The 576716-nt window shown below is 39.2% G+C and overlaps 4 protein-coding genes across 8 annotated transcripts; 2 read left to right on the top strand and 2 right to left on the bottom strand.

Moving 5' to 3' along the window:
* Window positions 1-125990: 125990 nt before the first annotated feature.
* lrrtm4l1 (leucine rich repeat transmembrane neuronal 4 like 1) lies at window positions 125991-390589 on the bottom strand. Of its 4 annotated transcripts, none has more exons than XR_009061057.1 (3): window positions 236729-237146; window positions 185932-187620; window positions 125991-127891 (listed from the first exon to the last, which is right to left on the bottom strand). XR_009061057.1 is itself a non-coding variant. In XM_057818276.1 (3 exons), the coding sequence occupies exons 2-3, from the start codon at window positions 187613-187615 to the stop codon at window positions 127826-127828; spliced, it is 1686 nt and encodes a 561-aa protein (XP_057674259.1). In that variant the 5' UTR covers window positions 187616-187620; window positions 390501-390589; the 3' UTR covers window positions 125991-127825. The 4 variants fall into 4 exon arrangements, 3 of the variants coding, with proteins under 3 accessions (XP_057674259.1, XP_057674260.1, XP_057674258.1); XM_057818276.1 differs by lacking the exon at window positions 236729-237146 and adding an exon at window positions 390501-390589 and having other exon boundaries at window positions 185996-187620; XM_057818277.1 differs by lacking the exon at window positions 236729-237146 and adding an exon at window positions 300690-300731 and having other exon boundaries at window positions 185996-187620.
* Window positions 328004-340848, top strand: LOC130905158 (uncharacterized). The gene is made up of 8 exons (XM_057818278.1): window positions 328004-328148; window positions 328726-328791; window positions 328966-329139; window positions 329279-329341; window positions 329486-329617; window positions 329732-329794; window positions 332389-333243; window positions 340798-340848. Exons 1-8 carry the CDS (start codon window positions 328020-328022, stop codon window positions 340804-340806), a joined length of 1491 nt encoding a protein of 496 aa, XP_057674261.1. The 5' UTR covers window positions 328004-328019; the 3' UTR covers window positions 340807-340848.
* Window positions 390590-407277: 16688 nt separating the features above from the next.
* LOC130905487 (protein turtle homolog A-like) lies at window positions 407278-512442 on the bottom strand. Of its 2 annotated transcripts, none has more exons than XM_057818952.1 (21): window positions 512064-512442; window positions 485907-486001; window positions 485565-485765; window positions 471912-472058; window positions 467183-467331; window positions 466608-466719; window positions 461272-461413; window positions 452619-452764; window positions 450960-451102; window positions 438113-438253; window positions 437371-437487; window positions 434290-434440; window positions 431195-431306; window positions 428162-428352; window positions 424244-424461; window positions 423019-423103; window positions 420533-420700; window positions 419339-419375; window positions 416918-419086; window positions 415724-415797; window positions 407278-412375 (listed from the first exon to the last, which is right to left on the bottom strand). In XM_057818952.1, the coding sequence occupies exons 2-21, from the start codon at window positions 485974-485976 to the stop codon at window positions 412212-412214; spliced, it is 4737 nt and encodes a 1578-aa protein (XP_057674935.1). In that variant the 5' UTR covers window positions 485977-486001; window positions 512064-512442; the 3' UTR covers window positions 407278-412211. The 2 variants fall into 2 exon arrangements, with proteins under 2 accessions (XP_057674935.1, XP_057674936.1); XM_057818953.1 differs by having other exon boundaries at window positions 415724-415794.
* Window positions 512443-556192: 43750 nt separating this feature from the next.
* LOC130905893 (alpha-1A adrenergic receptor-like) lies at window positions 556193-568619 on the top strand. The gene is made up of 2 exons (XM_057819668.1): window positions 556193-557090; window positions 568198-568619. Exons 1-2 carry the CDS (start codon window positions 556193-556195, stop codon window positions 568617-568619), a joined length of 1320 nt encoding a protein of 439 aa, XP_057675651.1.
* Window positions 568620-576716: the final 8097 nt, after the last annotated feature.

Here is a 576716-nt window from a genome sequence, read left to right as displayed (position 1 = left end):
TATTTCTAAGGAGAGCCTGGACACACTACAAAGGAAACTCATTTCAGCCGCTTGTATCCGGGATCTTGTTTCTTCGGTCATGACTCACAACTCGTGACCATAGGTGAGGGTAGGAATGTAGATTGACCAGTAAATAGAGAGCATCGCCTTTTGGCTCAGCTCATTCTCGACACACCGATGCAGATGTGACACCGATCCGCCTGTCGATCTCCCGTTCCATTTTTCCGGCACTCGTGAACAAGACCCCAAGGTACTTGAACTCCTCTACTTGGGGTAGGACTTCATCACTGACCTGGAGAGGGCATTCCACCTTTTCCCGACTGAGGACCATGGTCTCAGATTTGGAGGTGCTTATTCCCATCCCGATCGCTTCACACTGGGCTGTGAACCGCTCCAGTGAGAGTTGAAGGTCACGGTTTGATGAAGCCAACAACACTACATCATCTGCAAAAAGCAGAGATGCAATACTGATGCCACCAAACCAGTCCCCCTCAACACCTCAGCTGTGCCTAGATATTCTGTCCATAAAAGTTATGAACAGAACCGGTGAGATAGGGTAGCCTTGGCGGAGTCCAACCCTCACTGGAAACAGATCTGACTTACAGTACAACCGGATACACGGACCAAAGTCTGACACCGGTCATACAGGGACCAGACCCCCAATATCAGGGATTCCGATACCCCATACTCCCAGGGAACCTCCTACAGGTCTCCCCAGGGGACAGGGTCGAAACAAAACAGATGTACGTAGCCTGTTTGGGCAAACTCCCATGACCCCCCGAGAACCCTGCTGCGGGTACAGAGCTGATCCACTTTTCCGCGGCCCGGACAAAAACCACATTGCTCCTTCGACTTTGCGACTGAACCTCCTCCCCAGCACCCTGAGTAGACCTTCCCAGGGAGGCTGAGGAGTGTGATCCCTCTATAATTGGAACACACCCTCCAGTCTCCCTTTTGAAAAAGAGAGACCACCACCCCGGTCTGCCAATCCAGAGGCACTGTCTTCGATGTCCACGCGATGTTGCAGAGGCGTGTCAACTAAGACAACCCGACAACATCCAGAGCCTTTAGAAACTCCGGGCGTATCTCATCCACCCTGGGACCTTGCCACCGAGGAGCCTTTTAACCACTTCAGTGACTTCAACCCCAGAGATAGGAGGACCCGCCTTGGAGTCCCCAGGCTCTGCTTCGGAAGGCGTGGTCGTGGAGTTGAGGAGGTCTTCAAAGTATTCGGCCCCACGACTCACAACATCCCAGATCGAGGTCAGCATCGCCCCATCCACAATATATACAGTATTGGACGTGCACTGCTTTCCCTCCCGAGATGTCGGATGGTGAACCAGAATTTCTTTGAAGCCGTCCAGAAGTCGTTCTCCATGGCCTCACCAAACTCCGATATCGAACTCAACTTACAAATAACAATTACACATAGCAAAACAAATAAATTATAAACACAAATGGGAATAATATTAATATAATAGTAATTTAAAAAATCAGGTTCTAATGTGGCAGTTGTGGTCTATTGTAGAGCTGAAACGAATACTCGAGCAACTCGAGTTTAAAAACTGATCCGAGTAATTTTTTTCACCTCGACGAATCGTTTAATTTTGCCAGCTCTAAGCATCATGTTTTGCTAGGCTACTTTTAATGCGGGACAACACGCTGATGTCATGTGCGTAGAGGAAGAAGCAATTAAAAAAAAAAAACTTTACTGCAACCGACAGCCGGTACAAACTACGTCGACATCGCTAAAAACTAGCCCTCATGATGCTACGGCGGTAGCAAGTAGCGTCTGATGCGTCTCCTAGATATCACATGTGTTGAACTAGATGCGAAATCAGTCAGCGGCGTTGGTAAACAGCCGCCATCTTAAAGCAGTACACTTCTCAGCGCTAATAATTAAGATTAACATTACTGTCACATGCTCACATAACGTTAGTCCTGCGGAGGGCTAGGTTTCTATACATTATGATCACCAGGGGCGGACTGGTAATCTGTGTGTTCTGGAGGATCACAGAACGGCTGGTGCCCTGGACGGCCGGCTAATTTAGCAATGAAATTTTTGTTGACGCTTATCAAGTCACAAAAAAACATATTGGAACACTTAAATTATTTATTAAAGTACAAATAAACACGTAAATAACAATAATAAATCACAAATAAACAATGAGTTCAAATGCTGATAGAATTAACTAGTGTAGCATCCCGATTGAAAAGATGGTCTCTTAAACTGATGGTTTACAACTTTTATTCCATCCTTGATGTAAACACACTGTAAGAGCTACGGTGCACACAAATAAAACAACACAATTAGAAATTAACAAAAACTTTTCACCTTTTTCCTTTTAAACCTTATTTATATATCAATGAATTGCCTTTACCTTAATTTATTACCTTATCATTGATAATCTCGCCCTTGAGCGCAATCACTGTATATACTGTATATATTTATGACCTTTTAACCTTATATAATTTTCTATACCATAAAATAAACCATAACATGAAATAAACCTTTCAATTAGCATTAAGAACAATACTAATAGCACTTATAGGCCCATTGTCAATGAAACATTATTATTTAGTAAGCATTATTATTTAGTAAGGCGACAGCACCCTCTGGTGTACAAAAAAAATGAAAAAAAAAAATTTACAAACTGGTTGACGGCGCTTGAGGTGTTTATTCACGGCCGACGTGCAGCCAAGCTTGGCATTGAAGAGACAGGACAGAAGAGTGTAGCCTCCTTTGTTTCTTTGAAATAAATCAATGTTTTGGACACTCTGGTGCGCTTTTTTTGGCTTTGTGCCGCTTTCCCCGCTTGCATACAGAGCATCCGACATTCTGAACTTTTCACGCATATATATTTTTTAACCCTTCATTAACCGTCGACGGGATGTTGTGCTCGTCGACGGATTTACGTCATCGATGACGTCGACTATGTCGACTAGTCGGGACAGCCCTAAACAAAATATTAATAAAATGAATGGTTTTACTTTAAAGTTTAGTTAGTTAAATTGAGATGATATATATTTTTAATCATGTATATCATCATACCCCCGGACCCCCTAGGGGGTCTGTGTTTCCCTTCGTATAGCGATTCTTGTGGGCTGGGCCGAGTCAAAGTCCAGGGCTGCTTTTTAGTCCCAGTCCGCCCCTGATGACCACTGTCGATGCATGGCTAACGTGTCTTACAGGCTTTATTTAATCTGTAAAAACATAGCGCTGTAGAGTGATGAGGGTGTAAAATGAAAATATGATAAAGCTAACTGTCAATTTTAGCTCAGTCGTCATTGCTGGATAAAACACCAAGTAGCACTGGCCCCTAATGTGCTCCAATACAGCAGGTATCATACTGTAACGTTGACAAAGAGTCACCCGCTTTGTTAGCGATTATTTATTTTTGGGGAACTTGTGGAACAACCAACACACGACTGCTGTCTGCCACAGCCGACGCACACGCACCTGCCAGAACGACAACAACAGGAAGGCACGTCACTCGCTCTCCCGCACCTCCCTCATCCCTGCACTTCACGCGGTGCATTGAGGAACGCATGCAAATCCCCTGCCATATTATAACTTGATATATTACAATACATTTATTTTGAACACTGCAAAAACTCAAAATCCTATCAGGACTTACAGTTTAGACTAACTTAAAACTTAACTAGAACTTAAAAATAGCTTGACACAAATGGAAATTCAATTGAAACGTGGGAAAAACACCTGGGAAAAACTTTTAAGTGATGTGTGTTGTCAAGCGTAATGGCATTTTTAGGTAAGAGATATACATAAATATATATATATATATATATATATATATATATATATATATATATATATATATATACAGTGATACCTCAGCTCACGAACATAATTGGTTCCCAGAAAGTGTGTGTAAGGCGAAAAGTTCGTCTTCCGAACATTTATTTCCCATAAGAAACCATTAAAATGAGAATAATCCGTTCCCAGGTCCCCATAAAACATAATTTTCTACTCAATAAGCCTTAAAACTACACAAAAATATACCTTATTTTCTTTAATGTCTTCTTAGGCTTAACACTAGCCTGTGGTGGGGTCTTTTTCGGTCCCATAATAGCAAAAGTACACTCAATATGGCCCAAAATGTCTATCAAACACAAACCACGTCCGCACTCAACGAAAGGGAGGGGACGAACTGGGACGCCGTGAGCGTGCGTCAGCTTCTCGTGGCGCTGTTCGACCGCGTGGTTTGGTTCGTCCGCCGAAAACTAGTTCGTCAGCAGAGACTATATGCTCGCGAATTTAATGTTCTTGAGGCGAAAAGTTCGTGAGCTTAAGCGTTCGTGAGCTGAGGTATCACTGTATACATATATATATCAGGGGTCGCGTTAACCGGAAATTTTCCGTCGTTGACCGGTTTTTTAAAACGGTGACGGAAAAAACTGAAGTCTGTCCGTCATTTTGACAGGTTGCAATTCACACCCCAGACCACAGGGTGGCGAGTTAGCATATTAATTAGCTATTGTCTCTCTTAATGCATGACGTCGTTGGATATTCTGTCAGAATATTGTAGCGTCACTGGGGTCTGGCGGCGGCACCGTGATTGACACATCAACGCGAGGTTCTTATTGGTGCACCCGGTGTGCCAGCGCGTCATCCAATTGATGGACAAGATTGCCGCCTGTGTATAGACCCCAATCACATGACGTCACAACTCCGCTCCCCTGACTGGAGCCGCCATATTGTGTGTCAGCTCGTCATGTTTACACATTAACACATTACCGCTACGTACATGCCTCCTATTACGGCGTGTTTTTCTGCTCGTTAATATTAATAATCAAAATGGTGAAGGCGTGTGTGGCGGTTGGTTGCTGTAACAGAGAAGATAGACGGAGAGACTTGAAGTTTTACCGTATTCTGAGACACCCGATGATGAGAGCGAGATGGACTGCTGTAATTCGACAAGAAATCTGGGCACCAAACGATCACCACAGACTATGTAGTAGTCTTTTTATATCTGGTAAGATGCATTTAATATATATTTAGAAGATTTTGGGCTGACAACCACAATTAAGATCATTGTGTGACATTGGTGATTGGGGTCTATATCGTTGCCTCCTTTTCTTTGGGGGCGGAGTTGTTGGCGGTAAGCAGAGTAAAAAGGGAGAAAAATACCACGACTTCCGTGTCTAATTTTTCGCCGCCAAGCAAGCGTTACAATATTAATTAAAAATGAATGAAAACTAAATACTATTGAATATGTCATCATTATCATTTTAAAAATTTAAGTGACGGGTAAAAATAGACTATGACCGGATTTTTATGACCCTGTCAGTCAAAATGACAGACAACGAAAATGTCTAGCGCAACCTCTGATATAGATCTTACAGTATATATATATATATATACATATATACATATATATATATGTTTTTTGAGTCAAAGTGAATTGCTCTTTTTTTATTTTTATGCCAGTCACATCTGAGATGCAATTGTTGGCTGTTTTCAACAATGTACATCGAAAATAAAGACATTGATTGACTGAAAATGGTTCAATATTAGATGAAATGTCTTGTTTTCTCATGTATATTTATAATTGCTCTTTACCTAAAAAAACATTTGTTTTACTCGATTAATCGATAGAATTTTCAGTCGATTACTAAAATATTCGATAGCTGCAGCCCTAGTCTAATGTGGCGGTTGTGGTTTGCATGCTGTTCCTGAAAGCACCGTGTGACGGACACGAGATTGAGGGAGGTGCGGAACAGTGGGAAGTTTTACCTTCTCTTTTCATGTTCTGTTGTTGTTGTTAGCATCAACTATGGCGAACAGTAGCCATGTTGTGTTGCACAAGATCTGAAATAAATTATTAAAAACCTGACAAAGCTGGTGATTTCCTTGCCGATGTTACAATAATATTAATATTATTGGGAGTCATCCTCGAGATCGTTGACATATTCCGGCAGTATCGTCGAGCCAATTCACTGACGCGCACACCACGCTCATATTTTTCTATCGTGTCCTTCTTAATTTCAATCGTAGGCATCACTTTTTTCCTTTTTCACCACCTGCACTAACCTACTTGGGATACATGTTGATTTCTCTCACCAAAAAAAATCAGCTGTTGTAAATTGTCGTATTTCGAGCACGTCGTCATATGTCAAGACAAATGACGAGTCGAATTTTACGTCTGATGTCGAAAGAATCGCATATCGAGGTACCACTGTAAAGGGCATTACCATTATGTATTTATTAGGCTTTAGCTTATTCGGTTAGAGTAGACCTACATCCACAAGCTGTTCTGTAATTCACGCATCATGTGTATTTGGAGCTCACAAACTGTGTTCAAAATGTTTATTAATTTGCATTAAACACACTAGTGTAAAACTTGGTAACAATTTTATTTACATGTCTGTGCGTTACATTTGTAGGCAAATTGTGTGTATCGGAATATCCACAGGGTATTTTTTAGCACACGAAATGTCAAAGTGTACATGATCATTGATGCTCGACCTAATGTCAAATCATATTTTACTATTGAATTCATACACCGCAGGCTAAAAAGCCATCCATGTTTCTTAGCCTGTCTCTTGGAATTACGGACATCAAGCATGAGAAAGGGTGCAAATACAATTTCAATGAGAAAACTGGCGTTATTTGACTTTCTGCCAAGTTGACTCATAGTAATGCATTTGTAACAGTATTTTTTCCAAACCTTTAACCTTGATTCAAAACCAAGGTTATCGTGTGTTCTAATTTTTGCATGAAAAGACCACACATTTGTTCCCGAAAGTCATGTTACACCACCTTCAACTTCTATCGCCATGATTAAGGAAATCATCAAGCCACGAGTTTTCGCTTCCACTGCCTTGCCTGTGGGTTAAAGATTAGCCAGCAAAAAGTACTTTTGGCAGCAGACTGCATGTGGTGGTCAGCTACTGTATGTAATTCACCTTTTCCGAGCACTCTCATTACAGTGGATGTTATTACAGCACTCACCCCGTTTTGCGAGAGAAGCTTGGACTATCCAGCAGGCTGGTATTTGGCCAGCGGCCATGCTTGCGGCTTTTGGCTTTGCTGGAGAGTACTTAAGGTACAGCTCACATGGTTCCCCAAGTCAGGAGAGTGAATCAACAATGACTGTTCGGTGGTCAGGCAAGGGGATCACTTCTCACCTCTATACAAGTACAGTATATACCAAATTAATCGAAGCCTTAGATTTCACCGGATTCATGGCCCTTGTGAGCTCAAGGTACAGTTCGTATGTATGCTTTCCTGGACAATTTGAGAGCTATAGCAAAAATAATATAAATTATTATTATTAGTAATATTTTAACACACATTCTTTATTGATTTCTTTTAATATTTTCTTAATTGTAATTCCTGTACTTGTCCTCACTATTTAGTATTGTACTGGCCAGAGTTTTTACTAGACCATAAAGTAAATAACTAGTACCGGTAACTGCTGACAAGGTGCTGTTTCGTTTTTTTGTCTTTGGCACATTCCTCCCCATCCGTGGGGATTTGTTGTCATGGTGTTGAAGCTATTCCCGGGGGAAATTATTATAAGATGAATTATGTGTATGACAACAGCACAGATGCAGTAAATTCAGGATTAAAAGTGATTAATTTAGGCCTATAAAGTGATTCATTGTAAAGAGAGGATAAAACATTTCATTGCATACACCATACAACTGCATATGTACTTATCCCAAGTTAAACATAAAAAACTGATTTCAATATATTCACTCCAAACTGTTTTATCACCTTTTTCCTCATTATTGCATGGAATATAATTGTAATTGGTTGGAGCTCTTTGCTTATTTCTCAGCAATATTCCTGTCCTACATTTGGGTAATCGTACAGCCCCCCCCCCCCCCCCCCTTCATAAAACAATAATGGTGCGTCTTTGTACTAAACGTCTGCCTCAGTGATGTACTAGGGCCCTGCCTGACATTTTCTGCCCAAATTATAAAACCAACATTTTCCTTTTTTGACACTTAATTTGGCAGACAAAATTAAAATGCCAAAATTATCCCTCTGACCATCCATGAGACACTCTCCAGCTTGTCCTGGGTCGTCTCCAGGGCCTCCCGCCTTTGGGACATGCCCGGAGCACCTCATCAGGGAGGCTTCCAGGAGGCTTCTGAACCAGATGCCCAAGCCACCTCAGCTTGCTCCTCTCATCGTGGAGGAGTAGCGACTCGACCCTGGGTCCCTCATGGATGACCGAGCTTCTCTAAGGGAGAGCCCAGACACCCTGTGGAGGAAATTTATTTCGGCCGCTTGTATCTGGGATCTTGTTCTTTCGGTCACGACCCACAGATTGTGCTCATGAGGGTAGGAACGTAGATCGACTGGTAAATTGAGAGCTTCGCCTTTTGGCTCAGCTCCTTCTTCAACACAATGGACCGGTGCAGAGTCCACATCACTGCAGGCGCTACATCAATCCGCTTGTCGATCTGAAATTATCCCCCTTTTTTATGACCTAACAATGAATAACCACTGGAATTATTTCTCTCAGAGAAGATGATTGCTTTGAACAAACATTTATCTGCATAAAATAGATAATAATACATTATTATTACCCATACTGCTTATTCTCACAAGGTTGTAGGGATGGCGGTGCCAATCTCAACCGAGTATGGGCATGCGATGACAAGGAGGTCCAGCTGTGCCCCACGGTGCTTGCCCATCCTACCATACCTCCTTTAAAGGGGTGAGAGTTTTTGGTGCCCTCAAGGGGCTAGGGTTTAAAGTTAGGTTTAGAGTAAGGGTTAGGATGGAAGTAGGTAGTTGAAAGTAGGGAGCGTGGTTGGTGGATGACGAAGGCTTGATCTTATTGGCCGTTGAAAGCCAGGGGCATGGTTCATGGATGACGAAACCTGATCAGATTACTTGTTGAAAGTGGGAGCGCGGTTGGCGAGTAGTGCGCGCCGCAGCTGGACCCTTCTCAGCGATGCATGACACACTGAACTGGTTGTAAGCTAATTGACCTTTCGCGAACCGCGCCACCCACACGGCTATTGACCAACCCTATGCCCTCGAGACCGTTGTTCAGGAGCAAGGTCCGTGTTTTGGATGCACCATTGCCTAATTGATTTATTTGGTGGTTTTGCCATCATCAACTTTCATAAAACTTTACGGAAGATGACGAAAAGGCTCAACAAGGTACGGATGTCCAAATGGTGGAGCAATGCGCTTATGGAATATACAAATCTGACATGAGCTTCCCCCGGAGTATATCAGTATAAAAAAGGTTCTTTCTCTTCACAAAGCCGAAAAAACAAATGGATTTCAATGGAATAAGAAGTCTGGACATAACATATGGTGTCACTCCAGCCAAATTTCTCATTAATAAACAAGCATAAATATGTGTTCTCTTAAGGTACAGGCCAGAGGCTAACTAGCGAGCTGTCTTGCCAAAATGCTTAAGTAGAGCAAAGAACATTTTAAAAACTGGATATTAAATAGAGGCGTTCGAAATTTCCGATTCTTAGATTATTCGCGATTCGGCCATGGAAGATTCGAGAACGATTCACAAACATCTAAATTCCGATTATTGAATTATGCCAGGTAAAGCGGAAATAAAACACAGCGCAGTCTTCGGGACGCAATGAGGAACGGACCGAGAATAAATATCATGTTCAACTCATGCCGCTACATAAAAACAAACAATAATACCTGACTGCGGGCGTCAGCTGCTACAAACAGCGCCCAGTTGCGAGTTGCTACAAACATACGGCAACATACAGTACGCCTATGGTAGATATCACATATATCTAGAACTAGATGTGAAATGACAGATGACAGCCGCGTTAGAACATGTACAAAGAACTAGATGCGAAATGACAGACTTTCCCGCGCTAGTTAACAGGCGCCATCTGAAAGCAGTAGATTTCTCTAAAAGGCTCTGTTGTAGCAAACCTAATTACTTTTTATTAGGGCTGTCAAACGATTAAAATTTTTAATCGAGTTAATAACAGCTTAAAAATTAATTAATCGTGATTGCAATTAATCTCAATTCAAACCATCTCTAAAATATATTTTTCTGTAAATTACAGTAAGTACTGTATTTGTTTATTGTAAAAAATAAATCCACAAATGGCATTATTAACATTCTTTCTGTTAAAGAGGATAGAAAGACTTGTAGTTCTTAAACGATAAATGTTATAGTTACAAGTTATAGTAATTTTATATTAAAACTCCTCTTCATGTTTTCGTTAAATTTGTAAAATTTTCAATCAAAAGTAGAGTTAATATGATAATAAGAAGAATAAAAATAACAATAATAAAAATAGAGTGACCAAAGTCTAAGTTTTACGTGTATTTTGCATAGCTATTTTGATATGGAATGCCAGTTCATTTTGCATTGTTGTTTAACTGTGTGTCAGAATAGGGCCTCATTACAATAGACTGAAGTGCTTTTCTTTTTGTGAACATTTTTTTTTTTTGGAGAGATAGGAATATTATTTTTGTTGTGCTTTCACTAAACGATACTTATGTTTGTTGTGAAGCAGTTGCCGAAGCTTGTGCCAATAAACGGCGCGGTCCAAAGAACGCCTGTGTCCACTCGCCTTTACTGTATAACATATATTTGTACATATCTTACCCAAAATACAACAAGAGACACATAATTGCCACTAAAAGAAAGAAAACTTACCGAAATATGTGTGGAGCACAAATAGCAATTTGCATTGCATTGTGAATACAGCATAAACGTCTCACAACTACTAATTCTCCCACGCTTAGAAGAAATAACATGAGTATGGAACAGCGCTGCCCCCAAGTGGCCGGTGGCATTCTCTTCACTCTTAATGTCCATAAACGGCTTCATTGTAATCTGTTTGAGGCAATATGCGAGCAGGTCATTCAGTGCATGCGTTAATTGCGTCAAATATTTTAACGTGATTAATTTAAAAAATTAATTAACGCCCGTTAACGCGATAATTTTGACAGCCCTACTTTTTATCTAAAAAAAAAAAAAAAAAAACTAAATCAGCAAAATCTTGACTTGAATTTATCTTTAAATGTTGAAACAGTTTTAAAACTTTCACATGTCGAAAGTTGACAGCAGGGAAATTAGGGAATAACTGGAGTAATTTTAACAACTAACGGTTGATCCACAACATTAATTTGATGTAGTTTAAAGCTGCTGATACAGAATGGGGACTTGAGTATTCAATTTACTGTTTTTAACTTGATACTAAAATAGTAGTTTAGTTTAGCCTGAGAGGATTTTTGAACAATTTACGAACTAATGTACAAAAAATTAAAAGCGGGAGGGGGGGCATCAATAATCGATTTATAATCGAATCAGAGCCGCTAAATCGTAATCAAACTGTTAGGTGCCAAAAGATTCCCACCTCTAATATTAAAGTTGTCGTTACTGTTATGGAATATTATACCTTACAAGGATGTCATCGCTATAATGCAGGGGTGGGCAAACTATTCAACAAAGGGCCGCAGTGGATGCGGGTTTCTGATGGATCCCAAAAAAAGGGCACATTTTCACCAATCTGCTGTTTTACAAGTGCAATCAGTCGATTGTAGTCAGGTGGTTCTCATTTCTGCTGAAACCGCATTGGTTAAACTATCTGTGCTCGGTCAGTTGGAACAAAGACCAGGACCCACTGCGGCCCTTGAGGACCGGTTTGCCCAACCCTGCTATAATGTCCATAACACTATAAGTGTGGCTGTTTCATTATTAGCGCAAGCTGGTTAACTTAATGTCTTTGTACGCAGTGCATTCTTTGAAAGCGCTGTTGCGAGTGCTGCCTTGGAACCGGCAGGCTGTGTGTGCGCATGCGCAGAGAGGGAGATAGTGAAGCGCGTGCTGGAATGCGTGTGTGCGGCAACATTCGAGGCAGCCTGACGTGCTGTGTTCGCGGCAATAAATAAAAGTGATCCTGAGCGGTCTGTGTCTTCCACATGTCACTCGAAGAGTCACAACCGAGGTAGGTAACAGCGACAACATTAAAGCGATGCTTCCTTTTTTACAGTGCCCTCCATAATTATTGGCACCCCTGAAGAAGATGTGTTTTTTAGCTTCTATTTTTTTTTTTTAATTCAAATAATATGGGACCTTAATGGAAAAAAGAGAAAAATCCAACCTTCAATACAAGTGTATTCATTCAGTGGAGAAAAAATCCCACATAAAGAAAAAATTATTTAACATCAAATAATGTGTGTCCCAATTATTAGCACCCCTGGTGTTAATACTTTGTACAACCCCCTTTTGCCAACAAAACAAGGTCTGGGGACTGAAATGGCCATGGGAGGAGCTTGATTTTGTGTCTGGTGAACCATTTCTGTGTAGATTTGGCCATATGTTTAGGGTTACTGTCTTGCTGAAAGACCCAGTGACGACCCATCTTCAGCTTTCGGGCAGAGGGCAACAGATTTTGATTTAAAATGTCCTGGTATTTCAAAGCATTCATGATGTCATGCACCCTAACAAGGTTCCCAGGGCCTTTGGAAGCGAAACAGCCCCACAGCATCACTGACCCACCCCTATACTTCACAGTTGGTATGAGGTGCTTTTCAGCATGCGCATCTTTCGTGGCACGCCAGACCTACTTAGTGTTTGTTGCCAAAAAGCTCAATCTTGGCCTCATCTGACCAAAGCACATGGTCCCAGTTGAAGCCTGGGACCGTGTGTATTTTTGTGTGAGACCACGAATGAATTTTTTCCCCACTGAATGAATGCGCTTGTATTGAAGGTTGGATTCTTCTCTTTTTTTTTTTTCCCATTAAGGTCCCATATTATTTGAATTTAAAAAAATATATATATTTGAGGCTAAAAAAAACATCTTTATCAGAGGTGCCAATAATTATGGAGGGCACTGTATGTGAAGATAGTACCCTAATAAACTCTTTGAACTTATTTGTCATGTAACATTTTGTGAACGGACACTTTAGTATCCCAACCTTTTGCTGAGCTGTAAATGTCTAACCTGTTTTCTTTTGCCTCGGTAGCCTGCTATAATTTCAATAAAACCCTCGACTGCATTTTGTAAACCCTTTTGCTTCAACCTGGAGGATGTTGCACCCGTTTTGAGGCAAAATAAATCACCTAATGCACTCTAGTATATACAGTACGTCTTGCATACGGTTTGCAAAAGGTCAAGTGCAGAACACAAAGAGACAAACAACCCCTCACACTTACAATTACGCCTACAGACTATTAGCAGTGTTCAATTATCCTACTATACAGGTTGTTGTGATGTGGGAAGAAACCAGAGTACTCTGAGAAAGACTATGTATGCACGAGGAGTGCATGCAATCTTCATACAGGACAGCTAGAGCCTGAGATTAAAACACTTGGTATGAGAAGTGTGAGGCGACATGCTAACCTGACAGCTACTTTGCTGCTCAATAGAAATATACATATGGCGGAAAACACTCAGTTGACTTGAAGTTCCGCTCCGAGACCCTCAATTTGGCCAACTTTCAAAATTGTCCGAAATGCATGTGTGGTACATGATTGTGTCATGATTAGCCAGGTGTGGGTTGGAACCAAAATGCAGATTCGGCGACAAGCTTGACAGTTTGGCCAGGAGGCCGTTTATTGCAATCAACAGCAGAGTGTAAAAACAGCAAAAAGAGGCAGACCGGATTACTGAAGTCAGGCGTGGTTGCGTGGCCGTCAAGAAGAGCAGGCAGGATTACATATGAAGGAGGTCTCAGGACGTGAAGCTTTGTGCTGGAACGATCAGACAGTGAAGTGATGTGAGCCTGCCACTTAAATACTCCCCTAACGATGATCAATAGCAGCTGTGCCAAGCCGAGAGGCGGGAAAAGGCAGGTGAGTGAACCAGAGAGGCAGGGAACATGACAGGGCCCCCCCTCAACGGCCGGCACCCGACGGCCTAGGCGCCTCAGGATGGGCAGCATGGAAGGCACGGATGAGGGCGGGATCCACGATGAACCGGGAGGGAATCCAGGAACGCTCCTCAGGGCCATACCCCTCCCAGTCAACCAGATACTGGAAACCCCGGCCGCGACGCCGCACCGCCAGGAGCCGCCGGACAGAATAGACCAGGCCGCCATCCACAAACCGGGCGGGCGGCGGGGGTCTGGCCGGAGGGACAAGACGACTTGCACGGGCAGGTTTCAGCTGACTGACATGAAAAGTGGGATGGACTCTCATGGACTGGGGTAACTGCAGGCGCACGGAGACTGGATTAATAACTTTAGAGACCGGAAAGGGACCCACAAACCTGGGAGCAAGCTTCCTCGACTGGACCTTCAAAGGCAGATGTCGTGTAGACAGCCAGACCCGGTTACCCGCAGCGTATGTCGGGGCAGTAGACCTCTTGCGATCTGCAGTGGTCTTGTAGATGGCCGAACGACGGAGCAAAATGCGTCGAGCTCGTTCCCAGGTCCGACGGCATCTACGGATCAAGGCGAGAGCTGAAGGAACTGGAGAGTTGTTATCGAGTGCAGGAAAGAGCGAGGGCTGGAAGCCATGAACAACATGGAAGGGTGAGAAGCCTGTTGCTGATGATGGAAGAGTGTTATGTGCCACCTCCAGCCACATCAGCTTCTCGCTCCACGTGGAGGGGTCCTGGGACGCCAGGCAGCGAAGACCAGTCTCGAGAATTTGGTTCAGCCTTTCCGCTTGACCGTTGGACTGGGGGTGGAACCCAGATGAAAGACTGACGGTTGCCCCTATCATCTTGCAGAAGGCTTTCCAGAAAGCAGAAACGAACTGTGGTCCCCTATCAGAAACCACATCAGTGGGGAAGCCATGCACGCGAAAGATGTTGTACATCAGTACTTGCGCTAGTGCCTTGGCAGACGGTAATTTTGGTAATGGGATGAAATGTGCCATCTTGGAGAATCTGTCTACTACTGTGAGAACAACGGTGTTGCCAGAGGATGGGGGTAAACCAGTTACAAAGTCCATACATATGTGTGACCAGGGTTTGGATGGTATAGGTAAGGGATGGAGCTCACCAACTGGTCTGCGCGTAGATGGCTTGCAAGAGGCACATACTGAACAGGCGTTGACATATTCGGTCACATCGTTGCGCATGGCTTTCCACCAGAACCTCTGAGATATGACAAAAGTTGTTTTCGTGATACCCGGATGACAGGAGGTCTTGAGAGTGTGGGCCCAGTGGATAACCTCACCGCGAAGATCAGGCACCACGTATAGCTTTTCCTTGGGGCACTCTGATGGAATCTCTGTGGACTCAAGAGCAGATTTTACTTTGCCTTCAATATCCCATGACAGCACGGATAAGAAACAGGATTCAGGCACGATTGGCATCGGTTCAGAGGGGTCTTTCCTTGAATCGAATATCCTGGATAATGCGTCTGGTTTCGTGTTCTTGGACCCTGGTCGATATGAGATATGGAATTGGAACCGGTTAAAGAACAGAGACCAACGGGCCTGGCGTGAATTCAGGCGTTTAGCAGTCTTGAGGTATGACAGGTTCTTGTGGTCAGTCCAGATCAAAAAGGGCTGTGACGCACCTTCAAGCCAGTGCCGCCATTCTTCTATGGCTAGTTTAATTGCTAATAGTTCTCTGTCACCAACATCATAATTTTTCTCCGTCTCTGACAATTTTTTCGACATGAAGTAGCAGGGGTGAAGTTTACCGTCCATGGGATTTCTCTGGGAGAGCACTGCTCCGACTCCCACATTTGAGGCATCCACTTCCAGAATGAATTGGTGAGCCGGGTCTGGCAAGGAGAGAATGGGGGCAGAGGTGAAGCGGTTCTTCAGCAGATCAAATGCCTTCTGGCATGGCTCTGTCCACTGGAAGCGTCTATGGGTGGAAGTGAGAGAATGCAGGGGTGAGGCAATGGTACTATAATTCTTAATGAATTTTCTGTAAAAATTAGCAAAACCCAGGAATCGCTGTAGCTCTTTTAGGTTCTTTGGTACGGGCCAGTTCCGGACAGCAGAAATCTTTTCAGGATCCATCTTGACCTTACCCTCGGCGAGAATGTACCCGAGAAATGGAACGGAGGATTTATGAAAATCGCATTTTTCAGCTTTGACATACAGCTGGTTCTGCAGCAGTCGCTGAAGTACTGCCCGTACATGCTGCTGGTGTGATTCCTGGTCGTGGGAGAAAATCAAGATATCGTCAAGATACACAAATACATTCTTATTCAGCAGGTCACCAAGAACATTGTTTACAAGGTTCTGGAATATGGAGGGTGCGTTGGTGAGTCCAAATGGCATGACGAGATATTCATAATGTCCTGAAGGGGTGTTGAAGGCTGTCTTCCACTCGTCTCCTTGCCGTATGCGCACCAAATGGTACGCATTGCGCAGGTCCAGTTTTGTGAAGACTTTAGCACCTTCCAATAACTCAAAGGCAGACGATATTAGCGGGAGAGGATAACGATTCTTGACTGTGATTTGATTTAGGCCTCTATAGTCAATGCATGGTCTTAGTGTCTTGTCTTTCTTCTCTACAAAAAAGAAACCGGCCCCAGCCGGGGAAGAGGAATGACGGATCAGGCCCGCGGCCAGGGATTCCTGGATGTACAATTCCATGGCCTTACGTTCGGGTGCAGACAAGGAATAGAGCTTGCCTCGTGGTGGGGTGGTACCTGGCAAAAGCTCTATAGCACAATTTATTTCTCTGAAGGGGGGAAGCGAAGTAGCTTTGCTTTTACTGAAGACTTCCGAGAGGTCATGATAACAACTTGGAACATTGGTGAGATCAGAAGGAGGGACCAAGGTTAGAGGAAGTCGCGGAAAACACAAGTCCATGCAGTCTTTTCCCCACTTTATTATATTGCCAGTGTTCCAGTCTAACTGTGGGTTGTGTTGCTTTAACCACGGTAGACCAAGGATTAGCTCATGGGGCATGTGATCAAAGACATGAAGGCAAAGATTCTCAGAATGGGTGTCTGTAAAAGTCACACAAACCGATTGAGTCCGATGGGTGACTGATCCAAGGGGGGTGCCATCAACAGCCTTGACCGCCAGGGGGCTAATCAGACGAACCAGGCAGGGTGACAGACGCCTAGCAAGACGGAGGTTGATCATGTTAGCTTCTGAACCCGAGTCAATGAAAGCTGAAACTGTGACATGACAATGGGGTGAAGACAAGATAACGGAGGGAGTGACGTTCCCTGGATTACTGATGATATTCAGGCTCACCTGGGCTGATGCATTTGCTGGGTATAATGCGGCCTTGACTTGACATTTGTTGACTACGTGGCCAGGTTGTCCGCAGTAAAAACATAGTCTATCTCTTGCTCTGCGGTGACGTTCCTCTGGGGTGAGACGGGTACGACCCAGCTGCATTGGCTCCTCCGGCGTTGGTTCTCGTGGCGGAAGGGGTTGAGGCGAGAGCTGTTGAGGTTGCGGCAGGTAAGAGTTGGTGTTCCCATGATTGTGGTGAGAAGGTTGCCGTGGTAGACGTCGTCCTTCCTGGTCCCGCTCGGCAAGGCGTCGGTCAATCTGCATGGCCAGTGCAATGAGGGAGTCCAGGTCGCCAGGAATGTCGATGGCTACCATGGCCAGCTTGATTGGGTCAGACAGAGCTTGGAAGAATGCATCAGTCAATGCGGATGGGTTCCAATCGCTGTCGGCCGCCAGCGTACGGAATTCAATGGCGAAGTCAGCTACTCGGCGTTTCCCCTGTCGCATGTTCATTAGGGCTAATGACGCCTCTCTTCCTGGCGGTTTGCTTTGAAAAACCTGTTTCAAGGAGCTGGTGAAAGTCTGATAAGATGAACATACAGGCGAATTACGGCTCCACTCAGCGGTGGCCCAAGCTGCGGCTTTCCCTGAGAGATGGGAAATGGCATACGCCACCTTGGAACGCTCAGTCAGGAAGGCAGAGGCTTGTAATTCAAAGTGGAGCTCACATTGTGTTAAGAAGGTGCGGACGTCTCCCGTGTCACCTGAAAAGCGCTCCGGACGGGACAGCTGTAAGTTTGCCTGTGTGATTGGAGCCCCCGATGGTCCCTCGGAGAGCAGGTTGGGTTGGTCCATACGAGCAGCGGTCGGCCCGACTGATCGGGCGGTGGGTTGGAGTTGAAGAGCGATGTTTCCAAGCTGGGAGTTCAAGCTCTGTATCATGGACTCTTGTCGATCAGTTATCTCTTTCAGAAATACATGGAGGGAGGAAAGCCGTTCCTCTTGCTGCAGGAGTCGCTGTTCTTGGGCTCTGAGGGCGACGTGATACAGAACCGGATCTGCAGGCTCCATGTTCTGGTCTGATCGTTCTGTCATGATTAGCCAGGTGTGGGTTGGAACCAAAATGCAGATTCGGCGACAAGCTTGACAGTTTGGCCAGGAGGCCGTTTATTGCAATCAACAGCAGAGTGTAAAAACAGCAAAAAGAGGCAGACCGGATTACTGAAGTCAGGCGTGGTTGCGTGGCCGTCAAGAAGAGCAGGCAGGATTACATATGAAGGAGGTCTCAGGACGTGAAGCTTTGTGCTGGAACGATCAGACAGTGAAGTGATGTGAGCCTGCCACTTAAATACTCCCCTAACGATGATCAATAGCAGCTGTGCCAAGCCGAGAGGCGGGAAAAGGCAGGTGAGTGAACCAGAGAGGCAGGGAACATGACAGATTGGAAAGCTTAGAATCTCAATTTTCTGGGGGAGCAAAAATTTTGAACAGGGTGGCATTTAAAAAAAAAAAAAAAAAAATTAAACAGCATAACCCTAATTGGAGGCGAGAGCAGAATTAAAGACACCACGATTTTAATGAGATATTATCGCGTACTTACCTTGTTTCGATCCAAAAACTCCATGTAGCATGTATCACCGAGTGTGAAGACACAGCTGTGAATGGCCACAGCCAGATTTTTTTTAACTTTATGGGTGAAACATGGTGATATATCAAGGGTCGCGATGCAGAAATCGCAGACAACAAGGAGTGGTTGAGATGTTCTTTTTCATATAATTACCCTTTTAAACGTTATTTTTCAAATTTTTTTGTTTGGATCGATCATTTATCATCTAACATATCGGGGAAAATGCGAGAGTAACAATAAGAAAGACAGTTAAGTGATAATTATGAGGTAGATATCCGTGACTTTTACAGACGCTAAATTTTTCATTGTGACGTAATTCGTTTAAAAGTTCAAAATATGCAGGTGAATAATTTTTTAAAGTCGTTTTTTTTTTTTTTGGTTTTTTTGTTAAAACTAAAATTTAGACATCAATTAATGATTCCAAGCTAAAAATGACAGACATTTTGAATAATAAATATAATTACTTCTTTTTATGGCTAGGTTGAAACAAAAGTGGTTGCGTGACATCTGTAAATAGGGGTTTTCAGGGTAAAACGGACAAATTAAAAATAGTTCGAAGGCTTAGTGCGCCATTAATCTGTTATAGCAAGATATATAGACATATCAAAGACAACAGTTGTTTTGGCTTTTTTCCGCCATATATTGGGGTGGGGTGGGGTTACCGATGGGTTTCATTGGTCTGACTTTTTGAGCACTACAAAATGTATTTACACCAATAAGTGATTATTGTCATATGATAATTGTACAATCCACAACGAAAAGCCCTCAGAATCGACGCTCTCCCCTCATTCTCCTCACCAGCCCCCTGGACAGCGGCCAATAAATACTCCCACTGCTCATATTGAGTTTGTTCCATTAATTCCAACAAAAGGCGTCAACAAAATAGCAAACTGAGAGATCCAAAAAACATAGAAAGTAAAAAGAGATTAATCCAGAGAGGGAAAAAGAGGTCAGAAAACTGTTTCGGCTCTATCTGGCTTCTTCTGCCTATAGCGCGACTGCCGCTCACACAGCCACCTCCGTCTATACTAGTGTATCGTACGATGTGATGTCACAAACTAGTTACACAAAATCAAATATAAATAAAATAATGAAATAAACAAATAACATTTTTTTTTCTTATACAACCAAATAACAATTACAAACTCTTTTATAGAACCAAATAAATCATTTACAGTTAACATAAATAAATGTCCAAATATTATTTTAGGCACCTACAGTATTTATTCTATCTCTAATTATACAGATTTGGTGGGCCTCTTAGAAGGAGAGCATCCAAGATAATAACTTTTTCCTAAACATCTGTGTCTCCACAGGGAGGTGTTCTTCCTCTGTGTGTGAATATGGACACTCTAGTTTGAAAAAGGTCCATGTAGGCCATATGGCAGGTAGAGTACAGTGACAGCTCACTTAGGGAGTAATGAAGTGTGACACAGAGATCACAGCTTCCTTGGTTGGGAAACAGATCTCCTTCTGGAAGGAGATGTCACTTCTGCCTAATAGTTCTTTTCCTTATTTGTAGTCACTGAAGGACAGTGTGGTATGATGTCATGAAATGTGATCAGGAGTATGGAAGACGCATCAATTGATCGATATTTGTCCCGGCAAGCAAACGACTCGGAGTAGATGAGCTAACATCAAAGCTATGTTAGTTAGCAGCACGTAACTTTTTCATACCTTTATGACCTTATGCCAGTTATTAAGTTAGTAAGTTATCTTAATCATCAAGTTGTGAATGATAGATTTTATTTCATTTACCGTATTTTTCGGACTACAAGTCGCACGTGAGTATAAGTCGCACCAGCCATAAAATGCCCAACGAAGAGAGAAAAAAAAAAACATAAGTCGCACCGGAGTATAAGTTGCTTTTTTGGGGGAAATTTACTTGATAAAATTCAACACATAGAACAGATACAGTATGTCATCTTGAAAGGCAATTTAATATAAAAATACAATAGAGAACAACATGTTGATTAAGTGTACAGTGTACAGTGCATGAACAACGAAATGCAAATACACTGTCCTCACCAGGACGCTACGGCTCGGTCCTGGCTATACAGCGAGCTAAACTCCCAAATGACGATGCTGGACGTCTGTATAATTTGCTGAATCAATTTCGTCCTCGATACCAAACAGGTTCGCATCAACGTAAATAAATGCTAATTAGGTGCTATTGCAGCAATGACACAAACGGTTAGCATGCATTCGCTAGCATTAGCACATCATTCAAACAACCACACAACTGGCTCTAAGTGTCCGATCGCGGGTGGAAAACACACAACAACAACAACAACAGAAAAGACGATACACACAGGCGTTGCCTCTGTAGAGACATTTTACAAGCATAAACAGTGAACGTAGGTTTGCAGCCATGTTTCTCTCTCGTTCTCGCCCACTCACTCAGACGCTGCGTAGCTGTCCGTCTTCTTCTGGCGTGTGAGCGCGCTTCTTCGCGTAAACAAGTGCGAGCACGCCCCCACGTGGCAGTGAAAGTGCCACAAACTAAAAGCATGCATTTCATTGTAAAAAGTCAATAATACAATTGAACACACAACGCGAACGTGGCCATAGCTATTTGGAGTTATTCAAATAACTATAGCAAAAAGAACATGCTAACAAGTTTACCACACCATCAGTGCACTCCAAAACACCAAAATAACATGTGAAATTATATCATAATGTGTTAATAACTTCACACATACAGTAAGTCGCTCCTTAGTATAAGTCGCACCCCCAGCCAAACTATGAAAAAATCTGCAACCTATAGTCAGAAAAATACGGTACACTATTGAGAAGAACTTCTTCTGTTGAAAAAAAAAAATGGAAACGATGCATCTAAATGTGAAATTGAATCTGAACTTTGTTTAACTGAAATGAAAGTACAATTAACATATGCTTCAAATGTACAATATTTCGTTTACATATGATTTATCTGTTGAAATGAGATGAGTAAAATACCTGATGTAAAAATTAAATTTCACGTCTTTTTAAAGACCTTTTTACAAAGTTTGTGGAAAATTTCTGAAAATTGATGGCAAACCTCCCAGTGTGAAAAGACCAGAACCATCATCCTTCACGGATTAATGTTCAATCTGGCAGGACAATACAGTACCATCAAACATGATCCCACACAGACTTTTGAATTGGAGACAGCTTCTGGACATAAGGACAAACAAAAGTGATCACAACTTTAAAGATAACTTTGTGTATTATTGGGGGGCCCAATTTAATTTTTCAAATTGTTCAAGTGTATTGATTGTTGTGTACTAACGGAAATTATCTTTAAAATCACATTATCTAATCTTTTCATTCATGGTCACTGTACAACACTTGACTCCTTAGTCGTATTTGGTGTCTTTTGAGCGATTTGTGTGCACTGGTATCGGACAGTAAGTCATTATAGTAAAAATTAATTTCTAGTAATTATCTTAATAATATTCCTGTATCACCTGGACTGTATTAATGCTAAAATATGCAGTATTGCATACCACTATTTACCAGTAGCCCTTTACCGCAGAGGGCTACTTGGTTTCCAGAGGGAGCGATAACATAGCAATGTGAATAGTTTTTAATAATAAATGTAGTTTTTTTTTTAGGCTAAAAAAAATGTCTTTTCTATTTTATATACAAGAAAATAAGTTTATATTACAATTATCATGACATACCTAGTTGTAGTGTTTAAATAGGTTTACTTGTTCAGTTGTTGTTTCAGCATTTTTCTGAGCTTGTCAGAGTAAAAGGGAATTATAGTACAGTGCCCTCCATAATTATTGGCACCAATGGAAAAAAAAATGTGGTTTTTAGCTTCTAATAATTTTTTAAAAATTCAAATAATATGGGACCTTAATGGAAAAAAAGAGAAAAATCCAACCTTCAATACAAATGCATTCATTCAGTGGGGAAAAATCCCACAGAAAGAAAAAATTATTTGACATCAAATAATGTGTGTCACAATTATTAGCACCCCTGGTGTTAATACTTTGTACAACCCCCTTTTGCCAACAAAACAAGGTCTGGGGACTGAGATGTCCATGGGAGGAGCTTGATTTTGTGTCTGGTGAACCATTTCTGTGTAGATTTGGCCATATGTTTAGGGTCATTGTCTTGCTGAAAGACCCAGTGACGACCCATCTTCAGCTTTCGGGCAGAGGGCAACAGATTTTGATTTAAAATGTCCTGGTATTTCAAAGCATTCATGATGCCATGCACCCTAACAAGGTTCCCAGGGCCTTTGGAAGCGAAACAGCCACACAGCATCACTGACCCACCCTCATACTTCACAGTGGGTGTGTGTCTGGGTTCACCAGACACAAAATCAAGGTCCTCCCATGGGCATCTCAGTCCCCAGACCTTGTTTTGTTGGCAAAAGGGGGTTGTACAAAGTATTAACACCAGGGGTGCTAATAATTGTGACACACATTATTTGATGTCAAATATTTTTTTCTTTATGAGGGATTTTTTCCCCACTGAATGAATGCACTTGTATTGAAGGTTGGATTTTTCTCCTTTTCCCCCCCATTAAGGTCCCTTATTATTTGAATTAAAAAATATATATTAGAAGCTAAAAAAACGCATCTTTTTCAGGGGTGCCAATGATTATGGAGGGCACTGTATGTTATTGTAGAGCTATTGTCACTTACCAACTTTCAGGTTGGTGTATATTTCGGGCATCTGTTGACTTGCTTAATGCAATGCTCACTGATACAGAACATCTGATATGCTGTTTTCTCTCACCACTGTCAACACTGGCAAATTTTGCCACTGTACAGATGAATTATGAATTTGCCGGGGTCTACACAGCTCTGTAATATTGCAGTAACTTTGTCAGAATGTCCAAGGCAGAGGTTGTGTGGAATTACCTCAAACAAATTGTGATTGTGACAAGATGCCACCGGGTTGGTGAAACTGGTACCTTAATTATTCATTCATTATTCAATTATTATTATTATTTTTTAATACAGTAGAGTCACTTTTAAATAGAAGATTTAAGAAAGCGGAAATAATACTCTGATGAATAGGTCAGTGCTATATTTGGGGGAGGTAGGAGTAAAATTCTTCAGCGAGGCTCAAATTGTTGCTGCACGTAAAATGTCTCGCACATCATCTCTTGTGATTAATCTGTGTGTCATGTACTGTGATTATGTACTTAACTTTCCCTTCCCAGGTCTCAAATACCACCATCATTAAAAATGAATTATGTGCATCTTTATAATGCCATCACTAAAATCAAAATAAATGCACAAATATCAGAAAATTCCTGGCATTAGATTTCCACAATGGTAAATTTAAAGTGCGTATGACACCAAAAAGCATGTTTATTTCATATTTCACGCGGTGTTCTATGCTCCTGAATGAAATGGGCCGCTTGGATGTGTGTGGAAACGATCGTTTTATATATTCAATGTTTGAATCCACCGCTATGAAAATGAGTAACTTCCGGCTCCAGTCTTGGGTTTAGGACGAATGCGAATGTGACGTCACCCGGGTCAGCATCTTACAATACAGCATTGTGTTATAGCATGCAGATGGACTGCGGATTCAGCTGATTAATTTGTTTATTTTTCACATCACTACAGCCAAACGGCTGCAGGCTTTTGTAGCTGCACCGGGGAGAGGCTTGTGAGCCTTTTGGGTTTCGGAAAGTTCCGTTTCACCCCGAGATCGGCCAAGTCAAGAGTGCGACAACTGTGGGACCATTGGACTTGCGAGGAAGTGAGTAAACATCGTGTTTTGTATTATGTAAAATACTGGGATCATGGCACACGTTTTAATACGGAGGTGGCTTGCATTTTGTGGCTGACAATGCGCCTTGTCCACCGAGAATGCCACTCGGCTGACGACCGGCGGCTTGTCGCCTTCCACGCCCTGCCGGGAGAGCGCTATACATGATTTATAACCCTCTACATGTGCACGGTGTTCTGGCAAATTTTCCACCCCATCAGAAATTGCAACTTTGTGTTAAAATTGCCGCAAATACGGCGATTACAAAGTAAACACTACAAACTTTCTTTAAATAAAGGAATATTTACTTGCGTTCGATCATGGACGGACATGTAGAAAAGTTCTCCTCAGACACATCCTGTCTTGTTAGCTGCAACAACTGCACGCTGTTCTTTCACTGTTAACATCTTCGCCGTGTAGTTAAGGACCAATTTACGCCATATTCGTGTTGACCATGTGGCAGCTACACGCTCTTCCGACGTCGGCCGGTTTGTCCGGCGGTCATTGTCCAGCTGCTTCCCCACAAACGAGCTCTCCTTGCCCGCAGCAGGGGAACGAGTCCGACGAGTTGTAACCTGCTCGCCGATGGGTGGGTTGCCGATCGGCGAAGACAATCGACAAGAAGTGTGAGATGATCCCGGGTAGTTCTGAGTGATTTTTCGCTTCGAAATCCGAGAATAGACTTTGAAACATCACTCTGTTCGAGTTAGCATGTCAGCTAGCTGTCACGCCTCCTGGTTTGTTTACTTTCTCCAAAGCCGGGGCAGGGAAAGGACAAAAGCAGGACTAACTCCGGTGGCATAAAATATAGTTTGGGAGAATTGAAGAGAAGAAGACTGTGCAAGAAATGGACAGTTTTATTATGGAGTAAATTTGCCATGTCGTACTGAATAAATGCATTTTTTATATTTCATTTTCCATTTAGCACAAGACTGTTATTTGTCATGACCATACAATTTTTTTAGCAATTGGGGAAAATACTTCAATAAAAAGAATATCCTGTAAAAATATTGGAGTAGAGAGACTGAAACAATGACATTTTGCGGCTCTCTTTGTTGCATTTTCCTTCCATGACCCTGCCAACGTCATCCTCCTGTTGGGGGATGCCAGAGCCCTATAATGGTAGGCGTGGCTAAACGGCAGATTAAAAGACTAATTTCTCGTTATCTGCGCTTTGCCAAATTGTTGTATATAGTCGAATCGTCTCAAAATATGATTCTAATTCACATAATAATGCTATTTAAGACTTTATCCTGTCGTAGGCACTTCAAGAGGTGATGGAGTGCCTCTGAAGGAGGAAACTAATGAAACAATATGACAACCGCATGAAGAGGAGAATAAGTGGAAGGAGTGAGTACCCCTGGCACTTAGGAAATGTAAGTGTTATATTATTCTATTATTTTTATCAATTCTGAATAAATTCTGGCCAATGTTGGTAAATATTAGTATTGGACCTCTCTGACAACTCACAAACGCAAAACTATTTTTACTGTACCAATATTTAAAAAAAAAAAAATGAATTAAAAGTCCTACTGATGTGCTTTGTTCAGGTTATAGTTCTCTAATGGTTTACCCATGTTATATTTTAAAGTATTGTATCAATGACCTGTTTGCATTAAAATGATTACACTGTTTTAATTATTTTACTCTAGGCTAATTAAGGGTGCAGGTTCTTGTTGTTATTCATGATTTTCGTCCAAAACAACATAATATGCTTTTTTTTTTTTTTTCAAAGTACAAGTACAGGTACTTGTTTTGCCGCTGTTCTGTCATATTTTTCACCCTTATCAGATTTTTCTCCCCAAGCTTTTGTGGCGATGAAGAAGCACTCTTTTATATTCAGTTTGACTCTCAATATTATACAGAAGTGAAGAAATAAACAAATTACATCATAAACATACATGTGTTACATAATTACGGCGTAAATAAATGCTTAATTGCACGGCAAAGACGTTATCGTTGAGAGATTTGCGTGCAGTAGAGTTGAGCGGAGCCACATGGTTGTATGTGTGAGAGGAGAACTTTCCTTTGTGCGCCTCCATGTTTGTGGTGTTACTTTGGACCTAATGCATTCACTGCAATTTGGTACAAAATCTGACAGGACACTGGCTGGATGGCTTCCAACACCATCCATGAAGTGGGCCGATTTTTCAATGACTCCGGGGCCACTCCACCCCCCCCAGTCCGCCTCTGATATAGTATATAGTTCATGTACTTTTCTCAATGTTTCCAAAAAGATACAATTCTTACTATTAATTTTAAGATAAAGCTGCCATAAAATGCTGAGCCATTTTCTGTTCATCTTTTTCTTAGTGTGAAAATCAAATAAGAAGTAAATGTGTGAGTTTTTCCAGCAAAAAGTCGAGTGGTTGGACAAATAAATTCATAAATAGCAACAACTATTGTGACAACAGAAAATATGAGGTTGTACACGCAGTGTACATAGCATTTACTATTTTGAATTGATTTTCCTGAATTGATATTTGAATAGGAATCAAGGCGGATGACGGCACAACTGAATTTGGAGAGTGTTTATTGAAGCGTTAGAAGGAGCTTAAGCCGCTGAAATTGAACATAGAGTTTGGTGTTAGCACGTTTGGGTTTACCAAGCTGGCAGTAGATCTGTCACTCAAAGCCTCATACTCAAAGCCATGGATCATGGCCAGGGACTTTAATGAGGCAGTACTGAATTATGCAGCGTGGACTGCTGTGGCAGCTCTGATTCCACAGTCTGATTCCATGCTGTGGACTTATATCACTCAGGGAGACAAGTGTCGTAAAAGAAAAAGTAAAGCAAATTATTGAGGCATTGCCATTCCTTAAAAATTACAGTGACAAGACAGGTGATGTTTTGGATTCCAAGAATGAGTTGAGATAATTCCTTTGCCTTTTTACATTTTTTCCTCGCCTTTGCTCAATCAATACATTTTATTGAAGCTCCTGTTCATGGTCCGCCACATTCGAGACATCTCAGCTCAGACCCTTCTGATTTCCCGATACCTACAACAAGATATCGCATCGTGAAGTTATATCTTTATATTAAGTGGGATTGTATTCAGGGATTGTATTCGATGTATCTGTGAATAAAAACTCCCACTCCCAGGTCCCATAAATTCAAAGAATAATAAACATAAAAAGGTTGAAAATAATAACTATAGCTACAAGTATTTTATTATTTCAAGGTAAACTATGGAAACAACATTGACAAGTGCCCAGTCACTCAGTTCTGCCTGGCAGCAAGAGGACCCGTCTGCTGTTCTCCCTGGCCAGGAGGCTGTGGGGGTGTCTCCCATTGTCTGTCATGGCATTAAGTGTATGAAGTGTGTCCAGCCTTTTGTCAGGCACAGCTTATCCAAACTCTTAGTGTATTTGTCATTCAAGAAGCGTCCAACACATTCAAGGCACAGGCACAAAAAGGGCACAGTGTGATCAAATGTACAACTTGTTGCAACAGACACAATAGAACCTTAGGCCTTTATCCTTGGTGTATTTGAAATGAAGCATGCCACTGACATTTTTGTCAAGGTACATGGGAGCTAAATAAGCTTCTTTGGATGTGTGGCGCTGTCTGTAGGTGTTGGTGTAGGTGTGTCTGTGTTTGATTCGACTAGGGGACTTAATCTGTCGCCTTCAAAGACTTCTCAAGACAGCTCCCTGTTGGGCTCCCATGGTGTCTTTGACCATGCAAGAATTAGTTCCCTAACCTAACATACTGAGGTCAGTCTGTCATCTCAGAGAAAAGGAATCCAGACACTTCAAGTACTGTAAAAGGTGTTTGAAAATGTTATATTCAGTTGAGAATTGAAAAGTACGATTGGGCACCATCCTACAGATGCTGAATATCATTGCTGTTCTTGTTCGACACTCCAAGTTATAGTTTTCAAATGATCTTGGAACACCCCCCCACACACACATGCACCCCTAAAAAGAAAAAATGAGTGAAATGATAGATCAACATGAATATTTATAACATTATGCTATGGCTATGAGCCGTTACTTCTTTTCCTGCTGCTATCCGCCACCTGTTTTGCTCTTGCTAAGCCCTGCTGATGAGATGCTTCTCCTTGTGTTCACAAAGCACTGGTACGGTAGATAAGTTTTATAGTCATGGCAAACATCTAAACAAAGTATCATCCGCGTTTAAACAAGCAATGGTAACAAGTCGACATTAGGCACTTGAGCGGGGCATGGTTTGAGTAGAGTCAGCAGAACTCCCTACAGCGTCTGAAACCTGATGGGCTGGCCTTACTTTTCTGCACTTTGGATCGTTATGAAATACAGTATTGGTAGTAATTTTTTATTCATTATTAAATTCAAATTTGGCGGGGCTGTTAATAACTCTTTTTTTGGACCCAATTAAATGATTTAATAATGCTGACGACCACTACAGTATCCCTTTGAGCTTTGATAATGGTAGGTAAGCATGTTGGTAGCCACATGCAGTTGTCTAGATTAGTAGTTGTCAGCATGCCTTATTTATCAAGCCAGTTTGTTTTACAATTTGAGCAGTTACCTATAGGTAAGTTACGTTATGAATAGGGCTGTCAAACGATTAAAATTTTTAATTATTTAGTTTATTATAACAATAAATCAACAAGATGGCATTAACATTATTAACATTTTCTTAAAGCGATCCATGGATAGAAAGACTTGTAGTTCTTAAAAGATAAATGTTAGTACAAGTTATAGAAATTTTATATTAAAACCCCTCATGTTTTCGTTTTATTGAAATTTGTAAAACTTTTCAATCAAAAAATAAACTAATAGCTCACCATTGTTGATGTCAATAATTACACCATGCTCACTCATGATGCTGAAAGACGTAAAATCAGTTGGAACCAAGCGCCAGCAGAGGGCGCCAAACACCAAAAAACAAGTAACAAGCGGACATTACACTCTGCTGTCATTTTAATCTGTTTGAGCAGGGCATGTGCGTTAATTGCGTCAAATATTTTTACGTGATTAATTTTAAAAAATTAATTACCGCCCGTTAACGCGATAATTTTGACAACCCTAGTTATGAACTGCATGTAGTCGATGCTGCGCAGAACACCTTTCAGCAGTAGTGATAGAGCAAGTATCCTTTTTGGGGCCTTTTTGCAAATTTAAATGTCATGTTGATTTATCTAAGTGATTAGAGAGATGCACATACAGTGGGGCAAATAAGTATTTAGTCAACCACTAATTGTGCAAGTTCTCCCACTTGAAAATATTAGAGAGGCCTGTAATTGTCAACATGGGTAAACCTCAACCATGAGAGACAGAATGTGGAAAAAAAAAACAACAGATAATCACATTGTTTGATTTTTAAAGAATTTATTTGCAAATCATGGTGGAAAATGAGTATATGGTCAATACCAAAAGTACATCTCAATACTTTGTTATGTACCCTTTGTTGGCAATAACGGAGGCCAAATGTTTTCTGTAACTCTTCACAAGCTTTTCACACACTGTTGCTGGTATTTTGGCCCATTCCTCCATGCAGATCTCCTCTAGAGCAGTGATGTTTTGGGGCTGTTGTTGGGCCCCCATGCTTCACAGTGGGTATGGTGTTCTTCAGATGCAATTCAGTATTCTTTCTCCTCCAAACACGAGAACCTGTGTTTCTACCAAAAAGTTCTATTTTGGTTTCAGCTGACCATAACACATTCTCCCAGTCCTCTTCTGGATCATCCAAATGCTCTCTAGTCAACCGCAGATGGGCCTGAACATGCACTTTCTTCAGCAGGGGGACACGTCTGGCAGGGCAGGATTTGAGTCCCTGGCGGCGCATTGTGTTACTGATAGTAGCCTTTGTTACTGTGGTGCCAGCTCTCTGTAGGTCATTCACTAGGTTCCCCCGTGTGGTTCTGGAATTTATGCTCACCGTTCTTGTTATCATTTTGACGCCACGGGGTGAGATCTTGCATGGAGCCCCAGATCGAGGGAGATTATCAGTGGTCTTGTATGTCTTCTTTCTTATTTCTTTACACCAAGCATTTTAACTATTCCAGATTCAGTCTTCCCAGCCTGGTGCAGGTCTACAATTTTGTCTCTGGTGTCCTTCGACAGCTCTTTGGTCTTGGAGTTTGGAGTGTGACTGACTGAAGTTGTGGACAGGTGTCTTTTATACCAGTAATGAGTTAAAACAGGTGCCATTAATACAGGTAACGAGTGAGCCTCGTTAGACCTCATTAGAAGAAGTTAGACCTCTTTGACAGTCAGAAATCTTGCTTGTTTGTAGTTGACCAAATACTTATTTTCCACTGTAATTTGGAAATAAATTCTTTAAAAATCCAACAATGTTATTTTCAGTTTTTTGTTTTCACGTTCTGTCTCTCATGGTTGAGGTTTACCCCCGTTGATAATTACAGGCCTCTCTAATCTTTTCAATTAGGATAACTTGCACAATTGGTGGTTGACTAAATACTTATTTGCCCCACTGTATGGAGGGAAAAAAACAAAACGCCAATTCGTCACAAAAAGATGGACAAAAACAAATGGCAACTTGCTTAACAGTGTGTGCACTTGGGCAGCCTTTTGACACGTTCTGGATGTTCACAACCATCCTTACCTAGCAGCAGTGATGTCATGCTCGTCTATGCATAGACCCTATTTAGAGAAGGGCATGCCTCTCCACTGTTAGGAACAAAAAATGGCTTAGTTATATCCGAACAGTGTATTTTCATTAGATATTCAGTTGGTTAGGAATGTGCTCATAAGCAGTCCTGTTATTACAGATAGGGATCCATGTGATGTTAGTGTGGACATTTGCAGGTATTCAAGTGAAAAGAAAAAAGTAATGTCGTGTTGTTATGTGTTCATTTAATTCTTTATTTTTTATCTCATTTTTTTTAATGATGAGTGTCAAATCGTCAAGACATACAGACAGACAGTATGCGGCTGCTGTCAAGGCTTTCTTCAATCTGTAGAAGCTGCATGAAAAAGCTCAGACTGTACGTAGGTTGCTGAATTATGGGCAGCTTTCAGGGTTGTAACGATATTTGCACAAGCAATGATTAAATCAAATTGATTTCAACGCAATACAGCAAGCAACATTGTCCTCCTTTAGATCTGCCACTTAATGAAAAATATTGTTTTTCCTTCAAATGTCTGAAATGTTTTAGCAGCAAAATTGTCAGAAACGTCAAAATAGATTTGCATTATTCATTGTTATAGGTATGAGACTGTGTTCTGCATCTTTTATTGAATCTCTTGAATTGAATATGAATGACTTTGTAATATCAAATCGGCGTCCAAAAAATCAATATCATATTGTATAAACAGGTTTCCAAGGTACTTCCGCTTCCTTATGTCTGCTCGCAACTTCCGTTTTTGAATTTTTCATCAAAATCCCTTAAAAGAGACAATATGGAAAATTCCGCATCCATCTGCTGCTACTGTATCTGCTGCTAGCCTGTTGCTAATCAGTACGTGTAGCATGGCACAATAACTGTATGTCATCACATAAATGCAAGTGTTACAAGTTTTGGCAAATGCTGTTAGGCAAGGGAAGATAAGTTGATGTGCCTCACTGTGCGTTGATGACATATCGAGACTATGTGTGTTCTCCCTGTGAGCGGCCGAGAGGCTGGGGCTGAAGACGGTGGCTCGCTTCGCGACCGACCGTCAGCTCGATCCCGAGATCCAACTCAAAGTTTTTAACTGCAGCAACTTAAATTTCCCTGTGCCACGAAAAAGCATTTTTATTTCATTATACACGCGGTGTTTTATGCTCCTGAATAAAATGGACCCCTTGGATGTGTGAAGAAGCGATTGATATACGGTATTTATTTAATCCCGTACTACGAAAATGACAGATTTCCGGCTTCGGTCTTGCATTGAGTAAGAGGGCGCTGTGACGTGTAAGGGAGAAGGCGTCCTCTTCACCATACAGCCATACTGTTGTACTCTTTGGGGTTTCAAAAGGTTCCCATTCACCGGTGGATATTGGCCAAAACAAGCCCTGCTACTGTGGCACCATGGGTCTTACGAGGAAGTGAGTAAACATTGTGTTTTGTATTATGTCAAATACTAGGATCATTTTAATATGTAGGTGGCTTGCATTTTGTGGCTGACATGCTCCTTGTCCCCTCGGCTGACGACCGGCGGCTTGTGACACATCCCCCCGCCGGGAGAGCACTATACTCGGCTTATTGTCCTCTTCATGTGCCCAGTGTTCTGTTAAATTTTCCAACCGATCAGAAATTGCAACTTTGTGTTAAAAATAGCCGCGAATACAGCGATTACAAAGTAAACACTACAAACTTTATTTAAATAAAGGTCTACTCACGTTTGATCGTGGATGGGCATGTAAAAAGCTCTCCTCAGACACGTATTGTCATGTTAGCTGCATAACAACTGCAGCCACCCTCCTATGAGTCTCTCGTTGTTTACGACTTCGCCCTGTAGTAAAGCCTTATTTTGCCATATTCGTGTTAACCATTTGGCAGCTACACGCTCCTCCGACGTTGGCCGGTTTGTCCGGCGGTCATTGTCTAGTTACTTCCCCGCAATCGAGCCCTCTGCCCTCAGCAGGGGAACGACGAGCTCTAACCTGTTCGCTGCTGGGCGAATTGCCGATCGGCAAAGACAATCGACAATCCAGTCGTCATGTGAAATGTTCCGGGCTAGTTATGTGTGATTTTCCGCTTCGAAGACTTTGAAACATCACTCCGTTCAGGTTAGCTAGCTGTACCGCCCCTTGGTTTGTTTACATTCTCCGAAGCTGGGGAAGGGAAATTACATAAACCCGGTTTAGGTGGCATAAAATATCGTTCAGGAGGTGCGACAGTAAAGTTGAAGTCGGCAGTTTTGACCATTGTGGAGTAATTTTGCCATGTCATCCTGAATAAATGCATTTTTATTATTTCGTATTCCATTTAGCACAAGACTGTGATTTGTCATGACCATGCCATTTATTTAGCTATTGGGGGAAACATTTCTTGAATAAAAAGAATATCCTGCAAAATTATTGGAGTAGAGAGACTGAAGTAATGACATTTTGCAGCGATCTTCGTTGCGAATTCCTCGTTCCGAATAATTCCCCCTCAATGGGCTGAATAGTAAAACCGATGAGCCCATCTTCCTGCTGAAGTCATCCACCTGTTGGGGACGCAAGAGCCCTATAATGCTAGGCGTGGCTAACTGGCAGATTAAAAGACTAATTTCTCATCATCTGCACTTTGCTAAATTGTTGTACATAGTCGAATCATCTCAAAATATGATACTAATTCACATAATAATGCTATTCAAGACTTTTTTTCTCCTGTCGTACGCACTTTAAGATACGCTATTGGAGCTGGAATAACCAAAGACAGCGGGAGAAAGCCCGTCTGGAGGCCGTAATGTTGGGTGAAAGTTTGGCGAAGCGCCGGAGCTCTCCTGTCTGATATCGCATTCTTGTATGCTATTTTTCTAATAATTTTATAAATTTTGATTTATTAACCTGTTTTTCATGTACACCAATCGTTTTAAATAAAACAAGAAATAGAATCATATTGTCCAAATGTTTTATTGCAATCAATATCTGCAATAAAAAAGAATGACATACTATTTTTGATTATATGTACAGTACATACCTTGTAGTTCTTCCTTGTAACAACAAAATCCGCGTCAGCCCGTGTCAAATGTAATATTATTTCTGATTTCACTTCATTTGGGTCACTCAATTGGACGGCGTATCAATCCACACCTTACGTTAACACAGGCTGACAGGTTGTTATAAATTTTGTTCATGAGCGATCAACTAAGTGAAAAGAACAAACGCACAACACAGAAAGTCCGGGAGCTTCATCTCTGTCGTGCTGAATCCATTCTTGGAGATTCCATGGGTTCTTCTGGTTTGATTTTGTAGTTTTAACTTTGTCAACATACTGCTTACTTCAACCGTAATTCATGTTGTTCTTTCCAAACAAGTTCGAAGCAGACGTTGCCGAAGATGGCGGCGCCCATGTTTCGCTCAGGAATAGTGCTGCAACGATTAATCGATTAACTCGATTAATTCGATTAATTCGATTAGAAAAAAATATTCAAATTAAATTTTGTTGCTTTGAGTATTCATTTAAACAAAGTGGCGTTGTAATGGTTTATTTTGAAAGTGTTTGCATTTAGTTTTATTGATTAGGGCGGATACACTGCCCTCTGGTCTGCCTCTTTTCACATAGCTGAATCCAACTGCTTCCTGTTAAGACCAACGTAAGCTAAGTTTTTGTTTGAGCTAATGTTTTTTAATGCATTCATAAATTAGTTTTATAGGTATATTTAGCCGTTTTTTTGTGGGAATGTGTGTCTGAACCATTTGTTATGAGTATTGCAAAAAAATGTTTTAGCATTTTATAGCATTTACGCTAGCGGACTTTTTCTATGTAAATTAGCCAATTGTTCTTTTGTTGTACATAGATCCTCACTTTTGAAATTTTTTTTTATACCGTTTGAGGCTCGGCTCAGGTATTATAATTTTTCATGTTCCTTATCCGATTACTCGATTATTCGTACAAACTAGTCCATGGATTAATCGACTACTAAAATATTCGATAGCTGCAGCCCTACTCAGGAAACTTGTCTATTGTCATGTAATCAGTGCCACCACACCTCCCTCCCCTACCCCCATAAAAATGACACGGATGCACCAAGGACCCAAATGCTCGATAGTTGTGTTCAAACAAAATGTTTATTCTCCAATTAGTAGAGTTCAAAAAATGTTAACAAAAATTCACAGCAACAGCTGGACATCAATCAACAAAAATTCACAGCAACAGCTGGACATCAATAACTGAGTTACTTCTTCAAGAAACAAAGGGCATGGGTTCAAAAACATGAATCGTGATCAAAAAAGGGCTTACACAAGGATGTGGCATAGGACGTGGCAGGATAGCAGACAAACCGACACTGGGCAAGGTTACAAGCAGGCTATTTATACAGAGGATCCCAGGTGGACAGAATCAACCTGATTGGCAAGCGCAGGAAGTAAAGTTAACTCAAATGAGGCACGCCACTACCAAAATAAAAGAAATCTGACATGATCCAACACAAAACATTAACAAGACTGCCGAGACGTGACAAAAAATAATTAAAGCAGAGTGATGTTTCTTATGTTAAGCCATAAAACTGTGCATCACAGGGTTTGCAACGCAGCACTCAAACTCTCTGCTACAATCTGAATGCAAAGTATGTCGCAGCAAGCTCAGAAGCAGCCAGCTTCCAAGCTCCATGCAATGACATGCGTCATGCCCATAAAAATTAACAAACTCACCCACCAAGTGGATAGCTCTGGAAAAGGGCTATTCTATTTTAGCAACTAGCATAAAGAGAGGGAGAAGTAAAAAGCAAGTAAGTGGTAACGTTTTTTTTTTTGTCTTTTTGTTTGCGTTAAAATATAACAAAATCAGGTTACTTTGCTATTATTTTTTTAACTAAAACATTCACACCTTTTTTGGGTTAATGTATAAACAAAATTTTCTCAAATTTGTTGTTGTGGGAGAAAAAAATGCAAAGGCACTTTATGTTCTCTAAATACCTTATGAATTTTGGACAGAGATATGGAGGGATTAGGTTTTTATTTATTTTTTTATCGTTATGTTTTTAAATATTTCATTAATTCATTAATTAGCAGCTATATGAATGATATGAATATGTAGTTTTGGGACACATTGTGTTGTGAAAATAAAACACCATTAAACAAGAATGATTGATTACAAAGTGCTAATTCATAATAATAATACTTGACAATAGTGCTCTTAATGTGAAGCAGGTAGTGCAATCAAACAATTTTTTGTAATTTTTAATGAGACATCTTTACCTCTTTGCAAGTACTTTGGCTCACTATTTCCAAATAAACAACTCTATTGTCTCAAGGGTGCTTTCTCCAGACGTCATGTTTCAGCTTCCTCCACATATGTTCAATCAGATTTAGAATAGGGCTTAGAGAAGACCAACTCAGAATAGCCATTTTTTTGCTTTAAGCAATGCTATATATTTTTTTATTTTTATATCAAGGGCTGATCTTTATAGATGAAAACATTTAAATGAATGTGCATGTGAACAGGTGAATGTCAGCCTCTGTAAAGCACTGTGTGATAGTGATAGTGTAGATAAAAGTGCTTTCCATCAACTATTTTGCCATTGCAGTTGGAAACTCTACCCTTTAACCTCTGGACAGACACAAAAGTATACAGTGAACAGTACTAAATTTTATGACTGGTGAGGCATACTTTTCTGTTCTGCCATGGCTTCAATATAGCTAATTAAACAATTGATTGTGAGTGCAATGAGAAGCTTTTAAAAGAAACAATAATAATACGTTCCACGACCATATGCTCTGAACAGAAACCTTTTCCTTCGGTGTTATATATTTTTTTATTGCATTATACAATGAACATTCGTCTAAAGAACACATCTCAAGATATTGCTATAAGCCACAGTATTAATAATTCATCAATTAATAGCAGTAAATCCTAGACTCGCCACTGCAAGAGAGGTCGGTAGGTCAGGTATGTTGGTAATTTTCCTTCAAGAAAAAGAACAAGTTTTTATGTGCAACCCTGATTATCATTTTAGAGGTCCCTGAAAGCCCAAAGCAGTCTAGCACTAATATGCTTGTGGTGCTTGTGTCTGTTGTAGTGCAGTATGCTTTTGTTTGAGATCACAGGACGTGTGTTTTCATGTACCAGTAATTATTCCAACGACCTTAAATGTCATACACAATTGACCTCAGTAGGATAGGTCTAAAGTATTTTGTCAGTCCAACTGAATCAGAAATTGTCGGTGAGTACATATAGTCAGTTCATTGAGTTCTGACTCTTCTGCTAGAAAAACAAATCCCTGCAAATAATTTGAGCAAATGTGTATGATGGAAGGCAACTATGGCAACAGTACTACTCTTCATTTTCATTAGTCTCTATAAGTGCATAATGAACAGTGCAAGTCCCATGTGTCGATAATTTGTGACTTGACGTTCTCCTCTTTTCAGTCTCCCATTACAGTGTCATTGATGATGGCCTTCTGGACTTTTTTGCTCTTCAGTTGACAGTTCTAGACATTTTGCTATATAACATTTGCGGTTGTCTTTTCAAGGTACCAACTGTATTGACAGTGTAAAAACAAAAAAATAACAGGACAGACACTTAATGATGTCACCCGTAGCGATAGCCAGCATTAATTTGCTCCTTTATTCCTACTGCTACCATGACAACCTCTATTTTTCCCATCCTTGTTGGAAATGTCCATATATGGTTTATTTGGGTGGGTACATCACATTTGTCACTTCATCACAAAGCTACACAGACTTCAATGTTCAATTGTATGTTGAAATTTTTAATGAAAATGGAGAACATTGTTAGATTAATCATTTAAAAAAATCTCAAGTACGGTAGCAGGACCCCCGCGACAGCAGAGGTTGTGCCCCAGGAAGTGACATGTTTACAGCATGATTACGTTTTAACGATTGTGGTACAAAAAAATGATGTCGCCATACAGTCCACATTCAAGGTTTGCACCAGGCTTTTAAAAGTTTTATTTTGATGGTAAGGTCAATAAATATTTCCCTGAAATGAGTTTTTGGAACTTGGGATATCTGAGGATGTGTACACTGAGACAGTTTTTCTAAGCGTATATGACCAAACATGAGTACATATTTCATTTACTAGAACAAGTTTGTTGTGTTCATAGTTATTCCGCTGCATGCATGGCCGTTCTCTAACATATAATTATTAATACTTTGTGACTTCGTCACCGAGTGGCATTGTGCCTCCAATTGATCTTTTATCGCACTGTTGTGCACTTAATTCTATAAACGTCAGTGTTATTCTTACTTCAAAAAAGTAATTAATTACAGTTACAAATTACTTCTCCCAAAAAGTGTTGTTAGTAACTCAGTTACCTGAATGTAATAGTAATTAGTTACTTGGCAAAGTAACTGGAGATAATTTTGATGCTTTTTGATGATTTTTTTTCTCCCAAAAAAAAAAAAAAAAAAAAAAAAAAAAAAAAAAAAAAAAAAGGTCACACAATGTGAAGTTTAAAGGGTTTTTGGGACAATTGGCCCTAGCCCAATTCTTTACCCTAAAATTAACTAGACACAGGGGTATTGCGGATATTGCAATAACTATATAGTAACCTTCGTTATATGTGGAAGTCATTTAATGTTGTGAATCAACCGTTAAAGTTGCTGCCGTTATTGGATTAGTTCCCTAGTTTTGCCGATTTAGGAACATTTTAGATAAAAAGTTTCTTAGGTTCGCTACGAAGGTTCTCTACAACAGCCTTCCTGAGAGGTCTACTGTTTTAAGATGGCGGCTGTTTACTAACGCATCTAGTTCTTTATATATGTGATATCTACCAAAGCATGTGGGCATAGTTTGTATGCTATCGGCTACAGTCAGGTATTATTATTATTATTTATTATTATCCTAGCATAGTAGCATCGCGTTTGCAACGGTGTCACACTCCCTTGCCTCCTCCCCACTCTGCTCTCTCGTCTCCGTGAGTCCGTCTTTTTCAGACTTTTCTCGCGTCAGTCAACCAACATCATAACGCATAGTAACGCACACCTTTCCCACCTCGGTAATGGCGTTGCCAAGATGAGAAATTAATTAGATTACTCACTACTGAAGAAAATAACGTCGTTAGTAACGCCGTTATATTCTAACGCCGTTATGAACAACACTGATAAACGTAATGTAAATGTATAAGTGTAGTTTGTAAAACAATCCCAAGGCAACACAACACATGGAACCACACACTCTCGCACCGGTTTTGTGTGCTCTGTAAATCTAAAGCAATGTCTACTCATACCATTTCAATGCCTCTACCAATGTGCCTCTCTGTAAAAAGTTCCTTATCTGCCTGTACCTATTTAGATTAAAGACGGGAAAGACCAACCCCAGTCTGATGTGGTCCAACCGATACCCCACGGGTGAACGAAGCACATTCCCATTTTAGCTAAGGACCTATAAAGTCCAAACAAGCCTCTCCAAAATAAAGAGTATCATTCAAAGCATTCTACATCAACATATAAGTGAAAAAGAGATGAGGGAAAAATCTTTCCCACTTTACATAGTTCTGAAAACTGGTCTTTTCAGGTGATCACAGCCCAATTTCTGCATTTCCGTTAGTCATGGTTATTGTTACTCCCTCTTCTTTGTTGATGACATCTGGAATTTGTGACATCTGTTCTCCACTCCCTGCCAACAATCTTGTCTGCATGGTTTGCCAACAGCTGTTTGTCAATCTGGAACTTCATGCCCCACAAGATCCAAGCCCCCATCTTCTCAACCATTTCTGTTGCATGTCCCATTGGAACTTGTAATTTGAAGTTTGCACAGATGCTCCTGCACTCTATCCTTGGTGTGTGTTTTTTTTTTTCAGTTGGATTCTTTGACTGTGTGTGCATATCAGTATATCTAAAAAATATGATGGCGTTACAACCATGAATAAATTAATAAGTTTATCGAATTGTAAACATTAAAATGTATTCCTGAAGAAAAGTGTAATGATAAAGCAAAACTCAACACACATTTGTTGAAATGTCAAGAAATTTGGTACAAAAGGAACAAAGAGACTGACACGAGGTGAATGCAAAACATTGATCTAATGTAACAGAGATGTTTGTTATTTTAATGGTGCAGCACGGGATCAATTCACGCTCAGTGAGAGCGTGGGCGTGAGTGTAAATGATTGTACATCTCTATATGTGCCCTGTAACTGACTGGTGAAGTTCAGTGTGTTATCCACCTTTCACCCAAAGTTGTCCGAGATAGGCTCCAGCACCCCTTGAAAACGGATGGATAAATGGATGAACAGATATTTCAGAATAGAGATTTCTTGGCAGGGGTACCCAAATCTGGTCCTCAAGAGTAGGGTTGGGCAACATTTGAAATTGAACGATTCCAATTCCGATTCCATGTTTCGATTCCGGTTCTGAACGATTCTCAATTTCGATTCTTTTAAGAGGCAGGGTAAAAAAATGTATTAGTTTATATTAATGTCTTCACTTCTGGATGTTTTTTTAATTAAATTATATGAATTTAAAATGAATGATTATTATTATTTTATTATTATTATTATTTTTATTATTATTTATTATTAATACAATTAATATGAAATTTATGACTTATATGAACCTCCCACAGGGCTATTTTTAACTTGTATATAAATATCAGTCTTTGAACTTGAATGTTATGAAGTTTCTTTCCATAGGAGTTCACTTTCACAAAGATATTTTTCAAAAGCTCAGGGAGAAAACATTTACACATATTCTTTTGCCACACATGTACCTTAGCTGGGAGCTACGACAAAGCACTAGTACACATTCTTCTATTGACTATAAATTGAAGATCTTTTAATACTGTTGATTTTAATTGTTAGGTTTTGTGTTGGTTTTCTCCTCGTGTGACTTGTCCCAGTGATTGCCCATTGATTTCACCTGTTTTGCCTGCTCTAAGTGTATCCTCCAAACTTCATCCTCCTGTGTTACCCAGCTGTTCCTCGTTGTCTCATTACCCCTTGTCTGCGTGTGTGTATATAAGCACCAAGTTTCTTTCACTCCTTGTTGCGTCATTGTCAATGTCAATCTTCACTATCGTGTCAGCGTTTTTCCTAGCTCCTCGTGTTCCTCGTCCTGCTTTGAAAGTAGGTTGATTTGTTAGCCTGACTTCTGTCTGTTAAGAGTTTTTGGTTACCCCAGTCGTTTTGTTGGTATTTGGTACTTTGTTGATACGCCTGTCTGCCTCGTTTCCGTTTCCCTGCAATTGGGTCCACACACCACCTGCCTACCTGCGAACCTGACATTAACGGAGGCATCCACTGCTTTAAGATGGCGGCTATTTGCTAACGCCAGCGAGCCTATCATTTCGCATCTAGTCCTCTATACATGTGCTAATGCTGCCGACTGTCATTTCGCATCTAGTTCGATATATTAGTAAATGATATTGACTAGGGTTGTTCCAATCATGTTTTTTTGCTCCCGATCCGATCCCGATCGTTTCAGTTTGAGTATCTGCCGATCCCGTTATTTCCCGATCCGATTGCTTTTTTTTGCTCCCGACTCAATTCCAATCATTCCTGATAATTTTTCCCGATCATATACATTTTGGCAATGCATTAACAAAAAAAGGAATAAAACTCGGACAAATATATATATTAAACATACAGTATATAAGTACTGTATTTGTTTATTATGACAATACATCCTCAAGATGGCATTTACATTATTAACATTCTTTCTGTGAGAGGGATCCACGGATAGAAAGACTTGTGACTTTGTATATTGTGACTAAATATTGCCATCTAGTGTATTTGTTGAGCTTTCAGCAAATGATACTGCAGCCATGCCCCAATGCATGATGGGAAGTGGAACCATGATGGGAAGTGGAACCATGACTGTGCGTCGTGCTACCAATGGATATATCTTCTCTGCTTTGGGAAATAACTTAAGGTTTTAAGACAAAGATCAATTGCCACCTTGCTTCCCCACATTGCTTCCCATGATATTTCTAATCATAGGGAGAGGGGTTGCAAGGCTAAACTAAAGACTCTGGATGAGTGTAACATATTATGTCTGTAATGTTAAATACAATTAGAAAACGATTAAATTAAAAAAAAAATATATATATATATATGTTAAAAAAAGGCATGGCCGGTATTTTTTTGCCGATTCTGATACTTTGAAAATGACGTGATCGGACCCGACATCTCCAATATCAACCATAGCCCGACGTAATAATACGACTTATTCTCGTACTATTTTCCGTCCGTCCGTCCGTCCATCTATCCATCCATCATCTACTGCTTAATCTGGGGTCGGCTCGTGGGAACAGCAGAAGACAGACGTAATTTATTGTTTTACTTACCTTTCTGACTGGTTAGAGGACCGGCACGGCACTCAGCTATGCTACTCGGCACTTGTATTCCATGAAGCAGGAGGTGTTTAATTATACTGGTCATGCAGCCGCCTTTGCATGATATAGTTGTGTTGCAAATGATGCACTGAGCCGACTGGTCTTTTTAAAAAAAAATTTTTGTAAGGTTGAGCCAAACTTTTGAGCGCCGCCGCACCGTGTCCAGGGTTGTAATCAAGTTGCAGTGCACAAACACGTGCCTCTTGTGGCTTCTGCTTCGTGGTTTTCGGCAGCATTTTTTTTCTGCTCGGCGGTCAGGGCATCGGAACATGAAATCGAAATTTAAAAATTCGAACGGTTACAGGACCATCGGAGTGTTAGAACCAGGTCCCATCGATGCGCATTGCTCGATGCCCAACCCTACTCAAGACCCACTATTCAGCTTGTTTTCCACGTCTCCCTCCTCCGGCACACCTGAATCAAATAATTAGGACCATCCTTATCAGACTCCTGCAGAGGTTGCTGATGAGCTTATCATTTGATTCAGGAGTGTTAAAGAAGAGAGACATGGAAAACAAACTGGAATAGGGCTCTCGAGGACCGGACTTGAGCACCCCTGCTTTAAAGCCTTGATAGAGAAAAAAGGTGAGAGTTTGAAGACTGCAACGTTTGGGCAAAAGTCTGCAGTAGGTCAGGGAATGCCGATACTTGCTGTCGGAATCCACAATTTACACACAGCAAGACTCCCGGTTTTGTTGTCTGTATATTGGGGATTCAAACATTTCGTCTTCTGTCATTGCACATGTGAAATACAGAACAACGAAATGTCATTCTAGTTACAACCCGTAACAAAAACAGTAATGACAGAAACATAAAGTAGGAGACAGGGCAGAAAGCCTGGAGGGTTTGCCATAAGGACACCCTGAAAAAAGTAAAACATGAGGATGGAGGAAAAGAAAACTCCCTCACTATTCTTACTGGTAAGAGAAGTATGAAATTTGGGGGGAAAAAACGCCTCAGGCATCAAATCACAGGATGCATATTGAGTCATGTGTGAATGGTCAGTCATGTGTTGCGCTACTGTACCTATTTTTACAAATGAAGTTCCTAACTGAAAAATAAGGTGAATTGAGATTTGAAGTTTGATCTAACTGGATAACGCCTGCTCTTTGTGCTGGAGGGACATGCAGATGATCACGAAAGCAGGGACTGGAATCAGTCTGGTCCTCTCCTTAATATCCCGTACCAAGGTGGCATACTTGGAAGATGGGAGCTAACATGAAAGGAGAAAAGAGAAAAGAAATGAGAGGCCTCCTCGGTGGTTGGATTCGAAGAGAAGGCAATCATGGAGAGAACTGCAACCACGGATGAAGTGGTTGTAGTAGTTGCTAAATCCCAGGAATCGCCGCATCCCTCCTGTTGGAGCCTGAAGCTAGCCAGGGGATTATTAACGACATACTGTATTTTCTTGGTTCATCTGAACCTTCCACTGTGCCTCGGTTTACACCAAGAAGGAGCCATGGTGACCATGGACTTTTTAACCTTGACGAAGAAAGAGTTCAGAAGGCAGTGCTGGAAAACATTAACATGATTTCTTTGAATTAATATAGTCTTTATTTTGAACATGCTAGAAGTGCATGTAATATCATAGTGAAAAGATGTTTTAAAACGCCATTATGTATTTCAAGGGATGAATACATGGCCTTTGCACCTTCAATCTTTGTAGGTCACTCCTGTATGTGTGTGCGGTGCAACAAAATGGATGTGGGCCTGAAGTGCAGGTTAAACCCAAAACCGTTCAAAATAAAGAGAACAATTAAGTTCATAATAACACAGAGACTCTCAGAGCAAGGATAACGCAAGGAGCACAGGGACTCGCAACAATTGCTGACAACCTTAAAAATACTGAAGAGAAAGCAAAAGAAATGCACTCAAAGAAATGCACACCTGGACATGAATGAAAGGAGAAATGATTATTGGAGTAGGATGAACATGGGGGAGGATTGGGGTGTCATAAAAAGACACAGAAAGATACAGGGAGTGACAGGAAGAGCAAAATAAGACACGTCAAAGTAATTGTAAATAATACGTCGTCAACTTTTAATAACATAGTAGTTTGATTCACTCATGGTTTAGTGCTTACAGGGTAGACAAGTGTGGTAAAACTTTGAGGAGCACGCCTGGCTTTATTTATCTTTAGCATCCTGCTACACCATACGACGTCAACATCGTTCTCTCAACACCTTTTATCTTTTCTTCAATCAAGTTGGGATGTGTGTTTGGAAGGTTTACAGAAATCTCCTGGCTTAGAAAGTGTTTATGCGCAGATACGAAATATGTAGGGGGGAAAAAAACAAACCAAAACAAAACAAAACAACGAAATTGTCCACCCCAAGAGAGAGACCCCCTCCCATCCATTTGTGCCACAGTTTGTTGGCATGCAGGTTTGAAACATTAATAAGAGACATATGTGCACATACTGTAAGAAATAAAGCTGATGAGCCTTATATTGTAGCTATGGGAAAGAGTAGTTTAAGCTAGACTTAGGGCAGAGGTGAACATTTGTGAGCAGCAGCATGGTTTCATGCCAAAAAAAAAGAGTAAACCAGATACAGTATTTGCTTTGAGGATGTTGATAGAGAAGTACGGAGAAGATCAGAATAAGCTGCATTGTGTCTTTGTAGATATGGGGAAGTCTTTTGACAAGGTGCCCGGAGAGGAACTGTGGTTTTCTATGAGGAAGTCTGGAGTGGCACAGAATTATGTTCAAGTAGTTCAGGACATGTAGGAGGGCTGTAGGCAGTGTTGTTAATCTTATTTTAAAAAAGTAATAAATGACAGTGACAAATTACTTCTCCCAAAAAGTAATTGCATTAGTAACTCAGTTACCTGAATGTAAGAGTAATTAGTTACTTGGCAAAGTAACTGGTGATTTTCATTTTTTTTTTTTCCCTCCAAAAACCCCCCCCCCAAAAAAACAGGTCACACAATGTGAAGTTTAAAGGGTTTTTGGGACAATTGGCCTTAGCCCAATTCTTTATCCTAAATTTAACTAGACACAGGGGGATTGCGGATATTGCGATAACTAGATAGTAAGCTTTGCTTTGTGTGGAAGTCATTTAATGTTGTGAATTAACCGTTAAAGTTGTTAAAATTGCTCCCGTTATTGCATTAGTTCCCTTCTGTCTATTTTTGACATGCGTTAGTTTTAAAACTGTTTCATCATTTGAAGATAGATTTAGGTTTTGCCGATTTAGGAGTATTTTAGATAAAAAGTTAAGTTCCCTAGGAAGGTTTTCTACAACAGAGCCTTCTTGAGAAGTCTACTGCTTTAAGATGGCGGCTGTTTACTAACGCATCTAGTTCTTTATTATACTTGTTGCTCATGCCGCCGTGTCTGTCATTTGCATCTAGTTCTGTATATATGTGATATCTACCGAAGCATCATGTGGGCGTAGTTTGTAGGCTATGGGCTTCTGTCATGTATTATTGGAGCCACCTAGCATAGTAGCATCGCGTTTGCAACGGCGTCAAACTCCCTTGCCTCCTCCCCACTCCTGCTCTGCTCTTTCGTCTCCGTGAGTCCGTCTTTTTCAGACTTTTCTCGCGTCAGTCAACCAACATCGCAACGCATAGTAACGCACGCCTTTCCCGCCTCAGTAACGGTAACGGCGTTGCTAAGATGAGAAAAGTAATTAATTAGATTACTCACTACTGAAGAAAATAACGCCGTTAGTAACGCCGTTATTAACAACACTGGCTGTAGGACAGTGGAGAAGTGTGTTATTGGTGGGCTATAGGAGTTCAAAGTGGAGATGGGACTACATCAGGGTTCTGCTCTGAACCCATTCTTGTTCACTATGATAATGAACATGATACCAGACGAGGTTAGACAGGAATCTCCATGGACTATGATTTTTTCAGGCGATATGGTGATCTGTAGTGAGAGCAGAGAACAATTGGAGGAGAAACTAAAGGTGTGGAGGTTTGCCCTGGAAAGAAATGAAGGTTAGGCATAGCAAGATGAAGTATATCTGTGTAAGAATGAGAGGGACCCAAGTGGAAGAGTGAGTTTACAGGAAGAATAGACCAAGAAGGTGGAGGAAATTAAGTATTTAGGCGCAACTGTCCAGAGCAATGGAGAGTGTGGAAGAGAAGCAAGGAGAAAGACTACCAAATGAATACTAATTTGGACATAAAGTATTACAAATAATGGAATTTAGGTTACAAATGTAGGTCAATCATTCTGATAGTGTGTAGACTACTTACCATTACTGGAGTGCAAGGCTGGAGTATCTCGTGCATAGATACAGTAAATGCGAGGACACAAAAGAGAAACTGTTACCACAGCAAAATCACTTTCAATCTGCAGTGGGTGTAGACATTGTTTTCATAAAATAATTGACTGTATCAATCAAATGCCAACTCATTTATCCTAGATTCTTTATAGATCTCTCTGGTTCAAACTAAAGAGCCTCAAGCATCATGAAAATTTAATTGTTTCATTTCCATTTCCTCTATAGAACCACACAATTAATTAACAGATTGCTTGTGCACCTTGTTAGTTTGAATTGAATGCGTCTACAATAATGAATATAGAATCATTAGTGCCCACATACACTGTACCGTGACAAAAATACATTTGGTTCCTCATCTCGTTTATTTTATACTCTCCTTTATTAGTAAGTGCTGAGTTTTGTGTTTGCTCTTTCGTTTTCCTCTTTCCCCCTGTAATATTTTGATTGTGACAAGGCCCCCAAAATAAGTGGTTGTACTCACAAAAAGTTGCACACATAGTGAAAGATGGTTTTAGTGAGTGAATTGCTGTAGAATTAATCCACATTTCCAGTGACATGATTCTTAGATTAAATTACCCAACACCTGATCTTATGTTTAAGTATTTTTACAAAATTATGGTTCCAGGGTACCGTGGTGAGGATTTGCACCGGATCATACCCAGTGTTGGGCACGTTACTTTAAAAAAGTAGTTATAGTTACTCACTACTTCTTCCAAAAACTGGGTTAGTAACTGAATTACTCTGTAGTAAATGTAACTAGTTACCAGGGAAAGTAACTATTTCCGTTACTTTAAAAAGAAGTTGTTGTATGTCAAAGAATTTGAAATTTTCTGAGCAGTATTTGAGTCAGTTGAATAGAGAACAAACATGTAGTTGTGTTATAGAACCTTGTAATATTTATTGCACCTCACCAGCACCAGATTTATCCTACACTTGAAGTGCAACAAAGATAAACAGTAAACAATATAATAAAAAATAACAATCAGCAGTAAATAATATAAAGTGAGTTTAATAAATTAAATCTAACTCTCACAACCAGAGACAACTGGTCAAGTAGACCTGATTGGCTTACCATGACACATGACTCTAACCCTCAGCCAATCACAATCACTTCCATCGCATCTATCCAGGGGGGTGCATTCAGGTAGCCTCGTCCCCCTACTCCTCCAGTCACCCTCAAAGCGTCTGCCATCCTCAAGATGGAAGCAGCATTCTTGCTGGCTGACAGTGGGGGTTGGGAACGAGGCTAGCATTCAGGTGTAGCAAACACAGAAACGTTAGCAAGGTTTGGAAAGCATTGTCTAATGGTGTACCGCACGTATGCTATTTTTAGACCGTGACGTTGCACCGTAAAGCGGAAGTAAAGCCGAAGTGGGATATTATAGACCCGCCCTTGCATAGAAACAATGTTATTTGTGCTACTTTTCTCCGGTAATCTATAAAAACCAACATACCGATCACACATTGCTTTTTTGGAACTTGTAGAAACGACTTTAGACATTACGACATATGAAGGATGTTTTCTTCATATGTTTCCGGAAACCAAAAACTCGGGAGGAAAATATATGAAGACCGAATCAACTTGCGCAGACTTTAACACCAGCTCGGTGAATCCATTCACATTTCATATTCAGTAAACATTTTGTTGGGTTGGCATGGTCTTTCAGAGGACTAAGAGGTAAGCCATTTTTATGTTTTAACTTATTTTTTAGCGTAACATTGTGCCGTACTGCTTCTGTCTGACAATGAATAACCTGAAAAGAATTACAATGGTATCTGACAGCCACTGTTACCGTTTCTGTTATACATATATATAAAACTTTAGTAAGGGGGAAGAAAAAATTAAAAGTGTTCGTTGGCTGTTACTGAGCAGCATTTGCGATCGCTACACAAAGCTAACTAAATTACCCCCAAGAACGGTCAGAGACGTAGGACAACCAGAGGATATATAATAAAGACAGGGCTGATGGTAAAGGATAGCTTGTTGAAACAGGATAATGTCATTGTCAGTCGTGTCGATAAAAAAGCTTAGGCTATGCTTAGGTCGGCTCGTTTTTTTCGTCTTTTTCAGCCTTCGACACTCAAGCCATCTCTTTAACTGAACATTTTTATGTTCTTCCACATCTTTCTCCAGTGAATTTGGCACCGGGGACATCATTTTCGTAGAGAATTGGTAGATGTAGCTCTCCTTCGTACACGATTTCCATTCATTTCCTATTAGGGACAAACGGAAGCGTGTCCCTCCTTAGCAACAGTAGCTAATGTCATGAATATTAATGAGCGTAATGACGTGTTGCTTGCGGTACGCCATTGAATGAGCAGGGACAAACAACATAACTTCATAAGAAGTACGTGCTGTAATATTCTGATACAGAATTATCCCAGGCATCCTAAAGTGCACATGGCGCCATTATTGTTTTGCTCACATGATGCGGGAGTGAGTTACAGACACTGCCTGCCGAGAGCCGTACGTTTATGTTAATGTTGAAGTTATATGTGCTATTTCAAGAAATAGAGTGCCAGCACGTCCTGTGTAGTATATCTTTGCTAAGAAAAAGCACAAAACAAAACACTTGTGCTATTCTCGAACCTGAACGCACCCCAAGTCTTTGATGACAAATAGAGCAGAGTAGACTCGCTACGGCTGGTAGTTTCTTCAATTTATTCAAGTAAGTAATGCACCGCTTTTGACCGTCAGTAATGGTAACGGCGGAAAAAATAGTTAGATTACCCCGTTACTCAAAAAATTGTGCCGTTATGTAACAGCGTTATTTATAACAGTGTTATTCCCAACACTGATCATACCAAGAGACGTATAACGTCTAAGGGTGTAACGGTACATGTAATAGTATTGAACCGTTTCGGTTCATGGTGCTCGGCTCGTAACGGACGCATACCGAATGAGTTTCTGACGTAATATAACCCTTACTTTTCGAGGCTGTGAGTTGATCGGGTTAGTTTCTTTGTGTAGATTATATTTACTCCGTCTTCTCTACTATAATGAGGACCAACACAGTAGGACAGTAGGCTATAACCCAGAAACGTCAACGGCACGACAACGTGGCCGCCGTGAGAACGCAGTGAAACGCGGGCGTTAGAGGCAGTCAGCCAATGCACAACAGTCGCAGTGCGGCCGCGTATTAGATGCGTCCCAGAAGTGGCTCAACGCAACACCACGAAAAAAACGGCAGAGTTTATTATTTGACGCGAGACGGGGCCCTCCTGCGTCAATACTAGGGCTGCCCCAAACAACTAATTTTCTCCCGATTAGTCAGCCGACTATTTTTACGATTAGTCGACTAATCTAATAATTAAAATTATTATTATTTTTTTTTACTAATTTAGCAATGACATTTTTGTTGACGCTTATCAATTCACAAAAAAACATATTGGAACACTTACATTATTTATTAAAGTACAAATAAACACGTAAATAACAATAATAAATCACAAATAAACAATGAGTTCAAATGCTGATAGAATTAACTAGTGTAGCATCCCGATTGAAAAGATGGTCTCTTAAACTGATGGTTTACAACTTTTATTCCATCCTTGATGTAAACACACCGTAAGAGCTACGGCGCACACAAATAAAACAACACAATTAGAAATTAACAAAAACTTTTCACCTTTTTCCTTTTAAACCTTATTTACATATCAATGAATTGCTTATATGAATTGCCTTTACCTTAATTTATTACCTTATCATTGACAATCTCTCCCTTGAGTGCAATCACTGTATAATACTGTATATATTTATGACCTTTTAACCTTATATAATTTTCTATACCATTAAATAAACCATAACATGAAATAAACCTTTCAATTAGCATTAAGAACAATACAAATAGCACTTATAGGCCAATTGTCAATGAAACATTATTATTTAGTAAGGCGACAGCACCCTCTGGTGTACAAAAAAATGAAAAAACAAAAAAAAATTACAAACTGGTTGACGGCGCTTGAGGTGTTTATACACGGCCGACGTGCAGCCAAGCTTGGCATTGAAGAGACAGGACAGAAGAGTAGCCTCCTTTGTTCTTTGAAATAAGTCAATGTTTTGGACACTCTGGTGCGCTTTTTTTGGCTTTGTGGCGCTTTCCCCGCTTGCATACAGAGCATCCGACATTCTGAACTTTTCACGCATATATTTTTTTAACCCTTCATTAACCGTCGACGGGATGTTGTGCTTGTCGACGGATTTACGTCATCGATGACGTCGACTATGTCGACTAGTCAGGACAGCTCTAGTCAATACTACTACCGGTAGCTAGGATCGGGCCGGAAGTCACTCGTGTAAAAATACGGGGGATCCGGTCGATTTTCAAACTAATATGCAATCGTAACCTACTTTTTGAGTCCATCAGATCTCTTAAGTGGTAGATCGAGGCACAGTTGACATGTCTTTGTTGATTTACTGCTGCCTTCTCTGCTATAATAATAACCAACACGTGTTCAATACAAAACCCTCCTACCACAACAAAATAAGTAGGAACTAATATTCACATAGGAATTAAAGTCATACAACATAAAATATACAATATAAATGAATACTACATCACATTTGTTAAATATAAACACATAATAAAATAAATAATAGCCCATTTAAATAGGATAAAATGAAATGAGCTAAAACACCTGTAATTAAATAATAAGAATAATACACACATCCTGCTTACACAATTAAATGTATTAATGTCTGTGTGGCGCTTTAACTTGAGAAAATCCACCAATATATCTTTTGAAAACCATTCATAAGGGGAAAAAAAAAAAAAAAACGTTTCATTGAGGGATTTCCATTTGGAAAATACATGTTAAAATCTTTGTCATTGGGATTGCTTTTCTCTTTAGCACAGGACTTCGTTTTTTCTTCTTTCAGAAAGAAAGCTGACCAATACGCGGGGTCTGAAAGGCAAGTTGTTGTTGGATTATCTTTAAATACCCGCTACTTTTTGAGCAGAATTCTAGCTTTGTATAGGCTAATGTTCCTATTATTGAAAGCACAAAAGTGTGTAATAAAAAACTAGCACATTTATATTTTGCATTTTGTTTTCTTACTGTACCGAAAATGAACCGAATCGTGACCTCAAAACCGAGGTACGTACCGATCCGAGATTTTTGTGTACCGTTACACCCCTAATAACGTCTGACTCATTTACTGTAGTACATGTGAGAAGGTCTCAACAGATTATGCAGGTGTACAGAATGCTGTGGTCGCTCAGTGTAAAAATCAAGCATATATTATTGAAAATGATACAGTATGCACTGTATGAATCTTCTGTTAAAATTGTATGCAGGGGAAACCGTTAGTAATCAATTATTAAGACAGCGTCAAGCTGTGAATGGATCGCCACTCAGGTCATTGAACATGAATGTAGAGAAAATAAGTCAGTTGAAGTTAAAGCATGCGACAATAAAATGATGATTAGTAGGTCATTTACTACCCGCCCACACTCAAGCACATGTGTGGAGGTTCCTGGATGGTTGATGGACGACAAAAGACTCACAAAGGTAGTGATTATTATGATTATTTTTAAATATACCATATTATGTAAATTCGAATCATATTTTTAGACGATTTGACTATATACAACAATCTGACAAAGCGCAGATGACGAGAAGCGTCAAACGTCTAGCGTCCCCAACAGGAGGATGACGTTGGCAGGGTCATGGTTTCATATGATTTTGAATTCAACCCATTGAGGGGAAATTATTCAGAACGAGGAAAATGTGACGAAGAGAGACGCAAAATGTCATTGTTTCAGTCGCTCTACTCCAATATTTTTAGAGGATATTGTTTTTATTGAAGTATTTTTTCCCCATTTGCTAAATAAATGGTAAGGTTATGACAAATAACAGTCTTGTACTAAATGGAATATGAAATAATAAAATGCAATAAAATCACACAAAACTAGCCCGGACCATATCACACCGCGGCAGGGTTGTCGATTGTCTTTGCCGATCGGCAACCCGCCCGGCGGCAAGCAAGTTACAGCTCATTCCCCTGCTACGGACAGGAGAGCTTGCCGGGAAAGCAACTAGAGAGTACCGCCGGACCAGCCGGGCGACATTGGAGGAGCGCGTAGCTGCCACATGGTCAACACGATGGCGTAAAATAATGCTTTACTACACGGCGAAGACGTTAACAGAGAGCTGCGTGCACTTGCTGTGCAGCTAACAAGGCAGGATGTGTCTGAGGAGAACTTTTCTATATGTCTGTCCATGATCAAACATAAGTAAAAAAAGTCCTGTATTTAAAGTAAGTTTGTAGTGTTTACTTTGTAATCGCTGTATTCGCGGCCATTTTTAACACAAAGTTGCAATTTCTGATGGGGTTGAAAATTTGACAGATCCCCAGGTACACGAAGAGGGCTATAGGCCGAGTATAGCGCTCTCCTGGCGGGGGGGTGACAAGCTGCTAGTTGTCGGCCGAGTGGCATTTTTGGTGGACAGTCAGCCACAAAATGCAAGCTACCTCCGTATTAAAATGTGTGCCATGATCCCAGTATTTGACATAATTCAAAATACGATGTTTACTCACTTCCTCGTGAGTCCAATGGTCCCACAGTAGTAGGGCTTGTTTTGGGCCAATATCTGCGGTCAACGGCAACCTTTTGAAACCCAAAAAGGTTCACACGCCTCTCCCTGGTGCAGCAACAATTTTCTGCAGCCGTTTGGCTGGCGTGATGCGAAAACGAATTAATCCGCAAAATCAGCTGAATCCGCAGTCCATCTGCATGCTATAAAGCATTGCTGTATTGTGAGATGCTGACCCGGGTGACTTCACATTCGCATTCGTCCTAAACCTGAAACTGAAGTCGGAAGTCAGTCATTTCCATGGCGCGGGATTAAAAAATTGAATATATAAAACGATCGCTTCCACACACATCCACGCGGTCCATTTCATTCAGGGGCATAAAACACAGCGTGAAATATGAAATAAACATGCTTTTTGAGGTCATACGCACTTTAAGTGTCATCTGGCAAATTTTGTCGCTAACTCCATTTATGTCCAGCTCGGATCTTTTACACACATTCAAAAGTGAGATAATTTGCCAGATGATACGAAATGACATCTGTCGTAAGCATTCATTAATGCTTATGACAGTGTCATATGTCTTATGACAGTCTTATGATGCCACTGTCAGATACAATGTTACCGGTTACTATATTTTAGTGTAAATATCCCATAATACAGTGAGGAGGCTGCTTCTTGTAGTCCGGTGCAGCTTATCTATGAAAAAATGCATTTTTAGTGTCAAACTTGGCAGGTGGCGGCTTATAGTCAGGTGCGCCTTCAGTCCGAAAATTATGGAATATGCTTTTTTTTTTCTTCCGCTATCATTAGAACACTGGCTACATTTAACATGCAGCATTTACTGGGGTTAAGGTCAATATTAGTTTGAGAAATTTAAAATAAACCATTTACATATTTGAGCGTTTGTCCCATCTGTGACACACGTAAATGTCAAGTACAGAAAAAGGCTGGAAGCAAGTCATTTCCAACCCCCATTTCTCATAACATTTTGCTTTCTGTCTTCATAAAAGACTACGTTCAAGCCTTTTTACTACTTTTTTCCGTGCTCCAAAAGTATTTTGCAATGTGTTTCACTGTTTGTAAAACTGTAAACAAGACGTTTTAAAAGAATTGTTCAATAACAGTCTGAAACAACTCTGAAGCAAAAAATAAGTCAATAAGGTGAAAATATAAAATGCCCAACTGCAGAATTTTACGAATAGTTATATACACACGCACGCACGCACACACATTTACTACTGAAAAGCTTAGTTAAAGTAACAATAGCCTGTGTCATTATTAATGTATATGTGACAACAATGTTGCCAGCAAACACAAAGGATGAACAAGAGGGTCAAAATTATTATTTTATGAGCGATTGAGTTGTGCATTATTTGGTCTCATGCCATTCTAAGATAAATACCCTGGCCAATTTAAATTCAAGTGCAATATTATTATTATCAGGTTGCTTACATGCTATCCAAATTGTTTTATGAATTAAAATCAACATTTACATAAATAGGTGGAGATTATTCCTTAATTTGTGTTATTGCCAGTGAGTCATTTCTTTCCTTAAATGAAATAAAACTGAATTCATTATGTTAGCTTTAAGTAAAATTGAATACTGTACATTTCTTAGTCTGACCTCCCACCTCACTGTCCAAGGGCGCAGTTGCCACATGGGCGAACGAAGAACAGTGGGCGCAATCGCATGGACGGGAACAAAAACAATAAGGTGAGCCTAATAACAGAGTAGTGAACAAAACCAGGCAAAGACGGGGGCACAGTAACACATGAGGTAACGTGACAAAGAATAAACTGAAACAGGTAGCTTAAATACACAAATGTACATGGGGTAATGACAAAAAGAAAAGGTGTGTAACAACAGAGGGACATGAGGAAATGATTGGTCATCATCAGTGTTGTTATAAAGGTGTAAGAGTATAAGGCCGTTCCTTTTAAGTAGTGAGTAATCTAATTAATTACTTTTCCCATTTTTGCAACACCATTACCGTTACTGAGGATGTGAAGGGGCGCGTTACTACAGTTTGGTTGAATGAAGCAATAATTGTCTGATTTGTCACAAATCAGCCTGCCTGCCTGCCTGCCCTGGAGAGTGCAGAGCGTGTGGGGGGAGGAGGGAGGGGAGTGGTGATGCTGTTTCAAACGTGATGATGTTTAGCGAAGTGGCTTGGAGCATTAGCATAGCATTCATGTTCTTGTTAGCATTAGCGTGGCGAACTTCATCTTAAACTCCCGGGCGACCTTTTTTTTTTTTTTTTTTTTTAAACATAGAGTTCGTAGCGTCCAGGTAGGTACAATTGATTGAAATCAATGTACTGTTTTCCTACTGAGTGTGCATTATCATTACCAAGTTGGCGTTGTCCTTGCATAATAATAATTAGTTGTTTTTTTTTTATTACCAAAAGTAGTCACTTGACCTAAACTTTTCTTTTGTGAAATATCCATGAACTTTGTGTGATGTTTTTTTAAAACATACAAAACAAAACAACTAGAGCAAAGACAGGAAAAGCAGGAGATTCAGAGCCTTACCTGAAGATTGAAAAATATTTCTATATACAGTGGGGCGAATAAGTTTTAAGTCAACCACAAATTGTGCACGTTCTCCTACTTGAAAATATTAGAGAGGCCTGCAATTGTCAACATGGGTAAACCTCAACCATGAGAGACAAAATGTGAAAAAAAAACAGAAAATCACATAGTTTGATTTTTAAAGAATTTTTTTCCAAATTAGAGTGGAGGATTAGTATTTGCTCACCTACAAACAAGCAAGATTTCTGGCTGTCATAGAGGTCTAACTTCTTCTAACGAGGTCTAACGAGGCTCCACTCGTTACCTGTATTAATGGCACCTGTTTTAACTCATTATCGGTATGAAAGACACCTGTCCACAAACTCAGTCAGTCACACTCCAAACTCCACTATGGCCAAGACCAAAGAGCTGTCGAAGGACACCAGAGACACAATTGTAGCCCTGCACCAGGCTGGGAAGACTGAATCTGATATAGGTAAAGTGCTGGGTGTAAAGAAATCAACTGTGGGAGCAATTATTTGAAAATGGAAGACATACAAGACCACTGATAATCTCCCTCGATCTGAGGCTCCATGCAAGCTCTCACCCCGTGGCGTCAAAATGATAACAAGAACAGTGAGCAAAAATCCCAGAACCACACGGGGGGATCTAGTGAATGACCTACAGAGAGCTGGGACCACAGTAACAAAGGCTACTATCAGTAACACAATGCGCCGCCAGGGACTCAAATACTGCACTGCCAGACGTGGCCCCTTGCTGACGCCAGTACACGTCCAGGCCCGTCTGCGGTTCGCTGGAGTGCATTTGGATGATCCAGAAGAGGACTGGGAGAATGTGTTATGGTCTGATGAAACCAAAATAGAATTTTTTGGTAGAAACACAGGTTCTCGTGTTTGAAGGAGAAAGAATACTGAATTGCATCCGAAGAACACCATACCCACTGTGAAGCATGGGGGTGGAAACATCATGCTTTGGGGCTGTTTTTCTGCAAAGGGACCAGGACGGCTGATCTGTGTAAAGGAAAGAATGAATGAGGCCATATATCGAGAGATTTTGAGTGAAAATCTCCTTCCATCAGCAAGGGCATTGAAGATGAGACGTGGCTGGGTCTTTCAGCATGACTTTGGCTACGTTCATACTACAGGTCTTAATGCACGAATCCGATTTTTTGTTATATCCGTTTTTTTGGCGTGCCCGTTCAGACTGCCTTTATCCATTGAGACCGTTCAAGTATTACGCATGCGCACTAATTCGCAGTCGGACACGCGCTAAGCAAGAAGACCCGCATGCGCAGAAGCATCAAAACAAATGACAGACGTCATTCGTCATTCTGGGATATCATATTTTGCTTTTCAAAAGGTGGACACAAATAACAGACATAAATAATCCCCGTTTAGGCTTATATTCAAAGTTTATATGGATCGATAGCATGCACGCACTGTCCGTGCACGTCACACACACATACGGGCAGTTTGTCCCGACTCTCGGCCGTGGAGGCAATGTTGAAATATTGCTCACTTGGAACAGAGAGAAAACTGAGCATTCTCAGGCTTATCCTCAACCCATTTTTATTTTTTATGACTGTTGTCAAGCGCAGCCCTTCCCAAAAGCAGTGTTCACTGCAAGCTAGGCGCTAATAATGCACAGGTGCATCGCTACTGTAATGACTCTCTTGCTATTTGATGACGTAATTGCTGCATTAAATCCGATTTGCGGGACTGGAAAGTACAGACCGCCGCGACAGTCTGGAAAAATGTGGCCCAGATCGGATTTAGACCACATACGAAAGTGACCCAGATCGGATTTGAAATGGTCCCGTTCTATGCGACTTGTCACGTTCAGACCGTCAAGTTAATGCCTCACTCGAGTCGGAAAAACACGAAAAAATCGGATTCGTGCATTAAGACCTGTAGTATGAACGTAGCCAATGATCCCAAACACACAGCCAGGGCAACAAAGTTTTGACCAAATACTTATTTTCCACCATGATTTGCAAATAAATTCTTTAAAAATCAAACAATGTGATTTTCTGTTTTTTTTTTTTTTTTTTTTTCCACATTCTGTCTCTCATGGTTGAGGTTTACCCATGTTGACAATTACAGGCCTCTCTAATATTTTCAAGTGGGAGAACTTGCACAATTAGTGGTTGACTAAATACTTATTTGCCCCACTGTATATTGGAAGTGTGGCAATACACAAAAGTCGCGGTTCAATACGTACCTCGGTACGGAGGTCACAGTTCGGTGCGAGTTCAGTAAAACAGGAAAAACAAAAAAGGCTTTTTTTCTCACAGCATTTAAAAGTTTGTGTACGATTACACTAAATAAAAAAAATAAAAAGTGTGAGCCACATTTTTTTTTCAAATGAAAAAATCAGTTCAATTTTAATCAGTAAAACGTATTTGATTTGAATGGTGTTGTAGAATGTATAATATAATAACGTGTAGAACATAAAAAGTAACATCAGTTACATTGCCGAGTAACTAATTACTCTTACAATGAGGAAACTTACTTTTTGGGAGAAGTAATTTGTAACAGTAACTAATTATTTTTTTAAAGTAAGATTAACAACACTGGTCATAATACACAAGGAGCAGGCAACAAGAGGTGACATGGATTGGCAATAACAGTGACAAGAACACATTGGGAGCCAGGGTACATAACCAAAATGAGACACACTGAATAAACAAAAACCATAACAGCGGTATGTTTGACTTTATGTTAAAAATAAACACACCGTAATTTCACAAATATAACGCGCACTTTTTTTCCCCAAAATCAACTTGTAAAATCATGGTGCGCATCATACACGGGTACAGGGATGAAGACAGAAATATTACATCTAAAGACCGTTTTTTAATTTTTTTTATTTTTTTTATTACTGAGACGGCCATGTTGTGTTGAAGAAAACGTATGCAGCGATCCGTTGCATACCATTACGGTACATGACGTCACCATTTTTGTTTCGGTAATACTTTACGCTGATTGGTCGAATGATTTCATCTGTGTTAAATTCTGCGTTTTTCACTCTTCATAAAGCACAGAATTTAGTTTCTTGAACTCATTTGAGTCAACGTTTATTGCAACTCGGCAACTTGGACCATAACAAACCTAACACAACACAGACTTCCTGTGTCCGTCAACAATATCTGACCCTCGGGAAACTCAAACCCAAATAACACTAGTTCCTCTTGTTACAGTAGCGATGCGCTCGTTCCGATTTCCGACTTCCTTCCTCACTTTTATTTCACCGTATCAATCCAAGAAAGACACATTTATTCATCATGATGAAACAATCAAGTTATACAGCAGCCTTTAAGAGGAAAGTCACATCTGTTTTGTTTTCTCCTGGATTTTGGTAAGTTGGAGAAGTTGTCAGATCATATTATTACCGTGCATATGGTCAGTTTACGGTAATGTTTTGCACTACCAATGTGCTATGCTTGTGCTGTGTTTTACCAGTCAGTAAAATGACATTTCTGTATCTGTACACGAGCTCTGTTTTCTTGTATTCTTCTATTTATTGGTGCTAAAATTAGGATGTGCGTTATACACGGGTACAATAATTTCCCCTAGATTTTACAAGTAAATTTGGGGTGCGCGTTATACACGGGTGCGACTAGGGATGGGAATTGATAGGATTTTTACGATTCCGATTCCATTATCGATATTGCTTAACGATTCGATTCTTTATCGATTCTCTTATCGATTCTAATTTGGGGAAAAAGAAGAACAAACGTTTTGATTGGCATCGAGTTTGTTTAATCAGAACTCACAACCTTACAAACTCACAACGAAATCAAAAGAGGCCCAAAGCCTCAATGTTAACTGTGGCAATAAGTGGCAAATACACAAGAATGTGTAACATTTTACTGAAACATTTATCTAATAGAAATAAAAAATATTGGTATATATTGGCAGATAGGTTGTTGTTCTGCCTTTGGCAATATGTGTTAAAGCAGGGGTCCCCAAACTTTTTCCTGTGAGGGCCACATAACTTTTCCCTTCTCTGATGAGGGGCCGGGGTCAGTTTGTAACAGAAAAAGTGTGACGATTGCAGAAGTGCATAAATGTAAAAAATTATTGTTTTTCAGAAAGCCACAATCAAATAACCCTTTCTGGATTCTTCACGGAATGAAGGTAAATAAAATAGAAATAATAATATAATAATAATAATTAATAATAAAAACACTATTAATTAAATAGATAATAACCAAATAACCCTCCCTGAATTCTTCAAGGAAAAAGGCCAAGAAATAAATAACACGGCTGAGAAAAAAAAAAAAAAAAATCAAAATGGCCGGACCAAATGTGGAGGCGGGCCGTATTTGGGCCGCGGGCCGCAGTTTGGGCACCCGAAGAAATGCCGCATCCAAGCGAGTGAGCGAGCGAAGTGAGAGAGGGAAACACTTCTACGAGCCTACGTTCTTTGTTAATGTTAATATCTACAGAGGCAACGCCTGTATGTATCATCTTTTGTGTTGTTGTTGTTGTGTTTCCACTCGCGATTGGACACTTAAATCCAGTTGTGTAGTGGTTTGAACGATGTGCTAATGCTAGCGAACGAATGCTAACCATACTGTTATTAGCAGCTAATCATCGCTGATTTACGTTGATGCAAACCTGTTTGTTATGGGGACGAAATTGATTTATTTCATTTCTATTCTTAGTTTCACTTTTCAAGTGATGGTTGAATAAAGTCAGCAAATTATACCAACGTCTTCTACATCGTCATTTGGGAGTTTAGCTAGCTGTATAGCCAGAACTGAGCCGGTCACTTTGTTGTAATTTTTCCTCGTGAAGTGAAGACACACTTTCGAGCGTTTGAACCTACGTGCTGTCATTGTTATGTTTATGGCTGCAATGCTCGTGCTTACCCGTCATAACCTTTCATTTTCATACTCTTTCCTGGTGAAGTGTAGTCAAACTTTGGAGCGAGTGGTTCTTGGCGCCATGCTAGTTTGATGCGTCTGGACAACAAGACACGTCACGACGCAATACGCGTCTTTAGGAATCGTTAAAGGGATCGTTAAGGCTTTTTCATTGTGATGTCGAGGCCTCGAAACAATCGGAACCGGTTCCGAATTGGAATCGGATTTCGATTCCCATCCCTAGGTGCGACTTATATTCGGGAAATTAAGGTAACTAAAACATAACAATTATATTTAATATATTTCCTTTAAATGTATTGTACTTAGCACCTGTCATATCTGTATGCCTTCTCAGTTGTTTTTTCTTTCCAGCATCTGATTCAGCTGGATGGGCGGGGCCGTGGCCGCACACCTGTGGCGGATTAGGAGCGCTCATTATTTAAGGACTCCTGTCACCGTCTGCGAGTGTCGGACTATTGCATTTGCTTGTTACCTGCTTTGCTTACAGCTGTGTGCTCATCGTCACCCTTGGTGCTTCCCGACATTCTTCGATCGTGTTCTGGTTTGATCTCATTTTCTTTTGTGCTTTTTTGGATTTTGTAATTGTAATTTTGTACTTAGTTATATTCACGCCATTTTGGCGTGCTCCCTCAGTTGTGTTTTCTTATACTCGCGTTTTCTAGCGTGCTCCCTCAGTAGTACTTTGTTATACTCGCGTTCTCTTGCGTGCTCTCTCAGTTGTACTTTGTTATACTCGCGTTACTTAGCGTGCGCCCTTTGTTGTACTCATTAAATACAAAATTCGCTCTCTGATCTCCTGGTCTGTGTTTTGGATCCACATTAACTGCTTGCCGTTCATAACAGCACCATGTGAGAAGCAAAGTTTTCTTGCCCCTATGCCCTTCTAGCTCCTTCTTTTCTTTCTCTGACTAAATTTCATTGCCGCTCATGAAAATTATTTTTGCTCAGGCAGTGCTTCTTTAATTATTCAAACATATGATTGCATTAATGGTATGAAATAGCTCCAAAACAATTTTAGCTTAGAGGCATGCAGTCACCCACCTCCAGGGTTGCTTCCACCATATTTGACTTTCTGATTTTTGACCATATACTTTTAGATATAATTTGACTACTGATATCAAACCCAAACCAAGCAATTGATACGTCTACACCATATCATTTTTTTGTATTGTTACATTCTTCAGAACTCGGTGGCAGGGCCGGCCCAGCCTATACGCAGACTATGCAGCTGCTTAGGGCCCCTGACCACTAGGGGGGCCCCAATCTGGCAATTGTTTGTTTATATTCTATTTTGTTTACTGCAGTTTGCTTTATTTGACTTTTGTGAGTTTTTATACTTGATTACGAGCTTAAAAAACATAAACGTTCTTCTTTAAGTTCTTTCTTTCCTCTTTTAGAAAAAGGTTTGGCGATATCTACTGTAAGTACTGACAATCATTTGGGGTGAGAAGTTTGAAGTATGCAGTGCAACAAAATCTGATTAATATACAAAATATGGACGTATGGGTTGGATTGCATGTATGGGTTTCACAGTACGCTGTGACGAAATATTGGGCCAAAAATATGGGCCCCTTTGCATTATTTTGCTTAGGGCCCCCAAATGGCCTGGGCCAGCCCTGCTCGGTGGCGACGTATTCCAAATTTGTAGGCCTAGGAAAATCTATTTGCAGTGTTAAAGTAACAACTGCAGTAAATATGTGTTTGAAAAACACTTCTTAACCTTAAATATAAATAATCAAAATTAAAAACACTGATTAGCTACAGTGGTCACTGAGCAGTCTTTTCTCACCATCTATCCACATAGATAAAGTCTTTTTGTAGACACCTTGTACAAAAACAAAGGCTCAACCCTTACAGTGATGCCTTGACATATGGAGTTTCTTTTGTTCAGTGTCCATGACCTTACTCATAACTCAAAACACTCCTATCTCAAGTTTATCTTTCCCCCTTTGGGGAAAAAATGGAAATGTTCACATTTTCAATAGGTTTATTTGTATTGTGATCCATTTAAAAATGCTTTAAAGTACCTATCCAGTGACAATTTCTTTTACTCGAAAATTTTGCTTTACATTTAAAAAAGGAACATATATCAGTCTAAATGCACTTGTTTTTAGTAAATCGTAATAAAAAGCGAGTACAGTCAAGCCTCACGTGAAACATATGTAAAATCCTGGAAAGGTTCTGACGTCACATGAGGTGAATGGATGGACAGCTGAATCGGACCCGATGGCGGACTCAAATGGGGATTCTTAATCCGGTGGCAACTCAGTGGATATTTCTTGGAATACGTCAGACTCTCCGGAGGAAATTTGTTCGAGGGACGATGAGAGACACATTGAGGGAGTGGGTCAGTTTGAAAGGCAACATAATATTCGAGATGGATAAAGATGACCCGCTTGCTGTGTCCAAGATTTGATCTCTCTATATAGCATGGGTGGGCAAGCTATTCCACAAAGGGCCTCAGTGGTTACGGGTTTTGGTTCAGACCCATTAAGAGGACACTTTTCCATCAATCTGGTGTTGTGCAAGTGCAATCATTTGATTGCAGCCAAGTGCTTCTGGTTTCTGCTGAAACCTCATTGGTTAAATGGCGTAAAGCAAGCAATACGTTACTTCCGCTCATTTATATTCATGACATTCGCTACTGTTGCTAGGGGTGACACGCCACCGTTTGTCCCTAATAGCAAATGAATAGAAATCGTGTACGAAGGAGATGTTTACAGAGCTGAACCTACCAATTCTCTCCGAAAATGATGTCCCTGGTGCCAAATTCACTGGCAAAGATGTGGAAGAACATAAAAATGTTTAGTTAAAGATATGGCTTGAGTGTCAAAGGCTGAAAAAGACGAAAAAAACGAGCCGACTTAAGCATAGTGTTAGCTTTTTTTATCGACGCCTTATGAAACTGACAATGACATTCTCCTGTTTCAACAAGCTATCCTTTACCACCAGCCCTGTCTTTCTTATATATTATAACCTCTGGTTGTCCTACGTCTCTGACCGTTCTTGGGGGTAATTTAGTTTTGTGTAGCGATCGCAAATGCTACTCAGTGACAGCCAACGAACCCTTATGATTTTTTCATTGATAACAAATCTCAATTCTATAATTTATTTACACTTTCCCCTTACCAAAGTTTTTTTTTTTTACTACAGAAAAGGTAACTGGCAGTCAGATACCATTTTAATTCTTTTCAGGTCATTCATTGTCAGACAGAAGCCGCACGGCACAACGTCAAGCTAAAAATTAAAAAATATCAAAATGGCTTACCTCTGAAACACCATGCCAACCCAACAAAATGTTTACTGCATATGAAATGTGAATCGATTCACCGATCTGCCGTTAAAAGTCCGCGCAAGTTGATTCCTTCTTCACATTTTTTTCTTCGAGTTTTTGGTTTCGGGAAGCGTATGAAGAAAATATCCTTCATATGTCGTTATGGCTAGAGTCGTTTCTACAACTTCCAAAAAAGTCATGTGTGATCGGCATGCTTGTTTTTGAAAGATTACCAGAGAAAAGTAGCAGAATGAACATAGTGTCTCTGCGAGGGCGCGTCTATAGTGTCCCACTTCTATTACTTCCGCTTTACGATGCGACGTCACGGTCAAAAAATAGCATGCGTGCGGTACGCCATTGTCTGTGCTGTATCGGTTGGAACAAAGACCAGGAGCCACAGTGGCCTTCAAGGACCGGTTTGCCCACCCCTGATGTATAGGCTATATAGTAAGTAGGGATGGGAATTGATAGGATTTTTACGAGCCGATTCCATTATTGATATTGCTTAACGATTTGATTCTTTATCGATTCTCTTGTCGATTCTAATTTGGGGAAAAAGAAGAACAAACGTTTTGATTAGCGTCGAGTTTTTTTAATCAGAAGTCACAACCTTACAAACTCACAACGAGGTCAAAAGAGACCCAAAGTCTCAATATTAACTGTGGCAATAAGTGGCAAATGCACAAGGATGTGTAACATTTTACTGAAACATTTTTCTAATAGAAATAAAAAAATATTGGTATATATTGGCATATAGGTTGTTGTTCTGCCGTTGGCAATATGTGTTAAACTTGCAGGGGTCCCCAAACTTTTTCCTGTGATGGCCACATAACTTTTCCCTTCTCTGATGAGGGGCCGGGGTCAGTTTGTAACAGAAAAAGTGTGACGATTGCAGGAGTGCCTAAATGTCAAAAATGATTGTTTTTCAGAAAGCCACAGTGAAATAACCCTTTCTTGATTCTTCACGGAACAAAAGTAAATAAAATAAAAATAATAATATAATCTAATAATAATAAATAATAATAACACTATTAGTCAAATAGATAACAACCAAATAACCCTCTCTGAGTTCTTCACAGAAAAAGGTCAGAAAATAAATAACACTATTGAGAAAAGAAAAAAGAAATTCAAAATGCTCTCTGGTATTGTTCAGGGGGCCGGAACAAATGTGGAGGCGGGCCGTGTCCGACCCGCGGGCCGTAGTTTGGGGACCCATGAAAGTGTATTATTTACCAGTATATTGAAATGCATGCCTTTTAATTTTTATGGCGCTTTCACTCTCAAGTGGGGGCGCCCATGCGCTTCCTCACGCGAAGAAGAACGCGCTCACGTGAAGAAGAGCGCGCTTACACGCGAAGAAGAAATGCCGCATCCAAGCGAGTGAACGAGTTAGTGAGAGAGGGAAACACTGCTACAACCCTACGTTCTTTGTTAATGTTTGTAAAATATCTACAGAGGCAACACCTGTATGCATCATCTTTTGTGTTGTTATTGTGCGTTTCCACTCGCGATCGGACACTTGAATTCAGTTGTGTAGTGGTTTTAACGATGTGCTAATGCTAGCGAAAGCATGCTAACCGTTTTGTTATTACTGTATTAGCAGCTAATCATCGCTGATTTACCTTGATGCAAACCTGTTTGTTATTGGGGACGAAATTGATTTAATTTCTATTTTTAGTTTCACTCTTCAAGTGATGGTTGAATAAAGTCAGCAAATTATACCAACGTCTTCTGTATCGTCATTTGGGAGTTTAGCTAGCTGTAGAGCCAGGGCCCAGGACTGAGCCTTAGTGTCTCGGTAAGGACAGTGCAGTCGTATTCCCTCCCGATGCAGTTATCTCCACCTTGCAATGACTGTTTGTCAAGTCGTTTTGTTGTAATTTTTCCTCGTAAAGTGAAGACACACTTTCGAGCGTTTCAACCTACGTGCTTTCATTGTTATGTTTACGGCTACAATGCTCGTGCTAAACCATCGTAAGCTTTCATTTTCAATCTCTTTCCTGGTGAAGTGTAGCCAAACTTTGGAGCGGGTGGTTTTTGGCGCCATGCTAGTTTGATGCGTCTGGACAACAAGACACATCTGACACAATATCAGTCTTTAGGAATCGTTAAAGGGATCGTTAAGGCTTTTTCATTGTGATGTCGAGGCTCGAAACACTAGGAACCGGTTCGGAATTGGAATCGAATTTCGATTCCCATCCCTAATAGTAAGTGAAGATAAATTGCATGTTGATAGAAGGCACTGCAAGGCAAATGGAAAAAATGTTTTTTAAATGAATCAGGAAGTTAAGACATAAATAAATGAATAAAAAACACAAGGAATTTACTGTGTATTTGAACACTAAGGGCAGTTAGCAATAGACTGTAGTAAAAGAGCATTTACAGTCCTGTTTTAAGGACTGAAATGCATTTATGCAACCGATGTATGCCTATTTAAGTACATGATCAAAGTGAGCCACCAAAGGCCGCTGCCGAGGGCTGTCACCTCTCCCCACCACGCAGTATATATCTTAACAGTAGTTTTACTGTACATATATATTTTAATCCTTGCACAGCAGAGAGCATTCCTATCCCAAGTCAGGTAACTATAGTAGCTGTCCCACAGGTGCCTTCGGGGTATGTCATTGGAACAGCTTAGGGCTTCAACTCCACCCAACTCGATACATGACCCATCTGTCATGATAGCAAATTTTTGTAGCGGTCTAAGGTAAAATGTTCACGGCAGAGACAAGTTCATTCGACAGTCCTCGTTAAAAAATGCTTCCAAGCAGTCCTCATTGCGCAATCCTTTGAAAATTCTGTTCTAGCACTAGGCTTCGGTGACTTACTACAGCTGTACAATACGCACGTGTATGCCATCATTATACCCCCATCACTCTTGACTTGTGAATGCATCAATAAGGAAATATGGCCTCGCGACAGTATAAACAACCCTTGTGACATTACACTCAGATTCGGAAGCATATTGTAGCTCAGTGAGGAAAGTGTACTTCAGATGTCAAATTTTGTTAAAAATACTGAACACATTGGGATATTCTAGTATGTTTCAACTCGTTACAGAGAGTAAGTTTGGCCTAGAAAACGGAACGTACAATTTTAACCGGAGGTGCCCTTTTGTCCATTTTGAGGGGTAAAACTAAGAGTGAAAAAGTTCTATATAATTTTTCTAAATCACAGATTTACATATATTGCCACTTGGGGTGTGTCAAAATATCGAAATGGGGATGTATCGTGATACTTTGTGTCACAAAAGGTTATCGATAAGCTCCTGCCAAGAATTGAGATAATGTTTTATAAAGGTGTCGATGTATAAAAAAATAAATAAAAAGGAACCAACAAGTTGCTACCAAAATCTTCGACCATAATAGTGTCTCAGTTGACTCTAAGGCTGCATTGACGGTGCACCACGCCGAATCCATTTAGACTGGGAACTTTCGTTAATTCGAAACTAGAGCATTCAGAGTCATTCTGTCCGATTTTCAGGGCATTCACAGTTTGAGTCACTGCCTATTAATTTGGGTGATTCCCAGGTCACTTCCTGTTCTGTAACTCAAAATAAACAGGAAGTGGCCCGTAAAATACTCCAAAATCAACAGGAAGTAACTGACAATATACAGGTAAACGACCTTAAATAGTCCAAAATTACCTCATTGCCTGGCATTGGCTGCCACTGACGGCCATAGACGTTCAATCCGTTTGAAGTGGGAGGGAATGAACATTCGTTCATTCGCTGCCACCCTCCCAGTTCAAATGAATTGGACATCTACTATTGATAAACTCATTCCATTTCACAGCAGAAGCTTGTATTTCTGTTTATTAGTTGTTTGTAGAATATTCTAGAATGATTTCCTGACCAATGTATCGATAATCGTCGTATCGCCATATCATCATATCATCGATATTGTGAGCTTTGTATCACAAATCGTATCGTATCGTATCGTGAGGTACCAATAGGTTCCCACTCCTAATTGCCACCATATACAGGATTTTTATAATGCATCATTAATAGTTTTAAATTTTTTGTCTTGCCAGACCAGATCTGATAGAAAAAGTCAAGTGCCCTGACTGAGATATGTAAAATAATTGTAGAACTTTGACATTTTTTAGTTCATTTGTGGAAGTGGTTAGTTGTACAGGTAGTCTCCAGGTTACGACGTACCCGATTTACCTGATTTACGACGCTGGAGTCGCATCCGCCGTTTTGTCCCTAGTCTTTTTTTTTTTTTTCTAAGTCACGTAACAGTGTCTTGTCCGCCACCTTTCAGCATTGATGGTAAGTACACTTTATTATTTATCATTTAAATTTTGTTATTTATTAAATCTAAAGAGTTGATCTCTAATTGCTATGCATATCTGGTACTTCATTATACTATATGTGCGGTCTGCTTTCCTTTGTTGCACTTGGACTTGTTTGAAGTCACACCAGTGCTACATTCTGTTAGTTTCGAGCATTGCTTTCACATTGGGAAGCGGGGTAAACGCCAGTTAAAATTACAAGAAGGCAGAGAAAGGGTAAGCTGCACAGGCTCGGCGATGCCCCCCGTTAGCTCGTTGTTAGCCCGCTGACTTATTGAGCAACGTTCGTTTTCACTGCTGGACCGGTGCTACTAATAGCTGCCGTTTTCCTTGTTGAATTGCCAAGGATTTGTACCTTATTTCCCTCGGTATTATTGTGCAGTCATGGAGATTTTTGTAAGCAAATTCACTGCTGGCCAAAAGTATAAGCACCCCTGCAATTCTGTCAGACAATGCTCAATTTCTCCCAGAAAATGATTGCAATTAGAAATGCTTTGGTAGCAATATCTTCATTTATTTAGCTTGCAATGAAGAAACACTTATGAGAATGGAGAAATAAATTAAATCATTATCATTTTACACAAAACTTCAAAAATGGGCCGAACAAAAGTATTGGCACCCTTTGAAAAATCATGTGATGTTTCTCTTATTTGTGGAATTAACAGCACCTGTTACTTACCTGTTACACATAACAGGTGGTGGCAATAATTAAATCACACTTGCAGCCAGTTAAAATGCATTAACCTTGATTCAACCTCAACCTCTGTGTTCTTGTGTGGCCCACATTGAGCATGGAGAAAAGAAAGAAGACCAAAGAACTGACTGAGGACTTGAGAAGCAACATTGAGAAGAGGCATGGGCAATTTCAAGGCTACAATTCCATCTCCAAAGACCTGAATGTTCCTTTGTCTACCGTGCGCAGTGTCATCAATAAGTGTAAAGCCCATGGCACTGTGGCTAACCTCCCTAGAGGTGGACGGAAAAGAAAAATTGACGAGAGATTTCAACGAAAGATTGCTGATGGTGGATAAAGAACCTCGACTAACATCCAAACAAGTTCAAACTGTCCTGCAGTCCGGGGGTACAACAGTGTCAACCCATACTATCTGTCGGCATCTGAATGAAAAGGTACACTATGGTAGGATACCCAGGAAGACCCCACTTATGACCCAGAGACATACAAAAGCCAGGCTGGAGACAAAAGTGGAGCTTTATAGGAAAAGGCATCAACATAGAGATTACAGGAAAAAAAACAAGGCCTTCAAAGAAAAGAACACGGTCCCTACGGTCAAACATGGCGGAGGTTCCCTGTTGTTTTGGGGTTGCTTTGCTGCCTCTGGCACTGGACTGCTTGATTTTGTGCATGGCATTATGAAGTCTGAAGACTACCAACACATTTTGCAGCATAATGTAGAGCCCAGTGTGAAAAAACCGGGTCTCCCTTAGAGGTCATGGTTCTTCCAGCAGGACAATGACCCAAAACACACTTCAAAAAGCACTAGAAAATTGTTGGAGAGAAAGCACTGGAGACTTCTAAAGTGGTCAGCAATGAGTCCAGACCTGAATCCCATTGAACACCTGTGGAGAGATCTGAAAATGGCAGTTTGAAGAAGGCACCCTTCAATTTCTCAGAGACCTGGAGAAGCTGGCCAAAGAAGAATGGTCTAAAATTCCAGCCGAGGATTGTAAGAACTTAATTGATGGATACCGGAAGCGGTTGTTCGCAGTTATTTTGTCCAAAGGTTGTGCTACCAAATACTGTATTAGGCTGAGGGTGCCAACACCTTTGTACGACCCATTTTTGGAGTTTCATGTAAAATGATAATGATTCTCTTTTGTGGTTTTTCATTACACGCAAAATAAATGAAGATATTACTACCAAAGCATTTGTACTGGCAATCATTTTCTGGAAGAAATTGAGCATTATTTGACAGATTTGCAGGGGTGCCAATACTTTTGGCCAGCTGTGTATGTCTTTATTGGTTTACTTTATAACATTATTGTATGTTCTGCCATGATTGTATTTTCTAAATGTATGTTCATACTTTGACGGTGAAAAATAAATACATTGTAAGAACTGTTGTGTGATCGATGTTAAGAAATATCTAATTTTTTCTTCATTTTATTAATGTGACGTACAATAAATGTTTTTTGATAATTATTTTGAGATTAAGGGTACTTAAAGGGTTAATTCCAATTTGTGCGGGAATTCGGGTTACATCGCCAGCGTATGATCAGCACTCGTTAGTAAACCTGTATTTAGACTGTTTCAATGTACAATGAAATCAGATAGTGTATACCTATACTGTATATTCTTATAGTTGAGTTATCAATCGCACCCCCTTCCTTTATCTTCAAGTTTTCCTTTAGATTCTACATTTAAAACACTGGCACTGTCATACATCCTCTTGGATGTGTTTCCTTGCTATATTATTTTACAAGGACTTATCAAATGTAACTGACATCTGACAAAGACATATTCTGGAACATCTGCCTATTTTTTTCTTTCTTTCTGACTCCCAGGCCTCAGCTGCTCAATAGAGTCACACACAGTGTGCTTGCTGCACACGCTTGAGTTATTCAAATAGCTCATCCCTCTTTTGAGATTCTTTTGTCTCTAGTACAGTATATGCATTAATTAATGTTTAATATACCTGCTGGTTTAATTTTGTGACTATGGAGAAAGCAAACAACAGGCTTGGAAAGGCATTCTGTTGGCCGATTGGAGAGACAAGGAAACATTTCCACTTTGGTCGAATACCAAAAGCCCTGAGGCAATATTCTTTCATGCACGATGAAGACAATGGAAGTAGTTAAGTGGCAGATGTGTGTTATAAAACTTTAATTTTAGTTTTAAGATGAACTATGCGGTGCCAGACTTAAAACAATGCAGGGAAGCGGTCTTTACATAGTGAGTGTTTTATCTCTATTTTAAAAAATGTGAGCATTTTTTCTTTGGTAAAAGTTAAATTGGATATAAAGATTTTAGGAGTGTGAAAAGTTATTTAACTACATCAGTGTTTTATATGAATGGACAATTAGAAAGAAACAGAAAAGAGGATAGAGATTTTATGCAGCCATCCCTTGTAAATGGTTTAGAATCTTGATCCATTTGACCTTCCTTTACTTTAATGTGAAAATTCTTCAGCCAGCGTCTTCCTTCATATCTATGCAGAACTGATGCTCGGAAAATGTTGCAGACAGCAAATTACATCAGCTCGTACTAACGAATGTTAAATTAGATAAAGTTCATGGGCAGTTCAACATAAACCTAAGAGAGGCAAAAGTATGTGACATGTAGAATTTCTTTACAAAATGGTTAAAAAAATTATATGTGGTCAGAAAATCATCATAGTCACAAGAATAATGATTCAGAATGCTTCAAGTAATTTGACGAAAAATAAGTATACCCCACCTTTTTAAAAATTTTTAACAGTAATTTCAAATCATATGCGCACAATTTCAGCATGAATTTTGGACCAGTCCTCATCACAAAATTGTTGCAGTTCAGCAGAATTCATGGGATTTCTGAATAGCTCTCTTCAGGTAAAGCCACAGCATCTCAACCAGGTGAAATTAAGTTTTAGTAGCCCCCTTCAGAACACAAATTTTACTGTTATTCAAATTTTTTTTTAGTTATGCTGCACTCGGTGCCTTTTTAGTCTTATTTTGCCACTTTTTTTTCACTGTTTGCACAGCAAGCAGGGGCCACGGTAGAAGAATGGTTTAATCATGTCTAATTGCAGTACATCCTGTGAAACTGTCTGTGGACCTGGCACAATACAAAACATTTTGTTCTACTATGATTTGACAGCACATTCAAATTGAAAACGCACATCAGATGTAAAAAATGCCCTCACTCAAGGCATTCATCACCTCTTAAAGGTAAAACTGTTCTCAAATTGCCAGAAATTGCCTGCCAGCTCTGCAGGGGGTATGAAGACAGAATCAGCAGGGATGTTCATTTGTGTCTGCCATCCTAATACATGTCTTCTAAATCTTCCTGGTGCAAGATCTGAGAGGATATTGCTCTCATAACAGGAGAAATGTGAAAAACTCCAGCAGAACATCACAGGCTGGTAGAAAATATACTGTCATCTGTGGTACAGTGCAGACCCAACCCTGATGCACCTTTGATCCTAAGGGACCAAGCCACTTTTCTGCCCAGTGGCCCAATTTGGATAGAGTGATAAACTGTAAGAAAACATGGAAAGATTTCAGTAAGAAAAAGGAAACTAGCCTAATTCCAAGGCATACTTTGAGCAATTGGAGCCACCATAACTTCTGGGAACATAACATAAACTACTGGAGATTGGACTTGTAGCCAAAAATCCTGAATCGTTGTTTTTGTTGAAAGTACTGAATGAGTGGTCAAACTTCTTCATTTCTGATAAAAACACGTACAGTCCCATAAGCATTTAACAAAGTTTATACGTAGCAGGCACAATTTGGCTGCCGCTTCAAATACCGGAAACTTTTTTATTTTTATTTTTTTAATCTATCTTTATTAATTTATATAGCTGAAAATGGTTTACTTTTGGTTCCCTCACCACACCATAGCCAAAGATACAACCTGTGTTGATATGTGGGCATTTTGATCCCAGAAATTCATCTTTTGTTGACTGGGATCTGCATCAATATTGGTAGCTACAGCTCAGCAACCCTGGGAGACTTTTCTTTATGTTCCAAATTCCCCTCATTTGTTACATTGGCATAATAATAGGGTGACAGCGGATTAATGACAGGAACGTCACTTTTTAATAGAAAGTAGTTTAATTTATTTCTAAAAATCAATCTTCCCATAGTAGCGCATACACATAGGGGCGTTGGGCTCTATGCATGTGCATTTTACATCGACATACTGTACATATTTTAGACCATTGACCATACACGTAGACAAAATTTAAAGATTCGTTTTGATTCGAATCTGAAAATTCATATTTTCTGATTGCTCTTCCGCGCTCACCTAAATCCCTATTCAGATCAACACATTTGTCTGCAGTTCTACCGTAAACACAGCATTAGTTTGCATGGCACCCACCCCTGTGTTGGGTGCAGCACAGCCCAGGCTTGATGATCGCTAGGCACAGGCATGCCAATATTTTGTTGTGGTTGCTAAGCGACTAAAGAAAAAATGGTCCTGCCTAGTGCCTTTTTCTGGCGTCGGGGCGCAAAAGAGTCCACAGTGTAGCAATTCGTATTTGCTACTATTTCAAAGGAAGGCCCTGACTTTTCTTGTTACTGGAAACAGGTATAAACAAGCATCAAGAAAATGAATGGTAAAGATACATACAATCCTAATGGCATGCGTCTGGGGGAGTTGAGGCTCATCTGCGAATTGCTTCATGAACACTGCTTTCACGCGTGGTTCATGCTGAGCCTTGAAGACTTTGAAAGACTGTGTTCTACGCTACAGTTAACGTTTAGTGGGGGCGAGTAAATTGCTAAAATGACACATTTCTACCAATTTCGACCAACCTGCAACAGTTTAAGTAGTGAGGATCTCCCTTTATCACTGTGGCTTTTTGAAAACGTCAGATTCAGACATCGGTTTTGTGCCCTATTACTACAGAGATTAGAACACTTTATGAAGTACAAATGATTTCATTAATTCCGCCATCTATGCAATTTTCACTCTAATTTTCTTCTGCCATTTTTATTCTGTTTAATCACTCTGTTGCCATGTCTCCAATTGAAGGTCTATAGGCATTGTCACTGTATGAGCAACAGGCACCAATCTTCTGGCGACCTCAGCTGGAAGTCATTCTGCTACTGTAGCGCATACAAAATATTGCCTAATAATCATTCAAGGGCAGTGTGAAAGCACTTTTATTCCACCATAGAGGTGTTCCAGAATATAAAGTCAGGGTAAGCATCCAGCTATTGGAAGCTTGGTTGGGATCTCAGTACTCAAAGATATATATTTTTTTATGACTTGTCAAGTTCACGCCAATGCAGGCTTGGTTTCTTTGATGCCAAACAAAATCATTCAATCATGATTCTAAAGAAAGTCATTAGCAGAAAATCCTATAGGAACTGACACTGAAGCGGCATTCTTCTGGAATATGATGTTTACAATACTATACAAATAATTGAAATACCATTAAACACGTAAAGGCATTACTTTTTCAATATGAGTTGATGAAATTTCGATACTGATAGTAATGTTTGAGCTTGTTACAAGGGAACTGTGATAATTGCAAATTTTGCCATGTAATAAATTTTTGTATGAACTGCACGGAATGTTGAGATAAACACGATTCAAATTGGTGTATTGTTATTGTGTTCTTTTTTGTTTTTACTTGTTAAATCAAATATTTCAGTGTGTAGTGTGCATCCCTCAAAATGGCAAGTTTCTTGTTAACCGTTAAAGAAATGCCATATCTATTACATGTAGACGTCAAGAAACATCATCAGATGAGGCAAACAAGGGCCAAATTCCATGAATGCTGACCCTATGCAGGGACTACCATTAAGTATGAGTAATTCATGAGACAATGGAAGAAATATTTAGCCAAGCAGTCGTTACAGCAGCCTAATTATGAGGATTGAGGGAAGGGCGCATGCAGCAGTTGTGCTACTTAAAGAAAGAATTGGTCGGTGATAACAAGAGCATAAACAAGAAACAATTGCTCTCCCAAACTATGATAGCAGCTACAGAGTGATTCATCTAAATGCAGCTGTCTATTCAATAGTGCGTAGTAACGAGTATTAATTTTGCTTCAACTAAAACATTGATTTTAATGGAGTCATTTTTGCAGGAATGAGTTTAGACTATTACAGGGCCTTTGCTCATCAAAGCATGCAACTAGGTACCTGATGAGAGTACCTCCAGCCCATAGGGGTCAACTTTGCCAAACCCACAGCGAATTGAAACAGGGCACCTTTAAATGTACTGTAAATACATCATGTGTGATCACAGAAATCTGTTTTGTATGATTGTTTATAAGTAGGGATGGGAATTGATACGATTTTTACGATTCCGATTCCATTATCGATATTGCTTAACGATTCGATTCTTTATCGATTCTCTTATCGATTCTAATTTCGGAAAAAAGAACAAACATTTTGATTGGCATCACGTTTGTTTAATCAGAAATCACAACCTTACAAATTCACAACGAGGTCAAAAGAGGCCCAAAGCCTCAATGTTAACTGTGGCAATTAGTGGCAAATGCACAAGAATGTGTAACATTTTACTGAAACATTTTTCTAATAGAAATAAAAAATATTGGTATATTTTGGCATATAGGTCGTTTTTCTGCCTTTGGCAATGTCCCCAAACTTTTTCCTGTGAGGGCCAAATAACTTTTCCCTTCTCTGATGAGAGGCTGGGATCAGTTTGTAACAGAAAAAGTGTGACGATTGCAGGAGTGCGTAAATGTAAAAAAATTATTATTTTTCAGAAAGCCACAATCAAATAACCCTCTGTGGATTCTTCACGGAACAAATGTAAATAAAATAAAAATAATAATATAATAATAATAATAAATAATAATAGCACTATTAATTAAATAGATAATGATCAAATAACCCTCTCTAAGTTATTCACTGAAAAAGGCCAGGAAATAAATAACACTACTGAGGGAGAAAAAAAACCCCAAAAAAATCAAAATGCTCTCTGGAATTGTTCAGGGGGCCGGACCAAATATGGAGCCGCGGGCCGTAGTTTGGGGACCCCTGTTTTTATTTACCAGTATATTGAAATGCATGCCTTTTAGTTTTTATGGTGCTTTCACGCTCAAGTGGTGGCGCCCTTGCGCTTCCTCACGCGAAGAAGAGTGCGCTCACGTGAAGAAGAGCGCGCTTACACCGAAGAAGAAGAAATGCCGTATCCAAGTGAGTGAGCGAGTTAGTGAGAAAGGGAAACACTGCCACGAGCCTACGTTCTTTGTTAATGTTTGTAAAATATCTACAGAGCCAACGCCTGTATGTATCATCTTCTGTGTTATTGCTGTGTGTTTCCACTCGCGATCGGACACTTAAATCCAGTTGTGTAGTGGTTTAAACGATGTGCTAATGCTAGCGAACGCATGCTAACTGTTTGTTATTACTGTGTTAGCAGCTAATCATCGCTGATTTACGTTGATGCAAACCTGTTTGTTATTGGGGACAAAATTGATTTGTTTCATTTCTATTTTTAGTTTCAAGTGATGGTTGAATAAAGTCAGCAAATTATACCAACGTATTCTGCATCGTCATTTGGGAGTTTAGCTAGCTGTATAGCCAGGACTGAGCCTTAGCGTCTCGGTGAGGACAGTGCAGTCTATTCCCTCCCGATGCAGTTATTTCCATCTCGCAATGACTGCAAGTCGCTTTGTTGTAATTTTTCCTCGTGAAGTGAAGACACACTTTCGAGCGTTCGAACCTACGTGCTGTCATTGTTATGTTTACAGCGGCAATGCTCGTGCTAAACTATCATAACCTTTCATTTTCACCCTTTTTCCTGGTGAAGTGTAGCCAAACTTTGGAGCGAGTGGTTCTTGGCGCCATGCTAGTTTGATGCGTCTGGACAACAAGACATGTCACGACGCAATATGCGTCTTTAGGAATCGTTAAAGGGATCGTTAAGGCTTTTTCATTGTGATGTCGAGGCCTCGAAACACTCGGAACCGGTTCCGAATTGGAATCGGATTTCGATTCCCATCTCTATTTATAAGTCAATCAACAAGACAACAAAGTCTAAATCTTTATGTCTCCATTGAATGCTAATAATAGCCAATTTCTTTAGAAATCAAATGAAGTCATTTGTATGGTATTCTCATTGGAGAATGTCCCATAATGTATTTTTAATGGCCTGTTGTAGATGCACGAAGGTGAACAAATGAAAGTGAGGGGCAGGGAGGAGGATCCAGGTAATACATTTCCATAATGACATTAAATCCACAGGGAGAAAAGGAAGCTCATTACATAACGTGACTTAAAGAGAGACACAGGGCAGTAGCCTTGATCCACATTCCTATCCCATACAGGAAATGGAAGCTCAAGGACAGGCGGTGACCTTGACACAAACCCTGCAAATGGTATGAAGACAAGTCTGAGCTTGTCTGATTGTAAAGTGGCAGGTGATCAGAACAGAACGATACATCACCTCTAATTTTTTACAATGGAAGCATTGATCCCCAATGCCTGCTGTGAGACGTGAATGTCCTAAAACAACTCAAGATCAGTATTAAGCGATTGGAAAATGAAAAGGAATGTTTTTTTTGGTCTATTTTCCTTTGCTCTATTCAGGTACACAGTGCTGGCCAAAAGTATCGGCACCCCTGCAATTCTGTCAGATAATGCTCAATTTCTCCCAGAAAATGATTGCAATTACAAATGCTTTGGTAGTAATATCTTCATTTATTTTGCTTGCAATGAAAAAACACAAAAGAGAATGGGGAAAAAAATTTAAATTATTATCATGTTACACAAAACTCCATAAGTATTGGCACCCTCAGCCTTATACTTGATAGCACAACCTTTAGACAAAATATGTGCAAACAACCGTTTCCGGTATCCATCAATGAGTTTCTTACAATGCTCTGCTGGAATTTTAGACCATTCTTCTTTGGCCAACTGCTCCAAGTCTCTGAGATTTGAAGGGTGCCCTCTCCAAACTACCATTTTCAAATCCCTCCATAGGTGTTCTACAGGTTTGGATTTAGATCTGGACTCATTGCTGGCCACTTTAGAAGTCTCCAGTGCTTTCTCTCAAACCATTTTTAGTGCTTTTTGAAGTGTATTTTGGGCCATTGTCCTGCTGGAAGACCCATGACCTCTGAGGGAGATCCAGCTTTCCCACACTGGGCCCTACATTATGCTGCAAAATTTGTTGGTAGTCTTCAGACTTCATAATGCCATGCACACGGTCAAGCAGTCCAGTGCTTGAGGCAAAAAAGCTACCACAAAACATCAGGGAACCTCCCCCATGTTTGACTGTGGGGACTGTGTTCTTTTCTATGAAGGCCTCTTTTTTTCCCTGGTAAACTCTATGTTGATGCCTTTCCCAAAAAAGCTCTACTGTTGTCTCATCTGACATGAGAACATTCTTCCAAAACATTTTTGGCTTTCTCAGGTAAGTTTTGCCAAACTCCAGTCTAGCTTTTTTATGTCTCTGGGTCAGAATTGGGGTCTACCGTGGAGTCCCTTCTCATTCAGATGCCGACGTATAGTACAAGTTTACACTGTTGTACTCTCGAACTGCATGACAACTTGAACTTGTTTGGATGTTACTCGAGGTTCTTTATCCACCATCCACACAATCTTTTGTTGAAATCTCTCATCATTTTTTCTATCTATTTTTTCTATCTAGGGAGCTCAGCCACAGTGCCATGGGCTTTACACTTATTAATGACACCGCGCACCGTAGACACAGGAACATTCAGGTCTTTGGAGATGGACTTGTAGCCTTGAGGTTGCCCATGCTTCTCCACAATGTTACTTTTCCAGTCCTCAGACAGTTCTTTTTTCTTCTTTTCTCTATGCTCAATGTGGTCCACACAAGGACACAGCACAAAGGTCGAACCAACTTTAATCCATTTTAACTGGCTGCAAGTGTGATTTAGTTATTACCACCACCTGTTATGTGCCACAGATAAGTAACAGGTGCTGTTAATTACATAAATTAGAGAAGCATCACATGATTTTTGAAAGGGTGCCAATACTTTTGTCCAGCCAATTTTTGGAGTTTTGTTTAAAATGATAATGATTTTTTTTTTCCCTTCTCGTTTGTGTGTTTTTTTTTTTTTTTATTGCAAGCAAAATAAATGAAGATATTACTACCAAAGCATTTTTAATTGCAGATGGTCTTCATGTGATGTAAAGCACTTTGAATTGCCTTGTGTTGAATTGTGCTATATAAATAAATTTGCCTTGCCTTGCCTTGCCTTATCTGACAGATTTGTAGGGGTGCCAATACTTTTGGCCAGCAGTGAATTTGCTTACAAAAATCTCAATGGCTGCACAATAATACCGTGGTAAATAAGGTCCAAATCCTTGGCAATTCAACAAGGAAAACGGCAGCTATTAGTGGCACCGGTCCAGCAGTGGAAAAAAAAAAAACATTGCTCAATAAGCTTATTGCAAGCAAAATAAATTACAATATTACTACTAAAGCATTTGTACTTGCAATCATTTTCTGGGAGAAATTTAGCATTATCTGACAGAATTGCAGGGATGCCAATACTTTTGGCCAGCACTGTATATCAATTCCACAATATCGAATAATTCACTATTCATTCATTTTAAAAACATTTTCTGTACTCATTCAATGCTTCTCGTCAATTACGATCCAATTTTCTACCTCTTCTGATATTATGTGTGAAAGCAGCTTCAGAGAAAAATGTCGGCAGGGGTAAAAGAAAAAGTCGAACTATTCTGTTGCCAAAAGACCCTGATGCGCGATTTCTTGAGTACATCTTTATACAGTGTGGATGGGTCACTGAACTTGAAATTGACTCTTGTTGGCCCAACAAAAGTTGAGCGATGTTGTCGGCGCCTGGTCCAAGTGTACACATTGTATTATAGGATATTTACCCCAAAAGGCATGCAGCTCATTAGCCTGTAAAAATCCATAAATGATCCACACTGGCATATAAACCACAGGGTTAACAGCGGGGTGAGAATTAGCGGCTCATAGTCCTATAATTACTGTAATTATTGTTAGACCTCTTACTTTCGATTTGACACCACTATGTACTATGATACTGTTGTTCATTGGAGTAACATAAGGCATAAGGAATGATGGAATGTTGCAGCGACTTCCAGTGTTCTGACATAAAGACGAAATCTAAAACATTGTATTAATGTATTACTGTTACCACCAGTCACAGCATCAGTAAGAAGCAGTGCATAAGTCACCTACAGCAGTGATTCTTAACCATAGGGCCGTGGCCCAAACTTGGGCCCCGAGCGTCACCTAGTGGGCCGCATAAAAAAATCTGTTTTGTACGTGTGGGCCGCGAGGGCCGCGGGACGCAATAACAACTCCCGACCATGTAGTGACCCTAATGCATCAGTCAGTTATTACTTTAACCAGCTCCATAGATAAGGAGAAGTCACTCAGCTAGCTGTAAACAAACAAGATGGAGAAATATTTAAAACGAAAAAATGAAGACGATCCCCCCGCCAAAAAGTAATTTTTGCGCAAGTACAATCCCGACTTCATTAAGTACGGCTTCGTAAACGGAGGTAGCGAGGCACTGCCGAGAGTCCAGTGTGTGGAGTGTGGTTTAAAGCTGTCTAACGAAGCACTTAAGCCGTCAAAACTACAGCGGCACCTAGAGACCAAGCATCCGACGCTTGTGGGAAAGCCGGTGGAATTTTTCAAGAGAAAAGAAGATGGGCTGCAGATGCAGAAAAGATCGATCGTGTCACTGACTGGCAACTCTAAAAGTGCACTGAAAGCTAGCTACCTCGTAGCAAGACGTGTGGCACAAAGTAAGAAACCATTCACCATAGCGGAGGAGTTGGTTCTGCCTGCTGCTGTTGATATGTGCCGTGAGATGATCGGAGAGGCCGCTGCAAAGAAGCTGCTGACCATCCCACTCTCAAACGACACTGTGAGTCACCGTATCGCGGACATGGCCTCAGACATACAGCAACAACTCATTGAAAGAGTAAAAAGTAGCCCATTTTTCTCTTTGCAACTTGACGAGTCCACTGATGTCACGAATGCTGTGCTGCTGTTGGTTTTTGTTTGCTATCGCTGGGACAGTAGTTTGCACGAAGGCATGCTGTTTTGTGGAGCGCTACCAACACGAACTACGGCTCAGGAATGTTTCCGCTGCATTGATAACTACTTCAGTGAGAATGCCCTGGACTGGCAGAACTGGTCTGGGTGTGCAATGACGGTGCAGCGTCAATGACTGGCAAGCATCACGGTGTCATCAGACAGATACTCGATCGTGCACCAGAAGCTAAATGGACACACTGTTTTCTCCACCATGAAAGCCTTGCAGCAAAAAATATGTCACCAGAGTTCCACAGGGTGATGGTATAATGATATAATAATATATTATATTATAATAATAATAATAATATAATATAATTGCTAATAATAAATAGTATATATTAAAATTATATTTAATGGGCCCTGGGCCACTCTGTACTGAAAAAAATGGGCCTCAGGGTCAGAAAGGTTAAGAACCCCTGACCTACAGTACATGTCTGGACCATAATCTTGCTTCCAGTATGTCTAACCTGCAAGCAGAAAATGATGTTTTTCCCACCCACCGAGAGACACTACATTCTCTTCTCTAATTATTGTTCTATAAATCTTCATCTTCAATCTCTGAAGATTTGCACCCGATAATTTGCCACTGTTTCTGGTAGAAAAATAATAATAACTACGCCTGCAAGCAGGACTGACGGGACCTCAAAGTTTGGTGCAACACCGCGAAAAGCGGGGGAATACAGTGAAAAATATTTTTGCTGTATTCCCTCATTTTTCGCCTTTTTCGTGAAAACCGCCGCAATATTCAAAATGCAACAATCAATTCTGATCCTTGAAGTCAACATAATATACGTGCAACATGGCTGACAGCTGCTGCCTGGGGTCTATTCAAGCAATAGCTGCTTATATTACAACATAGGTTTGTGAGCTCTTTCAACAGTATGCACGCTTATAAACCACCAGTAGTTTTAAACCACCAGCTATATGAAAAACGAGGGCATACTGAGGGGAAAAAAAATTCACTGTATGCGAAAAGCGGGGGATACATTGAAAAAAAATTTTTTTTGCAGTTATCCCTCGTTTTTCGCTGTTTTCGCGTAAAAGTGGGGGAATACAGTGAATTTTTTTTCCGCTTTATAGACACTACCCACCGACGTCACAAAATCACGTGATCGCTGTATTGTTCCGCCCCATTGTCCGTCATTTTGTGTCTGTATTATCAATGGTCTCAATTGATCGAGCAATTTATAATGCATTTCATGGAAGACCCGGTGCTTTCGGATGCCGTAAACTCACTGGATGCGTTGCATAAAAGGCGTTATGTGGAAAAGCTTCAGTTTATCCATTCGCCAGATCCATATTTGATGCCTAAATCGATGTTTTTCGACCCGCTGTCTTCGCCGTCTTTGCCTGACATCTGCCAGCTACCCTGATATTTACAACTATCTTGTCCACACAAAATCAGCCTATTCTCACGAAAGTTTGAAAAACTTTAAGAGCTTGGAGGCTTATAAATACTTCGTTGCTGGTTGGGTGAAACAGGTCCTCGTCCACGAAAATTCGGCAGGAATCTATCTTGTGCTTGGAAAGGTGAGTTACGAAATTTTCAATTCAAAATCTTTTGTTCTTGCTAACATCCACTGTCAAGTCTAATGTATTTCATGTCATTTGTCAATGGAGCTAGGGCTTTTAATGTTTATATGGTTTAGCGGTAGCACTCTCACTACATACATACGTGTATGTTGTCGACGATTAGCCTAGCAATGATCTTAATTGTGGTTGTCAGCCCAAAACCCTCTAAATATATATTAAATGCATCTTACCAGATATAAAATGACTACTACATAATCTGTAGTAATCGTTTGGAGCCCAGTTTTCTCGTCGAATTGCAGCAGCCCATCTCGCGCTCCTCAACGGGTCTCTCGGAATCCGGTAGAACTTCAAGTCTCTCCGTCTATCTTCTCTGTTATTGCAACCGACCGCCACACACGTGTTCACCATTTTGATTATTAATGTTAACGAGCAGAAAAACACGCCGTAAATAGGAGGAATGTACCTAGCCGTAACAGGTAAACACGATGTGATGACGGACAATTGGGCGGCACCAGTCAGGAGGGCGGAGTTGTGACGTCACGTGGGTAGGGTCTATTCCTTCGTTTTTCACATTTTTCTCGGAAAAGTGGGGGAATACAGTGAATTTTTTTTACTGTATTCCCTCGTGGTTTGGGGGTATATAGTAACTACTAGGGTTGTTCCGATTATGTTTTTTTGCTCCCGATCTGCTCCCGATCGTTTTACTTTGAGTATCTGCCGATCCCGATATTTCCCGATCCGATTGCTTTTTTTGCTTCCGATTCAATTCCAATCATTCCCGATAATTTTTCCCGATCATATACATTTTGGCAATGCATTAAGAAAAAAATGAATAAAACTCGGACAAATATATACATTCAACATACAGTACATAAGTACTGTATTTGTTTATTATGACAATAAATCCTCAAGATGGCGTTTACATTATTAACATTCTTTCTGTGAGAGGGATCCACATATAGGACTTGTGACTTTGTATATTGTGACTAAATATTGCCATCTAGTTTATTTGTTGAGCTTTCAGTAAATGATACTGTAGGCATGCCCAAATGCATGATGGGAAGTGGAACCATGACTGTGCGTAGTGCTACCAATTGATATATCTTCTCTGCGTTGGGAAATAACATAAGGTGTTAAGAAAAAGATCAATTGCTGCCTTGCTTCCCCACATTGCTTCCCATGATATTTCTAAACATAGGGAGAGGGATTGTAAGGTTTTAGCCAATTAAATAAAGGCTCCAGAGGCTGCCAAAATTCATTCTACTCATATTACGCTGCCTTTTACCCCTCTATATAGGTAGAACGGCGCCATTACAGATTGAGCGTGACAATGCGTGAGTGGGTCGTGCAGTGCATGCATTAATTGCGTGAAATATTTTAACGTGATACATTTTTAAAAAAAAATAATAACCGCCGTTTTTGGGATAAATTTGATAACCCTACCTTAAGCCTAAACTAAAGACTCTGGATGAGTGTAGCATATTGTGTATGTAACGTTAAATACAATTAGAAAAACGATTTAATTAAAAAATATATATATATATTTAAAAAAGGCATGGCCGATATTTTTTTGCCGATTCCGATACTTTGAAAATGACGTGATCGGACCCGATTGATGCCGATCGATCGGGACATCTCTAGTATCTACAGTGACCAAACTGAAAAGAACTGGACATGTGCAAGTAAAATGAGTACCTTTCTGTTGCGACTAGTTGGCACTGCAGAGTTGAGGCAAATGACCCCTACAGGACTCTTCAAGGTACGATTCTTACAAAGCACGGGAAGTATAGCGCATATACAGTATGTTGTAAATCTGCCAAGTTATTGCCAGGTCAAAATTTGCGGTGAAACAAAATGGTGACGGTCATTTTCACGTTCCTGTTTGGACCCCTCTGCTTCAAAAAAACTTCAATATTTTTCATCAGGCACCGGAACACATGTCTTAAGGCTCCCCTGAAATTGGTTTGAGGTCAACTGATTTTTTCCCATGCAGGAGGAGCCTGTCTTGTAAAAAAAAAAAAAGGCTGTTTCCTGTTCCCAGTAGGTGGCGCCAGGCCTAATGAGCAATATTTCAATGCAGTCATGTTCAGGCTGTGATACCTCATATACATGCTAGATAAGAAAAAGACTGAATCAGGGAGTTATTAGTCATTTACTGAATATGGTGTGTTGCCCAAAAAACGGCCGATTTTGGCACCCTGCACAGGTGAGGCATGTAAATGAAAGTTTACCATTTTTAAAACTTAAGATCTAATATATCTCATGAACAGTCTTTCCAATTTTGAGGAGAATCAGACTTACTCCCTAGGTGCCAATTTCTTAGATATGCACCCCTGTAACTCAATATAAATTTCACATTCAATCCAAAATACCCAGTTTCCTGTAGGGTTTGGAACATGGGTGAAAGAGATTATTTGGAGCAGTTTTGGACAAGGTATCGACTCCCCAAATCTCATCGCTCTATGTTGGAAAAATACAACGGGGCGCCACAGAGCCATTTTGTTACGTTTTTCGCAACGTCGGCAAAATATCTAAATTTACGCCAAGTATGTATGATCAAATTTTGGTGAGTTTTCGTGCATGTGAAGACCTCCAAATTAGCCATTTTTATTTGCCATGAAAAAAATCCTCTGCATTCCAATAGGACTGTCGCGCCAGTTGGTGCTTGGGCCCTAATAATTTGGGATTCATGTTATTACAAGAAATTTACACACTACTATGGGATTATATATAAGTGTTACTGATTGTCTTTGATCCGGCTTGTTGTGATGATGCCCAGTAGTGTGAAATAACTAAACACTTTTTCCTGAGAGTGGAGTCAACGTTTACATTTGTTTTTAATTCTGAACGCCTGTCCTCCCTTTTGTGTGATATATTCAAATCCAACATTAAGTTTTCCTAAAAGCAAGAATAAATACAGTAGTTCCCCTTATTAAATTTGAGCTGTTCTGAAATTTTATATAAACAGCATCAAGAATGCAGTCAATTTATGTCAAGACATACTGAATAAGTGTGATAAGACCATCACCATGGAAACATTGAAGCATAACAACTGTTAACACGAAGCAAATTAGGTAAGGTGTTTCCTCGAGTTGGTTTAGAACAAGTAGGGAAGAATTCAAGAAGAAAAATATGGCTTATGTTTTTCAAGAAGAGAAAAAAAAGACACATTTTCCTCTGAATATGAAACAATTGTAGGATTGAAAATAATCACAACATAAACAAATAGCCCACTAAATTTCAATGTAGGCAGCTTTTACCAAGGTTCAGAGCCAAGAGTACCTGGCTGGCGGCCATACGAACTGCATGCCTCTCTCAAAAGATGAGCTGAGCATTGCTTAGAAGGAGCCAGGGAGGGCACATGTACTTGATTGACAAGTAGTAGTCTGTTTTGGCAGACACACCCATAAATTTCTGCTATTGGAAGGCAGGCTGTTTTTCATTATTTCAGACCTCTATTTTACTGTGTATATATAAGAACATTGGGATTGTTGTATCGATTCAAATTGGTGTTTTTAGCTTTAAGGAATTGTGTACGGATCCTTTCTATTCGGGGCATGCATGGCTATGGATGAAAGGCACAAGGGACCAAATCTATGCGTAGGCAATTTGTGATCACTCTAGATAGTTTTACAATCCAGCATAATATTGAAAATTCAAAAGTACTTGTATGGTACCACAGACTGATACATTTCCAACACCATCAATAGAGTAAAAGTGTGAAAAACTACACAATGTAACAATACTACAATGATGAATTCAGCAATGAATTCTAAAAGGCTCCCTTTTCAAACAATAGAATCCAAGATGAACTTGTAATATATTTTTACTGGCAGTAGTTCGATGAAAGAGACTGTGGGGGAACAACGGTAAAATTGGTTTTATGATGCTATAGTCATGTGGTTGTTGCACTGTTGCCATATCAGAAATAGTAATGTATTTTATATGTTTTAAAGATATCAGCCCAACTACAAAAATACATGAGGGGCATCTTTGTAACCATTTAAAAGCTGTTCGTTTTTGTGGGGTGGCGTGGCTCAGTGGTAGAGTAGTTGTCCCCCAAACCCAGAGGTTGTGGGTTCAATTCTCCGCCCTGATGAACACGCCTAAGTGTCCTTGAGCAAGATACTGAACCCCACGTTGCTCCTGGTGCTGCGTCACCAGTAGGTGGATGGTGAGATAGTGTAAAGCGCTTTGAGCGCCTTGAAAGGTGGAAAAGCGCTATATAAGTGTAACACCATTTACCACCGTTATGCAGCAATTGCCGACTGTTCACACAGACTTGGGATCATGCACTTTAAAGAATGCAAACTCGTGTCAATAATAGACACCACACCACATTTTTACAAGCTGAAAGCCTGTCAAGGAACCACTCAAGTTATTTTTATTGTTCTTCTTCTTCTTGTGGAATCTATCTTTGAAGTCCTACTCCTCTGTCATTCGTGAACCGATTTTTAGCTATGCATCATGGGCCAGTATCTATTGATCCTTGAAGCGCGACATTTGATATTTGTATCAGGGCAAATTAATTTCCAAAATCTACATGGTAAATTGAAATGATAAGATAATGGCATATTAAATGTAACGAAACTTCACAGTTTTCAAAACATAATACAACATTTTCATAAACAGGGCACTGGCACAATCTACAGTGGTATGAAAAAGTATCTTAACCATTTGGAATTTCTCACATTTCTGCATAAAATCACCATCAGATGCGATCTGATCTTTGTTAAAATCCCACAGATCTAACAGTCTCTGCCTAAACCCTAAAACCAACCCAAACATTTATAGGTTTTCATACTTTAATGAGTATAACATGCTAACATTGATAGAAGGGGGAAAAATAAGTGAACCCTATGCCTAAGGAGACTTAAAGTGCGTACAACACGAGAAAAAAAGTCTTGAATAGGATTATAATGTGAATTAGAATCATATTTTGAGACGATTCGACTATATACAAATATTTAGCAAAACGCAGATGACGAGAAATTAAGTCTTTTAATCTGCCGGTTAGCCACGCCTACCATTATAGGGCTCTAGCCTCAGCGGAGTCACGATTCCATCTGATTTAGATTCAGCCCATTGAGGGGGAATTATTCAGAACGAGGAAAATGCGAGGAAGAGAGCCGCAAAATGTCATTGTTTCAGTCTCTACTCCAATATTTGTACAGGATATTATTTTTTATCCAAGTATTTTTCCACAATAGCTAAATAAATGGCATGGTCCTGACAAATAACAGTCTTGTCCTAAATGGAATATGAAATAATCAAAATGCATTTATTCAAGACGACATGGAAAAATTACTCCATAATGGTCAAAACTGTCGACTTCACCTTTACTGTTGCACCTCCCGACCGATATTTTATGCCACCTAAATCGGGCTTATGTCATTTCCCTTCCCCGGCTTTGGAGAATGTAAACAAACCAAGAGGCGTGACAGCTAGCCGATATGCTAACCCGAACCGAGGGATGTTTCAAAGTCTTCGAAGCGGAAAATCACACAAAACTACCCCGGATTATTTCACATGACGACTGGGTTGTCGATTGTCTTCGCCGATCGGCAAACCGCCTGGCGGAGAGCAATTTACAGTTAGTTCCTAGCTACTAAGGACAGGAGAGCTCACCGGGGAAGCATCTGGACAATGACCGCTGCCAATCAATGACAATGACATGCCAATCCATGATCAAACGTAAGTAGTCCTTCATTTAAAGAAAGTTTGTACTGTTTACATTGTAATCACTGTATTGGTGGCTATTTTTTACTCAAAGTTGCAATTTCTGATCGGTCGGAAAATTTGACAGAACACCGGGCACTTGAATGACGAGGGCTGAGTATACTAATATTGCTCTCCCGGCGGGGGAATGTGCGACAAGCCGCCGGTCGTCAGCCGAGGGGACAAGGAGCATGTCACAAAATACAAGCCACCTACATATTAAAATGATCCCAGTATTTGACATAATACAAAACACGATGTATACTCACTTACTCGTAAGTCCCATGGTCCCACAGTAGTAGGGCTTGTTTTGGCCAATATCCACCGGTGAATGGGAACCTTTTGAAACCCCAAAACGGCGCATACGCCTCACCCTCATACAGCAAGATTTTTCTGCAGCGGTTTGGCTGGCATGATGCGAAAAATAAACGTATTAATCCGCAAAATCAGATGAATCCTTAGCCCTCATACAACAGTACGGCTGTATAGTGAAGAGGACTCCTTCCTCTGTACACGTCACAGCGCCCTCTTTCTCAGCTCGAGACTGTTGCCGGAAGTCACTCATTTTCATGGCGCGGGATTAAAAAAACTAAATAAATATCGCGATCGCTTCCACACACATCCAAGCGGTCCATTTAATTCAAGAGCATAAAATACAGCGTGTATTATGAAATAAACATGCTTTTTCGTGTCGCAGGCACTTTAAAGAGCGATTGAGACCAATTTTTACCAAACAATTTAAGTTAGATGTGTGCCCAATCACTGATGAGTGGTGTAAAGCTGCCCTGCCCACTATAAAACACACACCAGTAAGGATCACATTTAATATTTTATTTTTATATTTTGTGCTCCTCCCCCTTTGGCAGCAATAACTTCATCCAGATGCTTATACCACTAATCAATGATTGGGCACACACCTGTCTTGTTTGGTAAAAATTGGTCTCAATTTTCCAATGTTAATATCTAGTTGTCTAGTCTCTTCATCACTAGTCACCCGGTGTCCCCTTTCCCCCCTCCCCTCTGGGGAGGGGCTATTTTTCAGCTGCAGCCTCCTGACTGTCCGGACCCCTGGCTGGATAGACGTCCTCGCTGCTACCCCCGTCTCACCTGACTAGAGGGACCTCTTCATGCTCCTTTACTCCACTGTATTTTTACGGACTATAATTTTGCTTGCTAATTCTCATTAGCCGTTCTGGGATTCCTGTCTATCCGTCCTGGGAGTGGATCTCTCCTGACTGTGGTACTCCCCAAGGTTTCTCATTTTTCTCCCAATTGACTCTGGAGTTTTTGGAGTTTTTCCTTGCCGGCATGGAGGGTCTTAAGGATAGGGGATACCCAGGACTTGAACTGTATCTATTCATCTTTGTTGCTTCATTTCTAATTGTGTATCATATTGCCTCTGTAAAGTCCTTTGAGACCTCTGTTGTGATTGAGGGCTATACAAATAAAATTGAATTGAATTGAATTGAATTGCTGTTTAAGTCTCCTTAGACAGAGGGTTCACTAACTTATTTTTCCCCTTCTGTCATTGTTTTCATGCTAGCCTTATTAAAATATGAAAACCTATACGTTTTTGGGTGGTTTTAGTTAAAGCAGACAGCGCTTTTACATCTGCGTGATTTTGACAAAGATCAGATCACATTTGATGGTGATTTTTTGCAGAAATGTGACAAATTCTAAAACGTTCAGATATTTTTTTATACCACTGTAAGAGAATTTATTACAGGAGCTATAACGTAAAACCTTGCTTGTTCAGGGATAACAATGGTTATTCCTCAGTGATACACAGTTAAAGATAGGTGTAACCAGTGAATTAAGCATAAAAACAGACATTGTATAGACTACTTTTCCAGGAGGCTGTTACCCTATTTGCTCTTCACAAATCCAGCACATTTCCCTTGGAAATACTTACACGAATCAATTTGACACATTTGTCTTGTACCGGCTTTTCATTTCATGAACCATGAATTTAAAATGTGTTTGTTTTAGCCAACGGGTGCCTTGCATTGTCATCCGGAAGGCCATGAAAGCTGCTTGGACCAGAGCCATGCATGTGCACATGTACCCACAATAAACATATTATTAATGAACGAATGTGCAAAGGATGGACGAGGCTTGTCATATGATTATGATGTCCCAGCAACAGTGAGTTTATCGCTATCACTTGATTGCAGAGTAGATCGAAAGGATTTCGATTTTCTACTCAGGGTGTGGGTTGAGATTTGTCTTTGTTATCTCTGCTTTGCAGTAAAACAAGCGTCTATTCTCTCTGCTTTCATTTAAACCAATTCATGCTGAATGGAAGCCAGCAGCCTACTGTACACGTGTTAGGTTAGGTATTGCACCATTTGCTGTTCATTGGCTCATTTTGTTCAAATGTCTCAGGGGAAATGATTCACGGGGATCAGATGTTTTAAATATATCACAACTAATTTACAAAATACTGTAGATACGTACTTCCTACTTTCTCCCATGAGAGGATGGATAAAGTGAATGAGTGTGCTATTTCAGGGACTCTGTACTGCTCGGAGGTTCCTTCTTTCGTTAAACATCATCCCCAGCTTATGGGATGCATGCAGTAATGTGCCATCTAGGGGATTTGCAGCTTGGGGTGTCCGTTGCTGTTGAGTCTTTGTTTCATGATTTTTTTCTCTGGCCTGCTTACTTGAATGAGAAAATATTTTCACATAAACATGACTCACAAATTGATGAGCTTTTTTTCAAGGCCACTGTCACCACACACTGCAGCATGGTGTAAAGACACACTGTAATCAAAACAGATGAATACTGTGAAAACTCATGACTGTGAATATTTAATTTAATTCAAGCAAGAATTTATTTCATTTTTAATTTGAATACATTTTACACTGAGGCTTTAGGTAATGTATGTGTGTATAGAGTGTTGATATGAACCGTTGATTACAATTTATTTGATCAGCATGATAGTTCTAGGTAGAACACTTTATTGACATATTGATTATTTTTTTTAATTTTTAGTTTGTTTTTTTTTTACAGGATGGCATCTCTAGTTTTCACTACACTTTTTAATTCACCACCTTTTGGGACCATGACAAAGGAAATTGTGATTATGACTATAGTGCCAGAAATGTAACTCTTTCAAATGACATGGCGGCAACATGGTAGTGTAGATCAAGACTCACTATGAACTCTGTAAAAAGAAGAACATAATGCACATAGTAAAATTCATAAGCAATGATGAATATTGTATGTTTATCAGTTTTTGGGTAATTTCACTGATTACTTGAAAGCAATATCATAGTTTGTGCTAACCTGTGGAAAGGGGTGTGTGTTTTAGGTTCCAATACATAACTCTGTCTTTCCATAGCAATGCATAGTAGTATAGAGAGTACAGTGTATCACAAAAGTGAGTACACCCCTCGCATTTCTGCAGATATTTAAGTATGTCTTTTCATGGGACAACACTGACAAAATGACTATGACACAATGAAAAGTAGTCTGTGTGCAGCTTATATAATAGTTAATTTATTTTCCCCTCAAAATAACTCAAAATATAGCCATTAATATCTAAACTCCTGGCAACAAAAGTGAGTACACCGCATGGGAACTACGTACATCCCTAAATGTCCAAATTGAGTACTGCTTGTCATTTTCCCTCCAAAATGTCATGTGACTCGTTACAGGAGTGCAATCAGCATTGCTGCAGAGATTGATGAGGTGGGTGCTCAGCCTGTTAGTGCTCAGACCATACGCTACATCAAATTGGTGTACATCGCTGTCACCCCAGGAGGAAGCCTCTTCTGAAGACGGTACACAAGAAAGCACGTAAACAGTTTGCTGAAGACATGTCAACAAAGCACATGGATTACTGGAACCATGTCCTATAGTCTGATGAGACGAAGATTAATTTGTTTGGTTCCGATGGTCTCTAGCATATGTGGCGGCAACCAGGTGAGGAGCACAAAGATAAGTGTGTCATGCCTACAGTCAAGCAGGGTGGTGGGAATGAACCCCCCCCCCCACCACCACCTCTTCAATCTCTGCAGCAATGCTAACAGCACTCCTGTAACGAGTCACATGACATTTTGAAGGGAAAATGACAAGCAGTACTCAATTTAGAAATTTATGGATGTACGTAGTTCTTATGCGGTGTACTCACTTTTGTTGCCAGGGGTTTAGATTAGAGATGATGCCGAACGATCGGGTCCGATCACGTCATTTTCAAAGTATCGGCCATGCCTTTTTTTTTAATATATATATTTTTTAATTAAATCGTTTTCTAATTGTATTTAACGTTACAAACATAATATGTTTCACTCTTCCAGAGTCTTTAGTTTAGGCTTAAGGTAGGGTTATCAAATTTATCCTAATAACGGCGGTAATTTTTAAAAATGTTTTAATTTTTATAATTTTTAAAAAATGTATCACGTTAAAACATTTAACGCAATTAATGCATGCGCTTCACGACCCACTCACGCATTGTCGCGCTCAATCTGTAATGGCGCCGTTTTACCTATATAAAGAGATAAAAGGCAGCGTAAAATGAGTAGAGTGAATTTTGGCAGCCTTTAGAGCCTTTTTTTAATTGGCTAAGACCTTACAATCCCTCTCCCTATGAGTAGAAATATCATGGGAAGCAAAGTGGGGAAGCATGGTAGCAATTGATCTTTATCTTAACACCTTATGTTATTTGCCAACGCACTGAAGATATATCAATTGGTAGCACTACGCACAGTAATGGTTCCAATTCCCATCATGCATTTGGGCATGACTACAGTAACATATACTGAAAGCTCAACAAATACACTAGATGGCAATATTTAGTCACAATATACAAAGTCACAAGTCTTTCTATCCGTGGATCCCTCTCACAGAAAGAATGTTAATAATGTAAATGCCATCTTGAGGATTTATTGTCATAATAAACAAATACAGTACTTATGTACCGTATGTTGAATGTATATATTCGTCCGAGTTTTATTCATTTTTTTCTTAATGCATTGCCAAAATGTATATGATCGGGAAAAATTATCGGGAATGATTGGAATTGAATCGGGAGCAAAAAAAAAGCAATCGGATCGGGAAGTATCGGGATCGGCAGATACTCAAAGTAAAACGATCGGGATCGAATCGGCAGCAAAAAAACATGATCAGAACAACCCTAGTTTAGATGGCCATATTTTGAGTTATTTTGAGGGGAAAATAAATTAACTCTATTATATAAGCTGCACACAGCTTGTGTCAAAGTGTCATTTTGTCAGTGTTTTCCCATGGAAAGATTTACTTAAATATCTGCAGAAATGCGAGGGGTGTACTCAGTTTTATGATACACTGTATGTTTAAGTACATGAACTTTACTGACATAATAAAAGTAGGTGTTTATCATTTAACTGACTGCACTCAAACTGGTCGCATTTGTGGGTATATGTGTAGCAGATAAACATAAGATAGGGCAACTTTTTGGTGGTTTAGTGAGCCTTTGTGACTTTGCGCTTTAAACTTCATGCCCTCAGTCCTTCACAGATTTTTTTTCAATTAAAAAAAATAATAATAATACAATATTTTATTTATAAATATTAGAATAAATAAATGCATGTGTACATCATGTACACATCATTTTTTTTTTGTAATATAGATAATTTAGATAATAATTATTACATTAGCAGTACTTAAAACCATTTATAAAAATAAGTTAGACATATAAAGTGTTTTTTTTTTTGTTTTGTTTTGTGTTTTTAATTATACTTTTGGGGGGGAGCATATACTATACTAGTATGCATCTCTTTACAATGCTGTTAAATCTGAAGAACAAATTTGAACACACACACAAACAATAATCATTTTTAAAGCTTTTCGATTTTCGGGGGAGGAGGGCTTTTTTTTTTCCTTTTTGGGGTTGTATTTTTGGCCCTAAATGTGCTTCTTCGGCAGTTGATTGTTTGTGTGACCTGCGATTGGCTAGTGACCAGTCTAGGGTAGGAGTTGGCAAACTATTCCACAAAGGGCTACAGCAGGTTTTCATTCTAATCCATCAAGAGGACACCTTTTAACTTATTTTGGTGTCTTACAAGTGTAAACAGTTGATTGTAGTCAGGTGGTTCTTGTTTCCTCAGAAACCTTATTGGTTAAACTGTCTGTCCTGATTCAGTTGGAAGGAAAACCTGCACCCACAGCGGCCTTTAAGGAACAGTTTGGACACCCCTGGTCAAGGGTGTACCATGCCTCTTGCCAAATGTCAGCTGTAATAGGCTCATCCGCAACTCTAATATCGACACCTGTTAGAGCAGATGGGTATGGATAGATACTTTGATAAAACAGAGGAATGCAGACAGATGTGAATGTGAATTACAAGCAAATTAAAATGCCATCCATCGGGATAACATAAAAAAAAAAAAATTAAAAAAAAATCTCCCCATGTTGACAAATGTGGCGTGTGGATGTCAATTTCCGGGATGGCTTGTGTCGTTCCAAAGAAAATATATTAAACGCGAGCGACGTCGCCTCCTGTGTGTCCCTTAGAGAGAATTTACAGTATGGGCAGGTATTTATCTCTAGCTAGTTTTGCCCATGTTGATGTTCATTGTAATATCAGTTCACTGAAATTAAACCCTGAAATACCAAATAGAAAGTTTTTCTTGGTCAATTACCATTTACAAAACTTATATAAATCATATACACTGCTGGCCAAAAGTATTGGCACCCCTGCAATTTTGTCAGCTAATGCTCAATTTGTCCCAGAAAATGATAGCAATTACAAATGATTTAGTAGTAATATGTTCAGTTATTATTGTGTGTTATTTTGCTTGCAATAAAAAACACAAAAGAGAATGGGGAAAAAAATTTAATCATTATCATTTTACACAAAACTCCAAAAATGGGCCGGACTAAAGTATTGGCACCCTTTAAAAAATCATGTGATGCTTCTCTAATTTGTGTAATTAACAGCACCTGTTACTTACCTGTGGCACATAACAGGTGGTGGCAATAACTAAATCACACTTGCAGCCAGTTAAAATGGATTAAAGTTTATTCAAACTCTGTCCTGTGGCCTTGTGTGGACCACGTTGAGCATGGAGAAAAGAAAGAAGACCAAAGAACTGTCTGAGGACTTGAGAATCAACATTGTGAAGAAACATGGCCAATCTCACGGCTACAAGTCCTCCAAAGACAACTCCAAAGACCTGAATGTTCCTGTGTCTACCGTGCGCAGTGTCATCAATAAGTATAAAGCCCATGGCACTGTGGCTGACGTCCCTAGATGTGGAAGGAAAGGAAAAATTGACGAGAGATTTCAACAAAAGATTGTCCGGATGGTGGATGAAGAACCTCGACTACCATCCAAACAAGTTCAAGCTGTCCTGCAGTCCGAGGGTACAACACTGTCACCCCGTGCTATCCGTCGGCGTCTGAATGAAAAGGGACTATGGTAGGATACCCAGGAAGACCCCACTTTTGACCGAGAGAGAAAAAAAAGCCAGGCTGGAGTTTGCCAAAACTTACATGAGAAAGCCAAAAACATTTTGGAAGAATGTTCTCTGGTCAGATGAGAAAAAAGTAGAGCTTTTTCAGAAAACGCATCAACACAGAGTTTACCGGAAAAATAAAAGAGGCCTTCAAAGAAAAGAACACAGTCCCCACAGTCAAACATGGCGAAGGTTTCCTGATGTTTTGTGGTTGCTTTGCTACCTCTAGCACTGGACTGCTTGACTGTGTGCATGACATTATGAAGTCTAAAGGCTATTAACAAATTTTGCAGCCTAATGTAGGCCCAGTGTGAGAAAGCTGGGTCTCCCTAAGAGGTCAAACACACTTCAAAAAGCACTACAAAATGGTTTGAGAGAAAGCACTGGAGACTTATAAAGTGGCCAGCAATGAGTCCAGACCTGAATCCCATTGAACACCTGTGGAGAGATCTGAAAATGGCAGTTTGGAGAAGACACCCTTCAAATCTCAGTGACCTGGAGCAGCTGGCCAAAGAAGAATGGTCTAAAATTCTAGCTTAGCATTGTAAGAACTTCAGTGATGGATACCGGAAGCGGTTGTTCGCAGTTATTTTGTCCAAAAGTTGTGCTACCAAATACTGTATTAGGCTGAGGGTGCCAACACTTTTGGACAGCCCATTTTTTGAGTTTTGTGTAAAATGATAATGATTTTTTCCCATTGTCTTTTGTGCTTTTTGCAAGCAAAATAAATGAAGATATTACTACCAAAGTATTTGTAATTGCAATCATTTTCTGGGAGAAATTGAGCATTATTTGACAGAATTGCAGGGGTGCTAATACTTTTGGCCAGCCTTGTAAAGGCAGTATAATTCACCTGCAAAAAATATTTACTACAGAGAGCGTACGTTCTTTATTTGCTACATTGAGTATATAGTTTTAACATGATTCTTATATCAAATCGTTATATTGTATATCCTATAAAAAGAAGTTTCCTCAATTTCTTATTTACGTGGGAGTTTCAAAAAGGTTAGTGATCCCTGGTCTGCATGAAATTGGTAGTAGATGAATGCAAGTAATTATATTCTTCACCAGCCTATGTAAGGGCACCAGTGTGCTAAAATTGTAATCTTGCAAACACAGTGAACATGTCATTTGTGTTGTCTGCAGCGCCAGCAACGGATTGTTCAGTATAAATAAAATTTAAAAAATAAATAAATATCGTATTCTTCGGACTATAAGTCGCACCTGAGTATAAGTCGCACCCGCCATAAAATGCCCGACAAAGAGGAAAAAACATATAAGTCGCATTTTGGGGAGAAATTTACTAGATAAAATCCAACACATAGAACGGATATATCATCTTGAAAGGCAGTTTATTATGAAAATACAATGGAGGACAACATGCTGAATAAGTGTACAGTATGATGTTACATGATGCATGAACAACGAAATGCAAATATACTGTCCTCACCAGGACGCTACGGCTCTGTCCTGGCTATACAGCAAGCTAAACTCCCAAATGACGATGCTGGACATCCGTATAATTTGCTGAATCAATTTCGTCCTCGATACCAAACAGGTATGATAATTAGGTGCTATTACAGCAATGACACAAACGCTGAGCATGCGTTCGCTAGCATTAGCACATCGTTCAAACAACCACGCAACTGGCTCTAAGTGTCAGATCGCACAACAACAACAGAAAAGATGATACACACAGGCGTTGCTTCTGTAGAGATATTTTACAAGCATAAACAATGAGCTTAGGTTCTCAGCCGAGTTTCTCTCTTTCTCTCTCCCTCTCTCTCTCTCTCTCTCTCTCGCCCACTCGCTCAGAGCTGCTGAGTAGCTGTCCGTCTTCTTCTGGCGTGTAAGCGCTCTTCTTCGTGTAAACAAGTGCGAGTGTGCCCCCACTTGGGCGTGAAAACGCCACAAACTAAAAGCATGCATTTCAATATAAAAAAGTCAATAAAACAATTAAACACACATTTCCAAGGGCAAAACGCAAATGTGGCCATAGCTATTAAGAGTTATTCAGATAACTATAGCATAAAGAACATGCTAACAAGTTTACCAAACCATTGGTGTCACTCCAAAACACCAAAATAACATGTGAAATGATATCATAATGTGTTAATAATTTCACACATAAGTCGCTCCTGAGTATAAGTCGCGCCCCCAGCCAAACTATTTAAAAAACTGCGACTTATAGTCCGAAAAATACGGTAAATGCTTTTCTCATAGCCATTGGCTTGACTGTTGGTAGGTAATCTCACATTCTACATGACGATCAGTGGAAGGAAGGAATGTCTCAAATCTCCTTTCTCCAGTCAGGCCTTTCTTTTTCTTTACATCGGGGGTGCCCAAGTCTGTTCCTCGAGAGCCCATATCCAGCTTGTTTTCCATGTCTTCCTCCTCCAACACACCTGAATCAAACCATCAGGAACATTATCAGGCTCTTGCAGTGCTTGCTGGTAGGCTGATCATTTGACATGGACATGGACTGTTGTCCAAGGCACCATACAGACTGCATTTATTTGTTGAAGGGATGTCAGTTGGCTGGATCTTTAGATCCACGAAAATAGCTCCTCTAGGATATCGGTAAAGCGGTAAGAATAAATGTAAAGGGCAGAGGGTCTAAGAGTGTAGACACTACCAGACAACACATCTTGGACCAAAAAAAAAGGGAATAATGATCAAAAGTGGAAGAAAGGAAATACAACATTTTACAGAGTAATAAAAGGGCTACTGTAACATGCTTAGAGCCAAAAAGTTATAAATGCAATTGGACAAATTCACTTGGTGAAGGTGCAGAGGGTCACAGCTACTACGACGCTTGTCAAGTCTGTTTGCAGAGTTGTATAACATGCTGCACAAGGCCAGTGGAGCTGAAAGAAGATGATGCCATTACACCAAAGACTGCAACGGCATAGGCACTACACGTTTTGAAATAGAAGGAAAATGATGTAAACCTCAATTGCCTCTGCTGGTATTTGAAATGAACCCAGTTGAACAGCTTGAGGTACTTGTCATCACTTTAGACAAACAAATGACACGCAGTAAATTTAGAAAAATGCTGCTCATCACTTTCACAAGATCACTGTCGGTTTGATATGTGCAGGGGGGTTGTCGTTAGCTTCCAAGCTGCTTCTCACTTCTTTGCATTTTTCTTAAAATTCTTATTATTAATAGAGTATGACCTTTGTGAAAGTGAGTTTCAACAAAATTATCATGAGAAAAACCCTTTAGTGGAAAAGGAAGGCACGTTCACATTTTGTAAATATTACTGTAGCTGTAGACTATCTGTTTTGGGGTCTTGTAGTTAAATTTATTGTCTCCTTGTAATCGCCCTCAGGATTGGCCCATAAACTACTCATCGTTGTCGCTCTTGGACTGTCGCAAGGTGATGCCAATTGAAATACGGGCTGCTATCAGTCGTGATGACGTTCATTTTGACAGCTGTCACATTCTTCCTTGGTGCGATTTGTAATGGCGTACCGCAAGCAACACGTCACTTCCGCTCATTAATATTCAGGACGTTAGCTACTGTTGCTAAGGGAGGACATGCCACCGTTTGTCCCCAATAGGAAATGAATGGAAATCGTGTATGAACGAGATGTTTACAAAGCTAAACCTACCAATTCTCTCCGAAAATGATGTCACTGGTGTCAAATTCACTTGCAAAGATGTGGAAGTACATAAAAATGTTCAGTTAAAGAGATGGCTTGAGTGTCGAGGGCTGAAAAAGACGAAAACAACGAGCTTACCTTAACATAGCCTTAGCTTTTTCTTCGAAACCTTTTTCTTACGCGACTGACAATGACATTCTCCTGTTTCAACAAGCTATCCTTTACCACCAGCCCTGTCTTTCCTATATATTATATCCTCTGGTTGTCCTACGTCTCTGAGCGTTCTTTGGGGTAATTTATATTTTGTGTAGCGATCGCAAATGCTACTCAGTGAAAGCCAACGAACACTTTTAATTTTTTAATTTATAACAAATCTTAATTCTATAATTTATTTACGCAAGTTGATTCGTTCTTCACATTTTTTCCTCCCGAGTTTTTGGTTTCGGGAAACGTATGAAGAAAACATCATTCATATGTCGTAATGTCTAGAGTCGTTTCTACAATTTCCAAAAGTAGCAGAAATAACATTGTTTCTACGCGAGGGCGAGTCTATGATGTCCCACTTCTGCTTTACTTCCGCTTTACGATGCAACCTCACGGTCTAAAAATAGCATGCTTGCGGTACGCCAATCACTAATTCCTTCGTCATATAGCATCTGTTTGTAGAGATAGCTGGTTTTATTCCATTTAGTGAGATCTTTTTGTTAACTGCTATTTGCGAAGTTTATTTATTTTTGCCACCTGTATCTTGACCAAAGAGAAAGAAGGTGGAGGTTTCTATTTATGATGACTTTTCTCCTATTTTAGAGTAAAAGAGGTAGGTTAGCAACTGTCTTTTTGTTGCATTTTTTTTTGTTTGTTTTGTAATAAGGGTTTAGTTAGCGAGTTTGGTGTCAAATTAGGGCTCAGTTTTCTTCATGTTAGCCTTTGCCTACCCTGAAGGAATGCTTATGTTTTAATTAGTGTTTGAATTTGTGTTTTGTAAATAATACATCTCTCTTGATTCCACTGCTTGGAAAATCAGAATATATTTAATTCCATTGAGCCCTCGACTGGTGCGTAACTTAAGTTGGTTGCTCATTCGCTCAGGAGGTGTTCCTGTGGTTTTCAAACAGGCAGGTTTTATTATACTCGCTTCCCGAGTTTCCACACAATTATATCCAGTGTTGGAACTAATACCCTTACATATGTTACATAACAAATCTACTTTTTGCTGTAAATACTAACGTAACATATTACATTTTCTCATTCTATAACAGCCCTATAGTTATTGTACGACCATTTACCAAGTTATTTATGTTACGTGATCCAATTGAAAAGTCTCCCATGCAGCGCTGTGGCACATGAGTCTATTTGTGATTTTACAGACATATCCGCTCTGCTGCTCTCTGTGAGAGACCGCTATCTGCGGTGTTCTCTGTTGACAGCTTTGCGCTCTCATATTAGCATCGGAGTCCACACGGCTCCTCTCACTCTAACATGAACACAGCACATCCCAGAAGAGGTTATTGATTGACTAACATAGGGCAAGATGTAAGGATAAGTAGGGCAGGTCTTATTGGTATCGCTATACTTAAGTCAAATCATTTTTTTAAATTTTTTTATTGAATAACTAGTAAAGTAAGAAGTTATTTTTTAGAGAAATATCTATAAGTCTTTACTTTTCAAAACTAACTTGAACAATAATGATTATATCTAGAGATGCCGATCGATCGGGTCCGTGCCGATAAGGGCCTCCGTTGCATCAGGCATGGCATGTGATGTAATCATGTAATGTATCGGGTCCGTGCCGATCGATCGGGTCCGATCACGTCATTTTCAAAGTATCGGAATCGGCAAAAAAAAATATCGGCCATGCCTTTTTTTAATATATATATATTTTTTAACTAAATCGTTTTCTAACTGTATTTAACGTTACAAACTTAATATGTTACACTCATCCAGAGTCTTTAGTTTAGGCTTAAGGTAGGGTTATCAAATTTATCCCGATAATGGCGGTTATTAATTTAAAAAAAAAAAGTATCACGTTAAAATATTTAACGCAATTAATGATTGCGCTGCATAACCCACTCACGCATTGTTGCGCTCAATCTGTAATGGCGCTGTTTTACCTATATAGAGAGATAAAAGGCAGCGTAAAATGAGTAGAGTGAATCTTGGCAGCCTTTGGAGCCTTTTTCAAATTGTCTAAAGCCTTACAATCCCTCTCCCAATGATTAGAAATATCATGGGAAGCAATGTGGGGAAGCAAGGTAGCAATTGATCTTTTTCTTAACACCTTATGTTTCTTCTCAACGCAGAGAAGATATATCAATTGGTAGCACCACGCACAGTCATGGTTCCACTTCCCATCATGCATTTGGCCATGGCTACAGTATCATTTACTGAAAGCTCAACAAATACACTAGTTGGCAATATTTAGTCACAATATACAAAGTCACAAGTCTTTCTACCCGTGGATCCCTCTCACAGAAAGAATGTTAATAATGTAAATGCCATCTTTAGGATTTATTGTCATAATAAATAAATACAGTACTTATGTACTGTATGTTGAATGTATATATTCGTCCGAGTTTTATTCATTTTTTTCTTAATGCATTGCCAAAATGTATATGATCGGAAAAAAATATCGGGAATGATTGGAATTGAATCGGCAGCAAAAAAAAAGCAATCGGATAGGGAAATATCGGGATCGGTAGATACTCAAACTAAAACGATCGGGATCGGATTGGGAGCAAAAAAACATGATCGGAACGACCCTAATTATATCCAAATTCTTCAAAATGAATGTGTTTGCATGATTTCCTGATCTTTGAAAAAGTGGAAAGTTGCACCCAAGTTGACTGTTGGTGGCAATAAAAAATTGTCGTTGCTGTCATTTGCACACATGCAAAGTCCCTACCCTTGTTGCTATGCAAAGCCCTGTACTGCAACCGCCCAAACAGTTCAATACGATTAGGCATCTTGCCTTTGTTTCTTTGACTGGTCAAGATGAGGTAGATCAGTATTTTAACACTTTTGAGTGTATCTAGATTAGTCAAAAATGTCTGGAGCATTTTGCTTCAATGTAACTGAATTCGTAAAATGCAGGAAGTATGTGTGAAAGCTGGGACTATGATACTAAAAGCTACAATATTGAGGGTATATGAATTTATATAACAAATAATTTGGGGGGAACACAAGAAAAAAAGACATTGCAGTCATAAATACATTGGATAGTAAAGTATGTTTTCTTGATATCCTGATTAACATGGGATTACGCATAATCGCGTAATTGCCTGTTGGAGTAAAGAAATTGCAATCCATAAATATAATGCATGAAAATTAAGTCATCAACCAAAAATAGTATATTCAAGCTATTCACCTACCCTACTGCAGAGTCGCACACATGAACAAACATATATGAATAAGAAGGCTTAAACTATGTACGTTAACCTTCCAAAAATTCTGTACTAATAGATTGTGCAGAGTGCAGAAACCTGAACAGTGAGATGTTTGCAAAGTAATTCAAAATGGCATTCATAATGCACTTATGATGGTCATTGTAATATCAGTTCACTGAAATTAAACGTTAATGTTGTACAATTACAACCATTAACCAAGTTATATATGTTACATTATTATTAATTAATATTAAGTTTACACCATGATAAGGGCCTCCGTTGCATCAGGCATGGCATGTGATGTAATCATGTAATGTATTGTAAGCATGCCATCTGTTGGGCCTACCTGGAGTACTTCTGCAGACCCATAGAAGCTTTAGGAACATCCCAACCGATGAACAGAAGCTTTGCTGCTGGCAAATTCTCTACTGTCCAGTTGTTGTTTATGATTTTATTTGTCAGGTTAGAAAATTGCCTGATCAATATTTTATGTTACATGGATTCACTTATAACTAAAATTCTTAACTTGTATCTTGAGTGATTTTTTTTGGGTGACTACTTTTACTTAAGTAATATTATTTTGACGTTACATTACTCTTACTAGAGTACAAGTTCTGGCTACTCTACCCACCTCTGCCTTGTGGTGCTTGCGAATCTTTTCTTGCTTGCTTGCTTTCTTGCTTGTTGAATTTCACTTTACACTAAACTGTTCTCTGAACTGGCTTGTTATCCTGACCTCTGACTTTGCCCCCCTGACAGATTTATGACCTTCTCCATCTGCCGTCTTGCTTGGTGAGTTGGACTATTTCACCTTCCCCTGACGTGAGCTTTCTGTTACTGATGTAACTGCTTGCATTTTTATTGGTGTCCTAAACAATCCATAAACTATCCTCAAAACTATAATTTATCATCAACCTGTTTATTAATTCTTTTTTTAACTTTATGCTTTCCTTTACATTATATTTATGGTAATTACTTTTGTGTTGCTCCCTGAGCCTTTCTTTTGACAGCATCCAACTGTTTTTTTACCTTCTCCAATTAACCTCTGGAGGATTATGTAAATGATTAAAATGTAATTACATTACAGTGTTATTATTGAGGGATATTAGAAGATGAATTCATAATTAATTTTTTTCCCATTATTGACAATCGTAACGTCTATGGTGGTTGATTTTTACATAGCGATATGCAAATGTTTTTGTTCAAAATAGAACATTGATGCAAACACTGCATGAAAAGCAGAACAAGCCAATTGGAAAAAAGTAGATTAACAAACAACGACAAATCACGATCTGAACAAAATTCTTAATCATATATGCAATTTAGTTATTCACCCAATGCTTGATTTGCACATGGTCTCTGTCAACTAATGTTTACTAGATGCATGTGTGGCAAAAAGTGACAATCGTACTGTGTTCTTTGGAGAGATGTGTCTTGCCAGAGAAAAACAATAGAATTGGTTTTCTGTTGTCATTGCTAGGGCTGGCGCATCTTTGCTGATTAATTTCCATTTTAGGGTTGTGGCAATGGCTGTGCTGGTTATAGTAGAACTAATTGAAGAGAATGCTGGTGTAGATGCTCTTTGGGGTGCGGATAGGAAATCTTGCATGGAGTGATATTGGGGTACTATATACAGTATATACTAGTTTATATATATTGGATACTGGGTATTATTTACATCTGTCTGACCAAGGCTGCAGCAGTTGTATCACAAAGCACCTTACAATGATTCAATGTTCACTTTGATAAGGGAACTTTCAGGTTCCTAAAAGACATCCTCTGCTTGTTGTTTTTTATTGAGTTCTATCTTAAGTGGGTGTAAATCCACAACACAAATGCACTGTATTCAAACACATCATGGATGTTTTATAAAAACATCCCGTGGCCATCGCCTGGTCATTCACTCGCAAGTGTGGGTGGCAGTTAACCTGTTCATAATGTTCGGTCATCCTTTTGTTTTTTATGATAATCTACAAACATGTTGTTGTTGTCAGGTGTGGTATGTGAAACGGTAATCCAGTATAATAATTGGAGTTGTGCGATATAATTGGATGTCCATTAATCGGCCAATAAAAGCATTTTAAAATGATATCAGATAATATCAACATCAGTTTTTCATTATCGTCAATCGGCCGATCCGTAGGGGGCCTATTCACAAAAACTTTCAAATTAAAATATTTTCAAAAACAAAGCTGCTACCGACCTAAAACCAAAACAGGCACCACCTTAGGCATATATGAGTCTCCATGAGCAGCGGCATCAAAAAATTCAAAGTTGTTCCCTTACAAAATACCGATTAATTATTTTTTATAAGTATAACAAAAACTTAAAATGGCTATAAAATTTTCAGATTTTACACTTGAAAATCACAAAATGCAGAGCTAACCACCTATATTTTCAGATCAATAGCAATATTTAACATTATCCTATATGTTTTTGCCCAAAACACAAACTTATTTTTTCTTTTATTTACTGCATGTTTTCAACAGCTAATAATAAATCACTCAATTTTCACATCAGAAACCTAATACTTGAGGAAATCACGCAGAATTCATTATAAATCATTTATAAATAGATTATTAATAAATTCTACATACAATCACAACTTATTATAGAATAGCCCTTTAATATCATTATACAGTTGCACAATGAAAATGTGGAGCATCTCCCTTTACAGTGCAGGATAAGAAAAGTTAAAATCTCAAACGTGACTTGCATGTATAAAGTATAAAAATCTAAATACACATAAATATAGAATGCGTATGAGATAGTCCTATGAATCAGGCAGTGCAAATAATCAAGGTGGTATTACCAGGATATGAGCCTCGTCTTTCAACAATCACATAGCCTTTTTCTATGCCTTGCGTTTTCTGGTGAGTCTCCACAACTTGTACATCTCCCTGTTCTTTGCCATCTCCTTTATGCCTTCCTCGACTCCGCTCCATTTCCTGCTGGTCGGCCACTCAAAGGCCTTGTTCTTTCTCGCTTCTGAAGCTTCCCGCCATGTGGGCCATAGGGAGAGATGGCCGCTTGAGGACCGTCTGGCCCATCTCCAGATCTCCCTTGTCCTCTGGAACATCTCCAGGACGTGTCCCTGTGTTCCTGCTTGCCCGTGGTCATGGTGAGGAGCCACAACTTGTGGGGTTGACAACCACCATGATGAGCCCGATGCTCTGCTTCTTTATCTAAAGGGCGCACCAGCACCTTCGGGGTCAACTTGTTGCCGGCCTCTCAAGCTCCTAAAAAACATGTCTGTTTTAGAAAGACGATAGGTGTTTTGATTAATCTTTTTTATAAAGTGAATAATGCTGGCCACTTACTTCAGCCCCAGGACACCTGGGCAGCACCATACAGCCGTTGTTGTGGAAGCTGCTGTATATATTCTTCCAAAGGTGCACGGGGTCAAAGTAGACAAAGATTTACTTGTTGCCATCGGTGTAGGGGTTGATGTAGGACCAGGTGCCCTTGGGGAGCTCAAGGCTGGCGTAGTAGCCAGCATTGTTGGTGTGACCATCAAAGCTAACCGAGTGGAAACACAAACAAAGAGCTTTTCCACTGAAAATTCTTGTGAATAAATGCTGAAATCCCTGAATTAAAAAAAAAAAAAAAAACGGGCAATTATCAGTTTTTTTTTACATAAATATGTCGAATGTGCTGCTAGTTTAGTCACTGTGGTCGCCCCCTTAGTACTACAAAGAGCTTTTTGCGTTGAAAATTCTTGTGAATAAATGCTGAAATCCCTTAATTATTTGTAGATATGGACGGAAAACAGTCTCGATTCTTCTCGAATCTTGGTTAAAAGCAAAAAACCAAAAAAAAAAAACCAAAAAAATGGGTAGTTAGCAGTTTTTCTACGTAAATATGTTGAATGTGCTGCTAGTTTAGTCACTGTGGTCACCCCCTTAGTAACACAAAGAGCTTTTTGCGTTGAAATTTCTTGTGAACAAATGCTTCAATCCCTGAATTCTTTAAAGATATGGACGTGAAACAGTCTTGATTCTTGGTTAAAAGTAAAAAAAAAAAAAAAAAAAAACGGGCCGTTAGCCCTTTTTTTTTTTACGTAAATACAGTATGTCGAATGTGCTGCTAGTTTAGTCACTGTGGTCGCCCCCTTTGTAACACAAAGAGCTTTTGTGTTGAAAATTCTTGTGAATAAATGCTTAAATCCCTGAATTCTTTATACATATGGACGTAAAAGTCTTGATTCTTGGTTAAAAGTAAAAAAAAAAATTTTAAAAAAAGAAAAAAACAGGCAGTTAGCACTTTTTCTTACGTAAATATGTCGAATGTGCTGCTAGTTTAGTCACTGTGGCCGCCCCCTTCGTAACACAAAGCGCTTTTCGCGTTGAAAATTCTTGTGAATAAATGCTTAAATCCCTGAATTCTTTATCGATATTGACGTAAATCCGTCTCGATTCTTGGTTAAAAGCAAAAAAAAACAAAAAACAGGCAGTTAGCAGTTTTTTACGTAAATATGTCGAAGTAGGACGCCAATGCTGTAGCCCCTGTTTTCTCCCATTGATTTTTTTCACATTACAAAGTGCATGCAAGGTACGAAAAATATAATAATTACCTCGAATCCTCGAACAAATCACTCCTGAGACAATCCTTCCTGTTTGTATGCGGTACAGCATTTTGTACTTTTTCAAAAATCCAAGCTTGGGCTCGCAGCGTGTTCTGTCTTAGACTGACTAAGACTGACTTACTAAATAAAGTGGACTTTGGTACAGCCACCTATGGTAAGGCGTGACGCAAAGGATGACGAAGTGTCAGGACAATAGATTTTTGAAGTCTATGGATGTCCAAACTAAGCTGATTGGGATTTGTTATGTGAGCAGACCACCATGGTGCACAAATTAAATAAACAAAAAAATGATTGAAAAGCAATGAATATCTTCAGTCCACGACCGTATATATTGGAATTGGTTTGATATCGGTATTGGATATTTGGAGTTGGACAATATCGGGATATCGGTTATCGGTTAAAAAGGCATTATCGGACAACTCTGATAATAATCAAATGTTACTCTGTTTTGTGGCAGAACAGCTCATTAGACCCATTCTTTCTGTCTGATATTGTCAGGGACATTTTTGTAGATTGACTGGGTTAGATGCCTTCTCCTCTTTTTAGAGATGGCTTCTCTAATTTTACGTAAAGCACTTGGGTCGACAATTCTTTTAAAACAGTGTTGCCTCTATCATTCAAAGTCCAACACTTAAAACTTTTATCTTTTTAAACATCTTGAGACACATCTTTTGAGGAATATACTGTATTTGAGTTGAAAACTGGATGGTGGATGCTTTAATTAGTTGAAGAAAAAACTATTACAAAATATGACGGAAAAAAACACTCATTTATATTAAAGATACACGATAATATCGGTCGCCGATAATTATCGGCCGATAATGGCAGTTATGACGTCACACAGATAATCCAGATAATAAAAAAAATCAACCGATAATGCAATCCGATAATTATATACTTGATTTAGCCTCCAAATGTGCACAACCGAAGAATTCAGCATGCCGCCTCCTCAACCCCTCCCCTCTCTGAAGCCCCTGAGGGAGGAGGGGTTGAGGAGGCCGAGTTACACGACAAGAAATAGTTGAATATTATGACGGCTGTTGCTAGAAAAAACAACGCTCTCGCCATCTGCGAAACATGTACCACAGAAGTTACACGAGGCCGAAAGAAAGCGTCCTCATTCAAAACCATTAACCCAGCATTCATTTAAAACTGCATCACAAAGATTTTTGGAACGAATACGAGGCTGCTGCTTGCGGGAATGCTAAAGCTATTGTAAACACAAGCTTAAATACGGGGCTTGTGATAATACAGAGTCGGGTTGTTTGGGAAAGCAGCCCAAGGTGGGTGGTAAACTCGCATCTAAGGCTAAAGACTGGCACGCCTGGAGACTGATAGTCTGCAAGTAGCCGTCCTCCGACGGAGCCCGCCGCTCTGGCCGGTCCGGCAGAGCCCGGTTCCCCGGCTTCAGGACCTCCGGCGAACACCCCGGTTTCTCGAGCGTTCCCCCACGGCGTGCGAGCAGAGCCAGGCCCCGATTACGCCGCGGCGAACAGGCCGGTGCGGGCGGATTATCCAGTACGAACGTAGCCGCCGAGGTTAGACACGATTTTTTTTTTTTTTTTTACCGAAATGACCCTAGAGCCAAAGCCCTACGACCACCATTCTTCATGAAAAACATGCCAATCACATTTTCACCACGGATATTTGGAAAAGTGATGTCCAGTAAGTAAGCTTATCATGGCGGCACAGTGGTTAGATGATAATTTAAACATGGAGAAAACAAAGACAGCCAGTCAATAATGCATTCAGTATGTAAAATGACGAGCGGTCAGATGACTTTGTAACGCTGCCTTTATTTTCGGCTTAACAAAACTCAGGCACAAAACAACACGCACGGAGTTGCGAGCATATAACATTAGCAATCACTTTTCAAATTAATTTAACTTATTTGTCTGCTCAATTACAGTCACAGTAGATAATCAAAACTTATTGGCACTTATTAACACTTATCAATTTAAATATGCACATTCCTGTTGTAATGAAATAACAATAACATTCTGTAGCCACAAATATTCTTCAAAATCTTTTCTTCTTCCAAGTTTTTTTATTATTTAGGATTAAGTAGAATAATGTATTGCTTAAAATAAGGCTGTTAAGATTATTTTCAGCTAGCTATTTTTCTTCCAAGAAATCTGAGAGAAATACACTTGAAGCGCTGGCAGATAATTTCACTTATTTCCAATAGATTTACACTTAAAACTGACTAGTTTTAAGGAGGTGTGTTTTGCAGTGTATTAATGTTATACATGTTAGGAATGGCTTACTTTTAAAGGCATTTTTGTGCAACTTAGGTATTTACTCTGTAAGTAATAGTTGCCAAAAGTTTACCATTACACAATGTCAGACAATCTGTCATTATTTAGATGTTGGAAGTGAATACCTGTTCATATTTTATGTTGAAAAAAAAGAGCAATAAATGATATTTTTGCACAGTAATATTTTCTTTTGTGTATACTTTAAAGTTTTACATAAATCTTTTAATAGAATTATCAGCTTGACATTATCGGTTATCGGTTGGAATGAGGAGGAAATTATCGGTTATCGTTATCGGTTGAAAAATGTATTATCGTGCATCACTAATTTATATTTTGTTCATTATTTTTAAGCAGAAAGGACAAGGAAGGAGTAAGTGTTAAGATCTCCAAACGAAATCCTGTTGGGAGCAGATGGGAAAGCAGATGATGTTCCTTGTGTGGGTTGCAAAGAAATTGCATCACTATTTTGGAAGAAATATGCTTATATGCAGCTTTTGCAGACAAGATCAATACAAGGTACACACAATTTTTACTATCACAGCCATTTTGATCCCACGTCTGATGAGGGCAAAAAAATCGGTGTGTGCTCTTGTCGTGTGTGGTCTAGTTTGAAAGCCCAGCGACACAATATTACTATATCTCTAACAATTGCGCGAAGGGCACCTTTCAAGCTAGCACCAGCAATACACACAGGATACTTACTGTCCTCAGGATAATATTTCACACCTTCTCTCCCCCACTTCCTGCCCCTGCTGGGAGAGATACTACGTGATGATGACCAAAACGGCTTTATGCGTACGTCTTGCTGTTGATTTCCTGGGGGTGTTCTCCTGTGGTGCTTTGGGTTTTTTATGTTTTTGGATGGACTGTTTCGCTAATTAGATCAGTGATATAAACACATAGAATGCAGCCTAGTCATCCTGAAAGTGGGATCGCTCCCTTATTTCACTAGGTGTTTTTGTTTATTTACTGTATATATTTATTTACTTTACTAATTTACTATTTGTTTTACTTTGTCTTTTTGGAGGGAGGGGTTAGATCAGAGGGTATAATCTTTGGTGACAATAAGTGCATTTAATTATGTTATATTACAAATATTTACTTATTTAATTCACTGTTAATTATGTGGAGGACCAATTAAGACAGAATGAAATATCTAAATGTTTTTGAAATGTGTCATCAATTAATAAAAATGGGAATAAATAAAAGTGTCAGTAAATGTGTCATTAACTCAGTCAAATACCAGGCCATTTAATGTAAAAACATATATAATTATTTCCCTGTTAATTATTTCATGGACACATGTTGCAGCACTTCATGAATTTATGAGGAAAATTTGCTGTCACTCGTACTCCACTTGTTTGACCTGAGTAAAGGAAGCAGTATCTAGTGTGTCAGAATATGTTAACTGGTTCTGCATCAATGTTTATTGTCTTGGCTTGATGCGCTGGGTAACCAATCAGGTGCTAGTCCTGCCCACTCACTTTGATGGGTGAGTTTGACAGATAAAATAAATTCATGAAGTGGTGCAACACATGTCTATGATATGATTAAAAAAAAAAAAAAAAAAAAAAAAATATATATATATATATATATATATATATATATATATATATATTATATATATATATATATATATATTATATATATATATATATATATATATATGTTATTTAACTTTTTAAACTTTAACTAGACGTGTATTTTTATTAATTATTTACAACCATTTTAAATGTAAAATATTTGTGAGTGGTTGTGAAGCCCTTTCGGATGTCTTGGGATATTAGAGCTCTATAAATTTATATATTAGGAATGTCAAAATTCTCGTATCGATTCGAAATCCGTATGTATCAATCCTTACATGTGTGTTTTTGGTGGAAATAAACAATTCAGTGGCTGCACTTCTACTCCTGTCCAGTAGTTGGCAGCACGCAACAGCATTGCCTTGCAGTCTGCTGAAGTAACAGCATTAGACTAATCCGAATGGAGATTTGTGTACGTTGCCCTCTAGTGATTGCTCGGATTAGTCAATTTATGAGTCTGAAATTTGGGGTGATTTTGGCTTGGACTTTGGAGTTTTGGATTAAAGCAGATTTGCACTAAAAAAGAGACAATGTTATAATGAAAGCCATATGCTGTTCAGACATTAAACGAAAACATTTTAATTTGAGTGCAGGATGAAATTTCAGGAATAAATTGATATTAATGTACTTATGTCCATTTTTATTTTTTTTCTAAAGTGATATACAAATATCGCAATAATCATTTTCAATTGTAGTATCAGGATTAATCGGGATCAAATTGAATTGTGACCAGTGAATCTTGATAAGAATCATATTGCCTGATATGAGGCTATACACACATGAAAAACTATCTGAACCTTTTGGAATTTCTCACATTTCTGCATAAAATCACCATCAAATGTGATCTTTTCTTTGTCAAAATCACACAGATGAAAATACAGAGTCAGCTTTAACTGAAACCACCCAAAAATTAATGGGTTTTCATATTTTAGGATAGCATGCAAACCATGACAGAAGGGGGGGGGGGGGATAAATAGGTGAACCCTCTGCCTAAGGAGACTTAAAGAGCAATTGAAACCAATTTTTACCAAGCATTTTAAGTCAGGTGTGTGTCCAATCACTTTTGACTGGTTTAAAGCTGCTCTACACCCTATAAAATACACACCTGGTAAGAAATGTTTTGATGAGAAGCATTGTCCAATGTGCATCATGGCTCGGTCAAAAGAGCTGTCTGAAGACCTGCAATCAAGGATTGTTGATTTATAGAAAGCTGGGAAAGGATACAAAACCATCTCTAAAAGTCTGGGTGTTCATCGATCGGCAGGCAGAGAAATTGTCTACAAATTGAGAGAGTTTAGCACTGTTGCTTCTCTCCCAAGGAGTGGTCGTCCACCAAAGATGACGCCGAGAGTTCAGCGCAGGATACTCGGAGAGGTAAAAAAGAACCCAAGAGTGTCTGCAAAACACTTACAGAAATCACTGGCACAGTCCAATATCTCATTGCACACATCAACTATATGTAAAACTAGCCAAGAATGGTGTTGATGGGAAGATTCAATGGAGGAAGCCACTGCTGTCTAAAAAAAAAAACATTTTTGCTCGTTTGATGCTCACAAAAAGGCACTTGGACACTCGACAGAATTTTTGGCAAAATATTTTGTGGAATGATGAACCCAAAGTTGAATTGTTTGGGAGTAACACACAACGTCATGTCTGGAGGAAAAATGGAACAGCTCACCAACATCAACACCGTGAAGCATGGTGGAGGGAGCGTCATGATTTGGGGCTGTTTTGCTGCCTAAGGGCCTGGACAACTTGCAATCCTTAATGTAAAAATGAATTTAAAAGTTAATCAGGACATTTTGCAGGAAAACCTGAGATCTGTCAGACAGTTGAAGCTAAAAAGAGGATGGATGCTGCAACAAGATAATGATCCAAAACACATAAGTAAATCAACTTCACAATGGTTTCAGAAGAACAAAATATACGTTCGGGACTGGTCAAGTCAAAGTCCAGACTTGAACCCCATTGAGATACTGTGGCATGACCTAAAGACAGTGATTCATGCCAGACATCCCAAGAATCTAACTGAACTACAGCAGTTTTGTAGAGAAGAATTGGCCAAGATTAGTCCTGATTGATGTGCCAGACTGATCTGCAGCTACAGGAAGCGTCTGGTTGAAGTTTCTGCTGCTAAAGGGGGAGCCCACAAAATATTAAATGTGATGGTTCACTTACTTATTTTTCCCCCTTCTGTCATTGTTTGCACACTATTCTTATTAAATACAAAACCTATACAGTAAATGTTTGGGTGGCTTTAGTTAAAGCAGACACAGTTTTTTCATCTGTGTGATTTTGACAAAGATCAGATCATATTTGATGGTGATTTTATGCAGAAATGTGAGAAATTCCAAAAGGTTCAGATACTTTATGATACCATTGTATATGGCGGAAAACACAGACAAGATTGAAAAAGCAGTTTCTGCTCTTGCACTCCTGTTTAACAGAAACTGCTGTATTTTAAGCCAAAACAACTGTTGTGATTGATAGAACAATATGTCTATATGCTGCCATAGCAGATTCATGGCGCATTAAGCCCCCAAACTATTTTTAATGTGTCCGGTTTACCCTGTAAACCCCCGTTTACAGACGTCGCGCAACCGGTTTTGTTTCAAACCAGCCATAAAACGAAAGTAATTAATTATATTTATTATTCAAAATGTCTGTCGTTTTTAGCTTAGAATCATTAATTGATGTCTTATATTTCTTTTAAAAAAAGAAAACGACTTTAAAAAATTATTCACTCACATATTTTACACTATTAAACAAATTATGTCACAATGAAAAAAAAAGGCGTCGGTAAAAAAAAGTTACGGATATCTACCTCATAATTATCGCTTAATTATATATTTTTTTGTTACTGTCGTATTTTCTCCGATACGTTAGATGATAAATAATCGATCCAAACAAAGAAAAATTGAGAAAAAAAAAAAAAAACGTTTAAAAGGGTTAATATATGAAAATGAAAGTCTCGACCACTCCTTGATGTCTGCGATTTCTGCATCGCGACCCTTGTTATATTACCATGTTTCACCCATAAAATCCCCCAAAAATCCAGCTTTAGCCATTCACATTTGTGTCTTGACACTCGGTGAGACATGCTACGTGGAGTTTTTGGATCGAAACAATGTAAGTACGCGATAATATCTCGTTAAAGTCGTGGCGTCTTTAATTCTGCTCTCGCGTGCTCTCACCTCCAGTTAGGGTTTTGCTGTTTAAAAATTAAAACAAAAACAAAAAATGCCGTCCCGTTCATAATTTTTCTTCCCCCCAGAAAAGTGAAATTTTAAGCTTTCCAATGATGTATCACACATGAATATAGGACAATTTTGAAATTTGGCAAAATTGGGGGTCCCAGAGCAGAACTTCAAGTCACCTGAGTGTTTCCGCCATACACTTTTCCGTTTCAAAAAGTGGCTTAACTTGACATAGACATAAATTGGGGTGCACACTCAAATTCTGCTCAGTTGTGGTTGTGCAGCTGGCTGGATTGAAACCTCATAAATTTCAAAACCCGAGATTACATTAATTTCGAGTTGTAACACCCCTCTCCTGACAAGCAGGATACTGTTCCTTAGCTGACTGAAATGCCACATTTAAGTGTCATAAAGGATACCGTTCCTTAGCTGACTGAAATGCCACATTTAAGTGTCATAACAAATTAAGCTGCTTTCTGTGAAAGAAAAATATTGGTGAGTCAACTTTTGATTCGGGCAAGTTGGTGCAAATTTGAAGAAAAGCCCACGAGCAGGAAGAAGCACACATGATGTCAAATGTTGTTTTCACTTTGCAATGATCTGTCTCACCCTTACTCTTTCTCTTGGAACATGTACTGCTTTTATTACAGTCCAATAAACAATTGTTTTTCCAATATAAAAACAAAAACAGCAACTTTATATTGAGCAAAAAATATGATTTGTTTATAGTATGCATGTTTTCAATTATTATTTTAAATGACTACATTTTCCGTATGCCGCTTTTTTATCCTGTAGTGGATGGAGAGTGCCTGCCTCCAAATTTACACGGTCTCCTACATTTTACTGTGCTAAATTTAACGTCACCATTCAGCTTATAGTTTAACATCCTCTTCCACAGGCGTCTCTGGTGAAGGGCTTCAGAGCTGCGACTGTTATTCTTGAGGGAGGCGAATCCTATGAATAATGCATAGTATCTGCTGTGAGGCATACAGCACTGTCTGCTCTGCCACTTCACATGCCACTGATGGCGACTGAGTTATGGAAATCATCGTGAACAGCAAATGATCAGACATTGACAAAGGAATGAAGAGATGCAGACTAAGCATAGGCATATGTAAAATGTATAACAGAATATATCAAAAGGAAAAGGTTTAAAAGGCTGTTTCACTCAGATGTCAAAAAGCCACATTGAATTCAGGCCAAAGATTAGAACATGATATCTGGGGATGGCTGCCAGGATGGACCCCTGTGGTGGGGGATCAGTTTGGACTGGGTGTTGAATCGCTCTGGAGGGCGGCCAGCCCAAATACCACTTTTACTTGCCAGCCATTAAATTAGAAATAGAGTTACCTTTCATCCAATTTACTTTCCCTTTTGGGCTGTTCAACTTGTTGGGTTTGTTACTGGAAAAGTTTCTGAATAAATAAATAGTGCAGGCTCTGTGTAAAGGCCGAGTTATGCTTCCGCGTCAGACCTGCGCCGTCAAGGAAGACCCAATTTACGACCCTGCGCCGTAGTCCGACGTGCTCCCATTGAATTTTCTAACCTAGTGTCACGTCAACGCATATGACGTGGCGGAGGACTGAGATTGGTCCGCTCAGACTGTTGTTTCCGGTTCAGTGCGAAATCACCGCCATTGTCAAACATGATTTTGAAACACGCAAAAATGGACCAAGCCGATGAGAGTATCAACGTATCAAGAGCAAGTACGACAACTTCTATAATGTCTCATCAAGACATCATGATGATTGCCAAATGGCAAGCAATTCGTGGGAGGAGATTGCTGAAAATACAGGGCTGGAGGTCAGCCAGCGATTGAATAAAAAATGGAAGGACCACCGAGACAAGTATGTGTGTGTTCGGAATCGTATGGCCACACGAAGCTGACCAAAAACTGCCAGCTTTTTATCACTTTGTCGTATTTTTGGTTGGTGCATGTCATCATTTATTGTGTACATATGTTCGCTGTGAGTCTGTGACTTATTTACGTGTCACACTTCAAGTATATGAAGAATAAAGCACAGGTTTGCTGTCAAAAGAGTTGTTTTGATGTTTAATTTTGCACGACAGACAGTTCACACTTGATACATCATCACTGATTGAGAGTGCCTTGGTGCTTTTATGATAACGTTAACATCAAGGCTTCCAACGCAGTTTGGGAAGTTCCATAGCTGCCAGAAATCTGCTATAGCTTCCCACTGGCTGGTTGTAAGAAACGGCAAACAAATTGGGCTGGAGGGCTTTGCAGACCTCGGACAAAATGCTGGACGCAGTGCTCGACGCCAGTTTGACGCTAGCCGCCACAGCTTGCTGGTTTCCTCCCGAGGCTAGAACTCTGTCCGGCATCAAAAGTCGGCCAGACCGCCTCGAAACCATCTTCTGTGTCGCCTGCGCTTCAACATTTGTATGATCAACATGTATTCAATGTTGATGAGCTGAATATTCACATTCAAGCGTTCCATCTTGCATTGTTTATTTTTTTCTCCGTTAAACTAGACTAGAGGAAGTCAACAAGCATGCCCCAAAACCGCACAACCATAACGCCACACCCTTCTAGTGGCTTGGCGGTGAATCACAGAGCAACACGTTCAATCACCGCAGAACTATGGAATGCTCATTGACGCCACAGTCACTTCGCCGTCACCGCAACGCAGGAGCATAACTCAGGCTTAACGCAAGATTCACCGACGATTAAGAGTTGGAATCTGATCTGCCTTAGTTTTCTGTTTTTATTATTTCATTGACAAAAGCTGTGAATTTTAAAGTTTGTATATATTTAATTCGTGTCGCCCAGGATTGTATCACTTCACAAAGACTACACTTTTCAATAATGATTGCAAATGCCATCTTTGAGAGGTTAGGTCCTAAATGTCAACTTCTGCTACTTAACTTCTATTCACACATATTCTATGTGCAATACTTATTTACGTGCAATATTAATATGCAATATTCAATGCCTCACTGTCAAATGCTGCTACTTTACTTCAATTATTTGCACTGCCTGAACATACGAATACCTCATACATATTTTATATTTATTTAGATTTTATACTTCTATACTTATTCTTGCAAGCTACTTTCGAGATTTTTACTTGTCCTGCACTGTAAAGGGAAATGCTCCACAATTTCATTGTACAACTGTATAATGACAGTAAAGGGCTATTCTATTCTATTCTATTCTATTCTATTCTATTCTATTCTATTCTATTCTATTCTATTCTATTCTATTCTATATTTCCCCCAGAAATAGTGGTTACCCATAGAAAATGTGTTGGCATAATTTGAGCTCCTCATATTCATCTCATTTACCTATGGGTCCCTTAAGAGCAAGAGATGAGCTCAAAAATAAATAAATGAATAAATAAAGAGAGGCAGGACAATGCAGTGTGAATACTGAACCTTTTCAACAAGTGTTGTTGCAAGGTATCTCTTCAACCGGACCTTCGTCCTCTTGGTGTAATGCACGGGTGTCCAAACTATTCCACATAGGGCCGCGGTGGGTGCTGGTTTTCATTCCAACGAAACAAGACAAGAACTTTTCACCAATCTGGTATCTTACGGATTTAATCAGTTGATTGCAGTCAGGTACTGCTTGTTTTAGCAGAAACTTCATTGGTTAACCTGTACTTGATTGGTAGGAAAAAAAACAGGACCCACAGCACCCCTTGAGGAACAGTTTGGACACCCCTGGTCTAATGTGAAAGTGGCCTTAATAACTAATAGTCACACAATGAGACAAAATGTCAAAAGCTCAAATTGGTGTCACCCTTGTGAGTGAAACATAAACACTTACGAACCTGACAGAGTGTGTAGTTGGTTTGAAAAGAGTGCATCAAATGTCATCGTTATTCTTGGTGAAAAAAACATACTGTACCACTTCAAGAAAGCACTTGTAAACACAAAGGGTCCTTTTTTAATAGTTACCTGCTGTAACGCGCAAAACGTGACACAAGGCCAAATTAATGTCATCTGCCTGTTCGGTGTGCAGTACTTCCTCGTGACAAGCATGACTCAACCTTCCACCGAAATAGTTCTTACACCAATCAGGTAGTGAATGAAATGTGCCAGGAAAGGTTCAGCTGTTGATGGGATTTTTAAAGAAACCAGTTTATGTGTGCTCACAGGTCGGAAGTGCTTATGTCTCTTAAGTGACGCATAGTAACATTATTCGAGAGCACATAGATGCGTCAGTCCACAAATGACTTTGCTTGGGGCAGGCATGCACTGGTCTAGATTCAGATGGCTTATGATTTATTTTTCTTTTTTATTATAAGCATGGTGGATTCAGGTTGTTCACCTGCAATAATGTGAATGTTTAAAAAATGACGCCTTTATGATGATGATATTGTGGCATGCCATATAAGTTTTTAACCATAATGTTCTTTGCTAAACTGTACCGTAAGGGTCATATTTTTTAAAGTATGTTATTGTCTCAGATATGGTAACATCTATATATTCCACAAAATATACAGTGGGGCAAAAAAGTATTTAGTCAGCCACCAATTGTGCAAGGTCTCCCACTTAAAATGACGACAGAGGCCTGTAATTTTCTTCATAGGTGTACCTCAACGATGAGAGACAGAATGAGGAAAAAAAAAAATCCAGAAAATCACTTTGTCTGATTTTTAAAGAATTTATTTGCAAATTATGATGGAAAATAAGTATTTGGTCAAGAACAAAAGTTCATCTCAATACTTTGTTATATTCCTTTTATTGATAATGACAGAGGTCAAAACGTTTTCTGTAGGTCTTCAAAGGTTTTCACACACTGTTGGAGTTATTTTGGCCCACTACTCCACGCAGATCTCCTCGAGAGCAGTGATGTTTTGGGGCTGTCGTTGAGCAACACGGACTTTCAACTCCCTCCAAAGATTTCATATAGGGTTGAGATCTGGAGACCGCTAGGCCACTCCAGGACCTTGAAATGCTTCTTACGAAGCCACTCTTTGTTTCCCGGGCAATATGTTTGGGAACACTGTCATGCTGAAAGACTCAGCCACGTTTCATCTTCAGTGCCCTTGCTGATGGAAGGAGGTTTTCACTCAAAATCCCACAATACATGGCCCCATTCATCCCTTCCTTTACACGAATCAGGTGTCCTGTCCCTTTGCAGAAAAAATGCTGTAAAGCATGATGTTTCCACACCCATGCTTCACAGTAGGTATGGTGTTTTTTTGGCTACAATACAGCATTCTTTCACCTTCAAACTCGAGAAGTTGTGTTTCTACCAAAAAGTTATATTTTTTGTTTCATCTGACTATATTACATTCTCCCAGTCCTCTTCTGGATCATCCAAATGCTCTCTAGCAATCTTCAGATGGGCCTGGACGTGTACTGGCTTAAGGAGGGGGACACATTAGGCACTGCAGGATTTGAGTTATTGGTGGCGGAGTGTGGTATTGATAGTAGCTTTTATTACTTTGGTCCCAGCTCTCCCCATGTCATTCACGAGCTCTCCCCGAGTGATTCTGTGATTTTTGCTCACTGTTTTTGGGATCATTTTGACCCCACAGGGTGACATCATGCGGGGAGCCCCAGATCAAGGCAGATGATCAGTGGTCTTGCATGTTTTCCATTATCTAATAATTGCTCCCACAGTTGATTTCTTCACACCAAACTGCTTACCTATTGCAGATTAAGTCTTATCAGCAAGATCCATGCCTAGAATTTTGTTTCTGGTCTGTCCTTTGACAGCTCTTTGCTCTTGGCCATGGTGGAGTTTGGCGTGTGACTGTTTGAGGTTGTGGACAGGTGTCTTTTGTACTGAGAATGAGTTCAAACACGTGCCATTAATAGAGGTAACGAGTGAAGGACTGAGGAGCATCTTAAAGAAGTTACAGCTTTGTGAGAGCCAGAAATCTTGCTTGTTTGTTAGTGACCAAATGCTTCTTTTCCACCATAATTTGCAAATTCTTTAAAAATCAGACAAAGTGATTTTCAGGATTTTTTTTCTCATTCTGTCTCTCATAGTTGAGGTATATCTATGATGTTGATTCCAGGCCTCTTTCATCTTTTAAGTGGGAGAACTGGCACAATTGGTGGCTGACTAAATACTTTTTTGTCCCACTGTATACTTAAAACATATTTAATATTAAGGGGCATCATTTGACAGTATGCATCACCACAGCTGTCAAAGCTGTGTGCTCAAGCAACATAGTTGACTGATATTGATTTTACATTCAACACTTAATTTTGAAACATTTCTCTTCTTCCTCTAGCACAGAAAAAACATCATCCATCCTCAATATAATACCGCAGAAATCCCTGTGCACAAAATAAAAACACAGACTGTTACTCGATCCTTCAGTGAAATTGATGTAGACATTCAAACAACTGCTCAATGATCACTAGAAATGGGTTATCAAGGGTAAAACTAAAAAGACCAAAACATACTAAGATGGAAAGGAAAATCCATAAAATGTTCTGAGAGTTCCTGAAACTTTTGTGCCAAACCCTGAGGCGAGTTTGTGTTGATACCTATGATTAAAATGTTAGAAAAACACCTTTTTATAATCACCGATTACAAAGGACTTAGCAAATGGAGAAAAAAAATAAGCTTGCATGGTCCAGTATATCCACAAGATGAATCAATGCTTAAAATGCTAGTTAATAATTTAATTGCATGATATTTCATTGTAATGCAATGTGGTGCATCTTTTATACCTTTTTGAGAACCCTGTACGGTCTCTTAAAAGTCCTTGTCTCCATTATTGGTTCTTCAAAGCCAAGAGCCAGCATCAAGATGCTGTTGTATTTACTAGAAGCAGATATTGGAATTGTGAGCATGGCTTTTAGATAACACATCACAAGTAGCTACTCTAAGAACTCGTATGGATCTGATGCTAGAAATACTAATAAAATGAAGCAAAAGTGAGAGACGAATAAAAGGAGCGTTTCAGTAGGATATGGTGGGGGACCTGTTATGTTGGGGGATCATTGAAAAGATGCCATCAGGGGTATTCTAAATACAACCATCTTGACTTCTGGGCCAACAGCTTGAAATGTTCTAAGCATGGGGAGGGATCGGTAATCATGAGTCCATCTTGAGTTACACGCCACATTTCACAAGAAACATAATTACGGGCTGTTGCAGCTCACAGCGGGTGCGGCTGTGAACAAGAACAGTTGAGTAGAGATCAATGTTCTCCCCCTCTAAACTAATGAGGCTAATGTTGATGTGACATATTCTACACTAGTGATTCATTGGCGAAAAGGCTGGCCTTCACAGGTTGTGTGTGATTGAAACCCTTGATAATTTATATAGCAAGGAGCTGTATATGGCAAAGTCATATTTTATTTTGATCAATTCGTATTGCTGCCCAATGAAGGCATTATAAGCATTTAATAAACACAGTTGAAAGTAAAGAAAAACATACAGCCACTTACTAAGCATTAAGGGTGAGGAAAGCAGAATTTTACAATAGAAAATGACACAATTTTCAATATAGAAAGGGTTACATTTAAGAGCTTTGATAGCCATGTCATAACTCAATACATCTTAAGATGAAGCACAAGCACACAAAGAACAATGTGCAGAGATGTCACACACCAGAAGGGACCATGGGATGGCTATTTTGAAGGAAAGTGAAATTAGTTAATTGATGTGAAAAGTAGTTATCTTTACAGGACAGGTTCGAGTGAGCACCATCACCGCGAGATTCACAGCGACACACACATTCCACATATGATGAATTATAAAAACAAAAAGGCTGATTCACAGCAGACCACTTTTACATATAGTTTTAATGAAAAATAATCTTTTTTTTGGTAAACAGTTCTCATAAGAATTTAGAGCAGTGTTGTTCAACCTTTTTGGAGCAACAGCACACTTTTTTCATTATAAAAAAATCCCAAGGCATGCCACCAGCAAAAAAAATGTTTATATGAATTTCTGTAGACTATATTAACAATATACCGGTAGTCAAGTCATGTATTGAATAGGAATTAAACAAACACAATAAAAAAACACATTTTATGATCATATTTTTACTCACTCAGTGTGACTCCTCGGTTTCTGTTTTTGAGTAGGTATCACTCCATCCCCCTTGAAATTTAATCACGCTACGTTCAGTTCTTCTTTACATTCTAGCTTAAATACCAATAAAAGATACACTCTGGTGTATATTGCAATGGTCTTTGCTTCCTCTTGACCACCTTTTGTCCAATTCTGCGTTTGTATCTTTCATTTTTAAAAACCTTTTCCATTGCTGTCACTGTTAAAGTTTCGCTAGCTAGCCGCTACCGCTAACCACAATGCCTCTCTTACCTCTTACGCATAATCTAACAAAATAATTAGCTACTACAGCATAGACACCAGATTTTGTGCATTTTCGGATTAATTTACCAAAAACCTTTTTACATCAATTTGGTGAAAGTGGATGATTTAAACACTACGGCGCTTAGGGGTGTGCCATCTTAGGCACCCCACGACTCGATTCGATTACGATTCAGGGTGCTACGATTAGATTATGGAACGATGATCATGGTGTTGACGATGATCACGGTTATCATGATCATCGATGCATTGTACATTACTAATTAATAAAGTTGCCAAACAAATTTATGTCCATTATTTATTTAAAATATCCTAAAGCAGGGGTAGCCAGCTCCGGTCCTCGAGGGTCCCTATCCAGCTTGTTTTGCATGTCTCCCTCCTCCAACACACCTGACTCAAATAATCAGGATCGTTATCAGGCTCCTGCAGAGCTTACTGATGAGCTGATCATTTGATTCAGGTGTTTTAAAGGAGGAAGACATGGAAAACAAGCTGGATAGGGGCCCTCGAGGACCGGTGTTGGCTTCCCCTGTCCTAATGATTAAACAAGAACGATGGAAACATGCACATACAACAAAAAGCTGCCCTTAAGCTGCTTTTTAAATTTTTTTAAATTTTTTTTTTTTTTTTACAAGTGCAAAAACATTAACCATTTTATAGGCAGTACTTATTTCTCTCAACAATCCAATGAAATTTACACAGCTGGGATGAAGTCCACATTTTCTGGAAACAAATTGTCTTTAGAAATAAGACTTCTTTTAACCAATATACTTTGTTTCACAGATTTCTGAACTATTTTGCATGTTTGCAGTGTTGCCACTGTACTTAATCATGGTTTTACACGTTCTGCATATGAAATACACGTTAGCAAATTAGCTAATTAGCCTAGAACCCGGCGCTATACAGGCTACACAGTACAAGAGGGTTCGTGTACTCACCTCTTATAGACGCACACAGGTCTTAGCAACACACTCAGGACATTTTTCAATTGACATGACTTGAAACTACTGCTGGACATCTGAAACACAAGTAGCAATGAACTATCTCTCTTCCCCTCTCACTCTAAAAAATAACTTGTGCACAGAAGCGCGACAGCCGGGTTCCTGCCTGTCACAAATTTATTTTCCAGTCTTTTGAAAAGGAGTAGATCTTTCGCTCAGTAACCGGCAGCATCCATCATAACGTTGTGCGTGCGTCCATTAAAGGTATCCGGACGGCAGGCGTGTCTGGAATTTCGTTCTGCTATGAGTGCCTTTCATAACGTTATTGAGGAAAATCGTTTTTGAACCTTTATGAATCGTAATCGAATCGTCACGTGTCGAATCGCGATGCATCTAAAAATTTATTTTTTGGAACTCCCTTACCGCACAGTGGTTGAAAAACACTGATTAAGAGTATAAAGTTTACAACCCAAATTTAACGATGGGAAAAGTGTAAAAATAAAGCTGAAATAGAAAACCATTTGGCAAACTGGTATTTAAGGTTAGACACACTTGGTTTCTCTATAAGTGCAGTTCTCCATACTTATATCCTTGCTGGGCTGAAAACCATCTTCAGTGTAAAAACAAGTACTGTCCATAATCCCGCAAAAAAATTTGCATCTGACCAAATCTAGTCGGATATCCTGGATGTACCGTATTGGCCTGAATATAAGACGGCCCTGATTATAAGACGACCCCCCTCTTTTCAAGACTAAGTTTGAAAAAATACTTTTTGAACACCAAATTAATTTTTATACAGAAAATAATTACAGTACGTCGGAAACATGATTATAACAATATATTTGAGGGAAAAAACATGTTATTTTGCCTCATTCAAATCTTAATATATGAACATTTAAATATGTGAACTAAAGTGCAGTCACATTCGTAAATGAATGGCTTCTGGTTTTTGAAACCAATCTATTGTGATAAAACAACAAAATTGCAATAAATGCATTAACCATCAAAGTGAAGTCTAACTGTAACTGTAGTCTTGAAACAAATCTGAATAAGGAAAAACATTGCAATAAAATAATGCAAACTGGTTAAACTTGAGAGTAGCTGAGATCTGTCATGACTAGGGATGGGAATTGATAGGATTTTTACGATTCCGATTCCATTCTCGATATTGCTTAACGATTCGATTCTTTATCGATTCTCTTATCGATTCTAATTTGGGGAAAAAGAACAAACGTTTTGATTGGCATCGAGTTTGTTTAATCAGAACTCACAACCTTACAAACTCACAACGAGATCAAAAGAGGCCCAAAGCCTCAATGTTAACTGTGGCAATAAGTGGCAAATACACAAGAATGTGTAACATTTTACTGAAACATTTATCTAATAGAAATAAAAAATATTGGTATATATTGGCAGATAGGTTGTTGTTCTGCGTTTGGCAATATGTGTTAAAGCAGGGGTCCCCAAACTTTTTCCTGTGAGGGCCACATAACTTTTCCCTTCTCTGATGAGGGGCCGGGGTCAGTTTGTAACAAAAAAAGTGTGACGATTGCAGAAGTGCATACATGTAAAAAATTATTGTTTTTCAGTAAACCACAATCAAATAACCCTTTCTGGATTCTTCACGGAATGAAAGTAAATAAAATAAAAATAATAATATAATAATAATAATTAATATTAAAAACACTATTAATTAAATAGATAATAACCAAATAACCCTCTCTGAATTCTTCACGGAAAAAAGCCAGGAAATAAATAACACGATTGAGAAAAAAAAAAATTTCAAAATGGCCGGACCAAATGTGGAGGCGGGCCGTATTTGGGCCGCGGGCCGCAGTTTGGGCACCCGAAGAAATGCCGCATCCAAGCGAGTGAGCGTGCGAAGTGAGAGAGGGAAACACTTCTACGAGCCTACGTTCTTTGTTAATGTTAATATCTACAGAGGCAACGCCTGTATTTATAATCTTTTGTGTTGTTGTTGTTGTGTTTCCACTCGCGATCGGACACTTAAATCCAGTTGTGTAGTGGTTTGAACGATGTGCTAATGCTAGCGAACGAATGCTAACCATACTGTTATTAGCAGCTAATCATCGCTGATTTACGTTGATGCAAACCTGTTTGTTATTGGGGACGAAATTGATTTGTTTCATTTCTATTTTTAGTTTCACTCTTCAGGTGATGGTTGAATAAAGTCAGCAAATTATACCAACGTCTTCTGTATCGTCATTTCGGAGTTTAGCTAGCTGTATAGCTGTCTCGATGAGGACAGTGCAGTCTATTCCTCCCGATGCAGTTATCTCCACCTTGCAATGACTGCAAGTCGCTTTGTTGTAATTTTTCCTCGTGAAGTGAAGACACACTTTCGAGCGTTTGAACCTACGTGCTGTCGTTGTTATGTTTATGGCTGCAATGCTCGTGCTTACCCGTCGTAACCTTTCATTTTCACTCTCTCTCCTGGTGAAGTGTAGTCCAACTTTGGAGGTGGTTCTTGGCGCCATGCTAGTTTGATGCGTCTGGACAACAAGACACGTCACGACGCAATACGCGTCTTTAGGAATCGTTAAAGGGATCGTTAAGGCTTTTTCATTGTGATGTCGAGGCCTCGAAACACTCGGAACCGGTTCCGAATTGGAATCGGATTTCGATTCCCATCCCTAGTCATGACAGAACATCGCTTCAATGATACCTGGCGCATCTAGCGTCGTGAATGGGCATAATGTCTAGACGGAGAATATAAGACAACCCCCACTTTTTCAGTCTTATTTAAATGCAAAAAACACTGTTTTATATTCGGGCCGATACGGTATTATCGGGGATACATCGGTCTAGAAATTGTGTTTGGGAGGTTAGTATCCAAGACTTTAGTTTGGAATGTCACCCCCACCCAATTTTTCGTAATCTTTATAAATAACATTTAAAATTGCCATAATTGGTACTGAGAAACGGCCACTGTCGTCCTGCCCTTTCCTCAAATCGAGTCCTGACTAAAAAATTCACAATTGGGAATTTATTGTGCTTAGTTTTGAGAAATGACACCAGTTAACTTTCAAATCTCAAGTAAGTATGGGTCCAATTGGAGACAAAGGAGACAGGACAGTTATTTTTGACAAGGAGAGCACATGATTGTCAGTAATATACAAGTATTGAGTAGATGTTGTTTTCCTTCTTCAAAGGGAACGAAGATGCTTCATTCTTGTCTATACAATGACATTCAATATTTAAAAATGTGGTGGCAATAGTCTGCTTTTTACCACAGCTTATGGAAAATAATAATTTAGGGGATAGGCCACGAAAACAACGAGGAGCCCAAAGAAGATGTTTGCTATCTTTGTGCCGAATCTGACTAAATTCTTATGAGAAAACTTTTATAATAGAATAGCATTCATAATGGAACAGAACAGCAAGTTAATCAAACTAAACTCCCATTCTCATCTTAAGTTCACATCACTAATGGTGCCTGAAAAATAAAATGAGGTGCAAAAGTGAGATGACAAAACAATTATTTCTACTTTACACATCACATTAAGAATGATTCATGTCCATGTTCTTCTTTTTTATGATTTCAAAGGCATAAAACGTGTTCATGAAAACTGATTGCTTTGAGATTTTGAAGTTGTTTCGAGGAGGGATAAAGACATGGTCAGGAGAGTTGACAGCAAAAGCAGTGCATGTGATGTTTAAGGTTAGAAATGGTAGAAACAGATAGTATTAAAGTACATCATTAATAACATCATACTCTTAGAAAAGTACAATTAATCATAAGCGCCCCCCCACCCAATTCTTTCACCTTTGATTGCATTTTCTTCGGTTAAATCAAACCTGATAGACAGGGTCCGATTGCCATTAGAAACCACATTTAAAATAAAATGTAAAACTTAAAAATAAAATAAATTACAACTGCACAACAACAAAAGTCATTGGCTTGGGATAGTCTAAGCTCTTGTTTTTTTTTTACATTTTTTCTTCTTCGGACCACCAGCAATTTGATTCATGTAAAACAACGGGTGCAAAAACAGATCCTGTGAGGCACATACTGCATACACCAGCCAAGCATATAGTCTTTTCATTGAGAAAGTCTCGTAGTCCAAGACAATACGTCCTTCAATCAAAATCCATCTTTATAACACATATTGTACTGTCGCTCTATCAGTAAAGGAGTTAAAGCACAGCAACGTTTAAAAAGCAATCTTGCATATGTACAGTCTTGATCCTCAAAACCAGAGTTGTCCTCATAGAGACAAAAAACAAACATGGTTGAGATCAGTCATTTCCAAGTAGTTAAGATGGGCCTTTAGTACCAGTATTTATTAATAAAGGGAGATCATGAGGTGTATCATGAGCTTTTTTTTTCTTACAACAGTTTTTTCCAGCAAGTTCCAGAATTTTTTTTGTGTGAATAATTTCATTATAACCCTAATGTCTGTATCTTCTCTAATTACGGTAAATTCTGTATGTTGAATCACTATGTGGTTCCCAGCATGCTCCATAGCAGTTTCTTTTAATGGATGGTGGGCAACTCACTGAGCCACGCACCAGGCAGGGGACGTCGACATGTATACTCATTCTGCAAGAAAACACATGAAAATACTATGTTAGAAACATCTTAAAACTGTTATTTGCCATTTCAAATGTAGATTGGAAAAGAGCACAGGTAATTGCAGTGAGTGGCAATTTCTTACAAGTTTTGTGAAAGCAAAGGAAGACAAGCGTGGTTAGTAAAATGTGGGGTGTGAATCACATGACAAATTAGACATCAAGACATAGCATTTAGACTAAAAGGACTTCTGATGTTTACATATGTTGTAGTGAGCACAAGTACACTGTATTGCAAAAGTATTTGCTCACAGGCCGTGACTCATTTCTGCATTTGAGAGACGTTCCATTCATAATCCGTAGGTTTGCAAATGACATTTGTCTACCTTTTGCAGCTGTAACATTTTCAACTCTAATAGGAAGGATTTTCACATGGATTAGGAGGATTATGTTTATAGGAACTTTTGACCATTCATTCAGAACTGCATTTGTGAAGTCAAACACTGACTTGGATGGCATGGTCTAAATCAGGGGTCCCCAAACATTTTCCTGTGAGAGCCACATAACTTTTCCCTTCTCTGATGAGGGGCCCGGGTCAATTTGTAACAGAAAAAGTGTGACGATTGCAGGAGTGCCTAAATGTAAAAATTTATTGTTTTTCAGGCAGCCACAATCAAATAACCCTTTCTGGATTCTTCACGGAACAAAAGTAAATGAAATAATAATAATTAGGGTTGTTCCAATCATGTTTTTTTGCTCCCGATCCGATCCCGATCGTTTAAGTTTGAGTATCTGCTGATCCCGATATTTCCCGATCCGATTGCTTTTTTTCCACTCCCAATTCAATTCCAATCATTCCCGATAATTTTTCCTGATCATATACATTTTGGCAATGCATTAGGAAAAAATGAATAAAACTCGGACGAATATATACATTCAACATACAGTACATAAGTACTATATATGTTTATTATGACAATAAATCCTCAAAATTGCATTTACATTATTAACATTCTTTCTGTGAGAGGGATCCACGGATAGAAAGACTTGTAATTCTTAAAGGATGAATGTGACTTTGTATATTGTGACTAAATATTGCCATCTAGTGTATTTGTTGAGCTTTCACTAAATGATACTGTAGCCATTTAACTGTTCTGCCCAAATGCACAATGGGAAGTGCAACCATGACTGTGCGTAGTGGCACCAATTGATATATCTTCTCTGTGTTGGGAAATAACATAGGGTGTTAAGAAAAAGATCAACTACTACCTTTCCTCCCCGCATTGCTTCCCACGATATTTCTTAATGCTGAGAGAGGGATTGTAATCCTTTAGCCAATTAAAAAAAGGTTCCAAAGACTGCCAAAATTCACTCTACTCATTTTACGCTGCCTTTTAGCTCTATATATAGGTAAAACGGCGCCATTATAGATTGAACGCAACAATGCGTGAGTGGGTCGTGCAGCGCATGCGTTAATTGCATTATATATTTTAACGTGATTAATTGAAAAAAATTCATTACCGCCGTTAACGCGATAAATTTGATAGCCCTACTTTAAGCCCAAACTAAAGACTCTGGATGAGTGTAAGACATTTTGTCTGTAACGTTAAATACAATTGGAAAACGATTTAATTAAAAAATAAATATATATTAAAAAGGCATGTCCGATATTTTTTTGCCGATTCCGATACTTTAAAAATGACGTGATCGGCCCCGTTCGATCGGCATCTTTAATAATAATATAATATAATATAATATAATAATAACACTATTAATTAAATAGATAATAACCAAATAACCCTCTCTGGGTTCTTCACAGAAAAAGCCAGGAAATAAATAACACAAGTTTAAAAAAAAAAGGGGAAAAAAATTGTTCAGGGGCCAGACCAAATGTGGAGGCGGGCCATAGTTTGGGGACCCCTGGTCTAAATCTTCCGAAAAGGCTCTAATCGGTTGAGGTCAGGATTTATTAAAGCATTGAACTATCCAAAAATATTGGCCGAATAAAAAGAATTGCCTCAACATTTTGAACAATTCCATTCTTCTGCAAGTTTATGAGAACGGTTTGATAATAGCCCATTTTTGTTCCAACAGGACTGCGCACTGTGCTCTATGCAAGGTCTGTAAAAACATGGATTATAAATGTTTGTGGTTTAATTTAACTGGCTTGTTGGATCTTGACCTTAACCTGTGACCTTTTGTATTAATTCCATCAGAAACTGAAAGCAAGGCGTTCTCATCGAACATCAGAGTGGATAACCTCCCAAATTGCTTTGTAAAGGATGGTCAAACATGTCACATAAACACACACCAACAGTGCTGGCCAAAAGTATTAGCACCCCTGCAATTCTGTCAGATAATGCTCAATTTATCCCAGAAAATGATTGCAATTACAAATGCTTTGGTTGTAATAGCTTTATTTATTTTGCTTGTAATTAAAAAACACAAAAGAGAATTAAAAAAATATATATATATATTATTTTACACGAAACGCTAAAAAATGGGCACCCTCAGCCTAATACTTGGTAGCACAACCTTTCGACAAAATAACTGCTATCAGCCGCATCCGGTATCCATCGGTAAGTTTCTTAAAATGCTCTGCTGGAATTTTATACCATTCCTGTTTGGCCAACTGCTCTAGATTCGAAGGGTGCCTTGTCCAATCTGCCATTTTCAGATCTCTCCACATGTGTTGGGATTCAGGTCTGGACTCATTGTTGGCCACTTTAGAAGTTTCCAGTGCTTTCTCTCAAACCATTTTCTAGTGCTTTTTGAAGTTTGTTTTGGGTCATTGTCCTTCTGGAAGATCCATGACCTTCGAGGGAGACCCAACTTTCTCTCACTGAGCCCTACAATATGCTGCAAAATTTGTTGGTCGTCTTCAGACATCATAATGCCATGCAAATGGTCAATCAGACCAGTGCCAGAGGAAGCAAAGCAACCCCAAAAAATCAGGGAACCTCCGCCATGTTTGACTGTTGGGACTGTGTTCTTTTCTTTGAAGGCCTCGTTTTTTTCCCTGTAAACACTATGTTGATGCCTTTTACCAAAAAGCTCTAACATTCTTCCCAAACGTTTTTGGCTTTCTCAGGTAAGTTTCGGCAAACTCCAACCTGGCATTTTTTTGTTTTTGGGTCAGAAATGGGGTCTTCCTGGGTATCCTAACCAGAGTCCCTTTTCATTCAGAGGTCGACGAATACTGGGGGTTGACACTGTTGTACCCTCGGACTGCAGGACAGCTTGAACTTGTTTGGATGTTAGTCGAGGTTCTTTATCCACCATCCGTTGACACTGTTGTACCCTCGGTCTGCAGGACAGCTTGAACTTGTTTGGATGTTAGTCGAGGTTCTTTATCCACCATCCGCACAATCTTTCGTTGAAATCTCTCGTCAATTTTTCTTTTCCGTCCACATCTAGGGAGGTGAGCCACAGTGCCATGGGCTTTACACCTATTGATGACACTGCGCACGGTAGACACAAGAACATTCAGCTCTTTGGAGATTGACTTATAGCCTTGCTATTGCCCATGCTTCCTCACAATTTTGCTTTTCAAGTCCATAGGCAGTTCTTTGGTCTTCTTTCTTTTCTCCATACTCAATGTGGTACACACAAGGGCACAGGACAGAGGTTGAGTCAACTTTAATCCATTTTAATAGGCTGCAAGAGTGATTTAGTTATTGCCACCACCTGTTATGTGCCACAGATACATATTCGGTGCTGTGAATTACACAAATTAGAGAAGCATCAAATGATTTTTACCAATACTTTTGTCCAGGCTATTTTTGGAGTTTTGTGTAGAATAATTTAGTTTTTTAGTTTTTAGTTTTTTCTTTTGTGTTTTTTCATTGCAAGCAAAATAAATGAAAATATTACTATCAAAGCATTTGTAATTGCAATCATTTTCTGGGAGAAATTGAGCATTATCTGACAGAATTGCAGGGGTGCCAATACTTTTTTTGTCAGCACTGTAAACCTTCTAGAAAGCCTTTCTAGAATACCTGAAGCACACTAAAACCTATAGATTAGGAATGGAGTGTCAGTTAAATTCAAAAGTGAGTCAAGGGAAGCGAGAAAATACTTTTGCCAGTGTATTTTTAATATTAATTTTGGTGATGATTGGTCACCCTCAATCATTACGCAAATATAATAGCAGATATAATAGTTAAAAACTAATATAAAATATTCATATTTTTCTGGCCCCCTTTAGATCTAATCAGTCTGCTGCCTAGAATAAAACGCTCACATCACTGACGACTTGAAAGGCTGCCCAGTATTATAGACATTTTCTTATCTGTCACTGGAGATTAGCTTGACTTTTGCAATCTTCCCATAAGTAGATGATGTATTTCACTCAACTTTGGTATTTAGCAGAGTTCAGATTCCAAACTGGCAAGATTCCAGGGGAAACAATCCAAGCCAGACTGACATGAACTCTTTAGTTAGGCAAATGCTTGGTGGCAGTTGGTTAATCATCAATATAATTGATTATATCATTAAGCATGTTGTCAGGCCATGTCATCCACATATTTCCTTGCAGCACACAAAGACATTTAAAAACTAATATAATGTCCAGAGATTAGCCAATAAGATGACAAGATACATAGATAAACATTTGAGTCTCTTGGAGACACTGGTATCCCGCTGACAGTTCATTTGACATTCTTTCCCCAGTCTTGGCTTTGAGTTGTTGGACAAAGACAAAGATGCTGGCAGAGATCCTGCTGATTTCAAATGACACTATTTTTAAAACACCAGGATCAACACCTTATTTACTCAGTGATGACTAGGTATGTGCAGCCGCACTTCGGATTCCCTCAGTAGTTGCAAAACAGGGAAACTACATTATATTTGCAGTGTTCACTCAAATATGAAATCCTGAGTGAGTCTAAAATAGTGTCATGCAAATTTGTGTTTTGCTAGGGGCAACATGTAGAGATGAGTGATCTTTTATGACATTTTATAATGGGGTGATTTAATCATTAAATGTTAAATGTTTGAAAAATTCTCAAACACATGCTTGACCACAAAGGATGAAGCTGAATACCCTGTAAAAGAGGATTATGCTGTAATTTAAGATGAGATCTATTGATGAATTTATATCTGCATTAAAACCTATTTGGCCCTGAATGTTGTCAAAGTCCTAAATTGACACGCTGCGATAAGCCTGAACGATATATCGTTTAAACATCGCCATCGCGATGTGCGCATGCGCGATAGTCCCATCGCAAGAACATGCAATAGTTTTTTTTTTTTTTTTTTTTTTTTTCAATCCCCAAACCTTTGTTCTGTTTCATTCGCTCGCACAGCCTCTCTCACCCCATTTCCCAGCTCTCAGTCACTGCGGCACTTGCTTATTAAAGTTAACGATGGCTTTGATCTGGCCAAAGAAGCCGACATCACACGGCAGGAATCTGTCAATCGTCGTTTAACTTGTTAAACAGTTTCTGCAAGGAAGCGCGGGCTGGAATGAATACGTGTGTCTGTGGGGGTAGAATGTGGAGACGTTCGAGACATATAAAATAAACGCCATAATAGATTATGAGGAGTTTGTAATTTCTACATGTCACTCCAAGAGTCACAGCCACGTTAGGTAAATAGAAGCATTTAATAAAGCCAAGCATTTTTCTACTACAGCACTTTATTCTTGTTTAAAAATGATTCAGTGGGACAGTTATGTTTAAAACTGATCATAATTATTACATTTGAAGTGCTTAAAAAATATTTATTTAAAAAAAAAAAAAATATATATATATATATATATATATATATATATATATATATATATATATATATATATATATTAGGGCTGTCAAACTATTAAAATTTTTAATCGAGTTAATTACAGCTTAAAAATTAATCGTAATTAATCGCAATTAATCGCAATTCAAACCATCTATAAAATATGCCATATTTTTCTGTAAATTATTGTTGGAATGGAAAGACACAAGATGGATATATACATTCAACATACGGTACATAAGGACTGTATTTGTTTATTATAACAATAAATCAACAAGATGGCATTAACATTATTAACATTCTGTTAGTGATCCATGGATAGAAAGACTTGTAGTTCTTAAAAGAAAAATATTAGTACACGTTATAGAAAATTTTATATTAAAACCCCTCTTAATGTTTTCGTTTTAATAAAATTTGTAAAATTTTCAATCAAAAAATAAACTAGTAGCCCGCCATTGTTGATGTCAATAATTACTTACACAATGCTCATGGGTGCTGAAGCCTATAAAATCAGTCGCACCCAAGCGCCAGCAGAGGGCGGCAAAACTCCATAAAACACAACTAACAAGTGAGCGTTTCACTGGACTGTCATTTAAATTTGTCTGAGCGGGTCATCTGCGTTAATTGCGTCAAACATTTTAACGTGATTAATAAAAAAAAAAAAAAAAAAAATTAACGCCCGTTAACGCGATAATTTTGACAGCCCTTTTATATATATATATATATATATATATATATATATATATATATATATATATATATATATATACTGTATATACATTTTTAAAAATCATACTTTGGGGGGAAAAAAGTGAGAAAAAACATGTCTTATATGTATCTCTTTCCAGTGCTAGATCTGAATAAATACATTGAGCACACACACACACTCACACACACACACACACACACAAAAATGGGGGCTGGGGGTATGCGCTACTTCGCGGTTTTTCACTTATCGCGGCGGGTTCTGGTCCCTATTAAGTGCGAAAAACGATGAAATACTGTACACTAGGCCTGAACGATATATCGTTTAAACATCGCCATCGCGATGTGCGCATGCGCAATAGTCCCATCGCAAGGACGTGCGATAGTTTTTTCATTTCATTTTTTTAAATCCACAAACGTTTGTTTTGAGCAAGGAGCGAGAAGGAGAGTGAACAGTCTCTCATTCTCTCCAGCTCGCAGTCATCGGCTCCTCCCCCTCCCCTGCTAGAGCGGAGTGGAGGGAGGAGGGGCCGAACAGCAGAGCGGAGGGAGGAGGGGCCGTTTTCAAAGTGAAAGCAAGCAATCAAGCAGCACGTTGAATAGGGAAGACTGTCTCCAAAAGGAGTTTTGGAAGTATTTTGGCTATCGACAAGAATATAAGGAACAAAAAACAGCCCTGTTGACAGTGCCTCGCCATGGTTGCCTCAACAAGAAGTAATCCGTCGAACATGTGGGACCATTTAAAACGCAGGTATCTATGCATTCCTGCTACGAGCTTCCCATCAGAGGCTTTTTAGTACAGGTGGGAACATTGTTACGTGCCAACGTTGTTGTCTCAAGCCTGCAATGGTGGATAAACTAGTAGTCTTGGCCAAAAACCTATGAGACCCAGTTGAGAAATGCTGAGCAAGGAAGGTGGACGATATGCAGACAAATACATAAATTTGGGAGTTAAAATGGTTCTGTTATTCATCAGTTATTTGCTGTTATTCAGTTCAATTATTTACAAGTTCAATTGAGTTTCTGTTTCTTTTATATTTAAATTAACTGTAAATCGTATTTTTCAAATAACTATAGTACAGCTGCACATAAAGTTTTGATACTTAATATTTTTAAAATATTTTTACAACTTTGTTGCAGTTTTGCAGTTCTATATTGTTATATTTTGTGTAAACAACTCGGGACTAATGCACTTGCACTTTTATTTGATAGATTTAATATTTAAGTTCAAATATGTTGACAACTTTATTGTTTTACTGAGGTTCTTATTTATTGTTATAGTTTGTGAACAACTCTTATTTGTCATATTTAATATTTTTGTTCAAATATGTTTACAACTTTGTTGTTATTTTACCGAAGTTGTTATTTATTGTTATATTTTGTCAAAAACTCAGGGGACGAATGCACCTGCTCTTTTATTTGTCATTTAATGTATTTGCTGCTGTTGAAGTGTCAAATATTGTGTTCAAGAAATTATCTATTTTGTGCAGACATGGCTTCCTGGATCCCTTCATAATAATACAGCAATCTTAATCATTCACAAATGAAACGGTATTATATGAATACACTGTGGTCACGGTGTGTCATGCAAAGTATTTCCAAACAGCTATTCAAGTCATCTAGTGAATATTTCTTAAAATTTTTTTTTTTTTTTTTTTTTTTTTTTTTTTTTTTTACTATCGCAATATAATATCGCAATATATTGCACACCTAAAAAAAATCGCAACAATAGTTTTTTCCAATATCGTTCAGGCCTACTGTACACTGTGGTCATGATGAGTCATTCAAAGTCTTTCCAAACAGCTATTCAAGTTATCTAGTAAAAATTTCTTGAAAAAAAAAAAAAATATATATATATATATATATATATATACAGTATATAAATATATATTTTTTAATAGCGCAATATAATATCGCAATATATCGCAAACCCCCAAAAAATCGCAGCAATAGTTTTTTCCAATATCGTTCAGGCCTACATTGCGATGTGAATTGTCGAGCCTGTATACAGAGATACGAGGCTCTCCCTACAGTATTACAGTGTATCACAAAAGTGAGTACATCCCTCACATTTCTGCAGATATTTAAGTCCATCTTTTCATGGGACAACACAGACAAAATGACACTTTGACAAAATGAATAGTAGTCTGTGTGCGGCTTATATAATAGTTACTTTATTTTCCCCTCTAAATATAGCCATTAATATATAAACCCCTGGCAACAAAAGTAAGTACACCGCGTAGAAAAAAACATACATCCCTAAATGTCCAAACTGAGTAATGCTTGTCATTTTCCCTCCAAAATCTCATATGACTCGGTACAGGAGTGCTGTCAGCATTGCTGCAGAGATTGAAGAGGTGGGGGGTCAGCCTGTTAGTGCTCAGACCATATGCCGCACTCTACATGAAATTGGTGTGCATGGCTGTCACCCCAGGAGGAAGCCTCTTCTGAAGACGGTACACAAGAAAGCCCGCAAACAGTTTGCTGAAGACATGTCAACAAAGCACATGGATTACTGGAACCATGTCCTATGGTCTGATGAGACGGGAAGGCTTTCTTGTGTACCATCTAACTGTTTGCATTATTCTAACTAGTGTTGTAACGATTAATCGATTACTCGATTATTCGATTAGAAAAAATGATTCAAATTCAATTTTGCTGCTTCGAGTATTCATTTAATTAAAATGGCGTTTTGATGGTTTATTTTGAAAGTGTTTGAATTTAGTACTGATTTGGGTGGATACACCGCCCTCTAGTCTGCCTCATTTCACATGGTTGAATCCAGCTTCTCCATGTTAAGACCAACATAAGCTAAGTTTTTGTTGAGCTAATGTTTTTTAATGCATTCCTAATTTAGCTTATAGGTATATTTAGCCGTTTTTTGTGGGAATGTGTTTCTGGACCATTTGTTAAGAGCATTGTGGAAAAAAAAAAAACGTTAGCAAATGTAATAGCATTTAAGCTAGCGGACTTTGGCTATGTAAGTTAGCCAATTGTTCTTTTGTTGTACATATATCCTTATTTATCTCTTTTTATACCGTTTGAGGCTCAGCTCAGGTATTTGAAATTTTCATGTTCCTTATCCGATTGCTCGAGTATTCGAACTAACTAGTTCATCGATTAATCAACTACTAAAATAATCGATAGCTGAAGCCCTAATTCTAACACACTAGGTATAATAAAAAGACATTAAACCATAGTTTAATATTATAAGTTATGATACACAGACACACTCCTCACAAAGCAGGAGGCCAGCGAGTCATCAGTACATTCCATATCAGCCTTCGCCTGATAAGCAAAGGAAAAGACGCCGTCGTCATCTTTTCAGTTGGGCCAAGACACCCTGGCGTACCAAAGCAACACCTGAGAACAAGAAGAACTAAGTTTGATGGCGCGGCGCCTCTCAGACGTCAAGGCAGGCCCAACCTCCCAGCTGAGTTAAACTAAGCAGCCCAAACTGCGATAAAAGATTATCCTAAACACACTCTTCTTTTGCCCACAGCCTACCCCGGGAGAGCCTTCAAAAGACTGAATGTTTAACTAATCGTGGTCATTTTTCGCAGAAACCTTTTGTTGACGTTTGATAGGGTGACCTTGCCTCCTTGCCTGAGTCTGTTTCTGTTTCGCCTTGCTGTTTGATCACTGTCGACCTGAATAAATTGTCAACTTGTTTTCGGTGATTCTTTTTTAAACCTTTCAAAATGCATTCAGTACAAAGAGTTAAGACTAACGTGAACGCACGGAGTTTGGCATTTTGGCCTCGAGCTGCGCCAGCACGGGTCGGCGGTTCGGATGGCGCGATTTCGGCAGTCTGCCTAAAAGGTCAGATTCCCTCGGTTTTCTTTTCATTTTCACTGAAGGTAATAAAACTATGAACATGTGTAGTTATGTACTTAGCAAAAAAAAGGTGAAATAACTAAAAACGTGTAATATTGTAGTATCTTCAAAGCAGCCACCCTTTGCCCTGATTACTTTTTTGCACACTCTTGCCATTCTCTTGATGAGTTTCAAGAGGGAGTCACCTTAAATGGTTTTTGACTTCACAGGTATGCCTTTTCAGGATTAATTAGCGGAATTTATTGCTTTATCAATGGCGTTGAGACCTTCATTTGTGTTGTATTGAATGGGGTGTTTCTAAACTTTTTTTCATAAGAATTGTAAGAATCTTCAATATATTTCTCAATAAATAAATGTGTAGATCATTTTAACTTGGTCATTTCTCGCAACATACTTTGCTGCTGAAATTTCTCGGCACCACTGCTATCATGGTAGCTCGTGGGAGGTTGTCACCTGGAAAAGTAGATCTGAAGCAAAAAATAGTGAGCACCCCTTTCGGAGAATCCACTGTATTCTGTAATACCTGATAAATTACTGGAACTAAAAAAGATTAAAGCAATAACTATTCTCAAAATGTTTAAGTTTATTAACCTTAAAAAAAATGGAGTTTTAAAAACCTAAGTTTGGATTGCATACTACTTGTACCATTTGATTTCAGTTAAGTCAACTTAAAGATTTTAAAGTGAAAAGGACAAAATGTCAACAGCAAGAATGCAACAGAACATATTCATGACAATGTTCAGCCATGACTAATGTCAGTACATGAATAGAGTGCATTTCTCATGCATATATAGTAAGTCCCTTCAGAACTCGTATGCATTGCAAGATTGACTTCAGCACTACACTGGACTCTCCACCATTTGCAAGTCAAGCCATGCCGTGTCAGTGAATCTCTCATTACCTGCCAACTTGCTTGCGCACCTTGGACTTTTTAATAAACAGTTGTTGCATTTGCCTATCTGGCTCCTGTTCCACTATTTAGGTTCAAACCTCCTTACACTTAACATGCTATACAAAAAATAATGTTTCCTACTTTAGCGATTCTAATATGATTGCAATGCTCAACTGTATTTAAAATTCACCTAAAGTTTAGTTAAACTTAATTGTTACATTTAATGATTGGGAAAAAAAAATCTACAGTTCATTGCAAAAACTAAAATTACTCATGGGGAGATGCTGCTCTCAAAGTATTAACGTAGTTATCTATTTCATAATATTTTTTTTCTTGAAATCTATTTAATGTGTCTGATATAAGTGGCATTTTGTGATCTTTGCATAAAGCATAAACAACGACTATTGCAGTGTACCATAAATGCAATGAGACCACGGTGACATTTAAGAAAATTGTAGGAAAGGGAAATCTTATTTCCAGTGCCTTTCCAATTTCATTAACTCAGTAAAAATTATTGATAAAAGCAGGAGTGCTAATGAAAAACGTGTCCCTCCCCCCCACTTGGATAACAGTCTATAACCACCGGTACTGATAAATACCACTGCTACGAGGGTCATTCAATAAATAAGATATGTTTTTTGGTATAAGGACTTCTAATACAGATAAGCTTACTTTGTTATTATTTTTCAGTTTTACTTCTTGTTTTTCGGACTATAAGCACTACTTTTTCCCTCCTTTTGAATCCTGCGGCTTATAGCCCAGTGTGGCTTATATGTTGATTTATTTAGGTTAATAGGTAACACTTTATTTGACAGCGGCGTCATAATCCTGTTATAATTCTGACATGACATTGTCATTAGCATTAATGAATGCTAGGGGTGTAACGGCACACAAAAATCTCGGTTCGGTACGTACCTCGGTTTTGAGGTAACGGTTCGGTTCATTTTCGGTACATTAAAAAAACAAAATGCAAAAGTTAAATGGACTAGTTGTTTATTACACACCTTTGTGCTAGAAACATTAGCCTATACAAAGCTAGAATTCTGCTCAAAAAGTAGCGGGTATTTAAAGATAATCAAACAACAATTTGCCTTTCAGACCCCGCGTATTGATCAGCTTTCTTTCTGAAAGAAAAAAGAAAAAAGAAGTCCTGTGCTAAAGAGAAAAGCAATCCCAATGACAAAGATTTTAACATGAATTTTACAAATGAAATGCCTCAATGAATCTTTTTTTTTTTTTTTTTTTTTTTTTGAACGGCTTTCAAAAGCTTTATTGGTGGATTTTCCCAAGTTAAAGCGCCACACAGAAATTAATACATTTAATGTGTAAGCAGGATCTGTATATTATTCTTAGTATTTAATTACAGGTGTTTTAGCTCATTTCAATTTATTTTATTAAAATGGGCTATCATTTATTTTATTATGTGTTTATATCTTACAGATGTGATGTAGTATTCATTTATATTGTATATTTTATGTTGTATAACTTTTGTTCCTATGTGAATATTAGTTCCTACTTGTTTTGTTGTGGTAGGAGGGTTTTGTATTGAACACGGGGCCGTGTTGGTTATTATTATAGCAGAGAAGACAGCAGTAAATCAACGAAGACAACTGTCAACTGTGCCCCGATCTGCCACTCAGGAGATCTGATGGACTCAAAAAGTGGGTTACGATTGCATATTAGTTTGAAAATCGACCGGATCCACCGTATTTTTGCACGAGTGACTTCCGGTCGGCCCGATCCTAGCCATTGGTAGTAGTATTGACGCAGTAGGGTCGCGTCTCGCGTCAAATAATAAACTCTGCCGTTCTTTTCGCGTGTGTCGTGTTGAGCCGCTTCTGGGACGTGTAACACGGCGCCACACTGTGACTGGTCTGCATTGGCTATTGACTTTAATGCCCGCGTTTCACTGCGTTCTCGCGGCAGCCACGTTGTCGCGCCATTGACGTTTCTGGATTAAACTGTCCTACAGTGTTGGTCCTCATTGTAGTAGAGAAGACGGAGTAAATATAATCTACACAAAGAAACTGTAACCTGATCGACTCACAGCCTTTTTGTAGTAAGGGTTACATTACGTCAGAAACTCGTTCGGTACGCCTCCGTTCCGAACCGAGCACCACATACCGAAACGGTTCAATACAAATACATGTACCGTTACACCCTTAATGAATGCCTATGACAGAAGCAAATTTTGTCACTAAATCCATTTATGTCCAGCTCCATCCATTCAAAGGTGAGCTAATTTGCCAGATGACACGAAATGACATTTGTCATAAATATTCGTTAATGCTCATGACAGTGTCGTGTCATAAGCATGACGGTTTTATGACAGTCTTATGACGTCGCTGTCCAATAAAGTGTTACCGGTTGATATCTTTTGGTTTAAATATCCCATAATACAGTGAGGACAGCTATGGTATTTAGTCGTGTGTGGCTATCTATGAACAAATGCTGTTTTCGTGTCAACTTTGGTGGATGGCGGCTTCTAATCAAGTGCACCTTATAGACCAAAAATTACAGTAATTTCTTTTGCAGATTAAAAAAAACAATGATGGCTGACCAAGAACCATGCGCCAGGATTGAAAAATGGTTCGTTATCAGGTTTTGGGTTGCTGAAGGGTGCAAACCTATGGAAATTGATGGGAGAATGTCAACCTGGTCAACTGTGTATGGTGCCATATATTTCAGCCGAAATAATGTCTGTAAAACTGTCACTTTGAAAGTGACAATGAAGTCAAAAGCGCTGTGAGCAACTGGCTGCGACATCAGTCCAAAGATTTTTACACTGAGGGAATATGGAAGCTTGTGCACAGATCGAAGAGTGTGTAAAAGTGCTGGACACTATGCTGGAAAAAAAAAACGTTTCTGTCAGTATTAGAAGTCCTTATACCAAACAAAAAAAAAATCACCTTATGTATTGAATGAATATCTTGTGAAATAATTTGGAAGGACACTAATGTGAGGTGTGTGTATGTTACAACTAGGGATGAGATTTGATACGATTTTTCCGATTCCGATTCCATTATCGATATTGCTTAACGGTGCTTTATCGATTCTCTTATCGATTCTAATTTGAGAAAAAAGAAGAACAAACTTTTTGATTGTCATCGAGTTTGCTTAATCAGAAGTCACAACCTTACAAACTCACAACGAGGTCAAAAGAGGCCCAAAGTCTCAATGTTTACTGTGGCAGTAAGTGGCAAATACACAAGAATGTGTAACATTTTATTGAAACATTTCTCTAATAGAAATAAAAAATATTGGTATATATTGGCATATAGGTCGTTATTCTGCCTTTGGCGTATGTGTTAAAGTGTATAATTTGCCATTATATTGAAATGCATGCCTTTTAGTTTTTATCGTGCTTTCACGCTCAAGTGGGGGCGCCCTTGCGCTTCCTCACACGAAGAAGAATGCGCTCACGTAAAGAAGAAGAAGTGCAGCTACAAAGCATCCAAGCAAGTGAGCGAGTTAGTGAGAGAGGGAACCACTGCTTCGAGCCTACGTTCTTTGTTAATGTTTGTAAAATATCTACAGAGGCAATGCCTGTATGTACCATCTTTTGTGTTGTTGCTGTGTGTTTCCACTCGCGATCGGACACTTAAATCCAGTTGTGTAGTCGTTTCATCAATGATCTAATGCTAGCGAACGTATGCTAATCGTTTGTGTTATTACTGTATTAGCAGCTAATCATCGCTGATTTACTTGATGCAAGCCTGTTTGTTATTGGGGACGAAATGGATTTGTTTCACTTTTGTTTCACTCTTCAAGTGAGTGTTGAATAAAGTCTGCAAATTATACCAACGTCTTCTGCATCATCATCATTTGGGAGTTTAGCTAGCAGTATAGCCAGGACTGAGCCGTAGCGTCTCGGTGAGGACAGTACAGTCGTATTCCCTGCCGATGCAGTTATCTCCACCTTGCAATGACTGCAAGTCGCTTTGTTGTAATTTTTCCTCGTGAGGTAAAGACAAACTTTCGAGCGTTTGAACCTACGTGCTGTCCAGAGGTTGCGCTAGACTTTTTCGTTGTCTGTCATTTTGACTGACAGTGTCATAAAAATCCGGTCATAATCTATTTTTACCCGTCACTTACATTTTTAAAATGATAATAATGACATATTCAATAGTATTTAGTTTTCATTCATTTTTAATTAATATTCTGTCCGAACAAGCTTAACAAGAGGCAGACAGACAGCGGAGTGCACCAATCAGCGACGGGCAGACGTGCCGTTAGCAACGCGACGAGGGCAGGACGAGGGACTTGCGCGCGGAAGTAAACATACGAGGAGAACGGAGTTTATTCAACATGGCTAGCGTGAGACAGACTGTTGTCAATGTCTCGTGTCGATGTGTTTTAGCTCATTTAAAACTGAATTTACCGTGGATTGGAACATATTCTCGGCTCTCCCGCCATCCGTGTTGTTGTAGAGACGACTTTCGGCGCGCAAGAGTGACGTTGCTCGTGAAGAACACGTCACGCAAATAAACAAATCTGATTTGTCGATTAATTTTGTACCTACTCGAGAGGCTGTGTCCCAGACTTTTCTCTCAGTGTTTGAAAAATACAGGGAGAACAGTCTGGCCGTGCCAGGCAAACACTCAGTTGCCTTGACATTTTTCCGAGTAAGGTCAACGACGTCATGCATCAAGAGAGACAATAGCTAATTAATATGCTCACTCGCCACCCTGTGGTCTGGGGTGTGAATTGCAACCTGTCAAAATGACGGATGGACTTCAGTTTTTTCCGTCACCGTTTTAAAAAACCGGTCAACGACAGAAAATATTCGGTTAACGCGACCCCTGGTGCTGTCGTTGTTATGTTTACAACTGCAATACTCGTGCTAAACCATCGTAACCTTTCATTTTCACCCTCTTTCCTGGTGAAGTGTAGTCAAACTTTGGAGCGAGTGGTTTGTGGAATCATTAAAGGGATCGTTAAGGCTTTTTCATTGTGATGTCGAGGCCTTGAAACACTAGGAACCGGTTCGGAATTGGAATCGGATTTCGATTCCCATCCCTAGTTACAACACACACACATCGAATTCCTGTATATTAATAAATGTTTCAGTATGATTGTGAGATTCAATCATCTTGCAAAATAATTATAATGGAGCTTAATCATTCATTCCTTCATCTTTCGTGCTGGTTATCTTCATGAGGGTTGTGATGGCGCTGGAGCGTACCCAGCTAACTATGGGCAATAAGCGGGATACGCCTTAAATTGGTTACCAGACAATTGCATGGCGCAACGAGACTAACTCTCACGCACACACGCATAATTTGGAGTGTTCGATCGGTCCTCCATGCATGGTTTTGGGATGTAGGAGGAAACTGGAGTACCTGAAGATAAACACAAGGAGGCATGGGGAGGACATGCAAACTCAGGAAGGCCAGAGCCCGGGACTGAACCTTTGATATCAAAACTGTGAGGCAGACGTGCTAACCCATCATTTGCCTTAGCTCAATCAATTCGGAACAATTCGTTATTGAAAAATAAAAGCCATCACCACTGAACTAAAACAAATGACTTGTGGGTTGTAGTAGGAATCAACAATCAAACAATGTTTTATTGTTTTCTACCATAGTATTTATGTTCAATATATACTTAAATGACAATTTTTAAAATGCGAGCCTAATATTATTTTAAACATTACTACTGCAGCTCTGAGTGGTTTTATAAGGGGAAACAGCTTGAGTCAAAGTAAATGATGCTCACTGAATGAAGGGTAAATGACAAATATGCAAACAGCATTAAAAATTGTTAGTCAATGCTTGTACTCACAAGCAAGGTTAGAAGATAGGGTTTGTCAATTACTCATTGTGATCTTGACGTGATTCAAGTGGCGGCCCTCAGATTTAAGAAAAAAAAAACTGACAAGCCAAAAAAACACAAGTTAGGCTGGGTGCTTGAATTTCCCATTTCTACTGAAGTACCTGGATACAAGTATTAATTCATTATGATTCAGATCAGTTTACTTCTCACTTGGGAGAAGTGGGAAAATGAACATTGGATCTTATTTGTAGTCATCCATGTGCGTAATCAGTCCATGTATTTGAATATTGCATGTCTCTCTGATGTGAGATATAGAAACAGGGGAGCAGCAGCTGAAAAAAGAATGTTTAAAGCAAAAGACAACACCTAGTATAAATGTAAAAATATGAAAGACTTTATAAAGTATTTTATCTACGAAAATGCAGATTTCTTAGACGTCTTATGTAGAAGCCTAAATAACGTTTGGTTAAATATGCATGTTAGTTGGAAATAATTGATTTTGGTTCTATAAGAAAGGCTTGTTATTTGTTTGTTTGGTTTCCTGGGACGGGCTTGTGACGTCACGTCGTACGATATAAATCTGACGGCAGAGCTGTGTGGGCGACTGAGTTGGCGCTAGGGTGGGAGGTAGGAAGCATAGAGCCCAAACAGTTTTTGACCTTTACCTCTCCATTTCTCTCTTTATGTTTTTGGATTTATCTTCCAAATGGATTATTTTTCGTTTCCTCATACTCTCATTTGCTGTTTTGTTGCGTTTGGATTACCTTTGTTGGATTAAACGAACAAACACATAACGAGCGGCGTGAGAGTTTTTCTTTGCCGCTGTCCAGCGGTGCGCGAGGAAGATCGAAGAGGAGAGCGTCGGGCTGAGAGCTTTTGCGTTTTGGATTCTACATCTTAAAACAGATAAAAAACTGTTTAAACTAGGGCTGTCAAAATTATCGCGTTAACGGGCGTTAATTTTTTAAATTAAACACGTTAAAATTTTGGACGCAATTAACGCAGATGCCCCGCTCAGACAGATTTAAATGACAGTACAGTGAAACGCTCACTTGTTGTTTTATGGAGTTTTGCTGCCCTCTGCTGGCGCTTGGGTGCGACTGATTTTATAGGCTTCCGCACCCATGAGCATTGTGTAAGTAATTATTGACATCAACAATGGCGGGCTACTAGTTTATTTTTTGATTGAAAATTTGACAAATTTTATTAAAACGAAAACATTGAATGAATGAATGAATTTATTGTCATTGTCATCATCATCATCATAGACGATGACAGACAAAGGAAAAAGGGAAAAAGCAAATGCTTATCGATACCCGCCCCCCAAATATTAAGAAGGGTTTTAATATAAAATTTCTATAACTTGTACTAACATTTTTCTTGTACATGTACTAACATTTTTCTTTAAGAACTACAAGTCTTTCTATCCATGGATCGCTTTAACAGAATGTTAATAATGTTAATGCCATCTTGTTGATTTATTGTTATAATCAACAAATACAGTCCTTATGTACCGTATGTTGAATGTATATATCCATCTTGTGTCTTATCTTTCCATTCCAACAATAATTTACAGAAAAATATGGCATATTTTAAAGATGGTTTGAATTGCGATTAATTACGATTAATTAATTTTTAAGCTGTAATCAACTCGATTAAAAATTTTAATCGTTTGACAGCCCTAGTTTAAACACAAAAAATTACATGGCTTGCGATTGCAACCATTACGTGATAACAAGCACAGAAAGGCTAATGAACTTGAAAAGGGTAAAAAAAAAAAAAAAAAGGAAAATAGACACACACACTTTATAGTTTCCATACCTCTTCAGTCAGTCGCGGCCTTTCTTTCTTTGTCTGAGACTCAAAAGAATGCTGCCTTTTAGAAACGTCAGACAGCAGCTATTTTGCCCATTTCTGGGAAATATTGGCCATCATTCATGTTTTCTAAACTATTGCACATTAAATTCTGTGTCTATTCACAATATTAAATAATATTCTCTTCACTGGGATCACGAATGATCAAGGTGCTGTCTATTCCTTTAAAGGGGCCATATGCAAGAATTGTTATTCAATTATTCATTAAATGGCCCTAAAATATCAGTAGACATGAAAGAAACATGCTTTTTGGAAATATTTATAACACCTTTCACAAAGGTTAAGGCCAGATTTTCCAATTTTAAAAGTCAATACTCAGTCCGTTTTAGTTATTGTTTTGATTCTGTGTTTACTGTGTTTTACATTCTCAATGGATTTCCTGCCCTCCAGCAATCAACCAAACAACATCAGTTCGGTGTCTTCATCCAGGTTGTCATAACTCTGTAAGGCTGCTACAGTCTGACTAAACTATTTCGTCTACCACTAGCGGACAAAAAAAAAAAAACAAACTATAATCTATAATTCACCATTAGAAATGTGGTGAATTGCCGGCTCCCACATTGTGTTTCATACGGTTGCCCTACCAAAAATGTATGTTTGATCAACTTGCCTGTCATGTTTTATTTTATTTTGCCGTTGAGCCATGGTTACATGTACTGTATGTTGCAAGAACGTCTGGGAATACAGCTGGTAGCATGTGTTGTATTAAACAGAGCTTCCAAAACACACAGTTAAACTGAGCAATGTTTTGTTTATATACTGCACCAAGATTTCCCAGAGGCCATAATACCCTACGGGCTATGGATAAGAGCAATGCCAGCACATCCGTGGGGAGTTATCGTGTGTGTGTGTGTGTGTGTGTGTGTGTGTGTGTGTGTGTGTGTGTGTGTGTGCACTTATTTAAAGTTATGTGAGTGAATATGTGCATTTTTTATCTGCACTTTGGCTTTGTGATTTATGATGGTTGTGATTCATCCAGGTGATTGATGAGCACATTAGGAGCCACAGCTATGCCTACCCTCTCAATGTCTCTGTCACCATTTATTGTTTGGTACTATATTAAACAACTCAATGCAATATTAGGATTATTTTCTCAGTTTAAACAAAGACAGCATACAGTTTAAGCTCTAGAGTCAATCAATTTCAGGAAGCTGGTTGAGGTTCCATTATTTTAAATATTAATTTACTGTTATGGGAAATACTGACATTTCTAAAAACGGGCAAAATATCAAAAATCCAATCATTTAAATTTGCTCAACCTCTCAGCCTATATTTTTATGATTTTTTAAAATAGTAACTAGGGTCTGTAATTATGTTCCGTACATGATTAATGTTTAAAATGAATATTATGTTCTTCACTGTCAACCTAATCATAGAGTACTAACTAGTCATTACAGATATTAATGCACAGCACTGGTACTTCTACCGACATCATTATTTATTTTTCACCAACAGTGGGATCCTTCTGTGGCTCTTTCAAATTTGTTTTGTGATAAAAGAGTGAAAACTAAATCCAAGCGTGACGTTTTTCGCTTCTCCTATTGGTCACAAGATGTAAACAGAAGGAAGGAAAACATAAATAAACTAAATTAGCTGTTTGTGCAAAACAAGTGTAATTGAATTAATTGGGTTAACTGGGAAGACTTTAAATTCTAACCCAAGGTAAGCTTGGACTTCTTCATACATTGAGAGTTGAGAACCCTGGGTCAGTCAATCAGTTGACATTGTCACATGTAGAATGTTTTCCTAACTGATTATTATTGACTATTTCGACAAAACGACTGGAAGTACTCCGTCCTCCATTGCTGAGGTGTGCCACCTGCCGCACACACCCAGCAGCAGCTAATGTTACTGTTACATTGACTGACGCTGGCCTGCTACTGTGGGGTGGCGTAGCTCAGTGGTAGAGTAGTTGTCCCCCAAACCCAGAGGTTGTGGGTTCAATTCTCCACCCTGATGAACACGCCTAAGTGTCCTTGAGCAAGATACTGAACCCCACGTTGCTCCTGGTGCTGTGTCACCAGTAGGTGGATGGTGAGATAGTGTAAAGCGCTTTGAGCGCCTTGAAAGGTGGAAAAGCGCTATATAAGTGTAACACCATTTACCATTACCATTTACTGAGTTGTGTGTAGTGTAAACACCCCAGTAATGGCAGCCACACCTAGAGGGCGACGTACACAAATCTCTACTCGGATTAGTCAATACACTGTAGGATTAAGATTAAAAAAATGTTGAAAATTTAGTTAAATTTTTCATGTTTTTTTTTTTTAATATTTTGTCTGTGAGTATCACAAACATAAATAAGATATCTGACATATTTGATAAGTGTTTTTCCTGTTTAGACAATTTAAAAGCAACTTAAATGAAGAGGTTGTGCCTTATTTTTAAACAAGTCACCATTTTCACTTTCCAAAAAGAGACGTAGACTGATCGCTACTTGTATTGTAATCATAATTCTGACATTAAGATTCAGAAGTTATCTGTTCTTACATCCTTACTGTTATAAAGAGCTCACAAAATACTGTCCGTTTACCATAAAGAGGATATGAAGCTCTCCACTGAGATATGTCAGATAACCACCATTGACATGCAACCTAATGCAAATTTCTATGACTTTCACACTCCAAGCACATGCAAAATCGCGATAACTACAAAATCAAATATCCACCCCAGATCTACAGTATGCAGTGAATGCACTTTGACCTCAGCTTAGTTAGGTATTTTCTTGCTTCTCAAAGGCCATGTCCACACGAAGCAGGGTTTTTTTAAAAACGAGGATTCTGCCCTAGCACGTCGGGAAAAATAATTGCGTCCACACCTGCACGTTTGTGTAGAAAAAAAAAAAAAACTTCCACAGCCAACCGCTTTCATTCATTTTTAAGTACATTCAGAACAATAAAATAATTGTCCAAAATACCCATTATTCAATAATAAGCACAGCAAGAGTTTGTTAAAAAAAATGGAAGCAAAAAAGCGCCTATTTAATATACTGCAAATGTAAAAATTAGTCTCATGTGTGACGTGAGGACAAAATTTGTCGCGGCCAGTGACGTAAATCTTCGGTTATCAGTGTCCACATGATGGACCCACAAACACAGAATTCGCAAATCTTCACCTTGCCCGTCGTTTTTACGAACCCTGGTTTAAATCTGCGTGTGTGTGTGGATGATAGGTCAAACCGTAGAAAAATATCTTCTATTTGCCAAATACCCTGCTATGTATGGACATGGCCTAAGACTGCTGTCTTTGGAATATGCAGCATCTTTATGTGCTGGTTACATAACTTAAATTATTACGCGACAGAAGTAAATTCCCCGCCCCCAGCCTCTTTTCCCAGCCTGGCTGTATTAGGGGCAGGGCCCACAAAGATAAATCTGATTGCATTTTTGTCATTCGATTATGAATTTTGTGTATGCCAAAGAGCACTTGTTTAACACACATCTATCCATTCAGCCATTTTCCCTCTTTCTTTTACGTTATGTTTGTGGAAAATAAGTCTCCACAAACTATCGTCAGAGCAATTTATAAACTCGGCAGTACTTCTGTGTAGATGCTAATTATAGACCCGACAATAGATGTGAACACAGGCAGCATCTCAACGCTTGCTTATGGATTTGTGTGCTCAATAATAAAACATAAAGACGATTTAGGAGAGAAGACATCGCAATTCATTGTGAAGGTGCCTGCAGTTAAATACTGGCAGCTGTTCCAAAATGTCAGAATTCTCTTTAATGGCCAAGTATGTTCGAAATACACAGTAATGACCTCTATGCATTTGGTCAAACCATATGTAAACACTTCCTGTTCCAAATTAACCCACCTGTCGTCTTCCAGCTGTGGAATTTCAACCAACCAATTTGTGTTCACCGACAGCCAATCTGATTGCTTCACTTTTAGGATTTGAGGATTCAAAAGCAAGTCATGTGTACAGCTGTAGAAAATTTGCTGTCAAAATTTAATATGAAAGCCAAGCAAATATAGACATACAGTACATACTCACCCTAAATAAATCCGACAATTTTGAGACTTTAAATTTAGAATTTCACAAATTACCTTCACTCACAGATTTTAACTTACGGTAAATATCCTGCCTGAAGAAGACATGCTTACGACTATTCCCCCCATGTTGCTGAAGTCCTTATATCTAACTCTGACCAACAATGCTACTCTCTGAATATAATGGTATGCCTGTTAGCGGTTAGATCGTGACTGGGCCTCCTCACTTCCTGTGTGATACACTGCAAGTGGACACACATTTAAGTGAAGGTGACAGCGGTGTCAAAATACTGAGTGTTCAGTGTCATGATAGTTAGAGATGATTGCCAGTAGCCATGTTCATGACTGAGCAAAAGTGATTATATGATGTTTAATACTGGTACAGTTAACCCCCACCATATTTGTTCATTTTCATTAGTTTTGAATCACAGTCTGTTTCAGTGAGCCAGCATTGTTTGAAGATATCCTGTGGCATCCCAGTCTGACCCACCACAGTGAAAATGTGGGGATGAAGAATTGTCCTTAACTCAGTTGAATTCATCTAGAACTTTAAGATGAACTACAGCTTCAACATAGTGCTGTATGTTTCAAAAATCATCTCACAAGGTGGCGGAAAGGTTAACAAAAAACTTCACAGTGAACAGATCAATTCTGGGCTACGGCCTTCCTGTGTGGAGTTTGCATGTTCTCCATTTTCCTCCAAATTCTCCACAAGTGTGATTGTGAGCTTGAAAGTTTGTTAGTTTATCTGTGCTCTGCGATTGGCTGACAACTTATTCAGGGTGTAAGGCAAGGCAAATTTATTTATATAGCACAATTCAACACAAGGCAATTCAAAGTGCTTTACATCACATGAAGAACATAAAAATCACATTTAAATCAATACAGCGTAAAAACCAAGACAAAAGATCGCATTTAATCACAAATAGAATAAAAATAAATAAATAAAAATAAAACAGAAATAAAAATAAAACAAAAACTACTACTACTAATAATAATTGAAATCAGCAATGGAGATAAGCATAAGAGGAATAGAAAGCAGGTAGATTGAAGTTTATAGCCAGTTATGGATATGCAGTGCTTAACAAAAGCGTTTTTAGTCCTGATTTAAAAGAGCTAACAGTTTGAGCATACTTCAGACGTTCAGGTAACTTGTTCCAGAGGTGAGGAGCATAATAACTAAATGCTGCCTCACCCTGCTTGGTTCTTGTTCTTGGAACATGCAGAAGACCGGTTCCAGACGACCTTAGGGGTCTAGATGTCTCATAGGAATCTAACAAGTCAAGCATGTATTTTGGTCCAAGGCATTAAGTGTTTTGTAGACGAGCAGTAGTATTTTATAGTCTATCCTTTGACTCACTGGAAGCCAGTGTAGCGATTTCAAAACCGGTGTAATGTGGTCCAGCTTCCTTGTATTTGTGAGGACTCTGGCTGCAGCATTCTCTTCTAGCTGCAGCTTCCTGACTGATTTTTTATCAAGACCCGTAAATATACCGTTGCAATAGTCCAATCTGCTGAAAATGAATGCATGCATAAGTTTTTCCATGTCTTGTTGAGTCAGAAGCCCCTTAATTCTGGTTATATTTTTTAGGTGGTAATAAGCGGATTTAGTGACGGACTTTAGATGGCTATCAAATTTTAGGTCTGAATCAATAATTACGCCAAGGTTTCTGACTTGATTTGTAGCTGTAAGTGACATTGTGCTAAGTTGCCTGCTTATCTTTGACCTTTCCTTTTTTGGCCCAAAAATGATCACCTCTGTCTTCTCCACATTTAACTGGAGAAAATTCTGGCACATCCATTCATTGATTTGATGAATGCATTTACTCAGGGAGACTAAGGGACTATAATCATGTGGGGACACATAAATGTACAGTTGTGTGTCATCTGCATAGGCGTGATAGGAGATGTCATACTGTTCAATTATCTGAGCTAACGGAAGCATATAGATGTTAAATAAGAGTGGTCCAAGAATTGACCCTTGAGGGACTCCACACGTGAATTTGGTTAGTTCTGACTGATAGTTTCCGATTGACACAAAGAAATCCCTATCATGTAAATAGGATGTGAACCACTGAAGAATAGTGTAAGTAAGCCCTACCCACTGTTCCAATCTGCTGAGTAGTATGTTGTGATCAACCGTGTCGAATGTGGCGCTGAGATCCAATAGTATCAGAACAGATGATTTGCCTGCATCGGTATTCCGACGAATATCATTTAGGACTTTGATAAGCACGGTCTCGGTGCTGTGTTGTGGCCGAAATCCAGACTGACTGTAGCCTGACTCCAGTCTTTAGTCAGCTGGGATAGGCTTCAGCAGCCCCGCAACCAATGTGAGACTAAGGGGGTGTTTACATGGCGACACTCCAACAATACGCTAAATTTCATATTTGCATTTACAAGGTTCCATCTCCATTCAAACGATGTCACAGTTCCGCATGAAAATGATGTAGTATTCATGCCATGCCCTTGGGGGCAGTGCAGTTTTACAAGGTGACAGCTTATGATGCACTTCCTTGACAACAACCTCGTCATCCTGGAAGACAACATCCCCGAAGGGATGGCGTCCACAAGTTTTTTCTTTTGCTTCAAAACGCACAAAAACGTGAACATAAAATATATTTTAATTACAAATATTATAAAAACAGTAAATTAAAGCAGACATTTCACCATGTTTGCTGTTTTGAATGTTTACTAGCAGCGACTGCTTATGCCCAAATTGACGTGTGCGAATGCTGATGTCATCGGAGCGAGCAAATTCTATTCATATGCCCCCAATCGAATTGTTTTCTGCTTTGGAGGCCCTAATCAAAGGTTTGTGTCTTCGCCTTCCATTTTCGCCGTCACCGTGTAAAGGCGAAGCCATTCCACAACACAATCGTTGCGTCTTGCGTCTCAACCATGTAAACGACCCCTAAGCGTTACAGTAATTTAACCTCTCTAGGTCCAACAAGATTTTTTTTTTTTTATTAACAGGGCACAAGTGCTAGGTTTGTCTCTGGGAGTTAAAATAACTGGAGACACGAAAGTGTTAAATTGAAGAAATGTAGTTGAAATAGTAAAATCTTACTATTCAGTTAAAAAATATGTTGACCCAATCATCTATTAAGTTACAGGAAGATGAATGATTTGATAGATTGAATTATACTCCTAAATTATACTTAGTCATAATTTATAGTAGAAAGAAGTGGTGCGCAGGCACGTTCTTAACATTAATATCACTTTTCCTGTGCTGGTTCACTGGGATCGCAAACCTATCTAAAAAGATCAGGCATGCACATGCAATGAACACAAAGCAATAATATTAACACCCTAACTGATTTTGGGTTGGGTTCAGTCCATGCTGTAATCATTATAAGAGCTGTAGCTACTGTACTGTTCTCATTAACTTAATTCACATTGACATCCCAGTCACACTAAAGCTCAGTTTATGCTTGACACGTTGAATGTTCCACACAGAAACAAGATGTGCGGACACAAGCTGGCCCGCATTTTCCAGCATTTATACTCTGTGCAGCTCTATGCAGCTTGCCCCCGCTGCAGACGACTGTGTGCTTGGGTAAGGCTATCGGGGGCAATAGAAAGCTTCCATGGCATGCAAACAACACGACTGCAACAGAAATGGAGACAAATCTCCGCCCGCTTTCGCCAACTGTCTGTCTTTGTGTGTTTTTTTTTGTTTGTTTGTTTGTTTGGGGGGGGGGGCATCTCTCTCTCTCTCTCTCTCTCTCTCTCTCTCTTATACATATATTACATGTATATTTTCGTGGGAAAAGAAGAAGAAGTTCTTGAATGCTTACCTCACAACATCGGTTCAAAACAGTTCACTTTTACATGCAGTCGCTGTTTTGTAATTGAAATGAACTCTGTGAATTATATGTTTGATACAACTACCAGTGTACATTTATAATCACGGATTTCTCCTTTCAAGTCACCAAAGTACTCTGCAGATTCATCTCTGTTTCAAGTTTTGAATGAATACGTGAAACACAGAAGCTCACTTGCCATTTTCAATCAGCTGCAATAAGATGTAAACGTTGTTTAAAATACAAAAATAGTAACTCCAACACGAAACGAAAATGTTCACCTCTGTTGCTTCGGCATATGTGCTTTGCTAGTCCGGTACGGGGTGGCACACATCACCCTAAAAAAGGTGTTTGAAAAATTAAACAATCCAATGTCAGGTACTATTATGAAATGTGCATTAACTCATTTACTCCCAAAAACGTATAAATACGTTCTATTTTTATTTGCTTCAGTGTCCCAAAAACGTATTTATACGTCTTTTTCATTTTTTTTTTCCATAATCGACATGTAAAGGTTCCCATGTATCTTAGAATGCACAAAGCTCAAAACCCATTTTAAAGCAGTAAAACTGGCCACTGGAGGGCAGTAGCGCATTTGGTAAGACTCCCCCGAACCCGATTAGACCAGTACAGCGTAGCTGTGACCGTGCTGCTCGCATAGCAGAGCCCGCTCCGCAGGCTTGCCGCTCGCGTCCCCCGCACCCTCCAGTTTCCCGCACGGAAATGCGCACGGCCAAACCAGTTCCCCCCAGGAACACAAGTTCCCCAGGCGAACGAGGCAGTGGTCACCACAAAAGAAAGACAAAAAAAAAAAACATCTTTACGAGACAGGCGGCAATGAGGGAAAAGTTTAACCCGCTGTCACGGCCACCAAGCGTCATCTCTTAGGTATGTGTGAATAAGTTGTTACTTTGCTATCAAAAGCTCTATTTGTCTGGTTTTTCGTGGTATTTTGTAAAAGGAAAACATTATTCAGATGGTTGTGCTGTAACTAAAGCAAAAAATAGCTGTTTTAAAGTCAAAGTTATGTTTGAAATGTATGCATTTACAAAAAGCTCATTTTCTACGTTTTTTTTTCATCAGAAATTGGGAAAAACTCTCAAACTAAGCTATTTTCTAATGATGATTTCTATTGAATGGAAAAAGATATGAATTTACTTTTTTCTGCTGAAAGAAGAGAGTCTAATCTTTCTTTTGGTGGGTTCCATGTGTATATAGCAATAGAACAGAATTTTTTGTGGGCCTTGCAAAATCAGTCCAAATCCAGTAAAACAGCCGGGAGCGAAGGGCCTTGCTCCGGTGAAAATGGCTGGGAGTGAATGAGTTAATAAGTAGTTATGCAAGTCGGTGTGGATGATATTTTTCCTAAAAATGAGGTGGTGCACACATATATTTTTTTTCTTGCCAGATAGGGCTTAATACTTGTTTTTAGAAATACCTGCTACATGTGCACATGGCCTCAGGCGAGCCTGCTGTTTCCACACCCAACGGTGCAGTCGGAGTTGGTGGAATAGAATAGAATAGAATAGAATAGAATAGAATAGAATAGGTCCTTTATTGTCATAATACGGTTGTACAATGAAAGCCCAGATCAGTTCATTAAAAGAGCCAGATATGGCTTGCTAGCCATACGCACCTAAGCCCTGGTCCAACTCATGTGAGGATCCTCAACTGCTAGGATAACATAGATACAGTCATTCAGATTAAAAGACTCATCAGAATGAAATAATTCATGTACACCCCCCATTCAGAATATTCTGACCTGATCCAACCCATTCCGATCAGGATTTTATTCAGAGCGAGACGGGTGGGTTATGTCGATTTACAATCGCACGTATCAAAACATTTTCCAAAATTTCGAACATTTTTTTCTGGAATTCCATAAACTAGTAGAAGCAGAACGAGCGAAAGACATGGCTGGCACAAGACTTAAACTGGTCTATATCTGAGACGAATACGTTGACAGAGATATTGAAAGATCTTAAAGTAGAAATGGACAACGAAATGTTTTGTTGACATAGCTAAAGCTACTTCTTCTTCTACTATTATACCCAATATATGTTATCAATCTGTGCATTAGCTGTAATCTGCAAAAAACGCACCTCTACCTAAAAGGGCATTTTGGGATCATTAGAGATTTTGTGTGTGTGTATTTGTTCAATGCGAAAATTTTGAAGCTATGGATGAACTAAATTTGTTAATGAATTAGTCCATCTTCTGTGGTCTTTATCTGCACAAGCGTCATGGGGATGTTGGAGCCTATCCCAGCTAACTATGGACAGTAAGTGGGGTACTCACTGAATTGGTTGCAGACCAATCACAGGGCACAAGGAAACGAACAACCCCTCATACGCACACTCATACCTAAGGATAATTACGAGTGTTCCCTGCAGACTAGTCTCAGATTTTATTTGCAAGCAGTTGACTAGTCTACAAGCAAGAAAACTTGCAATTTAATACACCTATAAAAAGTTTAAAAATGCAAAGGTTTTGTGTATTTCCGAGCTATTTTAGCCCAAAAATTGAGGACAACTAACAAAATCTCCTCAGTGGAAAGACCCCGGGGGTCGATGAGATCTGCCCGGAGTTCCTAAAGGTTTTAAATGTTGTGGGGCTGTCATGGCTGACACGCCTCTACAACATCGCGTGGACATCGAGGACAGTGCCTCTGGATTGGCAGACGAGGGTGGTGGTGGACCAGATGGGGGGTTCCAATTATAGAGGGATCACACTCCTCAGCTTCCCCAGTAAAGTCTATTCAGGGGTGCTGGACAGGAGGGTCCATCGGTAAGTGGAATCTCGGATTCAGGAGGACCAGTGTAGTTTTTGTCCCAGCCGTCGAACAGTGGACCATCTATACACCCTCGGCAGGGTCCTCGAGGGTGCATGGGAGTTCGCCCAACCAGTCTACATGTGTTTTGTGGATCTGGAGAAGGCGTTTGACCGTGTGCCTCGCGGAGTCCTGTGGGGGGGTCCGGGAGTACGGGGTACCGAGCCCCTTGGTAAGGGTTGTTCTGTCCCTGTAGGACCAGTGTCAAAGTTCGGTCCGCATTGACGGCAGTAAGTCGAATTCGTTCCCAGTAAGGGTTGGACTCTGCCAAGGCTGCCCTTTGTCACTGATTCTGTGCATAATTTTTACGGACAGGATTTTTAAGCGCAGCCGAAGCGTTGAGGGCGGCTGGTTTGGTGACCTCAGCATTGCATTTCTGCATTTTTGCAGATGATGTGTTGCTGTTGGCTTCATCAAGCCGTGAACTCCTACTCTCACTGCAGCGGTTCGCCGTCGAGTGTGAAGTGGTTGGGATGAAGATCAGCACCTCCAAATATGAGACCATGGTGCTCAGTCGGAAAAGTGTGGAGTGCCCTCTCCGGGTCGGGGATGAGATTCTGCCCCAAGTGGAGGAGTTCAAGTATCTCAGGGTCTTGTTCACGAGTGAGGGTAGGAGGGAGCGGAAGATCGACAGGCGGATTGGTGCAGCGTCTGCAGTAATGCGGACTCTGCACTGGTCCGTAGTGGTGAAGAAGTAGCTGAGCCAAAAGGCAAAGCTCTCCATTTACCAGTCGATCTACATTCCTACCCTCACCTATGGTCACGAGCTGTGGGTCATGACCAAAAGAACAAGATCCCGGATACAAGCGGTTGAAATGAGTTTCCTCTGCAGGGCGTCGGGGCTCTCGCTTAGAGGTGGAGAGACTCGGTGTCGAGCCGCTACTCCTCCACGTTGAGAGGAGCCAGCTGAGGTGGTTCGGGCATCTGGTTCGGATGCCTCCTGGACGCCTCCATGGAGAGGTGTTCCAGGCATGTCCCACCGGCGGGAGGCCCCTGGGACGACCCAGGACACGTTGGAGAGACTGTGTCTCTCGGCATGCCTGGGAACGCCTCGGGATCCCGCCGGAGGATCTGGTTGAAGTGGCTGGAAAGAGGGAAGTCTGGACTTCACTGTTAAAGCTGCTGCCCCCTTGACCCGATCCAGGAACAAGCGGAAGATGGATGGATGGATGGATGGATGATGTAACAAAAACTGACTGAATAAAGGTAAGCAATTGAAAGAGAAATACATTCCTGATACATTCGCCAAAAATTCCCCAAACTTTGTGTCGCTGCCCCCTCCTATGTGTGTATGCGTGAGGGGCATCTCTCTCCCTGGCTGCTCAGCCTGTTTACAAAGAGCCAGATGCGCGAAGACCCAGGACGCATGATGCTGCGTTTAACAGACTAGTAAAATACGAAACGTTTAATTTTAAGAAGGCGGTTAAATGATTAAACGACTAGTCCCACACATCCCTAATTCACTTAGCCTACCATGCATGTGTTTGAGATGTGGGAGGAAACCAGAGTACCTGGACCAACTCGCGTAGGCACGGGGAGAATATGCGAACTCCAAACAGGGAGGCTGGAGCCTAGGATTGTAATCTTGATCTCAGAACTGTAAGGTGGGCGAACTAATAATGCATCCACGATGCTGCTTTGGATAAACTAAGTAAATAAGTTAAAATAGCACTAGTGTCATTAATGTTCTGCTCTCAATATGTTCATTGAGTGATAACAACATACTGTACGCAAAACCAGCAGATAATGCCTACATAATGTACGTATAGTCGGCTGCATAAAAACACTTAAATAGAATGAGCTGAAAGCTGTGAATAAGTGAATGGTTTTTTTTGTGGCCATTAGGGTACTTTTGTCTTGTATTACTTTTTTTGTTTGTTTGTTTTTTAGAGCGAGAACATACTCCCAAATGTGTCAAAAAATGTTATTCTTCACATCTCTATCTATGTTTGCAGTGTTTTCTGCATCTGTCCCATCAATGTGAGGGGGAAAAAAAATCCAATTTTACAGTAATTTTGGAAAATTGTTATTTAAATTGTCTCCAATTTTACCAACAGGTGGTCAAATACGCATCCTCGCCGAGCGCAAGAATGGGTAAGTGTAGACTTGTGCCACACATGAAAACAGGACACTGTGTGCTGATAATGTAAAAGACAACATCGGTAGGCTGCAAGCAAATACCTAAGTTATTCTGTTTTACCCACCCTCATATCTGAAACTATGCTGACCTTTTCACCCAAAGGCTGCTTTGAGTAATCAATCAAATGAACCCGAATGCTGATCACTCCGATCAATCATTTTCAACTTTGTTTCAAGAAAGGTCAAAACGTTGTCCACACTGAATGAAAAATAATTTGCCTTTTTGGAGTTAAGTGTGAAAGTGTATATGTGTTCATTTTTCATGAAAATTGTTCATTTTATCACTTATTCATCCTATACACGGTGTCCAGGGACACCAACAACTTGTGTTTCCATTGTTGGGTATTTTCAGTTGAGTGTCAAATCTTTCTGACACTCATCCAGACATTCTGTTCCCAATTGTCTTAACATTAAAAAAAAAAAAAAAAAAAAACTGCAAAATGCAGCAAAGCAGCACTACCAAATAGACACATTTTTTCTGAAGGTACAGTGTTCTTTTTAGTTGTACGCACAGCACAGCACACATTTTTGATACCCTTCTGTTAGAAACCAATGAAATTTGATAATTACATGACCATAATTAGCCTGAGGGACATTAAGATGCAACAAAACTTCTGGGAGACTGTGCTTTGTCCAGATGATACATTCCTGGAGCATTTTGGCAAGTCACATCAGTTATGCTAACCAAGCCTTATCAACTGTATGCTTCACTGGGGTTGCCTTACAGCATTTGACACAATTAAGTCTGAAAACTATCAAAGCGATTTCAAAATTTCAGTGTCATTTAAACACTGAAAAGTGTTCTCTCAGCCTCAGGATTAAGACCGAAAATAAAATGCCAAAAGCATCAATGAATGTCAAACCAGTATGTTTGTCTAGATCTGTTTAACCCTTTCATGCACCAATTATGACTTTTTTAAAAACTTCTACATTTAACTTATTGTCTGCCATTGAGGTTGCTAGCTGTCCAATCTATTTGGCACACAGGCAGTCCTCCCATTTTAAATGAATTTGACATTTGTCGTCGTCAATGGCATTCAAATATTTAATTACTATGTGAGAAAAATATTTTAGAGTGTAACTTGGGGCTGGAACCAAATATAATTCTGTTTTTATTCATTTTACTAGCATTAATATGGCTTTAAAAAATTGTATTAATTTATTTATAAGTATATGGCGGAAAACACAGACAAGACTAAAATAGCAGTTTCCACTCTTGCAACCCTCTATATATTAAACTGCTGTATTTTAAAAGCATATGACACGAGAAAAAAAAGTCTTAAATGGCATTATTATGTGAATTAGAATCATATTTTGAGACGATTCGACTATATACAACAATTTAGCAAAGCACAGATGACGAGAAATTAGTCTTTTAACCTGCCGGTTAGCCACGCCTACCATTATAGGGCTTTAGCGTCCCCAACAGGTGGATGACGTCAGCGGTAGACTGGGCTCATCGGTTTTACTATTCAGCCCATTGAGGGGGAATTATTCAGAACGAGGAAAACGCGACGAAGAGAGCTGCAAAATGTCATTGTTTCACTCTCTCTACTCCAATATTTTTACAGGATATTCTTTTTATCCAAGTATTTTTCCCCAATAGCTATATAAATGGCTTGAGAAGGACCAGTCAGCCCATCGAGGGGGAACTATTCACAACGAGGAAAACACGACGAAGAGAGCGGCAAAATGTCATTGTTTCTGTCTCTTTACTTCAATATTTTTACAGGATATTCTTTTTATCCAAGTATTTTCCCCAATTGCTAAATAAATGGCATGGTCATGACAAATAACAGTCTTGTGCTGAATGGAATATGAAATAATAAAAATGCATTTATTCAGGACGACATGGCAAAATTACTCCATAATGGTCAAAACTGCCGACTTCACCTTTACTGTCGCACCTCACGAACGATATTTTATGACACCTAAATCGGACATATGTCATTTCCCTTCCCCGGCTTCGGAGAATGTAAACAAACCAGAAGGCGTGACAGCTAGCCAACATGCTAACCCGAACTGAGTGATGTTTCAAAGTCTTCGAAGCGGAAAATCACACATAACTATCCTGGATTATTTGACATGACGACCCAGTTGTCGATTGTCTTCGCGGATCGGCAAACCGCCCGGCGGAGAGCAATTTACAGTTCGTTCCCCGGAGGAGGGTGGCTGGAGTTGTTGTGCAGCTAACGTGCTGCTGCTAATGAGCATTAGGAGAGCTTTTTACATGCCTATCAATGATCAAACGTAAGTAGTCCTTCATTTAAAGAAAGTTTGTAGTGTTTACTTTGTAATCACTGTATTCGTATTTGACATAATACAAAACAAGATGTTTATTCACTTCCTCGTAAGTCCAATGGTCCCACAGTAAATATCCACGGGAACCTTTTGAAACTCCAAAAGGCGCATACGCCTCTCCCTCATACAGAATGATTTTTCTGCAGCCGTTTGGCTGGCGTGATGCGAAAAATAAACGTATTAATCCGCAAAATCAGCTGAATCCTTCGTCCTCATACACAACAGTACACTGTAGCGTGAAGAGGACATCTTCTACCGTACACGTCACAGCGCCCTCCTCCTCAATGCAAGACCGAAGCCGGAAGTCACTCATTTTCATGGCACGGGATTCAAAAAACTAAATAAAAATAGCGATCGCTTCCACACACATCCAAGCGGCCCATATCATTCAGGGGCATAAAATAGTGCGTTCATTATTAAATAAACATGCTTTTTCGTGTCACAGGCACTTTAAGCTAAAAGAACTAATGAGGTTGATAGAACAATATGTCTATATGCTGCCATAGCAGATTAATGGCGAATTAAGCCCCCAAACTATTTTCAATTTGTCCCTTTTACCCTGGAAACCCCCGTTTACAGACGTCACGTAACCGCTTTTGTTTCAACCTAGCCATAAAAAGAAGGTGAGTAATCGTATTTGAAATGAAATGAATGAAAAAAAATGGAGTCTGTAAAAAAACCACGGATATCTACCTCATAACTATCGCTTAATTGTATTTTTTTTGTTACTGTCGCATTTTCTCCGATATGTTAGATGATAAATAATCGATCCAAACAAAGAGAAATTGAAAAAAATGCATGCATGCATGCATGCATGCATATTGGACAATTTTGAAATTTGTTCAAATTGGGGGTCTCAGAGCGGAACTTCAAGTCACCTGAGTGTTGTCCGCCATATATAAAAGATGACAAGCAAAATAATGATTAATAATTTTTAAAAGATGCTATTAATAATTGGTAATATTTTAAATAGTCATTTACCCTATGAAGGGTAACAATTTTAAGTGTATCCAAATATAAAATGTTCTACATGTCAGAAGGGTTTGTGAAGTATTGATAATTAATGTTGAGGTACTATTATGCACTGATTATAATAAATCATCTGAATGAGCTCAGCTCGTGTACTCATCCATGTGTAAAGTGATAAACAGAGCTGATACAGACGAAAGTCACCGAAAAGGGTGTGTATGGTAAAAATAGTGCACACCTCACTTCAAAAACAACCAGAACCTTCAAAACGAATTTCAAACTAACTCGCTCACCAAGTAGTAGAGTATTTTTAGAGCTGGAATGTAACTTTTGACTGCAAAACAACTTACAGTGGGGCAAATACGTATTTAGTCAACCACTAATTGTGCAAGCTCTCCCTCTTGAAAATATTAGAGAGGCCTGTAATTGTCAACATGGGTAAACCTCAACCATGAGAGACAGAATGTGGAAAAAAAAACAGAAAATCACATTGTTTGATTTTTAAAGAATTTATTTGCAAATCATGGTGGAAAATAAGTATTTGGTCAATACCAAAAGTTCATCTGAATACTTTGTTATGTACCCTTTGTTGGCAATAACAGAGGTCAAACGTTTTCTGTAACTCTTCACAAGCTTTTCACACACTGTTGCTGGTATTTTGGCCCATTCCTCCATGCAGATCTCCACTAGAGCAGTGATGTTTGGGGCTGTCGTTGGGCAACACAGACTTTTAACTCCCTCCACAGATTTTCTATGGGGTTGAGATCTGGAGACTGGCTAGGCCACTCTATAACCTTTAAATGCTTCTTACGAAGCCACTCCTTTGTTGACCTGGCTGTGTGTTTGAGATCATTGTCATGCTGAAAGACCCAGCCACGTCTCATCTTCAATGCCCTTGCTGATGGGAGATTTTCACTCAAAATCTCTCGATACATGGCCCCATTCATTCTTTCCTTTAAACAGATCAGTCGTCCTGGTCCCGTTGCAGAAAAACAGCCCCAAAGCATGATGTTTCCACTCCCATGCTTCACAGTGGGTATGGTGTTCTTAGGATGCAACTCAGTATTCTTTCTCCTCCAAACACGAGAACCTGTGTTTCTACCAAAAAGTTCTATTTTGGTTTCATCTGACCTCAACATATTGTCCCAGTCCTCCTGTGGAGCATCCAAATGCTCTCTAGCGAACCAAAGACGGGCCTGGACATGTACTGGCTTGAGCAGGGGGACACGTCTGGCAGTGCAGGATTTGAGTCCCTGGCGGCGCATTGTGTTACTGATAGTAGCCTTTGTTACTGTGGTCCCAGCTCTCTGTAGGTCATTCACTGGGTCCCCCTGTTGGGTTCTGGGATTTTTGCTCACCGCTCTCGTTATCATTTTGATGCCACGGGGTGAGATCTTGCATGGAGCCCCAGATCGATGGAGATTATCAGTGGTCTTGTATGTCTTCCATTTTCTAATAATTGCTCCCACAGTTGATTTTTTTACACCAAGCTTTTTACCTATTGCAGATTCAGTCTTCCCAGCCTGGTGCAGGTCTACAATTTTGTCCTTGGTGTCCTTCGACAGCTCTTTGGTCTTGGCCATAGTGGATTTTGGAGTTTTACTGACTGAGATTGTGGACAGGTGTCTTTTATACCGATAATGAGTTAAAACAAGTGCCATTAATACAGGTAACGAGTGGAGCCTCGTTAGACCTCGTTAGAAGAAGTCAGACCTCTTTGACAGCCAGAAATCTTGCTTGTTTGAAGGTGACCAAATACTTATTTTCCCCTATAATTTGGAAATTAATTCTCTAAATATCAAACAATGTGATTTTCTGCTCCCCCCCACCCCCACATTCTGTCTCTCATGGTTGAGTTTTACCCATGTTGACAATTACAGGCCTCTCTAATCGTTTCAAGTAGGAGAACTTGCACAATTTGTGGTTGACTAAATACTTATTTGCCCCACTGTAGGTACGAATTACACATAACTTGGGTATAGTGTGCACATTTAAATCAATGTTTTTAATTCTAAAACATGGAACATGTGGTGTTTTAGTTACATGGATCATTACCTAAATATTACTACCAGCAGTGATGAATACTTTCTCTCTTGAAAAACTTTCTGACATTCATACTCCATTTACCCAGTTGCCTTCTACCAGTGTTGTTAATCTTACTTTTAAAAAATAGTAACAGTTAAAAATTACTTCTACCAAAAAGTAATTGAGTTAGTAACTCAGTTACCTCATTGTAAGAGTAATTAGTTACTCAGCAATGTAATTGACGTTACTTTTCAGGTTTTGCGCGTTATTATATAATACATTCTATAAAATCTCTCACATCAAATATATTTATATTACTAATTTAATTGAACTGATTTTTTTTCATTCAAAAAAATTAATAAACGTATGTCACACTTTATTACTTTTTTTTTACACAAACTAACTTTCAAATGCTGTGAGGTAAAAAAAATCCTTTTTTTGTAATGAACCTGCACCAAACCACAATCTTCGTACTGAGGTATGTACTGAATAATGACTGATGTGTATCGTCACACCCCAAATATATATGTATGTATTTTTCAACATGCAGGTGAGGCTCTGAATCTCCTGCCTCTCCTTTCTTTGCTCGAGCTGTTTTGACCTAAAAAAAACATCACACAAGGTTCATGGATACGACATTCAAGAAACGTTTAGGGCAAGTGACTATTTTTGGTAATAAAAAAAAATATTATGATTAAATTGTGGCATAAACAAGGACAACACCAACTTGGTGTTGATAATGCACACTCAGCAGGAAAACAGTACATCATTTTCAATTAATTTTACCCACCTGGACGCCACAAACTCTATGTAAAATAAAGTTGCCCAAGAGTTTAAGATGACGCTTGCCATGCTAAATGCTAATGCTAACAAGACTGCGAATGCTATACTAACGCTCCGAGCCACCTAGCCAATCACTATCGTGTTTAAAATGGCGGCACAACCGCCTTCCCTACTCCCGCTCTGCACGCTCCAAGGGCAGGCAAGCAGATAGATGTTTTGTAGTAGTTTTTGTAGTAATGTGCCCCTTCACATCCTTAGTAATGGTAACGGCGTTGCAAAGATAGGTAAAAATAAAAAATTAGAAAAAAAAAAAAAAAGCTACAATGCTCAAGTAGGACGAAATCCAGCGTAGGGCTACTGCACCTTGAAACATGTTTTGTTTTCTCCTTGAGATAACTGTTGTGATTTGGTAAACAAATAAAAGTTGATTTGATTTTATTTGACTTAGAACACATCCATAACTGAACAGTATGGACATGCAGGTGACATTTTTTTTTTTTAGGTAACCTATTTTGGTTACTTGGTTTTATTATTATTATCATAGTTATACTTTATACCGTGTAAAGACAAATTCCAAATACACTATGTAGCGCCCCCTAGCAGTCATTCTTTGTCCCGTCGGCGCTTTAAACCCTACTTTGACCCCCTCGGAATGCTTCAAAACTCACCAAACTCAACAGCCAAGTGAACACTGGTTAAAACTTTGATAAAATGTAAAAAAAAAAAAAAAAAAAAAAAAAAAGCCCCTGTATGTACTCAATGGCGCCACAAGGGGCTTGCATCGCCACCCCCCTATAAAGTTCTTGGCCAGTCCAATCACATTAAGCAATGATATGAGTGTATGTGTATGTATGTGCCTGGTAAGCTCTTGATCCCAGATAGAAAGTTCTTTTTATTATATTTTGTTAAATCAGTAACAATTATTTTTGTGTTACATTACCAATGTGTTGGGAAATATCCAATTAAGATATGATTGTTTCTGTACTTGCTTTTATTTGTATCTGCCAGCACCTCCTTTTCCCAGTAATTGTTTTGTTTTGTAAAATATACACCGTATGCCTAATGTATACATAACACAATAAAACCGAATTGGTGTGGAACTCAAAACTATGCACATTAAATCAATCATACAACGCAATAAACCACAGTATACTGTATCAGCAGGCGTGTCCTTAAATCTTCCTTATAGCATTCTACTGATCTGTTTACTACAACAACACAATGAAAACCTGAAATTATGGGTTTCAGTTTTGGTGTGCCACCCCAGGATTTTGAAGTGGCCCCATCTGGTCACTCCTATGAAAAATTTCTGGAGGCGCCACTGTATGTACCGCTTCATTAAATCCTCAACTCAGTATTAAAATATGTCTTGTTCGTGTAGTTGTCCGTAGGAACATTTTGGTTATGCATCAAGTCTTTGCACACCAGTGAAAACAATTACAGTATGTTGTTGCATAAAACACTGAATTCAATGAGGTTAAGTTGAACTATGGCGTATTGATTTAATAAAGTATGTTGACAAAAAGCCAAATAGCTGCAGGAGACATCACTGGAATAGTAGTTGACACTTGCTCATGGATGCGGCAGCGCAAGTCAGCTTCTAATGAAAGTGTCATGCTAAACCTTGGGTAAATTACATGCTGAAAAGACATTTAGCCAGAGGAAAAGACCAACATACCCTTTTAGCTGATCTGCAAACAGCATCACTAATCTGTGGTAGTGTGATGCTACGATTATTGAATACACATGATACCAGTTAGGGTTAAATAATTTTTAAATAATGCTCCATTTCTACCACACTCCATTTTAAACATCACACATTTAATTATAATGGGTTTGTCAGCAACAAAGACCAGATTGTTATGAAAAGTGAAAGAGGTTCCATCATGACCCCCTACTTCCATACACACATACACGCACGTAAACTCATAGACACAAACAGTAAATTCGTCCATTAAGATGTGACAAACTAATTTGTGGTTGACATAGCTTAAATCAAGAAAAATTTCTCCTTCGCTCTATTTTTATTATTATTATTTTTTTAATCTTAGGGCTAATGTACGGTATATGCAGAAAGAACAAAGATCAACATTAAAATTCTTCAAATATAATTTATGCATTCTAAAAGCAAACATCAAACTGTCCGCACTGTATGTTTTTATTTTTTTAAATGGGCGCATCAAATCTTTGGAAGTTGTCCGTTCATTCACAAATCTGTTTGTTTGCAGTGCGTTCTAAAATGCATAAACCACATAGGTACAAACATGTCCTGTCTCATACATGAAATAGTAACAGAAATTGTTTTTGCTTTGTCCTCAAATTGGACCCTGATATATAGGGGGAGCAGAAGGAGGAAGCTTCTGAAAAGTAATTATCTTTATTCATAGGGACAAAATGTTGTTTCCGTGCTATCTAAGTATTGTTTTGTTGCAGATCTAATATATATATGGCAGAAAACACAGACAAGGCTGAAAAAGCAGTCTCTGCTCTTGCAACCCTCTATAAAATAAACTGCTGTATTTTAAGCCAAAAGAACTGTTGTGGTTGATAGAACAATATGTCTGTATGCTACCATCGCAGATTCGTGGTGAATTAAGCCCCTGAACTATTTTTAATTTGTCCCTTTTACCCTGGAAACCCCCGTTTACAGAGGTCACGCAACAGCTTTTGTTTCAACCTAGCCATATTCAAAATGTCTGTCGGTTTTAGCTCAGAATCATTAATTTATGTCTAATATTTCGTTAAAAAAACTATAAAAAATTATTCACTACCATATTTTAAACTTTTAAAGATATTACATCACAATGAAAAAAAATGTGTCTGTAAATAAGTCACGGATATCTACCTCATAAATATTTTTTAATTGTATTTTATTTATTTTTTTGTTACCGTCGCATTTTCCCCGATATTTTAGATAAACAATCGATCCAAACAAAGAATAATTGAAAAAAAAAATGTTTAAAAGGGTAGATATATTGAAAACAAAATCTCGACCGCTCCTTGATGTCTGCGATTTCTGCATCGCGACCCTTGTTACAGTATATTACCGTGTTTCACTCATAAAATCCTCCCAAAATCCGGCTGTTGCCTTTCACAGCTGTGTCTTGACACTGTGATACATGCTACATGGAGTTTTTGGATCGAAACAAGGTAAGTACGCGATAATATCTCGTTAAAATCATGGCGTCTTTAATTATGCTCTCTCATGCTCTCACCTCCAGTAAGAGTTTCACTGTTTAAACAAAATGTTTATTTTTAAAAATGCCATCCTGTTCAAATTTTTTCTTCCCCCAGAAAATTGAGATTTTATGCTTCCCAATGATGTGTCGCACATGCATATTGGACAATTTTGAAATTTGGCTAAATTGGGGGTCTCAGAGCGGAACTTCAAGTCACCATAGTGATGTCCGCCATATATATACACAATGATGATATACACATATGAAATAAAAATGTAATTACTATTACTGAAATAAATTATTTCCAAACTAAACCCTAATGTAAGGATTGCTACCCTTTCAAATGCAATGCACCAGTGTTTCTAATGTGATGTCCTTGATTTTTTTTTTTTTCTTTTTTTTTTGTCAATTGTCAAACATTTTCTCGCAAGGCATTTGAACTTTCAAGTTGCAGCATTTCTCAGAATACTCGCTGTCCAATTGCATTAATGGGCGACATTTCTTTTGCAAAAGAGTGATCGACACTCGGTGAGTGCAAATTTTGTGTGGTTTTGTTTATATTTACGTCACTGACCGAACACCACAGTGAGTGTTTGTCGTCAGGATAAAAACTGCATCCTGAGTCCCCCCCCAGATGGGACACCTAGGTAAGGTGGTTAGGTTTTACTGGGCTATGAAATTTCATGCGTTACCACCACTTCCTAGCAAATTTAACATATATCATTGTCGATTAGCTAACCTTGCTCATTCAGTAAATTCCAATAATGGTGCTGACATTTACTGTAGCTGTGTAATAACCTTTTCGTACTATTAGGATCTTCTACAGTACCTTGCTTAGTACTCAAGAGGCTCACTTGCTATCTTTCTGTGAAAGATAGTGGACCTGCTCCCACCTAACAGATATAAAGGGACTGACAAGAGCAATCACACCTCTCATTCAGCTTTGGTACAAATGTGGTCAAGTGCAGACGAGAAAAACAAACAACTGCTGTAAACTGCGATATATCGAGGAAAGCAAAATTAGTGCTGCTGGTCGTGGTAACAGATATCTTCGGAGCTGGATTTTTCCAGAATGATCCCCTTTCATGTTTAGTACATATCCTGGAAACAATGGCGGTTCCTGACACGGTTGGGTTGGACGGTCGCCCAGGGCGGCAAATTGTTAGGGGTGCATGCAAGCGAGGTGCATGCGAGTGATTGTCTACTACTTTATGACGCCGTAGTGTCCAGTGTTTTTTTTTTTTTTTCTTTTACAATGTTGACTTTTGTTTTGAGATGCATGCTTTTATTTTGGCACAGGAAGCGTAGAGCAGGTAGTACTTCTGCACGTAAGTAAGAGCACATGTACACACGAAAAACAAAGTATTTGTGCACATGAAGAATAGCGCACACACGTACGAGGAAGAGGCATTTGCTCCCACAAAGAAAGAGGGGTAAAGAGCTGCAGGCCTGCGCGCACATTTGTTGCTTGGGAAGCTTCCACAGAGGCAACACCTGTATTTAACACCTTTTGTATTGTTTATTATGTGTTTCGATTATGGTCGAATACTTGGAACGAGTTGAAGGGATTATTTTTGAAGATGTGCGAACTGTTACATGCTAATCATTTGTGTAGAATGTTACTGCTGTATCAGCAGCTAGTTATAAATGCAAATTAGAATTGCTGTTATTGAAGATGATACTGATTTAATTTAATTTTGTTAACTGTTGATTTCATGAGCAGCTGAATAAAGTCAGCAAACCACATGGACGTCTGACATTGTCATTTCGAAGCTTAGCTCGCTGTCTAGTTAGGACTTAGGCCCAACATCTCGGCGAGGACAGGTTATTTTGGGGTACTTAAAGGGTTCATTACGATTTACGCGGAAATTCGGGTTATGTCGCCAGCGTGGGAACGGAGCTCGTTCGTAACCCGGGGACTACCTGTATAATAATTTTGTTGCAATTAGAGATGTATCGGGTCCGATCACGTCATTTTCTAAGTATCGGAATCGGCAAAAAAATACCGGCCATGCCTTTTTTTAATATATATATATATTTTAATTAAATCGTTTTCTAATTGTATTTAACGTTACATACATAATATGTTACACTCATCCAGAGTCTTTAGTTTAGGCTTAAAGTAGGGTTATCAAAAATATCCCGATAACTGCGACAATTGATTTATTAAAAAATGTGTCACGTAAAATATTTAACGCTATTAATATATACGCTGCACGACCCTCTCACTCATTGTCGCACTCAATCTGTAATGACGCCGTTTCACCTATATAGAGAGATAAAAGGCAGCGCAAAATGAGTAGAGTGAATTTTGGCAGCCTTTGAAGCCTTTCCTCAATTGGCTAAAACCTTGCAATCCCTCTCCCTATGATTAGAAATATCATGGGAAGCAATGTGAGGAAGCAAGGTGGCAATAGATCTTTGTCTTAATACCTTAAAGAGCATATGACACGAGAAAAAAAGTCTTAAATGGCATTATTATGTGAATTAGAATCATATTCTGAGACGATTCGACTATATACAACAATTTAGAAAAGCACAGATGACGAGAAATTAGTCTTTTAATCTACCGGTTCGCCACGCCTACCATTATAGGGCTTTAGCGTCCCCAACAGGTGGATGACGTCAGCGGTAGACTGTGCTCATCGGTTTTACTATTCAGCCCATTGAGGGGGAATTATTCAGAACGAGGAAAACGCGACGAAGAGAGCCGCAAAATGTCATTGTTTCAGTCTCTCTACTCCAATATTTTTACCGGATATTCTTTTTATCCAAGTATTTTTCCCCAATAGCTATATAAATGGCTTGAGAAGGACCAGTCAGCCCGTCGAGGGGGAACTATTCACAACGAGGAAAACGCGACGAAGAGAGCGGCAACATGTCATTGTTTCTGTCTCTTTACTTCAATATTTTTACAGGATATTTTTTTTATCCAAGTATTTTCCCCAATTGCTAAATAAATGGCATGTTCATGACAAATAACAGTCTTGTCCTGAATGGAATGTGAAATAATAAAAATGCATTTATTCAGGACGACGTGGCAAAAATACTCCATAATGGTCAAAAATGTCGACTTCACCTTTACTGTCGCACCTCCCGAACGATATTTTATGACACTTAAATCGGACATATGTCATTTCTCTTCCCCGGCTTCGGAGAATGTAAACAAACCAGAAGCTGTGACAGCTAGCCGACATGCTAACCCGAACCGAGTGATTTTTCAAAGTCTTCGAAGTGGAAAATCACACATAACTATCCTGGATTATTTGACATGACGACCCGGTTGTCGATTGTCTTAATGGATCGGCAAACCGCCCGGCGGAGAGCAATTTACAGTTAGTTCCCCGGAGGAGGCTGGCTGCATTTGTTGTGCAGCTAACGTGCTGCTGCTAATAAGCATTAGGAGAGCTTTTTACATGCCTATCAATGATCAAACGTAAGTAGTTCTTCATTTAAAGGAAGTTTGTAGTGTTTACTTTGTAATCGCTGTATTCGTATTTGACATAATACAAAACAAGATGTTTACTCACTTCCTCGTAAGTCCAATGGTCCCACAGTAAATATCCAAGGTGAATGGGAACCTTTTGAAACTCCAAAAAGGCGCATACGCCTCTCCCTCATACAGAATGATTTTTCTGCAGCAGTTTGGCTGGCGTGATGCGAAAAATAAACATATTAATCCGCAAAATCTGCTGAATCCTTCGTCCTCATACACAACAGTACACTATAGCGTGAAGAGGACGTCTTCTACCGTACACGTCACAGCGCCCTCCTCCTCAATGCAAGACCGAAGCCGGAAGTCACTCATTTTCATGGCGCGGGATTCAAAAAACTAAATAAAAATAGCGATCGCTTCCACACACATCCAAGCGGCCCATATCATTCAGGGGCATAAAATACCGCGTGTATGATGAAATAAACATGCTTTTTCGTGTCACAGGCACTTTAAGTTATTTCCCAAAGCAGAGCAGATATATCCATTGGTAGCACGACGCACAGTCATCGTTTTACTTCCCATCATGGTTCCACTTCCCATCATGCATTGGGGCATGGCTGCAGTATCATTTACTGAAAGCTCAACAAATACACTAGATGGCAATATTTAGTCACAATACACAAAGTCACAAGTCTTTGTGTCTGTGGATCCCTCTCACAGAAAGAATGTTAATAATGTAAATGCCATCTTGAGGATTTATTGTCATAATAAACAAATACAGTACTTATGTAGTGTATGTTGAATGTATATATTCGTCCGAGTTTTATTCATTTTTTTAATGCATTGCCAAAATGTATATGATCGGGAAAAATTATCGGGAATGATTGGAATTGAATCGGGAGCAAAAAAAGCAATCGGATCGGGAAATATTGGGATCGGCAGATACTCAAACTAAAACAATCGGGATCGGATCGGGAGCAAAAAAACATGATCGGAACAACCCTAGTTGCAATGATGCCCCCTGCAGATACCGCAGACACTGTCTGTATGCAACGCCACAAGGAGGAGGTGGAGGAGAGGATTGGATCAGTTAACAGTGTCACTCACCTAGGGTTGACCTTCATTCTTAATGTGCAAAGAATCTTTGACTATTGACTTATGAATACTTGAATATTTGCTTGAATATTTGACCTAGTTTTAAAATGTTTATGTATTCTTTCTATTAAGAATTCTTCAAGTCGTTTAATAGTTAGCCGTCAAATTCGTTCACTTTCTATTTAGAGCCACATTTGTTTTGGAAAATTCTCGTGCTTTTATTTTCAGTTCTGCATTTTCCGGTTCATGCGTCTGCTCCTTTAATAATGATGTAAAGTGAATGGCGTAACGCACCCAGGCTATTTTTAGACCGTGACCTCGCATCATAAAGCGGAAGTAAAGCCGAAGTGGGACATTATAGATCCGCCCACGCATAGACACAACATAATTTGTGCTACTTTTCTCCGGTAATCTTTCAAAAACGAACTTGCCGATCACGCATTACTTTTTTGGAACTTGTAGAAACGACTCTAGACATTACGACACATGAAGGATGTTTTCTTCATATGTTTCTGGAAACCAAAAACTCGGGAGGAAAAAATGTAAAGACTGAATCAACTTGAGTGGACTTTAACACCAGCTCGGTGAATCCATTCACATTTCATATGCATTAAACATTATGTTGTGTTGGCATGGTCTTTCAGAGGACAAAGAGGAAAGCCATTTTTATATTTTATATTTATATATTTATATTTTTTTAGCGTAACGTTGTGCCGTACTGCTTCTGTCTGACAATGAATGACCTGAAAAGAATTACAATGGTGTCTGACTGCCACTGTTACAGTTTGTTTTATATATATATATATATATATATGTGTATACAACTTTAGTAAGGGGGAAATGTAAATTATAGAATTAAGATGTGTTATCAATGAAAAAATTAAAAGTGTTCGTTGGCTGTCACTGAGTAGCATTTGCGATCGCTACACAAAGCTAACTAAATTACCCCCAAGAACGGTAAGAGATGTAGGACAACCAGAGGATATATAAGAAAGACGGCTGATGGTAAAGGATAGTATATGTATATATATATATATATATATATATATATATATATATATTATATATATAGCTTGTTGAAACAGGAGAATGTCATTGTCAGTCCCGTCGATAAAAAAAGCTAAAGCTATGCTTAGGTCGGCTCATTTTTTTTCGTCTTTTTCAGCCTTCGACACTCAAGCCATCTCTTTTATCTGAACATTTTTATGTTCTTCCACATCTTTGCCAGTGAATTTGGCACCAGGCACATCATTTTCGGAGAGAATTGGTAGGTTTAGCTCTGTAAACCTCTCCTTCGTACACGATTTCCATTCATTTCCTATTAAACAAACGGTGACTTGTCCCTACTTAGCAACAGTAGCTCATGTCATGAATATTAATGAGCGGAAGTGATGTGTTGCTTGCGGTACGCCATTACAGGTGCTGCACATACTGTAGATTGTGAACATTGCTCACAATGCTAGGTGGAGTTATTGTTGTGTTAAATGTGTTTTTGTGTCATTTTTTTTATTTTATCGTTGACACTTTCATACAAGGGCATAGGCTTGGTCTCAACATTGGTAGGGACAATGTAATAGCATACCCTGCATGTACACTTTTTGCTGGGGATGGGCCATTAATGTTTGTTATGTGAAATTAATATTCTCTTGCACATACAGTATTTATTGCTGTGCACCTTCAACTGGTTGGATAGCGTTAATAAATCTAAGCTTCTTAGCAAATACTTTGTTTTGGTTGTTGGGTTGTGCTAAGTATACTTCTTGTTCTTGTGTTGTATTTTGTGGTTAAACTGTTGTTGTTGTTATTTTTTCAAAGTGTCAGGTCATGTCAACCCAACTGCCTGGAAATTATCTAAAATGTGTTTTATTTCTAACAATGATTACCTTGACATGGAAATTGATTCATGTACACATTCTGAATTTTCTAACTCAATCAAGTCCATTCCGATCAATATTTGAGATACTAGATAGAGGTGTGGTTTATGTCGATTTCTATTCTATTCTATTCTATTCTATTCTATTCTATTCTATTCTATCCCACGCATATCTGTGCTGTGAGTATACACGTTTCCCGGAAGCCAGTAAAAGCAGCGTGTTCGCGAGACTGAATTTGTCTGTATCTGAGATTGACATGTGGCTGAAGATATTAAAAGTTCTTACAATTGTTGAAAGACCTGACGGTAGAAAAACGGGGAAAAATATGGTGTGAATCTGTGAAACATGAAAATGAACATGAATATAATAGTCCACTGTAACCACCATGCAACTGCAGATTAATGTCTGTGTAAGGCAACATGTTATATAAAGCTCCACAATTGTATGGACCTATGTGTTGTGGGTTTTGAATTATACTTTCCCTAACCGATGAAGGTGGGTGAGTTGACGCTTTGATATAGAGAACTAAATCCCAGCCCAATTGGAGGCAAGCAGAACACAGGGGTAGGTAGGTGTATATTAATGAAGTAGTTCCTTTGTGCCATTGAGCTGTTTTCCTACGTACAACTGAAAACACTTTCAAGAACTGAGCCCCGAACTGATCTCAAGTTGGACATTTTATCTATGATATGGTGAATCTACCTGTCAAATCTATTTATACTAGGGCTGTCAAACGATTACAATTTTTAATCAAGTTAATTACAGCTTAAAAATTAATTAATCGTAATTAATCGCAATTCAAACCATCTATAAAATATTCCATATTTTTCTGTAAATTATCATTGGAATGGAAAGATAAGACACAAGACGGATATATACATTCAACATACGGTACATAAGTACTGTATTTGTTTATTATAACCAGGGGTGCACATAATTTTTTCGCCCAGGTTCTCAGAGGAGGACCTGGAGATGTGACTTGGTTCTCATTGAGCTTGAGAGCCGACCCGCCTGATGCGATAAATTTATGACAAGCTTTACTTAGAGCCAATTAACTTTAATTAATTATATTAACAATTAATGCTTGATTAACATCAACTGGCACAACAAAATTGGCATTACTTTGAAGTGAAATGTAAAGAAATAAACATAAAAGCACCAATTCAAAATAAAGGGCATTATGCGGCTCCCACATTAACTCCAAGCCTTTTTAAAAGTGGGATGTCCTCCCCATAAGACCTCATTGAATGTGCATGTTTAGCTTTGTAAAATGCGAGCAAAAACACGTTTGTCAGTGCATGTCGCTGTTCATTACCTTTATTCCGCGACTTGTCCATAGGGCGAGTGGGGTCATGTCTGACATCGATAGTTTGCTTAATTGCCACATGCTCTCTGTTTTTTTCGTGGTTTTCAAAGTTTGGATGGCTGAAATTCTTTGACCCTACATAAAATGCGCTGCTCTTATTGGCGACATTGGGATTCTCACGGCACATTTTGTTCCGTATTTCCGTGCGAGCATCATTTGTTTCTAGCCATGGTACCTCCTGTAGCCACTTTTCAGCAAAAGTCCTTTTTTTCGGTAGCTCCGGTGACGTCTCTGTCTTCCGTCTGTCTTTTGACGGGGGTGGGGGAACACGGAAGTAATTACTCAGTGTGGCCTGCCTCTTCGACATTTTGAGAAGTTATTTTCTCGTGTCCGCCGCAAATACAGTGGTCAGCCATCGGTACGCAAAAGCGTATGGAAGCCGTTGAGGGCCAGCGTGTTTGTCTACATCCAGTACGCATGCGCGCATGCGGATCACTTATGTGCACCCCTGATTATAACAATAAATCAACAAGAAGGCATTAACATTATTAACATTCTGTTAAAGCGATCCATGGATAGACAGACTTGTAGTTCTTAAAAGATAAATGTTAGTACAAGTTATAGAAATTTTATATTAAAACCCCTCTTAATGTTTTCGTTTTAATAAAATTTGTAAAATATTCAATCGAAAAATAAACTAGTAGCTCGCCACTGTTGATGTCAATAATTGCACAATGCTCATGTGGTGCTGAAACCCATAAAATCAGTCGCACCCAAGCGCCAGCTGAGGGCGACAAAACACCGAAAAACACAAGTATCAAGTGGACATTACACTGTGCTGTCATTTTAATCTGTTTGAGCGGGGCATATGCGTTAAATGCGTCAAATATTTTACTGTGATTAATTTAAAAAATTAATTACCGCCCGTTAACGCGATAATTTTGACAGCCCTAATTTATACATGAACAAAACTCAAGATCCTGCAAATAATCCACTTATCAGCATATGTTTTGAGAGTTACAGTTCTGCTACATGTGTAGCAGGACAGCCTTTAGTGAATAGCAGTGATTACAACATATCACTGCAGGAACCATAATTCAGCTCATTCTCTGCTGGGACATTTGAGAATGACCTAGCACTTAAAAGAAGAGTGCATAAAATTGCCCCTCGGTTACATAAAGAGGTTGTTGTTCTGAGTGAGTGGGAACTCTTCTCACCAAAGCGTATACATGCATCGTCACCCATACAGCTGCTCTTTGGTAGCATTATGATCCAGAAATATTTGAGCACATTTTATTGACATGGATATGATTCTAAACAAGATAAGCCCCCCCAAAAATTGTCCAATGGATATCGGTTCATATATTGGTTTACAGCAACAACATAAATTTGCTTGAACTGGAGGAAAGAGATTTCTATCAGGAATGGAAAATGAGAGGAAAATTCGGTGATGAAATTACCAACTTCAAAGTAACTGTAGTACCATAGAGCAGTTGCACGCCTGTTTCCACCTCAGCTCCTAATCCTTCTTTAAAAATGATACCGTACAAGGGACATAGAGCAGAAAATGAAATGCTTTTCCTAAATGGTTTGTGGAGGGCTGCCTGTCAAGTAGAACAGGTCCTGGGGGGAAATTAGCCAGAAAACATGCCAAGTGAACACTGTGGCTGGCTGTGTGGCATCGTTCCCTCCTCAAAGGGGAAAAAGGCTACACTCACAGGATCTCAGTCACAAGGAATGCTTAATGAAACGACCAGAGAGACAAATGTGTTCTTTTCCTTCTCTGACAATTCAAAGCCGCAATGTTAGCAACCTTGTGTTGAATTATTTTAGACTGTCATTTGTGATGTCATATGCTATTACATCATCAGAAAGTTTCTTCAACTATGTATTGGAAAGTGCATTTTGTCTTTGATAAAAGCTGTGTCACATCTGTTCTTTTTAGTGAAAATAAATACCTTAAAAAATATATGAGTAAATAAAATAGATGTACTTCATGAAAATACCCAACAACAAGATGTTATTAACTCAAGGACTGCCAATGATGATAAAGCATTTTAACACTTTAAACCAGTCCAAACTTTTTGCAAAGGGGGCCAGATTTGGTATGGTAAAAATGTGGAGGGCCAACCTTGGCCTTTACGTAGAACAATATATTTAAGCAAATTTTAGCAAGCCATTCTTTGTGTCACATTTGCTTTATTTATTTATTTATTTTTATTAATTTAGGGCTGTCAAAATTATTGCGTCAACGGGCGGTAATTAATTTTTTTAATTAATCACGTTAAAATGTTTGACGCAATTAACACACATGCCCCGCTCAAACAGAAGACAGCGCAGTTTCATGTCCACTTGTTACTTGTGTTTTTTTGGTGTTTTGTTGCCCTCTGCTGGTGCTTGGGTGTGACTGATTTTATGGGTTTCAGCACCATGAGCATTGTGTAATTATTGACATCAACAATGGCGAGCTACTAGTTTATTTTTTTATTTAAAATTTTACAAATTTTATTCAAACGAAAATATTAAGAGAGGTTTTAATATAACATTTCTATAACTTGTTCTAACATTTATCTTTTAAGATCTACAAGTCTTTCTGTCCATGGATCGCTTCAACATAATGCCATCTTGTTGATTTATTGTTATAATAAACAAATACAGTACTTATGTACAGTATGTTGAATGTATATATCCATCTTGTGTCATATCTTTCTATTCCAACAATAACTTAAAGAAAAATATGGCATATTTTATCGATGGTTTGAATTGCGATTAATTACTATTAATTAATTTTTAAGGTGTGATTAACTCGATAAAAAAAATTTATCATTTGACAGCCCTAAATTAATTATTTCAACAATCACGCAACTAGCCTTTGTGGCAGTCTCTTTCGACTCTCGGGCTCTTGCGAAATACTGCTGCTGTAAAATTCAGCTAGCCTCAAATTGCTTCAATTTCTCGCTACATATCTTCCGTGTAATCTTGTCGTACATGAAAGCGTGTCTTGTTTGTTAATATCGCCTCACATTGAAGTCTTTAAAAACAACGGCTGTCTCTTTGCAAATGATGCAGACGCAGTTGTTGCATATTTTAGAGAAGAAATACAGTAGTCCAATTTCCACCTATCCTTGAAGCGTCGGCCGTCACAGTCAACTTTCATTTTTTTGTTGATTGTCGCCATTTTAGAAATGGGGAATAAAGGGTAACGTGGGGTAATGTTGCTTAGAGTGCTGCTGCCTTTTAGTGGGTAAATGAGGAGCAGCATTTAACGTGTAAGCTACTTTATATGCTGGTAGCAGTACAGCTGACCAATTTATTAAGTCTGTGTGCGGGCCAGACGTTATTGATTTTATGACAGAGGTTGGGGGCCGGATGAAATTTGACCACGGGCCGCATTTGGCCCCCGGGCCGGACTTTGGACATGCCTGCTTTAAACTGTTAAAATTACTTGGACTTCAATATTAGCCCTTGATATAAGGCAAATCTTGACTTCACAAATTTATCCATTCACCGATTTTAAACACCGCTTTTCGTTGTCAGAATCCTGGGGTGCAGGCTATCCCAGCTGACTTTGGGCAAAAGGCCGAATACACCTTAAGCTGGTCACCAGCCAGTCGTAGGGCGCACACAGAGACGGACAAACATTCACAGTCACGTTGCCACAGAGTGGGAATTGATCCTATGCTGCCTGCGCCGCACTCAGGTAATTTTACCACTACATCATCAGCGACTATACCAAAATTCCATTTATGGTGCATGTGTATATTTCATGTTTTGCATTCTTTAAGCTTACTTATGCCTTGTGTTGATGAGGAAATAGCAAAATAAAATTCTATGATGGACTAATACTTTTGAGAGATTTTTGTTACCCTTGTTTTTGTAACAATGTCTATCACAGTATTTTAAATGAAATGACAAAGCTCACTATCTAATCAAATCAACACAATATTATTTAACATCAATCTTATAGCAGACGTGGGTAATAACGGGTTACATGTACTCCGTTACAGCTACCGTAATTCTCGGCCTCTATTTTTTTCCTTCATTTCAAATCCTGTGGCTTATAGTAAAGTGTGGCTTATTGGTTGATTTATTTGAGTCAATAGGTAGCACATGCCTCCTAGCATGCATTGCAGTGCTACAGATGTAACTAACAATCAAAATTCATGTTGTGCTTATTATTTATTCAGTTACTGTTCCAGTTGTTTCATTAATTGCTAGTTATGGAATTTTGTGACACTTTGAGAGTGGCGTCATAAGACTGTCATAAGACCGTCATAATTATGACATGACACTACCATGGGCATTACTCAATGACATCTGTAAAAAGCATTAAGTGTCTTCCGGCAAATTAGGTCACCAACACCGTTCATGTCCAGCTTGGATCTTTTACATCCATTCAAAAGTTAGATAATTAGCCGGATAACACTAAATGACATCTGTTATAAGCATTCATTAATGATCATGACAGTGTCATAATTATGATTGTCTAATGACGCCACTGTCAAATTAAGTGTTACCAAATACCATAACTCGCAATTAATGAAACAAGTCGAACAGTAACTGAATGACTAATTAGTAGAGCTGGGAATCTTTGGGCACCTAACGATTCGATTACGATTACGATTCAGAGGTTCCGATTCGATTATAAAACGATTATTGATGCACCCCCCTCCTTTTTTTTTCCTTTTCTTTTCTTGTCCCCATTCTGTATCAGCAGCTTTAAAGTGCATGTGACACGAAAAAGCATGTTTATTTCATAATAAACGCGGTATTTTATGCTCCTGAATGATATGGACCGCTTGGATGTGTGTGGAAGCGATCGCTGTATTTATTTAGTTTTTTGAATCACGCGCCATGAAAATGAGTGACTTCCGCCTTCGGTCTTGCATTGAGGAGGAGGGCGCTGTGATGTGTAAGGGTGAAGGCGTCCTCTTCACTATACAGCGTACTGTTGTGTATGAGTACGAAAAATTCAGCTGATTTTGCGGATTAATACGTTTATTTTTCGCATCACGCCACCCAAACGGCTGCAGAAAAATCAGATTAAAACCCTAATTTCTCATCATCTGCGCTTTGCTAAATTGTTGTATATAGTCGAATCGTCTCAAAATATGATTCTAATTCACATAATAATGCCATTTAAGACTTTTTTTCTCCTGTCGTATGCTCTTTAAACTACATTCAATTAATTTAATGTTGTGAATCAACCATTAAATTTGTTAAAATTGCTCCCGTTATTCCATCATTTCCCTTTTGTCTACTTTCGACATGTGAAAGTTTTAAAACTATTTTAAAGATAGATTCAAGTCAAAATTTTACCGATTTAGGAGTATTTTAGATAAAAAGTTAATTAGGTTTGCTTGGAAGGTTCGCTACAACAGCCTTGCAGGGAAGTGTACTGCTTTAAGATGGCGGCCGTTTACTAACCCCCGCATCTAGCTTTTTGTAGATGTGCTGCTAACACTACCAAATCTGTATTGCATCTAGTCCTATATAAATGATATCCACCGTAACATTACATGGATGTACTTTGTAGCAGCTTTTCGGCAGCAGTCAGGTATGTTGTTGTGTTTTTTTTTATCTCGTTGCATGAGTTGAGCTAGAGCTGTGAGTTGAGCATTGGCATTACCCGAGGGGCCGGGTAATGAGAAGCATGATGTTTAGCTACTCTCACTCCGTTCCGTCCCGAAGACTGCGCGGCGCGCTGAGTGTGTTGTACTTCCGCTTTACTTGGCATATTTCAATAATCGGAATTTGGATGTTTCTAAATTATTCTCGAATCTTCCACGGCCGAATCGCGAATAATCTAAGAATCGGAAATTTTGCACACCTCTACTAATTAGCACAGAATATGAATTTTGATTGTTATTTACATCTGTAGTGCTGCAATGCATGCTGGGAGGCATGTTGGACAACAACAGTGTTGACAGCAGGTGGCAGCAGAGGTTGACTGTCTCCCCCAAAGGAGCAGTGATGGCCAAATGAAGCTTCTTGAAGCAATGAAACTTTGCAGCCAATTGGTTCAAAGTTTCATGGTAGTTTATTTGGTCTTATGACAGTCCTATAATGCCGCTGTCAAATAAATTGTTACTGTTTAATATCATTGTTGTAGATATCCCATTATACAGTGAGGACAGCTGCGGCTTATAGTCCAGTGCCGCTTATCTATGAAAAAATTCCGTTTTCGTGTCACAGTTGTGTCTTAAGTGCGCCTTAAATTATTGAGAAAAATGTACTTCTAAGAGTAGTTTTACTAAGCCATACTTTTTACTTTTACTTGAGTAGATTTGTGAAGAAAAAACGCTACTCTTACACCGCTACTTTAGGCTACACAAAAATCTTTATATTTTTCCTATTCATTCTACATACACTATTAGATTTATCTTTTTTTTTTTTTTTGCTGGCGATGCTAATGCCAAGAGTAGCGCTACTAATTTCACCAATGAGACATCGCAACAATAATCACATGACTCCATTACACTAATCAGACACAAGGTTGCCGTTCTATGATCACGCAAGCCTGTTCAATTACGCGTCTTTAAAGCACCGTAACAAATTAAGTATTTGACATAGAGCGATGCCCTTAACATGAATCGAAAGCGCAGAATTAAAACTCTCTCCCAGTTTTTATTTGGCACCGATTGACCACGGAAAACCGGAGATATGATGCTTTCATAATAGTAACTATGAAGGAACTATTCCACTATTCAAACTAGGAACTATTTTCTCCACTAGAGGGCAGGACACTCATGCTCTTTGTGAATAATGCTTCATTACTGTTTTTTTTCTCTCTTTAATTTAATGATTTTTTTTCCTTTGGCTCAGTGTGGCTATGTAATGGGTTATTGTACAGTATCATTATAACTACAGTTCATATAGATAAGTTTGTGCTGAAAGACAAAAATTCCATTGTTGAAAAAAAAAAAAAAATCAAAATAAAGCAGTTACTCAAAATGTTACTCGTTACTTGAGTATTCTTTTCACTGGATACTTTTTTACTTGTACTTGAGTACACTTTTTGGATGACCACTTTTACTCTTACTTGAGTAATAGTATTTTGAAGTAACACTACTCTTACTTGAGTAAATAAATTTGGCTACTCTACCTACCTCTGATTATAAGATTGACATGATCAGCAAGCACTGCAGTCAAAATTTCCTATGTTATGTGCCACAGGCCTCATCTTCAGGGCATATACAGTATATTGTGTTTTATATTAACTGTATCAATTTCTGTTCCACTGACAAAAAAGAAACTATTTCATTATTGAGCAACCATTCAATGCCACACAAAAAGAGCTGGAGTTTGTTATTACTCGAGAGAATTTATGATTTAAAGCCACTTCGATGAGCATTGGCTCTAATTCAGAATGATGCATCGTCCAATAAGCCAGGCAGATTTAAATATAATTTTGTTGTTTTGTTCAAAGCAAATACAGTACAGGAATTTATTTAAAACACAATTAACCACATGTAGATATATGCCATAAATAAAAGCGCAGCCAAGCGTTGTTAGGTAACAAGAGACCACTTTCATGAAACTAAAAACAGTGTGCAAATCGCCTTACAATCATTAAACATTAAACACTTAAGGCATTTGTCAGACTATTTGTCCATGTAAAGTAATTGTATATTCAAACACCATCATCCCCAAACTCCATCTTGAAGCACGTAGCCTAGATTTATATAACCGAGTGAAACAGCCATTTCTCAGCAAAACCAGAGCAACCCGCGTCAACTAAATCCTTTCGACTATAAGACATATCATTGTTTCACTGAATGCTGCAACTAAAAGGAACCGTAAAAATAGCCTCATGTGCATCTACCCATTTAAAGGAAATTGCTTATTCGGGCAAAAAGAACCACATTTTCTTTGAACACTAAAAATGAAGAAACGTTTTAAGTGCAGTACAAGCTGGAGCGGCTACAATAACAATATTAACATGTACCGTATTTTTCGGACTATAAGTCATGGTTTTTTTTTTCATATTTTGGCTGTGAGTGCGACTTATACTCAGGAGCGACTTATGTGTGAAATTATTAACACATTATGATATCATTTCACATGTTATTTTGGTGTTTTGGAGTGACACTGATGGTTTGGTAAACTTGCTAGCTTGTTCTTTATGCTATAGTTATCTGAATAACTCTTAATAGCTATGGCCACGGCCACGTTCGCGTTCCGCCTTTGGCAATGTGTGATCAATTGTATTATTGACTTTTTTTTATATTGAAATGCATGCTTTAATTTGTCACGCTTTCACGCCCACGTGGGGGCGCACTCGCACTTGTTTACGTGAAGAGCGCTCACACGCCAGAAGAAGGCGGACAGCTACGTAGCTCTGAGTGAGTGGGTGAGTTAGCGAGAGAGAAACATGGCTGGGAACCTACGTTTATTGTTTATGCTTTTAAAATATCTCTACAGAGGCAACACCTGTGTGTATCATCTTTTCTGTTGTTGTTGTGTGTTTTCCACCCGCGATCCGACACTTAGAGCCAGTTGTGTGGGTGTTTGAATGATGTGCTAATGCTAGCGAACGCATGCTAACCGTTTATGTCGTTGCTGTAAAGCAACCTAATTATCATTTATTTACGTTGAATCGAACCTGTTTGGTATCGAGGACCAAATTGATTCAGCCAATTATACGGACGTCCAACATCGTCATTTGGGACTGAGCCGTAGCGTCCTGGTGAGGACAGTATATTCGCATTTCATTGTTCATCCGCTGGACACTGTACATTTATTCAACATGTTGTTCTCTATTATATTTTTATATTAAATTACCTTTCAAGATGACATATCTGTTCTATGTGCTGGATTTTATCCCCCAAAAATGCGACTTATACTCCGGTGCGACTTATATATGTTTTTTTTTTCTCTTCATTGGATATTTTATGGCTGGTGCGACTTATACTCAGGTGCTACTTGTAGTCCGAAAAATACGGTTCACGTATGACACATGGTTTATGTATTTATATAAGCATGTAGCGAGAGTAACTTATTTAAAGCAAAATATTTCACTCAAAAATGTAGTTAAATAAAAATGTGTTTGTCGCCAATGAATCCAATAAATTTTTTCACTAAGTTGCCATTGTCTTTGTTTTTTACTATGCATGCTTTCTTGTCGCATGACAAATTGTTTCTGTCAATTTCAAAAGTAAAAAGTAACAAACTTGTAAAACAACCATATCTACTAAAAGTCATGCAATACTGAGGTGGAATAAATTCTACGAGTGTTAGTGTCAAGTGTCCAATTATTCATGGTTGACCTAATCTTAACATAACAACAAAAACAATAATTTTTAAATGGTCTGTGTGAGCTCAATGAATAATTATGCATAGGATTTTTTGCAAAAACATGAATTAGTTGATTAGAAGCTATTTTAGAATGATGAATCGAAGGTTAACACCTGAATAATTGGAGGCATTATTACAATGTGGCAAATTAAAACGTGAGTTAAGGATAATGAATTAGTATTTTCAGAGGGCATACTTGCTCAAATATTTACCTTTCTGTTGAGCCTTGTATTTTGAATTTGATTTCTAGTGTTAGGCTGACGTGATGGATCATACCTCACACTCCCTCGAGCTAGAGATTGTGCAAGTGCAGGAGCCTGTGCCATTGCCAAGCACTTCCAAAGCCTCTGGAGAGGCAGCAGGGTTGTAGCTCATGTAATACTCTTGCAGCTGGGTGCTTAGGTCCTGCTCCGGCTCTGGACTCTTTTTGCGACACTTTCGCCCCACCATGGATCGCTGGTGGAGCAATCTTGTTGCTCCTGGGTAGCGCCGCCACAATACGTAGATAATGGTTAAAATTAGAGACATGCTGAAGAAGAGTGCCACACTGCCCACCACTACTTTATGGAGAGTCAGATGTTCAATCTCTGGAGGAAGTATATGAGTGGGCCGACTACGTGCAACTGAGTCTCTTGGATCTTTGCTCATATGCCCAGGGAATGTAGGGTGAGGAATAGGTTTTGGTCGAAAAGGTCGGTGTTGCCCAAAAGTTGGTGGCACAAGCGGAGACCCACTTGTAGGAGGAAATGTTGGCTCATTGGTGGCTTCAGAAAAAATCTCTGACATTGGTGAGGGTGTCTCAGTCAGGACATAATCAGTTTCCTCACAAATGCCGTGGCTTCTTGTAGCTTCCATAATCTTCTCTCCTTGGAGATATTTTGGGCTGCTGCATATCATAGTTGTGTCTTTGGTGCCACGGAAATTTCTTAACCAAGCCACGAGTGGGCATATGCCAGTGGCACAATCCCATATGTTGCCTGCCAGACTGATGGAAGTCAGTGAGATCCATGCCGACACCGCTTCCTGTGACACATTGGAAAGTTTGTTGGATTCCAGGTTTAGAATTTGAAGGTTAGGCAAGCAGTGGAATACAGCTGGATCCAGGGTCTGTATTTCATTTCCAGAAAGATCAAGTTTCTGTAATGTATACCATGTCCATGGTAGTCCCTGATTGACGACCTTGATGCGGTTCCACTGCAGATATAGTGATCTTAGGTTGGCAAGGCGAGGAAACAGAAAAAAATTTATCCGGGTGAACTGGTTGTGCTCAAGATGCAATTCCATCAGTTTCTGTAACCCTAAAAAGGTGGTGCGTGTGAGAGCTTTGATTCGATTGTAGCCCAAATCCAGAAACTCCAAACTTCGGCACTCAAGGAATGCTCGTATGGGGATGTTAGAGAGACCATTTGACCGGAGGTGTAGGTTTTGCAACTTTCGCAAACCGTGGAACTGTCCCGACTGGAGGATTTCCAACTTGTTGTATGACAGATCTAAACTACGAAGATTGGGAATTCCGTGGAATGTCGAATTGTGCAGAGATATGATTTTGTTGGAGCTCATTATAAGTTCTTTGAGTCTACGAACTCCCTGGAATGCCCGACTGTCAACTGCTGAAATCTGATTGTGATCCAAATAAATCCAGAGAAGCTGACCCAGATGAGCGAACTGATAGGGTAAAAGGCTGTGCAATTCATTGTAGCGCAGGGAGAGGCCCTGGCATCCAACTGAAATGTTTTCTGGGACATCCAAGAAGCCAGATGAATCACAATTAACTGTTTTGCCTTCACATCGGCAGCTATTCGGGCATGTGCGCTCACCGAAGCTGAGCAATAATGGAACTCGCAAAAGCAGGAGGAGTGGAAAGAGGAGGTGTGTCACCCGTCCATCATTCAGCATAGGACCTAGAAGGGGAGAGAATACATTTCATTGAGCGCAATTCTAATAGTCATATAAAGAAGCAGAACATTCATCAAGAAAAATAGAGCAAGTTAGCGCGGGTCTGTATTTTTGTGATGATTACACGATGTAATATAACATATTAATTTGCTGAATTCTTCCGAAAGATTAGACTTAAATTTGCAAGTAAAAATGACGAACAGAATTGCCAGTGAAGAAATAAACACAAAGCTCTAAGGTTGACTATTGAATTTTCCAACACACATTTGATGACGAATCCCCTATTGCAGTGGTTGGTAACCTTGCTAAAGGTACCGAACCCCATGAGTTTCACAAGTGCATTAAGGTAAAACCCAAGTGAATTTCCATTCAAATTTATTTTATTTAGACATGTTTTTAAACAGGCCAAAATGTATGTTTTTATTATTATGCCTGCAGGATCATCAGACCACTAAACCAAGACTAGCCTAATGTGCATAAAGTATCTTAGAATTTTTTAATTCAAATTTGGAGGAATATATCTTATATTGTTCAACATTAAACATGCTTGGTTGCATTAACCTTGACCGTGCAGTTTCTGTCATTTTTACATCTCAAACGATATCAAATTAAATGAAAATCTTTTTTTGTACACAAAGTCTTTTTTTTTTTTTAATTAACCTTGAATCTTCTCACAAATCCAATAGCCAATGTGAATTTACAACAAATCATTTAGCCTTTTGATTTGCTTTTCACATTGGAAAATGAAATTAACTTGATTCATTTCACATTATTTCTATTTTTGCTTTCATGTCGACATTCTCATTCTATCAAATCCTTGCCTCACATACTATTTTCATGGTGTAAAATGTGACGCTTTTTTTTTTTTTTTTTTTTCAAAGCAGTGCATATTACCAGTGTAAGTCTGTTGTATTTCCTCATACCGAGTGAGAGTCAACCTTCCACTGAGCAAAACTGTTTCCTCTCCCATCAGATAGAGGATTAGCAGTTGAAAGAATTGGAATAAAGCCTGTAAATTGGGGACTAACCAGTCGAAACCTGGTCTAAAATGACACTTTGCCGAGATTTCCGTGTCAAAAAAATAGGGCCCTGCGTGTTTTAACCTCCACCGAACCCCTAAGACAGACTCACCGAACCCCTGGGGTTCAATCGAAAACAGGTTAAAAGCCACTGCACTATTGTTTCAAGCTATTTTTATCACATGAAAATACTTTTATATAATTAATATTAGTGCTTTCCTTCAATTAAATTCTAAAAAAAAAAAACACTGTTCATAACACAAAACAAATTTTACATTGCAGAGCCCAACATTGGGACACATACGGCACCCTTTCACTAATGCATAAGTAAATGAAGCAGTGGATTATACAATGTCAATGACAGAGACGTTAGCCACCTCATTACAAATAAGAGGATTGTGCAGCATTTAAAAAGTATAGAATCTCTACATATTTTTGGGATGTACGAAATTGTGACATAATTTAATCCCTTGTGCAGTTTGCTCATTCAGTTGTTTTGGGGAATTAAATTGAATAAAAATGGCATGCAAATATCCACAATTAAGACCTGTGATGGAGGGTATAACTGAGGTGAATTGATGGTGACGAAATGAGAATAGCGACAACGTGCCATGTGAAAATATGTTCTATTAATACATCTCTTGACTCCTCCAAGCCATAAAGGCACTGCAGCTTCCATTTTATCCATTTGCTGCTCTGTGAAGTGGCTAAATGTTCAATGCACCGGACCCATTCATTAGTTTTCTTAAAATGATAATCTCACTGGAGCAGTTAGAAGTGTCTTAGTGAGCCCAAAGCGGGGGTGAACCATTTTCTATGTCCTGAAACCTTGGGCTGTATGATGTGCATGAGAGCTATGGCATTGAGCCATTTTCTCATTGGCATCACAGCTTGACAGCACATTTAATTAGTCCACATTAATTCAGTGTAGATCCCCGCATAGACAAAACATTAAGAAACACGTGCATATTAGGCTTTAACGTTTAACTTTATTAACTGATGTTTCAGTGCCATAGCCTTGTTGCTTATTTTAATAACACATGTAAGAAAAGCTTAAAACATCGTATTTTGAGTGAATCCTGGCAGATATGCACCATCGACAAAATTAAGTAAAATACTTCTTTTAAAACCTTAACGACAGGGTTGCTCAAGAAAATAAAGATGACGGTAAAAAAATAAATAAATAAATAAAAAGACTAGTTTTGGCTGGAACCCTCATGATTTAATCTAATCTGTTAAATGAACATCTAATACACTTTTTTCTTCTCAGCAAAGCTTGACCAATTGTTGCCAGAGGCATCTGATCCCTCCTTCCCCCCACCCTCGATACAAAGGAACCAGACCACAATATCTGGCATTATTATCTTTGTTATGGTTGAGGTTTAACTGAGACTTCTACAGGTTTGTGCTGATTCATTCATTTACAATTGAAAATATCACTCACATTACCTTAAACATTTTCAATTATTAATTGTATCATAATAAACAAAACTGTGGGAACCTTTGATGGAGTGTTTTGAACTGATGATTCACAAAAAAAAAAAAAAAAAAAATGGAAAAGTGGGAGACTAAATTTTCATTTTAAGCATTAATTTTGATTACTTTAAATAGAAAGTTATAATTTCGTAAAATATTGTGAGCTTTGAATACAAATATTACATTTGTTTTCATATTTATCATCAAATGCTGGAAAATAGTTAAGCCGTTTGTGTTTTGTGCTTGTTAAGTGTCTAATTAAGCACTGCTTGACTGTTTGTTGCACATCTGAGAACTCAAGTAGGCACTTGTCACAATCGATACCTTCAATTGTATTAGAAAGGACAATGATAACATAACAATAACAAATCACAATGACATTGTTGTGGACAGCCTGAAACACCCCAATCCTGGTGTTTTGTGCACCGCAATGATTGCAAACCGGGTAATAACACTGAGCCAAGAGCAAGTAATTGTGGCCAAAAGCAAACACAACAAAAAGGTAGAGCATGTTTACAGGTTTTATCAAAACAAACGTACTGACCGAGTGATAACTAACCAGGGGAAAAATGAAACATTCATTTGAAATTAACTAAAGAAAATGGGCAGACCACAGAAAAAGTAGGCTAACTAGAACAAGTATAAATACAAACCAAGACTAATCACACAAGGAAGAGGAAAACTAGGGAGGGGGGAATCACAGTGACAGTCGTACTAAACTACAACTGGCAAAAAGAATAGCTTCGACAGCGTGAGTAGATCAAGCTGGCAACAATTACTCGAAATCTTTCACTTGTAGCGCCAGTCTTGTAATCCCTAGGTGATGAGCTGCTCCTCAACAGGTGCAAACAAACAACAGACTCCACCCACCACATGCTCCAAGGACTCGAACTTTATAATTGTTTTGCAAATTCAGCAACCTGTGTCAGCAGCTTCCACCACGCCGAGGAAGGACACTGGACGATGCTCACTGGCTTGGCTCTGCAATTTTAAAGCATACAATGCATTACCCTCCCCACACCATCCCAGCACAGTGTTGTGAAATGGCTGTCAGTTGTGAACTTGGTAGCCATAGTACATGAATCATAGATGGGTCTCATTCCCCTTTGGGGTCAGCAACCCGCGGCTCTAGAGCTGAATTCGGCTATTTAGCGCTGTCCTAGTGGCTCCCTGGAGCTTTTTCAAAAATGTTTGAAAATGGAAAAAGATGGGGGAGGGAAATCTATTTTTTTATTTTGATATGGCTGGAGGAGGACAAACATGACACAAACATTCCTTTAATTAATATTGTAATGAAGTCAAACTTGTGGCGGCATCGTACAACAGAGTCATCACGTGGTGCGCCATTCCCTATAGCAGTGATCCCCAACCACTAGGTCGGAAACCGGTACCAGGCCGTGGCGCATTTGCTACCAGTCCACGGAGAAATAATAAATAATTTGTTAACAACCGCAATCTGGCCTGTGCCTCTTGACACGTCAATATGCCTATTGCCAAATTCGAGGAGAGATTTGTGTACGTTGCCATCTAGAAGTTGGCCGCCATTACTGGGATGTTTTCACTCCTACAGCATTCCAGCGTCAATCAATGTAAACAGTAACGTTAGCTGCTGTTGACTGTGTGCTGGGAGCGGCAACGTCTTTGGACAGCTTTTTTACGGGGAAAAGGTCACTTGCTGAGCAAGAAAAGGGGTCTACAACCAAGTCCAATCTGCATAATATGTTGCTAAAAGCTAGCAAACAAGGCAACAAGAGCGAAAGCACTGAGAGCATCATACCTCGCGGTGAACCGTATTCTAAAGCCAAGAAACCTTTTAGGATTGGAGAAGGAATTAACGCCTGCAACCAAAGATATTTTCCGTCAAGTTTTAGGTGAGGCCGCTGTTAAAAAAGGTTGATTCAGCGTATTGTGACTTACATTGTCCCGGCACTTAATGTTCGTTTTTAGCCCTGTCGTGTTATTTTATATTTACTGTCATTTTCTGCCACATATTGCCGGTGTGTGGAAAAAAAAAGGGCCACATTACACCGGTCAGTGGTGCAAAAAAGGTTGGGGACCCCGCTCAATAGGACGCACTGCAGGGAAAATAAATATTTAATCGTGAGGGATCATTATGTATTTGTGACCAATTTAATCATTTTGATAGAAGGCTAATATAGATGCATCCAGCATGTGTTGCCTTCATTATAAGGCTTAATTTTTTTGTGGCTTTTTTTTTTAGTTTTTTTTTGGTCCAATATGGCATTTTCAACATTTGGGTTGCCCACCACTGCCCTATGGCATGGCTTATGCAGCGGAGCATCCTTGTCTGGATTGTCGGCTGAGGTGGGAAGGATGTAGGGGGTATAATTTTACTTAGTTTGTAACGTGCCTACTTGCTTAAAATTTCAATTGGTTTTAAACCAGAACTGGAAAAACTCCCTTTCAGTTCTATTTCCCTCACAAATGTAATAATCTTAAAGATTATCTAAAATGGGATCACCTTTATCTTTAAATAGTTGAAAGTAGGGTTGTTCCGATCATGTTTTTTTGCTCCCGATCCGATCGTTTTAGTTTGAGTATCTGCCGATCCCGATATTTCCCGATCCGATTGCTTTTTTATGCTCCCGATTCATTTCCAATCATTCACGATAATTTTTCCCGATCATATACATTTTGGCAATGCATTAAGAAAAAAATGAATAAAACTCGGACGAATAGATACATTCAACATACAGTACATAAGTACTGTATTTGTTTATTATGACAATAAATCCTAAAGATGGCATTTACATTATTAACATTCTTTCTGTGAGAGGGATCCACGGATAGGACTTGTGACTTTGTATATTGTGACTAAATACTGCCATCTAGTGTATTTGTTGAGCTTTCAGTAAATGATACTGTAGCCATGCCCAAAAGCATGATGGGAAGTGGAACCATGACTGTGCGTAGTGCTACCAATTGATATATCTTCTCTGCGTTGGGAAATAACATACGGTGTTAAGAAAAAGATCAATTGATACCTTGCTTTCCCACATTGCTTCCCATGATATGCCTATTCGTAGGGAGAGGGATTGTAAGGCTTTAGCCAATTAAAAGAAGGCTCCAAAGGCTGCCAAAATTCACTCCACTCCATTTACACTGTCTTTTATCTCTCTATATAGGTAAAACGGCGCCATTACAGATTGAGCGCGACAATGCGTGAGTGGGTCGTGCAACGCATGCGTGCATTAATTGCGTTAAATATTTTAACGTGATACATTTTTTAAAAATTAATTACCGCCGTTATTGGGATAAATTTGATAACCCTACCTTAAGCCTAAACTAAAGACTCTGGATGAGTGTAACATATTATGTCTGTAACGTTAAATACAATTAGAAAACGATTTAATAAAAAAAAAAAAAAAATTTAAAAAAGGCATGGCCGATATTTTTTTGCCGATTCCGATACTTTGAAAATGACGTGATCGGACGCCGATCGATCGGGACATCTCTAGTTGAAAGAACTCACTTTTAAATGTTTTGCGGTCTGTGTGTGATTGTGAGCTTTTATCAGATTGTATTATATGTATTGTTTTTGTTTTATGTGTTATGTAATCAGGGCATTATTGCAAAAGTAAGTTTGCCATTGATTGACCTACCTGAATACTTATTCTTTTAAAAGGCAATGTTAAGTGAAAATTGCAATGTCAGCTGGAAAAAAATGCCAATACATTTATTTTGAATCCTTTGGCACTTTATTGTGTTACAAGTCCATTGAGGAACTCATATCTCAGTTTATTCTTACCTCAAACCGACATTATGGACTGACAACTAAGATTAGAGTTTCTGAAGCTTGCAACATTGTGCAAAAAATTCAGCACGTTATGTACAACGGAAAACATGTAGGTCAAGTTTACCGTGTACAATATTTGCAACTAAAACCACCTTTTAAGGTCTACACAAGCTATCAAAACAAATCTCACCTAAGGTAATACAGTGATGACAAGTTTCTTTTTAATACCCTAAAAATGAGACTATTTCCCTGCCTTAAGTTAAAGAAGTTTATGCCATTCCCCAAAGAGGGAATGTGGCTTGGCGTTGGAACGACTTGATATTTCATTTGAATGCACAACGCTCTAAGCACCAATGCAAAGGCTATTACCCAGAGTGCCTGAGTGGGTTGGCCAGCAGTGTGCAGGTCAAATTCTGAAGCACTTCAAATAAATGAAAAGAGAGCCAGAAAAGAACTGTACCCACTATTTATTATTAAACATTCAACTATGCAACAGTTTGTGAGCATTATAGTATAGTTTCATTTCAGGGACATTTTGTGATTAGAAACAGGCACAATTGTACAATCGAGTCCTTCCATCATGCAAACAGCCATTTACCCTTTGGATTTGTATTCAAGTAAGCTAATATGCGATCAGGAATGCAAAAAGGTGTTGTTTTTTTTTTTTTTAATACTGTATTCCCTGTCCATGAAGAAAGAGATCTGTTGCCTACGAGTTGCATTCTATATATACTGTATGTACTGTATATGGCGGAAAACACAGACAAGACTGAAAAAGCAGTTTCTGCTCTTGCACTCCTCTTTAAAAGAAACCGCTGTATTTTAAGCCAAAACAACTGTTGTGTTTGATAGAACAATATGTCTATATGCTGCCATAGCAGATTCATGGCGCATTAAGCCCTCAAACTATTTTTAATTTGTCCGTTTTACCCCAAAAACCCCTGTTTACAGACGTCGCGCAACCGCTTTCGTTTCAACCCAGCCATAAAACGAAGGTAATTAATCATATTTATTATTCAAAATGTCTGTCATTTTTAGCTTAGAATCATTAATTGATGTCTAATATTTCGTTAAAAAAAAAAAAATTCACTCGCATATTTTAAACTTTTAAACAAATTACCTCACAATGAAAATGTCTGTAAAAAAGTCACAGATATTTACCTCATAACTATCGCTAAATTGTATTTTTTTTTTTTTTTGTTACTGTCGCATTTTCTCCGAAATGTTAGATGATAAATAATCGATCCAACAAAAAAAAAAAATTAAAAAAAAAATGAAAGGAAATGTTTAAAAGGGTAGGTATATGAAAAATATTTCTTTAAACAGCAAAACCCCAACTGGTGGTGAGAGCACGCAAGAGCAGAATTAAAGACGCCATGATTTTAAGGAGATATCGCATACTTACCTTGTTTCGATCCAAAAACTCCATGTAGCATGTATCATCGAGTGTTAAGACACAGATGTGAATTTTATGGGATTTTATGGGTGAAACATGGTAATATAAGAAGGGTAACGATGCAGAAATCGCATACATCAAGGAGTGGTCGAGATTTTCTTTTTCATATATTAAACCTTTTGAACTTTTTTTTTTCAATTTTTCTTTGTTTGGATCGATTATTATCATCTAAGATAACAGAGGAAATGCGACAGGAAAAAAAACAAAAAAAACAATTAAGCGATAGTTATGAGGTAGATATCCGTGACTTTTTTACAGACGCCATTTTTTTCATTGTGACAGAATTTGTTTAAAAATTTAAAATATGCGAGTGAAATTTTTTTTAAAGTCGTCTTTTTTTTTAAACGAAATATTAGACATCAATTAATGATTCTAAGCTAAAAATGACAGACATTTTGAATAATAAATAAAATTAATTACCTTCGTTTTATGGCTGGGTTGAAACAAAAGCGGTTGTGCGACGTCTGTAAACGGGGGTTTCCAGGGGAAAATGGACAAATTTAAAATATTTCGGGGGCTTAATGTGCCATGAATCTGCTATAGACCCCACTCACCAATGTCACACAATGACCTGTCGCTGTATCCGGCCACGATATTGTCCGTCATTGTTTATCCGTATTCTCAATGGTTTCAATTTGTCGTACAATTTATAGAGCAATTCATGGAAGCCCCGGTGCTTTCAGACGCTGTAAACTCATTGGATGCGTTGCATAAAAGGCGTTATGAGGAAAAGCTTCAGTCTATCCATTCGCCAGATCCATATTTGATGCCTAAATCGATATTTTTCGACCAGCTGTCTTCGCCGTCTCTGCCCGACATCTGCTACCCTGATGTCTACAACTATCTTATACACAGAAACTCAGCCTATTCTCACGAAAGTTTGAAAAACTTTAAGAGCAGCACTCGAAGCAACATCACCCCGTGTGACCCTTTACTTTCAATTTTCTAAAATGGCGACAATCAATAATAAAAAAAAGTTGACTGTGATGGCCGACGCTTCAAGGATAGGTGGATATTGGACTATTTCTTCACTACAATACGCAACAACTGTGTCTGCCTCATTTGCAAAGAGACAGTCGCTGTTTTCAAAGAGTTCGATGTGACGGGATATTATCAAACAAGACACGCTGACATGTACGACAACATTACAGGGAAGATACGCAGCGAGAAATTATAGCAACTTGAAGCTAGTTTAACTTCACAGCAGCAGTATTTTGCAAGAGCCCGAGTGTCGAAAGAGAATGCCACAAAGGCGAGATTGTTGAAATTATGAATTTAAAAAAATAATAATAAAGCAAATGTGACACACACAAGGGCTTGCTAAAAATTGTTTAAATAAATTGTTCTACGTAAATCAGCCAAGGTAGCCCCCCACATTTTTACCACACCAAATCTGGCCCCCTTTGCAAAAAGTTTGGACACCCCTGATTAACTGATGATCCGTAGACGAGGCCAGCTTCTTTCACTTGGTACCAGCTAAATATTATTAAAAAAATAATGATGGCGGAAGAAATAAACATCTTGAATTTGAAACTGTATGTTGTCGGCGATTAGCCTCGCAATGATCTTAATTGTGGCTGTCAGCCCAAAACCCTCTAAATATATATTAAATGCATCTTACCAGGTATAAAATGACTACTACATAGTCTGTGGTGATCGTTTGGTGCCCAGTTTTCTCGTCGAATTGCAGCAGTCCATCTCACTCTCCTCTCCGGGTCTCTCGGAATACGGTAGAACTTCAAGTCTCTCCGTCTATGTTCTCTGTTACTGCAACCAACCGCCACACACGCCTTCACCATTATGATTATTAATGTTAACAAGCAGAAAAACACGCCATAATAGGAGGAATTTACGAAGCACTAATGCGTAAACACGACGAGCTGACGGACAATATGGCGCGGCGGCGTGGTTGTGACGTCATGTGAGTGGGCTGCTATAGCAGCATATTGACATATTGTTCTATCAAACAACAGTTGTTTTGGCTTAAAATACAGCAGTTTCTTTTAAAGAGGAGTGCAAGAGCAGAAACTGCTTTTTCAGTCTTGTCTGTGTTTTCCGCCATATATATATGCTATACAGTGAGATGAAAAAGTATCTGAACCTTTTGGAATTTCTGACATTTATGCATAAAATCACCATCAAAGGTCATCTGATCTTTGTCAAAATCACACAGATGTAAAAAAGAAAGTATGCTTTAACAAAATCCACCCAAACGCTTACAGATTTTCATATTTTAATGAGGATAGCATGCAAACAATGACAGAAGGGGGAAAATAAGTAAGTGAACCCTCAGTCTAAGGAGACTTAAAGAGCAATTGAAACCAATTTTTACCAAACAATTTAAATCTGGTGTGTTCCCAATCACTGATGAGTGGTTTAAAGCTGCCCTGCCCACTATAAAACACACACCTGGTAAGAATAGCCTTGATGAGAAGCATTGTCTGATGTGCATCATGGCTCAGTCGAAAGTGGTGTTTAAAGACTTGCGATCAAAGATTGTTGATTTGTATTAAGCTGGGAAAGGATACAAAAAAGAAAAAAATCTCTAAAATCGACAGTCAGAGAAGTTGTCTACAACTGGAGATATTTGGCTCTGTTGCTTCTCTCCCAAAGAGTGGCCGTCCACCAAAGATGACGCCGAGAGTTCAGAGCAGAATACTCAGAGAGGTATAAAAAAGCCCTAGAGTGTCAGCTAAAGACTTACTGGCACAGTCCAATACCTCTGTGCATACATTAATTATATGTAAAACTATGGCCAAGAATGGTTCATGGGAGGACTCCACGGAGGAAGCCACTGCATTGTTGTTGCAAACATTGTTGCTCATTTAATGTTCGCAAAATGGCATTTGGACACTCCACAGAAGTTTTGGCAAAATATTTTTTGGACTGATGAAACAAAAGTTGAATTGTTTGGGAGTAACACACAACTTCATGTGTGGAGGAAAAATGGAACAGTTCACCAACATCAAAACCTCATCCCCACTGTGAAGCATTGTGGAGGGAGCATCATGACTTAGGGCTGTTTTTCCCTGCCTCAGGGCCTGGACAACTTGCAATCCTTAATGGAAGAATGGATTCAAAAGTTAATCGGGATGTTCTGAAGGAAAATCTGAGGCCATCTGTCAGGCAGTTGAAGCTATAAAGAGGATGGATGCTGCAACAAGACAATGATCCAAAACAGAAGTAAATCAACTTCAGAATGGTTGCAGAAGAACAAAATACATTTCACTTCTTTATTTTTCACCCTTCTGTCATTGTTTGTATAATATCCTCATTAAAATATGAAAACCTACAAATTTTTTGAGTTGTTTTAGTGAAAGCAGACACTTTTTTTCATCTGTCTGATTTTTTACAAAGACCAGATCACATTTGATGGTGATTTTATGCAGAAATGTGAAAAATTCCAAAAGTTTCAGATACTTTTTCATACCACTGTATCATAAAATTAAGATTATTCATTGGTGTCAATCTGCACTTTCGTTCTCTTTTAGTGATGTAACTCTTAATGTAAGATAAGGCAATACATAGCAACATTAAACACGTTAAAGGAGAGTTGTTTTGTACCACTACAAATTATTCTGATAAATCCATACTTCGTCTATCAAAACTAAGAATTATTAGAAAGTTCAGCATCATTTGATCTTGTTCCCAGTCATAGAATCGACTGGCTGCAAAGCATGTGATGTGTAACTGAGCTTAGGCAAGCAGAATCTGAAATGGGCACTTTACTATTGTGATTTATGACATAACTGACCATGTGCAGTTAGATTTAAGGCACATAAAATGAAAAGCACTTCCAGGGTTTAAAGTGTGTGACATATTATAAGTCACGGGGACCATCTTATGCAACAGTGATTTACTGGACACATTGGCATTACAATATCAAAATGAAATATATTTTTAAACAGCTGAAACCAGTTATTTTAGAGGCTGTTTAAATATTGGATATCAATTGTGCTTTAAACTTGGAGTAAAAGAAGACAGCTGTTAAAAACTGGAGATTTGTGTTAATAACTTATTTCACAAAAACTTAAGCTGTGCCTAGAAGGACTTTTTCTATATATATATATGTATAGTTTTATGCAAGAACAACAAAACAAATGAAAGAATCATAGAGGGTAAATTGCTATACATGATGTCAGATAGACAATGCACGTTACAGACTGATGCCGAGAGCATCAATTTGAAGAGCTCATATGCTGACAGGCCCAAGGTCTCCTGAGTGTATTGACCTCCTAAAGTAGAAGAGTAGATAAATGAAGGTGTGGGTTCTTGGGTGCTCCACCTGCTCGTTAACGTTTTTTTTTTTTTTTTTTTTTCTATCAGAAAAGAAGGACTTAAATTATTAACTCTTCAAACCCTGCCACACTGCACCATTTTTGAATGTGCACCCATTACCATTCCAGATCAGTGTAAATATGCTGAATGGTGTGCTAAGCTCCGATTCATCCATATGATGAAGTGGCTTTCGCATACATTAAGTGCTGTGCTGCAGCACTGTTTGTAACATGTTTATTGATTGCATCATTTATCATGGTTATGTACTGTGCTATATAGCCTCTTGGCATCTACAGTATATTCTTATTGGTTTGTTGATGTTTGTTGATTATTATTTACTCTAAACTGCAATACAAAAATAGATAAATAATAACCTCACATTTTATTATTATTAATATTCATGTTTTACAATAGTTTACTGTATCTAATTTTTACATGAAGAATAAAGTTGAGCCAAAAATGACTTTTTTTTGTTTTGTTTTAATTCAACAAGTCAGGTCACCAGTCGCCACAGGTGTCAAGTGGCTGTATGTTCTCCCCATGTTCGTACTAGCTGTCTCCTATAGTACATGCCAAAAATATGCCGGTTCGGTTCATGATGTCGTTCACACAGAGACGCTGCAACAGCAATCCGCAACGGTAGTGTGATGGTTGGCCTCAAGCAAAGGCGTAGGTTGGGATAGAGACGGTAGGAACAAAACACTATCAACTTTTCAGGATGCTCAAATTGTCCCCACCAGCTTTTAAGCAATCTTATTTGCATTATATAATGACTTCAGTTATATAGGTCAAATAGATTGTCTTTCCATATGTTGTATGGATAGAATTAACCCCAGTATTATTAATTGAATTATTCTCATTATGTTCAGACTTACATATACCCCTTTTTCTTGCTGCATGTGCCACCCCCCCCCCCCCTTTAAACGCACGTTTGATTGGATAATGAGTTGACTAGACCTCCCCCCTTGTTCCCCCTCCCAACACATACGCACACACACAACCTCGACATAAATACATGCCGCCTCCTCTGCTCCCTTCGTATATGAGGGATATTAGAAGTCATTTTCGGCCACCAACAGCAGCAACAGCCACTGTAAGTAATGTAAAAAGCCATTAGTATTGTGGATGGTGGCGAACACGCCACTAATTTTGCTACAGACAGTCCGACCTGCATTAAACTGAGTGAACTTGTTAACCTGCGAAACTCAAGTACACTGCAAAAATACACCTCCTTAAAACGAGCTAAATTCCCTTGTTTTCAGTGTAAATCTACTAGAAATAAGTGAAATTATCGACCAGTGCTTCAAGTAAATTTTACTAAGATTTCTTGAAATAAGAAAAATAGCTAGCTGAAAGTAAGAATGGCACTTATTTATGGTCTAATTATAAATTTGCTGTGTTTTTCTCCTGTTATCTTTGATTGAACTGTGAGAAATGTAGTTAACTCTGCTGGATAATATAGAACCAGCAAAACGTAAGCAAGACGCTTAGTAGGCTTAGAAAGAAAGAAGGCTTGAGCATGTTGTGACTCTACACTTTTGAAACCAAATACCTATTAATGCATTTATTCATTCGCTAAAATGTATTCATTTATTTTCTACATTATTTTATTTAAAAACATTTGTATTTGCAGCTTATGCAGGCATTATTTTCAGATAATCATACATTAATCATAATCGAGATAAAAAAAATTGAATCCCAATTGAGAATTTTTTTCCATAATTGCTCAACCCACTGATGCACTTTAGAGATGAAAATAAGGGATGAAAGAGACAACCAATTGAGGCAACGTATTACTCTTGTGGTGAAGGTCAATGTAGGCTAACATGTAGTCCCATGTATAGGTTAAGTAGTACCCCCCCCCCCCCAAAAAAAAACAACTAGGGTTGTTCCGATCATGCTTTTTTGCTCCCGATCCGATCCCAATCGTTTTAGTTTGAGTATCTGCCGATCCCCATATTTCCTGATCCGATTGCTTTTTTTTTTTTTGCTCCCGATTCAATTCCAATCATTCCCGATAACTTTTTGTTTTGCTCCCGATTCAATTCCAATCATTCCCGATAATTTTTCCCGATCATATACATTTTGGCAATGCATTAAGAAAAAAATGAATAAAACTCGGACGAATATATGCGTTCAACATACAGTACATAAGTACTGTATTTGTTTATTATGACAATAAATCCTCAAGATGGCATTTACATTATTAACATTCTTTCTGTGAGAGGAATCCACGGATAGAAAGACTTGTGACATTGTATATTGTGACTAAATATTGCCATCTAGTGTATTTGTTGAGCTTTCAGTAAATGGTACTGTAGCCATGCCCAAATGCATGATGGGAAGTGGAACCATGACTGTGCGTGGTGCTACCAATTGATATATCTTCTCTGCGTTGGAAAATAATATAAGGTGTTAAGAAAAAGATCATTTGCTACCTTGCTTCCCCATACTGCTTTCAATCATATTTCTAATCGTAGGGAGAGGGAATGTAAGGCTTTAGCCAGTTAAAAAAAAGGCTCCAAAGGCTGCCAAAATTCACTCTACTCTTTTTACACTGCCTTTTATCTCTCTATACAGGTAAAACGGCGCCATTACAGATTGAGCGGCACAATGCGTCGGTGGGTCGTGCAGCGCATGCATTAATTCCGTTAAATATTTTAACGGGATACATTTTTAAATAAAGTAATTACGGCCGTTATCGGGATAAATTTGATAACCCTACCTTAAACCTAAACCAAAGACTCTGGATGAGTGTAACATATTATGTTTGTAATGTTAAATACAATTAGAAAACGATTTATTTAAAAAAAGTATATATATATATTAAAAAAGGGCATGGCCGATATTTTTTTGCCGATTCCGATACTTTGAAAATGACGTGATCGGACCCGATTGATCAGGATGCCCATCGATCGGGACATCTCTAAAAACAACCACTGTAAATTTCCTTTATATGAAGCAAGGCGGAATTCCCCATTTTGAAAAATGACTTTCTCCCATGTAAATAGTAATTTTAACTTTTTTATATTTTTACGTAGGAAACTGAAGGAATTACCCCCACCCCCCCGCCAAGCCGCGGAAACAGCGACGGCTGAACGAAGTGCTGCTCTGCTGATGCCGCCTCCGTGAGTCAACCAGTGGGGGCCGACATTCCGCGCGTTCCCTTCCTGTGTTAACCCTTTGTACTGACTTTGAAGAAGGCTCACCGAAAACAGGTTGACAATTTATTCATCAACAATGGTCAAAAAACAAGGCAAAAACAGACGACGGAGGAACAATGCTGGATCCAAAACAAGGCTACATAGAAAAGTTTCCGAGCAGCGAACCGTTTGTTATCTCAGTGTCCAGTCTTTTTGAAGGCTGTGGTGGAGTGGGCCGGGCCGAAGGTATGGCTGGGTGTTGTTTTGGGATCATCCCCCTGTGGCTAGTTTTGGCCGGTTAGGTTCATGCGTCCTCCTTCATTGCTGGGACGTGGTTGCCATAGCGACCGACGATGGTTTTGACATCTCAAGCGCCTGCAGTAAACTTTTTATCCGGGCTGGGCGAGACGCTACTTGTTTTAGGACAGAGCGCCCTGCTCTTTGTCCTTGGAGTGGCCGTGAGAACTGATTGCAAGAGTTGGCGCGTCAATCTTGCTCGTGATGCACACGTTGGGCTTCTGTGATAAGATGGCGTTGTGTATCTATTCTGCTTCTTTTCAATAAACTATGGAGTGTTATTTATTTTAGGTGTATTAGAGTAGTACGAACAATCCTACAGTATATATGAGAAACGGTACTATTCCCTGATTGATTATATTAAGTGTGTTAGAGTAATGCAAACAGTTATATGATGTGTGCGAGAAAGATAACTTTTCCCTTCAAAACACATCAGCATATTCGTGAGAAATGTAGCCTGTTCACCTAATCTGTTTGGTCTTATTAATGTCCTGTCCCGAGCAAAAAGTGTACATGCAGGTTATGCTGTTATAGTGGTGAAACCGGAGAGCATGCTTCCGATTGCGGGCTCCAAAGTGAAATGATTCGATTGTGTGGCTGTATAAACATAAACTGCAGAGAACTATCTCGCTGCGATGACATCACCCCGTCACACGTCATTTTGGTCAAGCACAGTCCCTGCTAATGGCGGCCCCCTCGTCTTGCGTATCCTGCAATATTTGTTTTGTAATTTGTAATGGAATCTACACGTCAGTAGAGAAGCATTGAATACATGCGGAAATAACTACAACCTTTAAGGCGGAAACACACTATAGTAGTTTGGTTGCGCGACTCGTGAGACTTTTTGGAGATACACTACTGAAACCAACGGCTGAGCATCCTCGGTCCTTGGCAATTGCGTCGGGTGCTCAATACTGTGACTCTTTCAGAGGGGCCTCATCATCACAGAAAACCCTTCATTTTACAGGTGCTTTTGTTTCTAGCCTATATTATTATGTGACAAGTGGATAAATAAACAGCTTTGCAAGTCTTAATTTTCATTAATTCTCATTTTACACACATAAACATTCATAGATGCCAGGGTATGACAAAGGTATCAATTAAAACAAGAAAAAACAACTTCAACTTGTCCTTCATAGATATTTGTGCTGTTATGTTAGCATGGTTCCCAGTCAATGTTACGTTGACATTATCAGTGTTTTGTAGTCTAATGTAGTAACAAAGTAGTAATTCTAATTTTCTGTCCGTTCAAACAGAAAATCACCATGCTGCCATTACCATTCAACTGCCAGTAGTATTGAAAAACACTGTTGGTTGTCAGCATCCACAAACGAACTAAGCAGGATGCTGTCGAGGAAGTGTGTGTATCGGCTGTCATGTCATCAAACTGCACTGCTCGCTACTGCCAGTTTATCTTCATGCAGATTGCAGCGTGGTTTGAACGGAGGTAAAAATTGAGCTCTACTCCCGTGAACACTAATCTGTATATGACAATAATATGTAATAATCTGTTGTTAGTTTTCTATTGGTATGAATGTAATTTTGAATGGTTCTTTGTCTATTTGTGTCCTATGATTGATCAGCAAACTGCCTTAGGCCTTGTCGACATGTATTGGGGTACCTCGTTAAAAGACGAAATTTTTGGCCCATCATCTTAACGCAAATGCATAATTAGGGCATTAAAATTTTTCAAAAACCTTTGACCAAAGTGATGATTTGCGAATTTATTTTGTGAATTTAGTTCATTGCATGTGCTTGCGTAAATCAATAACACCATGTAAGTGGTATTTCCTAGTTTGTTTCATCGCATTGACATATAAAAAAACTTTTGTTTCCCAAAACATTTGGGTGTGTGGTCATAACATCAAAATTCTATTTTCCACTTTTCTTTACTGTTGTACTTTCTAATCCTCACATATATACACACATTATAAATATATATATATATATATATATATACACGCGTGTATATATATAATAATAATAATAATAATTATATATATACACACACACATATATATATACAGTATATACACATATGTACAGATGTCTATTAGGACTGTCAAAATGATCGCGTTAACGGGCAGTAATTAATTTTTTTAATTAATCACATGAAAATATTTAACGCAAGCGCAGAATGACCTCACGCACTGCTGCGAACAGACTGCAATCGCGCCGTCTTATGTATATTGAGAGGCGCAGAGACAAGCGAGTGGAGTGGATACAGGCATTCATTGGAGCTGCGCTAGATGCTGGTATAAGCTTTGGCATCTCTTCCACAATACCTATAACTATTGTGGCGAACAATGTGAGGAAGAATGATAGGAGATGATCTTTTTCTTAACACTCTGTATTGAACACAACACAGAGACGATATACCCTTTGCAGCCACCACTGACAGTCATGGTTGCCCAACTTCCCATCATGCATTTGGGCAGTTAAGAACAGTTAAGTCACTACAGTATCATTTAGTGAAAACACAACAAAAATAATATTCCTCTCTCTCTCTCTCAAAAAAAAAAAAAAATGTTCACAAAAACAAAAGCGCTCAATGCAAAGAACTGGCATTCCCAATCAAAATAGCTATGCAAAATAATACTCAGACGTTGGTCAAACTCTATTCAAACATTTTGTTTAGCTCAACAAATACACTAGATGGCAATATTTAGTCACAATATACAAACTATCAAAATTACTATAACTTGTACTCACATTTATCTTTTAAGAATTACAAGTCTTTCTGTCCGTGGCAGTATGTTGAATGTATACATCCGTCTTATCTTTCCATTCCAACAATAATTTACAGAAAAATATGGCATATTTTACAGATGGTTTGAATTGCAATTAATTACCATTAATTAATATCTAAGCTGTGATTAACTCGATTAAAAATTTTAATCGTTTGACAGCCCTAATATACATATATATATATATATATATATATATATATATATATTAGGGGTGTGACAAAATATCCAAATGGTTATACAGTATATCGTGGTACTTTGCATCCCAATAGGTTATCGATATGCTCCTGCCAAGAATCGAGATATCGTTTTGAAAAGGTGTCTATGTCTAAAAAATAAATAAATAAAAATGAACCAACAAGTTGCTACCAAACTTTTCCACCATAACAGTGTCTCAGTTAACTCTAATGCTGCATTGACTGTGCTCGAAATCCATTTAGACTAGGAATGTTCATTCATTCGAAACCAGAGAATTCACAGTAATTCTGTCCAATTTTGTGGGCATTTACAGGTTACTTGCTGTTCATTTTAGGGCATTTACAGGTCATTTTCTGTTGAGTTTGATTCACTTCCTATTCATTTGGGTGATTCCCAGGTCATTTCCTGTTCTGTAACTCAAAATAAACAGGAAGAGACCCATAAAATACCCCAAAATCAACAGGAAGTAACTGAAAATGAACAGGTAAATGACCTTAAATGGCCCTAAATTACCTCATTGCATGGCACTGGCTGCCACTACCAGCCATAGACGGTCAATCCGTTTGAAGTGGAAGGGATGAACATTCGTTAATTCGCTGCCACCCTCCCAGTTCAAATGGATTGGACGTCTACTAATGATAAACTCATTCCAATTCACAGCAGAAACTTGTTTTTGTGTTTATTAGTTGCTTGTAGAATATCTTAGAATGATTTCCTGACCAATATCGATAATTGTTGTCTGGTCAGATCATCGTTATCTTGAGCTTTGTATCGCAAATCGCATCGTATCGTGAGGTACCAAGGGGTTCCCCACTCCTAATACTGTATATATATAATTCATATATATTCATTTAGTTTGGACCCTAGCAACACGAAAAATTATTACAAGCCAGGAACATTTTTTTTCTGTAACATGGTGTAATCAATGGTTTCCATTTGGAAATGTAACTGCCTATGTTCTCATGTCACCAAAGCATCCAGTCTATACATTCAGAGACTGTACTTGGCTACCTTGCCCTTCCACATTGGAGGCAGATTTTCTGAAGACACGGACGCTGGTGTTCTCTATTTTTTGTACACTGAGTCACAAAGGTACACTGTGTTCAACTGGATGTCTTGAAGTTTTGAATAAACACGTCAAACGCCATGACTTGTTTGGTGTTGAACCCTTGATCCCAGAACTGTGAGGCGGACGTGCTAACCACTCTTTCACTGTGCTGCCGTCTTCCATAATGCCATGCACAAAACTATTAGCATAGATTTTCTCCTATTGTTGGCTCGTCTGCAATTTCTTAAATCATACACATTTACAAATGTTCATAGCCACACTGTTTGTAAACCTTCACAAAAAATACAAACATAAGAAACTGACAAATGATAACTTGACAACACAGCTTGGTGATTGTGGCAGGAGAATTATATGGTACTGTGCTTAGGTTATAAATATATGATTGGTTTGTTTTTGGCATGCTAATCACCGTTGTCCCCTGTACTTTGACTTGAACAATGCACATGCAAAATGGAAATGATAAAGTCTCCAGCTTGTCATGGAAAATCATTCCAACCGACCAGAGCAAAAATGAGTTCCTGCTCACATAATGCATAAAGCAAGGCAGTTTGGAAGATGGACTGATCGATTTGGCAATTCACCATAATCTTTAACATATGAACAAATGTCTCTGATATTGATATTACTGAGACTCACTGTGATCATTCCAATTAAGTAAATTAGTTCTTAAACGGTGAATTTGAAAAAAAATGAAGTCTCTTCCAAAGATAATATAACGGAACATTACAGTGTAATGTGACCCAGAATTTAACCAGTTCGTGGCTTTCAGACATAGGAAAATGTATCTATACTTTACACGCTTGGCATTGTTTTCACCAGAGGGATATGTTGCGTAGGGATGGGAATTGATAATATTCTTAGATTCCGATTCCATTATCGATATTGCTTAACGATTCGATTCTTTGTCGATTCTCTTATCGATTCTAATTTTGACTAATGGACTGCATGAGGTTCTGGGTTCAATATGTTTTATGGTTCATTCGCCTCGGGGTGTCAGTTAGAACACAAGGAGCAGAGAGTGAAGTTGGTCTTTGGCACTTTTAATCCAACTCCGCAACAGGCACAACTATATACAGGCAATGGCACTTGATATGAGAATCACTCAATGAGCAGGTGAGAGTGTGCGTGGAAAGATGTTGATGTATTTGTATGTGTGTGAAAGACTGGAATGTGTGGGTATAAATGTGGTTCTGAAAGGAACGAAAATTAGTGCTGATGCAATAAACAATACAAATTGACTGTAAAGCAGTCAATAACACACATACATGACTCGCACATTATAATGACACAAAGGTGGGGGGCGGGGCGCGAGCGCGTGCGCACAACCCGGAAGCACGCTGCGTGCACGTGCGGTCATAAGTCATAAAACTAAGCACTTTACACTCATATGGATGTACAACATTATCTTAAGATGCAAAACTGACACATTCCTTCTTAACACAAATGCACAACGCGAATATAATGTAAACAATGCTCTCCTCGACGCAGCGAGAACGAGCGGGAGCAACCAGCCGACGTAACAGTTAAAAACACGAAACGATCGCGCTAATAACGGCTATAACTTAACTTACATTCCTTCATGGATGCACACAGATTAATACCGTATTGGCCCGAATATAAGACTGATTATAAGACAACCCCCTCTTTTTCAAGACTCAAGTTTGAAAAAAAGACTTTTTGAACACCAAATTCATTTTTATACAGAAAATAATTACAGTACATCTGAAACAAATGATTATAACAATATATTTCAGAGAAAAAGCATGGTATTTTGCCTCATTCAAATCTTAATATCTGAACATTCAAATATGTAAACTAAAGTGCAATCACATTCACATTTTTTTTTTGGGTAACATTTTTGCCTCTTCATTATGCATTCGTAAATGAATGGCTTCTGGTTTTTGAAGTGTCAATAAACCAATCTATTGTGATAAAACGACAAAATTGCAAGAAATGCATTAACCATAAGGGGTTCGCTTTGGCCTAGGGAGTCAAGTTCAGCATTCGCTTCAATGATATCTGGCGCCATCTAGCGTCGTGAATGGGTATAATGTCTAGACCCCTAATATAAGATGACCGCCAATTTTTCAGTCTTATTTAAAAGCAAAAAACACTGTCTTATATTCAGGCCAATACGGCACTTCCTCTAACAGGTCACTGTCCTCTGCTCGAAATGTGCACCTTATGCCTATTCTCGGTCCCAGAATACGCAGCGCGCATGACGTAGGACAATAACAGGAAGAAACTGATGGTTGCTATGGGAACGAACGTGTACCCACAGACACTTTCTAACTGGAGTATTAAAATTGCTAATAAAATCGTTTACGATCATTTTAGATGCATATATGTTATATTTGTCTTATAGAGTATACAGTATACCCATTAATAGACTTTTTGGAAAAAATCAGCATTTCTTTAAGTAGTCTCATGAGTAATAACGTGGCATGTGAAAATCAATGCAAATTCACTCAGCAACGACCCAGAATACACTTGGTGAGAAGTCTCTCCATGTGTAATCATGTAGCCGTGCTTTCCGGATCAAACGTGTGTAATATGCGTAAATTTCGAAACGTAAATCATGTTGGTTGGAATTGATAAGAGAATCATTGGAAAAGCCAAACGATTCCATGGAATGGTGTACCGCAAGCAACACGTCACTTCCGCTCATTGATATTCATGACATTAGCTACTGTTGCTAAGTTTGTCCCTCATAGGAAATGAATGGAAATCGTGTACGAAGGAGATGTTTACAGAGCTAAACCTACCAATTCTCTCCGAAAATGATGTGCCTGGTGCCAAATTCACTGGCAAAGATGTGGGAAAACATAAAAATGTTCAGTTAAAGAGATGGCTTTAGTGTCGAAGGCTGAAAAAGACGAAAAAAACGAGCCGACCTAAGCATAGCTTTAGCTTTTTTATCGACGCAACTGACAATGACATTCTCCTGTTTCAACAAGCTATCCTTTACCATCAGCCCTGTCTTTCTTATATATCCTCTGGTTGTCCTACGTCTCTTTTCGTTCTTGGGGGTAATTTAGTTAGCTTTGTGTAGCGATCACAAATGATACTCAGTGACAGCCAACGAACACTTTCAATTTTTTCATTGATAACACATCTTAATCCTATAATTTATTTACACTTCCCCCTTACTAAAGTTGTCTTTTTTATATATACTGTATATATAACAGAAACGGTAACAGTGGCAGTCAGATAATGTAATTCTTTTCAGGTCATTCATTGTCAGACAGAAGCAGTACGGCACAACGTTGCGCTAAAAAAGTACGTTAAAAATATAAAAATGGCTTACCTCTTTGTCCTCTGAAAGACCATGCCAACCCAACATAATGTTTACTGCATATGAAACATGAATGGATTCGCCGAGCCGGTGTTAAAGTCCGCGCAAGTTGATTTGGTCTTCACATTTTTTTCCTCCCGAGTTTTTGGTTTCCGGAAACGTATGAAGAAAACATCCTTCATGTGTCGTAATGTCTAGAGCCGCTTCTACAAGTTCCAAAAAAGCAATGCGTGATCGGCATGTTCGTTTTTGAAAGATTACCGGAGAAAAGTAGCACTTGTTACATTGTGTCAATGCGAGGGCGGGTCTATAATGTCCCACTTCGGCTTTACTTCCGCTTTACGATGTGACGTCACAGTCTAAAAATAGCCTGCATGCGGTACGCCATTGGAACACACGGAACCGGTTCTTATGGTTCTTGATTCCCATCCCTAATTTTGTGGTACTTAGCTGGCTTGGCAGCTTGCGCATGCAGCTTAATACTCGGGCATGATGCTATGTCTGTTTACTTTTTAAGATTCCCCTTAGGAAATCAAATTAATTTACTGGACCCATTCATTTCTAAGAGACCACACTGCACAGTGATATATTGTAGTAAAAGTGATAGTAAATAAAATACTAATAGCTACCAAGAAAATGTTACGAACAGTCGTAGTGCCTTTGTTTATCCTGAGTCCCGTGCCGTCCCATTCAAAAGTTTAATCTCTTCCAAAGCCCTCAGACTGGCGAATAGTAGTTAGATGTAGTTTTTTAATAAGTTAGTAGATAAATTCTTTGTTTGCTGCTTCTCGAACATCTCAGAGTGAAGAAAAGGGAATTTTAGCATAACACGCTGTAGTCAAATGATAGTAAAGTCCTCAACAGAGGTGGGTAGTAACATGGTACTTTTACGCCATTACATTTACTTGTGTATATTTTGGGGGGAAAATGTACTTCTAAGAGTAGTTTTACCAAGCCATAGTTTTCACATATACTGAAGTAGATTTGTGAAGAACAAACGCTACTCTTAATCCCTTACTTTGGGCCACACTAGTCGTAACATTTTTGCCTCTTTATTATGCATACTAGATTTTACAATTTTTCTTCCAGAGATGCAAACAGTGGCTTTGCCAGTTTCACCAATGAGACATCGCAACAATAATCACATGACTCCATTATACCAATCAGACTCAAGTTTCTGTTCTATGATCACGCCGGCCTGTTCAATAACGTGGTGTCTTTGTAGCACCGTGCAAAATTAAGTATTTGACATAGAGCGCCGCCGTCAACATGACTCGAAAGCGCTGATTTTAATCTCTCCCAGTTTTTATTTGGCACCGATTGAACACGGAAAACTGGAGATATGATCCTTTAGTTTCATGATAGGAAATATGTTTTCTCCAATAGAAGGCTTTCATGTTCTTTGGATAATTAATGCATCATTTCTGTAGATTTTTTATCTCTCGCCAGAATTCAATGATTATTTTGGATTTCTTTGCCTTAATGAGGTTATGTAATAGGTTATATACTGAGAAAAAAACTGTTTAAAAAAATGTAAGCAGTTACTCACAATGTTATACACAGTGTTGCTAATAACGGCGTTACAATATAACGGCGTTACTAACGGCGTTATTTTTTTCAGTAATGAGTAATCTAATTAATTACTCTTCTCATCTTGGCAACGCCGTTACCATTACTGAGGCGTGAAAGGCGTGCGTTATTATGCGTTACTAAGTTGGTTGAATAAAAAAAGTCTGAGAGAAACGGACTCACGGGGACGAGAGCAGAGCAGGAGTGGGGAAGACGCTGTTGCAACCGCGATGCTAGGTGGCTCCAATAATACCTGACTGTAGCCATAGCCGACAAATTACGCCCACATGACACAGTAGATATCATATTATAGAATTAGATGCAAAAGACAGACACAGCTGCATTGCCAATATGTTTTAAGGACTACATGCGTTAGTAAACAGCCGCCATCTTAAAGCAGTAGACCTCTCAGGAAGGCCCTGATGTACAGATCCTTCCTAGCGAACCTAAGTAACTTTTTTTTTAAATCTAAAATGCTCCTAAATCGGCAAAATCTTAACTTAAATCTATCTTTAAATGATGAAACAGTTTTAAAACTTACACATGTTTAAAGTAGACAGAAGGGAACAAATGCAATAACGGGAGCAATTTTAACAACTTTAACGATTGATTCACAACTTTAAATGACTTCCACACATAGCGAAGGTTACTCGCTAGTTATCGCAATACCCTTGTGTCTAGTTAAGTGGAGGGTAAAGAATTGGGCTAGGGCCAATTGTCCCTCAAACCCTTTAAACTTCACATGTGTGACCTGGTTTTTTTTGAGAAAAAAAAAAAATATCACTAGTTACTATGCCAAGTAACTAATTACTCTAACATTCAGGTAACTGAGTTACTAACGCAATTACTTTTTGGGAGAAGTAATTTGTAACTGTAATTAATTACTTTTTAAAAGTAAAATTAACAACACTGGTTATACATTACTTGAGTATTCTTTTCATCAAATACTTTTTTACTTGTAGTTTAGTAATTTTTTGGGATGACTACTTTTACTTGAGTATTATTATTCTGAAGTAACGCTACTCTTTTTTGAGTAAAACTTTGGCTACTCTACCCACCTCTGGTCATCAACCCTTGCCCTGTTTAAGCAAAAAGCATGTTTATTTCCGTATTCATGTGGTATTTTATGCTCCCTGAATGAAATGGACCGCTTGGATGTGTGTGGAAGTGATCGATTTATTTTATTCAATTTTGTGAATCCCGCGCCATGAAAATGAGTGACTTCCAGGAATTATGAAGAATGTGAATCTGACGTCAGTGGAATAAACATCTTCAGTATGCAGCCAATACTACAGTATGCAGAACGACTGCCGTTTCAGCTGACTTTGCGGATTATTTAGTTTATTTTTCGAATCACGCTTGCCCAGTGTGCTACAGGCTTTTGTTGCTGCACCAGGGAGAGACGTGCGAGCCTTTTTGGGTTTCAAAAAGCTCCCGTTCAACGCTGATAATGGCCCAAACAAGTCCGACAACTGTGGGACCATTGTGAGGTGAGTAAGCTACGTGTTTTATATTATGTCAAGTACTGGGATCATGGCACACGTTATCATAAGGAAGTGGCTTGCATTTTGTGGGTGTATTGAAAATACTCCCTGTCCACCGAGAAGGCCACACGGCCGACAATCGGCAGCTTGTCCCACACCAAGTTCGCCAGCCAATAAAGATGTGCCCGCCGAGAAGTTGCTTTTCTCGTCTTGACCATGATCAGCACAAAGCTCCGACGTCAGCCGGTTTGGCTGGCCGATCCAACCCTCTCGGTCCTATTCACGTGCCCGCCGAGAATGCGCTTTCCTCGGCTTGGGCACGAGGAGCACCCCAGTCCGACGTCTGCTGGTTTAGCCACAGAGAATGGGCAATTTTCGACGTTCATTGCCGTGGCCGCAACAGAACTACGCTCTTTCCTCCGTCTCTGAAACCGGGGCAGGGTAATGACAAATGTCGCTTTAACTCCGGTGGCATAAAATACCGTTCAGGAGACGAAGTTTAGACCAGTTTTGACCATTATACAGTAATTTTGCCCTGTCATACTGGATAAATGCATTTTTAATATTTCATATTCCATTTAGCACAAGACTGTTATTTGTCATGACCATACAATTATTTAGTAATTGCGGAAATATACTTAGATAAAAAGAATATCCTGTAAAAATATTGGAGTAGAGAGATTGTAACATTTATGACATTTTGATCCTCTCTGTCGTATTTTCCTCGTTCTTAATCTTCCCCCCTCAATGGGCTGAATTCTAAATCCGGTGAAATCGTGACCCTGCCAACGTCATCATCCAGCTGGGGACGCTAGAGCGCTATACTGACAGGCAGGTGTAAACGGCAGATTAAAAGAATAATTTCTCGTAATCTGCGCTTTGGCAAATAGTTTTATTTAGTTGAATCGTCTCAAAATATGATTCTAATTCACATAATAATGCTATTTAAGATTTTCTTATGCTTTCACAGGCACTTTAACTGTTTAATGCCTGCAATATGAAGCAATTGTCAGATAATCACAAAATTTGAAAAATAAGGTGTTAATGAAACCTTTTTTTCAAATTTGTAAAAAAGAAAAAAATAATATGTGTAATAAGCGCTATAATATCTATAACCCTTGCTAAAGCCCGTTTTTTTTTTCTTCTTCTCATGGAACCTGCAGATGCATGAGTTGACTTGCATCCATTATTATTTTTTTTTTTTTTGAGGAAAGATATTTCAAAATTCTGAATTAGTCTCAAAATCATGAAATTCTAATTATCAAATGTGATACATTTGGGAAGATTGGGTTAAGTGGAAAATTGCCTGTTACATTCAAACAGCGTTCCAACAAAGTCGTGAGCATAGGTTGCGATGTTCCGGCTAATGTCCGTATCAGCTGAGCCGGCAAACTGTGTTTACACACAGCGTGTTTCGGGTAAATATTGGTACATTACTATATGTCATTGTATATCAGAAAGGGGTTTAGGTGTATCCCAAAAGATCAAGTATGAATAAGCAAATGTTGTTGTTTTTGCATTTTACATCATTTTCTACTAAAAATTCATCAAATATTATGGTGGCGCGTGCACACGCTGCGGCTTCTCTCTCTCCGAGTGTGGCTACGTTGTCGTGTCTTTCGTCATGTTTGTCACAGTGTTTTTGTACGTCTTCCTTGCGTTTTCCCGTCTCTAAACGCAAATACAATCGGGAGTTTCTTCTGAGTCTCGCCAGGACTCGTTTTCATCAATTAAATCCCGTGCACGAAGAAGAGCTACGAGGCTGCGGTCTGCTACGGAGGCCTGTTTCATCACCGCCCCCCAGTACTGCTGCTCGCCCACAGTGGAAGCGACATAAGCGCCGCCGGCGTAAACAACGGCGGGGGAAGCGCGGAGGTATCCGAGCTAGGCTAGCAGCTAGCCCGCACAGGCCGGCTATCCCCACCATCTTGCTGGCCAACGTACGCTCGTTAGACAATAAACTGGACTATATACGCCTTCTTCGGACAACACAGAAGACCGCTGGTGAGTGCTGCACGTACGTGTTTACCGAGACCTGGCTCAACAGCGGCGTAGCGGATCACGCCATTCAGCTCGAGGGGCTAACATGCTATCGAGCAGACAGAGCCCTCGCTGAGGAGGGGAAGACGCGCGGCGGCGGGCTCTGCGTTTACATCAATAAGAACTGGTGCCGTGACGTTGCTGTGGTCTTTAAACACTGCTCTCTGTCCGTGGAGTTTATGATCATTAAATGCCGACCCTTCTATCTGCCAAGAGAGATAACAGCCATACTGCTTGTGGCTGTCTATATCCCTCCCAGCTCAAGCGAGAACATCAGGAGCGAGGCATTGAATGAACTCTATCATCACATCAGTGAGCAGCAGACAGCACACCCAGATGCCTTCCTCATCCTGGCCGGGGATTTCAACCACGTGAACCCCAAGAGTGTATTTCCGAAAATACACAAAAACATAGACTTTCCAACTCGTGGCAATAACATCTTGGACCAGGTTTACACCACCCAGAAAGGAGCTTACAAGGCCCTCCCCCTCCCCCACCTCGGTGCCTCTGACCACATAACTGTGATGCTAATTCCAGCATACGGACCACTGGTTAAAATCACCAAACCAGTCCGGAAAGCGGTGCGTGTCTGGCCAAAGGAGGCAGTGGAGGAGCTCCAGGACTGTTTTAACACCACAGACTGGGATGTGTTTAAACAGGGTGCCACTTACAACAACATCACAGACCTCCAGGAGTACACTGACGTTGTCACTGCTTACATCACAAAATGCATTGATGACGTGACAGTGACAAAGACCATCTCTGTTCGGGCCAATCAAAAACCATGGCTGACAGGAGCGGTCCACAGGCTGCTGAAGGCTCGTAATGCTGCCTTCAGAGGAGGGGACGAGGAAGGCCTGAGGACAGCTAGGGCTAACCTGTCACGTGGAATCAGAGAAGCCAAGAAACAGTATGCCAGGAGGATAGCTCATCACTTCAGTGAAAGCAGGGATGCACGGAGCCTGTGGCAGGGGATACAGATGATCACGGACTACAAGCCCCCATCACAGACCTGTGACAGCTCCACTTCTCTGCTAAATGCTCTAAATGACTTCTTCGCTCGCTTTGAGGCACAAAACAACACGCCGGCACAGAAAACACCACCTCCTCCTGGCGAACAGGTGTTAACACTGTGCCCTGACGCCGTGAGAAGGACACTTAGCAGAGTCAACGCCCGCAAAGCCTCTGGTCCTGACAACATCCCGGGACGTGTTCTGAGGGACTGTGCTGGTGAGCTCACAGATGTCTTCACAGACATTTTTAACATCTCCCTGAGCCAAGCTGTTGTTCCCACCTGCCTCAAAACCACCACTATCATCCCGGTGCCGAAGAAGTCATCGCCCTTAAGTTTCAACGACTACCGTCCGGTAGCACTTACTCCCATCCTTATGAAGTGCTTTGAACGGCTAGTGCTGAAACACATCAAAACTGTCCTCCCACCTTCCATGGACCCCCTCCAGTTCGCGTATCGGTCAAACCGCTCGACCGACGACACCATCACCACCACCCTCCACTCAGCCCTCACCCATCTGGACAATAAGAATGCCTACGTCAGAATGCTGTTCATTGATTTCAGTTCAGCATTCAACACAATCATTCCCCAACAGCTCATCATTAAACTGGACCAGCTGGGGATCAACACCTCACTTTGCAACTGGCTGCTGGACTTCCTGACTGGGAGACCTCAGGCAGTCCGGGTCGGCAGGAACACATCCAGCACCACCATATTGAACACTGGGGCACCCCAAGGATGTGTGCTAAGCCCCCTCCTCTTCACCTTGCTGACACACGACTGCACAGCACTGCACAGCTCCAACCTTCTCGTCAAGTTCGCCGATGACACGACTGTGGCGGGCCTCATCAGCAACAACGACGAGACCAAATATCGGAGCGAGGTGAGCCGCCTGGCCCTGTGGTGTGACCGCAACAATCTCTCTCTAAACGTGGAGAAGACAAAAGAGATTGTTGTGGACTTCAGGAGAACACGCCCTCAGCATGCACCCCTGACCATCAACGGTGCGGTGGTCGAGAGGGTGAGCAGCACCAAGTTTCTGGGGGTGCATGTCACTGAAGACCTCTCCTGGACCACCAACACCGCATCACTGGCCAAGAAAGCCAACCAGCGCCTCTACTTCCTCCGCAAATTGAGGAGAGCCAGGGCCCCGGCCCACATCATGCGGACCTTCTACAGAGGTACTATTGAGAGCATCCTGACCAGCGGCATCACCGTGTGGTACGGAGCCTGTTCCAGCTCCTGTAAGAAGGTCCTCCAGCGCATGGTGAGAGCAGCTGAAAAGATCATGGGTACCTCTCTCCCCTCTCTTGGAGAACTGTATACCTCTCGCCTCACCCGCAAAGCCCTCTGCATTGCGAGAGACTCCACCCATCCATCACACAGCCTCTTCAGCCTGCTGCCATCAGGCAGGAGACTGCGGAGTCTGCGAGCCAGAACCAGCAGACTGAGGGACAGTTTCATCCACCAGGCTGTCAGGATTCTCAACTCTCTCCCTGCTCTGCCCTCGCTCCTCACATCCGCTCCATCTGGACTCTGACTTCCCAGTCCCACTTCACAAGCAACAGTCATTTTGCACGCAGTCACTTTACAATAGGCACCTTAAAACAGTTACTTTATACTCACTTTATAATAGTCATTTATAAATAGTCATCTAGTCACTTTATATAACCCTTTTTGCACAATCATACATGTTGGTATGTATGTATGTATGTATACGTGTGTGTGTGTGTGTGTGTGCGCGCGTGTGTGTGTATAGGACAAAACATTTGCACTATTGCAGTCTGCTACTTTTCCAGTACCTGTTTTTATTTCGTGTGTTTCACATTGTCAGATTGTACAGTTGTCTATTTTTATATATATTTATTTCTTTTATTTCATTTTTACTGCCACTGAGGTTAGAGAGTCACGCAATTTCAATTCTCTGTCTGTCCTTGCACATGTGGTAGAATTGACAATAAAGCAAACTTTGACTTTGAAATAGCACTTTGTATCAAAAGTGCAAATCGTTGCTACAACTCTGGTGTGACTACCTACATTATAACTAAGGGTGTAACGGTACATGTATTTGTATTGAACCGTTTTGGTACGTGGTTCTCGGTTCGGAATGGAGGCGTACCGAACGAGTTTCTGACGTAATGTAACCCTTACTTTTCGAGGCTGTGACTCGATTGGGTTACAGTTTCTTTGTGCAGATTATATTTACTCCATCTTCTCTACTATAATGAGGACCAACACGGTAGGACAGTATATAACCCAGAAACGTCAACAGCGCGACAACGTAGCCGCCATGAGAACGCAGTGAAACGCGGGCGTTAATGTCAATCAGCCAATGCACACCAGTCGCAGTGCGGCCGCGTGTTAGACGCGTCCCAGAAGCGGCTCAACACGACGCACGCGAAAAGAACGGCAGAGTTTATTATTTGACGTGAGACACGACCATCCTGCGTCAATACTACTACCGGTAGCTAGGATTGAGCAGACCGGAAGTCACTCGTGTAAAAATACGATGGATCCGGTCGATTTTCAAACTAATATGCAATTGTAACCCACTTTTTGAGTCCATCAGATCTCTTGAGTGGTAGATCGGGGCACAGTTGACTGTTCTTTGTTGATTTACTGCTGTCTTCTCTGCTATAATAATAACCAACACGGCCCCGTGTTCAATACAAAACCCTCCTACCACAACAAAACAAGTAGGAACTAATATTCACATAGAAACTAAAGTTATACAAGATAACATATACAATATAAATATATTTTACAAATGTGATGTAGTATTCAAACAGATAATAAAATAAATAATAGCCCATTTAAATAAAATAAAAATAAACACCTGTAATTAAATAATAACAATAATACACAGATCCTGCTTACACAATTAAATTTATTAATGTCTGTGTGGCGCTTTGAGAAAATCCACCAATAAAGCTTTTGAAAACCGTTCATAAGAAAAAAAAATGATTCATTGAGGCATTTCATTTGTAAAATACATGTTAAAATCTTTGTCAGTGGGATTGCTTTTCTCTTTAGCACAGGACTTCTTTTTTCTTCTTTCTTTCAAAAAGAAAGCTGACCAATACGTGGGGTCTTCTGAAAGGCAAATTGTTGTTGGATTATCTTTAAATACCCGCTACTTTTTGAGCAGAATTCTAGCTTTGTATAGGCTAATGTTCCTATTGTTGAAAGCACAAAGGTGTGTAATAAACAATTAGCACATTTATATTTTGCATTTTGTTTTCTTAATGTACCGAAAATGGACCGAACCGTGACCTCAAAACCGAGGTACGTACCGAACCGAGACTTTTGTGTGCCGTTACACCCCTAATTATAACAGAACACTATGATGTTTGCAGATGACATTGTGATCTGTAGTGAGAGCAGAGAACAGGTGGAGGAGAAACTAGGGGTGTGGAGGTTAGCCCTGGAAAGGAGGGGAATTTAAGTTAGCCGTCGCAAGACGGAGTATCAATGTGTAAATGAGAGGGATCCAAGTGGAAGACTGAGGCTACAGGGAGACGAGACCAAGAAGGTGGAAGAGTTTAAGTATTTAAGCTCAACAGTCCAGAGCAATGGAGAGTGTGGAAACTAAATGAAGATGCATCTGCTGGCAGACTGGAACGGGTGGAGAATAGTGTCAGGTGTGATGTGTGATAAAAGGGTTTCAGCTAAAATGAAAGGGGATGTTTATAAAACTGTGGTGAGACCAGCGATGTTGTATAGTCTGGGGACAGCGCCACTAAGAAAAAGACAGGAGGCAGAGCTGGAGGTGGCAGAGACGAAGATGTTGAGGTTCTCTTTAGGAGGGACCAGGATGAATAGGATCAGGAATGAGCATTTTAGAGGGAGGGCACATGTTAGAGGTAGGCCTGCCGCGATAACAAACTTTAGTGTGCGATAATTTATCTCATAAATTATTGCGATATGAGATATTATTGCGCCCCCCCATTTTTTTTTTTAAACCATTTTACAATAACACAGTGAGAATACACTATATATTAATAGATCAAGTACACCCATTTAAATGTGATAAATGTTTACTCTTAAATTCAAAATTACTTTTTAAGGAATCGCAACTAAAAACAATAGACCATGCCTCTTAAGTAAACGACAACAATATTAATACCGCACAGAAACACAGAATAAATAAAATGTGTTTATCAAGAAAAAAAAATAAAATTGCACTTAATAACTTAAGCATTTAGGCAAATGAAAACTTTTCCCCTAATACCTTCTGCTATGGTGTTCCATAGGGATGTAATGATACAGTTAAGTCACGGTTCGGAACGATTTTCGATATGGGGGACACGATTTTCGATTCGATTCAATACATTTAATGCTCTGAAAAAAAAAAAAAAATAACAATTGTATTTTTTGTCTCGGGTTTATTTATTTATTTATTTTTTGCTAACGACCAAAAATTAAATTGCCATCATACAAACATGCATTTTAGTGCATAATATTTATGTGCTTACTCCTTACTGATCTGAAGAAATTTTGTATAAAAGTGCTGAGAAAAATCTTTACTGTTTGTAAAGTGAGGCGGGGCACACTGTTGATTGCGACAGCTCTCTTAGCTACTACATGAACAAAACATCCTATTTGTGGTCCGAATCCATCCGTGTCACTGTGTCACTGGTATGGATTGATTTGGCCTGCTTAACTTCCATTCAGTCATGGCGGTTTATAATTTATCGATGTAGTATCGACTACGTGTCCCATAATCACTCTAGGCTGACGTAGCCAATGGCATGGGACGTAGCACATCTAGTTTGCTATTTCATGATATCTAGTGTGTGCGCACATTAAAAAAGTTAGCAAACGCCACAGAAGTCACGTCTGCTAATTACTGCACAACACCAGCATACGACAATTGACTTTCATAAACAGGACGAGTCACTCAATGTCAATCGTGTCCATTCAGCTGTCCGTTGTCAAAGCGAGGTTGTTCGTAGCAGCCAAATCGGTAGCAATGTTTTGGCGAACTTCGTTGTAAATATACGGAAGCGTATGCAACAGTGATATGATGATCTGCTGCATCATAAACTTTGTGACTTTCCACCTCCATGATGAAACGTTCTTCGTCCATGTTCGCTGGTGTTTAAACCATTTAGGGCTGCAGCTATCGAATATTTTAGCAATCGAGTATTCGACTGAAAATTCTATCAATTAATCGATTAATCGAGTAATCGGAGAAAACATTTTTTTAGGTAAGGAGCAATTATAAATATACACGAGAAAACAAGACATTTCATCTAATATTGAACCATTTTCAGTCAATCAATCTCTTTATTTTCGATGTACATTGTTGAAAACAGCCAACAATTGCATCTCAGAAGTGACGGGAAAAAAAAGTTAATTTACTGGTTTCAATCAAAAACTTCTAGATCTTATAAAATATATATATATATATATTTCTTACCTAAAAATTTAATTACGCTTGATAACACACTAGGGCTGCAGCTATCGATTATTTTAGTAGTCGATCATTCGATGAACTAGTTCAAATAATCGAGTAATCAGATAAACATGAAGAAAATAGAATACCTGAGCTGGGCCTCAAATGGTATTAAAAAACAAAACAAAACAAAAAAACATTAAGGATCTACATATGAACAACAAAAGAACAATTGGCTAATTTACATAGCAAAAGTCCACGAGTTTAAAGTGTTTTTTTTTTGTTTTTTGTTTTTTACAATGCTCTCAACAAATGGTTCTGACACATATTCCCACAAAAATTGGCTAAATATAACTTTAAACTAAATTACAAATGCATTAAAAAACACTAGCTCAAAGAAAAACCTAGCTTATGTTGGTCTTAACTCTTAACAGGGAGCAGCCGGATTTGGCCATGTAAAATGAGGCAGACTAGAGGGGTGTGTATCCACCCAAATCAATAAAATTAAATGCAAACACTTTCAAAAACACACCATAACATCGCCACTTTAATTAAACGAATACTCGAAGCAGCAAAATTTAATTCGAATGTTTTTTTCTAATCGAATACTCGAGTTAATCGATTAATCGTTGCAGCACTAAAACCGTTAATAAGACACTGGGTCGTTGACTCCAGGCCTGGATCTGCCCATTTTGACGGATGCGTCTCCAGCAAAAATAGAAAATCGCCTAAACCATTCGGTGGGCTCCGGCACACCGGAGATGGTCCGCAGTCAATCAGCCGGTATAGGTTTAAAGGGTATGACACCACCTGGGGAAATGCTAATATTCCATCATTTATCCACAAACGCATGTCTTTTGGATTCATATCATGCCACTTCGTCTAATTACACACATCGCAACACGAAGAAAATGATAGAAATTTGAAACAATTGTCAAGCTAAGAGGACCCGCCCCCGAGATCCCGGAAATCTAGCACATTGTGTGCGTGATGTCACGACAAGGAAACAACCGGCTCAGTGCTTAGTACTGAATGGCGGCGATGATGGCGGACAATTTTGTTTCTAGTTGCAGCTACGAATCCGACATAACGAACATTCTTCTAATGGTGACGAGGAGAGTTATGAACCTTTCTTTGGTGTTTTGGGTTATCAATTTGAGCCCAAACAAAAGCCATTGCAGCCTAATGAAGGGATCATTGAGGGGAGCAATCACACTGATGAAACACCGGCAACATATCTTGTGGGAAACAACGAATGGTTTGTTTTGCATTTCTTTTTCTGAAGCTGATACACCGTGACCGCAAAATAATGTAATGTATAGAATAATTATCATTTATTGTGCTATCATAGGTTTTCGCTCTGCCAACAGACACAAATATGAATGGGATTAGAGGATTTAGTCTATATATTTTACGAGCGAAAATTTATACATGTGTCCAGTCCTATATCCAATGCGTGATATGTTTTCATTATAAAAGAGTACTCACTCTGGCTATTTCAAACTTGGCTGCTCCGCTCCTTTGGTTAGCCTGGGGTGGTCTCATCAGAACCAGTCATCGTCCTCTTTCTTGATATCTCGGGACATTTAGGTGGCTACGCTTGTATGGTGGGCACCGCATCTGCTTTCATCAGCAATTTCTTAGCAAAGCCTGATTTCATTTGTCCATAGTTCGAATAGCTTTCAGGTGTAAAATGCGCACCACACAAAACCGTGCCGGAGGCTGGGTCTGCAAAATTAGCCCTCTTAGCACGGACGAACTTTACTCATTGTCTGCGTAGTCCAGCTGTTTTTCTCGCGTTCGGGAACTCATGGGTACAACATTGCGACAAATGGAAATTTGTAGACCACATAGCATGACAGGTTTGAACCATTTTAGCGATTTTTTGATAAAATACGAATGCAGCTCTCTCGTCGATAAACAACGATGGCACCTGCCTCGACCTTTCGTTTCCTTGTTATGACGTCTCCGCCCCATTCGGCTGTTTCCGGAATACTTTCGGAAATGTTCGTAATTTTCGCTCTATTTTCGATCATTGCTCATGAATGTGATTAATTTTTTTGTTAACTTTATTAATATTTGTTATCTTGCCACAAAACGGTTCTATTGATATCTCACAGCCCCTTAGTGTTTTAATACTCTTGAACAATAGGATATAATAGGAACGGATTGGCTCCGGCGCTATTTTTTGCCGGACCTGGAACGAAGATGCATTTTGCGTAGTTGGTAACAAGGAATCGGAACTTTTAACAGCACGTTTGCGTGCGCGCGAGGTGATAAATCACAGCGAAAAAATTACCGCCTTCGTTTTTATTTATCGTGCAATAAATGGAATTATTGCATATTGCGACAGGCTTAGTTAGAGGATTTAGAAATAAAGGCAGAGAGGGCAGACTGAGATGGTTTGGGTATGTCTAGAGGAGATATAGAGAGAATATTGGCAAAGGATGCTACATTTCCATATGCCAAGCAGGAGGTCTAGAGGATGACCATAGAGGAGGTTTATGGATGTAGTTAAAGAGGACATGAAGGTAGTTGGTGTGAGAGCAGAGCATCAAGAGGACAGGGTTGGATGGAGAAAAACTGATTCGCTGTGGTGACCTCTGAAGGGAAAAGCTGAAAGAAGAACAACACAGTGTGAATGGCTTACAAAATCTTAATTTAGTTGTTTCAGTTTTGATAGATGTTTCTGTATTTTGCTAAATAAGGAGGATGCTTTACAACTGCTTAGTTTTATTTTTTTATTTACTTGTGTGGTAAAATTAAACATCCTCCTGTTTATCCAAGCAAGTATGATGCATACACTGAGGATGGAATAAAAAGGCATCTACAGCAACTTTAAGATGGGGTGAGGGCCTTAGCTCAGCAAATAAAATGCAATAGAGTTTATTAGCTGATGGCTGAGAAAGTGACCGGAGTTTACTATAGCTCTTATCACATAACATGTGTATTTCACTTAGAATTTGTGATAATTAACTGATGTAAATTTAAAAAGGGGGGGGGGGGGGGGGGGGATCAACTCTTTCTGGCATTACTAAGCACACAGCATCACGAAATATACTTTAATTCTTGGCTAATACATTTGGTTGGTAATATGTATTAAAATGTAAGTAATCAAAATATTTTTTTTCAAAAATGGGTTTACAGGATTCTGCATACAATAAGATTAAAATCTAGTTTAGAGCAGAGACAACTGTATCTCCGTGCCACACACACAGTCTCTTGTCACGCACATGGACTCATTAGTGCTCTGTGATTGTTTCTGCTTCTGTCAGACTGGAATCTCTGACTTTTGGTTATATTTCTTCTCTCCATCCCGCCTGCAGCCTTCCGTTGGACTCAACCAAATTAAAAATGAGACTCTGTCGGATATGCTGATTCATGCAGATAACACAATTCAAACTAGAAATAGCAGTTTCCTCGGAAATTTCACGAGAAAACCAAAAAGTTTAATGAGGAGGAATTTTTTTAAGCCAAAACCATAATCTGAAGTTTCAGAAGGTTAAAAAAAAGTTCCCTTTCAAATATTACCCTTGAGACATTATCAAGTCTGTGTGCAGTACAGCCTTGACAGAGCAATTCAATAGTACAATCAAGCAGTACAAATACTTGTCTTTTTTAAAGACGGTGACTCCAAAAAAATATGTCACATTTGGACAATTACGGCATTTAAAATATTCTTTTTTTTCCCCCCACAATCTCATATAAAAACATCTTTAGAACCACATATACAAACGGGAACAGCTAGCAAAGTTATGATTTTTCACTTCTTGGCAAAGGCGGTCTTGATTAATGCAAGGCTTCAGTCACAATTGTTCACTTGTTGCCAAGACGCGCCATCCAAATCATTTCACCATATTACCTACAGTTATATTACTCCCCATCCATTGTCTCCTGACTTCATATTGTGTTGATTCTTTAAATGTGCTCATAATGACTGTGTCCTTGTTATGATGACACATACAGTGTATCACAAAAGTGAGTACACCCCTCACAGTTCTGCAGATATTTATCTTTTCATGGGACAACACTGACAAAATGACACTTTGACACAATGAAAAGTAGTCTGTCTGCAGTTTATATAATAGAGTTAAATTATTTTCCCCTCAAAATAACTCAAAATATAGCCATTATTATCTAAACCACTGGTAACAAAAATGAGTACACCGCATGGGAACTACGTACACCACTAATGTCCAAATTGAGTACTGCTTGTCATTTTCCCTCCAATATGTCATGTGACTCGTTACTGGAGTGCTGTCAGCATTGCTGCAGAGATTGAAGAGGTAGGGAGGTCATTCCCACCACCATGCTTGACTGTAGGCATGACACACTTATCGTTGTACTCGTCACCTGGTCGCCGCCACACATGCTTGAAAACATCGGAACCAAAGAAATTAATCTTCATCTCATCAGACCATAGGACATGGTTCCAGTAATTCATGTGCTTTGTTGACATGTCTTCAGCAAACTGTTTGCGGGCTTTCTTGTGTACAGTCTTCAGAAGAGGCTTCCTCCTGGGGTGACAGCCATACACACCAATTTGATGTAGAGTACGGCATATGGTCTGAGCACTAACAGGCTGACCCCCCCCCACCTCTTCAATCTCTGCAGCAATGCTGACAGCACTCCTGTAACGAGTCACATGACATTTTGGAGGGAAAATGACAAGCAGTACTCAATTTGGACATTTAGGGATGTACGTAGTTCCCATGCGGTGTACTCACTTTTGTTGCCAGGGGTTTAGATATTAATGGCTATATTTTGAGTTATTTTGAGTGGAGAATAAATTAACTCTATTATATAAGCTGCACACAGACTACTTGTCATTAGGGGTGTGACAAAATATCGAAATGGTGATATATCGTGATACTTTGGGTCCCAAAAGGTTATCGATATGCTCCTGCCAAGAATCAAGATACCGTTTTAAAATGGTGTCAATGTAAAAAAAAAAAAAAAAAATGAAATGAACCAACAAGTTGCTACCAAAATCCTCTACCGTATTAGTGTCTCTGTTAACTCTTAGGCTGCATTGACGGTGCATGACGCCCAATCCATTTAGAGTGGGAACGTTTGTTCATTCGAAACCAGAGCATTCAGTCATTCTGTCCAATTTTCAGGGCATTTACAGGTCACTTGCGATTAATTTGAGGGCATTTGTAGGTCATTTCTTCTTGAGTTTGAGTCACTGTCTGTTCATTTGGGTGATTCCCAGGTCACCTCCTGTTCTGTAACTCAAAATAAACAGGAATTGACCCATAAAATACCCCAAAATCAACAGGAAGTAACTGAACATCAACAGGTAAATGACCTTAAATGGCCCAAAATTACCTCATTGGCTGCCACTGACGACCATAGACGTTCAATCCGTTTGAAGTGGGAGGGATGGCAGCGAATGAACGAATGTTCATTCGCTGCCACCCTCCCAGTTCAAATGGACTGGACGTCTACCAGTAATAAACTCTAATTCACAGCAGATGCTTGTTTTTGTGTTTTTTAATTGTCTGTAGAATATCCTAAAATTATTTCCTGACCAATTATTGATAATTGTTGTATCACCATATCGTCAGATCATCGTTATCGTGAGCTTTGTATCGCAAATTGTATTGTATCGTGAGGTACCAAGAGGTTCCCACTCCTACCTGTCATTGTGTCAAAGTGTCATTTTGTCAGTGTTCTCCAATGAAAATATCTGCAGAAATGGGAGGGGTGTACTCACTTTTGTAATACACTGTAAAGTAGTTAAAGCAGAAAGATTGAGAGCTGAGAACTGACACCCAAAAATGTTTCATGCTGTGTTTGCACACAGCCCACCACCTCTGTAAGGACAGCAGAATCTGTTCCTTGTTATGAAATCAAGAGGTGTTGTTTGACCTCTCCAGTTATTGTCCAGCTTCATTTCCAGCCAAAACCCACATAATGGACAGATTGCGTGACAGCCTTGGTTGGGAGGAAGTTCACCTCCATCTTTAGATGCATTGATCTGCAGCAGGTTCTTCATGACGACGTCATATTAGTAAATAGTCAATATAATTTGTGAAAAATCCACTACTGTCCAAACTGTGTCTGATCTCTTCTCGTATCTTCTTGCTAGTGACCCATTGGTATTCCATTCCACAGCTGGTGCTTGTTTCCTCCTGGCTGCCATAATCATTTCGAGAGGTCACGGATCTGAATTTCACCCCTCTGAGACAAGCTGCTTCACCTCTATTCTCACTTGCCTGTGTGTGGCTGATGTGTTTTGTTCTATCCCTGGGTGGTTTAATTGCTTAAACCAAGGAGGTTGTGTTTTCATTGCCACCAGATTTTCAATGTGTTTGTTTGGTTTTATATACTGTCTTGCCAAATACTTTTCTGGATACTTGGACTGGTTCTAATAATCAATTAGCTGATTAATTGAGCATTGAATAAATATATTGATTGTGTGAACTGAATTGTTTCTGGAGTCTTAAAGCTATTGAGATTTAATGGAGTGTTAAAAGCAGTACTCAGTTGTACTATTGCCTAAACTGAGGTGTGATTACTTTAAGATTGCTCTCCTTTGGTCAAGTGTGCCAAACGCTCTAACACACCAAACAAGAGGATCGAGACTGAATAAGAGGTGGTCTCGGTCCACTTGCAAAGTTGACTTGACTGTAAAACCTGTGTTAAAAGAAGGAAAAGGTTGAAATAGGCATCACAATCCTATATTGTGTCTTTTCGGCATGTTGTTGGCTTAGTTTGTTTTTACTGGTCATTTGTCTTGACATATGACAAAATGCTCGAAATATGACGACTTATGACAGCGTCGCAATTTCATTGTTTTCCTGCAAGACGGACACAATGCAGATTTTCTTGTGTTGAGAAATCAACATGGGTCCCAAGATGGTTGGTACAGGTGGTGAAAAATGGAAAAAGGGTGTGCTTACCATTGAAATTAATAAGGAAATGACAGAAAAATATGAGTGTGGTGCGTACGTCAGTGAACTGGCTTGACAATACAGCCGGATTATGTCTACAATCATGATGGTCCTCTTCCGACCTCCGTTAACCCGTCTTTATAAGTTAAGGTGACAATTATCATTATTGTAACATAGGAAACACGGCTACTGTCCGCTGTAGCTGACGCCAACAACAACATGAAAAAAGCAGTTAAAAAACAACAACAACATGAATCTCTCTCTCTCTCTCTCTCTCTCTCTCTCTCTCTCTCTCTCTCATCAGTTACACGGTGAGTTCATGAACAGCATGCAAAACACAACCGCCACATTAGAACCCAATTCGTTACATCACAATTATTATTTGTATTTATATATTTTTTTGTTTCACTATGTGTAATCTTTATTTGTAATTGTACCAGCAGTATTCAATAAGTATTTAGTGTAGTGTGTGAAAATCCCGCTCGACATACGACCATTTCCAATTACAAACCAGGTCCTGGAACGAATTAAATTTGTATGTCGAGGTACCATTGTACTTTCAAAATACAAATGCTACTTGATTGTATTATTAGAACATTTTTGTTGCTTCATGACATTGAACCAAACAACATCTACGTACAGTAAGACAAACAATAAACTAAAAAATAGCAAACTCATCACTGTATTGGTGCATGTTTACATAAATATACTAAATATAACTACAGTATTACTTTTTCTGTTATACTAAACACTAGTTGATCATGCTGCCCAGGATAAAAGATGGAAGTATATTCAGTCCATTACTGTACAGAAGTAAGCAGTTTTGGTAACCACTGTAAAGCCCTAAGTATTTTTATGTGTACTATTTAATCATCTGAGAACATCCAATGTGTGCATGCAAAGGGTCTGATCTACATTGCAGATGTTGTTTCAACATTTAACAGACTCGTGGTATTTGAGAGGCATGAAGTCTGAATTTACATCAGGGTTGTCAAAATGATCAAGGCCTACTAGAAGTGCAAGATCCCTTAAGTGAGAGACAGAGTAGTAAGTCCAAAAAGGATGTACTTGTTGTGAATTATGAAAAGTCAATATTTAACTTGTAATTTATTTCATGATTGATACCCTCCATCACAAGGAAGCATAAATATGTTAATAAAATTCAACATATGTTAAACTATATTATGAATACTTAATAGATTAGGAATAGATAGACATATTCAGAATAGGGCTGTCAAATTTAACACGTTAACGGGCGGTAATTAATTTTTTTAATTAATCACGCTAAAATATTTAACGCATTTAACGCATGCGCGGAATGACCCGCTCATGCATTGCCTCAAACAGATCACAATGATGCACTTGAGTGCTAAGAGGCAGAGAAAGGTGTCTTGTTTTGTGCTTTTTCTTAACAAAGGTATACCCACATGCGACGTGCTGGCACTTTGTTTCTTTATTAGCACATTCAGCTTCAACATTAACACAGCTTACGGCTCTCGGCAGGCCTTAACTCTAACTCGCTCCTGCATCAGGTGAGTAAACAACATGTTGGCGCCGCGTGCCTCAGATAATTCGATATCAGAATATTACAAAAGGCGAGTGGACACAGGCGTTCATTGGACCTCGCCGTTTGTTGGCATAAGCTTCGTCAACTCCTTCACAATAAACATAAGTATCAATTAGTGAAAGCACAACAAAAATAATATCTCAAAAAAAAATAATGATCACAAAAAGAAAAGCGCTTCAATCTGTATTAATGAGGCCCTATTCTCACACAGTTAAACAACAGAGTAAAGAGAACTGGCATTCCCAATCAAAATAGCTATGCAACATACACATAAAACTTACTCAAGTCTTTGGTCAAACATTTCGTTTGGTTCAACAAATACATTGGATGGCAATATTTATTCACAATATACAAACTATCAGAGGTCAAGTACGTTGTAAAGCCAGCACTCAAATGACGTGAATTACAATGAATGGACCTGTAAACAGGAAACTACGGTATTAGTCGAGGGACAAAACACACGATTTAGCTTGATTTGTAATTTAATTTAAATTTTGCCATTGACACCTTGTGGTAAATTTAGTGTATCTAGTTTATTTTTTGATAGAAAATTTTTACAAATTTTATTAATAAGAAAACATTAAGAGGGGGTTTAATATAAAATTAGTATAACTTGTACTAACATTTATCTTTTAAGAACTAGAGGGCCTTTCTTGTGGATGCATTTAACAAAAAGAATGTTAATAATGTCAATGCCATCTTGTGGATTTATTGTTATAATAATACAAATACAGTACTTATGTACTGTATGTTGAATGTATATATCTGTCTTATGTCTTGTCTTTCCATTCCAACAATAATTTACGGAAAAATACGGCATATTTTAGAGATGATTTGAATTGCGATTACGATTAATTTTCAAGCTGTGATTAACTCGATTAAAAATTTTAATCGTTTGACAGCCCTAATTCAGAAGTAATGGAATAGTACCACAGAGGGATCCTTGATGAATGTGCTTTCTTAGAGTTTCTCGAGAATTGGGAAAGTGGAAAAGGGGCTTTCAAAGGTCCACCTCCTCAGCCTATATTACATCTTGAAGCAGTTTGAGTTAGTGTCAAAGGAACAAATCCAATACAATTCGTACAGTAAAAAGATTAATTCGAACGAATCGCTCAAAGAATCGTTTGCCCTGCCCCCACCAAATAAATCGTTCAGTAAGTGAACGGGAAGTGACGTTGCTGAACGAATCACCCAAGACCGCTTGACAACTTAGCTGAACGAGAAGTGACATTGCTTGGTCCCTCCACTATTGCACACAGTCTCCTCATTTGCCACTTGTCGTAGATTCAGAAGCGAGTGTCACTGAGTGACTGACGCTATTACAGTGATCCCTCAGGTGCTCATTGTACTTATTCAGATTTAACACCATTGGAATTCCCTTCTCCTCCCACAATACACTCACCGGCCACTTTATTAGGTACACCTGTCCAACTGCTCGTTAACACCTAATTTCTAATCAGCCAATCACATGGCGGCAACTCAGTGCATTTAGGCATATAGACATGGTGTAAGACAATCTCCTGCAGTTCAAATCGAGCATCAGAATGGGGAAGAAAGGTGATTTGAGTGACTTTGAACGTGGCATGGTTGTTGGTGCCAGAAGGGCTGGTCTGAGTATTTCAGAAACTGCTGATCTACTGGGATTTTCACTCACAACCATCTCTAGGGTTTACAGAGAATGGTCCGAAAAAGAAAAAATATCCAGTGAGCGGCAGTTCTGTGGGCGGAAATGCCTTGTTGATGCCAGAGGTCAGAGGAGAATGGCCAGACTGGTTCGAGCTGATAGAAAGGCAACAGTGACTCAAATAACCACCAGTTATAAGCAAGGTAGGCAGAAGAGCATCTCTGAACGCACAGTAAGTCGACCTTTGAGGCAGACGGGCTACAGCAGCAGAAGACCACGCCGGGTGCCACTCCTTTTAGCTAAGAACAGGAAACTGAGGCTACAATTTGCACAAGCTCATCGAAATTGGACAATAGAAGATTGGACAAATTTTGCCTGGTCTGATGAGTCTCGATTTCTGCTGCAACATTCCGATGGTAGGGTCAGAATTTGTCGTCAACAACATGAAACCATGAATCCATCCTGCCTTGTATCAACGGTTCAGGCTGGTGGTGGTGGTGTAATGGTGTGGGGAATATTTTCTTGGCACTGTTTGAACCCCTTGGTACCAATTGAGCATCGTTGGAACGCCACAACCTACCTGAGTATTGTTGCTGACCATGTCCATCCCTTTATGACCACAATGCACCCAACTTCTGATGGCTACTTTCAGCAGGATAATGCGCCATGTCATAAAGCTGGAATCATCTCAGACTGGTTTCTTGAACATGACAATGAGTTCACTGTACTCAAATGGCCTCCACATTCACCAGATCTCAATCCAATAGAGCATCTTTGGGATGTGGTGGAACGGCAAATTCGCATCATGGATGTGCAGCCGACAAATCTTCACTAACTGTGTGATGCCATCATGTCAATATGGACCAAACTCTCTGAGGAATGCTTCCAGCACCTTGTTGAATCTATGCCACAAAGAATTGAGGCAGTTCTGAAGGCAAAAGGGGGTCTAACCCGTTACTAGCATGGTATACCTAATAAAGTGGCCGGTGAGTGTATACCGTATTGGCCCAAATATAAGATGGTGTTTTTTGCATTGAAATAACACTGGAAAAGAGGGGGTCGTCTTATATTCGCAGTCTAGACAGTATACCCATTCACGACGCTAGGTGGCGCCAGATATCATTGAAGCGATGTTCTGTCATGACAGATCTCAGCTACTCTTTTCAGTTTAACCAGTTTGCATTATTTTAATGCAATGTTTATCCTTATTCAGATTTGTTTCAAGACTACAGTTACAGTTAGACTTGACTTTGATGGTTAATGCAGTTATTGCAATTTTGTTATTTTATCACAATAGATTGGTTTATTTACATTTCAAAAACCAGAAGCCATTCATTTACGAATGTGACTGCACTTTAGTTTACATATTTAAATGTTCAGATATTAAGATTTGAATGGGGCAAAATAACATGCTTTTTTTCTCAAATATATTATTATAATCATTTGTTTCGGATGTACTGTAATTATTTTCTGTATAAAACTTAATTTGGTGTCCAATAAGTCTTTTTTCAAACTTGAGTCTTGAAAAACAGTCTTATAATCAGGGCCGTCTTATATTCGGGCCAATACGGTAAAAAAACAAAAAACAAAAAAAACACACAGAGAATGGGAATCTGAGTGTCCTTATAGTCTGAACAGTTTTAATGTATCCAATGGGACTATGATATACTCCCATTGTGGTTATTTATTTTGTTCCATTTATTAGGAGAAAGCAACTGGCACAATAGTTTAAGTGGAACTGTGGCTATCAAACAAGGGCCTTTTAACGACTTTCAAAAAGGTTCGACACATTACAGTAAGTCCCCTTTGCAGTGCAGACTATACAGCATAGCTTTTTTTTTTTTTTTCTTTTCTTTGCATTTTGATAATTTCTCAAAAATAGCCTTTGATACCTCCATATTTGTTTGTACAGTATTTTGCGTCTAGCTAGCTTAAAGTATCATGACTCTGTTTCTATTCTACTGTAAAGAATGTACAATTAAACAATAGAGACAACCACAAGCTTAATATAATCATTCTAAATCTTATTTTTGGAAGTTGTCACTGGGTATAAAAATGATCTGGCCTGATTTTGGCAACTCGCATGAATGGATGAAGAGGCAAAATAAATTCTTTGTCCTTAACAATTCAGTTAGAAAATGAGATAAAAGGGGAAAAAAAGTGATCACTTGCAGAGTTGATTAAAAAATGCCTGATTTTGTTGAACAAGTTGTATGTAAATAATAAAAATGCTTAATTGTGGGTAAAAATTAGGAACACTAAGCAGACTATATTAAATCAGCCAGTGTTTATGCATGTATGTGTGGGCAGTGAGCAAGACCCTCTGCCTGGGTCATTTATACTCACAACATGTGTAACAATATAATGAGATCCAGCAAAAATTACTAACACTAACATGTTATGCTCAATTTGTATTGACACTGTCAAGGGGTTATCTTATTTAATCAATGATTGCCTTTGTGCTTTGCTAACGCGTAATGCTCTGCACTCTTCCAATACTTTGCCTCTCTTGTGTAGCTAAATTAACTGACCAAAATATATTTCTGCAGGTTCAATACAACTAATCACAGGAATAGCTTGCCTTAGTGTGATAGTTATGTTCTTCATTACTGGTAATGACAAGCACAACATATATCAATTATATTGATTATCTTTCTTTGTAAATACAATATTCTTGATACAGCGCACGTAATAGATCATACAGTTCATTAACCGATGTACAGTATTTTTATGTCGACTGGGTGTGTTTACGGGAAACAAAAATGTAAGGATGGAGCTACATTGGATAAATAGATTGTGTTTCTTTGCATACTCATGCTACACCATTACTAATACAATACATATAACTGCATATCATACACAGGCCAACATGCATGCATGAACACCAGTGTTGTTAATAACGGCGTTAGAATGTAAAGGTGTTACTAATGGCGTTATTTTGTTCAGTAGTGAGTAATCTAATTAATTACTTTTCTCATCTTGGCAACGCCGTTACCGTTACTGAGGCGGGAAAGGCGTGCGTTACTATGTTGGTTGACTGACGCGAGAAAAGTGAGAAAGTCGGACTCACGGAGACGAGAGAGTACAGCAGGAGTGGGAAGGAGGCAAGGGAGGGTGACGACGTTGTAAAAGCAATGCTACTATGCTAGGTGGCTCCAATAATACCTGACTGTAGCCGATAGCCTACAAACTACGCCCACATGACGCTTCGGTAGATATCACATATATACAGAACTAGATGCAAATGACAGACACGGCTGCATTAGCAACATGTATAATAAAGAACTAGATGCGTTAGTAAACAGCCGCCATCTTGAAGTAGTACACTCCTCAGGAAGGCTCTGTTGTAGAGAACCTTCCTAGTGAACCTAAATAACTTTTTATCTGAAATTCTCCTAAATCGGCAAAATCTTGACTTAAATCTATCTTCAAATGATGAAATAGTTTTAAAACTTACACATGTCAAATGTAGACAGAAGGGAACTAATGCAATAACGGGAGCAATTTTAACAACTTTAACGGTTGATTCACAACATTAAATGACTTCCACACATAGCAAAGGTTACTATCTAGTTATCGCAATATCCGCATAACACCTGTGTCTAGTTAAGTGTAGGGTAAAGAATTGGGCTAGGTCCAATTGTCCCAAAAAAAACCTTTAAACTTCACATTGTGTGACCTGTTTTGTTTGTTTGTTTGTTTGTTTTTATAAAAATTATCACCAGTTACTCTGCCAAGTAACTAATTACTCTTACTTTCAGGTAACTGAGTTATTAACGCAATTACTTTTTGGGAGAAGTAATTTGTAACTGTAATTAATTACTTTTTTAAAGTAAGATTAACAACACTGATGAACACATTATTTAGTGTATCAGGACTTTGGTGATACAGCACATTTATTTCAAGTGTCACTTATTCAATTAAAAAAATACTTATTATTGATCGTTTTTATTTATTTATTATGTTTGTTTGTTGTTGTTTGTTGACAGGCCTTCCTCTTTAGTATAGAAACGCCCCTGACAACAAAATAAATAATATTCATTCATTCATTTTTCCATGCCGCTTTTCCTCACGAGGGTCGCGGAGGTGCTGGAGCCCATCCCAGCTAACTATACTAAGCACAATAAATTAAAATAAAAATCAATGATATCCCTCAAAGTCACAGCAGGGTTGTGTTTTACCCATCCTTCAGCACATAATAAAATGTAACACTGATTGAAGCTGCAGAAGGAAAGGTGAGTGTGGGTTTGAGGCTCCTGAGCTGTACCTTCTGAGTGTGTACTAAAATGGAGGAGGCGTGTAGGATGAGATTGGAGGAGCTCTTTGGGAAAGGGAGTGCGGGGGGGTTTGGAGGCGCAGCAGAAGTTGGAGGAATGACTCAAATCTGACACATCGTCCAATGCTATGGAAAACTACAGACTGATCCATGCATTGCCATTTGATCTCATTTTGTGAAAAACATCTTTTGAGTCTACTCAATTTCAGTGCTGAGTCGTGTGTAATGGATTGCATATACAATAAAGCAAATGCACTTGACTCGGTCATGGGCACATTAAAATGTCGGAATATTCTATCTTCTCTGAATGTTTCGTCAAAGAATAAACCGCTGTTGCCGCTTTTCAGAATAATCTTTTTGTAGAGAGTATGCTGAAAGTAGTGTTTAGTGCTGTTGAAAGAGCACGCTCACAATTAACTAACAGCCCACAATGGCTGCATTGTTATTGAGAGGTGCACTAAATGCATTTAACTACATTTGGTGCATGTTTACCAGCCCTAAATACTCACCCATGCTGTCTCATCCGCGCGTCCGCTCCGCGATCGTGGTACACAGCAGCGCAATATTTCAACACTGAGCACTTCTCCTTGAGTCTTTTCAAATCCAGACCATAGAAAGTGGCGGAACCCTTCAATCAAGCGGCGACTCACCTCCTTTCCAAATTTACCAAAAAAAAATATCTAATAAAAATCTTCCAGTGATTCAAGCATTCAAAGTTTATTCCAATGCGCTCTGACGCTGCGTAACTTGCCACGCATAACTGAAAATGTGCCAGTCAAGCCCAAAATGCACTTTGGTCTTCGGATTTGAAGCATGGTTTTAGAACGCACGAACAAAAATCAGTCCGTTTTAAAAGTGGAAAAAGTCAGAAGGAGCAGGCTTATGGCGCATAGATGGGCGCAGTCTCCTTCCCAAGCAGGTGCTCGTTGCAAGCGCACGTCAGCAGTGTGCGGGATTTGCAGGGGCGCGTGCTCAGCCTACCCAGATGCGTGCGCGCGCCTGGATGCGTGGGGTAAGCGTGCGCGAGGGAGGACGCAAGACTGCGAATTTGAAAGCGCTCATTGCATTGCTGAACAGCTGCAGGCGCCGATGGCCAAGTATGAGATTTGTTGTTTGTTCAATCATCAATCTGGTTCCCAATCGCTATCGTACTTGTGGTGTGGGGAACATGCCGGAGGATTGTAATTATTACGGGATGAGTGGGTGCAAATTTGAACATAATCATTGCTGAGTGCCAAATTCGATGCTTTGTTAGAACAGATGCTGTTGTCTTCAAACACATTTGACATTTTTATGTGCTTGTTAAGAGATTTTTATTTCTTGACTAGACTTGAAATTTCAGACCATCTACTTGGAAAAGTGCATTGATACAGTACAAGTATTTGATACACTGCCAATGGGTTTTCCCATTGGCAGTGTATCAAATACTTGTTCTCCCTACTGTACATACATGTGCTATCTGAACTTAAAGTTATATGTTAATATAGGGGTACACAGAAATAAATAAAACTTCATAAATGGTATAAACCAGGGAAGGGCAAACTATTCCACAAAGAGTGGGTGCAGGTTTTTGATCAAACCAATCAAGAGGACAAGTTTCCACCAATGTGGTGTTTTACAAGCGCACTCAGTTGATTGCAGTGCGGTGCTTCGTTTCTCTACTGAAACATAATTGGTTAAACTGTCCTGGATCAGTTGGAGCAAAGACCAGGAGCCCCTGTGGCCCTCGAGGACTGGTTTACCCACCTTGGTATACAGTATAAACTCTTAATAACATTTTCAATAAGCAATGGTGATGCCCAGTGACGAGCAGTGTTGTCAGTAACGCGTTAAGTAACGCGTTACTTAGCGTTACTGTAATCTGATTACTTTCTTCAGTAACAAGTAATCTAACGCGTTCATTTTTCCAAGCCAGTAATCCGATTAAAGTTAGTTTCCCTAGTGCCTGTTCGTTACTATTTTGTTTTTGCCTCATAATGTATGTAGAATGAAGAATACTGTAGTCATGTACGAAGAGCATTTCTCATCGGGGCGGGGGAAAAAACGGGTCATGTATATTACGGAGCTGTCCGAGGCTGAGCGCTGTCTGCCACGGCGGTCAACAACATAGCATTCTGACGAGGCAGCAAGGCTAACAGTGAAAGGCAGGATATATATACCGCAAATGGATGCCTTTGCTCACTGGAAATACAGCCATTATTTCACATTTCTGTCCAGTAAAGATGACAAAAATATGTCCGTGCGTTGCAAACTTTACGCTGGCAGAAAATGACTGTCGGTCGCTAAATAGACAAAGAAGCACTTGGAATTACAGTACAAAGCGACAAAACTCGAAACAGCTACAGGTAACAAGTTTTTACGTTTTATGTATTTTCACTACTATTGTAAATCCTCTCTGAATACATCAAAACTATGAACGAACATGTGGAATAGCCAAAAAAGTGAAATAACTAAAAACAGGTTTTATATTCTACATTCTTCAAAGTATCCACCTTTGAGGTGTCGCCAAACTTTTGGCCAATACTGTATATATACATATATATATATATATATCACTGTTCAAGCTCAGTTGTTGTTGGTTGCATTTGAAAGCTTAGGTTTACTGTAATTCTAAATATCCTTCTTGCCTCCACAGGTGTAGTTTTGGCTTAGCAAAGCAAAAGCTAGTGTCTTAGGTGCTAGTCAAATGATCTGCTCGAAAAATGATTTTGACCCATTATGAAATAGGTTGTTCATTTCATTAATTTTTGTTGTTAGTTTTATTGCTTTACAACTTTTATAGACAATAATTTAACAGCTAGGTCTTTATTTTAAAGGAGAAGTTCAAAATTTTTGACATTAGGCTTTATCTTGGAGACTAATTAAATCCCGCTAACTCAAAGATGAATCCTTATGTGAAAAATTCAATTACATGTGATGACATTTTTTGTTGTCATTTTTATGTTGAGGCAGCAAAAGGGAAAAAATTGGTAAAAAGTAAATGATAAGTTACTTTTAAAGTAATTTAGTTACTTTGATAATAAAGTAATCGGTAAAGTAACTAGATTACTTTTTTGAGGTGTAATCAGTAACCAGTAATTAAATTACTTTTTTAAGTAATCTGTGACAACACTGGTGACGAGTCTAGATTTGGACTTTTCCTGGTCGATTTCTGTTGATTTCCCCATGATTTTACACAATGAAGAAGTGTGTTTGAAATGAGGTGTGCCATAAATCAACACACATGTTGTCAGTTAACCTCTCAGGAGCTTTCAAAGCCATTACATTATCTGGACTCTCCTACGTTCTGTAAAAACAGTATTTTTTGTGAATGTAAACTTTTGAACTTGAAAAAAAAAAAATAGAATATTCTCTAAAAAATTCTCACCCTCATTATAGTGGCATTTAACAAAATTAAATAATTTCAGTAACCCTGATTGACCTGAAACAGATTTAGGGGCTGTTTACATGGTGATGCTCCGAGAATACGATGCATTTCATATTTGCATTTACAGTATATGGCTCAGTCTCCATTCAAACAATGTCACAATTCCGCATGAAAACGATAGAGTATCCATGCCAGGTACTAGGGGGCAGCACAGTTTTACAAGGGAACAGCCAATGATGCACTTCCTTGAGAACAACCTCCTCAGCCCTGAAGACAACATACCCGCCCACTCAAAAGCAATGGCGTCCTCACGTTTTTTTTTTTTTTTTTTTTTTTAATACTTAAAAATGTAAAAAAAAAAAAAAAAACATAAATTAGACGACGTTCCACCATGTTTGCTGATTAGAATGTTTACCAGCAGTGACTGCGCATGCCCAAAGTCAAATGTCCGATTGCCGACGTCATCATAGTGAGAGCGTTGCATTCATCCGGTTGCAAAGCAACCCCCACAATCAAATAATTTCGATTTGGAGGCCGGAATCAAAAGTTTGCTTCCCTCATTGCCAAGGTGTTGCTATGTCATAAACTACGCAGTCGATCAAAAAAAATGTTTTGGAATGTGAGTTTTGTAAGAGCGAATGTGCATTTAATACAATTTAACTGAGTAAAACGCTCATGAATTGAAGTGTTCACCTGCCCTTTAAAATCCACTCAATTTTCAAATTGATAAGGATTCATTTCTGGTATCAAATCGATTGAGATTTAGCATAGGACACATTTGTAGGGGTTAGGGAATACATGTCATCTCTAATGACTGATGAAAATGTCTGTTGAAATGTTCATTGATATTAAAAAATGCAATCATGAAAATAGTTTGGTGTCAAATCGAATAAGACTGAGCATATAACACACTGGTACAGTTTAAGAACAATACTGCAATCTTTTGAGCATCATATGCGACCTGGTCAGGGGCGGAGCTGAGGGGAGATACTGGGGGTGCGGCCTCACCCGGGTCCGGATTGTGAGCGTAAAGGGGGCATGATTGGGCAAGGGGAGGGTCAACCCAAAAGGTAAGACACCAAGACGCAATGACTCGTGTTCGTATGGTGTCGACGAAGACTTTGGAATCTTGCCTCTAAATTGGAAGAATTCGATTGCGGGGGCTTGAGAGGGGCTTTGTCCGCATGCATATCAAAAGCTCCTCCGGCACGGGATCCGCGCCGATAACATCAGCACTCATACATGTCACATTGGGCGTGTGCAGCGGTGCTACTAAACATTAAAAACAGCAAATATGGCAGAATATTGGCTTTAATTTACTGTTTTTAATAATATTTTTAATTTAAATATGTTGAATGTTTCCATTTTTGTGCCTTTTGGAACACAAGAAAAATGCCATTGCTTGGAGTGGGCCAGCATGTTGTCTTCTGGACTGAGGAGGTTGTTGGGGTCAAAGTGCATCATTCGCTGTCGCCTTGTAAATCTGCACTGCCCCCTAGGGCATAGCATGAATACTACATCGTTTTGATGCGGATTTGCGACACTGGTCGAATGGAGACGGAACCATACAGATGCTAACATTAAATTTTTCGTCTTCTCGGAGAGTCACTATGTAAACGGCCCCTAAATTGTCAAAAAATGTCTGCCTGCAACCCCTCCCTTTCCCTGTTCAGCCAGTCGTCTGGAAGGGTTCGCAAGTCATGAAAGACTAGCGACTACCAACCACTGTGTCGGATGGTCGTCTGGAAGGGCCCGTGTTTTGACTATGGGGACGTGTGTCATGAAAAACTAGCACCTCAAGCCCTCCTTGGCGGATTAGGCGGGCCCGTTGCTACACATCGCACCCGAGGCCTGTTCACATTTGTTCCGTCATTGGAACTGGTCACAGCCTTCAACTTACAGTAGCTCAATTGTGCTTGTTATTATGGGGTAGGACTGTATCAGCTCAAAATTTATCATAAAAGATTGTCATCTTATTGCAACATTTAAAGTCTTCCCGTGAGATGCTGTGAGTCAGCACATTACCTAGAAACCTGCTATTTCTTTTTGCCTGTAAAAGGTCTGCAATAATAAATGTTAGAAAATATGGTTGTTGACGTAAAGGCCAAAATCTAAATTTCTCATTCTTTAACTAAGGTTTAACAAGGTTTGAGAATGCATGCTTAGGATAAGCACCACAGTATTACTTTTGATCACAGTCCTGCCGCATGTTCAAAAGTACAAAGCCAGCACACAGTTATTCAACGCAATACATGTACCTTCAAAATTTTCATTATTAGTGTAGTGGTTTATTCAATTGACTTCTGTGGAGGCTTTGTGTTTTCATTTTACACTCAGTGACAATGAATATAGTTGTCTTTCCCTGCATGTGCACTGTGATTGCCTGGCAACCATTCCAATGTGTACGTGCCTTTTGCTCTTGCACAAGAGATCAAATGAATGTTGTTAGTCAGTCCTTGGAATAGAGATTGTAAAGTACAAATAGTTTTTAAAAAATACATAAAAGTACAACAGTTGGAATAAGGGTGAATGATTTTAAATCAGTTCTTATCACATGTGACCTCGGGGAACATCTATCATATTGATATGCTGCTTGATTTTTTTTTTTTTTTCAGCGAAAAGTGCCGATTATTTCCAAAAATCGTCCCGCTTTGGGACTGCTACATCAGTAAAACAGCGAGCAGTTACCATCATATTAAACGGCATACGAAGTTGCTCAGTGCAAAAAAACATAAAGGAGCTGATACTGCCTGCAGCATTAGACATGGTCTCGGTCATGCTGGACGATACAACTGCTGCAAAAATAAAAAAATGTCCCTCTGTCCAATGACACTGTCGTTTTTGTTTTATTTTATTTGGTCAAATTATTTGGCATATTGTGCTCTAAGTTAATACATTCAAATTGATTAGTGACATTATTGTTAAGTGATTTTATTACATTTCATTTTTCAGTATCAAATGGTCAAAATGTTTTGTTTTTTTTTAATTCAGGCAAATTGATGCATTTTTTGTCACAAACAAAAACAATTATGAAGTTATACTTTATTGCAAGTTGATCTACTGTATATTACTTTCCTTCTTTAACGTTTACAAGAAAACAATGTTATGCAGAGGTATACTTCTAATAATTTTATACACAGATGATACTGTCCTATACTATACTGTCCTATACTATACTGTCCTATACTATACTATACTACAGTGGTGGCAGAACTATACTATACTATACTACAGTGGTGGCAGAAAGTTTGGCGGGCGCCAAATGTTTACTTCCACCTGGGCGTGAAGGGGGGTTTATAGAAAATGATTGAGAAGCACTGTATTAAATGAATGTACCGTATTTTTCAGACTATACGTCGCACCTGAGTATAAGTCATACCAGCCAAAAAATGCGCAATTAAAAGGAAAAAACATACAGTATATAAGTCGCACCAGAGTATAAGTCACATTTTTGGGGGGAAATTTATTTGATAGAATCCAGCACCAAGAACAGACATGTCATCTTGAAGGGCAATCTAAAACACAATAGAGAACAACATAGGTTCACGGTATGCTAACATTACATGACTCTAGAATTTAGATCGGGCCTTAAAAATCCAGCCCGACCTGACCGGCCCACGGGTATTAAAGCCCGACACGGCCCGAGCCCGATCAATTAACTTGATTTGCTTGCCCGAGTCCGAAAAAACCCAAAATGTTATGTTTTATTTTACATTTATATCTTTTATATTTGTGTGTCTGTTCTAACATGCGGATAGTGGATTTGACATTTACTTTAATCTCCTCGAGTTGGCAGAAAAAAAACAAGTTTTCTCAATGTTTAAATAGTCTACATATTTTTATGATCATTATAAATTAGCTGTCAAACGATTACAATTTTTAATCGAGTTAATCACAGCTTAAAAATTAATTAATCGTAATTAATCGCAAATCAAACCATCCCTAAAATATGCCATATTTTTCTGTAAATTATTGTTGGAATGAAAAGATAAGACAAGACGGATATATACATTTAACATACTGTACATAAGTACTGTATTTGTTTATTATAACAATAAATCCACAAGATGGCATTAACATTATTAACATTCTTTCTGTGAAAGGGATCCACTGATAGACTTGTAATTCTTAAAGGATAAATGTGAGTTTGTATATTGTGACTAAATATTGCCATCTAGTGTATTTGTTGAGCTTTCAGTAAATGATACTGTAGCGACTTAACTGTTCTGCCCAAATGCATGATGGGAAGTGGTGCACTCATGACTGTGTGGTGGCTGCAAATGTTATATCTTCTCTGCGTTGGGAACAATACAGGGTATTAAGAAAAAGATCAATTCCTGTCATTCTTCCCCATGTCACTTCCCACAATATTTATAGTTGATTTGCGGGAGAGATGTCAAACTTTTGCCAATTAAAAGCCCCAATGAATGCGTGTATCTACTCCACTCACTAGACGCTGCCTCTTAGCTCTGTATATAAGTAGAACTGCGCCATTGTAGGCAGTTTGCAGCATTGTGTGAGTGGACTGTTCCGCTCATGCGTTAATTGCGTTAAATATTTTACGTGATTAATTTTAAAAATTGCTGCCCGTTAACGCAATAAATTTGACAGCCCTATTATAAATGTATTTAGACAACGAAATAACGCTGAAAAAGTTTTTTAAATATATTTCTCTCATGAGACCAAAGCGCCACATCCGTTTACATTCAGCGAAGCCGACACAGGTTTCCGTATATTTGTCAACAATCAATTTGAATCCTTTCCACATCCCACTCCTACCCCAGTTGTTTGCTTTTAAATTCCCCTGTATTTAGTTTGTTTTTCACTCCTATAGCCGCGCCATATCGAAAAGGAAATACCAGGATGCTCGAGGAAGGCGCCAGGGCACGGGAGGGGAAGATTGAAAAGAGCCACTGCGTTCATGTGAGCAGGCATGCACAGAGCCTTCTTTGTTTTATCCAAATTATCTATTTAACATCCATACACCGTTTTAATATAACTATATGAATATATATATATATACATTTTTTTTTTTTTTTAAGTTAGCGAGAGAGATGTTGGCCCGACCCAACCACCCAATCACACATAAATCGCTCCAGAGTATAAAACTCACCCTCTGCCAAACTATAAAAAAAAAAAACGACTTATAGTCCAAAAAAATACGGTAACTGTGTTTTATGTTACTACTGTAGGTGTCGTTCTTGTTTTAAAGAGGAAATTATGAACTTTGAGATTAAAAAAAAGATTCCAGCACAACATGAGCTTAAAACATCCAGTGTGTACCTAATAAGTTGTGTGTTATAGCTGTGGGCAAAAAGTTGACAGTATGACAATGATCTTTCTGGGTCAGAGTTCCTTAGGATGTCAGTTCAGTTCAGTTTGTTTGAGACAGCCACTTACGAACATCAGCTTGTTTGGATGAATCTCACCCAACAAACCAACTGTCGTCCTGTTTTTTAAAAAAATTTTGTGAAGAGTTCCAGCTCTTTATTAGCTATTATAAAGCATTCAGGTTTGGCCACAGTTATTGGGAACACCGGTCGCATTTTGAATGAAATCCTCACATGACATTTAGTCTGTAACGGTGAAAAAAACAAAACAAAAATAAATACCAACAAAAGTGAAAGGATGGTTGAAAATTTAAATTAACCCATGCAAAGGAGTCAACAAAGCATAGCCTCACTGAGGTTTTACATTGCATAGTTTACCCAGGGCTTAATTTATTAAAAACAGATGATAACCTGACTCATCACACAAACAGATATGGAAGCTACCGCCAGAGAACACCCAGGACTTCATCTGGTAATGTGCACTACCTTTTTTGAGCATTTTGTGAGAATATACAAACCTATATTAAACCTGAAAGAAATTGCAAAATCTGATGTTATATCATTATATCTATAATAACAGCTTCTGAAAAGAATGGGAAAACTGACCTGCATAATGGTGCCAGCGAAGCACAAACATACTGAGAAACAAATTTCGGGGCCTCAAGTATACTAGTATATCCAAGGACTGGCTGGTGCAAGTCACGTGATGGAGTCATGTCCCAAGTTTAAAATGCAATGTTACAAAGGATGGGCACATAAAGCCCATTGTCACGCAGTTGAGCATCGTATCAGTAATTTTTCTTTTCGACTAACATTTGTAATTCAAGTCAGTTTTGAAGATTGAACTACATAATTAGACTTTGATACGTATTATAAATACTAGCAGAGGCGTAGCAAGGGTCCCTGGGGGCCCCAGGCAACATGGGGCCCTTTGAGCATGTGCAAGTAAAGGGGACAGTTGGACTTGGAGTAATAGCATATTTAATAAAAGTCTAATAACGCCTCGCTCTCATAGAGCGCTTTTTAGGACACTCAAAGTGCCCCCCCCCCCCATTGCATTATTCATTCACTTATTTATTTTTATTTTCCCTTCTGGCATGACAAATCCAAACAAACATACAGCATGTGTATGTGTTTACAATTAATTCAACCCGAAAAGAAAAGGGCTGATGGGAGAAGCTTATTGAAACCAGTCCCCAGTATACCATATAGGACGCAGAATGCGTCCTTCGCCTTCGAGTGTCTGTGCACTTCACACTATCCTTAATTATTTACACACATTTGCCTTAATAAACAAAATGTACTTCAGATTATTATTATTATTATCGTGCTTAGTACACATACCTTTACACATACCGTATTTTACTGACTGGCTGGTAAGTTATATTGCTTTTACTTAATAAGGATAACATTCTGGCACACAAGTGAATCATGTAACATCTTATCAGTTTGGCTGATCAGTGTGTATGGTGATTCTAAACACTGATTTAATGTTCTAGGTAAGATCTTTATGTATGAAGAAACACTAGCATGCTGCAATGCTGTTAGCAAACGCTAACAAGCTAGTTACAACAAGTCAAGGCAGTTAATTGGTTTAGGACATAAAAATACTACTACTACTACTACTAGTCTGCAGTGCTTCGACTACATTAGGACATAAAACTACAGTAACATAGTACACTCACCGCTGTCTTGCTTTTTTCTCTTCTGCTCTTTTTTTTCTTTTTTCATTTGCAGACAGATAACTTCTCTTCATTTTGCCAATTAAAAAAAGGCCCGATTGCCGCCCACTCTCAGAGTCACGTGACACACATACATATTTGCACAGTAAAATGAACACGAAGGTGGTGGTGGTGGAAGGGGGTTCGAGTGCGCGCTGCATGCGGTCATCTTGGCCATAAAAGTGGCGAAAACTAAGCACTTTACACTCATATGTATGTAAAACATCAATTTAAGATGCTTAACGAACACCTTCCCTCTTAAAGCAAATGTGCAATGCAAATATAATGTAAAGAACGCTCTCCTCGACGCAACGAGAACGAGTGGGATCAACCAGCCGACGTAACAGGAAAAACACGAAACGGTCGCGCTGATAACGGCTCTAACTTATCATAAGAACTTTATGGCATGAAGAGGAAATACTTACATTCGTTCATGGACCCACAGATTAATCCTCTAACAGGTGGGGTGGCCGTCCTCTGCTCGAAATGCGCACCTTCCGCTTACGCCTATTCTCATTCTCAGAATATGCAGCGCTTGTGACGTAGGACAATAACAGGACTGGTTGCTATGGGAACGTACACAGCGGCATACCGCATACCCAAGGAACCTTGCTAAAAGGAGTATTAAAATTGCTAATAAAATCGTTTAGGATTATTTTAAATGCATATATGTTATATTTTTCTTATAGAGAATTCAACGAGGAATACGATAGACCCATTTATAGACTTTCTTGGAAAAATCACCATTTCTTCAAGTAGTCACATGAATAATGAGGTGGCCTGTGAAAACCAACATAATATATTGTAGCAAGGACTTTTTCTTAAAGTTCTTGGGGAATCACTCTCTGCACATACATGTAGTGTTAAAGCTGATTGGAATTGCTTGAACATGTATGCTAATTGGGACTGATACCAGACTTGTTGGATAATCTGCCAAATAATTCCATGGTATTGAATCACTCCCAATACTTGTAGCTACGACAGTGCGGTGAAGCGGAGTGTGCTAAATCTTTGTGTGCCAAATCTGTTGGCTCTCTGGGGGCCCCTGCTGGCTGGGGGACCTAGGCAATTGCCTGCGTAAGCCTAATAGGATGCTACGCCTCTGAATACTAGTATGTGTATTATCTTTCAAAAATTGTTTCATACCATTTTGTTTTGTGTTATATATGTTCAGTCAATCAGTCAGCTACAGGGATATTGACTATGTGCACCATCCTTCATCAGTGATCAGCCAACTATCGAATTTGATTAGCAGAAGAATGGATGAACACAAAAACAGGAGCGTTTTAACAACCAACTATGTGCAAACGTGAGGAAAACAGTTTTCATTGTCTTGTTTATTTTGCTCATGGACAATTTCTGTCTTTTAAAGGCTCACAATCGGCTGCCTACCCTGGGAGGTGTACACGTTGCTTACATTTTTAGGAACTGACGGTGTTATCTGTAAAAAGCAGATTTCACTCATACAGGGAGGTGAGCCATCCAAAGTGAAACATAGCAATGTTCATTTTAGCAACCACCATTTTGTAGAAATTATTCCTGACATTATACAGTATATGCTCCTTTTTGCTGAAAGTTAAAGTGCTCAGATATTTATGTATTCTCTATATTGTTAATCTAACTGGATATTAGTTTGCAGATCACTTGTGTACACAGTTCATAGCATTCAATTCCTGTAATCCAGTCCTCAAATAGTGGGACAGGCCCCCCTGGAGTATGCACGGTGTGACACCATAAATAATATGGTAATAATAATAATAATAATAAAAAACTGAGCATATGCGCACACAGCAGGAGATATACTGTAAAGTGCTGTTAATAAAACCTCAAGACAACATGAAAACATTTAACAGTCATCATAAGAAAGATGCGAAATGTGAAAGAGGAAAAGCTGCTGAGAGTCCAGCAATATGACAAAGCTTAAATGTAGTGCTTGGCTTCACCGCGTCCATGGTGGCAGATAACGAAAGAAATCAGGTTTTCTGTGTCTAGAAATTTTTAATGTAGACGGCATGAAGCCATGTAAATTAAGGTGCCACTTAAGGACATTGCACTTCAATCAGTCTTGTTTTGGGCAACCCTTTTAATTTTCGTATTAGCCTTTTGGACAATAGCACTTTTTAGTCTTAGTCACATTTTGGTCATCTGAAAATGTGTTTGTCTTCGTCTAGTTTTTGTTGACAAAAACTCAAGACTAATTTCGTCTAGTTTTATTCGACGTTTACTAAAAATGTTTTCAACTGTAAAATTTAGAAAATTTACTCAAAAATATAAATAAGTTTCCAACTATTTCGAATAAACATTGTAGAGCTGAAACGAATACTCGAGCAACTCAAGTGTAAAAACTGATCCTAGTAATTTTATTCACCTCGAGTAATCGTTTATTTTGACAGCTCTAAGCATCACGTTTTGCTCGGACTACTTTTAATGCGGGACAATGTGCTGATGTCACGTGCATAGAGGAAGAAGCAAAAAAAACTTACTGCAGCCGACAGCCGCTACAAATGACGCCGACGTTGCTAAATACTAGCCCGCACGATGCTATGTTGGTAGCAGGTAGCGTCTGATGAGTCTCAGAGATCACATGTATGTTGAACTAGATGCGAAATGACGGACTAGGCCGCGTCTGGGCAGCGTTTGTAAACAGCCGCCATCTTAAAGCAGTAGAGCGCTAAGCGCTAATAAAGAGCGCTAAGCGCTAATAAATAAGATTAACGTTACTTTCACTAGCTCAAGTAAGGTTAGCCTGCGGGGGGCTAGGTTTCTATTAATAATGACCACTTTCGATGCGTGGCTAACGTGTCTTACATACAGGCTTTAACATAACATAGCGTGGAGTGATGAGGGTGTAAAATAAAAACTCAATAATGCTAACTATCCATTTTACCTCAGTAGTCATTGCTGGATAAAACACCAAGTAGCACTGGTCCCTAAAATCCTAACTTTTAAGTGATGTGTGTTATCAAGCGTAACGGCATTTTTAGGTAAAAAAAAAAATATATATATATATATATATATATTTTTTTTTTTTTTTTTTAATAAGATCCAAAGGTTTTTTGAGTGAAAGCAGTGAATTAGTCTTTTTTTATTGTAGTTACATCTGAGATGCAATTGTTGGCTGTTTTCAACAATATACATCAAAAATAAAGACATTGATTGACTGAAAATGGTTCAAGATTAGATGAAATGTCTTGTTTTTTCATGTATATTTATAATTGCTCTTCACCTAGAAATATATTTGTTTTAATCGATTACTCGATTAATCGATAGAATTTTCAGTCGATTACTTGATTACTAAAATATTCGATAGCTGCAGCTCTAAAACATTGACAGACGGCTAAAAGGACAACGCCAACTTGTTAATTATACACACTCAGTCGGAAAACATTACATTATTTTCAGTTAATTATACCCACATGGACGCCAGGAACTGTATGTAGAGTACTTGTCCGAGAGTTTAGAGGACGCTCGCCATTAGCATTAGCCTAATGTTAATGCGAATGCTATGCTTATGCTACGAGTTACATTTAGCGTGTGATGATTACTCAGTACAGACCTTTAAAAGCTAAAGCAACATTGCATATTCTCTCTGGCCAAAAAAACTAAACTTACCGTGTGTGCAAGCCTGAATGGAGACGACACACTGGTGAGTCGGGAAGTGGGGTGGGGGGACGCAGCACGTAACGAGTGACACAACTGGACACAGCTACAATTCAGGCTAACTACACATCAAAACTCACACATTGTGCACATGTGATGGAAACTATGACGCATTTTCATCTCGTTCTCGTCTCATGAGATGAAAACTGGCATTCATCTCATTAGTCTAAGTCTCCCAAACTCTGTTTGCATATGTGCATTGTCCATATGCACTGTGCAAGTTAGCCAGTTAACAGTCCAGCGGAGTTAAGAGATGCATAGCTACCCCCTTATCATGGCGAAATGAACGGGCAGCGACACATCCACTCATCAAGCTAAAGTGGCTGTTGGAGTATGTGCACATAGTAGAACAAGCTGTGAAACTAGCTGATATTTTTTGCTTTTCGAGTGAGAAAGGCCTGCTCTGCAAAACATGCAGCGAAGTGACTCTTCCTATGGTTCAAGCAGGGCTATAACATAGTACACATCTCCCGACAATGAGATTTTTGTGCACCAAATCAATGTTAGAAGTAACCTAATGAAAATTGCTGCTATAAATTGATTCTTTTAATAAGCCATGTTACTTGCTCTTATCCAAGGTTTTGAACAGGCGTGATACTGGTGTATGGCCACAGCGTACACATCGGATGTTGCTCACAGCGGTCCTCAGTGTGCTCAGGGAGCTTGTGTGTCTGCTCAGACACATGAAAAATTAAAGGGAACATTGGTCATAAGTAATATTTTTCTCTTCCTTTGTGAAACAAAAATATTGAGTAGCACTCCTATCGTTTTGAATGCAACACATAAAACAGTTCCTAACAGAACTTAAACTGAAAGTCGCATTACACAACAGTAAATTCTAAGCCAAACTCAGGCACTCCATTGTATTTAAAAACCACTAGGGACTTGAAGCTTGTAGGTAAACAGCAGTGCATTCACACCATAACCAATTACATCAAATTGTTCAATCTCGTAATAGGGACTGATAACTATTGCTAATTAAGAACAGCATTTGGGAATTTAACACAGGAAACATTTCTCTCACAGGCGCAAACTAATATGACAATAAATAATGTTTTATTTATCTGTCTCTGACTTTTCATTAGAAACTTTTTGAATAGCAGATTCCAAGTTGTAAAATATGTAAAAGAATAAATGCTGAGCCAACCAAAATGACATGAATATTCTCAGAAAAGAGGGAACATACATTAGTAAAGTTTCCAAAAACATATTATTCCTCTCAAGAAAAATGATTGCATTATTGAAGTGGTGCGTGGCTGTAAATGAACATGATGATGGTGGTGGCAAAAATCGGTGTGTGGTTTTGTTGTTGCCCCATCTACAAGGTAAAAACTTTCTGTCATATCTGGGACAACACAGCATTGTGCTGTGAATAGTAAATGGTGAATGTATCAACCTGGCAGCCATCTTTCTTTATCACATCATTCCTGCTGTTACATTCCATTACTGCCCGACAATTATCTTGGGATGCAAGACACATGACAGATGTCAGGGTTCCCATGGCTTACAAAGATATTGCGGAGATGGAGAGTTCACTGTGGCATACCATTAGAGAAAAGCAAACAGTGCTTCACTATATTTTTGGATGAAGAAGAAAAAGCTTGTTCAAAACTATTTCCTGTGTTCAACAGAAAAAAAACTTCCTTTTCAAGAATGGGGTTTTAATTTGTGCTAAAAGGATTTCTCTGTTGAGAACAGACTGGGGTAGACAAACAATAATTAAGATAAGTTTCATATAGAATGCTTAAGGGAGGCTATTATGAATTCTATATACATACTGTACATATAACTAATCCTGCACACAGTCAATTCTGTTGATTTCCAAGTTGCTAATTTGTTATTTTCCCGTAGGAAATATTGTCAAATTAATTACTAACAGTATAACGTCACTGACTCATAATGTTGCTGTCGTGTCCCTTATTGATTAATCCACAGGATAAGAACCAGACTCCGGCAAAGAGGAATGACTTAATAATGAGAAATGTTTAGGGTTCTTTGCAAAGAGTTGTACAGACAGATGTAACTTGTAAACAAATACAGAACGAGCAAGCCGTCCCCCCCGAGCCCATTGGCCCTATATATCCAAATGGCATATTTTTTCTAATGATGTCCCACTCAGCACTTCTCGGGTCCTGTATAGGGGTGATGAAATAGCAGGTCTTGGAAAACACGTGGAAGACCAGAGTGCTCCCAAATCCACCTGATCTTTAAAACAACAATTAAGATCATGGTATTTAACCTTGGCTGCAATTTGTTCCTAAACATACTACAGAATGTATCATTATTTTCTCAAAACATGTTTGTCCCAAGTTAGGATGTTTGTGATATATTGGAGAAATACATATGTCCAACAATTGCCATTATAAAATATTCATTAATTGTAAATGAAATTTGGCAAATATTTTTACATTTCAAAATACAGTGGTGAGCCACACATTTGGTACCTGAGACTTCAGTGGAGACTTCCACAACACATTTTTCCACAACATTTTTTTTCCAGTTACTTCCGTGAAATCAGCTAAAGTACAGGCCAAAGGTTTGTACACACCTCATTCAATGCAACACAAATGAAGGTCCCAACCCCATTGGCAAAGCAATAAATTCCACAAATCAACCCAGAAAAGGCATACCTGTGAATTAAAAAAAAAAACATTTTAGGTGACATTTTAAGCTCATCAAGAGAATGGCAAGAGTGTGCAAACGAGTAATCAGAGCAAAGGGTGGCTACTTTTTTTTCCCAGTTCAAAAAAAAAAAAAAAAGACAAAATGGGATGAAAAATGGGACCGACATCCAACACACACACACACAATAGAATAATAATAAGAAGAAGAATTAAATTAAAAAAAAAAAAAAAAAAAAAAAAAAAAAAAAAAAAAACAAATAAACCAAAAATAAACCATAAAATCACTGCCAGTGACCTTCATGACCATTGCACATTGAGTTTTAGAAATGGTTTTGGATAATAAGTGTCAATACAATAAATTAAAGAAATGCCAAATTATGGAATGCCATGGGCTTAAGAGGACTGACACATTTTTAAAAAAGGTCACCAGACATGTAGTAATCTCCCATTAGAATAATGGAGAGAGTATCTGATCTTTTCAATTTTCAAACATGTCATTAAGGCAGTCAGCCATTCGGTTTGTGTGGGAGGGAGGGGGTCCACCCACCTGAGGAGGACAGACCTATGGGCCAGGAGGGAGGCAAACGCTAGAGTGCGGCACTGATCAGAAGATAGTCGAGAGTCCTCTGTAAAACCTCTGTCCAGAATTTGTCCAAAACATATGAAAGAGTGAGCCGTCTGAGATGTTGCATTTGGTACAGAGTGAGCTGATGTCAGGATAAAAAGTGGCCAGGTTGTCTTGGAGATGTGAACTCTTGACCACTTTGAATTGGATTAAATTATGGCGAGCACACAGAGATGAGGAATTGACTCGTTTTAAGATGGATAACCATGTTTGCTCAGAAAAGTGGGTAGCAAGGTCCTCCTCCCATTCCGCCCTGATTCTACCCATAGATGCAGTCTTCAGCGCCAACATCATGCTGCAAAACACAGAGATAGGCCTCCTCTGGTTTGGATTTGAGGAAAGAACTGTCAACAATAGTCCTGTCAAAGCTTAGCGTGGTGGCCAAATTAGAAAGTATAAAATGTCGAATTTGTAGATAACGGAAGAAATTCGACTGTGGAAGTGCAAATTTTTTACGTAATTGTTTAAATGATTATTAATAAATAAAACCCTACTGGACTGCTTGACCGTGTGCATGGCATTATGAAGTCTGAAGACTACCAACAAATTTTGCAGCATAATGTAGGGCCCAGTGTGCGATAGCTGGGTCTCCCTCAGAGGTCATTGGTCTTCCAGCAGGACAATGACCCAAAACACTTCAAAAAGCACTACAAAATGAATGGTTTGAGGGAAACCACTGGAGACTAAAGTGGCCAGCAAAGAGTCCAGACCTGAATCCCATAGAACACCTGTGGAAAGATCTGAAAATGGCATTTTGGAGAAGACACTCTTCAAATCTCAGAGACCTTAAGCAGTTGGCCAAAGAAGAATGGTCTAAAATTCCAGCAGAGCATTGTAAGAAACTGAATGATGGATACCGGAAGCGGGTTGTTCGCAGTTATTTTGTCTAAAGGTTGTGCTAGCAAGTATTAAGCTGAGGGTGCCAATACTTTTGTGCGGCCCATTTATGGAGTTTTGTGTAAAATTATAATAATAATATTATAATTTTTTCCTTCGCTTTTGTGTTTTTTCATTGCAAGCAAAATAAATGAAGATATTACTACCAAAGTGTTTGTAATTGGAATCATTTTCTGGGAGAAATTGAGCATTATCTGACAGAATTGCAGGGGTGCCAGTACTTGTGGCCAGCACTGTAACTGTATTTTAACAATCCCACATAAAAATAATGTGACATGACCACAACAGTGTTGTTTACTGGACTGTCTCAGGAAATTAGAATACACAATATTCTAATTTTTTGAGACAGTCCTGTGTATATATACAGGACTGTCTCAGGAAATTAGAATACACAATATTCTAATTTCCTGACTGTCTCAGGAAATTAGAATATTGTGTATTCTAATTTCCTGAGACAGTCCTGTATGTCAACAACGACAATAATGACAATATTTCATCAGCGAACACTTTTTTCATGACGATGACAAGACGATAACGAGCTAAAAACGTGTTTTGGGAGACTATACATAACGATACAAATGCCAATTTTCGTCTGACAAGACGAGAACAACATCAAAATGTGCAATATATTCTGTCACATGTTCACAATATGTGACATTTTATGTGTTGTTAGCCTGTATATAGCAGTGCCGGGTTTACGTGCTGCCCCTCCCCCCAATTCACCAGTGTCGTCTTGAGTCACTCCAACTTGCACACACGTTATGATTTGTTTTCTTATCTTAGTCGGAGAGAAAATACAATGTTACTTTAGCCTTCAAAGTTCTGTGCTCAATGATCATAACACACTAAATGTAACTCATAGCGTTAGCATACCATTAGCATTAGGCTAATGCTAACGGCGAGAGTCTTCTTAAACTCTCGGACAACCTTTTTTTTTTTTTTTTTTTTTTTCAGTCTGTGGCGTTCAGATGGATATAATTCATTGAAAATAATGTACTATTTTTCTGTTGAATGTGTATTATTACCAAGTTGGCGTTGTCCTTGTAGATGCTACAATATGTGCTCATCTGTCAATGTTTATCGATATATTTGGAAACTTCTATTTATTTATTTATTTATTTTGGTGTAATTTTTTTATTTTATTTTACATACGATTTTTTTTCCCCGTAAACGTCGACTAAAACTAGCCGAAATTAGTTTTACATTTTTGTCAACAAAAACTAGACAAAGACAATTACATTTTGAGATGACTAAAATATGACTAAGACTAATAAGTATTATCGTCCTAAAGACTGAGACGAAAATTAAGAGGGCTGCAAAAAACAACTCTGGACCACACACAGGCTTGTCCAATGATCATGCCTGCCTGTTCAATCACGTAGAGTCTTTAAATCGCCTTTAATTTTTTTAAATAAATAAATAAATATTTAATTTAGAACGTTGCTGTCACCATTACTCAAAAGCACGGTTTTCAACATCTCTCCTAGTTTGGCACCGATAGACCACGGAACGGAACCGAAAACAGGTGATATGATTGTCTTATTTTCCTGTTAGGAAATGTTTTTTCCACTAGATAGCACTTTGGATGGGTAATTTTTCATTTCTCTAGATTTTTCTAGTCGGAATTTGAGGATTTTTGTGTATTTTTATGACCTAATATCGTCATGTAATAAATAAAACTAATAACTAATAAAACTGCTCATTATTGATGAAGTGCTTAGGAAAAAACATCAGACATTGTAAACAGCTGCTCATTACTTGAGTATTGTTTTCACCGAATACTTTTTTACTTGTGCTTGAGTAAAATAAGTAAATCTTTTACTTAGGTAATATTATTTTGGAAGTGATGCTACTCTTCTTTGAGTAAACATTTTGGCTAATTTACCCACCTCTGGTGATCACAGCAGGCCTTTTACTTTCCAACAGAGTGATAGATACCGTTTGATGTACTGTATATGTGTAAGTCCACCATTTAGGATGTGGATTCTCTAAATTATTCTACATGGTGTAAGAATGTCCAAATACAATCAAACATGTTGTTTTTTCAATGGTCTACCACAATCTTTCAATGCAGGGTTGAATTTAAATAAACTAACAAACTAAAAATAGAATGCATTACTTGTGGTTTTTATTTTCCAAAGCCAACTAGGAGCCGCAGCAGAGGGACTGAAGAGACACACTGGGTTGTATTTTCCTTTATGCCCTGTAAGTGATGAGGGACCAATTCAGGGTGTTCCCCTTATCTCACCAAGAGTTATCATGATAATTTCTTGCTCAGCGATGACCCTAATAAGAACAAATGGGGGGTGGATAGATTGTCTGACGGTGAGAAATGACTAAACTAAATTACTGAGCCAAACCTTTTAGACATGTGTCAGATAAATGCTGGATGTCACACATTGTAATGAGTTGGACACCTTTTGTATAGCTTTTGATTCATATTTATACTACACAGTACATATTTTTCCAATTAAATTTTGGTTGAGCGACCTTTGGGGGTGTTTGACATTGTTCGGTGAATTTTATTGTGGAATGTACTAATTCTTTTAATTTTGGGCCATAATTAGTCCGCCCGCCCAATTTACCACAAAAGTGAACCATCTACCATACAAAGTGAACATTATCCCAGAAGCAATGAGGCTCAACATGATTAAGAGATGGTGCCCTTGAATGTCTATACTGTATTTGTGCCTTATAAGTGTGTGTGTTTGCGCATATTTGTATTAAAAATCAAGGACTTTATTTCAACAGTGATTAAAGATGAAACTCTTTCTTAGTGTATTTTATTTGTCTCAGGTTTTCAATTTGTACAACTTTATACAGGTTAATCTTAATAGAATCTTCAGTGTGTGTGTGTGTGTGTGTGTATGTCACATAGAGCGTGCATGGTATGTGTGTATTTGAAGGCACTAAGACAAAGAACATCTCTGGAGGGATGAGAGAGGACGCTTTTTCCACATCTTAGCAACAGACTTCAAATAGATGACTTTGGATTTGTTCTTGTACACCAAACAGCTTGAGTTTAGCTTAACCATCAGTTCATTTTCTGGTCATGAACTGTTCATAGAAGAATTTGTTCCTGCCAAAGCTTGTTGGAGTTGGACTTGTTAACTCTAAAAGTGTGACCTGGCCCCTTTCTGCCATATTTCTTATATACAGTATTATATACTGTATACATACAGTGTATGGCGGAAAACACTCAGGTGACTTGAAGTTCCGCTCTGAGACCCCCAATTTGGACAAATTTCAAAATTGTCCCATATGCATGTGTGATAAATCATTGGAAAGCTTGAAATCTCAATCTTCTGGAGGAAGAAAAAATTTTAACAGTAGGGCATTTTAAAAAAAAATGTCAACAGCAAAACCATAACTGGCGGTGAGAGCATGGGAGAGCAAAATTAAAGATGCCATGTTTTTAACGAGATTATCGTGTACATACCTCTTTTCGGTCCAAAAACTCAACGTAGTATCAACGAGTGTCAAGACACACCTGTGAATGGCCACAGCCAGATTTTGGTGGGTTTTAATGGATTAAACATGGTAATATAACAAGGGTTGTGATGCAGAAATCACAGACATCAAGGAGTGGTCGAAATTTTCATTTTCATATATTTAATCTTTTAAACATTTTTTTTTCAATTTTTCTTTGTTTGGATCGATTACTTATCATCTAAAATATTGGGGGAAATGAGACAGTAACGAAAAAATACAATTAATCGATGAATCTTTTGTATGGACGCTATTTTTTTTTTGTGACATAATTTGTTTAAAAGTTTAAAATATGCGAGTGAATGATTTTTTAAAGTCGTTCTTTTTTTAATAATAGACATCAATAAATGATTCTAAGCTAAAAATGACAGACATTTCGTATAATAAATATGATTACTTACCTTCTTTTTATAGCTAGGTTGAAACAAAAGCGGCTGCGCGACGTCTGATTCCAGGGTAAAACGGATAAATCAAAAATAGTTCGGGGGCTTAATGCGCCATGAATCTGCTATGGCAGCATAAAGACACATTGTTCTATCAAACACAACAGTTCTTTTGGCTTAAAATACAGCGGTTTATTTTAAAGAGGGGTGCAAGAGCAGAAACTTGCTTTGTTAGCCTTGTCTGTGTTTTCCGCCATATACATATATTTGGGGGCGGGGGCTTTATTTTTAAAGTAAACAAAACATAACTCAGATTTGAAGATACTATAAATAATTTTTCATGTTGATTTAAAAAACTTTTCTAATCCATGCATGCTCCACCAATTCCCTGATGAGTACACAGAGCCCTGACATTTTAACTGAGACTGCCCCAAAATCTCTTTTTCGTCCCTTCAATAGAGAGTTTCGTGTTAAACACTCTGGGCAAACATGCACCTGTGCACATCCACTCGTGTCCCTGCAGCAGGAGCCTTCGGCTAGTCTCCACTTGGCAAAAACACGTTTCTAACCCACTTAAGACTTGCTACTAACGACAACTTGCAGTTATGCTTTAGGCCGGAGGTGGCAGTCATGAGTAAAAAAAGTGATAAAATCCAATTACGTAGCACCTTTAATTTTGGCAATCTGCATGTATTCATAAATTGCTCTGGTCTTCACTCTATCAGTTCTCTCTCTTTGGTCAAGGGCAGTACTTCTCAAAGTTATTACACCAAGCACCACATGAAAATTACTTAGCTCCCCAAACGTCATTATCATGTCCAATATGAAAAGATAGAAGCATAATAGTGCTTTAGTAATACCTGTAACAAACAAAACAGAATTAAAAAATGTGTTCCTAAAAAAACACATCTGCGTGGATTGAATGCAAATATATATGCTTATTTAGGATGCAGTGATGCATCAATCTTTCTGCATATTAACAATAGGGAAGAATGTCTGAAAGCAATTGAAAATGTTGCATGGTTTATTTTTAAACACTGACAGATTATGTCATTAACTGACTGGAGGCATTCTTGTACTGTACTGTATATGGCTGTTTTTCTTATTTTCTTTTTAGGTACTGGACTCTTGACGCAAAGGCAGAAAATACAAACTTGGTTGCTAGGATGCACTCATAAGTGCAGTGCCTTACACAGTCTGGGTTCAGGGAAATGCAGAAATGGTATATTACAAGCTTTCCACTCAATGTTCTCTCTTTCATTAGTGACAGTGAATTAAACACATGGTTTGTGTGTCACATTTAAATAATTTGAGATCAACACATAATGTCAAAGGCATACTAATTAGAAATATATATGTATAGACTACATATTGTGTTCACTGGGTATGGAACGATTGCGTGCGGCGGCCTCGCCTCGTGACGAATCAACAACGCATGCATTGGAGACATCACCCACCGGATGTGATCCATTGCGTCAACGCGCTGAGCGCTTGGGATATTGTAGACATTTCATATGAGATCAACAAGAGACATTAGCCACATTTACATGCTGACTTTTATTCATACCGATTCAAATCATTCCGAATGGAAATTTCACAACAGCTGTTTACATGTCACTTCATCTATTCCGATCCAGCGTTTACATGTGACTGCCTTTATTCCGAAAGGACGTTTGACAACTGCCGTCTGACATGCGCAGATTAATCAAAACAAAGCGTCACGTTGCAAAACATGGAGATCGATCGTCGGAGTGCTGCTGTTTTAACTTTAACCCACTTGTTGTGTTTGTGGGGTCGTATCCGCTTCTGCTGTTTTGCTCTTTTGCCTTGTAGTAGCCGGTTTTCCACCGGTTTCTAATCTGGTCAACGCTCCGGTCTATTCCGGCTTCGTGTAACCTCTCGTGAACTTTTTTAAATAGTTCACTGTTCCTCGTTTTACGCCCGTCTAAGCGAGCAATTATATTCAATTCTTTTAAAGTTTGAATTAAATACAATCTTTCCGCCGGACTCCAATTAGGTGCGCTGTGCTTGGAAGCCATGTTGCAAGTGACGTTACTTACGTCACAAAGTGACGTCACCACGTCAGTACGGAGCATGTGCAGAAAGAACGCAACCAGACACCATTCCGCTTCCCTGTTTACATGATATAATTTTACTTCTAATCGGTTTGGGAAAAGGAATATTCCACCCCTGTGAATCGGAATGAAATTCCATTCGGTTTGGGCCTGTTCATTCCGAATGAGGTGTTTAAATGGAACACATATATTCGGTTTGAACAAATATTCCGATTGTAATTGGAATATTTGGCTCCATGTAAACGTGGCAATTGAGTGAGATATGCACCTTCACTCTCACACAAACCATTATTCCCTAAATGCCCTCCCAAGTGAACAAAAATAAAAGTTGACAATGCTCTTTCATCCACTTTAGTGAACGCACAACAATAAAACACACGTTATTAGAAGTCACTTTCTGTGGCAGCATCATTTAGGCTGATTTTTAATGTATTAACAATAAAATTCATTACTATACTATCCACTCCCATTACTCCAGCTACTGCTCTTTTGTCCTGCATTGTGTTATTCTTATAATGATAAAGTGTTACGGTCTGCAAAAACAGAAACAAGGTTGGACCCCCAAAGCAGACAACAACCAAGGGATGCGTTCAAGGCTTTATTTAATACTGGAAGTACTAGGGTTTTTTGGGCTATAAAGAAATGCCAGAAAGGCGTCAAATGACCCCGATACCAAACTGACTACATGGCTTTGTCAAACAATAGACCACTCAAACAAGCAATCAAGGTGCCTCGGTGTGAAGGGGGGGGGGGGGGGGGGTGTCACTCTGGAAAGCTACAATGAGCATCTTGAATATTTGCAAATCCAGACTTGTTAACTCAGACATGTCCAAAGTCCGTCCCGGGGGCCAAATACGGCCCGTGGTCAAATTTCATCCGGCCCCCAGCCTCTGTCATAAAATCAATAATGTCTGGCCCGTACACACTTAATAAATTGGTCAGCAGTACTGCTACCAGCATATGAAGTAGTTTACACACTAAATGCTGCTCCTCATTTACCCACTAAAAGGCAGCAGCACTCTAAGCAACATTACCCCGTGTGACCCTCTACTTCCAATTTTCTAAAATGGCGACGATCAACAAAAAAAAATTGACTGCTACGGCCAACGCTTCAAGGATAAGTGGAAATTGGACTATTTCTTCACTAAAATACAAAACAACTGTGTCTGCCTCATTTGCAAAGAGAAAGTCGCTGTTTTTAAACAGTTCACTGTGAGGCGATATTACCAAACAAGACACGCTGACATGTACGATAAGATTACAGGGAAGATAGGCCGTGAGAAATTGAAGCAACTTGAAGCTAGTTTAATTTCTCAGCAGTTGTATTTTTCAAGAGACCGAGAGTCGAAAGAGAGCGCCACAAAGGCTAGTTGCGAGATTGTTGAAATTATTAATTTAAAGAAAATAATAAAGTAAATATGACATACAGAATGGGTTGCTAAAATTTGCTTAAATATATTGTTCAACGTAAAGGACGTCAGCCAAGGTCGGCCCCCCACATTTTTACCAGACCAAATCTGGCCCCCTTTGCAAAAAGTTTGGACACCCCTGTGTTAACTCCTCAGTTAGTGTAAAAATGATAAGAGGGCCATGTGGCATGAAACTACAACTAGCATCCAGAATTGTAGCTAAACCAGGCTGACTACATTTTAGAAAATTGAGTGTTAGACCATCTGGGACAAATCCCATCAAGCACCTTTACACACAATGACCAAATAACTTTCTACGGCATCTTAAACAGCTGTTTTGTCACAGCAAACACAAGCTTCAGTATACATTACATACGTAGGCAAACTGCAGCTTTTGGAATATGTAAAAAGGTTGTCCGCCCAACTGCGTGCCCAAGCGGTCCACTGTCCAACAAAGCCATGGCAGCTCTGCCCTGCAAACACTCAAGATGCTAATTGAGCAATCCAACCCTGTGGTTTTGTGAGTGTGAATGGAAATGACTAATGAGGACTTCAGTGCTCACAAAAGATATGCTGATTAGGGTCAGATTACCCTTCTCTGGTTCCAAAAAGTGATTTGTGTCATCCTTATTAGTTCTAGTGTTAATACTAGTGATATATTGAGGTGCGATGAGCCTCTGAAGTGTGTGTCAAGTGACGAAGGGATGTTCCCACAAAGTGTGTACCGAGCAGTGTTTTTTCACAGATTACTTGAAAAAGCAATTAGATTACTGATTACACCTCAAAAACTTAATCAAGTTACTTTACTGATTACTTTACGATCAAAGTAACAACGTTACTTTAAAAGTAATCTATCGGTTACTTTTTAGCAATTTTTCTCCCTTTGCCCTCTCAACATAAGAACGTCATCGCATGTAATTGACTTTCCGCTATTTGAATTTAAAGGGGGAAATATGAATTTTTCCCATGAGGCTTAATCTTCTAGTTAGCGGGGGTTTAATTAGTCGATGGAGTTGATTTCAACCGCCATTGACTCACGCTAGTTTAGCCACTCCGGAGCCCTGAGACTAACAAATAACTGACAAACTGCATGGAATTTGTTGAAATCAACACCACATAATCTTAATCTTGAGTTGAACAGTGACCTCAGTTTCCAAGTTCAAAATATTGACTTAATTTTCATCCGATAATCAACCAGATATTTTACCCTGTAACCAGGCATTGTACAACTTCCAGCTTCTGCTGCACTGAATTGATACATTTTACCCAGCCAAAATGGAAGTCCCATGGAAGGTTTGCGTCTGGCGCGTGACTTCCGCATGAAAAACACAGCTTGTACATTCTATTCATGTAAATACATAGTATATGTGTAGTACAATGGTTTTGTAATACTATAATATGTAGTGTATTATATCTATGTCATGTGTCGTCACAGACGAATAGCTGCATACTCATTTGTATTCACTCACACTCAAATGAATATTGAAATATCCTTGTGATGAGCTTTATAGAGTTTTGCTAATCTCTTTGTGGAATGTGGTTGCTGGCATGTGTAAAACTTGGGGCTGTGGGATTTGTTTTTGTGCTCTACTGTAGCACCTTGAAATGATATGTCTTTTCCTGCAGGAAATCTTATTTGCAGTAGTGTGCAGTAAAATCCTCCCCAGCCTTCTCTGTGGGCCTAAACATTGAACTGAATTGAAATTCTATCAAAATATTTCCAACAGTTTTTGCAGCTTCCAGTCATTTGTGGGTTAATTTTGTACCAAACAGAAACAATCAGAATTCAGTTTGAATCATGCTGACATTACTTAAGTAAAAGAGATGGACATATTTATTTCCAAAGCGGTCATAAAATAGCTAAAATAAAAACTGGACATATAGAAATCAGACAAGTGTTTTCTGGCTTGTTATAACAGAGTAAAGGCCTAATGCCTCGAATGCCCAACAAGTTGGAATGTCAGCAAAAGAAAGCGTACAGAAATCTCATGTCATCTGCCGCATATCTGAAGAGATACTATATTATGTTCCACACAAAATGAAGCCGCCTGCTCTGGTAAATTTTCAAGGGTCACATAATAAACTAAACTCCTTCACTAAAGGCAATGAATCACTTCAATCTAAATGAGAGAAGGTATAGAAATTATTTTGTATCTGACAAGCCACTCTTTGGAGAATAACTGAAGTTTAAAGAGTTGCCTTGGACTCTTAAAAAAAATTATAAGGATTAACACATCAGGAAGATGTGCATGTCCACACATTTACCGGATGGGAAAATAGAAACAATTTGCATATCTCAAGGGTTACAAGTATAACCAGTTAGCTTGTTTAACCTAGCTGTTTTACAAAAATCAGTGTTGGGAAGAGGCTATTGCCACCAGTTGATGAGTAATTGTAGAAATGATATGTTGGAAAAGTTTTAATTTGAAAAGGCTACAGAAATGGATAACTCAGTCTTGGAGTTAAATATCATAAAAGTTGCAGTGTCTTATCTTTTAAGTATTGAAAATATTTAACATGCCAATTTTTCTAATACGTGAAAATACCAGACATTCTAATCACCGTCCGAACTAGCAAATAGTTTTTTGTTGTTGTTTTGTTTTGTTTTTTTTAAATGCAAGGGAGGTGTTTCATTTTATTTTAGACAAATTTTATTATTTAAAAGATTTTTTTTTCTATCTGTAGTTGTACAGGAACTGCAAGCTATCTCTCATAACAAATCATCTGACAAAGTGACAATTCACAATATAGTGTTGTGAGAGTGATAATGCAGGAATTACTATGTTTGGAAGTTTCTGGTTGACTTACTGCTCATTTTTTCTTTGCCTCAGTAAACACAGGTGAGCCAAACGCTTGCAGAGCTTTTGGTTGCGTGACATTGTTTCACTACAGTAGGCCACAATCACCGCTTCACTTCTAAATTGCGGTAAATAGCACAATTTTCATTTTGGACAGGCACTTTAAGCACAACCATCTTCTTAGGAATACTTGACAGCATGCAATGTGCCTGTTAGAGTCCACTTTATCACATAAATAAATCTATGCTGGTCTGTCTTACAATAAAATACCAAATACCAACAATGGCTTTGTCAAATAAGGTGTTCTTTCTAATATTTATCTATGCTTCTAATATTTGCAATATTTAAAGGGTGCATGAAGTAAATACCAGAGAGCAGGGGTGTCACACTAATTTTCATCATGGTCATAAGTGTATAACTTCATCATATATGGACACAATTTCCCCTGCATTTAATAAAAAATAAAAATAAAAAATAAAAAAATAAAAAACTCTACTCCTCACGAGGGTTGTGGGGGTACTGGAGCCTTTCCCCGCTAACTGTGGGCATTATATGGGTTACACCCTGAATTGGTTGCCAGCCAGTTGCAGGGCACAACGAGACAAACAACCATTCACGCACACACACATACAGAGGGACAACTTGCAGTGTTCAGTCAGCCCACATGCATGTTTTTGGGATAAGGGAGGAAACCGGAGTACCCGTAGAAAGCAGGTACGGAGAGAACATAACCTCCACACAGGGTGTAATATTTTAATGTAGTATTCATAAAATGTATTTAACGACAAGCTAAATATCACTGACAATAATGGCATGCAAACATTTTAGCATAGAAATACCATTCACTTCACATATGTTGATAATTGGATTTTGCAAAAATAAATTTGAATATAATGATGATGAACTTTGGAGCTTGAGTTTGAGACAGTACCTTTGAACTTTGAGAACGCTTTTGAATTATGAAGCTAGAAATATATATCATATTCTCACTGTTGCCTCTGGAATAGGATAGCATGCTTCGAATGTGTTGTTAAATAAACTGTCTGCTGTGGTTACCAGTCACATATTCAGATCATTCATGCATGAAGCAGGCTTGGCTTTTTTTTCTGACTGGCAAATGGTCAAATGACTGATCATGATGCAAGCATGCAAATAAAGAGCAATCAAGTAAGATTTCTGAAACATCAGAATCAAAAAAGAGGGGGAAAAAAACAAATTTGTCTTCAAGAATATACACGTGAGTACAAGATACAACCATGAAGAGACGAACAGTCTCAGTGGAAAGAAGGGATGCATATAAATAAAAATAAAAAAACAAGACGTATTGACGAATGACAGAAATTGGACTTACAAATGCAGCAAAATATAGACGAGTACTTTTGTTGAGAATTACACAAATAAGCACAAATAAACAAAAACTATGGCAACAGTCAAACCAGAAAGTATTTTTCTCCGTCTTATTTTTAATGTTTTATAGCAGAGAATAGCTACCAGGGCCGGCCCAGCCTATACGCAGACTATGCAGCTGCTTAGGGCCCCTGAACACTAGGGGGCCCCCAATCTGGCAATTGTGTAATTTATATTCTATTTTGTTTACTACAGTTTGCTTTATTTGACTTTTGTGAGTTTTGATACTTGATTACAAGCTTAAAAAAATAAAAGTTCTTCCTTAACTTATTTCTTTCCTCTTTTAGAAAAAGGTTTGACGCTATCTACTGTAAGTACTGACAATCATTTCGGGTGAGAAGTTTGAAGTATGCAGTGCAACAAAATTTGGTTGGATTGCATGTATGGGTTTCACAGTACACTGTGACGAAATGGTGGGCCAAAAATATGGTCCCTTTGCATTATTTTGCTTAGGGCCCTTAAATGGCCCTGATAGCTACCAATGACCCAAAGTGCATCCGTTGCTTTAACTATGCAGTACTTGAACGGTTTTTAGGCAATTATTATTATATAAAATTACTTCCGTAGTAATTTGTTTAACATGGCTAAAATGTCTTCACATAGATGAGCTATCTATAAACACATGACTTTACATAGCGAGACACTTCAGGGGACAGCCAGCCAGCTCGCCAGGTACAAAGAAACATGAAGGTATTTTCTTTTTAGTGTCTATAAGCTAAATTGGGTGAGAGACTACTCTCTTCTCCTCCTGACTCCCTAAAGAAATACAGCTGTTTTATTAGGAGATACAAGATTTCTGTGTAGTGCTGCAACGATTAATCGATTAACTCGAGTATTCGATAAGAAAAAAATTTTTGAATTAAATTTTGTTGCTTCAAGTATTCGTTTAATTAAAGTGGAATTGTAATGGTTTATTTTGAAAGTGTTTACATTTAGTTTTATAGATTAGGGTGGGAACACTGCCCTCTGGTCTGCCTCATTTTACATGGCTGAATCCAACTGCTCCCTGTTAAGACCAACGTAAGTTTTTGTTTGGGCTAATGTTTTTCAATGCATTCGTAATTTAGTTTATAAGTATATTTAGTCTTTTTTTTGTGGGAATATGAGTGAACCATGTGGTAGGAGCATTGATAAAAAAATAAAAATTAAAAAAATAAAAATAAAAAACATTAGTATTTTATAGCATTTAAGCTAGCGGACTTTTGCTGTGTAAGTTAGCCAATTGTTCTTTTGTTGTACATAGATCCTCATTTATTTATTTTTTTATACCGTTCAAGGCTTATCCCAGGTATTTTAATTTTTCATGTTCCTTATCCGATTACCCGAACTAACTAGTTCATCGATTAATCGACTACTAAAATAATCGATAGCTGCAGCCCTATTTCTGTGTGAATAAAGCTTCCATTTTTTTCAACCAGAACGATCATGGTTACTCGCTTTCATTTGTACGTCACCCCCACTTGGGGACTGGCCGGAGAGTCTTAATTCAAGGGACTCCAACAGGCTCCAGAAAAAATACACTAAAACTGACTGACTACTGTTTGGCCCCTGTCATACACATGAGCAGTCGGACCATTCTCCTCGCGATGATCAGATTGATTCTGGTCCGCATCATTTTTGCCGAGTCGCCACTTGTTCGGTCAAGCCAGAGAAAAAGAACAAGTATATGTTCCCATGTCTTTTAATCTAACATCGCAAACGTCATCAAGAAGTTAAAAAAAAAAAAAAAAAGTGTAGTCTGAGCTAAAACAATACTCTGGCTGCTTCCCACAATGTCATTAGTCTTATGTTACATCACATGAAATAGTATGATAAATTTTATTTCTTCTAAATTCATTTTATGCATGTTTTTCATATCATACTGAATTTCATTTTAAAACTCCATCCATCCATGATGCACTTAGCTTAAAAGGCTCACTGTTTCCTCCATTGATATCAATTTGGAGAAAGTTAAGACAGGAAACAACATCATTTTTAATACATTTTCAAACTTAATTTTAATTAACTGGACATTTGGGCTTATGTAGGATGAAATACCACATGGCACACCGAGAAGTTGATCATTTGTTCCCGTCGGCATTATGCTAATTTATTTCAACTGAAAATGCAATTAAGACAAAGTCAGTCAATGGAGCTGTGTTGTACTTGAACCAAAATGACTCATGTCTCTGGCAGGTTCTCTGGGGACAAAGTATGTGATCTCAGCTGTGACTGATTTGATTACTCAATTATATACTCTAGTACGCACAAAGTACTACATCCATACAGAACGACTTACAAAGTGTTCTCGCTAACAGTAAAAGCAGCTGGTATAATTATTTGTAATGTAAATATCAACACACCGCAGGGTGTTACACTAATTGATAGTTCTTAATTTACCCACGGAGTGACCATGACCATCTGTGAAAAAGTGACTCTTTCCAAGTAGTTTTATGATGGGTGTTACAAGATGATGGTGAATCATTACTATCATAGCATTATTATTTAGACGAAAAGTTTGCACAATTTTTGTTATTGCAGTTTTTTGTGACACAACTTATAAATAAGTGCAATAACCAGTTTTTGCTCTCTGTGTTTATCCATGGGCTTCTGTATTGAATGACTCTCGTACCCCTTTTGGGGCTAAGAGAAGGTCGCAAACCATAAAAAGAATCGACTGGCTCGAGCTATGATAAAGAATGCAAGAATCTGCAGCGACCGGGCACTTCATATCAGGTAAGCTTTAGGTAAAAATCCAAAGAGCTAACAAAGGCATGGCTATTATTATCAACAGGATTGAACACTGAATTTTTGGACATTTTCCCTCATCATTTGTCCACTCACCTGGATTTAAAGCATAGGCCCTATGATTACTGTGCTGTCTTCCATTAACTAATGTTACTTTAGCAGCATAACTGCTCTGCCACTTTGAAATAAACAGTTATAGTGAAATCACCACTAGCTAAATTAGGGGCCGTTTACATGGTGGCGCTCCAAGAATACAGCAAATTTCATGTTTGTATTTACATGGTTTTGTTTTGGTTCCATCTCTATTAGAATGATGTTGCAATGGCGTACCGCACGCAGGCTATTTTTAGACCGTGACGTCGCATCGTGAAGCGGAAGTAAAGCCGAAGTGGGACATTATAGACCTGCCCTCGCATAGACCCAACGTAATTAGTGCTACTTTTCTCCGGTAATCTTTCAAAAACAAACATGCCGATCACGCATTGCTTTTTTGGAACTTGTAGAAACGACTCTAGACATTATGACACATGAGGATGATTTCTTCATACGTTTCCGGAAACCAAAACTCGGGAGGAAAAAATGTGAAGACCGAATCAACTTGCGCGGACTTCAACACCAGCTCAGCGAATCCATTCACGTTTCATATGCAGTAAACATTATGTTGGGTTGGCATGGTCTTTCAGAGGGTAAAGAGGTAAGCTATTTTTATATTTTTAACTTATTTTTTTAGCGTAACGTTGTGCCGTACTACTTCTGTCTGACAATGAATGACCTGAAAAGAATTACAATGGTATCTGACTGCCACTGTTACCGTTTCTGTTATATATATATATATATATATATATATATATATATAAACAACTTTAGTAAGGGGGAAGTGTAAATAAATTATAGGATTAAGATGTGTTATCAATGAAAAAATTAAAAGTGTTCGTTGGCTGTCACTGAGTAGCATTTGCGATCGCTACACAAAGCTAACTAAATTACCCCCAAGAACGGTAAGAGACGTAGGACAACCAGAGGACAGGGCTGATGGTAAAGGATAGCTTGTTGAAACTGGAGAATGTCATTGTCAGTCGCGTCGATAAAAAAGCTAAAGCTATGCTTAGGTCGGCTCGTTTTTTCGTCTTTTTCAGCCTTCGACACTAAAGCCATCTCTTTAACTGAACATTTTTATGTTCTTCCACATCTTTGCCAGTCAATTTGGCACCAGGCACATCATTTTCGGAGAGAATTGGTAGGTTTAGCTCTGTAAACATCTCCTTCGTACACGATTTCCATTCATTTCCTATTAGGGACAAACGGTGACTTGTCCCTTCTTAGCAACAGTAGCTAATGTCATGAATATTAATGAGCGGAAGTGACGTGATGATTGCAGTACGCCATTCCATGTGAAAACGATGTAGTAATCATGCCACGCCATAGGGGGCAGTACAATTTTACATGGCGACAGCCAATGATGCACTTTCTTGAAAACAACTCGCCCACTCGAAACAATGGCCTCAACACAGTGTTTTCTTTTGCATCAAAAGGCACAAAAACACGAACCTAAAATATATTTAAATTAGAAATTTTATAAAAACAGTAAATTAAAGCTGACGTTCCGCCATGTTTGCCGTTTTGAATGTTTACTAGCAGTGACTGCACATGCCCAAAGTGACGTGTGCGAGTGCTGACGTCATTGGAGCAAAAGCGTTCCATTCATATGGTTGCAGAACAATCCCAAAAATTAAATCGTTCCACGGAATCAAAAGTTTGCATCTTTGCCTTCCGTTTTCACAGTCACCATGTAAAGGTGAGGCCATTCTGCAACACAATCGTTTCATCTTGGTGTTGCAGCGTCAACATGTAAACGGCCCCTTAGAAGTTGTAAAACCGTGAATAAGCACAAATCATCTCGTTGCATTTAAAAGGAGCTGGCCTTTTCTGCAACCATGATGCGCACACATCCACCATGGTGGTAAACAAATAATCCCTCTCTACAGTCATTGTTTTTTTTTGTTTTTGTTTTTTTCTAAAAGAACAACCTCTAAGTTTGTTCTATTTGTTGGTTTCACATGCTTCGAACAAGATTTAACGTATAGCAGGATGCTGAAAAAGTGCCGTCCAGTTCCATGCAGAAGCCTTTTCGTCAGATATATGGGAAAATGACGAGAGTGTACAACCAGTGTTGTTAATAACAGCGTTACTAACCGCGTTATTTTGTTCAGTAGTGAGTAATCTAATTAATTACTTTTCTCATCTTGGCAACGCCGTTACCGTTACAGGTAAGGCGTGCGTTACGATGTTGGTTGACTGCCGCGAAAAAGTCTGGAAAAAGATACTCACGGAGACGAGAGAGCAGAGCAGGAGTGGGGAGGAGGCATGGAGTGTGACGCCGTTGCAAACGCGATGCTACTATGCTAGGTGGCTCCAATAATACCTGACTGTAGCCGATAGCCTACAAACTACACCCACTTGATGCTTCGGTAGATATCACATATATACAGAACTAGATTCAGATGACAGACACGGCGGCATTAGCAACATATTTAATAAAGAACTAGATGCGTTAGTAAACAGCCGCCATCTTAAAGCAGTAGACTTCTCATGAAGGCTCTGTTGTAGAGAACCTTCCTGGCGAACCTAAGTCACTTTTTATCTAAAATGCTCCCAAATCGACAAAACTTAACTTAAATCCATCTTTAAATGATGGAACAGTTTTAAAACGTACACGTCAAAAATAGAAGGGAACTAATGCAGTAACGGGAGCAATTTAAACAACTTTAACGATTGATTCACAACATTAAATGACTTCCACACATAGCTAAGGTTAGTATCTAGTTATTATTTTTATTATCTAGTTATCGCAATATCCACAATACCCCTGTATGATGATACTGGTGATAAAGTTATTACCAGTTACTTTGTCGAGTAACTAATTACTTTTACTTTCAGGTAACTGAGTTGCTAACGCAATTACTTTTTGGGAGAAGTAATTTGTAACTGTAATTAATTACTTTTTTAAAGCAAGATTAACAGCACTGTGTACAACACCTTCCCAAACTTCCAAAAGTGAAAAAAAAGATTCGCCATAGCTCCCTTTCATGACCCATCACAAAGTATCGCCTCACGTTCTGGTATTTGTCGATTCACATTGGACCGGAGTGGAAATTGACCTGAAACCACAGAAGACCAGACTGCCTTGCCATGTATCTGTATCTTGGACATGGCGGGAGGCAGGCTGGCTTGTCAGGCTAGGGATGGTCAATGCTGCAGACATTTATATGTTCCTGCAGAGTAATTCCACACTATGAAGTGTTTACGAACATTCCACTTCATAACCACTGTCTTCATATGAAATTATTATTTTTTTGCAGTGTAGTTACTGCGGAAGGAATATGATGCCCCTTTTAGATAGGAGTTATTTGATGGCATTTTTTCTTCTTTTCAAGCACTGATGAGTATTAATAAGGGTGCTGTAATTAAATGAAAAATGTCTGACACTGCACAGATCCACCTTGCAAAAAATGCAATATTGTTTGTTGTACCTGGGTGGACCTGTGGGTTGAGCAAACCGGCATAATCCATTGATACTTGGAGACGCAAATTGCTTTCAGATTTGGAAAAAAGAAAAAAGGAGAACGAAAGTAAAAAAAGTAGGCAGCCAAAGGATTTCTAAGTTCTTTGAATGACTCATGAAAGAGCAATTCAATCAGAGCTTTCAAGTTTCATGACAATTCTTCAGCATAAGTGTATGTGAAGGAGCAGCTAATGTTAGACGCTACAGCTGTTTATCTCTTCTCAACCACTCAATGGGGGAAAGCTACCATTATGTTGTTTTAATGAGTTACGTGTGTAAACTAGGTTAACCGTTACATTTACTAAGTTATATTTTCAAGGTAACTTTAGACTGATTAGGAATTACTAAAATACTATACAAGCTAACAAAAAATCTGTGTGCAAACTTCAAAAATATTTAAGTATTTTAATTATAATAAAACATTTTATTTCTAGGGCGCGTTTCATTCCACACAAAAACGCTTCACAAGAAAGATGGAATCACATCAACAACAAAACAATCAAAAAATTAAATTAAAAGCAGGTAAAAGTAAAAAATTATGATGTCAAGATAGAACAGAGCTAAGGATCATGGTGGGTGAGAAAGAGCAATAAACAGGTGTGTTTTGAGTCTGGATTTGAAAAGCGAAAGGGTAGATATATTGCAAAGATCGGGGGGTAAGGAGTTCCAGAGCTGGGGGGCACAGTTACTAAAAGCTCTGGATAGGGATGGAAATCGAAATCCGATTCCACTTCGGAACCGGTTCCGAGTGTTTCGAGGCCTCGACATCACAATGAAAAAGCCTTAACGATCCCTTTAACGATTCCTAAAGACGTGTGTTGTTGTCCAGACGCATCAAACTCGCATGGCGCCAGGAATCACTCGCTCCAAAGTTTGACTACACTTCACCAGGAAAGAGTGTGAAAATGAAAGGTTATGACGGGTAAGCACGAGCATTGCAGCCATAAACATAACAATGACAGCACGTAGGTTCAAATGCTCGAAAGTGTGTCTTCACTTCACGAGGAAAAATTACAACAAAGCGACTTGCAGTCATTGCAAGGTGGAGATAACTGCATCGGGAGGGAATACGACTGCGTAGCCAGAGAGGCTAAGGCTCAGTCCTGGCTATACAGCTAGCTAAACTCCCAAATGACAATGCAGAAGACGTTGGGAAATTTGCTGACTTTATTCAACCATCACTTGAAGAGTGAAACTAAGAATAGAAATGAAACAAATCAATTTCGTCCCCAATAACAAACAGGTTTGCATTAACGTAAATTAGCGATGATTAGCTGCTAATAACAGTAATAACAAATGGTTAGCATTCATTCGCTAGCATTACCACATCGTTCAAACCACTACACAACTGGATTTAAGTGTCCGATCGCGAGTGGAAACACAAACACAAAAGATGATACATACAGGCGTTGCCTCTGTAGATATTAACATTAACAAAGAACGTAGGCTCGTAGAAGTGTTTCCCTCTCTCACTATCTCGCTCACTCACTTGGATGCGGCATTTCTTCTTCGGGTGTAAGCGCGCTCTTCTTCACGTGAGCGCGTTCTTCTTCGCGTGAGGAAGCGCAAGGGCGCCCCCACTTGAGCGTGTAAGCGCCACAAAAACTAAAAGGCATGCATTTCAATGTAATGGTAAATAATACACGTTAACCCAGCAGTCCCCAAACTGCGGCCCGCGGCCCAAATACGGCCCGCCTCCACATTTGGTCCGGCCAGTTTGAATTTTTTTTTTTTCTCAATCGTGTTATTTATTTCCTGGCCTTTTCCTTGAAGAATTCAGAGAGGGTTATTTGGTTATTATCTATTTAATTAATAGTGTTTTTATTATTATTATTATTTATTTATTATCATCAGAGAAGGGAAAAGTTATGTGGCCCTCACAGGAAAAAGTTTGGGGACCCCTGCTTTAACACATATTGCCAAAGGCAGAACAACAACCTATCTGCCAATATATACCAATATTTTTTATTTCTATTAGATAAATGTTTCAGTAAAATGTTACACATTCTTGTGTATTTGCCACTTATTGCCACAGTTAACATTGAGGCTTTGGGCCTCTTTTGATCTCGTTGTGAGTTTGTAAGGTTGTGACTTCTGATTAAACAAACTCGATGCCAATCAAAACGTTTGTTCTTCTTTTTCCCCAAATTAGAATCGATAAGAGAACCGATAAAGAATCGAATCGTTAAGCAATATCGATAATGGAATCGGAATCGTAAAAATCCTATCAATTCCCATCCCTAGCTCTGGAACAGAAGGTGGTGAAATGGACACGGGGGACGGAAAAGTGAAGGATAGAGGAAGAGCGAAGTGAACAAAAACAAATAAAACAAATATGTATGGTTGCTCAGACAAGAGTCAATTAGAGCGAGACAGACAAGATCAAATCTCAAAATATGATGGGTTGATTCGTGACCTTAGGAAATTGATTTGCAACCTGCGGGAATTAACATGTCCCAAAAGGCTGTATTTTTCTTGGATGGATTTAGACATTTTCCAGTTGAATGGACGTTTCCCTGCTCATATACGAACGTATGTTGAAGAGTTTTAACACTTGAAGTCCCAGGTTTTTTGGGCTATAAAGAAAGACCAAAAAGGCGTCAAATGACCCCGATACCAAACTTGTCAAACAATAGACCACTCAAACAAGCGATCAAGCATACAACCCCCCCTACACACTCCTGTATGATTGCTGCCTAGGTGTGAAGGGGGGTTTCACTCTGGATAGCTGCAATTAGCATCTTGAATATTCGCAAATCCAGGGCTCCCTTTGCTTTGTCAAACACTGAGGAACACGGAAATGGCCAGTTGGCGTGTCATTCTACAATATGATTGACATGGCAGCGCTGAATGCATATGTGTTGTATCAGGCATGCACCGGAAGGCAAGAGAGATGGGTGGACTTCTTGGTTGGTCTTGCAAAGGAATTGGCTCACTCTCATGTAGGCACAAAGAAGACACAGAAGGAAAAATTGCTTCGGCAACAACCGCCAAGATCTAGCCCCGGGAGAAGGGCGAAGTGTCATATGTTACCACATAAAAATGTTTTGTTTTGTATTACACCGTCCCTTGTACTGTAGGCAAACTGCAGCTTTTTGAAGATGTAAAAAGGTCGTCCGCCCGACTGCCTGCCTGAGCGGTCCACTCTGGATACAAAAGGGATTTGTGTCAACTGATCCAAACTTGGTAGTTCTAATGATATGTCTTGAGCTGGGATAAATAAAATAAAATAAAATAAAATAATAAAAAGGTAATTTTATTGACAAAGTTGTAATGTATTGTGTGCAACAAAAAAAAAAGGTAATTATGTGGTGTGAGTAACTTATGCGGTTATGTTGCCCACACACAATAATAAACTGTGCATTTGAAAAAAAATTATATATATATATATATATATATATATATTTTTTTTTTTTTTTCGCCGCAAGCTACCCACATATATCAACATTCCTCAGATTGTGATCTCTCATTCCAAGATACCGCAAAGATGCTCTATGGGATTGAGATCTGGTGACTGTGAAGGGCATTTGATTACAATGAACTCATCGTCGTGTTTAAGAAACCAGTCTGAGGTGTTTCAAGCTTTATGACATGGTCTTGCTAGAAGTAGCAATCAGTTCATGGGTACACTATGGTCACAAAGGGATGGATATGGTCAGTAACAATACTCAGGTAATGTGGCATTGCAATGATGCTCTATTGATAGTAAGGGGCCTAAAGTGTGCAAAACAAATATTAAATAAATATTCTGACCCTGGCCTATGAATGAGGTAGAGGAAATCGAGACTCGTCAGCCTAGCCAAGGTTTTTCCAATCTTCTATTGTCCAATTTTGTCGATTCTCAATTTTAGTCCACTACATTGACACCCTGTGTGGTCTTCTGTTGCTGTAGCCCGTTGTCCACAAGTTTCGATGTGTTGTGCATTCAGATCCTCTTCTGCATACCTCACTTGTAAAGAGTGGTTATTTGAGTTCCTGTTGCCTTTCTGTCAGCTCAAAGCAGTCTGGCCATTATCCTCTTACCTCTGTTATCATCATGGCATTTTCGCCCACAGAACTGCTGCTCAATGGATGTTTTCTCTTTTTCGCTGTATACCCTAAAATGCTTGTTTGTGAGAATCCCTGGATATCAGCAGTTTCTGAAATACTCAGACCAGCCCATGTAACACAAATAATCCACATTCACTCACTTAAATCACATTTCTTCCCCATTCTGACGCTGGTTTTGAACAACAGCACATCTTGTGCATATCTACAGGCCTAAATGGATTGAGTTGCCACCATATGATTGAGTGATAAGAAATTTGTGTTAATGAGCAGTTGGATAGGTGTGCCTAATAAAGTGGCCGATCATTGTTTTCATAAATGCTCTGAAAAGCAGTAAGTACACCGAAGAGAGACATTTCATTGCTTTAAAATAATGTGTATTTTTATGCAGGCCACTTACCTACGGTGTTTTTTTTTCTTTTTTTGTGGCATGGGTGGTTTATGACCTCTGATCTGTGCAAGCAAAATAAGTTCTTCTCTGTTCTTACTTTGTATTAATTTAGGGAAGGGCCCTTAAGGCATGGATTAAATCTGTGGTCTCAAAATTTAGCCAATGGAAGTTTTGATTGCTGTTGATCAAATCAGTGGCCACAGATTAAAGGGGATGTTGCGGCAAAGGGGGTGTGAGACATCAATAGAACCATTATGCGCCAAGATAACAAATATTGATAAAGTTAACAAAAAAATCAATCACATTAATGAGCAATTATCGAAAATAGATCGAAAATGACGAACATTACCGAAAGTGTTCCGGAAACAGCCGAATGGGGCGGCGACGTCACGACAAGTGATTGAAAGTCGAGGCGGAGCTAGGTGCCATTGTTTTTTAACGACGAGAGAGTAGCGTTGGGGTTTGTTTGACCAAAACATCACAACAATGGTTCAAAACTGCTGTGCTATGTGGTGTACAAATAGTTATTTATCGGAATATAGTATGCATGAGTTCCTGAACGCGAAAAAAAAAAGCTGGACTACACAGAAAATGGGTAAAGTTCGTCCGTGCAAAGAGGGCTAATTTTCTAGACACAGCCTCCGGCACGCTTTTCTGTGGTGCGCATTTTCCAACTGAAAGCTTCTCGAACTATGGACAAGAGAAATCGGGTTTTGCTAAAAGATTGCTGCTCAAAGGAGATGCGGTGCCGACATACAGGCACAGCCACCTAGATATCCCGAGATATCAAGAGAGAGACGATGACTGCTAAAGGAGGCTAAAGCTAAGCACAGGAGGGAGCAGGCAAGCTCGAAATGGCCAGAGTGAGTACTCTTTTATAATAATAATAAAAAAAAAATGTCACGCATTGGATACAGGACTCGACACATGTATAAATTATCGTTCGTAAAATATATAGAACAAATCCTCTGATCCCGTTCATATTTGTGTCTGTTGACAGAGCGAAAAGCTATGATAGCGCAATAAATGATAATTATTCTATGCATTCCTTTATTTTGCAGTCACGGTGTATCAGCTTCACAAAAAGAAATGCAAAACAAATCATTGGTGTTTCCCACACGATCTGCTGCCGATGTTTCATCAGTGTCATTGCTCCCCTCAATGACCGTTTAATTACGCTGCATTGGCGTTCGTTTGGGCTCAAATTGGGAACCTAAAACACCGATTAAAGCTTTGTAACTCTCCTCGTCACCATTAGATGAACATTCGTTACGTCCTTCTACGTCGTATTCATTGCTGAAACTAGAAACGAAATTGTCTGCCATCATCGCCGCCATTCAGTATTAAAGCACTGAGCCTTTTTCTTGTTGAAGAAACAGCCCTCACTGTCAATTCTGAATTCTCTTTTATTGACAACGAGCGGTGTTTCTTCATGAGGGAACCTGGAATATGTGCAGGACGAACACAATGCATCAGCATAAACAGCTCAAAACACCCCTAATTCTCCCCACACTAGAAGGAATTCTATTGATGCAGACAGGCCCTGCACCCCTAGTGGCCGGTGGCACTCTCTTCACTTGTCGTGACGTCACGCACACAATCTGCCAGATCTCGGGCGCCGGTCGTTTTAGCTTGACAATCGAGCCAAATTTCTCTCATTTTCTTGTGTGTAATTACACGAAGTGGCATGATATGAATACAAAAGGCATGCGTTTATGGATAAATGATGGAATATCAAAATTTTCCCAGGGCGCTACATCCCCTTTAACATTAACAACCTTTGTTCTCAACAAATCTCCTCTTTTGGTTGCCGTTCTGTTCATTACATGCCTTTGGTCTGACCACTGGGAATGGGCTCACTTGTTCATTGGCATATAGACTTAAAAGTTGATGTGTCCTGAAAACGGGGCCCTCGCTCCAACCAGGAAGCCACCATTGAGTGGAGAGAGGGGTTCTCAGACCGGTCTGTATTGTCTAATTGTTTTGTCTGTGGAGTTTCAACATGGCTTATTGTTATATGTTCTGATTTGCTACGTTTTGTCATCTTGTTTTCAAATGTTTACCTTTTTCTGTCTACTTAAGAGAATTAAAGAATGAACAAGTAAAGGAATGGCTGGCTGTTTATTGCAGGACACAAAAATAGCTTCTTCTACAATACTTATTTAACCTTTTAACACCCGAGCTTATTTTGTCCAAGTTTGCATGCCTTTGATGTTGCCAAATATTTCAATGAAAAAAAATTGTTCACAATGGCCTGGTTGGGTCCCTATTTTCATGACACCATAACCTTCATGTCCAAACTGTTGTTTTCTTTACTGACCAATTATAAATCAACATTTTGGACCCCAAAAGACATTGAAAAAAAAAAAAAGAAAAGAAAAGTCCAAATCTTTTGTCAAAATTTGCAATATTGATGTCCCATAAGATGCTCGATGAACCGTTTTGAAGCTTGAGGTTATACACAGTAGACCAATAGAGCAAAATAGGGAAAATAACATGTCAACTACCACAAAGGGTTTGGACAATATCACTTTGCGAGGTTAGGTATTGTACCCATCAATCAAGCTTCTCGAACACTCACATCTATATACAAATTCAAAAGATTGATGGTGAAAAAAAAAAAAAAATCAAACACCAAAAAAAAAAAAAATTTTGATAGTGAAATAGTTGTTAAATTTTTCAGGTATGCCATTTATTTCCCCTGAACAGGACACAGAGCTACATCACAAAACCCAGTCTTCCGCCGTTTGTGCTGTCAGCCTGTCCCTCTTTCCAACGCGACGACTCACCCGAAGAAAACAGCAACAAATCTGGTCTAACCTCTTCCTCAAGTTGAGGAAATAATGCATTAGCTTGTGCTAAATTTAGTTTTTGAATCATTCTGCACGTTTCAAAGTCGCTCGCTCAATCCAACCAGCAGTCGCTCGCTACCTCACCTGCCTCTCCTTAGCTGGCGCCTCTCGGCAATTTATTGAAAATGGTCACATTACATCTGTCATTCTTCCCCTTCCTTCTGAGACCTGCCCACTTCCAGCAGGTGTGCATGTTTTTAGTTGATTACAGGTCAGACGAGTGGAGCGGCCACAGCTGAGGGCAATGAACATCAGCCAGCTTTAAAAGCCCAGCAGACGCTCCACCTCATCGCCCGATCATCTCGTCTGGTTTCGCCGTCAGTTGCTTCTCGCATTCTTTATATGATATCACTGATTCCCCGCTCACGACTACTTTGCTCTCGCCCCAGGTACTGTCCTCTGCGCGCTCCTTGTCGAATTCTACGCCTGCCTCCTTCCGAGCTTCCACGCCTGCCTCCTCCCAAGCTCCCACGTCTCACGCCGGCTCAATTACCTCACAAGAAGCAACCTCCACCCACCACGCTATCTCTGGTGTCTGCAAATAAATATTACTCACCGCAACCACCATGTGTTTGCATTTAGATCCCGCCTCGTCGCACACCCTAACAACCTCACAATGGCTCCTGTGATATGTCGTCTTTCGTGGTGCTTTCGGTTTTTAAAAAGGACAAGAAATGATGGACATAAACACATGTTCCATGCAGCGTTTTAATGCCTATTTAGGGCAATGAGGGCAATGAAACTATAAAACTCAAATGACATCTCCCGTTTTACTTGGTTGGTTGACTTCAAGTAAAAACGGGCGTGGACCTCGACTTCCCCACTTTCAATTGAGACAAACCAGCGGCACGTGAGTAACGTAATTACAGTGTGACATAATTTTGTCGCCGCCGACACGCTTAACGATAAAGAAATGTATAGTTGGTGTCCAGTGTAAATGGTTGATTTTCTTTAATTAGCCTTACAAACTTTTGTATTCAGTGAAGAGAACGTCGCTTCACAACCGTAGCCTGGACATTTCTGAGTGTATCCGCCATAATAAAACGTGTGTGTGTGTGTGTGTGTGTGTGTGTCTCCCTAAAATCTGAATGGAAAATGCAGCTTGTCACAATTTCTATCCCTTTTGACTTGACTAATGATTGGAACTTTGAGAATGTATTATCAACAAAAAGAGATGTGGATATTGCCTAAGTTTAGGATGTAATAAAACAGGCAAGAGAAAATAAGTCCTCTATCGAATTGTGGTTAGGGTCAAAGCCTCATGAGTATTGAGAAAATGTTTAATAAGCTGAGTAAATATTTTTTAATATGCAGCTATTTGCCATCTTTCTGCACTATTGACTATACTTGTGAATACAGCTTTCTGAAAGAAAGCACCCACTGTTCATTTGCATCTCAGATGAGGTCAGATACTGTTGGATTTATGATTAAGGCAGTAAAGAATTAATGCAATCCAATAGTATCAGCCCTAGTTTAATACTGACTTTTTCAAATAATGATATAAATGACCACTTCTGCCTTTGAGTTGAGTTAAATCACGGTGTTAAGAGGAGAACAGCATTGCATTTAATGCTAAAAATTGCTATACCCTACCATTATGATGAGCAAATGGTTCTGTAATTAAAGCAACACTTAATAACTTTTCAAACTTTATGTCCCTAAGGGGTCTGCATCAGTTACACTAAGCCAGGGGTCCCCATCTGCCGGGCCGCGGACCGGTACGTGACGCATAAAAATAATAATTTAATAACGACCGCATTCTGGCTGAATTGACCCTGTGTCTCTGCTTCACACACCAATATCCCCGTTTACTGTAGATATAATACAACGGGATAGATTAGAATGTCGTCATAGAAATCCATTGATTGGACTGCTAGTAGTACATCTTGTTTGTGTATATAATATATCTATGTGCGCTTGTCCTTGATAAAAACGTATTGCTAGGCCGCGGGCGCAGCACATTTGTTCCCGGAGATAATTAGCCCCCACACAAGCGAAGGTGACTGGAAAACAGAAGTCTTTGGAGATATTTTTACGGCGAAAAGGGCAACTGACGAGCTACAACCTCGAAGACCCACGAAAAGCGAAGTAGTGGATTCGTGACCCGTTTGTGGATAAACCGATTGATTCGAGCATGTCTGTGCAAAAGGAAGATCAACTTGTAGAGATCGCAAATGACGGCGACTTTACATTTACATTTACATGTACATTTGAGACAACAACTCTTTGGAATCGTTGCATTTGCGCATTTTGCGGCTATGTTTAAAGTTGCGCGCATGCGCAGAACCGCATCGTTGCAATTTTTGATGGGTTGCAAAATTTGTCAGAACACCGGTCCGTGGAAAAAACCCAAATAACACCGGTCCGTGGTGCAAAAAAGGTTGGGTACCCCTGCACTAAGCAATTTCGAGGAGCCCTACCACACAAAAAAACTACAAATGTGCTGCCTGCTTTACGGCATACGTCACTTCCCCCTCTGCCTAATTCGTCAGATTTTCATATGATTCTTTAGACACAATTAAGATGGGTTTCACACTGCAGGTCTTAATGCACAATTCCGTTTTTTTTGTCATATCTATTTTTTGGGCGTGCCTGTTCAGCTTGCGTATGTCCATTGTGCCTTTCAAGTATTACACATGCGCAGTAATTCGCAGTCCGACATGTGCTAAGCAAACTGACCCACACGCGCAGAAGCATCAAAACAAATGACTACACATGCTGGCTGTACATCATTCCAGGGTGATCATATTTTGATTTCCAAAAAGATGACACAAATAACAAACATTGAATATAAGACTAAACTGGGATTATTAAAGTTTATATGGAATGATAGAACGCATGCACACATTGTGAGTGCATGACGCACACACGTAAGCCTTATGCGTGTGTGTCAGTTTGCCCCGACCTGGCCAGTTAAGCAAAACTGAAATATTGCTTATTTGATGCACAGAAAGGAAACCGAGCATTATCAGGTTTTCCTTTTCTTCAATTAATTTTTTTATGACTGTGGTCAAACCCACCTCCTGCGTAAAAGAGTTCAAGCTAGGTGCTAACGCTAATGCACAGCTACATTGCTGCCGTCCTGCCTGCCGCTCTCGCTCTTTGCTGATATAATTACTGCATGAATTCCGATTTGGGAGACTTGACAGCTCAGACGGCCACCACATTCTGAAAAAATGTGGCCCAGATTGGATTTAAACCACATACGAAAGTGACCCAGTTCGGATTTGAAATGGTCCACTTCTATGCAACTTGTCCCGTTCAGATCGTCAAGTTAATGCCTCGCTCGAGTCGGAAAAACACCACCAAAAAAAAATCCAGATTTGTGCATTAAGACCAGTAGTATGAACCTAGCCTTCATTCAGTACCTCATCGCTATCCATTGGACAGTAACTGGAAACACAAATGTGTTTCAGCAGGACTTTATGACACTTGCGCAGGTCCTCAAATGCGGTCTGCAGTGAGGCAAAACACTACTGCTTTTGTCCACTGGCATTGCCAAAATCACTGAAAACTGAAAGTTATTGAGCGTCAGAAAAAAAAAGACATAAAAATATGATTTACTGCATGGCATTTATATCATAGAAAACACTGCAATGATATATCACAGTGCACTTGAATGTTAATAAGCATAAGTGACATTATTTATTCATAGTATGAAATGGAATTCTCTCAACTGTGCATTCTTCATTAATTATCCACACAGTTTATCCTCACGTGGGTTAGGTGGGTGCTAGATCTTATCAGAGCTGATTAGAGGCAGCGTATACACGGAACTGTTTGCCTGCCAATCGCAGGGCACAATGGGACAAACAACTGTACACGCGCACATCTATACATACCAGCAATTTGTACTGTTCAGACAGGATGTACCCAGAGAAGCAGACACTAACAGGAGATGCAAACTCCACACGGTAGGGCAAGGATTGAACCCGTGATCTTTAGAAGTGCTAGGCATGGTGCCAACCAGTCCTCCTCTGTTGCATTACCTTTAATCATGCAACCTCAAGCAAGGTGCGTCATTACAGAATGACAAAATCAAAATTGACTTGGAAAAATAATATTAGTGCATAGTGTGACGCTCTGTTAAAACGAATTTAACTCAAGGCCAACCTACAGCAGCAAACGCTATGTCATGCCGGAGCCCATAAAACACCCACGGCCAAACGAGTTTTGGTGAATAGGCTTTCACTTGTCTAGCACTTTTCTCTCTTCATGGTACTCAGAGTCAGTGTTTTTATTTTATTTTATTTTTTTATCAAGGAGTATTTCTTTTTTGGAGATGCATGCTGTTTTTAAAATTTTCATTTTTCATCATTGCCCATTTTAACCCCTATTTAATATGAGTAATTATGGCACATGAGAAAGTCACAAACTATTTGTTTGAGCATTACCTGAAGCCTGTGAGCTTGTTTCCACACTTGCATCACTGCATTATGCATACCAATTACAGGTTTGTGTAAATGAAATCTGACGGCATAATGCTGTACCCTCGAGGCAAACATGTCGGGGAAATGTTTTTTTGTTTTTCTTGAAAACAAACACATAAGAATGCACCTCCTGAAAGAGCATGAGCAGCCTTTTTGGAAATACAGTATTAACTCCTATGGTACTAAAGTACTACTTTACATATGTGAAGAGCAACTAGTTGGGTACTCACGTCTGATACAAAAAAAAAAAAAGGTCTTACAGTAGAGCAAATAAGTATTTAGCCAACCACCAATTGTGCAACTTCTCCTACTTGAAAAGATTAGAGAGGCCTGTAATTGTCAACATGGGTAAACCTCAACCATGAGAGACAGAATGTGGGTTAAAACAAAACAAAACAGAAAATCACATTGTTTGATTTTTAATGAATTTATTACTAAATTAGAGTGGAAAATAAGTATTTGGTCACCTACACACAAGCCAGATTTCTGGCTGTCAAAGAAGTCTAACTTCATCTAACGGGGTCTAACGAGGCTCCACTCGTTACCTGTATTAATGGCACCTGTTTTAACTCATTATCTGTATAAAAGACACCTGTCCACAACCCCAGTCAGTCACACTCCAAACTCCACTATGGCCAAGACCAAAGAACTGTCAAAGGACACCAGAGACAAAATTGTAGACCTGCACTAGGCTGGGAAGACTGAATCTGCAATAGGTAAAACGCTTGGTGTAAAGAAATCAACTGTGGGAGCAATTATTAGAAAATAGAAGACATACAAGACCGCTGATAATATCCCTCGATCTGGGGCTCCATGCAAGATCTCACCCCGTGGCGTCAAAATGATAACAAGAACGGTGAGCAAAAATCCCAGAACCACACGGGGGGACAGAGAGCTGGGACAACAGTAACAGGCTACTATCAGTAACACAATGCGTCGCCAGGGACTCAAATCCTGCACTGCCAGACGTGTGCCCCTGCTGAAGAAAGTACACGTCCAGGCCCGTCTTCGGTTCGCTAGAGAGCATTTGGATGATCCAGAAGAGGACTGGGATAATGTGTTATGGTCAGATGAAACCAAAACAGAACTTTTTGGTAGAAACACAGGTTCTCGTGTTTGGAGGAGAAAGAATACTAAGTTGCATCCGAAGAACACCATACCCATTGTGAAGCATGGGGGTGGAAACATCATGCTTTGAGGCTATTTTTCTGCAAAGGGACCAGGACAGCTGATCTGTGTCAAGGAAAGAATGAATGGGGCCATGTATCGAGAGATTTTGAGTGAAAATCTCCTTCCATCAGCAAGGGCAGTGAAGATGAGACGTGGGTGGGTCTTTCAGCATGACAATGATCCCAAAGACACAGCCAGGGCAACAAAGGAGTGGCTTTGTAAGAAGCATTTCAAGGTCCTGGAGTGGTAGCCAGTCTCCAGATGTCAACCCCATAGAAAACCTGTGGAGGGAGTTGAAAGTCCGTCTTGCCTAACGACAGCCCCAAAACATCACTGCTCTAGAGGAGATCCGCATGGAGGAATGGGCCAAAATACCAACAACAGTGTGTGAAAAGCTTGTGAAGAGTTACAGAAAACGTTTGGCCTCCATTATTGCCAACAAAGGGTACATAAAGTATTGAGATGAACTTTTGGTATTGACCAAATACTTATTTTCAACCATGATTTGCAAATAAATTCTTTAAAAATCAAACAATGTGATTTTCTGTTTTTTTTTTCCACATTCTGTCTCTCATGGTTGAGGTTTACCAATGTTGACAATCCCAGGCCTCTCTAATATTTTCAAGTGGGAGAACTTGCACAATTAGAGGCTGACTAAATACTTATTTGCCCCACTTTATGTTACTAGTAAAGATGAATCATATTGATCTAGGAAAGATGCTGTTCATGTCATTTTCTCATAATAATAATAAACAATAATTCTAAAATGAACCCCTAATCACACACCAGCACCAAAACACATCTCAAGGCTTGAATATATTATGTATTGAAATTGGAAACATGTTTTGTGATGGTTAGGGCTCCTTGATACCAGGAGGGAGGCCAGACGGGGGAACGACGACAGCTGCGACGCATCACAATCAGCCGCCTTCATAAGCCTGCTCGTCGTTGCCGCACGAGGCAATACCAACACTTTCGACATCCCTGTCAGTCATGTCCAGCACCCAGGTATTTGTTATATTGCATCACACCCATCTAATTTGACTTCTTGTTCCGTCCCAGGATTCCCTGTGCTTCATCCCTGAGCTGTACCCTCGCCTGCTTGACCGCCAGTCAACTCTTGCCAGGTGCTACCCGCCGTGCACTACTGCGATCCACGCGCATACTTCAATAAACAATGCATTCCAGCACAGTTATTCTCTTTGTCTGCTTTGGGGTCCACTTCCCAGAGCATACAAACAGATGCGCGTATTGTTAAACTGAGCTAATGGCCTGCGAATGATACTCTTTGCCACTCTCCTGCAGGAACAGATTGTACAGTATTTCATACCCCTAAGGCTTACATTGGTTTACTGTTTGCATGGTAATGCAAGAAAATGACTGAAACTGCCTTTGGTTGTTTTGGCTGTGATCCATTTTAAGTTAATCAATGTTGCAGGCGTGTGATTTAAAAAAAAAAAAAAAATTCTTCAACAGATATGTCCTTGTTACCAAGGGGTGGAATAAGAATTGTAAAGCTGTTGACAGCAGTATCACTGAACAGCAAAATAAGGGTAAGTTATAGGGGTAATCATAAATTGCTAATGGGCTTATTCATGTTACGTATTTTGAAATATAAAAGCATTTCAAAGAGGAATCATCAGTGTAACATTGTACTAGTTTATCCTTATATGAATAGCCACTAAGTGTTCTAAATTAGAGATTGTTCTGTGGTCACATTTGTTGCATTTCATTTGTATTTGGTTTGTTGGAAAGAACCAGAAATGTTGCTAGATATGTTTATAGTCATTGCTAAGTGTATTAAGTCTGTTTTAAAATGCTAAAGCAATGATGCTTTCCCAAAATGTTTTTACTAATTTCTTGTAAAAGATTTTGTTGCCTTTATTTATGGAGGAATGCAAATAAATGAACCAGCTGCAGATTAAACAAGACTAATTACATAGTTTTTTGATATTTGTTTCACGGACCAACACAGATTAATACAGGCCACACTAGACACACCTTATTCACAAGGCATGATGGAAAAAAAAAAAAAAAAAAAACTCACAGGAAGGTTGTAGCCGGTATTTAAACCTGCAAACTCTGAATTTTAATATGTTTTTTGTTTTTTGTTTTTTTAGAGCTGAGCAAACTTTTAAGATCATTATACAAATATTGCATTCTTTGTATGTTGATTGGACAATCACCTGTTGACAGAAGAAGCATGATTTGCTCACCTTTTAGCCTCCATGCATGTTTCTAAGCTTGTCACAAACGACAAATAGCTGTTACGAGCAATCCCTCTATAGACCCTACTCACCTACGTCACAAAATGACGTGTCGCTGTATCCGGCCGCCACATTGTGCGTATTTTTTAGACCTATTCTCATTGTTTTCAATTAGTCGTGCAAGTTATAGAGCAATTCATGGAAGCCCCGGTGTTATCTGACGCTGTAAACTCATTGGATGCGTTGCATAAAAGGCGTTATGTGGAAAAGCTTCAGTTTATCCATTCGCCAGATCCATATTTGATGCCTAAATCGATGTTTTTCGACCCGCTGTCTTCGTCGTCTTTGCCTGACATCTGCTACCCTGATATTTACAACTATCTTGTCCACACAAAATCAGCCTATTTTCACGAAAGTTTGAAAAACTTCAAGAGCTTGGATGCTTATAAATACTTCGTTGCTGGTTGGGTGAAACAGGTCCTCGTCCACGAAAATTCGGCAGGAATCTATCTTGTGCTCGGGAAGGTGAGTTAGGAAATTTTCAATTCAAAATGTTTTGTTCTTGCTAACATCCACTGTCAAGTCTAATGTATTTCATGTCATTTGTCAGTGGAGCTAGGGCGTATAATGTTTATATGGTTTAGCGATAGCACTCTTACTACATACATATATAATATGTAATAAATATGAAGTGCGATAGCACTACTCCAGATTGTCCCTAGTTGAATTTATTTTTTGGCTTTTGACCTCAATAGTGAAATTGTAAATTAATTGTATGACAACTGTCTTATTATCCCCTTATAATTATATATTTTCAGGTAGTTCATTCACAACGTCTGAGTGTATGTTGTCGGCGATTAGCCTAGCAATGATCTTAATTGTGGTTGTCGGCCCAAAACCCTCTAAATATATATTAAATGCATCTTACCAGATCTAAAATGACTACTACATAATCAGTGGTAGTCGTTTGGAGCCCAGTTTTCTCGTCGAATTGCAGCATTCCATCTTGCTCTCCTCTCCGGGTCTCTCGGAATACGGTAAAACTTCAAGTCTCTCAGTCTATCTTCTCTGTTTTTGCAACCAACCGCCACACACGACTTCACCATTTTGATTATTAATGTTAAGCAGAAAAACATGCCATAATAGGAGGAATTTATGAAGCGCTAATGCATTAACATGACGAGTAGACGGACAACATGGCGCGGGGGCGTGGCTGTGACGTCGCGTGAGTAGGGTCTATATGAGGCCTTAGACCAGGGGTCCCCAAACTACGGCCCACCTCGACATTTGGTCCGGCCCCCTGAACATCCCCCCCCCCCAAGTGTTATTTATTTCCTGGCTTTTTCTGTGAAGAACCCAGAGAGGGTTATTTGATTATGACTTTCTGAAAAATAATAAATATTTTTACATTTAGGCACTCCTGCAATCGTCACACTTTTTCTGTTACAAACTGACCCGTCCCCTCATCAGAGAAGGGAAAACTTATGTGGCCCTCACAGGAAAAAGTTTGGGGACTCCTGCCTTAGATCCTTAACTTGTGTGGTAGCTCATCTAAGACCTATTTGCCATGGGTGAGTTTGCCTACAATGCAAGGGCGTAGGTTTGCATAGGGACGGTGGGGACATAACACTACCAACTTTTCAGGATGTTTAAATTGTCCCCACCAACTTTAGCAACCTTATTTGCATTACATAATGAATTCAGTTATATAATATTTATATATGGTAAAAATTTAGATCATCTTCACATATGTTGTAAGGATAGACTACACCCTACCATTATTAAGTGAATTATTTTCATTATGTACAAACTTGGATTTATCACTTTTCACTTTTCCCCCCTCAAACGCACGTTTGATTGGCTGATGACTTGCCTCTCCCCACACACACACCCTCTCGCCACACAGACACACACGCACACTCACACAACCCAACAGATTCATGTTGACAACATGCCGCCGCCTCCTCCGCCCCCTTAAAAGAGGAGGGATATTATAAGTTTTTTTTCAGCAAGCAGCAGCCACTGTAAGTAATGTAATAAGATGACATCTTATTATGATGTTGTGGAGATGGGGAACACACCACTAATTTTGCTACTGAAACCTGGAACTGACCTGCATCAGAATTGACATAACGTTAAACTGTGTGAACTTAACCTGCAAGACGACTGCCGTCAAGCCAGCTTCCACTAGGAACAACAAATTCAAGCTAGCCATCCCTCATTTTGATAATTATTTGCATCACGGTAATGCAACATGGTGGCTTCAGAGTGCAAGTCCCTTTTTTAAAGTCTTGGGGTAGTCTAGTATGACTCAGATTGTAGTGTAGATCGGTCCTTGGACATCTCATTTTTTTTCCCATTGATCCCCCCCCCCCCCCAAATAACTTATGTTGCAATACTTTAGTTTGAGTCTTGGGGTGCTCCAGTGTCCCCCAAAAGTGGACCCATTTTTGGATAGTTCTTCAACAAAAGGACTTGCAGTTCAAATGGTTCTTTAGTAGTTTTTGATAACAAACAAAGGATTGAATTAAATGTTGTTTCACCTGAACCAATACGTATGAAAGTTAATAAAAGTCAATACAGATTTATTTTGCATTAATCCTCATCTCTTATCTCATATTCGTGAAAAATGTAGCCCTGACCCATGTTCAAAACCCCTGTTTGGTCTTATTAATGTCCCATCCCCAGCAAAAAGTGCACATGCAATTCATGCTGCTATGTCCTCCCTACCAATGCTGAGACCAAACCTACGCACTTTCTCTGAAGTGCAAAACTTAACGACAAATCAGAAAGCAAATCAAAATGCACAAAAAGCAATACAAAATTAACTTACCCGAAAGTGTAAGTACAGTGGTACTTCAAATTACGAAGTTAATTCGTTCCAGGACCGTGTTTGTAAGTAGAAATGGTCGTATGTCAAGCAAGATTTTCCCTTTAGAATACATTATAATTCCATTTGTTCCACAGTCCGAAAACCTACACTAAATCCTTAAAAGTTAATTACACAAAGCAAAACAAATAAATTATGAATAAAAAACGTGATATTAACAGTGATACCTGTAATAATGTAACGAATCTGGTTCTAACATGGCAGATGTATTTTTGCGTGGTGTACCTGAACGCATCAAGTGACTGACGTGGCAGAGTTAGTGTTGTATCGGTCGCGAACGATTTGTTCTTTTTGAACGAATTGTTTGGGTGAACGAGACCAAACTAATCACCATCTGCACTGATTCGCTCTATGAAGTTGGGGCTGCGTTAGCTGCGTGGGAGGACGTTGAGCAAGTGGCAGCGTCTTCTGACATCGCTCACGACCAATCAGACGCCAGCTTCATCGGGAGTGGGGGGGGGGGGGGGGAACAGAATCAGGGCGTCTGTCACTCACTTCCAAGTGTGGCCAATAAGCAGCCAGCGTGCAGGCAGGGAGTCAAGACTGAGTTATGTCACTTCCCGTTCAGTGACTCGGTCCTGCGGTTCCTGACCTAGCTTGCTGCTAACTTGACTTTCCAGTAATGCGGTGAACGAGTCAAAAAATGAAATGACTGTCACATATTCGTTAATGTGGAGCCTATCATATGCTGCTCAAACAGACAAAAACACCACACAAATCTAGCGAGCATGGTTTAGTGTACTACTTTTCTCAAGACTCGGGACTACCTATGACGACATACTATCAAATTTACAGTAGTTAAAAACACGGGTAGCTACGAGGCAAGCAAAAGCTGAGCTGCGGTCGCGTGACTGCAGTGAAGGGGGCAGAGAACTGTCGCTATATGGAGGCTTCATGGCAGAGATATTTACCTCATGTGTGCACAGAAAAAAAATATTTAGTATGATCACCATAATACTGATTTGCAATGAAACTGTATATACATGTCAATTTTTTCAGAGTGTTTTATTTTTTTTCGTGTCAGAGCGTGGCGGGTGTTGGTTGGTTTGACAAATTATGTCCATCCGTCCATCATGTGCTATTCAAGCGGCCCAAAACAACGCACGCGGACACGGGAGATGTCGCAATATGGCGACATTTTTCTTAACAGACTAATGAGAGTAGAAAGGCGACATCTTAAAGAGCAAACAATTATTTTTCGTCAGAATTTGACGATCTGAGATGAGAGGACGACAGGGGAGCTGACCGGATTATTTTATTTGTTAATACCAGTGCAAAAATTCAATATGATCATCTTAATACTGATTTGCAATTAAACTGTCAAATATCAAAATGTAGTATTGTTTTCATTTCAGAGCAGCACATTTGACAACTAGCTATTCACACTTTAGTCTTAACAATAGTGAGCAAAAATAATAGTGATGAGCATAAAAACACATAATACAGCTGAGCTAGAGGTAAATATGATGTGTTGGTCGTTCTATATTTAGAAATTAAACTTTCAATTTATTTTTATTTTCGTGACAGCAAGCATGCCGCGTTGGCTGGTAGCAGCAGCATTGTATATGTGATCAAGATCATGCTAAAGAAAGTCTGTGCGCACCCGACCCCAAACCCCCACTCCCCCACAAAAGGAAAATGTTTAACCGTGTCCTAAATGGAAATGCAAGCACGAGCCATGACTTTGATCCCATAGAAATAGGACAGACGACGAGGAAGTTCTCCCTCGCTTTTGCAGCAGCGGGAGGGAGACAAGGCTGTGAAAGCAGAATGATATCGCCTGTCACTCATTTCTGAAACTACGACGAGCGGTCAATGAGGAGCCTGTGTACAAGACAGAGAGGGACCAAGCAATGTCACTTCCCGTTCAGTTATACTGCGAAGTGGTCTTTGGTGATTCGTTCGGCAAAGTCACTTCCCGTTCAGTAACCGAACGATTCATTTGGGCGGGGAGGGAGATTAGGGGGGCGAACGATTCGTTGAACGATTTGTTTGAACGAGTCTTTTTACTGAACGAACTGAAATGGATTAGTTTCCTCAAGTGAACGACAGATCCCGTCACTAGGCAGAGTAAGGGAGGACTTTTTACTTTTGCTTTTCATGTTCGGCTGCGGCAGACAGTAGACGTGTTGTGTTGCTGTTCTGAAATAAATGATTAAAAACATCACGAAGCTGGCGATGTTGCAATAAAAATCATTGTCACCTTAACTTATGAAGACTGGACTGAGGAGGACTGCCAAGATCATAGACCATCTACGGCCGTATTGTTGAGCCAGTTCACGGATGCGCACTCCACGCTCAGATTTTTCTATCATTTCAATGGTAAGCCTCACATTTTTCCTTTTTTTTCCCCACCACCTGCACTAACATTGTTGGAACCCATGTTGATTTCTCTCACAGGAAAACCCACCGTGCGTCCATCTTGTGGGAAAACAAACTGTGGCGCTGTCATAAATCGTCGTATTTCAAGCAAGTCGTCGGATGTAGAAACATGACTAGTCAAGTTTTACGTCGGATGTCGAAAAGATCGCGTGTGGAAGCGACCGTATGTCGAGGTATCACTGTGTAGTCATAATATTACTTGAATATAGTCGAAATATTGCGAGATTAAAGTCATAATATTATGAGATTAAAGTCGTAATATTACAACTTTAGGTAATATTACGAGGCATAACCTTGCGCCATCTTTGTTGAAATAAAAAGTTATATTATGCTGTGGGCAGCTTGTAATATGCTTCCATTCACATTATGTGACATAAGTAAAGCCTCTTTTTTGCAAGAAAGAAAACCGGTTAAAATAATTGTTATGGCTGTGCTTCCATAGGGATATAAAAACCTACCGTAATTTTCGGACTATAAGCCGCTACTTTTTTCCTTCATTTTGATACCTTGGACTTATAGTCCAGTGCGGCTTATTTGTTGATTTTTTCTAGGTAAGACTATTTGACAGCTGTGTCATAAGACTGTCATAAGATCATCAAAATTATGACATGACACTATCATGGACATTACTGAATGCTTATGTCATTAAATGTCATTTGGCAAATTATGTCACTAACTCAATTTTTGTCCATCTTTTTCATCCATTCAAAAATGAGATCATTTGCCGGTTAACACTTAATGACATCTGTTATAAGTGTTAGCAAATACCATAACTAGCAATTGATGAAACAATTGGAACAGTAACTGAAGAAATATTTAGCACAGAACATGATTTTTGATTGTTATTTACATCTGTAGCGCTGCAATCCTTGCTAAGAGGCATGTTGGATGACAACAGTCAACAGCAGGAGGCAGCAGAGGTTGACTGTCTCCCTCAAGGGAGCAGTGATGGCCAAATGAAGCTTCTTGAAGCTTGGTGGTTCATTTGGTCTTCTGACCGCTTTGAAGTAATTGGTTCAAAGTTCAATGATGGTTCATTTGGTCTTATGACAGTCGGTCGTATGATGCCGTTGTCAAATAAGGTTGTACCGGTTAATATCTTTTGGTGTAAATATCCCATGAGACAGTGAGGACAGCTGCGGCTTATAGTCCAGTGCGGCTTATCTATGAACAAATGCCTTTTTCGTGCCAAATTTGGTGGGCTGCGGCTTATAGTCAGTTGCGCCTTATAGTGCGAAAATTAGGGTAATCGTCCATTTTAAATCATCACCATCTCATCACAGCCGTAAGAACCAATACAAAAGAGGACGCAAATGGGCAATTGATGTCATTGGGAGCGGTTAAGAATTAATATTTATCTTAAAACCGCAATCAATCAATCATAAAAACATTTTTTGATATGTGATGTCATTTTTTTCTTGATAGCCTTCTAAACACGAGATGAGTGTGCCCGAGCACGGTACAGGCTGAAGGCTGTGTGCCTATGCCGTCTACTGGTTGAGTTGTAACCAACAAGTCAGCATTTAATTAATGAGCACTGGTATAAAGAAAAAGAATCAGATTCGGACTATTGATACGGTCCCGTGCCAAATACATAAGATACCAAGTTTCAAGACAGTCAGTTCACGAATGACATAATAGTAAGACTTCAACAGTGTCCACAAGAACAGCAACCACCTGAGTGGCGACTTGACATGCCTACAGCCTTTAACAATAAGGTAAAACCAAGTCTTCAAGATGCGGCTTTATTTCTGTGGATCCGCATTGAAATGTTTTTTCAAGCAAGCTCTGAGTTAACACATAACTTTGGCAAAGAAATTATTAACTCTGTGGCATTTTTTTTGCCAGAGAACTCAAAGCTGCTTAAAAAGTAATGAAGCTTGAGTGCATTTTCCTGTTGTGTCTGCCTCTTGTTGTGGTAAATCGATGCTGTTCATCGCTCATTCGGAATGAATCCAATCCCTTGTTTGTTTCTGTCAAACGCCATCAAAAACAACACTCACATGTCGGCGGTATATACAACCGCATACTTGAAAACTTCTACATTACTTCATGTTTGTTTTTGGGGTATGCTTGTATCTTTCAGTTGCAGCTCTTTCCCTATTACAACTGACTGAATACGATGAAGACTTGACCATGATAATAACTCACCTAAACATAGCGTTTTAATTTTTTTATTGTCAATGTTGTTAAGGTTGCGGTCATTTGGAACTTAAGCAACACAAGACTTGAAGGTTTGTGTTGTTTTACCAAGTGATTTTCCTTAAAATTACATAAAGAATCACAGCACATCAGTGCTGATTTTGACCAATCTTGAGAGACTGAGATACAACCAAGATTTACGGGAGTCCAGATCAAGATAATTCTGTAAAATGTGGTCTAGACAAGTCTTGATCTTTGAGAATGCTCATCCAGTGAAGTGTGATTTTTAATTGTGCTCGGAAGGTTAGCTTAATTAGTTTCACGTGTCTCCATTTGCAAGTATCAGAACAAAAATGGTGTTTTTTGCTCAAAGGATCAGCCAAAGAAAGTGATACCCCTAAATACAAATTTAATTCGTTTCAGGACCTGGTTTGTAAGTTGAAATGATCATATGTCAAGCAGGATTTTCCCAGAAGTATACATTATAATTTGATTACCATATTTTTCAGATTATAAATCGCACCAGCCATAAAATGCCCAACGAAGAGGAAAAAAACATGTATAAGTCGCATTTTTGGGGGAAATTTACTTGGTAAAATCCAACGCATAGAACAGATACGTCATGTTGAAAGGCAATTTAAAAATACAATAGAGAACAACATGCTGAATAAATGTACAGTATGATAATGTTACATGATGCATGAACAACGAAATGGGAACATGGCCGGTATGTTGACCTAACACAGCTACTAAGAGTTATTTAGATAACTGTACCATAAAGAACAAGCTAACAAGTTTACCAAACTATCAGTCTCACTCCAAAACACCAAAATAACCTGTGAAATGATATAATAATGTGTTAATAATTTTACACATAAGTCGCTCCTGAGTATAAGTGGCACCCCCAGCCAAACTATGGGGAAAAAAAAAAAAAAAACTGCGAATTATAGTCCGAAAAATACGGTAATTCATTTCACAGCCCAAAAACCAATGCAAAATCCTTGATAAATACTGCAATTACACATTGCAAAACAAATAAATCATAAATCAGAATATCAATAATAGAAATTTTAAAAATCGTTTTACCGTCACCTTAACTTATAGAGACTGGCGAACAGAGGTGGGAGGAGACGTTGGGTGTAAGTGAAAACGGTGAGCCATGTTCTGTCTGATTTAACAAATGCATTAAATAAGACATTTAAAACAAATGAGAAAAGAAAAAAAGATGTTTTGCCAGCTTAATTTACTGGAAAACGGAGGCAGGGAGGGAGGAGAGGGCGGGTAGGTGGCGGGGTGAGCAGTGTTGTCAAGCCAGTTCACTCATAAGCACAACACGCTTATATTTTTCTATCATTTCCTTCTTAATTTCAATGCTGAGTGCCACCTTTTTCCTTTTCACCCCTTGCACCAACGTTCTTCAGACCCATGTTGATTTCTCTCACAGGAAAATCCACCGTGCGTCCGTCTTGCGGGGAAACAACTTGCGATGCAGTCATAAATTGTTTTCGAGCATGTCGAGATATATGTCGAGAAATGAGTCAAATTTTACATCGGATATCGGAAGGATCGTATGTCGAGATATAACTAAGTCTATCATTAGTGGTCCTAATGAACGTTTTAATGTAGAACTGATTTTTTCGTGGCATTTGAACTTCCTCCTGTGAGGTAATAGAGCAGGGTTCACCAAATCTGGACCTCGATGCCATTTTTACTGTCGTGTTTTCTACGTCTCTCTCCCTTAACACACCTAAATCAAATGATTATGTCATCAGCAACCGCTCCAGAAGCCTGATAATGATCCTGATTATTTGATTCAGGTATGTTGGAGGAGGGAGACATGGAAAACACGACAGGAAAAGTGGCTCCAAGGTCCGGATTTAGTAAACCCAGTAATAGAGTCAAGGCACAAGACTGAAGTATTTTGTCTTTTATAATATCCACCAACACAGTTGGTAATGGTATAGGTCAGGCAGACACACTCCCATTCCCCAGAGTGCCAAAACAGAACAGACAGCTGTTTCCAACAGACTAAGAATTTGTGACAACAAATTAAAAATGTCTTAATTTAATGTCACCTTCCAAAAATTTGCCACTGTCGTTCCTTATTACTAAGGCAACAAGTTCTCAGAATGCACCACTAGAATGGCATTTACTGAGAATGGAGCTTGTTACTGCCTACAGAGAAATGTGCCCCGTCAGGGGATAGACTTTAGCAGAGCACTTTGCTGAGGATGGCGACAAAAGGCACTCATGAAAAGTGGCCAGAATATAAAAATTGCTTCCTCGACACACTACGCCAAAATGAACTATATCAACCAACCAAAATGTGGCCAATCTTCCTTTTAAATGCACCATGCCTGCATGCCACCCAATGGACTAGGATGGATATAGGGAACAACCTTCTTGGAAAGACATCATTTGGCTCTGTTGAGATCAAATGAGCGACTTTACCAAGCTATTTTGAATGCAAATACCTTCGAGTTGATTATGCCATTTACAAAGTAGAGAAAGGCAACCTTCATTATTGGCAAGCAATTGCTAATTATATGTAAGTGGTGTGAATTTTGCAATCTCTGCTCAGTTTGTGCCGCTTGTTTGTTTCCTGAAGAAGAGAGCCAACTATTTACAGAATTTTCAGTACACATGCCACAATACCACTTAATGAAGAGACCAATTAAAAAAGTATTTTTCATGCAATTAAATGAGTTACACAATAGTTGTGAATTCGGTGTGTTAACTGATCTTTAACCTCTATACAGATGAATGTAACTCAAAACAGCATTTTTATGATCATATTGTACACATTATGTGTATGCTTAAATGATATTTCAAAATAGACAACATTAATTTATTTGAAGCTATGTCTTTTTTTTTTTTTTTTTGTTGAACCATTAATCACTTGCCCAGGATTTAATTTATGGCCCATTTTTATAATTGCTTCAGAGACAACAGACTATAGAGTTGATCGATGCTGCCTGTGAGTGACAGAGGGATTACTTTGGTAAAAATCTTGTGCTTCTTCACCCGTCGAAGGAAGTGCTCAACATGGACATTGTTCAACCTGCAATGGACCGAGTCTTCCTCACTACTGAGTCAGTAAGTTATGCACCATATAGAAAAAAAAAGTTCTGTTTGTGGACTTTGAAGGTACACATTTCTTCACCGATTATGATTGCTGTTAATTTTAGGAGAGAGAAAATGTGTGAGTGCCTTGGTATTTCCCCATTACATCTGGTAACTTGATTAAGAGTCAATGTACCGTCTGGTGCCACAGTGGTGCGTTTTAGTTTGATCAAACTAGAGCTGCCCCGACTAGTCGACATTGTCGACGTCATCGATGACGTAAATCCGTCGACGAGCACAACATCCCGTCGACGGTTAATGAAGGGTTAAAAAAATATATGCGTGGAAAGTTCAGAATGTCGGACGCTTGGTATGCAAGCGGGAAAATCGGCACAAAGCCAAAAAAGCGCACCAGAGAGTCCAAAACATTGACATATTTTTAAAGAAACAAAGGGGGGTACACTGTTGTGTCCTGTCTCTTCAATGCAAAGCTTGGCTGCACGTCGGCCGTGAATGATAATGACAGGAGATTGTAAGTCCATCTAGCTAACTAATGATATGTTTTATTGAAGTTGCTAAGCCTGTCGCGATATGCACTGATTCCATTTATTGCATGGTAAATAAAAATGAGGGCGGTCATTTTCACGGCTGCATTTTATCGCTGCGCGAGCGTGCGTGTATTCATTTGTGTGTGCGTGCTGATGGCATATGAGACTCCAGTTCTTTTCTGTCATCAACACGCTGTAGAATTAAAGTTCAGACATACAAAATAAGAAAACATCTATATTAAACACTATATACGTTAGCATTGCTACATTGAGGTGAATGGGAAAAAAGACGACCTACTTTAGCCGGCTATAAAACAGGCAGCCTTGTCCAAAACTTGCAGTTAAAAGGTGACACTTCAAACATGAAAAATCGCTGGTTAACAGCATTTGCAAAAGGACTGGAAATCTATTACTGACACCACATGCAATGACAAAAAGTGCTTTTTTTGTGGAATGTAAAGCATAAAGTAGCGGTTTAGCGAGCGTACTTCCGGTGAACATTTCAAAATAAAAGCGTGTCATGTTCGTTATATAAATAACGATTTCTGGAGTTAATCCCACATACTTCAGATTCTACACTAAGAATACCTTTAAAATGACACCCTTTATGAAAAGTCTGATTGGCAATGAATAATTATTATAATACTATTATATATAGTACTACATTGTACTATAATACTAATGCTAGGTATTTTTTTAAGAATTGTTTTGAATCATGTTGGAAAGGTGAAGTCAGTGTTCTGAATGTTTACATTCCATTCTTTTGCACAAGTTAATTCTATCAGCATTTGAACTCATTGTTTGTGATTTATTATTGTTATTTATCTATTTGTACTTTAATAAAGAATTTAAGAGTTCCAAAATGTTTTTGTGAATTGATAAGCGTCAACAAAAATTTCATTGCTAAATTATTAAAAAATAAAAATATATGTGAATTGATAAGCGTCAATAAAAATGTCATTGCTAAATTAGTAAAAAATAAATAAATAAATAAATAAATGAAAAAAATTAAAACATTCGTCGACTAATCGTAAAAATAGTCGGCTGATTAATCGGGAGAAAATTAGTCGTTTGGGACAGCCCTAGATCAAACCACAGTAAAAATCAGCTAAACTTTGCTAAAGCTTGAATTAAAAGCTAATTTTTAGGCAGCTGTAGTTAGCAGTTCAATTATGTCAGTCATCTGAAAATTATAGTAATACGAAACCATTTCGGTAATCTATGTAGTTCAGACCACTACAATAAACTTAAAACAGTAATCTATCAGATGTTGACCATTGTGTTACACCACAGTCTTAGCTGGAGCAACTATCTCCAGATCTTTGAAAATTTAAAACTTTCGACGCATTTCTGACCTAAAAACGATCTTACCTATAAACAACACAATGACACATTTATAGTGAGGTTATTTTGCTAAATTGTGCCGCCCTATTAGTGTGTTTTCAACAGTCTAAACGGGGCACTCACTGCTGGACTCAAATGCACGAGAAGAGTTAAAGCAACACTTGGTAACTTTAGTTTTAGTCTTTTAGCGATCCCGGTGGACAAAAGCGGTAGTGTTTTGCCTTTGTTTTTCCATGAAGATCAGCGCTGTGTTGTGTTTCTCATGAGGACCAGCGCACACCCGCATAGTGTCGTAAAATCATGATGGTCGCCTGCAGATGGATTAAACAACATTCCCATTTCCAGCGGCTGTGTGAAGTATGAAAAGTAATTAGGTAATGAATCCAGTTGTCGTTAAGCAATAGCATATGATGGTTAGCAACCGTGTGGCCCAACCTATCCAAACTCGTCAACGCTGACGACGCTCACACGCCAGCTAGTGAAAGCCAAGCCAATGTCTATTCTGTATATCCTGGTAGCCACCCCTTTTTTTTTCCTCCCTCAGACAAAACTTTTTGTCTCTGTTGCTCTGCCATCTTTGCAGAATTCGTGCAAAAGCGTTGGCATCAACGAATGGGGGAAGTGAAGTATGCCGTAAAGCAGTCAGCACATTTTTAAGATTTTTTGTGTGGCAGGGTGCCTGCATTCCTCCTCAAAGTTAATTAGTGCCGGTGAAATCGATAAAGACCTCCCTCTAAGAGGTGTCATTCAACTAGTTGCCAGTCAACATATCACAAATGTTATGAATATATTTTATAAAGGTTGAAAAGTTACCTAGCGTTGCTTTAAATGGGAGATTTCAATATGGGATTTATTGCCAGGAACGTGAAATCAAAGCTCTTCAAAACACAATTGGTAACAGCAAAGAGAAGGCATGAGATAAAAACGTACCCTGAAGACAGTGTCGTAGCTTCCTGCTGCAGGTCCAACAAATGAAAATGCACTGGCACGCAACAAAAAAACAAAAGGGGTATATAAGGAGTTGGGCTAATGATACACAGGTTTGGGCAATCAGGTAATCAGGGGAGGTAAAACAAAGCTGACAAAGTTAACAAAAAGTAACAGGAACCCACCAAAATAAAAGAGAGCAGGCAGAAACATATCAATGCTGCTGAAAGCAGCATGTAACATCAACATAATGAAAATGTCATGCTATCTGACTTTTTCGCCACAAATGCGTTGCCATGCACCCTTAAATAGTTCTTGCATAATTTAAAGTTGTGCTTTGTGTCATTATCCTCTATTGTCCTCCAAGGTATGACTTGGCTTTGCAAAATAGACTAATAGCCTTTCTCATTCAAAATCAACTTATTTTAATATTACGACCAAGGTCATGTTATATTTTTGAGGGCGTGAGAAATGAAACCCTGGAAATACACCAGGCACGCAACGCTTGCGCTCCTTCTGCCAGACGTCACACGCATCAGCAAAAAACACATACATCACCCAAAGGATGCTAACGGATCAGCCGCATTGAGCTGCCGAGAAGCGCTTCGAATATTATCGACATTTCACGCGAGTCATTGAATGAGATCAGCATCCACATTGCATACATACAATTATCACTCCAATGGTGACAAAGTAACAAAAATGAAGTTAGCCGGCAAAGCTCTTTCATTCGCTTTACTGTACGTGCGACAATCAAACACACTATTTTCATTGTCTGCCATCAGCTCGTCTCCTCGTAGTTCTGAAATTCCACTCTAACCCTTCTTAAAGGCATACACCCATATTTACAGACGTATCCATTCAGGCTAATTTAATTTAATAATGAACATCTGAATTAATCGATATATTATCCACTCCACTTCAACTACAGTAGCTCTCTTATAGTCTTCATTGATGTAAAAAAAATGCTATGTAGTCATAAATAATTGTATGGATTTGAACATCCAAAATCACTTGATCATCAACTAACTTGAAAATGTAAAACTCCTTTTCATTAAGTCGAACACTGGTCCCAATATTACATGACGAACAGTTTTATGTATTGAATTCATTGTGTTTTAATAATAAAAGAGATTTTTTTTAATGCTGTAGCCACATAGAACATTCGCTGGCACTTGTGCTGCACTGTGCTGTATTGTTGCGTTGTGCTTGTAGAATCTGGCAAAAATAAGTCACGCATGAAAATTGCATGTGCCGCACAGCTCACATGTTCTATGTAACTACACACTTTGATTTATCATGGTTGCGAATTTGATCCGGCTGCCTCAGCCAATTTGCATACTGGGAAGGAGTACGAGTTCATTGGGCACAAGCAAGAAGAGTAAACCAAAAACGCTTCACAGTCTTTAATTAACCTAACATTTGGTTTTATTGTCTCAACCCTCTTCAGGGTTGACTTCTGACAAAACCCCATTTTGATTATGTTTGTAATTTCCATAATGAAATGCAAAGAGACATTATCATTTTACTGTTTTGGACACTGATTTTATTGCCTATAGGGACACTATGAAGTCATAAAAAGTAACAGTATCAATATAAATATATATACTGTATATAAACTTTAAAGATGTTCAATTTCTTGATCCAACTGTTCTTTTTTGACCGTGCAAGCTGAATAATTAGGTGTCTGTTGAACTGTCCATGAGGAATGTGTCTTCTCCAACTACATGTTGAGGCAACAGATTCTGAATAGAGTAACAGTAACATACACCTTCGGATTTGCCATCCATGTGATTATTGAATCATAACTGTGCACCTAGGGATGAGCCGGATACTCGTGTGACACGAGTACCTGTTACAGACAGGTTTTTTTTTCCCCGAGTACGTACAATCGCCTCTATCAATGCTCGTGTTAAGAATTCTGTTTGTTTCATCAGAACATAGAAGCTCAGCTTGGTGGACTTGTTACGTTGGTGGTTAACGCTATGCATTTTATTTTGAGGTAGAGCTGAACTCCACTCGTGTTGCGTCAGTCTTTTTTTTTTTTGACTGAGTACAGCTACAGATAGTTAATTTAGATGGTTGAACAGATATAGATGGAATGTACTCCCTCATGCCTATGTGCATCCATACAAGTGTTGCGACGATTAAGTAATTCGATTAGAAAAAAGCTTCGAATCAAATTTTGCTGCTTCAAGTATTCGTTTAATTAGAGTGGTGCTGTAATCGATGTTTTTTTTTTTTTTTTTTTTTTTTTTTAGTTTTTGCATTTACTGTATTTTTCGGACTAAAAGTCGCAGTTTTTTTTTTTCATAGTTTGGCAAGGGGTGCGACTTATACTCAGGAGCAATTTGTGTGTGAAATTATTAGCACATTATGATATCATTTCACATGTTATTTTGGTGTTTTGGAGTGACACTAATGGTTTGGTAAACTTGTTAGCATGTTTTTTATGCTATAGTCATCCAAATAACTCTTAATAGCTATGGCCACGTTTGCGTTCTGCCTTTGGCAATGTGTGTTCAATTGTATTATTGACTTTTTTATATTGAAATGCATGCTTTTAGTTTGTGGCGCTTTCAGGCTCACTTGGGGGAGCACTCGCACATGTTTACGCGAAGAAGAGCGCTAACACGCCAGAAGAAGACAGACGGCTACGCAGCGTCTCTGAGCGAGTGGGCGAGAGAGAGAGAGAGAGAGAGAGAGAGAGAGAGAGAGAGACACGGCTGCGAACCTACGTTCATTGTTTATGCTTGTAAAATATCTCTACAGAGGCAACACCTGTGTGGATCATCTTTTCTGTTGTTGTTGTTCTTGTTGGTGTGTGTTTTCCACCTGCGATCGGACACTTAAAGCCAGTTGTGTGGTTGTTTGAACGATGTGCTAATGCTAGCGAACGCATGCTAACCGTTTGTGTCATTGCAGTAATCGCACCTAATTATCATTTATTTACGTTGATGCAAACCTATTTGGTATCGAGGATTGATTCAGCAAATTATACGGATGTCCAGCATCGTCATTTGGGAGTTTAGCTCGCTGTATAGCCAGGACCGAGCCGTAGCATCCTGGTGAGGACAGTATATTCGCATTTCGTTGTTTATGCACTGTACACTGTGCACTTATTCAGCATGTTGTTCTCTATTATATTTTATTATTAAATTGCCTTTCAAGATGACATATCTATTTTATGTGTTGGATTTTATCAAGTAAATGTCCCGCAAAAATGCTACTTATACTCCGGCTTGACTAATAAATGCGAGTGGACCTCAACCAGAGGCTCACCTTTCCACCCGAAATTGCAGCAACCAATCTGCGACCAGACCTGGTCCTCTGGTCCAAATCCTGCCGGCATGTTTTCATCGTTGAGCTGACTGTCCCGTGGGAGGATGCCATCGATGAGGCATTTGAACGGAAGAGGCTGCGGTATGCCAATTTAGCAGCTGAAGCAGAGGGGCGGGGCTGGAACGTGAAGGTGTGGCCAGTGGAGGTCGGCTGCAGAGGCTTTGTAGCAAGGTCCACCACAAGGCTCTTGAAGGAGGTGGGGATCAGAGGGCAGGCCCAACGGAAGGCAATCAAAGAACTTGCCACAGCAGAGCGGAGCAGTCACTGGCTGTGGCTGAAACGCAGGGACGCAACATGGGCTGCCAAGTGACCGTGCGGTGCCACCGCTTGACACTCACCCAGGTCTGATCAGCCTGTGGTGGGCCAACCCCAGCAGAGGGTGTATTGTGTTAAGTGGCCGAAACACCTGATGAAGCTGGGGCACACAACTGATGATGTGTCGAGCTGGTGGCACAGCTCGATAAGTGACTAAGTCCACCCAAGAGGACCTCAACTGCTTTGCTGATTAATTTCCTTTGGGATCTATAACAACTAGTCCTATTAAGAAGTCTGGGTGGATACAGTGCCCTCTAGTGGCAACAGTGAATATGACATAACTCATTTAACATGGCTTAATCCAGCTGCTCCCTGTTAAGACCAAAATAAGGTACGTTTTTGTTTGAGCAAACATTTTTTTTATGCATTCGTAGTTTAGCTTAAGTATATTTAGCCGTTTTTTGTGGGAATATGTCTTTAAACAATTTGTCAAGAGCAATGTAAGAAAAAAAAGTTAACATTCTATAGCATTTATGCGAGCCAATTGTTCTCTTGTTGTACTTAGATCCTCATTTATTTTTTTAAAATTTATTTTTAAATAAAAGTGCATTTCTGCAGTCTGGAGAAACACTTGGGAATTTTATTTTGTATTCACATTAAATCCTCTTTTTAAAGTGCATTATTAGCAAGGCTTTTTAATACATCTCCTAAAATTTATTCTGCAACGCATTAAAAGTGTCGATTATTCGAACTAACTAGTTTATAGATTAATCGACTACTAAAACAATCGATAGCCCCAACCTCAATCCCTGCATTGACTAATGATGTGCTGATATATTGGTAAACTGACATGGCATAGAGAAAAAAATCAATCTTTGAACAAAATGAAAAACCCTAGAATAAGGGTTCAAGTTGCTGTATGTATTGAAACTATAGTCGGGGTCTCTCCAAGGTGTATGAATATACAAGCACAGGCATGAGTGAGAACACACGTATAAGATCACTTTAGATAGAACTATAAATTATATGGTGGACACAATATAACAAGAGATTCATACATTTAAAATGACCCTTCTATATGCATACAGTGGGGCAAATAAGTATTTAGTCAACCACTAATTGTGCAAGTTCTCCCACTTGAAAATATTAGAGAGGCCTGTAATTGTCAACATGGGTAAACCTCAACCATGAGAGACAGAACGTTGTGAAGAAAAAAAAAAACAGAAAATCACATTGTTTGATTTTTAAAGAATTTATTTGCAAATCATGGTGGAAAATAAGTATTTGGTCAATACCATCTCGATATTTTGTTATTTACCCTTTGTTGGCAATAACGGAGGCCAAACTTTTTCTGTAACTCTTTACAAACTTTTCACACACTGTTGCTGGTATTTTGGCCCATTCCTCCATGCAGACTTCCTCTAGAGCTAGAGATGTTTTGACTTTCAACTCCCTCCACAGATTTTCTATGGGGTTGAGATCTGAAAACTGGCTAGGCCACTCCAGGATCTTGAAATGCTTCTTAAGAAGCCACTCCTTTCTTTCCCTGGCTGTGTTTGGGATCATTGTCATGCTGAAAGACCCAGCCATGTCTCATCTTCAATGCCCTTGCTGATGGAAGGAGATTTTCACTCAAAATCTCTCAATGCATGGCCCCATTCATTCTTTCCTTTACACAGATCAGTCGTCCTGGTCCCTTTGCAGAAAAACAGCCCTAAAGCATGATGTTTCCACCCCCATGCTTCACAGTGGGTATGCAATTCAGTATTCTTTCTCCTCCAAACACGAGAACCTGTGTTTCTACCAAAAAGTTCTATTTTGGTTTCATCTGACCATAACACCTTCTCCCAGTCCTCTTCTGGATCATCCAAATGCTCTCTAGAGAACCCTAGGCGGGCCTGGACGTGTACTTTCTTCAGCATGGGGACACGTCTGGCAGTGCAGGACTTGAGTCCCTGGCGGTGCATTGTGCTCCTGATAGTAGCCCTTGTTACTGTGGTCTCAGCTTTCTGTAGATCATTCACTAGGTCCCCCCGTGTGGTTCTGGGATTTTTGCTCACCGTTCTTATCATTTTGACACCAAGGGGTGAGATCTTGCATGGAGCCCCAGATCGAGGGAGATTATCAGTGGTCTTGTATGTCTTCCATTTTCTAATAATTGCTCCCACAGTTGATTTCTTTACACCAAGCATTTTACCTATTGAAGATTCATTCTTCCCAGCCTGGTGCAGGTCTACAATTTTGTCTCTGGTGTCCCGACAGCTCTTTGGTCTTGGCCATAGTGGATTTTGGGGTGTGACTGAGTTTGCGGACAGGTGTCTTTTACACCTATAATTAGTTAAAACAGGTGCCATTAATACAGGTAACGAGTGGAGCCTCGTTAGACCTCGTTAGAAGAAGTTAGACCTCTTTGACAGCCAGAAATCTTGCTTGTTTGAAGGTGACCAAATACTTATTTTCCACTCTAATTTGGAAATAAATTCTTTAAAAATCAAACAATTTGATTTTCTGTTTTTTTTTTTTTTTTCCACATTCTGTCTCTCATGGTTGAGGTATACCTATGTTGACAATTACAGGCCTCTCTAATCTTTTCAAGTAGGAGAAGTTGCACAATTGGTGGTTGACTAAATACTTATTTGCCCCACTGTATGGATGAGACTAAAGTGACATTAAGCTTAAAAACTCACTTCAGAATGCAGTCCTGACAATCAATTGAAGTCAGCTCAGATATGCTCCAGCTGCCTACAGTACAACCCTGAACAGGTTGCAGGATCGAAAAAAAAAAATCAATAGATGGATACTTTGGGGGTTTTAAAATTTTTATGTTATGGCAGAATGGAATGAGTGAGGACATTGTGTATTATGTCTCATTTGCAAAAATTATACATTTCAATACAAAATCCTAAATCATATTAATAATGAATGAATAAAAATTATTTTAAAAAAATAATTTTTACCTTCGATGAAGACCTTGAAAGTTACATCAATTTGGGAGCTGGGAGCTCAGCTGAGTCACACACAATTGTGTTCTAGTCTTAATGGCACTCGTGTCGCCTGAAGTGCATTTGATTAGATGTATTTTCCCCTTGTTGAAACTACACATTGATCTTATATACAAATGAAATGAGAATGGATACCATCCTAAAAAGCATTCATTAAGGCAAAAATACCTTCCTCCAAAGTATGCTTCTGCCTGAGAGCTGTATTAATGAATTAAGTATTTATAAGTTTCAACGAACGGTGAAAGCATTTATTTTGTAAAAGATCTGAGAGCATATTCAGTTTTAATGGGCTCATTTTTGCATTACAATGATACAACAAGGAAAACAAGCCACCGCTATAAAACGATACATATAACATATGCACAGTTATGGGGTGTTTGCGAGCCCATTTGAATGCAAATGGGTGTCAGTAATGTCAAACATTAGAAATACTTTATGATATAGAGTACCAATACAACCTGAGGTAAGATCTACGATAAAACGAAAACAATATGTTTTTCCCAATTTGAAGTTCATAATAAGGAAACTTTGTTTTAGAATTCTGTTTGATCCAGTCACAAGTAGGACCTGCACTTTTTCAAATCACGTCGCCCGAATCAAAAACATGTTCTCATCGGAATATAAAAAACAGTTTAATGATGCAGCTGTCAGCCCTTAGGGATCACAAAACTACACAAGAATGAACTCACTTAAGTACAAAAAGGGGGGGGGGCTTGAAGTTTTTATATTAAAAGTTACTTTGGATAAATACACTACACAATAAACCAACCGAACCCTTATTACTACTTTCACATAGAAATCACAGATTTTTTAAATGGCTACATTTGCCACAAATACGGCAATAATTTAAACTTCCAACAATGATTTAATTATATTTTACTGAATCGAACCACAATACAGTACAGTGGTACCTTAACAGACGTACGCCTCGACATACGATTCTTACGACATCCGACGCAAAATTTGACTCGTAATTTGTCTCAACATATGGCAACATGCTCGAAATATTGCGATTTACATTCATTGTTGTCCCGCAAGACAACAGCAAAGCGGATTTTCTTGTGAGAGAAATCATTAATAAAGGGTCCCAAGAAAGTTAGTGCAGGTGGTGACGAAAGGAAAAAAGTGTTGCTTCCTATTGAAATGAAGATGGCTATGATAGAAAATAATGAGCGTGGTGTGCGCATCAGTGAACTGACTCGGAATATGTCTACAATCTCAGCGGTCATCCTCCGAACCGCCGTTCGCCAGTCTTTATAGGTTAAGGCAGTACTTCTCAAATAGTAGTAGGGCGCGCCCCCCCAGGGGGGCACAGAGCGATGCCAGGGGTGGCGCGTGTGACCTCGGGGAACATGCTTTTTTTTTTTTTTTTTTTGCCATACTAGAATAAAGTGTACTTGCACATCCACTCAGTGGGTGGCAGTGGCGCTCTCATTTTCAAAGTGCGCGCAGTATTTTTGAAGTAAGCAAGAGCACACGGAAGAGACTCATTAAGTGCTGGAGAGCTGTGCGCCGTGTTCAGGTAGCCTACACCTCCGGCCGGACTCACGCAGCGACCCATGGTCTTCTCCAGTTCTCATGTGTCCGCCCAAGAAGTGCCATTTTCGGCTTGGGATCGTCACGACGACCGCCCTCACCTACGGTTCTCCCTCGGCCTCCGAGAATGCGCTTTTTTCGGGCCGTTTGCCTTTTGGCTTTGACATTTAATAAAGTGGTGGATGAGGAAAGACGACTGTTTACGGTCTCTAAAAATGATTATAGCGGACAGCCGGAAGCCAAATCAATTAAAATGCCACTCAAAGACATTAGACCCCAATCTCACTGATAAGCCGCTTGGTTGTTTTTCAGCGAAAACGTGCCGAATATTGTCAACAATTGTCCCGCTTTGTCAGTGTTATATCAGTAAATAAGTGAGCACTGTTAGCATGCTCAGTGCAAAAATAAAAACTGTCCTTCTGTCCAAAGACGGTCTTTTTTTTTCTTCCTCTATTCAGTTTTGTTTTTTCGGTCAAATTTTTTTGGGCATATTGTCCTCATGAAATGGACCACTTGGATGTGTGTGGAAGTGATTGCTATATTTATTAAGTTTTTTTTTTTTTTTAATCCCGCGCCGTAACAATGAGTGACTTCCGGCTCCAGTCTCGAGTTGAGAAAGAGGGCGCTGTGATGTGTACGGTAGAAGGAATCCTCTTCACTGTCCAGCCGTACTGTTGTATGAGAAGAACTAATGATTTGGCTGATTTTGCAGATTAATTTGTTTATTTTTCGCATCACACCAGCCAAACGGCTGCAGAAAAAATTTGCCGCACCAGGGAGAGGCGTGTGAACCTTTTTGGGGTTTCAAAAGGTTCCCATTCACCGGTTGATATTGGCCAAAACAAGCCCTACTGTTTTGTATTATGTCAAATACTGGGATCATTTTAATATGTAGGTGGCTTGTGTTTTGTGGCCGACATGCTCCTTGTCGACTCGGCCGACGACACTGGCGGCTTGTCGCACATCCCCCCGCCGGGAGAGCAGTACACTCGGCTTATTGCCCTCTTTATGTGCCCGTTGTTCTGTCAAATTTGACTTTGTGTTAAAAATGGCCACGAATACAACAATTGCAAAGTAAACACTACAAACTCTCTTAAAATAAAGGACTATTTATTTACGTTTCATCATGGATGGACATATAGAAAACATCTCCTAAGACACATTTCGTCTGTCATGTTGGCTGCACAAAAACTCCACGCCGCTCTTTGTTTATGTCATCGCCGTTATCATCTTTCCAGCTGCTTCCCCGGAGAGCTCTCCTGTCCGTAGTAGCAGGGGAACGAGCTGTAACTTGCTCTCCGCCGGGCGGGTAGCCGATCGGCGAAAAGAATCGACAACCCTGCAGCAGTGTGACATGCTCCGGGCTAGTTTTGTGTGATTTTTTGCTTTGAAAGCGAAAATAAGACTGAGACGTCACTCGGTTCGGGTTAGCATGTCGGCTAGTTGTCAGGCCTCTTGGTTTGTTTACATTTGCGGAAGCCAGGGGGCAGGGAAATATGAAAAGCCTGACTAACTACGGCAGCATTATATAGCGTTCGGGAGGTGCGACAGTAAAGGTGAAGTTGACAGTTTCGACCATTATGGAGTAATTTTGATACAGTATGTGCAGTTCTTTTTGTGAGAGCCTGACTGTTCCTTGTATAATAAACATGGGATTTTCAGCCGTGTATTCTGTATTGCCACGGGATGCCTGTCATTACAGCACCTGTGTGCTTTTATTTTGATGGATCACAGTTTAAAACTTTTCCTTTTCTAAAGGTTTACTTAAGCGTTGAGTACTAGGACGTTCACTACTATTTAATTCTATAAGGTGGTTGCCAAGGGCTTGATTTGAGTACTTCACTGTGCATATCCATCTTAGACACATTTTGGGTAGGATTTAACTTTCCCCTGTCCAACAAATCGGGTTTTTGTGTCTTGCTTAAGGATGCTTTAACAAAGATCTATAGCCACATTGATTTTTGCGTGAATCAACTTGCGACACAATGACAAACAGCCACAGTCCATGCTGCCAATTGTTTTGGCTGTAAGGTAGATTTAATTTAAAGATTACTCTCACTGTTTAGTTCCAGCACAATTAACATTATTGACCCTTGTAGTGGATCTTGAGCTAATTTGTTTTACACAGCCTATTGTGTGGACGCGTATACATAATGCATTGTTGACACTAACAAAATGTGAAAAAGAAAGTTGGACAATATGCGTACCTGTCTCACCTCACCCTGTTTAGTTCTTGTGGTACATTTGAAAGAGACTATTATTGACCACAGCAAATCATCCAAATTTTCCACCCGATAAAGGCAAGGCAAGGCAAATTTATTTATATAGCACAATTCAACACAAGGCAATTCAAAGTCACATCACATAAAGATCATAAAAATCACATTTAAATCAATACAACGTAAAAACCAAGAAAATCAAAATAGGGAATAAAATAATACATAAAAATCGCATTTAATCACAAATAGAATAAAAACAAACATAAAAACAAAACAAAAACTACTAATTGAAAGCAATGGAGATAAGCACAGGAGGAATAGAAAGCAAGTAGATTGAAATATATAGACAGTTATGGATATGCAGTGCTAAACAAAAGCGTTTTTAGCCCTGATTTAAAGGAGCTAACAGTTTGAGCATACTTCAGATGTTCAGGTAACTTGTTCCAGAGGTGAGGAGCATAATGACTAAATGCTGCCTCACCCTGCTTGGTTCTTGTTCTTGGAACATGCAGGAGACCCGTTCCAGACGACCTTAGGGGTCTAGATGTCTCAAAGGAATCGAACAAATCAAGCATGTATTTTGATCCAAGCCCATTAAGTGTTTTGTAGACGAGCAGTAGTATTTTATAGTCTATCCTTTGACTGGAAGCCAGTGTAATGATTTCAAAACCGGTGTAATTTGGTCCAGCTTCCTTGTATTTGTGAGGACTCTGGCTGCAGCATTCTGTACTAGCTGCAGCTTGCTGACTGATTTTTTTATCAAGACCCGTAAATATACCGTTGCAATAGTTCAATCTGCTGAAAATGAATGCATGCATAGGTTTTTCCATGTCTTGTTGAGTCAGAAGCCCCTTAATTCTGGTTATATTTTTTCAGTGGTAATAAGCAGATTTAGTGATGGACTTTAGATGGCTATCAAATTTTAGGTCTGAGTCAATAATTGCGCCAAGGTTTCTGACTTGATTTGTAGCTGTAAGTGACATTGTGCTAAGGTGCCTGTTTATCTTTGACCTTTCCTTTTTTTGGCCCAAAAATGATCACTTCTGTCTTCTCCACATTTAACTGGAGAAAATTCTGGCACATCCATTAATTGATTTGATGAATGCATTTACTCAGGGAGACTAAGGGACTATAGTCATGTGGGGACACAGAAATGTACAGTTGTGTGTCATCTGCATAGGTGTGATAGGAGATGTCATACTGTTCCATAATCTGAGATAAGGGAAGCATATAGATGTTAAATAAGAGTGGTCCAAGAGTTGACCCTTGAGGGACTCCACACGTAACGCTATATATATTGTTGAAGTTCAATGCCGACCACGTAGGTTACATTACTTTATATCTGAAAAACATTTTAAAGTCTCAGTTTTTCATAAAAATGATATAAAAAAACAAAAGCAACAAAAACTTTTGTGAGACAGCTTTGGCACCAGAGGAAAATAACTGCTCTCCGATTGCGGACATCAGCCTGAATTTACAGGTTAAATGCAGGTGTAGGGCCAAAATCTGATGGAAGTGATAAAAAAATGAGTGTAAAAGTTTTACTGAGTAAACGTTTGAGATGTTTTTGGGTTTTTTTCTACAGCAGACATAATTTTTAAATCTAAATTAGAACTAGCAGATAAGTACTTACAGTACTTTTTTTTTTTTTTTCATTTTTTCTTTACAAAAAAAGTTGAATCAATATTTTTATTTGACGATCAAATTTTGATCTGCATACCTCAAATACACTAAGAGAATACAGTATATAATATTAATTAAAAACAGTATGACAGTAATGTGAAAATATCATGTCAAAAACAAAAAAGTATTTGTAGGGAACAAAATATCATCTTAGTATATATAATATGCAGTAGTTTGAATTTTTTGCTGCAAAGGCTCCTTCCCCAAAGGTTTTTTTTCAGTGTTGAAAATACTTTTTGTTCCATTTTTCTTGATTTTGGCACCTAGCGTGTCTTTTAACCCTCTGATGCAATGAATTATGAAATCCTTGGTCAAAATTTTTTTCTGATGTGTTTTTATTCATTTAAGGACATGAAAATAATGTTCAATTTTTTTTATTTCTCAAAACATGATTTTTTTTCCCCATGAAGTTACAGGCCTGTTTAAAGCAGTGGACTCCATGCACCTGTAAACTAAACATAAAAAAATGTAAAATTATTATCAAAAATGAATTAAGTTGTGTTCTATTAATAATATAAAAAACCCTTGATCCCTTTTATGCTTTGATATACATTTCAACAATTTTGGGGAAATTTCAACACTTTCAACACTATAGGCACAATGCATAGGCCTGAATAAGAAAATCAATGAAACTTCCAGTTGTGACTCCTACACCTAAGCACACGTCTGGAAGCCACTCATCATCACTGTTGTCACGAATGTCATCATGACTGAAGTTGGATGGAATTTCCTGGGCCGTTCTGTAAACTTCCTATTTTTTGCAGCTTTTGAATTTGACAAAATAAGACACAGGCATGAAAATCTCTCACCTTTCGACGAAATTCGCCGTTTTGAAGTCAAAAAGGGTGACCTACGTGAATTGTGTAGATCCGAGGAGAAACACTAAAATGATCTGTCACACCATAGTACGGGATTCGCTATTATTTTTCGTGTGTCAAAAATGCAGCCAAAAGTGGCGCGGCAGCATTAACCCCTTCCCCCGTTTGTCGGGTGTGTGTCAGCGAACCCAAAAACAAAACACAAGACGTACTTTTCTTCCATTTATTGAGCTCTCATATCGTGGTAACTGAAATATACAAAATGAATACATTTAAAACGTTGTACAATAGTATTTTTCCATGTGTGAGTAGCTTCAACAGATTAGCACCATGAAAAAGCTCGCCAAAAACAAAACACTTTTTCCTTTCAAATTTAATATCAAAACTAATTAAAAACTTACAAAGGCAAATGTTAGCGTAGGCTTAGCTAGGAGAGCAACTTCGTCGAGGTTTTAATTTAAGTCTCAAAGCCGCAGAGAGAGGAACAAGCTTGAAGTGGAAAATAAGGATAGCGTCAAAGATCGCTAATTGCGACAGATGATCTTGCCCTAAGCACAAATTCACGTTCGCTGGACGAGGAGCGGTCTCGCTCTCAATATTTTTTTTTTTAGATGAATGCATTTGCCAGCATATTGAATTTGGTGGGTAATGATTTCAATCCTTTTTATATTTTGCGGTATAACAAAGTTACTGCCGTTTGTTGCAGCTTGTGTTGAACACTGCCACAGCTAGCCAAATCTCCGGTGAAAAAATAGCTCCCGTTAAGTTAGCGTCAAGCTTGTATATTTAATGGTAATTTAAAAGAAGAAACACAAGCTTCTTTCTAATATCCCTGTAATTGGTATTTCAGGGACGTGTGGTGCCTTTTTTTCAGTGCAACATTCGTGCAATGTTGAACACCTAACTCGTTTAGCTTCAAAGTAAACTTTGTTTCGAAATAAAACATGGCTAGCACAAGGTATACAGTTGTTGTCAAAAGTTTACATACACTTGTGAAGAACATAATGTCATGGCTCTCTTGAGTTTCCAGTTATTTCTACAACTCTGATTTTTCTCTGATAGAGTGATTGGAACAGATACTTCTTTTTCACAAAAAACATTCATGAAGTTTGGTTCTTTTATGACTTTATTATGGGTGAACAGAAAAAAGTGATCAAATCTGCTGGGTTAAAAATATACATACAGCAGCGCTAATATTTGTAACATGTCCCTTGGCCATTTACACTTCAATTAGGCGCTTTTGGTAGCCATCCACAAGCTTCTGGCAAGCATCTGGTTGAATCTTTGACCACTCCTCTTGACAGAATTGGTGCAGTTCAGTTAAATTTGATGGCTTTCTGACATGGACTTGTTTCTTCAGCATTGTCCACAATTTCTCAGTGGGGTTTTGGGAAGGCCCTTCGAAAACTTTAATTCTAGCCTGATTTAGCCATTCCATTACCACTTTTGATGTGTGTTTGGGGTCATTGTCCTGTTGGAACATCCAACTGCGCCCACGACCCAATCTTCGGGCTGATGACGTTAGGTTATCTTGAAGAATTTGAAGGTAATCCTCCTTCTTCATTATCCCATTTACTCTCTGTAAAGCACCAGTTCCATTGGCAGCAAAACAGCCCCACAGCATAATACTACCACCACTGTGCTTGACGGTAGGCATGGTGTACTTGGGGTAAAGGCCTCACCTTTTCTCCTCCAAACATATTGCTGGGCATTGTGGCCGAACAGCTCGATTTTTGTTTCGTCTGACCACAGAACTTTCCTCCAGAAGGTCTTATTTTTGTCCATTTGATCAGCAGCAAACTTCAGTTAAGCCTTAAGGTGCCGCTTTTGGAGCAAGGGCTTCCTTCTTGCACGGCAGCCTCTCAGTCCATGGAGATGCAAAACACGCTTGACTGTGGACACTGACACCTGTGTTCCAGCAGCTTCCAATTCTTGGCAGATCTGCTTTTTGGTGATTCTCGGTTGAATCTTCACCCTCCTGACCAATTTTCTCTCAGCAGCAGGTGATAGCTTGCGTTTTCTTCCTGATCGTGGCAGTGACAAAACAGTGCCATGCACTTTATACTTACAAACAATTGTTTGCACTGTTGCTCTTGGGACCTGCAGCTGCTTTGAAATGGCTCCAAGTGACTTTCCTGACATGTTCAAGTCAATGATTGTTCAAGTCAATAGTCACTCACAAGAAATTGCTAATTCGTGTTGCTGTATGTATATTTTTGACCCAGCAGATTTGATCACTTTTTCTGTTAACCCATAATAAAGTCATAAAAGAACCAAACTTCATGAATGTTTTTTGTGACAAAGAAGTATCTGTTACAATCACTCTATTGGAGAAAAATCTGAGTTGTAGAAATAACTGGAAACTCAAGAGAGTCATGACATTATGTTCATCACAAGTGTATGTAAACTTTTGACCACAATTGTATGTGTCTGTGGTGCCTCCTGCAGATTACTGAAAGACAGTGTGGTTCGACAGAGCTCAATACGATATTTTGTTGGGTTGTACAGTGTACCGGTGTTCGGCAATTCCTTGCTACGCGGCGAAACGTCCTACACAATGCTCAGTGCTCTTGCGCAAACATTCGCACGCATGCGCACATCAGTTAAAAGCAGCGAGTACTCACTATTTTTGTTTTTATTGAGTTTTAATCACTTTTTCATTCCCTCAAAAATACTTTTTGCATGTATTACCCTCCCATACTTTTAACCATTGTGTTTTTTTTGTGGTAGCTTTAAAGCAGTTGACCACATTAGTCACGTAGCGTATTTAAACCGTCCTTGTTTGATATAACTACATTTAAGTCTTTTATTAAGGCATTTTTTAGTACGTGCTGCCTGTATGCATCTAAACAAAACAAGTTGAGAGTGCACGGTGTGGTTTGGGTGTCAAATTCTCCTCTTATAGGACGTTTTGCCGATGTAGACAAATTGTGCAGAACGCCGGAACATATGTCCTCCACACCCTTCTCACCCTGACCCATTTTCATGCCTGAAGATAAAATGCATATAGTAATGCAAACTACAGCAAAGATAAAATGCATATATTAATGCAAATTACAGTTAATCTGCACAAAAAATTATATTTTTAAATCAACTGCTTATCAATACTAGAAACGGCAATTTCTGGAGAAATTACTCTGGGTCTTTGCAGTGGGGAGATACAGATCTTAGCCCTGCACAGGTTGGTTTGGGGACATTTCGGGGACAATATCAGGTCACTTCCTTTTGATTTGGGGACATTTGGGGGATACGTCCTGGTCATAACAGGTCATTTGTGGAAATTTGGGGGACACGTCCTGGTCATAACAGGTCATTTGTGGACATTTGGATGGCGTGTCCTGGTCATATCAGGTCATTTGGGGACATTTGGGTGGCGTGTCCTAGTCATATCTGGTCATTTCCTGTTGTTATGGGGACGTTTGTTTTTTTGCCATTGAAAATGAATGGGTAATTTGGACGTCCATGGCAATTCACTAAAATATACTCGGGAATGCATGATGTTCACTTCAATGGACACATGATTAATCATAAATTTCGATATATTATAAACAAATATTTCATATTCCTAACAGATATTATCTTTCCCCAGATGTTACTTCTTTTTCCTTTCGGCGTCTATCCTCAGGGGTCGTCACAGCAAATCAGTTGTCTCCATCTAACTTTGTCCTCTGCATTCTCTGCTCTCACATCGACTACCTTCATGAATAGAGTATGACAGCAGCGAGCACTCATGAGGTTGCTATGTAGTTAAACCATGGAAACCAATGAAATGAAAGAGAACGGTACGTTTCGTTCTTTTATATATATACTTGTCCTGTTCAACTGATTGACACGGAGAATGGAAATCTGAGTGTCCAGTTGGTCTGAATAGTTTTAATGTATCACATGGGAGTATGACATACTCCCATTGTGATCATTCAACGTCAGTGTTGTTAATCTTACTTTAAAAAAGTAATAAATTACAATTACAAACTAGGCCTGCAAGCAGGACTGAACGGGCCCTCGCAATCTAGCGCAACTCGGACGTCACGCAACTCGGACAGTGTGCAGGTCAGGGTGGTGGCAGATCGTCCTCTCTAATCATCTCATTAGAACCTAACATGCGCGAAAGTTGCCTCTTTACATTCACACACCTAAGAGATAAAAACCCCTATTGGACAGAGGACTACAAAAAAGGAGCGAATAAAGGGTCATCACAGCAACAGACAGAGACATGTGGACATGGGCCGTAAAATAAGTATTTTAAAAGGTCTTGAAACTACAATGACCAACCTGAAAAGAACTGGACATATATTTAAAAAAATGAGTGACTTTCTATTGCCACTAGTTGGCGCTGTAGGGTTGATGCAAATGACCCCTACAGGACCCTTCAGACTATGACTCAACAAGCACGATATGTTTGGCGCAGATATGTTGTAGAAGTTATGACTGTTCAAAACTTGTGGTGAGACGAAATGGCTTCAGTCATTTTTACTTCTCCTGTTGGACCCTTCTGCTTCAACCAAACCTCAGTATTTTTCATCAGGCACCTGAACACATGTCTTCAGGCTCCCCTGATGCAGGTTTGAGGTGAATAGATTTTTTTTTCCTTGGAGGAGGAGCCTGTTTCGTAAAAAAGGCATTTCCTGTTCCCACTAGGGGGCGCTAGGCCTAATGAGTAATATTTCAATGCACTCGTGTTCAGGGTGGGATCCCGCACATACATGCCAGATATGAAAAAGATTGAACGTTGTTTCAAGGAGCTATTAGTCCTTTACTGAATTTGTCATTTTGCCGAAAAAATGGCCGACTTTGGCACCACGCCCAGGTCAGACCCATGAATGAAAACACACCATTTTGAAAAGTTTAGATTTCATAGGTCTCCTGAATTGTCTAACCAATTTTGAAGATGATCCAATTGATTCCCTCTGTGACAAGGTCTCAAATGTGCACCCTGTTAATTGATAAAAATTTCACATTCGATCCAAAATACCCGATTTCCTGTTGGGTTTGGAATATGGGTGCAAGAGACTTTTTGGAGCAGTTTTGCACAAGGTATCGACTCCCCAAATTTCATTGCTCTACGTTAAAAAAACCTAATAGGAAACGCCTTTTTGAAAAATTCAAGGGGGCGCCACTGAGCCATTTTGTTACATTTTTTTGTAACGTTGCAAGATTATCGAAATCCACACAAAGCCGCATGTATGTGCAAAATTTGGTGAGTTTTCGTGCATGTCCAGGCCTCCAAATGTAAACTGTACTAGAAATGGACAGAAATTTCACATTTGATCCAAAATACCCGATTTTCTGTTGGATTTGGAATATGGGTGCAAGAGGCTTTTTTGAGCAGTTAGGCATAAGGTATCTACTTCCCAAATTTCCTTGCTCTATGTTGAAAAAACCCAACAGGAAAGGCCTTTTTTAAAACTTCTTTCTGTCGCCACTAGTTGGCACTGTAGAGTTGATGCAAATGACCCCTACAAGAACCTTCAGGGTATGACTCTCAACAAACACGGAAAGTTTGGCGCAGATATGTTGCATATCTGCCGAGTTATGACTGTTCAAAGTTTTTGGCGAGACAAATTGTTGACGGTCATTTTCACTTCCAGTTTGGACCTCTCCGCTTCAACGAAACCTCAATATTTTTCATCAGGCACCTGAACACATGTCTTGAGGCTCCCCTGAAACAGGTTTGAGGTCAATAGATTTTTTTCCCTTGGAGGAGGAGCCTGTCTCGTAAAGAAGGCCATTTCCTGTTTCCACTAGGGGCGCCAGGCCTAATGGGTAATATTTCAATGCAGTCGTGTTCAGGCTGGGATATCTCATAAACATGCTAAAAATGAAAAAGATTGAACGTTGGATCACGGAGTTTTTAATCATTTTCTGAATTTGGTATTTTGCCTAAAAATGGCCGACTTTGGGACCACGCCCAGGCCAGACCCTTGAATGAAAACACACCATTTTGAAAACTTAAGATCTCATAGGTCTCCTGAATAGTCTGACCAATTTTGAAGACGATCCAACTTTATCCTTCAGCGACAAGGTCTCAAATGTAAATCGATAAAATTTCGCATTTGACCCAAAATTTCCAGCTTCCTGTTGGGTTTGGAATATGGGTGCAAGAGACTTTTTGGAGCAGTTTTGTACAATGTATCGACTCACTAAATTTCATTGTTCTACGTTGAAAAAACCTAATAGGAGAGGCCTTTTTGAAAATTTCAAGGGGGCGCCACTGAGCCATTTTGTTAAATTTTTTTGTAGATTATCAAAATTTACGCAAAGTTGAATGTATGTGCAAATTTTGGTGAGTTTTCGTGCATGTTCAAGCCTCCAAACGTAAACTCCAACTGTGAACCGAAAAAATTTCACATTCGATCCAAAATACCCGATTTCCTGTTGGATTTGGAATATGGGTGCAAGAGGCTTTTTTGAACAGTTAGGCATAAGGTATCTACTCCCCAAATTTCATTGCTCTACGTTGAAAACCTGAGAGGAGAGGCCTTTTTGAAAATTTTAAGGGTCAAGGGGGCGCCACTGAGCCATTTTTTGACATTTTTTCAAAACGACGCAAGATTATCGAAATTTACGCGAATCTGCACGTATGTGCAAATTTTGGTGACTTTTCGTGCATGTTCAGGCCTCCAAATTGGCCATTTTCATTTGCCATGAAGAAAGAATAATAATAACTAGGCCTGCAAGCAGGACTGAACGGGCCCTCGCAATCTAGCGCAACTCGGACGTCACGCAACTCGGACTGTGTGCAGGTCAGGGTGGTGGCAGATCCTCCTCTCTAATCATCTCATTAGAACCTAACATGCTCGAAAGTCGCCTATTTACATTCCCACACCCAAGAGATAAAAACCCCTATTGGAGAGAGTACTACAAAAAAGGAGCCACTACTGAGCTGTGCAGCCAAGCCCTTATTCAAAACCAAAATTAATCTTCTAACTTGGCCAATTCGACCAAGTGTGCCAAATATTGTGGCTCTATAAGCTGCCTGAGTCTCTGAAAAAAAATATTTCCTTTAAATGGCGAACAAAGGGTCGTCACGGCAACAGACAGTGACACGTGGACATGGGCCGTAAAAAAGAATTTTAATAGGTCTTGAAACTACAATGACCAACATGAAAAGAACTGGACATGTTTTGGAAAAACGAGTGACTTCCTATCGCCACTAGTTGGCGCTGTAGGGTTGATGCAAATGACCCCTACAAGTTCCTTCAGGGTATGACTCTCAACAAGCACGGGAAGTTTGGCGCAGATATGTTCTATATCTGCCGAGTTATGATTGTTCAAAGTTTTTGGAGAGAAAAATTGTTGACAGTCATTTTCACTTTCCTGTTTGGACCCCTCCGCTTCAACGAAACTTCAATATTTTTCATCAGGCACCTGAAGACAGGTCTTAAGGCTTCCCTTATGCAGGTTTGAGGTAGATTGGTTTTTTCCCTTTAGAGGAGGAGTGTGTCCCGTAAAAAAGGGCATTTCCTGTTTCCACTAGGAGGCGCCAGGCACAAATGGTAAATTTTCAATCCAGTCCTACTCAGGCTGGTATACCTCACACACATGCCAGATTTAAAATAGATTTAACATTGTATGAGGGTGTTATCAGTCATTTTCCGAATTCGGTGTTTTGGCGAAAAAATGGAAGAATTTGGCGCCCCGCCCAGGTCAGGCCCGTGAATGAAAACACACCATTTTTATAACTTAAGATTTCATATGCCTCATGAACAGTCTCGCCAATTTTGAGAATGATCAAACTAATTCCCTAGGTGCCAAGGTGTAAAATGTGCACACAGTAAATCGATAAAAAGTTCACATTCAATCCAAAATACCCGATTTCCTGTAGGATTTGGAATGTGTGTGCAAGAGACTTTTTGGAGCAGTTTTGCACAAAGTTTTGACTCTCCAAATTTCATCACTCTATATTGGAAAAACCTAAATGGAGAGGCCTTTTTGAAAATTTCAAGGGGGCGCCACTGAGCCATTTTGTTAAAATTTTTCGTAACGTTGCAAGATTATCGAACGTTATTCAAAGCCGCATGTATGTGCAAATTTTGGTGAGTTTTTATGCATATTCAAGCCTCCAAATGTAAACTCTTACTGTGAACCCATGAAAATTTCACATTCGACCCAAAATACCCGATTTCCTGTTGGATTTGGAATATGGGTGCAAGAGACTTTTTGGAGCAGTTTTGCATAAGGCATGTACTCCCCAAATTTCCTTGCTCTATGTTGAAAAAACCCAATAGGAAAGGCCTTTTTTAAAACTTCTTTCTGTCGCCACTAGTTGGCACTGTAGAGTTGATGCAAATGACCCCTACAAGAACCTTCAGGGTATGACTCTCAACAAACACGGAAAGTTTGGCGCAGATATGTTGCATATCTGCCGAGTTATGACTGTTCAAAATTTTTGGCGAGACAAATTGTTGACGGTCATTTTCACTTCCAGTTTGGACCTCTCCGCTTCAACGAAACCTCAATATTTTTCATCAGGGACCTGAACACATGTCTTGAGGCTCCCCTGAAACAGGTTTGAGGTCAATAGATTTTTTTCCCTTGGAGGAGGAGCCTGTCTCGTAAAGAAGGCCATTTCCTGTTCCCACTAGGGGGCGCCAGGCCTAATGGGTAATATTTCAATGCAGTCGTGTTCAGGCTGGGATATCTCATATACATGCTAGAAATGAAAAAGATTGAACGTCGTATCACAGAGTTTTTAATCATTTTCTGAATTTGGTATTTTGCCCAAAAATGGCCGACTTTGGGACCACGCCCAGGTCAGACCCTTGAGTGAAAACTCACCATTTTGAAAACTTAAGATCTCATATGTCTCCTGAATAGTCTGACCAATTTTGAAGACGATCCAACTATTTTCTTCAGCGACAAGGTCTCAAATGTAAATTGATAAAATTTCACATTTGATCCAAAATTTCCGGCTTCCTGTTGGGTTTGGAATATGGGTGCAAGAGACTTTTTGGAGCAGTTTTGCACAATGTATCGACTCGCCAAATTTCATCGTTCTACGTTGAAAAAACCTAATAGGAAAGGCCTTTTTGAAAATTTCAAGGGGGCGCCACTGAGCCATTTTGTTAAATTTTTTTGTAGATTATCAAAATTTACGCAAAGTTGCATGTATGTGCAAATTTTGGTGAGTTTTCGTGCATGTTCAGGCCTCCAAATGTAAACTCAAACTGTGAACCGATAAAAATTTCACATTTGATCCAAAATATCCGATTTCCTGTTGGATTTGGAATATGGGTGCAAGAGGCTTTTTTGAACAGTTAGGCATAAGGTATCTACTCCCCAAATTTCATTGCTCTACGTTGAAAACCTGAGAGGAGAGGCCTTTTTGAAAATTTTAAGGGTCAAGGGGGCGCCACTGAGCCATTTTTTGACATTTTTTCAAAACGACACAAGATTATCGAAATTTACGCAAAGCCGCACGTTTGTGCAAATTTTGGTGACTTTTCGTGCATGTTCAGGCCTCCAAATTGGCCATTTTCATTTGCCCTGAAAAAAGAAGAATAATAATAACTAGGCCTGCAAGCAGGACTGAACGGGCCCTCGCAGTTTGGCGCAACTCGGACATCACGCAAACTTGGACGGCACGCAAGTCAGGGTTGTGGCAGATTGTCCTTTTCTCGTAATTTCATGAGAACCTAACTTGCTCGAAACTCGCCTCAATTCAAGGGCGCGCCATTGAGCCATTTCGTTACATTTTTTCGTACCGTCACAAGATTATGGAATTAGGTTATGTTTCTGCACGCAAAAATGGACCAAGGTGATGAGAGTATCAACGAAGAGCAAGGAGGACAACTTCTACAATGTCAAAACTTTATGAAGATTGCCAAATGACAAGCAATTCCTGGGAGGAGATTGCTGAAAATACTTGGCTGGAGGTCAGCCAGCAATTGAATTTAAAAAAAAAAAAAAAAAAATGGAAGCTGTGACCCAGGCCATGTCCACACGTAGCAGGGTATTTGGCAAAAAGAAGATATATTTCTATCATCCACACGCGCACGCAGATATAAACCAGGGTTCTTAAAAACGACGGAGGTGGTGAAGATTTGCGAATTTTGCGTTTGTGGCTCCATCATGTGGGCACTGATAACCGAAGATTCACGTCACTGGCTGCGGCAAATTTTGTCCTCACGTCACACGGGGAGTATATCAATAGGCGTTTTATTGCTTCCATTTTTTTTACAAACTCTTGCTGTGCTTTTTATTGAATAATGAGTATTTTGGACTATTATTTTTTTGTTTTGAATGTACTTCAATATGAATGAAAGCGGTTGGCTGTGGAAGTTTTTTTTTCTACACAAACGTGCAGGAGTGGACGCAATTGTTTTTCTTTGACGTATTAGGGCAGAATCCACGTTTAAAAACAACAACAACAACAACAACAAACAAACAAAAAAAAAACTGCTACGTGTGGACATGGCCCAAGTCGGCCAAAAATTGCCAGCTTTTTATCACTTTATATTTTTTAGTGCACATCATCATTTATTGTGTAGATTTATTTGCCATGAGTCTGTGACTTATTTAAGTGTCACACTTCAAGTATATGAAGAATAAAGCAGATTTGGTGTCAAAAGAATTGTTTTGATGTTTTATTTTCATCAAAAGACCACACACGATACATCATCACTGATTGAGAGTGCCTCAGTGCTTTTATGATAACGTTAACATTAAGCTTCCAATGCAGTTTGGAAAGTTCCATAGACGCCAGAAATGTGCTATGGCTTCCCACTGGCTGATTGTAGAACACGGCAAACAAATCGGGCTGGAGGGCTTTGCAGACCTCGGACAAAACGCTGGATGCAGTGCTCGGCGCCAGTCTGAAGCTAGCCACCACAGCTAGCTGGTTTTTCCTGACGCTAGAACTCTCTTTGCGGCATCAAAAGTTGGACAGACCGCTTCGATACCGCCTTCTGCGTCGCCTGCGCCTCAACATTCGTGTGATCGACATTTATTCAATGTTGATGAGATGAAGATACACATTCAAGCGTTCCATCTTGCATTGTTTATTCGTTCTCCTTTTAACTTGACATGAGGAAGTGAACAAGAAGAATGCCCCAAAACCGTACAAACATAACGCCACACCCCTCTAGTGGCTTGGCGGTGAATTACAGAGCAACGCGTAAGTTGCCGGAGAACCATCAAATGTCGAAGGTCGCCGTTGTCGCTGCGCCGTCACCGCAACGCGGGAGCATAACTCAGGCTTTATCCTCAACCCATTTTTAATTTTTTTATGACTTGTCAAGCTTGATCCTTCCCAAAAGCAATGTTTAAGGCAAGCTAGGCGCTAACGCACAGCTGCACTGTTACCATAGCGCGTCGTCTTTGTCGCTCTTTAAAGACGTAATTGCCGCGTGAATTCTGATTATGGAGACTTAATCGTTCAGACCGCGCGCGACATTCAGGCAAAATGTGGCTCAGATAGGATTTAAACCACATACGACAGTGACCCAGATCGGATTTGAAATGGTCCATTTCAATGCGACTTGTCCAGCTCAGACGGTCAAGTTAATGCCTCACTCGAGTCGGAAAAAAACGATAAAATCGGATTCGAGCATTAAGGCCTGTGGTATGAAGTAGCCTCATCCATATCCATTCAGTCCTTTTGAATATTATTTACGTTGATCCGGCGGGAAAGGCTCTTCAAATGGAGAGGGGCCACACCTCCCAAAATCGTAGTCTTCAGTTTTCATTTAGGTCCGCCTAGAAGCTCGGTGGGCGTTCCTCAAGCTGATTGGCTAAAGATTTTACGTCATTTATATAAAGCTGTTTGGACGTGTGGGGGGCGGTCCTTTCTAACCTTGCACGGTGACGACTCTTGTCGACAACTCTGTGAGATTTCGAAAGTTTTATTCACTTTTTTGGGAAAAAAAAAAGCTTTTTATTCGACAGGTTTTCTTCAAGATTTGAAGCTTCTACAGATTTGTTTGGTGACAGGGTAAGTAGAATTTTCATTTGATTAGATTAGCGTAATGTTTGTTTTTTTGAGCCTTGTTATGTAGTTTCAAACGTGGCGTTTACATTCAATAATGTGCCATGTGGCAAACGTTTTGACAGAGAAATAGTAGTTAATGTATCATTTATATACTGTGTATATTTATTGGTGTGCATTCAAGCTCACTAAATGACAAAACGTAAAATGTTTCAACGATCGTGTTCGTGAGCCATTAAAACGGGTCGCAATCGCGCGCGGTTGACGATGTGTTTACATATGTGCATTATGTTTTTTAATAAATTCGCCATGTTTTTGTGATGTTGTAAAATTCCAAATCCTCTCTGCGTAAGTTTAGTCTTCGAATGTAAACACGGCAAAAAGTAAAATAGGTCAACATGTAGTGTGTTTAGCCCTTGCCACGTGAGCTGACCGGTCGTTAGCATGTTAGCATTAGCCGCTATTGCTGATGTTATCGTTTTGACTGGAGAAAAAAAAATGCTTTCAATCTGTTAAATTTCGCGTTTCTCAAAACTTGTAAACCACAGAATTTAGTTTGTTGAACTCATCTGAGTCGACGTTTATTTATTCATTGGCATGACTACATCAAAACACCAAAAACTATATCTGTACTGCGCGGTCCTCAAAATACAAGACTTCCTATTTACAATGTACATAAGACACCGCATCTAAGGCAGAATACGCACATTTTTACATTAGTCGGAGTTTTTAAAAGTCCTCGGTTCTAGTGACCAAATTGTACGTCTGTGTGTGGATGGTAAGCCAAACTGTAGAAGTTATTTTTGTAAAAAAGCCCGCCACGTGTATCGGTGGCCTCGTTCTTTTGTGATGACGAATTAAAAATGGCTGAATCGCTCAGAAATGTGACACAAATATATCTCCATAAAAGGAGAGTAAAAAGGCATAGATACTAGAGCTGAAACTGGAGTTTAAAAACTGATCAGAGTAATTTTATTCACCTTGAGGAATAGTTTAATTTTGCCAGCTGTAAGCATCACGTTTTGCCTGGACTATTATTAATGGGACAACGCGCTGACGTCACGTGCGAGGAGAAAGTAGCATCTTGTACATAGTTTTGTGCAATAGGATGTTATTGTCTGGGGAGGTGCTCGTGTTTTTAATTCTGATTACAGGTTTGATGTCAAACGGGTGGAGCAGCCATAGGTGCTGGCAGCGTCAATCAACAATCTTTAAAAGCTAGAGGACGCTGCCACCTTGTTGCCTGATAAGCTTGTTTGGTTCCACGGTCAGTTGTTTTTTGCATTTGTTCGATAATTATCTGTGATCATCGGCTCATGACTTGTTTTTGCTCTCATTCCAGGACCTGTTTTATGAGCGGCCCTTGGATTCAGCGCCTGCATCCTTCCGAGCTTCCTCTTCTCACGTTTGCTATCTTGGCTTAGCTGCGTTGAGCAGCGCATTTTACGCCAGTCTTGTTCTGTTGTGTGGTCGCTAATAAGTATTATTCATCGCAACCAGAGTTTGTCTGCTCGAATATTAACTCTTACAATGTGGTAACAGAGTTATTAAGTGGATTATTTTTTGGGAGAAGTAATTTGTTATTGTGAGCAATTAATTTTACAAATAAAGGTTATTGAGACTGATTATGAGATAACAATTTTAATAAACATTCCTAATGGGTTTATGTTGATATCTTTTAGATTGTTGAGCAACAGCAGACAAGCGGCATCTGGACACCCAGCTTTCTGTGGAGCTGATTATGTTGAGAGACAAACGCAGCACGATGAATCGTAAGTTATAGTGGAAATGTTATGAATTGTACTGGTCTAAGGAAACATGTTGGTGCTAATTTATTGTATTGTTGTTGTTGTTGTTTTTTTTTTTTATAGGTCGGGGTACTGGGTACCGTCATCGTGTATGCCAATGGCCAGTTTCGCAGCTGACAGGAAAATGTCACAAAATGGTCATTCCACCCAAGTCTTCTGATAAGAAGGTAGCTTTTTTTTTTTTTTTTTTTTCTGATACAATATTTTATGAATATAAATACTGTTAATGCAGTCATGGTAGACAGATGATATAAGTAAAGATCGGTAAAAGCAAAAATGTACTAATGTGATCTAATTTTCTGACTTGTTGCAGTTTGCTCTTCTTGTGGGAGATTCCCATCTACGAGCCATAGCTGATGGTTTTGTGAAGATGCCAGAGGGAGATCTGTACTTTGGCATTATGTCTACTCCGGGTGCTACTGCGATGGAAGAGAAGATGGAGCTTGCTAACGTGAAGTTGCCCCAAGTGCCTGATGTGGTGTGTGTCCTTGCTCCCAGCAACGATCTGACACAGACCAAGAGTCATGAAAGAGCTGGTGTTGGATTCAGGAAACTGTTGGCTGTTGCGCTTAGTCAGTGCTCCAATGTAAGTGTGTAGTTACACTACATTATGATGACATGACCTGTTTTGTTGCAGTAACATTTGTGTATTATGTCACAGATGAATTCTGTCTAATGACATTTTTTTTTTTTTTTTTTTTTGGGGAATAGGTTGTAGTTGTGGATTTTCCTCCACGTTACAACATGGAGATGTATCCTCAGGAGATGCTGCGTCAGGAGTACAGACGTGTTGCTGCTGAAGTGGGAGTAAAGTATCTGTCTGCAGTGGAGCATTTCTCCTTGGATAAATCTGAACTGTGGGCCCAAGATGGTGTAAGTTGTTAGATCAATGTCATAGTCAGCTGTCTGATCTGTTTAAAGTTTACTTGTAGGGCTGTAACGATACAAAAATTCATGACACGATTCGTATTATTTTTGAGCCATGATTGGATACACAAAACGATTTTGTTTAAATGTGAAAAATATTTTCCAGTACTTAAATTACATTAACACTAACAATTTATGGAAGGAGTCACCTAAAATGTAACACTAATGCGCAAAAATGATACAATTCTATACCCCACCCCCAAAATATAATAACAATAATAATAATGCTCTTTGGGGGGGATGATTCTTTGAGCCAAAAAATTAGGCGGGTGGAAAAAAAAGTAAGATTTTGACAGGTTTAGACATTTAAACTTGTGTTGCTGATTTAAAAGTACAAGTAAAAGTTTTTTCTCTTTATGAAAAAATAATGAACAAATGGACTTTTGACAGTAATACAAAATCTAAATGAATTAGTGATTGTATAAAATAGATGTAACAAAGTAAATATTTAGTTCAATTAATAAGACTGGTATGTTTGATGTTTGAAATGATTATATGAATTAAATATGTCTGATATTTACAGGTTCATTTGTCTGACACTGATGGAATGCCTATCCTCGTTCAACTGCTGTGGAAGGCGTCATATACGGTGAGTTTGATAGATCTGCATCATGAGACTTAATAGAAGTGTTTTTTGGGGGGCGTTGCAAGTTCTCAAGATAGCTACTATCTGTAGCTATTTAAGTATTGGAAGTGTATGTGGTTGTATGTTAATTGGTAACTTGTACATGGTGTCTATTTTGTTGCTTTTTTTTACTATCAGGCAACACGTGACGTGGTTCAAGTCCCTCGGCCTGTGACTGTTCCTGTTAGATCAGCATTGAAGTGTGTTCCTGCTACAGTAGCACCTGAAAAAAGTTCTGCCATTGTGAGGGGAGTTGAGGTTACACCACCTCCTGCAGTGAACCTTGATGAGTGGACAGTGGTTGGCTCAAAGGTAAAAAATAAATAAATGAATCTAATGATCATTAATAATTGAAAGAAGGGACATGTAGTAAAAATACAGCACATATATATCACATTCATGAAATGTTTATATTTAAATGTGATACTAACAATTTTCACCTTTACCACAGCGGCGCGCAATGGGATCAAGTTCATCTCATGTACCTCCCAAGAGAGAAAGTCTTCACCAGCAGGTATTCAATGTTTGTTTTCCATAAATGTACATTTGCTGTTATTTAAGAAAGCCTTCACCAGCATGTATTCAGTATTTGTTTTCCATAAATGTAAATTTGCTGTTATTTAAGAAAAACTGTAATGTGTTTTGTATCTGTATTTAGCCTGTGGTGAGAGACTGCTTCATCCCACTAAACCCTGTCCGGTTCAGCCATGCCCTACTTGAGGAGATGGACAAACTTACTCCATCAGCTCTACAGCAACCAGATGTGACGGCTGTTCCAAGACGCAACCCGGTAATGTTATAGACATGATTTAAGATAACAAATTGTGATGTTTTAAAATTAAGTGGTAATATAATAAATTTTAAAATTTTCCGAAAAGTAATGGATGTATTTATTTCCATTTAGTTGCTGTGTAAGAAGCAGAGGTCCATGGTGGCTGAGGTCAAGCGGAGACCCAATCAACGACAGGTTAGTAATATACACTGGAGTACCAACAGAGATAAGGGGTTGTACAGTGCATCACAAAAGTGAGTACACCCCCTCGCATTTCTGCAGATATAGTTCAATATCTTTTCATGGGACAACACTGACAAAATGACAGTTTGTCACGATGAATAGTATGTGTATTAATTAGAGCTGTCCCGACTAGTCGACGTCATCGATGACGTTAATCAGTCGACGAGCACAACATCCCGTCGACGGTTAATGAAGGGTTAAAAAAATATATGCGTGGAAAGTTAGAATGTCGGATGCTCTGTTTGCAAGTGGGGAAAGCGGCACAAAGCCAAAAAAAGCGCACCAGAGTGTCCAAAACATTGACTTATTTCAAAGAAACAAAGGAGAGTACACTCTTCTGTCCTGTCTCTTCAATGCCAAGCTTGGCTGCACGTCGGCTGTGAATAAACACCTCAAGCGCCTTCACCCAGTTTGTAATTTTTTTTTTTTTTTTGTACACCAGAGGGTGCTGTCGCCTTACTAAATAATAATGTTTCATTGACAATGGGCCTATAAGTGCTATGAGTATTGTTCTTAATGCTAATTGAAAGGTTTATTTCATGTTATGGTTTATTTTATGGTATAGAAAATTATATAAGGTTAAAAGGTCATAAATATATACAGTGATTGTACTCAAGGGAGAGATTGTCAATGATAAGGTAATAAATTAAGGTAAAGGCAATTCATATAGGCAATTCATTGATATATAAATAAGGTTTAAAAGGAAAAGGTGAAAAGTTTTTGTTAATTTCTAATTGTGTTGCTTTATTTGTGTGCACCGTAGTTCTTACGGTGTGTTTACATCAAGGATGGAATAAAAGTTGTAAACCATCAGTTTAAGAGACCATCTTTTCAATCGGGATGCTACACCAGTTAATTCTATCAGCATTTGAACTCATTGTTTATTTGTGATTTATTATTGTTATTTACGTGTTTATTTGTACTTTAATAAATAATTTGAGTGTTCCAATATGTTTTGTGTGAATTGATAAGCGTCAACAAAAATTTCATTGCTAAATTAGTTTAAAAAAAAAAAATAAATTAATTAATTATTAGATTAGTCGACTAATCGTAAAAATAGTCTGCTGACTAATCGGGAGAAAATTAGTCGTTTGGGACAGCCCTAGTATTAATATCTAAACCCCTGGTAACAAAAGTGAGTACACCTTTTTGAAAAAACACAAAGACAGCGGTCATCCACGTCGCCACACAGGACGAGAGCTCTCGTCCTGTGTGGCGACGTGGATGACCGCTGTCTTTGCGCTTTGCCCATACGCTTTGGATGGCTTGTTTTTTCCTGTCCGGTCCATGGAAGACTTTGCTAGACTCTTCAAGCCTATCCGGTCTGGTCAGGGCAACCTAGCGGTGTTAACAAATGACCTGTACAACACAAAGGACGCAAAACTCTTCTATTCATCAGACGCACTCATTGACGCCGTAGTCACTTTGACATCATCGCAACGCAGAAGCATAACTCAAGCTTTATCCAACAACTATGCCTGTCGCTATAACAAATTTCAGTAATCAATATATTGTCTCCTAAATTACTGCAATATGCAATGTTATTGCCGTTTTTGTAACTTATTCAAACATGAATATTGGGACAATACATCCTAATCACTTATTGAAATGTAGAAAAATTGTTCTTGGATAAAACACGAGCTTAAAATTTATAAATATTAAATAAAAACACTGCATAATGATTCATTTTAGAGTTGGTTATGTGCAGAATATGAAATGGGTGAGAAACCCACTGTCATTTTTGTTGTTCGCCACTTGGAGCCCATTAAGTGTTAATTTAATCCAAAATGACTGTCATCTTGTACTGCAAAGTGCTCATGCAACAAATTTGAAGCAAAGTTATTAAACATATCATGGCCAATAAAATTTTTCATAATGGGTGTCATTTTTAAATTTATTCTTAGTGTAGAACCTGAAGTATATACGATTGCCTCCAGAAATCTGAACATAAAACGCTTTTATTTTGAAATGTTCACATGAACTATGTTACCAAAGACACTAACCGTAAACTTTACCGTCAGTAAAAAGAAAGCACCTCTCTGTCGTCATGCATGTTGTATCAATAAGTTTTTTTTTTTTTTTGTTCGCATCGGTTGCAAATTCTTTAATCCAGTGCCAGTGAGTCTTCATGTTTAATGTGTCACCTTTTAACTGCAATTTTGCATTGTGGAGTCATGTTTTGTAGCAGTATAAAGTGGTTAGTACATAGTCTTTTTTTCCATTAGCCTCAATGTAGCAATGCTAATGTTTTACAATGTTTAATATAGAAGTGTTTCCTTGTTTTGTATGTCTGAACTTTAATTCCACTGTGTGTTGATGGCCAATAAACATTTGTGAAATCTGGACTCTCATTTGTAATCAACATGCACATGTGCCGAGTGCATGCAGCACACGCAAGCACATATACACGTGGCGATAAATCGCAGCTGGGAAAATGATTGCCATCATTTTTATTTCTTGTGCGATATTTTGTCTTATTGCATATCGCGACAGGTCAACCACAAATTAAGAGATTATTTTATATCATGTATTTTTTTCTTTTACAGAGGGGCGCATCCAGTGCTGTTGTGAAGTCACCTGGAATGAGTAGTGTGAAGGTGCAGTTTGTTGACAATGATCGCTCGCAAGGAGGCAACAAAGGTAAGTGTGTTGAGGAACATCGCTTGCAAGGAGGCAACAAAGGTAAGACTAAGTCTCTTTCTGTTAGGGTTCGTGATATTAAGAGGTCAGTTCGTGGGAGTTTCCACCAAGGAGACGCTCGGTTTGAATTTAGAGGTGTTCAGTGTATGGCTATTAGTCTAGTAGCTGTCGCTAAACATACCACCCACAGTGTGTTTTCATGGCAGTCAGCTGACCTTGATCGGGTTGTAACATTGGGTGATGAGTTGTATTCTTCTCTGAGAAAGAATAATAAGATCAGTGGAGGATCTGAGCTTCTTTGTGTTCCAGATTTACCCAAGCAGCAAGTTATTGATGGCGAGAGTTTTGACTTTGAATATGGTGATTTTGTAACTGGTGATGTAAATGTGGTTAGTGGAGACCTTGTTGTGGCAGGAGTGTTGACTCCTTTAAAGGATGGTTTGGCACAGATTTGTGGAAAGTATGACACTTGCTTTCTGACATTGAATTGCAATACTTGTGCAATAATTAAGGAGAATGGAATGTACGCTGTGGTAGATTCTCATTCTCGTAATACAAATGGGATGGTTGATGTAAATGGATTCAGTGTTGTTGTGGTGTACTGGTGCCTTGATCTTGTGTTTGACCATTTTGTCAAGTTAGCAAATATGATGAACCTAACACAGAACTTTTTTGAGATTGCAGGTGTACGCGTTATTCCCACTGCTCCCGCCGTCAACTCCACATTGCTCTTTGGCTCTACTGTTACACAGACTGAGCAAGTAATATTTCCCAGCAATGATCTTCCAGATGTTTTTATCAGTAATGTAACAGAAAAAGAACTACAATTTGTCCCTCTAAGGGAAAATGTAGCACAAGTGCTGTGTACACGGTTAAATATTGAATTACAAAAGGTTGATTCAAAATCTACCCAAGTTGGCCATTTAGGTAAACCTTGTAAAAATGAGAAAGTAGTTGGTGATGGGAATTGTTTCTTCAGAGCAGTCAGTCAGGCCGTCAGCGGTACGCAAAACTATCATAGAAAGATTAGACTTGCAGTAGTGAAGCAGATAGAAAAAAATGCAATCTTGTATCAGGGTCTTCTGAGAAGTGAGTATTCCTCTGTGGCTGAATACTTGAGCAATTCAAAAATGGGTTATGTTGGTAGTTGGGCTACAGAAATTGAGATTCAAGCAGCTGCCGATTATTTAGAAATGAGTATATTTACATATCATCAGGATCGCTGGATTGAATATACTTGTAGTGCAATGCAGTTTTCCAATCAGGCACTGTATTTAGAAAATGTAAATGCCAACCATTATGAAAATGTAGTATGCGTTCATCTGCCACAAAGTCACAAATGTTATGGCTATTGTGAAGTATACACAACTCCATCAGTCTACAATATCAGACGACAGACTAAAAAAGACAGCAATGTGATTGATTCAAATCGTGTGACTTCAAATGTAAGTAGTATAGTAGATGCTGATGTGGACACACAAGTGCAAAGACCTGGTATTTGTGTCTCTAATTATTTGAAAAACAAGTATAACAGGCATAAAAGAATTAAATATCAGGAAGATTCATCCTATAGGAATGTACGTAGTAAATTGAATAAAATGGCCTATATTTCACAGCAAGACGGTGTACAAAGCAAGAATAAGAAGAAATACCATGAAGATAGAATTTATCAAGAAAAACAAAAAAAAAGAGGTATCCAAAAATATAAGGACGATGCTTTGTTTAAACAACATTTAAAAGCACGCGGTATCCAAAAATATAAGGACGATGCTTTGTATAAAGAACATTTAAAATCACGCGGTATCCAAAAATATAAGAACGATGCTTTGTATAAAGAACATTTAAAATCACGTGGTATCCAAAAATATAAGAACGATGCTTTGTATAAAGAACATTTAAAATCACGTGGTATCCAAAAATATAAGAACGATGCTTTGTATAAAGAACATTTAAAATCACGTGGTATCCAAAAATATAAGGACGATGCTTTGTATAAAGAACATTTAAAATCACGTAGTATCCAAAAATATAAGGACGATGCTTTGTTTAAACAATATTTAAAAGCACGCGGTATCCAAAAATATAAGGACGATGCTTTGTATAAACAACATTTAAAAGCACGTGGTATCCAAAAATATAAGGACAATGCTTTGTATAAACAAAATTTAAAAGCACGCGGTATCCAAAAATATAAGGACAATGCTTTGTATAAACAGAATATTAGGGCTTACAGCAAAGCTAAGTACAGTGCCAATTTGGAGCATCGCAACCGTGTTAGAAAATCAAACAGGTTGAAAAAGCAAGAAATTAAAGAAAAGTCTGAACAGTTTGATTTTGTCATGAAACAATTTCTTGATAAAGTCAAGCACGGTCCAGATTTTGTTTGCTGTGTTTGTCATAGGTTGTTGTTTAAAAATCAAGTTTTAGGGTGCAAAATAGATGATTACAAAACCAAAGCTATAGCTTCAGTAGCATTAAAGTGCATCACTGAGGACTATTTACACCAATGTAGTGGAAAGTGTGATTTGCCCTGTCAGTATACAGATACAGCCAGAGGTCAACTTTGGATTTGTTATTGTTGTCATTGTAAAATTAATAAAGGTGAGGTTCCCCCTGAGAGTAGAATTAATAATCTTGAACTTGAGCCTATTCCAGCAGAATTGGCTTGTTTAAATAGTTTAGAACAGCATTTGATTGCTTTACATATTCCATTCATGAAGATGTTAGCATTGCCTAAAGGTGGGCAAAATGGAGTTCATGGTCCTGTTACTTGTGTTCCTGCTAACATCGTGCAGACTGATAATTTACTTCCTCGTAATGAAATGGATGGTTCTTTAATTGGAGTTAAATTGAAACGTAAACTAACATATAAAGGACATTATGAATATCAATTTGTTGATAGTGTGCGAATTAGGCAGGCATTGCAATATCTTAAACTAAATAATAAGCATTACAAAGATATAGAATTTAATAATGCATGGCTGAATACCTTTTGTAAGGGAACTGAAGTGGAAACTACAGGGAATGAAAATGATGGCCATGTAAAAAGTCTAGAAGCATCTCCAGATTTGGCTGAAGATGAACTGCTGCATGACAGGCAACAACACTGTATGTTTCAAGACACATGTCTTATGCCAGTGGACATTGGTCAGGAAGTGTTGGACCAGTATGTTGATAATGTATTAAATGTAGCTCCAGCTGAGGGAAACAATCCAGTCAAATTGCTTTCAGATATGACTAATGAAGCAAAGTGCTTTCCAGTATTGTTTCCTCAAGGAATTAACACATTTCATGAACGAAGGCAGCACAAATTAACATTGGCACGTTATTTTAACAACAGAATTTTACATGCTGATGGTAGATTTGCCCGTAATGTAGAATACATATTTTATGCTCAGTACATGTCAGAGTTACAACAAGTTATTTCAAATGTGTCAATAGCATTAAGAAAAGGGAAGGGTAGGCAATGTTTCCAACAAGTCGATGTTAACATTTTAAATGATGATGCATTTTTTAAAAATCTGTTGGAGTTTGACAATGGGTATCGTTTTCTTAAACCTATTAGAGGGACTCCAGCATTCTGGCAGGCAGCACAGAGTGATTTGTTGGCTTGTGTTCGACAGCTCGGCGTTCCTACTTGGTTTTGTTCATTTTCCTCTGCTGATATGCGTTGGAAAAATCTTCTGTGTAGCATTTTAATGCAGGAAGGTCGAACAGAAACATTGGAACAGTTAGAATGGGCTGACAGGTGTGAACTTTTGCGTCACAATCCTGTCACAGCCGCAAGAATGTTTGATTTTCGTTGGCATTGTTTCTTAAGGGAGGTTCTCATGTCTCCTGCAGAACCTATTGGTAAAATTAAAGACTACTTTTACCGCATTGAATTTCAACAGCGTGGTTCTCCTCATGTTCATTGTTTGTTCTGGATAGAAAATGCCCCAGTGATTAATAAAAACAGTGATGAAGAGGTTGTTGCATTTATTGACAAGTATGTCACTTGTGAGCTGCCAACACAAGACAAAGAGTTACTTGACATTGTGACAAATGTACAGCAACATTCAAAACGACATTCAAAAACTTGTCAAAAGAAAAACAAAGTTTGTCGTTTTAATTTTCCCAGACCACCATCATGCAGAACATTTATATGCCATGAGAAAAGTGTAGAAAATCTGGAGACGTGCATGTGTCATGCTGAAAACGCAGATGACAAGACTCCCTGTGATTGTAAAAAAGACAAAGTTTCCAAAGAGCAAGCAGCAACAATCCTGGCTTCAGTCAAAAAAGCTCTTTCTGATGAAACCAAAATCTTTGAGAGTCTGGAGCATTTGTTTCAGAGTGTAAATGTCAGTCAGGAAGTTTTTGAAGAGGCCTATAAATCCTGTGCTCGAGGCACACAAATAGTAATGAAAAGAGAGATTAATGAAGTTTGGATCAATCAGTACAGTAAGCCACTTTTAAAGTGCTGGAATGCTAACATGGACATCCAGTTTGTTGCAGATGCATATGCATGCGTGGTGTACATTATTTCTTATATCTCAAAAGCAGAGAGAGAAATAGGACTGTTGTTGGGGAATGCACAAAGAGAAGCAGCTGGAGGAAATGTGAGTGCAAAAGAAGCCTTAAAGAACCTTGGCAGTGTTTACCTGCACAACAGAGATGTGTGCGCTCAGGAGGCTGTATACAGGTTGACACCAAATTTACATCTCAAGGAATGTTCAAGGAAGGTTGTCTTTGTTCCAACAGGTGACAATGTGGTCAAAATGAGTCTGCCTTTAAGTGTATTAAAGCAAAAGGCACTATCACATGATCTTACCGCTGAAAACATTTGGATGATGAGTTTGGTTGACCGTTACAAGAATAGGCCAGACAATGCTGTGTTTACTGACATGTGCCTGGCAACTTTTGCTTCTGAATATCGTATTCTGAGCAAAAACGAGAAATCGCAACTACAGATTAGATTGAAAAATGATTGTGGATTTGTCACGAAAAGAATTAGAACACAGCCTGCTGTTGTTCGGTACATGCGCTTTTCAAAGACAAAAAATCCAGAATTATTTTATCGTAGTATCATGCAGTTGTTCCTTCCCTATCGTGCAGATGCGCAACTTAAACCTCCCAAATGTGAAACTTTTGAACAGTTTTACAATAATGGCCAAGTAAAGTTTTTCGATGGGTCCAGACATCCGGTCAAGTTTGTTGTTGACACCAATAGAAGCAAATTTGAACTTGAAGCAGATCAGCTGGATGACTTTCAAAAGTCAGTTGAAAGCAATGGTGAACTGGAAGATGCCTGGTGTGAGTTGTGTCCTGAGCAGGAATTAGAGCGTTTAGAGACTCTGCAATTGAGGACCCAACAAGAACAGCCAGATGTGGAACTTTTAGAATGTATTCCTGAATTAGCAGTCAATTGCCCACAAATTTCCCATTTAGAAAAGAGAAACATCTTGTCGAGAAAAGATGGTTTGGCATTGATTCGGTCTTTGAATGATACACAACGTTGTATTTTTTATAATATTCGACAGTGGTGCATTCAAAAAGTAATAGGGGAAAAACCAGCACCACTACATGTATTCATTACGGGTGGTGCTGGTACTGGAAAAAGCCATTTAATCAAGGCCATCCAGTATGAGGCAACAAGATTGTTGTCTACTGTGTGTAGTCAACCTGATAGCATGTGTGTTTTATTAACAGCTCCCACAGGTATTGCTGCTTTTAATCTTCAGGCATCAACAATTCATGCCACCTTTAGCATAGGAAAGGATGTACGCTTACCGTATACTCCTTTGGGTGAAGAGAAGTTAAATTCTCTACGCGCCAAATACAATGATCTGAAGATCCTAATCATTGATGAGATCTCCATGGTAGATCACAGGTTGTTAACGTACATCCATGGGAGACTGAGACAAATTAAACAAACTGGTGATTTTTCACCATTTGGAAATGTCAGTGTCCTTGCTGTAGGGGACTTTTACCAGCTGCCTCCCGTTAAAGGGAAACCCCTGTATGTTACTGACCCAGGTGTTGACCTATGGTCCTCTTTATTTAAGGTTGTGGAACTGAACACTGTTGTTCGGCAGCAAGATCAGTTGTTTGCAAAGTTATTGAACAGAATCAGAACTCGGTCCAAAGAAACTCCAATGCTACTCAGTGATATTGAGACACTTAAGCACTGTGAAAGTGGTGAAGTCAGCTCAGCATTGCATATCTTCCCGACAAATAAACAAGTAAATCAACACAATCTTCAGGAGTTATTCAGGACTTGCCCTGAATATGTTAAAGTAGAAGCTCAAGATTTTGTTCACAACAAGAAAACGGGAAATCTCGAGTTGATTAGTGGACATCATGCGAAGGCATATAACACATGTTTGGAGGAAACTCTACTATTGGGAATAAATGCACGTGTTATGTTGTGCAAGAATGTGGATGTTGTGGATGGTCTAGTAAATGGGGTGTGTGGCACTGTGACGCATATCATAACCTCAGACAACAGCTTTCCTCAAAGGGTGTATGTCAAGTTTGATAAAGATCAGGTTGGTTCACAGAGGAGGAAACAATCAGCTACTGCTTCTGTTGATCTGATGGCCTCTACATACATAGAGCCAGAAGAGGAAAAGGTCACTAGTAAAGGTGGATTACGTCGACAATTTCCACTTAAACTGGCTTGGGCTTGTACAGTACATAAAGTACAGGGCCTAACAGTAGACAGTGCTGTGGTGTCTTTGAATAAAATATTTTCAGCAGGACAAGCATATGTGGCGTTAAGCCGCGTGAGAAGCTTGTCTGGATTAATTATTCAAGACTTTGCAGAGGAACACATTTATTGTAAAAACAACATTAAGGAGGCAATTCAGAGAATGCCTCCTTTTTTTGTTGAATCCGCACCAAGTCAACCACATACCTTCTCTGTGTTTTTGATGAATGTGCAAGGACTGATTGAGCATGCGCCAGATTTAGCTATATGCACAGAGCACTTACAGCCTAACTGTATTGCGGTAACAGAAACATGGCTACCAAACCTTCCAGCATCTGAGATCATAAAGGTTGATGGCTATCGTTTTCACAGCTGTCCACGAACTTTATCATATTCTGGCAATAATCCTCTGTTTATAAATTTGCAATCCCAACAACATGGAGGTGTTGGCGTATTTAGTGCAAATGATGTCACCTTTGACATAATTCAGGTACCACATTTCAATTTGGAGTGTGCAGTCAGCAAATATGGTCATCACGATATATTAGTTGCTGTCATTTATCGACCTCCATCTTATCACATGTCTTTGTTTAAAGAGCACCTCAGCAGGTTATTTGATTTGTTAGAGCCACTAAGTAACACCATTGCTGTCATGGGTGATTTTAATGAAGACATTCTAAAGTCCTCCAGCGTCTGTAAATTTGCTGAAGATAGGGGGTACGTTCAACTAGTCACACAGCCCACAACAGAAAGAGGCACATTGATTGACCATGTGTATGTAAAAACAACACAGTATGAGGTTGAGACTTCAGTTGTGCCTACCTACTTTAGTGACCATGAGGGCATTGTTTGCCATTTTAGGGACAAAAATAAGTGAAGTAATGAAATATTTATATGTAAATTGTTATTTATATAAGTGTAAAATGAAGTATATGAAAAACGGCGGGTTCTTTTTCCCTACATTACAACAGCAATGATCAATATGCTGTTGTATTGTAGGTTTTGCTATCCCTTCAGTGTTATGTCAAAAAAGCAAAAGACACTGGTAATGGTACTCCTGGTTTACTGGGATGGGGTTCAATTCCCTGCAGTGTCCTGCTGACTATGTCATTTTCCTGGAGGTAAAATTACCAAATATACAAATACTAATAAATAACTAATTAAAATGCAAAAATATTTTAAAAAACAAGCTTTTTTTCCCCCTACTTATAACAACATTGTTGATCAATATGCTATTGTATTGCAGGTTTTCTCTTCAGTGTAATGTAAAAAAAAAAACAACCAATAAAATATGTACATGCTAAATTTCTATGTTCAATATGTTGTACTTGGTCTGACGATGCACTGGTGGCTCTGCAGTACACTGACAACGCATTCAGCGTTAGGCCCACCTCTCGCAAGTTCACTACTGGAATAGGCTCAAGTCTGACTTGCGTCTCTGTGTCAAATTAAGTTGTATTGGAGATAAATATGTGGTATTAACACAATAAAAAAGGATGTAATGCAAAAAAATACAAGAAATTGTATAAATTTACAGTTTGATGTTGGAAAAATGTTACCTCTCCTGCATTTGCATTTTAAAAATGTTTTGCATTAAAATTGCAAATGTTTGTCTCTCCTGCAGAAAAAGTAGCAGAGCTTGAAGCAACAGAAGTCTCCAGTCCATCCCTGCCAGATATTCAGAAATGATACTTCCAACCATCTGTGATCTTTGTTCCAGTCCAATTTTTCACAGTACTACTGCTCTGTTTCCTACAGTTTTTAGTGCAGGTTGAAGTTATCTTCTCACTCCTCCCTTTCATTGTTCTTGTTCAGCTATTTTTAGTTTTCTCTCGCATTCTAGGTTTAGTTTATGGAATAATTTAAATTGTCATTTTTGACTGTGTGCTTTAAATGTATTGTTTTCACCATACTTCTGCCCATTCAGGTCTATGTAACCTTCTGAGATTTTGTTTGTTTCATATATTAAAAAAATATTTACCTGTTCTCTACTCCCCTTATTTTGTGGTCGCCTATCTTTGTGTCTCCACCAAGTGTGAAACATTCACATGAAATGATGTACTGTGAACATGAATATATTATGTACTTGATATTTACAGATGGCTTAGCTGTGAATATAGTTAAAATGATACTGTGCAATTTTGCACAAGGGATCAACTCCCAAAATTTAATTGCTCTACGTTAAACGTAATTGGAGAGGCATTTTTGAAAAATTCAAAGGGGCACTGTTAAACCATTTGTTACAATTCTTCACAAGATTGCAAAATTATTGAAATTTACGCCAAGCCACATAGATGTTCAAATATTGGTTTTCAAGCATGTTAAGGACTCAAATTCTGCAGCCACTAGTTGGCGTTGCAGACTCCCACCAAGTACGGGAAGTTTGGCGCACCTATCTTGCATATCTGCTAAGTTATGGCTGTTTAAAATGTGTGGCGAGACAAAATGGCTTTTCCTGTTCCCAATATGGGGCACCATGGCTAATGGGTAATATTTCAATGCATTTGTGTTCAAGCCGAGGTATCGCTCATGCATGCCATATATGAAATGGATTGCATGTTCTATCAGGAAATTATTGGTCATTAACTGAATTTGGCGTGTTGCCCAAAAAATGGCCGACTTTGGTACCCCAATCAGGTCAGGCCCATGAATGAAAACTCACCATTTTCATAAGTTAAGACCTCATATGTCTCCTGAACAGACTGACCAATTTTGAAGACAATCCAACTAGCCCCAGAGGCACCAAGGCCTCAAATTCTGCTGCCACTAGTTGGCGCTACAGAGTTGATGCAGATGACCACTACAGGACTCTTCAGGGTAAGACGCTGACCAAGCATGGCAAGTTTTGCGCAGATATCTTATATATCTGTCAAGTTATGACTGTTCAAAACTTGTGAGACAAAATGGCTACAATCATTATCACTTTCCTGTTTGTACCCCACCGCTTCAACGAAACCTAAATATTTTTCATCAGACACCTGAACACATGGCTTAAAGTTCCCCTGATACAGTTTTGAGGGCAATAGATTTTTTTCCCCTTAGAGGAGTAACCCGTCCCGTAAAAAAGGGCATTTCCTGTTCCCACTAGGAGGCGTTAGGCCTAATGGGTAATATTTCAATGCACCCGTGTTAAGGGTGGGATCCCGCACATACATGCCAGATATGAAAAAGATTGAAAGTTGTGTCAAGGAGCTATTAGTCATTTTGCCGAAAAAATGGCCAACTTTGGCACCACGCCCAGGTCAAACCCATGAATGAAAACGCACCAATTTGAAAATTTTAGATCTCCTATGTCTCCTGAATAGTCTCACCAAATTTGAAGATGATCCAACAAACTCCTTCTGTGACAAGGTCTCAAATGTGCACCCTGTTAATTGATAAAAATTTCACACTTGATCCAAAATACCTGATTTCCTGTTGGGTTTGGAATATGGGTTCAAGAGACTTTTTGGAGCAGTTTTGCACAAGGTATCGACTCCCCAAATTTCATTGCTCTACGTTAAAAAAACCTAATAGGAAACGCCTTTTTGAAAAATTCAAGGGGTCGCCACTGACCCATTTTGTTACATTTTTTTGTAATATTGCAAGATTATCGAAATCCACGCAAAGTCGCATGTATGTGCAAAATTTGGTGAGTTTTCGTGCATGTTCAGGCCTCCAAATGTAAACTATACTACAAATGGATAAAAATTTCACATTTGATCCAAAATACCCAATTTTCTGTTGGATTTGGAAAATGGTTGCAAGAGACTTTTTGGAACAGTTTTGCAATAGGTATGGACTCCCCAAACTTCATTGCTCGATGTTGAAAAAACCCAATAGGAAAGGCCTTTTTTAAAACTCCTTTCTGTCGCCACTAGTTGGCACTGTAGAGTTGATGCAAATGACCCTTACAAGACCCTTCAGGGTATGACTCTCAACAAGCACAGGAAGTTTGGCGCAGATATGTTGTATATCTGCAAAGTTATGACAGTTCAAAGTTTTTTGCGAGGCAAATTGTTGACGGTCATTTTCACTTTCCTGTTTGGACCCCTCCGCTTCAACGAAACCTCAATATTTTTCATCAAACACCTGAACACAGGTCTTAAGGCTCCTCTGATGCAGGTTTGAGCTCAACAGATTTTTTTCCCTTGGAGGGGGAACCTGTCTCGTAAAAAAAGGCATTTCCTGTTCTCACTAGGGGGCGCTAGGCCTAATGGGTAATATTTCAATGCACTCGTGTTAAGGGTGGGATACCGCACATACATGGCAGGTATGAAAAAGATTGAAAGTTGTGTCAAGGAATTATTAGTCATTTACTGAATTCGGTGTTTTCCTTTAAATGGCGAATAAAGGGTCGTCACGGCAACAGACAGAGACACGTGGACATGGGCCGTAAATAAGTATTTTAATAGGTGTTGAAACTACAATGACCAACCTGAAAAGAACTGGACATGTATTGGAAAAACGAGTGACTTTCTATTGCCACTAGTTGGCGCTGTAGGGTTGATGCAAATGACCCCTACAAGGCCCTTCAGGGTATGACTCTCAACAAGCACGGGAAGTTTGGCGCAGATATGTTGTATATCTGCCGAGTTATGACTGTTCAAAGTTTTTGGAGAGAAAAATTGTTGACAGTCATTTTCACTTTCCTGTTTGGACCCCTCCGCTTCAAAGAAACTTCAATATTTTTCATCAGGCACCTGAAGACAGGTCTTAAGGCTTCCCTTATGCAGCTTTGAGGTAGATTGATTTTTTCCCTTTAGAGGAGGAGTGTGTCCCGTAAAAAAAGGGCATTTCCTGTTCCCACTAGGAGGCACGAAGCACAAATGGTAAATTTTCAATCCAGTCCTGCTCAGGCTGGTATACCTCACACACATGCCAGATTTAAAATAGATTGAACGTTGTATGAGGGAGTTATCAGTCATTTTCCGAATTCGGTGTTTTGGCGAAAAAATGGCCGACTTTGGCACCCCGCCCAGGTCAGGCCCGTGAATGAAAACACACCATTTTGATAATTTAAGATTTCATATGCCTCATGAACAGTCTCGCCAATTTTGAGAATGATCAAACTAATTCCCTAGGTGCCAATGTGTAAAATGTGCACACTGTAAATCGATAAAAATTTCACATTCAATCCAAAATACCCGATTTCCTGTTGGGTTTGGAATATGCATGCAAGAGACTTTTTGGAGCAGTTTTGTACAAGGTATCGACTCTCCAAATTTCATCCCTCTACGTTGAAAAAACCTAAATGGAGAGGCCTTTTTGAAAATTTCAAGGGGGCGCCACTGAGCCATTTTGTTACATGTTTTCGTAACGTTGCAAGATTATTGAACGTTATGCAAAGCCACATGTATGTCCAAATTTTTGTGAGTTTTCGTTTATGTTCAAGCCTCCAAATGTAAACTCCTACTGTGAACCGATAAAAATTTCACATTCGATCCAAAATACCCGATTTCCTGTTGGATTTGGAATACGGGTGCAAGAGACTTTTTGGAGCAGTTTTGCACAAGGTATCGACTCCCCAAATTTCATCACTCTCTGTTAAAAAAACCTAATAGGAAACGCCTTTTTGAAAAATTCAAGGGGGCGCCACTGAGGCATTTTGCTACATTTTTTCGTAACATTGCAAGATTATCGAACGTTATCTAAAGCCGCATGTATGTGCAAATTTTTACGAGTTTTTGTGCATATTCAAGCCTCCAAATGTAAACTCCTACTGTGAACCCATGAAAATTTCACATTCGATCCAAAATACCTGATTTCCTGTTGGATTTGGAATATGGGTGCAAGAGACTTTTTGGAGCAGTTTTGCATAAGGTATCTACTCCCCAAATTTCCTTGCTCTATGTTGAAAAAACCCAATAGGAAAGGCCTTTTTTAAAACTTCTTTCTGTCGCCACTAGTTGGCACTGTAGAGTTGATGCAAATGACCCCTACAAGAACCTTCAGGGTATGACTCTCAACAAACACGGGAAGTTTGGCGCAGATATGTTGTATATCTGCCGAGTTATGACTGTTCAAAGTTTTTTGCGTGACAAATTGTTGACGTTCATTTTCACTTTCCTGTTTAGACCCCTCCGCCTCAACGAAACCTCAATATTTTTCATCAGGCACCTGAACACAGGTCTTAAGGCTCCCCTGATACAGGTTTGAGGTCAACAGATTTTTTTCCCTTGGAGGAGGAACCTGTCTCGTAAAAAAAGGCATTTCCTGTTCTCACTAGGGGGCGCTAGACCTAATGGGTAATATTTCAATGCACTCATGTTAAGGGTGGGATACCACACATACATGCCAAATATGAAAAAGATTGAACGTTGTGTCAAGGAACTATAAGTCATTTACTGAATTTGTCATTTTGCCGAAAAAATGGTCGACTTTGGCACCACGCCCAGGTCAGACCCGTGAATGAAAACGCACCATTTTCAAAACTTAAGATTTCATATGTCTCCTGAACAGTCTCACCAATTTTGAAGATGATCTAACTAACTCCCTCGGCGAAAAGGTCTCAAATGTGCACCCTGTAAATCGATAAAAATTTCATATTTGATCCAAAATAACCGATTTCCTGTTGGGTTTGGAATATGCGTGTAAATGCTCTTTTGGAGCGGTTTTGGACAAGGTATAGACCCCCCAAATTTCATTGCTCTACGCTGACAGACCCTAATGTTATAGGCCAATTTTAAAATTTCAAGGGGGCGCCACTGAGCCATTTTGTTATATTTTTTTGCAACGTTGCAAAATTATCAAAATTTACAATTTTCCGGACGTATGTGCAAATTTTGGTGACTTTTCGTGCATGTTCAGGCCTCCAAATTGGCCGTTTTCATTTGCCCTGAAAAAAAAAAAAAAAATAAAAAATAAAAAAAAAAATAATCCTTTGCAAAACAATAGGGCCTTCGCACGTCTAGTGCTCGGGCCCTAATAATAATAATAATAATAATAATAACTAGGCCTGCAAGCAGGACTGAACGGGCCCTCGCAATCTAGCGCAACTCGGACGTCACGCAACTCGGACTGTGTGCAGGTCAGGGTGGTGGCAGATCCTCCTCTCTAATCATCTCATTAGAACCTAACATGCTCGAAAGTCGCCTATTTACATTCCCACACCCAAGAGATAAAAACCCCTATTGGAGAGAGTACTACAAAAAAGGAGCCACTACTGAGCTGTGCAGCCAAGCCCTTATTCAAAACCAAAATTAATCTTCTAACTCGGCCAATTCGACCAAGTGTGCCAACTATTGTGGCTCTATAAGCTCCCTGAGTCTCTGAAAAAAAATATTTCCTTTAAATGGCGAACAAAGGGTCAACACGGCAACAGACAGAGACACGTGGACATGGGCCGTAAAAAAGTATTTTAATAGGTCTTGAAACTACAATGACCAACATGAAAAGAACTGGACATGTTTTGGAAAAACGAGTGACTTTCTATCGCCACTAGTTGGCGCTGTAGGGTTGATGCAAATGACCCCTACAAGGCCCTTCAGGGTATGACTCTCAACAAGCACGGGAAGTTTGGCGCAGATATCTTGTATATCTGCCGAGTTATGACTGTTCAAAGTTTTTGGAGAGAAAAATTGTTGACAGTCATTTTCACTTTCCTGTTTGGACCCCTCCGCTTCAACGAAACTTCAATATTTTTCATCAGGCACCTGAAGACAGGTCTTAAGGTTTCCCTTATGCAGGTTTGAGGTAGATTGATTTTTTCCCTTTAGAGGAGGAGTGGGTCCCGTAAAAAAGGGCATTTCCTGTTCCCACTAGGAGGCGCCAGGCACAAATGGTAAATTTTCAATCCAGTCCTGCTCAGGCTGGTATACCTCACACACATGCCAGATTTAAAATAGATTGAACGTTGTATGAGGGAGTTATCAGTCATTTTCCGAATTCGGTGTTTTGGCGAAAAAATGGAAGAATTTGGCACCCCGCCCAGGTCAGGCCCGTGAATGAAAACACACCATTTTTATAACTTAAGATTTCATATGCCTCATAAACAGTCTCACCAATTTTGAGAATGATCAAACTAATTCCCTAGGTGCCAAGGTGTAAAATGTGCACACTGTAAATCGATAAAAAGTTCACATTCAATCCAAAATACCCGATTTCCTGTAGGATTTGGAATGTGTGTGCAAGAGACTTTTTGGAGCAGTTTTGCACAAAGTTTTGACTCTCCAAATTTCATCACTCTATGTTAGAAAAACCTAAATGGAGAGGCCTTTTTGAAAATTTCAAGGGGGCGCCACTGAGCCATTTTGTTAAATTGTTTCGTAACGTTGCAAGATTATCGAACGTTATCCAAAGCCGCATGTATGTGCAAATTTTGGTGAGTTTTTATGCATATTCAAGCCTCCAAATGTAAACTCTTACTGTGAACCCATGAAAATTTCACATTCGATCCAAAATACCCGATTTCCTGTTGGATTTGGAATATGGGTGCAAGAGACTTTTTGGAGCAGTTTTGCATAAGGTATCTACTCCCCAAATTTCCTTGCTCTATGTTGAAAAAACCCAATAGGAAAGGCCTTTTTTAAAACTTCTTTCTGTCGCCACTAGTTGGCACTGTAGAGTTGATGCAAATGACCCCTACAAGAACCTTCAGGGTATGACTCTCAACAAACACGGAAAGTTTGGCGCAGATATGTTGCATATCTGCCGAGTTATGACTGTTCAAAATTTTTGGCGAGACAAATTGTTGACAGTCATTTTCACTTCCAGTTTGGACCTCTCCGCTTCAACGAAACCTCAATATTTTTCATCAGGGACCTGAACACATGTCTTGAGGCTCCCCTGAAACAGGTTTGAGGTCAATAGATTTTTTTCCCTTGGAGGAGGAGCCTGTCTCGTAAAGAAGGCCATTTCCTGTTCCCACTAGGGGGCGCCAGGCCTAATGGGTAATATGTCAATGCAGTCGTGTTCAGGCTGGGATATCTCATATACATGCTAGAAATGAAAAAGATTGAACGTTGTATCACGGAGTTTTTAATCATTTTCTGAATTTGGTATTTTGCCCAAAAATGGCCGACTTTGGGACCACGCCCAGGTCAGACCCTTGAGTGAAAACTCCCCATTTTGAAAACTTAAGATCTCATATGTCTCCTGAATAGTCTGACCAATTTTGAAGACTATCCAACTATTTTCTTCAGCGACAAGGTCTCAAATGTAAATCGATAAAATTTCACATTTGATCCAAAATTTCCGGCTTCCTGTTGGGTTTGGAATATGGGTGCAAGAGACTTTTTGGAGCAGTTTTGCACAATGTATCGACTTGCCAAATTTCATCGTTCTACGTTGAAAAAACCTAATAGGAAAGGCCTTTTTGAAAATTTCAAGGGGGCGCCACTGAGCCATTTTGTTAAATTTTTTTGTAGATTATCAAAATTTACGCAAAGTTGCATGTATGTGCAAATTTTGGTGAGTTTTCGTGCATGTTCAGGCCTCCAAATGTAAACTCAAACTGTGAACCGATAAAAATTTCACATTTGATCCAAAATATCCGATTTCCTGTTGGATTTGGAATATGGGTGCAAGAGGCTTTTTTGAACAGTTAGGCATAAGGTATCTACTCCCCAAATTTCATTGCTCTACGTTGAAAACCTGAGAGGAGAGGCCTTTTTGAAAATTTTAAGGGTCAAGGGGGCGCCACTGAGCCATTTTTTGACATTTTTTCAAAACGACACAAGATTATCGAAATTTACGCAAAGCCGCACGTTTGTGCAAATTTTGGTGACTTTTCGTGCATGTTCAGGCCTCCAAATTGGCCATTTTCATTTGCCCTGAAAAAAGAAGAATAATAATAACTAGGCCTGCAAGCAGGACTGAACGGGCCCTCGCAATCTAGCGCAACTCGGACGTCACGCAACTCGGACTGTGTGCAGGTCAGGGTGTTGGCAGATGCTCCTCTCTAATCATCTCATTAGAACATAACATGCTCGAAAGTCGCCTATTTACATTCCCACACCCAAGAGATAAAAACCCCTATTGGAGAGAGTACTACAAAAAAGGAGCCACTACTGAGCTGTGCAGCCAAGCCCTTATTCAAAACCAAAATTAATCTTCTAACTGGGCCAATTCGACGAAGTGTGCCAAATATTGTGGCTATATAAGCTGCCTGAGTCTTTGAAAAAAAATATTTCCTTTAAATGGCGAATAAAGGGTCGTCACGGCAACAGACAGAGACACGTGGACATGGGCTGTAAATAAGTATTACAATAGGTCTTCAAATTACAATGACCAACCTGAAAAGAACTGGACATGTATTGGAAAAACGAGTGACTTTCTATTGCCACTAGTTGGCGCTGTAGGGTTGATGCAAATGATCTCTACAAGGCCCTTCAGGGTATGACTCTCAACAAGCACGGGAAGTTTGGCGCAGATATGTTGTATATCTGCCGAGTTATGACTGTTCAAAGTTTTTGGAGAGAAAAATTGTTGACAGTCATTTTCACTTTCCTGTTTGGACCCCTCCGCTTCAACGAAACTTCAATATTTTTCATCAGGCACCTGAAGACAGGTCTTAAGCCTTCCCTTATGCAGGTTTGAGGTCAACAGATTTTTTTTCCTTGGAGGAGGAACCTGTCTCGTAAAAAAAGGCATTTCCTGTTCTCACTAGGGGGCGCTAGGCCTAATGGGTAATATTTCAATGCACTCGTGTTAAGGGTGGGATGTCGCACATACATGCCAGATATGAAAAAGATGGAACGTTGTGTGAAGGAACTATTAGTCATTTACTGAATTTGTCATTTTGCCGAAAAAATGGCCGACTTTGGCACCCCGCCCAGGTCAGGCCCGTGAATGAAAACACACCATTTTGATAACTTAAGATTTCATATGCCTCATGAACAGTCTCGCCAATTTTGAGAATGATCAAACTAATTCCCTAGGTGCCAAGGTGTAAAATGTGCACACTGTAAATCGATAAAAATTTCACATTCAATCCAAAATACCCGATTTCCTGTTGGGTTTGGAATATGCATGCAAGAGACTTTTTGGAGCAGTTTTGTACAAGGTATCGACTCTCCGAATTTCATCCCTCTACGTTGAAAAAACCTAAATGGAGAGGCCTTTTTGAAAATTTCAAGGGGGCGCCACTGAGCCATTTTGTTACATGTTTTCGTAACGTTGCAAGATTATTGAACGTTATGCAAAGCCACATGTATGTCCAAATTTTTGTGAGTTTTCGTGCATGTTCAAGCCTCCAAATGTAAACTCCTACTGTGAACCGATAAAAATTTCACATTCGATCCAAAATACCCGATTTCCTGTTGGATTTGGAATACGGGTGCAAGAGACTTTTTGGAGCAGTTTTGCACAAGGTATCGACTCCCCAAATTTCATCACTCTCTGTTAAAAAAACCTAATAGGAAACGCCTTTTTGAAAAATTCAAGGGGGCGCCACTGAGGCATTTTGCTACATTTTTTCGTAACATTGCAAGATTATCGAACGTTATCTAAAGCCGCATGTATGTGCAAATTTGTACAAGTTTTTGTGCATATTCAAGCCTCCAAATGTAAACTCCTACTGTGAACCCATGAAAATTTCACATTCGATCCAAAATACCCGATTTCCTGTTGGATTTGGAATATGGGTGCAAGAGACTTTTTGGATCAGTTTTGCATAAGGTATCTACTCCCCAAATTTCCTTGCTCTATGTTGAAAAAACCCAATAGGAAAGGCCTTTTTTAAAACTTCTTTCTGTCGCCACTAGTTGGCACTGTAGAGTTGATGCAAATGACCCCTACAAGAACCTTCAGGGTATGACTCTCAACAAACACGGGAAGTTTGGCGCAGATATGTTGTATATCTGCCGAGTTATGACTGTTCAAAGTTTTTTGCGTGACAAATTGTTGACGTTCATTTTCACTTTCCTGTTTGGACCCCTCCGCCTCAACGAAACCTCAATATTTTTCATCAGGCACCTGAACACAGGTCTTAAGGCTCCCCTGATGCAGGTTTGAGGTCAACAGATTTTTTTCCCTTGGAGGAGGAACCTGTCTCGTAAAAAAAGGCATTTCCTGTTCTCACTAGGGGGCGCTAGACCTAATGGGTAATATTTCAATGCACTCGTGTTAAGGGTGGGATACCACACATACATGCCAAATATGAAAAAGATTGAACGTTGTGTCAAGGAACTATAAGTCATTTACTGAATTTGTCATTTTGCCGAAAAAATGGTCGACTTTGGCACCACGCCCAGGTCAGACCCGTGAATGAAAACGCACCATTTTCAAAACTTAAGATTTCATATGTCTCCTGAACAGTCTCACCAATTTTGAAGATGATCCAACTAACTCCCTCGGCGAAAAGGTCTCAAATGTGCACCCTGTAAATCGATAAAAATTTCATATTTGATCCAAAATAACCGATTTCCTGTTGGGTTTGGAATATGCGTGTAAATGCTTTTTTGGAGCGGTTTTGGACAAGGTATAGACCCCCCAAATTTCATTGCTCTACGCTGACAGACCCTAATGTTATAGGCCAATTTTAAAATTTCAAGGGGGCGCCACTGAGCCATTTTGTTATATTTTTTTGCAACGTTGCAAAATTATCGAAATTTACAATTTTCCGGACGTATGTGCAAATTTTGGTGACTTTTCGTGCATGTTCAGGCCTCCAAATTGGCCGTTTTCATTTGCCCTGAAAAAAAAAAAAATAAATAAAAATAAAAAAAAAAATAATCCTTTGCAAAACAATAGGGCCTTCGCACGCTTAGTGCTCGGGCCCTAATAACTAGGCCTGCAAGCAGGACTGAACGGGCCCTCGCAATCTAGCGCAACTCGGACGTCACGCAACTCGGACTGTGTGCAGGTCAGGGTGGTGGCAGATCCTCCTCTCTAATCATCTCATTAGAACCTAACAAGCTCGAAAGTCGCCTCTTTACATTCACACACCTAACAGGTAAAAAAAAACCGATTGGAGAGAGTACTACAAAAAAGGAGGTACTACTGAGCTGTGCAGCCAAGCCCTTATTAAAAACCAAAATTAATCTTCTAACTGGGCCAATTCGACCAAGTGTGCCAAATATTGTGGCTCTATAAGCTGCCTGAGTCTCTGAAAAAAAATATTTCCTTTCAATGGCGAATAAAGGGTCGTCACGGCAACAGACAGAGACACGTGGACATGGGCCGTAAATAAGTATTTTAATAGGTCTTGAAACTACAATGACCAACCTGAAAAGAACTGGACATGTGTTGGAAAAACGAGTGACTTTCTATTGCCACTAGTTGGCGCTGTAGGGTTGATGCAAATGACCCCTACAAGAACCTTCAGGGTATGACTCTCAACAAGCACGGGAAGTTTGGCGCAGATATCTTGTATATCTGCCGAGTTATGACTGTTCAAAGTTTTTGGAGAGAAAAATTGTTGACAGTCATTTTCACTTTCCTGTTTGGACCCCTCCGCTTCAACGAAACTTCAATATTTTTCATCAGGCACCTGAAGACAGGTCTTAAGGCTTCCCTTAAGCATGTTTGAGGTAGATTGATTTTTTTCCCTTTAGAGGAGGAGTGTGTCCCGTAAAAAAGGGCATTTCCTGTTCCCACTAGGAGGCGCCAGGCACAAATGGTAAATTTTCAATCCAGTCCTGCTCAGGCTGGTATACCTCACACACATGCCAGATTTAAAATAGATTGAACGTTGTATGAGGGTGTTATCAGTCATTTTCCGAATTCGGTGTTTTGGCGAAAAAATGGAAGAATTTGGCGCCCCGCCCAGGTCAGGCCCGTGAATGAAAACCCACCATTTTTATAACTTAAGATTTCATATGCCTCATGAACAGTCTCACCAATTTTGAGAATGATCAAACTAATTCCCTAGGTGCCAAGGTGTAAAATGTGCACACTGTAAATCGATAAAAAGTTCACATTCAATCCAAAATACCCGATTTCCTGTAGGATTTGGAATGTGTGTGCAAGAGACTTTTTGGAGCAGTTTTGCACAAAGTTTTGACTCTCCAAATTTCATCACTCTATGTTAGAAAAACCTAAATGGAGAGGCCTTTTTGAAAATTTCAAGGGGGCGCCACTGAGCCATTTTGTTAAATTGTTTCGTAACGTTGCAAGATTATCGAACGTTATCCAAAGCCGCATGTATGTGCAAATTTTGGTGAGTTTTTATGCATATTCAAGCCTCCAAATGTAAACTCTTACTGTGAACCCATGAAAATTTCACATTCGATCCAAAATACCCGATTTCCTGTTGGATTTGGAATATGGGTGCAAGAGACTTTTTGGAGCAGTTTTGCATAAGGTATCTACTCCCCAAATTTCCTTGCTCTATGTTGAAAAAACCCAATAGGAAAGGCCTTTTTTAAAACTTCTTTCTGTCGCCACTAGTTGGCACTGTAGAGTTGATGCAAATGACCCCTACAAGAACCTTCAGGGTATGACTCTCAACAAACACGGAAAGTTTGGCGCAGATATGTTGCATATCTGCCGAGTTATGACTGTTCAAAATTTTTGGCGAGACAAATTGTTGACGGTCATTTTCACTTCCAGTTTGGACCTCTCCGCTTCAACGAAACCTCAATATTTTTCATCAGGGACCTGAACACATGTCTTGAGGCTCCCCTGAAACAGGTTTGAGGTCAATAGATTTTTTTCCCTTGGAGGAGGATCCTCTCTCGTAAAGAATGCCATTTCCTGTTCCCACTAGGGGGCGCCAGGCCTAATGAGTAATATTTCAATGCAGTCGTGTTCAGGCTGGGATATCTCATATACATGCTAGAAATGAAAAAGATTGAACGTTGTATCACGGAGTTTTTAATCATTTTCTGAATTTGGTATTTTGCCTAAAAATGGCCAACTTTGGGACTACGCCCAGGCCAGACCCTTGGATGAATACTCACCATTTTGAAAACTTAAGATCTCATATGTCTCCTGAATAGTCTGACCAATTTTGAAGACGATCCAACTATTTTCTTCAGCGACAAGGTCTCAAATGTAAATCGATAAAATTTCGCATTTGATCCAAAATTTCCGACTTCCTGTTGGATTTGGAATGTAGGTGCAAGAGACTTTTTGGAGCAGTTTTACACAATGTATCGACTCACCAAATTTCATCATTCTACGTTGAAAAAACCTAATAGGACAGGCCTTTTTGAAAATTTCAAGGGGGCGCCACTGAGCCTTTTTGTTAATTTTTTTCAAAGATTATCAAAATTTACGCAAAGTTGAACATATGTGCACAATTTGGTGAGTTTTCGTGCATGTTCAAGCCTCCAAATGTGAACTCAAACTGTGAGCCGAAAAAATTTCAGATTCGATCCAAAATAACCGATTTCCTGTTGGATTTGGAATATGGGTGCAAGAGGCTTTTTTGAGCAGTTAGGCATAAGGTATCTACTCCCCAAATTTCATTGCTCTACGTTGAAAACCTGAGAGGAGAGGCCTTTTTGAAAATTTTAAGGGTTAAGGGGGCGCCACTGAGCCATTTTTTGACATTTTTTCAAAACGACGCAAGATTATCGAAATATACGCGAATCTGCACGTATGTGCAAATTTTGGTGACTTTTCGTGCATGTTCAGGCCTCCAAATTGGCCATTTTCATTTGCCATGAAAAAAGAAGAATAATAATAACTAGGCCTGCAAGCAGGACTGAACGGGCCCTCGCAATCTAGCGCAACTCGGACGTCACGCAACTCGGACTGTGTGCAGGTCAGGGTGGTGGCAGATCCTCCTCTCTAATCATCTCATTAGAACCTAACATGCTCGAAAGTCGCCTATTTACATTCCCACACCCAAGAGATAAAAACCCCTATTGGAGAGAGTACTACAAAAAAGGAGCCACTACTGAGCTGTGCAGCCAAGCCCTTATTCAAAACCAAAATTAATCTTCTAACTTGGCCAATTCGACCAAGTGTGCCAAATATTGTGGCTCTATAAGCTGCCTGAGTCTCTGAAAAAAAATATTTCCTTTAAATGGCGAACAAAGGGTCGTCACGGCAACAGACAGTGACACGTGGACATGGGCCGTAAAAAAGAATTTTAATAGGTCTTGAAACTACAATGACCAACATGAAAAGAACTGGACATGTTTTGGAAAAACGAGTGACTTCCTATCGCCACTAGTTGGCGCTGTAGGGTTGATGCAAATGACCCCTACAAGTTCCTTCAGGGTATGACTCTCAACAAGCACGGGAAGTTTGGCGCAGATATGTTCTATATCTGCCGAGTTATGATTGTTCAAAGTTTTTGGAGAGAAAAATTGTTGACAGTCATTTTCACTTTCCTGTTTGGACCCCTCCGCTTCAACGAAACTTCAATATTTTTCATCAGGCACCTGAAGACAGGTCTTAAGGCTTCCCTTATGCAGGTTTGAGGTAGATTGGTTTTTTCCCTTTAGAGGAGGAGTGTGTCCCGTAAAAAAGGGCATTTCCTGTTTCCACTAGGAGGCGCCAGGCACAAATGGTAAATTTTCAATCCAGTCCTGCTCAGGCTGGTATACCTCACACACATGCCAGATTTAAAATAGATTTAACATTGTATGAGGGTGTTATCAGTCATTTTCCGAATTCGGTGTTTTGGCGAAAAAATGGAAGAATTTGGCGCCCCGCCCAGGTCAGGCCCGTGAATGAAAACACACCATTTTTATAACTTAAGATTTCATATGCCTCATGAACAGTCTCGACAATTTTGAGAATGATCAAACTAATTCCCTAGGTGCCAAGGTGTAAAATGTGCACACAGTAAATCGATAAAAAGTTCACATTCAATCCAAAATACCCGATTTCCTGTAGGATTTGGAATGTGTGTGCAAGAGACTTTTTGGAGCAGTTTTGCACAAAGTTTTGACTCTCCAAATTTCATCACTCTATATTGGAAAAACCTAAATGGAGAGGCCTTTTTGAAAATTTCAAGGGGGCGCCACTGAGCCATTTTGTTAAAATTTTTCGTAACGTTGCAAGATTATCGAACGTTATTCAAAGCCGCATGTATGTGCAAATTTTGGTGAGTTTTTATGCATATTCAAGCCTCCAAATGTAAACTCTTACTGTGAACCCATGAAAATTTCACATTCGACCCAAAATACCCGATTTCCTGTTGGATTTGGAATATGGGTGCAAGAGACTTTTTGGAGCAGTTTTGCATAAGGCATGTACTCCCCAAATTTCCTTGCTCTATGTTGAAAAAACCCAATAGGAAAGGCCTTTTTTAAAACTTCTTTCTGTCGCCACTAGTTGGCACTGTAGAGTTGATGCAAATGACCCCTACAAGAACCTTCAGGGTATGACTCTCAACAAACACGGAAAGTTTGGCGCAGATATGTTGCATATCTGCCGAGTTATGACTGTTCAAAATTTTTGGCGAGACAAATTGTTGACGGTCATTTTCACTTCCAGTTTGGACCTCTCCGCTTCAACGAAACCTCAATATTTTTCATCAGGGACCTGAACACATGTCTTGAGGCTCCCCTGAAACAGGTTTGAGGTCAATAGATTTTTTTCCCTTGGAGGAGGAGCCTGTCTCGTAAAGAAGGCCATTTCCTGTTCCCACTAGGGGGCGCCAGGCCTAATGGGTAATATTTCAATGCAGTCGTGTTCAGGCTGGGATATCTCATATACATGCTAGAAATGAAAAAGATTGAACGTCGTATCACAGAGTTTTTAATCATTTTCTGAATTTGGTATTTTGCCCAAAAATGGCCGACTTTGGGACCACGCCCAGGTCAGACCCTTGAGTGAAAACTCACCATTTTGAAAACTTAAGATCTCATATGTCTCCTGAATAGTCTGACCAATTTTGAAGACGATCCAACTATTTTCTTCAGCGACAAGGTCTCAAATGTAAATCGATAAAATTTCACATTTGATCCAAAATTTCCGGCTTCCTGTTGGGTTTGGAATATGGGTGCAAGAGACTTTTTGGAGCAGTTTTACACAATGTATCGACTCGCCAAATTTCATCGTTCTACGTTGAAAAAACCTAATAGGAAAGGCCTTTTTGAAAATTTCAAGGGGGCGCCACTGAGCCATTTTGTTAAATTTTTTTGTAGATTATCAAAATTTACGCAAAGTTGCATGTATGTGCAAATTTTGGTGAGTTTTCGTGCATGTTCAGGCCTCCAAATGTAAACTCCAACTGTGAACCGATAAAAATTTCACATTTGATCCAAAATATCCGATTTCCTGTTGGATTTGGAATATGGGTGCAAGAGGCTTTTTTGAACAGTTAGGCATAAGGTATCTACTCCCCAAATTTCATTGCTCTACGTTGAAAACCTGAGAGGAGAGGCCTTTTTGAAAATTTTAAGGGTCAAGGGGGCGCCACTGAGCCATTTTTTGACATTTTTTCAAAACGACACAAGATTATCGAAATTTACGCAAAGCCGCACGTTTGTGCAAATTTTGGTGACTTTTCGTGCATATTCAGGCCTCCAAATTGGCCATTTTCATTTGCCCTGAAAAAAGAAGAATAATAATAATAATAATAATAATAATAATAATAATAATAATCCTTTGCAAAACAATAGGGCCTTCGCACGCTTAGTGCTCGGGCCCTAATAATCCTTTGCATTACAATAGGGCCTTCGCACGCCTAGTGCTCGGGCCCTAATAATAATAATAATAATAATAATAATAATAATCCTTTGCAAAACAATAGGGCCTTCGCACGCTTAGTGCTCGGGCCCTAATAATCCTTTGCAAAACAATAGGGCCTTCGCACGCTTAGTGCTCGGGCCCTAACTAGGCCTGCAAGCAGGACTGAACGGGCCCTCGCAATCTAGCGCAACTCGGACGTCACGCAACTCGGACTGTGTGCAGGTCAGGGTGGTGGCAGATCCTCCTCTCTAATCATCTCATTAGAACCTAACATGCTCGAAAGTCGCCTATTTACATTCCCACACCCAAGAGATAAAAACCCCTATTGGAGAGAGTACTACAAAAAAGGAGCCACTACTGAGCTGTGCAGCCAAACCCTTATTCAAAACCTAAATTAATCTTCTAACTGGGCCAATTCGACCAAGTGTGCCAACTATTGTGGCTCTATAAGCTCCCTGAGTCTCTGAAAAAAAATATTTCCTTTAAATGGCGAACAAAGGGTCGTCACGGCAACAGACAGAGACACGTGGACATGGGCCGTAAAAAAGTATTTTAATAGGTCTTGAAACTACAATGACCAACATGAAAAGAACTGGACATGTTTTGGAAAAACGAGTGACTTTATATCGCCACTAGTTGGCGCTGTAGGGTTGATGCAAATGACCCCTACAAGGCCCTTCAGGGTATGACTCTCAACAAGCACGGGAAGTTTGGCGCAGATATCTTGTATATCTGCCGAGTTATGACTGTTCAAAGTTTTTGGAGAGAAAAATTGTTGATAGTCATTTTCACTTTCCTGTTTGGACCCCTCCGCTTCAACGAAACTTCAATATTTTTCATCAGGCACCTGAAGACAGGTCTTAAGGTTTCCCTTATGCAGGTTTGAGGTAGATTGATTTTTTCCCTTTAGAGGAGGAGTGTGTCCCGTAAAAAAGGGCATTTCCTGTTCCCACTAGGAGGCGCCAGGCACAAATGGTAAATTTTCAATCCAGTCCTGCTCAGGCTGGTATACCTCACACACATGCCAGATTTAAAATAGATTGAACGTTGTATGAGGGAGTTATCAGTCATTTTCCGAATTCGGTGTTTTGGCGAAAAAATGGAAGAATTTGGCGCCCCGCCCAGGTCAGGCCCGTGAATGAAAACACACCATTTTTATAACTTAAGATTTCATATGCCTCATGAACAGTCTCACCAATTTTGAGAATGATCAAACTAATTCCCTAGGTGCCAAGGTGTAAAATGTGCACACTGTAAATCGATAAAAAGTTCACATTCAATCCAAAATACCCGATTTCCTGTAGGATTTGGAATGTGTGTGCAAGAGACTTTTTGGAGCAGTTTTGCACAAAGTTTTGACTCTCCAAATTTCATCACTCTATGTTAGAAAAACCTAAATGGAGAGGCCTTTTTGAAAATTTCAAGGGGGCGCCACTGAGCCATTTTGTTAAATTGTTTCGTAACGTTGCAAGATTATCGAACGTTATCCAAAGCCGCATGTATGTGCAAATTTTGGTGAGTTTTTATGCATATTCAAGCCTCCAAATGTAAACTCTTACTGTGAACCCATGAAAATTTCACATTCGACCCAAAATACCCGATTTCCTGTTGGATTTGGAATATGGGTGCAAGAGACTTTTTGGAGCAGTTTTGCATAAGGTATCTACTCCCCAAATTTCCTTGCTCTATGTTGAAAAAACCCAATAGGAAAGGCCTTTTTTAAAACTTCTTTCTGTCGCCACTAGTTGGCACTGTAGAGTTGATGCAAATGACCCCTACAAGAACCTTCAGGGTATGACTCTCAACAAACACGGAAAGTTTGGCGCAGATATGTTGCATATCTGCCGAGTTATGACTGTTCAAAAGTTTTGGCGAGACAAATTGTTGACGGTCATTTTCACTTCCAGTTTGGACCTCTCCGCTTCAACGAAACCTCAATATTTTTCATCAGGGACCTGAACACATGTCTTGAGGCTCCCCTGAAACAGGTTTGAGGTCAATAGATTTTTTTCCCTTGGAGGAGGAGCCTGTCTCGTAAAGAAGGCCATTTCCTGTTCCCACTAGGGGGCGCCAGGCCTAATGGGTAATATTTCAATGCAGTCGTGTTCAGGCTGGGATATCTCATATACATGCTAGAAATGAAAAAGATTGAACGTTGTATCACGGAGTTTTTAATCATTTTCTGAATTTGGTATTTTGCCCAAAAATGGCCGACTTTGGGACCACGCCCAGGTCAGACCCTTGAGTGAAAACTCACCATTTTGAAAACTTAAGATCTCATATGTCTCCTGAATAGTCTGACCAATTTTGAAGACGATCCAACTATTTTCTTCAGCGACAAGGTCTCAAATGTAAATCGATAAAATTTCACATTTGATCCAAAATTTCTGGCTTCCAGTTGGGTTTGGAATATGGGTGCAAGAGACTTTTTGGAGCAGTTTTGCACAATGTATCGACTCGCCAAATTTCATCGTTCTACGTTGAAAAAACCTAATAGGAAAGGCCTTTTTGAAAATTTCAAGGGGGCGCCACTGAGCCATTTTGTTAAATTTTTTTGTAGATTATCAAAATTTACGCAAAGTTGCATGTATGTGCAAATTTTGGTGAGTTTTCGTGCATGTTCAGGCCTCCAAATGTAAACTCAAACTGTGAACCGATAAAAATTTCACATTTGATCCAAAATATCCGATTTCCTGTTGGATTTGGAATATGGGTGCAAGAGGCTTTTTTGAACAGTTAGGCATAAGGTATCTACTCCCCAAATTTCATTGCTCTATGTTGAAAACCTGAGAGGAGAGGCCTTTTTGAAAATTTTAAGGGTCAAGGGGGCGCCACTGAGCCATTTTTTGACATTTTTTCAAAACGACACAAGATTATCGAAATTTACGCAAAGCCGCACGTTTGTGCAAATTTTGGTGACTTTTCGTGCATGTTCAGGCCTCCAAATTGGCCATTTTCATTTGCCCTGAAAAAAGAATAATAATAATAATAATAATAATAATAATAATCCTTTGCAAAACAATAGGGCCTTCGCACGCTTAGTGCTCGGGCCCTAACTAGGCCTGCAAGCAGGACTGAACGGGCCCTCGCAATCTAGCGCAACTCGGACGTCACGCAACTCGGACTGTGTGCAGGTCAGGGTGTTGGCAGATGCTCCTCTCTAATCATCTCATTAGAACATAACATGCTCGAAAGTCGCCTATTTACATTCCCACACCCAAGAGATAAAAACCCCTATTGGAGAGAGTACTACAAAAAAGGAGCCACTACTGAGCTGTGCAGCCAAGCCCTTATTCAAAACCAAAATTAATCTTCTAACTGGGCCAATTCGACGAAGTGTGCCAAATATTGTGGCTATATAAGCTGCCTGAGTCTTTGAAAAAAAATATTTCCTTTAAATGGCGAATAAAGGGTCGTCACGGCAACAGACAGAGACACGTGGACATGGGCTGTAAATAAGTATTACAATAGGTCTTCAAATTACAATGACCAACCTGAAAAGAACTGGACATGTATTGGAAAAACGAGTGACTTTCTATTGCCACTAGTTGGCGCTGTAGGGTTGATGCAAATGATCTCTACAAGGCCCTTCAGGGTATGACTCTCAACAAGCACGGGAAGTTTGGCGCAGATATGTTGTATATCTGCCGAGTTATGACTGTTCAAAGTTTTTGGAGAGAAAAATTGTTGACAGTCATTTTCACTTTCCTGTTTGGACCCCTCCGCTTCAACGAAACTTCAATATTTTTCATCAGGCACCTGAAGACAGGTCTTAAGCCTTCCCTTATGCAGGTTTGAGGTCAACAGATTTTTTTTCCTTGGAGGAGGAACCTGTCTCGTAAAAAAAGGCATTTCCTGTTCTCACTAGGGGGCGCTAGGCCTAATGGGTAATATTTCAATGCACTCGTGTTAAGGGTGGGATGTCGCACATACATGCCAGATATGAAAAAGATGGAACGTTGTGTGAAGGAACTATTAGTCATTTACTGAATTTGTCATTTTGCCGAAAAAATGGCCGACTTTGGCACCCCGCCCAGGTCAGGCCCGTGAATGAAAACACACCATTTTGATAACTTAAGATTTCATATGCCTCATGAACAGTCTCGCCAATTTTGAGAATGATCAAACTAATTCCCTAGGTGCCAAGGTGTAAAATGTGCACACTGTAAATCGATAAAAATTTCACATTCAATCCAAAATACCCGATTTCCTGTTGGGTTTGGAATATGCATGCAAGAGACTTTTTGGAGCAGTTTTGTACAAGGTATCGACTCTCCGAATTTCATCCCTCTACGTTGAAAAAACCTAAATGGAGAGGCCTTTTTGAATTTCAAGGGGGCGCCACTGAGCCATTTTGTTACATGTTTTCGTAACGTTGCAAGATTATTGAACGTTATGCAAAGCCACATGTATGTCCAAATTTTTGTGAGTTTTCGTGCATGTTCAAGCCTCCAAATGTAAACTCCTACTGTGAACCGATAAAAATTTCACATTCGATCCAAAATACCCGATTTCCTGTTGGATTTGGAATACGGGTGCAAGAGACTTTTTGGAGCAGTTTTGCACAAGGTATCGACTCCCCAAATTTCATCACTCTCTGTTAAAAAAACCTAATAGGAAACGCCTTTTTGAAAAATTCAAGGGGGCGCCACTGAGGCATTTTGCTACATTTTTTCGTAACATTGCAAGATTATCGAACGTTATCTAAAGCCGCATGTATGTGCAAATTTGTACAAGTTTTTGTGCATATTCAAGCCTCCAAATGTAAACTCCTACTGTGAACCCATGAAAATTTCACATTCGATCCAAAATACCCGATTTCCTGTTGGATTTGGAATATGGGTGCAAGAGACTTTTTGGATCAGTTTTGCATAAGGTATCTACTCCCCAAATTTCCTTGCTCTATGTTGAAAAAACCCAATAGGAAAGGCCTTTTTTAAAACTTCTTTCTGTCGCCACTAGTTGGCACTGTAGAGTTGATGCAAATGACCCCTACAAGAACCTTCAGGGTATGACTCTCAACAAACACGGGAAGTTTGGCGCAGATATGTTGTATATCTGCCGAGTTATGACTGTTCAAAGTTTTTTGCGTGACAAATTGTTGACGTTCATTTTCACTTTCCTGTTTGGACCCCTCCGCCTCAACGAAACCTCAATATTTTTCATCAGGCACCTGAACACAGGTCTTAAGGCTCCCCTGATGCAGGTTTGAGGTCAACAGATTTTTTTCCCTTGGAGGAGGAACCTGTCTCGTAAAAAAAGGCATTTCCTGTTCTCACTAGGGGGCGCTAGACCTAATGGGTAATATTTCAATGCACTCGTGTTAAGGGTGGGATACCACACATACATGCCAAATATGAAAAAGATTGAACGTTGTGTCAAGGAACTATAAGTCATTTACTGAATTTGTCATTTTGCCGAAAAAATGGTCGACTTTGGCACCACGCCCAGGTCAGACCCGTGAATGAAAACGCACCATTTTCAAAACTTAAGATTTCATATGTCTCCTGAACAGTCTCACCAATTTTGAAGATGATCCAACTAACTCCCTCGGCGAAAAGGTCTCAAATGTGCACCCTGTAAATCGATAAAAATTTCATATTTGATCCAAAATAACCGATTTCCTGTTGGGTTTGGAATATGCGTGTAAATGCTTTTTTGGAGCGGTTTTGGACAAGGTATAGACCCCCCAAATTTCATTGCTCTACGCTGACAGACCCTAATGTTATAGGCCAATTTTAAAATTTCAAGGGGGCGCCACTGAGCCATTTTGTTATATTTTTTGCAACGTTGCAAAATTATCGAAATTTACAATTTTCCGGACGTATGTGCAAATTTTGGTGACTTTTCGTGCATGTTCAGGCCTCCAAATTGGCCGTTTTCATTTGCCCTGAAAAAAAAAAATAAAATAAAAAATAAAAAAAAAAATAATCCTTTGCAAAACAATAGGGCCTTCGCACGCTTAGTGCTCGGGCCCTAACTAGGCCTGCAAGCAGGACTGAACGGGCCCTCGCAATCTAGCGCAACTCGGACTGTGTGCAGGTCAGGGTGGTGGCAGATCCTCCTCTCTAATCATCTCATTAGAACCTAACATGCGCGAAAGTTGCCTCTTTACATTCACACACCTAAGAGATAAAAACCCCTATTGGACAGAGGACTGCAAAAAAGGAGCGAATAAAGGGTCATCACAGCAACAGACAGAGACATGTGGACATGGGCCGTAAAATAAGTATTTTAAAAGGTCTTGAAACTACAATGACCAACCTGAAAAGAACTGGACATATATTTTAAAAAATGAGTGACTTTCTATTGCCACTAGTTGGCGCTGTAGGGTTGATGCAAATGACCCCTACAGGACCCTTCAGACTATGACCCAACAAGCACGATATGTTTGGCGCAGATATGTTGTAGAAGTTATGACTGTTCAAAACTTGTGGTGAGACGAAATGGCTTCAGTCATTTTTACTTCTCCTGATGGACCCTTCTGCTTCAACCAAACCTCAGTATTTTTCATCAGGCACCTGAACACATGTCTTAAGGCTCCCCTGATGCAGGTTTGAGGTGAATAGATTTTTTTTCCTTGGAGGAGGAGCCTGTTTCGTAAAAAAGGCATTTCCTGTTCCCACTAGGGGGCGCTAGTCCTAATGAGTAATATTTCAATGCACTCGTGTTAAGGGTGGGATCCCGCACATACATGCCAGATATGAAAAAGATTGAACGTTGTTTCAAGGAGCTATTAGTCCTTTACTGAATTTGTCATTTTGCCGAAAAAATGGCCGACTTTGGCACCACACCCAGGTCAGACCCATGAATGAAAACGCACCATTTTGAAAAGTTTAGATTTCATATGTCTCCTGAATTGTCTAACCAATTTTGAAGATGATCCAACTGATTCCCTCTGTGACAAGGTCTCAAATGTGCACCCTGTTAATTGATAAAAATTTCACATTCGATCCAAAATACCCGATTTCCTGTTGGGTTTGGAATATGGGTGCAAGAGACTTTTTGGAGCAGTTTTGCACAAGGTATCGACTCCCCAAATTTCATTGCTCTACGTTAAAAAACCTAATAGGAAATGCCTTTTTGAAAAATTCAAGGGGGCGCCACTGAGCCATTTTGTTACATTTTTTTGTAACGTTGCAAGATTATCGAAATCCACACAAAGCCGCATGTATGTGCAAAATTTGGTCAGTTTTCGTGCATGTCCAGGCCTCCAAATGTAAACTGTACTAGAAATGGACAGAAATTTCACATTCGATCCAAAATACCCGATTTTCTGTTGGATTTGGAATATGGGTGCAAGAGGCTTTTTTGAGCAGTTAGGCATAAGATATTTACTCCCCAAATTTCATTGCTCTACGTTGAAAAAACCCAATAGGAAAGGCCTTTTTTAAAACTCCTTTCTGTCGCCACTAGTTGGCACTGTAGAGTTGATGCAAATGACCCCTACAGGACCCTTCAGGGTATGACTCTCAACAAGCATGGGAAGTTTGGCGCAGATATGTTGTATATCTGCTGAGTTATGACTGTTCAAAGTATTTTGCGAGACAAATTGTTGACGATCATTTTCACTTTCATGTTTGGAACCCTCCGCTTCAACGAAACCTCAATATTTTTCATCAGGCACCTGAACACAGGTCTTAAGGCTCCCCTGATGCAGGTTTGAGGTCACCAGATTTTTTTCCCTTGGAGGAGGAACCGGTCTCGTAAAAAAAGGCATTTCCTGTTCTCACTAGGGGGCGCTAGGCCTAATGGGTAATATTTCAATGCAGTCGTGTTCAGGCTGGGATACCGCATATACATGGCAGATATGAAAAAGATTGAAAGTTGTGTCAAGGAATTATTAGCCATTTACTGAATTCGGTGTTTTGCCGAAAAAATGGCCGACTTTGGCACCACGCCCAGGTCAGACCCGTGAATGAAAACACACCATTTTAGAAACTTAAGATCTCATATGTCTCCTGAACAGTCTCACCAATTTTGAAGATGATCCAACTAACTCCCTCGGCGAAAAGGTCTCAAATGTGCACCCTGTAAATCGATAAAAATTTCATATTCGATCCAAAATAACCGATTTCCTGTTGGGTTTGGAATATGAGTGCCAATGCTTTTTTGAAGCGGTTATAGACAAGGTATAGACTCCCCAAATTTCATTGCTCTACGCTGACAAACCCTAATGTTATAGGCCAATTTTAAAATTTCAAGGGGGCGCCACTGAGCCATTTTGTTACATTTTTTTGCAACGTTGTTAAATTATCGAAATTTACAATTTTCCGCACGTATGTGCAAATTTTGGTGACTTTTCGCGCATGTTCAGGCCTCCAAATTGGCCGTTTTCATTTGCCCTGAAAAAAAAAAATAATAATAATCCTTTGCAAAACAATAGGGCCTTCGCACGCCTAGTGCTCGGGCCCTAATAATAATAATAATAACTAGGCCTGCAAGCAGGACTGAACGGGCCCTCGCAATCTAGCGCAACTCGGACGTCACGCAACTCGGACTGTGTGCAGGTCAGGGTGGTGGCAGATCCTCCTCTCTAATCATCTCATTAGAACCTAACATGCACGAAAGTCGCCTATTTACATTACCACACCCAAGAGATAAAAAACCCTATTGGAGAGAGTACTACAAAAAAGGAGCAACTACTGAGCTGTGCAGCCAAGCCCTTATTCAAAACCAAATTAATCTTCTAACTGGGCCAATTCGACCAAGTGTGCCAAATATTGTGGCTCTATAAGCTGCCTGAGTCTCTGAAAAAAAATATTTCCTTTAAATGGCGAACAAAGGGTCGTCACGGCAACAGATAGAGACACGTGGACATGTGCCGTAAATAAGTATTTTAATAGGTCTTGAAATTACAATGACCAACCTGAAAAGAACTGGACATGTATTGGAAAAACGAGTGACTTTCTATTGCCACTAGTTGGCGCTGTAGCGTTGATGCAAATGACCCCTACAAGGCCCTTCAGGGTATGACTCTCAACAAGCACGGGAAGTTTGGCGCAGATATGTTGTATATCTGCCGAGTTATGACTGTTCAAAGTTTTTGGAGAGAAAAATTGATGACAGTCATTTTCACTTTGCTGTTTGGACCCCTCCGCTTCAACGAAACTTCAATATTCTTCATCAGGCACCTGAAGACAGGTCTTAAGGCTTCCCTTATGCAGGTTTGAGGTAGATTGATTTTTTCCCTTTAGAGGAGGAGTGTGTCCAGTAAAAAAGGGCATTTCCTGTTCCCACTAGGAGGCGCCAGGCACAAACGGTAAATTTTCAATCCAGTCCTGCTCAGGCTGGTATACCTCACACACATGCCAGATTTAAAATAGATTGAAGGTTGTATGAGGGAGTTATCAGTCATTTTCCGAATTCGGTGTTTTGGCGAAAAAATGGCCGACTTTGGCACCCCGCCCATGTCAGGCCCGTGAATGAAAACACACCATTTTGATAACTTAAGATTTCATGTGCCTCATGAACAGTCTCGCCAATTTTGAGAATGATCAAACTAATTCCCTAGGTGCCAAGGTGTAAAATGTGCACACTGTAAATCGATACAATTTTCATATTCAATCCAAAATACCTGATTTCCTGTTGGGTTTGGAATACGCATGCAAGAGACTTTTTGGAGCAGTTTTGTACAAGGTATCGACTCTCCGAATTTCATCCTTCTACGTTGAAAAAACCTAAATAGAGAGGCCTTTTTGAAAATTTCAAGGGGGCGCCACTGAGCCATTTTGTTACATGTTTTCGTAACGTTGCAAGATTATTGAACGTTATGCAAAGCCGCATGTATGTCCAAATTTTTGTGAGTTTTCGTGCATGTTCAAGCCTCCAAATGTAAACTCCTACTGTGAACCGATAAAAATTTCACATTCGATCCAAAATACCCGATTTCCTGTTGGATTTGGAATACGGGTGCAAGAGACTTTTTGGAGCAGTTTTGCACAAGGTATCGACTCCCCAAATTTCATCACTCTATGTTAAAAAAACCTAATAGGAAACGCCTTTTTGAAAAATTCAAGGGGGCGCCACTGAGGCATTTTGTTACATTTTTTCGTAACATTGCAAGATTATCGAACGTTATCCAAAGCCGCATGTATGTGCAAATTTTTACGAGTTTTTGTGCATATTCAAGCCTCCAAATGTAAACTCCTACTGTGAACCCATGAAAATTTCACATTCGATCCAAAATACCCGATTTCCTGTTGGATTTGGAATACGGGTGCAAGAGACTTTTTGGAGCAGTTTTGCATAAGGTATCTACTCCCCAAATTTCCTTGCTCTATGTTGAAAAAACCCAATAGGAAAGGCCTTTTTTAAAACTTCTTTCTGTCGCCACTAGTTGGCACTGTAGAGTTGATGCAAATGACCCCTACAAGAACCTTCAGGGTATGACTCTCAACAAACACGGGAAGTTTGGCGCAGATATGTTGTATATCTGCCGAGTTATGACTGTTCAAAGTTTTTTGCGTGACAAATTGTTGACGTTCATTTTCACTTTCCTGTTTGGACCCCTCCGCCTCAACGAAACCTCAATATTTTTCATCAGGCACCTGAACACAGGTCTTAAGGCTCCCCTGATGCAGGTTTGAGGTCAACAGATTTTTTTCCCTTGGAGGAGGAACCTGTCGCGTAAAAAAAGGCATTTCCTGTTCTCACTAGGGGGCGCTAGACCTAATGGGTAATATTTCAATGCACTCGTGTTAAGGGTGGGATACCACACATACATGCCAAATATGAAAAAGATTGAACGTTGTGTCAAGGAACTATTAGTCATTTACTGAATTTGTCATTTTGCCGAAAAAATGGTCGACTTTGGCACCACGCCCAGGTCAGACCCGTGAATGAAAACGCACCATTTTCAAAACTTAAGATTTCATATGTCTCCTGAACAGTCTCACCAATTTTGAAGATGATCCAACTAACTCCCTCGGCGAAAAGGTCTCAAATGTGCACCCTGTGAATCGATAAAAATTTCATATTTGATCCAAAATAACCGATTTCCTGTTGGGTTTGGAATATGCGTGTAAATGCTTTTTTGGAGCGGTTTTGGACAAGGTATAGACCCCCCAAATTTCATTGCTCTACGCTGACATACCCTAATGTTATAGGCCAATTTTAAAATTTCAAGGGGGCGCCACTGAGCCATTTTGTTATATTTTTTTGCAACGTTGCAAAATTATCGAAATTTACAATTTTCCGGACGTATGTGCAAATTTTGGTGACTTTTCGTGCATGTTCAGGCCTCCAAATTGGCCGTTTTCATTTGCCCTGAAAAAAAATAAAAATAAAAAAAATAAAAAAAAAAATAATCCTTTGCAAAACAATAGGGCCTTCGCACGTCTAGTGCTCGGGCCCTAATAATAATAATAATAATAATAATCCTTTGCATTACAATAGGGCCTTCGCACGTCTAGTGCTCGGGCCCTAATTACTTCTCCCAAAAAGTAATTGCGTTAATAACTCAGCTACCTGAATGTAAGAGTAATTGGTTGCTTGGCAAAACAAGTCCCACAATGTGAAGTTAAAGGGTTTTTGGGACAATTGGCCCTAGCCCAATTCTTTACCCTAAACTTAACTAGACACAGGGGTATTGCGGATATGCGATAACAAGATAGTAACCTTTGCTATGTGTGGAAGTCATTTAATGTTGTGAATCAACTGCTGAAGTTGTTAAAATTGCTCCCGTTATTGCATTAGTTCCCTTCTGTCTACTTTCGACATGTGTTAAAACTGTTTCATCATTTAAAGATAGATTTAAGTTAAGTTTTGCCGATTTAGGAGCATTTGAGATAAAAACACTTGGGTTTGCTAGGAAGTTTCTCTACAACAGAGCCTGTCATTTGCATCTAATTCTATATTATGTGATGTCGACCGTAGCATCATGTGGGTGTAGTTTGCAGGCTTTCGGCTACAGTCAGGTGTTACTGGAGCCACCTAGCATAGTGTTTGCAACGGTGTCACAACCCCCTTCCCTCCTCCCCCCTCCTGCTCTGTTGTCTCCATGTCTCTCAGTCAACACGCGTGTCATTCAACCGAATTTCAGTCACGCGCTAACGCACCCGTCAGTAACGGTAACGACGTTACAAAGATTTTAAAAAGTAATCAATTAGATTACACACTACTGAATAAAATAACACAGTTAGTAATGCTGTTATACACTAACGCCATTATCAACAACACTGGTTATGAGGGGACAGGAAAAAAAGAGAACGAGAGAGACAGAAGAAGCACAAACAACAGCAAGAAATACCTTGAACGTCTACACTAACTATGAATATGTTGGTGTTATCGTTAGCTAGTTCTATTTCCGGTTGACACCATGTGGGGGGCCTGATGAACAAGGATTGGAAGGGCTGGAGTGTACACAAAACAGCCATGTAAGGTGTAGAACCCATTATGTGTGTGAATCCCTTCTGAGTTTAAGTATGTTGGCATCCTATTCTATGTTGCCTGATCACTAATCCTGATACCGAGTTTTTCTACTTTAGTGTGTCTAATTGCACCTAGTCCTGCGTGAATCCCATCAGACCTGTGTCAGTCCTGCAGACAAGGTAGGTACAGACAAGGTATGTTTCAGTAGCTGTCCACTGTAGTGACCACTATGCACCAGAGGGTTAAGCTTTGAGAGATTCTTGAAAACAAAAAGTTTTTGTAACACAGGGTTCCAAATTTATCACTAAATATAAACTCAGTGGCAAAAGAGAGCATGTCGGGCAGAGGGTATATTGGAGGCGAAACTCCATTTAACTAATTACTTTGTAAAGTCAAGTTTCCCATAGGAGAGAGAAACGACCCACACTTTTATGAAGACATTTAATAAATCTCAATAGCCGAAGGGTATAATTTCTCTCATTTTAATGTCTATCTAATGGATCTTTCTTATGGATTGCACTGAAAGATACATTCCTTTTTGTTTTTTTGCTTCATTTGAAACAATTGCACAATTGCTTGAATAATAATGGTCTAACAACAATGCATCTTCTTCCAAATCCAACTACAGAGGAAGTACCTGTAAGTTGGATTCTGTGTTTCTTCGGAAAAAAAGCTAACTGACTTTCAGTTATTAAAAGATGTCATCTGCTGACAGGTAAATTTCATATTTGGACTGTTATGTGCATAAACGGTCATGTTCTGTCATTTCTCTTCCACTCAAATTTGTCATTTCCCCACCATACACACTCTGGGTGGAGTAACTCTAAAATGTGGGCTTTCCCTGTCATTCTGGCGTACATTTACTGCTCTTATCCACTCGAGAGGCTGTAGTAAGCTCAGCACCGAGTGAATGTGAAACATTATAGTGCTCTCGAGGTTTTAATTCAGTTAATTCCTGCCAGGTGGCCCAAGTGACGGTTGACTAACACCAGCACATCTGGATGATAACAAAAGCTCATGCTCACCAACTGCTCAACGGCCATAATGTTTCGCTTTAAGGTAGACACATTACACCAAGGGCCTTTTGCAGGAGGAACGTGTTCACCGTATTTTGAAAGTGACTTCCACATGACTACCAAAGGTTGGCTTTAAATTGGTGAATAAATATTGATCTTAGTCTGCTAATGACCCAAATTATGCTTTGAGTTATAGCCCACTGTGTGACTGAGTTGACACCCCTGCCTTTATTCACGCAGAAGACGCAAAGTTTATGTGCTTAATATTACATGCCATGATAATTTTGGTTTTGTGACATTTCATGAATGTTTTCGAAGAGTGGAAAAGATCCATTTTCCCCGTTGGCTCCAATTTTGTCTGTGCCTGTTTGTCATGGTTATGCAGAGCGGTGTCATTTGTATACTACCTGGCTTTCAGACACGCTATTTAAAGATGCAAAAATGTCATCACTTTCCCTTTTAGGCTTGATAAATCACAATGTGCTGGATTTATTCAGTTGAATACAGTTTACTCGCAGAGCATGCAAGCACTTTGTGCTGCGCATAGCAACTTTGGCAGATCCAATCCTGGGTGTGCCGTGTTAGCTTTCAGATCTGTTTGCGTGAGCAATCAATTTGTCCACCACCCACTTTCAAACATGTCTGCTTTCATGATTTCTTGCTGCACTATGGGCATCACCTTACAGTTTAAAGGTAGTCCTTTAAAAAAATACAGGCTCCAGCCTTCCTGTGTGTAGTTTGCATGTTTGCCTAGTGGTTGGGTGGATTTTCTCCAGCCACACTGGTTTCCTTCCACATTCCAAAGACATGCCTCCTAGGTAAATTAAAGGCTCCAAATTGTCCATAGATATGAAAGGTGTGTGAATGTTATCAACATTGTAAGTTCCTTCCGATCTATTGGCAAATAGGTTGTACACCAACCCCTGTCTGTAAATAGCTGGAATTTCCTGCAGCACACCTGTAACCTTAAAGCAGAAATGTGAAGTAATTTCATAACATGCCAAATAGGGTCACAATTAAATTAAACATTGTCCAACAAATAAAGCATGAAAAAATAATTTATATGTTGTATATTTGACAAAATAATCGCGTTTCCGAAGTTCGAGCCTGACAGGGGACGAACCCGGAAGTGATACGTCACACCGGGAACGAACACAGCTCGGGGCTCTCGGTGTTGTCCCGAGACTACATTTCCCATGATTCACTGCGTGACCTGCGTGCTCGTTGATTCGCTGCCAGACATTAAAACCAACACGCTTGTTGTTGTCACCTGTCAGCGGCTCTCGTACGTAAAACACAAACTAGAAGGCTATCAAGCGATCACCGTGAAAGAAACGCCGAACGGTACAAATGCAATGCAATGTTTGAAGCATGAAGGTGGAAATACATAATACAAATACAAATAAATGTGCACAAACTCACCGGCGGTGTGTCTCTCTTACGGCAACGTGACCGTGAATTACCGCGACGCGGACCCGCTTATATGCACATCCACACCCCTTTCCTGATTGACAGTGGATTAACCCTTTCGGACAAGATAATAGATGACGCACAATTTAAACACGCTTAACCTAGCGAACGCAACAACAACTATGATCGTGGACTGCCACGAGATAACTTTCGGCTAACGTCGCTAGCTTATACTGTTCATTCCACAACAGTTGGCAGCTCTGCTTTGACAAAGTCATCAGTCATCTATCCAAAAATCCCACTTTTTGGCAAATCCTTGATCATAAGCAGACGGGTTAAGGAAGCAGGCATCTTCGAAGTGTTTGCAGCAGAGAACACTACTCGATGATGGCGTGAAATTCATTCGCTTCGTGCGAACAAAAGATGTCCATTTACGTGCCCTGCTATCCTTTGGCCACTCATACAACTTTTCGTTTGAGTGAGAACAAAACATCGCCACACACCGCCGTGGCATCTTACCGAGAAGCAATGCAACAAACAATATTGTTCTATGGCGGACTTCCCTCGCACTTCCCGGTGACACGTAATTTCCGAAGATTGCCGAAGAAAAGCATTTTCGTTGTCATGGGCGTTTCTATGGGTTAAACAAAGAATCTGGAAGGGTTGTGTTAAAAAAAAAAAAATGAAAATATGCTTATAATTGTTTAGCCATTGATATTATTGAAAAACATGGTTGGCCAACCTTAGTTCACATTTCCGCTTTAATGAGAATATGAAGTACAGGTAACGAAGTCAGGCCAAACTGACAATGGTTAAAAATTCTGTTGTCATGTTTGGAGTCTTTTCAAAGCATGTTAAAGATATTCAAATCATTTACTTGCACTACAGATTTTAGTTATTTTTAGTAAACTTTTATTTCGGCACTGTTCTTTTATGTTTTTTATTTTTATTGCTTTTAAAAGCCGGCACAGTGATTTAGCACGTCCGCCTCACAATTGTTTGTCTGCCTGTGCGCTGCGATTGGCTGGCAACCAATTTAAAGCATACAGCCTATAGTTAGATGGGAGCACGGGCGTAGGTTTGTATAGGGACGGTAGGGATATAACACTACCAACTTTTCAGGATGCTCAAATGGTCCCCACCAACCTTTAAGCAACCTTATATGCATGATACAATGATTTCAGTTATCCAGGTAATTTAGATTGTATTCCCATATGTTGTGAGGGTAGACCCTGTCATTATCAAGTGAATTATTTTGATTATGTTTAAATCTACATTTACCCCTTTTCACTTGTCCACCCCCCCAACACATGTTTGATTGGCTGATGACTTGACCCACCCCCGACACACACACGCACGCTCATGCCCATACAGCCCCAACAGAAATACATGTGGACAACATGCCGTCTCCTCCGTCCCCTTAAGAGGAGGTATATTAGAAGGTTTTTTTCAGCCAGCAGCAGCCACTGTAGGTAATTTAAAAAGACCCCAGTGTTGTGGAGGTGGGAAACACACAACTAATTTTGCTACTGAAAGTCCGACTTGCATCAGAGTTAGCATAACAATAAACTGTGAACTTGCTAACCTGCAAAACTCGAGTAGGAAGCTCCTTAGAGAAATGTGTCCTTCTGTTTGTGTTTTCTACCGTTAATGTCAATTAAACTGTGAGAAATGTAGTGAACTCTGCTGGAAACAATAGAACCAGAAAAACTTGAGCAAGAAGCCATTGAGAGAGACAGGTGCTGCACAACCTCATATGTTGCTCAAACAACACAGCATACACAGAACAGAATCACAATAAAATATGTACATTATTTTTGGGGGGGAGGGGGGGGGCGTGCCACAAGCTACCCGCACTAGCGTTGCGATCGACTGGTCGATCGGGATCGATATAATTAGCACCTCTGATTTGGCATATCAATAATTAGGTTCATTTTCGTAAGAAATTTAGCCCCCGTTCACCCATTCTGTTTGGTCTTATTAGTGTCGCATCCCAAGCAAAAAGTGTACATGCAGGTTATGCGCCCTTGGCTGGGAGAGTCACAACCACAATACTCGTGGATCTAAGCGACACGAATGATGAATGAATCAAAGCTTTTAAATGTTTTACTTTTAATCATGTAAAGTCATTGAATTCCCTTGTGTTGGAAATGTGCTGTATAAATAAGTTGCCTTGTATTTGTCACATCTCGGAAGTCTTGTTAATGTTTTGTGTTGGTTCATGTCAGATTCTTTTATTTTGGTAGTGGCGTCCCTCCTTGTGCCAACTTTACTTCCTGCTCTTGCCAATAAGGCTGATCATGTCCACCTGTGACCCTCTGTTTAAATAGCCTACTTCCAACCTTGCCCAGTGTCGGTTTGTCTGCTATCCCGCCACATCCTTGTGTGAGCCCAATGCCTTTTGTATCTTGTGGAATTTACCAAGTTGATTGGTGTCCAGCTGTTGCTGTGAATTTTTATTAACTTTTTTTATTTTTTTATTTTAAGAACTGGAAAATAAACCTTTGTTTGGATTGAACTGTCGAGCATTTGGGTCCTTTGGTGCATCCTTGTATTTCCAAATTGACGAGTAAAACAGTATAGAAGAAGTCAGACATCCGGGCATTAATGACGTCACCAGCCACAACAAAGCGTCGCCATATTGAAAACGGGGCAAAAGACGAGTCACAAACTGGCGCAAACTGCGTGTATGCGTTCTATCAGTCCATATAAACTTTGAATCTAAGGCTAGGTTCATACTACAGTCTTAATGCACAAATCCGATTTTTTGCCATGTTTTTTTTTGGGCGTGCCCGTTCAGGCTGCCTTTGTCCATAGAGACCGTTCAAGCATCACGGGTGCGCACTAATTCACAGCCCGAGATGTGCTCAGCAAAGAGACCCGCATGCGCAGAAGCAACAAAACAAATGACACATTCTAGCTGTATGTCATTCCAGAGTGATCGTATTTTGATTTCCAAAAAGAGATAACAGACATTAACCATCCCCGTTTAGTCTTAGATTCAGAGTTTGGACTGATAGAACGTGGTGCGTCAGTTAGCCCCGACTCGGCCATGTGTGCAATAATGAAATATTGCTCATTCGGCGCATAGAATTAAAATCGAAAATTTCGTGCTTAAAAGCAGAGTTCAAGCTAGGCGCTAATGCCGACATGGCTGCCGTCCTCCATGCCTCTTGCTCTTTGCTGACATAATTGCTGCATGAATTCTGATTTTGGAGTCATGACTGTTCAGACCGCCAGTCACGTTCTGAAAAAATGTGGCCCAGATCGGATTTGAACCACATGCGAAAGTGACTCAGATCGGATTTGAAATGGTCCACTTCCATGTGACTTGTCCCGTTAAGACCGTCAAGTTAATGCCTGACTCAAGTCGGAAAAACACGAAAAAATCAGATTCGTGCATTAAGACCTGAGTATGAACCTAGCCATTGAGTGAACTTCGAGTAAAATTTAAGTACCTCTAGGCCGGTCCGAGTGTCCTCTTTTTTGTAAATAAAAATATGGTCACCCTAAGGTATACAGAATGTACGAAGGTTCTGGCCTAACACTCAACTATAGACTGCCACAGCTCCCGACGAAGGTTCTGGCCTAACACTCATCTCTACACTTCAACAGCGCCTGATATTGTTGTAAAGAAAGTGAATTCAGTGTCCCCGGAGAATAAAAATCCCAAGGCAACGTTGGTTCAATGTAGAACTACGCGTGTCCCTTGGGAAGCTTACCATTGTGCTATTACAACAAGTAAAAATAGTACAGAGAGAATACATAAAAAGCACTGTATGTTTTTATCAACATAATATGATGAGATACCATAGACAGAGCACAGATTTTTCAAAACAGCTAGAACAAATATGAAATAAAGAATAGATGGACCAGGCAGATGTACAGACATTTTTGAGGGCAAGTGCTCAAGACATTAAAAAATGAGGCGCTCGTCACCAAATTTGTTCATAACATTAGGGAGAAAAACGGCAGGATATAATCATTTTTTTGTTAACACAATCAACACAGTGGGGTAACTTAATTGCTCAAACTGAATAAATAAATGATTAACAGGCAAAAATCGAAAAATAATTTAACTAAAACTTATCAGAACGCAGCCATGAATAATTTAACCCCTTCAGACCTAAGTATGCTGCTGAAGGACATGACGCATTTGCGTCTCTAAACGATAAATACACTGAATTTAGTTTCTATTGCCACTTCTGGGAGATGATTCGATGAAACTTTACCCATTGAAATCAAATCATAAGGTTCTGCAAGCCCTCTTTGTTATTTTTGGCTCTTTGAAAATGGTTGCCCAAACACAACTTCAAAAAGGATAAGGTAAAGTTCTCATTAAAAACACATAAATATTAAAAATAACCAATACTAAAATGAAATATCCCTGACCAAAAAAATGCACTTTCTTCAGGTGTTTGAGTAAAAATCAGGTTTTTTTGGGGTTTTTTTTTGCCCAGCAGAAAAATGCAGGTTTGAAGGGGTTTTAAATAAAACATCCAATATACTAGTATACCATTTGATACAATTATTTAAAAAGAGGTAAAGAGAGTAGGAATGTTCAGCTTCTTCTCAGTAGCAGCCTCCTTTGTGCCATTTCTTCGAAAATTTTTATGACCACTGTCCTTCTAACACTTGCAATCAAGCTTCAGCGATTGAACACGACATGCTATTAAAGTAAACCAGAGTGCAGTCATGGCACTCAGTGGCAAGCAAGAGAAGGTCAGAGAACCTTTAGTCTCCACAGACACTCCTGAGCCTTTTCTTCATGAGCTTCAGTTAAAAAAGGGCCAGCTCAAGTTGTTGTTACTGGGAGTCAGTGTTCTTAATCTTACTTTAAAAAAGTAATTAATTCCAGTTACAAATTACTTCTCCTAAAAAGTTAGTAACTCGAGTACCTGAATGTAAGAATAATTAGTTACTTGGAAAAGTAACTGATGTTACCTTTCATGTTTTTTTTTTCCATTCAAAAAAAAAAAAAAAAATACAAATAAAAAATAGTAACTTCTATGTTTGGAAGTCATATGTTGTGAATCATAATGTTGTGGAAGTTGTGTAAAAAAACAAAAAACAAAAAACAAATAAAAAATAGTAACTTCTGCTATGTTTGGAAGTCATACAGTATGTTGTGAATCAATGTTGTGGAAGTTGTTCAAATTGCTCCTGTTATTGCATTAGTTCCCTTCTGTCTATTTTCGACATGTGAAAGTTTTAAAACTGCTTCATCATTTAAAGCAGTACTTCTCAAATAGTGCCCCAAACCCCCCCCCCCCCCCCCCCCCCCCCCCCCCAGGGAGGCGCAGAGGGATGCCAGGGGTGGCGCATGTGACCTCGGGGAACATACTTTTTATTTTTTTTGCCATACTAAAATAAAGTGTACTTGCACATCCACTCAGTGGGTGGCAGTGGCGCTCTCATTTTCAAAGTGCGCGCAGTATTTTTGAAGTAAGCAAGAGCACACAGAAGAGAGATATGAAGAGCTGTGCGCCGTTTTCGAAAGCCGTTTTCCGGCCGGACTCACGTTCCAACCCACTGTCTTCTCCGGTTCTCACGCGTCCGCCCAAGAAGTGCCATTTTCGGCTTGGGATCGTCACGACGACCGCCCTCACCTACGGTTCTCCCTCGGCCGCCGAGAATGCGCTTTTTTCAGGCCGTTTGCCTTTTGGAAAGAACACTGTTACTGTGTCTAAAAATGATTATAGCGGACAGCCAGAAGCCAAATCAATTAAGACGCCACTTAAAGACATTAGACCCCAATCTCATTAATAAGCCGCTTGGTTGTTTTTCAGCAAAAATGTGCCGAATATTGCCAACAATCGTCCCGCTTTGTCAGTGTTACATCAGTAAACCAGTGAGCAATGTTAGCATGCTCAGTGCAAAATAACCCCACACCTTTGCAAACCGGAGGTGATATTGTGAGCAGCGAAAATAAAAACTGTCCTTCTGTTCTAAGACACTTTTTTTTTTTCTTTCTTCTATTCAGTTTTGTGTTTTTTCGGTCAATTTTTTTGGCATATTGTCCTCATGAGTTAATGTTTCTAATCAATTTGAATTTGTTATTATTTACTGATTTTATTTTTCAGTATCAAATGGTCAAAAATGTACCTTGAGTGTATTTTTACAGTTTGGATGTGACTTTTTTTTTTTTTTTTTTTTTTAATTCAGGCAAATTGATACGCGTTAAGTCTTTTCTGTTACAAACAAAACAATGTTAATAAAGTTATACTTCATAAGTTGATCTGTTATTTTCTCAAATAGAAAAAAGGACACAATGTGAGGCAGAGACGTATTTATAATATTAATATTATAGACAAATGATACTATTTACAGTGGCGGCAGAGTTTGGGGGGGGGCGCGAAACATTTACGTCTTCCTTGGGGGGGCGTAACAGAAAATAATTGAGAAGCATTGATTTAAAGATAGATTTAAGATTTTGCTGATTTAGGAGTTTTTTACATAAAAAGTTACTTAGGTTCACTAGAAGGTTCTCTACAACAGAGCCTTTCTGAGAAGTCTACTGCTTTAAGATAGCGGCTGTTTACTATCGCCCGCAAGTGTATATTTTCACATCTACTTCTTTCTACATTTGCTAATGCAGCCAAGTCTGTCATTTCGCATCTAGTCCATATACTATACATGTAATATCTAGCGTAGCATCATGTGGGCGTAGTTTGTATGCTGTCGGCAACAGTCAGGTATTATTGGAGCCGCCTAGCATCGCGTTTGCAACGGCGTCACAGCTCCCTCTTTCCCACTCCCGTTCTTCTCTCGCTGTGTCTTGCAGACTTTTCTCGCGTCATTCAACCAAAGTAGTAACTCACGCCTTTACATCCTCAGTAACGGTAGCGGCGTTGCCAAGATGAGAAAAGTAATGAGATTACTCACTACTGAAAAAAATAACGCCGTTAGTAACACCGTTATACTTTAACACCATTATTAACAACCAGTTTTGGTAACAACCAGTGTTGCTATTTTCTCATCTTGGCAACGCCATTACCGTTTCTGAGGCGGGAAAGTCGTGCGTTACTATGCATTCGTTGTTGGTTGATTGACGTGAGAAAAGTCTGAGAGAGACGGACTCACAGAGCCGAGAGAGCAGAGCAGGAGTTGGGAGAAGGCAAGGGAGTTGTGACGCCGTTGCAAACGCGATGCTAGGTGGCTCCAATGATACCTGACTGTTGCCGATAGCCGACAAACTACGCCCACATGATGCTACGGTAGATATCACGTATACCAGGGTTCACTAAATCCGGACCTCGGTGCCAATTTTCCTGTCATGTTTTCCACGTCTCTCCCCCCTAACACACCTGAATCTCCAGAAGCCTGATAATGATCCTGATTATTTTGATTCAGGTGTGTTGGAGGAGGGAGACATGGAAAACACGACATGAAAAGTGGCACCGTGGTCCGGAATTAGTGAACCCAGACATATACTGTATATAGAACTGGATGCAAATGACAGACACGGCGGCATTAGCAACATGTATAAAGAACTAGCTGCATTAGTAAACAGCCGCCATCTTAAGGCAGTAGACTTCTCAGGAAGGCTCTGTTGTAGAGAACCTTCCTCGTGAACCTAAGTAACTTTTTATCTAAAATGCTTCCAAACCGGCAAAATCTTGACTTAAATCTATCTTTAAATGATGAATCAGTTTTAAAACTTACACATGTCGAAAGTAGACAGAAGGGAACTAATGCAATAACGGGAGCAATTTTAACAACTTTAGCGGTTGATTCACAACATTAAATGACTTCCACACATAGCAAAGGTTATTACTATCTAGTTATCGCAATACCCGCAATACCCCTGTGTCTAGTTAAGTTTAAGGTAAAGAATTGGGCCAGGGCCAATTGTCCCAAAAACCCTTTAAACTTCACATTGTGTGACCTGCTTTTTTTTGTATTTATTATATATATATTAGGTGTGTCAAACAATTAAAATTTTTAATCGAGTTAATTACAGCTTAAATATTAATTAATCGTAATTAATCGCAATTAATCGCAATTCAAACCATCTATAAAATGTGCATATTTTTCTGTAAATTATTGTTGGAATGGAAAGATAAGACAAGATGGATATATACATTACGGTACATAAGGACTATATTTGTTTATTATAACAATAAATCAACAATATGGCATTAACATTATTAACATTCTGTTAAAGCGATCCATGGATAGAAAGACTTGTAGTTCTTAAAAGAAAAATGTTAGTACAAGTTATAGAAATTTTATATTAAAACCCCTCTTAATGTTTTCGTCTTAATAAAATTTGTAAAATTTTCAATCAAACAATAAACTAGTAGCCCGCCATTGTTGATGTCAATAATTACTTACACAATGCTCATGGGTTCTGAAGCCTATAAAATCAGTCGCACCCAAGCGCCAGCAGAGGGCGGCAAAACCCCATAAAACACAATTAACATTCACTGTACTGTCATTTAAATCTGTCTGAGCGGTGCATGTGCGTTAATTGCGTCAAATATTTTAACATGATTAATTTTTTAAAATTAACGCCCGTTAACGCGATAATTTTGACAGCCCTAATATGTATATATATGTATATATTTATTTATATTTTTTGGGGGGAAAAAAAAACATGAAAATTATCACCAGTTACTTTGCCAAGTAACTAATTACTCTTACATTCAGGTAACTGAGTTACTAACGCAATTACTTTTTGAGAGAAGTAATGTGTAACTGTAATGAATTACTTTTTTAAAGTAAGGTTAACAACACTGCACATCACTGTGTCACAGTAAAACATCTGTCATCATTGCTTGAGCAATAAGGTTAAGCGGGACATGTGTGGGAGCAGTGGGTCCAGAAATGTTATGTTAAATGAGAAGTGGTCTTATTAACTCATATGCTTCCATTGAAAATAGAATTCACCCTCACACTTCAATTCTTTTCAGTTGAAGTGTTGGCTATCCTGTGTGTTACTACTTTTCTTTTGCTGCAGTAAATGAGATATTTCTAAAAATAAAGTGGCATTTCCACACAGTGCCTTGGGTGCTCTAGGTTATCCTCAATATAACACAAATAAGACTGGTATATATTCAATGGTAGAATCTTGCCAGCAGCAGATGGAAAATCACATAAATCTACAACTTGAATGTCTCCGCACTGTCTTTTACCTTGGGCAATTCTTGAAAACAAATACCAACCTTCCAGGAATATGGTTTCAGAATGGTTGCAGGATTTCCCTCTCATCAGTTCGATGTACTTTCAACTACTGCCATTTCAGAAAGGATTTTGAGTATCCTATTACCACAGAAAGTCGTTCTGGCCAAAAAAACAGTTTTGCTTTCGTCGATCAGGTTTAAATAAATATAGTAAATAGGAGCAAACTGAACATGCATTTGCTTTCATTTTCGGGACAAAAAGGGAAAATCCAAAAAAGATAATACCATGTTCTAAACCCATGCTACCGGACTCGTTTTGTGGGAAATTACTATATGAAAGCAAGGTAGACATACATTTTACACTAGATTTAGGATGAAAATGGAATGGTATAGGGGCTATCTGAGGTATACACTGTAAAAAAAAAAATCAGTGTAAAATAACAGTAAAGAGCTGGCAGCAGGGTTTCCATTTCCAGGGTTTCCATCCGCGGTACACCCTGAATCAGTTGCCAGCCAATCGCAGGGCACAAGGAGACGAACAACTACTCGCGCACACAGTCATTCATTCATTCATTTTCCATGCCGCTTTTCCTCACGAGGGTCGCGGAGGTGCTGGAGCCTATCCCAGCTAACCACGGGCAAAATTTAGAGCGTTCGATCAGCCTACCATGCATGTTTTTGTGACGTGGGGGGAAACCGGAGCACCCGGAGAAAACCCACATAGGCACAGGGAGAACATGCAAACTCCACACAGGAAGGCCGGAGCCCGGGATTGAACCCTTGATTTTTTGCATTCCGGTGGTTATAAAAGATTTGACACCCCCCCACCCCACCCCCATTAAAAAAAATGGAGTCAGGGAGTTCCGGCAAGAAATTCTAGCCATTTTCACCCCTGCATAAATCCCAATGTATGTTGAAGAACAAACACTGAATAGAAGCATATGTCATCTAAAGTCATCCTCTGAAGAATCTCCAACATCCAAGTTATGGGTAATTTGGTCCTCCAGGATTTGATGGCAAATTATTTGTGGTTTCTAGTTATTTTAATTGAAATTGGCAAAAAACTAGGGCTGTCAAACAATTAAAATTTTTAATCGAGTTAATTACAGCTTAAAAATTAATTAATCGTAATTAATCGCAATTAATCGCAATTCAAACCATCTATAAAATATGCCATATTTTTCTGTAAATTATATATATATTCTGTAAAATAAATTGTTGGAATGGAAAGATAAGACACAAGATGGATATATACATTCAACATACGGTACATAAGGACTGTAGTGGACATTTCACTCTACTGTCATTTAAATCTGTCTATGCTGTCCTCACTCCGAAGCGTCTACTTTTTCCAAAGCTAGACAGCTAGTGAACGACGCCTTAATAATCAGACTTCTTCCTTTTTCATCTGATTTATTAATAAAATGGCCACAAACCATTGTCCTCTTTAGACAGTCGTAAAACTACAAAAAAAAAGTACACAAGCATTGCATTAGCAACAACGTTAGCTTAGCACGCTATACAGGTTCACTAAACAAACAAAAAGCGTCTCATACAAAAAATATAACATTTCGCTTACTAACATAATATGTACATTCTTTACAACAACCATACTTATGGACAAATCTTGCCCAAGGATCATATAAGCACAACATTACAATGTAGGCGTAAGCCCGAGACGTCGTGCAGCCATATTGAACTGGAAAGAAAACAATAAACCATGTCGCAAAGCAACCACAAGAGTTCGCTGTTAGACAGCACAAAAAGCCTTGCTGTAAAATTTACCAAAAGGCAGAATACTGTCTGAGCGGGACATGTACGTTAATTGCGTCAAATATTTTAACGTGATTAATTTAAAAAATTAATTACCGCGCGTTAACGCGATCATTTTGACAGCCCTACAAAAAACAGTCTATATAGCCACAATGTAAAAGTTGTCAGACGTCTGACCATAATCCAGTTTTCCAGTCAAAACTCAAGTTTCCAAAAATTACTGTACTGTCATGTAATTGAAGCATTAACATACCGTTTACAGCATGATGCTTCAATGTTGGTAACCCACAATGTATTGCTAACTCCAGTAATAAACTGTTTAACATAAAAACGGTATTTGAGTGTTCAGAATTGGCCGTAAATTTACAGCAATTTTTACAGTGTAGAATAGAATGGCATAACATCCATTGCCAACATGTTTGTTCTTGCCAAACCTCTAGCTTTGCTAAATCCCCTCCCTATAGCTTATGCTCACTGGAATGAAATGAGGGGTAAAGGACCCATCCTCCATGCTATTCTGTACATATTGTACTTGTTATCACATATCTGTTTAACATGCAGTGAAAAGGGTTAATCGATGCATAATAATCAATCATTAAAAAAAAAAAAAAATATATAAACAATAATGCAGTTAATCTTATTGATAGGGGAGAAACTAAATTCAAGTTAAAACTGTCAGTGCAATAAAAAGTTAGTGTAATTACAGGATGGGTTGTATGTTCATATGAAATGGTCTTGTATCTTGATTTCTGCTAATACGAGTGACCATGCTAGCTTTGAATTTGACGAAATGCTCTCCGCTATGCTGGGTGGTCTGGTGCAGTGAGTCCTTAACCTTCGTCTTGTGTTAGCTTTCTGCTACTTTCCCCGGTGTCGGGGTCGTTTTTGACCCGTATTTTGAATCTGCCATAGAATACAATCAAAAGACAAATATTCATGATCCAATGTGTTTCTTCTCTCTTGCTTACGTTGTTAGGCTTCCTTATCCATGAAAACTTACTCAAAATATTTTTCTTGTACCCATTTCTTTTGACAGTATTCTCGTTTTCAAAATAAAAAAATGCCCCCCCAAAATCCCAAGACAACTACATAAATAATTTCAAGGGTTGTGACACTACCAGAACATATTGGTTAAATGTTTATAGTTGTATATATTTTCATTCTAATAATATTAACTATAGTAACATATACTGTATGGTGTTAGGGTCAATTTCGACCCCTATATATTTTCTTCGAAATAATGTGATGTTTTGACCTTGCAGTCATGTAGTCATATAAAAAACGATTCATTTTCCCAATTTTTTCCCCCACGGGAATACCAGTACCATATTTGACAGTGTAAATCTGAAGATTCCAGGAGTAGCATGTTTCTGGGTCAGTCTTTTATGCCATATTTTACTGGCCTACTGGGCATGTATTGCCAGAAGAGGCATCTTCCTTGGAATGGGAGAAAATGTTCATCAACTTTCACCTCTGGGCCTGGGTTTAACATCTGTGGAATGAGTTTCACCCATCTCTCCTAGACATCCTAAACAGTCAGAAAGAACTGATCTTCGACAGATATTGCCAATTTGGATTTATATGTTTAAGCAGGTGCAGGTGCAGCTTCCTCTTCCATTAGCTACGTTTACATGCTGACTTTTATTCATACCGATTCAAATAATTCTGAATGGAAATTTCAGATCAGCTGTTTACATGTCACTTCATCTATTCCGATCCAGCGTTTACGTGTCTGCCTTTATTCCGAGAGGACGTTTGACAACTGCCGTCTGACATGCGCAGATTAATCAAAACAAAGCGTCATGTTGCAAAACATGGAGATCGATCGTCAGATCAGCTGCTGTTTTAACTTTTCGAGTGGAAACAAAACTTCAGAATGACACGCCGTTCATTTAAAAAGTTGTGTGGGCTGGTGGAGGGATTCATGGATATAAACTTTCCGCCGGACTCCAATTAAGTGCGCTGTGCGTGTGCTTGGAAGCCATGTTGCAAGTGACGTTACTTACGTCACCAAGTGACGTCACCACGTCAGTACGGAGCATGTGCAGAAAGAACGCAACCAGACACCATTCCGCTTCCCTGTTTGCATGATATAATTTTACTTCTAATCGGTTTGGGAAAAAGAATATTCCACCCCTGTGAAACGGAATGAAATTCCATTCAGTTTGGGCCTTTTCATTTCGAATGAGGTGTTTATATGGAACACATTTATTCGGTTTGAACATCTAAACCGATTGCAATTGGAATATTTGGCTCCATGTAAACGTGGCTAATGATGTGTCTGTGTCTTCATTTGGATACTCCACAATGTCTGCCTCCTTAGACCTCTGGTCTCCTGTATCCCAATGCTGCTTTGAGTCCCCAGCCTCATCATTAGGAAAGATGTGATCAGGAGTTTGGTTTACAGCAGCGGTCTCAAACCGACTCCACAAAGGGCCGCAGTGGGTCCTGGTTTTTGTTCCAACAGATCCAACACAAACAGTTCAACCAATGAGGTTTCTACTAACATAAGCAGCACCTGATTGCAATCAACTGATTACACTTGTAAGAAACCAAATTGGTGAAAAGGTATTTGTCTCGTTTGGTTGGAATGAAATCCAGTACCCCCTGCGGCCCTTTGAGGACCGGTTTGAGACCACTGGTTTACAGTGAACGTTCGCTTCATTGTAGTGCTATGTAATCTGAAATGCTTACTCTGTCAATCACAAACGCCAAACTGACAATGCCTGACATGCCTAGGGAAGTCTTGAAAAGCTCTAGTGGATTGGGTAGGGGTTTCTTATGGACTGTAGGATCAAGTTTGGCATCTTTTATTGTATTTTTAGTCTTACTTTTAAACGAACCAACACCACAAATGTCGTAACTTTCCTCATAGCATTTTATAAAGAAACTAAATATTTTAAATTCCAAAATTATTTTTGTTGTTGTTGATGTTCCCGATAAAGTCATTGAGTCTCAATGTGATACCTAAAAATATGTAGTGCTCATAAATATTTAAAACTGCAAACGTGTCGGTACCGAACCCAACTCAAGAAAAATGTTAAAGGGTTAACTTTGTAAAATTTTGATTCCAGAAAGCTGGAGTAAAAAATACACTAGCTCAGAACCATTCCTAAATCGTGACGCAGGTAGCTTCTCAGCTGTGAGAATAAGTTCATGTGAACTACAACGTCCCGGCTTCCTAAATGCATTATCAGCACAAAGACATGATAAGCATACCTAAAGAGCATGGATATCCTCTAATGACAAACTCATAAACAATAAGTCTGCAATTAATAAATCAATCAGCTCTGAGACTTTTTTCCCAAATCACTTCAAGGATTGATGTGTATACATCTCTAGAATGTATTGTACCTATCAACATTAATTCATTTCATGAATAACAGAGAAGTAACCAATTTAGTTAGTGTCCCCGCCAAGAACAACTAAGCAAGTGAGATATTGAGCCCTCCCTTCAGGCAGTTTATTAATAAATAGATATGTCTATTCAGAGAGATTGTTACAGCCTTTATACTTGTCCAATTAAGAAGACCTTAGTGAATGTGTGTATAAACTTGCTGGGTTCATTCAGTACCTCCGAGTGTTTAAGACCCACTGAGTGCGCTAATTGTAGACTCTTCAACACAGTGCAGAGAACTATTGTATTGAATACCTAGGTTTTATCACCGAATAAGCCACTGGTTGTCCAGGCATGTTATTATTCAACCCTTGTGCTCATTGATTTGAAACTTTTGTTTTACACTTCCTCCTTAAGTTAAATAGAACTATAAATATTTAATTAATGCTCAGCTACACTTATATTAATTGCATTATTGGTCACAAGGTCATTATCATAACAAAATTGAACTACAGTAGTATGAAAAAGTATTTTAACCTTTTGGAATTACTCACATTTCAGCATAAACTCACCATCAAATGTGATCTGATCTTTGTTGAAATTGCACAGATGTAAAAACAGTGTTTGCTTCGACTAAAACCGCCCAAACATTTATAGGTTTTCATATTTTAATGAGGATAACATGCAAACAATGAGCAAAGTGGACCCTCTGCCTAAGGAGACTTAAAAGAGCAATTGAAACCCATTTTTACCAAACAATTTAAGTCAGGTGTGTGCCCAATCACTGATGACCTTTTTCAAAGCTGCCCTGCCCACTATAAAACACACACCTGGTAAGAATTGTCTTGATGAGAAGCATTGGGGCAGTTTACATGGCGACTCTGCGACACAAAGACGCAATGACTGAGTAGCGGACTTGCCTCGCGTGCATATGGTGCCGGCGAAGACGGAAGGCGAAAACGAAAAATTCTGAATCCTGCCTCCAAAGTGGAAGAATTCGATTGCGGGGGATTGAGGGGGCTTGCTTCGCATGCATATCAAAGGCTACTGCCGCGCCGGACCCGCGCCGATAACGTCAGCACTCGTACACGTCACATTGGGCGTGCGCAGCGGTGCTATTTAACATTAAAAATTGCAAATGGCGGAACGTCGGCTTTAATTTACTGTTTTAATAATATTTTAAAATTTAAATATGTTGAATGTTTCCATTTTTGTGCCTTTTGGAGCAAAAGGAAAATGCCATTGCGTCGAAGGGGCGGTCATCTTTTCTTCCGGGCTGAGGAGCCCCGTGAGGTCAAAGTGCATCATTCGCTGTCGCCTTGTAAATCTGCACTGCCGCCTAGGACTTGGCTTGAATACTACATCGTTTTCATGCGGAATTGCGACATTGTTCGAATGGAAACGAAACCATGTAAATGCACATTTGAAATTTTTCGTCTTCTTGGAGAGTCACCATGTAAACGGCCCCATTGTCTGATGTGGATAATGGCTTGGTCAAAAGGGCTCTCTGAAGACCTGTAATCAAGGATTGTTCATTTGTATAAAGCTGGGAAAGGATACAAAACCATCTCTAAAAGTGTGGTTGTTCATCAACTGACAGAGAAGTTATCTACAAATGGAGAGAGTTTGGCACTGTTGCTTCTCTCCAAAGGAGTGGCCGTCCACCGAGTTCAGTGCAGAATACTCAGAGAGGTAAAAAAGAACCCTAGAGGGTCTGCTAAAGATTTAGAGAAATCACTGGCACAGTCCAATTTCTATGTGCACACATCAATAATATGTAAAACTATGGCCAATAATTGTGTTCCTGGGAGGACTCCACGGAGGAAGCCACTTCTGTCTCAACACCTCAAAAACTAAGGATATGTTTATAGATTTTAGGAAAAAACAACCTGCTCCTCCTCAACCCACTCGTATAAAAGGTAGCAGTATAGAGGTGGTAGAGCAGTATAAATACTTGCGTACTGTGATAGACAGCAAACTCCAATTTGAGGCAAATATAGAGACCATCTGCAAAAAGGGTTAACAACGACTGTACTTCCTAAGAAAGCTGACCTCTTTTAATGTTGATAAGATTATCTTGTCTTTGTTTTATAAATCTTTTATTGAATCTGTTCTTTTGCTTTTATTGGAGGTATCAGGAGGTATATGGAGGTATCAGCCTGAAAGAGAAAAATGACATCAACCACATTGTTAAGGTGGCTAGTAAGATAATAGGTTGTCCACAGGTCTCCTTAACTGATATTTATGAGAGGCAGGTTATGAGGAAGGCAAATGACATACTTGACTGTGCAGATCACCCCCTTCATTCTTCATTTGAGGTTCTCCCTTCAGGCAGGAGATTCAGAGTCCCTTGTTTTAAGTCCAACAGGACAAATGATTCCTTTTTACCAGGTGCGATTAAGCTGCTAAATTTGCACAATTCTTGCACCGAGAGGCGAAGCTGTTCATAGCATTTTTAAATTGTGGTCTTTGTTATTTTATGTGTATTGTTATCTGTTGTTGTGTATCTATGTGCTCACCTGCTGTAAGATAAGTTTCCCCTCCTTAGGGGACAATAAACCTTAACTGAACTGTCTAAAATAAAAATAAAAAATAAAAAAAAAACATTGTTGCTCGTTTAATGTTCAAAAAAAGGCACTTGGACACTCCCCAAACGTTTTGGCAAAATATTTTGAGGACTGATGAAACCAGAGTTGATTTGTTTGGGAGTAACACACATCGTCGTGTGTGGAGGAAAAATGGAACAGCTCATCAACATCAAAACCTCATCCCCCCAGTGAAGCATGGTGAAGGGAGCATCATGATTTGGGGCTGTTTTGCTTCCATCAGGGCCTGGACAACTTGCAATGATTAATGAAATAATGAATTCAAAAGTTTATCAGGATGTTTTGCAGGAAAACCTGAGGCCGTCTGTCAGACAGTTGAAGTTAAAAAGAGAATGGATGCTGCAACAAGACAATCATTCAAAACACAGAAGTAAATCAACTTCAGAATGGTTTCAGAAGAACAAAATACACGTTCTGGAGTGCCCAAGTCAAAGTCCAGAATTGAACCCCATTGAGATGCTGCGGCTTGACCTAAAGACAGCGATTCATGCCAGACATCCCAGGAATCTGACTGAACTACATCAGTTTTGTAGGAAAGAATGGGCCAAGATTAGTTCTGATCAATATGCCAGGCTGATCTGCAGCTTCAGGAAGCGTCTGGTTAAAGTTATTGCTTCTAAAAGGGCGGGGACACAAAATATTAAAATTTGGTTCACTTACTTTTCTTCCCCCTTCTGTCATTGTTTGCATACTATCCTCATTAAAATATGAAAACCTATAAATGTTTGGGTTTAGTTAAAGCAGACACTTTTTTTCATCTTTGTGATTTTGACAATCATCAGATCACATTTGATGGTGATTCTAAGCAGAAATGTGAGAAATTCCAAAAGGTTCAGATACTTTTTAATTGCACTGTAGTCGTACTCCCATGCTTATTCCGTGAGCCTGATTTTAACCGTGTAACAATGTATGGAATGAATAATCTTGATGTGATGCTTAAGGTTTTTGTTTCTTATTTGACTTAGCAGTTAAGTGTTTCAAGAGAAAGGGGAGTGGTACTTTCTGTTAGATGCTTTTAAACTGTCACTTGCACTTTTTGCAGCAATCCAAAACGTTTTGTCTTTCTTTTATCAACTTTTAGCAATAGAACGGTCGCCCATGAAATGATACATGAAAGCATGCAACATTTTTGTTGTGGTGACATTATACTTATTAAGACAAGGTAGGCAAACCTTAAGTGGACCATAGTCGACCAGGAAACAGATGTGGAGTTAAGGGATTTTATGTAACAAAGATAAGGTGTTGAGCGGCTGGCGGGGGTATGGCGGGTGCCTTCAAGGGCTTTGCTGGGTGGATGTCCTAAGGGCAAAAACAGAAAACAGGCAACGTTTCAGAGATCAAATTTCTCAAAAAGGTCAAGAAGGCTTAGTCGGCGAAAGTACCGCTTGTAACAGGCAGAATCATCTGGCACCTGCTTGCTGCCCAGGCCGCTCCTTAAAAGCAGTGGGGATTGCTGATGAGCTGCAGGTGCACTTCTGGGTCTGCCACACCAGCCTGCCAAGGTTAAACTCATTCCACATGTCAAAACAGCAAGGGTCACAAGCCGTGTTGTCACTAATACGTTAAGAAACTCATTACTGTAGTCTGATTACTTTCTTTCAGGAACGAGCAATCTAACGCGTTCATTTTTCCAAACCAGTAATCTGATTAAAGTTAGTTTGCTTAGTGTCTGTGCATTACTATTTTGTAATTGCCTCATAATGTATGTAAATAGAACACTGTAGTCATGTTTGAAGAGCATTTTGAATAGAAAATGTTGCTTTTGAGTTTGGAGTGACATCACATGTCACGTTTTCTTAGCGGAGGACAACAAAAACGGGTCACGTGTTACCATGCCGTGTGAGCGCTGAAAGTTTGCGGCCATAACGACATAGCCCAGCTACCTCATCAGGACGCGAACAATGAGAGAGGCAGGAGAGATACCACAAACAGCTGCATTTGGTCACTGAAAATTCAGCAATTACTTCACGTTTGACCAGTATAGATGACAAAAATATCTCCGTGCGTTGCAAACTTTGCTTTGGCTCAAAAACACTGTCAACCGCTAAAAATTCAAGGAATATATTATATTCTAAAGATACACGATAATATCGGTCACCGATAGTTATCGGCCGATAATGGCAATTATGACGTCACACAGATAATCCAGATAATAAAAAAATTCAACCGATAATGCAATCCGATAATTATATACTTGATTTAGCCTCCAAATGTGCGCAACCGAAGAATTCAGCACGCCGCCTCCTCAACCCCTCCCCTCTCTGAAGCCCCTGAGGGAGGAGGGGTTGAGGAGGCGGAGTTACACGACAAAAAGTAGTCGAATATTATGGCGGCTGTTACTAAAAAATGACGCTCTCGCCATCTGCGAAACATGTACCGTAGAAGTTCCACGAGGCAGAAAGAAAGAGTCCTCATTCAAAACCACTAACCCAGCAGCCATTTAAAACTGCATCACAAAGATTTTTGGAATGAATACGAGGCTGCTGCTAGCGGGAATGCTAAAGCTATTGTAAACACTAACTAAGTTAAACTACAGGTCTTGTGACGATACAGAGTCGGGCTGTTTGGGAATGCAGCCCAAGGCGGGTGGTAAATTCGCATCTAAGGCTAAACACCGGCACGACTGGAGACCGATAGTTGGCAAGTAGCCGTCTTCCGACGGAGCCCGTCGCTCTGGCCGGTCCGGCAGGCCGCCGCCGCCTCGCCTTAGGTGGGGCGGGCCGAGCCCGGTTCCCCGGCTTCAGGACCTCCGGCGAACACCCCGGTTTATCGAGCGTTCCCCCACGGCGTGCGAGCAGAGCGAGGACCCGAATACGCCGCGGCAAACCGGCTGGGGCGGGCGGATTATCCGGTACGAACTTAGCTGCCGCTGCCGCCGAGACGAAATATGTTTTTTTTTTTTTTTTTTTACCTAAATGACCCGAGAACCAAAGCCCTGGATAAAAAAAATAATGCAGTTTATACGACCACCATTCTTCATGAAAAAGTGATGTCCAGTAAGCAAGCTTATCATGACGGCATAGTGGTTAGATGATAATTTAAACATGGAGAAAACGAAGTCAGCCAGTCAATTATGCATTCAGTATGTAAAATGACGAGCGGTCAGATGACTTTGTAACGCTGCCTTTATTTTCGGCTTAACAAAACTCAGGCACAAAACAACACGCACACGGATGCGAGCTCCAACTCCGTCCAAATAGTACTGCCGCGTATCAGTTTAGCTGCTGTAAAGCAAATGTCATGAAAGTCGCAAATGTAAACAAAGCGCTGCAGAATGGGTACATGACGTCTCGCTCTTTTGAGTTAATCATTTTCACAGTGTGCAACAAAGCATATAACATTAGCAATCACTTTTCACATTATTGAACTTATTTCTCTGATCAATTACAGTCACAGTAGATAATCAAATTCTTAAATCAATATTCTGTAGCCACAAATATTCAAAATCTTTCCTTCCAAGTTTTTGTTTTTTTTTAGGATTAAGTATAATAATGTATTGCTTAAAACAAGGCTGTTAAGATTATTTTCAGCTAGCTATTTTTCTTCCAAGAAATCTGAGAGAAATACACTTGAAGCGATGGCAGATAATTTCACTTATTGCCAATAGATTTACACTTAAAACTGACTAGTTTTAAGGAGGTGTGTTTTGCAGTGTATTAATGTTATATATGTTAGGAATGGCTTACTTTTAAAGGCATTTTTGTGCAACTTAGGTATTTACTCTTTAAGTAATTGTTGCCAAAAGTTTACCATTACACAATGTCAGACAATCTGTCATTATTTAGAGGTTTGAATTGACGACTTGTTCATATTTTATGTTGTATAAATAAATTATATTTTTGCACAGTAATATTTTCTTTTGTGTATACTTTAAAATTTTACATAAATCTTTTAATAGAATTATCGGCTTGACATTATCGGTTATCGGTTGGAATGAGGAGGAAATTATCGGTTATCGGTATCGGTTGAAAAATGTATTATCGTGCATCACTAATATATTCCTATGTATGTATATATATATATATATATATATATATATATATATATATATATATATATATATATATATATATATATATTAGGGCTGTCAAAATTATCGCGTTAACGCGCGATAATTAATTTTTTAAATTAATCACGTTAAAATATTTGACGCAATTAACGCATATGTCCTGCTCAGACAGTATTCTGCCTTTTGGTAAGTTTTACAGCAAAGCTTTTTGTGCTGTCTAACAGCGAACTCTTGTGGTCGCTTTGCGACATGTTTTATTGTGTTCTTGCCAGTTCAATATGGCTGCACGACGTCTCGGGCTGACGCCTACGTTGTAATGTTGAGCTTATATGATCCTTGGACAAGATTTGTCCTTAAGTATGGTTGTTGTAAAGAATGTACATATTATGTTAGTAAGCGAAATATTTTTTGTATGAGACGCTTTTTGTTTATGTTTAGTGAACCTGTATAGCGTGCTAAGCTAACGTTGTTGCTAATGCAATGCTTGTGTACTTTTTTTGGAAGTTTTACAACGGTCTAAAGAGGACAATGGTTTGAGGCCATTTTATTAATAAATCAGATGAAAAAGGAAGAAGTCTGATTATGAAGGCGTCGTTCACTAGGTGTCTAGCTTTGGAAAAAGTAGACGCTTCGGAGTGAGGACAGCATAGACAGATTTAAATGACAGTAGAGTGAAATGCCCACTACAGTCCTGATGTACCGTATGTTGAATGTATATATCCATCTTGTGTCTTATCTTTCCATTCCAACAATTTATTTTACAGAATATATATATATATAATTTACAGAAAAATATGGCATATTTTATAGATGGTTTGAATTGCGATTAATTGCGATTAATTACGATTAATTAATTTTTAAACTGTAATTAACTCGATTAAAAATTTTATTCGTTTGACAGCCCTAATATATATATATATATATATATATATATATACACAGTACATACAGTGCCTTGCAAAAGTATTCGGCCCCCTTGAACCTTGCAACCTTTCGCCACATTTCAGGCTTCAAACATAAAGATATAAAATTTTAACTTTTTGTCAAGAATCAACAACAAGTGGGACACAATCGTGAAGTGGAACAAAATTTATTGGATAATTTAAACTTTTTTAACTAATAAAAAACTGAAAAGTGGGGCGTGCAATATTATTCGGCCCCCTTGCGTTAATACTTTGTAGCGCCACCTTTTGCTCCAATTACAGCTGCAAGTCGCTTAGGGTATGTTTCTATCAGTTTTGCACATCGAGAGACTGACATTCTTGCCCATTCTTCCTTGCAAAACAGCTGGAGCTCAGTGAGGTTGGATGGAGAGTGCTTGTGAACAGCAGTCTTCAGCTCTTTCCACAGATTCTCGATTGGATTCAGGTCTGGACTTTGACTTGGCCATTCTAACACCTGGATACGTTTATTTTTGAACCATTCCATTGTAGATTTGGCTTTATGTTTTGGATCATTGTCCTGTTGGAAGATAAATCTCCGTCCCAGTCTCAGGTCTTGTGCAGATACCAACAGGTTTTCTTCCAGAATGTTCCTGTATTTGGCTGCATCCATCTTCCCGTCAATTTTAACCATCTTCCCTGTCCCTGCTGAAGAAAAGCAGGCCCAAACCATGATGCTGCCACCACCATGTTTGACAGTGGGGATGGTGTGTTCAGGGTGATGAGCTGTGTTGCTTTTAGGCCAAACATATCGTTTTGCATTGTGGCCAAAAAGTTCAATTTTGGTTTCATCTGACCAGAGCACCTTCTTCCACATGTTTGGTGTGTCTCCCAGGTGGCTTGTGGCAAACTTTAAACGAGACTTTTTATGGATATCTTTGAGAAATGGCTTTCTTCTTGCCACTCTTCCATAAAGGCCAGATTTGTGCAGTGTACGACTGATTGTTGTCCTATGGACAGACTCTCCCACCTCAGCTGTAGATCTCTGCAGTTCATCCAGAGTGATCATGGGCCTCTTGGCTGCATCTCTGATCAGTTTTCTCCTTGTTTGAGAAGAAAGTTTGGAAGGACGGCCGGGTCTTGGTAGATTTGCAGTGGTCTGATGCTCCTTCCATTTCAATATGATGGCTTGCACAGTGCTCCTTGAGATGTTTAAAGCTTGGGAAATCTTTTTGTATCCAAATCCGGCTTTAAACTTCTCCACAACAGTATCTCGGACCTGTCTGGTGTGTTCCTTGGTTTTCATAATGCTCTCTGCACTTTAAACAGAACCCTGAGACTATCACAGCAGGTGCATTTATACGGAGACTTGATTACACACAGGTGGATTTATCATCATCGGTCATTTAGGACAACATTGGATCATTCAGAGATCCTCACTGAACTTCTGGAGTGAGTTTGCTGCACTGAAAGTAAAGGGGCCGAATAATATTGCACGCCCCACATTTCAGTTTTTTATTTGTTAAAAAAGTTTAAATTATCCAATAAATGTTCCACTTCACGATTGTGTCCCACTTGTTGTTGATTCTTGACAAAAAAAATTACATTTCATATCTTTATGTTTGAAGCCTGAAATGTGGTGAAAGGTTGCAAGATTCAAGGGGGCCGAATACTTTTGCAAGGCACTGTATGTACTGTATATGTGTGTGTGTGCGTGTGTATAATATACATTCTGAAACTGTTTGCGTTCAATCCTCGGTTCAAGCTCTCAGTTGCTGTTGAAGCTTTTAAAAGATTAGATATAAAGAAATCCTAAATATCCATCTTGCCTCCTCAGGTGTAGTTTTGGCTAAGCAAAGCAAAGGACCGTTTCTAAGGTGTTAGTCACATGAACTGTTCGAAAAATAATTTGGACCCATTATGAAATACTTTGACGCATTCTTGTTCATTCCGTTCATTTTTGTTGTTTTATTGCTTTACAACTTTTATAGGCATTTTAAAAGCTAGGTCTTTATTTTAAAGTGGAAATTTAGAATTTTTGACATTAGGTGTTGAGGCAGCAAAGCAGAAAAATTGATAAAAAGTAACCGGTGCTCCCATCGTCCCTCACCCAGAAAGGCCAGCGAATGCTTCAGAGGGAGAAATATGCCAAAATAACAAACAAAACAATCTGACAAGGTCCTACCTTCACTCACCAAAAGAAAAAGGGAAAATTAAAAACAATTCATAATCTTACCTCCTAATAACCAAAAGCAGGAGAAAACGGGGTCTACAAAAAAAAAAAAAAAACAGGTCATACCATATAAAAACCATTTATATTATCAAGACGATGGTCCCAACTCATATACATTGACAGTTGTATCTGTACATTAAAGTTTCAAGAGTCCACAAAAAAGCCCATCTGGCTGGAATGATAGGTACTGATGACTTGGAAAGTACTTGCACAAGAAAATAAAAAAGGAAGGAAAAACACCCCTCAATTCGCGCAGCTTGTCACTTAAAAGTTAGAAACATTTTTGTGGAATCGAGCTTTATGGGCTGCACTCCCACTGTGAACTCTCAGCATTAGAAAACAAAAGACAGCCCTGCCAGACAAAGGAAAAATATTCGTCCCACCCAATCGTTGCTCAAGTGCTATAAAAGGTTAAAGAAATTGAACTGCTGACAATCTAAACCGATGACTGTGACATTACCTCACGCCGTGCCATTTTGTTGGGCTGTGCGGCTGCAGTTCTAATACCATTAGTATGACTGGGCACTTGTTCAAATGTAAGAAGGATTTTATCAGTCAATGCAATCAAATGCCCACTTGCTGTCAAAAGTGATGAGTTGAGCTGTGTAGCGGCAGTAAACATAATAAAATTGTGCATTGTTGCTGTGGTATTGGAGAGGTGAGCGACATTGTCACTGGAAGAAAATTATATCAAATAAAACTTTAAAGGTGACCTCCTGCAGAATTGAACTCTTTTCCAATGTTTTATGTTTAGTTTAAAATGCTGTAGTATCAGACCTGGATGAAGTTTGTAATCTATTGTATGTGGGTTGAGATTTGCTTAGGCAGCTAGTTTTTGGTAACTATTGTAGATTTGTAACTTAAAATGCTCTGCACTAGGATATTTCAAATGAGCGATTATGCGACAACGCTCCTTATTAGGCTCCTTCCATGTCCACACTCAAATTTCAATGATTCCGACTAGAGATGTCCCGATCGATCGGGTCCGTTCACGTCATTTTCAAAGTATCGGAATCGGCACAAAATATCAGCCATGCCTTTTTTAAAATATATTATATATATATATATATATATATATATACATACATATTTTAATCAAATCATTTTCTAATTGTATTTAACGTTACAGACATAATATGTTACACTCATCCCAAGTCTTTAGTTTAGGCTTCAGGTAGGGTTATCAAATTTATCCCGATAACGGCGGCAATTAATCTTTTAAACAATGTGTTACGTTAAAATATTTAACGCAATTAATGCATGCGCTGCACGACCCTGTCACCGATTGTTGCATTCAACCTGTAATGTCGCCGTTTTACCTATGTAGAGAGATAAAAGGCAGCGCAAAATGAGTAGAGTGAATTTGGGCAGCCTTTGAGCCCTTTTTAATTGGCTAAAGCCTTGCAATCCCTCTCCCTATGATTAGAAATACCATGGGAAGCAATGTGGGGAAGCAAGGGTGCAATTGATCAGTGTCTTAACATCTTATGTTATTTCCCAACAAAGAGAAGATATATGAATTGGTACCACGATGCACAGTCATGGTTCCACTTCCCATCATGCATTTGGGATGGCCACAGTATCATTTACTGAAAGCTCAACAAATACACTAGATGGCAATATTTAGTCACAATATACAAAGTCACAAGTCTTTCTATCCGTGGATCCCTCTCACAGAAAGAATGTTAATAATGTAAATGCCATCTTGAGGATTTATTGTCATAATAAACAAATACAGTACTTATGTACTGTATGTTGAATGTATATATTCGTCCGTGTTTTATTCATTTTTTTCTTAATGCATTGGCAAAATGTATATGCTCGGGAAAAATTATCGGGAATGATTGGAATTGAATCGGGAGCAAAAAAAAGCAATCGGATTGGGAAATATTGGGATCGGCAGATACTCAAACTAAAACGATCGGGATCGGATCGGGAGCAAAAAAACATGATCGGAACAACCCTAATTCCGACCGGTGTTGTTTTCGTCAACGAAAACATTTCGTTAACGAACATTTTTTTTCATGACGATGACGAGCTGAAAACGCGTCTTGGATGACTGTAGCATGACGAAAAGATTGTCAATTTACGTCTGATGAGACGACGACATGAAAATGCGCCATCGTACCCGTCATACGGTTACGATGTGTGACATTTGACAGGTGTGCACGTAGTGTTTTTCTTTCTTAATTTAATCTTTTTATTTATTTTTTTTTTTTGGGTGCTTTTGTCAGTCAACCTGCTTCCGAGCAATCATTCACGTGACCGAGGCAGTGCAGATGAGCAGTGATCTAACATCAACAATGGCTGCTACAGGCACGAGGATTCATGGTCGCATTTTAACTATAATCCGACCGAAAGAAGCATGCAAAGCACTGTCCCCGTGGGAGACAAGTGTGGCGGCTGTGGCCAAATACTTGGTGGAGAAAATACCTTTACTACATATCTGAAGCGGCACCTCAATGCTCGACACATTGATATTTATGCAAAGGTAAGTTGTTACCTGTCATTTTAAGAAATCATAGACCTATAATTTTATTCAGCAAATGGTCCCTTATCATTTTAATATGTATTTTCCACAGTTTTGGTGTAAAATGAAGCGCAATAATTAAGTTTATTCACGTTATTATTAATAAGCCTTTGAAAGCAAACAATGTGCAGCCCACTAACATCATCTTATAGGGAGAACATTTGGCCATATTTTACCAGGCAGCACACTCTTTAACCTGTATGTGAACGATCTAAAACATAGTATAAAGACGTGTTTCTGTTCCCCATTGGTTTAAAATGACAGCAAATCTTAATTGACTTACTGTATATAAGGTTGTACTGTGGATTATCATAACAGTCTGTAACAGAGCCCATTTTTTCCCCTTAATTGATAGTTAACTCGTTCACTTGCATTGACGGTAATAGACATCCAAACGTTTGACTCTTTTCATCCTTCTGCTGTTAAGTTGTCAGTTCGTAGGTTGACAGCGCATACAGTGCCTTGCAAAAGTATTCGGCCCCCTTGAACCTTGCAACCTTTCGCCACATTCCAGGCTTCAAACATAAAGATATAAAATTTTAATTTTTTGTCAAGAATCAACAACAAGTGGGACACAATCTTGAAGTGGAACAAAATTTATTGGATAATTTAAACTTTTTTAACAAATAAAAAACTGAAAAGTGGGGCGTGCAATATTATTCGGCCCCCTTGCATTAATACTTTGTAGCACCACCTTTTGCTCCAATTACAGCTGCAAGTCGCTTGGGGTATGTTTCTATCAGTTTTGCACATCGAGAGACTGACATTCTTGCCCATTCTTCCTTGCAAAACAGCTGGAGCTCAGTGAGGTTGGATGGAGAGTGTTTGTGAACAGCAGTCTTCAGCTCTTTCCACAGATTCTCGATTGGATTCAGGTCTGGACTTTGACTTGGCCATTCTAACACCTGGATACGTTTATTTTTGAACCAATCCATTGTAGATTTGGCTTTATGTTTTGGATCATTGTCCTGTTGGAAGATAAATCTGCGTCCCAGTCTCAGGTCTTGTGCAGATACCAACAGGTTTTCTTCCAGAATGTTCCTGTATTTGGCTGCATCCATCTTCCCGTCAATTTTAACCATCTTCCCTGTCCCTGCTGAAGAAAAGCAGGCCCAAACCATGATGCTGCCACCACCATGTTTGACAGTGGGGATGGTGTGTTCAGGGTGATGAGCTGTGTTGCTTTTACGCCAAACATATCGTTTTGCATTGTGGCCAAAAAGTTCAATTTTGGTTTCATCTGACCAGAGCACCGTCTTCCACATGTTTGGTGTGTCTCCCAGGTGGCTTGTGGCAAACTTTAAACAAGACTTTTTATGGATATCTTTGAGAAATGGCTTTCTTCTTGCCACTCTTCCATAAAGGCCAGATTTGTGAAGTGTACGACTGATTGTTGTCCTATGGACAGACTCTCCCACCTCAGCTGTAGATCTCTGCAGTTCATCCAGAGTGATCATGGGCCTCTTGGCTGCATCTCTGATCAGTTTTCTCCTTGTTTGAGAAGAAAGTTTGGAAGGACGGCCGGGTCTTGGTAGATTTGCAGTGGTCTGATGCTCCTTCCATTTCAATATGATGGCTTGCACAGTGCTCCTTGAGATGTTTAAAGCTTGGGAAATCTTTTTGTATCCAAATCCGGCTTTAAACTTCTCCACAACAGTATCTCGGACCTGCCTGGTGTGTTCCTTGGTTTTCATAATGCTCTCTGCACTTTAAACAGAACCCTGAGACTATCACAGAGCAGGTGCATTTATACGGAGACTTGATTACACAAAAGTGGATTCTATTTATCATCATCGGTCATTTAGGACAACATTGGATCATTCAGAGATCCTCACTGAACTTCTGGAGTGAGTTTGCTGCACTGAAAGTAAAGGGGCCGAATAATATTGCACGCCCCACTTTTCAGTTTTTTATTTGTTAAAAAAGTTTAAATTATCCCATAAATGTTGTTCCACTTCACGATTGTGTCCCACTTGTTGTTGATTCTTGAAAAAAAAAAAAAAAATTCATATCTTTATGTTTGAAGCCTGAAATGTGGCGTAAGGTTGCAAGATTCAAGGGGGCCGAATACTTTTGCAAGGCACTGTATTAAGATTCTTTGTAAGCCCTCCCACCTTTAATGAACTTGACGTCTAGCGTCGTCAATGGCAGCCAATGAGTTTATATAAAACACTTAACAGGGCAGTTACAGACTTTACATTAATATTTTTCATGGTCTAGCCAATATGTATTAAATTCCAACATGCATACTACTGTAAATAAATATTCAGATACTCGTCGTGTATATAAATCTGGATATTTTAATTGGATTTGTGAATGCATCCCTCTCCCCCCATCCATATCCCTCAGCTCAAAATGCCTAACGAGAAGAAGAACCACAGGATACAGTCATCTAGTATCGGCACAGTGTCCAAATACAAGCCAGACTCGTTGGAACAATGTGCCAAAGGAAATGCGCTTGCTCTTTGGATTGGGTGTACCGGGCTGCCTGCTTCCACAGATGAGTTACTGCAGTGCAATTCAATTTGGTCTTGTTCTGAGTGGGCAGGAGTTGGTTATTAGTTGTTTTACAGTTATCAGGGTTTGGCCTATTTCAATTTCCAAACATGTTATGTATGCTTCCTTAAGCTCCTTATTAATTGTAAGCTACATTTGTCTTGTACTTCCATGCACAGCAGGAATTTTATTTTAATGGTTAATGGTGTTATACTGCATTCATTGTGTAAATTTTACCAAAATAAAGCTAGTGTTGTGAAAATGTTCACATGCCCGTCAAAGCTCATTTGAAATAGTTGGAAACCTTAATTTTTTTACTAAAACCTTATGTATCCGTCGACCAATATTTGTTTAATTGTTTTTTTCTTTTGTTTTTGTTTTCCTCAACTAAAATTAGACTAAAAATGTTGAATTTTCGTCAGCTAAAACTTGTTTGAATATTCATCGACTAAAACTAACACATTTTGAAATGACTAAAATATGACTAAGACTAATAAGTATTTTTGTCCAAAAGACTAAGACTTAAATTAAAAGGGCTGCCAAAAACAACACTGGTTCTGACAATGTTGCAACACTATTGCCTGGCACGGCCAGACTGTTCTCCCTGTATTTTTCAAACATTGTGACAATAGTCTGGGACCCAGCTCATTATTGGCCTCTCGAGCCAGAACGAAATCATCCGTCCAATCAGATTCGTTTATTTGTGTGACGTGTCTGGATGAGCAACGTCACTCTTGTGCGTTGGAAGTCGTCTCCAAAACAACACAGATGGCGAGCGGGAGCGTTGAGAATATGTTCCAATCTGCGTTAAATTCAGTTTTAAATGACAAAAAACACATGGAGTCGCTAAAACCAACAGTCTGGTTCACGCTAGCCATGTTGAATAAACTCCTCGTTCTCCAATCTCTCCTCGTATGTTTATTCCCTCGCGCTAATTTCTTTTCGCTTTATCAACGGCAGGTCCGCCCGTCGCTGATTGGTTCACTCCGCTGTCTGTTTGCTGTGGCTTGCTCCGACTTGTGAATTTTATAGACTCTGTAGCTGGAACAGCGGTGAGTCTGGTGTACCAGGCAAGCAACACTAAGCCATAAAATTACAGGAAATAAATTCATTCATGTGCATGTGTTGTGGTTTACTACAGTACTTTAGTCACACGATGTGTTCCTGTATTCGTCAGTAACTTTTTTTTCCTAACCCCTATATCCATCGCCACCATAGAAAAGCTTTCTATTGCCTTGCTTGTAGTTTGTCCTTGGGTTTGTTCTCAAGTGAGTTATTTTCTATTTATCTGCCCTCTAAAGACATGCATGATAAAAAATGATTATGAAGGAAGTTGTACACTAAACTGTACCTATAGACCCCACTCACATGACGTCACAACCACGCCTCCGTGCCATATTGTCCGTCAGCTCGTCTTGTCTACGCATTACCGCTACATAAATTCCTCCTATTATGGCGTGTTTTTCTGCTCATTAACATTAATAATCAAAATGGTGAAGGCGTGTGTGGCGGTTGGTTGCAGTAACAGAGAAGTTAGATGGAGAGACATGAACTTCTACCGTATTCCGAGAGACCCGGAGAGGAGAGCGTGATGGACTGCTGCAATTCGACGAGAAAACTGGGCACCAAACGATCACCACAGACTATGTAGTAGTCATTTTATACCTGGTAAGATGCATTTAATATATATTTAGAGGGTTTTGGGCTGACAACCACAATTAAGATCATTGCGAGGCTAATCACCGACAACTTACAGTTTCAAATTCAAGATGTTTATTTCTTCCACCATCATTACAGTTTGAATAATATTTAGCTGGTACCAAGTGAAAGAAGCTGGCCTCGTCTACGGATCATCAGTTAAACAGGTGTGTCCAAACCTTTTGCAAAGGGGTCCAGATTTGGTGTAGTAAAAATGTGGGGGGCTACCTTGGCTGATTTACGTAGAACAATATATTTAAACAATTTTTAGCAAGCCCTTCCGTGTGTCACATTTGCTTAATTATTATTTTTTTAGATTCGTAATTTCAACAATCTCGCCTTTGTGGCGTTCTCTTTCGACACTCGGGCTCTTGCGAAATACTGCTGCTGTGAAATTAAACTGGCTTCAAGTTGCTATAATTTCTTGCTGCGTATCTTCCTTGTAATGTTGTCGTACATGTCAGCGTGTCTTGTTTGGTAATATCGCGTCACATCGAACTCTTTGAAAACAGCGACTGTCTCTTTGCAAATGAAGCAGACACAGTTGTTGCGTATTGTATTGAAGAAATAGTCCAATATCCACCTATTCTTGAAGCGTCGGCCATCGCAGTCAACTTTTTTTTAAATTTTTTATTGTCGCCATTTTAGAAAATTTAAAGTAAAGGGTCACACGCGGTAATGTTGCTTAGAGTGCTGCTCTTAAAGTTTTTCAAAGTTTCGTGAGAATAGGCTGAGTTTCATTGGACGAGATGGTTGTAGATATCAGGGTAGCAGATGTCAGGCAGAGACGGCGAAGACAGCGGGTCGAAAAATATCGATTTAGGCATCTAATATGGATCTGATGAATGGATAGACTGAAGCTTTTCCACATAACGCCTTTTATGCAACGCATCCAATGAGTTTACAGCATCTGAAAGCACCGGGGCTTCCATGAATTGCACTATAAATTGCACGACAAATTGAAACCATTGAGAATACGGATAAACAATGACGGACAATATGGTGGCCGGATACAGCGACACGTCATTGTGTGACGTTGGTGAGTGGGGTCTATACAGCCGGGGTCCTAAATTAGCGGACCACGATCCACGACCGGACAACGGCACACCTCTCTGCGGAACCAGAGCAAACAGCACTTTTCCCCAAAAAATAAATAAATAAAAAACTTTTTTAAAAAACATATATCATTTACATGAATTGCCGATCTATCGCTATGCGCTACTATTCTTTCGCTAAATTCTGTTCCATGTTTAGTCAAATATCTTCCATGTTCCCACTTCTGTTGTCATCTCTATGCTAACGATGTGCTGATTGGCTGAGAGAGTGTGCATGGATGCGCTGATTGGCTGAGAGAGCGCGCATGGATGCGTTGATTGGCTGAGAGAGCGCGCATGGCAGGGGTCGCGTTAACCGAATATTTTCCGTCGTTGACCGATTTTTTTAAACAGTGACGGAAAAAACTGAAGTCCATCTGTCATTTTGACAGGTTGCTATTCACACCCTAGACCACAGGGTGGCGAGTGAGAATATTAATTAGCTATTGTCTCTCTTGATGCATGACGTCGTTGGCCTTACTCTGAAAAATGTCAAGGCAACTGAGTGTCCGAAGTTTCTTCAAAAAGCCCCAAAACGACGATTGTGTTGATAAAAGAGGTGAAAAAACGGACTGCACAAGCGTGCACGCAATTCAAGTCCATGCGCACCAGGAGGAAGGTGTAAGACTCCGTTCAGGCCACAGCAGGTGAACTGTTAATTTCAAAACAAAAACAGCTGACTGTAGCCTACCTACTGGGGCCACAGTCAGCTGTTTTTGTCACTGCGGAGAAAAAATTACATATTCATCTGCTTGATGTGTGACGGCACGGTGTGGATTCTCTGTTAAGCTTGTTCGGACAGACTATTAATTTAAAATGAATGAAAACTAAATACTATTGAATATGTTGAAGCAGTATGCAATGTTAAGAGTCTTGTTAGCTCGAATTGCTGTGTCCAGCCGCTGTAGCTCTGCTGCTCTCTGTGAACTCTCTATTCAAGCCGGAACGCGCGCGGCTCTTAAGTGTCGCTCGGCAAATGGACACACAAGTACGGAAGGTGAATTATGCCAAACAAAGGGTCACCACAATGTCATTATCATCATTTAAAAAATTTAAGTGACGGGTAAAAATAGATTATGACCGGATTTTTATGACCCTGTCAGTCAAAATGACAGACAACGAAAAAGTCTAGCGCAACCTCTGGCGCATGGATGCGCTGATTGGCTGAAAGACACTGCATGCTGCTAGCTAGAGTAGACAGACCGCAGCAGTGTGAAACACGAGTCGCACCCGGCACTTCGCAAACTGTTTGTTTACATGCCACCAGTAGAACACCGAATCTAACAAAATGGCCTGCTCAAATTTGACCAAGAAAAGAAAAGTGGACAACGAAAATCGCCGTTTCAATGAGGAATGCACTGACAAATATCCGTCCATTTTGCAACTGCAAGTACCAAACCTATGTGCTTAATATGTTTAAAGACAGTTGCTCTGATAAAAAGTGAAAATGTGAAACGCCATTATGTTAAAGGGCGCAGCTCTTTTGAAGAGAAGTTTCCTCCTAAATCAGAATTGAGAAGAAATTAACAGGTTGAAGCAGTCATATCAAGAGTCAAGCAAGGTTATTGTTAAATCTATGACACAACAACAAATTGCAACAGAGTGCTCACTCAGAGTGTTGTGGAGGGCTGGTCAAACATAAGAAGCCGTTTTCTGATGGAGAAGTAATAAAAGAGTGCATGACTGAAGTGATGGCAACAATGTTCGAAGGAAAAGGAGGAAATGACAACAATAAATCAAACAAATCTCACTCCCAGATTCATCAACCACAAGATGCACTGAAGTACTGGCTGATGATGTGAGTAAACAGCTTTGTGACCCCCAAAGGCCATTTCCCTCATTGAGCAGTGTTTTACAGTTAGTTACTGTCAATAATTATTTTGTTTGCTTGCACCTTAATGATAGAGCTTGTCATTTATGTTTTGTACATGTGAACATCTACTGTGCTTTTTGCACGTTTTCTTTTTTTGTCCAGCAGTGTTTTAGTTACAAAATGTACTGTCAATAGTTATTGTTTGCACCTTAATGACAGATCTTGTCAATTATTTAGCATACGTGTGTAAACATTGTACTTGCATGTTTTTGTTTTTTTCTTTTAAGTCAAGAAAATGTTATTTTTATTTAATCAGAATGGTCAAAAGAAAACCACCTTTGACCTGCCTTGTGCTTGACCGACATTAATAAATGGACTCATGCTTGCAAGAAAAAAAAAAAAAAAAAATTGTGAACCTTCAAGATTTGGATTTGAGGGCCCCTGCCCTATGGTCTATCCATCGCCACCATAGAACAGCTTTCTATTGTCTTGCTTGTAGTTTGTCCTTGGGTTTGTTCTGTTTTTTTCTTCTCTTTATCTGCATTCGACAACACTTGCACATACTAACATGGTATATTTAGAACATTTAAAAGCCACCTTTTCAAATAAAAACATGCACGATAAAAAATGATTATGAAGCAAGTTCTACCCTATACTGTACCTATACAGTATATATCCAGATATTATTGAGTATAATAGACTGTCACTTTAAATATGTTGGTATTTATGTGCAAGTAAAAGGAAAAATGTAAGAAAATGCTCATTCAGTGTTTCAGGAAAAATCTTATTATCCTTGTTTTGTGTGTTGTATACACAGTGTATGCATTACAAATGGAAGCCTAAAGTAGTGCTGACTACAAATCCCCTGAGTACCTGGTGTGGTTTTCTCTTTCATAGATTTGTTACAGGCGAAATGAAGAAAATAGAAAATACTCCACAGGAGGGAAACACTGATTTACAATAAACGTATTTGATGTTAAAATTATATGAAGGATTCCCAGCAATGCTCATCTACAATACAGCATTCAGGCTTTAATTATTTGGTTCACAAATGTAAAGGTTGTAAGCCATATCCAGTATATTAGGAATTCAACTACAACCCCAACGCTTAACTATACACACACACACCCACATCCCACACACACAAAGGTTGCAGATACATTTATTAAAAATTGTAGTATGAAGCACAGGTATTACACAATTGTTACTTTGTTAAGTTGTTGGTACTGTGAATTGAATATACCAAGGTTATCTGACATTTTAGAAACACTTAATTTCTTGCGTAACAGATTAATGTACTCTTGGAAATTTGCTCAAATTACCTTTAGTGATCTATTAATATATGTATCTAACAATTATTTATTATATCACACACTTTTGTGACTTTCTAAAATTAACAAATCATCAAATGATTAGTCATATTGGTCCCAAAAAATACTCAATTTTTTTTTGGAACAAAGGAAAATAATGTTGACGGGAACACTTGAACATTTCTGTAAAACAAATATTTTTGTCAGCAATATTTAAATATTCAGCATTTTTTCATGACGGAACATAACCCTTAAAATTTTTATCATATTGTCCATAAAAAATAACAAACCCAGTTGTAGGACTTAATCCTTTACAACCAATGAATATTCAGTACTTGCATAACTGGTCTTAGAGTGATAAACATAGAACAGCTCTTAGGAACAACATTGAATGCAACTTTATGGATTTTTTCCTATCTTTATTCTTCTGAATTTTTCACAACATTTAGAAATAAAAGAAAGTCAAAGAAAGAATGAACAATAACAAATGTAATAAATTGTCAGAAAGTGAAACTTATGCAAACTATGTCCATTTCAGCCATTTTTCTCATTTTTAATCATTTTCAGTTCATAATCTGTGTATCAGTAGTTCCATATCATAAATGATGTTTGGGTTTTGAGCCAATCACCTGGTGTTAGAAGTCCTGGATTGATGGGCTTTTAGTATGCTGTCAGCATGGTCTTAAAGAGGCTGTCATCTTCCCTTTGCACTGATTTACCAGTTAAATAGGCTCGTTTCACAGAATGTGCCATATCCTCTGTAAATTTTACTCACTTTTTCCACGTTTCCGTTCCGGTTTCCTCCCACCGATAGATATTTTTATTCCCGAAGCAACTCAAACAAAAGCATGAATATTTATGTGTTCAAATGTGCACATCGCCATACAATTTCAACGGGATTTTAAGCAAATATGGATTTTCCAGCAATGTTAAATATAATGGTGATTGACTATATACGATCTGTGACACAACTTGTTTTCATGTACGGCGCAGGGCATGAATACATAAATTTGAAAGGCAAAATAGACTTGTTGAATAAAGAGATACTTAAAACATTTGGGTTGCAAAGATTCACCGGATCAGAAGAAGACGGATGAAATAAACAAAAATAAATACATGAATATAATAACAGGGGTCGAAACTACTACACTGTAATGTGTTAACGCCCAGCATCTTTACACTTAAGTCGATCATCTTTATGGATTCGGCACAGATAGCCTGCTCACTTCCCATGTCTAAAGTAGACACGAATGTCAAAGGTATACTTGTAATACACATACTAAAAATTGTAGCTATGTTGTACTGGCGTAACTGGAAATGTTCTTCCTAATATTAAAATCATACTACTCACCACCAAGAGGAATTGTTTATGAGCATATTTATAACCTATATCAAGTGCAAAACAATATACTTAAATATACACAAATTATAATTTACCATCAAAGTATGTAAGAGGACGTGCAGGGTTACTTAAAACATTTGAATTCCTCCTCGGTGTGCGAGACAAGGTTTTAAAAATACTAATGTGTGCCTTTGAAGGTTAGTTTGGTCCCAACAACCCATATCCAATATCAGTGTGTTTTTTTTACAGTAACAGTCCATTGGGTAGCAGCAGCATGGACGGAAACAATAATGAATGATGACAATCTGTTTTGTTGGTCTTGATTAGTTATTAAGGTTGAATAAACTGGCAACCCTGCACTGGCTGTTTGTCATTATATTGACACAGCATTTCTAATCTCTCCGTTCACGACTGATTGCTAATATATTTCAACCACATCTGGAAAAGGTCTAAATCTTATATAAGTATATAAAATTCCATGGTTTTTTTCTGAAATGTATTTCTTTTAATCTGTATCGAGATTTTGCAATTTGGTGAGAAGGACTTGCATCACTAAAACTATGGAGAACGAAAGTCCAGCTTTAAAGACCAAATGTGAAGTAAGGTTGGCCAACCTTGTTTTTGAATAATATCAATGGCTAAACAATTATAAGCATATTTTCGTAACTTTTTTTTTAACGCAACACTTCCAGATTCTTTGTTTAACCCATAGCAACGCCCTTGACAACGAAAATGCTTTTCTTCGACAATCTTCGGAAATTACGTCACACAGAGAATGCGAGGGAAGTCCGCCATAGAACAGTATTGTTGCATTGCTTCTCGGTAAGATGCCACGACGGTGTGTGGCGATGTATTGTTCTCAATCTAAAGAAAACTTGTATGAGTGGCCAAAAGATAGCAGGGCACGTAAATGGACATCTTTCGTTCGCAAGAAGCGAATTAATTTCACGCCATCATCGAGTAGTGTTCTCTGCTGCAAACACTTCGAAGATGCCTGCTTCCTCAACCAGTCTACTTATAAGCAAGGATTTGCCAAAAAGTGTGATTTATGGATAGATGACTGATGACTTTGTCAAAGCAGAGCTGCCAAATGTTGTGGAATGAAAAGTAGAAGCTAGCGACGTTAGGCGTAAGCTAACGCGTGGCAATCCCTGATCATAGTTGTATTGAGTTCATTTTGCCTACACTTATAAGTTGGTCAAAACTTTTCTTTTATCCCAGGCAATAGTAGGTGGTTTATTTACCTGACATTTTTCGGCGAACACTTCCGCATTCGTCAGAGGGTCCGAAGGCGGAAGTGTTCGCTGAAACATGTCAGGTAAATAAAAGCTAACGTCGCTAGCTTTTACTGTTCATTCCACAACATGATCGGGGATTCGTCAAAACTTTTCGTCAAAACTTTTCTTTTATCCCAGGCTATAGTAGGTGGTTTATTACCCTGACATATTTCGTCAGAAGGTCCGAAGGTGGAAGTGTTCTCAAGTACTGAGTAGGCTAACTGCTTGGACGTGAAGTCTGATTATTATTATTTTTTTAAATAATGTAATCAGACAAAAAAAATTATGTGCAAATGCCTGCATCTTCAAATCATAAAAACAATAACAGCCTATATCTTACCAATAATCTCGATGGGTCTTGTCCCATTCCATGTCAGGTCGTGTGGGCACATTGTTTGCATTCTGATTAGTGTCTGGCTAATACATGTAAAAGTCCAACATAAAATTCCAACCTCCTTCTCACTTGCGCTCGATCTATCGTTTATATCGCTGTTTGAATCATTGTTTAAAGGGCTTTGTATGGCGGCCATATGGAGCGCTGCCATCGCTGTTCTCGGTGTGACGTATCACTTCCGGGTTCGTCCCCTTTCAGGCTCGAACTTCGGAAATGCGATTATTTTGTCAAATATACAACATATAAATTATTTTTTCATGCTTTATTTTTTTGAACAATGTTTAATTACTTTAATTGTGAACCTATTTGGCATTTTAAGAAATTACTTCACATTTGGTCTTTAAAGACTTTAAATTGTGATTTCATTTTTAAAAGCATCTTGCCACTAATGTAACTACTGTATACCCGAGTACTTGATATACTAGCCAAAACAGTAAAAGGTAGCGATGCACCAACATGAAAATTTTTGAGCGAAACTAGAAGGTCGCCATTGTTGTTGCCCAGCAGCGTAATCATGTGACGTCACGGCCCTGCGACGTCGTCACATGGTTACGCTGCCGGTCTTCCAGAGTATAAATCTAGCGACATAAACATGTCGTCTGTTCAACCCTTTCAATGTGAACACGAGAGGAACATTAATAAGCATGACAGCACTGTCGATATTTCACAAAACAAGCAGCAAAAGCAAAATGAACAGGAAAGACTAGGTGAGACGAGAGTAGGGGGAAAAAAAACCTGCCAAAATGTGCTACACCGGCAAAATGTGCTACAAGAGGCGAATATGCTACATGACTAATATGGTCAACAGATCAACAATCTGCTTTAAAGCTACCACAACACAATGCTTAAAAGTATGAGAGGGAAACACATGCAAAAAAGTATTTTGAAGCAATGAAACGGTAATAAAAGACTCAATAAAAACACAAATAGTAAGTACTAGCCGCTTTTAAATGATGTGTTGGACATCTCTCCGCGGAGAAAAAAATTGCAGTGACCCGGTAGTATTCGTCTAGTGACACTGACAATCTACGTCATCACCCCGAGTATCCATTGCGCGTTTAAAACATGGCGCCCTCCGTAGATCAAAATATGTACTAAATATTTGAGATTTTTAAATCAGTGACAATATTTTATGTTTCTAATAACATACATTTTTTTTTCAAACTGTGTTTATACGTACTGTACATAGCTGGCACTTTAAATTAGCCCAAAAATAACAATATGTGGCAAAATCAAATATGTTATACCAATTTTAGATAATTGCAGACATAGGAGACAAGCAACAGTGTCAATGTGGTGTACTCTACACTACTGCTAAAGTGCTCAAATATGTGAAAATTAGTCTGCTTTGACAAGCTAATGTTGACATTGTGTCAGAAAAACGTATAAAACTGCAAAGGACTGAAAGGTTTATAATGGCATTCAGTAAAATAGATGAGGAATTTCCATAAAATACCATGAATACATACAAAACGCTAAAGCATACAGGGAAGAAAAACGGCAGATTTGAAATTAGCGACCAGAAATTTTTATAGAAAAAAATGAAACAAAGTGTTACAGAAAGCCAGTGTTATATTGCACTTTTCGTGCACAAATACAGCAAAAAGGTACTTGTCATGTTTCAGCTGAAATTTTTCAGCAACCAATTTTTGGTTGCATCACTAGTAAAATTTTTTGACAAAACAATACAAGTCGTAATCACTCACAAACAAAAAAATGTTTAAAAGAAAATTAAACACAAACTTCTTTATCACTTGTGGCTGTAAATAATTTAGGCCACAACAATTAAAACATGAGGTGGCAGTTTCAGAAAAGTACAGTGTCAGGTTCGAGCAATGCAGAGCAGCTGCTCTGATGTCCCTTAAGGAAAGAACATTGACTGAGGTTTGTGAGTGCTTTAGTTGAAAACTTCATATTGTGAGGATTACGAAGTGGCGCAGCATTCTGTCGGTTCAGTGAAGAGAGAAGGCCTGTGGGTAGCAAAACACTTGATATTATATTTTACCTTTACATTTTAATTAATTCACTCTACAATAGTGGTCCCCAACCTTGGATTGCACCACGGACCTGTGTGATGGGGGCCTTTTTTTCACGGACCGGCAATGTGTGGTAGAGAATTACAGTAAATATAAAATCACACAACGGCTAAAAACGACCATTAAGGGCAGGGAAAATGTAACTCATCATACACTGAGTCGACCTTCTTTTTTTAACAGCGGCCTCTCCTAAAACTTGAGGTAAATATCCTTGATTGCCGGCATAAGAAGTTCTTCTCCACTCGTGAAAGGTTTCTTGCTTTAGGAATACAATTCACCACGAGGTATGATGCTCTCAGTGCATTCGCTTTTGTTGCCTCGTTTGCTAGCTTTTAGCCACATATTTTGCAGAATGGACTTGGTTGCAAGGTCCTCTTCTGGCTTAGCAGGTGGCCTTTTCCCCGTAAAAAAGTGTCCAAAGACGTCTGTTTTTCAGTCATCTTCCCTAACGTGTGGTCTTAATATTTAGGGGAATAAATGTGATGTGCCTATGTCATTATCGAGGACAAGCACACATAGATATGAAAAATAGATGCTAGATGCGACTAATCCGAGCAAAACCTGAAGTATCCCGTCTGCCATTGCTGAGGTGGGCCGCCAGCGGCACACAGCCAACAGCAGCTAACGCTACTGGGCTGCCATAGGTGTGCAAACACCCCAGTAATGGTGGCCAACCACTACAGGAATACACAGATCTCTACTCTGATTAGTCACAGGCCAGTTTGCAGTTGTTAACAAATTGTTTGTTATTTCTCTGCGGCCCGGTAGCAAATGCGACATGGTCTGGTACCGATGCCCAGCCCAGTGGTTGGGGATCACTACTCTACAACATTTTTAACTATGTTTTAATAGTAATGATAATAATATGAAAATTAATAAACATTCTTTTTTCTTTCACAGGCACTTTAAATGATGAAAAACGTCACAATGAAAAACAACACATATTGCTGAAAAAAAAGCCTCAAAAGCTAAGATGACTGGTGCATTTACTATCAATTAATTAAATGAATAAAAAAAAAATGAATATCTGGCTCTTTAATGAACACATGTTGCTCTCCGTTGACTCCACTCGACATCCTAAATGTGGAACTAGTTGGTTCGCCAGACATTAATGAGCTGTGACGAGCTGCTAATGCATTGACACAATGATCTTGAAGACGTTAAGCCTAAGTTTTAATATTCTTTCATTCGTTTATGTTTTAATTTGGCGCCTATCGACGGTCCGCCCGTTCATATCGGGCTGCTACTAGTGTAGGGTGACCAAACGTCCTCTTTGGCCCGGACAAGTCCTACTTTCACGCAGTATCCTCGTTGTCCGGGCGGGTTTTATAAATTAATAAAAATGTCCGGTTTTTATGATTTTTTTACGGGACCAACTTGAAGAGAATTCCTCCGGCCGCTAGGAGGCAACGCTGGCCTGCGTTGACGTTGCTCCTACTAGTAGGGGCGGGAGAAGGAGTAGATCTTCCTCTTCTTTTTTGTTGGCAGTTCACCCTTTGTTTCATGGGGAATTACCACCATCTACTGACGGTTTGGCGAGAGCTCAGACTACAGTAAGGAGTTCAATAAGAAGTTCTAAAAGACGTGGCTCCATACACCTTTCTGTAAGTTTCTCCTGTTAATGTCGATCACGTGTCTTCTGTTGTACAAAGTATGTGTATGTGTGTACACAGAGATGCAGTATATTGTATGAGTCTTGTAATTGTTCTGCGTTAGTTAGTGGTTGAATGCTAGTATAGCTAAATAGCTGTGTTGCTTATGAGTTTTTTTTACGATAAATACGTATATAATGGCAACTGTTGACTTCTGTCGGAGATTTGTACTGGTGTAATCTGTAAAATCCCGTTTGTTGTCGCATCTTTGCGCTGCCGATGGTAGTAAACTTTTATAGCAAAGTCTGATTTTGCCTCGGCTCCCGTATTCGCTAATAGGGTAGCAATCAGTGACCTCAGCTGCGCTAGGCATTATGGGCAATGTAGTTTTGAATTTGAACTGCTGCGTTTGGAAACATGCTGGTGAATCGCTTGTCAGTTTATTTCAGTTATTGTTTGCGTACAATTTAGAACATTGTATGAGAATAAAAATTGAGTGGGAATAACATTTTGTCAACGACAATTGTCGTGATCGTAATTTTAAAAAATGTTGAGTTGGCACATAGCCAACTGTGTGTGTGTGTGTGTGTGTATTAACTGGACTACATTTCCATGAGTCTGCATTATATTATTTTTTTTTAATAATTATTCTTTTTTTTTTTTTTTTTTTTTTTTTTTTTTTTTTTTTTTAGGAAGAATAAAGCCTGTTGAGTAAAAAAAAGTGGGAGATATACGCATCTTTGAGTGATCTTCAAGTAAAATTCAAGTATCTCGAGGCCGGGCCGAGTGTCCTCTTTTTTGGAAATCAAAATATGGTCACCCTACACTAGTGTGAAATTACCTTAACTGCTTGCCTTCCAAGACTCAGAGCTGTTTGGCGATAGCGTTCACAAGCCCCGCTGTCCACTCGGCGTAGGGAAAAATAAAACCACGAAATGTGACAACCCAACTAACATACAAAACAGAATGCGCACAATCAGTATAACTTTCATCAGCTATTAATTGTTCAGCTGTCAAATTGGCACCACTTCTAAGAGCGTGGCTCTTGAGACGTTTTGTGCTGTTCACCATAGAGCAGGGCCAGGGACAGCACAAAGATGAGAGCAGCCAGGAGAAAGTGTTTCCATATTTTTCACTGCTTTCTAAGCTACTATACATACAACCAAGTGTGTATCAACATTAAATTAAAACTATTTAGCAGTGAATAAAGCCTATCTCGGCAGTGTAGTGATTCCTCTGTCTTAAATTTTCCTGTCACTCTGTCATACAAAAATCAAAATGAGTTTTCCAACAATGACCTGGAGATGACTGGCTCCAGCTAGCTTATAAAGGCTGGAGCAGGTCCCAGCCGACAGATTTACGGGATTAAAACCCAACCCCTGTTGTATTTTTGGCTACTGTGTGACAAGTGACCCTGATTGAAGCCATACTGAACTAAAATTAATATTATTTGGGGAACAGTTTCTTTGCTGTGTGTAACAGTGCCCAGTGAAACACGTGGCCTTGTCGCACAAGAGTGGTTACTGACGAATGGCGAGTTGCGCAATAGCGAGCTAGAGGAGAGGAGAATGTAAAAACAATCTAGGGCTTTGCTCTGTAGTTGCCGATTTAGAGTGCCCCACAAAGGCCACAATTACCGCCAATTAATCCTTTCTTACTAAAGCATGAAAAAAGCTGAAAAAAGTCTCACCATGATCGTCTCCTGGTTGTGATGTGATATCAGCTTCATCCCACTCATAGTTCTCATCCACAGACGGTTTTCTGCTGGAGAAAAAGAACATAGATGCATCAATCTCAACAAACAGCACAAAAGGGGACCCTTTGCTAAAAACCTAAGACAGTTAAGCTAACACTAAAAGCCATATACAGTGGGGCAAATAAGTATTTAGTCAACCAACAATTGTGCAAGTTCTCCTACTTGAAAAGATTAGAGAGGCCTGTAATTGTCAACATGGGTAAACCTCAACCATGAGAGACAATGTGGAAAAAAACTTAGTTTAACGTTGTTTGATTTTTAAAGAATTTTAGAGTGGAAAATAAGTACTGGGTCAGATGAAACCAAAATAAAACGTTTTGGTAGAAACACAGGTTCTCGTGTTTGGAGGAGAAAGAAGACAGTATTGCATCTGAAGAACACCATACCCACTGTGAAGCATGGGGGTGGAAACATTATGCTTTGGGGATGTTTTTCTGCAACGGGACCAGGACGACTGATCTGTGTAAAGGAAAGAATGAATGGGGCCATGTATAGAGAGATTTTGAGTGAAAATCTCCTTCCATCAGCAAGGGCATTGAAGATGAGACGTGGCTGGGTCTTTCAGCATGACAATGATCCCAAACACACAGTCAGGGCAACAAAGGAGTAAGAAGCATTTCAAGGTCCTGGAGTGGCCTAGCCAGTCTCCAGATCTCAACCCCATAGAAAATCTGTGGAGGTAGTTGAAAGTCCGTGTTGCCCAACGACAGCCCCAAAACATTACTGCTCTAGAGGAGATCTGCATGGAGGAATGGGCCAAAATACTAGCAACAGTGTGTGAAAAGTTTGTGAAGAGTTACAGAAAACGTTTGGCCTCCGTTATTGCCAACAAAAGGTACATAAAAAAGTATTGAGATGAAGTTTTGGTATTGACCAAATACTCATTTTCCACCATGATTTGCAAATAATTTCTTTAAAAATCAAACAATATAATTTTCTGTTTTTTTCCACATTCTGTCTCTCATGGTTGAGGTTTACCCATGTTGACAATTACAGGCCTCTCTAATATTTTTAAGTGGGAGAACTTGCACAATTAGCGGTTGACTAAATACTTATTTGCCCAACTGTATCAATTACAAATGACACGTCACACAAGAAAACCACTTTTTCTCATTTATTAGGTCTTACCTCTGAATGTTTTCAATCTGGTGATGGTACATCTCAACTGCGCTAGCCTGGCCATCCTCCTGTTCAGTTTCAGGTGCGCTGGTGATGTTCGCGGACAAATGACACAAAGACAAGCGTCTATTTGCAGACTCCATGCTCCCTCGGCCACTGCTTGCAAAACTACTGTAGCTGCTTCCACTGTCTGGCACTCCCTCATAGACTTCTGCCTCCTGTGGATCTTGGTTATTGTGTTGATTACCGTCGTGAGGATCTAAGTCTCTGGAAGATTCTGAAGTAGTCCCCAAGCTGCCTATTTCATTTCTTATGGTGCCCTGGTAGTCACCTGGCCATTTGGTAGCATAGGGAAAGACAGAAGCATCTGTTCTGTATTTGACAGGTCTTAATGGATTGCTTCTGGTAAGGTGTCTAGCAGGTGGTATATCGTAGGTAATTTGGCTATCAGAACAAACATTTTCAGAATATTTGGACAAATTCCTGATGGCAGAGCTATGGTTGTCGGTTAACAAAGACTCTGGATGAAAGGTGGAGGAATCAGAGTGTTTTTCTTGGCTTAAGGAGTCTATCCAGGCATCGGGGGTTAGAAAGATGGTGTCTTTTTGTCTACTTATGTTTTGATCCTGCTTTTGTTGCTTGGAGTCCGACAGTTTTGAACCATGGCTCAAAACTCTACGAAGCTCTGGTCTTGAGGAATTTTCTTGGTAGTGAAAGCTTGTACTTCTCCTCATTTCTTTATATCGTCCTTTGTGAGGGCATCCTTCTCGTACATGAGACTCGATTCTGTGGTGCAGCATTGGTCTTTTTGTAGGGTGGGTCACACTGACTTCGAATACTGGATCATCCACACTCATCTCAATACCCACGTTCTGCTTAATGGGCTTTGGGACCTCTTTCTCTGTATCTTGGCAGCCTGGCCCTGCATCAAGAGGCAGATTGGATCTTTCGCTATGTTTTTGGCAATGAAACGATGGATTGTTTTGTCTCCATGCCTCAGAAGTGGATACATTTGTTTGCATTTCAAAGAATGTGGATTGCTGTACATCATTATAGCCCTGTGGTGCTTCCTGTACCATTTTGTCCCTCATTGTTGGGGAGACATGGAGAGGTGTTAATCTGTCGTTTGAAGAATGGTCTACCCCCTCAGAGTTGAGGGGGATATCTGTAGTTAAGGATAGAGTAGGATGATAGTTACCGTCATTTATAGAAAAAGAATTTGTGAGTGTGGAAAGACTGTCTGGGATCATCGTGGTTAAATCATTCCAGTGGGCAGATGATGAGTAAGTCCTTGGTAAAAGACCAAAGCTCTCCCTGTGGTTCTGTTTGTATCTGCAAGGCAAGGTCTGGCTCTTATATTCCTGGATAAATTCACATCCACCTCTCTTCTCAAGCTCTTGCTTCTCTTTTCTTCTTTGTTCTGTGGAACATCTGTGCACCCTGTATTTCTGGAGTTCTCTTGCCAGCTCTTCCCTTTCCTTAGCCAATTTTAAACAGTGAGTCAGGTTTCCCCTCTCTCTCTCGTGTTCCATTTGGAGAACCAGAGAGCTGGCTGTTGTTGAATGATGGCTGAGGCCTGACCGTAAGTGGGGCAACACCGGAAATGTGGGGGGTATTTCTCTTTTGTGATTAGAAGTACTATTTGAATCAGTGTTTGAAAACTTATTGTTCAAATCAGAAAAAACATTATGATTGAAAATATCTTGCTCTTGATGTTGGCTGATAATAGAGTTTTGCCTTGCTGTATTATATTCAGGTTGTTTGCATGGTGGGAGCTCCACAGAAAGAACAAACGGTGGATTTTTACTGTCTTGCTGCTGAGAGCATAATGAAACAGAATTATGAATTTTAAATGGATAGTCATAGCTAGTATTTTTCTTGCCTTGACCATTCACTGGGTCATACGGCGGTATTACAAAGCGCCCATCTGGACCTCTGCTGATCAACTCAATGGAAGATGAAATAGGGCACGATTTTAGGTACTGGAATTGATTCAGACTTCTTCTGTAGTTAGAGAGGACCTGCTGCTTGTGAAGTTGATTTTCACTGCTGAAGGAGGAACAATCTGTCTTTGAAGAGGAGGAGGAGATGGTAGAGGAATTGGTGGCATAGAGGGTGCTGGCTGGAAGTAGGTTTTTCTTCAACACACTGTCTGTACTGCCGGAGCCTGAAATCTTTCTGTGAGAGTGAATACGTAAGAGGGGTGTAAGAAAAAAAAGGTTTAAAAAAAAAAAAAAAAAAAAAAGCAGAGGTGTCAGATGCATAGAAAATAATGGGATGAAGGGGAATAAATTGAACACAAACACATAGCAACGTGATGAGGATTTAAAAACCAAATGCACAGACATTCCACCTATTTACAGTTAAAAAAAAAACCTGAAGAAATGGAACGGTCAATTGAATTCATACTGAGGAAATGATGGTACTTACATTGAAGTGGAGGACTTATAGATGGCAGATGGGATTTCTAGAAGGGAGAGGGAGGGGCAAAATGGAATCTAACTTATTATGGGTTACTGTAATATTGACCAAAAATTGAACACAAAGCACCCTAAGATTTATGACTACACTACATTATAAACCACTAAATGAATAAACAGAGGTGGGTAGTAATGTACTCCGTTATATTTACTTGAGTAACTTTTTGAGAAAAAGTACGACTTCCAAGAGTAGTTTTACTAAGCCATACTTTTTACTTTCAGTTCAGTAGATTTGTGAAGAAAAAACACTATTCTTACTCCATTACTTTGGGCTACACAAGAGTCGTTATAGTTCTCCTCTTCATTCTAAATATTAGATCTATTATTTTTTTGCCAGCGATGCCAAGAGTAGCTCTACCAATTTCACCAATAAGACGTCACAACAAAATTCACATGATTCCATTACAGAAATCTGACGCAACCTTGCCGTTCTATGATCACGCCAGCCTCACTGGCGTCTTTAAAGCACATTAAACAATGAAATATTTGACATAAAGTGCCCTCAACATGACTCAAAAGCGCAGATTTAAATCTCTCTCCCAGTTTTTATTTGGCATCGATTGACCACAGAAAACTGGAGATATGATATTTTTAATTTCATAACAGTAATTATGAAGGAATTATCCACTATTGAAAATAGGAAACTATTTTCTCCAATAGAGGGCATTCATCTTCTTTGGACAAATAATGCTTCATTTCTGTCATTTTTTTTTCTCTTGTCAGAATTTAATTTTTTTTTTTTTTTTTTTTCTTTGGCTTGATGTGGTTATGTAATGGGTTATTGTACAGTACCATTATAACAACAGTTCATATATTTAAGTTTGTGCTGAGAGAAAAAAAATACCATTGAAAAAAACTAAACAAAAAGCACTTACAATGTTACTCATTACTTGAGTATCTTTTTTACTGGATACTTTAAACAAAAAGCACTTACAATGTTACTCATTACTTGAGTATCCTTTTTACTGGATACTTTTCTACTCGTACTTGAGTACATTTTTTGGATGAATACTTTTACTTGAGTAATATTATTTGGAAGTAATGCTACTCTTGAGTAAAATTTTGTTAGCTGATATTTTGTGCAGTAAAAAAAAAAAAAAATCATGTTTTTGATATACTTCATGAACTAGTTTTATTTTTTTACCATTCTGTTTCTTTTGGCTGCGTAGGTTCCTCTTGTGACTAATAAGGCACGCAGATCCCAACAACAAGACCAAGGTCAAACACATAAAGCCAACTCCACCAAGAATGCTGGGCAGTAATGATTCTGGAACCTCTAGAAGTCTGGATGAAGAAGGGTAAATCTGCATTCCTGTCACAACACATTAATTGGTAAATGTAAATCAAAGTACACTAATCTTGGCTGAAGTCTCCTAAAACCTTACCAGGCCATTGCTAAATCAATCTTGTTCTGCTTGAAACTAATATAATTGTACTTGATCAAAACATGATCAGAAAAAGCCATGTTCTTTGAAGGATTGGAGACAGCAGCTACAAACAGTATTAATGTATCGATGTCAAAAAGGGAATTGGTGTGGCGGGTACCCTTGCAGATAAAAGCCAAGCACAGAAACCTTCAATTGATAAAACGCATGTTTGGCAAGCAAATGCTAAGTAATTTATTCAAACTAGGCTGTATTTAAACAATAGTTGGCCCAGACTCGAGTAAATAGCATTGATTTTCAAATTGTTTGAGTTTTTGTATTTTACTGAACGATGACAAAAGACTGTCTCTGAAAATAAGATTCGTTACAACAATAATATCCAATACAAAAATGTCAGTACTGTACAGTATAGGTCATTATTGTAGAATATGTGTTTAATTCATTCCGGGATTATTTTATAATTGTAAGCAATGAAAAAGTGAAAACAAATATTCATGTCAGTAGTAATGTAGGCTTGGTGTAATCAGATCTACCTCAGATTTACTTTACGGTAAATGTATCAACCATTCAACTATGACTTGTGTCCTTCAGAATCATGAACTGCAAATCTTAAACTTTATTGGTCAGAATAATTTGCTTAGCCAAGTGAATCACCTCGCTCTGTTAAGTAATATAATGTAATTATTAAGTAGTAGTAATATAAAGTACAATCATGGCTCATGGGAATGTGTCAATATCTTCATTTAACTTCTCTGAACCATATACAGTGGTACCTCGACATACCATTGCTTCGACACACAATCTTTTTGACATCCGACGTAAAATTTGACTCGCCATTTGTTTCCACATCCTGCGACATGCTCGAAATATGACGATTTGTGACAGCGCCGCACTTTGTTTTTCCGCAAGACGGACGCACAGCGTTTTTTTGTGAGAGAAATCAACATGGGTTCCAAGAATGGAAAAAGGTGACACTTACCATTAAAATTAAGATGGAAATCATAGAAAAATATGAGCATGTTGTGCGCGACCGTGAACTGGCTCGTCACTACGACCGTAGAATGTCTACGATCTCAACTGTCCTCCTCCGACCTCCGTTCGCCAGTTTTGACAAGGTGACAATTATTATTATTGTAACATCGCCAGAGAAATTACCAGCTATTATATATATTATATCCTCTGGTTGTCTTACGTCTCTGATCGTTATTTTGGGCAATTTACATTGCTTTTTTGTGTAGCGATCGCAAATTCTACTTGTTGGCAGCCAACGAACACTTTTAATTTTTTAAATTATTAATAACAAATCTGAATTTGATAATTTATTTACACTTCCCCCTTACTGAAGTTATTTTTATAACAGAAAAGGTAACAGAGGCAGTCAGATACCATTTTAATTAGTTTCAGGTCATTCATTGTCAGACAAGCACCAGGGCAAAACGCAACGCTAAAAAATAAGTTATTAAAAAATGGCTTACCTCTTTGTCCTCTGAAGGACCGTGCCACCAACAAAATGTTTACTGCATATGAAATGTGAATGGCTTCACCTAGCTGGCGTTAAACGTCCGCGCAAGTTGATCCATTCTTCACATTATTTTTGGTTTCGGGAAACGTATGAAGAAAACATCCTTCATATGTCGTAATGTCTAGAGTCATTTCTACAAGTTCCATAAGAGCAAAGTTTGATCGGAATGTTTGTTTTTGAAAGATTTCTGGAAAAGAAGTAGCAGAAATATAATGGTTTCTAAGTGAGGGCGGGTCTATAATGTCCCACTTTCGCTTTACATCTACTTTACGATACGATGTCACGGTCTAAAAATAGCATTCATGCGGTACACTATTGCTATATTCAATAGTACCAGCAGTATTTATTAAGGATTTAGTGTAGGTTTTCAGGATGTGGAACGAATTAATGGAATTATAATGTATTCTTATGGGAAAATCATGTTCGACAAGCGACCATTTCGACTTACAAACAAGGTCCTGGAACGAATTAGCTTTGCATGTAGAGGTACAACTGTATAATAAAAAAATGAATGTCACATTAATGCCAACTTATAAAACAAAATATGGCTCAATAGCAGCACCATTTCTACCATCAAAGAGTCTAATGGGAAACACTCCCTGGGGTCCTACTCCAATTTCAGGAAAACATAAAGATAGGAATAATAATTTGATCTTGATTGAGAGGATTAAAACACGAGGTGGAGCGAGAATATGTGAGGGGCAAGTTTGCTTGAACACCTACCCATGGTGGAGACGTTGACTGATGGGCTGGGCTCGCTCAGCAGCTCACCACGTCGAGCGAGCAGCCTCAGCTCGTATACACAGTCCTGTGCGCGCAAACACACACAAACACACAGGATAAAACCTCACTTTGTCAACACAGTACTGTGCTTGCAATGCTAATGAAGTTGATTTGAATTTGACTAGAGCTATAGAAGTGAGCAATAGAAGGTGGCATAGAGCAGAAAACCCAGTGCACAGAGATTGATAGAAGACAGAGTAGTTATGGATGCCTTGTAGCGTCGATCAATTAGAGTGGTACCCTATATGCAGTAGGGCTGTCAAAATTAAGCAAATAATTGGCAGCTAATCGATCTAAAAATGAAATATTATTCTTTGATGACTGATTAATCTTTTAGAGCCAAGGTCTAACTGAAAACTGAAAATCTTAAGATTGCTGCAGTCGTAACTGAAAGCAGACTGATTATATTCATAATTAAGCAGAATAAAACATTTAGTAACATGTTTGTGCTTGAGAATAGAATCGTAATTATTTTTCATATTTTCTGACATGCTACTCATAATCACCTTATGTAAAAAAATAATAGTCAATTAAATCTATTGCAAAAGATAATAATTTCCAGCCTTTGTATGAACAGCTGATACGTGGATGTTTTGAGATGACGTTTGGAGCTCTAAAAGTTAATAAAGCTTTTATGATGTGACAGCTTGGACCCTGAACAAAATGCACAAATATACTGTGATTGTGGGATTTTTTTTTTTTTTTTAAGCTCACATGTACAATCATTTACATTTACACTGCATATTATTAGGGAATCTACCTTTACTCTGAATAAGAAGCTATTTACAATAAAATACAATACAATACAATAAAAAGAATGAAATGACAATAGTTATTTTGTAGATTTGTGTGGATAATTTAAAGGTTTATCATTTCATATTTCTTTTGCAATATCTGGAAATATGTTGTGGCTTTCCTTTGCATGTATTACTGTAAATTTAAATGTTTTGTTGTATGACTGAAAAAAAGGTTTGTGCGTATTTTAGCTCTTGATTTGAATGAGCAGGGATTTATCATTACATCAAGATCTCAATCATTAAGAACTTCTGTTTTGACCAGCACCAGCTATAAAATACTTTTTCCTCAAATATGAGCACATTTTAAATGCAAATAATAACAAAAACCAGAGTAACAGGGTAAGCACTTGACACAACAGCTTTGTTACCTTGTGCAGGCCTGGAACGACGATCTTGCTAATGTTGGCGCTAATATCATCATCCAAATTGATCCAATCCCCTTCTTTGACACGGGACTGAAGAACAAACCCTGTGACGGATTGGGGCTGGGTTTGTGCAAGAGACCAGTGCAGAACAACACCAGCCGAGCCCAAAATTGCTGATAGCGAGGACGGGGGCTTTAGCTGGTTGCTGCTTGGTGTAGGACCTGATATATACGTAAGGAATATGACAAAATAAGACTAAAGGTTAATTAGTCAGATGAACAAAGTGGTAATGCTTTATAAGACTGCAGGAAATTGCATTCCTGATATGAAATGTTTTAGGGGTGCCAGAGCAAATTCATTTGGCTTCAAGCCTTCCAATGAATAAATCACAAAATGTCACAGTTAATTAAACGAAGAATATTAACGTAAAAAAAATAAAATAAAAAATGATGACGATTCATCATCAAGTTTCTCAAAAATAATTACTAGAGATGGAAAAAGTACCCCCCCCAAAAAATTACCCAAGTAAAAGTAATTTTACATTGATGAAATTTTTAGTATTTAACAAATCTAACCATTGTAAAAAGAAGCTAATTTCAAAATGATTTAATGTAAAAGTTACTTAATTACTTTGTGTGTTTGGGGAAGTTACAGGAAAACGTTATTTTTTTTTAACAGCTATACAAAATGGGGAAGACAAACAAAATAGCAGGCATGATACAAACTACATACAATATGAGCATATTCGATGCTTAATGCGCAGACAGCAGTTACGAGTTCATGATAAGCTAGCTTGTCACAATATTGCTAATACCTTGAATGTAGGCTACCGTGGTCATTGCAGTAATTCTACAGTGGGGCAAATAAGTATTTAGTCAACCCCCAATTGTGCAAGTTCTCCTACTTGAAAAGATTAGAGAGGCCTGTAATTGTCAACATGGGTAAACCTCAACCATGAGAGACAGAATTTGAAAAAAAAAAAAAACAACAGAAAATTACATTGTTTGATTTTTAAAGAATTTATTTCCAAATTAGAGTGGAAAATAAATATTTGGTTACCTACAAACAAGCAAGATTTCTGGCTGTCAAAGAGGTCTAACTTCTTCTAACGAGGTCTAACGAGGCTCCACTCGTTACCTGTATGAATGGCACCTGTTTTAACTCATTACCGGTATAAAAGACACCTGTCCACAACCTCAGTCAGTCACACTCCAAACTCCACTATGGCCAAGACCAAAGAGCTGTCGAAGGACACCAGAGACAAAATTGTAGACCTGAACCAGGCTGGGAAGACTGAATCTGCACTAGGTAAAACGCTTGGTGTAAAGAAATCAACTGTGGGAGCAATTATTAGAAAATGGAAGACATACAAGACCACTGATAATCTCCCTCGATCTGGAGCTCCATGCAAGATCTCACCCGGTGGCGTCAAAATGATAACAAGAACGGTGAGCAAAAATCCCAGAACCACACGGGGGGACCTAGTGAATGACATACAGAGAGCTGGGACCACAGTGACAAAGGCTACTATCAGTAACACAATGCGCCGCCAGGGACTCAAATCCTGCACTGCCAGATGTGTCCCCCTGCTGAAGCCAGTACACATCCAGGCCCGTCTGCGGTTCGCTAGAGAGCATTTGGATGATCCAGAAGAAGACTGGGATAATGTGTTATGGTCAGATGAAACCAAAATAGAACTTTTGGGTTAAAACACAGGAACCACAGAAACACAGGTTCTCGTGTTTGGACGAGAAAGAATACTCAATTGCATCCGAAGAACACAATACCCACTGTGAAGCATGGGGGTGGAAACATCATGCTTTGGGGCTGTTTTTCTGCAAAGGGACCAGGACCAGGACGACTGATCTGTGTAAAGGAAAGAATGAATGGGGCAATGTATCGAGAGATTTTGAGTGAAAATCTCCTTCCAACAGCAAGGGCATTGAAGATGAGGTGTGGCTGGGTCTTTCAGCATGACAATGATCCAAAACACACAGCCAGGGCAACAAAGGAGTGGCTTCATAAGAAGCATTTCAAGGTCCTGGAGTGGCTTAGCCAGTCTCCAGATCACAACCCCATAGAAAATCTGTGGAGGGAGTTGAAAGTCCGTGTTGCCAAATGACAGCCCCAAAACATGACTGCTCTAGAAGAGATCTGCATGGAGGACTGGGCCAAAAAAACAGCAACAGTGTGTGAAAAGCTTGTGAAGAGTTACAGAAAACGTTTGGCCTCCGTTATTGCCAACAAAGGGTACATAACAAAGTATTGAGATGAACTTTTGGTATTGACCAAATAATTATTTTCCACCATGATTCGTAAATAAATCCTTTAAAAATCAAACAATGTGATTTTCTGTTTTTTTCCCCCACATTTTGTCTCTCATGGTTGAGGTTTACCCATGTTGACGATTACAGGCCTCTCTAATAGTTTCAAGTGGGAGAACTTACACAATTAGTGGTTGAGTAAATACTTATTTGCCCCACTGTATGTATTTAAAACGTGAATAAGGGTGAAATGGTGTGATCAATGCACTGCGTATTTTATTCAGTGGGGGGAAAGAGCATGATTGACAGGGAGTAAAAACAGAAATAAAAGTGTTGGAATCATGGGATTTTGCAAAACTAAGTGTTTTTGTATGTTCCGTTCTTTGTTTTTGAACACTATCAGAATTAGGATGTTACTGTGTGATGGACACATTTATTTGGAGTAAACACTTATTCCAAAATTTCAGAACAAACATCTTTACTGCACATGTATGTGATTTCAGTGTAGAGGTTAGTAATTTCCAGAAGCTAGTAGAAGCAAAGCGAGTGAAAGACATGACAGGCACATGATTTGTTCCGACCGAAAGTGTGATGTATGAACACGCTAGTCCTAATGACATCAATATTTTTTGTATGTCAATTAAAACAGGGCATCCGATCATAATTTTATATTATTGTATAATAACATGCAGTATTGCTGAATCGCTGCCTACCATCTGTTATATAAGGAATGTCACATGATTAAAACCAGCTAACGGATTAGCAGACCTCCTGAGTATGGCTTGATGAAATGGTGATTTGATTTAAAATACTTTTTAGTCAATTTCAGTGTTTACCCAATTAATGGTGTACAAGCTTTTACATGTGCAGTCGAGAATAAAACCCACGTAAAAAGAAAAAATATTTTGTGTTGGTCCAATCTGTCAATTTACCCGGCCACATTTATAACATTAGTAGTGTGGCCACTGACGGTATTTTAAAGGACACTCAGTCATGGATAAGTTTTTAAAAAGAACAACTTTGAAATCCAAACTGATTCCTGGAAAAGATTCTGATGCAGATGAAGGCCCTAGTATGAGTCATGGAAAAAAAAAAAAGTAAAGACAGAGCGCTCAAAGACAAGGCAATACAGTGAAAGCTACGTTTCGTTCGGATTTACTTTCACCGAGGATGAGACGAAACCTACCATGTTTCACGTTCCATCAAATTTCATACTGAGTAAGTATAAAAATGAAATGATATCATAATTAAAAATAATGTACAGAAAGGCATTTTGAAACATTTTTAGTTTGTGGTGTGCCGCAAGATTTTTTCCAATGTAAAAATGTGCCGTGACTCAGAAAAGGTTGAAAAACACTGCTTCACAAAACAACAAACCCTATTAGGTTCATTGCCAACCCAGCATTCAAATAACATTGCTATTTTTTCACTCAGGTTTCTATAGTTACAGAGCTGACCAAAGTGCGTCAATAATTAAGGCAGGATCTTTAGAAGCATTTTTAAAAAACATCAGTAAATTGAGATTGTGTTGCTTATTACAAATAAGTTAATTATGATGTTATCTAGACTTATGTTTGCCAAAGTTCGAATCAGGTACAAAACTGTCGTTGGAATTCAACCGTAGAAAAATGACAGGATGAACAAGGAGGATACTGACCTAAGGTCCACGCTGTGATAATTTCACTAAAAGGTCCAGAACCAATTTTGTTGTGAGACAGGAGGCTGAATTGATACTTAGTAGCTGGAGACAGGCCTGTCACCAACAAGGTGGTGCCGGAGATAGCGGGTACAGGCACAGAAAACCATTCCTGCTTCCCCTCATTATCACGTCTTGAAATCTTCTTTACCCTGCAGAAGGAACAAGAGCAAGAGGCGAGATGTGAAAACAAAAGAGGGGAGGGGAATTCTGGGAGTCTGCTTTTATGAAACATGACAGAAAAGTGAGTTTCATTAATCATTCATCTTCATCACCAGCTCAAAATTTAGTTTCAAAGACAGTACTGATGTATCCCTCCTAATGCACCCTGCACACAGTGCCACTCCAATTAGAGTGATTGTCGTTATCTCCAGCAGAGCAGAGGTCCTGCACATCTATTTTAAACAGAGCAAATTCCTTGACTCCTGAGGCTAAAAAAGATTAAGAAAAAAATATGTGAACGTACCTATCCTTAACCAAAAGAACTTTGATAATTATTAATGTAATACTTTAAATAAGGTTTGAAGTTCAGTGCTTTAAGTGTCATCCTATTTAATTCAAGAGGTCAATATATAAATGTATTAATGTGGTGGAGTTAATTGTAAGGTCCTTGTTTAAGTGTGAAAACAATGAATGGACTGTCATTAACTCCCACAGGCCTCTCCCAATTACACATTGCTAACCTTTATTTCGCAGACATTTAGTCTTACTTAAAATGATCCCTTTTATTTCTAATACAAGGCCGTAGTATTTTTACAATAGACAATGTAAGATAAGATTTGATAACATGACTAACTGCATAGACATCAAAATACTTGACCTGAAAGCTCCTTCATTCACTTCACCCCACCTTCCCGCGGGGGTGTGTGTGACTCAGCTTCATTTATTAGAAGTCGGTGGGAGTTAAACTTTCACACATGCTTTTGAGCACAAAGCCGAATTTACATTTAAAAGTACGAAAGCTGGACCGCATACTAACAAGGAGGATTGTCTCAGGAGTGATTTGTTTGAGGATTCAAGGTAAATACTATATTTTTTTGTACCACGCATGCATTTGGAAACGTTGTGGAAAAAAATCAATGGGAGAAGTTAGCCGCCCCATACTTCGCAATATTTACGTAAAATAACTGTCAACTGCCCGGTTTTTGCTTTTAACCAAGAATCGAGACTGTTTTACGTCCAAATCTATAAAGAATTCAGTAATTTAAGCATTTATTCACAAGAATCTTGAATGGAAAAAGCCATTGTGACAGAACCTTTATCATATCAAAGAGCTAACAGACTAGCATCATTCTTCGATATATTTATGTAAAGTAAATTCAAACTGCCCAGAAGAATTTCAACGGAAAAAGCTCTTTGTCTGTGTTTCCAGTCAGTCAGCTTTGACAGCCACCCCAACAATGCTGGCTACTACGCCAGCCTTGAGCTTCCAGAGGGCAATGCTCATGGGTGCTGAAGCCTATAAAATCAGTCTCACCCAAGCGCGAGCAGAGGGCAGCAAAACTCCATAAAACACAATTAACAAGTGGGCAGTTCACTGTACTGTCATTTAAACCTGTCTGAGTGGGGCATGTGCGTTAATTGCGTCAAATATTTTAACGTGATTAATTTTAAAAAATTAATTACCGCCCGTTAACGCGATAATTTTGTCAGCCCTAATATTTATATTAACTGATTGAAGCATAAATCACGACATACAATATTAGAACATTTGATATTCATTTGGATGAAATATATTAGTCTGTTAATAAAACAGAAATGTTAACTGACCATTAACCAGTGCAAAACTCTGAATCTGTATGTTAGGCCTCCTGCACAATAAGAGGAACACTAACCTTAAATATTCAGTAAAGTAACTATTTTAAATATTGAAAATAATAATTAAAGCTTCAGAATGCTACCTTTGAAATTCCCTGGCCCGTCGCCATTATCGCTGTCTTTTGTTTGCCAGAGCGTGCAAAGAAGCATGGCATGATCCGCCCACCTGGCCAATTATCATCATCGCGTTTGCAACCGCGTCACCCCGCCCCCTTTCCGCTCTGCTCTTTCCCAGGCAGCTGATGTGTGACAATATCAGACCACTCGCGCTTCAGTCAACCGAATTGTAGTAACGTGCCCCTTCACATCCTCAGTAACATTATAGGTGTTGCAAAGATGGAAAATTAATTATATTGCTCACTACTGAAAAAAAAATAATAATAACGCATTAACAAATGCCGTTTTTAACAACACTGCTAGGGAGTGATGCAGGAAAATCATTCATATCATATCACCATAATGTAGATGCATAACAGACTGTAAACTAACTTCAAGAACCAGCTTTATTCATCCATGTATCACTACCAGAGTAACGATAACTATACATAAAGTTTCATTGGACCTCATTTGCTAATAATGTTGTCATAAAAGTACATCAAAAACTTATATTTAAAGTAACTGTTATTTTTCCTGGTTTATTGACTAAGAATTCACATTACAAATTGCTTTAATACTGTAACAAAAATAATAAAATAAATTGCTTTAATACTGTAACAAAAATAATAAAATAAAATACAAAACAAAGACAGTCTTTCTTTGGTCTGGTATAGCTAACTGTTGACCCTGTAATGGCAATATAGAGGAAGTATTTCACAGAATTCAACTCATTTATAGAAAACATTCTGATTCAGAAAAAAAAAAAAAAAAAAAAAAAATGCCACACGAGTCATGAATGTGATGGTGAGTTTGGGTACATGCTCAGCTTATGCACAGAGTAAAAACATTTTTGTGCAATTATTCGTGAGTGAAGTCTTGTCTGTAAGCTCTTAATGTTGTATGCCCAATTTTAAAATGGTGCTCTGCAAATACATATTAAATCCTACTTTAGTTGGCATGCTTTTATAACGAATAAATACATTCCTCTTTCAAAATATCAATAGAATAACACCAGGGCTTTCAATGGCTACCATGGTTACAGCCTGAGCAAAAAAATGTCAGGCTTGACACAACACTTACCAAACGGAAAATGTCTGTGCTGAACCTCCATCAAAGCCAGCCTCCCATGATATATTGGCCTGCTTCATCCCTGGAAAGACAGACAGGGATGTAGCTACGTGGGGGCTGGTTCCTGTAATGGGAAGAACAGACAGTTCATGTAAATTGGACAGAAAAAGACCATCTCAGACCGGACCATGTTTACTAGCTGGAGGTAAAGCGGAGACGTAGGCATTCGACTTGAACGATACTTTCATAGGTGTGAGATGCCCTCGAAAAAAAGTAATTATACCTAAAACAGCGGAACCTATAAGCCAAAAAGCCCTTGAGGATGTCCAAGAAAAATATGTCTCACAAAACTTTGGAGTTTGAATTGACATCATGCACACAGCAAACAGTGTGGTGTATTCAGCCTACCAACTAAAATAAAATAAATCAGAAAGATGTACACATTTTGCTTTTTCTTTCGGTTTTGTGTTTGTGCTTTTTTTCTTTTTTTAGATGTGACACGTATGTAGGTTACCAGATGTCAAAGCAATTAAAAAAAAAAAAAAATGTAAAATGAGTCGCAGTGATCCATTTACCAGACAGAAGTTTTTGTTAGTCTTAGAACATAATATTCTTTGGGCCTAGAAAGATCAGTCAAAACAACAACAAAATGGGGATCGTCTGGGATAAAATAGCTGGGATTAAATTAGTTAAAATGAATACAAATTTAGCAAAAGGCAATATTTATCTTTAAACTGATACCCATAACTTGGGGATTTTCCATGCGGGGATTAACAAAAACGATAAAGAAATGCCGAAATGTTTTTTAGTCGTTTCTGATGTCTAGGTAGGTTAACTGTTGTAAAATGCAATTTTTGAACACTTTGCATTGGATATTTACTAGAGGCGTGCAAAATTTCCGATTCTTAGGTTATTCGGCCGTGGAAGATGTGAGAACGATTCACAAACATCCAAATTCCGATTATTGAATTATACCAGGTAAAGCGGAAGTAAGACTGTGTCAGCGCGGTCTTTGGGACACAATGAGGAACGGACCGAAAGTAAATATCATTTTAAACTCATGCCGCTAGATAAAAAAAACAATCATACCCGACTGTGGCTGACAGCCGCTACAAACAACGCCCAGTTGCTAGTTGCTACAAACATACGGCAACATACGGCTATGGTAGATATCACATATATCTAGAACTAGATGTGAAATGACAGACTTTCCCGCGCTAGTAAACAGGCGCCATCTTAAAGCAGTAGACTTCTCTAGAAGGCTCTGTTGTAGTGAACCTAATTACTTTTTATCTAAAATATCCCTAAATCGGCCAAATCTTGACTTGAATCTATCTTTAAATGATGAAACAGTTTTAAAACTTTCACATGTCGAAAGTAGACATAAGGGAAATTATGGAATAACGGGTGCAATTTTAACAACTTTAACGGTTGATTCATAACATTAAATGAATTAAATGTAGTTCAAAGCTGCTGATACAGAATGGGGACTTGAGTATTTTATTTACTGTTTTTAACAGGTAACTTGATACTAAAATAGTAGTTTGGTTTATTTAGCCAGAGAGGATTTTTGAACAATTTTGGAACAAATATACATAACATAAAAAAAAGGGTGGGGGTGTCATCAATAATCGATTTATAATCGAATCGGAGCCTCTGAATCATAATCGTAATCGAATCGTTAGGTGCCAAAAGATTCCCACCTCTAATATTTACTCAATGGAACGTGTCAATTCGTCAAAAAGATTTTCACCAAGTGAAAGATTGGAAATTCTCTGTGTGACTTCAGACTGCTTTTGTTATGCCACATCTTATATAATATTAGATGTTAAAAGCTGTGCAGTAGCAGGTTTCATTAGTAATAATTTGAATCAAAAACAACAGAGTAATTGACATGGATTATATTTTTTTACCAGGGGTCGCGTTAACCGAATATTTTCCGTCGTTGACCGTTTTTTTAAAACGGTGACAGAAAAAACTGAAGTCCATCTGTCATTTTGACAGGTTGCAATTCACACCCCAGACCACAGGGGGGCGAGTGAGCATATTAATTAGCTATTGTCTCTCTTGATGCATGACGTCGTTGGCCTTACTCGGAAAAATGTCAAGGCAACTGAGTGTCCGAAGTTTCATCAAAAAGCCCCAAAACGACGATGGTGTTGATAAAAGAGGTGAAAAAAGAGGGACTGATTCAATGGAGGATGAAGGATGACAACGAATCAAGTGAATCGCCGGTTCACTCCTCACTGCGGCGCGCAGTTGAAAACGCCGCCAATTACCAAGAATGGCAGAATTGGTAACACGGTGAAAGCGGCATAGAGCCAAAAAAAGCGGACCAGACTAGCCAGAGCCTGAAATTATTTCAAGGAAAATATGGAGGGTGCCACCACTGTGTGTACTCTTTTTGCTAAGCTGAGCTCGCATACCACGGTAGCACGTCGGCTTTGAACGAACTCTTGGCACGTGGTCACCCAGGTGTATTTCGGAAGACAACAGGAAACAACAAGCTAGCGGATTGTAAGTCCATACAACTTTCTAACGATTTAAAAAAAAATTGAAGTTGCCTTTATGTGCGTCGTATCAACGTGCATTTTTATTTAATAATGATAATAAAAAAATATATATGTACTGTATATAATGGAATTATATAATATTTGATTATTATTAAATGACTGGCCTGCTTACTGTAATCCATGACTGCACTAATGTTAGTTACTTTATATTATAAAGTATTATTGTATTATTGTGTATATACATATAGTGACTGCATCAAGATATAGTCATTTTAAAAATTTAAGTGACGGGTAAAAATAGATTATGACCGCATTTTTATGACCCTGTCAGTCAAAATGAAAGACAACGAAAAAGTCTAGCGCAACCTCTGGTTATTACTACTGTTATTAGTTCAACTGGGTATTTTGCTCTTAGAAAAGGGGAAAGGGGTTGTTAAAGAATTAAAAAATAAATAAATAAATAAATGGTGCTACCACTGCTTCACCTTTAAAGATGCTGAACTTGTTTTCATTATGTTGGAATGTACTTTTGTAGCATGTACAAACATAATGACACACTACATTATTATTGAATAAATAAACACCTACACTCACCCAAGACAAAGATTTGAGTGAAGGCTTTTACATGGGCAACACGGTTAAAAACTGTGCACTCCCACGTTCCGTGGTGGTCTTTAGTGAGGGGCCGCAGCAACAGCGAGCCATTGGGCATGATGGAATAAGGTATGCGACGCGCCAGGTCAACCTTTAAAAAAAAACAAAATGTGATTGAAGAATAAGAGTAGTATTCAATACAACTCATAATAATCAACTAATTCTCTGTTTGGCTGTCGGCGCAAAGGCTTGGATATACAGCCCATAGAAACGGAGGGGACTGTTGCCCAAGCCACTGGGTGGGACCGAATCACGAACACATGACACAAAAAAAAGCATGCTTATTTCATAATACATGCGGCATTTTATGCTCGTGAATGAAATGGACCAATTGGATATGTGAAGAAGCGATCGATATACAGAATTTATTCAATTTTTTTAATCCCGCGCTACGAAAATGACAGACTTCCAGCTTCGGTCTTGCATTGAGGAAGAGGGCGCTGTGACGTGTACAGAGGAAGGCGTCCTTTTCACTATACAGCCGTACTGTAGTATGAGAAGGACTAAGGATTCAGCTGATTTTGCGGATTAATACGTTTATATTTCGCATCACGCCAGCCAAACGGCTGCAGAAAAATCTTGCTGTACGAGGGAGAGGCGTGTGCGCCTTTGTGGGGTTTCAAAAGGTTGCCATTCACCGGTGGACATTGGCCAAAAAAAGCCCGACTACTGTGGGACCATGGAACTTACGAGGAAGTGAGTAAACATCGTGTTTTGTATTATGTCAAATACTGGGATCATTTTAGTATGTAGGTGGTTTGCATTTTGTGGTTGACATGCTCCTTGTCCCCTCAGTCAACGACTGACGGCTTGTCGCACATCCTCCCGCCGGGAAAGCACTATACTCGGTTTATTTCCCTCTTCATCTGCCCGGTGTTCTTTCAAATTTTCTGACCGATCAGAAATTGCAACTTTGTGTTAAAAGTAGCCGCGAATACAGCGATTACAAAGTACACACTACAAACTTTCTTTAAATAACGGACTACTGATGTTTGATCATGGATGGGCATGTAAAAAGCTCTCCTCATACACATATTGTCATGTTAGCTGGATAACAAATGCAGCCGCCCTCCTCTCAGTAGTCTCTCGCTGTTTACGACTTCGCCGTGTAGTAAAGCATTATTTTGCCATATTCGTGTTGACCATTTGGCAGCTACACGCTCCTCCGACATCGGCCAGTTTGTTCGGCAGTCCCTGTTCGTAGTGACAGGGGAACGAGCTGTAAAATGCTCTCCGCTGAGAGGGCTGCCGATCGACTAAGACAATCGACAACCCAGTCGTCATGTGAAATGATCCGCGCTAGTAATGTGTTATTTTCCGCTTCTAAGACTTTGAAACATCACTCGGTTCGGCTTAGCATGTCGGCTAGCTGTCACGCCTCTTGGTTTGTTGACATTCTCCGAAGCCGGGGAAGGGAAATGACATAAGCCCGATTTAGATGGCATAAAATATCATTCGGCAGGTGCGACAGTAAAGGTGAAGTCGACAGTTTTGACCATTATGGAGTAATTTTGCCACGTCGTCCTGAATAAATGCATTTTTATTATTTTATATTCGATTTTGCACAAGACTGTTATTTGTCATGACCATGCCATTAATTTAGATATTGGGGAAAAATCCTTGGATAAAAAGAATATGGTATCGTGTAAAAATATTGGAGTAGAGAGACTGAAACAATGACAATTTGCGGCTCTCTTTGTCACGTTTTCCTCGTTCTGAATAATTCCCCCTCAATGGGCTGCATACTAAATCAGATTAAATTCTTACTCCGCTGACATCATCCACCTGTTGGGGACGCTAGAGCCCTATAAAGGTAGGCGTGGCTAACCGGCAGATTAAAAGACTAATTTCTCGTCATCTGCGCTTTGCTAAATTGTTGTGTATAGTCAAATCGTCTCAAAATATGTTTCTAATTCACATAACAATGCTATTTCAGACTTTTTTTCTCCTGCCATACGCACTTTAAGGAGAAACCACCATCACTGTCAATATATGTCAAATATATGACCTTTGTGAGTGTTCGGTTTTAAAGTGTATAAAAAGTGAGTCTGATTTATGTGCTTAACAGAAGCTAAAGCCTGCTCTTTACTCTCGCAAGCGAACCAACAAAAGAACCAGACCATTTATGTTTTCAAATAAATCTGTCTTGTTTGACTGTGGTTATAATTATGCCTTCAACATCAACCGGATTTCAATGGCTTATTTAGAGCCCTGAAATTGGTCAATTTTGGATGAACTATCACTGAGATTGTCAGTCACCAATGATTTCTGACTGTTAAATGTTCTTTTTGGTGAAAAGACATCAATTCCCTCACCCAGTAGAGTAGGATACTTATTGATTAAATAATGGCACACAATGTTAATGAGAGAGTTATCATATAGGATCATGTGGATCATAGAAAAGGTGGGATGGTTCCATTGTATTTCCAACAGAAAGAACAATTAGTAAGCATATTAGTTTCCCTATTGCTACAGGAATCAAAGAAATTATTTATGTACAGTAATTTGTGTGTAACTTCTAAAATGTTGATAGCTAACCGACAATCTTATTTCATTCGGTTATTACTATTATTGCTGTCTATCGTTGCATTTTCCCCTCACGTGCATTATTATGATCACTCTCTCACAATGGTTGTTAAGATTGGTCCCCGTAGAAAGTGCTAATTAGTGCAAAGCAGATTATAGACCAAGTGGAACACAGAGTTGCTTGTAATGTGCTGGGTTCTATTATGGTAAATTGACTTTTTACTTCTTTGGATACAAATATTTGGGTCCCCAGAGTCACTGCCCACCCACCAAGCGTGAAATTAAGCAACCTGGTTAGTCTTTTGTTATCTAAACGTGACATTTCATCGCACTGTTACATAAAATTCTAATTTACATAACTGCTCCCATCCAGAGTTTCTATTTCAAAGATAAATGTCAAAACCTTTATTAAAACACCTGAAAACAGTTGTGAATTGCAGACCTGTATAATAAACCTGTTTTAACGTGTCAACTCCCTCTTCACTTTGAACTTACCTTGGTCCAGTTTACTTTAACAGTAGAGTCATCATTGCCTTGACATTGGATCAGCAAGGTTCTACCAACCTTCTGTCTGTACTGCTTCTCTGGAGTAATACTGAATGATGGTGGGTCCTGTGAATAGTCAAAGCAATACGGCTGAATCAAGGCACTTTCACCAATGCCAACAACGCATATGAAGATAGGATTAATAGCTCTTTGTAGAAGATTATTTTAATAACAAGGATTAGTCACACAATTAACTCCCTAATAGAGCAGCAATTGTTGTGATTCAGAGTTAACTTCCATTAATGTCAGCGGGCACCAGTGTCGAAGTGAAAAGGTCAATAGAATGTCGTTTCTTATTCACTGCGACACATCCCATTAAGGCTGATTACAGTAAAGTGCCAACAAGAACATATTTATTAAAATAGGGGCACACATTCATTAGTGGGTGTAATTGTATGCACACTTCTTTTAAGGATAGAATATAGCACAGCGGAATCACAAATTTTAAAACCACAGATACAGACAAAAGCTCCAATTGAATGATAATTTGTGTTTAACTTTTTGCCCACCGTAGCATGTAAAAAGAACCCATCTGAACATTTTTAAGGTAATCCCATTTTAAGTCGAATCATATACAGAATGCTTCAAAGATCACAATTCATCCCCAGAGAAACAAATGCTCAAACATTCAAGTGAGGTCACAATAAGAAGCAATAATAATACTTTACAAATTACCTGTGTTCACACTGACCTGCAAAATGACTTTGGTTTGTCCAGATTGTCCCATACTGCCGTAGCTGTTGAATGGAGTGCAGGAGAACACTCCCTGCACATCATCATTGATTGTAGCCATCATCAAATTGCCTTCTGGTGTCAAGGTCCACCCTGGGTACTTTCACAAAAAAGCCCAAAATTGGGATAAACCATCAACAAGCAGACGTTCAGCAGTTTTTCTCTTGACTATTAATAGTATTGTTTTCAGTGACTCTTTTTTTATATCATTTATTCATTTTAAGTTGTTTTTTCCCCTTGACACAACACTAGGAAACATTTCAACCTTAATGAAATGTTTTCATAACATTTGTGATTATACTAGTATGTTAACTGACAACTAGTTGAATGACACCTCTTTTCTTGAGGAGTGAAGGAATTCGGCACCCCCGGCCAAGCCGCACAGAAACGGTGACAGCCAAAGAGAAATGGTGCTCCGCTGCTCACCTCTTCAGTGATTCAACCGGGAGGGCTGAAATGCTGCGCGTTCACTCCCTGTGTTAACCCTTTGTACTGATTCCATGTTCCAAAAGTTTGAGGAAGGCTCACCGAAAACAGGTTGACAATTTATTCGTCGACAATGGTAAAAAAACAAGGCAAAAACAGACGGCGGAGGAACAATGCTCGATCCAAAACAAGGCTACATAGAAAAGTTCCTGAGCAGCGAACAACATTTGTTATCCCAGTGTTCAGTCTTTTTGAAGTCTGCGATGGAGTGGGCAGGGCCGAGGGTGTTGTCCTGGGATCGTCATTCTGTGGCCGGTTTTGGGCGGTTAGGTTCGTGCGTCCTTCTTCGTGGCTGGGACGTGGTTGCCATAGCGACCGACGCTGGTCTTGACGTTCCAAGCGCCCGCAATCAACTTTGTTATGCTGGCTGGTTGAGACACTACTTGTTTTAGGATAGAGCGCCCTGCTCTTTGTCCTTGCAATGGCCGGCAGAACTGATTGCAATATATAGTGCGTCAATCTTGCTCGTGACGCACAGGTTGGGCTTCTGTGATAAGATGGTGTTGTATCTATTCTGCTTCTTTTCATTAAACTATGGTGTGCTATTTATTTAGGTGTTTTAGAGTAGTACAAACAATCCTACAGTACATATGAGAAATGATACTATTCCCTGATTGACTGTATTACGTGTATTAGAATAATGCAAACAGTTAGATGGTGCCTACGAGAAATGGTACAATTTTTTTCATTTTCATTTCCCATCATGAGCCCCGATAAGGTGATTCACTTTTACTGTGTCCAAGGGCATGGAGTGAAGTCTGCCTAAACTATAGTTCAATGAATGTAAGACTAATGCAAACAATTATATGGTGTGTGGGAGAACGGCACCTATTCCCTTCAGGGGGTATGTATCTCTTTTACCGGCACTAATTAACCTTGAGGAGTGTGGCAGAAATGCTGTCAAACACAAAAAACTACAAATGTGCTAACTGTTTTACGGCATACGTCACTGCCTCCTTTGCCCATTTATTATAAAGACGATGGGAACACTTTCGAGCAAAGATGGCAGAGCAACAAAAGAGACAAAACGTTTTGTCTGAGGAACGAAAAAAAAAAGAGAGGCTACCAGGATATACAGAATAAACATCGGCCCGGCTTTCACTCACTGGCGTGATCCCGAACAACCGAACTCGTCAGTTTTAGCCACACGAAGCCACAGGGTTGCTAACCGTCATATGCTATTGTTTAGCCACAATTGGATTCATTACCTTTTTACTATTCATCCTTTACAGAGCCTCTGGAAACAGAAATGTTGTTTAATCCATCTGCAGGTGACTGGGAGATTTATTTTTGATTGTTTGATGATTTTACGACACTGCGCGGGTCCTCATGGGAAATGCAGTCTTCCCTAAGGCAAAACACTACCGCGTTTGTCCACTGGCGTTGCTAAAATTGACCAAAACTGAAAAGCTACCAAGAGTTGCTTTAAAAGGGCAACACTGAAAGAATTAAGATTAAATGACTAAAGCATAATTTCTGGAAATAGATTATGGCAAAGGACTGAAAGACAAAAACAAAACAAAAAACTGACTGCCCCTCTAGGTAAAATTAATTGTACATCTGTCACTGTCAATGGCAGTGAATGACTTAATTGACAAAACCACATCTTTTCGAACCAGATTATGGCAAAAGACCAACTCTGCTGTCAAATCATGTATTCAAACATTTAAAAAAATGTTTATTTGAGGCAGACAAAAATTACCCCTGCATCAAGTATTATATTTAATCTCTACATGTACATTGGTAGGGTTTACTAAATCCCATTACCATATTTTTCGGACTACAATTCGCACCTGAGTATAAGTCGTACCAGCCATAAAATGCCCAACGAAGAGAAAAAAAAAACATATAAGTCGCACTGGAGTATAAGTCGCATTTTTGAGGGAAATTTACTTGATAAAATCCAACACATAGAACAGATATGTCATCTTGAAAGGGAACAACATGCTGAATAAGTGTACAGTGCATGAACAACGAAATGCGAATATACTGTCCTCACAAGGACGCTACGGCTCGGTCCTGGCTATAGACCCTACCCACCGACGTCACAAAATCATGTGCTCGCTGTATGGTTCCGCCCACTTGTCCGTCATTTTGTGTCTGTATTATCAATGGTCTCAATTGATCGAGCAATTTACTTATTTATTTATTTATTTATTTATTTTTATTTATTTTTATTTTTTTTTAAACTTTGTTTATTGGTCACATAAGTCATGACATAAATAACAAGATGTGAGCATTTTTCCTTTTCCACCATATCAAAAGAACACAAAAAAAAAACGATCAAAAAACGATCGAGCAATTTATAATGCATTTCATGGAAGACCCGGTGCTTTCGGATGCCGTAAACTCACTTGATGCGTTGCATAAAAGGCGTTATGTAGAAAAGCTTCAGTTTATCCATTCGCCAGATCCATATTTGATGCCTAAATCGATGTTTTTCGACCCGCTGTCTCCGCCGTATTTGCCTGACATCTGCTAGCTACCCTGAACTGTACAACTATCTTGTCCACACAAAATCGGCCTATTCTCACGAAAGTTTGAAAAACTTTAAGAGCTTGGAGGCTTATAAATACTTCGTTGCTGGTTGGGTGAAACAGGTCCTCGTCCACGAAAATTCGGCAGGAATCTATCTTGTGCTTGGAAAGGTGAGTTACGAAATTTTCAATTCAAAATATTTTGTTATTGCTAACATCCACTGTCAAGTCTAATGTATTTCATGTCGTTTGTCAATGGAGTTAGGGCTTTTAATGTTTATATGGTTTAGCGATAGCACTCTCACTACATACATACGTGTATGTTGTCGGCGATTAGCCTAGCAATGATCTTAATTGTGGTTGTCAGCCCAAAACCCTCTAAATATATATTAAATGCATCTTACCAGATATAAAATGACTACTACATAATCTGTGGTAATCGTTTGGAGCCCAGTTTTCTCGTCGAATTGCAGCAGCCATCTCGCTCTCTTCTCTCCGGGTCTCTCGGAATCCGGTAGAACTTCAAGTCTCTCCGTCTTCTCCGTCTATATTCTCTGTTATTGCAACCGACCGCCACACACGCCTTCACCATTTTGATTATTAATGTTAACGAGCAGAAAAACACGTCGTAAATAGGAGGAATGTACGTAGCCGTAACAGGAAAACATGATGTGTTGACGGACAATTGGGCGGCACCAGTCAGGAGGAAGGAGTTGTGACGTCACGTGGGTAGGGTCTATACAGCGAGCTAAACAACCAAATGACGATGCTAGATGTCCATATAATTTACGGAATCAAATTCGTCCTCGATACCAAACAAATTCGCATCAACGTAAATAAATGATAATTAGGTACTATTACAGCAATGACACAAATGGTTAGCATGCGTTCGCTAGCATTAGCACATCGTTTAAACAACCACACAACTGGCTCTAAGTGTCCGATCGCTGGTGGAAAACACACAACAACAACAACAACAGAAAAGATGATACACACAGGCGTTGCCTCTGTAGAGATATTTTACAAGCATAAACAATGAACTTAGGTTCGCAGCCATGTTTCTCTCTCGCTAACTCGCCCACTCACTCAGAGCTGCGTAGCTGTCAGTCTTCTTCTGGTGTGTGAACGGTCTTCTTCACGTAAACAAGTGTGAGTGCGCCCCCACGTGGGCGTGAAAGCGCCACAAACTAAGAGCATGCATTTCAATATAAAAAAGTCAATAATACAAATGAACACACATTGCCAAAGGCAGAACACGAACGTGGCCATAGCTATTAATAGTTATTCAGATAACTATAGCATAAAGAACATGCTAACAGTTTACCAAACCATCAGTGTCACTCCAAAACACCAAAATAACATGTGAAATGATATCATAATGTGTTAATAATTTCACACATAAGTCGCTCCTGAGTATAAGTCGCACCCCCAGCAAACTATGAAAAAAACTGTGACTTATAGTCCGAAAAATATGGTATATTAAATTGTTATTACCTTTTGATACTATAATTTTGATTAGTTTAAGTTATCAATGTAAAAATTGGTTAACGACTAGCTCTTACCAACTTTTTGTAAAAGCATATACACTGAATACAGGGAAATGCGTGAAATGCCTTTTAACTGTGTAATTCACATTTAAATGTGTATTAACATCATTGTACTATTACTGGATACTAAAACTGTCAATTTGATGCGTTAATAATGACGTAAACTAAAATTCCATTTGATGCTGCTTTTTGTTTTTAACGTCACACCCAGTAGTTTCCGGTCATATGGTTGTAGCAGTGGGATAGTAATTACAAATTATACACTTGTTGTTTAAAACAAGAAATGGAATACAAAAAAGGTCTCTTGGATAGAAGTTCAGCTTCAAAACCTCGCCAGGTGGTTCAATAGGTAAGACTAAGTTGTGCTTCTGGCCAGAATCAATTTTTCAACTGATGTTTTATGTATTCTAGTTCCCTTGGTGATTGCTGGTGGGCGGAGTCTGCTGCCATGCACCTGTCACACATCATAATCAGCAGTGTTTATAGCCCATTTTCAGCAGACAGGAATTCAGTGGTTGTTTTGTTTTGCTCACTGACTTGGATTTTGCTTGTTCTTCTCACTCAGTTGATCTCCTTAGTCCTAAGTATTCCTCTCCTCTGCATCTTTGTCCACAAGCACACTTTTGGTTAAATATTTACATTGGTCACTTCTTTGGCATTTGAGAGCCCATTTTAGTCCCAGTTCCCATTTTCTTTTACCGTGCGCTTTTGGTTGTAATATTTAGTTATATTCTCATGTTGTGTGCGACTGGCTGGCAACCAGTTCAGGGTGTTTGTACCCTGCCTCCTGCCCATTGTTAGCTGGGATAGGCTCAAGTACTCCCACGACCCTTGTGAGGATAACCAGCTCAGAAGATGAATAAATGAATGGAATTTGGTTGTTGCCTTCGCTCTTTGTGTTCAATAAAGCTTGTATTTGATCTCTATTCTTGTTGTCTGCTCTGGGATCAACACTTCATGTGGCGCGCCCGTATAAGACTAAAGTAGTTCACGTTTATTGTCATGGTGAAATGGCAATAAATCACTGGGTCGCCATATCTTGCAAGCCGATTAGTATTGTCGAGAAGGGTATTCTGTGAATACCCATCAGAATGAGTTGTTGACAGCTAGTGTGTTGTTGTGATAGTGAGCATTTGTGACAGCTGTGTTAGAAGTGAAATAATTGGTAACAGCAAGACTCCCTATGCCTTTGTTCCTAACTGCAGGCAGTATCATGTATCATTTCCTGTGGAATGTCTATTTTGTACAAACTTTGGGCCTGATTTACTAGAGGTTTTCAAATGCAGAAAAAGTTGCAAACTTGATTGTGCAGGCAGAGATAAAGCATCCAACTAATAAAATGGAAAAAAACAATCATGCAATTATACCCAAATAGATTAGATTACTGTATATTACACAACAGAAGCCTACCTTCACTGCTAGATGCAAAACTGAAAATCTCATCAGAAAGGTTACAACAAGACGATATATTTCAAGTTGTGTGTGTTGTAATAATTGAGCACACATTTTACATTTATGCTATCTTTATTCTACAATAATCCTGACAGTGTGTAATGGCTCAATAGAATTTGTTGGTTTAATCTTCCATGTTAAATTGCCCCCCCCCCCCCAAAAAAAAAAACTTTTATTGATACAGGTAGCCCCCAGGTTACGACGGACTCGACTTAAGCGATTTCGACTTTACAACGTCGGAGTCTCATCCGCCATTGTCTCCAGTCGTTTTTTTTTTTTTTTTTTTAAGCTGCATAAACAGTACCTTGTTGTACCACACAGTATCTTATTTTTAACTTTAATAACTTGACGTGTTCTGTTCTCACTAAACGTGAAGTTGTTCAGTTTTATAGACAGCAAACAAGGCAATTGTGGTTTTTGAAGCTTTTTCCTTCCTTCACTTTTTGTTTTGTTTTTGGATGTGTGTGTAAGCCTGCTTTTCTGCTTTTAATGTTAAGGTACAAATTGCCCGTACTTTTCTCGTGAGCGCCACAATTTAGAATGATTATGTCATTTCGGTCAGGTCATCCCTTTCATAATTTCACATACTGTATTTGGTCGCTCTAGAGTGCAAGCTGCACCCCCGGCCAGACTACGAAAAAAATACGTTACTTATAGTCTGAAAAATACAGTACATCCATGCTGTAAATAACATTGGTTTGAGTTTATGCTTCCAGAATCTCCAGAACAGCCAGACCTCCACAGAGTTAGACTTCCTCAGGGAACGCTTAAGTTATCCCTGAAGGCAAAAATCATTGCTGAGCAACATTGCAATCAGATTTTGTAGCTAGTAGCAATGCCGTTTATCCACAATCTGGGGCCTAACGTCATTCAACACTCCCCACAGGGAGGTGTTTGATTTGGGGGAAAATGAGTGGCCTGGCCACTGCGGGCATGCTTTTACTGCTTGTGAAAAACCCAAGCATGTTGTCAGACATATAATATATAGTTCATGGTGGAGGATTGGAATACAACCCCACTAGCTCAGAGGACAACTTTGTATTCGCTCATGCAAAACCTGACCTTGTCCTGTTGCATGTTCGCATATGAAAATATTTTTTGAAAAAATGATTTTCAGCATTATTCACTCAACACATGAAATTAATCATGAAACAGCATGATCAAAATGATAATGGATATATATATACATATATACAGTGCCTTGCAAAGTATTCGGCCCCCTTGAATCTTGCAACCTTTCACCACATTTCAGGCTTCAAACATAAAGATATGAAATCAAATTTTTTTGTCAAGAATCAACAACAAGTGGGACACAATCATGAAGTGGAACAACATTTATTGGATCATTTAAACTTTTTTAACAAATAAAAAACTGAAAAGTGGGGCGTGCAATATTATTCGGCCCCTTTACTTTCAGTGCAGCAAACTCACTCCAGAAGTTCAGTGAGGATCTCTGAGTAATCCAATGTTGTCCTAAATGATCGATGATGATAAATAGAATCCAAATGTGTGTAATCAAGTCTCCGTATAAATGCACCTGCTCTGTGATAGTCTCAGGGTTCTGTTTAAAGTGCAGAGAGCATTATGAAAACCAAGGAACACACCAGGCAGGTCCGAGATACTGTTGTGGAGAAGTTTAAAGCCGGATTTGGATACAAAAAGATTTCCCAAGCTTTAAACATCTCAAGGAGCACTGTGCAAGCAAATCTACCAAGACCCGGCCTTCCTTCCAAACTTTCTTCTCAAACAAGGAGAAAACTGATCAGAGGTGCAGCCAAGATCACTCTGGATGAACTGCAGATGTTAGGTTTTGTATTTGTTTTCTCCTAGTGTAACTTGTCCCTGTGATTGCCCATTGATTTCACCTGATGTGCCTTCTCCTAGCCTATCCTCCTGTGCTCACCTGTTCCTTGTTGTCTCGTTAACCCTTGTTTGCGTGTGTGTATATAAGCTCCCATTTTCTGTTCACTCCTGGTTGCGTCATTGTCTACGTCTCTGTCTACGTCAATTTCAAGTCCGGTCCAAGCCCTCGTGTACCAGTCCCTCCGATTTAAGTAAGTTTTGTTTGAATCTTGCCATTTGATCCTCAGTGCTTTCAGTTGTACTTTGTGTTTTTGTTAGATATCATTAAACGTTTTTTGAGTTCACCTGCCTTGCCGCTTTTGTTTCCCTGCAATTGGGTCCACACAACCTGCCTGCCTGCCCGCGTCCCTGACAGCAGAGATCTACAGCTGAGGTGGGAGAGTCTGTCCATAGGACAACAATCAGTGGTACACTGCACAAATCTGGCCTTTATGGAAGAGTGGCAAGAAGAAAGCCATTTCTCAAAGATATCCATAAAAATTCTCGTTTAAAGTTTGCCACAAGCCACCTGGGAGACACACCAAACATGTGGAAGAAGGTGCTCTGGTCAGATGAAACCAAAATTGAACTTTTTGGCCACAATGCAAAACGATATGTTTGGCGTAAAAGCAACACAGCTCATCACCCTGAACACACCATCCCCACTGTCAAACATGGTGGTGGCAGCATCTTGGTTTGGGCCTGCTTTTCTTCAGCAGGGACAGGGAAGATGGTTAAAATTGACGGAAAGATGGATGCAGCCAAATACAGGAACATTCTGGAAGAAAACCTGTTGGTATCTGCACAAGACCAGAGACTGGGACGGAGATTTATCTTCCAACAGGACAATGATCCAAAACATAAAGCCAAATCTACAATGGAATGGTTCAAAAATAAACGTATCCAGGTGTTAGAATGGCCAAGTCAAAGTCCAGACCTGAATCCAATCGAGAATCTGTGGAAAGAGCTGAAGACTGCTGTTCACAAACACTCTCCATCCAACCTCACTGAGCTCCAGCTGTTTTGCAAGGAAGAATGGGCAAGAATGTCAGTCTCTCGATGTGCAAAACTGATAGAAACATACCCCAAGCGACTTGCAGCTGTAATTGGAGCAAAAGGTGGCGCTACAAAGTATTAACGCAAGGGGGCCGAATAATATTGCACGCCCCACTTTTCAGTTTTTTATTTGTTAAAAAAGTTTAAATTATCCAATAAATTTTGTTCCACTTCATGATCGTGTCCCACTTGTTGTTGATTCTTGACAAAAAAATTAAAATTTTATATCTTTATGTTTGAAGCCTGAAATGTGGCGAAAGGTTGCAAGGTTCAAGGGGGCCGAATACTTTTGCAAGGCACTGTATATATAAATACATATTAGGGCTGTCAAAATTATCGCGTTAATGGGCAGTAATTAATTTTTTAAATTAATCACGTTAAAATATTTGACGCAATTAACGCAGATGCCCCGCTCATACAGATTTAAATGACAGTACAGTGAAATGCCCGCTTGTTAGTTGTGTTATTAGGGCTGTTTGACAGCCCTAATATATATTAGGGCTGTCAAACGATTAAAATTTTTAATCGAGTTAATTACAGCTTAAAAATTAATTAATCGTAATTAATCACAATTAATTGCAATTCAAACCATCGATAAAATATGCCATATTTTTCTGTAAATTATTATTATTATTATTGGAATGGAAAGATAAGACACAAGATGGATATATACATTCAACATACGGTACATAAGGACTGTATTTGTTTATTATAACAATAAATCTTAAAGACTGTAGTTCTTAAAAGATAAATGTTAGCACAAGTTATAGAAATTTTATCTTAAAACCCCTCTTAATGTTTTCATTTTAATAAAATTTGTGAAATTTTCAATCAAAAAATAGACTACTAGCTCGCCATTGTTGATGTCAATAATTACTTACACATTGTTCATGGGTGCTGAAGCCGATAAAATCAGTCGCACCCAAGCGCCAGCAGAGGGCGGCAAAACTCCATAAAACACAATTAACAAGTGGGCATTTCACTGTACTGTCATTTAAATCTGTCTGAGCGGGGAAAGTGCGTTAATTGCGTCAAATATTTTAACGTGATTAATTTAAAAAATGAATTACCGCCCGTTAACGCGAACATTTTGACAGCCCTAACATATATATATATACATATATATATTAGAGGTGGGAATCTTTGGGCACCTAACGATTCGATTACAATTACGATTCAGAGGCTACGACTCGATTATAAATTGATTATTGATGACACCCCCCCTTTATTAGCTGCTTTTAATGTTTTGTACATTAGTTACAAAAACTGTAAAAACACAAACAAAAAAAAGCCTCGCAGGCTTAAATAAACGACTATTTCAGTATCAAGTTAACAGTTAAAAACAATAAATAATATACTCAAATCCCCATTCTGTATCAGCAGCTTTAAACTACATTCAATTAATTTAATGTTGTGATTCAACCGTTAAAGTTGTTAAAATTGCTCCCGTTAATCTATAACTTCCCTTTTGTCTACTTTCGACATGTGAAAGTTTTAAAACTATTTTAAAGATAGATTCAAGTCAATATTTTACCGATTTAGGAGTATTTTAGATAAAAAGTTAATTAGGTTCACTTGGAAGGTTCGCTACAACAGCCTTGCAGTGAAGTCTACTGCTTTAAGATGGCGGCTGTTTACTAACGCCCGCATCTAGCTTTCTGTACATTGCATCTAGTCCTATATAAATATGATATCTACCGTGCCAGTATGTGGACGTACTTTGTAGCAGCTGTCGGCAGAAGTCAGGTATGTTGTTGTTTTTTTATCTCGCAGCATGAGTTGAGCTAGAGCCGTGAGTTGAGCATTGGCATTACCCGAGGGGCCGGATAATGACAAGCATGATGTTTAGCTACTCTCGCTCCGTTCCTCATTGCGTCCCGAAGACCGCGCGGTGCACTGAGTGTGTTTTACTTCCGCTTTACTTGACATATTTCAATTATCTGAATTTGGATGTTTGTGAATCGTTCTCTAATCTTCCACGGCTGAATCGCGAATAATCTAAGAATCAGAAATTTCGCACACCTCTAATATTTATACTATTAGTGATATGTCACAAGAAAAGCCCTCCATCAGAGTAGCTACAGCCCTGGGCCGAGCCATTGCTAGCAACTCATTGTCCGCAAATATCATCCCCTAAATCGTCATTTAAAAGGACAATAGTCAAGCTTTCCAACAATGTAACATACTGTATATTGGCAGTTGCATGTTTTACTCATAGAACTTTTAATTTAGGTTAAGAAATTATTCTCATTAGAGACTTTTGAATCTTTCTCAGAATTTGAAAAAACTGTATATTTGTATATGTATATTTATCTAAGATAGGTACTCATAACAGAGGCAAACATTTGATTACAAACAAAGAGTTAGAAAATCTAACAGAATTTTCATTGTCCCTCCGCCAGTAGGTGAAACCTTCGGAAGATGGAGGTTAAATATTCGGTTCCAACTGTCCGTCTATTTGTATGTTTGTGTTCAAGATAACTCAAAAAATGGACTAATATCAACCTTAAAGGATATGTTTGTAATATGATAACGGAATAGGTGGTTCAATTTTGGGGTAGCGATGTCCAGTGTTGGGAAAGTTCATTTTCTACATGAACTAGTTCACAAATTTTAAAACTGTTCAGTTCATAGTTTATAATTCAAAAGTTTGAACTTAAGTTCATGCATAATTTCATGGTTAAAAAAGTGAAGTTTTATAGTTCTGTCCTTTGTTCTCTCTGCAAACTTGATATAGAACTACAGACAGCATTTACTGTATTTTATCCACTTTAACACTAAAACTGTGTAAGATTCATCTTCATATACAATTTCAAATCTGACCTGTTTGTAAAACATAAATGTTGGTGCTCGGCCAGTGTTCTGTCCGTTTTTGCATCCGATCAGAAATTGTAACTTTACAGTTAGGCACATGCGCGTTCCCTCACAAACGGCCGCGAATGAAGCGATTCCAAAGTAAACACCAAAAACTTTCATTAAAGAAAGCTATATATACTTACATTTGGTCATGAACGCACACGAAGAAAATTTTTACTCACACACATCGTACCATGTGGCTGTGCTTAACTCGATGGCACACTGCTTTTTCAATGCTAACGTCTTCCCCATGCCGTTAAGCATTTATTTATGCCGTATTCATGTTGCACATGCATGTTCATGATGTAACTTGTTTATTTAGCACCTTCAGATAATATTACCAGTTCAACTGAATGTAAAAGAATGCTTATTCGCCGCTATAAAAAATTCAGGAGCAAAACCCGACAGGGTTATGAGATCTTTCGTCTTCTGTGTCCAAGCTGGCGTACTTGCTACAACAACACAGCCATGACACCCATCTTGGGTCGCCAAGTTGGATAGTTTTCCGCGATTAAGGTTTGTGTTTTATACCAGTAGGGTTTTTAGCCTATGGCTTTATCTGCAGTTTTGTCGGAAAGGCTCTGAATCAGAAAACTCATGAATAAGATTATGAACGCCGCTCACAACCAATAGAATGAGTGCGTTCACAATAACGTTCATGAGACAGAAAAATGTGTTCAATTAACATTCCCCCAAAATATAAACTTGTTGATGAACGATCGTTTATTGAATGCGTTCATGCACAACACTAGTGAGGTCAAAGGACAAAGCTCACAAAAGTCAGAAAAAGTATGTAGCTATAACTCAAGAATAGATAAAGCGATTATTATCAAACTTGCAGGAATGTTTGTAAATATTTGAAAAATGGAAAAGCTGATTAAATTTGGTGCTATGAGGCCAAAGGTCATAAAAGTCAGAAAAAGACTTTTTGTGAGAACTTGTTTCATATTAAAAGGGAGAATTATGCGATAACTTGTTTCAAATTTAAAGGGAGGGCGCACTTTACCAAATATCGTAATGTTTTGAATGTGACTGCTTGGGTGTAGCTATGCTCTCACTGTGTTTCTCTAGTTAATCTCTTCTTTCTTACCAAGGTCAGATCAAGTGGCTTCCCATCCTTAGTCCAATCCACACGGAGCAAAGGAGGATGAGCTAGTGAGGAGCAGTTAAGCATGCCATGAATGCCTGAGGCAAGATAGGTTTCCACAGGCATTGGAAGAGCCTTGGCTGGATCTGTGAAAAGGAAAGAATTAAAGTGGTATTCATGTGTTTTAATAAGCAGACCATTTCAACCACACAGTAAGTAACACCTGCTGGAGGGAAAACACAATGATTTCTAATAAATTGGAGAACAAATTGTTTTTTTTCACACTCCAAATTTTACTTTGCTAAATCATGTCTGAGGTCTTGATGAAAATCATCTGTATTTATTCCAACAGCATCTGGTATGTATAAGAACAAGTTCCTGATTAAAGATGCATGTGTTTATCCTAGTTTTGACATTTGTGACATTTAAAAAATGACTACCGGTAACCATTTAAAAATAACATAATAAAACATGGCAACAGAAAGAGACTCTTTCATCCAACCCATGGTACATCACATAGCTAAATTAAGTCACTTTACCATACATCACATATTAACCCCTTCAGACCCAAGCATGCTGCTGAAGGACACGTTCACATCTCTAAACCAACGAATACACTGAATTTAGTTCTTCTGGGAGGTGATTGGATGAAACTTTACCCATCGAAATCAAATCATGTGGTTTGGCACGCTTCCTTTGCTAGTTTTGGCTCTTTGAAAACGGCTGACCAAACGCAACTTCAAAAAGGATAACGCTAAGTGCTCATTTATCGTTGAAAAAAAAAAAAAAAAAAACATTAACATTAAAAATGACCAATAAATGAAATATCCCCGAACAAAAAATTGCACTTTGTTGTGGTGTTGGAGTAAAAATCAGAGATTTTTTTTTTTTTTTTTGCCCAGCAAAAACTGCGGGTCTGAAGGGGTTAAACTGATAAAAATTTAGTTTTTTTTGTTTTTGTTTTTCCAAACCGTTAACAGTGATTTATTGATAATTCTGCTATATTTGTTTGCTAATGCAGTGTAGTTTTGGTCAATTGCTAAAATAGATTTTTCTAAACCATCTGTCCTTTTCTAATTCTTCCTATTCTATGTACAAAAATCCTGTACCCAAAATATCCATGCAGGTTTAGTGTTGAATTTAGTTTGTTTAATTGAGAAATAATGTAAGAGAGAAGATGCAAAAATAAAATTTCATACACAGTTTATTATTACAAACACTACCTAACACAGAAATTATAATGACGCTGCTAAAATAATGTAAAACCTAACACCAAAAATGACAGAAATATACATTGAAAAGTTTACAAATCTGATATGCCTCTTAGATATACTGTTTTATATGTATATATGTATATATTAATAGCAGAACATCTTGTGCCCGTGAATTGAAGCAAAAAATGTATCTAAACTGGCTTATATCGCAAAAAACGAGTCAGGTCATGTGAACCGCTGTATGTGATGAACAAGAACTTGTAGTGTATGAGTTTGATTGGAGATAATGCAGATCAGTGAAAGTATTTTGACATGTATTTTAGTAGTTTAAAAAAAAAAAAAAAAAAAAAAAAAAAAAAAAAATGGTTAGAATGTCTTACATTTTTCAGCTTTAAAATAATTTCATTTTGGATTTTATGACACAGGTAGCAACCACAAACAGACTTACGCATAACTGTGAGGTTTGCAGAAGCAGTAGGGGGTATCAGCAGGCCATTAGATGGTACGCAGGTGTAGTTTCCAGAATCCTCTGGGATGAGATTTGAGATGAGGAGAGTTCCATCAACCATGATCTTCACGCGCGACTTTAGCGACCTTCATTGGGAAAAATACACTTCAATATACAAAGAACAAAGGAGTTGCTTGAATGCTCTGAATCACAATGCGGCGTTTGTGTGTTCACCAAGACATCTATAAGGGTAGGAGTTGCTGTAATGTTTTTTTTTTTCTTACACAACACTTTTCCAAAAGGTGCACATGGATGTCAAAGACAATTAAATGCATGTTAAATGTCTTTTCAAAGAACTGCCTGTGTAAGGCAAAAGTTCCATGCAAACCAAAGGAAAGCTCTACATTTAAAGTCCCATTGTCACCTTAGGGGGTACTTTATTGAATTGGATTGACTGGACTCTACTGAGCCACTGCCCATAGTCCTTTTGTTTGTAAATTAAACCTACGAAATTAAATCTCCCGCTGTTGGCTAATGACGCCAGATTTAGCAACCGGAAGTGAAGGGAGTCTTTTTTGCGCACAGCACCCTCATCCACTTAGTTTCAATATTCTATGGGCCAATGTTTTAGTTGTGTTTTTTACCGAGCAATTTAATCGTTTTTTTCTTTCATTTTTTTTTTTTCTCTCTCAGAACAATAGTAAATGCTTCTTGCGTAGGAAATTGATCCAACACAAACACTGCCGATATAAGCTTCTCTAAATTTATATCTGAACAAGAGGTGAGAGATGAGTGTATTGGAGTGGAGCAGATCAAGCAGACAAGGATGAGGTGGAGTGGACCAGAGGAATATTCTGTTGTTTGATCCAAAATATTTTACTGACGCTGGCTTTGACTAATTGAGAAATGAACTGTTTCCAATTAAGAGGTTAACAATGACAATTCTAATAATACTAAGTGGAAACTCAATTAAGACGATGTTTTAACTTTGTATTTCTTTGAGAGGGGTCATTTTGGAGTTAAGTGGATTCCACCTGACGGCGAGAATATTTAAAATAGTAGTAAGTACTTCCTCAATATAGACCCTACTCACATGACGTCACAACCACGCCTCCGCGCCATATTGTCCGTCTACTCGTGGTGTTGATGCATTACCGCTACGTAAATTCCTCCTATTATGGCGTGTTTTTCTGCTCGTTAACATTAATAATCAAAATGGTGAAGGCGTGTGTGGCGGTTGGTTGCAATAACAGAGAAGATAGACGGAGAGACTTGAAGATCTACCGTATTGCGAGAGACCCGGAGAGGAGAGCGAGATGGACTGCTGCAATTCGACGGGAAAACTGGGCTCCAAACGATTACCACGGATTATATAGTAGTCATTTTATATCTGGTAAGATGCATTTAATATATATTTAAAGGGTTTTGGGCTGACAACCACAATTAAGATCATTGCGAGGCTAATCGCCGACAACATACAGTTTCAAATTCAAGATGCTTATTTCTTCCACCATCATTACATTTTGAATAATATTTGGCTGGTACCAAGTGAAAGAAGCTGGCCTAGTCTACGGATCATCAGTTAAACAGGTGTGTCCAAACCTTTTGCAAAGGGGGCCAGATTTGGTGTGGTAAAAATGCGGGGGGCTACCTTGGCTGATTTACATAGAACAATATATTTAAACAAATTTTAGCAAGCCCTTCTGTGTGTCACATTTGCTTTATTATTTTTTTTAATTCATAATTTCAACAGTCTCGTCTTTGTGGCTTTCTCTTTCGACACTCTGACTCTTGCGAAATACTGCTGCAGTGAAAAAATAAACTAGCTTCAAGTTGCTATAATTTCTCGCTGCGTATATTCCCTGTAATGTTGTCGTACATGTCAGTGTGTCTTGTTTAGTAATATTGCATCACATCGAACTCTTTGAAAAAAGCGACTGTCTCTTTGCAAATGAGGCAGACACAGTTGTTGCGTGTTTTATTGAAGAAATAGTCCAATATCCACCTATCCTTGAAGCGTCGGCCATCGCAGTCAACTTTTTTTTTTTTTTGATTGTTGCCATTTTAGAACTCACATAGGGTAATGTTGCTTAGAGTGCTGCTCTTAAAGTTTTTCAAACTTTCGTGAGAATAGGCTGATTTTGTGTGGACAAGATAGTTGTAGATATCAGGGTAGCAGATGTCAGGCAGAGAGGGCGAAGACAGCGGGTCGAAAAATATCGATTTAGGCATCAAATTTGGATCTGGCGAATGGATAGACTGAAGCTTTTCCACATAACGCCTTTTATGCAACGCATCCAATGAGTTTACAGCGTCTGAAAGCACCGGGGCTTCCATGAATTGCTCTATAAACTGAACGGCTAATTGAAACCATTGAGAATAGGGCTAAACAGAGACGGACAATATGGCGGCCGGATACAGCGAGACGTCATTCTGTGACGTTAGTGAGTAGGGTCTATAGCACAAAACATTCCTTTGTCATACCAGTTGTACAGTGAATTTGATGTCCAGTTCTGCACATTCATCACACCAAGGCATGGCCAATTATTTTGGCGATGAGAAAAACACATTCCAGGGAGATTGATTATGTAAAGGTTTCACCAAAAGAGTTTGACATTTTAAAAAATGAAATACCATAATTTAAGGCGCACCCGTGTATAACGCGCACCCCAACTTTACCTGTAAAATCTAAGGAAAATTCTTGTACCCGTGTATAAAGCGCACTCTAATTTTAGCACCAATAAATATGAGTCTTGTTTTACTTTTTTAAAGTACGCGGTTGCAGCATTTTTAATCCTTTTGTGAATTTTTTTTTTTTTTTTTAAATAGAATATTAATTTTCTGTGGTAAAATTGCTCACAGTATATGACAATAATTTTCACAAAGTAAGGAGTTGTAGCGAGTTTTAACAGAATTCACCAGCGGAACAAATGTTGGCAAGTTGTGTAGTTCCCGGGGGGAAGTTTTGAGGGAACAGCCGGTAGTCAACAAATGTCCCGCGATTTGCGTGCAAGACGTACGTTGTTACTTTGTGAGTTTCAATGTAAATAAAACAACGCGGCTTGGCTCAGTGGTTCAATACTCTTCCTCAGACTCCTGTCCTAGCTCGCCACACGGTCAACCTTTATACGAAACGGATCGCCATATACGTTCTCTTCAAGACAACATCGCCGTGTGCCGGCATGTTGCAACGCAAAGGTAAGAAAAATGTACCGGTAAATAATAAACCAATAGAACAAATTTTTTAAAAATTTTATTAGATGTGAAAAATATCAAGAAAACAATTACTGTATTTACCACATGAAACTTGATTATTATATCACTGTCGTTCGGATTAGGTAATATTGTGCTGGTCCATACTTACAATGGAACATGAATCATGATGAATTTTTTCTGTCTCTGTCCCTGTACCTGTGAATAACGTGCACCCATGATTTTACAAGTAAATTTTGGGAAAAAAGCGCGTTATATTCGGGAAATTACGGTAACTGTTTCATTTTGCTGTGTAAGAAAATTAATAATTCGAGCCTGTTCCTGAAAAGTAGGCCATCTTGACTTTAGGCCATTAATGTTTTAATGTGTTCTACCTGTCATGCTTGATATGGATGTTAACTCATGACTTAATGCTGCTGTTAGCTCAACCTTTTTTCATATGAGCAATGAATCAAATGACTGATGTGAAGCAGTTACTCCTCGCGACGAACACAGAGATTTACCGCCGACTCACTGGCTGTAAGCAGCTTTTTAGCCTCATTTCACAACAAAACGAATGTATGATTCAGTCTCGGTGCGCACATCAAAATGGTATCAAACGGCAGACATCTGTTTCCACAACATAATCGCTGATAAACTCCCTGTGCACAAACCTCTCCAGCACGGCAACCCAGGAAAATGCAATTAAATAAAATTGGAACATTTAAGTAGCTATGAAGGCATACATTTGAAAATGTGCAGGAATAGGATTATGTTACAACAAGGTTATCCTCAATTGCTTTAAAGACTGCTACACATAAATCTCTTATTTTGACAAATGGAAGAAAGAAAAGTGCTTCGGACGAAAACCAAATACAAATTGTAGTCACGTTTTTGCCAATTATATTTAGTCAGCAAAAATTCTGTGCATCACTTCTTTCCCACAGAAAACAGGTCACTCACTTATCTACAGTAATGAAGAAAAAAAATCCTCGGTTCTACAAACCATTTCCAAGCCATCATTTGTAAATAGACATTGTTTGTGGTATACTGGCAATCATGCAGGGGTCTTTTATTCACACAAGTAACATTTTTGGGCTTTTGAAAAAAGCTGCCCCACAAAACATTTTTTCCTCATGACAATTCTGTTTTATCATTTTGAAGTGACATGAGAAAAACACATTTTAGCTGTATTTGGGTTGCATGAAGGCATTTAGTGGGAGTGCATACTTGTCACAGTCATTAGGACAGTGTGCACTTATCCACAACAACTTGACAGACACACAATGGAACGCAAAGTGTCTGTTGACACACACGCATACAAAAACGCACATCGCAGAAAGAATAAAAATTGCAGATGTATGCTTAGAGAACCACAGACCCACAGTGTCATATTGACAGAAACAGTATGTGTACCATTTCGGTTTCCTCGGGTAAAGTGGTATTAAAGTTTGAATTTTTTACATTATAACTTTTCGCCTTGGATGCTAAGATATTTTGATTCAGGGGTTTGCACAATTTTTTGCTCCAAGATCTACATTTCAAGGTGATAACCTCCCGCAATCTTTCTTTTTTTTTTTTTTTTTTTTTAAGAGGCATCTCCTCAGGCTCTTTGAACCGTCGTGCGCATTAACGACTTCAATGGCGCTCGCCGCAAGAGCCCTACTGCCTGATGTTCCTGCCGACAATGGCGGCGCTTCCACACCGGCTCCTCGCAGTCGCACTTCCGTCCCAGTGCCCGCATAGCCACAGCTCAGTCCCGCTATGGCGCTTCCCGACGGCAAGGTTCCAGTCTCGCCTCTAGCGCCACTCTCGCTCACCTCGGTTCCGGTGCTTCTTGACGGCGATGACACCATGCCCATTCCTGGCCTTCTCGATGACACCCTGTCCATTCCTGGCCTTTTCTTGACAACGCCGCATCCGTTCCTGGCCTTCTTGACGACGCCCCGTCCATTCCTGGCCTTCTTAACAGCGTCCTGTCTGTTCCTGGCTTACTCCTCGACGCCGCATCTGCTGTTGGTCTTCCTGATGACGTCAAGCCTGTGCCTGCGTCCCACTGCTAACATCGCTCCAGCGCCTCTGGAAGTCTCCGAGGTCGCTCCTCTGCCAATGCCGCTGGACACTGCCGCTAACCCTGCTGCTATGCCAGCGCCTCTGAAAGTCTCCGAGGTTGCACCGACGATGTCTCTCCTTTTTCGCCGCTTCTAGACGAGGAAGACGTCGTTTCGACTCCAGTTTCAGCGCTTACCTCGCTTCTGCTTTGACCGGTCGACTTGGTTCATTCCGCCAGTCGCCCTCGTCCTTGGCCACAGCCGGGCAACTCTGACCGCACCTGTCGCCCTCATCTCCGACTGGGTGGCACTGCACCTCGCGCTTCTCGACCTCGTCGTCAGCCACGGCTGGGCAACACCTGCCGCCCCTCTGGTCACCAACGCCTGCACGGTGCGGCACGACACTCTCCTCGTCTTGGACGTTCAACCGTTCGTCCTGCTTGGTCATCCAACGCCTGGCATCCTGGACGTCTTCTTAATTGTCCCAGTCAGTCGTCTCCTGCCTGGCGCCCTGGGCATCTGCCCAATCGTTCCTTTCAGTCAGGTTACGCTGTCCTGTGTGGGTGAATTCTGAGGGGGCCTGTGTAGTGACCCTACATCCTCTGTATATAATTCACCCACGGAACTAATGTAGGGGATGTTGTACTCCGGAGGGGAACTTTTTGTAGTGCGGGTTTTCCGGCAGAGAGTACAGGAATGAGCGGCCGACAAACAACACAAACTCAATTCACCGAGCGACAGATTCACCGACATCATCAGCTACAGTGTAATTTCACCACAGGTAAGACTTACAGTATGGCGACTACAGTCCACAATTAATTTCTCAACAGGTTTAACTTGTAAAACAAAATTCAGGGCCTAAAATAAAAACCCACAAACTTAAATCGCAGCATACAAAGCCAGTCACCACTGTTGCTAGAGTGACTTCTAGCTTCCACATACGTCATGCAGACATCGCATGTATTCTCCTACGCAGGAGTTACTCCAAACACAAATGCTGCTTCTGCCTGACGTCATACGCATCAGCTGTTCAACATATTGACTTTCTTTTATTTTAAAAACCAATCAGATATTTTATTCTGTAGCCAGATAGAACTTCCTCTCATGATGCCTTACTACAGATTGTTGCGTTTTGCTTGTGGCATCCAGCAAAAATTGAAGTTGCGAATCTTCTCTGACCATCAGCGCAGCAACGCAACAAAGATACAACGCAAATGCAAATGTGGGCTGTTTTTTTCTACATTGATTATAATAGTTGTGAATTCGATTTGGCTGCCACTCACTGGGAGATCAGAGCCGTGACGCATGCTGTATAACACACATATTTATAGATATGACGTTATACATACATATAACACACATATTTATAGATATGATAGCATATAACATATACATATATATATATATACGAAATACAATAGCACCGACAGTGGTCACATCCCAGAACAATTTTTGCTGAATGTATTACTCCCCAACTGTGGCTGGGTCATATACAATATAGCGGCCCAAATAAGTTGCGGAACACAGTGAGGCCAAAATCAATCATCATCATCATATTTAACCCCTGCTTTTAGGTTTGAAATAAATTTCGGAATTTTATGTTTATTCTTTATGGTGAGTTATGTATTGACAGAGGTATTGATATAGAACATATTATAATTAACAGCCCGAAAATTCTATACATTTGTATTCACAATTGTGTTTTAACCAATTTTATGCCTGTTTCTAAGCTAACATGTATTTTACAGGGCAAGTTCAAGTATATCAAGGACAAGAACAAATGTTAGGTTACTTTCACAAAGGTCAAATACCATATGGCTGATGGGTATTTTTGTACATACAGGATTTTCTAAACACTTGCCATTTAATTAAATTTATACAGTTCTATCTCTAAATGTTTTTGTTGCTAGATAATTGAACTCAAAACTAGGGCTGTCAAAATTATCGCGTTAACGGGCGTTAATTATTTTTTTAAATTAATCACGTTAAAATATTTGACGCAATTAACGCACTAGACCCGCTCAGACGGATTTAAATGTCCGTACAGTGAAAGGCCAACTTGTTAATTGTGTTTTATGGAGTTTTTCCGCCCTCTGCTGGCGCTTGGGTGTGACTTGCATATGTTATGTGGCGTAATGTCGCCCTCTGCTGGCGATTCAGTGCAGCTGATTATTTGGGTTTCGGCGCGCTTTTCTGACGTGATTATATGTCGACGCGAACTCACGCTAATAGACAGTGCTATTCAGACCAGCTAACGTCCACATCCAGTATTCAGTGGCAGTTCTCATAGCCCCATCACACTGTTTGTGTCTAATACATGCATCGCTTGTGAGTTATATTCCTCCTTTGTTTATATTCATGAGCATTAGATAGTTATTGATGATGTGTATTTGAATTTGTTCACATATATGGTGAAATGCAGTTACATTGTTAGATGCTTGTGAGCTAATTGGCTAGTGCTACTGCTCAAATGGACACGTGTGTGTACATTTTATGTTATTTTGTGATTTATGCAAGTTATTGACACATTGCCTTGTTATTTTCAGTTTTACAAAAATACAAGAAACGTGCTCCTGTCAAAAAGAGATGACTTCAGTAAAGCCCATGCAACTTTGCCACACCGTCTGATTTCTTTTTGGAACTTATGTTCGCTATCTGTCAATTTGTGTACTCACACACATTGAGGACAGAATAGGGCTACTAGTTTATTTTTTGATTGAAAATTTTACAAATTTTATTAAAACGAAAACATTAAGAGGTGTTTTAATATAACATTTCTATAACTTGTACTAATATTCATCTTTTAAGAACTACAAGTCTTTCTATCCATGGATCACTTTAACAGAATGTTAATAATGTTAATGCCATCTTGTTGATTTATTGTTATAATAAACAAATACAGTCCTTATGTACCGTATGTTGAATGTATATATCCATCTTGTCTTATCTTTCCATTCCAACAATAATTTACAGAAAAATATGGCATATTTTATAGATGGTTTGAATTGCGATTAATTGCGATTAATTACGATTAATTAATTTTTAAGCTGTAATTAACTCGATTAAAAATTTTAATCGTTTGACAGCCCTACTCAAAACATGAAAGACCTTTCTTATGGCATACGTATTCACCTATGCAGTTAGACATCGATGTGCGCATCTACACATACTGCATAATGTTTTATTTTTTTCCTCAAAGTGTTTTTGTTTTTTAATTGCTTTTTTTTCTATTTAATTGCTACTAAGCTGTGTTTATTGGCTGCCAGCAATTCAATGGCAGCCCTTCCAGGCGGAATAGATTGGATTTCTATGACCATTATTCACATCCAATAGGTTCATACAACAAACCAAATAGAGAGTAAAAAGTGAACTTGCATACTTAAGAAGGAAATGTGATTTTAGTTACTTACTCTAGGTGGAAGACGTTTTCTCCTCCTTTAAGCCACATGTAAGTCATGTTTGTGGGGTCAGCTACAGCATGGCAGTCAAGAAGTGCATTTTGGGATATATTGACAGAGGTGCTTTTGGGAGGCACAATGATAACAGGGGGACCTGGTGGGAAAAAAAAAAAACAAAAAACAATCGTATCAGAGTTAAAGCAATTTGGCGATTGTGTGTATGTGTGCGTCTGCGCACATGTTTGGTGGTAGGGTGAGTATGGGGGTCCGATGTAACAAGTCAAACATAAAATCCATTCAGCGGTTATATATTGTCTTAATCATACAGACAAATCTTCATTTATTGTTGGTATAAAATTTTTCAAAATTCTGAAAACTAGAATTAAACTGTTATACCTGTTAGGTGTATGCTATGGTTCCAAAGAGAAATCATTTTTTAAAAATGACTTCAATAATTAAACACAAGAAACTGTACAGCAGTGCTGTCAAACAGATTCCACAAAGGGCCACAGTGGGTACTGGTCTTTGTTGCAACAGACCCAGCACAGACAGTTTAACCAGTGAGGTTTCTGCTAAAATAAGCAGCACCTGACTGGAATCAACTGATTCCACTTGTGAGACACCAGACTGGTTCAAAGGTATTCATCTCGTTTGGTTGGAATGAAATCCCGTACCCACTGCGGCCCTTTGAATACCGGTTTGACACCTGTGCTGTAGAGTCTAAAAGGGCGGATGTTGCAGCAGGCATCCCTCATGACTGAGGGCCCTCGATTGAGTAGTAACAGATGGGTTTCAAATGGCATTCAATTCTCGCTTGACAAGGGACTTCTTCAGGGAGAATAACATCACTCTTTTGGACCATCCTGCAAATTCCCCTGATTTAAATTCCATAGAGAACATTTGGGGATAGTGGGAAGTTTATAAAAATGGGCATCAGCTCCAGACAGTTGATGCCCTGCATGAAGCCAAATTCACCACTTGAAGCAATGTTGCCACTAGCTTTCTGGAAGCACTCACATCAAAGACGCCCAAACGAATTTTTGAAGTGATTACCAAAACAGTGGGGCTCCTCTAAGTCATATTCAGATTTTTTTTTTTCCGGTTGTGGTTTGGACAGTTTTATTTATTTATTTCATTTTTTTTTTTTTTTTTTTTTTTTTTTTTTAGCAATGGTCTAACTTGTGATCAGTTAACAAAGAGCCAATTTAAGTTTAATTATTGTTTTTAATAAATTACATCTGAATATACAAATGCTCCACTCTATGGATGGATGGATGGATGGATGGATGGATGGATGGATGGATGGATCGATCGATGGATCGATCATCCGGCTGGGCAGACATAAGGATAGATGAGTGCCAGTTTATTTTAACCCTTTAATGCCAGCAATATGAAGCAATTATCAGAGAATCCCAAAATTTGAAAAATAAGGTCCTAATGAAACCTTTTTTTCAAATTTGTGAAAAGAAAAGTCAAAATCTATGTGTAATAAGCGCTCAGTTACCTATAACCCTTGCTAAATCCTGTTTCTTTTTTTCATGGAACCTGCAGATGCATGTGTTGACTTGCAGCCATCATATTTTTTTTCAAAACGAAATGTCAAAATGCTGAATTAGTCTCAAAATCATGACATTTTAGGTGTATCAAATGTGATACAGTACATTTGGCAATTTGGGTTAAGGCTTTTACCCTAGCCATTCAGCACATCGGGCAATGTACATAATCAAATCAATGATCACATAATCAAAGATAATCCATTTATGTGGCAGAACTGCTAAATAAAACAAAGTATATATAATTTAGCCTGGGATACATTTGAGCAGTTTCATTTAACCGATGCTTATCACTTTAGCAGTTTTATAAAACAAACATTCTGAAATGAATATAATACAAAGACCAATCTACTTCTGTGCTAGTGCAGAGTAGCTATGGAACATATGGAAATTGGCACCATTTTGTGCTAACTGCCATATTTTTCGGACTATAAGGTGTACCAGATCATAAGGCGTACTATCAATGAACGAGTGTATTTTCATATATAAGGCACAACTGAATATATTGCATCAATGTACAGCAATTGTCATTTGTTCTTTTATCTTTTTAACATTGTGATCATTGTTTTATGTATTTGTTTCTTTATTCCGGGTTTTTTTTTTTGTAGTTATGAATTTGAGGAATGATAAATGTGTGATTTGAGCTCTTCACTGAAGAAGTATAATACAGTTATGCTCCAACAAAATAGGTTTGAGGCCATTAAGCACAATCAGAATTCATTAAAAAGACTCAATTTTGAGGAAAAAAATAATACATTTTTAGTGTGACAAATAATCCTAAAACTGGGTTTTTTAATTGGTCTTGTTAGCGCAAGCAAGCAAAGTTTATTTATCTTGCACCTTTCACAGACAAGGGTCACAAAGCTTTATGTGTCCACATTCACACACACACATTCATAAACCACATTCATGGTAGTGACAGTACATGGAATAGAATACATTTCAATTGATTGCTGTCATCAGAATAGTTACAACATGAACATACATAACAATACATCACAATATTTATATGATGTCCTGTCTACATGTTAAAAAGCCCTTAACTCATGCCCATAAAATCCCACTTGGACATGTTTATTCTGAATGTTCTGTGTATTTACAGGATCCAGTCCGATGTAATATGTACAGGATGTAGTTCCTAGAAGAAGTCCAAGTTTCACATAATTTTACGTGGTGGATGTGTCATTGTGTAATCTAATTAGGAAGGGTTTGTAATTACATCGATATGCAGTACAATATTAAAAATTGTAGCGAAGGTCTGCACGTGATTTTGCAAATCTGACACATTAGAAAGAGCATTTTGTGACAAACCAACATTTAGCAAAACATCTTGAATGGCTGCAACTGAAATGAACAGAGAATTACATAGCCACCACAGTGCCTGATTATGAGCCAAATGGGCCTTCCAATGTTCTCAGCTAATTTTCTGGACAGAGGCAGGTAGCAGATGGAGGAGCGAGACTACAGTAATGAAGCCTGACAATCTAAAGAACAAAGCATATAGGTGTTAAGCCATTCAAAAAGTTTTTGTCATTTCCTCTCGTCAGCCAAATACGCTTTCCATCTACCATCCAGTTTCTGCCACCTATCCTGTTTAGCGCAACGATTGTGCCTATTACAATTGTCGAAGAGGCAGGTCATTTAAAGTAGGGATGTCCCGATCCAGGTTTTTGCACTTCCGATCCGATACCGATATTGTTTTGCACTTCCGATCCGATACCGATACTGGGCGATACCGATACCGACCTATCTGAGCATGTGTTAAAGTTTATTTAGCCTTCTTACTTAGTTGTCAGACTCATGTTGAAAAAGGTTTTAGTACTCTTGATAACAACTAGCCAGCTGAATTAGGTGAATTTGAATAACACACAACGGTTGGTAACAAGAAACTGACCTATTTATTCAGTGACAAACACAAAACATTATAAATAACAAACAGAAATGGCATAGTCAGTCAGTAAAACGTGCAAATAATATTGTAAACTGTCTTAAAAAAGCAAAACACACAAACACCCTCAGTGGAAAATCCCACAAATCCCCCAAGCTATTAGATGCTTTTAATGTTTCGTGCATTAGTTACAAAAGTTGTATAAAAAGCCTCTCAGGTTTAAATAAACGACTATTTCAGTATCAAGTTAACATTTTAAAACAGTAAATAAAATACTCAAGTCCCCATTCTGTATCAGCAGCTTTAAACTACATTCAATTCATTTAATTTCACGAATCAACTGTTAAAGTTGTTAAAATTGCTCCCGTTATTCCATAATTTCCCTTCTGTCTACTTTCGACATGTGAAAGTTTTAAAACTGTTTTGAAGATAGATTCAAGTCAAGATTTTGCCGATTTAGGAGTATTTTAGATAAAAAGTTAATTAGGTTCGCTTGGAAGGTTCACAACAGCCTACTAGGGAAGTCTTCTGCTTTAAGATGGCGGCTGTTTACTAACGCATCTGGTTTTCAATACTTCAATGTTGCTAACGCAGTCGAGTCTGTCGTGTGGCATCTAGTTCTATATACATATGATATCTATTATCTCCAGTAAAACGACGTTGACGTAGTTTGTAGCGGCTGTCAGCAGCAGTCAGGTATTCTTGTGTTTTTTCATCCAGCGGCATGAGTTGAGCTAAAGCCGTGAGTTGAGCATTGGCATTACCCGGGTCTATGACAAGCATTATGTGACGCAATGCGGTCAGTTTCTCATTGCGTCCCGAAGACCGCGCTGTGTATTAGTTCCGCTTTACTTGACATATTTCAATAATCGGAATTTGGATGTTTGTGAATCGTTCTTGAATCTTCCATGGCCGAATCGCTCAAGGATGTAATGATGGCTGGGCATGTTGTACCGTGGTTCTAAGTGTTGGATGGTGCGTCTTTACTCACGTGAGATAATGGCTCGTCATCCAGAATGAATTCTTCGGCAACGACTCTTGTTATTCCCTGGGCTTTGGGACTGTCGAGTGCCAGTTTGTCACGCATAGCAAACGTTTCTGCCAGTGTTAGTTGCGTAGGACCTTTCTTTTTGTCTTCGGTTTTCTTAACATACTCCTCATACTGTTTGTGGTGGTATTTCGCTAAATGCTTGATTAGGTTGGTTGTATTAAAACTTCTTACAGCTTTACCACGACGCTTGACTTTATTGTGGCATATGTTGCACTCTGCCTCTTCATCTTTGTCGTCCTTTAAGGTGAAATGATCCCACACAGCTGACATTTTTACCGATAAAGTCTCTCGTTAAATTGGGAGACGGTAATGTAAATGTAGTGTGTTGAAGATTTGCCGTAAAATGCGGACCAGGTTTTAGGGAAACCGAAGCAAAAACTGGAATGGATTATGTAAATCGGTGCGCTCGAAAACCCAAACCGAAACTGGATCGGAAGTCTGGATCGGAATTTTTCCGTGTTCCGATCAGATACCGATGCGCATTTTTTTGCCCATATCGGCATCCGATCCGATGCAAATAACGGATCGGGACGTCTCTAATTTAAAGGGCACATATTGCATATGTGTTGATAAATATATGTGTAATGTACATACAGAATTTTTTTTCCCAGGCATTTATAAACCTTTGGGTGGAGGTTCACCAATGGAAGCTTGTAGAATGTCATGATATCAATGCTCAGAGCTAATAAGAATAGTGTTCAACTTGAGAATCCTTTGCCCCTCGATGATGATGCAAGAGAGCGAAATCAGCTCTCTGCCACTCTAAAACAGACATAAGACATCCCAAAGGGTTTGCCGCATAACTACTGACAGACAGACAGTTAACAGACAGACTAACGGGCAGGCTGTTACTGACCTTTTATCTTTACTTTCGTCTCGAGAGTGGCATTTCCCTCAGAATTGTAAGCATGACAGGTATACTGTCCTGCTGACTGGAAACTCACTGCTGTCAGAGATAAAACTTCCTCCTGGTAAGCATATGACAGATACAGAGATGTGTATCATAACACATTCAAGACAATGAGTGAATGGTTAGTATGCACAATATAGTAAAGAAAGCATCACATACTAAGGGTTGGGGAATGTAACTATTGTATTTTGTAGGATATCGATTAATGATGATAAAAAGGAAGATGACTAAAGAGTCTGATGTTTTTGTAGTTATCACATGCCACTATTGTCATGCATAACTTGTATGTGTTCTCTTGTTCTATATGTATGAAATCAGTAATTGTAATGAAATCCCACCATCGCAAAAAAGTTTTGCATGATTGATAAAATAGGTCATTTAAATTGTTTTCATTATTTCTTACCTTCTTCATGACCGAATGAATGCATCTATTCATTCATAGAAGCCCTTACAAGCATGAGGTATACCAAGTTTCAGTATTTGTATTTGTTACTTCATTTATGACCTAAGTCCTTGTATACCTGATCATTCCCCATTTGAATCACATTTCCATCCTTCATCCAGGTAATAGTAGGGAGAGGGTTGCCAATGGCAGCACAGACAAGAGACAGATGACCTCCAACAATACACTCCAGGACAGGTGGAGGGGTTTTGGTGAAAGTAGGGGACGCTGGAGAAAACAAAACATCAACAACCTTGAGTTTAAATTAATAAACATAACGAAAAATGTAAGAGTTAAAAAATGCTCATCTAAACATGGTTTTGATGTGTTTGTGTTCATGGGGGGTGTACACACACACATATGTGTATGTATACAGTGTATGTACAGTTGTGGTCAAAAGTTTACATACACTTGTGAAGAACATAATGTCATGGCTCTCTTGAGTTTCCAGTTATTTCTACAACTCTGATTTTTCTCCGATAGAGTGATTGGAACAGATACTTCTTTGTCACAAAAAACATTCATGAAGTTTGGTTCTTTTATGACTTTATTATGGGTGAACAGAAAAAAGTGATCAAATCTGCTGGGTCAAAAATATACATACAGCAGCGCTAATATTTGTAACATGTCCCTTGGCCATTTTCACTTCAATTAGGCGCTTTTGGTAGCCATCCACAAGCTTCTGGCAAGCTTCTGGTTGAATCTTTGACCACTCCTCTTGACAGAATTGGTGCAGTTCAGTTAAATTTGATGGCTTTCTGACATTGTTTCTTCAGCATTGTCCACAAGTTCAAGTCAGGACTTTGGGGAGGCCATTCGAAAACCTTAATTCTAGCCTGATTTAGCCATTCCATTACCACTTTTGATGTGTGTTTGGGGGTCATTGTCCTGTTGGAACACCCAACTGCGCCCAAGACCCAATCTTCGGGCTGATGACTTTAGGTTATCTTGAAGAATTTATAGGTAATCCTCCTTCTTCATTATCCCATTTACTCTCTGTAAAGCACCAGTTCCATTGGCAGCAAAACAGCCCCACAGCATAATACTACCACCACCGTGCTTGACGGTAGGCATGGTGTACTTGGGGTTAAAGGCCTCACCTTTTCTCCTCCAAACATATTGCTGGGCATTGGTGCCAAACAGCTCGATTCTTGTTTCGTCTGACCACAGTACTTTCCTCCAGAAGGTCTTATCTTTGTCCATGTGATCAGCAGCAAACTTCAGTCGAGCCTTAAGGTGCCGCTTTTGGAGCAAGGGCTTCCTTCTTGCACGGCAGCCTCTCAGTCCATGGAGATGCAAAACTCGCTTGACTGTGGACACTGACACTTGTGTTCCAGCAGCTTCTAATTCTTGGCAGATCTGCTTTTTGGCGATTCTCGGTTGAATCTTCACCCTCCTGACCAATTTTCTCTCAGTAGCAGGTGATAGTTTGCGTTTTCTTCCTGATCGTGGCAGTGACAAAACAGTGCCATGCACTTTATACTTACAAACAATTGTTTGCACTGTTGCTCTTGGGACCTGCAGCTGCTTTGAAATGGCTCCAAGTGACTTTCCTGACTTGTTCAAGTCAATGATTGTTCAAGTCAATAATCACTCACAAGAAATTGCTAATTCGTGTTGCTGTATGTATATTTTTGACCCAGCAGATTTGATCACTTTTTCTGTCAACCCATAATAAAGTCATAAAAGAACCAAACTTCATGAATGTTTTTTGTGACAAAGAAGTATCTGTTCCAATCACTCTATCGGAGAAAAATCAGAGTTGTAGAAATAACTGGAAACTCAAGAGAGCCATGACATTATGTTCTTCACAAGTGTATGTAAACTTTTGACCACAACTGTACATGTACAGTATATTCATCGTACTGTGTAGGCCTATGTCAGCTTGCAGTTTAGTTTTTTTTAATTGGAAACCAACTTCATTTACCACATTTTTTTATCTTCAAAAATGCCCTTTTTCTGATTCAGCAACGTTCTTAAATTACAAGATGTACAAATTCCATTATTAAACAGTTTAGTTTCATATGACACAATTCTTTTAACCAATAGTACCTTCCAGATCTCTCTTCTTTACTGTCAGGGCAATCAAATCTCATGAGGTGCAAACAATAGGAAGTGAAGAGCATACCTTCAGGGAATATAATCATTTTCATCTCTCACCTGTCACTCAGACACTACACATCTGTGGAACTGTCTGGCAAATATGCGCATAAATAAACTTAGAAAAATAACAAAATTCAGGTGAAAGATACAAATCTATACAGGGTGACCCCCCCCCCAAAAAAACGCCTCAAATTTGTAGAGCCATCACTTTTTTCGTTTTTTTCCAGAATAAAAAGAGACTGCAGGTAAAACTATTCTATTTTTAATACGATGTATGATCGTCTGAAAAAAATAAAATACAGTGAATGTAGCTACAGTCTTTTTTTATTCCAAATATAAATCAAGAAATGATAGATTTTTTTTTTTGGGTCACTCTGTATTTCATTTCTAAATCCATATTTAAATATAGCGATATAATATTTTCTCAAATTATACAGTGTAGTTTTTGTGTAATTTTTTTATGTACCGTATTTTTCGGACTATACAGAGGAGGAGAAGGAGGAAATGCGGGTATGCGATGCGTGGTTGCGTTTTGTGTGATCACGTTTGTGATGATGCCGGTGCATATATGCATAATGATAACAAATTAAAGCCTGTCTTTTGTAACAAATTCTCCCAGTTAAACAAGACTGTAAGATGGATATTCAAAAAAACATTTATATCTTTTATATTTGCGTGTCTGTTCTAACAGGCGGATAGTGGATTTGACATTTATTTTAATCTCCTCGAGTTGGCAGGAAAAAAAACGCAAGTTTTCTCAATGTTTAAATAGTCTATATATTTTTATGATGATTATAAATGCATTTACACAACGACATAACGGTGGAAAAGTTTGTTAAATATATTTCTTTTATGAGACCAAAGCGCCACATTTGTTTACATTCAGCGAAGCCGACACAGGTATCTTCAACAATCAATTTGAATCCTTTCCCTATCCCACTCCTACCGCAGTTGTTTTCTTTTCAATTACCCTGTATAGCAGGACGCTCGTGGAAGGCGCCAGGAGGCGGGAGGAGAAGATTGAAAAGAGAGCTAGTGCGTTGCAGGCATGCACAGCGCCTTCTCTGTTTTATCCAAATTATTTATTTTATTTAACATCCATACATCGTTTTAGTGCAAATATATGAATATATATTTATTTTTATAAAAGTTAGCGAGAGAGAAGTCGGGCCGACGTGACCGTAAATAATCACACATAAGTCGCTCCAGAGTACAAGACGCACCCTCTGCCAAACTATGAAAAAAAACTGCGACTTATAGTCCGAAAAATACGATACATGTATGTGTAAGAAACAAGTCTGTTCACTGTAAAAAATAAAGTATAGCTCAAAAATACTGCAATACTAATTCTAATGCTATGCTATTTACAACAAGTAGCATGAAGACGTGAATCCCACTACAAAAAGTGTATATGAATTACAGCCGGGCGGTACACCGCAAATTTACCGTTACCAAAAATCTTCACGATGATCTATGTAATTTTGACCATGTCTGTAAATTCGGTAATTTAATAAAACAAGAAAATATAGTCTTTTTATCCCGCATTGACTGTGTTGTTCGGCGATGTTCATTCCCCTTTAAGAAAGCGGTCAGTGTGCTTACATGTGGAGTCACGTGATTATCAGGAACTCAAAACAAACAGAGGTCAAACGCTAGCAGCCAACGCTACAAGCAAACGTGATGGAGTCGGGCTTAAGAGAGCTTCGCCAAACTTTCACCCGACATTAAGTAGACTCTTGGCGGCCTTGAGACGGGCTTTCACCCTGGTTCTCACCAATTCAGGAGCGTGTGTTTTCAGTGCTTTCTACTGGTCGCCAGGCCACAGGCTAACGCTAGCGGCTAACAGCAGCTACAAATGAACGTGATGGAGTTGGATAGTGGCTCTAACATTGTCGAAACGGCTGAACTTAATGAGTGGATTGTGTACTTACTGCATCTAGCAATTAGTATGTCGCGTTATTTTGTATCTGTTTGTGTGTGATTTCTTTGATATCTTTTATGATGGTAAAGCATTCATCATAAATCATAATCCAACAGTGACCGTTTAACGGCCACAGCTATTTTTCTGTATGTGCTTGCTTTATTTTGTCCTTCTGTTATTCTGTCTCATTACTGCCATCATAAAATCTTAAATGTTTCATTGGCATAAGAGCGATATAGCTTTAATGTGTGTGTGTCTGCATGGGGGGTGCATGTGTGTGCGTGCTTGTATTAAAAAAAAGGCTCTGGTAAAAAAAATACCTGAAACCTTGAAGTAAACACTTGTGTTGAGTAATTATGTCCAAGCTGCCATTAACAATAAGTTGTTTGAAGTGTACTGTTCAAGCTGTAATTTGTGTTACAATAACATGTTTGCACAGTCGTCGTATTGATTTTTATAACATACATTGTTCAAGTCTTACAAGCTGTTATAAATGTTCATACACTACTTGAATTCTTATTGTTTACAAGATTTTTTTATATACTTGATGTTTAGATTGAAATTGAAAGCTGGTAAATAAATCAACGAGAAACTTTGATTTGTATTTCATGCATTGATTCAGATTTGTAAATTATATAACAGTCCGCTTGGGCGAATTTATCGTTATCGAAGTAAATCTGCCCAATTTACCGTGATACGTACTTAAGGCCATATCGCCCAGCCCTAATATGAATGACAACTGCTATTACGCAGCTATTAAAACAAGAACTACAAAAAGCCTCACCAGTGACTGAGAGCATAATCCAGGTGCCGTTACGACTCTCCGCTGTGGGTTTATCTAATGAAAGGATTCGACACTCATAGGGGCCCTGGTCATCAAGCTGCAAACCCTCCAACTTTAGAGTGGTGATGCCCACCAGAGACACTCGCCCTGCGGAGACACAAGTGCAGGTAAACAGCAGAGAGCATGGGACAGCATGGAACATTCATGTTCCAAGATCTGTCAAACTGTCAAATTTTTGTTTGTGATGAAACACTACTTTCAGATGAGACACCGCCTAAAACTGACACAATACAGACACACACACATTCGTGCAAAAACACAACAACAATAGATGCACACGCACGCGGATATCTGATGCCATGGTTGCCAGGTGATGTCTCCCTTGATAGGTTCGCTCAAAACATTTAAGTGCTTTCTTTCATTTTGTTGCTGTGCAGCAACACACACAGCTTGTCCGAATTGTATGCATTTCTTTTGCCTTCAAGCATGTTGGACAATACTTATTTAGCCTTACTTATGTTTTAGTTGGACAAAAATTAGCATGAAAACATGGTTGTGAAAGTTAGAGAAAAGGAAGAAGTTAAAGTATGTATGTTATTAGGGATAGCCCACACTATTTACTTTTCCAAGCTGCCAATAGAAACTGAATCCACAAGGAATCGAAGGGGGGAGGGAGGTAAAATAGGGCACAATACTCTTTCATGATCATCAGACACATGATTTCAAAATTCAACCTTTGGCACATGGGCGTTGACTTTCCTTTCATGTTTATTATTCCCATGTGGTAAATGGGTCACCATAGCATGGCAGTGGAAAGGTTAGGTTGAGTCAACAACCATTACTGAGGGCTGTCTGATACAAGGAAATGGAAGTACTGTGGTGGTATCAGTAAGAACATAGTGCACATAGCAGTAACGTCACCATTTACAAAAAAAAAAACAAAACTATAATTATGAAAGATTTAAATGTGAAGTCAACTGAAAATGAAGTAGGGTAACAAAAAAACACAGGATGTATTTTAACAACGATATAGTTGATTATATTTTGAAACTATTGTAGTGGGTAAAAAAACAGACCAAAGAGATAATGTCACATTCGGCTGCTCAATTATCTCATTTCAGAGTGTGGCCGGTGTTTCCCTGGACCCAAGTGCTTCCAATGCTCATTAGCTGCGTATTTAAACACAGACAACCCAGGCAAGGGTGCCGAGATATTAACTTGCTGACCTGCATTTGACGCTTGTACTTTCGAGGCTCCTTGTATGTGCTAGCTTGTTCGTCAGCTGTTATTTGTTTTGTGATTTCTCTACCTTGTGCAGGTATCGAGTGTGTTCATTTTTTGTTATCTTACTGGCTCTCTGACCACCGCTTAGTTTAGTGTTATTTGATCCCCGTTGACCTCTTGTCACGGACCCTTGTTATTTCCCCCCTTTCTGCGATCGCGTGTATGTTTCTAACCGGCTTTCTGATTGCTGGTGGCCGTCGCCACTAAACTCCGAACCGTAATCGGGAGTGGACCGGCGATTTCTGTGGCTCGTTTGTCGTCGCTCCTACGTCCGGTTTTTCCTTTGGGGAGGTGGCTTAGTGTATAAAAACACATAGGCGTGTCTGATGGCTTTTTATCGGAGACTTTATTAACATAAACAAAAACCAGTGGGGGAAACCCAGCAGCTCAACACAGCGCTCCCGATGTAACATTTTTGTCTGGCTAAGCATAATAGCACCCATAAATCATCAAATAACAAAAATTCTCTACAGTAGTAACCTCTCAAAGTACGCACAGTAACTCAAAATGCAAAACACGTCCAAGACAACAATCTTACCAATATTGCTACAAAAAAATAGTCGTGTGAAAAGTAATTCCCACTTTATCATAAATCCATCACCTTCAGGACCGCTTATCCTCACGAGGGTCGTGGGGGTGCTGGAGCCTGAAACCAGGGGTGGGAAAACTATTCTATAAAGGACAACAGTGGGTGCAGGTTTTTATTCCAACTGATCAAGAACATTTTCAGCAATTCAGTGTCTTACAAGAGTAATCAGTTGATTACAGTCAGATACTGCTTGTTTCAGCAGACATCTCATTGGTTAAAATGTCTGTACCGGATCGGTTCATACAAAAACCTGCTCCCACACAGAAACGCTTATCCTCACGAGGGTCTTGAGGGTGCTGGAGCCTGGAACCAGGGGTGGGAAAACTATCCTATAAAGGGCAACAGTGGGTGCAGGTTTTTATTCCAACTGATCAAGAACATTTTCACAAATTCAGTGTCTAACAAGAGTAATCAGTTGATTACAGTCAGATACTGCTTGTTTCAGCAGACATCTCATTGGTTAAAATGTCTGTACTGGATCGGTTCGTACAAAAACCTGCTCCCACAGTTCTTTGAAGACCCGTTTGCCCACTCCTGGTATGGACAAACAACCTTTCCAAATTCGCACAAACTCACAGAAAACAAGCTCTGAGGTTTGGAGCTCACTTTTGTGTCTAGGGGTTAATATCACATTTGTTATGAGTCTTGCCTGGCCAAAAAGTAATATAAAAGCTTGCCCCGAATAGTCTGATTACAGACTTTTAGTTCTGGTCCAATGGAGATCCAAATAGTACGATTAAATGTACAATGGCACTTTTTCAACAGTTTGTGTCTGTACAGCACATATAAAGTCTTAAACAAAGAATCATTTAATTTCAGCCAGACCCCTCAAAGCACACAGTGACTGAAGCAGTCACACCTTCTCTTCCATCTATTGCCTCCTTGTCTGCGCATCCCCCTCCTGCTCACTGGCTCTATTCAATTATCTGACTAGTTCAAAACACTGCCTTCTTTCAGGTGAATTCATGAATGCGCACTCAAGGGCCCTCATTCTAAAGAATTTATTTTTCAAACTCTTTCAAACCAAGTGTTTCTTTTTTCAATACCTTGACTGTTGACCCAAAACAGACACGATGAACTATAACAACGGTTTTTGAGTTAAAAAAAAAAAAAAGATTTAACATTAATTTGTTGAGTAGGAAAATTAAACATTTAACAACACTATGCAACACTCGACTTTTAATTAATATTGAAATAGATAGACTGTTTTATTTTTCTTCTGCAATTGTTAGATGTCTGCGCTACAAAGAGGTTTCAGCTCTTTTTATAATTCTCTGCTAAACTACAACGTGATTATGTGGCAAGACAACTACAGATTGGGGCTGGAATAAACATGAGTAATCCCAGTGCATATATTCCTGTGTGTCCATGTCAGTGAGGAAGCATATGACCTATGTTCTCTCTGTGCAAAATGTTATCTTATCTGTACACAGTCTGTTCAAGCTGGGATTTAAGCAAGAAAAGCTCACTAAAAACACTGGTATACAGCTGTATTTAGAGAGCTGTAGAAGAGACACGGTCCTGTTCACACAGCTGATACTAATCCTCTTTTTTACAACTGTATTAAAACAAATACATTCAATATCTTTTGGGGTTTTGCTAGAAAATACTTATTTTTCCTGAAAGGATATTTATGTAAAGTATACAACAGACCAAGTTGACCACATAAAACACATTTCTGATGTTTTTGTTTTAAGAGTAACTATTTTTCATAGCAAAGATCTGAATTATCACATATTTGCTACAGTGGGCTTTAGTGGTAAACATTATCTTTATTTGACTATACGTAAACATAAGAGTTTTTAGTGCTTGTTAACATTAAAATTGTTGAGACCAGGTTGAGTGTAACATAGGACATGTTATCAAACCGTTGGAACTGTCAAATGAGTTTGAAATAGGCCTGAACGATATTGGAAAAAACTATTGTTGCGATTTTTTGGGGGTTTGCGATATATTGCGATATTATATTGCGATATTAAAAAACATATATATATATATTTGAAGAAATTTTCACTTGATGACTTGAATAGTTGTTTGGAAAGACTTTGGATGACTCACCATCACCATAGTGTACAGTGATCCCTCATTTTTCGCGATTAATGGGGACCAGAACCCGCCGCGATAAGTGAAAAACCGCGAAGTAGAGCATCCCCCCAATTTTTTTTTTTTTGTGTGTGTGTTTTTTGTGCTCAATGTATTTATTCAGATTTAGCATTGGAAAGAGATGCATATAAGACATGTTTTTTCTCACTTTTTCCCCCCATAGTGATTTAAAAAATGTATATAAAATGTTTAAGCACTTCATATATCAAAATTATGATCAGTTTTAAACATAACTGTCCAACCAAATCATTTTTTAACAAGAATCATAGTTAACTTTAATAAGCAAGTGCCGCAGTGACTGAGAGGAACAAAGGGCTGGGAGAGGGAGGGTGTAAGGCTGTGCGCAGAGGAGAAAGCAAGGTGTTTATGGATTAAAAAAAAAAAAAAAAATACTATCGCACATGCTTGCGATGGGACTATCGCGCACGTGCACATCGCGATGGCGATGTTTAAACGATATATCGTTCAGGCTTAGTTTGAAATGACCTGTAGCATCAAAAAACAGCTTTTTGATATTGGCTGCGTCCTTGAATTTAGTGTAACCCAGGTTAACATAGTCTCAAAAAATTAAGATTCCTTTGATAAAGACAACCTTTAAAGAATACATTGTTGGCTTAAAATATTGTTGATCAAAAAAAGCTAAACATTTGATGGGAAAATTGAATATCGAAACTCAAAATAGAACCCAAACGACTATAAAATTGAGGGAATTGAAGAAATCAATTGATTAAAAAGAAAAATTAGAAATCTGAAAAAACAAAAATAACCCGGTTGATAAATAGATCCTACATATAATCAAAACTAACTGTTTAAAAGATAGCAAAAGTAGAAAGAGAAATTTAGACATTACTAATAAGGGAACAAATTTCCTTTTGTGAAATTTGTATTTTTTCAAATTTTTATGATAACTGTATGTCTCTTATGTGTTTGTTTTTATATAAAAATAGGCCGGCATTTAAAAACCATGCCTTATTTGTGTCATTTATTTGGTTTATGTCATTACTGCTTCAGTAGTCGAACCTAGTACTAGTCCATAGATATTTAATTTGACTGTAATCACTTCATGGGTGTTACTTTAGCGCAATAGCAAAGCCACCATTTTGGAGGGATGACTTCCTGTCAAAGTAGCATGACCATGACATGGTCTTCACAGCAGGATGTTTCGCATAGAGTTTTAATGAGTTAAAGTCAGACGTATAGCATCAAAGGCAAGAGACTGGGGTGTTCAAAGTGTTTGTGACACTGGTGTCACCGTGGGTTCTCATAGGTTTAATACATTACATTAATAAAAGGCATACAGTAATTAGCTACTGCTCTGATCTACACTGCCTATTTAGTTATTCATCCGGCTGACAACAGGGAAACAACAGTTGAAATGTGGATCCCGAGACAAAACTTTTACAACACTTGAGTACATGACCTGAGGAGGTGAAATCGAAACGTATTGTTCTTTAAAACACTTGTTTCCCATGATGCATCGGTTACTCCCACAGCTAAGTAGCTATGTGAAGCAGAAGATTACAAAGAACCTCTTTCAAAGCTTTTGTAAGGCTACAGAAGAGTAGTTTTTGTCACCGGAGCAGAGGGAGATAAGTTTACAGTTTGTGTTTTCTTTTTTTTCTTTCCTGCGGTGGAAGATTTACAGCCAGTGCAGCTCTAGACAAACATTACAACGTAAATTACAGGACAAAGGCCAAAGAAATGAATAACAGCATGTTTCCCTGCTTTATCTGACACAGTAAGGTACTTTTATAAAACGTGATCTCAGAGCGCATTGAAGGATCTATTTCAGATTGACACACAAAAGGGCGACTGGGCTTGATTGGTCTTGGCTAGAATTAAATTCTGCTCCACATCCATACAGGGCAATTCATAAAAGTTCATTGTTTTTATTGCTATGTAAAGGGGCATGTCATATTTCCTGGTAAGGTACAATGAAGGCAGAGCACAGCACTCAAATGGGAGAGGAGTTGATCCTTGGGCAAACATAAAAACGCCCGAGTGTAGCGCTGCTTGCTGTGGCTATTACCTAGAGTTCAATTTGTTTTGATTTATAGTAATGCTAATGTAGTATCTCGGAATAAGAATAATTCTGAATACAGTCTTGTTAATATATATATATATATATTTTTTTTTTTTTTTTTTTATTACATTGTGTTTATAACATATACCAATTACACCATCGTTGGTGAAGGAATGCCATTTTGACTCATCCCTATATTACCTCTGGGGAATTTCAATATGACATTTAAATGTGCCACCGAATGCTTTCTCGTCATTTCCTCAAAGGTGTTGACAGTGTGAACATAATTAAGTTGCACCAGCAAGGAAAATATTTCAATCTTATCACAAGGATGGAAAACATTGGTTCCATATGTGTTGAGCAGCAGTGACATACAAAGCAATAAGTCTGCAGACCCAAGGGAATGCCACGAAGACACTTAGGAAGACAAAGCTAGAACGTGATGACAGAATAAAAAAAATAAAAAACTAGAGTCACATTAATATCATGTTTTTGCTGCTGTTGGTGGTGCCTTTTTTGCAGCACATTGAAAGATTCCACAACAGTAACACCAGATTACTGTTTTTTTTCACTTGAGCTGTTTATTACATTGTATTTATAACATCTACAAAACTACACCAGCGTTGTTAAGGAATGTCATCCCTATATTATCTCTGGAGAATCTAAATTTGACATTTAAATGTGCCACCAAATTATTTCTCTTCCTTTCCTCAAAGGTGTTGACAGTGTGAATATTATAAAGTCGCACCAGCATGGTGCATCACAAGGATGGAAAACATTGGTTGCATATGTGTTGATGCAAAACAATAAGTCTGCAGACCCAAGGGAATGCCACAAAGACACTTAGGAAGACAGCTAGAACTTGATGATAGAAGCAAAATAAATACCTAATATCACATCATATTTTTTTGCTGTTGTTGAGGGTGTCTTTTTGCAGCCGATAGATTCTACAACAGGAACACTACATTAATGGAAGATATGTAAATAATATTTACCATTTAAATACCATATTTACTAGAGATGTCCCGATCGATCGGGTCCAATCACGTCATTTTCAAAGTGTCAGAATCGGCAAAAAAATATCGGCCGTGCCTTTTTTTAATACATATATATAGTATATTTTAATTAAATCGTTTTCTAATTGTATTTGACGTTACAGACATAATATGTTACACTCATCCAGAGTCTTTAGTTTAGGCTTAAGGTAGGGTTATCAAATTTATCCCGGTAACGGCGGCAATTAATTTATCAAAAAATGTGTCACGTTAAAATATTTAACGCTATTAATGTATGCGCTGCACGACCCTCTCACTCATTGTCGCGCTCAAATCTGTAATGACGCCGTTTTACCTTTAAAAAGAGATAAAAGACAGCGCAAAATGAGTAGAGTGAATCTTGGCAGCCTTAGGAGCATTTTTTTTAATTGGCTAAAGCCTTACAATCCCTCTTCCTATGATTAGAAATAACATGGGAAGCAAGGTGGCAATTTATCTTTGTCTTAACACATTAAGTTATTCCCCAACGCAGAGAAGATATATCAATTGGTAGCACGACGCACAGTCATGGTTCCACTTCCCATCATGCATTTGGGATGGCCACAGTATCATTTACTGAAAGCTCAACAAATACACTAGATGGCAATATTTAGTCACAATATACAAAGTCACAAGTCTTTCTATCCGTGGATCTCTCTCACAGAAAGAATGTTAATAATGTAAATGCCATCTTGAGGATTTATTGTCATAATAAACAAATACAGTACTCATGTACAGTATGTTGAATGTATATATTCGTCTGAGTTTTATTCATTTTTTTCTTAATGCATTGCCAAAATGTATATGATCGGGAAAATTTTCGGGAATGACTGGAATTGAATCGGGAGCAAAAAAAAGCAATCGGATCGAGAAATATCGGGATCGGCAGATACTCAAACTAAAACGATCGAGAGCAAAAAAACATGATTGGAACAACCCCAATATTTACTTTTTTGTATTTTTTACCTGTCCTGTTCATCTGCTTAGACACAGTGAATGGCAAATCTGAGCGTTTTTAGAGGCTGAAACAATTTTAATGTGCCATATGGGAGTTTTGTGTACTCCCATACTGGTTGTTTATAATATATTATTTACTTGGTGAATACAGATGGACAAAAAAGGTATTGGGGGACAGAGAGAGAGAACGAACAGAAGGATCATTGATACAAAAAACATGATTGAATACATGTGCTACCTAATGTAAGTAGAGTTGCATTCTCGAAGTGACTACTTTTACCAGAAGGCAGTATGTGAGGAACCGAGCAACTGTAGGACAATAACAGGGAAGAGACGTCAGAAGTGTGACAGGCTAAGGTGAAAGTGCAAGCAGTGTTAGCAATGTGTAATGAAGTAGACTACCATCCCAGCCCTCCTGAGGACACTAAATGAGAATGAAACTGTCCGCAGTGTCAGATATTTACAGTTAGAAGCTCCAACCGACCAGGCCCTACCCCTCAGACGACCACTAAAGGTAAAGGAGCAAAGGGGGCGGAACCTAGATCGCAAATCTTCCAATGTCTTGATGTCATAATTGTATTGTTTTTGTTTTTAACAGAGGTTGTACCGTATTTTTCATAAATTGCAGTTTTTTCTTCATAGTTTGGCTGGGGGTGCGACTTATGTGTGAAATTATTAACACATTATTATATCATTTCACATGTTATTTTGGTGTTTTGGAGTGACACTGATGGTTTGTTAAACTTGTTAGAATGTTCTTTATGCTATAGTAATCTGAATAACTCTTAATAGCTATGTTACATTAACATACTGGCCATGTTCGCATTTTAGTTGCTCATGCATCATGTAACATTATCATACTGTACACTTATTCATGTTGTTAACATTAACATGTTGTTCTCTATTGTATTTTTATTTTAAATTGCCTTTCAAAATGACATATCTGTTCTATGTGTTGGATTTTATCCAGTAAATTTCCACCAAAAATGCGACTTATACTCCGGTGCGACTTATATATGTTTTTTTCCTCTTCATTGAGCATTTTATGGCTGGTGCGAGTTATACTCGGGTGCGACTTATAGTCCGAAAAATACGGTAATTGGTTTATTCTTGTTTCAACGACATTCTTTTAATTTCAAAGTCTGGATTAAACCAGATTGGAGAAAATTTACTGTGTATGGTGCTAGACGTGATTGAGTGATTTCCATCTTTTTGTACACCAAGCTTTTGAAGTGGATGCAATCATGGATTTATGAAGCAGCGATGCCATTTCATATTGGAGCTGATGAATGGGAGGGTTGACAGTTTTACATTGTTACAGTCAATCTGTTCTCATTCCAACCATGATTGTTGTGCTACATAAGGGTGAAACCACTTAATGAGGTACTGTATTTGGTTTATTATAATGTTGGACATTAAGAGCGCCAAGCCCCCCTTGTGATTAATTTTTCTGCAAGTTGGTGGGGCTAATTCTTTATTTCTTAAAAATGAAATAGAATTTAGTGGCATCTGAATCTAAATGTTGAGGTATCATTGGAAACAAATAATATATTTATGGTTATACAGTGGTACCTCGACATACGATCGCTTCGACACACGATCTTTTCAACATCCAACGTAAATTTTGACTCGCCATTTGTTTCTACATCCGACGAAATGCTCGAAATACGATAATTTATGATGACAGATAATATATGACAGCGTCGCAATTTCATCGTTTTCCCGCAAGACACACATACACGGCGGATTTTCTTATGAGAGAAATCAACATGAGTTCCAAGAATGTTAAAGCAGGTGGCGAAAAAAGAACTAACGTGAGGCTTACCAATGGAAAAATATGGCGTGGGGTGCGCGTCCATGAACTGTTTGACAATACTCCTCCGACCTCCGTTTGCCAGTCTTTGTAAGTAAAGGTGACAACCATCGCCAAAGAGATCGCCAGCTCCGTCAGGTTTTTAATCATTTATTTCAGAACATGAGCAAAAAAACACGCCAACAGCCCACAACAATAGGACGTTAAAAGTGAAAGGAATATCTCAACTGCACTCTCACTTTGCTGTCAGCCCCGCGGTGCGTTCAGGTACACCACACAAAATATGACTGCCGTATTAGACGCATTTCGACTTACAAACAAGGTCCTGGAACGAATTAACTTCGTATGTAGAGGTACCACTGTATTTTCATTTTAACTGTAGCTATCTGCCCCAAAAATCAGATTAAATTGATGAGGGATTTAACTGGATTAATTCTGTCATTTTTGATGAAATGTTAATACAAAGATACGTTGTATTCTCAGATGGAATGAGGGTGATTCAAAATCTGATATACAGGATTCCATAAAAATGTTTTCAAGGGTAGTATTTTTGATTTTAACCAATTGATAGCATGGTCAGAGATTTGTGGAAATTTCTTAATGAGGTTAAAAACTTCTTGGAGTGAAGATTTAGGTTCTTGTAAGTAGTATATAGCAGGGGTTCCCAACCTATTCCACTAAGGCACACTGTGGGTGCAGGATTTCATTCTTACCAAACAAGATGACAACACTTTTTCCCCAATCTGGTGTTTTACAAGTGCAATCAGTTGATTGCAGTCAGGTGTGGCTTGTTTTAGCAGAAGCCTCATTGGTTCAACTGTCTCTGCTGGATCGGCTGGAACAAAAACCAGGACCCACAGTGTGCCTTGAGGACTGGGTTGAAAACCCCTGGTATATAGTATATCGTCAGTAAACAGATTAATTTTATGTTTTGATAAAAAGCTGATCCTAACCTTTTGGCATATTTTAATTGCCAATAGTTCGACAAATAATGCAAATAGCAAGGGTGAGAGTGGGCATCCTTGTACCTCGTTGGAGATAAAAACTAACTAACCCTAACCCTAGATATGAATCAATTAGTGTTGACTGAAGCCTTAGGGGCATTGTAAAATGTTGTTAGCTAGTGGATTAATGGTTATCCAAAACCAAATTTGCAAAGTACTACGAAAAGAAATGTATGTAATGATGGACTGATTGCTTTGGGTTTTTTTTTTCTTCTAAACCAAACACTCTCACGCTAAACAATGCTCATAAATTGAAAACCCTGCATGGATATACATTTGAATATATTTCACCATATCTAAAAGGCTTGAGGAATCTAATTAAAATGATTTAGATCATAATGGCAAAAAGGTCTACATGTTAAAAGACAAGGTATATATACTGTATATTCTGGTTTATGTTAGTAGTCATTTAAAAGATGATGGACCTTCACTAAACAACAGGTAGCAAGCGGCATCAGGAGCAATTGGGGTGAAGAAAGTCCTTGTGAAGTACCTCCATCCAAAAATATTTTCTTTTCTTGATCCATTTGACAAAATAATTGCTACAGGCTAATTAATAACACAAGGTACTGTTTCATATGGGTTACAATGTCTTTTTCATAAGTGTCAACTTTCTTGGTACCCAGGTATATCATTAGTATTTCTTTTGATAAATTATTCAACTATCTCCTCGATATTAGCTTAAACGTTTTATTTCATTTTATTTATTTATTTAACTTTTATATAACATAATAACCTTTCCATCTCTCTCTCGAAGGAAAATTAATGTTGGAGCTAAGTAGAATTTCAATTCAGGTAGCAGGGTGGAAAAGGGAGCTAATCTTACAAAGGCATATGGGTAACATCCAGTCATGCTCTCCTTTTGTCCGTTCGTTGTAGGTGAATTTAGAGGATTGCCGCAGCTAAACAAAGGTATTCTCAGTACATTGATAATCGTTTCCCCAGAAGGCATTCTTTGTTTTCAAGGCTGCAGGTACAAAAGATGATGATGCAACAAAAGTATGATCCTTATAATAGTGGCTCCCACAGAGGCTGTTTTTAAAAGGTGTGGTTGCGTATTTTGTTTAGGAAGTCTATTACAGGTATGTATCACAGTTTTTTCATTGAAAACACAAGAAATTGTACAATAGCAAATCTGTAATATGACTGCCATAAATGATTATTTTGATAGTTGACTAAGTACAATTGATTTTGGCTAAATAGTCGACTAATCATCTCATACATAATATCAGTGGTTTTCAACCAGTATGCCATGGCACACTAGTGTGCCGTGAGAGACAGTCAGGTGTGCAGCGAGAAATTATTCAATATCGCATGTTTTTTGTTTGTTTTTGTTTTTTAACGTCACCGGGCGGACTTGCAGTAGGAAGGAAGGAATATGTAGAAGGCTGCGGTCGTGTGCAGATGAGCGAGGTATTGCTCGTGTCGCGTTCAAGAACAGCTCGTGTTTTTAGCCATCAGCCACCTTATCCATATGTGATGACCGTCAATCCTCCCCCTCTGTTTTATTCCAATACATTGTCGCGGACAGCAAGGTGGCTGATGGCTAGATATCCGAGCAGTTCTTGAAGGCGACACAAGCAGCTATCCAACAGCGCTATGGTGCCAACCAAGTTTAAACGTCATCTCCAAACAAAACTTCCGTTGCTTCAAAACAAGTTCATGGACTATTTTGCCCGCCTTTGTGAAAACACAGAGAAACAGGCAACTTTTTTGATAAAAACTGCAAAGGTAAATTAGAAAGCCCTCAAAACAAGTTACCTTGTTGCTGAACTTGTTGCTAAATCCAAAAATTCCCAAACTATGGCAGAGACATTAATACTAGCTGCCTGCAAAGCCATTGTCAGCGAGATGCTTGGCCCAGATGCGTTTAAAGACATGGCTAAAGTCACCATGTCTGATAACTCTGAGCTTTTCAAGCCTAACTGCTATCAAAAATAATAATAATAATAATAAAAACAGAGAGTGACCGAGTGCTGTTGAAGAAGATTCCTGCCAGGATATCGGCTTTGTGTTCATCTACACAGGCTCAAGTTTCACACTGAGTAAGTATAAATATTGAGAAATTATTTATAGAAAAATGATGTACATAAAGTAATTTTGGAACATTTTTGGTTTTTGGTGTGCCGCAAGATTTTTTCCAATGTAAAAACGTGCCGTGACTCAGAAAAGGTTGAAAAACACTGCTGTATATGTTGTAAGATTACTCTAACATTTTAACTTGAAACATGATGTAACTGCATTAAGTTCCAAAGCAAAACCAGATCTTTTCAAACACTTACCGTATTTTCCGCACTATAAGGCGCACCTAAAATCCTTAAACTCAAAAGCTGAAAATGTGCCCTATAATATGGTGCCTCTTTTATATGAATCAATATTGAGCCGCAACGCAAATCGGAGCGCACCTCCATCTAATGGATGCATAATGTAACCCCAGCCTCTACTGTAGTGTCTATTCTATGCGCCTTATGAAGTGGTATGCCTTAATTATGAAAAAAGTCATTAAAAGCCATTCATTGAAGGTGTGCCTTGTAATTCGGTGCGCCTCATAGTGTGGAAATACGGTATTTTGATTATTAAAAAAATTAATCAGTCTGCTTTTGTCAAGGACTACAGAAAACAGAATATTTACTGTTAAGAGGCTAAAACAGAGGATTAGAAGAATGTTTAAATAAACAGCTCCACCAAAACAGTTATCAACGACTAACTGGTTACCAAATTAATCCACAAATTGTTAATCATGGCAACACTATTCTGTAACAGCTTTTTTTCTGCAAAATTTTGTTTGTTGCAACGAAATATTTATCACTGAATTAGACCAAGTAAGGCAGATTTCGACGGCTCACCTTCATATTGTGGATGGACACGAGGCGGATAGGATCCAAATTTGATCAACACAGGGATGTCGAGTCCTTGTCGCACCCATTCAACCACGTGCAGTGATTCAGATGATACATCAGCTGAGTCGGATTGACGAACACTGCAAGTCAACTCGACCACACCGCTGACCTTTCCACGCACCTCTGGCATTTTCCCATCAATGGTCCCTGCAGGTTTATGAGAAGTAAAATTATGTGTGCTCGAAAGATAAAAAAAAATACAAAAGTTAAAAAAAATCTGTACAGTATACACAAAATAGTGGAGAAATAACACATAAAATATACAGCATTGCGTGCAAATATACTTACAGAAGAGGTAACAAAGCGTCAATACTGTCGGAGTCTGCAAGTAAGATGTCCTTAGCCTCATATCTGTCATTCAAACAACCCGAAGCATCCTCAATCTGTTGGCAAAAAGCGCGCAATTGTCACACTTACATTAATAAGATAGCTACAGACATGCAATGACCATCTGTGAAACTGCAACAGCTTGAAGTTCTATTTCTGTCATTATTTTACAGACACTGGGAGAGTTTTGACTTTTATTTGGAGCCACAGTGGTAAGAAGTGGCTAGCACATAGAAGTCATAGTGCAGAGGTCGCTGGTTGAAATCTGGCCTAAAGCCTCACTGCGCGAGTTTGCATGCTCTGTCTGGGCTTGTGTGGGATTTCTCAGAGTATTTCCATACCCTACCATATTCGCCAAAAAATTGCACAGGAGATTAATCTAGTACTCAAAATCACCCATGCAACTAGCTTCCAGCCAGTTAAGGGTAGATACCGTGCCACCCACCCAAAGTTTGCTGGGATGGGTTCCAGCCCTCCCATGACCCTGATGAGAATAAGCAGTACAGAAAATGGATGGTTGGATGGATTTTTATATAGCTTTCAATGATTGGAATTTATCCCGTATCATTACTTAAATGGGTATAGTTGCCTCTGCAGCCAAAAAATACTGTGGCCCTTATATCCTTCTGGTAGAGTAAATGTCATAAATGTCGTGTAAATCTTCCGAGAGTCATGTGCATAATAACATCTTAGTGTTTTATTTAGAGCGCATCAATGAAGGCAATTGACTCATACAGCACTCAGTGACGAAGATAAGCTGAGCTGGTGACGGCTGATCCTAAAGCAGCAAGACTTAAATTCACACTGCAACTCCCAGGGTTCAATTAAGAGTTCGTAGATGCATGCATAAGTACGTGTGTACATAAATGTGCGTGTACATGTGAGTATGATATGCGAATCCAGCATTATAAAGTGCCAATGTTTATTTCCCTAAAGTGAATGAAAACATACACGCACAGAGAAAAAAAGGAGCGATATCAGCTGCTTCCTGAAACATGTTCCTTCACCCAGCCCTGTTGTAGCTGTCATAAAAAGTAATATGTATTCTTGACAAAACGCTTCCCCTGGATGGTTTCGGCTCTTCCTATTTCTGTTCAATAAATTTCTTTTTGTAAGCTAAATGAGCTTCCGTTTTCCTTATCAACATCAACACCTCAATGTTAATAAAGGAAAGAATCAGGATTACGTAAGTAGCGGTGAAGGAAATTCAAATTAGCAATATTGAAGATAAAGGAATTTATATTTACTAGGGGTGCAACGGTTCAGTTAGCCCACGGTTCGGTTTGAACCTTGGTTTTGGGATCACGGTTTCGGTCCGATTTCGGTTTGCTTTTTGCATTTTTTTTTCTTTTTTTTTTTTTTTTAAACTGCCTTTATTTTGCTTTTAAGAAAATGAAATAAACACTTAAAATGTAAACATGTTCGACTGTTAAAATGCCTAGTTAGTGACTGACTACTGAAATACACACACAGTAGTAAAAAAGTTACTTGGCAAAGTAACTGGTGTTACCTTTCATGTTTTTTTTTTTTCATTTTTTTCAACAACAAAAAAAACAACAACATAGTAACCTTTGCTATGTATGGAGGTCATTCAATGTTCTGAATCAACCGTTAAAGTTGATAAAACTGCTCCCGTTTTTGAATTAGTTCCCTTCTGTCTACTTTTGATGTGAAAATTTTAAAACTGTTTCATCATTTAAAGATAGACTCAAGTCAAGATTTTGCCGATTTAGGAGTATTTTAGATAAAAAGTTACTTGGTTCACTACAACAGAGCCTTTCTGAGAAGTTTACTGCTCTAAAATGGCGGCTGTTTACTAACGCTACCGAGTCTGTCATTTCGCATGTAGTTCTATATGCATGAGATATCTAGGCGTTGGTTGTAGGCTGTCGGCTACAGTCAGGAAATATTGGAGCCACCTAGCCTAGCATCGCGTTTGCTACAGCGTCAGAACAAACACTCTTCCCTCTCCGTGCCTCTAACTTTTCTCGCGTAATTCAACCAACGTGTTAACGAACGGAGGAAAAAAAACGTAATGCACAAAAAACGTACAGCATTTGAACGTAACGTATGGCGTACACATTTAAAAATCAGTGCTCACTTGTACAAATTACGCCGAGACCGTATAACTTGACAAGTATGAATTATAGTGGACCGTCACAGTTAGGTAGTAGCACTCTGTAGCATGGGACGTCCAACTATCAGTGGTCACGGCGAAACTATGTGCTTTAGCGACGTCATCTTCTTCATGAATGTCGGGGAATACGGTGTTGGAGAAATATGTCCGCGAGGGAACAATGTAATGTGGGTCAAGCGTTGCAAATAAATTAACGAAGCCCGCCGTGTGTTTTCACTGGTGTCATCTCCGGGGTTGTCCTGCTCTGAGAAAGTGATATCTGTGGGTGATGCCGGCTGAGGTGCCGGAGTCATGTTATAAGTGTTGCCATTAGCATAGGGAACAAGCGCTGAGCAATGCGTGCAGATTTTTTTTTTTTTCAATATTTTCTCTCCCTCCTATTCTCTCTCCCACCGCATTGTAGTCCACGGAGAAACCGAAACGTTGCTACACCGCAGATTTGAAAGAAACCAGTGCTTCCTCAAAATTCGGTCTCTCCACTCCTCCGCTCGCCATAGCTTTTTGTTTTCTTTCTTGTTTCACTTTCACTTCGCTCGTAAGCGAGAGAGGGCGTTACTCGGCTTCTATCACACAGGTGCTTGACAGCGATCGGACATTTACTTGCAGCGGGGCAGGAATTTCTCCACAGCTGTGCTTCACGTCGCACGCAGAGCTCGACCAATTCATTCAACAAGCGTTCGGAATAAATTAATTGCAAAAGCGAAAAGGCACGGTTCATAAAGGCGTATTGAACCGTACAGGGCGAACCGTACGGTTCGGCTTTGAACCGCAAACTGTTGCATTCCTAATATTTACATTTAATTTTATTAAAAAATTACATTTTTATATCACACTGTATCTATCATGAAAAAAAAACAACACTTTTAACCTGCTTAATAGCTTCTTCTCATACCAGCGGGTGTGATGGCAGGATGCCACATATTGTTGCCTTAAGTTATCAAAGTAATTACAATATCTTCTGTTCACACAGCATGAGCAAGGATGAAAGACAGTACCCCCAAAAAATATAATTTTTACTTTCGACATTGTGTCAAGGACATGGATAGATCAGGCTGAAAATATACAAGAGCTTGCACAGCATCTTTCTAACTCACCTCTACTTGAAAGCAAGGGTTTTCACAGTCACTACTCACTACACTACTGTATTGCCACGACGCCTACAAATGAATGTCACAGTATTGAGGGAGCACATTCCCCACACAAAGTATAATGAGTAAGATCAAGAGACATCCTCCCCTGACGAGTAGGAGTCGTATAGTGTTGACACTCTTGCCGCCACTATTGTCTTTCAACGACTATTCGACATAACACCCCTTACAAAGAGTTTAATAGAGTTCAATCTTTGCTTAAGCAAAACCGCATTGACTTAATGCTTTCAATGTCATCCAACTACAATAATTTCATTGCCCAAGAGATACATAAAATGACAGCTGAGTTGAAGACACCAAAAACATTCAGAGTACATACTCATTTAAAAAAAAAAAAAAAAGTTGATTATCATTGAAAAGTTTTCATACTAGTTTCCATAACTCCAAACAAAATGTCAAACCTAGATTCAGACATTGCATGATATATTTATTTTCACTTATTTTGGACTTTCAACTCATAAAACCCACAAAAACAGGATTTCATAAAATTTGAATAATGTAAAGAAATAAGTAGAGGTGCACGATAATTATCGGTTCAATAATTATCGGTCCAATAATAGGAATTATGACGTCATCCCAATAAATCCAATAACATTATTTATCGGCCCGATAATATACTGTATAATGTTTTTGCCACGGTGTCGGTGGATTGGGATGTGTGCGTTTGTTTCGACTCCTGTTTTGCCAGTATGCGAAGTTTTGTTACTGTTCTAGAGGCTGTACAGTGCCTTGCAAAAGTATTCGGCCCCCCTTGAATAATATTGCACGCCCCACTTTTCAGTTTTTTATTTGTTAAAAAAGTTTAAATTATCCAATAAATGTTGTTCCACTTCACGATTGTGTCCCACTTGTTGATTCTTGACAAAAAAATTAAATTTCATATCTTTATGTTTGAAGCCTGAAATGTGGCGAAAGGTTGCAAGATTCAAGGGGGCCGAATACTTTTGCAAGGCACTGTATGTTTTCATCACTGAGTGATAAACCTTACAATGGCAATTAGCCAATGCTTGCATTTTACAGTGTTAGTTATAAGTTGGTAAGTTATTGAGAGGCCTTTTGGTTATTGATAGGCTTGCTGTCCTATAATTGCCAGGTTAAGAAAGTTGTTTCATGGGCCATGACCACAAAAGTCTCCTCTCCTGTTGCACCAAATGTTACAAAGCACAATACCAGTTGTGTTTATTTTTTAGTTCAGTGCTCATTGTTCAGGGAACACATCTTCAATGACATTGACTGATTGTGATTGACTCGAATTATATTTACTTGAAAAAATAAATATGGGCACTTTATTTGAAGTCAAAACTGTTCTTGTCTTTGTTTTAGTTCATCATAATAATGTTCATATCATCATGAAAATTCTGGTTAGGTCAAAGACAAATCTATGCTGAATCCACTACTAGTGTTTTTTACACTCAGTTGTTCAAAAACTCAGGTGAATATACATTTAAAAATTACTAGTTTATTTTTTAATTGAAAATTTTACAAATTTTGTTAAAACGAAAACATTAAGAGGGGTTTTAATATAAAATGTCTATAACTTGTAGTAATATTTATCTTTTAAGAACTACATGTCTTTCTATCCATGGATCGCTTTAACAGAATGTTAACAATGTTAATGCCATCTTGTTGAATTATTGTTATAATAAACAAATACAGTACTTATGTACCGTATGTTGAATGTATATATCCGTCTTGTGTCTTAGCTTTCCATTCCAACAATAATTTACAGGAAAATATGGCATATTTTATAGATGGTTTGAATTGCGATTAATTACGATTAATTAATTTTTAAGCTGTAATTAACTCGATTAAAAATTTCGATCGTTTGACAGTCCTAATATATACTGTATATATATATATATATATATATATATATATATATATATATATATATATATATATATATATATATACTGTATATATATATATATATATACTGTATATATATATATATATATATATATATATATATATATATTAGGGGTGGGCGATATGGCCTTAAACACGTATCACGATAAATTAAGCAGATTTACCTCGATAACGATAAATGACGATAAAGTCGCCCAAGCGGACTGTTATATGAAAATCTGAATCAATGCATGAAATACAGATTAACAGTTTCTTGTTGATTTAGTTACCAGCATTCAATTTGATACATTCAACAATTGTACATGCAGTCTAAACATTAAGTTTATAAAAATGTATTGTAAACAATAAGAATTCAAGTATGAGCATTTATAACAGTGTGTATGGCTTGAACAATGTACATTGTCTAAATCAATATGCCTGTGCAAACATGTCATTGTAACACTAATGACTTGCAGCTTGAACAGTACACTTCAAAAAGACAATTTATTGTTAATGGCTGCTGTAACATAATTATTCAATACAAGTGTTTACTTTATGGTTTCAGGTTTTTTTTTTCCCCCAGTGCATTTTTTAATAAATGCATAATAATAATAAATAATAATAATAAATATATATAAATATATATATATTATATATATATATATATATATATATATATATAAATAATAAATAATAAATAATGCATAATAAATACATGAACCCCCAAACAGACAGACACACATTAAAGCTATATTGATCTTCTGCAAATGAAACACTTAAGATTTTATGATAGCAATAATGACAGAATTAAGCACATACAGAAAAATAGCTGGGGCCATTTCTCTGTCATATTATGAGTTTCACCGTTGGATTGTGCTTTATGCTGAATGCTTTACCATCACAAAAGAGAAATCACACACAGTCAGATACAAAACAACGCGACATAATAATTGCTAGATGCAGTCCGTGCCCAATCCACTCATTAAATTCAGCCGTTTTGACAAGATTAGAGCCGCTATCCGACTCCATCACGTTCATTTGTAGCGCGCTAACGTTAGCCGCTAGCGGCCGCTAGCATTAGCCTGTTGCCTGGCTACCAGTAGAAAGCACTGAAAGCACCATCTCCGGAATTCGTGAGAACAAGGGAGGAGAGCGGGTGAAAGCGCGTCTGGATGCCACCAAGAGTCTACTAAATGTCGGGTGAAAGTTTGGCGAACCTCCCTTAAGCCACACTCCATCACGTTTTACTTGTAGCGTTAGCTGCTAGCGTTAGCTTACCGGGATTCTGTTTGATTGGCTTCCTGATGATCACGTGACTCCCTACGTAAGTACATTGACTGGTTTCTTAAAGGGGAATGAACATAGACGAACAACACAGAGTCAAAGCGGGATGAAAAGACTATTTCCATGTTTTATTAATTTACCGAATTTACCGACATGGTCAAAATTACGTCGGTCATCGTGAAGAATTTCGGTGACGGTAAATTTTCGGTTTACCGCCCAGCTCTAATATATATATACATACATACATATATATTATCGGTTATTGTATCGGTATCGGCCTTGAGGAGCAGGAAGTTATCGATATCCGTATAGGTTTCCAAAAATGGATATCGTGCACCTCTAGAAATAAGCTTGGATTTAGCAGGAATTCTTTAAAACGGAGTGTCATCCTCTGAATTCCAAGCACCTGCACAGGTTTCCCCGTGTTTCATTAAATTGCTTCCGTTTGAATTGTGTCAGTTCTACACATGTGTCGATTACCGGTTTCAAGGTATACCGTGGAATGAAAGCGTCAAGGTTTAAAAACAGCAAAAATTTTCTCCTTAACTTTTTTCCCCTTTGAAGAAAACGAAATCACTGGTATGGGAATACTTCGGCTACAGAAAAGTTACAGATGGCCACGGCTTAGAGATGGTGGGCCAACAGACATGTAAAACATGTTTGCGGAGGGTGGCTGCCAAGGAGGCAATACCTCCAATATGATTTCGCATTTATACAAAATTAAAGGTACAGTATTAGCTATTTTTTTGTCCCAAAAATGCATGGAGTACTCCCTAACTTGCAGCTGTTAGGCTCAACACTCCCCCACCGGTTGTTGCTCATTGTCAGTGAGTCAGCCGTGCTACACGATGGCTGGAGGAGGTGAAACTCTTGAACTTTTTCCCACTTTGAAGAAAACGAAATTGCTGGTATGGGAATACTTCGGCTACAGAAAAGTTACAAATGGCCACGGCTTAGAGATGGAGGGGCAACAGACATATTAAACATGTCTGTGGAGGGTGGCTGCCAAGGAGGCAATACCTCCTATATAATTTCGCATTTATACAAAATTAAAGGTTAGTAAACGATTTCATGAACATTTCCCACCAGCTACGAACGTTAATTCCAGTGTGTTTAGTGTGTCTAGCGGTGGTAAAATGTGGTGTTTTTTTCTCTCCGGCAACTGTCTGGGTTGAGAAAGAGAGTGTGTGTATAATGTAAACATGATAGATGTATATTGTTGAAAACAGCCAACAATTGCATCTCAGATATAACTATAATAATTAAAAAAAAAAAAAGACAAATTCACTGCTTTCACTCAAAAACCTTTAGATCTTATTAATATATATATATATATATATATATATATATATATATATATATATATATATATATATATATATACCTAAAAATGCCCTTACGCTTGATAAAACACATCACTTAAAAGTTAAGATTTTTTCCCACGTTTCAATTGAATTTCTATTTGTGTCAAGCCATTTTTAAGTTCTAGTTAAGTTTTAAGTTAGTCTAAACTGTAAGTCCTGATAGGATTTTGAGTTTTTGCAGTGTTCAAAATAAATGTATGATACAGGCTGTATTGGAGCACATTAGGGACCAGTGCTACTTGGTGTTTTATCCAGCAATGACTACTGAGCTAAAATTGATAGTTAGCATTATTGAGTTTTTATTTTACACCCTCATCACTCCACAACGCTATGTTATGTTAAAGCCTGTATGTAAGACACGTTAGCCACGCATCGACAGTGGTCATAATTAATAGAAACCTAGCCCTCCGCAGGGCTAATGTTACTTGAGTTAGTGACAGTAACGTTAATCTTTATTTATTAGCGCTTAGTGTTCTTTATTAGCGCTTAGCGCCCCACTGCTTTAAGATGGCAGCTGTTTACTAACGCTGCCCAGATGCGGCCGAGTCTGTCATTTCGCATCTAGTTCAACATACATGTGATCTCTATGAGACTCATCAGGCGCAACCTACCAACGTAGCATCATGCGAGCTCGTATTTAGCAACGTCGGCGTCGTTTGTAGCGGCTGTCAGTTACAGTAAGTTTTTTTTTTTTTTTTGCTCCTTCCTCTACGCACGTGACATCAGCGCGTTGTCCCGCATTAAAAGTAGTCCGAGCAAAACGTGATGCTGAGAGCTGTCAAAATAAACGATTACTCGAGGTGAATAAAATTACTTGGATCAGTTTTTAAACTCGAGTTACTCGAGTTGCTCGAGTATTCGTTTTAGCTCTACACATGTGCTTTTTATGGAAAATAATTCAATTATTTTTGTTCTGAATATAATAACGTTAAGGTGTGGGTGTGGATTTGGGCTCACCTAAAGCAATGCATTTATTTTAATTTTAGTTAGAATATTTTGTTTGTTTTTTATTTATTTTAACTTAATATTATACTTATGTTCCAATTTGCTAATATGTTTTGAAAAATAAAAATCCTGTTCAATGGAAAAAAGTTTTAAGGTTATAGCGTCAGAATATCATACCGGCACCTGCCTAGTCAGTTCGGTTCAACATGGGGAAGACTGCAGACTTGACGACAGGCCGAAAGTACAACAACGATATCCACCATAGGATAGGTAAACCACAAAGGTTTATAGCAAAGGAGGCTTGTTGTTAACAGAGTGCAGGTCCAAGCATATCAATGGAAAGTTTGATGGAAGGGGCAAACGTGGCAGGAGAAGGTTCACCACCAAAAGAGATGACCATGGGCTTCAATGTATTATCAAACAGTGAAGATTCAAGACTATGGCAGAGATACAGAAAGAGTGGAATGAGGCAGGAGTCATAGCTTCAAAAATCACCACTGAATAATAAAATAAAAAACTAATTGAAAATGATAAATTAGACGGTCAAAATGGTTTGGACATTTATCGCTGTCAATGGCACTCAAAGAGATATCTAACAATTTTGAAAGTGATCAGGTAGTCCCGATCACTCTGCGAGCAAATCAGTAAGGTTGACTTTGGAAAAGAATCCTGCCCGGCAATCACCCCATAACTAGATAAAGCCCCACTCAATTCTTGGGAGAGTTGTTAATTAGCTAGATTATTAAAATGTGTAAGACACCCAGGAACCTTTTCAAATTGTGTTGTCCGACTGTTTGGTGGTAGTGGTGGGTTGAATTTATATTTCCTTTTAAAATTATATTTTTAAGTCATCTAGATTATCAGTTGGGTATACTGTATTATATTTGTTATCAATCATTATCATTGTTCTTCTGTTTATCTTAAAGAAATTGCTTCAAAAGTTTAGGAAAAGCGAAGAAAAATACCACGAAAAAGTAGCTCATGCCGCTGAGCTTTCCTGAATAAAAGAAAAAAAAAACTGAAAGGTAGCAGCGTTAATGTTTGCTTTAACTGTCAGAGCTACTCTCATCTTCTATAACCTAAAGAAAGAGCAAAATGTTCTTCAAAAAAAGAGCAACGGGCACAAAAAGAAATACCAAAGACAGTCGTTGACACATGGCTGCTTGACAGCCCCATGTCTTTTCCCTTGACATAATTGATTATATGACTACTTCCAAAGTCAGTGTGCAAAAGTATTCACTATCTTGTTTTTTGGGGGGTCGATTTTTTGGGGGGGGGCTGTTTTTTCTTTTACCAATGTTGTTACAATACGTTCAGCCCCTAATTTAAATGACTATTTTTAATTTTCAGTTGAATTTTAAAATTATATGTATACCAGTAATTGTCATGTGAGTATGGAAGAATCAAGCCTCTTTGTTAAGAAGTCCTAATTTAACCAATACCTTACAAAGTCCTGATCCACGATTAAATGTTCCATCCGAAATACAGTACTTTGAAAGATGTGTTTGAGAGCCAATGTCGATGCCTGGTCGGTTTGCTATATTGGAAAAGTACCCACTAACTAGTTGACATGAAATGTATTTAGTCGTGCTTGATTTTCATTGTTTTTTTAAAAGAAAGCATCCCACAGGAAAGCTCTAGTAGTGGGAGGTGAGTGCCAGAAAGAAATGCATTTTTACATTTTGGTACAAAATGATGTCACCAACCATCCAGACCAAATTCAAAGTGTGCACCAGGCTGTAAACAGTTATATTTTAATTGCTTGAACATTTAAAAATAGAGCATAAATTGCTCTCTTTTGATGGCAGCCTCCAATGGCAATCTCTTGCACTGCAAGGTTTTAATACACTTACGGGGACAGATTTTTTCACACTGGAGGTTGCACTTTAGCAGAAGAGGACAGGGTGCGAGAGACGGACACACAGTAATAGGGAATGTGACAAAGTGTAACCGTAAATAGTTCAGTTGGTTTTTGCTTGATATTTTTGTTTTTGTAGCACTCTGTAAGGCATGGATGGCCAACGTTGTGCCACTATGCCTCAGGTAGCCCACAAATTCCACATACAGTACAGTAAGTAATCCCCAGCCATTCTAAATGATGGGACATTGTGTTTTAAGAATATCACTATTAATATATAAACTGATTTGTCTGTGACTGACTGGCACCCAGTTCAGGACTAGCCCTTCCTCCTGCCCATTGTTAGCTGGGATAGGCTCCAGCACCCCCGTGACCCTTGTGAGGCTTCAGATGATGGAAGGATAAATAAACTGATTTTGACTGTTCTGCGCTGTAAAAAAAAAAAAAAAAAGATTATTGTATTTTTTTTTTTGTTTAATCATGCATATTTTGAAATTTAAAAAAAAAAAAAAAAAATCAATAATTTTGCTTTAGATGAACACATCACACTAGGCCTGCAGCTATCGATTATTTTAGTAGTCGATTAATCGATGAACTAGTTAGTTCGAATAATCGAGTAATCGGATAAGGAACTTGAAAATTTTAAATACTTGAGCTCAGCCTCAAACAGTATAAAAAAGTAAATAAATGAGAGTATGCTACTTACATAGCAAAATTCAGCAAGCTTAAATGCTACAAAATGCTATTTTTTTTATACAGTGCTCTTAAAAAATGGTTCAGACACATTCCCACAAAAACAGCTAAATATACCTATAAACTAAATTGCGAATGCATTAAAAATAAACATTAGCTCAAACAAAAGCTAATGTTAGTCTTAACAGGGAGCTGCTGGATTCCCCCATGTGAAATGAGGCAGACAAGATGTCAGTGTATCCACTCAAATCAATACAACTAAATGCACTTTCAAAATAAACCATTACAACGCCACTTTGAATAAACGAATACTCGAAGCAGCAAAATTTAATTTGAATCTTTTTTTCAAATCGATACTCAAGTTTATCGATTAATCGTTGCAACACTACATCACACTCAGAATATAAAAAGTATCAGTGGTCACCAGATAACCTAACTGTTACGTCCGCGAATACGGAAATAAGGTTGGACCAAGTAGCAGACAACAAGCCGGGATGGCGTACAAGGGTTTATTAATAATAAACGGAAAAAACACGCGATTGCGGAAAGGCAGAACAAAAAGGGTCCGTGACAATAGGTCGACGGGGCTCGATAATACAAGGGTTTATTAAGCACTAACGAAAAACAACACGCGATTGCGGAAAGGCAGGAAAAAACAAAAAGGGTCCGTGACAATACGTCGACGGGGCTCAATAATACAAACTCGAGGGTAACTAAGACAATAGGCAGAGAGCCGGCAAAATACAAATACTCAAATACCTGCACAAGGTAGAGATTCAACGGAGGGCAGCACACAAACGAAATCCTAAGCAGGGAATAAGCGCAAGTAGCAAGGCTATAGTGCGAGAATCTAATGGCGATCAGCAAGCAATATTTCGACAGCTTTCTTAGGGATCAGCCGTGCTTAAATGCTGTGTTGATGAGCCTGCATTGAGTGCAGGTGCGACGTCAGGAACGCCCCCCACAATGAGCTCTGTAACAGAACATAAACTAACCAGCAGCAGAACGTGACACTAATGTATTTTCTGTAATGCTTGAGCCATTAGTGTTGATCTAGAGATGGGTATATCCTGAGCTGGTTGCAAGTTAAAGGTATTATATGGAGTTTGTCACTTATTTACTCGCGACTGCCACCTATGAGCTAAAACGTAACTGCAGCTTGTGCATGGCGCACATGCTTGTACGAGCACAAACATAAAGCAACAAGCCTTTGGTCCATTAAATCAGCACCGGAAACGTAAAAACAGTTAGTAGCAAGTCTTAAGTGGGTTAGAAACGTGTTTTTGCCAAGCATAGATTAGGTGGAGGCTTGGTGAAACAGCACAGCTGTTCTTCAACTCACCAGAAAGCATGTTTTGGAGGGCTTTAAGAGGAAACCAGAGAAAAGCAAGAACATAGAAGATTATGCAAACACTATACAGGAGGCTGAAGCCGAAGGTTGAACGATGACTGTGAAACAAAAGCTCTACTGTTGTGCTGGCCATGCAAACCGCAGTGCCAAATTTGAGTAAAAATACATCAGACAAGACTAAGACACTATTTTAAACATACTTTCCACCTTTTTTTTTTTCCTGAACTCCATCTCTTGCCAATTGTTGTTGCCAGCCAAGACTTATCATTTAGACAAGGTGGCAGATTGGGTAACCTGAGTGGGTAACATCTTGTTGGCTATGATGTGGGACGAGTTTCTCAGTGTACAGACATAGAAGTACAGATTCGCAACATGAAGGAAATGATGAAAGAAGGCATCCAAAGACTTTTACTGAGTTCACTGTGGGAATAGGGAAATCAAATCCATGAAGCATTTTCCCTTCTACAATGTACAGTACAATCTAGAGATAAAATCTCGAAAATCCCAGAGAATGCATAAAACCCAAATAAGCTGATTTTGAAAATGTCTTGGCAGCATTTTAACAGCATAGTGACACAGCCGCGTTATTTACTACTGATGAGTGTGGGCAGTGACCTAAACTCAGTCCAAGTTGCGCTGAAGCAGCAAACCACACCATAAAAATTGCTACCACCACAAGGAAAAGTCCTCCATTAAAAGTATAGGTGTCATAATATATTGTGGCACTATGCCATAAAACAAACGCTTCCATTATGTTGTGTAGAAGGATTTTTTTCCTGGAGTCACAGACTTTATTTAATAATCTTCACTCGTGATACTGTAATTTATTTAACAGATATTTCTACATTAATCGACTGATAGCATAGCTTTTTACCATTGCAGAATCAGTTGATAAAACAAAAGCAGACTTTCTAACACTTTTCTAACACAACCAATATCCATAGCAAAGATGTTTAATTTGTGAGCACGATGTTGATGGACATTTTTATTCCACTCAGTGAGCTATGGCGGAAATGAAAGAGTTTGCTTTTTGCAGTGGAAGTGAAAAAGTTTAGCAAAGCTGCTCCCTTAGAGAACAAGAGCAAGTGGGGGAGGGTGGATAAGTCATAAATCTTTGGAAAAATAATAACTCAGTTTTTGTCAAATGTGAATTAAGCAGTCAAAGTTAGATTAATGATGTGTGGCATATTTTCTTGATTGCAGCCTGCCACAGTGTCAGTTTGAGAAATGTATTACTACAATGTTGTTGCAAACCTTCTCAAATCTTTTCCTCTCTGCCTTTCACCGTTATGACACACGGTAACATCATCAGGCACATAAAGTAAAGCTATAGCAACCAGTGTTGTTAATAATGGCGTTAGAGTATGACGGTGTGATTTTCAGTAGTGACTAATCCAGTTAATTACTTTTCCCATCTTTGCAATGCCGTTACCGAGTACTGAGGATGTGAAGGGGCGTGTTACTACAATTTGGTTGAGTGAAACCCGAGTTAATGTTTTGCTGGTTTTCCCACTTGCAAAGCATGTAGAGGTCTGTAATTTGTATCATAAGTTCTCTTCAACTGTGAGGGACGGAATCTAATACAAAAAAACAGAAAATTACGTTGTATGATTTTTAAATAATAAATTTGCATTTAATTGCATGAAATAAGTATTTGATACATCACAAAAATCGAACTTAATATTTGGTACAGAAACCTTTGTTTGCTATTACAGATACCAAACGTTTCCTGTAGTCCTTGACAAGGTTTACACACAGCAGGGATTTTGGCCCACTCCTCCATGCAGATCTTCTCCAGAGCCTTCAGGTTTCGGGGCTGCTGCCGTGCAACACGGACTTTCAGCTCCCTCCATAGATTTTCTATCGGGTTCAGATCTGGTGACCAGGACCTTAAGATGCTTCTTACGGAGCCACTCTTTAGTTGCCTTGGCTGTGTGCTTTGGGCCGTTGTCATGCTGGAAGACCCAGCCACGACCCATCTTCAGGGCTCTCACTGAAGGAAGGAGGTTGTCAGCCAAGATCTGGCGATACATAGCCCCATCCATCCTCCCCTCAATATGGTGCAGTCGTCCTGTACCCTTGGCAGAGAAGCAGCCCCAAAAAATGTTTCCTCCTCCATGTTTCACGGTTGGGATGGTGTTCTTGGGGTTGTACTCATCCTTCTTTTTCCTCCAAACACGACGAGCCGAGTTTAGACCAAAAAGTTCAATTTTGGTCTCATCCGACCACATGACCTTCTCCCATTGCTCCTCTGGATCATCCAGATGGTCAGTGGCAAACTTCAGACGTGTCTGGACATGCAGCAGCAGGACCTTGCGTGCGCTGTAGGATTTTAATCCATGACGGCGTAATGTGTTTCCGATTGTTTTCTTCGAGACTGTGGTTCCAGCTCTCTTCAGGTCATTGACCAGGTCCTGCCGTGTAGTTCTGGGCTGATCCCTCACCTTCCTCACGATCAGTGATGCCCCACAAGGTGAGATCTTGCATGGGGCCCCAGAACGAGGCAGATTGACCGTCAACTTGAACTTCTTTCATTTTCTAATAAACGCTCCAACAGTTGTTACCTTCTCACTAAGCTGCTTTCTTATTTTCCTGTAGCCCATCCCAGTCTTGTGCAGGTCTATTATTTTATCCCTGATGTCCTTACACAGCTCTTTGGTCTTGGCTATCGTGGAGAGGTTGAAGTTTGTTTGTTTGAGCATGTGAACAGGTGTCTTTTATACAGGTAACAAGTTCAAACAGGATCAGTTACTTCCGGTAATGAGTGGAGAACAGGAGGGGTTCTTAAAAAAGAACTAAGAACCGAAATATTTACTAGTTGGTAATGTATCAAACACTTATTTCATGCAGTTAAATACAAATTTATTATTTAAAAATTATACAATGTGATTTTCTGGATTTTTGTATTAGATTCCGTCCCTCACAGTTGAAGAGAACTTATGATACAAATTACATACCTCTACATGGCTTGCAAGTGGGAAAACCAGCAAAATCGGCAGTGTATCAAATACTTGTTCTCCCCACTGTATATTTTTTTTGTTTACCAAAAATATCCGTTTGTCCTCAAAGATAGGAGAAGCAAAAGACTCAGAGCCTCACCTGCAACATGAAAAATATATCTACATATATTAAGGGTATGACGATACACCCAAGTACGTACCTCGGTAAGGGGGTCAGTGTTCTTTTTTTCTCACAGCATTTGAAAGTTAAAGTTTGTATAACATTGCACTCATATATAGGTGATATTTTTGTGTGGGACCCAGGGTTTTTTTTCTTTTGAATGAAAAAATCAGTTCAATTTAATCAGTTAATATAAACATATTTGATGTGAAAGATGTTATAGAATGTATAACGTGTAGAAGATGAAAAGTAACCAAAGTTACTTTGCTGAGTAACTAATTACTCTTACAACGAGGTAACTGGGTTACTAACTCAATTACCTTTGGGAGAAGTATTTTGTAACTCTAACTAATTACTTTTTTTAAAAGTAAGATTAACAACCTAACCTAACACAACCTAACTACCAAACATGCATAGTTTTTTAACTAGTTGGATTTGCCTTTAGAAAAGGTTTGTAAATATTAAAGGGTTCATCACTTATTAGAGGGGGAAAAAGACATTAAATAGCATTTTCATTTTGTGGCTGAGTCCAAGTCTGAAAGGCTGAGAAACAATTACATAGGCTGTCAACAGTAGCAGCATGTCTTGCAAACACACTCCTATGGTTCGACAAACAGCACAATATTCACACACTTTTTCACAAAGTGAATGTGAAGGATGAAAATCCACTGTTAAGCACCTGTTTGTTGCTGTCTGACTTGACATCCCTGTGCTTCTAGCCACCTCCCTTCATCTTTGTCAACCTTTCTGAGGTTTATTCACGAGTCCATAAACAATGTCAAATGGAGACTGCCTGCTGCAATGATTAAATAGATGAGCATACCCCTATTTGGCACATAATGATGAGTTGATTGTCTAGTCTCTTCCAGTTGACTCGCCCTCAATAACTCATCAAAAATAGATTTATTAGCTGGGATAGGCTCCAGCACCTCCGCGACCCTCGTGAGGAATAAGCGGCATGGAAAATGAATGAATGAATGAATGGATGAAACTCAAACTAGCCTGCACAGGATATGACGTGAAAAGGGAGCAACAAGACAGATCATTCAAAATGATATGTTTCTAATTAGGGTTGTTCCGATCATGTTTTTTTGCTCCCGATCCGATCCCAATCGTTTTAGTTTGAGTATCTGCCGATCCCGATATTTCCCGATCCGATTGCTTTTTTTCGCTCCCGATTCAATTCCAATCATTCCCGATAATTTTTTCCGATCATATACCTTTTGGCAATGCATTAAGAAAAAAATGAATAAAACTCGGACGAATATATACATTCAATATACAGTACATAATTACTGTATTTGTTTATTATGACAATAAATCCTCAAGACGGCATTTACATTATTAACATTCTTTCTGTGAGAGGGATCCACGGATAGAAAGACTTGTAATTCTTAAAGGACAAATGTGACTTTGTATATTGTGACTAAATATTGCCATCTAGTGTATTTGTTGAGCTTTCAGTAAATGATACTGTAGCCATGCCCAAATGCATGATGGGAAGTGCAACCATGGCTGTGCGTAGTGCTACCAATTGATATATCTTCTCTGCATTGGGAAATAACATAGGGTGTCAAGAAAAAGATCAATTACTTCCTTGCTTCCCCACATTGCTTCCCACAATATTTCTAATCGTAGGGAGAGGGATTGTAAGGTTTTAGCCAAATTAAAAAAAAGGCTCTAAAGGCTTCCAAAATTCACTCTACTCATTTTACGCTGCCTTTTAGCTCTCTGTATAGGTAAAATGGCGCCATTACAGATTGAGCGCTACAATGCATGAGCGGGTCGTGCATCGCATTCATTAATTGCGTTAAAATATTTTAACATGATACATTTTTTAAAAAATTAATTACCGTCATTATCGGGATAAATTTGATAACCCTACCTTAAGCCTAAACTAAAGACTCTGGATGAGTGTAACATATTATGTCTGTAACGTTAAATACAATTAGAAAACGGTTTAATTAAAAAATATATATATATTAAAAAAAGGCATGTCCGATATTTTTTTGCCAATTCTGATACTTTGAAAATGACGTGATCAGACCCGATTGATCGGGATTGGGACATCTCTATTTCTAATAGCAGAATTTATTTTTTTTTTTGTCAAAATAGATGACTAACTAAATAAAATGGTAAATCATATCAAAGACAGCAAGCGGGCAAATGAGAGGAAAGATCATCAAGTAGCAAGAAAATGAGTCCATTTGTATTCAAATCAGGGAGCTGTCAGAAGACTTAAACTGACAAAGCTGAAACAAATGGTATAGCAACATACCGGTAGCTTCTCCATTGACATTTGTGTAGACAAGCTCTTATGCCCATGCTGGCTAAGATGAACAATCAGATGCTCGTGACAGCACAACAAAACATTAAAAAGAATCATAAATGAGAAGCCAATTCGGAAAAGAAAGCTGTCTGCTGAAAGTCAGATGCTGATTTATCAACTTGTAGAAGTAGACACAGTGACAGACAAGCTGTAGCCAAGTGCCAGTGTTGCTCGTTTAATCTACATAAAGAGAGAAATGGAAAACCGGCTGATTGATTGTGGTTCCCACATTTGTTTTTAGATTGAACTTCATTTCCTCTGAGATGTATCGTGCAGCTGTCTGCTATTGTTTGCCTCAGAATATCCTTTAATAATGTCCTAGGCATTGATTTAAATAATGAATATACAGTATCTTAAAGTGAAAATTCACTGTCTGCTCACTGACATTGAACCTTTTCAAGGCTGACAACAAGTTCAATTGGACATTTACTGCTGAAGAAAGTGAAAGTAGGGAGACCAAACACTATGTGACGTCACCAAAATAAAATAAACACTTGTATTTGGGTATAAACAAACAAAAAATACCGAAACTACCGTATCTATCCTATATACCAGTGATTCCTAAAGTGTGGGACTGGTAACAGCAATGGTGCGTGAGCTTCCTGTAGGTTTCTAAAACAAACATTATCCATTTTCAATCCCACTTGCCCTGTTTATGGTCACAGAGTACTGGGAACCATTCCAGCTTACTATGGGTGAAAGGCGGACCACACCCTGAAATGGTTGCCTGTCAGCTGCAAAGCCCATATACAGTCAGCCATTAACACTCACATTCACATCATCACTGAGAGGGAACTGAACCCACAACAAATGTATTAATGTTAAAAGAACGCAGTGAAGCTTCAAAAACAAAGCCCTCAGAATAATACCTTGTGAACATTCCCTACCAATAAAAGTGCTTTAAGCTGGTGTTGTCACGATACCAAAACTCTGACTTTGGTTTGCTATGGTATGTTAGGCCTTTTTTCCATCTCCATTAACATCACTGAACCACAAAACAAGTGGATTGTCAATTTTGCAGATGAAATGTAGGCATCCTGAGTAGTGTTGTTCCGATCATGTTTGTTTGCTCCCGATCCGATCCCGATCGTTTTAGTTTGAGTATCTGCCGGCCCCGATATTTCCCGATCCGATTGCTTTTTTTTGCTCCCGATTCAATTCCAATCATTCCCAATCATTTTTCCCGATCATATACATTTTGGCAATGCATTAAGAAAAAAATGAATAAAACTCGGACGAATATATACATTCAACATACAGTACATAAGTACTGTATTTGTTTATTATGACAATAAACCCTCAAGATGGCATTTACATTATTAACATTCTTTCTGTGAGAGGGATCCACGGATAGAAAGACTTGTGACTTTGTATATTGAGACTACATATTGTCATCTAGTGTATTTGGTGAGCTTTCAGTAAATGATACTGCAGCCATACCCCAATGCATGATGGGAAGTGGAACCATAATGGGAAGTGGAACCATGACTGTGCGACGTGCTACCAATGGATATATCTTCTCTGCTTTGGGAAAAAACTTAAGGTGTTAAGACAAAGCTCAATTGCCACCTTGTTCCCCACATTGCTTCCCATGATATTTCTAATTATAGAGAGAGGGATTGCAAGGCTTCAGCCAATTGAAGAAAGGCTCCAAAGGACTCATTTAGTGCTGCCTTTTATCTCTCTATATTGGTAAAATGGCGTCATTACAGATTGAGCGCGACAATGAATGAAAGAATGGTGCAGCGCATACATTAATATTTTAACGTGACACATTTTTAAATAAATTAATTGCCGCCTTTATCGGGATATTTTGATAACCCTACCTTAAGCCTAAACTAAAGACTCTGGTTGAGTGTAACATATTATGTCTGTAACGTTAAATACAATTAGAAAACGATTTAATTAAAATATATACAGTATATATATATTTTTAAAAAAGGCATGGCCGATTTTTTTGCCGATTCCGATACTTTGAAAATGACGTGATCGGGATCTCTAATCTCTAATCTCAGACATCTCTAATCCTGAGGATTAGTCATTATTTACAGTTTGCTCAAAAACAGATTGATGACAATGAAAAATTAATAATTTAATTAATTTCAGCAAAAAAATAAATTTTTTATGTGTTATTGAAAAAAATGGACCATCTTGACTGGTGGACATTTTTATGTGAACAAAAGAGATGTCATCCATTTTTCTGCGACTCAGATAAAAATGTAGGCAATCACAGTTTAACAAATGTTTTTCTTGAGAAAATATAAATACCATATAAAGCTGTTCTTGTTTGAATCACCACCACTGATCAAACGTACATTCCAAAAATAGGACAGCCTTAACAAGGTTTCATAAGAAAAACTTAACCTGTAACACGAAGCACAGTCTTGACAATTATTGTTAAATTTAAAATCATTAGGGGTTCGTACAGAAACAGTATTCTATCTTATATCTACTGGTAGTCCCAGCGTTATGACGTATTCGACTTACGCGATTTAGACTTTACGATGCCGGAGTCCCGTCTGCCATTTTGCCTCCAGTCGCTTTTGGGGGGTTTTTAGACGCATAAACAGTCCGCAATTGTAGCTCACAGTAACTTTTTTTTTTTTTTACTTTAATAATATGATGTGTTCTGTCCTACCTAAACATTTAAGTTGTTCAGCTTTACAGACAGCAAACACGGCAATTGTGCTTTTTGAAACTTTAATTCCCTCACTTTTGACAATTTGTAAAACTGCAACAGGCATACAGTACAGCCAAAGGTTTGGACACACCTCATTCAATGCAACACAAATAAAGGTCCCAACTATGGAACCCCAAAAGGGTCAAAATAAAATGAAATAAATACCCTTTGTTAATAACAAATTGTGTAATATGGCCCTTAAATTGTAAAATGAGGTCATGTTATTATGAATAAGATTTTACAAGATAAAAAGCCTTTTTCACAGAGTATTTGAGTTACTCAGAGAGGTTGCAAACTGGTTGGATAGTAATGAAAGGCTTTTATCTCAGCCTGAGCGAGGATTTCAGCAGCATTGTTTTTTGATTAGATGCTTTCTGGAAGTTTACCTAACAGTTCATCGACACTACCAAATGCTGACGCAGCTAGTCAGACTCCACGATCCATCCAAACTACCAATTCCAAAGTTTCCATAAAACTCAAAGGAGTTGTAATCTTCTTATCAAATGTCTCCCAGCAGTTCTTGTTTAAGGAATTAAAAAATAACAGTTTCATTTTTCTGTTGTTTAATACTGGGGAAAACGTCAATAAAGGCCAATATTTACAGGAAGTGGGCAATTTTTTTTGAATACCTGAGGTTTTTAAGCCAATTAAATTCAAGTATTTCAGATAGTCCACCAACGATCGTGACATCAGTTATGCCTTAAATACCCTGTGCTATTGCGATGGCAATGTTATTTACACGCAAGTTGTCATTTTCTATAGTTGCTTTTACACTGACTTTCCTCAAACAAAGGGCTGTATGAAAAGGAGAATGTTGTGTATTTTGTCCTCCACATGTTGCAGTAGGTTAATCTATTTTGCCATACTTTGATTATGTGTGACTATAGATCTGCTGATCCCAATCTGCTGCTCTGCATCTGTGCTACACATCAGTCATGTAGTGTATAACTGTTTCATACATACTGATTTAACTCGGAAAAATGACATAAAGAAAGGGAGAAGGCAATAGGAATAAGCCAGTGTTCTGCTTTTGGCTGTACGAAAAAGAGAGTAATTAGTGTAAAGAAAGACAACGGGGGCGGGGAAGGCACCAAAGGCCTAGTCTGCGTCCGAAATGAAAACTAACCAGGGGTAAAAGTGGGCTGGAACGAGCCGGAACATCGTTTCGGCAAGAAATTCGACACTGGAACAGGGCGGAACGGTGCTTTGATCCCAAAAATATGACGGCAACTGTCAAAACCCCATGCTGAAAACAACATGCCTGGCTGCCACACAGGCATCTCCATGAGGTAAACAATGTACTAAGCTTAGATTTACATACACACGTGTTAACAACAAGCATAATAAAGTGCATGTGTAGTAGGCCTTAACAACATTGGAAAAAACTATTGTTGCGATTTTTGGGGGGTTTGCGATATATTGCGATATTATATTGCGATATTAAAAAAATATATATACTGTATATATATTTCTTTTTTTTAAAAGAAATTTTCACTAGATGACTTGAATAGCTGTTTGGAAGGACTGTTTTTTTTTTTGTATGTGTGTGTGGTTTTTGTACTCAGTGTATTTATTCAGATTTAGCATTGGAAAGAGATACATATAAGACATGTTTTTTTCTCACTTTTTCCCCCAAAGTGATTTAAAAAACGTATATAAATAAATGGTTTTTAAGCACTTCAAGTGTCGTAATTATTATCAGTTTTAAGCATAACTGTCCAACCAAATCATTTTTGAACAAGAATAAAGTACTGTAGTAGAAAAATGCTTGGCTTTATTAAATGCTTCTGTTTACCTACCTTACCTGTGACTCTTGGAGTGACATGTAGAAATTTCAAACTCCTCCTGATCACTTCTGGCATTTATTTTATATGTCTCCAACGTCTCCACACACACACACATTCATTCCAGCGCGGCTTCCTTGCAGAAACTGTTTAACAAGTTAAACGATGATTGACAGATTGCTGCCCGGCTTCTTTTGCCAAATCAAAGCCATCGTTAACTTTAATAAGCAAGTGCCAGTGACTGAGAGGAACAAAGGGCTGGGAGAGGGAAGGTGTGAGCCTGTGCGCAGAGCAGAAAGCACGGCGTATGTGGATTAAAAAAAAAAAAAAAAACTATCGCACGTGCTTGCGATGGGACTATCACGCACGGGCACATCACGATGGCGATGTTTAAACGATGTATCGTTCAGGCTTATTGTGTAGCCTCATCCGTTTCCCCTAATATTTATTATTCATTTATTCCACGGACAGCAAGGAGTTCTCCCAGCTCCCATACTGACCTGTGATCAGCATGGATAGTTAGCTCTCATTCAGCTCTGAATCAGAAAATTCAGATTTTTTTCAATTTGAAAGCTATATGTGGTCCTTAAACGTAATTTAGAAAATGAAAATGGTTTTAGTTAATTTGTATGTATATGTTCACGAATGTGTATCATAGATGACACATTAAGCATTACATGCAGTTCTCGTTGTAAAACAAATATAACTAAAGTGAGATTGAACACAATAAGGTTTTCAACTTTTTTTTTTTTTTTTTTACTGCAATGCGGTCCGGAAATGCTTTCTCAAATGTGATACATTTGGGAGTACAGTTTATGTGCACTTTGGACTTATTTTTGTTCATTTACCTATGTTAGGCTAGTTATTTCCTATGTTTGTTTTATCTTCAAAATATATTCCATTTCACTGAGCATAATGTAGGTCATTTGTACTTATTTTGTTCATGTATGTTACTTTAAAATACAAATTTTGAATGAAAATTGTTTCTCATGTAGGCCTTGTAAGTGTAATGCAGTAGCCTAATGCATGTGAAAAACTTTTTATTCTAGCCACTTTCACGCCTGAAAATAAAAAGAACTTGACACTCGAGAAAGAGACATACTATAGTAGCTTTAAGTAGCGTGCTCCTATTTTATTTTTTCTATTTGATAGCCATTTGCAAATGTATCAGTGTGTACGTGCTGTACATTAAAAATGCTTGCTAACATTGCTAACATTGTGCACAAACATCAGAATATTTGTCATTGATGTGTAACAGGGTGTAATATAAGTATGTAACTTTGATTTCTTGGTTGGTTAGTCAGATTCTTCTTCCAATGAAGATGCTAAATCCAAAAACTGTTTGGCTCTTGCATCCAACATATAATTTGACTAAAGACTTATCACTCGAACTAAGGGACTTCATTCGCCATTTTAATTTACCTCACGAGTCACAGCCCAAATGTTATAAGCCTGCAGCCTTCTGTGTTGTTCTGATAACCTGGCTAACAATCCCTTAAAGTTTCCTCAAAAACACTTAGGTGTATCTGACTAAACATTTGTTCCAAAATGTCCTCACCTCAGAGTGTGTCATTTTCTATGCATAGACAATTTCTCCATTATCATAGTTCTAAGAAATCTGTGAAACATCAAGTTTTATCTCATCAATGAAACAACCTTGAAACTCATATAAAAGATCAATTCAAACAATTGAAAATATACACAAAAAAGCAGCTACTGGTAAATTTGCACCAACCAAAAATGAATGTCTTTTCAATTCTTACTGTACAAATAATAAATCTGAAACGATGTTCTAAATAACACCTCTTCTGCAGAAAATCCAGTTTTAACCAAAAACTCATTTCTCTTTCCAGTGAAATAACGTAAATTAAACCGTAACCTCAAGACTATCACCATACTTGTCGTTGACAAATTGTTATTCCCACTCCATTATTATTCTCATTCAGTGTTCTAGATTGCATGCAAAGAATAACCAAAATAAACTGACAATTCAACCAGCATGTTTCCAAACGCAGCAGTTCAAAACTACATATCCCATAATGCCTAGCGCGGCTTACCTCACTGACAGCTAGCGCCGGAAGCCGAGGCAAAAATCAAACATTGCTATAAAAGTTGATAATCATCGGCAGCGTTAACGATGAGACACCAAATTGGATTTTACACATCACACCAGTACAAAGCTCCAACAGAAGTCAACAGGTGAGCATTTAATTATACAGTGGTACCTCGACATACGATCGCTTCGACACACGATCTTTTTCACATCCGACATTATATCTGACTCGCCATTTGTTTTTAACATCTGACGACATGCTCTAAATACAACGATCTATGACAGCACCGCAGTTTCTTATTTTTCCCGCAGGACGGACACACAGCATATTTTCTTGTGAGAGAAATCAGGATGGGTTCCAACAATGTTAGTGCAGGTGGTGAAAAAAAGGAAAAAGATCACCGTTTACCATTGACATGAAGATGGATATGATGGATATGATAGAAAAATATGAGCGTGGGGTGCGCAATTCTGCGCATCCGTGATAAGGCTAAACAATACAGCCGTAAACTTTCTATCTCGGCGGTCCTCCTCCGTTCACCAGTCTTTATAAGTTGGCAATTATTATTGTGGTAACATCGCCATAGAAATTGCCAGCTTCGTCAGGTTTCTGATCATTTATTCCATCAACTTGTGCAACACAACAAGCATAGTGTTCCCCGCAGCAAGTAAACAAAATGAAAGTACAAAGGCTCACGCCGTCAAGTCAGCCACGCGATGCGTTCAGGTACACCACGCAAACACATTTGCCACCTTTGTTACATTAAACATTGTTACATTTTTTTTTCTCTCTCTCTTTGTAATTGATATTATCACTAGTAACATCAGTATTTATTAAGAATTTGGTGTAGGTTTTTGGGTCTGTGGAACAAATTAATTGAATTAAAATGCATTCTTATGGGAAAATCCTGCTTGACATACGACCATTTTGACTTAAAAACAAGGTCCTGGAACGAATTAACTTCGTATGTAGAGGTACCACTGTATACGTATTCAACACAAGTCTTAACAACTGGGCAGGCTCTTTGGGAACATGTCACAGGCCGCACAGTACCATAGTATTCTGTGTAAATCGTCACTCTAAAAACCGTACATTCTCATAAATTTATAAAACCCCACCGGAAGCCGCGAACGGGATATAAAAAGTGGACATGTCCGGGCAAAAGAGGATGTTTGTTCACCCTACTGTATTGTATTAAATGAAAATTAATATTACTAGTGTGTGACGTGAAAGGCCAATGGATTTAGCAACAAAAAAAGGTTGGAACATAAGAAAACAAGAATGCAAATCGACCGCACTATCAGACTACATGAGGCAATGAACTCTAAAAACCGTGGCATATTTCGAATAGGCCAACAGTACTGTATAAAGAAGCAAAAGTACCCCGCGCCTGAGCGCATAGTTCTGTCCAATAATCAAGCAATATTAAACATAGCATATTTATTTCAACTACAATGATAATAATATCAATAATGATAAACCTTACTAAATATTTATTCAGAGAAATTTTAAATGTATCGTACCTGTGGCTTGATTAATGTTGGCCCACGTGTTAGTATTCTTTTTCCTGTGTAGATACGTGTCCCTTGTATGTTCGTTTTGGTCCGATTCGAAGTGAGTCACCAAGAACATCTGACCTTAGTTCTTTGTTGCCCTGAGAAACGAATTGCAACGAGATACCTGTTGCGAACGAGAGCTGCGAACAGGTGTCTTGTTTTACATGCAGGTGACACTAGCAACAGTACACCGTTGTTGTGTTCTTCCTGCTTCTTCCGCTATCCACACCGCCCCTTTGCTTGTATTCAAAATTCCTAGGCCAGCACGTTTTCAATTTTTCACCCAAAGTATATCCTGAAACATCTAAACCAGAGGCATATCTTTACATTGTGGTTAGACGGGTAAAGTATCAGTTTTTTTTTTTTTTTTTTTTTTTTTTTTTTTTTTTTGTTCTGTGTTGTAAATGCCCGGAGTCCCCTGGAAAAGGTCCAGTTAGTGGCTACCACAAGAGGGTGTCATTGCCTTTGCACTGATGGTCCAATCGGGAAGTCTCACACGCTGTATGGACCAAAGTCTTGGCGTTACCTGAGTGTAAGGATGAGTTGTGTACACGGAACCAGCAAATCCACAATTAATCAAATTAAATACATACCTGTCAACCTGAGGCCGTTGGCAAGCTTAAAAATAGTGACGTATGCCCTTACAAATTGCTGACTAATCTTACAACGTTGTATATAGCGTTCAATATGAAACAAAAATAAAACTCAATGTTTTAAATAATATTAATTTATTGGTAATATTGTAACATATAACCTGGTGCAATCAAAGAACAATGAATATTTTCAGCTACATCATGATTACTAAAATTTAACAGTGACTTTTTTTTTTTAATATAATTGTATGTAGCACTTTTAGCTATTTCTATCATGTCTTGATGGCTGCACTTCGTGGCACTTCAGCTCGCAATTCAGTTTGACTTGAAGGTAGTTCGTTAGTGTGTCCAATCATAAATTAAAAAGGTCAATTGATAAAATTAACTAAACGATGCAATCTTTGAGTCAGGGAACATTTCTTCTGAGAAGTGATCAGCAATGGTTCCAGGCAAATTGTGTTCAGCAACAAATTGGCACAATAAAATCTCCACTTTTGTCACTATTCATTCTGCAGACTTCATCTTTATGACCAGTGTTGTTTATCTTACTTTTAAAAAGTAATTAATTACAGTTACAAATTACTTCTCCCAAAAAGTTATTTAGTAACCCAGTTACCTGAATGTAAGAGTAATTAGTTACTTGGCAAAGTAACTTGTGTTACCATTCATGTTTTTGTTTTTTTTTTCATTTAAAAAACAAACAAACAAACAAACAAACAAAAACATAATAACCTTTGCTATGTTTGGAAGTCATTTAATGTTGTGAATAGGGCTGTCGAACGATTAAAATTTTTAATCGAGTTAATCACAGCTTTAAAATTAATTAATCGTAATTAATCGTAATGCTGTACCGCAAGCAACACGTCACTTCCGCTCATTAATATTCATGGCATTAGCTACTGTTGCTAAGCTGGGACAAAGCTAGGACAAGCCACCGTTTGTCCCTAATAGGAAATGAATGGAAATCGTGTACGAAGGAGATGTTTACAGAGCTAAACCTACCAATTCTCTCCGAAAATGATTTGCCTGGTGCCAAATTGACTGGCATAGATGTGGAAGAACATAAAAATGTTCAGTTAAAGAGATGGCTTTAGTGTCGAAGGCTGAAAAAGACGAAAAAAACGAGCCGACCTAAGCATAGCTTTAGCTTTTTTTTTTATCGATGCGACTGACAATGAAATTCTCCGGTTTCAACAAGCTATCCTTTACCATCAGCCCTGTCTTTCTTATATATCCTCTGGTTGTCCTACGTCTCTTACCGTTCTTGGGGGTAATTTAGTTAGCTTTGTGTAGCGATCGCAAATGCTACTCAGTGACAGCCAACGAACACTTTTAATTTTTTCATTGATAACACATCTTAATCCTATAATTTATTTACACTTCCCCCTTACTAAAGTTGTTTTTATATATATATATATAACAGGAACGGTAACAGTGGCAGTCAGATACCATTGTAATTTTTTCAGGTCATTCATTGTCAGACAGAAGCAGTACGGCACAACGTTACGATAAAAAAATAAAGTAAAAATATAAAAATGGCTTACCTCTTTGTCCTCTGAAAGACCATGCCAACCCAACATAATGTTTACTGCATATGAAACGTGAATGGATTCGCCGAGCTGGTGTTAAAGTCCGCGCAAGTTGATTCGGTTTTCACATTTTTTCCTCCCGAGTTTTTGGTTTCCGGGAACGTATGAAGAAAACATCCTTCATGGTCGTAATGTCTAGAGTCGTTTCTACAAGTTCCAAAAAAGATCGGCATGTTCGTTTTTGAAAGATTACCGGCGAAAAGTAGCACTTTTTACGCTGGGTCTATGCAAGGGCGGGTCTATAATGTCCCACTTCGGCTTTACTTCCGCTTTACGATGGGACGTCACGGTCTAAAAATAGCCTGCATGCGGTACGCCATTGATCGCAATTCAAACCATCTCTGAAATATGTCATATTTTTCTGTAAATTATTGTTGAAATGGAAAGATAAGACACAAGACGGATATATACACACAACATACCATACATAAGTTCTGTATCTGTTTATTATAACAATAAATCCACAAATGGCATTATTAACACTCTTTCTGTTAAAGGGATCCACGGATAGAAAGACTTGTAGTTCTTAAAGATAAATGTTATAATTACAAGTTATAGTAATTTTATATTAAAATCCCTCTTCATGTTTTCGTTTTAATAAAATTTTCAATCAAAAGTAGAGTTAATATAATAATAATAATAATAAAACTAACAATAATAAGACTAGAGTGACCAAAGTCTGAGTAAGTTTTATGTGTATTTTGCATAGCTATTTTGATTGGGAATGCCAGTTCACTTTGCATTGTTGTTTAACTGTGTGAGAATAGGACCTCATTACTACAGACCGAAGTGCTTTTCATTTATTATTTTTTTGGGGAGAGATAGGAATATTTTTTTTTGTTGTGCTTTCACTAAATGATACTTATGTTTGTTGTGAAGGAGTTGACGAAGCTTATGCCAATAAACGGCACGGTCCAATGAACACCTGTGTCCAATCGCCTTTATAACATATATATCTCTTTACATATCTTACCCAAAATACAACAAGAGACACATAATTGCCACTCAAAGAAAGAAAACTTACAGAAATATGTGTGGAGCCCATATAGCACAATGCAACAGCATAAACGTCTCACAACTACTAATTCTCCCACTATTAGAAGGAATAACATTAGTATGGAATGGCGCTGCCCCCAAGCGGCCAGTGGCATTCTCTTCACTCTTAATGTGCATAAACGGCGTCATTGTTATCTGTTTGAGGCAATGCGTGAGTGGGTCACTCAGTGCATGGGTTAATTGTGTCAAATATTTTAACGTGATTAATTGAAAAAATTAATTACCGCCGGTTAACGCGATAAATTTGACAGCCTTAGTCGTGAATCAACTGTTAAAGTTGTTCAAATTGCTCCTGTTTTTGCATTAGATCCCTTCTGTCTACTTTCGTCATGTGAAAGTTTTAAAACTGTTTCATCATTTAAAGACAGATTCAAGTCAAGATTTTGCCGATTTAGGAGTATTTTAGATAAAAAGTTACTTAGGTTCGTTAGGAAGGTTCACTACAACAGAGCCTTTCTGTCTACTGCTTTAAAATGGCGGCTGTTTACAAATGCCGCCGAGTCTGTGATTTCGCATGTAGTTCTATATGCATGTAATATCTAGGCGTAGATTGTAGGCTGTCGGCTACAGTCAGAAAATATTAGAGCCACCTAGCCTAGCATCGCGTTTGCAACAACGTCACAACACTCTTCCCTCCTTCCCACTCCCGCTCTTCTTTCTACGTGTCTCTCTCTTTTTACTCCGTGTCTCTGACTTTTCTCGCATCATTCAACCAACGTAGTAACGCATAGTAACGCACATTGTCTCGTTGCCGAAATGCTGACAAAATCCGAACGGAGAAAAAAAACGCGTAATGCACGAAAAACGTACAGATTTTGAACGTACGGCGTACACATTTAAAAATCAGTGCTCACGTGTACAAAGTACACCGAAAAGGTACAACTTGACAGGTATGTTTAAAATACACCACAATGCTATGATTTAGCTGAATTCAAAATAACACAGATTATGCACAGAGCACAAAACAAGCTGCTTTGCCACAGAACCAAGAAACTGTTTCAAATTCAAGATTTGCATCATTTAGGGGCCTAAATGTCTGCAAAAAAAGAAAAGAAAAAAGCAAATGTCTCCATTGGAGGTGTCAGTTTGTGGACCAACTTTGAAACTGAACCGAAAGTGCGTGAGTCACTTGCTATGGTTTAAATGAGGCTTAAAAACAAGGTACACCTACAACATATAAATTGGGTATTCAAAAAAATAAAAGAAAGTGAAACTACAAAAACGGCTGACCTTTTGGATGTAGCAGTTTGAGTATATGTGAACAAACATTTTCTACATAAACTAATTCAAATAGCAGTTTACAACTTTTTAAATGAACTGTTTAGTTCATAGTTCATGATTCAAAAGCTCATGGTTAAAAAAAAAGAGCTTTTTTGGTTCCTTTATTCTCCAATAATTTCTGCAGGTGATTATTGAACCACGAACAGCAATTATTTTATCCACTATAACACAGAAACAGTGTCAGATTCATCTTCATATTCAATTTGAAATCTGCAAAGGAAAACAAGAAGCCTAATGATGATGACAGTAGCCACATTTACATGCTGACTTTTATGCATACCGATTCAAATCATTCCGAATGGAAATTTCAGATCAGCTGTTTACATGTCACTTCATCTATTCCGATCCAGCGTTTACATGTGACTGCCTTTATTCCGAAAGGACGTTTGACAACTGCCGTCTGACATGCGCAGATTAATCAAAACAAAGCGTCAGGTTGCAAAACATGGAGATCGATCGTCGGAGTGCTACTGTTTTAACTTTAACCCACTTGTTGTGTTTGTGGGGTCGTATCCGCTTCTGCTGTTTTGCTCTTTTGCCTTGTAGTAGCCGGTTTTCCACCGGTTTCTAATCTGGTCAACGCTCCGGTCTATTCCGGCTTCGTGTAACCTCTCGTGAACTTTTTTAAATAGTTCACTGTTCCTCGTTTTACGCCCGTTTAAGCGAGCAATTATATTCAATTCTTTTAAAGTTTGAATTAAATACAATCTTTCCGCCGGACTCCAATTAGGCGCGCTGTGCTAGTAAGCCATGTTGCAAGTGACGTTACTTACGTCACAAAGTGACATCACCACGTCAGTACGGAGCATGTGCAGAAAGAACGCAACCAGACACCATTCCGCTTCCCTGTTTACATGATATAATTTTACTTCTAATCGGTTTGGGAAAAGGAATATTCCACCCCTGTGAATCAGAATGAAATTCCATTCGGTTTGGGCCTGTTCATTCCGAATGAGGTGTTTATATGGAACACATTTATTCGGTTTGAACAAATATTCCGATTGTAATTGGAATATTTGGCTCCATGTAAACGTGGCAATTGATGTTGCACTCTCGGTTCTGAGGATATATAAAGGGGGAAAAAAAGCATAGATTAATTTCGGAGTAGTTGGTTATCACAGTGGGCTGCTGGTTTCAATGGCTTCATATATTGTCTTGTTACCTGTGTGTAACTCCTTTCAATGTGTATTTATGGTGATATATGAATGAGAATTTCAGAAGTCACAGGGTTAAATGAAAAACAGTTGAACCTGGCGAGGAACTGCTCTCAAACCGACTTTCTTCACAAACTAAACTCTAACAATTATTTCTCTCATTATCCTTTGTCTAAACCAAAAATTGGAGATCATGTGTTATTTAAATTGCTTGTCTCTAAATCAGAGTGCGTTTTCAGCTAACATAATCTGCAGCCTGCAAAACAGTCACATTAACCCCCTACTGATAATTACAAATTTGATACGTTCAGACTGTTATATCCCACATGGCGATGTGAATTTCCGAAGGAGTAAGCACAGCAGGGGTTCCATGGGGGCTGGCACCCCAGGGTACAAAACAAAACATCAGACTCATATTTTAACATACACTAAACTGTGGTAGCCTAGATAGGAACAGAGATGAAATCTGGCAGCATGACAATAAAATACAGAGGCACTTGTTAATTACATCTATTTTCAAGACAAAATGAACTCTAGTAGAAGGGTTTTAATTACCACTTTGTTTGAATTCTTGGATCAGGACCTAGTAATTAAAAGCAGGATACTTATTTACGCTTTAATTATTAACACAAAATGTCCTGTATGTAGGACATTTTGGGTTGGTCAGAGAAATCTAGAGTAGAACCAATATATTCTGCACTGCTTTGTACTTGGAACCCTAAAACCAGTGACTTTAGTGTTGAGTTGTGTGCCATCTCATTACCCCTTGTATTGTGTTTGAGTCTAAACTGACCCGTTTGCAGATGCAAAAATCAATTGTACTTTTACACACCCAAAAGTGAAAATAGGTCAACCTTGACCTAAAAACAATATACAGTACTGCAAAGCTTTAGTATTCCAGGTTGTTTTAATCACAAATCGAATGTGATCCATGAGCAAAAATGGGCAGATTTCTAAGACAGTGCTAGAATTACAGTGTATTTAATATACAGTAGACAAACTGCTGACCTTAAACAAAGCCGCAGCAAAAAATATTTTTGTTGAGAAATGTGTATACTGACAGACTGCCTTGTGTACTTCACTTGAGCGGATAAAATCTGATATAATCTGATATGATCGAATCTCCCTTTTCTGACAAAAATCCTGGAAAGGGCCATCGCCTCACAACTCAGAACTCACTTCACCTACAATAACCATTTTGAACTCTTCCAATCTGGTTTTCGCTCCCAGCGTAGCACTGAAACAGCCTATCTCAAAGTCTATAATGACATTCTCCTCTCCTTGGACTCTGGACAAATCACCATCCTCATCCTCCTGGACCTCACTGGAGCTTTTGATACAATCATTCACCCCATCCTGCTCTTCCGTCTTGAATCTTCTCACTGGCACTGCACTTTACTGGTTCCGCTATTACCCCACTGGCTGACAACAATTCATCACCATCAACAACTGCACATCCCCTGCTGTTCCCCTACTGCAAGGTGTCCCCAAGGATCAGTAGTTGCCCCCCTCCTCTTCATCTTTTACATTCACTGATTGAGCTGTGATTTCCCAGGCTGAAATTACTAAACCTTTAAAGTACAGTGGGGCAAATAAGTATTTAGTCAACCACTAATTGTGTAAGTTCTCCCACTTGAAAATATTAGAGAGGCCTGTAATTGTCAACATGGGTAAACCTCAACCATGAGAGACAGAATGTGGAGATAAAAAAACAGAACATCACATTGTTTGATTTTGAAAGAATTTATTTGCAAATCATGGTGGAAAATAAGTATTTGGTCAATACCAAAAGTTCATCTCAATACTTTGTTATGTACCCTTTGTTGGCAATAATGACGGCCAAACGTTTTCTGTAACTCTTCACAAGCTTTTCACACTCTGTTGCTGGTATTTTGGCCCATTCCTCCATGCAGATCTCCTCTAGAGCAGTGATGTTTTGGGGCTGTCGTTGGTCAACACGGACTTTTAACTCCTTCCACAGATTTTCTATGGGATTGAGATCTGGAGACTGGCTAGGCCACTACTGGACCTTGAAATGCTTCTTAAGGCCGAGTTATACTTCCACGTCAGACCTGCGCCGTCAAGGAAGACCCGAGTTACGACCCTACGCCGTAGCCTGACGTGCGCCTCTCGAATTTTCTAACCTTCGCGTCGCGTAGACGTGTATGACGTGGCAAAAACGAACTGTGATTGGTCCGCTCAGACTGTTGTTTCTGGTTTAGTGCGAAATCACCGCCATAGTAGAATAGAATCAAACATTATTTTCTACACGCAAAAATGGACCAAGCCGACGGGAGTATCATCGAAGTGCAAGTCTCGTCAAGACATTATTGTGATTGCCAAATGGAAAGGTCGGCGATTGAAAAAAATTTTTTAAAAATGGAAGAACCACAGAGACGTGTGTGTTCGGAATCGAGTGGCCACACGAAGCGGTGACCCAGTCGGCCAAAAACTGTCAAATTTTTATCACTATATGTCGTATTTTTGGTTGGTGCACTTCATCATTTATTGTGTACATATGTTTGCTGTGAGTCTGTGACTTATTTATGTGTCACACGTCAAGTATATGAAGAATAAAGCACAGATTTGGTGTCAAAAGAGTTGTTTTGATCTTTAATTTTCAATAACAGACAGTTCACACACGATACATCATCACTGATTGAGAGTGCCTCGGTGCTTTTTATGATAACGTTAAAATCAAGGCTCCTAACGCAGTTTGGGAAGTTCCATAGACGTCAGAAATCTGCTATGGCGTCCCACTGGCTGGTTGTAGGACACGGCAAACAAATCGGGCTGGAGGGCTTTGCAGACCTTGAATGCAGTGCTCGACGCCAGTTTGAAGCTAGCCGCCACAGCTAGCTGTCTCCACCCGAGTCTAAAACTCTCTGTGCGGCATCAAAAGTCGGCCAGACCGCCTCGAAACCATCTTCTGCGTCGCCTGCCCCTCAACATTTGTATGTTCAATATTTATTCAGTGTTGATGAGCAGAATATTTACTTTCAAGAGTTCTTCTTGCATTGTTTATTTTTTCTCGACTAGCGGAAGTCAACAAGCATACCCCAAAATCGTACAAACATAACGCCACATCCATCTAGTGGCTTGGCGGTGAATTACAGAGCAACGCGTTCCCTCACCGCAGAACTATCGAATGTCGAATGACGCCGTAGTCGCTGCGCCGTCACCGCAACGCGGGAGTATAACTCAGGCTTTACGAAGCCACTCCTTTGTTGCCCTGGCTGTGTGTTTGGGATCATTGTCATGCTGAAAGACCCAGCCACATCTCATCTTCAATGCTCTTGCTAATGGAAGGAAATTTTCATTCAAAATCAGTCGATACATGGTCCCATTCATTCTTTCCTTTACACAGATCAGTCGTCCTGGTTCCTTTGCAGAAAAACAGCCCCAAAGAATGATGTTTCCACCCCCATGCTTCACAGTAGGTATGGTGCTCTTCGGATGCAATTCAGTATTCTTTTTCCTCCAAACACGAGAACCTATGTTTCTACCAAAAAGTTCTATTTTGGTTTCATCTGACCATAACACATTCTCCCAGTCCTCTTCTGGATCATCCAAATGCTCTCTAGCGAACCGCAGACGGGCCTGGACGTGTACTTTCTTCAGCAAGGGGACACATCTGCAGTGCAGGATTTGAGTCCCTGGCGGCACATGGTGTTACTGATTGTAGCCTTTGCTACTGTGGTCCCAGCTCTCTGTAGGTCATTCACTAGGTCCCCCGTGTGGTTCTGGGATTTTTGCTCACTGTTCTTGTTATCATTTTGACGCCTCGGGGTGAGATCTTGCGTGGAGGCCCAGATCGAGGGAGATTATTAGTGGTATTGTATGTCTTCCATTTTCTAATAATTGCTCCTACAGTTGATTTCTTTACACCAAGTGTTTTATCTATTGCAGATTCATTCTTCCAAGCCTGGTGCAGGTCTACAATCGTGTCTCTGGTGTCCTTCGACAGCTCTTTGGTCTTGCCCATAGTGGAGTTTGGAGTGTGACTGAGTGAGGTTGTGGACAGGTGTCTTTTATACTGATAATGAGTCAAAACAGGTGCCATTAATACATGTAACGAGTGGAGCCTCGTTAGACCTCGTTAGAAGAAGTTAGACCTCTTTGACACTGAGAAATCTTGCTTGTTTGTAGGTGACCAAATACTTATTTTCCACTCTAATTTGGAAATAAATCCTTTAAGAATCAAACACTGTGATTTTCTGGGTTTTTTTCCACATTCTGTCTCTCATGGTTGAGGTTTACCCATGTTGAAAATTACAGTCCTCTCTAATATTTTCAAGTAGGAGAACTTGCACAATTAGTAGTTGACTAAATACTTATTTGCCCGACTGTATATTGTTTTTTGGTCAAGAGTGACCGGTTTCAAGTTTGTGTATGTGAAAAACATCGTTGTTTGATGCCAATGCAATTGACTTGTATGGGACTTTTGAAGATTTTTTTTTTCAATTCAATTCAATTCAGTTCAATGTTTATCAACAACTATTTTCACAAGTGGTGTATCTCACATTCATCTATTTTATGCACAAATATCAAGACTCTGGACACTCAACCATTTGCCTGTCAGTCACAAGACGATTATGTCTGGCGCATTACCATACAACTCCTACCCAATAATTTATTCAACCACCACTATTCAACCACATCTTCCTTTAGATTTGATGTTAGCTAAAGCCTGGTGGTGGGCAGAGCAGTGGCCAGATGTCAATCACAAAAACACATAGCAATAAACAACCATTCAAATCTATGGGCAGTTTGGAGTTTTCCAATTATGCATGATTGTAGCCTGCTTTGTGGTAATGCTTTATAAAACACAGACATCATTCTGATTTTGAAGATTGATTTTTGTGACTAGAGAAAATAATGAGATGTAAAGAACCAGGAGAAAAGCATTTCATATATGCAAATGTGTCCTGAGGAGCTGTAAGAAGGGTATTTATGAAACCAGTACAACTTAAATGGATGTTCTTTAGGATTCACGATTTGCTAGTGGCATCAAGATATAACTTCTTCATTATTATTCCAAGACAATGTTTACTCGAAACTTTCTGAGGGGGAAATACTTATTGGGCTACATAATGCATCTAAATCTCCATTTACCAAATCATTCATGTGCAGTCTTAAGTCAGTCCAATTTATTGACCATGGTTTTGTGCCATTTTGCAGCATTTAGCAATTTTGTTGCATAACAATTGTGCTTTAACGTTTGGGCTCTCTGCCAAATGAATTTAATTTAGACTTAAGTTCTTGACAGTGACTGGGTTGAAGACACTTGCTTTATCATTTGGGGAGAACATTTGGATCACTGGTCCTTTTTGCAGCTTGAAACAAACCGAAAGGGTTATTTTCTAGGTGTCATAAATGAGAGTTTTAAACTAGAAACCAGATGTTAAGGCATGCCACACATTACTGTTCAAATCCATTGCCAGACATCATGCCCTCTTTCCAGTGTGCGTGCTTGCACATGTCGATGAAATAACCAAAACCTGATGTAAAGCGCACCTCTGCTTGGCATAGACTCATGCTGATCTACAAATTGGATTCCAAAGAAGTCTGGACTATATACGTACAAATTGTGAATAAAAACCTTAATGCCATGATGTGAAAGGGCAGAATTCCAATACAGTATTTTATTCAGAACAGAAAAAGATTAGAGGTCAAAAGTCTAAACAGAAAATGTATCATTTAAGGGGAAATGTGTTGATTTTATATTCCATAGTGTCAACAAATAATTGTGATAAGGCTACCCCAATAACAGGCGACTGCGTGCCAGATCCAGCCTCAGTTAGCCAGATCCGCATAGCAATCACACCCGCTTAACGTCAGTGCACCAGATGTGGCCCGGATTAGCACTATGACAGTCCAAATGATAGGTTACGCACTGTTCCGGGGCGGACTTTGCAGACCTGACGTGCTCAAACTCCCGCTTAATGTCAGTGCGCCTGATGCGGCCCAGAACTATGACAGTTTTGCCTTAATTGTTGCCTTGATCGCACAGATGGGTGAGCCTGGGACCAGGTCCCACTGATCATCCTCAACAGCTTACTTAAACCGGTCCTTGGCCTCACATCATCGCCAGATCAACAACTCACCTACAGGTATGTGACTTTCAGCTAACAAAGAATCTTGTGATCCTGATACTGAGCTCATTTTTGTGTCAAAAACAAACAACAGACAAATTTAAATTAGCAATATAAACACATTATAGTATGACTGATTGAACAAAATGGACTGCAAATTTAATACTGTAAATGGCTTTGATAAAATCTGGCCCAAATCCGGTAACATGTGTGCCATATCTGGGCAATACATTAATGTGTCTGCTACTTTGGACCAATTCTGGCCCAAAACTGGTTGCTGATCCGGCAAGTGACTCCTTACTAAGTTTGGGCCATTGTTCAAAAAGACACTAGGGCAGATCCGCTTTATGAAGTCGGGCCGAAATTTGCAGTACATCTGGCCCCTGTTCGCTCCAGTTATATTTTGCTATCTGGGTAGCTGCTGCTTGTTTCAGAAGAAGCCTCATTGGTTGAACAGTATGCTGTATCTGTTGAAACAAAAACCAGGACCCACTATGGCCCTTTGTGGAATCTGTTTGACACACCTGAACTAGATAGAACCTAACACAAACCATGAAAGTAACCCCCACTCAAGGGACAGATCCGTGACATCCCAAAGTCAAACAGATACTGTAAGTCCCTAACATGGCGGGCGGAACGGGGCCCAGAGGAAATGTGGGACGGCTGAACGGGCCGATCGGGAGGGCATACGGGACGAGGGCGACTGGCTCGGCCATCCTTGCCGCCCAGCCATTGCAGGAAACGAAGATCACGAGCAAGAGCGACATCGTCATGGCGAAACCATTGGTGTGCTTTTAACGTTCGCTCGAAATGGAGCTGCTTGACTGGACGCTAATCTCATTGGACAGAATCTTCTCTACAACGCGACCTACACCAAACCAACGGCCATGTCCGGCCAACACCTTCACGTCTGGACATGCGGAGGATGCCTGGGGAAAATGGAGGCCCATATGCTTAACGTCTCTCCAGATTGAGGACGTCGAAGACCTCTTTATCTTCGGCTCACTGATGGCGCTCGCCCTCCCGCTGCTTATTGGTGCCCTCTGGATACACCGATTCTCGGTGAGAGTGATGCGGCAACACAAAGAGGCAATGGAGATTGCTCGTAACATCGGCGACGAATTGTCTCACGTGAAGAAGGAACAAGCAGCGTTAAGTCATGCCGCCGCTCAAATGGTCACGAAAATCATTACGGCGATCCGGGATCAAGAAAGGCTCGCTCGCGTAAACCGGGCTAGGGCGAATGACAACTAATCTTCTTGAGAGGATTGCAGCGGACGTGGGCCTCCATGATAGCCTCGGCCATCCTTCCCTACGCTAACTTGAAGATCAACCTATCCAATGAACCTACTCTAATCGGCAATATTGCAAGTGCCATGGCAATCAATAACTTTTGGGAAGATAATATAAGTGAAAAAGGACAAAAACAAACAAACAAAAAAAAACGAAATAGAAAAGCTCATGTAATGTGATGTATGCAACTCTACCATGTTAGACTGTGCGTCCCTGGCTGTAGGGGGACGGGTATTGATAAGCATATGCTTTTTACTGTCTGCCTTTGTCTGTCTTCGGTTTCCTTTCTTTCTTCGGGCAAATTATTCCACATTTTGTGACTGTCAAAGATTTCTTTCTTTCTTCGGTCAAATTATTCCACATTTTGTAACCGTCAATGATACCGAAGATGATGACAATAAACATTTCATTCATTTATTCATTCATTCATTCATTCAGACCAGGAGTGGAAGCAACCTTGCCGTCGCCGGGTGGCACCTGCCTGAGCAGAGGCCGCACTGGAGCTGGAACGGGGACTTGATTACGAGGAGCCGGGACGGAGATGCAGCTAACGTCGTTGACGGAAACCTCGGGCAGTCGGGACGTCTGGACTGGAACCTCGGGCAGCCTGGATGGGCACACGCCATTAGATGCTTCCGGACTGTGTTCCCGGGCTGTCTGGAAGGCTGGATGCCACCAGTTAAAGCCTCAGCCTGCCCCCATGAACCTCGGGAGGGGCACCTGAACCCGCGTACACCACCACATGGAGGTCCTCCAGATAGATGGCCCAACGAGACCTCAGGTAAGAGTCCATGGCAAGGGCCTCAGAACAGGACAAAGAGTGAGGCAGGTGTGACAAAAACATACCAGGGGTAACAGAGGGCATGAAATCAAAATCTGTCAGAATCGGAAAAGGGATCATATAAATTATGATCTTCCTAAAAGTCTGAAAAAAACTCCCAAAAAAGGTGAGGAGCTAAGACGGTGGCTAAAGAACCAGCTGAGGGCCATTGGCGTGCACGCCAGTGCTGGATCTTTTAATTGGGGTTACAAAAAAAAAACTAAGTGCAGATAAAAGACTAAGGGATTAAAAAATACAAAGACAAACAAAAGTTCGGCATCAAAACTGACTCTGAGAATCAGAAACCAAGCAGGAGGAGGTCACAGGAAAACAAGGAGCTCAGACACTGACGTTGACTAAACATAGACGATGTCGCAACAAGGAATGAACAAAAATGGACAGCTAACAGGACTATGAGGGACAGGTGGGTAACACTGGATATAAAAGGAACAGGCCACAACAGGTTGATAACAATATGCAATCACAGGGACAAGACACACTAGGGCTCAAACTAGACAGCACCCAACTCAAACCATGACATGATTCAGAAAGTACAATCTCGTTGTATAGTAACATACAATGACAATAAAGATTTTCGGATTCTGAATGGAGGGAGATACTCAAATTCAGAAAAGCACTGCATTCAAGTTTGGCAACTTAGCCAAGCGTATAATTGCACGCTTTGGGCACTTCCTTTGTCCTCGTTTACTAACTCATGATTTATTGATTCTGTTTTAAGGGGGTGATTTTAATGAAGCAAAAGTAATTATTTCAAAAGTAATTTGCTCATATCTAAATCCATTCCATAATTCATGCAATTGTTGGGAGAAACAAGGTTTCTAGGATTAGTGGATTCCAAGTTTTCTCGGAATTTTCCAGCTGTGGGAATCCAGTTAGGATCCCTTTTATCTACCACAATATCTGAAATATGGTAGTTATTCATCTGACCAGTATATAAATACATTGTGTAAACTGTCTGACTAAAAGTAGGTTAAACTTATTTTTACAGTGGGGCAAATAAGTATTTAGTCAACCACCAATTGTGCAAGTTCTCCTACTTGAAAAGATTCGAGAGGCCTGTAATTGTCAACATGGGTAAACCTCAACCATAAGAGACAGAATGTGGAAAAAAAAAAACAGAAAATCACATTGTTTGATTTTTAAAGAATTTATCTCCAAATTAGAGTGGAAAATAAGTATTTGGTCACCGACAAACAAGCAAGATTTCTGGCTGTCAAAGAGATCTAACTTCTTCTAACGAGGTCTAACGAGGCTCCACTCGATACCTGTATTAATGGCACCTGTTTTAACTCATTATCGGTATAAAAGACACCTGTCCACAACTCAGTCAGTCACATTCCAAACTCCACTATGGCCAAGACCAAAAAGCTGTCGAGGGACACCAGAGACAAAATTGTAGACCTGCACAAGGCTGGGAAGACTGAATCTGCAATAGGTAAAACACTTGGTGTAAAGAAATCAACTGTGGGAGCAATTATTAGGAAATGGAAGACATACAAGACCACTAATAATCTCCCTCGATCGGGGGCTCCATGCAAGTTCTCACCCCGTGGCGTCAAAATGATAACAAGAACGGTGAGCTAAAAAATCCCAGAACCACACAGGGGAACCTAGTGAATGACCTGCAGAGAGCTGGGACCACAGTAACAAAGGCTACAATCAGTAACACAATGCGGCGCCAGGGATTCAAATCCTGCACTGCCAGACGTGTGCTCCTGCTGAAGAAAGTACACGTCCAGGCCCGTCTGCGGTTCGCTAGAGAGCATTTGGATGATCCAGAAGAGGACTGGGAGAATGTGTTATGGTCAGATGTAACCAAAATAGAACCTTTTGGTAGAAACACAGGTTCTCATCTTTGGAGGAGAAAGAATACTAAATTGCATCCGAAGAACACCATACAAACTGTGAAGCATGGGGGTGGAAACATCATGCTTTGGGGCTGTTTTTCTGCAAAGGGACCAGGACGACTGATCTGTTTAAAGGAAAGAATGAATGGGGCCATGTATCGAGAGATTTTGAGTGAAAATCTACTTCCATCAGCAAGGGCATTGAAGATGAGACGTGGCTGGGCCTTTCAGCATGACAATGATCCCAAACACACAGCCAGGGCAACAAAGGGAGTGGCTTCGTAAGAAGCATTTCAAGGTCCTGGAGTGGCCTAGCCAGTCTCCAGATCTCAACCCCATAGAAAATCTGTGGAGGGAGTTGAAAGTCCGTGTTGCCCAACGACAGCCCCAAAAAATTACTGTTCTAGAGGAGATCTGCATGGAGGAATGTGCCAAAATACCAGCAACAGTGAGTGAAAAACTTGTGACGAGTTACAGAAAACGTTTGGCCTCCGTTATTGCCAACAAAGGGTACATAGCAAAGTATTGAGATGAACTTTTGGTGTTCACCAAATACTTGTTTTCTACCATGAGTTGCAAATAATTCTTTTAAAATTAAACAATGTGATTTTCTGGTTTTTTTTTTCCACATTCTGTCTGTCATAGTTGAGGTTTACCCATGTTGAAAATTACAGGGCTCTCTAACATTTTCAAGTGGGAGAACTTGCACAATTAGTGCTTGACTAAATACTTATTTGCCCCACTGTATCTATTATCGATATGACTCAAGATAAGGACATTACTAAATACTAAAATACATACATTTACCTTTTGAATAAAATAAAGAACACACAAGACGGACCCATTAAAAAGGCGCACATCTAGTAATTACAGAACTCATATTGCAACTGCAATTGGACATTCCTTAAATGTACACATTAAAAAGACAGGTTTTCGGGATGTATACAGTTAGTTCAAACTGAAATAATTTATTTCACAAACACAATTTTACACAAATATCATTCAACCGCTTGGAAATGCAGATAAAGACACGCACAGATGAGAAATCACTGCTAGCACAAGCAGCTAATTTCATATACATATTTTAGTTTGTGCTGGCATAAGTACAACTGCAGTGATGCCTCCAGTTTTCTTCTATGTGCACTGAGCGTTTGAAAGGTGACCTCTGTAAATGGCCCTAGAGTAGTTACAGCTGACTTAGCTGAACCTTCACTGCTTAAGTAAAGTCCATCCGCCCATTATATATAGGATGCTGGAGCCTGGGTAGGAAATGGGGTATATCATGGAAGGTCAGCCAATTGAGACAGAGCCACATCTTACACTTATCTGCAATTCTATGTCCTATGTGTCCCTCAAAGTAGCCTTACTTGCATGCTTTATTAATGAGATTTAAGAATAATTATTAGTGAAAACGCAAGAAAAATAAAATGATTGTGTTTCTGCTGGAACTGGAAAACTGCCCCATTGATTTGTTCTTATGTTAAAAGTAATTTGATTTAAATAAGAAAGAATTTGTTATTTTTACCCACTACATATGTTTTGTTGAAGGTGTTTGAAGGCAGTTATATTGTTTAATAACTCCTCATTTTCTCATTAAAACATGGTGTTTATCCTCAAAGCGACAAATGAGCAGCAAACAACTTAAACAATTAAGAATCATAATCTCACATTCGTACTTTTACCTCACCATGAATAATTTAACATTTAAGCAACTGAAACTGATAAGAGGTAATTGCAATTCTCTCTGCCAAATGGATTTGGGAAGACCCAAGTGCTTGCATTATTATGGTAGAGGAAAGGAAATGAGCGCAATGTCAAAAGTAAACAAATTCAAGAATAAAAAATGCTGTGTAATAACACCTTAAAGTGCCTATGAAGAAAAAAAAAAAAAAAGAATTTAGAGAATTTATTTGCAAATCATGGTGGAAAATAAGCATTTGGTCAATACCAAAAGTTATTCTCAATACTTTGTTATGTACCCTTTGTTGGCAATAACGGAGGCCAAACATTTTCTGTAACTCTTCACAAGCTTTTCGCACACTGTTGCTGGTATTTTGGCCCATTCCTCCATGCAGATCTCCTCTAGAGCAGTGATGTTTTGGGGCTGTCGTTGGGCAACACGGACTTTCAACTCCCTCCACAGATTTTCTATGAGGTTGAGATCTGGAGACTGGCTAGGCCACTCCAGGACCTTGTGTGTTTGGGATCATTGTCATGCTGAAAGACTAAGCCACATCTCTTCTTTAATGCCCTAGCTGATGGAAGGAGATTTTCACTCAAAATCTCTCGATACATGGCCCCATTCATTCTTTCCTTTCCACCAATCAGTCGTCCTGGTCCCTTTGCAGAAAAACAGCCCCAAAGCATGATGTTTCCACCACCATTCTTCACAGTGGGTATGGTGTTCTTCGGATGCAATTCAGTATTCTTTCTTCTCCAAACACAAGAACCTGTGTTTCTACCAAAAGGTTCTATTTTGGTTTCATCTGACCATAACACCTTCTCCCAGTCCTCTTCTGGATCATCCAAATGCTCTCTAGCGAACCGTAGGCGGGCCTAGACGTGTACTTTCTTCAGAAGGGGGACACGTCTAGGAGTGCAGGATTTGAGTCCCTGGCGGCGCATTGTGTTCCTGATAGTAGCCCTTGTTATTGTGGTCCCAGCTCTCTCTAGGTCATTCACTAGGTCCCCCCGTGTGGTTCTGGGATTTTGGCTCACCGTTCTTGTTATCATTTTGACGCCAAGGGGTGAGATCTTGCATGGAGCTCCAGATCGAGGGAGATTATCAGTGGTCTTGTATGTCTTCCATTTTCCAATAATTGCTCCCACAGTTGATTTCTTTACACCAAGCGTTTTACCTATTGCAGATTCAGTCTTCCCAGCCTAGTGCAGGTCTACAATTTTGTCTCTGGTGTCCTTCGACAGATCTTTGGTCTTGGCCATAGTGGAGTTCGGAGTGTGACTGACTGAAGTTGTGGAAAGGTGTCTTTTATACCGATAATGAGTTAAAACAGGTGCCATTAATACAGGTAACGAGTGGACCGTCGTTAGACTTCGTTAGAAGTTAGACCTCTTTGACAGCCAGAAATCTTGCTTGTTTGTAGGTAACCAAATACTTATTTTTCACTATAATTTGGAAATAAATTATTTAAAAATCAAGCAATGTGATTTTCTGTTTTTTTTCCATATTCTGTCTCTCATGGTTGAGGTTTACCCATGTTGACAATTACAGGCCTCTCTAGTCTTTTCAAGTAGGAGAACTTGCACAATTGTTGGTTGACTAAATACTTATTTGCCCACTGTACAACATTTTGGCAAAACGCAGATGACGAGAAATTAGGTTTTTAATCTGCCGCTTGGCCCCTACCTGTCATTATAGCTCTCTAGCCTCCCCAACAGGAGAATGGCGCGGCAGGGTAATGGTTTTATCTGATTTAGAATTCAGTTCATTGATGGGGAATTATTAAGAATGAGAAAAATGCGACAAATACTCAAATTTCCATGTTCTATATTGCTCGTCATTTTAAGAGTCAGGTGAGGGTGAGCCTATCCTTAACATGATCATTCAGCAAATATTGAACGACTTTCCCATGCTAAGATATTACCACATTTTGCATGCAGATCAGATGAGAACCTCCAAACCCTGGAATCTGTTGAACTGCATCGCTGGCTTTCTTCATCCTAGCAGCCTCAATTACTTACTGTTGACTTCGATTTGAACAGAATGCATTTAAGCCTGCACAAAGATAAGGTTGGGCCATAAAACTTACACCCTTCAGCAAAGTACTTTAACTTGCCAAGTACATCATTAAATATTCATGTGCAAACTGTGAGCTGTTTTTGACCAGTGCATTTGCCTAAAACTAAAATATCCTTCTCTACACTATATTGGATGAAAAACTGGAGTAGTACTTTTGTGTTATAATTGCTCTTTTATATTTATAGTTTTTAATTACTAAAATCCCTTTTGGCCCCACGGCAGCCTTTCCATTTAAATTCTTAATATACCGTATTTTTTGGACTATAAGTGGCACCCGAGTATATGACGAACGCGCCATAAAATGCCCAACAAAGAGGAAAAAAAACATATATACCGTATTGGCCCGAATATAAGACGGCCCTGATTATAAGACGACCCCTTCTTTTTCAAAACTCAAGTTTGAAAAAAGATTTTTTGAACACCAAATTATTTTTTATACAAAAAATAATTACAGTACATCTGAAACAAATGATTATAACAATACATTTGAGAGAAAAAGCATGATATTTTGCCTCATTCAAATCTTAATATCTGAACAATATGTAAACTAAAGTGCAATCCCATTCATAAATGAATGGCTTCTGGTTTTTGAAATGTAAATAAACCAATCTATTGTGATAAAACAGCAACATTGAAATAACTGCATTAACCATCAAAGTGAAATCTATCTGTAGCTGTAGTCTTGAAACAAATCTGAATAAGGAAAAACATTGCAATAAAATAATGCAAACTGGTTAAACTTGAGAGTAGCTGAGAACTGTCATGACAGAACATCGCTTCAATGATATCTGGTGCCATCTTGCGTCCTAAATGGGTATAATGTCTAGACCGCGAATATAAGACGACCCCCACTTTTCAGTCTTATTTCAATGCAAAAAACACCGTCTTATATTCGGGCCAATACAGTAAGTCACACCTGAGTATAAGTCGCATTTTGGGGGGAAATTTACTTGATAAAATCCAACACATAGAACAAATATGTCATCTAGAATGGCAATTTAAAATAAAAATACAATAGAGATTAACATGCTGAATAAGTGTACAGTATGATAATGTTACATGATGCATGAACAATGAAATCCGAACTTGGCCGGTATATTAACGTAACGTAGCTATTGAATGAATTAATAAATTAAATGTTTATTGTCATCATCATCGGTATCATTGACAATTACAAACTGTGATATGATTAGCCCGGAGAAAGAAAGAAGCGGAGAAAGACCAGGGCAGATGGGAGAAGCATATGCTTATCAGTACCTGTCCCCCTTTAGCCAAGGCCGCACAATCAAACATGGTAGAGTTGCATACATCAAATTACATGAGCTTTTCTTTTTTTTTTTTTTTTCACATGAATTATCTTCCCAAAAGTTATTAATTGCCATGGCACTTAAGCAATGTTGCGGATTAGCGTGAGTTCATTGACTAGGGTGATTGTCAAGTTTGTGTAGGACGGGATAACCGAGGAAGTCATGGAGGCCCACATCCGCTGCAATCCGCTCAGGTGGGTTAATCGTCATCCGCCCTGGCCCGGTTCCCGCGAGCGAGCCTTTCTTGATCCCGGATCTATTAAGAGTTATTCAGATAACTATAGCATAAAAAACATACAAACAAGTTTACCAAATCATCAGTGTCACTCCAAAACACCAAAATGACATGTGAAATGATATAATAATGTTTTAATAATTTCACACATAAGTCGCTCCAGAGCAGAGGTTGCGCTAGACTTTTTCGTTGTCTGTCATTTTGACTGACAGGGTCATAAAAATCCGGTCATAATCTATTTTTACCCGTCACTTAAATTTTTTAAATGATAATAATGACATATTCAATAGTATTTCGTTTTCATTCATTTTTAATTAATATTCTGTCCGAACAAGCTTAACAGAGAATCCACACCGGGCCATCACACATCAGGCAGATGAATATGTAACTTTTTCTCCGAAGTGACAAAAACATCTGACTGTGGCCCCAGTAGGTAGGCTACATATGGAACAATGAAATTAACAGTTCAACTGCTGTGGCCTGAACGCAGTCTCACACCTTCCTCCTTGCTGCCGCTTGCTCGCTCAGTAGTTGCCGAGGGCTGATTGCTTGTTTGTCCTTCATCCTTCAATGCATCAGTCCCTCTTTTTTCATCTCTTTTATCAACACCATCGTCGTTTTGGTGGTTTTGAAGAAACTTCGGACACTCAGTTGCCTTGTCATTTTTCCGAGTAAGGCCAACAACGTCATGCATCAAGAGAGACAATAGCTAATTAATATGCCCACTCGCCACCCTGTGGTCTGGGGTGTGCATTGCAACCTGCCAAAATGACAGATGGACTTCAGTTTTTTCCGTCACCGTTTTAAAAAAACGGTCAACGACGGAAAATATTCGGTTAACGCGACCCCTGCTCCAGAGTATAAGTGGCACCCTCAGCCAAACTATGAAGAAAACTGCAACTTATGGTCCGAAAAATACAGTAATGTTGTGTCCTATTCCCAATGTTTAGGCTTTTAAACATTTTCAGTTTGATGATTTGAGATTTAGAAAAAATACACAGTTATATACTTTTGACATTAAAATAATAATAAGTCCGCCGCATACGAATGATTTTAGGTTAATGGTAAGCAGTACAACATGGATAGCTAGCAATGCATGACAATAACAACAATCATCGTCTTTTAAAGAAAAATAAAAAAGGAAAATGTTAATTAAATACATTTGTTTGAGTTGTTTTTTGTCAAACAGTTCCACATTATGTTAATACCACAAAAATAACAAGTTGACGTTACATTACCATAATGTCCTCATATTCAACACGTAACATGCAGATGTGTGTAGCCAGTGGACACGAAATTATTAATTAAGAGTAAACACTTAATTTGTTTGAATGATCTACCCACTATTTATTGGAGCCCTTACCCAGGGGCTTTTAAGTGGATACTGTAAGTAGTCCTGTGGTAGCTCCATTTCATATAATTGTTTTTTCATGTTAATTAGTATGTGACTTTAGCTTGTTTAAACAAACCATATCAATCCAAAACAACTGTTCCGAATTGTGTGAAGTATGTGTTTTAGTGATGGAGGCTGTTTTTTTGTACTGCTGTTGCTTCCAGAAAAAAATGCTAGAAATTCAGCAAAGCCTCAGCAGAACTGAAGTTAATCGCAATGCATGCAATGGTGGCCGCTGCTGCAAGAGACGCTGCTGCCTGTGTGGCCTACCAACCACACTGCGCCTTTGCTCAGCAGTTTTTCTCACTTAGACAAAGCCCAAATAACGTATAACATATTTACATGTGAAAGATTGTGTATTTAAGGGATCAGTGGCTGTAACTTTGCGGCACTGCTTGATGGTGAAGTGAATGAGAAAGCAGCACTTGTGTTGGGACTTAAACCAACCACTGACGATGTTTTTTAAAAAAAAGTGTACCTGGGATAGCTCCAGCCCCTCACACACACACCACTCCCCTCTACACACACACAACCTTAGAGAGAATAATGAATGAATGAAAATATTACCAACACATAGACTTCACAATGTATTGACATGACACATTCCCCATTCACTGCGTCACGCCTTCCCAAAGGGGGCCGTCCAACACTCCGCTTCATTTATTAGCAGTCGGTCACATGCAGCGATCTAACGCCGGATTTAGGTTGAAAAAGTACGAAAGCTGTACCGCATATAAACAGGAAGGATTGTCTCAGGAGCGATTTGTTTGAGGATTCAAGGTAATTATATTTTTTCGTACCATGCATGCATTTTGAAACGTTGTGAGAAAAAATCAATGGGAGAAATTAGACGCTACAGCATTGGCATTATACTTTGCAATATTTGTGTAAAATAAATGCTACCTGCCCTTTTTTTTTTTTTTTTTTTTTTTTTTTTTTGCTTTTAACCAAGAATCAAGACTGTTTTATGTCCATATCAATAAAGGATTCAGGGATTTAAGCATTTACTCACAAGAATTTTCAACGGAAAAAGCTCTTTGTTTACATTTGGCGCCCGCTAATTTCCTTACTGAAAAGCCTCATAGTTCGCAATATATATGTAAAAAGGAAAGGTCAAAGATAAGCAAGCAACTTAGCTCAATGTCACTTACAGCTACAAATCAAGTCAGAAACCTTGGCGTAATTATTGACTCAGACCTAAAATTTGATAGCCATCTAAAGTCCGTCACTAAATCCGCTTATTACCACCTAAAAAATATAACCGGAATTAAGGGGCTTCTGACTCAACAAGACATGGAAAAACTTATGCATGCATTCATTTTCAGCAGATTGGACTATTGCAACGGTATATTTACGGGTCTTGATAAAAAATCAGTCAGGAAGCTGCAGCTAGTACAGAATGTTGCAGCCAGAGTCCTCACAAATACAAGGAAGCTGGACCACATTACACCGGTTTTGAAATCGCCACACTGGCTTCCAGTGAGTCAAAGGATAGACTGTAAAATACTACTGCTCGTCTACAAAACACTTAATGGCCTTGGACCAAAATACATGCTTGATTTGTTAGATTCCTATGAGACATCTAGACCCCTAAGGTCGTCTGGAACCGGTCTTCTGCATGTTCCAAGAACAAGGACCAAGCAGGGTGAGGCAGCATTTAGTTATTATGCTCCTCACCTCTGGAACAAGTTACCTGAACGTCTGAAGTATGCTCAAACTATTGGCTCTTTTAAATCTAAAAACGCTTTTGTTTAGCACTGCATATCCACAACTGTCTATATATTTCAATCTTCTTGCTTTCTATTCCTCTTGTGCTTATCTCCATTGCTGATTTCAGTTATTATTAGTATTAGTAGTTTTTGTTTTATTTTTATTTATTCATTTTTATTCTATTTGTTATCATATGCGATTTTTATGTATAATTTTATTTCGAATTTTGATTGTCTTGGTTTTTACGTTGTATTGATTTAAATGTGATTTTTATGATCTTCATGTGATGTAAAGCACTTGTGTTGAATTGTGCTATATAAATAAATTTGCCTTGCCTAAAGTAAATGCTGCCTGCACGTTTTTTTTTGTTTTTTTTTGCTTTTAACCAAGAATCAAGACTGTTTTACGCCAGTATCTATAAAGAATTAGGGATTTAAGCATTTATTCACAAGACTTTTCAACAGAAAAAGCGCTTTGTCTGTTTCCACTCGGTCAGCTTTGACGGAGATAGGCCTCCTATGAATCGGCCCCGCGCCTTGTGTCCCGTCAATACATTATTAAGTCTATGAACAACATATTTCAGATTGCTGTTTTCACATTTTCATCTCAGAGTTGACAACAATAACAAATACTTAAACAACTTAGTATTATATATTCATAAATATTATGTTATTTAATTCATAAATGAAGAACTACTGTAAAAACTTGACTGTATAGGAAAGAGGCATGCAGCCAAGGGGTGGGGCTTGCCCGGTCAGGTGGGCTTGTCCACAGAGGTTCCCTCATCGGCAGAATGGCTTGAAAGAAATACTTGACTTTCCCTCCGTCTTCTCTGTCAGTGGTGGACATGATAATGCAGGATGCCCTCTGAGGAAGGTAAGACTTATTTTCTTTCTCCCTACATCTAATCCACTGCTGACTCTCCTGGCTTATTGGCACCTCATTGACAATATCTGAATATGTCTCCCTTCCATGAGCACAGTGTGAAGGCAACTGCTGGATATTTACACAATCAGGCCATACTATTAATGCAAGCACTAATCGTCAGTGCTTAATGCAATTATCTCATTAAAGACAATTTTGGAGCTTGCTGATGCAACATTGAGCATGCTTCCTTTGGCACCTCATTTGAAAATTTAATTAGAACATGCTTTTCTTAAATTGTGCACCATTCAAACAGTGCACATAAGATGATTTTAGCAAGGTTGCTTTGTTAAAGCATGTTCAACTTATTTTATTCTGTGCTACATTTGCCATTTTGGGACATCTCTTGAACTCATTGACTGTGAATATGGATAAGAATTTCTGCCAATGCCTTGCAACTGACTAATGACCAGTCCAGGGTGTAAGGTGCTTTTCTCTCCGAGTGAGCTGTTATACGTTTCATGAAAAGGATATGCACTACAGAAAATGAATGGATGATACAGGACTGATGGGTAGACATCTCTTGAAACCAATGGCTGTTCAAAGTACGCATTGCGCTTTAGAAACAGGCGAAAAGCCACAAATGTTCAAGGTTGATAAAACTTTATAATTACAATCATTGAGGAATTGAATTATGACTTCGGGTGAGGAAAAGCATTTCAGAAGTGGACCTCATACGTGAAGCAATTCATCACATTTTACTTGGCAGAGCATGTGTGTGTGTGTGTTCCTGTGCTGGATTTCATTCGACCTGGAATACTTGCAGTTCAGTGCGGCAATGTGATAATATTACATTTTAGAAAGCAGGCGATGTTTCTTTTCTGTTTGGAGTCAGAAATGTTGCCCTAAAACATAATCGGTCTGAAGCTAGGAAAGGGTATAACTTTGAATAATTCATTTGCTATTAGAAGCAAAGCCCATATTTTTTTTTACCAATACCGGTATGAGCAAAGGTGTGGTTGTTTTCTTTGTTGTATAGTATACACGTATATCTTCTTACAGTATACATTGGCATACTGCATAACATCAGCAGCAAAAAACAGACTCTCATGCAGGGGCATACTGCACATGCTGTTTAGAGCATTGGTCATTTGTATTTGTTATCAGGATTTGACAACACAAGCCTCAGGTACAACAAGATTGTGTTCATGGTGCAAAATATACAATAATTGAATTGACATTTCCTTAACATTTCAATGGAAAGTGCATGGATATAGCTAAGTATCTTTAAACGTGCATTATTAAGTTCTTATTTGAATTAAGACTCCTTCAGATCAAGTGGATTCCTGCAGTTTCCCAAAGGCCATTATGAAGCTTATGAAGCCTGCAAAATTTAAGTCAGCACAATTTAAAAACCACTTTTGCACTCCAACTGCAACTGCTTGATTTTCTTCAAGCATGGTAGACTTTTTAATGATACAGTACGCCATAGAATTCAGCCAATCGAGCCGTGTCCGTCCATCAGTCCATCCGTCCGTCCAGTCATCTTATTTTATCTAGATATCTGGCTAGCTACATAAACACCAAGTTATGTTCAGTACATTTGGCAGGTTGTGCAAAGGGCGTGAAGGCCGCTAAATACATAGTAAATTGAAATGTTGAATTAAAACATTTATCATTTTTGTCACTTTTCGGACATTGTGCTTTTGTATAAAAGAAAGTGTGAATCAAATTTGAAATAGAAATACATGTACTGGAAATTATACGACTCTGACAATGGTATGCTGTGGTCAAAAAGTCCCATTATCCCACCGAATGTCTGTAAATGTCTTTCTCATGTACTTACTTGACATAGTTCTTGTGTTTGCTCTTATTAGATTTGCAGCTGGTTTTTGTCGGGGCCAAAGAAGTTTTTTTTTTTGGTGTGTGTGTTTGTTTTATAGAAAAGAAAACCTAGAAAATTATTTATTATCCTTCATGAAAACTTGTAGAAATTAATTTCATTCATTATCCAAATTGCATATCATCACAATTCATGCAAACAATCACACCTACAGACAATTTGGAGTGATAAATCAACATACCATGCATGTTTTAGGGATTTGGGAGGAAACCAGAGTAACCAAAGAAAAGCCATGAAGTCACTGAAAGAACCTACATATAACACACAGAAAGGCTGAAGCCCGTATTGACCCCTGATCTCAGCCACTCTAAGCATATCATTAGCCTTACAGTATAATTGTCTAAGTCATGTTTTTGCCAAATTGAGATTTATGCATAATGTTACTCTCCTACCAATGCTCCATCATCTTTCCTGACTGCCTTTCCCCTAAACCAATCAAAAGTGTTCAAAAACAATCTCTGCCTTTGTTATGTAAATATCAATGTGTTTGCAATTTTTTTTTCCCATTTTTCCAAAAATGTTATGAGTTTGGCAATTATTTAAATAGACTAATGATATACTGTATGCTTATAACTAGAGATGTCCCGATCGATCGGGTCCGATCACGTCATTTTCAAAGTATCGGAATTGGAATCAAAAAAATGAAGGGCAACGTACTGCATGGTTGAGGTAAACACCTAATTGTCAGCATGACGTAGTCTTCATAACTTTTATAGGACATTACGTATTTACTATTACCCGTATTTTTCAGACTATAGGTCGCACTTTTTTTCATAGTTTGGCTGGGGTGCAACTTATACCCTGGAGCGACTTATGTGTGAAATTATTAACACATTATTATATCATTTCACATGCTATTTTGGTGTTTTGGAGTGACACTGATGGTTTAGTAAAGTTGTTAGCATGTTCTTTATGCTTTAGTTGTCTGAATAACTCTTAATAGCTATGTTACGTTAACATACCGGCCACATTCGCATTTTGTTGTTCATGCATGTTGTTCTCTATTATATTTTTATTTTAAATTGCCTTTTGTTATTATTATTATTATTATTATTATTATTATTATTTTATCAAGTAAATTTCCCCCAAAAATGCGACATATAATCCGGTGCGACTTATATGTTTTTTTCCACTTCGTTGGTCATTTTAAGGCTGGTGTGACTTATACTCAGGTGCGACTTATAGCCCGAAAAATATGGTATACCTAGGGATTGTGCTGCATGTAAAATTATTTTTTAATATAATCTTTATCTGTATTGAATATGGCTTGATTACAGAAATAATTACAGGTCCATATGAACCGAAACCACCTTTTCCTTCATCAAGGCACAGACAGCTACAAGGAAGGAACACTTGTTCTTTAGACATTATAGACTGATTCAAAGGTGTGTATTGCTCATTACATCATTTATACACTGATGACCAGTTAGTTTTTCAAATTGTCATCAACATATTTTGCTGTCAAATAAGTTGGGGGATCTGGCTGAAGTATCATCGAACCAGTTTTTGTTGTTTCATAGCTGTTTGTTAATCTTTTGCAAAAGGATTTGCACTCATTGCAGTCAACATAATGGATTGCCTTTGGCAGTTTCTGTGTAGCATAACATTACAATTGTGATAGTAGCATTTTATTAAAATACTTTAATGAATAACCATTTATTCCATAACATTATTAAGTGATGGTTGCTGGGGGTTAAAGGTGCTTGTATAGGTAACTTTAACATGCAGTAGCCTACATTAATCAAGTGTAAGGTAGATATGAAATAAAATACAAACTGTAGAACATAAACAGTATTTTCAGGTGAGTATTTTTGTCTAGCATATGTATTACATCATTAAATGATCATTTTCTTGCCATTGTTCATTGTTTTTTACTTGAAATCTTGGTAGAAATAAGACGTAAAGATTTTAAAGGCAGTAAATATCTTCTGCCGGCACTTCTCTATGCTATGAAATCTCGTTACACCAAATATCCTTGGTTTTAGATCTTGCGCAGAAACAATACAAAATAATGCCACAGTTCACTTCCTGTCTTTTCCCTCCGGCTATGAAGTAGGAAATCCCAGAATCAAGAGTTTATGTGGGTGAATTTTGTTCCACTGCGTGGTGGGATGCTCAGTGAGTGAATGCCTTTGATCTGCACAAACATGTGACAAGCATGCCTCTGCCACCCGCCTGCCTTATCTGCATTGCTCTCTCATTCGTTTTGCCTCACCGCCGTTTATTCTGCTCTGTGATGTCCCACGTCCCAAGCTGAATGGGACTATAACTGGGCAAGGCTTCATTTTATAGAATATAGTCGAACCGTCTTCAACAAAATGAATGTTTTAAACCATTTTCGGTGCTGTTTTTTTTCTGGATATTATGATTATATATTCTGGAAACAAATATTTTTTTGAGGGGCTAAATACAAAATTAAGGCATATTCACACGGAAGCTGGCATAAGTGACACACAAGTCACATTTTCGCATAAAATCACCATCAAATGTGATCTGATCTTTGTCAAAATCACACAGATGAAAAAACGTGCTTTAACTAAAACCACCCAAACATTTGTAGATTTTCATGTTTTAATAAAGATAGTATGCAAACAATGACAGAAGGGGGAAAAATAAGAAAGTGAACCATCACATTTAATATTTTGTGACTAATCTTGGCCCATTCTTCCGTACAAAACTGCTGTAGTTCAGTCAGATTCCCAGGATGTCTGGCATAAATCGCTGTCTTTAGGTCATGCCACAGCATCTCAATGGGGTTCAAGTCTGGACTTTGACTTGGGCACTCCAGAACGTGTATTTTGTTCTTCTGAAACCATTGTGAAGTTGATTTACTTCTGTGTTTTGGATCATTATCTTGTTGCAGCATCCATCCTCTTTTTAGCTTCAACTTTCTGACAGATCTCAGGTTTTCCTGCAAAACATCCTGATAAACTTTTGAATTCATTCTTCCATTAATGATTGCAAGTTGTCCAAGCCCTGAGGTAGCAAAACAGCCCCAAATCATGATGCTCTATCCACCATGCTTCACGGTGGGGATGAGGTGTTGATGTTGGTGAGCGGTTCCATTTTTTCTCCACACATTACGTTGTGTGTTACTCCCAAACAATTCAACTTTGGTTTCATCAGGTTTCAAAATATTTTGCCAAAACTTCTGCGGAGTGTCCAAGTGGCTTTTTGCGAACATCAAATGAGCAACAATGTTTTTTTTTTTTTTTTTTTTTTTTTTTTAATAGGCTTCCTCCGTTGAGTCGTCCCATGAACACCATTCTTGGCCATAGCTTTACATATAGTTGATGTGTGCACAGAGATATTTGACTGTGCCAGTGATTTCTGTAAGTCTATAGCAGACATTCTGGGGTTCTTTTTTTTACCTCTCTGATCTTCAGTGCTGAACTCTTAGCGTCATCTTTGGGGAACGGCCACTCCTGGGGAGAGAAGCAACAGTGCCAAACTCTTTCCATTTGTAGACAACTTCTCTGACTGTTGATTGATGAACATCCAGACTTTTAGAGATGGTTTTGTATCCTTGTAACTCTTTGCCAAAACGTCTGTGGAGTATCCAAGTGCCTTTTTGTGAACATTAAACGAGCAACAATATTTTTTTTTAGACAGCAGTGGCTTCCTCCGTGGAGTCCTCCATCAGCTGAAAAAGACGCGTCACACCGACACCAGTGATTTTCTGATGAAGGCCAAAGTGTTCGCCAAAACATGTCAGGTATTCAAACCACTTTTAACTATTGTCTGGGATAGAAGAAAAATTCAACTAATTTGATGATGATTTTACACAGAAATGTGAAAAATTCCAAAAGGTGCAGATACTTTTTCATACTGTGGGGCAAATACCTAAGTATTTAGTCAACCACCAATTGTGCAAGTTCTCCTACTTGAAAAGATTAGAGAGGCCTGTAATTGTCAACATGGGTAAACCTCAACCATGGGAGACAGAATGTGGAAAGAAAAAAAAAACAGAAAATCACATCATTTGATTTTTAAAGAATTTATTTCCAAATTAGAGTGGAAAATAAGTATTTGGTCACCAACAAACAAGCAAGAATTCTGGCTGTCAAAGAGGTCTAACTTCTTCTAACAAGTCTAACGAGGCTCCACTCGTTACCTGTATTAATGGTACCTGTTTTAACTCGTTATCGGTATAAAAGACCCTTTCCACAAGCTCAGTCAGTCACATTCCAAACTCCACCATGGCCAAGACCAAAGAGCTGTTGAAGGACACCAGAGACAAAATTGTAGACCTGAACCAGGCTGGGAAGACTGAATCTGCAATAGGTAAAACGCTTGGTGTAAAGAAATCAACTGTGGGAGCAATTATTAGAAAATGGAAGACATACAAGACCACTGATAATCTCCCTCGATCTGGGGCTTCATGCAAGATCTCACCCCGTGGCGTCAAAATGATAACAAGAACGGTGAGCAAAAATCCCAGAACCACACGGGGGGGCCTAGTGAATGACCTCCAGAGAGCTGGAACCACAGTAACAAAGGCTACTATCAGTAACCCAATGCGCCACCAGGGACTCAAATTCTGCACTGCCAGACGTGTCCCCCTTCTGAAGAAAGTACACGTCCAGGTCCGTCTGCGGTTCGCTAGAGAGCATTTGGATGATCCAGAAGAGGACTGGGAGAATGTGTTATGGTCAAATGAAACCAAAATAGAACTTTTTGGTAGAAACACAGGTTCTCGTGTTTGGAGGAGAAAGAATACTGAATTGCATCTGAAGAACACCATACCCACTGTGAAGCATGGGGGTGGAAACATCATGCTTTGGGGCTGTTTTTCTGCAAAGGGACCAGGAAAGGAAAGAATGAATGGAGCCATGTATCGAGAGATTTTAAGTGAAAATCTCCTTCCATCAGCAAGGGCATTGAAGATGAGACGTGGTTGGGTCTTTCAGCATGACAATGATCCCAAACACACAGCCAGGACAACAAAGGAGCGGCTTCGTAGGAAGCATTTCAAGGTCCTGGAGTGGCCTTAGCAGTGTCCAGATCTCAACCCTATAGAAAATCTGTGGAGGGAGTTGAAAGTCCGTGTTGCCCAACGACAGCCCCAAAACATCACTGCTGTAGAGAAGATTTACATGGAGGAATGGGCCAAAATACCAGCAACAGTGTGTGAAAAGCTTGTGAAGAGTTATAGAAAACGTTTGGCCGCCGTTATTGCCAACAAAGGGTACATAACAAAGTATTGAGATTAACTTTTGGTATTGACCAAATACTTATTTTCGACCATGATTTGCAAATAAATTCTTTAAAAATCAAACAATGTGATTTTCTGTTTTTTTTTTTCCCCCACATTCTGTCTCTCATGGTTGAGGTTTACCAAATGTTGAGAATTACAGGCCTCTCTAATATTTTCAAGTGGGAGAACTTGCACAATTAGTGCTTGACTAAATACTTATTTGCCCCACTATACCACTGTATATCAGTGGAAGAAACAAATTGCACTTTAACCCTTAACCCTAACTGGTGCTCTGGGGCCTTGGATAGGTATTATTATGAAGGTAAGATTGAAAAACTGCAGTATTTTCTAGGATATCTGAGTCAATAAGTAAACTTTATCCTGTGTGCTCCAACAGAAGGAGGCAAAGTCCAGTGCTATTTTTGAATATGTGTTTTAGTCTCAGTAATGTTGCGGCACTCTTTCTGTTCTTTTTTTTTTTTTTTTTTTTTTTTTTTTTTTTTTTATAATAAAGTGCCACTAAATGTTCTCATTCATCCACATCGTTTCACTTTCAGAACATTGAATCAATCACAACTGGCCTATTCAAGGTTATCTTAGAAGACATTGCGAACGGACCTACGGTAATCAGTTCATGCACAACATTATCCTGCACAGCACTAGGTTGTTGGCGTGGAAACCTAGTAATTTATCCTCTAAGATGGAGACATAGCCCAAACCACAATCCCACTCTCTTAGGATATAAAACCAGAGTAATGAAGATGTCTTGCAAAGAGGCCCCTGCCTTCCAATAGCAGTCAGTGGGTGGCATCTCATCATTAATATTCTGCTCAGTTTTATAATACAATGCTGAATCACCTCAAGGCCAAATGAGAAGGACTTGTTTGTTTGTTCTGTTAGAGGGTGCATTAGTGAGTTTCTTCGGAAGCAACGAAGCAACATCTTTGTATATCGCAAGCCTCCACCTTTTTTGTTCCTCTTTCAGGCCTTCTCTGTCTAGAATTTGGTCCTGGAAAGAGTGCCGTTTGCTCAAAGTGCAGGTAAGCAGCTGACTTGACCTCAAGTGTTTTTCCTAAAACACAAACTCTAAATTCAATTCTAAGCCTGTCATCTTTTGCCGGAGTTAGTGCTCAGCTTGAAGACATAAAACGGTCAAAAAGGCAATCACATAGTGAGGTTATACGTCTGCTCATAAAATAAATGATCTCACTCTCACATCTGTCTTTCTATTGCCTGCTTGCTTGAGTGGGGTCCTACTGCTTATTATTATTATTATTTTTTTATTTTTTATTCTCGGGATCATCAGGGCTCTTGTCCATGCTAATCCTTCCTTGTTGCGCAGACAAAAATTTCAAAATATATACAGGATGAGCCATTGAATCACTTGGTTAATTAACTTGATATTGTATGTAAAGATGTCCTGATCGATCGGGATGCCGATCGATCGGGTCTGATCACGTCATTTTCAAAGTATCGGAATCGGCAAAAAAATATCAGATATGCCTTTTTTATAATACATATATATATTTTTTTTTTATTTAAATCGTTTTCTAATTGTATTTAACGTTACAGACAAAGTGTCTTACACTCATCCAGAGTAGTTCTGGCTTAAAGTAGGGCTATCAAATTTATTGCGATAACGGCGGTAATTAATTTTTTAATTAATTACGTTAAATAATTAACGCATGCGCTGCACGACCCACTCACGCATTGTCACGTTCAATCTATAAAGGCACCGTTTTACCTGCATATAGAGCTAAAAGGCAGCAAATAATGAGTAGAGAGAATTTTGACAACCTTTGGAGCCTTTTTTTATTTGGCTAAAGCCTTACAATCCCTCTCTCAGCAATTAAAAATATCGTGGGAGGCAATGTGGGGAAGAAAGGTAGTAGTAGATCATTTTCTTAACACCCTGTATTCTTTCCCAACACAGAGAAGATATATCACTTGGTGCCCCAACGCACAGTCATGGTTGCACTTCCCATCATGCATTTGGACAGAACAGTTAAATGGCTGCAGTATCATTTACTGAAAGCTCAACAAATACACTAGATGGCGATATTTAGTCACCATATACAAAGTCACATTTATCCTTTAAGAATTACAGGTCTTTCTATCCGTGGATCCCTCTCACAGAAAGAATGTTAATAATGTAAATGCCATCTTGAGGATTTATTGTCATAATAAACAAATACAGTACTTATGTACTGTATGTTGAATGTATATATTTGTCCGAGTTGTATTCATTTTTTTCTTAATGCATTGCCAAAATGTATATGATCGGGAAAAATTATCAGGAATGATTGGAATTGAATCGGGAGCACAAAAAAAAAAAAAAAAGCAATCGGATCGGGAAATATCGGGATCGGCAGATACTCAAACTAAAACAATCGGGAGCAAAAAAAACATGATCGGAACAATCCTAATTGTATGTAAATCCAAACAGAGTGACAAATTATGAAGGTGAATTTTTATTTGCTGAACGTTTGATTACCTTAACATTTGACATTACTAATGGTATATAACTATTGCTATTTCACTCCCGTGACAAATTGTGTAAAATGTGTTAGTTTTAAGAGTGACGTGACCAATCAAAATATCATTTGGTTTTATGTATAGTGGTATGAAAGGTATCTGACCCTTTTGGAATTTCTCACATTTCTGCATAAAATCACCATCAAATGTGGTCTGATCTTTGTCAAAATCGCACAAATGAAAATACAGTGTCTGCTTTAACTAAAACCACCAAACATTTACAGGTTTTCATATTCTAATGAGGATAGCATGCAAACAATGACACAAGGGGGAAAATAAGTAAGTGAACCCTCTGGTAAAGGAGACTTAAAGAACAAATGAAACCAATTTTTACCAAACATTATAAGTCAGGTGTGTGCCCAATCACTGATGAGTGGTTTAAAGCTGCCTTGCCCACTATAAAACACACCTGATAAGAAATGCCTTCATGAGAAGCATTGTCTGATGTGCATCATGGCTCGGTCAAAAGAGCTGTCTGAAGACCTGCGATCATGGATTGTTGATTTGTATGAAGCTGGGAAAGGATACAAAACCATCTCTAAGGCTACGTTCATACTACAGGTCTTAATGCACGAATCCGATTTTTTCGTGTTTTTCCGACTCGAGTAAGGCATTAACTTGACGGTCTGAATGTGACAAGTCGCATAGAACGGGACCATTTCAAATCCGATCTGGGTCACTTTCGTATGTGGTCTAAATCTGGGCCACATTTTTCCAGACTGTCGCGGCGGTCTGTACTGTCCAGTCCCGCAAATCGGATTTCATGCAGCAATTACGTCATCAAATAGCGAGAGAGTCGTTACCGTAGCGATGCACCTGTGTGTTATTAGCGCCTAGCTTGCAGTGAACACGGCTTTCGGGGAAGGGCTGGGCTTCACAACAGTCATAAAAAATAAAAATGGGTTGAGGATAAGCCTGAGAATGCTCAGTTTTCTCTGTTACAAGTGAGCAATATTTCAACATTGCTTACACGGCCGAGAGAGAGTCGGGGCAAACTGCCCATATGTGTGTGGCGTGCACGGACAGTGCGTGCATGCTATCGATCCATATAAACTTTGAATATAAGCCTAAACGGGGATTATTTATGTCTGTTATTTGTGTCCTCCTTTTGAAAAGCAAAACATGATATCCCTGGAATGACGGATGACGTGTGTCATTTGTTTTGATGCTTCTGCGCATGCGGGTCTTCTTGCTTAGCGCGTGTCGGACTGCGAATTAGTGCGCATGCGTAATACTTGAACGGTCTCAATGGATAAAAGCAGTCTGAACGGGCACGCCAAAAAAACGGATATGACAAAAAATCGGATTCGTGCATTAAGACCTGTAGTATGAACGTAGCCTAAGGCTAGGTTCATACTACAGTTCTTAATGCACGAATCAGATTTTTTTGTGTTTTTCCGACTCGAGTCAGGCATTAACCTGACGGTCTGAACGGGACATGTCGCATAGAAGTGGACCATTTCAAATCCGATCTGAGTCACTTTCGTATGTGGTTTTAAATCCAATCTGGGCCACATTTTTTCAGAACGTGGCTGGCGGTCTGAACTGTCAAACTCCCAAATCGGAATTCGTGCAGCAATTTCGTCAGCAAAAAGCAAGAGGCACGGAGGACGGCAGCCATGTAGGCATTACCACCTAGCTTGAACTCTGCTTTTAAGCACGAAGCGGGCTTGACCACAGTCATAAAAAAACGAAGGAAAGAATAAGCCTTACAATTTTCGATTGTCATTTTGTGCGCCGAATGAGCAATATTTCATTATTGCACACATGGCGGAGTCAGGGCAAACTGACGCACCCACGTCATTTCACGCACACACGTCAAGGCTCTTGCGTGTGCGTGTATGCGTTCTATCAGTCCATAGAAACTTTGAATATAAGACTAAACAGGCATTATTATTGTCTGTTATTTGTGTCCTCTTTTTGGAAATCTGTGATCACTCTGGAATGACATACAGCTAGCATGTCGCATGTGTAATTTGTTTTGATGCTTCTGCGCATGCGGGTCTCTTTGCTGAGCGCATCTCGGACTGCGAATTAGTGCGCATGCGTGATACTTGAACGGTCTCAATGGACAAAGGCAGTCTGAACCGGCACGCCAAAAAAGCAGATATGGCAAAAAATCCGATTTGTTCATTAAGACCTGTAGTATGAACCTAGCCTAAAAATCTGGATATTAATCAATCGACAGTCAGAGAAGTTGTCTACAAATGGAGAGAGTTTGGCACTGTTGCTTCTCTCCCAAGGAGTGGCCGTCCACCAAAGATGACGCAAACAGTTAAAGCGCAGAATATCAGAGAGGTAAAAAAAAAAAAAAGAACCCCAGAATGTCTGCTATAGACTTACAGAAATCACTGTCACATTCCAATATCTCTGTGCACACATTAACTATATGTAAAACTATGGCCAAGAATGGTGTTCATGGGAGGACTCAGCCTATCTAAAAAAAAAAAATAAAACAATTTTAAAAAATTTTTAAAAAAACATTGTTGCTCGTTTAATGTTCGCAAAAAGGCACTTGGACACTCCACAGAAGTTGTGGCAAAATATTTTGTGGACTAATGAAACCAATGTTAAATTGTTTGGGAGTAACACACAACGTCATGTGTGAAGGGAAAATGGAACAGCTCACCAACATCAACACCTCATCCCCACCATGAACCATGGTGGAGAGAGCATCATGATTTGGGGCTGTTTGTTGCCTCAGGGCCTGGACAACTTGCAATCATTAATGGAAGAATGAATTCAAAAGTTTATCAGGATGTTTTGCAGGAAAACCTGAGGCCGTCTATTAGACGGGTTGAAGCTAAAAAGAGGATGGATGCTGCAAAAAGACAATGATCCAAAACACAGAAGTAAACTTAAAGAGCATATGACACGAGAAAAAAAGTCTTAAATGGCATTATTATGTGAATTAGAATCATATTTTGAAACGATTCAACTATATACAACAATTTAGCAAAGCACAGATGACGAGAAATTAGTCTTTTAATCTGCCGGTTAGCCACGCCTACCATTATAGGGCTTTAGCGTCCCCAACAGGTGGATGATGTCAGCGGTAGACTGGGCTCATCGGTTTTACTATTCAGCCCATTGAGGGGGAATAATTCAGAACGAGTAAAACGCGACGAAGAGAGCCACAAAATGTCATTGTTTCAGTCTCTCTATTCCAATATTTTTACAGGATATTCTTTTTATCCAAGTATTTTTCCCCAATAGCTATATAAATGGCTTGAGAAGGACCAGTCAGCCCGTCAAGTGGGAACTATTCACAACGAGGAAAACGCAACGAAGAGAGTGGCAAAATGTCGTTGTTTCTGTTTCTTTACTTCAATATTTTTACAGGATATTCTTTCTATCCAAGTATTTTCCCCAATTGCTAAATAAATGGCATGGTCATGACAACTAACAGTCTTGTGCTGAATGGAATATGAAATAATAAAAATGCATTTATTCAGGACGACATGGCAAAATTACTCCATAATGGTCAAAACTGTCGACTTCACCTTTACTGTCGCACCTCCCGAACAATATTTTATGACACCTAAATCGGACATATGTCATTTCCCTTCCCCGGCTTCGGAGAATGTAAACAAACCAGAAGGCGTGACTGCTAGCCGACATGCTAACCAAAACCGAGTGATGTTTCCAAGTCTTCGAAGCGGAAAATAACACATAGCTATCCTGGATTATTTGACATGACGACCCGGTTGTCGATTGTCTTCGCGGATCGGCAAACAGCCCGGCGGAGAGCAATTTACAGTTCGTTCCCCGAAGGAGGGTGGCTGGAGTTGTTGTGCAGCTAACGTGCTGCTGCTAATGAGCATTAGGAGAGCTTTTTACATGCCTATCAATGATCAAACGTAAGTAGTCTTTCATTTAAAGGAAGTTTGTAGTGTTTACTTTGTAATCGCTGTATTCGTATTTGACATAATACAAAACAAGATGTTTACTCACTTCCTCATAAGTCCACTGGTCCCACAGTAAATATCCACGGTGAATGGGAACCTTTTGAAACTCCAAAAAGGCGCATACGCCTCTCCCTCATACAGAATGATTTTTCTGCAGCCGTTTGGCTGGCGTGATGCGAAAAATAAAAGTATTAATCCGCAAAATCAGCTGAATCCTTCGCCCTCATACACAACAGTACACTGTAGCGTGAAGAGGACGTCTTCTACCGTACACGTCACAGCGCCCTCCTCCTCAATGCAAGACCGAAGCCGGAAGTCACTCATTTTCATGGCGCGGGATTCAAAAAACTAAATAAAAATAGCGATCGCTTCCACACACATCCAAGCGCCCCATATCATTCAGGGGCATAAAAAAACGTGTGTATTATGAAATAAACATGCTTTTTCGTGTCACAGGCACTTTAAGAATGCTTTCAGAAGAGCAAAATACATGTTCTGGAGTGGCCAAGTCAAAGTCCAGACTTGAACCCCCTTAAGATGCTGTGGCATGACCTGAAGACAGCGATTCATGTTAGACATCCCAGGAATCTGACTGAACTAGTTTTGTAGAGAAGAATGGGCCAAGATTAGACCTGATCGATGTGCCACACTGATCTGCAGCTACAGGATGCGTCTGGTCGAAGTTCTTGCTGCCAAAGGGGAGAACACGAAATATTAAATGCGATGGTTCGCTTACTTATTTTTCCCCCTTCCGTCATTGTTTGCATACTATCCTTATTAAAATATGAAAACCGATAAATGTTTGGGTGATTTTAGTTATAACGGACACAGTTTTTTTTTCATCTGTGTGATTTTGACAAAGACCAGATCATATTTGATGGTGATTTCCTGCAGAAATGTAAGAAATTCCTAATTTTTTCACACCACTGTAGGTGGGACCAGAGAGAGAGAGAGAGAGAGAGTTTTCGCCCAAACTGTGGCACTTTGAAGTTGATTGACGAACACTGGGGTCTCCAAACTATTCCAATTTGGCCATTGTTTTCATTTTTATTTTTAGCTGAAACGTACAGGTAAATTGTACAACCAGTCCTTAAAATCTTCTTGTGGAACCTTACTTGTGGGAGAAAAAAAAATAGCATATTGACGAGGAGATTATGAAAAACTAGTCGCAACATAGCTGAGATCAATACTGCTACTTTTGGATGGTGATGACTGAGATAAGGGCCCAGATGTAGGTCTTGCTCACGGTTCACCACTGTTTCTAAATGTCACCATGCTTGATGATTAAGCACATGTTTATGATTTTTGTATGTATTTTTCATTTCATCGTGAAACCTGAAGGGAATGTCACACAAACATAAAATAAGAATTTCAATTACTACTGCAGTGCAGCTCCAGTCATGCAGCAGCTGGTGCACTTTACCCACACAGTACTTTTACAGGCCATGATACGAGCACAATCCCATTTCAGTCACCCTGTTGGCTGATGAAAGAAACGGTTATGTCTGCAAACCATAACACAATATATTCATGTTCCAAAATCATTATTATAAAACATATGCTTAATACTAGAACACTGAGGCTGACAAAAAATATATTCTGTGCACACACACGCATGCATACACATTACAATATTAGGTACATCTGTACAATTTAATGACAATTGTACATGTCCATATATGTACATTTTCATCCATTCATACCGCCTATCCTCACGAGGGACGCAGGGGTGCTGGAGCCTATCCCAGCTAACTATGAGCAAGGAGGCAGGGTAAAACTTGAACTGGTTTCCAGCTAGCACACAAACCACAATCACACCTATGGAGAATTTATAGCAGGGGTCTACATCCGCTGGGCACCGGACCGGTACCGGTCTGTGGCTCATATGCTACCGGGCCGCACAGAAATAATATTTTATTAACGACCGCATTCTGGCCGAATTAACTTTGAGCTTGTCCTCCATAATAACGTATGACTAAGCCCCGGGCGCAGCACATTTGTTCCCCCACACTAGCGAAAATAACTGGAAAACAGATGTCATTGGAGAGATTTTTTACGGCGAAAAAGGGCACCTGACGAGCCAGAAGATGAGCCTATAACCTCAAAAACCCACGAACTGCGAAGGAGTGGATTCATGACCCGTTTGTGAATAAACCGAGTGATTCGAGAGCAGTGAAAACCTTGCTACAATTTCCAACATCGCATCTTTGTGAAGCGGGCTTCTCAATTAATGCTAAACAACACGGTGAAGGCGTTAACGGTGAGCTAGCGGTGTGCAGCTAACATGGCAGGATGGGTCTGAGGAAAACTTTTGTCCATCCACAATCAAACGTAAGTTAATATTCCTTTCTTTAAAGAAAGTTTGTAGTGTTTACTTTGGAATCGCTGCATTCGCGGCCATTTTTAATGTTACGCGCATGCGTAGAACCCCATAGTCGCAGTTTTTGATGGGTTACAAAATTTGTCAAAACACCGGTCTGTGAAAAAAAGACCCAAATCACACCGGTCCGTGGTGCAAAAAAGGTTGGGGACCCCTGATTTAGAGTATTAAATTAGCCTACTATGCATGTTTTTGGGGTGTGTGAGGAAGCCGGAGTACCGGGAGAAAACCTACACAGGCACAGCGAAAACATGCGAACTCCGCGAAGGGTATGATTGCTGCATGGGAACCACAACATTTTTATTGCACGATATTCAAGCCAACTAATTTTTTCATTGCATCGTATACAAAGTGCTGGCACAGCTTGAAATAGGAATGAAAATTGGCCAGGTCGTGCAAAAGTTACAGTCATTATACATTACATTACATTGCCTTATACATATAGCATACAAGATCAAATTGATCTCTGATTTTCAAACACAATAATTTTACACCCTAAGTGCAATGTGCACACTAAAAGGGCTGTAACATGAACTCTGTATGAAAATTCCACCCTTTTACTAAGTGGAAGTTTAGGTTTAAGAGAAAAGCGATATGCCAGGTTTGATCCCTTCCTGTGGCTCCAACTGCTTTGATGTTGCTCCAAATGGTTTAGTATTTTTCCATTTACAATAACACCAACTGTTGGTCCCTCCTCACCAAGCCTCTTCTTCAAAGGCTTTTGGAGGTCTTCAAGCATCCCTAACCTCCATTGATATTCCTTTTGTTGGCAATAATGGTGGATTGTTTGAAAGCGAATGCATTGACTCTCTGAAGTGGTTATCTTTATCATCATAACCTGGTGAGAATGTGGGTACTTTTGAAAGTGACTGGCTCTGTGTGTCCGGCCTCAGCTAGCTAGATTCACATAGCAATCACGCCTGCTGAACATCAGTGCGCCAGATGTGGCCAGGATCATCAAACTGACAGTCCAAATGATAGGTTACGCACAAATCCGGGGCGGACTGCGCAGATCGAATTCACTCAAAATCTGAAATCTAACGATCCACGTGTGATGTCTCAACAGCGCACACCCTGAAGGTGGGCATCCGCATTGCGACACTAAACAGGAGAACACGCAGGAGTCAGGACATAGCATTTCAGCGGACAGTAAATTTTTATGGTAAGTGCTTTATTTAAAGTCATGATCGTGTTTTGAAGACACTGCTTGTTAAACAAGTTATTCAAATGACTCGTAATATAATGGCCGGTGGAGGTGATCTGCCATGTCTGCAAGTTAAGTAATTCAAGATTTGTTGCAGAACATTATATGGAGGAAGAAAGCAATACTCTGTATTTCTGTAAATCTGGGTGCCTAAATTTGGTCCACGAGAGCCCCTTTCCAGCTTTGTTTCCCTTCTTTAACACACCTGAATCAAATGATCAGTTCATCAGCTCAACAGAGGCCTCATAAGGATCCTGATTATTTTGATTCAGGTGTGTTGGAGGAGGGAGAAATGGAAAACAAGTTGGATAGGGCTCTCGAGGACCGGATTTCGGCACCCCTGCTGTAAATGTTTCAGTGTTAGAATACTGTTAAGACCCCTGCCCCCTGAGCCGCGCTCCTCCTCCTTGGGTTTGTGTATGTGTGTCACTGCCCTGATTGCACTCGATCGGAAAGTTGTGTGAGCCTGGGACCAGGGGCCGGTGATCATGGTTAGCAGCGTACAGTACCTAAACCGGTCCTTGGCCTCACATCAACACCAGATCAACAACTCAATTCCACGAGTTTGTGACTTCAGTTTAAAGCTGACAGGGAATCGTGTAATCCTGACACTGAGATAGTCCCCCCCCCCCAGGTCCTGTACTGCTTGCTTGCCAGAACGCCTGCCTGGCCTTTTACCTGTTCTATTAACAAACTGCCCACCAGAATTTTTGGGACTAGCTGCCTCTCCTTCTAACCATCAATAAACTCTTGTTACTACTGCAAGTTTGCCTCCTGTCGCTGCACTTAATACCTTCGTTACCCAAGAACCTTAACAATTACAATGTGTTGTTTATTGTCTAAAAATACTTCATCTTATTCATCTTTAATGCGGAGTTGCTTGTTCCAATAAGATGCGTTTTTGTGGAAAAAACACAATGTTATGTTATAATGTTGTAATGTTATGGTGCATTGATATGTTAGCATTAATAAATGGCATGAATAAGAAGTGTTGTTATTATTGCTTTTAATAGACAAATTTAATTTGCAATATAACCACATTACAGTTCAATACATTGAACAAAATGGACACCAAATTTAATACTGAAAACAGTTTTGATACAAATCTGGCCCAGTGCTGGCCCAGATTGGGTAACATGGGTGCCATTGCCGGGCCATACATTAATGTGGTTTCGGCTACTTTGGACATGTTTTGGCCCAAAACTGTTTGCTTATCCAGCAAGTGAATCAATACTAAGCTTATGCTTATTATAAATCACCCTCATGTCTACTCCAGGTATATTTTGCTCTCTGGGGAGGAATAGGTGACAAATTTGGTGCATGAAATAAAGTCAATTATGGTTCCCTGCCCAATAAGAAGATACCTCAATATGCGGCCCTTTTGCATCATTAGACCTGCATGTTACAGTCTTTTTAAAAATTATCAATATTAGATTACATAGACAACCATTCTTTTCGTACAAGTGGGTCAATTTGACTCCATTTAGCAGATCCCAATTATCACTTATTTTTAAGCAATTGTCATTTTTATGTTCTTTAAATTCAGAATTGGAATGTATTGGCTCATCAAAGTCTTGTTGTATTTACTTAATATCGTCTTTTATGTTGTTTGAACAGGTTTCCTGCCTCTTGTCAGCATGGATGAACACAAGATACAAAACCCACCAGCGACTGCCGCGTAAAGTATGAATATTTGTCATCTCTATTGTGCCCCCGCTGGAAGGATTATGACAAGCCATGGATGCATTTGTCTCTCTAAATATGACAGCCTGCCAAGAAAAAAAACTGGCTGTGCAGTGTGATGAAAGCTGCAATTTAATTAAAAGGGACAAGATGAGAAGTTTAGTCCACTATATTAGAAGGAGTTGGTGTGTGCAGGTGCAATAATATGGACCCTATTTGAGTAGGCATAACAAAGCAAACACAAAATGACCCAAAAGTGAGGCAGAGCATGAGTATTTTTTCAATAAAAGAGACTTGTAATAATTGCAGCTCCACCACAGACCCAATCTTGGATGTAGCCAAAGTGGTCTTCTTGGGGATAGTCCTGATAATCTTTGTTGTGTTCGGCGTCCTTGGCAACATTCTGGTCATCCTCTCAGTGGTGTGCCATCACCACTGGCGTTCTGTGACCCATTACTTCATCGCCAACCTGGCGGCGGCTGACCTACTGCTCAGCTCGGCAGTCGTGCCATTCTCTGCTACTTCAGAAGCGCTTGGTAGATGGGTGTTCGGGCGCCCTTTCTGCAATGTATGGGCTGCCCTTGATGTCCTCTGTTGCACCGCCTCCATCCTCAGCCTGTGTGTGATCTCCATTGACCGCTACCTGGCCGTGAGCTACCCTTTGCGCTACCCTGCCATCGCCACTGGTCGACGAGGCCTGGCTGCTGTGGCTGCTCTCTGGGGACTTTCGGCAGCCATATCTGTGGGTCCTCTATTTGGCTGGAAGGAGCCTGACCCGGAAGATGAGACAGTGTGCCGAATAACAGAGGAACCCGGCTATGCCTTGTTCTCAGCATTAGGATCTTTCTACATACCACTGGCGATCATTCTCTCCATGTATTGTCGAGTGTATAGCGTAGCCAAGAGGGAGACGGAAACCCTCAAGAATGGTCAGAGTGGCACAAGAGTTGAGACGGAAGGGGTGATTCTTAGAGTGCATAGAGGAAATGCTGCTCAAACAGGCAAGCATCAAGAGGAAAACATCACCGGGAGGTCCAAACACATCACCAGAACCCTCCCAAAGATGCTCAAGCTCCCAAGAGAGGAGAAAGCAGCCAAGACCCTTGGCATTGTCGTCGGGTGTTTCATTCTGTGTTGGCTCCCTTTTTTCCTGGTCTTACCAATTGGTAAGTCATTTATTACACAGTTGTTTCTCTCTTTTGTTTGAATTCCAAGGGATTTCTGCTAACTAAATACATTTATTTGTAATACAAACTGGAAAAGGTCAAACTAAGGGGCAGTTTACATGGCGACTCTGCGACACAAAGACGCAATGACTGAGTAGCGGACTCGCCTCGCGTGCATATGGTGTCAGCGAAGACGGAAGGCGAAGACGAAAAATTCTGAATCCTGCCTCCAATGTGGAAGAATCTGATTGTGGGGGATTGAGGGGTGTTAGGTCCTCTTCCCCCTCCTTCTGAGACATGCCCACCTCCAGCAGGTGTGCATGTTTTTAGCTGATTGCAGGTCAGACGAGTGGAGCGGCCACAGCTGAGAGCAATGAACATCAGCCAGCTTTAAAAGCCCAGCAGACGCTCCACCTCGTCGCCCGATCAACTCGTCTGGTTTCGCCGTCAGTTGCTTCTCGCATTCTTTATATGATATCACTGATTCCCGGCTCACGATTATTTTGCTCTCGCCCCAGGTCCTGTCTTCTGCGCGCTCCTTGTCGGATTCTACGCCTGCCTCCTTCCGAGCTCCCACGCCTGTCTCCTCCCAAGCTCCCACGTCTCACGCCGGCTCACGAAGCAACCCCCATCCGCCACGTTATCTCTGGTGTCTGTAAATAAATATTACTCACCGCAACCACCGTGTGTCTGCACTTAGATCCCTCCTCGTCGCACACCCTAACAGTTTGATCGGGCCATAATGGATCTCGCAGACAAACCCACCGGCTCACCCACGTCACTCCGAGACCACCACCAAGCCATTGACTTCCTCTTCCATAAGGTAACGGACATTTCCCACTCACTCCAGGCCATACAAGCACAACTCTCCCCGCCTCCCCTTCGCCGCGCCGCCGCCTCGCCAAGCCACGTTCCCGTAACTAACCTGGTGTCATCAGCTGCAGACCGGGAGCCGCACGTTCCCGCACCGGCGCCTTACGATGGAAACCTCGGTACGTGTCGGGCTTTTTTGGTCCAATGCAGCCTTGTTTTCGAACTACAGCCGTCCATGTATCAAGGGGACCGTACAAAGATTGCTTACCTCATCGGCTGCCTTCGCGGAGCGGCTTTGGAATGGGCCTCTTCAATATGGGAGCAGAGTTCTTCCGTGTGTGTGTCGTACTCCCGCTTCACGAAGGAAATGCGCAAAATCTTCGATCATCCAGTCCGTGGCAAAGAGGCAGCCAAGCGGCTAATGTCCATTCGCCAGGGGCCTCGGAGCGTCGCCGAATTCTCTGTTGAGTTCAGGACGTTGGCCGCGGAAAGCCGGTTTAATGACGCGGCTCTCCAGGAAGTGTTCACCCGCGCCTTGAACGAATCCCTCAAGGATGAATTGGCCACACGGGACGAGCCCAGTTCCTTGGAAAACCTGGTTCTTTTGGCAATAAATATTGACAATCGCTTACGCGAGCGAGAAAGACAACGCAGAGAAGAGCTGGACGCCACACGCAAAATCTTCCCTGCCCTTCCACTACCACCGCCACTTCCTGCCCAGGCAGCTGACACTGTGCAGGCGAAGTCGCCCCCTTCTGACAAAACTGAGCCAATGCAGTTGGGCCGCACAAGGCTGTCCCCGGAGGAGCGCACACGCAGGTATAAGGCTCAGTTATGCATTTACTGCGGTGAGGGAGGGCACTTTATTCGTGGTTGTCCGGTGCGTCCGGGAAATGGCTCGCCAATAGAGGAAGGACTATTGGTGAGCCACATGTCTCACAATTCTTCACGCAGACTCCAGCTCACAGCCACCCTCTCCAGGAAGGGCCAGTCTCACACAGTCACCGCCCTAGTCGATTGTGGTTCGGACGAAAATTTTATTGATGAAGGCCTGGCAAACCAGTTGGGGCTGTGCACGCACCCACTTCCTGCCCCGTTAAGGACCACAGCACTGGACGGACAGCCCCTGTTTAACGTGAACCGACGGACTGAGGCCGTCGACGTCATCCTGTCAGGCAACCACCGAGAGGTGAGCTCCTTTTTGGTTTTTAGTAGTCCTCGAACACCGCTCGTCCTTGGTCTCCCATGGCTTAAAACTCATAACCCCTCCATAGACTGGACACACCCTAAGGTAACTGCATGGAGTGACTACTGCCATACGCACTGTCTTAAATCTGCTCTAGTGCTGTCCGGTCCGGTCCGGGAATTGGGGCCGCCCGACCTGTCTGCGGTGCCGGAGTGCTACCATGACCTTGGGCAGGTATTTAGTAAGGATCACGCGCTGTCGCTTCCTCCCCACCGTCCTTACGACTGCGCCATCAACCTTCTTCCTGGAGCGACTCTCCCCAAGGGTCGTCTTTATAACATCTCGCTTCCAGAGAGGGAGGCGATGAAGTCGTACATCACCGAGTCCTTAGCCTCGGGTATTATTCGCCCGTCCTCCTCCCCCGTTGGTGCGGGGTTCTTTTTTGTGGGTAAAAAAGATGGAGGCCTAAGACCCTGCATAGACTTCCGTGGCCTGAATGAGATCACCGTTAAAAACAAATACCCTCTTCCGCTGATGGATTCTGCGTTCACCCCCCTCCAGGGCGCTACGATTTTCACGAAGCTAGACCTACGTAGTGCCTACCACCTCGTCCGTGTTAAGGAGGGCGATGAGTGGAAGACTGCCTTCAACACACCCATCGGTCATTATGAATATTTGGTTATGCCATTTGGGCTCACAAATGCCCCTGCTGTCTTCCAGAATTTGGTTAATGATGTACTCGGTGACATGATTAATAAGTTTGTGGTGGTCTACTTGGACGATATTCTGGTGTTCTCTCCCACACCACACGAGCATGAGAACCATGTTCGTCTAGTGCTCCAGCGGCTCCTTGAGAACAGACTGTATGTAAAGGCTGAAAAATGTGAGTTTCATGTTCCAGAAACTGCCTTCCTTGGCTACATTGTGGGGCGTGGGAAGCTGCGGATGGACCCGGCAAAAGTGACTGCTGTTCTGGACTGGCCTCGCCCCTCTGACAGGAAGCAACTACAACGCTTTCTCGGTTTCGCCAACTTTTATAGGAGATTCATTCGCAATTACAGCCGGATCGCAGCACCCCTCACGGCCCTCACCTCCACCGCAAAACCGTTCCTCTGGTCCGACGTTGCAGACGCCGCTTTCAGCGAACTCAAGAGTCGTTTCACCTCAGACCCCGTGCTGGTCCACCCCGACCCGTCACTCCAGTTCATTGTGGAGGTTGATGCCTCGGAGTCGGGCGTGGGCGCGGTGCTCTCCCAACGCCAGCCCACTGATGGCAAAATCCACCCATGTGCCTTTTTCTCCCGCAGGCTCTCACCCGCTGAACGCAATTACAGTATCGGGGACAGAGAGCTCCTAGCAGTAAAATTGGCTCTGGAAGAATGGCGTCACCACCTGGAAGGCACACCACAGCCATTCCTCGTGCTCACGGACCATAAGAACCTAGAGTACCTCAAGGCGGCTAGGAGACTGAATCCACGACAGGCCAGGTGGGCTTTGTTTTTCTGCCGTTTTGATTTTGCTCTTTCCTACATCCCAGGCTCCAAAAACACCAAGCCCGACGCCCTGTCTCGTCAGTTCCAAAGCATTGAACCTAAGGAGGAACCCGCGCCGATTATTCCTCAAACCCGCTTCCTGGCCTCCGTGGAATGGGAGATCGAACGCAAAGTAAAGGATTCCCATGGTGAGCACCCAGATCCTCGAGCCGGTCCCCAGTCTAACCTGTTTGTGCCCCAGGGTCTCCGTTCCCAGGTCTTGGAGTGGGCTCACTCATCCCGGCTGTTCTGCCACCCCGGCATCCGTAGGACATTGGCTGTACTACGCCAGCGGTTCTGGTGGCCCTCCATGCCAGAAGATACTAGATCCTATGTCCTAGCCTGTACGGTATGTGCGCGCAGCAAAACATCAACCAAGCCCAGCTCTGGACTCCTTCGCCCACTACCTGTCCCAAGCCGACCCTGGTCCCACATAGCCCTGGATTTCGTCACCGGTTTGCCCCCCTCCAAAGGAAACACTGTAATCCTCACTATAGTGGATAGATTCTCCAAAGCCGCTCATTTCATTCCCCTTCGTAAACTTCCGTCAGCCACGGAAACTACAACCCTGCTCACTAACCATGTCTTCCGTTTGCATGGCATCCCGACAGATATAGTCTCCGACAGGGGACCCCAGTTTACTTCTCAGGTCTGGAGGGCTTTCTGTGCGGCACTAGGCGTGGGAGTGAGCCTCTCCTCCGGTTACCACCCACAGACAAATGGCCAGTGTGAGCGTGCAAACCAGCAACTCGAGGCGGCCCTCCGGTGCACCACTCAAGCTCACCCCAACACTTGGAGTGACCAGTTGCCCTGGATTGAATACGCGCACAACGTCCTGCCGAATGCCTCATCGGGTATGTCACCTTTTATGTGTTCTTTGGGTTACCAACCCCCGTTGTTCCCCTCCCAGGAAAGTGAGATAGCCGTCCCGTCTGTCCAAGGCCACATCGACCGTTGCTCCAGAGTCTGGGAACAAGCGCGCGCCGCTCTCCTCCGCGCCTCTGAGAGGTCCCGTACCCAGTCCGATCGTCGCCGCTCGCCCGCACCGATTTACACTGTCGGCCAAAAGGTGTGGCTCTCTTCCAAGTCCTTGCCCTTGAAGACAGGGTCCGTGAAGCTCACCCCCCGGTTCGTTGGCCCCTTTGAGATCACGAAGGTGGTAAACCCCAACGCAGTGCGTCTCCGGCTCCCTGCACATTACCGGGTCCACCCCACGTTCCATGTCTCCCTCGTGAAACCGGTCTCCACTAGTCCCTTGGCCCCCCCTGTTCCGCCCCCTCCGCCGCCTCTGTCGGTCGACGGGGGTCCAGCCTTCCGGGTGGAGCGGCTTCTGGATGTCCGCCGCCGTGGCCGTGGGCTCCAGTACCTAGTTGACTGGGAGGGCTATGGCCCGGAAGAGCGGTCCTGGATCCCTGCCCGGTGGGTGCTGTCGCGGGCGCTCATCCGGGACTTCCACCGTGCCCATCCTGGGCGTCTCCGTCGGGCGCCTGGTGTCGCCCGTAGGGGGGGGGGTCCTGTTAGGTCCTCTTCCCCCTCCTTCTGAGACATGCCCACCTCCAGCAGGTGTGCATGTTTTTAGCTGATTGCAGGTCAGACGAGTGGAGCGGCCACAGCTGAGAGCAATGAACATCAGCCAGCTTTAAAAGCCCAGCAGACGCTCCACCTCGTCGCCCGATCAACTCGTCTGGTTTCGCCGTCAGTTGCTTCTCGCATTCTTTATATGATATCACTGATTCCCGGCTCACGATTATTTTGCTCTCGCCCCAGGTCCTGTCTTCTGCGCGCTCCTTGTCGGATTCTACGCCTGCCTCCTTCCGAGCTCCCACGCCTGTCTCCTCCCAAGCTCCCACGTCTCACGCCGGCTCACGAAGCAACCCCCATCCGCCACGTTATCTCTGGTGTCTGTAAATAAATATTACTCACCGCAACCACCGTGTGTCTGCACTTAGATCCCTCCTCGTCGCACACCCTAACAAGGGGGGCTTCCTCGGCATGCATATCAAAGGCTCCCGCGTCGCGAGACCGCGCCGTTAACGTCAGCACTCGTACACGTCACATTGGGCGTGCGCAGCGGTGCTACTAAACATTAAAAACAGCAAATATGGCGGAATGTCAGCTTTAATTTATTGTTTTAATAATATTTTTAAATTAAATATGTTGAATGTTTCAATTTTTGTGCCTATTTGAACAAAAGAAAAATGCCATTGCTTCGAGTGGGCTGGCATATTTTTTTCCGGGCTGAGGGAGCTTGGTGGGGTCAAAGTGCATCATTCTCTGTCGCCCTGTAAATCTGCACTGCCCCCTAGGGCCTGGCATGAATACTACATCGTTTTCATGCGGAATTGCAACATTGTTCGAATAGAGATGCAAATGTAAATGCAAATGCAAATTTGAAATTTTTCGTAGTCTCGGAGAGTCACCATGTAAACGGCCCCTAAAAGCTGTGGCTGTTTGGTCAAGACTCAAGAGTCACGTTATCAGTTGCACTATTTCTCCAATTAAGTCATTAAATCTAAGCCCCGTACAGAATGATGCATAAGCATTAACACAACTGGCAAACATCACTAGCTCTATGTTGTTAGACATAATTACAATCTTAACTGCAGTTTCCTTTGAATGTGTTTTGTTATCTTTGAGATTAATCAGATAATCGCGCTAAGAAGTTGCTTTGATTTCTGCAGCACTTTTATCACCATATCACCATTCATGTTAAAAGCTACAGACACTTAATTATACAATTCTTGAAGTGGCACTGCTAGTGCCGATGATGTTGTCATTAAAATATCTTGTTAATCGATCTGTTAAGGAAAGATTGCCCCGAGGAACATTATTTTCAACATGATTCAAGTCATGCTGATTAGAATATTTTAGATGTTTCATAGCTGAAAAAGGATTCTGCAACTTCATATGGTGATCCACAAAATTGCATACATTAAAATTAAAAGGAAGTAGGAATGGTTGTCATTGCAGTTGTTTTAGCCTCTATCGAGAAGTTGAATGTATTTTGAAAATAATATGAAACGATCTGATCTACTACAACAGAGTTGCAAAAGCTGATGCTCCTTTAATCATTTGAATATTTTGTTCTGCCATGGGAGCACGACATCAGGTTTGACAATGCCCAATGTTCTATTGGGCCTTCTCCTTTACCTCTTCCAAGAAGACACATCAAAGAATTCAATCACAAACAGACGGCTAACAAAATAAAAAGCACACTGGAGCAGAATGGACTTTGACTGCGAGATGAAATTGAATGAGCGTCTCTCCTATGAAAGCTATTACAGATAACAAGCATAAGGCTTAATGGGCTGTAATGCTCATAGGCATCCTCAGTCACTGGGTAGCCTCTCAAGGCACTCATGTCATCACAGAAAAAGTTATGCATTTCAATTGAGGCAGACCTTCACGGCTCACAGCACAGGGCTCATTCCAGCTCCGAGGCAATGATAGCTCGGCATTCCCAGTATGACAGTTTTTAAAAGTGCTGAAGTTTTGAATTTGTTCCTAAATACACCACGGGGAGCCTTCTTTGTTTTCCTGCCTGTCACTTCAAATGATCACTGGCAGCTCACATATGAGGTGACTGATCACCATCAGTAGATGAGATCGCTTGATGTAGGAAAGCTTTTTCTTTCCTCACATGGAAACTTGAAAAACAGAATTTTCGATTGAGCAACTTTTAAACTAAATATAAATCTGACAGTAATGGCACAAACTCAAGTGTTGGTACTGTTATTTTAGAGCTGTGGTTCTCAAAGATTTCACAGGAAGTACCCAACAGAACCAACATTAAAATACTTGAGTCTCGTAGGCTAAAATGTTCCGGGGGGAAAAGAGTAAAGATTTCATTTATTTTTATAAGCCAGAGTTTAAGTATTAACACTGATCATAGATTTTTTTTTTTGCGTTAAATGTTATTACACATTATAAGCTGTCCCTAAATATTGAAGGGTACCACGGATAGAAAGACATGTACAAGTTATTAAAAGATAAATGTCAGTACGAGTTATAATAATTTGAATATTAAAACCCCTCTTAATGTTTTCATTTTAATAAAATTGGTAAAATTTTAAATAAAAAAATAAACTCGTAGCTCGCAATTGTTGTGGACGTCGCAAGGCGGTGACGTCACAATGACTTCCTGCCGTGCTTCCACAGTGTCATTCTTTAACTATGTAAGGTAGTGATTTATATACACCACAAGGTGTCACTGGTGAGTTTTAAATTATTTACGGTCAAGCCAATGAGTGTGTTTTGTCCCTCGACTGACGCCGTAGTTCCCTGTTAACAGCGGGTTTATTGAACTTTACGTTCATTTGAATGTTGTCTTCACAACGTCCAAGACTCCGTCCAAGACTCCTGTTAACTGCGGGTCTATTGTACTTTACGTTCTTTTGAATGTTGTCTTCACAACGTCCAAGACTCCTGATAATGGCTCCCAGCATCATAGTTTGTATATAGTGACTAAAAATTGCCATCCAGTGTATTTTTTTTTTTTTTAGCTAAACGAGTTGGTAAAATGGTTGAGTAAAGTTTGACCAAAGTCTGAGTAAGTTTTATGTGAATTTTGCATATCTATTTTGATTGTGAATGCCAGTTCTCTTTGCATTGTTGTTTAACTGTGTGAGAATAGGGCCTCGTTAATACAAATTGAAGCGCTTTTCTTTTTGTGAACATTATTTTTTTGAGAGAAATGAAAATTATTTTTCTTGTGAAGGACTTGCCGAAGCTTCCAATGAACGCCTGTGTCCACTCTTTCTCTGCCTCTTGGATTTCAATGTGCAAAATAAAGCTTCATTATAATCTGTTGGGCATTAATACATTTATTCGTTTTCGTGGCGCTTATTCACCGGGAAGCAACCAGCAGGATGATCAACAATCTGGACATCTGCTTTTCCATGACAAAAACAACGTAAGAAGCCATTAGACGTCTCGGTAGAGGCAAAAGTTTTCGTGTGTTGTGATGCACGGCCCCAGGCTATCAGTAAAAATAATCAAACTGCTGTGTTTCACTGTATGCCCTAATCATATGTAAAGCACATGGAATCTCTGGATGCTAACTACCTCCATAATAATATTGGAATAAGCGGGATCACACAATAGTTTACCATGAAGATCTGCAAACAGTTTTGACATCAAACACTACCCTGCTCTCGACACTAGAGCAGGGGAGCACTGTCACTAGCAAACTTGACACATGAACGCTACTCGACTCATTCGCGTCTTTTGCTTTTGCCGTACTTCACCTGTTCCACTCGGGTTGAAATTGGAAGGGCAGAACCGAGGACATGTTAATGTAGTTAAAGAGTGACACGGTGGAAGTCCGGCAGTGTGGCCATGTGACGTCACCGTCCTGCGACGTCAACAACAATGGCTACCTACAAGTTAAAATAATTTTACACATTTTATTAAAACAAAAACATTAAGAGGGGTTTTAATATCAAATTATTATAACTCGTACTAACATTTATCTTTTAAGAACTACATGTCTTCCAATCATGGTACCCTTTCACTGTGAATCTTTCATAATTTAAGTTAAATAAAACGGAACTGCGTCAATGCACTGTATGTCACTGGATTAAAACATTGAACATTTAATTCAATGAGTCTCTGACATACCACACGAGGAAGCTCACGTTAGTCTTGTTGTACTCGTGCCAGATTTTGAGAACCACTAGTGTAGAGGATTTTTACAGCATTGAAAAAAATATCTACATTTTGTACATACAGTGTATCACAAAAGTGAGTACACCCCTCGCATTTCTGCAGATATTTAAGTATATCTTTTCATGGGACAACACTGACAAAATGACACTTTGACACAATGAAAAGTAGTCTGTGTGCACCTTATATAATAGAGTTCATTTATTTCCCCCTCAAAATAACTCAAAATATAGCCATTAATATCCAAACCCCTGGCAACAAAAGTGAGTACACCGCATGGGAACTACGAACTAAATGTCCAAATTGAGTACTGCTTGTCATTTTCCCTCCAAAATGTCATGTGACTCGTTACAGGAGTGCTGTCAGCATTGTTGCAGAGATTGAAAAGGTGGGGGAGTCCGCCTGTTCATGCTCAGACCATACGCCGTACTCTACATCAAATTGGTGTGCATGGCTGTCTCCCCAGGAGGAAACCTGTTTTCCGAAATTTCCAGGTTCGCGGTGAATCAGTAACAGGCACACTTTTGCTCAATAGACGATGTTTATTGATTAGAAATGCAGAATAAATGAGATTTATTGATTACAATCCCACAAGAGCAAGCAACAAGTATCAAAAACAAGCAAAAACAATGGTAACGTGACGCTCGATTTGAGTTTGTCAATCCCAGAATCCCCGCGTTATCGTTACAGCACAACTATGTTGTCCCTTAGCAATGAAAATCGCTTACTGTGACAAAATGAGTGGGAAGCCAGCAACACTCCCGTAAAGCGGCAAAAGGACAAAGCTGGGCGATCCGTACGCTTAATCCACCAGCGGACTTTACGGGTCGCCCGAAAAAGTCCGCTTTTGTAAGGACGCACCCCTCGGAGGCGGAGAGGCCAACTTCCGCCCCCGAGTGGCACGGCCCCGTCCAATGACAAATATTAAAGCTACTTTTGGTTCAGCCCCCTTGAAAAAGGACTTTTCACATGGGACAAATGAGCTGTGCTGCAACGGATGCAACAAATGGTAAATAATATGGGTGCAAAACAAGTTATCCCGTCAGATTCCCTCTTAGCTATGGAACTCAGGCGCGTACTATGTTGCAAAACAAGTTATCTCGTGAGATTCCCTACTCAAGCGCGTCTCCTAACTATGGGAACAAGGTGAAAAACAATAGATGTTGTTACAGTCTATGCCACAGAAGCAATCATACATCACAAAGGCATAATGTAATATTTTCCCCCATCATTCCGCCCTTTGACCCGGATTGAATTTATCGTAAGGCATAATGTGCTAATTCACTTCGTGTCACATAATATTGTCTCCATCAAAGTCTCTTCTGAAGACGGTACACAAGAAAGCCCGCAAACAGTTTACTAAAGACATGTCAACAAAGCACATGGATTACTGGAACCATGTCCTATGGTCTGATAAGACGAAGATTAAATATGTTTGGTTCCGATGGTCTCAAGCATGTGCGGCAGTGACCAGGTGAGGAGTACAAAGATAAGTGTGCCATGCCTACAGTCAAGCATGGTGGTGGGAATGAGCCCCCCACCTCTTCAATCTCTGCAGCAATGCTGACAGCACTCCTGTAACGAGTCACATAACATTTTGGAGAGAAAATGACAAGTAGTATTCAATTTGGACATTTAGGGATGTACGTAGTTCCCATGCGGTGTACTCACTTTTGTTGCCAGGGGTTTAGATATTAATGGCTATATTTTGAGTTATTTTGAGGGGAAAATAAATTAACTCTATAGTCTATGTCAAAGTGTCATTTTGTCAGAGTTCTCCCATGAAAAGATATACTTAAATATCTGCAGAAATGCGAGGGGTGTACTCACTTTTGTGATACACTGTACATACTGTACATGCAATATTGTTCTTGAGTTACGTATATGTTATTTATGTTTGGTGATGTTGCAGGATCAGTCTTCCCATCCTGCAAGCCTCCTGAGATGGTATTTAAGATTACCTTCTGGCTGGGGTACTTCAACAGTTGCATTAACCCCATTATCTACCCTTGCTTCAGCAAAGAATTCAAAAAAGCCTTCAACAACGTGTTACATGGCCGCTGCTTGAGAAGTGTTCGAAGCCAAGGAACTAATGCCACGACCCACGAAAAGACTTCAAGCACAGTAACTCATACCCCTGATTTTTCGACCAAAAATGGTGTTCCTTCATTGAGTTGCTGTAGGGCGCTGCTTGTTTCCTCAGAAATACCTTGCGAGGATGTAAATTTCACCATCCAGAAGAAGAGACTTCGAAGATCATGGTGCTTCTCAGATTCTCAAATTCCAGTACCTGAGACCTCATCTTCTCTTAATGTTACTGGTGAGGCTGTTTGACTGGTACCTTAAAGAAAATATATTTTCGTTGGTATGCCAAATGATGCAACAACTACTCCTAATTTTATCACCTTTAATTGTGCAAAAGACCCGTAATGAGGATTACCATCCATCAAGGGCGTAGGTTTGCATAGGGACGGTAGGGACATAACACTACCAACTTTTCAGGATGCTCAAATTGTCCCCACCAACTTTTAAGGAAACCTTATTTGCATTATATAATGACTTCAGTTATATTGGTAATTTGGATTGTCTCCCGATATGTTGTAAGGATATAATTGACCCTACCATTATTAAGTGAATTATTTTCATTATGTTCAGACTTAAATTTACCCCTTTTCACTGTTGAGTGTGCCAGTCCATTTTTTCCCCTCAAATTCACGTTTGATTAGCTGATGACTTGGACCCCCGCCCACACACACACACACCTACTCACCCCCTCAGGACATGCCGCAGCCTCCACCCCCGTCGAAGAGGAGGTATATTAGAAGGTTGTTGTTTTTTTTTTCCGACCAGCTGCAGCCACTGTATTTAATGTATAAAGAAGTCAATGTAGTGAAGGTGGGGAACACACCACTAATTTTGCTAATGAAAGTCCGACCTCTATCAGCATTAGCATAACATTAAACTGTGTGAATTTGCTAACCTGCAAAACTTGAGAAGGAAGCTGCTTAGAAAGAAGTGTCCTCCTGTATGTATTTTCTACTGTTAACATTGATTAAACTGTGAGAAATGTAGTGAACCGAGGTTTATGCCTTTCTCCCTAATTTTCATTTTTATTTTATTTATGCGGTTGTAGAGCAGCCCAAAGGAGCTTTCATTTTTTGTGGAGTTTAGCTGTGCTTGTGGACAAAAGCAGTAGTGTCTTACCTGAAGGAAGGCAGAATTTTTTCATACATATACAGTGGTACCTCTACATACGATCGCTTCGACACACAAACTTTTCGACATCCGACGTAAAATTTGACTCGCCATTTGTTTCTACATCCGACGACATGCTCGAAATACGACGACAATGGCAGCACCGCAGACGAATGCACGGCGGATTTTCTTGTGTGACAAATCAACACTGGTTTCAGAAAAGGTTGGTACAGGTAGTGAAACAAGGAAAAAGCTGACGCTTACCTTCTAAATGAAGATGCAAATGACAGAAAAATATGAGCGTAGGGTGGGCATCCGTGAAATGGCTCAAAAATACATCTCCACGGTCCTCCTCCGACCATCGTTCGCCAGTCCTTATAAGTTAAGCTGACAATTCCTTTTGTGGTAACATCTCCAGAGAAATCGCCAACTTCGCCACATTTTTATCATTTATTTCACAACTTATTCAAAACAAAAACACCTTCTGTCTGCCGCAATTGAGGTGTTATCAAGAAAACATTCAAAGTGAAAGTGAAACTCAAGCTCACCGGTCTGTCTCTGGCACGTGAGCCCCGCGGTGCGTTCAGGGTCAGCAAAAAACGTCCGCCACATTAGAACCCGATTCGTTACATTAATACAGGAATTATTATTATTATTATCATTCCGATTTTGATTTATAATTTATTTGTTTTGCTATGTGTAATTGCCATTTGTAATAGTACCAGCAGTATTTTTTAAGGATTTAGTGAAGGTTTTTGGGCTGTGGAACGAATTAATGGAATTATAATGTATTCCTATGGGAAAATCCTGCTCGACATACGACCATTTCGACTTACAAACAAGGTCCTGGAACGGATTAACTTCGTATGTAGAGGTACCACTGTATATATTTTTTTTTTGTTGTTGTTTTTTTTATCCCTTGCCAAGAGTTTTTTGTGTTATTTCTAATCTATATTTTAATATATTATATGTATGTTGTATTAATTTCTCAACAATGTTGGGTGGTCTTAAGCCAAATGTTTATTTTTTGCATTCCTGGATAGTTAAGAGATTATTAACAGGTTCTTATTTATTATGTATTTTAATATAATTTGAGTTATGTTCCAAAATTGAAATATACATTTGCTGATTAAATCCAGACATTTATCTGGAAATTTTCAAACTGTTTCTTTAGTAGTTTTGGAAAACAAAGGTTTGAATGGAACAGTGCCTCACCTGAACCAATACATATGAAAGTTGGTATAAGTCAATACAGATGTATTTTGCATTGATTATTTAGCCTATCAATTAATTCGGTTGATATTCGTGAGAAATGTAGCCCTGACCCCCATTCACCCGATCTGTTTGGTCTTATTAATGTCCCGTCCCCAGCGAAAAGTGTACATGCAGGTTGTACTGTTATATCGTCCCTACCAATGTTGAGACCAAACCTACGGCCTTGCCACCCATTCATTGCATTTCTGTGAGAACACACTGGTGCCAGCCCAAGATTATTTTAACATGGTTAATGAATGCTACAGAAGAGAAGTCCAACTATTTAACTGCAGTGAAAAGAAAAGAAAAAGAAAGCCATTGGGGAAAAGGTGAATATTTCCAACTAATCTGATCTGACCTTTCTTTTTCCCTTGTCCTATACTGTATCCAATTGAAGTATTATTCTATCTGAAAAAACATTGAAATAATCTTGATCAACACAACATTTTTAGAAGATATTGTTAATAGATAAAGAAAAAAACACTAAGTATGAGTTGTCTCACCAAAATAAAAAGCCACTTTTAAAAGGAAAATGGTAGAAAAGACTGTGCTCTTTGTTGTTTATTTACTGTGCTGCATTGCTTTTCTTTGTTAGCAAGTCTCACTTTGTCGCTGAAAAGGTTTAGAAAAGAAAAAAAAAAAACGACAATGGCAATGGCAATCATTTGTCATGAAAAATTGCTTCTGTTGGATTCTTTTATACACGTTTTGCCAAAAACACCATTATATTTGGGCATTAATTAAGGAGTGCTAAGTGCTTATTTTTAATTAATGTCAATACAAAATAACATTTGTCTGCAAAGTTGAGTTGACGCCAAGCACGGCACTATAACAAATGACATGCAGTTAAATCTGGATAATACAGGGACATTGATGTGTTGAAAGTAAGGTAAACAATTGTGATATTGGACATTCAAACATTAAAAACTTAAGTGTAAAAATATTTCAAAACATTATTAGCAAAAGGTAAACCCACACTGAGTAAGAGTAACACACTTTCATAGGTTATTTAAGTTATATAAGTCATTTATTAGTATATTAATTATATGTTTGCACGAGTTAAAAAAGCAGCCATCTTTTGAGCCTGATACAAATGTAAGGGATAGCCTTCTGAAGGAGCGTTATTTAACCTGACGCCTAGGCTGGTATATCATGAATGTTCGGAAAACACGTACATAAACCAAACAGTCAAGCACAACAGAGCAAACAAAAGTGGTGGTGTCGACAACAAACGGAAAAATTATATCATGCATCATAGACTTTATAATATATTCACGGGACACGGTGTTAACAGGGGGCCTATCTCCGTCAAAGCTAACCGAGTGGAAACACAGACAACGAGCGTTTTACGTTGACAATTCTTGTGAATAAATGCTTATATCCCTGAATTCTTTATATATATGGACGTAAAACAGTCTCGATTCTTGGTTAAAAGCAAAGAACGGGCAGTTAGCATTTATTTTACGTAAATATGTCGAATGTGCTGCTAGTCTTTAAGCCACTGTGGCGCCGCCTATCACTACAAAGAGCTTTTTACGTTGAAAATTCTTGTGAATAAATGCTTAAATCCCTGAATTCTTTATAGATATGAACGTAAAACAGTCTCGATTCTTGGTTAAAAGCAAATAAACGGGCAGTTAGCATTTATTTTACGTAAATATTGCGAATTATGACGCCAATGCCGTACCGGTTCATTTCTCCAATTGATTTTTTTTTTCACAATGTTTCAAAATGCATTTATAGTGCAAAAAATATAATAATTACCTTGAATCCTAGAACAAATCACGCCTGAGACAATCCTTCCTGTTTGTATGCAGTACTTTCGTACTTTTTCAAACTAAATCCGGCATTGGATCGCTGCATGTGTTTGAGAATAACTGCGACCGACTGAAGCCGAGTGTGGGACGGCCCCCTACTTGAAGGCATGGCGCAGTGTCTGGGGAATGTGTCCCGTCAATATCATTACGAAGTTTAAGCATGGATGTTAATCCAGTGGTCACTACTGCTACTACTACTTTTACCTATTATACAGGGCAAGTGACTATTTTTGGTCATTTTTAAAAACCCTAAATATTAGCAACTGTTATTATATACATATATTTTAATTATTATTTGATTTTCATATTATTTTTATAATTATGAATACGTTCCCTGCAATGGCATACCGCACGCATTCTATTTTTAGACCGTGACGTCGCATCCCTGCAATGGCATACCGCACGCATTCTATTTTTAGACCGTGACGTCGCATCGTAAAGCAGAAGTAAAGTAGAAGTGGGACATTATAGACCCGCCCTCGCATAAACTCTATGTTAATTCTATTACTTTTCTCCGGTAATCTTTCAAAAACGAACATGCCGATCACATATTGCTTTTTTGGGAAGTTGTAGAAACTACTCTAGACATTACGACATATGAAGAATGTTCTCTTCATACGTTTCCCGAAACCAAAAATTGAAGAATGAATCAACGGACTTTTACCGGCTGCTCGGTGAATCCATTCACATTTCATATGCAGTAAACATTTTTGTTGGGTTGGCATGGTTTATCAGAGGACTAAGAGGTAAGCCATTTTGAAATTTTTAACTTATTTTTTAGCGTGACGTTGTGCCGTGCTGCTTCTGTCTGACAATGAATGACCTGAAAAGAATCAAAATGGTATCTGACTGCCAGTTACCTTTTAGTAAGGAGGAAGTGTAAATAAATTATAGAATTAAGATTTGTTATCAATGAAAAAATTTAAAGTGTTCATTGGCTGTCACTGAGTAGCATCTGCAATCGCTCCACAAAACTAACTAAATTACCCCCAAGAACGGCCAGAGACGTAGGACAACCAGAGGATATAATATATAAGAAAGACAGGGCTGGTGGTAAAGGATAGCTTTTTGAAACAGGAAGATGTCATTGTCAGTCGCGTCGATAAAAAAGCTAAGGCTATCCTTAGGTCGGCTCGTTTTTTTTTCGTCTTCAGCCTTCAACACTTAAGCCATCTCTTTAACTGAACATTTTTATGTTCTTCCACATCTTTGCCAGTGAATTTGGAACCAGGGACATTATTTTCGGAGAGAATTGGTAGGTTTAGCTCTGTAAACATCTCCTTCGTAAACGAGTTCCATTCATTTCCTATTAGGTACAAACGGTGGCGTGTACCCCCTTAGCAACAGTAGCTAATGTCATGAATATTAATGATCGGAAGTGACGTGTTGCTTGCGGTACGCCATTGGCTGGCAACCGATTCAGGGTGTACACCACCTATTACCCATTGTTAGCTCGTATTGTTAACCCCAGTGTGTATAAGCGGCTCAGAAGATGAATGAATTAATTATGACTATATTCATAAATTAATATAATGTTAATAAAAACTAATTTAATGTAATTAAGATGAATGAATTAAAACTAAAGTACATACTAGTTAGGTAGTAAGTTTTCATAGTCGTTCATAGTACTCTATATACACACTAAAGACAAGTGAAAACATTCAACAATGTTTGTACAGTGTAAGATTCTGTACAACACTGTATATTAGTATAACAAATAGTCATCATAATCAACCATAATCTTGTTCTACCAAAGATAAATCAAAAAGATGTTAATTTGTGTTTGGTGAACACTCCATCACTGTTTATACAAGACATGCTTAGTGATGCAGTCGATGTGCCATTTTTGAATTGCTTTCTACACTGCATGATATTGTCAAGGCTAAATAGATGTTTACTCTGAAAGAAGGGCAAGGTCAAAGATAAATTTCTTGAATATGTATGCACCTTTGAAATTTTTAATTAAAATTTGACTTCTTTTACAATGCTGGCCCACGCGTGGACAGTACATCTGACTCACAGTTCTGCGGTCGTGCATGAGAATATCAGTTCTGATCCGACTGTGTGGAGTTTGCTTGTTCACACCGTGCTTGTGCAGGTTTTATAAGCTACTCCCTATTTCCACAATAATTAATTTAGAGTAAGAGAAAATTCTCATGTCACTAATGAGGGTAAGCGGTGTGGAAAATGAATGGATGAATCAAAAACAAAAGCTGTTGTTTCTCTTGTTACTGCTAATTAGGCTTAAAATGGTTCCAAGGTTTTCTTTCTGACTATTTCAAAGGATTATCTATGCTGCTTTTTTCAAAGTAGCTTTTTAGTCAGCCTTTATTTTTTTAGCCTGCAGGCAGTCAGTGAAGCAGTGATGATACCTTAACCGGCTTAGCCGCCAAGAGAAGGACGATGAAGGAATTTCCTGAAGACAAACAGTTTGGCATTTGAAATCACCAGAGATGAGAGCACAACAGGAAGTTTTGTCAGTTTTTTCCCACTCTGAGGTTTGTACTTTGTAACAGTGGCAATGTATGGATATACTGAAAAACATATTTATTTAAAGCAACACTTTCCAACTTTTCAGTTTGGTTGATTTTAGCGACGCCGGTCGGAAAAAAGCGGTAGTGTTTTGCCTTAAAGTGCAGATGACAGCAAAAAGCATGTTTATTTCATATTTCATGTGGTATTTTATGCTCCTGAATGAAATGGACCGCTTGGATGTGTGTGGAAGCGATCGTTTTATTTACTCAATTTTTTTAATCCTGCGCCATCAAAATTAATAACTTCCTGTTTTGAGGAGGAATGTGAATTTGACGTCACCCAAGTCAGCATCTCACAATACAGCATTGCTTTACAGCATGCAGATGGACTGCGGATTCAGCTGATTTTTCTGAGTAATTCGTTAATTTTTCTCATCACACCAGCCAAATGTGCTGCAGGGTTTTGTTGCTGCACCAGCGTGTGAGCCTTTCTGGGTTTCAAAAAACCCCACCCCGAGATTGACCATAAGAAATATGACAATTGTAGGACCATTGAACTTACGAGGAAGTGACTAAACATCATGTTTTGTATCATGTCAACTACTGGGATCATGGCACACATTTTAACACTGAGTTCCCTTGCATTTTGTTTTGCTTGTCCACCGAGAATGCCATTCGCACACCCCCTCCTTCCTCTTCGCGTGCAATCTCAAAATATGATTCTAATTCGCATACTGTATTGGCCCGAATATAAGACGATGTTTTTTGCATTGAAATAAGACTTAAAAGGTGGGAGACGTCTTATATTCGGGGTCTAGACGGTATACCCATTCATGACGCGAGATGGCACCAGATAACAATTGAGCGAATGCTGAACTTGAGGAGTAATGTTCTGTCATGACAGATCTCAGCTACTCTCAAGTTTACCCAGTTTGCATTATTTTATTGCAATGTTTTTCCTTATTCAGATTTGTTTCAAGACTACAGTTACAGTTAGACCTCACTTTGATGGTTAATGCAGTTATTGCAATTTTGTTGTTTTATCACAATAGATTGGTTTTTTTTACATTTCAAAAACCAGAAGCCATTCATTTACGAATGCTGTGTGAATGGATAAATAGTAATAAGGTAATGAATCCAGTTGTGGCTAAACAATAGTCATTGACGGTTAGCCATCGTGTGGCTTAGTATGGCTAAACCCCTCCACCTGACCCGAACTCGTCAGCGCTGAGGAGTTTGGTTGGGGAGGGGGGCGTCACACCACCGAATGAAAGCTGGGCCGATGTTTATTTTGTATATCCTGGCAGCCTCTCTTTTTTTCCTCCTCAGACAAAACTTTTTGTCTCTTGTTGCTCTGCCATCTTTGCAGCATTCACGCGAAAGCATTCGCATCAACGGTCTTTATAATGAATGGAGAAAGAGGGAAGTGACGTATGCCGTAAAGCAGTCAGTACATTTGTAGTTTTTTTTTGTGTGGCAGGTTTCCTGCCACCCTCCACAAAGTTAATTAGTGTTGGTGAAAGAGATACAGATCCTCAAGATATAAAAGAGGTGCCATTCAACTAGTTGTAAGTTGACATATTATCACAAATGTTATGAAAATATTTTATAAAGGTTGAAAAGTTACCTAGTGTTGCTTTAACGCTCGTGATTGGACACTGTTTTTTTTCCCTCTCGTGAAAATATGAAGC

Source organism: Corythoichthys intestinalis, chromosome 17 (assembly GCF_030265065.1).
Source record: "Corythoichthys intestinalis isolate RoL2023-P3 chromosome 17, ASM3026506v1, whole genome shotgun sequence".
NCBI lineage: Eukaryota > Metazoa > Chordata > Actinopteri > Syngnathiformes > Syngnathidae > Corythoichthys > Corythoichthys intestinalis.
Note: the sequence above shows the minus strand (reverse complement) of the source record. Positions and strands in the feature narration are given on the sequence as shown.

Coding starts and splice junctions, on each gene's coding strand:
- LOC130905893 (XM_057819668.1), top strand. CDS start 556,193: ATGAGTATTTTTTCAATAAAAGAGACTTGTAATAATTGCAGCTCCACC. Junction 557,091..568,197: donor TTTCCTGGTCTTACCAATTG/GTAAGTCATTTA, acceptor GTGATGTTGCAG/GATCAGTCTTCCCATCCTGC.
- LOC130905158 (XM_057818278.1), top strand. CDS start 328,020: ATGGAGATGTATCCTCAGGAGATGCTGCGTCAGGAGTACAGACGTGTT. Junction 328,149..328,725: donor AACTGTGGGCCCAAGATGGT/GTAAGTTGTTAG, acceptor TGATATTTACAG/GTTCATTTGTCTGACACTGA. Junction 329,342..329,485: donor GAGAAAGTCTTCACCAGCAG/GTATTCAATGTT, acceptor ATCTGTATTTAG/CCTGTGGTGAGAGACTGCTT.
- lrrtm4l1 (XM_057818275.1), bottom strand. Junction 127,892..185,995: donor CTAGCTCGAGGGAGTGTGAG/GTATGATCCATC, acceptor GTTTTCTTGCAG/AATGAGTATACATGTCGACG.
- LOC130905487 (XM_057818952.1), bottom strand. CDS start 485,976: ATGACAGATATGAGGCTAAGGACATCTTACTTGCAGACTCCGACAGTA. Junction 451,103..452,618: donor TGCAAACCTCACAGTTATGC/GTAAGTCTGTTT, acceptor TCCTTTTCACAG/ATCCAGCCAAGGCTCTTCCA. Junction 423,104..424,243: donor TCGTTCCAGGCCTGCACAAG/GTAACAAAGCTG, acceptor TTGCGCGCACAG/GACTGTGTATACGAGCTGAG.